The sequence below is a fragment of the Halichoerus grypus genome, chromosome 6 (genome assembly GCF_964656455.1).
Source record: "Halichoerus grypus chromosome 6, mHalGry1.hap1.1, whole genome shotgun sequence".
Lineage (NCBI taxonomy): Eukaryota > Metazoa > Chordata > Mammalia > Carnivora > Phocidae > Halichoerus > Halichoerus grypus.
The window spans coordinates 59,519,451-60,096,166 of record NC_135717.1 but is presented as its reverse complement, the minus strand read 5'-3'; the positions used below and the strand labels follow the sequence as shown (position 1 = coordinate 60,096,166).

At 40.8% G+C, this 576,716-nt stretch overlaps 1 protein-coding gene and 2 long non-coding RNA genes across 9 annotated transcripts; 2 read left to right on the top strand and 1 right to left on the bottom strand.

Annotated features, from left to right (window-relative positions):
• Nucleotides 1–133,580: 133,580 nt before the first annotated feature.
• LOC144382323 (uncharacterized) lies at nt 133,581–134,217 on the bottom strand. The gene is made up of 2 exons (XR_013449012.1): nt 134,121–134,217; nt 133,581–134,008 (listed from the first exon to the last, which is right to left on the bottom strand). It is a non-coding gene; the product is annotated as an uncharacterized LOC144382323 (long non-coding RNA).
• Nucleotides 134,218–134,429: 212 nt separating this feature from the next.
• On the top strand, nt 134,430–476,556 carry NEBL (nebulette). 4 transcript variants are annotated; one of them, XM_036100133.2, is made up of 27 exons: nt 368,059–368,964; nt 369,057–369,128; nt 375,904–376,008; nt 377,620–377,730; nt 383,566–383,676; nt 392,898–392,999; nt 393,963–394,064; nt 407,249–407,362; nt 412,927–413,031; nt 414,738–414,845; nt 419,841–419,951; nt 421,699–421,809; nt 423,924–424,034; nt 428,501–428,611; nt 428,779–428,889; nt 431,857–431,961; nt 434,002–434,094; nt 436,766–436,858; nt 439,240–439,332; nt 440,642–440,734; nt 442,239–442,331; nt 443,580–443,684; nt 444,792–444,963; nt 447,543–447,635; nt 448,893–449,042; nt 469,317–469,423; nt 471,260–476,556. In XM_036100133.2, the coding sequence occupies exons 1-27, from the start codon at nt 368,887–368,889 to the stop codon at nt 471,434–471,436; spliced, it is 2,937 nt and encodes a 978-aa protein (XP_035956026.2). In that variant the 5' UTR covers nt 368,059–368,886; the 3' UTR covers nt 471,437–476,556. The 4 variants fall into 4 exon arrangements, with proteins under 4 accessions (XP_035956029.1, XP_035956030.1, XP_077931328.1 ...); XM_036100136.2 differs by lacking the exons at nt 368,059–368,964; nt 369,057–369,128; nt 375,904–376,008; ... (18 more) ...; nt 443,580–443,684; nt 448,893–449,042 and adding exons at nt 134,430–134,759; nt 136,038–136,132; nt 253,764–253,848; nt 313,536–313,643; XM_036100137.2 differs by lacking the exons at nt 368,059–368,964; nt 369,057–369,128; nt 375,904–376,008; ... (19 more) ...; nt 447,543–447,635; nt 448,893–449,042 and adding exons at nt 134,439–134,759; nt 136,038–136,132; nt 253,764–253,848; nt 313,536–313,643.
• Nucleotides 476,557–526,524: 49,968 nt separating this feature from the next.
• Nucleotides 526,525–575,185, top strand: LOC118540814 (uncharacterized). 4 transcript variants are annotated; one of them, XR_013449011.1, is made up of 6 exons: nt 526,525–526,655; nt 548,904–548,973; nt 559,642–559,674; nt 566,845–566,962; nt 569,057–569,118; nt 569,993–575,185. It is a non-coding gene; the product is annotated as an uncharacterized LOC118540814 (long non-coding RNA). The 4 variants fall into 4 exon arrangements; XR_004919814.2 differs by lacking the exon at nt 559,642–559,674; XR_013449010.1 differs by lacking the exon at nt 559,642–559,674 and having other exon boundaries at nt 569,057–569,129.
• The last annotated feature ends 1,531 nt before the right edge of the window (nt 575,186–576,716 follow it).

Sequence of the window (576,716 nt, the reverse complement as noted above, 5' to 3'; positions counted from 1 at the left end):
TTCACTCCTTCTCTAATTTCTGAAAGAGTTTGTATAAAAGTGGTAGTATTTCTTCCTTAAATGTTTGATAGAACTCACCAGTAAAGTCTTGGAATTTTCTCATGAGAAAATTTTTAATTACAAATTCAACTGCTTTAATAGATGCAAAATTATTTGGATTATTTATTTTGTGTTAGTTTTGGTAATTTATGTCATTCAGGAAAATTTTCCACTTTATCTAAGTTCCTCATGTTCATTGGCATAAATGTTTTCATAATGTTTCCTTATTTTCCTTTTTATATCTGTAGGATTCATAGTGTTTACTCTTTTACTCCTGCTATTGACAATTTGTATTTTATCTTCTTTTATCTGTGATCAGTCTATCTAGAGGTTTATCAATTTTACTTATCTTGTCCAGAACTCAAGTTTTGATTGTACTTTATTCTTTGCCAATTTCTAGTACACTGATTTCTGTTCTTATATTAATTTTTTCCTCTTATTACTTTTGTGTGACTTTTCTTTTCCTAGCTTCTTAAGGTGGAAGCATAGATCACTGATTTTAAACTTCTTTTCTAATATACACATTTAAACTTATACATTTCCTAAACATTGCTTTAGTTTATATCTTACAGCTAGTTTTTTGTTTGTTTGTTTGTTTTTGTTTTGTAACTTCAATGCCATATACTTGGTCTTATGATCTAACACAAATAAAGGCATATGGACATTATCCCCTCAAAACTAATGCTGACTTAAAAGTTATTATAAAATATCTGTTGCTATTTTAAGCCCACATAATAGCAAGAGAATTTGGTTTTCCTATTAACTTTTTAAAATTTTAATGTTTAATTTATAAATTATTTAGAATTTTTAAAAATTCCAGTTTAATTAACATACAGTGTTATGTTAGTTTCAGGTGTACAATTTCATCCCACAACTTTGGATATGCTATGCTTTCAATATCACCCTGTTCAAAATACTTAGAAATTTTTCTTTTAGTTTCTTCTTTGAGCCACACTTTATTGTGTAGTATGTTTCTTAGTATTAAAATAATTGGATATTTCACATTTCTTTTTGCAGTCAATTTCTAATTGAATTCCATTATAGTTAGAACATGTACTCTTTATGATTTCAATTATTTTGAATTTATTGAGACATACTTTATATCCCAGCATATGATCTTTACTGATGAATGTTCCATGCCACTTTAAAAAACTGTATTCTAGGGCACCTGGGTGGCTCAGTTGGTTAAGCATCTGCCTTTGATTCAGGTCATGATCCCGGGGTCATCAGATCAAGTCCCACATCAGGCTCCCTACACAGTGGGGAATCTGCTTCTCCCTACCCCCAACCCCTGCTTGTGTTGGCACTCTGTCTCTCAAAAATAAATAAATAAAATCTTAAAAAAAAACCCAAAACTGTATTCTACAGTTGTTAGGTGTAGCTTCCATAAATGTTGGCTGAGCAATTTTGATTGATTTTATTAGTGATGTTATATATATTCTTCTGATTGTCTGACCCTTGTTCTATCAGTTACTAAATAAGGAATGTTGAGATCTTGTATAGCAAATGTGGGTCTTTCTATCTCTTTGGTTCTATCAGTTTTTCCTTCACGTATTTAAAAGCCCTATGTATAAATGCGTATACATTTAGAATCACTATGTCATCATGATGAACTGAGCTTTTGTCAATATGGAATGTCTCTCTTTATTTCTGATGATATGTCTTAACCTAAAGTCTTCTTTGGTTGATATTAATATGGTCATTCCTCTTTTTTTTGTGACTAGTGCTTACATTCTATATCTTTTTCTGATTATTTTATTTTTAACGAATCTATGTCTTAATATTAAAGTGGGTTTCTTGTGGATTACATGTAGTAGGGCTTTGCTTTTTTTTTTTTAAATCTTGTCTGACAATCTCTGTCTTACAGTTGGAGTCTGTAGTCCATTTATATTTAATGTAACTATGATATGCTTAAGTTTAAATCTTCCATCTTGCCATATTTTTAGTTCTCTCTATTCTTTGTTATTATTTTTCCTCCCTTTTCTGCTTTCTCTGGCTTAATGGGGTATTTTTTTCTAGTATTGTATCTCATGTTCTCTCTATTGGCTTAGTGACAAAGTAGCTCATTTCCAAAGATGACCCCCAGTGAACCATAACTCCTGTGTGGACCCATCCCATTAGGGATAGCCCTGTGACTTATTTTAATCAGTAAGACGTGGTAGAATCAATGCGCTGCCAATTCCACGCCTACATCTTAAGGTTAGGAGTCTTCAGTTTTTGTGCCTTTGGGATCCTGAACTGCCATGTAATAAATATGACACCTGTATTGAAGAATCAACACGCTTCACTATTTTTCATTTGTTTATGCCTTTCGTTTCCCTCCTTCTAATATTACAGTGGTTCAGAATGCAGACTCTGGGTTCACATCAGCAGGATGCTAATCTTGGTCCACTCACTCTTTAGTCACATATCTTGAGCAAGTTTCTTAACCTACCCCATACCTCAGTTTTCTTGTCTGTACAATGGGAATAGTAACATTAGCTTCTTAACCGTTATTTTGATAGATAAATGAGACAATTTATGTAAAGCACTTAACCTAATGCCTGGCATACACTAGGTACTCAATAATTGTTTGCTCTGTTATTATTATTATTGCTACAAAATGTACAATGTGTAGGAGAGCAGAGATCTGTTTCCTACAGAAAGCCCATTTTATTTGGATTTTGAATAATATAATATTGTTTATCCCATGTAAGTGATACATGGGATGTACCTTAGTTGTATAATCACGTCACTAAATGTCAAAGAGGGAACTTTTTTCAAGGGACAGGGCTGCAGTGGACCGTTCTTCAGAGGCAGGAACTTGCCTCATCTCTCAGGGAGATAGAAAAGTGCATGAAGGAATAGTGGGATCATAAAATGTCAGAAATGGCAAGTTCTTATTTTGCAGATGAGAAAACTGAGCCTGAGAAATCAGGTCAGTGAAATTTCCACTTCTTGCTGAAGTCTGTCACCCTCCCCGCCCCCCGTCCCCAACTCCACTCTCAGCTGAGGAAGTCTCTTTTCTTCTCTGACTGAGAACCTTCCAAGGCCAGAATAGGAGTAGTTAAGTTATGAAACAATCTGCAAGTGGGAATTAATGGTGTGAATGTTCCCCTGGAAAGTGTTAAAAAGAGGCAAGTTGGCCAGAAATAGAGGAAAGGCTCCTGCTCTGATTGGGGGTTTAGAAGAGATCCATGCTGCTCAAATGATCTCTGGCAAAGAATTCGTTTTTTTCACTTCCAATCCATTTTGGACTGATACTTGGTAAAATACAGTAAAAATAAATGATTAGAAAGATAAACTTAAAAACCAAAGGCACACAAAATACAAGTCTAACTTTTTCTTTATTATTAATCCAGCACATAAATCTAATCTGCCAAATTGCTACAAAAGTCACTAAATGCTAATCTCAATTTCTTGACCCAGTTTGCTGTGGATCAGTAATAAATAGTTTGCAAACTGAGCCTTGATGTCAGTGACCTCTTACGGTCCCAACATTCTGTGCTTTTATTTGAAGTCCAAATGGCTGTACCTTGAATTTACAGGGGAACTCCTTACCCACACATTAATTAATTAAGCAAATGTATTAATTAATTAAAACATGTTTATTTAAAACCTATACATACTGGCTAAACACATGCTATATATAAAATTGAATCAGTACTGGTCCCCTTTCTCAATAGCTTACAGTTCAGTGGGGGAGCTAACATCCATGTCTATGATAAGGAAGAGAAGGTGGTAGGTGCCCCGAGAGCACTGTGTGGACGGTGCCAGGGAATCCAGAGCAAGGAGATAGCGCTGGTGTCATTGGAAGGGTCAGGAGGGCCCCGCGGAAGACACAGCCTTGAAGTCATGGAAGGCCACACGTGAAAAGATGCAAGGCTGGGCCTGCTGGGAGAAATGAATAAGTCTCAAAGCCTTGCCATAGTTCTTTTTCCTTCATGTTTAAAACATCTCTGTGACATTGAGAGATCTCAGGGATCCCCAGAGAGAGAAATTGAAGCACAAAGATACAGCTGTGGTAAAAAGCAAAGGTGGCCTTGAACAGATTGTTATGGACTGAATGGGCCTCCCCAAAATTCATATACTGAAACCCTACCTCCCAGTGGGATAGCGTTAGGAGGTGGGGCCTTTGGGAGGTGATTATGAGGTTGGGAGGGTAGAGCCTTCAGAATGGGATTAGGGCCTTGATAAGAGTCAGGAGGGAATTTGCTTCCTCTCTCTCGTCCTGCCATGTGAAGATACAATAGGAAATTGTCAGTCTGCAAGCCAGAAGAGGGCTCTCACCAGAACTCACATCATGCTGTCACCTTGATCTTGGACTTCTAGCCTTCAGAACTGAAGAACAGTAGAAATACATTTCTATTGTTTCCAAGCTACTCAGTCTGGTACTTTGTTATAGCAGCCCAAACTAAGACACAGATCCATTGGACTACTTAAGTCTTAGTTTTTTCATCTGTAAAATGGGTCTAATAATACTTACCTTACTGGGTTATCCAGAGAACTAGAGATAATGTATATACATTATATTATTTTATAAATGTAATTATAATTACATTACAAAGCACTAGTGCATTATCTGATACACAGTAAGAGTGCAACAAAGTGTGACAACTATTATGTTGTTAAACAGCTGGCTCAGGACCATTTGTCTGGGGAGAAATAGGGCTGTGGTGAAGGTCTTTTTTGGGGAGGTGGAAATGGGTTATTCCCACCATTCCTTTCCCCATTCTTTTGTTAACTGTACTACCCTTCCCCTTGGGGAGCTGTCACTACCCCCCCACCCCCTTCATGCAGATCTCACTGGTCTGTCTAACCACTGACCACAGAGATCATGTGTGAGCCAGATCTGGCCAATTGTAGTGCCCTATTTCCTTAACCACAGTGGTTGGCTGAAGGATGGACACTGAGTTGCAATCTGAACCAAACAGAATCTTTCATTGAGGTTTGTATGGATGTGTATTGGGAGAAAAAAATTACCTTGTCTTTCTTTCAGTGTTTTTTTTTTTTTTTAAAGATTTACTTAGTTATTTTAGAGAGAGAGAATGAGTGGGAAGGGCAGAGGGAGAGGGAGAGAGAATCTCAAGCAGACTCTGAGCTGAGTGGGGAGCCCTACATGGGACTGGATCCATCCCAGGACACTGAGATCATGATCTCAGCTGAAACCAAGAGTTGGAGGCTTAACCGACTCTGCCACCCAGGCTCCCCTCTTTCAGTATTTTTAAGCTAGGCGGATAAAAGCTGGGTCTCACAAATAGCAAAGCTTAGAAATGGGGAAAAAGGGAAGGGGAGACAGGTCTGAAAAGATCATTAGGTCTCTGAATCTGTACCTCAACTTTCCAGTTATTTGAATTATACATTCCAATTTTCTGTCACTTGCAATCCTGACTAATGCAAGGACTAACTCAGGTTTCCAGATTCTATCTCAATGTGTTATTCTTTTTTTTTTCTTCTCAATGTGTCATTCTTTAGGTCAGGGTTTTTCAAGAGACATCCCCATGATTTCCTAATTAGTTGAGATTATTTAGGGCAGATTCTGGGGTAAATTTGTTGAGCCAAGAGAGTAACAAACAAACATGCTCCCTGCCCTATAAGAGCCTCACACCCAATCAGGTATGCAAAATACTAAAACATAACCAAGAAATTAAAGCAAACTATGACAGAGACCAACTGACTTGAAGTGCTCTGAGAGTCCGGAGAAGGAAGAGAATGCTCATGATATTTGGGGGTACTCAGGGAGGAACCTTTGGGGCAGAGGCAGGGATTTGAGCTGGGTATTGAAGGACAGTTCAGAAAAGTGCTGGAAAGAACTTCAAGAGACTGTTGTATGGACATAGAGCCAGGCGGGGGTGGGGCTGTACAAAATTATCTAGGCAAAGATATCTAAGATGAAGGATAATCCTTATACAGCAAGGATATTGAGAGTGGACGGTTTCTGTTGCAGGGTAGTGGGAGGTAAGAGTAGAAAGGTACAGTGGCGCTTCATGAACTTCTTGAAAATTCTGTTCTGGAGACTTCAAACTTATCCAAACACAGAGAGAATAGCATAATGAGTCACCTGCAGACATTAGCCAGCTGCAACAATAATCAGTATTTTATCATTCTTGTTTTCTCTACCCACCTTCATCATCTTCCTCCCTCCCCAACCAGAATATTTTAAAGCAAATCCCAGACATATCAGCTTGCCCTTAAGTATTTCATTATTATCTTTAAGAAGTAAGGGCTTCTTACCCAATGTAAACACAATAATATTATCATAACTTAAAAGAAGAATAATAATTTCTTAATATATTATTAAATTCTCAGTCACATTCAATTTTCTCCAGTCGTCTCCTTTGTACAGATGGTTTGTTTGAATCGGTATCTAAAGAAGGTCCACTTGGTTATATCTCCGAAGTCTCTTGCTACCTGTAATAAATCCTACAACTCCTTTTTTTTTTTTAAGATTTTATTTATTTATTTGACAGAGAGAGACACAGTGAGAGAGGGAACACAAGCACGGGGAGTGGGAGAGGGAGAAGCAGGCTTCCCGCAGAGCAGGGAGCCCGATGCGGGGCTCGATCCCAGGACCCTGGGATCATGACCCGAACCGAAGGCAGACGCTTAACGACCGAGCCACCCAGGAGCCTCTCCTTTTTTTTTTTTTTTAAAGATTTTATTTATTTATTTGAGAGAGAGAGAGAGAGCTCACACAAGCAGGGGGAGCAACAGAGGGAGAAGGAGAAGCAGGCTCCCCGCTGAGCAGGGAGCCCGGTGCGGGACTCGATCCCAGGACCCTGGCATCATGACCTGAGCTGAAGGCAGACGCTTAACTGACTAAGGCACCCCCTACTACTTCTTTTAATAAGTATGTATTCAAGGAAGCTGGTCCTTCATGTTGCGGGATTATTCACATTCTGTATTTGGCTGATTATGTCATCATCGTGTGGTTCATTGTGCTCTTCTGTTCCCTGTGTTTCATGGAAATTGGTAACAATGAGGTCTAGAGGCTTGATGAAATTCTGCTTCAGTTATTGTTATGCCTTGGGCGGGGGCAAGAATACTTTGTAGGTGGTGCAGAGTACTTCCTAACACAGCTCATTAAGAGACCCATAATGGCTGGCTCTCCCCTTTTAGTGATGTTACCATTGATCAGCAGATTTTAGTAAAAAATGCTGTTGTGGTTTTGTTTTTTTTAATGTCTCTCTCTAGGATTCTGACCTGAGTCTGTGGGGGCTGGGCTGGTGGACAAATCTAATTCACAGACCAGGCTGCACTCAGAATCACCCTTCCTCTGGGACGAGGGAGGCATTGTTGCTGGGCCAACCTCATGCCTGACCTTTCTGAGCTTCCCTTGGGTAGTAGAATTTCCCAGGAAGCTATTCAGGCAAATCAGGTTCCTGCTGGCCTGCCCACCAGTCTGCCAGACACTTCTGAATCTTTGAATGAAGTGAGGAGAGTCCAAAGAGATTTGCAGGATGTGTGATATTAGATTTCTTTAGCAAGCATGCTTGTCACTTTGCCACTCTCCAATGAAAAAAATTCCCACTGATTGTGTCTAAAAATGCAAAATGAAATGAAGAATCAAGGCAATTTCACACAAAAATATTAAGTCACTGAAACTTACTGGGCAATACAGGAGGGCTTTTCTTTTCCTTTATGGTCTTGAATTATCCAACTTGCCCTTCAAGCTGGATCATTTGATTATGTAGTCAGCTCCCTTGGGCAATTCGGCTTTGCCCCCTAGATGATTATGACCTCCCTCCCCCCTGTATGTGAAGATAATTGTGTCAGCTTCAGACTTTTTAAACCTGTAGTAGAATTTGGATTACGGTAGGCTTTAAATAGAGGAAAATTGTGTTATCGACATTGATGAAAATGGTAATTTAGTGTTTAATTCATTTGGCTCAGCTGCTAACGAGCGTTTGGCTTTAGAAATTAAGAAACTCTATATAGGTTTTGGTCTTTTATACGATTTTTGAGATCCTTTGCAAAGCACAAGGTAATAGGAAGCAAATGCATCTGCTCTGCCTTCATTTTCCCTCATAGTATCTCGTGTTTGGGGAGGTTTCATGTCTGTGTGTGCTCTGGGGGCTCGTTCTGGGTCAGGTGATATGCCGACCTTCTCCTGACTTGATTTCTACTCTCAGGAAGGCTTCCTTTCCTCATAAAACATTTGTTTTGTTCCTAGACAGTATTAACATGTTTGGAGAGTCAAAGTATTTCACCTTTTTTTTTTTTTTCCCTGCCTCTTTTAATGAAGTGGGCTTCTCAAATGTATTTATTCCATCTTAGGTCTTCTTTCTTTTTCTCTGTCACTGAAGCTGAGCTAGACAAGCTCCCTGGGGGGAACTTTATCTTATATGTCATTGTTTCCCCAATTCCGAGCTTAGCGCCTGGCCTGTGGCAGGTGTCCAGTGACTATTTACTGAATGAGTTAATGAGTGAAAATGAAGCGTGGCCCTCTTTCCAACCCCAAATCCTCCAAATAAGGCATCCTTGTTCATATTGGTATTATGAAACTCTGAATACTGATTAGAGCCCACTCCTTTTGCCTAGAGAGACTTGGAGACTTATTTTTCTTGGGTAAATGCTCAGCTAACTTCAAATTGCTAGCTCCAATTTATAGGCAATATTAGAATCAGAACACTTTGGCCGAGGGCTATGGCCAGGAAAAACTTCTGAGACTAACGTGAAAGCCATTGGCATCATGTTCATTTCCTGTGGCTGCTATAAAAATTATCACAACTGGGTGGCTGAAAACAACAGAAATTTATTCTCTTCCAGTTCTGGAGGCCAGAAGTCAGAAACCAAGGTGTTGGCAGGACTTCGCTCCCTCCAGAGGCTGTGGGGAGAATCTGTTCCTTGCCTCTTCCGGCTTCTGGTGGCTCCCCTCCCAGCACAGCTTGCCAGCTGCCCTGAACTCTGTATCAAACCAATTTTGCAAGTGGGTGGACAGAAAAGAAAGCAAAGTTTTAAGATAGAAATATGCCACTGTGGGGAGCCTGGGTGGTTCCGTCCATGAAGCGTCCGACTCTTGCTTTCAGCTCAGGTCATGATCTCAGGGGTGTGAGAGCGAGCCCCGCGTCGGGCTCCATGCTCAGCGAGGAGTCTGCTGGGGATTCTCTCCCTCTCCCTCTGCCCCTCCCTGCATTCACGCACACTCTTTCTCTCTCTCTAAAATAAATAAATAAAATCTTAAAAAAAAAAAAACCAACAAAACCTGTTCTTTGTAGCAGAAACTGCAACTGTCCACCAGCAGCCAAGTGCCCCCTATCTTTTCTCGTTTACACCCCTCTCCCTGGGCTTTAACAGGTAGACACTACTGTTCCCAGGCAGAGATGATGGTGCCCAGGTAGAAGCCATAGTGTCCAGTCTCTTTTGTGGGGGGTGAAAGTATAGGACTGAGCTCTCACTACGGGGTTGTGAGTGAAGTGATGTGGGCAACTTCCACCATTTTCTTTTTTTTTAAAGATTTTATTTATTTATTTCAGACAGAGAGAGAGAGAGAGAGAGAGAGCACTAGCAGTGGGGAGGGGCAGAGGCAGAGGGAGAGAGAGAATCTTAAGCAGGCTCCATGTCCAGGGCAGAGCCCAACATGGGGCTCAATCCCAGGACCCTGGGATCATGACCTGAGCCAAAGGCAGATACTCGACTGACTGAGCCACCCAGGCGCCCCAACTTCCACCATTTTCTTAATGAGAAACTGCTTGCCTTCTACTTCCTCTCCTTTCCCTTCCTTTGGGAAGGGAAGCAGATGAGATGGTGAGCCAGTGTGACCACACAGATGAGGATGGCACCCTCCAGCTGGCAGAGCGATGAGATCGAGGGCCGCCTTACCACCCTGCACGGCCAACACTCGCCTGGGGAACCACAGGAGAGGGGAATCAGCTGTATCGTCTGAGTCCTTATTCTGGGTTCCTGTGTTTACAGCAGGAACCGATACACACACAAGATTAGGAAAGAAGTTCATTTCTCATTTTCAGCTACTGCTGTTTGTCTATTTGGTAAGACATGTTGGAAGGCAGAGATTCGTATTGCTTTGCATTGCTAGACAGTTTTTAAAAAAACAATTCTCCTGTGTACTCCAAAGGAAAATAGTTTTCTCAAGTCGTGTCTGTGTAAGCTGATTATTTCATCTCTTCTACACTGGGCTCACTTAATGCCTGCTTAGAAAGTTCCTTTTTTTTATTTTTAAAGATTTTATTTATTTATTTGACAAAGAGAGAGAGAGAGGAAGGCAGAGGCAAGCAGAGGGAGAGGGAGAAGCAGGTTCCCGGGTTAAGCAGGGAGCCCAATGCAGGACTCCATCCCAGGACCCCGGGATCATGACCTGAGCAGAAGGCAGATGCTTAACTGACTGAGCCACCCAGGCGCCCCTGCTTAGAAAGTTCTGTTTCACTCTGAGTTGCTAGGGTGGACTTCTCATTAGTTAGTATGAATGTGCCTTCACTCTGTGTCCATCCTGCACTAGCCCGCAGGGGACTACTTATTAGAAACACGGAATTAATGTCTCCTAAGTGTGTTTAAATTCATAAAAATAACCTCTGGGACACGGGCTGAAGAGAGACTCTCCTAAACACTGTTGAAAACAAGCCACTTTTTCTTCTTTTATACAATGAAAAGATTAAAAACATTTTTTTTTTTACAAAAGCAATTCATTTCAATTATTGAAAAATTAAAAAAAAAACAGAACGAAAAGAAGAAAATAAAAAAGTCTCACAATCCTACCATCCAGTTAGCAACTTGGCATATATCCTTTTAGTTCCTTTTCTATGAATTTATGCATATTTACTAAAATCAGACTATATTGTATATAGTTTTATAAATTCTTCCTTAAAAGAAAAACAACAAAAAAAACCCCCGAAACAAAACCAAAACCAAAACCAAAACCAAACCCAACTAACCAACCAAACAAAAAACCCCAAGTATTTTGGTAAACACCTCAATTCGACTGACCAAGGTGACTACCTTAGTTGAGAAGCCAGACTGGGCCCTCACAGAGGGAAGGTGGACCTCCTACGGGGTGAATCCAGGCCTACAGCACAACTCTGTCCGTTTGTGAGCGGCGTGAGGTAGGGAGGCAGGAGCAGTGCTGACCCACCTATCGCCTGTAGAAACATTGCTCGCAATTTACAAGCATCAGAATTCCCTCAGCCTGTTGCAGGACTCAATCCAATAAACAGGCTATTTATTTATTCTTTCTCTTTGATTATGGTGATGAAAGACTTGTTTGCCTAGTTCATGCAAAGTAAGAATCCAATATTGTTTCTCTGCTTCTTACAGCTTTTCCTTTTGAAAAAGCAAGAGGACGAGGATGTACCTGACGTTCCAAGTGTTTATCACACGTGAGGCGTGGTTTGAGCACATCACACAATAACACTTAAACCTCACAAAACTTATGGGGAAGATAGTGCTAGTCCCTTAACCCAATTTTTCATGTTAGAAACTGGAGGCTCAGAGAGACTAAGGAAATTTCCCAGGTTATTAGAACTAGCAAGTGTCAGAGCTGACATTTCAACCCAGTCCCTTATTGTCTCCCAGACTGAGACGAATTTACTTTTGCATCTTATTCTCGAAATACCCAAACTCCATTAAATCTAGGATACCATAGACTATAAGACATATCATTATTTCATGTTCCAATAACACAGAAACATGGTGCTAAGTGTACCTGTAAGATGCATCTCAGTTTCGGAGAAGTGATAACCTGAAAAGTATGTAAGTCTCAGAATCGATGAAATATGATAAAATTGTAGAACTATCTCTTATCGAAATAAGTGGCTAATGGTGTGTAACCCACCGCACGGGCTGTGCTGACCAAGTGACTTCTCGGCAGATCGAGTACATGCTCGGGGTGGGCTCTAGTAGGCAGGGCTGTCCACAATTTTCAGCTCTCTCACAGAAATAGTGGTTGTGTGGTTGGATTTGCTGCTGCAGGTGGATAAGTCATTAATATTCCTGCCAATGGTCCCAGAAGCTTGGGAGTACCAAGCTGCCTACAGCTACTTGAAAATAATAGAAAAAGGAGAATAGGAGAATAATGGATGAGGTGTGGGCAGCACTTTGTATCTGCGATGCTGAATGTGGGACATACACATCCTGCAGTTCTTTCCCTGCGATGATGTATTGAACAACTACCATAGCAACATTTTGTAATTTCTAGGAAACATCAGCCGAAAAATTATAACTGAAAGAGGAAATTAAATCAGTCCGGCAGCATTATTCCAGGAGCGGAGAACAAGACCGGCAGAAGAGGGAGCACTGAGCCTGGAGAAAAGCCGGCAGTGAGGAGGGAGAGAAAGAAGAAAAGGAGGAGAGTGGGGGAGGGGGGGGGGGCTGAGAGTTGGGGGGAGGGAAACAACCACAAAAGGGCTAAATCACAGAAGTTCAAAAGGGGCAGAGTTTCTTAAAGGCAGAGGTGGTCACTGGGGGTCAAATGCTGGAGAAAGGCTCGTTGACACATGACTGTGTCGTGGTCACAGAGTTACTAGATCTCGGGCCTCTGAGGACAACAGAGGGCAATTGGAAGGTAGAGAAAATCCCTTGCTCTTCATTATTTTATCAGAAATGTTACAAAGGTAAGGGGGGGGTGGGGTGCTCTTCCCACACTTGGCTGGGCAGATCCGTGCCATATCTGTTCTCATCCTCCCTTTGACATCTGAGCTCACTTTCTTCCACCTTCGGAAAGTCTCCCCTGACCAAGACCATGACCCCTCACTGTCCCGATTCCCTCCTACCCCTCTGGCTACACGTTCTCCACCTGATTCTTTTTCTGCTCCTTCCACTTTCACTGTTGACTTTCCTCCTGATTTTACCCTTAGCCCTATTCTCTTCCCCTAGCTTGTACATGCTGTCTTTGGAAAATCTCATTTATACCCTATTTGTTCTTGATGCCCCAAACACCTTCTAGCCCAAGCCCCTCCCTCCCTCAGTTTCGGACTCAGCTTCCCTCCCTCCTTCCCTCCCTTCGTCTCTTCCTTCCTCCCTTGTCCCTCCTCCCTCCCTTTCTCCTCCCCTCCTTCCCTCTCTTCCCTCTCTTTCTCTCCCTCCTTGCCTCCCTTCTTCTTTCCCTCCCCTCCCCACTCTTCCCTCCCTCCTTTCCTTTCCTTCCTTCCTTCCTTCCTCTCTTCCTTCCTTCCTTCCTTCCCTTAGTTCTTTTATTTGATAAATTCCACAGCCTACCACGGGCAGGTATGCATGGCCCAGGAGAATGTACTTAGGTACTCATTTTGCCCTCAGTGTGATCTTATTTTTTCTGCCCTCGTTTTCCCTCTCACTCTCTAAAATCTCTTACTTGAACTTCGGTAGTTTTCCTGTCTTTCTTTGTGGTTCATTTTACTTTTTCCCAGTGTGATCTCTCTGACGGCACATTTGATCAAGTCGATGAAAATTCTTCAGTGTTTCACCAGTACCTGCCTACAGTTTAAAACAGAAACGCCTTTCCCCAGGATACAAGTCCCTTTGTGATCTGGCCTCTGTGTACTTATCTGACCTCTTTTGTACCCGTGTCCATTCATTCATTTAGGTTACATATATTAAAAAAAAAATCAAGTTTTTTCTTTTGAGGTCAATTTAGAAATATTATGACTCTTTTTATGAATCTAGCAAATCTCAACATTTTAAATGGAGGCTTTGATTAATATTTTGTCCCATTTACAGCTCTAAACTTTTATATATTTGAAACTGCAATTATGACCAATAAATATGTTGATTCGCTTCTAGAGTACTTCAGATATCTGGCTGTTAAACCTTCCTAACTGTTTAGTTCCTATAAACCTGATAAATAAACATAAATATAGCCAGTCTTAATTCTAAGTGCTGATGTGATATACAGACTTCATAAAATTTCAATTTAAAATCGTAAGTCTAGGGGCACCTGGAAGGCTTAGTCGGAAAAGCATGAGATTCTTGATCTCAGGGTTGTGAGTTCAAGCCCCACATTGGGTGTAGAGATTACTTAGTAAATAAATAAACTTTTAAAAAGCTCAAAGAAATATAATTCTCCTTAAAAAAAATCATAAATCTAAATTAATCCAGCTATATGTGTTACATAGGAATTACAAGGTTGACAACTAAAAGGCCAAATTCTTTGAGGTATTTTGAGTACGGCACTATTAATATATACATATTCTTTAATATCAAGATATTAGTAGTACAAGTTTCATCCTCTCAAACATTTCTGTACTTAATTCTAAATCCTCCTGAGGTTAAATACGCTTCCCCACTAAACAGTAGTCATGGTTAGGGATTGCATTCCCAAGATAATTTAGGACCCTGGCCCTAGCCTAGTTCCTTTGTCAGGGACTCCAAAACTTAAAGAAGGTGACCACATAATTCCATATCCTTTAGATTCAAGTTATTACTAAATCTTCTGTTAACAGGGTACGTAAGGCTACATTCGTTGATTGGATTTTGCATGCTAATCTTTTCTCCTAGCTCTGCAGCCCCTCGAACTTGACAGAATTCTGCATTTCCCACCCATAGGCTTCCTGTCTGGGAGAAGCAGATGATTCGTGCAGATATAAAAATCATTTCCAACTTAATTCTGCAGCTTTCTCAGTGGAAGAGTCACAACTTCCAAGCCATTCCACTGCTATCTGGGACACGTAGTGCGTGCGCAGTAGATGTTGCGTCGATTAACACCACAACTGAGTGTGTGAATGGATATCGGGTAACACAGAAGAATTTTCACAACTTCCACTTATTTTCTCTTCCCTCAAAGGATGGCACCAGAGGCGTGAACTTTGCAAGCAGACAGTCGCGGGTGCACAGATCTGACACGACTATGTGACATGGGGTGAATTGTGAAACCTTATCTGAGTCTCAGTTCCTCATCTGTCAAACGGAATAGCAGCATCATTCCAGGGGTGTTGAGGATTAAATTATAGGTAGAAATACATACATACTTATATGTGTGTTATAAACAAAATTGTGTTTCTCCAATATTCATATGCTTAAGCCCTAACCCCCATTCCTTCAGAATGTGACCGTATTTGGAGATAGGGCCTTTAAAGAGGTAATTAAGTTCAAATGAGGCTGTTAGGGGGGCCCTAATCCAATGTGACTGGTGTCCTTATAAGAGGTTAAGACACAGAGACCTCGGGGGCATGCTTGCACAGAGGGACAGCCCTGTGAGAGGATGGCGAGAGGGGGGCCATCTGTGAGCCAAGGAGAGAGGCCTCAGAGGAACCCACCCCCACTGGCACTTTGATCTTGGACTTCCAGCCTCCAGAACTGGGAGAAAAAAGCTTCCCTTGTTTAAGCCCCATCCAGTCTGTGGTATTTCGTCATGGCCACCAGGCAGACGAATACGTATATATGTATATATACTGCTTAGCACAGGGTTTGGCTTAATAAATGGCCGCCATATTTTATAACTCTTCGAGTTTCTCAATGAAGCCAGAAAAAAATGAAGGTTATCCCACAGGTCACATGTGAACCGGTCATTGTGCGCTGGGTTCCATGTGCGCTAGAGGCATTCCCTTGCTCCCTGTCTGCCTCAGCTCCAGCATCCGTGGCCGCGAGCCTTTCCTGGTCTTCTGGGCAGCTATCTTCAGGAGATTCAGGCTCCTCTGAAATCTGGCCTAGACTTTTCCCCAGACACTGCCATCATCTGGCTGTGTAAGCCCCTCGCCCAACCGGGCCTTGTTCACAATGGGATCCCGGGCACCCGGCACCATGTGCCAGGGAACTTAATTCAATGAACTGTGCCGTATGTTCATGGAGTGTAGGGGTAGAGAGTATTTACTTTATCTTGTTAACCACTGCAATGATAATGTTGCGGGTTAAGGCCCCTCTTCCACGTCTGTTCTCAAACCTTCTCCCAGGGGTCAGCTCTGGGGCCTCCCAGCATTGCAGTGAGCTCGGGCCATTCTTAGCTGCTTCAGAGGGTAAGACACAGCCCGTTTAACTTACACCAGAGGCCTGGTCACATCTGGGCATGCACAGTGCTTGCTTCATTGACCTGTAAATTACAAATACTGCTTCTCACCATAAAGATTCTAAAACATCCCTTGTTTTCCAGAAGCTCAATCAATTAGCTGGGTTGGAGCACCATTTCCTGTGCTATTGTTTCTGTTGATGATAGGGGCAGCACTTTGGACTCAGGAAGACAGATTCTAACTGTCATTGTACACTAATTTATTCCCTTGCGTGGGACAGGGCAGGATGCTTACACTTCGCTCTCCTAGAAGGTCATCTTGAACTTTATATGTACCCTGAACTTTCCTTCCAACTAAGCTACAACAACACAGCTTCTTGGCTGTTATCTTCTTAGCATTTAGCAACAGCACGCTGCGAGCCATCCCAGCGCACAAATAGCCGATATACCTTTTGTTTCTTTGGCAACTGTTACATCACTCTTGGCTGTCTTTATTTGATGAGAAGATAGTGGAGAAAAAAGATAATGGTTATCTTCACTCAGTATGTAGGTATTTTTACAAAGCAATCTTACGCTCGAAAATAATTTTAGAATACATTAGAAAAATATAAAGGAAAAATATAAGGAACAAGGAAGAACAGAATTACTGTAATAAATTGTTAAAACATCACAATTGCTGTAAGAGAAAAATCTACAGTGTAATTAAATGAGTCATTATCAGAGTGTTTTTCATAATTAAAAAAATTGTTTTATATGTGCTACCACTATGAAAATAGTTGGTAGGACTATAATAGATGAAATATAGTCCTTTCCTGTATTTCTCTTTCTTGCATGGATTAGACTCGCTTACTACTATTTTGCTTCCCACACTGACATGCACAATTCAAAAATTAAGTACTGCCCGAAAACAGAAGACAAAGGCATATCAAGTATGTGCATTGCCTCTTAATGTCTATTTATTACAGTATTAACGTGGTATCCATGAATTCAGCAAACAGATTATATGCTAACGGAATAATGGTGATTTTCATCAGCTAGGGTATTTAATCAATTCTTAATTCCAATTTGGAATAAATACTAATCTGGTCTAGCAATAAACTGGGTACTTTGTTTTGCGAAAAGGGGGAGTCAGGCATTACCCATAAAGGTATCCATTAGGTGAAGAAAAACTACTATCTGTCCACCAAACTCCACTGTCTCTCATTCTTTTTTTTTTTTTTTTAATTTATTTGTTTGACAGAGAGAGAGAGAGGGAACACAAGCAGGGGGAGTGAGAGAGGGAGAAGCAGGCTTCCCACTGAGCAGGGAGCCCGATGCGGGGCTCGATCCCAGGACTCTGGGGTCATGACCTGAGCTGAAGGCAGACGCTTAAGGACTAAGCCACCCAGGTGCCCTTTTTTTAAGATTTTATTTTTTTTTAAGGTTTTATTTATTTAGTTGACAGAGAGAGACACAGCAAGAGAGGTAACACAAGCAGGGGGAGTGGGAGAGGGAGAAGCAGACTCCCGGCTGAGCAGGGAGCCCGATGCGGGGCTCGATCCCAGGACCCTGGAATCATGGCCTGACCTGAAGGCAGATGCTTAACCGACTGAGCCATCCAGGTGTCCCTCCTAAAATGTACTTTTACAGTTGGGTTTTTCAAATTACTATCCAAAGTCCTCACATTGTATTTGATTTTTGTCTCTTACAGGTTGTTTTTCCTCTGTCGGTGCTCATCTCCCATTCCCTACTTTCTTTCATTTGTTGGTAAAACTAGGTCATTTGTCCTATCTAATACATATACCCCGGATTTGTCGGATTTCTTTGTAGTGGCATCATTTAACTTATTCTGTATCAGATCTTTTAGCAGACATTTTAGTTTGACCAAGAGAACAAGCTGTGAGTTCTAGTTCTGTTACCGACCGTGTTACTTTGGATAAGTTGCTTCTGTTACACCCTTGCCCCCCGCCCCGCGCCCCCCCAGCATGCCTTCACTTTTCTGTTTGAAAACTAGGGATGACAGAAATCTGTTCTATCTTTAGGATGCCACGAGAATGAAATGACATGCTCCACCAGGTAAGAATTAAGGTTCTTGGGAAGAAAGCACTATATAAGAACGGTCGGACAAACTTTTCTTGGGCTGGTGGCCCTACAGTGAATTTAGAAATACAAAAGCTTTCGTGACATGTGGGAGAAGGCACAAATTCACTGGATGTGGAGATCGATATTCTCTTTCTGTCTGCATATATATCAAGGTTTCTGGATCTAAATGGTAAAGGAGGGGTGTAAAGAAGCAATACAATTCAATTAGAAGTGTCACATCACATTAAGCTTATTCTGTCTGTCTTCTTCGTTACTACTTCCAATAACCATGAGTACCAGCACAGATCTAGCGGTTTCTTTTACTGATGGTGTGATAACAGCAAAATGGGAGGAAAAGAACATTTGGTATGGGAAACTGTATTGCATGGGACAATGATATGATGTCTGAAGAGACCATGGGCATCGACAGACCCTGAAATCTCAAGTTATAGTTTGCTAGCCAATCTACAGATGCTACCCTGGTGGCCTCCTTGTCACCTGCCTGCCATCCCAAACCCAAATTCCTGAGCGTGGTCTGATGCAGGACTCCCTCCCTTGTTCCACTCAAGGCCTTTACTCTGCATCTCCTGCCCTAAGTGAACGTGGAAGCTCTTAGTTACCAGACGGCTGGTCGCCATGTCCTCTGTTGGGATAGGACACCATGGCCAAATGTAAAAAGCTCAGGGCAGTCTTTAAGTTTCAGAGGCTGAAAAATAATTTCAACATCGAGAACCTAAGGGAAAGCACTGGTGATCTGAAGTTTGCCCCGTGTTCTGACAGGCCTGCCTGCAAACCCTAGCTACCCCTCCAAGCGCCAGATACCACATGGTGTCATTTGAGCAAGCACCTCTGGGTTCCTCAATCAGTGTTTGCTAAGGGCCTATCTGAATGGAGCATGATATTGGACAAGGAAGCTTTTTATTTAGTGTAGTGGATTATGGGGTGTCCTTTGAAAAGGTACATCTACCTGAAACCTCAGAATATGTATGACCCTATTTGGAACACGGGCCTTTGCAGATGGAATCAAGGTAGGAACCCGGAGATGAAATTACTCCACTTTAGGGTGGGCTCTAAATCCAATGAGTCTCCTTAAATGAGGCAGAAAAAGGGGACACAGAGAGACACAAGGGCAAGGCCACGTGAAGACAGAGGCAAGGAGGGATTCTCCCCTAGAGCCTTTGGAGGGAGTGCAGCCTTGCTGACCCCTTGCTTTCAGGCTCCAGGCCTCCAGAGCAGTGAGAGAATAAATTTCTGTTGTGGTAAGCCACCATGTTTGTGGTAATTTGCTATTGCTGCCCTAGGAGGCCAACACATTTGGCCTATGTGAAGACTTCACCCTTTGCTGCCCTTACACCCCTTGCAAGGAATTTCAGTTGGAAAAATTATTTCCCTGTTCAGGTAAACCCCAAATCATACCTTATCACAGACAGAAGCTGATAGTTCATGGAATGGCTGAGGTTTTAGAGAGAAGGGGTAGAGAAATGATAGAGTTGGCCATCTGGCCAGTTAGAAGAGACCTCACGGGTTTGCAGTGAGACCACCCTGGTCCAAAGTTATGTTCTCAGGTCTACAGATCCAGAAACATTTATCTTATTAGTGTGCCTAGAGTGGAATACATTCTTAAGGGATAAGTTGCTGAGAATTATAAACTAAAAAGATGGCTTGTAATTTAAGATTGGAGACATAGCTCCATAGTGATGGAAATGCTCCTACACGTTGTTCAAGACTCTTCCTTTCTGTATTTAGAGTAGTAGACAAACTAAATTATTCATTGGGAAATCACTTGTTGGAAGAGTAACTCACCTACACCCATGTTCTCCTCCCCTTTTTTGGCCTGGGGCCATGTGAGGAGTTCTTGCCATGAGAATGTGAGCAAAAGCGGGGAATTAATTCTGGGCCAAGAGTCTTAAGAGTGGGTGTACTTTCTCTACCCTCTTCTTCCCCATCCCCCTGCTCAATGGACAGTACTCTAAGGACTTAGGGGAGGCCACAATACTAAATGATCTCTGAATGACTGTGGAGCAGAGCCTACCTGTGCCCCAGCTGACCGTCATTGGAATGAGACCCGACAAAGACATAAACGTTATTGCTTTAAACCAATGCAATTTCAGGGTTATCCATTACACAGCATAACTTACACTAAGCAATACATTTGGCAAGCATGAAATGAGAGAGGGATTTGGGTAGTCCTAGAAAATGTTTCGTCCAGATGGTGGTAAATCTGATGAACTGCTCCTTCTTCACCATAGAGTCGACTTTCCAGAAACCAGTGTACTTATGTTCTCAAAGCTAGGGGCTCTCGACCTGGAAAGTACTGGATAAACACTGACAATTCTTGCTCTATGGGGCTTGGATTTTTCCAGCCTCCGTGCTAAGTATTCTTGTTCTGCTAAACATCCTCATCACAAAGGGGTCTAAGCTCGAGTCATATCCCACCATGCTCCCTGTGTCCTGGTCAGCTAGATTAGATTTGGAGATTCTCAAATTTTCATTCTCTTTCTCTTTTTTTAGATTTTTATTTATTTGAGAGAGAGAAAGAGAGCGGGTGCGTGCGCAAGAGAGAGCACAAGTGGGAGAGAGGGGGAAGGCAGGGAGCCCGACGAGGGGCTCGATCCCAGGCCCCTGGGATCATGACCTGAGCTGAAGGCAGATGCTTAACCAACTGAGCCACCCAGGCCCCCTCAAATTTTCTCTTTTGAACTATATTTTCAGATGAGTGATCTTAACATTTATATATATCATGTATATGACTTTCTTTTTACTTCCTTTTAATTATAAAATTAATGCATCACATGGTAAAGGTAAAACAGAAAAAATAAAAGGTCGGGCTCCTGGGTGGCTCAGTCCTTGCTCCCCCCCCACCCCCGGCTCATGCTCTCTTGCTTTCTCTTTGTCTGAAATAAATAAATAAAATCTAAAATAAAATTAAAAATAAAATAAAATAAAATAAAAGGTAAGTCTCCTTTTCTCCTTCCCCACCTTTCCCCAAAGGTAAATTCTGATTATAGTCTCTTGTTTATCCTTCCAAAAATCTTGAATGCATAAACACACACACATACACATGCACACACCATTTGCTATATATATAAAAATTAAAAATACAAATTAATGGTATTTCTCTATTTTTTACCTTGCGCTTTGCACTTTTTATTCAATAATATATCTTGGATATTCTTGAAAGATCAGAGATGAGTAAACGTATTTCCTGCCTCTGGGAGTATGGCAGGGGGCAGATAAATCAGGAGCATAAATGAGCTAAAATGTAGAGTATATGATTAGTACCATTTGAGAGAGAGGCACAATGTGCCACCCTATTTAAAAGGGCAAAGTAATTACACAAGGTTTTTTTTGGGTGTGTATATATGGAAAAAAATCCCTCTTAGCGACTGAGCTCCTTCCACGTGCCAGGCACCACACCCAGCGCCTTACGTATAGTATCTCTTGAAGTCACAAATAGTGAGGTAAGTATTGTCGTATTGTCCCCATTTTACAGATCAGAACAGGGATGCTCAGAAGGCTACTTAACTTATCGAAGTTCACATTGCTAGCAAGCGATTTCAACTTCAAAGCCCATGCATACTTTCCACTTCACCTGCCTCCCAACAAAAATTCAGAATGACTTACTCCAGTAGTGGTCAAACCACGGAGTCGTGGACTGGAACATTACAGGTCAGTAGATGCGTCTTCCCCTTTTGTGATCAACTCCTAGTTCATTTGGACAAGGAAGCTCTTCTGTCTTGCTGAGAGCAGGTGGCTTTGTGGCTTCAGGCAAGAGCCTGAGCACATGTGTGTTTCAGTTTCTTTAGCTTCAATATGGAGAAGTGATAGTAAATGTCTTCAAAGCGTTATGAGGGGTCCACGCATAAATGTAAAGCACTTAAAGAATGCCAGACCCGTAGTGAGCACTCAGGGCACGTTGGCTACTATGACCCTTAACAAAGGTGATGGTGGATTGGAGAACAGGAAGGAAAGTAGGGATGGGGGGAGGCCCCCAAAGGAAGGCTGAATGAAAGGGTCAACCTCTGAGAGGGCCTTGTGGCCAGTGTGGACACACAAGGCAGAAGTTATGGACAGTTGGCAGAAAAGTAGGCAGAAACCGGGGAGCAAGTCTCCCTGCCCCACACCCTCCACCCCAGACCCTCTATCCCCCCCTCCAAGGTTTGGAGGTGAAAAGAAGGCGAAAGGGTGCAGATCCACTGGGAAGCCCCGCCTCAGTCTCTTGCTGGATCAGAGTCAAAGGAGGAGGGCATGCCTGTGACCACTGGGGAGACACCCCGAGGGTACCCCGGTGGACTGTGGGGCATTTTGTAGGAGAGGAGGACTCCAACACGCACCCCTAAGTCATCGGTGCTTTCAGTAAATGACAGCTTGCTTTAACTTCTCCACGTACACTTGCTCTTTCCAGCCTACGCCACGGTACCGCACTTGAGGGGTGGGTGGCAACCAGCCCCGGGGGCGGGGTGGGCACAAGCCCTGGGGGACAGTGGTGACTGCAGCAGCCCTTTTCCCTTGGCCACACTGGCCCGGGTCTCCATCGTTCCTGAATGAGGAGCAGAGCTGATGCAAGAACGTGACATTTGTCCTTTTCTTACCTGCCTATCTGGCTTGTTCCTTAACCCGGCTCTGGAGAGAGGCAGCTGGAGACTAATATCAGAACCTACTTTGGCCCTCGATTATGGTTTATTCTAAATGGCACAGAGGCCCTTCCCCACAAGTGGATTTGATCACTCTCAACAGCTTCTTGGTGAGGAGGTTCCAGAAGGAAGGGAATGGTCATCGGTGAGGTCAGGTGTGGCCAGGCATGTTCCTAGGAGGTCTGAGAAGTTGTCGTTTTATTGGAAAATTTTTCATAGTTGAGAGTGTGCTCCTAAGCTTTGGAGGTGCAGAAACCTCACTCATCAGCCCATGAGTTGTAGAGAGTGGAATGTTCCTCAGGGGTGGAGTCACGTGAACCGAACCCAGAGAAGGATGGAGAAAGCAAACTGACTGCCAGTTTATTATTACTAAAAGGGCCAAGCGGGGCCAAATTCTGGCAGCCTATGGCCAATAGCAAAGGCAGCTACATGCAAAGTCAAATTTTGTAAGAGGAAATTGCTTAGTGACGGCAGAAATTGGAATGAGGGGAGTTAGTTCCGTAATTCAGATGTTTAATGGTCCCGGGCTATGATGACCTGATGAGTCCATCTCCACAATGGGAGAGACTTGCCATCCTGCCCAGAAAGAAAGTTGTCAGGTGAGACCATGGCTCTCTGTTGGCCCAGGCCGAGGGGCCATTGCCAATGTTTGCCTCTGACATTCTACTTTTTTAAAAAAAGATCCTATGGCTCACCATAGTCTTATTAATACCGACTGCCAGGTTAGGTCAAGCTGGGGGTTCTGGGAATCATCCCATCTTCTCAGGGTAAGGCTCTGAATACTTGCATCAGAATCATGTGTGTATGTGGTTGGGGTGCTGGATACACATGCAAATTCCCGGTTCTCATCCCCACAGATGGTCTGAGTCAGGGTCTCCGGGGACCAGGCCTGGGAATCTAAATTCTAAATCGACATACCACTTGAGTCTGATGTGCAAAAAGTTTGAGGATTATTGTTTTGGGCTTGATCTTGCCTATCTCTTATCCACTATGAGTTGATTTTAGAGTGGGCCATCTTATCTCCAAATGTTTATGGGAATCCTTGGTGCCAATGATAATTTTGCTATGTTCATTATGTCTTAGGTTAAAAATGTTCATTATGTCTTAGGTTAAAAACTCCATTGAGTACTGTTAAAAAAAATAGATTCTCAAGGTGCCTGGGTGGCTCAGTCCGTTAGGCGTTTGCCTTTGCCAGAGTCCTGGGATTGAGTCCTGCATCAGGCTCCCTGCTTAGCAGGGAGTCTGCTTCTCCCTCTGCTCCTTCCCCTGGCTCATGCTCTCTCTCTTAAATAAATAAATAAATAAATAAAATCTTAAAAAAAAAGATTCTCAAATGGGTTAAGCCTAACTAATAAATACAGTCATGACTCTGCTGCACAGAGTTGGCAAAATTGGGTTTATAGCCTTTTCTTGAATTCTGTCTTAATGAGGCAACTTTTTGTCTGGAAACCACCCTCAGTCAAAGTAGCTTATTTATTTATTTTTTTAAAGATTCTATTTATTTATTTGACAGAGAGAGACAGCGAGAGAGGGAACACAAGCAGGGGGAGTGGGAGAGGGAGAAGCAGGCTTCCCGCCGAGCAGGGAGCCCGATGCGGGACTCGATCCCAGGACCCTGGGACCATGATCTGAGCCCAAGGCAGGCGCTTAACCATCTGAGCCACCCAGGTGCCCTCAAAATAGCTTATTAGCTGATTCTTCTAATACAGGCATAGGCTTTTAAATGATTAGCATTTCAAATAGTACTACACACAGGGCTGTTATTTATTTGTTTTCCTACTGCTCTGTCTCAGTGAAGTTAGTTCAACAAGGAGGCCAGTGGGCTGAGGCAGCTCGGACGCGGCGGTGGTGTACCTGAGCAAACCAAAATCTAAGCCTCTAAATGCCTCAGGGTTATGAAACTGAAATCTCAGGACAGCCTGTCACAAACAGCCAACTAGGCTTTAAGCTGCAGCCAATCGAATAATTTCCTTTCTTTGCTTCTGTCTTTTCTCTATAAAAATTTTTCCCTTGGCTCCAGTCAGAGGAGTGCTCCTAACCACTTCTGGTTTGTTGCTGCCGGATTCCAATCGATTTATGCTCAATAAACTCCTAAAATTTTTGATATATTCAGTTTATCTTTTGATGGTGACCATTGGAGACATGTACAAGAAAAGCATTTTTCTTTTTTTAAATATTTATTTTTAGAGAGAGAGCGTGTGCACGCTTGTGAGTGGGGGAGGGGGAGGGGCAGAGGGAGAGAATCTCAAGCAGACTCTGTGCTGAGGGGCAAGCCTGATGGGGGTGGGGAGGGTGGAGGGCTTGACCTCATGACCCTGAGATCATGACCTGAGCCAAAATCAAGAATAGGAGGCTTAACCGAATGAGCCACCCAGGCACCCCAGGAAAGCTCCGATAAAACCATTATTCGTTGGCTGAGGGAAGTTTATCCCAACAGAAAATCTTGGTTGTGGAAGGAGGGAATACCCAACAGGAGCGGAGCTCCGAAAATATTATGCTGGCTTTGGTGAGGGTAAATGGATTCTAATGCTTGCCTAGAAAGCAGAGACCAGGGCGCCTGGGTGGCTCAGTCGTTAAGCGTCTGCCTTCGGCTCAGGTCATAATCTCAGGGTCCTGGGATCGAGCCCCGCATCGGGCTCTCTGCTCCGCGGGAAGCCTGCTTCTCCCTCTCCCACTCCCCCGCTTGTGTTCCCTCTCTCGCTGTGGGTCTCTCTCTGTCAAATAAATAAAATCTTAAAAAAAAAAAAAGAAAAGAAAGCAGAGACCATTTCTTTTCTTCAGTAGGATGGCTCTCTGGTTCTCCTTGACTTTTCACATTCACCCAGATCTCTCTGACCACTGGGAGGGTCCTAACCTCCTATTATCTCTTCTCTATACCTAATTCTCCCCTGGCCCAGGGTTGGGCTGATTGTACTGACCAAGATGGTCGTGTCAGGGGCAGCCACGTGAGGACACACCAGTGCTCAGCCCCATCCACCACAGGTGTGGGATCCCTGCACCCCGGGGACAGCCTTTTTGAACAGGAGAATTTTCATTTAACATCAGATTGCAACCAAGTGGCATCACTAATGACGATTCCTCTGGAACGTCTGCCTCTTAAATTCGCCAGGAAATGCAAACCCCAGAACATTCTGAAGGCTTTACTTTGGACCTCTTAAGACAATAATGTGATTTGAGAAGAGAGGGAGAAGCATGAGAGTTAAATTTCTGGCCAAAGAATGTGGTATCCTGCCAGGTGGCTGCACCTTAGAAATAAAAGAAATAACAAAAAATAATGCTGATTTTCTGTATATCACAGAGAAGGGGGTACTCTTTTTATGTTGTATTTTGTACAGAATTAGTAGAATTAATCGCCTTTACAGTGAGTTTTAAAATGCTGATTCCAAATGTGTTTACCTATCTGTAGGTTAAACTAGTCCACATTTTTAAAGCCTCCGTGTTATGGATGTACGTACACTCCTTTCTGTGTATATGGGGAAGGAAGTTAGACACGGGCAATTTTCTGAAACATTCCCTCGCCTGATGCCAAATTTCCTATTGCTAATCCCTTATCCTGATCCCTCTCCTAGGGAGTCTTGCTTAACCCCAAACCTGTAAATCTTCTGGGCAAAGAATGTTGGCTGACAAAGCACGGAGGTTTAGATTTTTAAAGTGACACAAGAAATTTTTTTCCTATCTTTTAACAAGCTGCAAGAAGATTTTTATCAGTTTGATTCATCACTGTGAAAGTGATCTCATGGTAGATTGGATTTCCTCTGAATTTTTAAAGTAGTGAATGAATAAATTGATCCTTTTTTTTAATGTCAGAGAACCGGTTGCCGTAGTTACTTCTTGATTTTTCTGCATATAGCTTGTGTACGTTATAAGCTTATTCGTGTGCCAATTCAATTTCTTTCTGTACCTTGGGGGCAGTGATACCTTCCTGATTTTGTTTTGTTTAAGATAACAATACATTTATTTTGAAAAAGTGTTTGGGAGATTAACATGTGTAGAGCTGCATTCTTCTCTCTTTTATTGTGGTTCTGCACAATTGCTTCCATTTCCTGGGACCATCTTCTGGCCTAAATCTTTGGAGCTATATTTTTCCTTCCTTCCTTCCTTCCTTCCTTCCTTCCTTCCTTCCTTCCTTCCTTCCTTCCTTCCTTCCTTCCTTCCTTCCTTCTTTCTTTTCCCTAAAAGAAAGACTCTTCACTAATAACTAGGGAAATGCAAATCAAAACCACAATGAGATAGGATGTCACACACATTAGGATGGCTATTAAAACACACACACACACACACACACACACACACACCAGAAAATAACAAAGCCGATGAGGATGTGGAGAAATTGGAACCCTTCTGCATTGCTGGAGGGAATACAAAATAGCACAGCTGCTGTGGAAAACAGTGTGGTGGCTCCTCAAAAAGTAAACATTGACCTACCATATGTACCCCAAAAGAATTGAAAGCAGGGACTTGAATGCATATTTGAACACCCATGTTCATAGCACCATCATTCACAATAGTCAAGTATCCATTGATGGATAAATGGGTAAATAAAATGTGGTGTATGGATACAATGGGATACTATTCAGCCTTGAAGAGGAAGGAAATTCCAATACATGCCATAAAACGGATGAAAATTGAAATAAGCCAGTCACAAAAGGACAAAAACTGTGTAATTCCACTTGTACGAGGTACCTAGAGCTGTCCGCGTCATAGAGACAGACAGCGGACCGTACAGTGGCGCTTGCTGGGGGGTGGGTGGCGGGAGGAAGGCGGGGCCAGTGCCTCATGGGTTACAGAGCTTCCGTTGGGGAAGAAGAAAAAGTTCTGGAAATGGGTGATGCCAGTGGTTGCCAATCATGGAAATCCACTAAGTGCCACGGAGCTGTACGCTTAAAAATGGTCAAAATGGGAAATTTTATGTGATGGGAAAGAAAGGCTTGTCCATTGTGATTTTACAAAATGCAGCATTTGCAGTGACTCTCTCGTACTAGTGGGCTTCGGACATCACGGAGACCACCTAGTAACACAAAGATTGCCGGGGTCACCTCTTCCCTAGGGCTCGCTTTAGCCTTCACCTCCTCCAGCCCATCCAGGAAAGGAAAAGGTTGGGGGGTGCATGAAGACTGCCGACCCTTTGCAGGGATGCTGTGGTCGACTCCGTTACGTGAGTTGACTCCATATGTGAGACCGGTGCCTGGCTCTGAACCGTGCTGGAGTCAGGTGTGATGGTGTCCAGTCTGGCCTGCCTCTTTGCCAAAGCAGGGTGGGGGAAAAGGGTCCAGGAGAGAGAAAGTAAACTCATGCTTTAGACATCGTAGGGCAGGTCAGGGTTTTCCAAACTTGCCTGATCATCAGAATCTTTCTGGATGATTGCAGGGCTCCACCTGAAGCTTCTGACATCACAGCATCCAGGGGCAGGTACTGGGAATCTGGTTTTGTTTGGGTTTGTTTTCATCAAGTGTTTTAGGGGATTTCTAATGATCGGGAAGTTTGGTATTATGGACTGAATGTGTCCCTGCAAGATTCATACGTTGAGGCCCTAATCCCCAAGGTGATGGTATTTGGAGATGGGCCTTTGGATGTAATTAGGGGTAGATGAAATCATCAGGGTGAAGCCTTGATCCTGTAAGGGTCCGTGTAAGAAAGAGACCAGAGAGCTCACCCTCTCTCACCATGTGCACACATGAAGGAAAGGCCAGGTGGGCACACGGTGAGAAAGCAAGCCAGGAAGAGGGTTCTTGGCAGCAACTGAATCAGCCGGCACTTTGATCTTGGACTTCCAGCCTCCAGAACTATGAGGAAATTGATTTCTGTTGTTTAAGCCACCTGCTCTGTGGCGTTTTATTACAGTAGCCAAAGCTGACTTTGGGAAATACTAGTGATGGTCAGAGTGTGGGCTTGGTTACCTTCTAAAAGGAGTAAAACCCTGGAAAGCTTGAGGCTTTTTCTCCCCCACCCCGATGTGGGTTCTGTTGCTGCTCCACAGAGTCCCTGTTGGAAAGCGGTAGTTGGGATGAGTCCCGCATCTACTGGGCTTGCTTGTGCCTGTGCGGGGTGGAGGGCTTGCTTGTGCAGGTGAACTTGGAGGCCAAGCTCTACGAAACACAGATGCTGGTCACTGACTGCAAGTGTCTCAGACTTAAGGAAAGGGACAAGGTTGCTGCCAAGCTGTTGTGCTTGTGGTGACTTCTGGAAGGTGCTCAGGGTCTTCCCTGCCCTGCTAGCACATCAGTTAGTTGAAGCTATGTGCCTGGTAATACCCCTATTATAGAAAGTACAGTGCCAGGTATTGGACGGTCCTGAGATAAAAACCACATGAACTTCTTGCTCTGCAGAAACTTAAAAATAGCGATTCTCCTCTTCGCTTTGAACTTGCAGAATTAAAATAATCTTACATTATGTTGTATTTATAGGATGCATTTTATTCTTATTAAGGTAATTATGTGCAAATTGCAAGCTTCTGAAGTTCCAGGAACTGGCAGTTATTTTGTTTTTGGAAATTGAGAGAATGAGAACGAAAAAAAAAAGAAGTTTTTATTTTTCCATTTCGGCTAAGCCTCAAAAATTCTAGTATCTTTGCAAAGGGACTCAGAGACTCTAGATTTTGTAAGGTTTTCTGGATTTTCTTATATTCAGATCTGACTGATCATGTTTGGTTTGGATATTTGAGTTTAAACTGGTATATACTGGTTCTATTTTTGTTCGGCTAATTTTTTTCTATTTCTCAATCTTAATAAGTTACCATTTTGGGGAAAAGTTGTTTTCTATCAAAGACTTGGATAAGTCATTCAGGCTATGCCAAATTTGCCTTCGGAAATCTTCCTGTTCGAAGTGATTTTTTTCCCTCACTCGGTATGTACATCTTCTCAGTTGTTTAAGACCTGACTTTTTTGTCTGAAAGATCAGGTGAATAAACAAATACATTCATTAGAATAAAAAAATGTTTGCTTCTAGAGGTATTTGTAACAAGGCAGGTCAGATTTGTACTTGAATATGTATTAAAACAAACAGTATTTTCCTGTCTCAAAAGGCAGTCAATTATATCCCTCAAAAAACTAGGAATATCATACTGTGGTCCTTGACCAGGTGTGTTCTCCTTATGGGCCGACACAGATATAAAAAATATATGTGCTTTTGGGGGAATTCTTTTGGGCCAATGAGGCAGTATTTCACAAATTTTCATTTTTATGTTCAATTTATAGAGCTGCTTACCAGTAACCTACTGAGTAATTAAGAATGGCTATGTTTCTTTTACAGCTCAACACCCCAAAACCAATAACCCTATTAAAACATGGGCAGAAGACATGAACAGCCATTTCCCCAAGAAGATATACAGGCGGCCAACAAACACATGAAAAGATGTTCAGCACCACTTACCGTCAGGGAAATGCAAATCAGAACCACAACGAGATATCCCACCTCACACCTGTCAGAATGGCTAAAATTAACAACACAAGAAACAACAGGTGTTGGTGAGGATGTGGAGAAAGGGGAATCCTCTCTCCTACACTGTTGGTGGGAATGCAAACTGGGGCAGCCACTGTGGAAAACAGTATGGAGGTTCCTCAACAAGTTAAAAATAGAACTACCTTATGATCCAGGAATTGCACTATTGTGTAAGTCACCCAAAGAATATAGAAACATTAATTCAAAGGGATACATGCATCCCTATGTTTAAGGCAGCGTTATTTACGACAGCCAAGATATGGAAGCAGCCCAAGTATCCCTCAACTGATGAATGGATAAAGAAGATGTGGTGTATATACAATGGAATATTATTCAGCCATAAAAAGAATGAAATCTTGCCATTTGCAACAACATGGATGGAGCTAGAGGGTATGCTAAGTGAAATACGTCAGTCAGAGAAAGACAAATACCATATGATTTCACTCATATGTAGAATTTAAGAAACAAAGCAAACTAGCAAAGGGGGCAAAAATGAGAGAGTCAAACCAAGAAACAGACCCTTAACTACAGAGAACAAGCTGCTGGTTACCAGAGGGGAGGAGGATGGAGAGGATGGGTGAACCAGGTGATAGGGATTAAGGAGGGCACTTTTTTTTTTTTTTTAAAGATTTTATTTATTTGACAGAGAGAGACACAGTGAGAGAGGGAACACAAGCAGGGGGAGTGGGAGAGGGAGAAGCAGGCTTCCCGCTGAGCAGAGAGCCCGATGCGGGGCTCGATCCCAGGACCCTGGGATCATGACCTGAGCCGAAGGCAGACGCTTAACGACTGAGCCACCCAGGCGCCCCTAAGGAGGGCACTTGTGATGAGCACCGGGTGATGTATGGAAGTGTTAAATCACTATATTGTACACCTAAAACTAATAGAACACTGTATGTTAACTGACTGGAATTAAAATAAAAACTTAAAAAAATAGCTATGTTTAATATTAAATGTATTTCATTACCAGCATTTACTGACCGTACTACCTCAGTATTCTAAGACATTGGCTGCCATGTGCGTAATGTCGGTAACATTATGAAGTGGGTCCTGTATAGACGCTCAAGGAATTCCTGGAGACTGGGAAAAAGATGCCTTACGTCCCTTGTGTACACGTGGTTGTGCTTTCAAATGACTGCTAGTCATGCTTTTAAATAATAAATTCCTGTTAGTTTGAGTGATGTTTGGTGATGGTGATAGTGTTTATGGTGCATATTTTCATGAACACTACTTTTGGCCTGTTATTTTCCAGTAACTCGTCTTTAATCCACACACGGATGTGCTATTGTTCTAGTGCAATTCATCCATGTGTCTTTTACTGAAGTCCATAGTAGATAATTCTCCTAACATTTACTTGCGCAGGGACAGGTCACAGGTGATATGCTACCAATCAATTTATGTTCTTTAAATAACTTGTAAAACACTAGCCAATTATAAGATCTCTGGGTTCCCTCTCAAAGGTGGAGTTGTGCTGTAATGTGAAATCATGCGATTGTCGACTTTCCATTCTTTATTATAGAGTTTTCTTCCACTGGTAATTCGGAAAGGGTGAGGTAGGGCGGGCTTTAAGATCTTTCCCTTTGCCTCAAAAGAATGTGGTTGGGAGCCACCGCCTTAAATCAAGACCTCCAGGAATTGACTATTTGAATATACATTTATCATGAATGATTTTCCTATAAATCAGTGAATCTCAGGCCTGGCTGCACATTAGCATCTCCTGGGAGTTATGTTTAAAATACTGATGCAGAGCCCAACTTCAGACCAATTGAACTGAACTGTCTGAAGGGGGAGGCCGGGCATTGTGTTTTTTAAAATGTTCGTAGGTAATTATGAGGCCTCGTGAAGGTTGAGAATTGCTATAAATGAACACCTCTAACTCCTTAGGTCTATAAAAGCAGAAGTGACTGCCATTATTATCAAGAAACAGAAATCTTATAGAGATAAAAACACGAAAAGAGCATTGTTTAAAAAAAAAAGAGCATTGTTTTAGGAGAAATCATTGGTTCAAAGGGCGACTAATTGCCTGGCAGTAACGGTAAATAAAGAAAACACAGTTATGCATAAAAACTAAGTGTGCCCTTTCAACTTACAGTTCCTATTATCAGAGACTCCCGTTAGAGACAGCATAAGGGGGAAGGAGTGGGGGAAACGAGGCAGGCAGAGAGTGTGGTATTAGGACATGCGGGCTGTAGGGAAGAGGGATGTTTGTGAGAGCAGGTGGCTAGGGTCATGGAGAGCCAGCGAGAAGCAGCAGGTGGGGTTGTGGCAAATAGGGGAGAGCAGTGACAGAGGGAATTGGCGGCAGGCTGTAGATGAAGTCTAGCCATGGATCAGAGGCCGTGGGGCACAGGGACAGGGATTCAGGGGCAGGAGAGGGGGCAAGAGAAGCCAAAGAAGGAACTGGAGTCAGGGGCAGGTGTCAAAACGCCTTAGCTGCTGAAAGAGATGGAGCTTCAGATCTTTAGACTGGAGGTGACACACAAGGGCTCCACCCCACGGCATCAGTCAAGGGCCCAGCTTCAGTTGAATAAGGTACTGCAGAGGTCTGGGGCCAGCCACGTGGTGGAACAGAAAGTCAACCCCAGAAGTCCTGAAACGTACCCTCACTTGGAACACGCTTGGGAACAGAGCCTGCAGGTACAGTAGGAAGAACCTTACTTTTCAATAAATAAACCTTTAAAAACAAAACAAAAAAAGAGGTGCCTGGGAGGCTCAGTTGGTTAAGCATCTGACTTTTGGTCATGATCTCATGGGTTGTCCTGCAATGGGTTCTGCGCTTTCACCAGATCGAGTTCTGCAATGGGCTCCTCACTCAGTGGTGAATCTGCTTGAGATTCTCGCCCTCTGCCCTTCCCCTACTCACCCACGTGCTCTCTCTCTCTCAAATAAATAAATAAATCTTAAAAAAAAAAAAAAGAACCTTACTTTTCAGGTTCTGATTGAGCATAATCCTCCCAGAGCACAGTCCCAGCAAAGATGGCTTCCCCCCAGGAATGGCGGCTTCCACCAGCATCCTCTTCCAACTCAGCCCTTTACATGTCCAGTTTCCTACCGCAAGGCCCAGCTCCTGACATTGAAGAATGTGGCTTGCTCACCTTTGCTACCCTTCTCCAAGCTAGAGAGGGTGCTAGGATTTCTTGAATTGAGGAAATGAAATTTTACAATTGCTTTTCATCCCCTACTTCATAACAGAGGAAAAGTCAAACTCATGTTAGTTAGCAGAGATTCTGCTCTGGGGTGTCCACTCACAGAGGACTCAGGAGCACAGACCTAGGCTCATCCTGGAAATGACAGATAAGGCTTAATGCCGTGGACAGTCAACTGGTGTAGCTTGACGAGCCGAATTCCCTCCCGTGGGTGCAGAAAAGAGGTGTAGAAAGAGGGGAGAGAATGGAGGTCCATCAGCCTGTAGGGCAGTTATTCCCAAACAAGGTTGTCAGAATCACTTGCAGATTCTGGGGCCTACCCTTTGAAGTGCTGATACAGTAGGTAGATCTGGGCCAGGGCACAGCAGATCGACTTTGAGAAAGCTCCTGGGCGGTTCCGGGGAACACACAGCCGGGTCTGGGAGCCGGAAGTGCCACCTGGGGGTTGTTACCACTGTGTCTCTCACCTCAGCATGGACTCTGGAAGCACAGCCTGGCTCCTTGGGCCCTGGCTTGCTGGCGGTCCCAGGTTGGGGTGATGACAGGGCTCCCTGGGGCCCCTGAGCATCCCTCTCTTGCTTCCTAGGTCTTGCAAGGGCTAGCTCTGTGTTCACTCTACTTGGGTAGGGCTACATGGGCATGAGTTCCCAGGGCAGCCAGCAGAATCTATCCTTGGCAGCTACGTGAAGCTCTAATCTCAACCAGTTCTGCTCCAGCGGGCTGTTTCTTGGCATCAACTCAAGAATTCAGGCATGGTGAAGTTTCTCCTCTGAATCTGGGGATGAATGCCCATTGGCCAGCAAGGGAGGGGCTGGTGCAAGAGGGGGCTGTGGTGGGGGGAGGTCAGCCTCAAGCCTAGCATCCTTGAGGGGGGAGAGGGTGCGTGAGAGAAAAACACATATTAACCCTTTAGTACTCAGTAACATTTCAGTATGGACTAACTCATCTGAAAATGTGTTTTTTTCCAGGGTGAGGAAATGAGACACTGCAGATAGGTCTTCAAGGATTATGACAAGTCTGGGAAAGGCCTTGTATTGAACTTTCTTTGCCTGGAATGAAGGCCAGGAATGGATGGTCTCCAAGGCCTGCTTCTGCTCAGACATCTGTTTGTTCTGTGACTATAGATACTGTGGGCCAGGCACCGTTCTGGGCGCCAGGGACACACACAGTGAACAGAGAAGGCGCAGCTCTGGTGGAGTTCACAGCTGGTACCTGTGATTGCAGCTGCCTGAGGAAGCTGGTCCTGAGGGTGGCCACTCCAGAAGCAGGCCATGGACACTGGGTGCGACTCAAGGATAAATGTCCCTTCTTTCTGGCCACCCTCAGGGCCAGCTCTGAGTGGGGAGCAGACGCCAGAGACACCCAGTATCACTCGCCCACACCACGAGCGCAGCCACAACTGGCCAGCTCCGGGAGTGGCCCTGCTGTCCCTGGGGAGGGGACATGTGGGCGTGGCTGTCCCTGGATTGCCATCTGACTCAAAGACACTGGCTCTGGGGCCATAGGAGTCATCCCTTAGTATTGGACATAAGGAAGAAAGCTGAAGGCTGGAGAGACACCCAAAGGTCTTAAGGAATTAAAACTAAGACAAATATCTAGGAATTAGGTGCCTGGTAATGTCATACCCAAGATTTTGGCTTTGGATTTGTAAAATGCTGGGGTCAATAGTAAGAATCTGTCTTTGGCTTCTGTTATGCAGGAAACTGAACCAGGCTAATACTGAAGGTGGAAAGGGAGCTTATGTACAAAGGGATGCCGGGAAGCCCGGAGAGAAAGGAAAAGAATGGCCAATTAGTGTATTTATATGGAAGCTAATTTTCATATGAAAAAGTGAGAGAGTCTTACTTTGGAAAAGGACAGTTACTAAGGGCCTGCACTTAGTTATCTGCAGTGTCTCCTTCCCTCTCCCATGGAAAATGAATCCATTTCTCTTCCTTTTTCTCATTCCTTGCATGCCTTCTCCTTTACCTCTTCCCTGACTCAGTTGTGTGAATGCCAGAGTCCAGAAACCTGTTACGCAACTGGACACGCTGTGAGGACAAACACGCTCTGGGGGTGGGCAGCCGTGGCCCCGTGTGGCCGTGTGGCCGGTGAGATGCGGGACGCCATGTGGGCCTCTCCTCCCTCGGCGGGCTCCCGGGGGCCCCCTGACCCGCCCAGGAAAACGGGCCCCTTCGCTTCTGAAGAACTCCAGAGGAGGAGAGGCCCCGATCGCCCTCCATAACTTATCCCAAGTCCGAAACCCTCATTGCCAGAGATTGTTTTCTCGCTGAATCACTCATGTGGAAGCCCAAGCGCATTTCCTTTTGTTCGGTCCTCACCGGAGACAGTGACCAGCTGGTCTCCAGCCTCTGAGGAATATCCCTTTAAACCTTGCGCGCCATTGTTAAATGGCCTCTGGGCCTTCTCTTCCTCAGACTAAGAACCTTCCCTTCTTTCCCCCATTCCTCATGGGTCCTATTTTCCAGCCCCTTTCACATCTTTGTTCTTTGAATGCTCTCAGATTTTTCTAAGATATTCCCCTTTGGAAGTTATTTGAAGGTAAACAACAGAAGGGTCTTTAGATGTACTCAGTCCTGGCAGCCCGCTCACCTGACCACAAACCTTGCCTCTCCTCCTGGCTGGGTGGCTCGGGGCCAGCCTATGCCTGAGGACTGAGCAGCCTGTCCAGAGACCAGTGGGCTCACCGGTGACCACAGGCCGGGAGCAGGAGGCCCAGCTCACCCACACTGAAAACAGTGCCTGACGTTTGTCAAGCCCTCAAAGATTTGCCGAATGAACTCTTGCCCCTGTGTTGTCTCATGGGGACTTCTCTTGGACAGAATGGGCTATGTAAACCCTGCTTGCTTATGGTGAAAGATCCCTTTTCTAAGAAAGGCAAGAAAAGATGACGCTGAGAAAAGTCTCCTGGTTCTGTTAAAAACACTGGTGCCCCTGGGCGTGTTGCCTTCTTAGTATGGGGGTGGGGTGGAGTTAGGGTGCTCTGGTGCCCTAGGGTATGAGATCGAGGTCCTAGGTGCATGACTGGGCGGTGGATGAGGGTGAAGGCCTGTAGGGTAGTCGGAGGGGCAGATGTTCAAGCAGAAACTGAGGAATTGGCTCTGTGGACTTCAGAACAAACTGCTGATGAACGTGGTAGGAAGAGGCCAGTGTACATGGGGACTGAGCAGTGGGGAGAGGCGGATGGGGAGAGGCATGGGGAGAGAGAGGGAGATTAAGAGGAAGATTAAGTCTAATGTGAGGTCTGAGATCCTGGGGCCTGAGCAGTAAGGACACTAGTAAACTCCTTACTTAGCATACGGTTGGCCTGAAGGTGAGGGGAAGGAGGCCTGACTCCTGCACAAAGAGCTTCCCTTTGCAAGAGACCAAGGAATTAAAAAGGAGCTTTATTTAGAGGCTAGGGAGTCTGTCTCCCCAGTACACTCACAGTTGCATTTATTTATTTATTTATAAACATTTTATTTATTTATTTGACAGAGAGAGCGAGAGAGCACAAGCAGAGGGAAGAGCAGAGGGAGAGGGAGAAGCAGGCTCCCCACTGAGCAGGGAGCCCCATGTGGGGCTGGATCCCAGGACCCTAAGATCATGACCTGAGCCAAAGGCAGACGCTTAACGGATTGAGCCACCCAGGCGCCCCTACACAGTTGCATTTAAAAAGGCAAAATGTCAGGGACCACCAAGGGATGAGCTATTCTTACGAAGGTCAAGTTAATACAGAGAGAAAGGGTCTGGTTCCTTCCTACACCAGGGTCTCGTGTTATTCCTCTTGGAACACACTGATTTTGTGTGCATGCTTCCTCTATTCCTAATAGCACAGTCCTGCTGACTCTAATCCACATATGTACGTGTGTGTATGTGTGCATTTGCACACACAAACCTGCTTACCTCCTGTGTGTGTGTGTGTGTGTGTGTGTGTGTGTGGTCAGCTTTGGCCCCTGTATCTTTTTCTGCGGTTCTTGGCCTGACACCTTGTGAAGGAGGAGTAGAAGCCCCCAGGCACAGAGTGTTTCTGTGCAGGAAAATGCATGTGGGGAGGCTTTAAAGAGAGGAAAAGAGGGGTATATTTAGATATTAGTTGCTTGGGGGAGAGCGACCCCAGAACGTGCTGAAGAGGCAGCCAGGTGTCAGCGCGAGACGAGGTGCTTCACACGAATTAACTCACTTGGTCCTCACAGCGATCCTAGAAAACAGGTATTATCATTATTATTATTATCCTTTTTTTACTAATGTGGAAACTGAGGCCCAAAGTTTAAGTCACTTTCCCAAAGTAGTTCACTTAATAGATGTTTGTTGAGTAAAATAAAAAACATAAGTGCGTGGTGTTGGTTTGAATTTGAGGGAATTTTTATCCCTCAGCCTGCATTTGGGTTGATTTCTGCATTCAGGCTTTAAATACCTTAAAGCATAAAAATATTTCTGGTGAAGCGGTTAAGGCACCTCCTCCTTCTCCTTCGGCAGCGACTCATTGGCCCTCCCGCGAATTTTCGTTTGAATGCGATTTCGTTTCGCCTCTGTAGACTGATAAGACACTAACTCTTAGACTCTGGGAATAGCGTTGCTCTAATTTCCTAAGCCAGGATGTCTCAGTTCCTACCTGGTTCTGTCTTCAGCAGTGAGTCATGTCCCTTGTCACTTTGGGCCAGTTACTTCAACACTCCGAGCGTTAAAGAACCAGTCAGGTCTGTGTGGCTGTGCCTCAGACAAGTGAGCCGTGGGCCGGGAAGGGGTGCTGTCTAAGCCGCCAGAACGTCAAGTTAATACAGAGACAGCACGTCACAGGCTCAGACTCTGGAAGCTGCGCCATGGCCCACACTTACCTTTGGGGACATTAGTCACCGGTTACATACATATTTAACTATTTTCAGTGAATATCTTCTAATGACACCTTGACATCTCCCTCTTCCCTCTTCCCCATTTCCCACACCCAACCCATCATTAGCGCCCACGGTTGACCCCCTATTTCGGGCCCCCCCCCCCGTTTTGCTCCCTCTCCGTGCCACCACTCCAGTCCTGGCTTCGTTATCTCTCCCGTGAATTGCTTCACTAACACCTGAACTGTTTACCTTTCCCACTCAGGCTCCTTCCTTTCACAATCCCATGATCTTTAAAATAACCATCTCATCACAACACTCCCCTTCAATGGCTTCCTGTTACCGTGAGGATAAGGACGGAGCTGGGAACCATCCTACAGATCCCTGCACGTCGGTGCCCCTGCCCCGCCCCTCTCCAGCTTCATCCTGCTGGCCCCATGCCTCCCATGCCCTGCACTCCCCCACGCTGGCCTTCTTGGGGCCCCTAACCGTCCATGCTGGGGAGCCCCATACCGACCGTGCCTTTACAGAGCGGCTGCTCTCCTTGCACAATTTCTCCCCTGCCCTCCCCTCCAGATGCCCCAGTCCTCCATAGCTCAGCTCAGGGGTCACTTCCTCCAGGAAGCTCTCCTTGACTGAGTCAGCATCCTATATCTTTAGAAGTTGCAACTTTACATTTACTTGGTGTGATCGCAGATTAATGTCATGTCATGTCATGTCATACTTCTGTTTGTGTCTTCTGGATGGTATCCTTATTGCCAAGCCGGAGGCTGGCCTATTATAGGGGCTTGATGAATATTTGTTGAATGAAGTGTGCAAAGTCTTAAAAGTAGCTATGCATTTTGTGCAAGTCTGTTAGAATGAAACTTGGCTGATTCTAAATGTTCTCTCCCATTTCACCGTGTGCCATGGGGTGGAGGGTGCTGCTCCGGCAGCTCAAGCCCTGGTAAAACCAGGATGTCTCTAGCTTCCTCGCCTGCCTTGAAGGCCTGATGACAAAATGTACCTGAAGCACTTCATAAGCTAGAATTTTCTTTGGAAATTAGAAAAACGCAAGATATGATTATGGATCAGATTCAAGAGCTGAATCACTCTGGCTACCTTGAAGACATTCTCTTAGATTATACTGAAAATTAAGGTCTACTTTGTCTTGAGTGAGTAGAAAAACATTGTGAGATCATTGGACTAATGTCTCTTTTCTGTAAGTGAGAGCCAGAAATAGAACAAGTTACCAATATGAGAGATACTCAGAAGGCTGTAATTTCCCTGTGATAACTCACTGTTGTGTCTTGAAAGGCAGTTTGTTCCTTGCAAGTGTGTGTTCTTCCCAAACCCCTCTTTCTGCTCTGTCTGGGGGGCCGATGTGGAGGGCCCAGTTCCAGCAGCCGTTCGTGGGGCCTGGCATCCCCATTTCTGCCCTAGCGTTGGAAGAGCTAGGGACGATCCTCGTGTGGGGTGGGAGAACGACCCGAGGGGGCAAGACAGACACAACCAGATGCCTTCACTGCAGGTAGAGGTTTGATTCTCTGATTGTTGCCTTTAATAACAGACATTTTAATGGACAGAGGAGAGGGTGGGGGGCCTTCGGGTGGGTGACTGAGTTCTCAGGTTTACTGCGGCCATTGTGGGGCTCTGGGCTATTTTCTGCAAGGCTGCATGAATACAAAGCCTTCAGAAACTTAATTAAAGTAATAAGAAATAAGACTTTTATAGCAAAGGGTGATGGTGGGGTGGGTGGAGAAAGATCCTATTTCTCCGTCTGCACGACGCCCTGGGGAACCATCCATTTATGGGTTGGTGGGGCAGCCCTTCTCCTGGGACACTCTGCATTCCTGGCATTTGCGCTGCTGAGTTCTTTGGAACACAGGGGTACCGGCCATGGGCTCTGGCCACTGAACTTTAAATCTAGGCAAGTCAGATATAATTAAGACATCAAAGGGTCCCGTAGGTCAGTAGTGTATGACCAAGAGAGTGTACTGTTTTACTCGACAAAGTTACAGAGATACTAAGAACGTAACTTAGACCGAGATGAAATGTCTGTGATTGATGGGAACCAGACTCAATGAATTGCCTTCTATGATCCATTTCTGGGACAGGAGCTGACTTTCCGGGTACCTCAGTGAAGTATTTAACCCCTCTTGAGTTTCCCACCCATCTGGTTTCCCAACTAAGACCATGTAGTACGTCTTTGGAAAAGTGTTTCAGTATTCTCTTAAGGAAGTGTAAGCATTATTACAAGGATTGTTTCTTTTTTTTTTTTTTTAAAGATTTTATTTATTTATTTGACAGAGAGAGAGAGACAGCGAGAGAGGGAACACCAGCAGGGGGAGTGGGAGAGGGGAAGCAGTCTTCCGCCGAGCAGGGAGCCCGATGCGCGGCTCGATCCCAGGACCCTGTGATCATGACCTGAACCGAAGGCAGACACTTAACGACTGAGCCACCCAGGTGCTCCCACAAGGATTGTTTCTGCTGACAGTGATTATGTGTTGATGCAGGACTAAAGAACCTTCATTCTAAGAAAAAAAAAATCCATCTTAGACCACTCCATTGGCCCACTAGCCTTGGTTCATTTATCTCTGGCTTATCCCTTTGCCCTCCCCCCATGGCTGTAATCGGCAAGGTCCTGGTTCCCCTATCTGCGAGGAAAGAGGAACAGTTTGAGAGGGTAAAATTCAACAGTTCTGAGGTTAGCCCCTCAAAGAACTGTCTTTTGAAATTTTAGAAAATATGCTATATGCAAGACATTTTCTGAGGAACTAAACATTATATATATTTGTTCTTAGGTGGGAATTTATATGCTTTATTTTTTTAAAAGATTTTTATTTATTTATTTGAGAGAGAGAGCGAGAGAACAAGAGAGCACAAGCAGGGGGAGCGGCAGGAGAGGGAGGGCTTGATCCCAGGACCCTGGGATCAGGACCTGAGCTGAAGGCAGACACTTAACTGACTGAACCACCCAGGCGCCCCAGGAATTTATATGCTTTAACATATCATTTAACAAATTCTGAAAACAAATGTGTTTTCATATATTCAGCTTAAATACGAATGGGCCACAAGTGGAACAGAAGGCTTGAAGAGGAGAAGGCAGCGTCAGGGAGAAACAAACTTTCCTCCATCCTCTTAATTTAGTGCTTGGGGGCCTGCAAATTAAATCGACATAAAACAGATCAGCAAGAGAACAAAAGATGTAATTACCTATTTAGGCATGGGAGTTCACAAAGAAATGTGACTCAAGGCGGTGGTTAGATTTGGGGGTGTATATACCTTCATAATAGGGGATGGGGCAGGGCAAAGAGGGCACTTCTGGGAGAACAAATGACTTTTGAAAGATAAATGGGACCTTGGAATAGATGGGACATGTGATAGTTTTGTAATAATGTCTGCTTGGATGGGGTGCTTCTGTCTCCTAGAAGAGATTAGAGTTGCTCTCTGGAGAGGGATTTATGACAATTGAGTTCTTTTGGAAGGTGGTGCTTTTAGGCAGGGATTTCAGGAACTCAGATGCCTTTCGCTCAAAATAATTCTTATGCCAAAGTGATATATCTTGGGGTGGCACATCCTATTTACCTTCATTAATGTCCTGAACCCTAATACTAAAAACTCTCTGTTCAAAACTCTCTACCAACTTCTCATTTTACTTAGGAAAGCAATCAGGATCTACCATAGTCCCTCTCCTCGAACTTCACCCCCACCCAATGCTGCTCCTTAAATGGGCCAGGTGGGCTCCTGTCTCTGGACATCAGTTCTGCCCCTGGGACCACTCTTCCCCAGGGCTCCTCCAGGGAAGGCACGGCCTTCCCCAGCACCAACCTGAGAAATCCCAGTCCTGTCTTTCCGCTTTCTTCTTAGCTCCTCTCACATCTGATATGTATTCGCCTGTTTGTGTGCATGGGAATGCCAGCTCCGTGGGAAAAAAAAGGCTTTGTTTTGCTCGTTTCTCTGGCCCCACTGGGCACAGAGTGCTACACTCAATAAACGGTGAGCAGGGCAGACTCACTCAGTCGCTGTTCCTCAGAGCTTACTGTTTGGAGGGAGAGCTAGATAAGGAAAAGATACTGAATCTATGGCACAGTAAGTGCCAGGGGAGGGGGGAGCTGTGGTCCCAAAGGCGGGGGTGGGCGGGGGAGTGGAGCCCTGCAGACCCTGCAGCTCCGTGGGATCGCAGAAAAAGTGCATCTTTGGTCTTTCCACCTGTCCATCTGTTCAAATGCACGAGGTCTCTAGAATTAGGCTGAGTGGAAGCATTGGAATGCGGTCCCTTATGCAAGACCACTTAGTATGAATGGCTTGTCGGCTCTGATTTAATTCCATGTAGATTCAAGTATCATCATTTTATCAGCTTAAAAAAGAATTTCTTGTCTGTGTGCTGTTTTCACTGAACTCCTGGTGTGGTTTATATGAATGATGGTGGTGATATTATCAGTTGGGGGGGGGGTATGGTGAACTGATGGTTGGTTTCTCTTCTTTCTAGATAGTACCCTTTCTCCTTTAGCGAACTCCTCTGTTACTCCATGGGGTACGCAGCTAAGACATTATTCTCAAGTCAGTCTCCACTGAGATTCTGTCGCTTGCCAACGACAGACTCGTACAGGGACTATATTATGTTGACAGTGGGTTCATAAATTAATTGAATTAAGATCATTTTTTCCTAACATTTCTCTCTGTCCCCTCAACATTTAGTACGGCATTTCACACAGAGTGGGTGCTCAAAAAGTTAGATGACTTGATATTCTTTTCTTTCTTTTTTTTTTTTTTTTTTGGATGACTTGATATTCTTAGCACACAAACACACACAAAGAGAACAGAAACGTGTATTTTGACAACAGCTACAATCTCAGCTAGGTATTAATTAGGAGCGTTTTACTTCCTAGTGTAGTGTTGCTCGAAAAGTCCAGGGATGGAGGCATATGTATCCTCAGAAGAATTGCTTCTCATTTTACGTTGGCTCAGGCTGTCCTTCAGTTGCCTGCAAATAATTTTCTTACCGAAAAGACAAGATGTGACCTCAAAAATGAATTCCCAGCGTGAAGGACATGGTAGGGGCCGAGGGGTGTAACCTTAACACCACAACAGCGACAATGCAAAGCTCTCAGGTAACCCTTTCCCTGTGTCTTCGCCATTAATGTTATGTAGGAATTATCCATTCCCATTTTACCAAAGAGGAAACAGAGGTTCAGAGAGACTGTGTGATTTAAATGAAAATCAGAGCCAGAGCCTGGAGAATAGCCTGGAATTCCTGCTGAACTCCTTTGGGAGTTTTCCCTATTGCTGGGGGGAAGATCATTAACCTCTCAGGGCCTTCTCTGCAGATTTGGGATTGTTTTTGCTATCTCACGGGGAGGCCGCCTGGCTGAAGGAGATTTATAATTGTTTTCAAGCTTTCCAGGCTCAAAGTGCTTGTGCAAAAAAAGTCAGGGGCCCTGACTCTTTCCAGGTCCACGTGGCACGAACAGCTTTCCAAACTGGAATCCAAAACGTTTTACATATAGGGTGGAGCTGTTCGTGTCAGGAGGCTCCTCTGTGGAAACCCGGTGAACAGTTCTTGGGCCAGGAAGCGATTGTTTAGCCAGTGCAGAGCCATTTCAGCCTGCCTTCCACACCACGGAGAAAGTGGATCCAGTCCCGAAGCTTGGCAAACAGACCTGCAAGCTGTAGGGATCTCTCCTTTAAAACCGATTGCTTTTGACCGCACTGGAGCCGGGCCTGAAGTCTGTGGTGATGTGGTGGTTAGGACGGTGGCCATGAGAAGGCACTGGGGCAGGGCCCGCTGGTGGCACCGTGTGAGGCCATCTGGCTTGGCCCCATGTTAGGGTTGAGCCTACTGAGGGCATTCACTCTGTCCGGTTACTTACCACAGCTGCCACCGGAAGTGAGAACCTGCTCCAGCAGTCCCTTGGAAGAGGTGCAGGGGAAAGACGGAGGGAAGGGCCTGGCAGGAGCATCCCCTGTATCAGCTTCCTGGTTATTTGTAGCATCTTGGTGCCCCGGGTAGGCCAGGTTGTCTTTCCTTCTTTCTGTCATTCTTGTGTTTTTACTCTTTTCACCCTCATTGCAAAAAAATATCTGATCTTCGGGGCGCCTGGGTGGTGCAGTCGGTTAAGTGTCCGACTCTCGATTTTTGGCTCAGGTCATGGGATTGAGCCCCCACTGGACTCGGGGCTCCGAGCTCAGGGGGAGTCTGCTTGCAATTCTCCCGCTTTCTGCCCCTTTCCCCCTTCCTCAGGTGCACGCATGCATGCATCCATGCGCGCCTGCCCTCTCTCACTAAGATAAAGTCTTAAAAAAAAAAAAAGGAATGTCTGATCTTCGAAATATGGACTTATAAAACTGCCCATTGTAGGGAAGGAAAAATGATTTTCCCTCTACCCTTCTGAGTTTTTGGCTGAGATCTCTGTAATAAAAGACAGATTAGCAAGAAAAAACCCCCAACAACCAGGGGTTTATTAACACGGACATCTCATGTGGGGGGGAGGGGCACACCGGAAAAGAGGAGTAAGTACCTCAGGTGGCTTAGAATTCAGGCTCCAATACCATCTTAATAGGGAAAAGGAAGGGGAGATGTAGGTCTCTTAGGGGAGAGTGAATGATTTTCAGGAAAGATAAATGGGCCCATAGAATAGATGGGAGGAGTAGTAGTTCCCTCTTATCTGTGGGTATATGTTTCAAGACCCCCAGATAGTACTGTTAAAAAGAAAACTACAGGCCCAAGGTGGAGTTACTTGCCCTCAGAAATAGCAAACCAACACTTTTTAATTGCAGTGTCAACCTCTCCAGGAGTGGGATTTTAAACCAGTCAATCTGGAATTTTCTGGTCAGCACCAATGAAGTAATCTGTCACAGGGGCCCTCTTCATCCCTGCCCCCTCTGCCCCTGCAAGGAAGATGAGGTCAGCTGCATGATAAGCCCCCTTGCCCTTCCCCTAAGGGAAGGTAACCTTGCCAGAAACAATCTTTTCTTTTCCTTTGCTAATAACGGCTTGCCCCACCCTCCTTCCTATAAAAGCCTTCCATTTTTGTGCAAGTCCTTGGAGTTTCCCCTCCACTTGCCGGCTGGGGTGCTGCCCGATCATGACTCGCTTAATAAAGCCGATTAGATCTTCAGATTTACACAGGCGAAAATTTGTTTTAACAGTACCAAACCCTCTATATACTGTGTTTTTTTTCCTATACACATAGACCTATGATAAATTTAATTTATAAATTAGACACCAAAACAAAAAATAAAATCGTTATGACTCTTGATCTTAGGTCGTGAGTTCAAGCCTGTTGGGTATAGAAATTACTTAAAATAAATATATAAAATTTAAAAAACCCGAATAATAAAATAAAGCAGTTCTAGCAATATACTATAATAAAAGTTACGTGAATGTGGGCTCAAAATATTTATTGGTGCTGTACTTCCCTTCCTTGTGATGGTGTGAGATGGTAAGATGCCCGTGAGATAAGATGAGTGAGGTATAGGACATGTTAGGCTAGAGTGACTGTCATCTACTTGGTGGACCTGAGGGTGACGGGGCGGGGGGGCTGAGGGAGTGGGGGAGTGACGGAAACTGCGGATAATGGGGGACTACCCTATGGTAGATTGTGACAAAGTCTGTCTGGGTGTGGTGTCCACTTCTAGTCCCTTCTGTGAGAAGGGTCAGTTTTTCCTGATTGATGAAACTTAGGGGTAGCATGTTCTGAGCTCCTATGGTCATATTTTGGGGTGACATGTTCTGCTACTGGTCACCATTAAGAACTCGATCGGTGGAGGTGTGCGTGTCAATGGACCTGTTGGAACCAGTTGTCTAATAGAGAAAAGCTCACCCACACATTTTTGCCTCCACGCTCTCTGCCATTTGGTCTGAGCAGAGAATGAACGTGTGCTGTATCTGGGAAAGGACCGACCTGACAAAATAAAGGCGACACGTTTGCATCAATTTTAAAGATTTATTTATTACTTTAGAGAGCATGCGCATGACAGGGGGAGGGGCAGAGGGAGAGGGAGAATCTCAAGCAGACTCTACGCTGAGCTGGAGCCCGATGCGGGGCTCGATCTCATGACCCTGAGATCATGACCTGAGCCGAAATCAGGAGTCCAACGCTTAACCAACTGAGCCACGCAGGTGACACTGCAGCAGTTTTAGAAAATGATCATTTCTTTTCGAAGACGTAAACAGTAATTAAAAAAAAAAGCCAACATTAAGCAATATTTCACAATGCAGAGAGAGGACTTTTGGAGGGAGGCCGCTGATAGAGTGTGTTATTCCCATAAGGCACTGCTTCCGAGGAAGAGCTGAACGGCTCTGAAGAGAAGGCCCCAGCTGTAACCTCACTTGAAGTCCTGCTTTGACTCTGGGCCAGGTTGGAAGGGACAGAGCTAACACTCTGTTAACAGCTGCTCCTGGGTGGAGAGCGGGAACTGGGCCCTTGTCCTGCGTCCACCTCACGTAGCTGACGTTAGGACACAAGTCCAGCTCCATGTGCATTGCAAGGCAAATGCCCTGATAAACTAGTTATTCATCAGAAAATTCGTCAGCTTTTCTTTTTTCCACCTTACAACCTTGAAGGTTCCCCATACCAGTGAATCCATAAATGCCATGTGGACCTATAATAATGTTCTGCCACCAGCAACCGCCCAGTGTGATGTGACAGTCCTTGGATACCGCTTGCCTCTTCTTGATTGTTGCAAGTACTTCCTTTTCTGAAGTCAGCGAGCCTATTTTCCTTCCAGACCTGGGGCGGGGTGGGGGGCGGTGGTGGTGAATTCTGTTGTCCAATGCCCTGAATAAAGCCCCATAATAGGCAAATGTCCCTTTCTCTCCCTCAACTTCGAAGTAGCCTAATGCTCATCGGTGGATCCATCTGGGAAAAGCCAACACAATCTGGCAGTCGACGGATATTGAAATGAACCGGGTTGACCTACTCTCCTTTCAAGGAACCGAGAGTTTTAGAAGAACTGACCTGTGGACAGTCAGCCAGTGTTATTGTAAAGATCCTTTCTGTCTGTCCTGCTGGGGAATGCACAGTCCCTATCTTCCCAAGTGGAGTTAATGAGGATTACGGGACACACACACATGGCTGTTATGGACTCTCGAACGTCCTGGCCCATCTACAACCCCAAAGCAGTCCCGATTCTGAACACAAATGGAGTCACTATGGGAAGTGCTGAATTTGTGGCAAAGTAGGTGTCAGTCACCGTTAATGGGCCATGACCAATGGGACCTTTCTGCCTCTTTCATCTTCACCCTGAAGGTTTTTTCCCTAATGAAAATGTGCTAGGAGGAATGGGCTTGGGATAATGATTTCCTTTCTTTCCCTCATGTTGACTTCGGCAGGCAACTTCTCCTTTAATAGAAAGCATGATGGGCAAGCGTGAGAGCGTCTAGCTTGAAGTCTGAGACAAAACCCCATCCGAGAATGCCGGACGTGCACCAGGGGAAATTGAAAACCGATTCCCTTCCCCACGCAGGGAAGGAACCACCGAGCACTCTGCCTGCCGCACTCACTCCTACGAGCCCAGACCCTTGAAGCTGAAGATTTGCAAAGAAGTAGGGTGTGTCGCTGCAGCTGCTGCATCTAACAAAAGCAAACAGATTAAATTAATTTAGGCTTCAAAATCAGTCCCATTCTCTAATTCATAAAATACTTCAAACACGGCGAGAAATGTCATCTCCCAGATGATTGAGCCTAATCCACTTTATCTCTTTTTCCTCTTGCATCTGAATGCAAACTATCAAGACATACCTCACCAGGCAAAATAAACTCCTCACTCCAAATGCTTCTGTCAGCTTTTAATAAGAGTCTTCTCTGCTCTGTACATAAAACAAACTCCGTTTCTAACGGGCTTAAGGGGCTGTGTGCAAAAAAAAGAGGAACAATGTACTCATTAGAGTCTGTTAAGTTGCCAGCACTCAGCAATTAAAAGGTATGGCCCGTGGAAACGCTGCAAAACAGCAGTTAGTCCCATTGTCTTCTCATTAACAAGACTGTTATTTTAGCTCTCCAGGTACCAAGCTTAAGAAACAAAACAGTCTTGGCTCCTAAGGCACCCCAGGAAAATAAGAAGTTGTTGACAGCTAGGACTTGTGGAAAGGCCCGTTTATACCATAAATAAATTTGCACATCCTTGTGGTTGCAATAAATACACTTCCACACCCATTCTATTGGACTAGATGCAGACACCATTTAAAGGGACGTCAAAGTCCTTCCCCAGCAAATGGCTCTTGTCTTACTTAGGATGTCAAAACGGGCACTGCTGAGTAATGAATGAATGCCTCCCTTCGGGACACAGAAATTTGGATTTTTTTTTCCCTGCAGTATGCTCTGCTGTTGACGCAGCGGACACAGTGCTAGAAGGGACCACGGAGACTTTTGTGCGCCGGGCCTGAGCTCCTCGCTGCTTGGTAATCATTTAAAAATGATGACCCAACTCTTTTCCAATTGCCAAGTATGAGTACTTTGTGGCAATGGAGAATGCAGCTCTTTGATTCCTGCATTCCTCCTGGTTTCCCTGTGTGGGTGGAAAAAGGGCCAGGAATGTAAGTGATTCAAATTCTCTACAGTTCTGAAGAAACAAAGTGAAACAATGTATCTTTCCGATGTTGTCAATATACAAGTTTATGTTTGAGGCTGATGTGCATTTCTTTTTCTTAGGATTTTCTTAGGATTTCGCCAGAAAATGTAAAGCATTGATTCCCTTTTTAGGTAAATGGGGGCGGGAGGAATATCCCTTTTTAAAAGAATAAGCATGTGGGATTTTAAAAAGAAATTATAAAGACAGTATTTACTGTAAGGTTAAAAGTAACATTGGAGTTGCTTAAGGCTTGAACAGTTCTCCCCTCCCTAAAGTTACTTTCTCAGTAAATTTCAGTAAATTTCTCAAGGGCCTGATGTTTATTTTACCCCAACCCATAAATTTTCTTCCTAAATGCAGTCTTTTGCGTGGACAGCAGGCAGTATGAGAGACTGAGGATAAGAAGTTCATTGTGCAATTTCAATAAGATGCTGGTTTACACTTTAATGGCCAACGTGCATTTTCAGGATTTTGCTAGATAAGGGCCATGCCGTGCTTTGTTCATTAAAACTTGATTTGGGAAAACATGTAAATCTTGTACAAAATAAACACACACCCTTGAATTGGTTGTTTTTGATGAAAGTCTCCCCAGAAATATCCTGCATGGAGAGGAAAATAAAACCACTTTCAGCTAGAGGGAACCGAACATCAAATACCTTGAAAATCAGATGTTTTGCTCCTTATTAAGTGAGATTCAAGAGCATTACTAAGTTCTAGCCTGACTGATTTTTCACTTTTTTGGAAGAGAAACAAGTCTGGGCATTAAGCTCATAGCAGCAATTATCATCTGCATGTGGATTTAATTACAAAAAAAATTAAGGTTTTTATTTTCCATAATTGTCATCATCATGATCCAATTTCCATGGCAAGCCTGGCGCTGAGTGGAAAGGATCACAAGCAGCTTCCAGCTCTCCTAGCCCCTCTTCGCCTCTGTGGCACACCTTCCTTCTCCTTCCCAGGGATTTCTTCTTTCAGCTTCCAGTGGGACCTGCTGAAAACTGATTATTTGGAGGAACTCAGTAAAGCTCTTAGGAGAAGAACAACTTTCCTGAGGTCTAGGAGAGAGGAATCCTTAAGACCCCGGACAGAGATCTAAGATAGGGGAATGTGATAATTCCTTTTGCTCTGACTGTAACTGCGTGCATTAGGGTAGAATATCCCTGCAAACACGGGGGGACGGTTGTTTCGATATCCTGTAGACAGCCTCGTGTGTGTGTGTGTGTGTGTGTGGGAACTGTGGTGAATCGGTTGGCCTCTCTTTAATGTCAGATTGTTTATAACACACTTTCTTCCAAAATGGATTTGAGGCAGCTTACAAAACACACCATGGGGTAAAAATCAAGAGAAGGTTGGAAGAAAGTACGTTTAGCACAAGGGGGGACAGACTCTTTCTGTAAAGGGCCAGAGGACAGACTTTTGGCTTTTCTGGCCACACAGTTTGTCTCAACCATCACTGCTTGCTGCCATGTCACAAAAGCAGCCATAGAAAATAGTCCGATGGACCAGCGCATTCACTGGAACAATAAACAGGCAGCAGGCTGGATCTGCCGTGGGCTATTGTTTCTGAGCCCTGGTCTAGACGCAGAATATTAAAATTAAGCTAGCGTAAGTATATTACAAGGGCCCCTATGATTGGTCAGAGGGGTCCAAATTTAGTTATGAGTTTCCTGAAGGTCAAAGCAAAGAGGAAACCTGGGCTGATGTTTAAAAATGATGCTTTCTGCGAGATTAACGCTCACCTATCGCTCTGTAGAAGTTCTGGCATTGAGGCTTTGATCATCTCCTAAAGGTCCCGAGAAAGAGGCATTAAGGGACAAGTAACTTTTCAATAGCTAGCTTCCTAGAGCCGCTGCTAAGCATCTTTTTAAGTGAGCCAAGGGCATGAAGATTCCAGAGTGCAGTTCAGAAAAGCGAATTTGAGGACATGAGGCACTTCGTTTGGATTGCCAGCAGTCTGGTCTTGAGTCAATGTAAAACGGAGACCATTTAGCTGAAGGAATGAGCTGCATGCTTGTCTTCCAGACAGTCCTCCATGAATACTGATTTGTTCTTCTCACACCCAGCTTCGGGCAGGTGTTAGGATTTCCCTGTAGCTACAAGGCCCTCATTCAACTAAGGGACAATTCCCTTCCTGTTCATTCTTTCAGGTTCGGGATTAATCGGGCTTAGGTCCGATTCCCGTTCTATCATAAAACATAAAAAGAAGTCAGATGGCAATTATTTTCATGACTTGATATTGCTTCCCCCCTTGGAGGACTGGTGTCATATCGATCACCACATATTTAGTGGTTTCTAGATGCCAGGTACTCGGCTGAGCACGCTATACGCACGAGCCCACGTTTCCAGAAGAGAAAACTGAGCTCAGAGAGATTAGCAGCTTGCCCAGCATCATCATGTAGTATTTGGATATGAAGATAGGCTCTATTTGACTCTTAACCAAGGCCCTTAGCTACCACCATCTCTCTCAACAGAGATCTCATGACTTCCTGGATTCCTGACCTTGACATACCTTGACATGATTTCCTGGTCTTCTTCATGATTTTCTGGATGCCAGGCTTGCTTGTCTGTTATGGTTGTGGCTCTGCAGCTTCTAGAACCCTTACCAGGTCTTGCTGTCTCATCATAGAATCCTGCTCAGATTTTCACCTTAATGACTCAGCTCTTGACCCTTTGCTGGTTTCTACTTCCAGTGTTCCTCTAGTCTTTACCTTCTGCATCCCCACCACCCTTTCTTGGTCATACTTGTCATTACTGCTACCTCCACCCCCGTGGGAACAAAGATAGAATTTTTGGTTCCCATACAATTCCTACAATCTTTATGGCTGTGGTCTACCTCCGTTTTTCTAAAGGCCAGTTGTAGTAAGGGTATATTTGACCTCATGGTGACACCTGCAAGATCACATGAAATAACAGGCTAGCTTTCTTAATATGGCAATTCTCTTCAGATATAATATCAATAGAGATTTCTTAATAATATTGGTAGCATTTCATTGGCTTGGCCATGCCCCACAAATGGAGAATGTTAGTAATTTTCCATAACTGGCTCTGGGTTACAAAGAATGTTATTAAATAAACCATCGAAGATATGGAGATTCCTGAAATGGCAAGTATTTTCTGTTCTCAGTAATGAAAAACCAAATATGCTGTTCACATTGCAGACATGTATAACCCATTGGACTGTTTCAAGAACACAATGGGATGGAATCAGTGACTATGAGAGAACAGAAAATAAAACTCATTCATTCACCCAGTCATAGATAGGCTGAGAGAGCCAAGGTCATTGCTAGGAAGATAATCTGAGGGCCAAATCTAAAGAGAGGGGGAAACCAAAGATGGAAGAATAGGCCATGATGTAAAAAGCCAGAAGACACAGGAGCTGTATGGAATGTGGCCTGAGGAATGGGTCAGGGCGAGAAGTCCAACATTAAGACCCTGGACAGTGGAAGCACTAAACTCTGACGTGGCATGGGGGCCAGCTTGGCTGCTGAGAGCAGAGAGAGCAAACATGGTGACTCAGTGGCCCCTGAAGGGGATGATTCACAAGTGGCGAGAGTTACTCTCTGCTATGCCAATGGATGCCCTCCTCAATTCTTACAGGATCAGAAATCTCATTAAAATAATAACTTTAGACAATTTACAAGTGGAATAGCTTATCTCGAAGAATTTCAGTGGAACCATACAAGCTGAACCAATTATCTACTGGTTAACGGCACATTTTTGTAATGATGAATCTCTTCAAGAAGCAGAAAATTAAAATAGCCCTTTTCACATGGCAAACTTAGACTTTAAATAAGGTCATAGTGACCCATTTAGGATGGGACTTCTTAATGCACAATACTCAGTTCACAAAAGTGGGGTAAAAAAATGTCATAACCTAGTGTGAGATTTGTTAATTTTATGCCGAACTCAGTAGAATCTTCAAGCCCGTAGTGTTGGTGAACCGGTTGGTGAGATATTGGCTTGTATGTGATGGGTGTTCCGTCTCTTTATTTACCCAGCTTTGAGGAAGGTGAGAAAGAGAGAGAGAGGGAGAGAGAGAGCGAGAAAGAAGGAGATGGAGAGAGGGGGAGAGAGAGTGAGAAAGAGGGAGAGAGCAAGAGAGGAAACCTCCCTAAGCCCTTGAGGGGGAAACTTCTTCAGAGCAGACCCAAGTTTGGCAAGTCTCTGAGGTCTGAGTGAAATACAATAAAATTTGCATTTATATAGCACTCCTTATGCTCTTGCTTTATATGTGCTATCCATATTAAATAAAAACACAATTAAGAGTTAGTTCTAAAATACCAGGTCAAACATATCAAACAAAATCAGGAATAGCAATTAGTGCTAGAATACCAGAACAAACAGATGGCTATTGAGTTTGGATTTAAGAAGAGAAATAGGATGTGCCAGGTGCATATCAATAGAGGAGTAAGTCTGGAGTTTGGGCCGACAGGGGCTGGAGGTTGGGCTCAGAAGAGCCAAGTTGGGACAGTGATCAGGCCTGCAGAGAGGAATTATTAGAAGTAGTGAAACGTCAGTGCAGCTAAAATCACTGGGCATGGACCCCGTGCCGGGTACAATGCCCTACGCTGAGGACCCAAAGATAGATTAGAATTCTGTCGTCAAGCCACTTACATAGTCCAGCTTAAAGAAAGAATGCCTGTGTGAAACCCGTTGGGGGACCTTCACTATCTGTGGCAGTATATGATTTTATTCTGGGGTAAAAATAAGCCCATTCTGCTCCAACTGCCCCCGAAAACCAAACAGCTCTGAAAACCGAAAAGATTGTAAGATGGAGCTGAAACATTATGATGTTGATCTTTCTCACTCGGTGTGAACATTTGTATGATTCACTGCAGAAGTATTATGTTTGATTATGGGGTCTTATCCCAGACTCTGCTGGGTGCGTTACATCTAATCTGATACAGTATGTGCGCTGTATTACCTTTCTCCAATCCCAAACAGTCTGAATTCTGAAATCCATCAGACTTCAGAGGTCTTGGATGAAGGGTTAGGACCTGTCATAAAATGTTTTTTTTTCCCCCAGCCTCCATTTCTTCACTATGTATATTCCCTATCAGTTCAATATCTGGTTCTGTTCCCCAGGCCCTGGTTGAAATCGCGCTCACCAATGCCTCTTGTTGCCAGATTCCCTAGCTTTTTCTCTGTCTTACTTCTCCTGGAGCTGGTAGCAAAGGCCCAGACTTCATTCCGTGAGGCCCGAGTACTTACATTTCCCTGCAGCCTCTTGACCAAAACTATTTTGTCTGCACCTTCCCTTAGGCCAGTGGTGCTCCCCCCAGGGCCTCCTTCAAAGTAGGATCTGAGAAGTAATTGTAATGCAGGAATTCCCCAAGACTTGGCTCTCTGATCTTGTACTCACTATAGCTGGCACCTGAGCAGAGGCTCCTGAATCTATACATTCTGGTCTGACCTGTCACTGGAATTCCTTTTCCAGCTGCTGCAGGTTACTGATCTCTCTTCACCGAATTAATTGTCTTGCAAGCACCTCCTTTTCAAGTTCCCCGCAAAGGTCACACACACCCTTGCATACACGCGAATGGGTAGGAATAGACTTTGGTAGAAGGAGGGAGACTTATTTATTTATTTATTTATTTATTTATTGCCATTTTTACTGTACCTTTGGATTGTTGTACCTCTGCAAGTACTCCTTGAAAATAAAATCATTTCTTTTTCAAAAAGAAAAACATTTTGGGACTGGCAAAACTAGGAGGACGGTAGTTAGTACTGGTTGCGGGGAGGGAGGAACAGGAGGAGCACAGAGGGTTTTTAGGGCAGTGAAATGATAATGGCTGGTACCATGAATGGGGGGTACGTGTCATTATACATTTGTCCAACCCATAGAAAGTACACCACCAAGAGTGAACCCTAATGTCAACTGTGGGCATTGGGTGATAATGAGGCATTGATGGAGATGCACAGATTGTAACAAATTCACCAATCTGGTGGGGGATGTTGATAGTGGGGGATGTTGATATGTGTGTGGGGATGGGGATCTATAGGAACATTTTGTACTTTCTGCTCAGTTTTGCTGTGAGCCTAAAGCTGTTCTAAAAAATAAAGTCTATTAATTAAAAAAAGAAAAAGGGCATGTACTAAGCTTGAGTGCTTGGGATTTTGTTCTGGAGGCTTACTACATTTATACTTATTACAGTCAGTGTGGACAAATTGATTATTCATACGAGGAAGAAATAGTCTGTTTCTCCTCAGCTCCGTGCACTCACCCGGGCTGAATCTTTGGGAGTCCCTGTGGACTCTGCTCAGTCCTCCAGGTCTGGGGAATCTCGGGCCTCCCCATCCTTCCTTTGGAAAAGCATTTGTACCTGGCCTTCTGTCATGACTTTGGCCGCCCCTGTGGGTCACGCTCCCTTCAGGTCACTTCTAGAATACTCTAACAGTTTCCGGAACTAGACATTTCTACTGGACATTTCGGCCTCTTTCTCTACCATTCTATACAATCTTGCCTGATTGAAATGCATTTGCCTGCTTTCTTCATATCATTTCTTTCCTCTTCAAGTTCGGGCTTTTTTCTTGATTCTGGAAGACCCCAGTTCACCATCCATACCTTCTTGCCAACTGTCTTTTTCACCTGTTCCAATACCACCCCCCTCCCAATCCTATCTGTCTGGGGCACCTCTCCAGGCTGGAAATCCTAGAATCTTCTTCCCCAGTCACCGCGCTCCATCCCAAATCCAACTTCTGTATGGGCTTAGGTTTATTTTGTTCTTCTAGTGCCTTGGGCTGTGCTGGAAACGGAACACTGGACTCTTGATCTTTTTGGTGTGGTGTTTATGGGAGTGTGTGGAGGGATCAATTTTACATGTAGAAGCAAGAACTGCACATCTGGAAGAGACAGCTGTGTACCTCCTGCCCATATGTTCTGGAGCTCAGGCTGGTTCCAGCTTGCTGAAGGAGCATTGCAGGGATTTACACTTGTTCTGGAACAAACCCTGCCCATTGGAACTTGCAAGATCTGCTCAGGTAGGCAGCCTTAAGCAGGTTATTTCAAAAGGTTATTTCAAAACTGGCTCCTTCTGGAGTCTTTAGGGGGCTTTCTGACTTTTCCAGAGAGGCAGGGGTGTTTAGAGGTTGGGCCTCATGGTATAAAATTAACCTCTCTGAGTTTTTGGTCTGTACATGTTTGTAGAAAGTGGGTTTTATATTTGCCCTCCCGTCTCTTCATAAACTCTTACAAAGCTCAAGAGAGACAAGATTATGAACAAATCCTATGAACCAGGGATCGGGGATTTAGAGCCCACCCGCCAAATGTGGCCTGTTGCCTGTTGCCATATAGCCTGCAAGCCAAGAATGGTTTTTCCATTTTTAAACTGTTGAAAAAAATTTAAAAAGAACATTTTGTGACATGTGACCCTTAAATGAAATTCAAACTTCAGTGTCCATAAATAAAGTTTTATTGGAACACAGCCACGCTGATTCCTTTCCTTTTTGCCTGTGGCTACTTTTTGCTACCACAGCTGGGGCGAGAACGCGTGAGGCTGAACGGCCCGTACAGCCGGAATATTCGGAATATTAGCCCTCCGGCCTTGACAGAGAACCCTCGCCGCCCGCTGACATGAACACTCAGGCGCAGTACACACGGAGGACATCCCTAGGTGATCTTTCCCAGTGCAGCTGGGGCTTTGCGCTTTCCCATTGTCAGGTCCTGCAGTTGCCTGACACCAGGGAGGGGCCATTCAAAGAAACCACAATGGGAGTAGCGCCCCCTGGAGGAGGCCGGGTCGGAAGCAGCCGCGTGTGGTGGAAAGGCCCCCTGCCCTCTGACCACGCCTGACTGACTGATCGTGGCCAGCCAAGAACTCCATGGCTGGGGAACTCGGGCCCATCGCCTAACTGTTCTGGGCCTCAGATCCCCAAATGTGTACAAAGGGGGAGGGGTGTTGTACTCTCAGTGGTTCTCAAACTTCCTTTCTCCCTCCCTCCTGGCCTCCTTCTATGCCTTCTTCTTAGCCGAATCTTTGACTCAAATGCATTCTCACATAGACCCCGAATGCATGCAACAGCTAAGAGTGGAACATCTCTGCTAGAGGACGGTACCAGCCTGAGTCCCTCCGTGGAGCACTGCCCAGAAGAGACTCGAGAACTTTCTCCCGGCCCTCTCACTGACAATAGCCCAAGCCCCACCGGTCCACCAGACTAGTTCTTTACAGAGAGCTTGTTGGGACCCGCGGAGCAGTCCCACGTACTCCAGACCACGTGTTCTGGCCAACCAACCAGAATTTTCCGTGGTGGTGGTTCTTCCCCTCAGGGAATCCATCATCACCTACCTAGGTGCTCTTAATAATAACAACAGCTAAAATTTGCTGAGCACTTACTACTCACCAGATAGGGCTAAGCCCTCCATGTTGTGCCTTTTGTCATTTAATGCAGATGACAACCCAGTGAGTAGGTACTCGAATTACTCCCATGTTGCAATCCAGAAGGCAGGCCTGGAGAAGGGTCTTGCACAAGGACATGACACTATTAACGGTACAGAGGCTGGGAATACACCTAGGCAGTCTGACGTCAAAGCCCATCCCTTCAGAGGAGGCCTCATTCCTTCCAGGCTACCTTTTTTTTTTTTTTTTTTAAGTTTTATTTATTTAAGTAATCTCTACACCCAAGGTGGGGCTCGAACTCACAACTCTGAGGTCAAGCATTGCCCGCTCTTCCAACTGAGCCAGCCAGGCGCCCCACTCTCAGGCTACTTTTCAATCAACAGGTATGAGGATTTATTTATAACTCACTTGCTGTGTGGCTTTGGTCATAGACTTAACCTTGCTAAGCTTCAGTTTCCTCGTTGGTCAAATGGGAATAATGACAGGATCAATAATACCGTGTGGATTAGTGGGATAAAACACGGAGGTAGTGCCTGGCGTTACTCAGCGCTCAATAATAACCATTACCTTCTTTTATTATCACCAACCGTCATCCAGTGCCTCTCTCCTTCTCTTTTAGTCCCAGCAAACTGTTCCTCTGAACATGGGGCTCAGAGCCTTTCTACGGTAACACAGTCTGCCTCGACCACCTTTAAGGTCATGTCCACTGATTTTATGGAGGTCATTTTTGATAGACCCAGTTCAAGGTTGCTTTCTTCAGGGGGTCTAACTCTTTTCATTTGCCCTAATGGCCAAGGTAGCATCTGGTTTCATTGAACCTCTCTCAATAATACCCTCCCGTTCCTTGATTGTTCTCTGTGTGTGTGTGTGTCTTACCTTTTCATCTCCACTACTAGCCCCACCATGCTAGGACAGATATTGGCTACACAGGGCCATAGAAAAAGCATCGTCTTTTTCATCGAAAGACCAGGGTTTAAATTCTGCACCTACCCCTGATTAACCGTGTTCTTACCTCCTCTGTGAAGCAGAAATGGTAATTCTTCCCTTACAAGATACTCTGCCATTAAATGAGATGGTATCTGAAAACTTGCTTGTGCCCAGCCTGCCCATAATTGCTTCCCTCTTTTTTTACACCTACGATGATGGGGTTTTGTGCTTTGTAGTTGCTCTCTGAAAACCAGTTCAACAACTGGTAGCTCATGGTGTAAGAAGCAAGTTCAGTTTAAATATGTCTCCAGCCTCCCAAGCAATAGTGCAATCTGTCCCCGGGTGGCCGAACTCACCTCGTGCTTTTTCTCGAGGAGTTTCATCGCTAAGGCTCCATGAGGTCTGTAAAGATAGAGGCAGGTCCTGCCCGCCAGGTGCAGAACATCTAATAGAAGACAGGAGACGCCTTGTGTGTGGGATGTGCTCAGGACCTCAGGCCAGTGCTCTGGAAGTTCAGAGAGAAGGTATGGTGCTGCCTGGGTCCTGCCCTACAGGTGCTCACGTCCTCACAGGGCCATGCAGAACCGCATGCAGTAACAGTCTGAGGGAGGAGGGGGTTTGATTGCCAAATGAGGGTCAGAGGCAATAAGCAGATACCATAGAGTTTAAGAGAGGGGCACATTCTCCAGGTGGGGGTCAACGATTAGCGGGTGCAGGTGGAATATTTGGGAACACAAAGTTCAGTTGTGGAGCATTTGTCCAGGGCTGTGGTTCTGCATGTCAGGTACACACTGGCATCACGGGAAGAGCTTATAAGTCAAACCAGCAGAAATCATGGCAGGGTCCCGGCTTTGAGCATTTCAGATTTAAAGGCTCTGGAGTGCCACCTGGGCTTTGGAATCTTTTAAAATTCTTCAGTAGAACTTTCTGCAGTGATAGAAATGTCCAATACAGTAGCCACTAGCCCTATGTTACTAAGTCCTTGAAATGTAGCTGGTCCAGTTGAAGAGCTGAATTGTCGTTCATTGAAATTGAAATGGCAGATAGCCGCGTGAGACTCTGTGGCTTCTGCACTGGACCACACAGGCCTAGAGCAATTAGGGGGTGATTTCTGTTGAGCTAAGGTCACTCTGTGCATAACTTACATTGTTTCATGTCGCCCTCAAGGCAGTGCTCTTTGGTCAATGAAGAAAGTAAAGCTCAGAGGGGTCAGGTGCCTTGCCCATGGTTTTGCACGTGGAAACTGTGGACATGGCTGAGCAGGAACTAGGCCTGATGCTCTCTCATCACTGTGAGAATCTCTGCACAGGCGCTCCAATATCAAGACTGGATATTGGAGTGTTTCTTCCCCAGTTGTCCCATGAGCATGTAGAGAACCATACATCCATGCCAACGAAGCTGAAATGTTGGGATGCACTTACCCAGCCCCGCCTGTGAATCATAGAGCTGACAGATGCTGAATCGCTGAATTCTACCTCAAATGGTGCTGAAACTCACTGTCGACCTATTTGATACCAGGTGGCCACAGAAGGACCTTGGCCACCCAGTATCAAAGAGATCGGGTGAGTTTTGGCCAAGAAGAAGGTTCCAGAACAAAATCAAAACACTGTGTTTTGGGAGGTACAGTGGGGGAGGCCTGCTGGGGGCTCCCTGGAGGAGAGTTTTGGGGTTTGAAGACAGTTGGCAGAGAATGGCAGCTCAGATTTGCCTAGCCTCACTGATTGCCAGCCCACAATAGGGCTCTGTCTTTGATGTTTTGATAACATACACACCATATTTAGAGACATAAGTCCATCTTATTTGCATTTGGGATCTTTCCTGGAGAAATCAGAATAAACAGACCCCACAGAGTCCATGGAGATATGGAGGGGCATCCTTTAGAGCTACACCCAGAATGGAGATGATGGGTCTCAGTTTCCCAGAAGAAATGCACCAAGCCAGCAAGACTGCCTTTGAGAGAGGCCGCTGAGAATGAGACATTTGGTGACAACCAGAATGTCTTCCTACCTGCCAGGGGGAAAAGATGATCACAGTGACAGGGCCAAGTAGGGAGAGAATGAGAGGAGTTGAGAATATTGCATTGAGGAGAGCCCAGAAGGACTCATCAGCACCCAAATAAGTATCTGAGGCTGATTCGTCAGCGCAGAGATAGGCAAGGAGGGGGAGACTGACAGGGCCTGACATTATAATGGTTCATAAGATATGCAAGTTGATGACAATGGCTTCCACCTCTCCTCCTCCCTACTGCAGACTTTGAGATGCTTGCAGACAGCTTGCCAGATATAAAGAAGGACCCAGAAATGAGGCTGGGCGCCCAGAGCTGAGGTCCTCCATGATGCCTTTGGAACACATGCCCAATTGAATTAATCAATGAATGAGCAGAACTAGAAGCAAAATGAGAAAAGGGTGGGGCTTATTCTGCTTAGTGTAGACAGATTGGTTTTGAGCTAAGATTTGTGTGAAATAACAGGGACATTGGCCCTGGGCCATGTACCTGCAGCCCGTGGATAGGAAGTTTTGATGACACACCACCAAACTCCTTGCAGCCCTGTTTTGGTGAGAAGAGGCTTCCCTGAGGAAGGGGTAGAAGGTTTCTAGAAAGTGATGCGGTCTTGTGGTCAGGACTTGGAAAGCTGCTAGCAGACACTCTGGAGGCTGGGGCCTGGGGTGTTTTATGTTTATTTTTTATTTTTATTTTAAAGATTGTATTTTTTTATTTGAGAGAGGGAAAGTGTGAGCGGGGAGGAGGAGCAGAGGTGAAAGGAGAGGGACAAGCAGACTCTGTGCTGAGTGTGGAGCCCAATGCAGGGCTCGATCCCAGGACCCTGAGTTCATGACCTGAGCTGAAATCAAGAGTCAGATGCTTAACCAACTGAACCACCCAGTCACCCCGAGTCTAGGTTTTTATAAATCCAAGAAGGTGGTAAGCCAATGGTGTTAGTTTAGGTTCTAACTTAAAGCAGACAAGCCTGTGGGTACAAGTAGATTTGTCAGAGGGAATCTCAGGAAACACAATGAAGGAGTTGGGGAGTGGGAAAGGGAAGGGAGAAAGCTAATATAGGGTATGTTAATGAGTGAGTTACCTCTCTGAACAACTGGGGCCCAACCTGCTAGGGATGCACAGAGACTGTGTATTTGGAATCATCCCATTTAAGGTCAGGAAGCTGGGGAAGTGGATCCAACTCCAGTGGCTGAGGGTTGCTCCTTCAGTGTTGTCTGTCAAGGACAGGCATGCATCTGAGGCCAGAGAATGTTCTCAGGTGGAGAGATGCAGGATGCCAGGATATTCATTAAAGGCTTACAATGGTTTAGAACAATACACATTTATGATCTCATAGTTTCTATGAGTCAGGAATCAGGACACAGCTTAGTTTGAAGACACTCTGCTTCACGGTCTCTCATAAGGGTGCAGTAAAAGTGTTGACCAGAGTATGGGTCTCATCTGAAGGCTCAGCTGGGGAAGAATCCATTTCTAAACTACTGACATGATTGTGGGCAGGATTCATGTCCATGAGGGCTGTTGGACTGAGAGCGTTGGCTCCTTGCCGCCCATTGGCTGGATTCTGCCCAGCTTTTTGCCCTATGAGCCTCTCCAAAATGGCAGCTTGCTTTTAAAGCCAGCAAGAGAGTCTTTTAATGAAATGGAAGTTAGAATGTTTTGTAACCTAATCATGGAATTAACATTTCCTACCTTGCCGTATTGCATTGGTTAGAAGCAAGTTTCTTAAGGGGAGGGGATTACAAAGGCCATGAGTATTAGAAGGTGGGGATCACTGGAGCTGTTCTGGAGACTTCCTTCCACAGCCAGGGTGGGCAGAGGGACTGTGGACAGAACTGACAGCATCAGCTGTGGAGGATAAGCACATTCTGGCAGAGGGGAAGGGGGTGCTGATTTGGGATGGGAAGGAGTGAATCACTGTGAGGACAGGCCAAGTACCCCAGGGAGCCTTCGATCTCAGAAGAGGGATGCACGGCCCCCTCACCCCCCTGGCTGGGCAGAGCTGCTCTTGGCAGCATCCTAGCTGTTAGGTCTCAGGCTCCGAGGGTATGACTAGAGTCTGCATTCTGAGGGGTGCTCTTCTCTCTGCCTGGTGGTCTTTCTTGGGTTTCCCTGCAGAACTGTGAACATGGGACCACAGAACAACACTCCATACAAGCTGTAGGGCAGAGGGAGGGATTGTCTTCTCCTCACTGTCAGCTGAGCTGGGGTATGGAGTCCCATATCTCAAATGGGATCACAACCTGAAGGCTGGCAAGTTCTACCAGCCCCGTGATGCTTAACTCTCTGCCCAGCTCAGCGCGAGGGAGCCCCCAGGCTGCGACTCTCTCCCTCCCACTCCCTCCAGCACTGTTACACAGAAACAAAATCTATTTCTCTGAAGCTCCTTTTGGTCTTTATTCTCCTTCAGAGAAAATCAATTCCCTCTTTCCCAGGACCAGCCCTCAAAGAGAAAACCTGCTTCTTTGGATTTTTTATCCTGATGAAGTTTTAAACATGGTGCACAGAGCTGCATATTGTACCCTGTGCGTGGTCTGTTCGGAGCACGTGTTGGAAGGGTAAGGGGGAAGGCCCACCTCCCCACAAACCACCCTTCTATTAACCTTGTCCAAGAGCCCACTTTGGCTCCCCACCCCCTTTGGCTGGCTGTCACATTCCATTACTTGAAACCTCCAATCAATAAATGACTCAGGTTGTTTTCAGCAAGCAGCTGCTGAGTCCAACCTTCAGTCTCTGGTATCTGGGCGTGTTTGTTTGTTTGTTTTGGTTGGAGGGGGGTAAAAGGAGATTTGTCCATTTTGTACCCCCAAAGAGAGAGAAGGCTGGCGTGATCCTGGGCTTCAAGGGAGAATTGATCTCTCCATTTTACGGTAAGATGACCCTAATGGATATAATAACAACAATGTAGAGCAAAGATGCATACTCAACTGTCCAAGGAGGACGGGTTTATAAAGGACACTAAGAGCAACTAACAATGACTTAACCATTTACGCTGCTCTTCTGCTCTGATGACTTCATATAGGCTTCAAAATAATGCTGTGATGGAGTTATTAATGTGCCCAATTTATGGCTACAGAAACCACCCTTCAGAGACCCAGTGCCACATAGCTATCCGATGGAAGATCTGGAACAAGAACCCTGGTATTTTGCTTCCAAATTCTGCACACCAGTCACGGCACAGTTCTGCTCTCCTTGACAGAGATACTGTCTTCTGTCAACTAGTCAGTCCTTAGCACGTTTTTATTGAGAACCTACAAAGAGAGCAGAAAGCATAAGGTATGTAAGAGTTGACTCGCCCTCGAGCAGTTGATGACCTTCTGGAATAAGATAAAATCTCTATACCAAACCACTAAAAAAGTATGGAAAGCAGGCTCAGACTCTCAGGCAGTAAGCTTCTATAAAGCTCTGTCAGTGCTGTACTAATTTGGAGATGTGCAGCTTACTTGAAGATGCTTTGTAGAGGGAATCTCGATAGCTTACAACAATTCCTGAGCGATTTGGCACAATTAAAAAATTAATAGTTTTCACAGAAAGATGACAAAAACTTGAAGGGGAGTTGCAGTATCACTTATGTCCACCAGATGATGCCACTATTCAGTGGAATTCTAGAGAGTTTTGCTTTGGGGATACAAGTACAGTTGTGGTAAGTTTGAAATAATGGCTAGAAAGTCATTTTAACCTGTGTCCGACATCGGTAACTTTCCTCCTGTAACTTTCCATGGAGTTCATGCACGTTAGCCACAGAGAGTCTGAAAACAAACAGAGGACTAGTCAAATTTCTCTTAGGGAAATTCTGTACCTTGACTCATTTTCCTCACTACCTTTTAGTATTTGCTCTGTGCAAGTCAAATGACCATGAGATGAACAGAAAGCAGCAGAGAGCCATTTCAGGGGACCAAGGCTGGGAGGGAAGGTCACCACCTTGGAGGTAAACTTTTTACTCTATTAGGCGTTTGCTCTCACTACATAAGCAAATATATTTCCTACAGCGGGTCTTGATAAACAACAGATTCTGCCAGTGGAAAAGCTAGTATGGACAGCCTAATGCAATTATATTCAGCATTAATGAGCTGTGGGCTCCATCCTAATGTGCTGATATTTTGTTAATATTTGATAATGAAAGAAAATAGAGCCTTTGAAGTCAAAATGTTCTGGTGTTGCTGGATATTTTTAACCATGAACATTCATTATTTTGTTTGACAAATTGGCCTGCTTTGGAATATTAAACACCCAGTCTTTAGGGGGTGAGGAAGATGAAAGAGCTACAACTATGCTGTTCACTGAGACTATTTCCCAAGAAACCCAAAGTACTCACAAGGTTTTCTCTGGCAGATCTCAGCCCCGGGATCCCAGCCCTCTCTCTCTGGCGGTGGCTATGACAGGTGTGTTCATTTGCCTTGTCATCTGCCAGGAGGAGGGCCTGCATGCGTGAGCCCAGCCCGCAAATGCCAGCGCCCGGGGCTTTGTGTCATACTGCTCTTCTAGGCAGCCGGCCCCAGGCAGAGGGCTCCGGAGGCACGTGAGCCCCAGAAGGCTAAGACGCTGTTGGGAATGCCCTCATGGAAGGCCAGCTGGAGAGGAGAGGTGACAAGTGTCCTCTATTTCTCTGTGATTCCCAGCAGGAACTGGGAAAACCCTATGGTTTTTTTCTTTTTTCTTTTTTTTTTGCCTTCTTGTGAGCACCTTGGCTCTGGCAGTGGCCAAAACACAGTTTAGATATAATTCTTAATCCGTAATGATTATGATAGCGAAAATGCATTAAGTACTGCGTTCTAGACACCATACAAACTGCTATGGATGTGTTATCTTTTTTTTTTTTAAAGATTTTATTTATTTATTTGACAGAGAGAGAGACAGCGAGAGAGGGAACACAAGCAGGGGGAGAGGGAGAGGGAGAAGCAGACTTCCCGCGGAGCAGGGAGCCCGATGAGGGGCTCGATCCCAGGACCCTGGGATCATAACCTGAGCCGAAGGCAGACGCTTAACGACTGAGCCACCCAGGCGCCCCAGATGTGTTATCTTATTAACTCTTCCTTTGACCTATGAGTTGTATGTAGATCCCAAATCCACCCCACTCCCTTGCTGGCACAGCCTGGATTTTATAATTTCCACTCTCTTCTGAGTGGCCGTGGCCTGGAGGAGGGGTGCATTTCAAACACCAGCGCTGAATCATGGTTGATGGAAGGCCAAGCCAATCCTCGGGGTCTTGTCTCCCTTGCCAGTGATTGGTTTAGGAATGAGCATGTGGTCATGTGGGCCGGGCTGCTATACATTGGCTTGAGGACCACACAAAGGTCTAAAGGGGCACCATTCCCATCACAGACATATATTAACTGATGAGAGAGTTCAAGCATGAAGATTCTGGGTCTTCTGGCTGAATTATAGGGCAGCTCTGTCCCATAGATCTTTCTGTGATGATGAACATGTTCTGCGCTTTCCAATGCAGTAGCCATCAGCCACATGGAGCTACTGAACACTTGAAATGTGGCTGGTGGACTGAGGAACTGAATTTTAAATTGTACTTAACTTCAATTAGTTTTACATTAAATTTAAAAAGCCCTGGGTGGCTATCATGGCTGCAATACTGAATGGTGCACTTCCAGAGCATAAATCCATACCAGTACCCTCCACTGAGAACACCTTTAGGAGAGCGGGCATGGACCAATCACTGCCAAGAGCAAGCAGCGGGGTGCCCCCAAGGTCACATCATCGTGTTTGAGGAAGAGTCGCCTTTCTCCAATTTGCATAAAGGTGGCGTGTAGGTGGACAGCCGCTCTGAACGTGGTCCGTGTCCGGACAATGAGATAGGAGGCTAGGGCTGCTGGAGGCTTCCGAGGAAACTTTCCAATTCAAAGAAGACATATAGGAAGAAACAGCCCCCCATTCTTTTCCCTGGATGTTGCCATTGTCTAGATAAAGTGTCTGGAATTGCAGCAGCCATGGTATTACCAACATGAAGATGAAGCCAACATGCAGAGAAATTGAACCGGAGTCCTGATGGGCTGGGCTTAGAGGCTGTCCTGATTTTGGGTTTTTTGTCATGTGAGATTAAAAAAAAATCTGCTTATTGGTTAAGCCCATACGGATTCTCCATTATTTTGCAGCTGAAAGCAACCTAAGAGATACTCCTGTATCTGTTTTATTGTTTATTTATCTTGTATCTATTTTATTGATCTTATCTTACAGATGAGATCACTCAGGCTCAGAGACTTTACAAGCTTGTCCAAGGTCATGAAGCTAGTCCTTTGCAGATTTGGGTGGGAGGCAAATCCAGGTCTGTCTGACTCCAAAATCCATGTCTTAATTACTGTGCTGTATTATCTTCTGAATGGACTGCAGATTCCCCCAGTTTCAAGATCCACGTTGAGCCTTTTGCTCTATTTTCTGTGAACTGTGTAAGTTCCTGCCTCTGTTCTCCCAATGTGGGTTGCCTTTGAGCTGGAGAAATTCCTTACCCTGGATCTGCCCCGTCTTCTGAGTTCTGTTTAGCCATGTGGGCCAGGACACAGGGGGCAGAAATGCCCATTCCTTTTTCCTGCCCCACTGAAGGGCCCCAGCTAATGCTCCTAATTCTCTGCAAGCTACCTGCAGACCTGATTGTCATTTGAAGGCTGTGAGTCAAAATTCTCAGTCGGAGTCTAGAAAGTGTTAGACCTGCAGGGAGACCCCCTTCTTCCGGTGACTGTGGAAGGAGATAAGAAGGAGACGTGGCAGTAAATCTAAGGGTTCAGTGATCCTGGAAAGCGCAGGCCAGTAGCCGGATGTGGAGTGGGAGAGAGTGGCAACTGACCAGACCTCTGTGCTTCTGACCTTTTTCTCTTGCTAGGGGATGGCGTTGAGCCTCGAGCTGCCGTTGTCTCCATGTGCAGAGGACTCACACACAGTCTCCTCTCCTCGGGCTCCAGCGAAGGGCCCAGATGCTCACTTTTGGGTATCGGAAGGCCCTTCAAACTCCAAAGGTTGAAAACCAAGCTCAGGATGTTCTCTCTTGTTGAGTTTGGGAGATGTTAACCATAGTGCTTTCCCTAAAGGTTCGGGACTGTTTGAGAAAAGGGGTCGCTTAAGAGAGCACAGTTTGGACACCTCATGTCTCAAGAGAACTCAGCCAGCCGGCTAATGCTTTGAGTGGACTGAAAAGAGTTGAGGACAATGCCTGCAGAAGGGGGTCAGCTTGTTCCCTTTAGCCCTCTGCTCCTATAGGGGTGCAGTGGCCCAGGCCACTCCTGGGCCTGAGATCCGGTTCCTCACATGGTAGCCGCATGCCACCCAGAAAGGTCCGGGAGAGAGGTGCATCCCTGTCCCACACTCCATTCTGGGGGCCTGTGAGAGATGACCCTTGTGGACCACCTGGGCTTTTCCAGCCCCATCCCCTCTGCTCCCAGGCTGTGTCCCTATGACGCCACCTCAGCTGAGGCCCAGGTAAAGGGGATGTGCCTCAAACCCCAGGCGGAGTGTAAGCTTCTTAGTGCAAGACCTGGGAACATTTCTTCAATTGCAGTTCTCTGGAGAATAGGAATACCTCAAGCAGTGAGTAGGAGGATTAAATGGGCTGATAGATGTAAAAGTAATTAGAATAATGCCTAGAACATAGTACAGGTTTGATTGTTGCTGCAGCTGTTGTTATGATGACTCTTGCTTTCTTGTTATTATGAGAGCATCAAATGACAGAACAAAATGTGGGCATCCACTAAAGACCCCAAGTAGATAACACATTCGTGCCTCCTTAAACTCCTCCCCCCCCCCCCAGGAGGGACTGTGGGAACTGTTTTCAGAAGGTCTCTCTCTCTAGAGGCCCCTGACACTGGAAGAGGACCCTGCTCCCATGTTAGTGCATTTGTGTAATCTTCTGTCTGGGTAATTGTGTCCCAACGTGCTATTTAGAATGTCTACACTGTGCATTTAAAGAGTGTCTTGTAATCATGGTGTACTGGAAATCACTACACTTGCCAGCAATTATCACAGAATCACAGGCTGGAAGGAAGGACAGATGTCATTAAGTCCAGCCCTCGGCAACACCCCCCCACCCCCCCACCCCGCGCCGGCTCAGACACAGGCCTGGCCTTATTTCACAAATGGGGCTCTTCGGAGGAAATTCTTTGTAAAAAAAAATGTGACCTTGAGTCTGATCACTTCCTGAGAGAAAGAACAGCCAGCCCTATACTTAACTGCCCACAGCTTCGCATTGGTTAAAGCCCCGTTTGCTTTCCTCAACCAGATGAAATTTGCTTCGCCCCCCAACCCCCCACCGGGGTTTCCAGCCCTGGCGCCGCGGGCCTTGCAAGGGGCACGGTCTTCAGAGCCCCTGTGCCCTGGAGCCAGCCGAGGGTCCCCCAGCCGAGGGCAGAGAGAACATCGTTATGTCTAAGTCCTGTGACACCGGGGGCCAGCTTCTCGCGTTGACTCCAGGACGCCAAGGCGCCTGCTCAATCAGTTTAACCTCCTCCCCAGCTCGGCTTCACAGGACGGCCGATTCCGGGCAACATCCATCCTCCTCCGACATCTCTCCCCCCTCCCCCGGGGGCCGAGGTCCTTCATTCTTGGGGTTCATTGGAGCCGTTTCCATGGCGACGGCCACTTGTTGAATTTTGAATCTCCCATCGAGGTCCTTGCAATTTGCCAGCTAAGCCACCGATCACCAGGCGTGTGTGCCAGGTTAATAAGACAAAGTCTGTTTTATTTCATCCTTGCCTTTTTTGTCTGCTTTCGGCTGGGGGCAGCCTCACAAAAGAGAGGGCCTTTTGGCTTTCAGAATTCTTAGGCCTCTGCTCATTATCCCAGGCGCTATTTGGGACAGAACCAGCGTGCGGTGCGTTTCCGCGGCTGTCTCTGGGCCACGTGGAGCCGCCATGGCAACAGGCTGGGGGCGTGGCCGCACTAGCCGGTCACGTGGGGCCGCCTTTATCGGCACGTGAGCGTGTGTTGGGCTGACCCCGCCCCCGCCCCGCCCCCTGCGTCTGTAGGTTGAAGGTAGGGGGGCTCGGGAAGGAAACGATTCCATCGCCTGGCTCCGTGGCCGCTGTTGGAGGCCGGAATCAAAATGATTTTGCTTTCTTTCCTCTAAACCCTCTGGGAGCCTCCGGCAGCGACATAAAGCGGAGAAGCCTGGAGCCTCGTGAGCTCCCCGCGCCCTGCTGTTTCCTGTGTGTAGGGACGCGTCATTCTCCGATTCTCCAGGGTGTGTGTAGACTAGTAGGTGTAAGCCAAGACCTGCCAGAGGTGTTCGTGATTCAGGAGAACGCCTATCCCCACAAGTAGAACAATGGACGAAAGAGAGCCGATAAAGGGAGCCGCCGATCGAAGCGCGCATGGCCATCCACCATTCCCTTCTTGGTGACTTCAGTGAAAATGCCTCCTGGCCTTGCGTCTCTAGCAGCGCTTCTGCGCTCTTCCGCGGAATTTTTAAGGACCCGGGCAGCTTGTTTCTCCCTGTATTTTGCAAGTTATTCTGCCAGATTTTGTCGTCGGTTGCTGTTGAGCTTTCAGAAAAATCTCTACAGAAAAATTCTCTGATCCAAATGATTTGCTGTTGTGTGTGTGGCCGGAACTGCGGTGAGGACAGGCAGAAGGGCAACATTCTTCCCTTTTAGGAGCTACGAGTGCAAGTGCGAGCTGACTGGGGTACGGAAGGGAAGGGTTGGGCCTTCAGAAGAATGCCCGAAAGCCCTGCCTGTCTGGTTTCATCATGGGTTTTAACTGAGTACTTGAAAAAGGAAAACAGAGGGACATAATGATCCAGAGCCTAAGGCTTCTTGGCTGCAAACAGACCAAATACTTGGACAAATGAACACAGAAATCAAGGGCAGTTTATAAAGCGGTGTTACAGTACAGATCTATTCTAAAGATGGGCGAAAGAAAGAGAGGGAAATTATCTAAATTAAAGGAAACGTTTCTAATTGCAAATAAGAAAATGGAACACGTAGGATAGAATAAAGAAGCCCATCAGACTGTGTCTGGAGCCAGCAGGCCCTGCCGGCAGCTTTGGCACGCTGTGGGCCCTGGGCTGCCTCCAGAGTCTTCAGGGCCTTTGGGAAAGTGGCTCTTAAGCAGATTGGGTTGGATGACCCACTGTGGTCTGGGGTTGTCCTCAAAGAGCCAGAGACTGCAGAAGTCTGGACTGGATTCTCAGATGGATTGGTTAGTTCTAGGGCTTCCTGGGGACTCAGATCATGAAGGAATCCTTCTGTTTTAACATAACCCAATTCACATCGGTTCAAGCAGTAAGGAAACATTGATTTGCCTAACAAGAAAGCCCAGATGGAAGGCAGGGCTAGGCTGGTTGGATCCAGTGGCTCAATGATATCACCAAGGACGGGGTTTCTTTCTCTCTGACTGCTTTGCCTCCAGGGGTAGCAGATTTATCCCAAGGCTGGCTTCTGTCCTGGTTGCCAGGCAGTTGCTAACTGCCTTCAGGGCGATGTGCTTACTCATCTGTGTTCAGAGAGTGTGAGTCCACCTTAGGTCATCTCCTTGTTCCCCAGATGTATCCTTGCAATCACCGTGGCCGCGGAGATGCCTGGGCTGATGACTCTAGGCCTGGATTATGACCCATCCCGGCAGCCATCCCTGTGGCGAGGAGGGTGGAATGCTGCTGACCGGTTTAGGCCATTTAGGGCCTCCTCTGGGGCTGGAGGTGGGGGCCAGTCCCATCCCAAACGCAGGGCTTTGCCACCAGGAAGATCAGAGCTCCCTTAAAGGAAAATGTGGGTCTTGTAAGCAAGAGGGAAGCATGGGAGGGGGTTGGATGCTGGTGAAGCACCAGTCTCTTTTCCAGTTTCTGATCTTTGAGGTCAGAAAAGTCTAGAAGAGTGGGTTGGCAAGCAGCAGAGGGCAGAGTTACATCCTGAACCCAAGGAAGCAAGTGTGGGAATGAACTAGGAGCCTCTTTGAATCATTTTCATAGCTGAACCCTCACTTCTTCCTCCATCCGTGTACTTTCTTCCTCCCTGTCTCCAAACAGGGACCAGCACAGCCTAGCGATTAGAGTGGGTGCCGCCATATGGGCACCACCACCAGCATTATAACTTGGGGCAAGTTACTTAACGTCTCTGGCCTTCATTTTCCTTGTCTGTAGAATGGGGTTATACTATACCTCTCTCACAGGATTGTCGGGAAGTTTAAAGGAGTTAGACCATGTAATACATGTAGGAGAGCACCTGACCCAAAGTGGGTCCTCAGTAAATGTTAGCTATTATTATTCCATTGAAAAAATCTGTTTCCTTGTCATGTCCAGCATTAGACAATGGCAGCCTTTTGATGTATTTATTTTCACATGCGCAGCTCCCAGCAGTGCCTGCCACACGGAGGGCTCAGTAGGTCTGTGCTGGATGGATGAATACATGGATAAAGATAGTGGTTTAGGAGACCCTAAAACTGGCAGAGTGCAGTGGGACTGTAAGACTGGTGCTGTCGGAGTGCTCTCTGGCACAGATAAGGTAACTTTTGGTCTCTCTGTTACAGTTGGCCCGTCATGAAGGCAGTTTGGCTCCTGGCCCCCCTCTACCCAGCTCTTCATCCCCGCATCTCCCTTTGACGAGGCTGGTTCTGCTGCTCGCTATCCGTTGCCATGCTCACGCCCACTTTGCAGCCTTTGACCACACTAGTCCTCTGTGTAGAATGTCTTTTGACTTCCTTTTTCCATCCAAATTCCACCACCTTGCAAGACCCAGATCAGACCCAGCTGCCCTCATGAGCCTTCCCAACCCAGTATGATCTCTTTCCTGAATTTTCCAGATACATAAAAGTATTACCTCCTGCCACACCCCTTGGCTCTGCTCACTTCACCCTCAGCCTCAGAGGCAAGTTCTGTGTAAAGCAACCCAAGTCCACAACATCCCACGTCTGGAGCACCCCTGGGATCATTCTGCTTTTGGTCCCAAGAAGCCTCCCCTGGAGGCTCAGGGGAATTAAACCCCGTGGGGCCAAGTAAAAACGACAGTGAGGTGCCACTTCCTGCCCACTAGGGCAGCTATAATCAAAAAGTCAGATAACAACAGATGCTGATGACAATGTGGAGAAATCAGAACCCTCATATACTACGGGGCTGGGGGGATGTCAAATGGTACAGCCGCTTTGGGTAATAGTCTGGCAGTTCCTCAAAGGGTTAGGCGTACGGTTACCATTTGACCTAGCAATTCTAATCCTGGGTATATAACCAAGAGAAATGAAACTTATGTGCACACAACACCTTGCATTATTTGTAATAGCCAAAAAGTGAAACCACCCAAATGGCCATCAACTGATGAATGGCTAAACAAACTGGTCTATCCAGACAATGGAATATTATTTGGCAATAAAAAGAAATGAATTACTCATACATGCTATAATGTGGATGGGCCTTGAAAACACTACACTAAGGGAAAGAAGCCAAACACAAAAGACCACCCATTCTGTGATTCCATTTATATGGAATATCCAGAATAGGCAGATTCATAGAGATAGAAAGTGGCTCGGTAGTTGCCTAGGGCTGGGGTAGAGGAGAGGTGTTGAGAAAGAAATGGGGAAGAATGCTAATGAGTGCAGGGTTTATTTTTGGAGTGATGAAAGTGTTTTAAAATTGGTTGTAGTGATGGTTGCACAAATCTGTGCATGTACTGAAAACCTCTGCATTGTGTACTTTCAATGAGTGAATTGTTTGATATGTGAACTGTAACAATGAAGCTCAATAAAGCTGTTATAAAAACAGATAAGCAAACAAAAACCTTACAGAAGCATCTTCACCAGTGCAACATGAGAGCTGGTGAATACATGCCCTGTCCTCCCATCCTTGAAATGGACAATCCTGGATGTTTCTAGAAGGTTCTGCCTCCACAACCCCTCTGGTGTATAGCAATGGTCTTGATAATGTTCCTTTTTATTGTCATTATCTCCTTCACTATCTCGCTCTTCCTGCTTTGTTACTCCTGTTTCTTGGAATCACCTTCCAAATACAATAGCTGTACCACAGGATGTTATTTCAGGCTGTGCCTTTGGGATCACCCAAATCTGAGTCAGCAGGCAATTCAGACATAAAGATATTAAACACTATATATATGCATATATGTGTATAGCATGTATATGCACATATATTTCCCTTTTTTAAGATTTATTTATTTATTTGAGGGTGGGAACCTGTGGAGGGAGGGGGCAGAGGGCGAGGGAGAGAGTCCTAAGCAGACTCTGCGCTGAGCATGGAGCCCGATCTCATGACCCTGCTGAAACCAAGAGTTGGACGCTTAACTGACTGCGCCAGCCAGGCGCCCCAATTCCCTTTTCTATTTCAGCCAAATTGTTACCTCTTGTGGAAACAGACCATGCCTTAAACTTCGTTAGTATTTTTCAAACCCTATAGCAATGGAGAGGACCAATGCTTACCAGCTATTGTGTACCAGGCACTTTAAATACATTTTCTCATACACCCTCAAAAGAACTCTGTGAGGGGGCGCCTGGGTGGCTCAGTCGGTTAAGCTGCCTTCGGCTCAGGTCATGATCCCAGAGTCCTGGGATCGAGCCCCGCATCGGGCTCCCTGCTCAGCGGGAAGCCTGCTTCTCCCTCTCCCACTCCCCCAACTTGTGTTCCCTCTCTTGCTGTGTCTCTCTCTGTCAAATAAATAAAATCTTAAAAAAAAAAAAAAAAAAAGAACTCTGTGAGGCTCTTATAATTATTCCATTCTGCCAAAGAGGCCTTGGCTCAGCTCAGAAAGGTTAAATTCATCAGACTTACTGAGGACACACAGCCAGAAAGTTCACTCAGTTTCCTGGAGACAGTCTGGTAAGAGTAAGGATATTTATCTAAGTATGTTTGAACCTCAGTGGCATATAGTGGATTAAAACTAATACTGGATGGTAGACTGTAGCCAAAACCACTTTGCTTGGTGGTTTTTATTCCAGGAACCAAATCATATAATTTTAATATAAAATGCTTGATGGATTAATGCATTGCGAAAAAGCAGTAGTGGTATGCTGATAAATGTTTAGCAATTGGCACTCTGGAAGAAAAGGCCTGTTTTTAGTGGTTGTAAATTTCTGTAGTGTCAGTATCCCCATCGTGGTCGGCACCAAGCTGTCGATGTGGAGTTAGGAAAAGATGTCCTCTCACACACCAGTATATATTGTATTCTTCCTTATAAATACAATAGACAGAAGTAACCCCAACAGCATAGATGATAATAAAATGCAGAAACATAGCTAGGAAGTAATAAGGTTAATTATTTGTTGCCTTTGGTTTTAATACAATTTATTTAATGTAAATTTATATAATTTAATTTTTAATAATGGTCATGTTTAGCAGTGGGCTTGCAAAATTGCTGGAAATCGAACAGCTCTCAGGGGCCAGTATGAGCTGCCTCCCCATGCCTCTGGACTGTGGCTTGGAAGGGAAATTAAAAGAAATTTTACTAATGAATTTATCTTCAAAATTTGTCTCAGAAGGCAGGAGGTGAATCACTTGCCATTGTTGGATTACTCCCTGAAGCTAAAAACTCAAAGTAAATAGTAGTTAAGAAGGACTGTTTTCGATGCAGCGCTGCCCCATGGGACTTGCCTATTATTACTTATCCAATTGAACACTGTCCAGTACAGTGGGCCCGAGCCCCATGTTGGCTCTTTGAACACTTGAAATGTGACTAATGAATTTAAATGTAAATTTAAGTAGCTGCAGGTGGTGAGTGGCTGCTGCATTGAACAGCACAGCTTACATTTTGGTAAATAATTTTTAGTGGGTCTTTATTATGAAATTGCATGCCCACTCCTCAGCTTGTATCACCCAACTCTGGCTATCTTAGCTTGTCTACTTTTATAGCTTTCTACTCTCAACTTGGTTCCTGTACCCAGCTCTGCTGGCCTCTTTTCCATCCCTAACATATATACTCAGCTGATTCGCACATCTGGCCTTTGGATGTGATGTTCTTTCTCTAGTCCCTGTATGTGCCTCGCATGGGTTCCAAGTACATGTCTCTGAGCTCCTCCTCTTTTCAGTTTCCCTGGAGCTTGTGGGTGAGTCCCCTTCAGACTCAAGTGGATTTGTGTGGGGGTGCCTCAGAGGGTGCCGTGGTACCCGAGTCTGACAACTGTCACATGGGCCCCTACGCAGAGGGCTCCAGTGACATCAGCTTTCCAAGGATCCACCACAGCACTCTGTGTGGCTAACGAGGTACTCCTCCATCAGGACTCCGACCTCAGCAGCCAGCCACAGAGTGGGACGTTGCCTGTCATGGACAACTGGCTTCACTCTGTCCAGTTCATGTTCTAGGTCCCCAGGAAGTAAGACACAAGCCCAAGGGGCGGGCAGTCAAGGGGTTTGGTGTGGGGAGTCCAGTGGCTCCTAGTGGGCGCCGCTCCAGGGGTGGTCCTAAATCTTCCTCCTCACATCGTTCAGATACTTCTGTCCATTTGTGGCCGGTAGGTGTTTGGAGTGGTGTCTTAGCTAGCTGCCAGTTAATGCCTAAATAACCCATGTACATTCTGCTAATTAAGAGTCCCATTATTACTTTGAAACTCTCTCTATAAAAAGTTCTGATTGAATTAGAAATCCACCTATCTTATCGTAAGACATTTAGATAGTGCATTTCTCAATAAAGAAAACAAGTCACTAGTAGCCTTTAAGTATAACTTCAACTCTTGTACACTTTTCATAGTTGTAAAAATAGTTTTTAAGTTCTTTAAGTTCTATCCCATATTTGTGCAATGTTCCTCACTGATGAGGACTTTCAAGAATTTGAAGACCTCATCCTCAAAAAGTTGGCATTTTGGCCATCTTTGGCATCACTTGGTATAAACAACTTATATTCTTGGAAGTAAGCTCAAGCTTTCACTTAAAAACCTCAAAAAGATTTATTTGGAATTCATATAAATTCATATTTAATATATTCCAAATTATTGGCTTTTTTCTTTTTATAATTATAGAAGGTGAAAAAGTAATAATCTTTTCCCACTAAGTATTATATAAATGGTCCCCTCCCTTCATCTCTTCTAGTTTATCCCCGCATGCCAAGCCAATATTTCTTTCTCTGTGTGCTGTGACTTGAAAAAGTTTGGGCATTCGTGCCCAGATTATCTTCCTCCCTTCCACTCTGCCTCTCTACAGCTGCCTCTGTTTGAGACTCCTGCCCTCCCTCCTTCTGGACACTCGGCAGCCAGCAGCTTGGTTTCTGCCTTGCTGTGGTAGGAAGGGCCTGTCCCTTGTGTGGCTCTCTCATTGTTCTGTACATTCATATCTTTTCTTCCTAATGACGTTGTACATTCTTTAAGTGTCATATCTATGGATACTTCTGGGTAATTCAGGTCCTTCAAAACTCTCAACAAGAATTACAAGACCCAAACTAATTCACCTAAAATTACAAGTGGAGTTTATTTTCTTTCTATCTCCCTGTAAGGAGGTCTATCTATTCTATCTATCTGGTCACCTACCAACACATTCTGACTTTTCTTGTCTGCCTTTAGTGCTTGCGTGAATTTCTACCTATTCTGCCGGGGGCACTTACTTGCCTTGGGGAAGATTAGGATTATTACACAGATATGCAAAAAGAAAGAACGAATCAATGTTAAGTGTTTGATATCCAAAATAGGATGTTTCTGTCCAGAGCAAGACTATTGAAAGCCAGACTTTGAAATAGAGGAAGTGTTTTCTGAGTTTCTTAAGCTCCTTTTAACGCATCAAACGCTGGGAGGCTTGAACGTTAGGCTTTTCTATAAGCCAAGGCTGTGATGCACGTGGGAAGTAGAAGATGCTGGTGCCTTTCGGTCCTGAGGATGCTGAATGAAGAGGCAGAGGTAGAGGAAGCCAGCACCAGGCACTTGAGTCCTGACTTCCCTCCTTGGATCAGCATCCCGGGATGTGGGGCCAGGTCTGGATGGGGTGAGGGGGATGCTGAAAGCTGAGGAGGTTTATTATACCCTGTTCCCCATTTATTGGTCTCTTGGAAAAGAAGAAGAAATAAGATTGCATTCACAGGTTTCAAGTGAATGTGAATTTTCGGGGAGGGGGGGATACTATTCGACCTACTGCAGAGGCAGAGGAGAAAAGAAAACTCTGAACATTCACCCCAAAGAGACTGAAAGGGGCTATTTCAGCCTGACAAGTCTGAGATGCCATGAACTGGCAAGTTTTAAATTGCCCTCCCGGACCCTGACCGCTACCCAGCGGGATGGGGCCTCGTGAGGAAGATTACATGGTTATAGAAAATGAACAAGTTGGGGCGCCTGGGTGGCTCAGTTGTTGAGCATCTGCCTTCTGCTCAGGTCATGATCCCAGGGTCCTGGGATCGAGCCCCACATCCAGCTCCCTGCTCAGCGGGAAGCCTGCTTCTCCCTCTCCCCCTCCCCCTGCTTGTGTTCCCTCTCTCACTGTGTCTCTCTCTGCCAAATAAATAAATAAAATCTTAAAAAAAAAAAAAAGAAAACGAACAAGTTACATTTTCCTATTTGTATCTGAGGAGTGTTAAGGTTAAAATCGCCACGTCACTATATCTGGCCAGCCACTGTTCCAAAGGGAAATAGAGAAACAGTACCAAATCACTGCAATCAAGGTAGACGATCACAAGCAAAAACAGTGCAGTTTGTGGGAGCACAGGATGGGGGAGGAAGGGAAGAAAATGATTGTACTAGAAACCTAGGTTTAAGAGGAACAATTACAATTCATCAAAAAGAACTGCTTCTTAGCCCCGAGTTTCTTGGCAACCAAGAAAAGAAAGGAAAGATGAAAGATTACAGGACCTTATTATTTAGTGCAAGGAAGCATACCATAATGCCACAAGATTAAAAAAATATTTTTAAAATACTGGATCTGAGAGGACTCTGTCATAAAGGGCATTTATAGAAGAAACAGACTATCATGAAATGTGATTTCTTTAATAGGAATGCTACAGGAAATTCAAGGACATTTTTCTTGTGATATTTCTTATATCTACCCTTAATGTAACTAATTTTAAACTAAGGGTATATTATCAATTTGAAGTTCTGAAGGCTTTTGTGTGAAAAGCTAGAATAATACATTCTGAGTATGTAACCCTCTGGGAAAAAAAACTTTGAGAATCGAGGCATTGCATTGTCCCATGTGGCTAGTGGCTACTAGCCATGCAAGTTTACTTAAATTTAAATTTGAATTAATTAATGTAAAATAAAAATAAAAATCCAATCCATCTGTTACACTAGTCATAATCTGAAGACTCAGTGGCCACATGTAGCTAGTGGTTACTGTTTTAAACTGTGCAGACAAATTTCCATCATTACAGAAAGTTCTATTGGACAGAGCCTAGAGGAATATATGGAGGTATCTTTTGGGTAAGAATTGTTTTGCAAACAATTCCGTATTGAGATTGTTTGTGAGAAGTATGTTATGACACAAAGTTTTAAATAAACTCGGGAAATATTGTAAAGGATTTTAAAGATAAATTTAATATTTTAATATTTATTTTAAATGTGATACAAAATGAATATACTAAATAAAAATTAAATAGAATGTTTAAATAAGATATTTCTCTTACTTAATATCATACACAAAAATTAACTCAAAATGGATCAGAGACCCAAAAAAAAAAAAGGAAAAGATCAAAGATCTAAATGTAAGACCTGAAACTATAAAATTTTTAGAAGAAAACAAAGAGCAAAATCTTCATGAAACTGGATTTGACAACTTTTTTTTGATGTGACAGGAAAAGCACAGACGACAAAAGAAAAGAATAGGCAAATTGGTCTTTATCAAAATTAAAAGCTTTTGTGCAGTGAAGGACACTATCAACAGAGTAAAAAGTCAACCCACAGAATGGGAGAAAATATTTGCAAATCATATATCTGACAAGATAGTAATATCCAGAATATATAAAGAACTCCTGACTCAACAACAACAAAAGAATCCAATTCAAAATGGGCCAAAGACTTGAATAGACATTTTTTTTTTTTTTGAGAGAGAGAGGGAGAGAGAATGCAAGTTGGGGGAGGGGCAGGAGGGGCAGAGAGAATCTTCAGCTGGCTCCAGGCCCAGTGCCAAGCCCAACACAGGGCTGGATCTCATGACCCTGAGATCATGACCTGAGTGGAAATCAAGAGTCAGATGCTTAATGGACTGAGCCACCCAGGCACCCCTCAGTGAGTTTTTTTTTAATTAATTTTTTTTTATTTTTAAAGATTTTATTTATTTATTTGACAGAGAGAGACACAGCGAGAGAGGGAACACAAGCAGGGGGAGTGGGAGAGGGAGAAGCAGGCTTCCTGCTGAGCAGGGAGCCTGATGCGGGGCTTGATTCCAGGACCCTGGGATCATGACCTGAGCCGAAGGCAGACGCTTAACGACTGAGCCACCCAGGCGCCCCTGTGAGTTTAAACCCACATATAGATTCATGTTCCCACCACCACATCAGTATACGGAGTAGATCCATCACCCTTCAAACTCCCATGTGCCATACTTTTACAGTCATATTCTTCCCCTCCCCCAGCTCCTGCAACTACTGATTTGTCCTCTATCACTATAGTTTTGTCTTTTCCAGAGTGTCAAGGAAATAGAATCATGCAGTATATCACCTTTTGAGACTGACTTCTTTTATCTAGCATAATGCTTTTGAGATTCACCCAAGTTGTTATGTGTATCAATAGTCTGTTCCTTTTTATTGCTAAATAGTATTCTGTTGTGTGGATATACTACAATTTTAAAATCCATTTACCAGGTTAAGGACATTTGTTTCCAGTTTTTGGCAAATATGAATAGAATTGCTATAAACAGCCACATCCAGGTTTTTTTGTGACCATACGTTTTCCTTTTTCTAAGATAAATACCCAGGGGTGGGATTACTGGGTTGTATGGTAAGTGCATGTTGAAAATAGACAACCAGCAAACCATTTCCCACCGGGGCTATGCTATTTTACATTCCCACTGGAGGAGTGTCATTTGCTTCACATCCTTGTTAGCACTTGGTATGTTACAAATATTTTTAAAGCACCTGGCTGGTGCAAGGTGTTAGAGAGAAAAGTAGGCAAGACATAATTCCTGCTCTTGAGGCATTTGTGATCAAGTTTATTAAAAGTCTACAGCAATCACTGCATCAGATCGCATATCCCCCTACACATTACTGAGTTGTTCTGCTCAAGCCAATGAAGTTTGTATGTGGAGATACAGAAGGAAGAAAGTAAAATACTTCCTAGCGAAAGAGGAACATTTTGTCATCATAACAATATACTCTGCTGTGAATGGCTTGACTCCATGATTAATACCGCCATATGTTGTTGCCTTTTTTTTTTATTGTCCTGATTGTGATGACATACCAACCATGATTTTGTAGTGGGCAGACTATACACTATCAATTTCAAAAATATTTTTGTTTTTGGGCGCCTGGATGGCTCTGCCCGTTAAGTGTCCGACTCTTGATCTCAGCTCAGGTCTTGATCTCAGGGTTGTGAGTTCAAGCCCTGAGTTACTTAAAATTTTTTTGTTTTTTTTTTGTTTTTGCCACTTGGAAAGCTGGTTCTTTTTTTCCTGGTCAAAATGGCTCTGTTATGAGAAGACTGACCTTCAGTTTAGAGTTTATTTCAAGATTAGTAGACATGAGGGGCGCCTGGGTGGCTCAGTCGGTTAAGCTTCTGCCTTCAGCTCAGGTCATGATCCCAGGGTCCTGGGATGGAGCCCCCAGCAGGGAACCTGCTTCTCCCTCTCCCACTCACCCTGCTTGTGCTCTCTGTCAAACAAATAAAATCTTAAAAAAATACTTTAAAAAATTAGTAGGAATGAGTAAATATAAGAATAAACTACTTCCTCATGAGGGCAAATAGTTAATTTGATAAATATCATTAAGCTCGTCTTATCTATTCAGTAGAATATTCAGAATAGAATAATACATACAATAGTTCAACATGTACCTTGTCTAATTTGCTAAATTCTCTGATGTTTCTCAGAAGCATGGGCCAAAGTCGCTGTGTCCACTTGCGCTTAAGCTTTCTGCTTTCTTGGGTTTAGTATTATCTCTTTCTTCCCAAATGTTTTCTTTCAGGATGCAGACCTTTATAAGTGCTGGCTTTTTTTCTAGATGGAGTGGATTTTCTTCTTGGATGGGGTCCTTTCACCACCAGGGTTAAACTCAGGCACCTCTCTCTTATCTCCTTCGCTCATTGTAACCTGAGGGTTCTGGTCGCAAACAGTGGCCATAAATGGCTGATTGTAAATTGATGGTCACCAGGCGGAGACCGGATTCTTTGTTTGATCTCTTCTGATTTCTGGAGGCTTCTTGCGAAACACGTAGTTTATACCAAGAGTTTTCGTTCCGAAAATAGTAATTTTTTGTAGTATTAATGAGGCCGTTCAGATTTAGGTATTGGAAACAGGTTTTTCTGATCTTCTGAATCTCTTCTCAAGTAAAAACTAAACTCGAAACAGGCTGGAGACAACACTTGTTCCTCCTTTCACGCTGACTGCAATGCTCGGGCAGGGCCTTTGGAGAGTGGTACACGGTCAGGGGTGGGGCTGAGCCGTGTCCCACACACTCTTCAGCCATTGGGAATGGGGTGGCCCTTGCCGTCCTTAGGAATTTCCTACTTGATTAGGCCATTGGTTCTCAAAGAACCAGCATCAGTGTCACCTAATCTGTGAACTGATAGGAAATGCAAATTCTCTGGCCCCCATCCCAACCTGCTAAATTGGAACATCTGGGAGTAGGGCCCCAGGGAAAGTTTAACAAGCTCTCCAGGTGATTCTTATGCATATTGATGTTTGACAATGACTAGTTTAGAGGTATCCGGTTTCTACAGACAAAATTGGTCTCTTAGAAAATTGTAACTTGGGTGTTGGCATCATCTCCATGGGAAAACAGTGTTTAAGAAGATAGGCCCTAAAGGAAACAGTCTTATATTTTAATCCTAGATCTACCGCTTAACAGCTGTGTGAATGTAGGCACGGTATTTATTCTCTCTAAGCCTCAAGTTTTTGTTTTAAATCTCTGAAATAGGGAGGGTGAATATATGCTTTCAGTCCACAAACTCAGGCTCACCAAAAATAACTTCTTTTTTTTGAAAACTGATCTTTATTGCTCTCTTGAGACTGCATTCTACCAGATGAAAAAAAAGCTCATCGTTTTCGTTAATAAAGGCTAATAATTATTCAAGAAAGGAAATTTATTTATTTTTTTTAAAAGATTTTATTTATTTATTTGACAGAGAGAGAGACAGCGAGAGAGGGAACACAAGCAGGTGGAGTGGGAGAGGGAGAAGCAGGCTTCCTGCTGAGCAAGGAGCCCGATGCGGGGCTCATCCCAGGACCCTGGGATCATGACCTGAGCCGAAGGCAGACTCTTAACGACTGAGCCACCCAGACACCCAAGAAAGGAAATTTAATCATAGCACATTACTTGGCCACACATTGAAACAGGATTCCTGACATCGAAATAGTGTAAATAAAAAAATGCTGATTTAACTAAAACTTATGATATAAATTATTTTGGGATGTTGGGGGGTGGGAAAGTGGAGAGCTACCTGTTCATCTACCATAAAAGGAAGTCAATAGAAAAATACCCAATATTGGGAAGTCATTATATAGCAGTACATAGTTTGGTAATAAGAAAATCAATGTAAGAATACGCTTAAGGAGTTGCAAGTTGTGACTCATGATTTGGGCTAGGGAAGAGTGGGGAGGAGTGTGGTAGAGGATTGCGGATTTTTGTTATAATTCTTTTCGGTCAAAATAAAAAAGAAATTACAGCTTTTCTGGCCAGTTATTTTCTTTGAGTTCCAAAAGTATACTTGGAAACTGAGAATAAACTTTTTCTTCTGCATTTCTGCTGGAACACCTTTCCGCTGAGGGGAGTGAGCGTAGAATGTGCTCATTGCCACTAGATGGGGAGTGACATGGAGGAAGGAGCACAGGTGGATATTTGAACGTGTTCTACCACATGGCGCTAGAGTGGGGGCCCCTGCCTCATATAGGCTGTGAAAATTTAAGGAGAGAATGCATGTAAAGTACTTGGCATGGTTCCTGGCATGTTGTAAAGATCCCATATCTGTTGTTAGCTAGTAATGATGTTAATGTAATGATAAATCACTGGGAGAGCCTATCTAAAAAGAAGCTAGATTCTGCTTGACCCTAGAGGTTGACAGAGTGGTTATTTCTTTTTTGTCAGAGGTCTGGACATCTTGAATGGATGTCTACAGTGATTTTAATCCCTGCTATTAGATACTGTAATAGATTCTAACTGGAGACTCACCAAGGGTAGAAATCAGCTTTCTTTTCTTTCTTTCTTTTTTTTTAAGATTTTATTTATTTATTTGACAGAGAGAGAGAGAGCACAAGCAGGGGGAGCAGCAGAGGGAGAAGCACGCTCCCCGCCGTGGGGCTCCATCCCAGGACCCCAGGACCATGACCCGAGCTGAAGGCAGATGCTTAACCAACTGAGCCACCCAGGTACCTGGCAATCAGCTTTCTTATTAGGTCCCTGGATCATTCATTCCTTCAGGTGTGTGTGGCCGAGAAAGCAGAGGTCAAAGGATTCTGAGGCCCTCAGAAGATTAGAAATGCTATCCTGTGTGCCTCAAACTCTGCCACAGAAAGGATCCTGTTGGATTTCCCAAAGCGGTGATGTGCTCAGGGTTCACTGTTGCTTTTTCCTTCCTGTTCTTCCTCCTCCTAGCCCTTGCTAACATGGCATAGGTCACTGTACTTTGTTTACAACTCCCTTAGATAGAGCTATATGGACAAACTAGCTCTCTCTTCAGTCCTGGCTTGAAAAACAACAGTCAGTTCTTTTAGCCATTTGATATGTTGAAATGTTCTAAATACTTCGTGAATACAAACTACCTATGGAATCATTAGTAAAATGCCTCCTTACCTCTATTTGCCCAGGTAAGCTGTATACTCCTCAACCAGTACAACAAAACATTTTTTTTAAAAAAGATTTTATTTATTTATTTGAACGTGTTCAAAGAGAGAGGCACAGCGAGCGAGGGAACATAAGGGGGGTGGGGGGTGGGAGAGGGAGAAGCAGGCTTCCTGCTGAGTAGGGCTCCATGCGGGGCTTGATCCCAGGACCCTGGGATCATGACCTGAACCGAAGGCAGATGCTTAACGACTGAGCCACCCAGGCGTCCCTAACAGAGCATTTCTTAAATGAAATATGGGTCAACTCAAGAACCAAGATGTTCCGAGACATATGTGAGATCCCAGGTCCTGGTCTGATTTTTACAAGACATCACAGGACTAGTCTCTCCTAATTCTTCTTTAATGCTGGGGAGGGTTGTCACCACTTTGCTGGCCATATGGGACCCAAATGCCCCTGCGGCCTGATTCCCTCATAGGCTCAGGAACCTCCTCACCCAGGGTCTTGCTTTCCATGTGTGGAGAAAAATCTCACATGCCCTGCTCTCTTTCCAGCCTCTAGCAAATGACTTCTTACGACCATGACAATTGAGCCTCAACCGCAGAACATTTGGGAGAGCGTATACACTAAGAACATTTTTCTAGCACGAAGGCAGAAATGTCAGGCAGGATTGTGTTAGGGCTGTGTTGACTGCTTTGCAAAACATCCGTCATTCATGAGGCTTGATGTAGGAGAGATGTTTCCAGATGCCGCAGGAAGCAGAGCGGCCTCAGACTTGCCACCGGAACCCAACCTGGGAGCTGCTGGTGGCTTCGTGGCCCTGCTCAGTCCAGTCAGGCCCCTTGCTCCTCTTTTTTTTTTTTTTTTTTTTTTGCTGGCATCCGGGTTTTCTGGCTTTTGACTCTGTGAAGGGGGAGCTCATTCCATGTTTGAGAGATACTAACATAAAACTGGGACATAAGCTTGAACGTATGCCCAGGAATAAACACGTGAAAGGGTAGAGAAACATGTTTCAAACTGGGAAGAAATCCTCTTTTCACAAATCTGTGCAGTTGATAAAAATAAAGCAACAGAAGAAGCAGAAAATATGAGAGTGAAAACCCAGAAAATGGGGCCCAATAGAGAATGCTCCACATGCCAAAAGTTTTAGACAGTTTGGGAGTTGTTCTCATACTATTTCTCTTGCCCTGTTCTGTTTTTGAAAATGAGTGCCCTCCCATTTTTTGGGGGGACATCATAGAAGACACTAAGTCCAGGAAATATAACTTTGTTATGTATATTTCCTTCTAACCTTTAGATTTCTCTTACTTATCATAAACTAGCCAAAACTAAGAGATGATATTTTAAATTCTGAGCTTGTAACTCCATTGGTTATAAATTTAAAAAACGCACCAAAAATCCAATAATGACTTGTAATGATATTAAATGCTACTTTTATATTTAATATATTAAACATAATGACTTTTTTTTTAGCAAAACAAGAGATAAATATTCACCAGGCTGAATTTATAGGCAATGGATATGTATAATTCTAAACTAATAAAGGGATTTCTAATGTGTCAAATGTCTTGAAAGACTATAAACATGAACCCAACAGAACCCTATGAACAGAACCCAACTTAATATTTGGTTTTAAGAATTTGTGGCTTAGCTGGTTTGAATTTAGAAGTATTTCTTTTTTTCCTTTTTTTTTTTTAAAGATTTTATTTATTTATTTGAGATAAAGAGCATGAGAGAGCGAGCACAAGCTGGAGGGGGGCAGAAAGAGAGGGAGAAGCAGACTCCCCACGGAGCAGGGGGCCCCACACGGGACTCGATCCCAGGACCCTGGAATCATGACCTGAGCTGAAGGCAGATGCTCAACCGACTGAGCCACCCAGGTGCCCTGAATTTAGAAGTATTTCTGATAGAAAGAGTGATATCAGGCATGGATGGCTAGTTAGGCCAGTTTATAAAATTCTATTTAGCTCATTTTTATGGTACCAACAGGAACAGAGGTATGAATTACCACTTACGACATTTTTTAATGAGCAAGTCTGTCCTGAGTTTTGACTAGGTTGGCCAAGATCACTGTTCCTTTAGGGAGAGTGGTTCTTCAGATGGGGGTGGAGTGTGGGGTTCACAAAGAACAAGCCCCCAACCCCTTCTGAGCTTGTAGGGGCGTAGCACTCCAGAGATTCTAGGTTTGGAGCTCTTGTAAATAGGTCCTTCTCAAGAACCTGGAAAGGACTGGAAAGGACTGGGACTGGCATGGGAGGTGATTAGACGGGGCTGCAGGCAGTGGGGTGTGGGGCTCAGGGGGTCTGTTTCCCTTGGTATCTGCAGCAACTACCCAGATCCCTAGGGAAATAATTTGATCTTTTCAATTGACTATTTCTGGGAATTTTTATTTCTAATGAAGAGTAAAATATTCAGCATCTGAACATTAGGCCAAAGCTAATTGTAATGCGCTTGTTAGAAAAAAAAAAAAAGTAAAATGCTCCCTGCTGTTTCATCAGGGCAAATTGGACCAAAATAGGGACTCTTACTCAGGAATTTTGGGCACTAGAGATAACCAACCCAGGCAAGTCAGGCTAGGAGGTTTGGTGTATCAGAATTATTAAAGCTGTGTGACTTTACCCATGAAACAAAAAGATATATTTACCTGAAAGACCATTTCTGGTGCCATTTTAATATATCACAGAAACAAGAGTTTCGGGCATGTAGTTCTGATAAAATGGCACTAAATCTACGAAGGCTTTGAAAGGGAATTTAGAGTCAAACCCAGTGTGTAGCCCTGGGTTTCCTGTGTTGTCAAGGTAACCAGAGCCTTCTTTTTCTTGGTAACTTGAACCTGCCAAACCAACATCAGACACCTCACGCGCTACCTAATCAGCCACCTGCCACTGAGTTATACAGTTTTCTGTGGGTCGAGTAGCCTAAAGGCCCTGTTTCTCCTCGTCTTCTCTGCCTTCCAACCTTGTTTGGTTGGACCTGCGTTTCGAGAAAACACTCCATAGTCACTTTCGTGAAGTTGCAGGGCTAGACTAGGTCTTTAAGCTCTTAGGAAAAAGTACAACTATTTAAGACGTTCGCCTGGGCTCTGTGGCAAGTGCCCAATCCAGACACTTATCCTTTGCCCTGAGAGGACTTTAGAAAAAAATGTGGGAATACTTACTTGTTTGGCTTTCTCCCAACTGCTGTCGACGTTGACATAATGCAAGGCTAGCCCACGTGGTATTATACCTGAAAGTTGAGACTCTGGTTCCCAGAGTTCCCAGCGTTCAGGGACTCTGCCAGCTCCCGCCTGGGATACGGGGCTGAAGACGAGTTAGTCTTTGTGTTCAGGGTTTATAGACGACTGGAGGGTCTAAGACAGAAAACACAACCGTAAATGAAGGTGGGATATATTAGAGTCATCAGGGGGTATGAAGATATGAAGAAAATGCTGCATGAGCTCCAAGGAAGAGGAGACATTAGTTGGATGCAGGTAGCCAGAAGGCTTCATGGAAGATGTGGTATTTGAAACAGGCTTTGACAGAATTTCTATAATGGATTTTTTTCGAGGAGGGCATTCAAAAAGCAAGGTAAAGAAGGACCCACAAAACGGGCAAGTTCAAGGATATAAATGGCGAAGTGTTTAGGCTCAGGCTCCAGGCTGCTGCATTCTACTGTGTGACCTTGACTGAGTCATTAACCTCTCTGGGCATCAGTCCTCTATCTGTAAAGGGGAGAGATAACAATAGCACCTCATTGGGATAGTTGTGATGATTAAATCATTTAAAATGTGTGAACTTGAGGGGAAGGGGGTGGGAGGATGGGTTAGCCTGGTGATGGGTATTAAAGAGGGCACGTTCTGCAGGGAGCACTGGGTGTTATACGCAAACAATGAATCATGGAACACTACATCAAAAACTAATGATGTAATGTATGGTGATTAACATAACAATAAAAAATGTGTGAACTCTTGGATCTGTTCCTGATTTATAGTAAGCACTTTAAAAGTGTTAGCTATTGTTTTTGCTGTTAGTGGAGTGTAGTAGGAGGTGTAGTGCTTATGAGACCAGAGTTTTGGGTTCATTTTGTGGCCCCAAATATATCAGATTTAAGTTTTATTTAATTTGATAAGCAGTGGGGGAGTCATCATCAGAGTTTTTTTTTTAATTTTAATTTTTTTAATTAATTAAAGTAGGTAAGTAACAGCACCAGAATGACAGAACATCAGGAAGGAACAACACTGTAAAATTCAGTCGTTAAACATGTGGTATAGTCTTTTTTGGTTATATTTCCAGCCATAGCCCCAAAGTGCTAAGCATGTTAACTTTTCCCTTCGGTGACTGAGACTGTGAATTAATTTGATACGAAACACCTGTAGAAAGAATTACTGAATGCTAATCTTGTACAGGTGGAGAGAAAATCGATTCGGAGAGGAACAACTTCTATTTTCTCATATAAATAAAAACTATGGGGGCTATGAATGTCAAAGCTGGTGGCCTTGAACCCTTCTCTACCATAAGGGGCTACAAGCCTGTGCAATATATCATTAAAAAAACAAGTCATTTCTTTTCCATTTTGTAATATGTTCTGGGAGGTTTGACTGATGACCTATATTTCAGGAAGCATGAATGATTTCCACATCTCAGATGAGATAGGTATGTCATAAATCAATACATGATGTAGTAAAACACTTTTTTCTGCCTTGACACAGCCTTGATCCCTAATTATAGGTGAGAACAAGGTAAATATTTTTTTTTTAACAGCGAGCAATCTGTAAGAATTTTATTGACCCAAAATGTTTTTATTTGCCACTCTCAGCTTATAGATGCTGGTTAATCTACTGCCTCGAATTGCTTAGGCTCCTTCACATTCACTTTTTGGAGAACAGTTGTCCAGTTCTAAGAACATTCGTGCTTCCAGTTCTTCTGACCCCTGGATGCATTTTTTGTGACCTCTCTGTGGCCATTCTTTGATCTCCGTAAGTCCGCTCCTTTCTCTCTGATCCGGAGGCCTCGGGTGCTGGTTTTATCTCCCAGCTAAGCTTGCTTTGGCCTGTTCCAGAGGAAGCCCGCCGCTCCATGTCACCTCCCTTCAGACAAATCAATGACTTTCAAGTGTTCTGAGACTAAGGGAGAATATTGTAAGGGACAGGTCACCGAGGGGCTCCCATGGATGCCGCTCTCTTCTCTGGAGCCATGGAAGCTATTTGGTCTCCATTAAGGAAGCTAGGTAGATTTGTGATCCCTGTTTGCTGAGGTTATCTCGGAGCTGGACAAAAAGGTGGGCTGGAGGAGAGAGAAGGGGATTATGAGCATGTCAATACTTAATTATGTAGGGGAGGAACAATATCTTTTTCCTTCTCCCCTTCTAGATTCTCAGCTGGGTCTCTGTAACAAAAGACAGATGAGTGAGAGAAGAGCACACAAATTTACTTAATGTCACTTTATATGACGTGGGAGCCTTTATAAGGGAAGGAAGACCCAAAGAAGAGCTAAGCCTGTGTGTTTTCACCCTAGGTTTGATGAAGAGTGGAAAGCTGTGGAAAAACATGGTAGGACAGAGGAGATGAGCTAAGTGTAGTAAATTGGAGACACTTGGCAAGGCCTGTATATTTGGATTCTTCTGGGCATCCCTCCATCTTGGAGATAAGATGCTCCCTTCCTCTGGTGTAGGGAGGGCACCTTCCATGAGGGTCTTATGACCCAATTCAGGGGAAGATCAGAGAGTCCTTCCTGCATCTGCCATTTCTCAAATTCTTTCAGCTTAAAATATTCAATAGGCTAGGGTACCATATTTTGGAGTGGTGTGTCCTGAAGCCCATTAATGAGAATGGTTTGATTTCTCTGAATCCAAACCACTATGGCATTGGAAAGTCAAATCCATTCACACCCCTCAAGAGAGCTTTCCTTGTATCTCCAACCCTAAAATGAATATTTTCCCAGATTGTTTAGCTTCTTTGCAAATATATGCTTATGCCAGATGGATGTTAGGATGGAAGGGTCCTTCTTAAATTATAAGCGGTAAAGATCAAAGGACCAAACACACTCTTAAAATTCTGAGCAGTGTGTCAGGAGTTTGGAGCAAGTTGAGATATGTAGGGGCGATAGGAAGAAATGGTGCTGTCCCTGCTGGAAAGAGTTCTGAAGCCCAGCAAGCTCAGAGATATCTGGATGGAAGAGTGTTTTATCGACACCCCTAATAGGTGACTTTTTTTGTTTTGAAATAAGTATAGATTCAAATGAGGTTGCAAAAATAGTACATAGAGTTTTGCGTGCTTTTCGTCCACTTTACTCCAATGGTGACGTCTTATATAACTGTAGTACAGTATCTAGGAGGTAGATGTAGTAGGTGACACTTCTTTCTTCCATTTTTTAAATTGTGGCAAAAGCACATGAAACTTACCACCTTGACCATGTTGAAGTGTACCGTTCGGTGACATTAAGTGCATTTCATATTGCTGTACAACCAGGTAACTCCAGAGCTCTTTCATCTTGCACAACTGCAACTCTGTGCCCATTAAACACTAACTCCCCATTTCCCCTCCACTAGACACTGGCAACCATCATTCTAGTTTCTGTCTCTGAAGTTGACTACTCTGGCTACCTCCCGTGACTGGACTCATGCAGGATGTACTGGTCTTCTTGGGACTGGCTCATTGCACTTAGCATAATGTCCTGAAGTTTCCTCCATGTTGTAGCAAGTGCCAGAATTTCCTCCCTTTCTAAGGCTGAATATTATCCCATTGTCTGTATGTGCCACAGTTTGTTTACCCATTCATCCATCAAGGCTTGGGTGGCTTCCTTTGTGAATAATGCTGCTATGAACATGGGTGTACAAATATCTTCTTGAGGCTTTGCTTTCAGTTCTTCTGGATATACACCAACAAGTGGAATTGCTGGAAGTTGGTGACTTTAAATCTGCACTTTGCATGTTTCTTCTAAGTCTGGGAGCTCCGAGTCATTACCAGCTCCCAGAAGCCACTGCTTTTAAATTGTCCATCATCCCCCAGCCCCCACAATATCCCCACTTTCCTGGCTGTCAAGCTTAGATTTCCCATCAGGGAAACCACTTTCTTGCATATTCTTTCAGCTCCTCTGTAGGACATCAACCCCGCCTTTATCTCATATCAAATTTCAGCTTCTGTACCATATTTTCTGTTCTCGTTGGCAGACCAAACTCTTCAGACACTTTTTTTGGGGGGGGTCCAGAGATCCCATGCTCTTTGGGGTTCCTCCTACCACATCGGTTGGCCCATTTGTTCTTGATAGCTCTTCTTCTTTTTTTTTTTAAGATTTTATTTATTTATTTATTTGAGAGAGCGAGAACAAGAGAGAGAGAGAGAGCACATGAGAGGGAGGAGGGTCAGAGGGAGAAGCAGACTCCTTGCTGAGCAGGAACCCCAATGCGGGGCTCGATCCTGGGACTCCAGGATCATGACCTGAGCCAAAGGCAGTCGCTCAACCAACTGAGCCACCCAGGCACCCCTTGATAGCTCTTCTTCTTATGGCTGATCCTTATTCTTCAGACCCTTCTCTTCTTGGTCTACACCTTCTCTCTGGAAGGTCTTTTTTAGTCCCAATGCTATAATGACTCCTAAGTTCTGGTGAATCTCATATTTTTCTCCAATTCCGACTCCTTCCTTGAACTCCAGATTTAAATATCCCACTGCCAGCTCACCATCTCTTGGATCAAATAAGCATCTCAAACTTAATTTGTTTGAAATAGAATTATTGACTTTCTCACCTAAACTGCCACCCCACCCTGGTTTTAGCTTCCTCAGCAAATGACACCCCAGTTCGCATAGTTGCTCAGGCCTAAAATCTAGGAGTTGCTCTTCATTCCCGTTTTTCCTTCATATCCCACGTTTCCCACGTTCAGTTGTTCATCGAGTGCTCTTGGCTCCATCTTCAAAATATACCCTGAATACGGCCACTTTTCCCTTCCTCTACCCCATCATTCCAATCTGAGCCATAGTCATCTCCCCTTCATATAAAGACATCAGTGATTGTTTAAAACTGTGGGTCAAGATCGAGTCACCCTCCTGATCAAAATCCCTTAAAGGCATCCTAGAACACAACATCAAATCCAAGTGCCGTCGTGCGGGTTAGAGACCCACATGGTCTAGTCGCTACTTTGCTGTCTGAACCCCATTTCCCCATTCTCTTTGACTGCCCTTGCTGGTCACACTGGCTGGATTTCTGTTCCTTGAACTTGGCAAATTTGTTCTGCCTCAAGGCTTTTACTTTCTCTTCAGAAGAGGCTTTCTCCAGACCCTCTCGAGCTTGCTCATTTGCATCATGGAACTCACCACACCTATGTTCTGTCCTGACTCTAATATCACTCCCCCCACCACACACTCTATCTCTGTATCCTCTTTCATTGTTCTTTTTATTTTTTACAAGTTTGTATTTAAATTCCAGCTAGCATAACATACAGTGTTATATGAGTTTCAGGTGTACAATATAGCAATTCAACACTTCCTTACATCACCCAGTGCTCAACATGACAAGTGCGCTTCATAATCCCCATCACCTGTTTCCTCCTTCACCCCACCCACCTCCCCTCTTATCCTCTTTTATTGTTCTTTACAGCAAATACCTCTGTAATAAATAATATATTTTATTATTTGTATACGTGCCTGTCTCCTCCACTAGAATGTGAGTTCTGTGAAGGCAGCTCTTCTGTCCATCTTGCTCATCACTGCATCCACCCAGTCGTGGCAGCTGCAGAGCGAGTTCTCAATAAAAATGAATGAATAAATAAACCTGTGTCTTTCTGCCTTTAGCAGTGCATTATTTTGAATCAACCGATTTCCCTTTGTTCAATGGATCCCGCTTCATTTGGACTGAAAACATAAAATAAAGCCGAATTTTAATACTTTCACTTTGTGTGATTAAGAAGAAATCAGCTTGCATGGGGATTGCCTTGGTTTCTTAACACTAGTGACTGTTGGTTTCCAGTTTGTAGACAGTCTTTTTTTTTTTTTTTAAATCTTATTTATTTATTTGACAGAGAGAGCGAGAGAGCACAAGCGGGGGGAGCAGGAGGAGAGGGAGAAACAGGCTTCCCGCTGAGCAGGGAGCCCGATCCGGGGCTCAGTCCCAGGACTCCGGGATCATGACCTGAGCTGAAGGCAGACACTTAACCATCTGAGCCACCCAGGCACCCCCGGTTTGCAGACAATCTTAAGTTTAAAATTCAAATGGCGTTGAAGTGGCTTCTCTCAGTACAAGAGAGAATCGAAGGGGATCTAAGAAAGTGAGATTGTTGACACATTCAGCCTTGAAACCACCACTCTCTTCACCATAATTTAAGTTTTAATAAACCATGTCAAAAGCTCAGAAGCACAACATGGAAAGGAAACCAATGTTTTCTTTTCCTTTTTTTTCTTTTTCTTTTTTTAAAGTGAGCGGTTACTGTATCCCAGGTAATGTGCTTTAGTATGCACGCTCAGTTCATTTTTATGACTGTGTTCTAGAAAGGGTATTTATTACTCTTTGTCGAGATAAGGAAATCAAGAATTTGAGAATGTTGTGCTTGCCGTAGGTCACAGTAAAATGCAGACCAGGTTTGGGAGTGGCCTGACTCACTTCTTTCTATCTCCTCACACTGCCTCCCATGGGGAAAACAAGGGTGAGAATCTCATAGGTATATCTAAATTATTTTTATGGGCTATCAAAATTCCAATTTAAAAATGAAATTGAATGTTTGCATCTAAAAATGCCACAGCAGGGATCTCTAACCCAAGAGATGGAATTAGCTGATGAGCCATGAACTGGAGAAAGAAGAGTGGATTCATTTTGAAAAACATTGTCTGCCGAGTGCATTTGCAGAGAGGCCATCCCAGGCAGAACGACGGGCTGTGTAACGTGGGTTCGATGGAAAAGGGTAGGTTCCTGCTCCGAACAATTTCTGATAATGTCAGGCCGCCGGACGAGGTTCACGATGCACTGGTCAGGGTGACCCCCCGCCAGGCTCTGTGCTGGCTCGTATTAGCCCCATTTTACACATGAAGGTACATGACATGCTTAAGGTTACCAGCTGGTGTGTTACGGAGATGTGACTGAAAACCAGGTCCATCTGCTCCTCTCTACACCTTATCCATTTGGATAGATCCCCTTCGCCTGACTCGAGACACAAAGAATAGAAATGAAATGACTGGGAGTAAAACCATGTAAAACAACACCACTTACTCCCCAGCGGTAATATGAGAGCCGAGAGGGTTCCAGTAAATGGTGAAATCAGGTGTAGTTAACTCCCCAGCAGGCAGTTGTCAAAAGTAGTATCTTTTTCTTAAAAGTTCTATAATTTGGAGAAAGTACTAATTCATTTTGGTCTATTTCTTTCTTTCTTTCCTTTTTTTTTTTTTTTACATTATTCCCAATCGGTGAAACTTTATTATATTGTGATATGGCACGGTCTAAGTCAAGATAGATTAGGCTGTGCTGTGATAACAAACAGTCCCAAATCTTAGTGGTCTAAAGCAACAAAAGTTTTTTTTTCCTTGAGTTGAAGGGGGGGTGGGTTGTCTCCCAGGGTTGGTGGGGGACTCTGCTTCATGTTGTCCCTGTCTCCACTCTGGGAAGCAGACTATGACAGAGGGAAAAGAGAGTTCTGGAGGGTCTCACACTTCACTTCCATGGGCCATTACAAGCTATTGCGTCCCACCAGACACAACGGCTGTAGAAAGTGCAGACAGCTAGAAACATTCCATGAGCCAAGACTATCACTACCACAGGCCTGAAGGTAGGGGAAAAGTTTCATTTTTTCCCCAAAGATTTTATTTATTTATTTGAGAGAGAGAGAATGAGCGGGGGAGGGGTTGTGCAGAGGGAGAAGCAGACTCTCCGCTGAGCAGGGAGCCAGACGTGGGACTCGATCCCAGAACCCTGGGATCGTGACCTGAGCCGAAGGCAGACGCTTAACCGACTAAGCCACCCAGATGCCCCTAGGGGAAAAGTTTCGTGATGTGAAATTACTGTGTATCTTGAATATAAAAGTATCTAGTATGATTATGTTTCAGAAATTATACTTCTGGAAAATATGATAAGATTCAGGTTAAATGTGTGATGACTGTATTTAATTTTTGAAAATTATTTTGTTTTGCATTGATCACTTAGAAGTGGTTTTTAAAAATCATTTTGCTTTTCCTTCGATTCTAATTTTATTTATTTATTTATTTAATTTTTAAAAAAAGATTTTATTTATTTATTTGACAGAGAGAGAGACAGCGAGAGAGGGAACACAAGCAGGGGGAGTGTGAGAGGGAGAAACAGGCTTCCCGCTGAGCAGAGAGCCCGATGTGGGGCTCGATCCCAGGACTCTGGGAGAGGCAGATGCTTAACGACTGAGCCACTCAGGCACTGCTTGATTCTAATTTTAAAAACTGTACCAGCTCTATACCCATGTGTAGAGAGTAACCCACTTGGAAGGTAGGTTCGAGAATCAGCAAGATGGTGTCTGATTGTCTTTGGCCAATTCAAAGGAATATTCATTAAAAACCCTGGATTATTGGTGCTAACTTCAAGGAAGCCGAGTAAAACAGAATATCCTTTCGCGATGCGAATGTTATCATTCTCCGCTTTCCTAATTCCCGTTCTCAAAATCCAAACATTCCAGAACCACCTTTAAAAAATTTAAATGTCTACTTTAAGAATCAGTGCTTATCCCAAGATTGTGCACCTTACCACGTACATTTTTACCATAGCTCTCTCTCAAGGGGTCCTGGTAAAGCAAGAGCTTCTGAGTGACCTCAGTGATACTTGAGTACCGTGCAATGTTTCTTGACAAAATAAAATGTACTTTGGAAAAGCTTATAGCTTTTCTCTGACCCAGGGGAGATGGTTTATAGCCAGACAGGGTGGAAAGTCAAACACTTCCGAGAGAAAGTTTCCTTAGGCCAGGAGACCACTTCCGGTGATCACGAGGAGAATCAACATTTCCATATAAAATTAATGTTCATCACCTTTAAATTAGAAATGTGCCATATGGCATTTTTTTTTTTAAGGAGAGAATATATAAGTAAGTCATGATCTAATGCTAAACCTCCTGAAAGTTTGGGAGTTCTTTCAATAGACAGACAATAGACCTGAAATAAGGAATTAGCTGAATGGAGGTTAAGAGGAGGTCCTGAAAATGTCTCTAGGGGAGGGAGGATGCACTGAAATGAAGAAACCGTCCCATAACTAGGTTTTTAAGTTCACCGATTAGAACATTTCCAACTGGAAACAACAACAAAAATTATACTTAAACCTAGCCACCAAGCGAACAGCAAAAGAGTCGTTAGTGATTGGAAATTTCAGCTGTTTTGTAGGGCAAATATTAAGAATTAAATTGGGTGAAATCTTATCTGTGAGATTCCGGGCTGGGGGAGGGGGGAGGAATGCATATTTTAAGAAAACAGTAGTGATTTGGCCGGGTTAGAAATTTTAGGTTTAGTAGCAATAAGGTATTAGTGACAAAAAAAGAAAAAAATATATATAGTTTTTAAAATTCTATCAACCAATGGCAGCAATTAACCAGTAGATTTCATAGGAAAAAATGAGACTTGAAGAGTCAAAATAAAGCAAACAAAACGAAGCAAAATCTGGAGTTGGAATGAATTATTCTCTAAGATTTCAAAACAGTGGAAGTGAAACTTAGACCAAATCATTAAACGTTGCAAAAGCCCCTCATATAACTCAACTGGAAAAGGTAAACTTCAAAATAAGATACTGGTCCAAAAAAAAAAAAAAAAAGATCCTGGTGTAAAACCTGTTGAGGTGAGCAGGGCAGAGCTCCCTGCATCCCATGCAGGCTCCCCAGCTCCCCGTGCGGTTCTCTGGGCAGCTCAGAGGCGAGGCTGGCTACCTCCTTCCCTGGGGGGGCTTCATCCATCACCAGCCCCCCTCCCGTGAGCAACCCCTGGGCGGCTCCTAGGTCTGAATGTTTACACGCCAAGTGAGAGAGGACAGAATTCAGGAAAGTCACAGTGTTTGGAATTCTCGGATAAAACTTGCCACAATTTTGTTTAAAAAATAAGAAGAAATCGTGCATCTGTAGTGCCCCCCCCCCCCCCAGCGTAAATTCGAGAGCAATGGGAGCTGACAGGCATATGGTTTGGCAGGCTGTGGTTGCAGGGAGCTTAGTTCTCAGGACCATAAGGGAGCTCATTTATATCAGTGATTTTTTTTTAATGCCAAAACGAGGATATTTGAGACAAAAACAATGATAGAATGGTAAGAGGCTAGGAGTACAGATAAGTTTACCTACTTTAATGCTCCTAAATCCCACTAGGTTGTAACTCCTAACAAACACAGTTTAGTAGCAGAAGTTCTAGTTTTTAAATCCGTCCTGACTACTTTGTAATTTACACAGCCCTTGGTTATAAAATATAGAAATTTTATTTATGACTTGTAGTCAGTACTTTCTCCTCTCACTCCATTCCCAACCTCCCTGAAGACACACCCACAACCTACATCCTTAGACAGTTTTCCTTTTTTAACAAACCAAAGACGGATGCAGATATCTTTTTAACCTGACCACACACTCCCAATTTTCAGTTGGGATTTTAATCCCTACTTAACCAAGAGAACATTTATTTACTTGTGTAACAGGCAAGGTCACCAAACATTTAGGTGTTTTCTTCGTGTCAAAGAAAGGGAAAGGAAATGGGAAAGACAGCCTTATAATAATGGCTTCTGTTTGCCGAAAATCTCTTTTGTGGCAGAATTGTCACAAATATCACGAACCCTCAATCCCATAGAGTAGGTATTCTTAAGCTCATTTTACAGGTGAGAACTGAGGTTCTGAGCAGCTAAGTAGCTTATCTGGGATCATACAGCCGGTAACTAACTAGCAGAGCCTGGATTTGAATCCTCACTTGCATGATGCCCCAAACCTGCATTTTTCCAACATCAGGGTTCTATCAAGCTTCAGAGTTTTCAGGTTAACGGAAGGCAGTTTGCATTTAGAACTTGCTGGCCTCCCTGGCAATACCCGGGAGAGCTGTTCACCACCCTTAAATAAATAAATAGCCGCTACTCCTCACGCCAGAGCACGCCATATAGAGTTACTTGCAAGGAGAAGCTTCTTTGCAAATCCATGCCTGTAATCTGGAGGTTGTCCCTTGTGACTTTTCACTGGGGGGGCTCATGTTTGGTTTGTTTTCTCTGTCCCTAGCCGTGGCTGGCCTCTTACCTCTCCATTTGGTAGGAACTTCTAGCACTTCTTTCCAGGACTTCTCAAGTACATTTTGTATCCCCTTCACCAGCTTTGAGGGGGATACCAGCTTCTCTGGGTGCTGCACAAAGTACTCCTCAACAACTGTGAGTACACCAGAGCCGGGGAAGCTAATGAGGCTTACTCAGGACCCCATGCGAATGACCCCGTCCCAGGGGCATGGTGTTCATATGGCAGTCGTTTTAGTAAAATGAGCAAAAGTAAGATGTTCCAATTGCAGGTGGTTAGGACTGTTGTGTCTTTCTCTGCTGACGTCTTGTCATACTTACCCTCAAGTTAGAGTGGCCGCATTTTTGGGGTCTGGCTCACGGAAGTTGAGTTGGGGGGTACATTTAGGTGGGGTTTGGCGGGACGTAGTTGAGTGGTTTGGGGTCACTCTACAGACACGCTGTGGCTGGCTGTCCAGTGAGGAATGTGTTTCCTACCCGCTGTGGTGACTTGTCTGGAATTGTGAGTTGAAGGTGGAGGGCCAGAGGCTGGGTTGTGAGATGAGTCTGTCCCATGGTGCTGGCACTTCCAGGAGGTGGGGGTGGGGGGGGAAGCAAGTGGAGCCAACAGCTCACCTGTGAAAAATATTACGGTGGAGGGTCGGCTGGCTCACAAACAGATGATTTCATTTTCCTGGATTTTGTGATATGTGTGGTATTTGTCAACTTTTAAAGATTTGTTACTAGTTGTGAGTTCTTTTCTCATCCTAAATAAATATTTTTGTGCTACATTTTGCATTCATGATTTTCTTTTTCTTAAGGGAACCGCCCCCCCCCAATTATACAAGCTTTGGGCCTCCTAAAAATTAAGTCCCGTCCCTTACATTTGGTGGACGTTCTTTTCCAGAGTCTCCTGAAGTGAATTTCACGAGCACCACAAAATGCCTAATTAAAATAATTTAACACCAGTATACATTCTTAATTTGTGCAGATCTAACCAAATCTGATGTGAGGTAAGAACAGAGAAACTGAAACTTCATTTTAATTATTTAGGTCTCATCTTCAAGTTGTGGTGATTAAGAGTGTGGCCAAGTGGCCAGTGTCATCTCTTCATGGGGTTGGAGGTATCAGGGTAGGATGTGGTGAGGTGGCCCAGGAGTGTGGGGTGGGTGTGGGGATCAGCTTCACTGCCACTCATGGCTGGGGAAGGGAACCAGATCTGACGAGATGGGCCAGGGGCTAGTGGGTACCTCCTTCAAAGTCTCTCTTTCTTCCCTCTCTCTCTCTCTCTCTCTTTCTTTCCCTTTCCTTCCTTCCTTCCTTCCTCCCTTCCTCCTGTCCTCCTTCCCTCCCTCTCTTTCTCTCTTCCTTTCTTATTCTTTCTTTCTTTCCTTCCTTCCTTCCTTCCTTCCAACACAGGATGTTCTCAAAGAATCTAATGCTACAGGTCAAACCTAAAGATATCAACAGTGGTTAATTCTGAGCGAGTGAATTAGAAGTGAATTTCATTTTTTTCCTTTTTACATATATACTTTCCGATCTCCCTGTAAATAGAATGCAAGCAATAAGAGAAAGAAGCATGCGAGGACCCCCTTCCCCCACCGCACCCACAACCGTGTGTGTGTGTATGTGTGTGTGTGTGTGCGTGTGTGTGTGTGTGAGTGATTTTACTGCGGAGATCATTTCCCTTCCCTGCCTCTTTTCCTTAAAATAAATGCATAAAGGCTCACTAGTGTCTTCGTAACTCTCTGGGAACTTCAGAGAATGCCTTATTTCAGACCTTTTACAACTGTGTGCAAGATATACATTTTTAATTTGAGAAAACCTACAATAGGAAGCAATTTTCTTTGCCTTCGACTTCTCGTGTGTGAATGTGAGATCTATGTGAAGGGGAAGTCCATGGGTAAATTACCAATTAACTGTTGAGAACTGAAGAACATGGACGTGGAAGTTAGTATCTAATTACCTGTCTATAGCATTGCCATTCAAGACCCGAAACTGCCGAGTTTCATAATTGTGGGGAAAATCTGTTCCCGCACGGCGTTGATGTTTTTATGAAAGTCCCCGAGAGCTGGCTTGGCTGCTTGGAAGGTCGCAGTCTGCCTTTACTTCACCAGTGGTGAGGCTGCGCCGGGCTGGCCCGTCCTTTGGGCACAGGACATAGGCACCAGGCAGGTATATAATGGGGAGATATTTCAGTAGTTCTTTTAAAGACTGAAATATTTAGAGTAAAAATGGGGTAATTTATTTCAAATATAAGCTGAATTCCTATTACAGTGAACTGTTTCTAGGGTTTTCTTTATTTACCCTCTGCTTTTCAGGCCGCCCCAGCCCTTCTTCTGCCCTCGCTTTGTGCCTCAGGACATTCTCATTGCAAGGTCCTTAGAGTCCTGGCTACATGGCTCATTAACACTTCCTGTCCTGGCTACTTGTCAGTGTCTCAGCCGGTTTCCTTGAAGGCTCTCGGGTTAGCCCTGGAACTGCGCGCAGTAGGCATCCAGATAGAGTTGTTTCCAGTATGCATTGCACGGATAAAGTCCTTGAGGATGGAGCACAAGGTTCTCCCCGCAACGCCCTCCCCCCGCCATGCTCCCCTCCCCACTCCCTTCCTTCAGCCAGCCCCACCTCTCCATCTGTGTCTAATCCCCTCCAAGGTCCGCTTTCTCTGGGTGCCGGCTGGATTGCGACTGGGCACTAGGCGTCTGGCTTTCTGCAAGGAGCCATATCAGTTTGCAACCGAACCGAATGCACACACAAGCTAAAGGCAGTTGAACCGTTAAGTGAAACACTTACTGTGCAGCCTATTTTTTTCTGCATTCTTTGAGTATTCGTGTGGAAATAGGAACTCCATCATAAGCTACCATTGGCTTTCTTATTTATTTATTTCTGATTGAAATATACGTGACAACACAACGCTAGGTTAGTGTCAGGCGTACAACATAGTGATTTTATAGTACTCGGTGCTCATGACGATTGCTGTGGTCACCATCTGTCACCATACAACGCTGTTACCCTGTTAGTGACTATGCTGTACATTTCATCTCGGCCACTTACTTATTTTGTAACTGGAAATTTGTACCTCTGAATCCCCTTCACCTGTTTTGCCCATTCCCCCTGCCCCCACCTCCCCTCTGGCAGCCACCAATTTGTTCTCTGTAAGAAACTGTTCATTTGTTTTGTTTTTAAACTAGCATCGTCAATCCAACTCATGGTCAGCAAGGAGGGTTTGGATTATTTTGCGATTAAATGGGCTAAAATGTGGATACATTTTCACATAGTGCCTGGCACGTGGTTGGCAGTCCAGTGGAAATCCATTTTCTTCCTTTTGTCACGGTGGTCCGGTTCCATTTGTAGCCCTGTGACAGTGTGTAGTTCTGCTCCATGCAGAATCACTAAGAACTTAATGAGCTGTCTTTCCTCCAATGCCATGGGCTGTGTCAACACAATGCTAAACATTGTGACAATTTTTGACTGAATTGAGTTAACTGACTGAATGTTTTGAAGTATTGACACAGCAGCTAAAAGAGTGAGAAATGTAGTCAAGCCAGCTCTTCGGTACGATGACAAACGGCAGCCATTTCAAGAGTAAAACTAGGATAGATACGTGAGAAGCCCATGGATATGAAGCGGCCACAGGGCCATTGGAAATCACTTGCCACATGACCCGGTTTAGGGGGCAGACAGGGAGATGGAAATCTGAGATGTCCCCACATCACCTGACAAGCAAAGCAAAGCAAAGCAAAGCAAAGCAAAGCGGAGGAACCACGCAGTCCTACCCCTTTTACAAAGCAAAGCTTCCTTAATTGATGCCGAAGGAACGGAAGTAGAAAATGGAAAGTTTTTGCAAATTTTTGAGAAACGATGAGTGGTGGTTTATTCCTTCTGTTCTCTTCAGCCGTTGTCTGCCTTTACTTCCTTCCTCTGATGGCTCTGAGGATGGGTAGAACGTTCTCTAGTGCTGGGGGTGGGAAGTCTTTGCAAGGAAAGTTGGGGCAAGGATTGTTCTAATTGGGAAATATTCGTTCTGCAGTTTAATTGTCAATGAATTTTTTTAAAGATTAAAAAAATTTTGCTCTATAGGTATATGTAAATCTATAAGTTGTTCCCTATGCATATCATAAATAATATATGAGTATTATATTTCTGCTCTATTGTACATATAATATATACACTATTATATATAGTACATATACAGTGTTATCTCTCAGATATGCAATGAAATAACACTTTGCACCACTTTGTATGTACCATATATAAAACATTATATGCATTATATGTATAATGCATAATAATATATGTATAATACATAATACGTGAGGCAGGGAGAGAGAATTGAGTAATTTTCACTCTACACATATTTACTAGCATGGCTAGCAGTACGTAAGAGCAGCTGCCCTTGATGGTAGCTCGGCAGGTCATTTCTGACCTAAGCCGTCAGTCAGAAATTCTCTGCTTCCCCAACTACAATCAGGGAATGAATGAAGCCATGGCTAAACAGTTTAGTTTCCATCAACACAATAGCTCTTCGTTTGAGGACCCTTCTCTAGCAAAAAGAGAGTTGGCAAAGGCCAACTTAGTTGACACAATGAACATTGGATACAACAAAATGTAACTTGAACAAAAGGACTCAGGCAGGTTTCTGCAGTTGCTGTAACCGAATTTGACATCTTTGTGTGAGTGGAGACCACAGCTAGTTCGGTTTCCTTATCAGGGAAGCAAGACTTCGAAGGGGCTAGTTCAGGTCAGACTGGATCAAGTCAATAAAGTAACTATGATGACTGGTGTTTCACTCCAGGTCTTTCCCTCCTTACATGGCATTGATAAGGATGATCCAATCACTTTGTGTAGTCATGGACTTGAGACCCTCTCTCACTCACTTCCTCCTCTGGCCTTTATTCGTACTCATTCTATCGCACCTGACTGAGGGTATGGATCTTTTTTTTTTCTTTTCTTTTTTGCCACAATATTTTACAGTGTTTCCAAAGAACCTAGAGGGCACGCTTGAAACAATAAATGCAACCCAGCTAAAATGAACTCCTGCTGGCTAGAATAGCTATAAATGTCAAGCTCCAGGATTTTAAAGACTTACACTGGCTCACACATAGCTTGTACATTTAGAAGCATTATTGAGTAGGGAGATAATGACGGTCACATGTTGAGAATAGAATATGACATCTTAACGTATGCTCTTCGTCTCTGTAAGTCTCCCGAGTCCAATTATTGAAACTTAAAAATGCCGCACTTCAGTGCATGAACTATGGAACCAGTGGGAATAATTAATACCCCAAATTTTAATCTATTTACAGGCCTTACAAAACACCTAGAGTAACAGGGAGAAAACAGGCTTGACAAAGACCTTTAATTGTACAATTTTCACTTTGAACTTTGGTTTATAAAAATGTACGTGTTCCCACTTACAAATGCCTGCCGTGTTGTACCACCTGATGTTAATTTTATTTCTGTGTCTTGGTATAATGAGAGAACTGTTGTCAAATCCATTAGAAGTACATATACTGCGCTGAAGAATCTGGTTTTATCGGTTGGGATGTTTTCCCCTACAAGGAAAACCTCAAGTCCAACTCAAATGATCTTAAACAATGAGGACATTGATGGGCTCATGTAACTGGAGGGATGGTGAGCTTTAGGGTCACTTAGCCTGGTGGGGCTGGTTTCGTTTGGGGAAATTCCATCAGCTGTGCCCTCATTTGGGTCTCGATTTAATTCTCTGGCTGCTTCCCTCATCCCGACAAAAAGGTACAGCTGCGCTCCTGGCTCCCGGTGTAACTCCCCGTGATTTTCTTGGGAAAAAAAGGAAAGAAAAATAGGGGGAGGAGGAAGAAGGGGCAGGGAGGGCGGGAGAGAGAGAGAGAGAGAAACAAAGAACAAGTTACACAGCAGCAGAAATAGCAGTTGGTGGTGAGTCTTAAGTCTATCCTTCTGGACCCACGTTCTTCCCATCTTTCTGTAAGAGTCACGTCTACGGTTCAGAAAGAAGTCAAGTCTGTCCTCTTGTATCAAGAGAAAGATAAAACTTTCCTGAAAGCCACACCCAACAGACCTTCACTTACGGGCTACCGGCAAGTGTTGGATCATACCCAATGTCCATTTTTCCTTCTTCCTCACCACCAGAACCTTGATGGTTTTTAAGAGAGGCGATGTGGTCATTAAAAAAAAATACACATTTCCCAGGTTAGACTTTCCAGATTCTGCAAAAACAAACAAAAAACAGGGTGCCCAGCACGGGACACACATACTTATACAAAAACTTATTTGTTTATCTGAAATTCAAGTTTAACTGAACGTCCTGTATTTTATCTGGCAACCCTACCCCAGCCTTCTTTGAAGGTAGTGTGGCCATGAAAGAGACAGTCTGCTGGAGGGAGCTTCCCAAAAAGCTTTGTAAAAAGGGACCAATCTTATCAGACATGATCCTTTAGTCCTTTGGGCTTTGCCCTCCATGCTTCATCCTGCCCGGACTTTGGACAGAATGTCCAGAGCGGTTTTGTAGCCAGAGAATATGCCATTTAAGGATTGCAGAGAAATGAGGGGGAGAAGCCTGGTTCCTTGAGCATCTCTGAGTTGCCTAGCCCCAGATTCTTTATTATATAAAAACAAATAAAGCCCTTATTTGGTTCTGTCACCAGAGTTCAGTTTTGGCTGCATGCTGCCAAATGCAACCCTAACTGATACAAACTACCCCTTGCAGGAAGAATGAGGTAGAGGCAGGCTAGTGGTTTACCAAACTACTTTGTTTTCTTCCTTGTTACACAGCCACACCACACTTCCCAGCCCCCTGCAGTTAGGTGAGGCCGTATGACTGCGTTCTGGCCACTGGAAAGTGAGTGGAGGTCCTGTACCTAACTTCCAGGCCTGACTCATGCTCCTACCGGTTCCGTATCTGCAGCAGGAACAAGGGGCCCCAGGGAGTAGTGGAGACACCACATGAAAGCAGGGGGTGGGGATCTGTGCGGACTCATGCGGGACCCTCGTTGTATTGTAATGTGAACAAGAAATCGGCTATCTTGGGTTAAGCTACTGAGATGGTGGGTTCTTTGAGGTCAGCCCAGTCAACGATATCTGTCTTAAGAGAGACTGCTTCAGGCCTAGAATTCCAAGCACGAATCCTGAGATTCACTTTCATTGGATCGGCGCACTTCTGTCCATCCCTTAATCAGTGCAGTGCCATGTTCTGATTGGCTTAAACAAATTGTGGTGCATCCTGGAGCTGGGTCTGGGGCCAATTTTCCCTGAAGCCCGCAGTCAGTCAGGGTCCCAGCAGGGTCCCACAGAGTAATTTGAGGAGAGTTTAATAAAGTGACTATTTACAAAGATAGAGGGGTGTAGGGAATTCACAAAAAGAGTGCTAGTGACATTAGCACCTTAGCACCCCCGAGGCCTGAAGGGTGGGTTGGTGAATGGTTTCCAGAGCCTAGAGACAGATGTACCACAGATACAGATAGCTAGTGGGGGAGAGGGCTGCTTGTCTGGACACATGATGACGTTGGGCTCAGGAGAGCAGCCAGCCTACATGGTAGAGCCAGAAGGTACGACGACCCTGGCCTTCTTTTCCTGCTTTCTGCTCTCCTTCAGGGCTCCTCATCGACTAAACCCAACTGGAAGCCAAAGGTCATGAGTGCCCATGATGTAGTCCATGCAGGTCAGGCTCCCAGGAGAAAGCAGGGTGGAGAAGCAAGGAAAGTGGATCTGGAGGGGACACCCAATGCAGGCTGTGTGTGTGAAGAGTCCAGACTCAAACAAAATCTTGGTTCTGTTAGGATGGCGGAAGAAGGTATGGAAAAGTGGGGAGCAATTTGTTAGTTTCTGCCTCGTTGGTTACATCTCAGGCCCTAGGGACCAAATACATGATGATAACTTATCTTTCTGATAGAACTCTTTTGGCCAAAGGACAAGTACATAGAAGGAATGGCTTTTGCATTTTCACGCACACGATAAGTTCCAAGTTCTGGAAGATGTCGGATAACTTATTTATCAAAGCATTAGAGTTGCCAGGACAACAGAATTTAATTTAGTGGTGTTCGATTTACACATTGCTTTAATTCTCTTGCCAGAGCTACTTGTTTAATTCTGTCTCCTTTGGTTTGGAAAGTGTTCCTGCTAAGAGCAATTATAATATCAGTAATATCCACTACTTTATTAATATTTTTATATAATCCCGTGCCTGTTTTATTGGCCGGGACTTTTTGATCTCTTGTAATTGGTTTTATTCTAGAACATCTTGTTGCAACTGATGCCGAAGATAATCTTAGGTCTGTACTTTTAGTACTGACTGAATCCCCATATTGATTCACACTTGATGGCTAATCATTTGTGCATAATCTTAGAATTATTTTTGCGCCTGCTGATATTAATCGTAGCGGCCCTAGTGATGCATTGTTAAATTATATGTTAAATGGTCTTGAAGATTCTCATACATCTCCTATGAAAGCTTTCCTTAACTGCATGTTTAGGAAATTTTTAGTGACAGTCATGCTTTCCTACGTGATATTATCTCAGTGAGTTAGGTAGAGCAGGTATTGTTATTATATAAAATTTTGGTAAGTAATTCTTATTATTGAGCACTCGTAAGTATATCTAAATATAAGGTGAAAATAAGCATCATCTTTTTTCTACCAACCAAATATAACTTTGATTACTATATTAGGTATATATCCTTTCAGAATTTTCTCCCAGATTTATATATTTTTCTTCTGGGATTCCCACCGAGTCTACTGTTTTCTGACTTTTTTTGTTTTTTTTGTTTTTACTTACAGCATGAATATTTTTTCATATTAAAAAACATACTTTAGCAATCACTCTTAATAGCTGTAAACTATCCTATCACAGATATAATTTAATATTCCCTTAATTTTGATATTTGTTTCTAATTTTTTGCTTTTAGATAAAGTGCCTTGAAAAAAACTATTGTGCATTCCTCTTTGAGTTGTTGTCCAATTACTTCCTTTGGACAATTAGCTAGAAATGGAACTGCTGGACCACACGTGAAACAAAATGTCAAAGCGTTTGATACCTACTTGGGGCAGATATTGTAATTGTGTCTTGCAGGAAGCATCCCTTCAGGGTTATCTACCCATTTACCTTGCTTCAGTCATAAATTCATTTTACTTTTGTAATTTTGGGCAGGAAGACACAGCTGACGCTGGTAAACTCTTGTTTTCATGTCTAGATTTAACTTGGAGTGCACAGTGAGCGTTCTTAGTTGCAAGCAACAGAAATGGAACCGACGGACTTAAGCAGAAAAGTAATTTCTGGAAAGGTAGCCCTCTGAATCCTCGGCAGGGCAAGGTGCAAGGCTGGTGCGACCATGGTACGAGGCTAAGCAGCCGGGACAAGTGATGAAAAGGATGAGGCAGAGCTGGTCTGCCATAAAATGCTAAATGTCATAGCTTCCCAGATGCCCTGTCGCAGACTTTGTCAGTCGGTGCCCAGCCATAGCCCTTTGGCCCCCACTGCTCTTTCAATGGTCATGGTTTCTGGAAGTACCCATGATTCTCCATCTGTGGGCTGCCTCTGGCAATGCTCTGCCCACCCCACGTGGGGCGAGCTGGAGGTTGCAGAGCTAACGTTAATGACCTCACGACAAATGAGAATAGAAGGATGTATTGATCTGCTTGGATTGTCATAACAGGACACCATACACTGGGTGGCTTCACAGAAATGATTTCCTCACAGTTTTGGAGGCTGGGGTGTCAAGATCAAGGTTCGGGCTGATTCGATTCCTGGTGAGAGCTATTGTGTTGGCTGGAAGACAGCCCTTTCTGCTGTGCTCACGTGGCCTTTCCTCCGAGTGTGCGTGCAAAGGGAGAGAGATGGAGGGCTCTCTGGTGTCTCTTCCTAAAAAAGACACTAATCCTATAGAATAAGGGCCTCACCCTTGTGACCTTTAACTTTAATTACTTCCTTACTCCCACTAGCCACCCTGGGGGTTAGGGCTTTTAACATATGAATTTTGTGGAGGACACAAACATTCGGCCCACGGACAGGAGAAATACTCCAGATTTCTCGCCTCTCAGTAGGGATAGGTCTGAGGCTCTCCGCACCATCTCTGGGAGGTCCCCTCTTGTGCTCGCAGGGGTATGACCCGTTCACTGAGGCACCCTGGATGGCTTTCTTCTCTTCTCCCACTTCCTGAGGTCGCGGCCAAATAAACCACCAGTCTTCAAATCCTGATCTCAGGGTCAGCTGCATTTCCACAAAAATAGAAGATTATCTACTGGCCACTCATAGGCTAAAAGAGAAATGAAGTGAGAAATTCTTCTCTCCAGATAAACACCCATGGGGTTTCAGCCACAAGTTGGAGAACTTTTTTAGGAAAGCAATTTCTCAGTTCTTTTTACACTAACTTATATAGATGATTGTGGATCCTCTGGGGAAAATATTTAGCTCAGGATTTCTGAAGTTCTGATGTAGGAGCGTTTGGCCATCTGGGCCTGGGTGGTGACTGCACAGAGAATGTCTTGGGAGAGACAGATAGTTTATTGGCAGTGAGGGAACAGCATGGTACCGTCCTTCCTCCTTGTCGAGAATCCTTGCTGCAAGAGAACAAGCAGTATATTAATCGATGCAGAGTTTTAAAAAGTACCTATAGCAGTGAGTTGCTTCACGATACATGGAGAGTACAGGGACTTTATTCCCAACCTCACAGTGCTAATTTTTAAAGTGAATATGCAAATATGCTTCCAGGAAGCGCCTCGCCAAACCTACTAACTCTACCATGGCATCCCTCATCTGCAGGGAGTTTCCTGCGCAGTGCACAGAAATTCTCTGGAGGCTGGATAAATTGCCCTAGGTGTACATTTGCCAGTGATACCATGACTTATTAAAGAAAACGTTTTCACTATTTTAATGTAGGTGAATCAATTCTATTCTCTACGAGCTTACACCACTTGCTTTGCGATAGTGTTTCTGGAATGTGGGTGAATTGAGAAGACATCACAGACAATGCAACAGAAATTCTCAGGGTATCCTTTTTACCTCACAAAAATAATAATCATGATAAGAATGGCTGACATTTGGGGGCACCTGGGTGGCTCAGTTGGTTAAGCAACTGCCTTCGGCTCAGGTCATGATCCTGGAGTGCCTGGATCGAGTCCCGCATCGGGCTCCCTGCTCAGCGAGGAGTCTGCTTCTCCCTCTGACCCTCCCGGCTCTCATGTGCTCTCTCTCTCTCTCATTCTCTCTCTTTTTCTCAAATAAATAAATAAAATCTTAAAACAAAAAAGAATTGCTTATGTTTGTATGATACCTTTGTAAGCACCATAAAATTAGCTCTGTCAAATAAATAAAAAAATCTAAAAAAAAAAAAATTAGCTGCCATTCAGATCTATTCACATTTAATCCTCACATTAATGAAAAAAACCAAAACACCAAAGTGACTTTGTGAGGTGCACGGGGCAGGTCTTTGTGACCTTTACAGACCTTTTATTGCCAACAGCGTTTATTACATGACATCATAAAATAAAGATGTAGGGATAGATGTAGAGTCATGACAGGAAACTGGGGGATGGTGTGAGGTACTGGAAGGATGCAGACAGGAAGAAGTTTGAAACGCATGGAGCCCCAGGCTACTCTGTATTCTTTCAAATCTATTTCTCTCAACTTTGACAGTAAAAAAAGTAAAATTTCTTTACTTGACATTTCCAACAATAATTTATGAAGCTGAAAGAAACTTTTCTAAACTATTGATAATAAAACACAAATTTTGATCAACAATGCTAGAGGAAAGACTAAATTATTTTTGTATCATCTCTGGGGAAATATTACAAAATTGATGCTATCAAAGAGGATGCAACCAAAAAAATGTAGGGAAAAAGTCTTAGAGAGGCATGGCGGACAGTTAAGTAATAAGGTTACTATTGCAGTTTCTAGATTTTATGATGTTTGTGGCATTTGTCACCTTCTGAAATTTGTAATCTGTTGTGATTTTTCCTGAGTATAAATACGTTCACATCTACTTTGGTATTTAAGATTTTGTATTCTTTTCCTTGAAGAAGTGCTCCAAAATTGTATTAACTTCAGGACCCACAGAACCTGGATCTTCCTATCCATGAAGATAAATGTGTTAGTTATGCCCCAAGGTAAATTCTTTTCTTTTTTAAAAAAGATTTTATTTATTTATTAGAGAGAGAGCACATGCACAAGAGAGACTGTGAGAGAGAACAGAAGCAGAGGCTGGGGAAGAGGGAGAAACAGACTCCCCACCGAGCAGGGAGCCTGACCATGGGGCTCGATCCCAGGACCCTGGGATCATGACCTGAGCCGAAGGCAGACGCTTAACTGACTGAGCCACCCAGGCGTCCCAGGGTAAATTTTTTTAAAGTAATCTTTACATCTAACGTGGGGCTCAAACTCACAACCCTGAAATCAAGAGTTGCATGCTCCAGTGACGGAGCCTGCCTGGCGCCCCAAATTCGGATGCACCCAATGCACCCAGGGGAGATTGTCTTCAGATTAGATCTTTAGAATTCAGCCTCTAGAAGTGTCAGGATGACACTCTGTTCATCTGGTCACCATGTCAGGAAACAACCTTTTTAAAAAAATTTTTATAGCATACTTAGAGACAGAGCCCAGCACAGTTAAGGAGACCAGGGCCCCTTTCTGAGAAGAAGTGGAAATTGTCTTCTTTTATTGTGAATTAGGCAGATAGTTGAAGTAATAGCCACTTGTGTCTTGGCGCCCCTGCCCTTAGCTTATGTCTCTTTTGGTACGGCAAGCAAAATTCTACAGGACAGAACTGGCCAGCTGCTGAAAAATCTGCTTTTTATATCATCTTCATGACCATAAGCTCAGTCACTGAAATCCAGGATGACAGTCAGCCTGCCTACATTGGTCCGGGCGTGCAGGCTGACCACACGGGGCTTCTGGGCGGATTCGTGGATGCCCACACCCTGGCAGCTGTTAACTGTTTCGAATACCATCCTGCCAACATCTCTGGAGTCATGGCCATTATGAAGGTATGCTTGGGATCTGTTACTTCACACAGTCCATTTTGACACCCTCCCCCCCCGCCCCACTCAATAAATGTAGCCTGTTGCTTTTGGTCCGGTTTCCCAGGAAACAGACTCTGAGACCCTGAACCTCGGAGCAGGTAGGTGACTGGGGAGCCCTGGTGCAGAGCAGGGAGGGCTGCAGGACCGGGGCCAGGCAGAAGTGGGAGTGAGATGAAGTTGCCTCTGTTCATCTGCATTAACCGATCGGGTGTGCTGGAGCCGGTCCCGTGAGAGCCCGTCTCTCTCTCTCTCTCCTTTTTTTTTTAAAGATTTTATTTATTTATTTGACAGAGAGAGAGATAGCGAGAGCAGGAACACAAGCAGGGGGAGTGGGAGAGGGAGAAGCAGGCTTCCCGCCGAGCAAGGAGCCCGATGCGGGGCTCGATCCCAGGACTCTGGGATCATGACCTGAGCCGAAGGCAGCCGCTTAACCGACTGAGCCAGCCAGGCGCCCCTGAGAGCCCGTCTCTTCCCACCTCCGTAATCAGCAGCACCATGTTGTAGCTTGCAATCCGCCTTGGCAGGAATTTTGATACCTCAGAAAGCTACAAAGTCAGGCTTCCTCCAACCCCCAGCCAGTTGTTAAAAATGTACCGACACCATCCATGGTGCTGGTGAGAGAATCCAAGATTCTAATTAGCAAGGGCGTTGGGAGTTTTTAAAGGGTTTGCGGAAGGACTTCTTTGTATTTAGAAAATCTTTCGAGAGTTCAAAGAAGCTTACACGTTTTTTTAAAATTTTAATTATGAATTCAGGCTGATCTCTGTGAGGTTTGGGGACAAGTTTCACGGACGGAAACCATTCATTTAGTAGTGAGTGGTGAAGTTCCGGAAAGAGAAAGGTTGCTTTGGATTAGCAAAGAGCTGGATAGATTTTTAGGGAATGAGAGGAGAGGGCCCGCCATGCAGCAGCCTCTGGATGATGTGTGACCGAGGAGAAAGAGCTCCATTGCTTCTGCAGGAAGAGTAGCAGGCCCTGGGGGCTGGGGCCGGCAGCTGGAGGGGAGAACAATGCAGAGGGCATCTCGGCGTAAGAATGGCCAAGAGATTTTAGAACAGATTCTGAGTATTCAAACTGGAATATTTATTTATTTATTTATTTAGATTTTATTTATTTATTTGACAGAGAGACAGCAAGAGAGGGAACACAAGCAGGGGGAGTGGGAGAGGGAGAAGCAGGCTTCCCACAGAGCAGGGAGCCCGATGTGGGGCTCGATCCCAGGACCCCGGGATCATGACCTGAGCCTAAGGCAGACGCTTAACGACTGAGCCACCCAGGCGCCCCTGGAATCTTTAGCTGAGCTCTGCTCGACATCCCCCACCTCTATGGCTCTGAATTTGCGCTCTGTGTTTGCTTCCAGCCCCTCTGCGATGCTGGTGCTGTAGGGGGTGCTGTGGGGAAGGAGGGTGTTATCAGTGTGTTTGGTGGGTGGGGTGGCACGGAAAGGGGCAGCAGGAACAGAGGAAAACCAGGAGAGCAGGGAAGGGAGTCCAGAAGAAGCAGGAACTTGAAGACTGCAGTGGCCTGTGTGTCTGCTTCCTCCTCTCAAATGCATTTGTTGAAGCCTACTCCTCCGTGCGGTGGTGCTTAGAGGTGGGACCTTAGGGAAGTGATCAGGTCCTGAGGGTGGAGCCCTCCTGAATGGGATGAGTATCCTTGTAAAAGAGACCCCAGAGAGCTCTCTTGCCCCTCTAGCAAGTCAGGACACAGTGAAAAGGGCCTGTCTATGAACCAGGAAGCCGGCTCTCACCAGACACAGAATCTGCTAGTGCCTTGATCTTGGACTTCCCAGCCTCCTGAACTGTGAGAAATAAATGTTTGTTGTTTAACACACTCCATCTACGGCAGCTTTGTTGCAAGAGCCTGGGGGAAATGCAAGTGTCTATCACTCCTGCTTCCCCTCCCAATAAGTCCCAAAGATATGGGAAAGGTCCCTGAGCTTTTCCCCTGTTAAAGAATGAGATCTAAGTTACTTTTATCAAGAGCTCAACAAAGGAAGGGACCCCAGCAGGCTGAAGGACTTGGGGACATCCAGGCAGCAGACAGCTGTGTGACACGGGGAAGAAGCAGGTGTTCGGGGGAGGCTGGTGAAGAGTGTGACAGATGTCACACTCTACAGTGGAACATGGTGATATTCCTCGTTCTCCAAATCTTACGTTGCCCCTTCTCCACTGGAGTCGCTACCTAAAAACATGGGTCAGTATTGAATGGCTGCTTTCAAACCTTAGGAATTAATTCATCTTTTATACCCCCTTCCTTAAGAAGAAAAGCTTTTAGACATATTGTAGAACAGCAGTTCTCAATGCTGGCTGCCCATCAGAATTACCTGTGGAGCTTTTAAATGTACAAATGCTAGCTGCAGATTCAACATTTCTGGCAGCAGGCCTTGGGCATCCGTATGTTTAAACAACCTCACAGGGATTCTGATGCATAGCCAGGGCTGGGCGCCATGGCTGTAGGAAACCATTTGATAAAATTCACCAGAAGAGAAATAACCATTTTTCGCGAGTTGAAGATCAAAATTAAATATGTCATTATTTTTAGAGGAACCTATGCCAATGTATCCTTATCGTGCTTTTAGTTTGTAAGTATGAGCTCCATCCTAACTGCTAACTAGCAATGTGAGAAAATGAAATAACATCCCAGCAAATTGCACTTCATGGAAAATACTGCTGTGCATTTCCTTAGCGGCAAAGCTTGCGTTGAAAGAAAAGATAGGATTATAAGGAAAAAATTTAGAACAAGACCCTGAGTTCTTTTTTTTTTTTTAATACTCAATCATGTTACTGGTTGAATGCTCAATTATGAGACTGGGTCAAAGTGACACCAGTGAGTGGTTTAGGAAAAAAATCATTCTCAAGTCAGTTGTTGAAAAGAGGCCTGGTACAGGAGAGAAGCCAAGCCGTGTCCTTGAAGCCAATAGAGTAGAGAGATCCAAAAATAGAGAGCTATCACCAGCGTTAATAGTGCGAAAGTCAAGGAAGCAAACAAAATACTCTTTGCAGGGTTTTATCTAGGTAGAACTTCAACCGATGGCTTTCATTTTGGCTGTATGGATATAGCCCTTGTGAAATCAATTTTAAAAAAGATTTCCGCAGAATCCTTGTGATCGATACCACATACCACCAGTATTTCCATTTGCTTATAGAGTATTTTGGTAATGTTGATTATTTAGAGCTAATAGACTAATAACATGTATATTGTAAACTCTAGGGGTAGTGGGAGGGAGGTGTGCTATATGATATAAAAACAGTGAAGATGAATTGGTTTTTCAACTCTTGGAATTATAGTTCTGCAATTAAATGGCTGACATCCAGTCTTTAGCTAGTCACTGAAAACACCTGTCACATGGATCAGGTGGCCTGGCAGGTTCATGGAGGGAATCTAATCAGAGGGAATAAAAGTCCTTTCTGGTGACAGATAGCTGATTTAATTACTAGAATATATTGTATATTTGGATATGTTGTGATTTTTATGCCGAGTGTCACCCTGACAACTTGGAGATTTATGTTTTTAGAAAACCTCCTAAGTAGAGTTAATTTTACGGCTGTCACTCAAGTTGAGCCAGGTGTATTTCCTTGTTTATTATCGCCTGCTCTTCTTCCTTGTGGTTTAATCTTGCTGAGTGATGTCTCTCCCCAAATTTGAAGATCTTCCTTTCACAAAGATGGCTGTACATATCTTACACTCCAGGGTGACTGGAGTGATTTGATAATAATCCCGATAGGAGATAAGAGAGTGAGCCAGACCTTTGTAAGAGATTTTTAATTCTATCAGTTAGTAATTTGTGATATTCTAAAAGGTGCTTAGAAATGCAAGCCTGTTTAGATTACTCTCTTTCCCTCCTTGCTTATGCTCCATTTGTCCCATCTATCCAGGTCCTATTTATCCAGCTAGCTGCTGACCACCTGTGGAGTCCATCCCCACTATGGTGCCTTAGGCAGATGAACCCCATTCTTTTCCTTGGACTATGTCATTAGCTTTCTATCTGATTTCCCTGAAGTGAGTCTTGCAGATATGACCATGATGCTCTGAAACAGGATTCTTTTGCTAGTCAAGGATTGAAAACTCAAACCAAAGTAGTGAATGCAAAGAAGGAATGTACTGGCCCATATACTGAATCGTGCAGGTGTAGATCTCTGGAGAGACTTGCTATGGCCTCAAAACATGGGCACAGGGCTTGCTTTTTCCCCTCTATTCTTGCTTCTTTTCCCCGGGCTGTTGGCTCAGGGAATGGTTCTGTGAGGCTTAGAAAGAAAGATGCCCTTCCCTTAAGCAAGCAACATTTTAGTTAGTACACTTTATTTCTCTAGTAAGAATAGAATTTTTCTAATAACCATTTCTGTAAAGTTACACAAGTTAAATTATTGAACATGAAATAATAAAAATTAGTAATCACTCTCAAATCAATAATTAGAAAATCAAAATCTGTGTGATTTGTTGTAAAATAGTTACGTGTCTTACTTTTGGCATCAATGCTAAGTTGCTTCAGTAACTTATTTTCTGTAAAAAAAAAAAAGTTTGCTAGATTGGACAGTATTTCCTGTAACTCTGACAAATTTAAATATTTAAAAATACATTTTCATATTAAGAAGCTACCTTCTTCAATGGGGAGAAGTAGAATAGCTTATCATTTTAATTTTTGTATCTAACAATTAAGAGTAACATGCATGTAAAAAGCTGCTAAATTTTAATAGCAGTTAATTTCTGTGCTAAAGAAATCTCTAAGACAACTAATAAACAGTGCTATAGTCTAAGTGACAGCCCACACCGAGTTCCTTACAGAATCCTATAAAGATTTAAGGGCATAATGCAAGGGGAATGTATGATGCTGTGCTTGAGTAAGACTTCAATCGATATTAGCTATAATTATTATCAATTATTACTCAGACTTTGGTCGTGGAATCCACATCTCTTCTCCTTTTGTCATTCTGGTTCTTGGTGGTTGCTCTAGAATTTCTATAGAGAAGGGCTTTGGAAAGCCATCTGGTTGGAAAGAGCTCTGTAGGACTTGGCTGGAAAACAGTGTTTGCACAGCAAGCTCATCCCTTCTTCAAACTTGGATTGTATGTTGGGGGCTGGAGGGCTGCTGAGGGGGATGAGGGTGGGGACGGGTACTGAAGCTTTCCCCCACGCACCCTGCACGCGCCCTTGCTGGGCTATGGCCATCTCAGGTTTTTGGTACTGGCTTTCTGAATTTTTTGCCGTCATCAGTAATCAGCGTTCTGTCCACTTCCAGCACCGGCTGTGTTTGTTCAGATCTCGGACTTCCTTGAATTCCCAGACTCCTGCAGGTGCCAGGTCTCCAGGTGCTGACCTCTTGTATCCCTCATATTTCTGGTCGGGTTCCTCTTTCCCAGTTCACCCTTGCAGTCCCATCTTGGTGACTGGCTTGCTGCCTCCTGAGATCATGGGCACCTCCCCAGCGCTTTTGGACATTCTCTTCCCTCTGTCTGGAACACCGCGTCCCTCTTGACTGCCTAGCAAACTTCTTGTCCTTGGACTGCTCAGCTCTGTGTCAGTCTTGGCGTCTTCCACTCCTGGAGTAAGGTGTGCCTCTAGGGGGCTCTAATAGCATGTCATTGGGATTGAAGATGTTTGTATATTTCATTGTTTTTTTTAATTTAAATTTTTAAGAAAGATTTTATTTATTTATTTGAGAGAGGGAGAGCGAGCGAGCGGGAGCACCAGCGAAGGGAGAAGCAGAGGAAGAGGGAGAAGCAGGCTTCCCACTGAGCAGGGAGCCTGACGACACGGGACTTGATCCCAGGACCCTGGCTGGGGTCATAACCTGAGAGAAGGCAGATGCTTAACTGACTGAGCCACCCAGGCGCCCCTTATTTTATTGTTTTTAGACTGTGAGCACCTGGAGGTCAGGAATTTTGTCCTTATAACCTTTTATTCCTGTGCTTATCACTATGACTGGTATTTAAAAATTACACATTTGTTGAATTGAGGAATCACTAAGTGCCTAGAAACTTCATTGCCTAGAAGAACATACCTACTTAGAGGCAGTGTTGTTAAGAACACAGGAATGCTGAGTTCCCCACAAGACACCCTCTACTGCGTAAGTCATAAAAGAAACAAAGTCCTGGAGACCCCTCTGTGAAGAGTAATCAATTGCCTCCTTCCCCATAACACTCCTGCTAAGTCTGTAAAAGAGAGATTCTAAAGACTTGGCTCTACAGATTTGGTACTGTCTTTCTTTCGGGGCCTCCTGTGCTATTTCCAGTTTTACCAGTTGGGGAAGCTTCCTATCGTCAAATGTTCTGTGGGAAAGCGTATCAGTCCTACAAAGGGAGGGGCAGAGAAAATGACCTTGAAGTTGATGGCATTTGTTTTTTGATAAGAATGACTCACTGTATAGAATGCCTTCACCAAAAATAATAATATTTTAAAAATGTACCTATTGTCAAAGGCTTTGGGCGTGTGGTCAAATGATTATGTAATGGGATTCCAGAAACCAGTTGCAGAGGCTGGGTTCATACTTTCCTTGTCAAACCGGCCTCTCCGACATACGCAAAATAACAACAACAAAAGTTTTGATCAGAAAACTCAGGTGTTGTCCTGGCAATAGAATAAGCTATTCCATAGGTAAGAGCTTTCACTGATGGGAGAAATGTGGGGTGTGACTTCTAACCTGGAGTCCAGTGGCAATACAGAAGTTTCAGTTCTTTCCAATATTGAACTGTGGGGAGGAATTCAAACTCCAAAGTCAGATGGCCTGGGTTGAAGTCCAAGTTCTTGCACAAGTTACTTACTGTCCACGTGCCTCATTTTTCTCATCAGTGAAATGGGTTTAATCACAATACAACTAGTGTTCTTGTGAGGAGTAAATTAGCCAATATATGTGAAGTGCCCGACATAACATAGGCATCCGAGAAGTGTTAGCTGATATTAGGCCAGATTTAGGAATGTTGGGGTGGGGCCACAGGTGGGAAATTGGCAAATTGAGTAAGAACACTTTAGTGGAATACTAAACATTGAATATCTTTAAAACTGCATCTCTCTAGGGACAGCTCAGTCGGTTAAGCGGCTGGCTCTTGATTTTGGCTCAGGTCATGATCTCGGTGTCCTGGGTTCAAGCCCCACCTCAGGCTCCACACTCAGTGTGGGGTCCGCTTGAGTTTTTCTCTCCCTCTCCCTCTGCTCCTCCCCTCACTTATGCACGCGATCTCTCTCAGGTAAATAAATAAAAATCTTTTTTTTTTTTTTAAAGATTTTATTTATTTATTTGAGAGAGAGAGAGAGAGAGAGCAGGGGAGGGAGGGGCAGAGGGAGAGGGAGAAGCAGACTCTCCGCTGAGCAGGGAGCCCGATGTGGGGCTCGATCCCAGGACCCTGGGATCATGACCTGAGCCAAAGGCAGATGCTCAACCGACTGAGCCACCCAGGTGCCCCTAAATAAAAATCTTTAAAACTGCATCTCTCTATTCTTTTTTTTTTTTTTAAGATATTTATTTATTTATTTGAAAGAGAGAGAGTAAGTGGGATGGAGAGGGAGAGACAATCTGAAGCAGACTCTGTGCTGAGTATAGAGCCTGACATGGGGCTCGATCCCACAACCCTGAGATGACCTGAGTAGAAACCAAGAGTCCGATGCTTAACCAACTGAGCCACCTAGGTGCCCCTGCATCTGTCTATTCTTAGTAGCCTTAAGGTTTTCTCCAACAGAAATTTCTTAAAGGCATTATCAATTATAAAGGGGGAAATAATTACAAATGGAAAAAATGATCAGTGAGCAGTGCCCAATTCTTTTCTGAAAATAACCTATTCTCAGTCCTCAGAGAGAGGGGAAAGTTGAAATCGGAGGTAATTTGGAAGTATTCAGGTATCATCACTTCCCTCCAACACTAAAATATAGAAAGGTTAATAGAAAGGACACATCTACTACCTCCTTTATTTACTTGTTGATTACATTAGCATTTTATTTTTATTCTATAAGCATCATAGTTATTCTGTGTCTTAGAATTTGTTTCAATATCAGTAACTGTTTTGACCCTTAGATTTTCTGTTTTTAATGAATCTGTTCTTAATGATCTTTTAAGTGTTTGGTATAAGCAGATTATGACACCCAAATTGCATTAAGGGATTAATTACGTTGTAATTACAGTAATTACTTTGAATTACCACTTCTAATAATCAATAAGTGGATCATCTGTACTTCAAATTAGCCTTAGATGATCCTGCTTTCCAAATTCTAATTAACTAGTCAGAGAGGGTACCAGATCCAGGATCTTTTGTTGTTTTTTGGTCAATTGATATCAAGTATTGGGTGTGTATAATGGGCCAAGCTTTGCCCTGGGCCAGCAAGATGAATTATCCATACTATCCCATCAGTCAAAGAGTTTGTAAGTTAGTAGAGGACATGGCTTCTTTTTGCCCTAACGCAAAACAGCCTGTTTATTCAAAATACCTCAATTCTGGGATGATGTCTGGGATTTTGAAAAATTTCAAAAGGGTAACTTGATTCCAGCTGTGATTTGGCATCAGCCACAGCTGAGAGCTGTGTCAGGGGAACAGCTCTGAGCAGAGGAGCCGAATGAACAAAACGGACACGTGAGAAAACCCTTCCAAATATGCTAAGGCTTTAAGGGAAAGAGTAGAAAACACACAAGAACAAATAGGTAATATAAGTGGAGAGAGGAAGCCTCTAGGATTGAATCAAAAGGAAGCGCCAGAAACAGAAACCACTGTAACAGAAATGAAGAATGCCTTTGATGGGCTGGTCAAGAGACTGGACGTGGCTAAAGAAAGAATCAGTGAGCTCGAAGAAATGTCAATAGAATCTTCTAAAACTGAAAATCGAAGAGAGAAAGGAACGAAAAAGATAAAACATCTAAGAAGTCTGGGACAGCTACAAAACGTGTAACATGTGTAAAGGGAATACCAGTTGGAGAAGAAGAAGGGAAAGAAACAGAAGCAATATTTGACACAATACTGAGAATTTCCCCCAAATTAATGTCAGACACCAAACCACAGATCCAGGAAGCTCATAAAATAGAAAGGAAGATAAATATCTCACACCCCCCAAAAAGTCATACCTAGACATATCTTATTCAAACAGCAGAATATCAAAGACAAAGAGAAATCTTTTCTTTTTTTTTTTAAGATTTTATTTATTTATTCAACAGAGAGAGCACAAGCAGAGGGAGCAGCAGAGGGAGAGGGAGAAACAGACTCCCTGCTGAGCAGAGAGCCCGACTTGGGGTTTGATCGCAGGATCCTGGGCTCATGACCTGAGCAGCCACCCAGGCACCCTGACAAAGAGAAATCTTGAAAGAAACAAGAGGAAAGAAACCCCTTACCCACAGAGAAGCAAAGAAAAGAATTTCAATGGATTGCTCTTCAGAAATCATGCAAGAAAGAAGAGAGCAGTGTGAAATATTTAAACTGTTGAAAGAAAAAAATCACCAACCTACGATTCTGTATCCAGTGAAATTATCCTTCAAAAATGAAGGAGAAATCAAGCCTTTCTCAGACAATCAGAAATGGAGGGAATTGTTGCCATGGGGACTTGCCTTGCAAGAATTATTAAAAAAAGATTTTCAGAGGGAAGGAAAATGATATATGTCAGAAACTCAGATCTATGTAAAAAGGGTGTTGGAGAAGGAATAAATGAAGGTAAAATAAAATATTTATTTTCTTATTATTAATTGATCTAAACAGATAACAGTTGGTTTAAAAACAATAATAGCAGCCATGTATTTGGTGTGTGTCACATGGAAAGTAAAATGAATGACAGCAATGTTATAAGGGACAGGAGGGGAAAAACTGGGAATACTGTTTTAAGTTGTTTGCACTGTCTGTGAAGTGTTATAATATTATTTGAAAGAGGGCTTGGATTAGTTGTAAGTGCATGTTGCAAACTCTAGGGCAACTGCTAAAAAATAAGTTAGAAAAAGAAGTGTAACTGATGTGCTAAGAGAGGAGAAAAAAATGGAATCCTATTAAATGCTCAAATGACAAGGCAGGAAAGAGTGGAAGGAAAAGAAAAGATGGGGAGCCTGGGTGGCTCAGTGGTGGAGGGTCTGACTTTTGATCTCAGGTCTCGATCTCAGGGTTGTGAGTTTGAGCCCTGCCCTGGGTGTGGAGCCTACTTAAAAAAAAAAAAAGAAAAAAAGGAAAAAAAAAAAAAGAAAAAAGAAAAAAAAGGAACTAAAAACAAAGGCAATGAATAGAAAACAGTTACAAATATGGTTGATATTAATCTAACTATATGACAAATTTTACTTGATTTTATAATCAAAACCACTCCCTAGTGGGGTGATTAAGAAGAGCAAGGGCTATAGTCAGACTGACTATGGTTCTGGAACTTGCTTTCTTTTTTAAACTCTCTCTGTCTTGGGACACCTGGGTGGCTCAGTTGGTTAAGTGTCTGCCTTCAGCTCAGGTCATGATCTCAGGGTCCTGGGATTGAGCCAAGAATTGGGCTCCCTGCTCAGCGGGGAGCCTGCTTCTCCCTCTCCCTCTGCTCCTCCCCCTGCTTGTGCTCTCTGTCTCCCTCAAATAAATAAAATCTTAAAAAAAAAAAACCTCTGTCTTAATCATCATTTTAAAAGGGCAGAATAATAGTATCAATCTAATAATATTGTAGGGTTTAAATGAGATTATATATATATATTAAACTTTTATTTTTATTTTTTAAAAGATTTATTTATTTATTTGAGAGAGAGAGAGCATGAGCGGGGCAGGGGGGTGGTGCTGCAGAGGGAGAGGGAGAAGCAGGCTCCCTGCTCATGTGGGACTTGATCCCAGGACCCTTCGATAGTGACCTGAGCTGAAGGCAGATGCTTAACCAACTGAGCCATCCAGGTGCCCCATATTAAACTTTTAGTACAGCATCTGGTATATAGTAAGCTTTCAATAAATGCTGCCTACTGTTATTTTCCAACAGAATTAGGTGTTTATTACATTTACTAAATGTTTGCTAAAATATTAAGTATTTACTATGTGTTAGGTATAGTATAGGCGATGTGCTGATACAATTTGGATTGTGCTTATTTTATTAAATAAAAATACTATGCAATATGTGCATATAGAAGAATTAGAAAATACATCAAGGATGAGTGTGTGTGTGAGAGACACAGGGAAGAAAAAATCCTACCATTCAGCAAAAACCATCATCAACACCTTGACAAACATCTTTTCAGACCTTTGAATATATGTATATATATAATGATTTCTTTAAAGGGGATCATTATGCATGTTGTGTTTTATATGCATTTACATGTTTATATTCACTATATCTGTACTGTCTTTCTATGCATAGATACATTTTTAAGTTTTAAAAGTGTGCATTAATTTTACCTGAAGTTTTATAGTTTAAGTCACCCTTTGCTTTGCTTTTTATTCAATAACGGGAATTCTGAGAGATGCAAATGGGAACGAATGAAACAACAGTCCTCTTATCAGAAATCAAAGCCTCCGTAGACCAAATCTCTGATGTCTTTAGTGAGCTTCGCTGAGAATTCAAGCAAGGGCAGGAATATAATTGCATTTTCCATTTTCAGCTGAAATGTTGAAAAGTAAAAGAAAGACAAAATGGAAGGTCTACAAAGGTCAGACATGAGAATTTTCCAAATAGCAGAATCTATTGCATATACTACTGGAATTTTATGAAGGCTGGGTATGTGTCGGAGGGCCCGAGGGAAAGGGAGCAGGAAGAGAAGGTGGAGTTCTCTGTGCTTAGCTTGGTGGTGAGCTTGGAGGAGCCCCACCCTCCTTCATTCCTGACCTCCCGGAGACCAGGAGATGGGAGAGGAGGGGGGGCTTCTGGGGGGGACTCGATTTCCCTCCCAGCAGGTCTCAGCAGTCTGTGAACCGAACTCTCTACACCCTTGGGCTCTTGTCAGCAGCTACAACAAGGGCTGTGGGGTGTTACCAGGCACATTCTTTAAAATGTGAAGGAAACAAAACAAAAACCCACACCCTAAAATCTGTCCTGCAAACTGGTCATTACTTCCTCTTGGTTCCACCTTACTCTCTAAGGGACCATTTGAGTGACAAGTAGAGCTGCCACTTTTAATGGGCCTGGTGGAGCCAGAGGGAGCCCCGGCTTGGGTGGACAAGCTGAAGTGGGGAGAATATTAGGCAGCCATCTCAAACACAGAGCACCCTTATGCTCTCCAGAAGAGTTTTCTTGTGAAAGTGATGTTTATTGTAGAATATGTGGAAAATATGGATAGAAAAGAAAATACAAACCCACTGTAATCCCACCTCCATTGATTATTGAGCGCATGCCGGTCCAACGTTTTCTGTGGGCATTTACTTACATAAAATTAACAAAGATGAGATCATAGCGAACGCTTGTTTTTATAACCTGCTTTTTTCCTTAACAAAATATCGGAAACATCTTTTCGTGTCATTAAATGCTCTTTAACATTATGTTTTACCTTTTCACTTTAATTTTTAAGAGGTACTCGGTTACGACATTACATCTCTGTTTTGTTTTATTTGAGCTTTAATACGTATTTTTATTGGATGAAGCCGCTGTAGCAGCACCAGGGGCTCGGGTTTCTCTTTTATATAATGAAGGCTCTTTTCTCCATCCGTCTCCATGTGGTCCGTTCCATTCATTTCATTTAATTTATATTAGTCATGGCTGAAGAACACTTACTTGCTCTGGTACCGACAGCTAATGGGCACGGGTTGTACCTTGTGTGTTTGTGAAAGGGTGATGAGCAGACGTCACATTTCCTTGTTTGATGAGTCATCGTACATGAAGGGAAAACCACCTTCCTGGTCTTCCAGTGAGATGTCAGCCCCTTTGAGGGGAGCGAGGAGCTAGTGCCTTGGCATGGGCGGCCACAAGACATTTTTTGCTGCAACATTTGAAACAGGGAAACATCTTCTGATGACCTTGAATCCACAGCCCACTGAAAAATGATAATTATGGCCAAAGAAAAGTGGAAAAAAAAAAACCCGTTGGTCACTTGAACGACGACGGGCTCAGTTTTCATTAGGGTGGGCCTTGTCTTCTTCACTCATGAAAAACCTGCCCAGCAATTATTTTCTCCTGAAGGGAGGCCTTCCCATGGAGCTCATTACCAGGAGCTCAAGTAGATTAAACAACTGTGTCAATTTGTGGATATAAAGCGAAACATATTCTACTTTTGTCAGCTACACAAATGGTATTTGTCCTTGACACTGCTCTGTTGATTTTTCCAGGCTCTTGATTTTTATGAACTACATTTGTGGGCCTGGCTGACATCAGCAATCACACAGGCTTGCCTCCCTGAGTTTCTGGGGTCCTTGGCTTTTGTGCCCCCCACTCCCCCTCCCCCATGCCCCAGCTCCCTTCCTCACACCACAATGCCCTTTCTGTTGCTGGTCAAATTCCCTCTTGCCCTGTGGTTGCTACCCTTGCCTCTTCCATCTCTCTCCTTTCACTCCTTTTCTTCTGCACTTTATTTCTTCCTTCCCTATCTTCTGTCCCCTTCTCACCTTCCTCCGTGGTGACTCATTCACCTGCACCTGCATCGCCGCCTTTTCCAGGCTGCCCATACCCTGTTCTGACTGGAGATGAGCGGATCAGCAGTTTAGGATAATAATAACATTATATATATAATATTTATTATCATAATATTATATATCAAATCCATCCAAATTATAATAATTATCACAAATATTTACAATTTTAATGTTAATTTTATATAATTTAATAATTATATTAATTTTAACATTCAGTTATAAATATGTCTGATTATATTACAAATATAATTATATATTTATAATTATAATATACAATAATAGTTTGGATAAATTAGGTTAAGTAAAATATATTACTAAAATATCTTCTACTCCTTCCTTATTACTTTTTAAAATGTGAAATTTTGTGAAATTTTAAAATGTGAAATTTAAAATTTTAAATGAAATTTCAAAATTTTAAAAGTGAAATTATACATGTGGCTCATGTTTGCGACTCTCATTAAATTTCTGTTGGACAACACATATACAGATCTTTGCATGGTTACTCAGAATGGGCTGTTTTCCAATTCGTAAGACCTCAGAGATTTCTTTGAGGCCATTGTGACACCTTGTTCTTATTTACTTATGTTTCTTAGAAATGGGAATAACATCTTAAAGACAAGAATATATGTATACTTATGTTTTAATTTAAATTTAATTTAGAAGAGAGAAAACTCCCACAGCTACATCTTATCTGTGGTCAGATTTTGGTCTATAATGATATTCGGATTTAAAAAGTGAGCCAAGGGGCACCTGGGTGTCTCAGTCGGTTGAGTCTCGGACTCTTGATTTTGGCTGGGGTCATGATCTCAGGGTCAGCAGATCAAGCCCGCATTGGGCTCCAGAGTCAGCGGGGAGTCTGCTTGAGTTTCTCTCCCTCTGCTCCTCCTTCTACTCACCTGCGTGCTTGCACATGTGCATGCTCTCTCTCAAATAAATAAATCTTAAAAAAAAAAAAAGTGAGCCTAGCCCTTCCCTCATTTTTGTTCTTGAGCTTCCCTTAATATTCTTTTTTTTTTTTAAGATTTTATTTATTTATTCATTTGAGAGAGAGAGAGAGAGCATGAGCAGGGGAGAGAGGCAGAGGGAGAGGGAGAAGCAGACTCCCCAATGAGCAGGGAGCCCGATGCGGGGCTGGATCCCAGGACCCTGGGATCAGGACCTGAGCCGAAGGCAGCCCCTTAATTGACTGAGCCACCTAGAGACCCAAGCTTCCCTTAATATTCTTGATGGGTCAGGCCATCAAATGCCTGCCTGGCCACAGCCTCTGTGGAAGGGTGGGTCCCTGTTCCTGTGATGCTGTGTCCCCTCCTTATTTCCTCTAGAGCTGCTTAGACCTGACATCAGGACAGTGAAGAAGTACCAACGACCCAGAGATCTGAAAAGATGAGCTGGGCTTATCAGCATGTTTTTCTGACCTGGAAAGAGGGAGAAAGAATGAGACTGTTATTTATGGGAGGTGAAGTTGAAAGAGGTGCTAAGAGAGCACTTGGGGCCATGTGTGGTCACGGCCACAGCCAAATTTACAAGGAAGAAATTACAAGTAAGCAAGATCTGTGAATAGGGAAACCTGTCTATGGAGAAGCATGGGAGATAGACGGGGGTGAGAATAAGCGAGTAGTGACAGAGAGAAGCAGCTGTGTGGAGATCAGCTGAATTACCTAATAGCAGGTGCCAGCACACTCAGGCTGCTGTAGCAGAAGTACCGGAGCCTGGTAGACCAGAGAGTGTATAAACAACAGAAATGTGTTTCTCACAATCCTGGAGAATGGGAAGTCTAAACCAAAGGCACTGGCAGATTCAGTGTCTGGTGAGGGCCTTCTTTCTGGTTCATAGATAGCATCTTCTTGCTGTGTCCTCACATGGTGGCAGGTGCAGGGGAGCTTCTGAGGTCTTTTTTTACAAGGGCACTAATCGCATTCACGAGGGCTCTGCCCTCATGGCCCAATCTTTTCCCTAAGGCCCTGCCTCCTAATGCCATCTCCTTGGGGGTGGTAGGATTTCAATATATGAATTTTGGGGGAGACCTAAACATTCAGACCATAGCAACAGGGCACTAAAATAAAGATTCTTAAATTGATTGTATTATCGATCTGATTTTTTTTTTTTTTTCTTCTCATGGCTTCACAAAGATGCCGTCATTTTTGGAGCTGGGTTGTTCAACTTTTCCTGGATTTCTGTATAAAGGGAACATTATTATCAGTCTTTATGTACTGAAGTGGCTCTCTGTTTCTTGTAGCTAGAGGCTAAAGAAATGCTACCTTCATTTTGGATAAGTTTTAGAGTTAATGTCTTTTTCCCCCCAAAATAGTTTTTTTTTTAAAGATTTTATTTATTTATTTTTTAGAGAGCGAGCGAGAGAGAAACAGCATGAGAGGGGAGAGGGTCAGAGGGAGAAGCAGGCTCCCCGCTGAGCCGGGAGCCCGATGTGGGACTCGATCCCAGGACTCTGGGATCATGACCTGAGCTGAAGGCAGACGCTTAACCATCTGGGCCACCCAGGCATCCCCACACAGAATTTTAATCAACCCAATCTAACCCTAGTTTTTTTTTTTTTAAATACCTAAAACAACCCTTTTTTTTTGACTGCTTCTAAACCATGTAATTTAATATTATTTTAAAAAATGATTAAATTTTTATTTGCTTTTGTGTATATTAAGAAGATGATCCTTTAATCTGTCACTGAACATAATTGCAATTCTTGCCAAGCAGGTTAGAAATCTACTCTATTTTTCAAGTTCAGAATTAATGCTAATGAATGAGTCAGAGCTTTGGTGTAAATAGCATAAGAACTTACTACAAGGAATAAAAAACATGTGTCTTTATTTCTATTACTATTGTCCCCATTGGGCAAGAAGTACATTTTCCTTGATCTAGTTCTCAACTGACTGTAAGCCACGTTGAGGTAGTATGTTAGCTCCAGCTGCCGTCACAACACACCATGACTGGGCGGGGTAAACAGCAGAAATTTAGGGTGCCTAGGTGGCTCAGTCGGTTAAGTGTCTGCCTTCAGCTCAGGTCATGATCCCAGGGTCCTGGGATCGAGTCCTGCATTGGGCTCCCTGCTCAGCAAGGGAGCCTGCTTCTCCCTCTGCCTCTCTCTCTCTCTGTCTTTCATGAGTAAATAAAAAAAAAAAACTTAAAAAAAAACAGTAGAAATTTATTTCTCACAGTTCTGGAGTCTGGGAGTTTGACCTCAGGGTGCCAGTATGGTTGGGTTCTGGTGAAGGCAGACTTCCTGGCTTGCAGATGGCTGTCTGCTTGCTGTGTGCACGCATATGGGGGTGGGAGAGAGAGAGAGAGAGAGAGAGAGAGAGGAAGGGAGAAAGGGAGAAAGGGGAGGATGAGAGGAAGGGAGCAAGTAGTTGGTCATTGAGAGGACGTGATTGCCTGTTGACCCATGAGCTAGACTAGGGCCACAGGAGCTCCTTAAACCCTCCCCTGTTCTTCATAAGTACATTTCCCACACCTTTCTTGTACTAGGAGCCACTTTAAGGATGTAGCCTTGAGAGAGTGATATGTCATTCTCGACTGTATACATGGCTGAACCCTGCTGAGGCCCTTCTGTAAACTCTTAAGATTCTGGCAGGAGGATGTGAAGATCTACTCACTTGCAGCTGTCCAAGATAAGCCCCACAGGTAAGTTCCCTTATTAAAATGGTCGTCGACAGTCTGAAGAGGTCTGCCCTTTTCTTCCATCTTTCCTCACCCTCCAGGTACGTGGGCCAGTTTCACACTTCACCCTGGAAACTCCCAAGGTTGTGAGTCAACACAAGCTCTCCGGTGCCTCTTCTAGGGGCACTAATCCCATCAGGAGAGTCTCAATCTCACGACCTCATCTAAACCTAATTATCCTCCAAAGGTCCATCTCCAAATAGCATCACGTTGGCAGTTAGGGCTTCAACATCTGAATTTTGTTCATAGCAGGTTATTAAAGGCAAATTATAATTCTTTTTCCCCATGTGAGTATTTTCGGCAAAGTTTTTTTTTTTTTTTTTTTTTTTTTTTTAAGATTTCTGTCAGGCAGGGTTCTCGCCAAGGCTGCCGGGCACCGAGGCAGGAACTGACCCGATGGGAGCCAGCGGGCGCGGCAGCTGCCATCCATTTTCCTCAGCCCTCCTTCTCCAGGAGCTGGGCCACTGTGCTCTCTGGCTGTCTGTCTGGGATCCCCAAGGCATCGGGCATCCTGTGAGCCCTGTCCTGGTGCCACTCCCCACTGCTGTCCTTGCTACCACAGCCTGCTCCCGCCTCGGCTCACCACCCATGCCCCACAGTATTTTTTGATATTTTCTGAGTTTTATATAATGCAGGTTTTATTTTTATAGCTTGATATTTATCAAGTTTGACAGATGATTCATTCAGAAAGCAGTCTTGAGACACATGAAAAGGGTAATAATAACTATCATATACTTGTCCCCTCCTATCTGATTTGTATTAAAATAGAGCAGGGAGGTCAGGCTTATTTACTTATTTTTCTAGTTGTTCAATGATTAAGCACATATTTTACTAAGTTCTTACTGGATGCCAGACACCGTGTTCGGTGCTTTACATGAATTAATTTTTCTTTGTTAAAGTCATGTAGTGTGGGGTCCCACGATTTCCGATCTACGACATCTCTAAGTCCTGTCTGGGAGAGTGAAGTCCTTCCTCCTTCCGTGTCCTGTCTGCTGATAAGACTTCCTAGAGGGTTGTCCCAGAACGATCCAAGGAGGACATGGTAAGTTGCTAAGCGAAGACAGTGGTGGTGGATATGGAGACAGATTCACAAATTCTTTTGGAGATAAAATTAATGGGATTGCGTAACTGGACAGAGTTGCTTAGGAAGAGAGGAAGGAGTTTGGGTTGATTTCCAGGGTCCTGGCTGCCGAGATGAGGCTGGTACTCATCAAGTAGTTCTATAGAGGAGGAGAGGAAGATTCAGGGAGATTTGGAGAGAAATATGGTGACTTTGTGAACTGCCTGTAATATTTGTATGTACGTATGAAAAATAAAGTGGAGAAGCGAGGCAATTATCTCAAGACTGCAAGTAAAATAAGTTCTTTCATTAGGAGAGAAAGTGAAGGCTTACGCTTTTAAGCACTTTGCTCTGGGATCTCTCCCTTGGAGACAATGCTGATAAGAATCATAGCCAACTTGATCGCCAAGTGCTTCCTTTAGAAGCCCTGGAACTCACTGAGGTCCTAGCGACACAACAGAATTCACACACAGACGGTGTCTTAGTTTCTTCTTGCAGCTGGAACAACACAAACTTATTGTTGCGTTTTTAACAACACCAATTTATCATCTTCCAGTTCTGCAGGTCCAAAGTCCTAAAATCAAGATGTTGGCCGGATTGTGTTCCCTCTGGAGGTTCTGGGCGAGAATTTGTTTCCTTGCATTTTCTGGCTTCTTAGAGACTGCATACATTCTTTGCTTTGTGGCCCCTTCAGCCATTGTCCAGGCCAGCAGGGTAGCGTTGTCAAACCTCTCTATCTGGTCCCTGCTTCGTTGTTACTTTCTGACTCTGACCCTCTGACTCCGACCCTCTGACTCCGACCCTCTGACTCCCTCTTCTGAAGGACCCTTGAGATTGCATTGGCTCACTGGGATAACCTAGGGTCACCTCTATCTCGAGATCCTTACCTTAATCACATCTGCAAAGCCTCTTTTGCCATGGAAGGTGACAGAGTCATGGGTTCTGGGTCTGAACGTGAGGACTTCTTGGAAGACCACGTTTTGCCACCACAAGGGTCTGTCTTGCCCAACATCCTAGGGTGCTTAGTCCCATGAGGACCAAAACAAGGTGCTTCTGCTCCCCCTGCCTTTCTTCCTCTCCTTTGCAAGTCCTTAAGGTGTCGGGTCAAACTTACATTAAGAGCTGATATATCTACAAACATTTTTGGTAAATTGGGGCTTTGGTGGGGTTTGTCTGATACGATGTCTCATCAATTGAGAAAGGTTTCATTATTATTTGAAGTTTGTTGTACTATATTGGGAGGGGGCATTGAAGTGATGTAATACTTTCAGCATGTGTGTAAGAGCAAAATAACTCCTAAAACGGGGGGAAGAAAGGGAAATCACTCTAAACCCTCCCCTTAGGGGGCCTTATATTCTTGGGAGAGGGGTGCCATCTAGTTCCTACTCCTTGTAGAAAGTGTAGTGACCACTTCCTCTACTAACATTTCCTGACTTCCTAGCCGAATTAGAAGTTCCTCCTCTGTTCTTCCATGATGTCTGGGGCAGAGTGTTATTTTTGAGCATTTATCACCTTGTAATTCATTGCTTGTTTATCTGTCCCACTAGATTTTATTATGAGGAGAGATTATGCCTTATTCCCCATTGCATCCCCTTGTGCCTAAGGCCTGCCTACCAATAATTGTGTATTGAATGGATGAATGAAAGGAATTGTTTCTAGAACAGCTTCTGAATCTTGAATTTCCCTTAATGTTTTTATCTTATATTTCTCATTGACTTGCAGGAATACTACAATGGTAAATGAGATAATTTCTATAAAGTGTGTTAAGATCTTTGGAGAAATGTTTCATTAGGCTAAGCCTCAGGCACAGCTATCAAATGAAGCTAAAATTTATTCTTTTTCTTTAGTTTTATTTATCAAAGTTGTTGGCCGGGAAAATTTGCCTCCATGATGAATTTGAGCCAACTGGCAAAAATGTATACAATTTTACATGATGTCTTACAAACAGAAGGCACGTAATAAAGCTTCGTATAATGAGAGAATGAATAGTTAATTAATTAATAAAAAGAGCTATGCCTTTTAGGGAAGTAAACAAACAAAATAAAACAAAACACATACTGAATCTCGTTTGTAAACCCATGAGTTCCTTGTTGTTGACGAATAGAAAGCATTTCTTCAGTTCTCATCCTTGGCTTATGAGTCAGCTTTTGCTGCAGTAACTATCAACCCTCGAAATTTCAATGGCTCAACAATTATTTTTTTACTCTCATGATGTGAGGGTTGTGGGCTTGCTGGGGCTCTGCTGGGCATGGCTGGGTTTACAGAACTCAGCTGGGCTCTGCTGGTTGGATAGGTCTTTTCATTCTTGGACAAAGTCAATGAAGCAGCCACTCCCTGGGATATGCTCTTCTCATGGCTGGGCACCGGAGTTCAAGGGGTGGGAGAACAGAGGTAAACTATGCAGGTACCTTAAAGCTTCTGCTCCATTGGCCAAAGGAAGTCACATGGTCAAGTACAGAGTCCCTGCAGTGGAGAAGTACACTATGCCCACAAGATACGTTGCCAGTTGTGAACGAATAACACAACCTATCACAATCTGTGCCCAAGGTAATGCTTGTCAAAGCCGCTATTTGGCTTTCCGTAGTAGTAACTGCTCATGAAAGCTTTTATTTGAAGTTCAATTTATTTAATTTAAATAGCAAAGGTGATTATCCGGTATTCAATAGGTTCTATATAAATCGGCCCCACAGGTAAAAGTAAATAGATTTGGGGATTTTAGCTAAAGAAAAAATTGAATTTTATAAGTATCTAAATGTTTTCATGAGGGTCATGCTGGTCAGTCCTTCTTTGTATCTGCGGATGTCCAAGCCAGCAGAAAAGGATTTAATTAAAGTAGAGATATTGGAGTATAGTTACCAGAAGGAATGATTTCTTGACCAGTCAAGTGAAAAAGACTTGAAAGGGGCAAAAGGTCTCCCTAGTGGATAATTAAATTATTCATCTGCTTGAAGGAGGAAGGCTGGGCCAGATGACAGGTTTCTGCCAATTCTCTTGTTTGTAGTACTTTGAATTTTGAAATAAAGAAGTCCTTTTAAGACAGATGGTATTAAAATTCCTCTTATATCAGTAAAATGACACTAAGAAACTTAGAAGCTGGTTTAATGCAGAAAATGAAAATAGTAAGAGAAGGAGATGTGAGAGGAAAATACAACTCTAAGCATTCACTTTTGAGAGAATAGAACATCATAGTTAATTCCAATTTTAACACATTCATTTGTTTATTCATACTGTCTTTCAACAAACATTTAATTGGTACCTACTATGTGTCAGGCATTGTGATAGGTGCTGTTTGGCTAAGAAATTATATAATTCATAGTTAAAAGATCTGATAAATCAGCTATAAATGTCATGATCGCCATCAATCTTCCTCAGAACTTTTTGCATACCATTTAGAAAAGAGAATAGGATTTTAATTTTTTATAAATATATATTTTATATAAATATATATTATTTATATTTTATTTCTATGATTTATAGTCATGAAAATCTAAACGCTAAAAATTATTCCTTTCAGATGATCATATATGCCTTTCTTGGCCATTTCTTTTCTTTCTTTTTTTTATGGCCCTTTCTTCTCCCCTCAGCTTTTTTGAGGTATCATTGACAAATAAAATTGTAAGATATTTAAAGTGTACAGTATAATGATTTGATATACATATTCCTTGTGAAAGGGTTTACCCCCATTGAGTTAACACCTACATCTTCTTTCTTTCTTTCTTTCTTTCTTTCTTTCTTTCTTTATTCCACATATAAGTGATACCATGCAGTATTTGTCTTTCACTGTCGGGCTTATTTCACTTAGCATAAAATCCTCCAGGTTTATCCAGGGTCTCAGGCATTTTTAAAGAGCACTGAGGTGTTTTAAAATGACAACTGATCCTCTCCGACAGCAAATTATTGTTTTATTTGCCTTTGAGGGGGATTTGTGAGCACGGCAATGAGGGGTTCAAAGGCTCTTGTATTGGTGAATCTCTTTCAAGAAATTATTTCTTTTGAAAAGTCAAACAGCACAAAATCATTAGGAATGAGATTTCATCAGCGCGACTGCCAAAGAGGCTCAGAAATCAATAGTTTTCTTTTTTTTCCATGAAAGGCTGCAGCTATGACTTTAAAAAAAATGACAGAAATATTTGTCACAGTAGTTGCTATGTGGCATTACTGAGTCTTAATCTGTGTGCTAGCAACGGAATGTGTTTGCTTATTTGTTATACCCAATCTATGATAATCCTAGTTGACACTTATGTAGTATTTACCAAGAGGCAGGCGGATTGAAGCACTTCAGAACTGCTGACTCATTTAATCCTCACAGTAAGAGAGTAGGAGCTGTTTCTGTAGCGCTATGTTATCCCCATTTTGTAGATTAGAAAACTGAGGCATAGAGACGCTAAGTGGTTGCATAAAGTCACAGGACTAGTAAATGGCAGGCTTGGGCTTTGAACTCAGGCGTTGTAGCTCCATTTCGAGTCCAATAACCTGAGATCTTATTAAAACTTAAAACTGATTCCTATTCTGTTTGGTTTCATCCTACCCTCAGCCTTGAGCTTGATTTTCTGGACCTACTGGTTAGGACCATGAGTTTGTAATTGCTTCCCTTCCTGCAAGTGAAGAACTTTTCGTAGATTCTGTGGTGTTTAACTGCAAAAATATACATTGCACACACACACACACACACACACACACACACGCACAGCAGAACGAGTGATGACCGTTTATTAATCCAGAAAGGCTTGATAGGGGCCTAAAATGACCACTCGTTCCCCAAGTACAGATACAAAAAGTGCAGGGGTTGGGAGCCAGTGAGAGAAGCGGCTTCCCCCTCTAAGGTCTGACGACCTCACACAGGAGCGCGCGGCCCGCTTTTCTCCGAAGACGCCCCTGCGAGCGGGCGCGACACCACGCGCGGCGCCGCGGGGACGTGAGTCCCCTGGGTCCCTGCGGGTCTCGCGGCTCCAGGGCCCGAGCACGCCGGTGCGCGCGGCCGGGACAGCCTCGGCCCGGGGACCCGGCTCTGCGTGGGGCGTTGGTGCGCCGCCGCCCGCCGTGCCGGGGCTGGAGGAGCAGGGCGCGCTCAAGCCCACGTCCTCTGGGTACCAGGAACACCGGTCTGCGAGTGGGGGGATCCCGCTGGGGCAGAAGACAGAAGAGGAAGGGCAGGGAGTGCGCTGGTCTGAGCGCCGCCCCCCCTTCCCCCCAGTTTCTCCCACCGCCAGCGCTTCCCTCCCCCGCCGCCGCCCACCTGGCCGCCCCCGGCTGCGGCTGCGGTACCAGGCTCGCTCCCAGGCCTCACAGTCGCAGCCCACGGCTGTCTGCGGAGCTCTCCCGGTCTTGCCCCCCCCTTCACCCGCTGCGCCCTCCCTCCCCGGTGCCCGACGTGCTCGTTCCCTGCCACTTGGGTCCGGGCGCGCCGGTGGGTTTGGCCTGCGCGGCGGCGGCGGCAGCGAGGCGGGGGAGCGAGTGAGCGCGAGGGGCGGGAGCCAGTGTCTGTGTGAGTCACCCGTACCTGGAGTGCGAGCGACGCAGAGCGAGCGGCGCGGAGCCCGAGCCGGAGCCGAGCCGGGGCCAGCGAGCGCGGCCGCCCGCCAGCGCCAGGCCCCGCCGCACACCCACCCGCGCCCCCGCAGCCCTTCCCGCGCATCGCGCGGCCGGCTAGCCAGGGGTCCGGCGCCGACTCCCGACCCCGGCGCCCGGCCGCCCGCAGCCCTCCCGCCTGCCCGGAGGCGGTGCGGGGCTCGCCGGGGGATGTCACAGCGGCTCCTCGGAGCCCCCAGCCGCTGCCGCACAGCCGCCGCCCCTGGGAACCGCGACAATGAACCCCCAATGCGCCCGCTGCGGGAAAGTCGTGTATCCCACGGAGAAAGTCAACTGCCTGGATAAGGTGAGCGAGGGGGCGCCGGGCCAGCCGGGACCTGCCGGGCGCCGGGCTGCACCTGCTCCGAGAAGTTTTGGCATCTGGGATGCAAGGAGAGGAATGGGTCTCTGTGTTGGTGTGTGTCTTGGCACAGGGTGAGGGCGCGCAAAGGAAAACGCCCGCAGGAGTATCAAGAGAGCACGCTTGGCGTTGGTGATGTTGGAACCGGCAAGGGTTTCGTCGGGGTGCGGAGGGCGAGGGTGCGGGGCTGCGCCGGCCTGGAGCTGCTGCGGAGGGCGCGCGGCGAAGCGCGGCCCGGGGTCGAAGAGCCCAGGCTGGACCCCTTCCCACCTGCACTCCTGCCCCTCACCGCCCCGCATCCCCGCCCCAAGGATCCGCCCGCACCCCACCTCACCGCCGCCCCAGCGCCTCCCGTGACGGCGGCGAGGTGGAGAGGCAAAGAATAATTAATATGTCGTGGGGCGGCCGCTGCGGCAGTGCTAAGAATAATCCCCGCCGGAGAGCCTGGCTCGGCGCGGCGGGCAGGATCCGCGGGGGTTCATTCACCCGGTTGAGGAATTCCAGAGGAAGTGGCTTCGGGCCGGCCCCTGCAGCCCTGCTCCCTGCCCTTCCCGGGCGCGGATGGAGTGGACCAGCCTGCGAGAACGACCCCGGCGCTCTCCCGAGTGACTGGTAATTGAAACCAGCCGGAGGCGGTCCCTGTGAAATGTGCGTGTGGTGATAGAAACGCCTCACGAGAGCGCACCGTCACCCCGCCAGGCACCCGGGGTTGAGTCCACCGTCCCCACAATTTAGTAGAAGCTGGACCGGGGGGGGGGGGCAGGGGCACTTACACCGCCCCCCTCCTGCTCCTTCGGCTTGCCCGACTTCCGGTGGACCCATGTTTGTGGAGATGCTGCGAACACCGTGTTTAGGCACTTTGAACCGGATTCATCTTCCTTTGGAAGCCACTACACAGGTCCCATTCCTCCATTAGCCAGTTCAGGATTCCGTTCTGGCTGCTCGTAGAAGTGCGGTGTGGATAGCGCTTTGGCAGTTCTTCCGTCAGAGTCTGTACTTGTGGTGGGGATTCATTTAAAACTCAATTTTAATAGCCGCCTGCCTTATTTACTTAAGTGGAAGTAGGCAAACACATCTACTGTTACCTACAATCATTTTGTTGTAGTATTTTCAAATAAGGGTGGGGACGGCCTTGCGCTAAAAATATCCCCTCTCTGTACCCATCCTGGAGAGCGCTGGCATTGTACTAAACTTTTAAATATTTATTATTATTATTTTTTTCAGTATTGGCATAAAGGATGTTTCCATTGTGAGGTCTGTAAGATGGCTCTCAACATGAACAACTACAAAGGCTATGAAAAGAAGCCCTATTGTAATGCGTAAGTATTGTCAACATAGCATGCCCGGTGTGGCTCGGCATCAGAACATGAAAGCAAGTGGATCTGCCTGTTCTGGAGAACTGACTCACTGTGTCACGCAGGTGGGGCGGTGGCCAGTGACTTGTTTCTGCCACAGACTCTGGGGCCAGGTACTTTGTTGGAGGACTCATGCATGGCATGTGCGTCTTTCTTAATGGGGAGGGTAATTTGTGTGTGTCTTCAACCAGGTCCGTTTTGAGGTTCACAGTGTTGCAGAGTTGGGAACATTTGTTAGAAGCTGCAGAACTACACCCTGAGAACGTGTGGGCTCTGAAGTGCATGTCAGCTTTCCATTTTAATCATATGATGTTGCCATATTGCAATTTTACATCTGAACCTAGTTGCTAGGGAAAGGAGTCTCTCGCTTCATCTCAGCCAAGACCACTCCAGAGATCCTAGAGCTTACACGGGGAACTAAAGAATGGAGACATAGGTATTTCTGGCTGGTTAGTAGTAGGTCTGTTGGTGGGGATTAAAGAAGGTAACCTTTTTTTGGCAGGCTTTTCTGTAGGCGTGCTTTTAGCCTATACTACTAGCAATTAGCTAGCATTTATACAGTGCTTACCATGTGCTAGGCCCTATTCTCAGCACTGTATGCATACTGACTCATTTCATCTTTACAGACTTAGGAAGGGGCTCAGATCACCCCTCTAATCTAGAGATGGGTAAACATTGGCCATTGGTTCCAAATGTCTCCTTTGCTGCCCTGGGGCATATGGCTCTCCACTTCTTGAACATCCTCCCACCCCAGAGTGTTTTCAGCTGTGGGCTCTTGGCCTTGATTGTTGAGCTGCCTTCTTCCCCGTTCCCCTGTGGGGGCCTCTCCAGCCTGGAGGTGGCAGAGGATCCCCAGCCTTTTGGCTGGAATATTGCCAGAGATTCATTCTCTCTAGAGTTTTTGAAGTAGGTTCGTTCAGGTCTTCTGTAGATGGAGGGCCCATGGTTAATTGACACTTCACTCATGGGACTGTGTTTTCATACATAGTAAGTTTTTGGTAAACAAATGTAGTGTGCTCATACCTCTCTGGTGAAGAACTTTTTTTTTTTTTTTTTTTTTAAATCTCTTTGTGTTTCTGTTGGTTCTAGCTTAGTGCTTATGGATAGACTAGAAACTTTTCAAGAAATCAGAAAATGGGGGCACTGAACAGAGTTCAGGACTTTTTTGGATAAGTGAAGTTCACAGATATTGCCCAAACTCATCGATGTTTTCAACCCTCCTATACCATGCCTTTCGTCAGGATAACATGAAGCAAAAATGAGATTTCAGTGTCATGGTCTCCTGCTTCTCTTAAAGAGAAGTATGAGGGACTGGTTAAACATCAAAGGCAGTCAGCAGTACCTAGATGGGAAAGGGTCTCCTACAACCCATAAACGAGATAATTGTTCTTTAGTTTAAAGGAAAGTGAGCCATTTTCCCGTAACTACTCCAGCCCGTGGCCTGATTCGATCAGGCTTTATGGGCCACACAGCCTGGAGTTTAACCTGGTGATAACAACGCCTTTGGGTGGCCCTGGTAGGCCTGGAGGAATTGGGAGGAGAAGAGGAAAGACAGGAGAGAAAGAAATTGAGGAGAGAACAATTACATTTAATATGATATGATGGAACATATATATATATTTAGTTATGTGTGTGTGTATACATATACATGTACACACACACATATACGCACCTATAGATAGATAAAGAATTGAATTAGGGAGAAAAGAAATGATAAAAATAAAAGGCCAGAAAAAAAGAGATACAACTGAAGGAGAGTGTGTTTGGTTGCTTTGGGCCACTTGACAATTCAGTGTTTACTGCTTAGTTTCAGTTCAGTCCAATTAAAAGAGAATATCAGATTCTGCAGCAAGTCATCAATGGCTGGTTTGCACTCTGACTTAATAGTGGACTAGTGCCCAGAACAGTTGAGATTGGGACCCCAAAACAAAAAACCTCTAACTGTAGGTGGGAAACATCCTGCTGTGTTGTTTCATAGACTGAGTCTCATTTTAAATACTTTGGGTATGTCTAAATCAAATGCTTACAGATTTTTCTCTCTAAACTTTCTTATATAATGCATGTACCTTGGTATTAGGTTTAAGGGGAATTTTGGGGATAGCATCTCAGATTTCTTGCTTAGTATGAAACCCGGTGTTTCACCTTGTTGAGCAGAGTAACAGGGGAAGACAGAAATCTAGCTTTAGTGGGTGAATGATTCGAATTGATGGTGTCAGTTTGTTTAATTTAGCTTTAAGTTCGTGTCACAGCTTGATATGCTGTCTCCAGAAACAGAGCCTGGCAAAGTTGCAGGTTCTGTCTGCTGTGAAGGTTCCAGGCTGGAAGGCCCCTGTTCTCAACCCTTATTTTTCCAAGGGCATAGGTTGCCATATAAACTCACTGGGCAGCCGTGGATTACCCTCTGGGGATTCTGATGCCTCCTCTCTAATTCAGGTGCTGTTCCCTGTGGTCTTGGCCAGAAGGGTTGCCATAATTTCTCTGGGTCATTGGTGGAAAATCGATTCTCTGAAGCACACTGTTACTAGAAAATGAAACATTCTATGTCCATGCAGTATTTTATCTGTACCCAGTTTGGCTCAAGAGTCAATATATGTCCATGTTTAGATGAAAATGACTATTCTTACCCCCTCAACTTGTTATCGTGAAAAAGTGGTTGAAAAAATAATACAATGAACATCTGTATATCTTCCACTGAAATTCCACCATCATTAACATTTTGCCACATTTGCTTCATATTTCTATTTAGGTATATTTATGAACATATTTATTATTGTCAGACCATTTGTCAGTTTCACGCATCAAGTTGGTTTCATATGTTGATATTTCCTCCCTGAAAACTACATCATCCACATACTAAGAATAAGGATATTTTCTTAAAGAGTCATAAAGCCATTGTCACACCTAGGAAAATTAACCAAAATTTCATAATATCTAAAATCCTATTTTCACATTTCCCCCATTGTCCTAAGAATGTCTTTTATAGCTGCTTTTTTTCTTTTTAAACCAGATCCAATTAAGGTTCAAACTTTACTTTTAGTTGTTGTGAAAAAAGACAGCTTTTTTTAGTTATTGGAGATTCAGAATTCTTTAATTTCATTTCTGTTGATTTACATAATCTGTCAGAGTTTTCATGAAGAGAACTTACGTAGCATTTCTTGTGAAAAAGACCTTTAAAATAAATATCAAGAATATGCTTAATAGTTTGAAAGCATAAACAGACATTTAAGTTTATTTTAAGAAAACATAAAAGCTTTTTATTTTAATTGATACCTGGGGGCATTTTTTTTAATGGGATGAAGTAGTGAGTATTTTCTTTGCTTTAAATACGTTGCTTATTTATATTCTCATGTGTTTAGAGAAGAAACAAGTTTTCTGTTTGATTTCATGCAAAGGAAAACACGTATAAAATATAATTTACATAATATTTAAAATTCGATCTTTTGATAGAATGATCAAAGTGTATTACACACTAGATGTAAGACGGGCATAATACACATTAAGCTCCTAATGCAGTAGTGCACACTATTAAAATATTTAAAAACAAACTGGTCTACTTGAATACATGCCATGTTTTCATAGCCTTTATGTTTCATAAGTATGTTTCAGGCAGTGGATTCTTTAGCACATTCAGGATTTTTTTTCATCATGTAACTTGCAAAGAAAAGAGGACGAGGCAATATTTTTATTGCTAAGAGATGTTGAGAAAATAACAGTACATGATTAGACAAAAAACACACCTCATATTTGTATGTGAATATATATGCCAAGTTAAACTACCCAACAAACCACCCAAAGAATATAAGCCCCAAGGCCATTTGACAAATAAATTATTTAACTTATCATGTGTGAAAGTCAAAATTGCACTTATTATATGTTTGTAAAAAATACATAATTTCTTCAGATTTTCTGAGAAATATTATGGCTTAGAAATAGCAATGTCAATGACTGGCCAGTTAATATACTGGCACCAAAAGTCTAGTTATTTTAGGTCGGGGAGGCCCCAGTTAATGATGCAATAGTTTTAAGCAGGACCTTGTAAATAATTTCCCCAAGTCATTACTTTTGCGGAAATTCTTGGGGCGCTGAGAATTTGTCCTGATCTGCCCACATTTGATATACCTTGTATCTGTGTCAAATGTATCTTTAAATATGGGGCTGAAAGAACACAAATACCTGTGCTCAATGTGTTTAACTGTCTTTCCAAATAAGATTCCCTCTCAGCAAATAGTTTCACTTAACATCATTTTGGGAGATGTTTAAAAACAAAACAGTAGGAGCTGTGCGTCGTGTTTACTTTTGCTCTGCCTGTGTTAGCATTCATCTTGTGAATATTTATTGCCCATCTACAGCCTGGGAGATGCTGAGCTAGGTACTGCTCATTCTGAGCCGCCCAGAACGGTCAGTGCCGGTCAGCCAGCCTGTCTTGAGGCTGATTATCTGGGCCAATGCTCCACTAGCTCTCACGTACCGTTTCTCTGCTGGTCAGTCCTCGTTAGTGCCTTTACTAAGGGGTGCTCTGAGGACACGGAAGGAAATTGAATTTAAAGCCGGGAGTTTTTCCACCAATGTATTTCCCTTATCTCTGTTTAGACCTCTCAAACCCAGTTCTATAACCCTCCAAGGGCTTGAGTTATCTCAAGGGGACTTAGGAAATTCTTGCTATTAAGTTAGCTTTAATTACTTAAGAACTTTTCACGGAAGGCACTGTTGTGTAATTGGAGTTTCGAAGCAAGACAGAACTGGATTTGAATCCTGGCTCCATCATGTTCTGCTGAGCAAGTCCCTTGATCTCTAAGCTTCAGTTTCTTATCTGGACAATGGGAATGGTAACGCTCACCCTTACAGGGCTGCATGGGACTAAGGAGACAGTGCACGTCAAGGTTCCGGCAGTTTCTGGCATATAGCAGACCTCCAGTAAACAATAGTGCTTTTATTTCCTCAGTGGGACTTTTCTGAGGGATGAAGGAGGAAAAAGAGGGTAGAGGGAGAAGAGGAAGTACTTCAAAGAAATAATAGTTATTCCTATTAAAATGTTTCTACCAATGTTTTTCACACTGTGGGTTGCCACCCATTAGAGGGTTGTATCCAGAACTGAAAGAAAGACAGAGAGAGAGAGAGAGAGAGAGAGAAAAAAAGAGGGACTATCAGAGAGCATCTGAGTAGTGAAATGAGTATTGTTTGGGCAAACATTTTTTTTCCAGTTGTGTGTGTACAGCGTGTACTGGATCATGACGTAAAAAATATTTTTACCGGAAGCGGTGGTCAAAAAAGTTTGAGACACGCTAGTTTAGTTTCATATTCTTAATGTCCCACATGTCAGAGAGAACTGAAAGTCGCCGGTGAGGACCACGCTGTGTGCACTGAGTTCATGAATTCAGATAACCATTGCTTTCCCACTCTCGGGGCCAACCACCTCCTATCCCATACCCAACAGCCTTCAGGAATCTGTTCAGCCGTCAGAACCATCACCATCCCATGAAGGCACCGTGTGCTTATTTCTCTGCCTGTACCCTCTTCTAGCTTGGGGTGGCTCTGAGGACATCTGTCTTGCTCAATCTGCATCCCCAGAGCCTGGCACTTAGCACTCAATAAAGATTAGCTGCATCAGTGAGTGTGAAGGTCGTGCTGCATCCGTGTCATTCTGCCTTCCCCCCTCAGATCGGGACGCCACCCAGCCTACTTTCTCTCGGGCAGGCAGACAGAGGTTGGGCAATGTGAGAAGCTGGCTTGAGGGTAGGCTTTGAGGAACCTGAATGGTGGCGTGGTGGTCAGGTTTCACAGAGTCTGAATACCAAGGGCTGCAGTCTCCCCACTGAGGCTCGCCATTGCCAAGACATAATGAACATGGTAGGATTTCCCTTCACTGCTTACAGGCTCGGTTTCAAAACTTGGTATTGTTCTAGAAGATTCCTTACTGATGTTCATTTATTTTCTTCTGGGTTTAATTATAATCTGTGAAATAAGATAATAATTTCTACCTAACAAGAACTCTATAGAAATTAAATGGGGGAAATATTTGTCAGCCTTAACACATCAGATGACACCTATTAGGTACAAAAATGTTAGTCCCCTCCTTGAATTATAATAAATAGAAAATTGTCTCATATTTCCCCCTTAAAGAGAGAGAGAAGTGTCACATTGTTAAAAGTAACAGTTTCTATGGAAGGATATTGTGGTTTGTGGGAGTTCTAGTTAGCATCAATTATAATATGCCTCACTTTTTAGTTACATACTACATAGAAAAAAATTCAACCTCTCGCTCCTTGACATAGACTTGATGTGGGAGGATGATAGGGGTTTTTTGTTTTTTGTTGTATTTTTGTTAAAATTGGATGATTGAAAGTAAGGGATGGAGATGTTTTATTTGAACCAACAAAAAGGTTACAGTGTTTATTCAAACTAATCGGATTCTCAGTTACCTTACTGAACAATTGATGGTATCTCATGAATTTTAGTATCTTTTGAAATCATTCTAGAAGACCATATCTCACATTAAGTACTGAGTTGTGTCACATTTAAAAGTATTTGAGAAAGGGACGCCTGGGTGGTGCAGTCGGTTAAGCGTCCACCTCTTGGTTTCGGCTCAGGTCATGATCTCAGGGTTGTGAGATTGAGCCCCGGGTTGGGCTCCGAGAGAGTCTGCTTAAGATTCTCTCTCCCTCTCCCTCTGCACCCCCCCTCACCCACTCTCTCTCTCTGAAATAAATAAATCTTTAAAAAAGAGTATTTGTGAAAGGTGCCTTCAATGTGTAGTCTCTTTCTGATGATGTATTTATTATGGAATGATGTCAGATAAGAAAAGATTTGGAGATTTGGAAGCACAGCAAATAGCTCCTAAATCACGGTGAAATGCAAGGTTAATGCAAGATATAGTTGTGTGTGCTTAAACGGATATTGATTATGTGTCAGGGGCCTGTGTAAGGGTGCATTTCGGTATGTCTTCTTTAAACGTTTGCAGAGGAGTGCTTTACAAAGGAAGAGTGGTTCCTGGGGATGTGAGGAGTGAGAGAGAAGCAGATGTACCCCCAGAAGACACCCTCCTTCTCCAGAGCCCGAGGCCCCTTCACGCTCCCCCTCGAGAGGAACGGAAAGCTGAATTTCTTTTCCTTTCTGTTTCTGTTCTCCTGTAGTTAGTGTTACTAGGAAGTCCCAGGCTTTTAGCAGTGTGAGAAGTGGGATCTAGAGTAATATTTATGAGCTGAGTGTCCAGAACATTTCACAGGCTTAGTAAAAGCATTAATATTGATTCTGAAGTTCTGTTAGTGAATAAAACATTCTGCAGCTTTTCTTGTCGAACCGAGATATGGGGGCACGGGCAGAACCAGAAAACAGGAAGTTGTGAGAAGGACCAGGTTTGAATGGCAAGGACTGTTTATTCCAGTACTGGAAACCCATTATTAATTTTATCTATAGTCATCTGTGCATTTTTCTTTGTGGCGTCCTTGAGGGAGTTACTTTGTGTTCAACTTCTGCTTACTTTTCCACACTCTGTTGACTCATTCCCGTTGAATCCTAGGAGGAGCTAGAAGAAAACTGGCTCGATGTGTGTATTTTTGAATAGCATCAGATCGATAGGTAGACTGGTGGTCTGCTATACTTCTGCTTCAGCTCAGCAGTCTAAAAAGCCATTTAGACAAAAATCTTTGATTTGATTCCCCTGATGCTCATTATCCATCAAAGGCAGGTGCAAGTCAACTGCAGAGACCTTGGGGAGAGCTGAGGGCCAGAGATCTGGGATGTGGACTTAGATGGTTGCCCACCAGTATTGAATTTGGGCTTTCAATGTGACTTCATTACCCATTAATTGATCAAGAACGTGAACTTGACCAACTCAGGCAATGTCCAACTACACTCAAGAACAGTGTAGTAAGCTCACACATCAGTATACAAAGACATGTCGGATGCACAGACTTATTTTTGATAGTATGTTCGGATGTCTGTATCATCCTCTCCTGGCTACTCTTGCAACCATCCACCTATTCGCTGGAGCCTTAAGCATCTCTGTCGTCTTCCACACCTCCCTCCCCCTCATCCCATCCCTGTATTCATTCCCTCTGTTCTTGCCCGTGCTTGGGCTCTCTTATCATATTTGGCCAGTGATCTGACCACTGTCACCTAACTGGTCTCCCTGTTCCAGTCTTTCTCTTTTTGAAGGCTTTTCCTGCCACCATACTTAACTTTTGAAACCATGGCTCTGGTGACTTTACTTCCTTACACAGATACCTCTGATGGTTCCCCACTGCCTACAGAAGACAAGATTGGGGGCTTTTCACCACCTACCTTCCCCTGCCCTCCTCCTCTCCAGTCACACTGGGCTGCTTGCCTGATGCCTTCATCAAGTGTCTTCAGCGAAGTCTCAGTGTCCTCATCTGTAAAATGGGTATAGTAATAGACTAGGATTAAGACGTCATTGGAATATCAAAATAATAAGTTGAGCACAGTTTCAGGCACACAGTAAGGAGTTAATAAAAGATATGATTTTCATTGTTAAGAAACTTGACACATGATCTGACCCTTTACTCACGCTGTTTTTATGCCTTCCTGCCCTCCCCTCTTTTAAAGTTACTTTCATCTTTAAGGTACACAGCCTTGACGGCCTTTGTGAAGCCATTGTGAATCTCTCAATCACTGGACTCTCTTTGTGTGTTCATTGTAATTAAAAAAAAAGATTTTATTTATTTATTTGTTATTTGGGGGGAGGGGCTGAGGGGGAAGGAGAGGGAGAGTGAGAGAATCTCAAGCCAACTTTTCGCTGAGTGCGGAGCCCCACAAGGGGCTTGATCTCACAACCCTGAGATCATGACCTGATCCGAAATCAAGAGTCAGACCCTCAACCGAATGAGGTATCCATGTGCCCCTCATTGTAGTTTTTATACCTCAATTATATCACTTATCAAAAGGCCTGCCTTGTACTAAAGTTGTATCTGTCTCCCCATTGGAGGCCGTTTCCTGCTGAGAGTGGACCACGGAAGTTCACAGCTTGGGTTGGAGGTGGATTGGGGGTTGGGGAGGTCACGTCAGCTGCAAGAGCTTGACTTCTTAAAGGTATTATTTCTGGCATGTGTTTAAGGAATTGAGAATGGGTGTTGCAATGCTGCAGTGTAGTTCTGCCAGTAACCACCCAGAATTAGTGTCAGCTCCACGAGTTAAGGGTGTGGTCCCCAACAAGACAGATAGCAGCTGCAAGCTCAGAAGTCCCCAGGCCACCCATGCTTCTGGCCAACTGGCTACAAATTTGGGGGCTCCTACAGTTAGCTAGAATGACTCAAAGAACTCAGAAAAGTGCTGTACTTAAGATTATTGTGTTATCATAAAGGATACAAATCTGGACCAGCCAAATGAGCATACACATTGGGCGAGGTGAGGGAGGGTCCTGGACATGGAGTTTTCTTGCCTTTGCCCTGTGGAATCAGGATGTGTCTCCTGGTGGACACATTGATGTGTTCACCATTTAAGAATCTCCACTGAGCTTTGGTGTCCAGCGTTTTTATTGAGGTTTCATTACACAGACCTGATGATTTACTGGCCATGTGTGATTATTCAATCTCTAGCCCCCCTCCCCTCCCTGGAGGAGGTCCATTGATATTGCCCGACTCAAAGCCCCAGCCCTCTAATCACATGATTTCTGAAGTGGCCAGTCCCATCCTAAGCCAACTTCTTAGCCTAACTCACTAATGGATCAGGGGACTAATGAATAACAAAGATATTTCCAGTCACTTGGGAAATTCCAACTATTTAGAGTATGTCCCAGGAAGTGGGGCGGGGGGGGGGGTGGGGGACAAATGCTGGTCAAATTCTTTATTATACAACAACAGGTGTGCTTCTCAGTGTCCTGATCAGATATGCTGTTTGAACTGCTGACACAGTGTTGCTCTCTTACATCATGAACCTTCCTGTCCCATTATGACAAGAATGATGATCTAAAACCCACCATATCTATTTAGTCAATCAATAGAAGTTGGGTAAGATTTGTTAACTGTTTGCTGACTGCATAAAGGAGGCCGGTAGGAAGGACTCCTGATATAGCTCTCTAGATTTGGTTTTCATCAATAAGCAAGGCTTCCCAATAACAAGATTACATTTTGGAGAGCAGGAATTGTCCCAATTGCCTTAGTATACTTCAGCACCGACTGTGTGCTCAGTAAATGTCCTTCGGTAGAGCACGTTGCCCAGCTAGCTTTGTTGGGAAGGCGGTGAGCCCCTCTGGCTGGCTGAGCAATACAGCTCAACCACAGGCATCCCTCGCTGACAGACCTGACTCAACGAGAGGGGATAGACTTCTTGCCACGAGGACCCCATGGTGATCCCAGCTGGAGCTAGCCATGCTTGGACTGATAATATACATGAACAGCAGATACCACTAGAGAGTTTAGGTGAAATATTGAAATTTATTGCTAGATTATTGGTCACTGACACGCAACTGAACAAAAGATGACAGGAATAATGTCTACAGAGGTACTTTGTAAGAATCACGTTGTGACAACTATGTTTTTCAAAGTCTTGGAAGTGGACCCTGTGTTTAGACCATGTGCCTATTCATTTGCATATCCGTATATATTTTTTTTTCCTGGAAATAAGTATGCAAAGGTCATCTTTTGTTCAGTTGCGTGTCAGTGACCAATAATCACAATAAATGTGCTGAGACAAAATGTAATCAGGGATGAATGCTTTAATCCCTGATAAATGACGTTTTTACATTCCCTTATGGAAGAATTTAATTTTCTTTGGTGACTTTCGTCAGTGCTCTGTCCTTTCTCTAAGATTTCCAGAACTTCAAATGCAACTCGTCAAGATCTGGGCTTCTTCCCCCGTCCCTCTACCCCATGCCAGCTCTCTTTCTTTCTCTCTCTTTCTCTCTGTTTAAAGTCTTTTCTGTTGCCACTGACGTAGTTCTCTGATTTTCTTAACATTAAGTGAATTTCTATTTAAAAATTTCTAGATGCTTAATGCACATAATAATTAAGGGTTATTCCTGTCAGGAATAGAAACACCATATTAGTACAGTTCTTCCTCAGAGGCTGCTAAAGAAGGAAAATCCTGTTTAGAGGGTTTGCCTCTGTGTTTTTTTTTTTTTTTTTTTAAATGGCAGTTATGTAATGCCAGGTTTAATTGGCCAGGAGTCAAGAAGCTGGTTTATTTGTGCATCTCTGTGTCCTATGTACCTGAGGGGTGAGTGGTCAGTGAAAGCATCTGTAATTTGTTTATGGGAGCTGTTGCCCAAGAAGTGTCCTGTGTAATGGCAATTTGACAGATGTTGAAAGAAAAGCATATTGGTTTTTCTTTATACATGATGGGTGTATAACAGACACTGAATAAACACATGTGGGTTGGCTTTAAAAGCACATTTATTGTGAATGGGAGCAGACCTTCATTTGACAGAAAGCCTCCTAACGGGCATCCTTTTCTGGTGGGTCAGGAGAGATTGCTACTTGGGATTTAAAAATTAATTCCCTAGCAGGAGAAAAACAGGTGGAACGCAAAAGAAGTACATGAATGGGGGAAGGATCAAGTCATCCTCGGAAGGGACCGACAGAGGAGTGCCCATGACCTCACCCATCCGTGCCAACGCAGAGACACGAAGGGAGGTTCACGAGATCCAGAGATGTCAGCAGTGTGTGTGGGGGGGAGAGGCTGATAATGAAATTCTGGCAGCGGGGAGGCTTGCTCTGCTAAAAAAGAAACATGTCTAATAGGTGGATCCATGTATAGAAAGAATCTTGAAGATGGAAAAATGATGGAGAACATGGGGGTGAGATGAAATGAAGGAGAAAAGGAAGTGGCACCTCTGCGGGCAGATGGGAGGATACAACCGAAGCTTTCTGCACATGTTTACACTTTGGCACAGAGGCGGATGCAGTGGGGAAGGGAGGCTTTCATGAGACAGCTGCTGAAAGTTGAAAAGAGAGTATCGGTTCATTTTTTTTTTTTCTTTGCTTTGCTTTTGTTTACAGTTTCACTGTTTTCAAGCTGCTTTGGACTTGATGTGGAAAATAAGGAAGGACTGGTTGGTGATGTAGCAGTTGTGAGGGCTTTGGAATGGGTGGTCTCTGTTGCCTTGGAGTGAAGGGAGGAGTTGCTAGTCACACCACAGGGCCGACTTTAGGAAAGCCTGGTGACCGTGTGTGAGGAGCAAGAGGGGCCGAGTGTGTGCAGGGAGCCCTAGCTCGTGAGAAACTCTGTGAGGCAGGAGCCAATGTACCTGCTGACCACAACGGTCCTTGGCTCGCTGTTGGCCTTTATATGATTTACGGAGGAAAGGAAAGAAGGAAGGAAAAGAAAGGTGGCTCAGTGCGGCAGAAGACTTTGAGAAATAAAGTTCTGATTGAAAATGTGTTATTTCTATGAGTGAGGAAAGGGGAATGTTTCTTAAAACAGGAACCCAACCCCAAACCAAAAAGCCATGTAGGGCATCTCCTGGGGGCTTTCTGAGCTCTGATTACTACAACACACCTTTTAAAAGATGGAAAACTGAGCATTCCAGAATGCATACAAAATAAGAAGGGGGTCAAGAAAGCTAATGGCTGGGGTTCCTGGGTGGCTCAGTCAGTTAAGCGTCTGACTCTTGGTTTCTGTTCAGGTTGTGATCTCAGGGTTATGAGATCGAGCCCCGCATTGGGCTCCATGCTGGGAGTGAAGCCTGCTTAAGTTAAGATCCTCTCCCTCTCCCTCTGCCTCTCCCGTTCACGCACACTCTCTCTCTAAGATAAATAAATCTTAAAAAAAATGCTAATGGCCAATGTGCTCAATGGCTTGTGAAAAACTCTAAAGACAAGTTTTTTTTTTTTTAAGATTTAATTTATTTATTAGAGAAAGAGAGAGAGAATGAGCAGGGGGAGGGGCAGAGGGAGAAGCAGACTCCCCATTGAGGGGGGAGCCTGATGTGGGGCTCGATCCTGGCACTTCGGGATCATGACCTGGACTGAAGCAGATGCTTAACTGACTGAACCACCAGGCACCCCTAAAGACAAGTTTTAAACACACTTAGATTCCAAGAAAAAAGATGAACTATGGCTTGGGAAGACGGAGTGATAATAAAAGATGACAAGGAAGTAAAGTTATTCGGTTCCTAGTTAGCTTTTATCCTTTGAACTGAGAAGAAGCTATTTAAAACTAGGAAAGTTTCGCAAACATCAATAAGAAATTAAATATTAGGAGAGCCAATAGTATGAAGACACCAGGCCATTCAATGCGAAGCTGAGAAATGTTCAAATCTCTAGATCCAGATGAATGGCACCTCAGGGACCTGAGGATACCCTGGAACAGAAGCTGGTGAACCATGGCCCTGAACCACAAGAGAGGATGTGGTGGGGGATTAAGGGAACAGGCTCTGGCGCTCCTCGGGGTTAGTTACTTCACCTCATTGTGCCTCAGTTCCCTCGTCTGTAAACTGGTGATGCTTTGTCATCTATTCCATCTGCAAAAGGAGGAGGCTGTGCTCTGTTGCTGATAGCAATAGTACGTACCTTTTCTGGTGATTATAAGGAATAAACGAGATAATCCATGTAAATACCTGACTCAGAATTGATACCATGTAAGTATTAGTTATATTCATTATTTCCCATTCTCTTTGAGAAATAATCTGTAAAAGAGAGCTCTGAGAGTTTTGGAGATGGGAAAATATCCCAAGTTTTAGAAAGTGGAAGAAGAGACAGATTGTAGAAATTGCAGCCTAATAAATCTGACATTAATTCCTGGCAAAATTTTCCTGTGGTAAGTACAGAGATGGTTTGTGAGGAGATCAAAATAAAAAGTCCTCATAGCTTCTGTGTTAGTTTGCCAGGCCTGCTGTGCACAGCACCACAAACTGGGTGGCTTACCTAACAGAAAGAAATGTATTGTCTCACAGTTCTGGGGGCTAGAGGTCTGAAATTAAGGTGTCTGCGGATTGGTTTCTTCTGGGGGCTGTGAGGATGGGTTGTTTCAGGCCTCTCTCCTTGGCTTGTAGATGGCTACCTTCTTCCTGTGTCTTTTCACACCATTTTCCTTCTGTGTGTCCTCTATGTCTGAATTACCCCTTTTTGTAAGGACGGCAATTATACCAGATGAGAGCTCACCCTCATGACCTTGTTTTAACCTGATTCTACTTCCACATAAGGTCACATTCTGAGGTATGGGGGGGGGGGGTGGTCAGGCCTTCACCATATCTTTTTTTAGGAGTGGGGCAGGGGAATATGAAATATTCAACCAACCCATAACAGGTTCACTACCAAACTCAAGCAAAGCAAAATTAGCCTTATTTTTCCGATGGTATAGAAGAAGGGAGACATATACATTGTGAACTTTGAATTTTTAAAAAGGCATTCAATACAGTTAATTTTCATAAATGAAACTTATAGTGAGTGTATTCTCTTTCCTCCTCCCCTGCAGGCACTTCGTTTAATCTGCATTTGAATTATGTGGGTCTGTTTCTTCATTTGATGAGTATGTTTTCAAGACCTCACTATTATTTTCGAGGTTTAATAATGATCTCTTCCATCCAGGACCTTTACTTTGTGACATTATATGCATCGTAAGTTTCTGAAACAATTATGGAATTGTTCTCTGATGGATTGATTGTTCCTGCTCATAGGAGAATGGCATTAAAATATTTATAGGGAAATGAATTTAAGTTTCAAATGGAAAAGGCCAGAAGAAATATAGTTTAAAACTTCATAGAAAATGACACAGTTCTTATCACTTTATTTTAAAAAAGGGGGAAAATATCTCATGACTGTGACTTAGGCTTTAACACAATTGAAAGATTCTGATGTGGAGATTTATAATCGCAATATTCCCACAATTTAGGATTTATATTTCAATTTCAGAATTTAATTATTAATTTTATCATGAAATTTACTCAGATGGCTTTACTTTCTTTTATTATTTTATGAAGTAAGGAAGAATTTTATCTGTGTCTCAAGAGTTAGTTGGGTAGACTGACTTCTGCGGCACTGGCATTTATATGGAAGTGTTAGGCTGCTGAAAGAAATGGTACATGCTAACGGTGCAGGTGGATCCTGTGATAAGGCTTGTGTTGGTCCTGGTTTGTTTTCAGTGGACACATTCTCCGGTTAGCCTATTCTCTCAGGTGAACTTTAATACCAGATAGAAATCTCACCCACCCATTGGGTTCACGCATACTTTGAAAAATTGTATTTCTCTTCCACCCTTGTGCTCCTGCCCCTGACTTTGAAAACAGATCCCAAACATATGCCTCCTTTTTCCTCCTTATAATCAGATCTTAACTTTGAATGTCTCCAAGTACTATTGATGTTTCTGTCTTGAATTAATTTTGTGATAACACTTCGTTCACTTATACATGATTGCTTTTTGCATGGTGCTTATAACGCTATTGACAGGATGCCAGATGGAGATCTCTTTGGACCTTAAAAAAAGGACAAAACTACTTCTCCCCATGATAACCCTCACTCCTACCCAGCCCCCCAAATAAATGAATGACTCTAAATTTTTTTTTCTTCCTATAGTTTCTACTGGTCCTTTCTGTTTTTACCACTTGAGTGGCTGGAAATTCAGCCTTGTGGTATGATGGACATTCTTAACCTCTCTAAAAACCTTTGTCCTCAAATAGAATTTCTGGGATTTCTGCATGAAACTGTAGTGCAGTTACCTGTCTGGCTTTTGAGAGACAGCAAAGGCTGGTGGCGGGGCCCACTCCACCTCTGTCCTCATCATGCCGTGGGGCTTAATCTCTGCATGGGCACTGAGTGTGAGAAGAAGAGAAAATGAGTGTTTATAAAGAGCAGGGCACAGCCCTCTATGTGGGAGCAGTAAGGGACCCCAATGCTGCCTTTCCAAGGTGCGCTCAGTCTGTTTTCTCCTTTCCAGAACTGGGCAGTGCTGTACCCAGCCTGCTGCCCACTTTTCAGAAGTAGCCATTGTTTGAGCTTGAGCAATGCAGTGATTACCTGGGTTTTGGGTGTGAATTTTAAAGCCAAACAGTTAAAGTTTTACAGGCACAGTCCTCAAGATTTCAGAAGTTCTTGTGTATATTTTTCAAGTTGGAATGCATTTTCAAAATTCCTTATGGTGAACCTATTAAAGAGACTCTTAGCTGTGAAGATTTGTCGTATGATGTTGTTGAGGAAGATGAACATACATTGTCTCTTTAACATTTCGAGTAAGTTGAGAGTTGTGCTTTTTTTCTTCCATATTCTTTTATATTGTGAGTCTCTAAACACACAGGTGCTGTGGAAGCCCATGAGTGCAGAAGACAGAGGGGAAAATTTAGTGTTATAGCTCATTTATATTAGGACTCACTTTCTAAATTTGACTTTAGTGCTTGCTTTAAAGAATATTTATTTTCTGTGTAGTATTAATGTAAGGCCTTCTGAACTGGGGAATTGTTCTCTTCATCATTAAGTCAATGTTTAGTAAACGTTTCTCAAAAACTCTGAAGAAGGTGAAGCATTTCCGAAAAACATATATTCATGTGTAGGCTCATTATGAATTTCCTATTTTGCCTGCTCCATTTTATGTGGCCTTATTACATTATGCATCATTTAACAGATACAAATGCAGCCCTGCATTTTACTTTTATGCTGTAAAGACATTTTATTTCTGTGTATACTTATTTCAAGAAGTTAATTGGTAATACATTAGCCTCTGTAACCTTGCTGTATTGTGTAGTCATTAGGAGCCCAAGCTTTGAAGTTAGACATTTCAGTTTGAGCTCTGGACTCCACTTGGAAAATCACTTCATGTCTCCAACCTTAGTTTCCTAATCTGTAAAATGAGGATGCCCCCTGAAGTTGTTGAGAGGGTCACATGAGATAGTGCATACGAAGTGCCTGACCCATTGTCACTGCACATTTCTGAGCAAGAAGATGCATGGTGTGGGGTAAACAATTTGGGACTAGCAGACTGGAGATCTGGGATTCGAGGCCACAGAAAATCCACAAAGGCTGGAAAGAGAGGTTGAAACCAGGGAGACCCAGACTTTGGTTCTAAGTACATAGGGTGGTGTTGCTTTTCCGCTGGTTATTCTAGTATTCATATTGCTACAAACAAGGAAATGGATACAGGGTTTTTTTTTTCCCTCCCAAAGTCATGTTTTACTTTAGCAGAATACATAGGAAAAGATTTGTGGTTATTGGCATGCTGGACTAGAACTTGATGCATCTATCTTTATATTTTCTCCAAACAGGAAGTTAAATTACTGTTCTGAGGTTCATGAGTTCGGAGCAGAATTTATGCCTGGAAACAAGTATGTTACCTGATCCACACTTGGCTAGGCTAGTTAAGTGTTTAGATAGAATGATACGGTTTTTTTTTTTTTTTTTTTCTTTTTTGGCTTTTTCTGTTCTGGATTAATGGTGGATGTTTGTTGACTGTGGGTCCCTCTGTCCTGTAGCCTATGTTGTGAGGTGTGGCTTGGGGGCATTGTGTAGTTTGGGGAATGGAGGTAGGTCAGTCAATGCTTATTGGGTGCCAAGGGAGTTCATAGGATTAGTGGATTTTTTTGGATTTTCAGTATGACACTGGAGTCATAACCAGAAGCTTAGTTTATAACCAGAAGCTTAGTACTGGGGACAAGGGGATGGCCAGATGGAGAACATGAAGGAAGGTCCATCGTGGATTGCACTATCTTGTGATCCCAGGCTCCTTGGAAGCTAAGTGGTTGGGAGTAAAATTGGGCTTGACTCTGCCCACATTCTTCTCAAGCCCACTAGGGCTCACTTTACTGTCCCCTTCCTTGAATGGTAGAATTTCAGTCCCTTCTTTTATTCACTGAATGGTGGAATTCATTCATTCATTAATATTGATTGAACATCTACTAGACCAGAGAGTGTCCTAAATATTTGGGAATACAGCAGTGAACAAAGCAGACAAAAATCCCTGCCCTCATGGAGTTTCCATTTTAGAGGGAAGAAGCAGACAATATACACAACAGAACCCTAAGTAATATATTGGAAAGTGATAAATACTCTAGTGAAAAATCAAGCAAGGAAGGGAGATAGAGTGTCCTTGGGTCAGGCGGGGGTTGGAGGGTGCCTTGCAACTTAGAAAAAGCTGGTAAGGGAAATGGAGTTCTTATATTTGAACAAAACCTGGGGGAGGTGAGGGAGTGAGCTCTGTGGAGACCCAGACCAAGGCAATAGGAAGGACACACAGAGAACCTGGGGGTGTAGGAGAGGCAGGCCAGTTAGGGAGCCGGTGGGGAGTGTGGGCAGAGGAGAGTGGTAGATGAGCTGGAGGGCAGCCAGCTGGGGGGGGGGGGCAGAGGGTGGGGAGGAGGGAGCAGTGGAGATGGGGGCTGTGAAGGGCCTTGTAGACCATCATAGCAACTGTGGAGTTGGGGTAGCTGTGAGTGAGAGGGCGCTGCCGGGAGGTGTTGAGCACAAGAGTGACATGGCATGTGACTTGTTTTTAACAGGATTACTCTGGCTGCTGTGAAAAGAATTTACCTACTAGTAGGCCAAAAAAAAAGCTTTCTGTGTGTGTGCATGCGTGTGTCAAAGGGACAGTCACGGGTAGGGTGTACTGCTATCACCTTTCGTGTAAAACAAGACTATATTTTGTCATAAGAATGCAGCCCGAGTAATCGTGAGGCCCTGTCCTCGAGGGAGTTTCATCCCCTGGGTCTGAGGAAAGGGGGCAGTGCAGGGCCATTTCGCCATCATCAGTGACTCGGTACCACTTTTGACTTAAGCAGGGTGGACACATTGTGCACGTGGTTTTACTTCCTGGATGTCATTTACGCCTTGATTGCTTTAGAGGGAACTTGGAAAAAATCCTGTAGAATGATTGAGTCCTGTGGATTTCCCGACAGACAACCGCCTTCTTTCTCATGCCCTCCCTCATTCCATCCTCTCCTTCCTGCCCCTCTGTGATGATCAGGACTGAGGGCATTGCCCTAACAGACTGTATATTTCTGAGTGGTGGTCATTAATTTTTCTTGGCTTGGCTGAAGAAACATTCCCGTCACCTCTTTTGAACGTAGAGCACCACCTTGGCGTGAATGAGTTTGGACAACAGAACCTTGTTCTGCAGCTAGAGGTTGGCCCCGTTCCACTCCCTATTAATTTTCCTGTACAGTTAAGGCACCTAGGAAAACATTTGAAGAAAGTTTTCATTTTGTGGGCTAATAATAAATGCCATAAGGTAGTTAGCCAGTTTTTTGGCTTTGGTTGTGATTTTTGCACAAAAGGTGTACAAACAGTAGCTACTACAAAGGTGAATTAGGAGCAGATAATGACTCCGTCTTTTGGACGTCTGAAATACGGAAATAGATTTACACAGATAATTGTTCTGAAGTGTTCACATCTCACTTTTATATTTGCCAAACATCCTTGCTAGTTTCGCTTCTTGGCAGTGCAAATGTTTGGAGACATGTTGTATGTTCTCCAGTGTTCATGACTTAGTGTTTCCTCCCCCCCTCCCCACATTCTGTAGTTGTGCAGGTTTGTGGATGGAGTCAGTCTGGGGGGACTCAGCCCATCCTTTCGCAGTTTTAATTAGTTGTGAAATATTAGCAGGAAGGCAAAGTTATTTTACATTGAAGTGACTTTTTTGGGGAAGTAGCAGATTAGATTTTATGGTAGCAGCTGTTCTGAGTGGAATTTGTCACAAAGTTGTTGAGAAGTGAATGCTTCCAATACCCTGATATAAATCCTTAGTTTAAAAAAAGTACACGCTGCGAATAAATGAGGGTGTTGAAATAGAGAACAGTATTTTTGTAAATATGTTTTAAAACCTAAGCTCTGGTGTTTGTGTTTTTTTTTTTTTTTTGTTAACATCACAGCCTCAGTCTTTCAAAAACAATGATTGCTCTGATTTTGTAATGGGAGTCTTTGTTTAGTTTAGAAGTCAATAATGATATGCTACAAAAGAAAACATAACCTAGTAGGGAGGCTCCCTAATGGTGAGCACACTGGAGAAGGAATTTGAGAAGGAACAGGACTTTTGAACATGTTGCTCCTCTTCCTGGAGCACCGCCTTCCTCTCCCCTACCTCCCACCATGAAACTTCACCTCCTTGATGACTTTTCCTCACTTAGCCCTCAGCTCTCAACAGGGATGCCTTCCCTGACTTGGCTAGTTCTTTCTACTGTAAACTCTTAGAAGCCTTATGTAGTTCTTCTTCTTAGCACTTATGGTATACTTATTTGAATAATTCCTTATTCTGTGAACTCTATGAGAGAAGGGAGAGTTTCCTTATTATTTTTTTTATGATGGTGTCATCTCTGCCTACATACAGTGTGTGACACACTGATAAATATTTGTTCAGTGAAAGAGTCCATATATGAGTTGAGTTTGGGTGGCCATAGGAAGGCTGGTGCAAAGATTTAGGCCTATGGCCTCATATTCAAATGACTCGGGGGGCCGGGCAGCCATCGTAAATGAGTGGAGTAGACTTTTGAAGCCACCTGAGATGTGCTGGGCAAACCAGATAGAATGTCTGGGGCAGGGGCCTGCTGAGTGGATGCTCTCCTCCCTCCTTCCGTGGCGGCTCATTCCTTTTACCACAGGGATGTAGGCTTGGATTGTGGCAAATTTAGAAGGACTCCCTGGGCAGATGGGTTAGGGTGGGGTAGACTTAAACAGTAGGAAGAATGGGGAAGGAAGGCTGCCCGAGGGTATGGAGTGCCAGGAAGGTTTTTGAGCAGAGGCGAGAGATTGTCAGATTAGGAAGTGTTTAGGAAGAAAATTTGGGCAGTGTGGGAAGTCTTCAAGTATATCAGGAGACTCGTAGGTTCTGAGGCTAGTGTCGTAGTCCACACCAGAGCTAAATGAGGCTGGGCTCTGGGAGGAGTGTGGTGGTAGAACCAATAGTTTACTGTCTGGCAGCATTTTTGCAAATACAGAGACAGACATGTATCAGAAAAATAAATTTCTGAAAATTATACCACTCTTCATCAACATCTTTCTAGAAACAACAGAAATGGCGACTGGAAAAGCAGAGCATGAGGTCAGGTCGGATTGCTGTGGGTTGAGGACTGAGTGGGAGGTGAGAAAGGAACACCAGTGAGAGAGACTCCTCTTCTGAGAGGTTTTTCAAAAACAGGAAGAAAAGAAACTGGAGCAGAAGCCGGGGCAGAGGAAAATGCCAGAAGGATCCAAGGGGATGGATTTCCTGTGCCAGTGAGGGTCCCTTCTTCTGAGATCCTGAGAGCACAGTGGGGTGGGGAAGACATCCAGCCTCTGAGGTGGGAGTAGCCAGCAGATGGCGAGGTCTTGCCAGGTGGCAGAGGACACATACGCTCAATGAGGATTGTACGTGAGGCTAGGGCTTTGCTTTGGGGAAGATGTGTGTAGGACCTAGTGCTAAAATGCATTAGCATTTCCACTTTTATCACAGTTTTTATTAACCGGTGCTAAAGAAATATTCTTGGAAATATTGGGGGAAATCATCCCTTGCTTTTTCCTTCTGACTTGAAAACTCACCAGAAACCTCAGACGCCTCCTGAAATCTTGCACAGAAGCAGCCTCAAAACGATGCCATGGAGGATATTTAGGACCTGTGGAAATCCAGAAGCCATTGCTCTTCTGTGTGGGATCCTTCTTTGACTAAAAGTCCAAGGCTGATCTCACAGAGCTTTGGTAATCAGCTGCACCTGAAGCGGGTCTGAAAAGAATAGATTGGTAATAGAGTATTATGAAATATAATGTAATATAAAAATATAAGTATAATATTATGAAGTAAAATATGATGAAACTACTATAGACATTCAGTAATATCTTTGGAATCAGGGAATACTTTAAGTTTGCTACCACTTTCTCAGTTAAAAAATTTTTTTACTTTCCCAGGCCATTGCTGTTTTCCCATCACGCTCAGGTCTTTTCAGAGTTTCTCAGAATAAGTCAACAAATCTATTTCAGATGTGTTTGTTACTAAGCAACGGTTGCTAAGAGCGTCTGTAATTAAGATGAAAGTTCCAAGGTAACTATGCCCAAACACAGCCCCATTTTCAGCATTTTCTGATAAGGCGAGCGTAGGGTGAATAAAAGTGAAAGAAGACTATTTCAGCGAGAGCACCTGCCTGACATTTCTGAATGTGTTTGCTGTCCTCTAGCTCGTCTGGGACAGAGAGTTTGTGTTTTACAAATCAGCTAGTAGTTTTTCCTCGCGCGTCGGACGTGCATGGTCCTCACGTGAACGGGTGATGCCCGTTGGAGGCAGGGCCCCCGCTCGGCCGTGGCGCGGTGGCCACGTGGTCCCGGGCGCCCGCCGTCTGACGTGGCTGGTAAGAGGGATGACCGAGGGAGCCCCTCGTGAGCTCAGCGGCCTCTGCAGCTATGACTGACCTAGATTAAGCAGCAATGAAGGCATGTTCTGCACTCTGTTTAACAGTGCACAGTGTCTTTTTTTTTTTTTCTCTTGGTGATTTGTAAAGGAAGGCTCACTGCAGGCGCTTCACAAATTTCCTCTTTCCCTTCCCACTCCATTCTGTTCCAGGGGCGAGGGGAGGAGGATGGGGTTTCCATGACAACCTGTGGTTGAGTGACCTCCTTTTAGACCTGTTGTTAGATGCCCAATGGGCCCCAGTAGAGGTGCAGAGAGCCAAGCCTCACCTAGTGGGAGGCTTTGTGGTAAAAGAGGAATCAGTCTGTCCCCCAGTCAACAAGCAATTGCTGAGTGACCCTCCAGTTGCCTATAAACTTGGCGCTTCCCTTTGGGATTTGCTTACAGGTTGGCCTCACTGCAAAGCAGAGTGACTGTCAGCCACGAAAGAGTGCTGACCAATAATACCTTAGGTTTATGATCTTGGGTAAGTCATAACCACCTTGAACTTTAATTTCCTCATCCTTATGCTGGGGACAGTAATATCTGCTTGGCTCATATGGTAGGGTTGCCATAAGAATTAGATGAGACAGGGTATGAAAGTGCTAGGACATGTGTATATATATTCATTCATTCAGCGAATATTTACTAAGTGATTCCTATATGCCAGGCACTGTTCTAGTTTCACAATATATTCCATGTCAGAGGAAATAAATAGATCTGCTCAATTCTTTTTAGTGTCCGTTTAATATCCCATAGTTTAGGTGTTCCGTAATTCATTTAACCATCTTCCAATTAAGTGAACAGTGCTGCACTGAACATCTTTAGATGTATATTTTTGGCATATGTGAGAATATTTCTCTAGGAGAGTATCGTAAGAGATGTTGCCAGATCAAAAGCAGGCATATTTAATATTTTGTTGGATACTACCAAATTCCCTCTGAAAGGCAATGACAGCCTTCCTGCCTGGAATATCTGTAACACCCATTTTCCCATACCCTTGCTAATACGCTCTTTTAAATTTTACCGATCTGCTGGATGAAAAATATCTAATGGTTGTGTTATTTTCAGTTCCTTGATTTATTAAGGAGCATCTTTTCATCTTTGTTGGCCATTTTTACTTCTGTGATTAGTCGTTTTAACGCCTTCTTTATCTACTGGGAGATGTATCTTTTGCTTAGTAATTTGAAAGGGTGTTTTATATATTTAAAACCTATCTGATTTTACTTACTTTTCCATTGAGATGACAGGGGCAAAGTTAAGTGCTATATATATCACAGAGGAGTAAGACACATATGAAGTTAAATATGATGGGACTTGATTAGAAACCAGGCTTCTCCTAGTCCAGTCTGCTTTTATTTGAGCACAAAGGATTATTTGGGAGGCTCAGCAGGCCAAGGAAGATGGGTTACCTCAGTGGGGCAGTTGGATGGCTGGAAGCAGCAAGAGGGAGGGCATTGGGTTACCGAAGGGAGCCAGGACTGAACACAAGCTTCTCCAAACGCCTATGGCTCTTTCAGCCCATCCTGCAGGAGCTACCTAATCCTGGGAAAAAGGGAAGGTAACCGAAGGGTGGAAGGATGGAGGGCTGATGACCCTGGCTTTATTCCTTAGGGGGTGGGACCAAAGGCAAAGGAGCGAGAGGGACAGCCTCTGTAGGGGGCCGCCTTCCCTCCTTGCAGAGCATATGTAACTGTTTCAGCTGCCTCTGTGCTGGGGAGACCAGAGAATGTTCCTATTCTTAATAATCACAAGAGAAACAGAACAAAGATCCTCTTCTTATTTGAGTTTTCTACAGTACCTCCTTTGAATAATTGTAACTTTTTTTCTGATTGAATAGTTACCATTTCCTTTTCTGCGTAAAAGGGTAAACTATGATATAAAGTTTTTCTGAAATGGCCTTATTTTAGGCTTTCTTTTCGTTCTTATCCTGATCTGGCTTGTTGTATATGTTCAATGGGGCTAAATCCTAGGATGGAAATTCTAGATTTTTTTTTTTCAAGGCTGGAAGCAACTTTAGGGGCCATCTGGTTTAATTCACTTATCAAACAGGTAGGGAAGCCAAGATTTTGGGAAGTGGGGTGGTTTGTTTAAAAGATTACCCAGTTGGGGCACCTGGGTGGCTCAGTCGGTTAAGCATCTGACTCTTGGTTTCCCCTCAGGTCATGATCTCACAGTCGTAGGTCGTGTGATCCAGCCCCTCGGTGAGCTCTGCACTCAGCAGTGAGTCTGCTTGAGATTCTCTCTCTCCCTCTCCCCTTGCTCCACCCCCACTCATGCTCGCTCTTTCTCTCTCTCAAATAAAAATAAATAAATCTTAAAAAAAAAAAAGTGAATAAGTCTTCCAGACTTAGGGAGAGTCTTCCAGATTAGAAGACTAATCTAATCTAAGAAGATTTAGAAGAATCTAAACTAAGAAGGGTCCAGGACTAGTATTAGGGACTCTTCTATTTTATTAGGACTTCTGGTTGTGCCATTTAACATCTTTCTGACATTTGCCTAGTTTCCCCACCAGATTTCTTACCTTAAAAATGAGGCTGATTGTATTTATTTCATCAAATTGTTGTACTAAGTATTTAATAAAGCACTTCTCGTGTTTGAATTTTAACCTCCGTGTCTGCATGGCTTTGAAAGCCCCTCCTTTCTCATTTCTCAGCATCCATTATGCATATATCATGTGCTTAGTCAACACTTACTGAATTAACACAAGGTTAAGGTAATTGTTATATATTTCTATGCTTCAGTCTCACACATACGTGTGCATACACACACAAACACACACACAACCTTAGTCTCACATTCATCAACGTATAACCACTTCAGGGTTGTATAGTGTGTCTCCTGGTTTCAGACATGAGAATATTTGAAGTATTCAGAGTAAAACAATTCTCCCATGACTTTAAAGAATTTAGAGAAGGGGATACAACAAGTTCCTTACACGTTCAATTTTGATTTTTGATAACTGATCCTGTTAGAAAATGTGTTTGTCTGTTTTAGTTTCTGTTTCACAGGCTGCTGTTGATTCCTGTTTTCTCTTCTGTAGTGAGTGCTCTGTTCTGCCCCTTGGCTGAGCAGATTTCCCCCGGAGTGAGAGGTCGGGCAGTCTGTTGTCCTGCAGCATGCCCTCAGAGTAAGGTGAGCGGGAATCTGCAGGGTTACAGAGTGCAGGGTGGCTCAGGTCATGCTAATAGGTAGGGCTGGTGTAACCCGGGTTGAAGCCATATTTGGTTGGTCTGCCTGGTCATGCTCTCAGGGTAGGGCTGAGTACATTTGAAGTCAGGTATCTGTGTATTGGGAGCACCACCCACAGGGAATGCTTAGGAATGATGGGTTATGTTACCAAGGAGAAAGCTAAGAGAATTGCTATTCCTACAAGTTTCCCTACTGAATAAGCTCTTTTGTCCTGTTACAAAGAGTGATTCACAACTCCTTAGTGCCATCCTGGCTGGGATTGAGATGTGGATACCAGGGGTGGGAACTGCCTTCTACCTAGAAGCATTTGGTTTTAGATCAAGAGAGAGATTTTCCAGGGTGCCTGGGTGGCTCAGTCGTTAAGCGTCGGCCTTCGGCTCAGGTCATGATCCCAGGGTCCTGGGATCGAGTCCCACATCGGGCTCCCTGCTCAGCGGGAAGCCTGCTTCTCCCTCTCCCACTCTCCCTGCTTGTGTTCCTGCTCTCGCTATCTCTATCTCTGTCAAATAAATAAATAAAATCTTAAAAAAAAAAAAAAAAGAGAGATTTTCCAGAAGATGGGTTATGTGGAAGGGGGCAGGGAGGCCGGGGGTAATGATCCTGAATATCAGCTCCTTTGCTCGGTGAGACCTTGGGGCAGGTATTTGCAGTGGGCATTGGACACTCTGGGTGTCAGAGCTGTCATCTGAACTGACTTTGGGTTCAAGGTAGAGGAAAGCTTAATATCCTTTAAGTCATCTTTTCTTTAATTTTCAGACTTTTCCTAAGAACGGGAAGGTTTCCTCTTGTCCATTTGATTCAGTCCTCCTCTGCTCTCTGAGATTTATTTTTCCTGCTTTTAATCATCTTTTTGTGCTTCTCGGTCAGTGGGTGATTTTTGATGTTCGAGGGTGGTGTTTTTTTTGAACTGTTACTTTAATATTAGTTTTTCTTGAACTTTCGTTTTGACATAATACTGGATGCATAGAACAGTTGCACCCCTTTTGCAAAGAATTCCTGTATACATTTCACCGGGATTCTCCAAATGACATTTTGATACATTTGTTTTTCTCTGTTTCTCTTTTTTCTTTTCTCCCTGAACCACTGAGATAAGTGTAGACACAATGTCTCTTTGTCCCTAAATACTTAACTGTGTGTTTCCTGAAAACAAAGGAATTCTCTTACATAAATACCCTCCCATTTTCAAAATTGGGAAATTAACATTAATACCATAGTACTATCTAATCTACAGACCTGATTCAGATTTTCCCAGTTTAAACAATAATGTCATCTTTAGTGAAAGAAAATCCCAGATCATGCACTTTATTGAACTGTCAGGTCCCTTTGGTCTTCTTTAATTTGGAATAATTCTTCTTCCTTTGTGTGTGTGTGTGTGTGTGTGTGTGTGTGTGTGTGAAAGTGGCATTTTTGAGGACTTTTCTTCTTTCTTTTTTTGTAGTAATGCCCCTTATTTTACATTTCATATCTCCTATGATTAGATTCGGTTATGCATTTTTGGCAGAACCAAAATTAATATTACTTTTAAATGAATATTAATTTTAATTAATATTAATTTAATTATTTTTCATTTTAATTAATATTCATTTACTAAAGAAAAAAATAGACTTATTTTTATTTTTATTTTATGCTTTTATTTTACTTAAAATACTTGTTATTCTATATATGAATCTTGTAAGTCATATATAAAATAAGAACAGTTTTTGGGTGTTTGCTTTAAATAATGGTGAATAAATTCAAGTTGGATGGGATAACTTCCCATTAATTCATTTAGCTTATGAGTGAATTCACATTTCCTTCAATATTTAAATTAGCATTTGTGAATTAATATATCTGATCTTCTTTTTAGTCACTTCAGATGCCTATTAACACAAACCAAAAGTTCTTAGGAAAAAATACCTTAATTTCTTAAATCTTATAAATTCAGAAGTTAAACTTATAAATACAGAGAATTTCTCATTCTCCTTACCATTCTAATATCATTTGAGAACACCCATATTTTCACCTTTTAGTCAATGACAAGTCTAAAATCTATTACAATCTGGCACATTCTCAAAGATGTCAGATTCTCAAACATTCCATTACAGCTTAATACCTAATGTATAAAGATTATTCTGAACTTAACACAAGACTATGAATACTATGACTTTCATTAACTTTGGTATCTCTATATTTTATTCCAAATCTTATCCAAGGCACATGCTCATTGTGGGAAAAAGAGGCATATGAGGTAGGCTGAGGTGGCCGTGCTAACTGTTGAGGTGACTGGGCCACCCTACAGTTGTTTATCTGGCAGAGATTTGGGGTTGCGGAGGCATATGTCCAGGTTCTTTTTGAACTGCCAGTAAGTCCATTTTATAATCACTATGACAACAAGAGGCTAAGCCCTTTATGGTTGCTATGACAACAAAGAGCAGTCTACACCCTTCAGATGTGATGGATTTTCAACCTTGATCTCCTGGGTTGATATCCTTATGTCCTTCTTTCATCTGATTTAGGTAGACATATGTTGCAACTGGTTTCCTCCCCTGCTTGATTACATTCTGCATTTCTTCAGCTCTTGGCAACATTAAATAGTCATTTTATTCCATCTGATTGTATTTTGCATTTCTATTCAAATCTTTGGCCACAAGTCTAAAGCTTCACATTAATGAAAATGTCTTTCTCTAATTTCTCCATGTTACTTTGAATTATAGCCTTGAGAGCTTGGCTTAGATTCCCAGAAAGAGTTCCACTAGTGCAATGTAACTTGATGATGAGAATTCCTACGCAAGCCACTGTTCCTAAGATCTGAGAACTCTGTGTATGTATTGTAACTAGAGAAAACAAAGTGTGTTCTCCTTTGAATTTTGTGATTGGCTTGCTTTTGAACAGACTTGAAGGCTTAATCACAGTTGAATATACTCAAGTAGGAATAAATCCTGTATAAGACTATCATGAAGTCACGGATAACAGCTACTATTTATTATGAGTGCTATTTACTTTTGGTAATTTAATTTCATTTTGCTTACTTACAGTGTTTGGGATAATAGGGGTTACTGTTTTCTTGGCAAGAATTCTGTCCCATTATTACCTTTCCCGATTCTCTAACTTGTCATCCTTGTGTTTTTGTCGTCACCTGTAGTTGCCTCTGGTCTGCCTCATCTCCTCCTCTGACATCCTGTTGAACCCTGAGCCCTCTTTTGGTTTTTCTATAATCTATGCATTGCTTATATTCACTATGGTTTTTTTTTTTTTTTTTTTTTTTTGGTAAACCTTGTAATCATGGTAAAGGCATACTTGACGGCCCATTTATTTTATTTTATTTTTTTTTAAGATTTTATTTATTTATTTGAGAGAGAGAATGAGAGAGAGCACATAAGAGGGGTTAGGGTCAGAGGGAGAAGCAGACTCCCTGCCGAGCAGGGAGCCCGATGCGGGACTCGATCCAGGGACTCCAGGATCATGACCTGAGCCGAAGGCAGTCGCTTAACCAACTGAGCCACCTAGGCGCCCGGCCCATTTATTTTAAAGATCTCTTTGTTGCCTGGAGAAGCCATTCAGTTTTATGTTCTGGGTCACCACATGTTTAGCTTGTTAGGAATCCAAAGGCCATCAACTCTCCCTACCGTAGAGGGTCATTTCTTGTATGCGTCCTTCTCTTCTTGGTCTTGGAAATGCCAAGCAGAAAATGACACATATTGTAGGTGTTTAGTGTGAGTTGGGACAGTGCCATCAATTGTCCCAGGGATGCAGGACTGTCTCGGCTTCTCCTGTTGCAAGAAGCCAGTTTGATGCTCCTTCCAAGCTTCCCTTTCTGGTATAGTCATGATTACCCGGTAGGCAGGGGGGCCTGGCAAAGAAGAGCTGACTACTGACCACTGGAAATCCCAATACCCATTGTATCATTCCCACCATGCTCAGCTGCTCTCCTCATACTCATTTATGCTTTTGCTTAGGCGGTGCCACATCCAGGAGGTGGCCAACTAGGCAGCAGCTTCTGTGACCATACTTTTGAATGGATTTCAAAGGCTGAAAAGCCAGGGGGAAATTAGCAGCAATAGTCATGGTGCACTCAGACACTATACAGGATCATTTGGTAAACTGAACTCGTTTTTTCCCTCATTTTGTCGAGTTGTAAATGAACACCAAGCCTATATGAATAATTAAGCATGAAGACTAAGCACATAAGGACAGTTTTGTGTAGTTGAAAACAGCAAAGTTGTTTGGACGAATATTTACTATCTGCATACTCTTGTAATGCAAATAATAATTATTTGTGAAGTACTAGGTGCCAGATACTTTGAAAAATTGTTTCATTGAATTCTAACAACCTTCTGAGATAAGTCTTCTAATTATCTCCTGTTTTACAAGCAAGAGGTTACATCCGTTGGGAAGAAAGAACTGGCCAACTGCAGAGAGCTGATGGGGGTAGGGTGGGCCCTGAGGACGCAGGACTGTCAGTGCTGAAACCAAGACCATCCTAGGCAAACAGGGGTTTGGGCTACTACTTGCACAGAAGCCCTCATTGTGCAGATCCATCAAGAACTCTGCTTCACACGACGTGGATGGAACTAGAGGGTGTTATGCTGAGCGAAATAAGTCAGAGGAAGACATGTATCATATGACCTCACTGATATGAGGAATTCTTAATCTCAGGAAACAAACTGAGGGTTGCTGGAGTGGTGGGGGGTGGGAGGGATGGGGTGGCTGGGTGATAGACACTGGGGAGGGTATGTGCTATGGTGAGCGCTGTGAATTGTGCAAGACTGTTGAATCACAGATCTGTACCTCTGAAACAATGCAATATATGTTAAGAAAAAAAAAAAGAAGAAGATAGCAGGAGGGGAAGAATGAAGGGGGGAAATCGGAGGGGGAGACGAACCATGAGAGACGATGGACTCTGAAAAACAAACTGAGGGTTCTAGAGGGGAGGGGGTGGGGGATGGGTTAGCCTGGTGATGGGTATTAAAGAGGGCGTGTTCTGCATGGAGCACTGGGTGTCATGCACAAACAATGAATCATGGAACACTACATCAAAAACTAATGATGTAATGTATGGTGATCAACATAACAATAAAAAATTAAAAAAAAAAGAAAAGAACTCTGCTTCGCACTCAGAAGGGTTTGCCATGGTGTCTCAGGCCAGGTGAATAGCCCGGCAGGTACGATCTCTATGTCAGTTGGAGTTGTTCCTTTTCCTTAGTGGAGAAGCCCTTTGTGGTGTAATTTTTTTGGCTCTTTAGGCTCATTTCTTGTAGCTGTAGGAGGCTGAAGGCAGGTAGCCTCACCTGGCCTGAGAAATAACTTCTCAGTGCCTCATTTTGTCAAGTATTATTATGTCAAGAATCATTGCCGGTTTTTTCCCCTCTCTCTCCTTCTCCATGGAGGCTGTAACTAGGGTGTGGGTTAACGGAGGGTGGAAAAGTTAGATCTTAAAACAGCCCTTTGAGAGGTTAAGGATGAGAAAACACCAGAGAAAGGGGTTTAGCGAGGTTGGGGAGGATGTGCTGTCCTGTTGGCAGAGGCCCTGTGGCCTCACCTCACCCAGGGATTCTCCTCTTTTATTAGCTTCCTGAATTCAGTTTGGACGAGGGAGATGTGTTTTCTTGAGTGAGGAATGTCCCGAGGGTGGAGCTCAGGCTGCTTTGCTCTCAGCTTGGGATCTGGGATGAAATGAGGCCTACAGACACAGCTCTGTTTGAACTCAAATGACTCACAAGGGGGTGTCCATGGAGGAAATGAATGAGTGCCCTGGACCTGCACAAGGGTTGCCCCCCCTTGAGGGTAGACCAAGCTCATGCACAAGCTGAAGGAGCCCAATTTTGGTTTTTAAAAAAGGTATAAGATATTGAGGTGTGTGCACATAGGTGACCAGCAGAGTGAGAGGAATTCTTAAAAGGAATTCTGAGAACTGTTTTAAGCCAAAGCGACAGTGTCGAATCAGAGTAGCATACCTTACAGGTGAAGAGGGAACATCCCGAAGTTTGTTATAACATCGTCCGAACTCAGCAATACCCAGTACATGATCTGAACCCAGAAGGTTTCCTATTTAATTATATTTTGCAAATACTAATATTAAAAGTAATTTTCAGTTGCTAAACACACACTGACTGATGGGATGGTTGGGAAGAGAGGAAGGAAAATGTTCCAGATGGGAAATCACCTTAGAATGGAAACTTGTCCAAACCTGGATAATTAGGGATTGACGGTAAAAAAGACAGCCCTTAGAAGAAATACTTAGAGTTGTTTATGACATGGGTTTACATGGATTGATTGGTGTCTCCTATTATTTCTGAGATGTGTAGGAAATTCCTGAAAGAATCGAGATTGAGGGCATTAACCCTGCCCTCTGACTCTAGGATTACAGAGCATTTTTAACACTGTTGCTAAAATGACCTGGAAACAAAAACACTATAGAGAAAGAATACTCGGCCCTTATAAAGTAGCTTTGATTCTAACAGAGTAGAGCATTACTTCAGTAAACTCAAGCCTTTTTTTTTTTTTTTTGGCATGGAAAATTTGGCGCCTGTTTTGAATTTGTCTTAGGCAAACTTGCAAATCTGTGGTAAACAAAAACTATACACAGGGCAAAGGTGACATTAGCTGGAGGCTCTGAGATTCAAGGACACCACCTGGGAGAAGCTGAGATTTTGTCATGGAAGCCTCACAGCCATCCAGGCTCTGTTCTGCTTTTATCTTGAGACCTGTATTTCTTTGGACACTGTAGCCCTGGGATTAATACAATTAGATCTTTCCCGATAATAATAGCTACGTGTTGATGCTCACAATGGGCCTTGAACTGTTCTGAGTATTTTGCCTGTATTAAGTTGTAATTCTTACCGTTCTCTGAAGACACTCTATTTTTTCCTCTCCTCATTTTAAGATGAGGAGGATCTGAGTACAGAGAAGAGAATAACTCAACTCAAAGACCCACAACTTATAAGTAGTAGTATCAAGCCAGAATCTGGCTTCAGAACGTGTGCTGTTCACCACCGTCCTGTGTACCGCCTCCCTAGCAATTTCATTTTGTTAAAAACAGTACTTGCTTCTCTTACCTTGAAGCTGTGACTTGTCCTGGGGTAATGATGTGAGGGCTGTAGACTTTCAAACAGACCGAAAGTGTCACAGACAAAAAGCTGCCAAACGAATGAAGGACTCCTGCCTCATATCATGTAAAGATATTAACTTGAAACAGATCAAAGACTTAAATGTAAGAGCTAAAGTTATAGATCTGTTAGAAGTAAACAGGCATGAATCTTTGTTACCTTGGATTAGGTGGTTGCTTAATATAGGACACCAAAAGCACAAGCAACAACAACAACACAGTAAATTAGACTTTATCAAAATTTGTACTTTAGGGGCGCCTGGGTGGTCAGTCGTTAAGCCTCTGCCTTCGGCTCAGGTCATGATCCCAGGGTCCTGGGATCGAGCCCCGCATCGGGCTCCCTGCTTGGCAGGAAGCCTGCTTCTCCCTCTCCCACTCCCGCTGCTTGTGTTCCCTCTCTCGCTGTGTCTCTCTCTGTCAAATGAATAAATAAAATCTTTAAAAAAAAAAGCACAACAAAATTTGTACTTTAATTTTTTAATTTTAATTTTTAAAATCCATTAAAAAGTGGAAATGTCCATCAGCTGATGAATGGATAAACAAAACATCGTCTGTCTATACGATGGAACGTTATTCAGCCCGAAAAAGGAATGAAGTACTCATACATGATGTAATACGGTGAACCTTGAAAATATTATGCTAAATGAAAGAAACCAGACACCAAAGGTGATACATTGTATGATTCCATTTATATGAAATCTCCAGGACAGGCAAATCCATAGAGACAAATTATTATTTGCCATAGGCTTTCGGGGCGGGGCGGAAGGTCGGAATGGAGAGTGACTGCTCATAGCTACAGGGTTTCTTTTTGGGGTGATGAAAATATTCTGGAATTGTATACTGGTGATGGTTTTACAAATTTAAAATTATACTAAAAACCCCTGAATTGCATACTTTTTATTAAAAAAGGCAAATTTTATGGTATCAGAAGTATCTCAATATATAAACATATATACATACTAAAAAAACATACAAAGGACAAAGAAAGCTGTATTTGCTCTTCTGGAAAAGCAGGAAACAAAGTTACTATTGACCACTCAAAAAATGCAAAAAAGGCAGGAAATGTTACCAACTTCATTTTGAGGACAGGAACTAAGAGAAACTGGGATCCAGATCCTTGCCAAATGAGCTTCCTTTTTCTCCCCCTCTTTTTCTTCTCCTCACTCCCTCTCTCAACCTTCACAGTTAGAAGAAATGACTAGTTTAGGGGGGGAGAAAAGAGGATGGCGCTTCTGTTTCAGTCTGGAGGTCAGTGTTCCATGTCATGACCTGTCAAACACTCCAGAGGTTCCAAATGTATTACAAAACAACATTTCACAACGTTGTCTCTTTCCACACTGCCCTTGTTAATTTTGTGCTATGCTGTGCTTTTTTCTGCCGGGGTATTTTTGTTGTTCTTTGGTTTTGTTACTTCTGCTTATGTATTTATTTTGACAGAGAATCCTCATAGTGAGTAAAGTATAGCCTACTGAGACCTAACTGGAGATTACATGCTGTCATTGTTTCTAGTTAATATACTTGGGGCCCATCTGATAGTGGGTTCTTGGCTCACCGTCATCCTTAATCCTGGCATGTCCTTCTCTCATGCTGTTCATTAAAGATGGGAGGTCAAGTGGGACTTTGAGGATCAGCTCTTTTTTTTTTTTTTTAAATTGAGGTATAGTTAACATATAACATTGTATTAGCTGCAGATGTACAACATGATTGGATATATGTATATGTTGTGAAATAATCACCACAATAAATTTAGTTAACTTCCATCACCTTTTTTTTTCTTGTGATGAGAACTTTTAAGATTTACTCTCACAGTAACTTTCAAATATATGATCCAGTATATTTGATGTATATTACATGCTGTATTTGACATGCCCAGAACTTATTTATCTTATGACTGGAAGTTCGTACCTTTTGACCTGCTTCACCCATTTCACCCACTCCCCATGCCCAACTCTCGCAACGACTAATCTGTTCTCTGTTATCTATGAGTAGAGTTTCTTCAGATTCCACCTGTAAGTAAGTCTTGCTCTCCAACTTATTTCACTTGGCGTAATGCCCCCAAGGTCCATCCATGCCACTGCAAATGGCAGAATTTTTTAAAATGGCTGAGTAGTATTGCATTGTATGTATGTATATCTTCACATTTTCTTTATCCATTCATCCGCTGGTGGACGATTAGGTTGTTTCTTTCTTTTCTTTCTTTCTTTTTTTTTTTTAAAGATTTTTATTTATTCATTTGAGAGAGAATGAGAGAGAGAGAGAGAGCATGAGGGGGGGAGGGTCAGAGGGAGAAGCAGACTCCCCGCTGAGCAGGGAGCCCAATGTGGGACTCGATCCTGGGACTCCAGGATCATGACCTGAGCCGAAGGCAGTCGCCCAACCAACTGAGCCACCCAGTTGCCCAATTAGGTTGTTTCTATGTCTTGGCTATTGTAAATAATGCTGCAATGAAGAGGACCATCTTTTCTTTTTTTCTGCCCTAATGTTATGCTTCCATATTTTTTGTACATTCTCACTTTTGTCACACTTAAAAAATTTTTTTTTGAACAACCCTGGGCTAAATTGAGACTTGGAAAATGTGTTGATGATGTTCTTTTGTCTCCCCCGCACTGTGTTTTTTGATGCCCCATTTCCATTCTAAACTTTCTTTTCCAGATAATCATTCCTTTTATGTTTCTAGTAATTAATTACCCTCATTGTATCCCCCTTCACTTTCATTGACTCTTAGCTGTCCCATGTTCCACCCCTTAGGATCTGGCTTACAGATTAAATGTTATCTGACAAAGCACCGCAGGTATATGTGACTCAGTGCATTATTTCTTCTAAATGGCACATGTACGTAGGAATTTGAAGCACTCTCAGCATCTCTTGGGATCTCATGAGCTCTTTGGTGTAGGGAGCTTCTTTCTCCTCATTTCACACCCAAAAGATGAGCTAATTTAATGCACAAAACCCCACAGTAACTACCGAAATCTTTGAGGTTATTGGGTAATCTTGTTTCCATGTTTTTGGTTTTTTGTTTCCAGATGGAGAAAATGTGGCTTATCTGTGGTATTCAAACATATGTTGTTTCTTATTAATGGAAGGGAAGGGAAGAGAGGACACAAATGATGGTTGGCATTGTTTTTTTCAAAAACTTAAAGAAAGTTTACTATTTGTATATCCTTTGAATTTGGTTATAATGCAGAGAGCATGCACTGGGTATCATAAGAGCAGGTTCCAGTCCTGACTGAGTCATTAACTTCCTTAAAAAAAATTTTTTTTCATCCCCAAAATATTTTAGTGTGCATGTCTAATTAACAAGTACCCTTACTTTGTGTATAGCTACAACATAAATATTGCCCCAAATTTATAGTTCCTTATGTCCTCTAACACATAGTCCTTAGTAACATTTCACTCTTTAACAAGGTTGTTTCTTTAAACACTTGGTCAAATTAGGAGTCAAACACGATATATTCGTTGACTTGGCTGTTTTTTCTAGAAAATATTTTCACATTTATAATTGTCCCCTTCCAACTCTCTCCTCTTTTTTATTCCCTTTTTGTGTTGGAGAAACCAGAACATTTACCCTATAGAATGTCCCACATTTTTGGTTTGATTCATTGCTTCCATGTAGCATTATTTAACTTGCGCCTCTGTCCCCATATTTCTTGTAAACTCATAGATAGATCAAAGGGTGTGATTAAGTTCTAGTTTATTATTATTATTATTTTCTGGCAAGAAGACTTTATAGGTGCTGCTCTGTATTTCCTATTGCATTACTGTAGGAGGGACATATGTCTGGCTAACCCAGTTTTAGTACTCTTAAGATTGATCAGAAAATTTAGCTGTGTGCCTGATCCATCCTTTGAAAAGCTCCCCATCCACCTTTTACTTAATGGTTTTTGCAACCACTTACCCAGGAGTGGCAAAATGGAAATTTTCTAATTCTGTCATTATTTCTGTACTTATTAGTTGGGATTCTCTTATATGGGTGAATTTTCCAACCATTAGTTATTTGGCTATTCTGAAATAGAGTTGGACAAGATAAAGCAGGATACATTCTTCATCTTTGCCTTTGACTTAGCAATTGTTGGAATAATGAACTGGGACTTGAGCAACTTCTCCTGGCAGTCACCAGTAAACTGTTCTCTACTATTTTGGGGGTGGAGGTAGAAGAATATCTCATCAACTCATTATCAACCCATGGACTTTATTGATTTGATGTATTTGAATCAGTTGTTGTCATTCTTTTTGATATTCATATTGTCCCATCTTTGGCCAGTGGAGGCTCCCTCTAATTGGCTTGTATGTCTTCTTGACACTACCCTATTTAGTCTGAGCCATTAACTTCTGGGCAGCAGTTTCTGCCTCTTTAAGTAATTGGATTAGTTGGTCTTTAAGATTCCTTTTAGTTCTAGCTTACCTTCCCGAGAAAAGAGGCTGTATTCTAATATTCTACAGTAAAATCTCTTATGCTGGAAATATTTTGATTTTTTTTTCTCTTTAGAGTGCACACAGTGGGTGAATTGATGCATTGGAAAATATGAAATGTTTTTGTTTCTCTCCCTTTGATCTTTTAGCTCCCATTTATGTGACACTGGCTCGGAACACTTCCAGATTCTAAGCTCAGTATCTAGTAGAAAACAAAACAAAACAAATGATATCAACATTTCTGTACTTAGGCTGTAGGGAGCTTTCCCAAGAAAGTCCCTGATTTTGAAGTTAGATTAGTTTTGAAATATTACCAGCGTTATAGTTGTTATTACTCCGAATGTGATATTTTTCTCACCTTCTATGTGGGGCATCAGGCAGGAAGAATGGATAGCTGCTGTTCATCCTTTAGCCCTGGGGAGGCAGAATGGGGAGCGAAGGAGGGCTGAGGCCCCCCAGTGAGCTGTTCAGGGAAGTCCAGAAGGCTGCAAAGCTGGCCAAGCCTTGCCAGGTGGCTGCAGAGAGTCAGCCCCAGTCCCTACAAGCCAGGAGCTGGAGCCCATCCATCCAGGCAGCACCTGAACCAGATCCAGGCAACTGGGCCAAGTCCCCGAGGCTGTCCCTGGGACCAGAAGGTATAACCAGAGGGAAGCATGGATTTAAATTCCAGGGCATACGACAAAAGCTTATCATATCTAAGAAGAAGGAGCTGAAAATGACTTTTTATAAGTGCTTGAAGGACACTGTCTTGTAGTGAACCGTATATAATAAAATTTAAGAAGGGCCTGAGTTTTGTTTCTGTCTGTGCCCTGTGGAGCACATGTGACTTCAAAGGCAACTCTGTAGGGTGCAGGAAGAAAAAAGGATGCTTTTATTTCTAACTTTGGCACAGATCCTCCAAACTATTTTTGATGGCCAGGAATTTAAAAAAAAAACAAAACAAACTTACATTCCCTCTAAATTCATTTGCATTTAGCAGATCCACCTCTGTTTTTCTACCCTGACAGTTTCCACTTCTTCAACCTGTATGTTCTCCCTACTTTGAGACTTTATCTTTCAGGAAAAAGTCAAGGGTGGTATTAGATCATTTCAAGTGAAACCTCAAACAGCCCTGTTCCAAAATCACCCCACCCCCCACGACTGCTCCTTGCTTCCTGCCCTAAGTGCCTTCTGAATTTAAAAGTTGTTTGCAAGACTTTAAAACCATTAAACACCCCTTTAATAGAAGTCTGATATAAAAAGGAGCTCCTGGTTTCATTTTAATCTGATGGGACCCTTTGGTGATGAGCGGATATAGCTTCAACCTAATGCAAGTACACAGTGGCTGTGTGTGTGTGAGCTTCTGCAGACCTCAAGATTGCATTCATTATAAAAATTACATACATACAATAAAAAAAAAACCATCAAGTTGTTTTCAATGACTGTCTCTACCTTACTAACACAAGGCAGTTCCTTCTGGCATTAAAAATTTTTTTTTTAAATTCCAGTATAGTTAGCATACAGGGTTGTATTAGTTTCAGGTGTCCATTATAGTAATTCAACACTTCCATACGTCACCCTGTGCTCATCAGGACAAGTGCACTCTTTTTTTTTAAAGATTTTTAAAATTTATTTATTTGACAGAGAGAGAGATAGTGAGAGAGGGAACACAAGCTGGGGGAGTGGGAGAGGGAGAAGCAGGCTTCCCGCGGAGCAGGGAGCCCGATGCGGGCCTCGATCCCAGGACCCCGGGATCATGACCTGAGCCGAAGGCAGACGCTTAACGACTGAGCCACCCAGGCGCCCGAGGACAAGTGCACTCTTTTAATCCCCATCACCTATTTCACCCATCCGTGCCCCCCCCACCCAACTCCCTTCTGGTAACCCAGTTTGTTCTCTATAGTGAAGAGTCTCTTTCTTGGTTTCTCTCTCTCTCTCTCTCTCTCTCTCTCTCTCGCTTTCCCTTTGCTTATTTGTTTTGTTTTTTAAATTCCACATATGAGTGAAATCATATGGTATTTGTCTTTCTCTAACTGACTCATTTCACTAGCATTATACTCTCTAGCTGCCTCCGTGTCATTGCAAATGCGAGATTCCTTTTTTTTTTTAATGGCCAAATCATATTCCATTGTGTATCTATACCACATCTTCTTTATCCACTCATCTATTGATGGACACTGGGCTGGCTGTTGTCAGCAACACTGCAGTAAACATAGGGGTGCATATCTCTTTGAATTAGTGTTTTTGTATTTTGTATTTTTTTGGTAAATATCCAGAAGTGGAATTACTGGATCATAGGGTAGTTCTCTTTTTAACTTTTTGAGGAACCTCCATACTGTTTTCCACAGTGGCTGCCAGCCCTCTGGCTTGTTTCTGGGGCAAGTTTCCCTTGTGGCTTCTTTGCCCTGCCTTTCCCCAGCTTCTCATCTATACTTGGACTTCAGTGCAGACTGATTCAGGTGATGCTGTTTTTATTTCTTTTGGCCTATTTATTTCTGATTATTTTTGTTAGTCTTTTCCAAACTCTTCTGAATTAAAAAGTTGTTTGCAACTTTTAAACCCTATTCTGTTTGAAACTTTGATTCCTGATATAGTTAGATGGTGGTTCTGCTTAACTTAAAGAGTGATCCTAAGGAGCCTAAAGTGGTTGTTTTCTTGCCGTCAGGGTCTTGTGACTTCTCAGGAAGAAACTTCCACTCTGTGTGAACTCAGCACCCCTACTAGGGAAAAAGGGCCCTGGTCTGATGATTACAGATCAGCAAACAAAGGGCAAGATATTATGAGCTTCAATAACTTTGGTAGAGAATTTTTTTAATCCCTATATTAACGGCTCATAACTCACTGGTTTTCTTGTTAGTGATGTTGCCTTGAGTTATAAAGGACAGTAATACAGTAATGATAATAATTATATTCATATGCTACAAGATTTACTCCTGTCCCATCCCTTCTCATTCTTCATCAAAATAGAACCTTCTCTGAAGAGTTGGAACATGAGTAGAATGAATTTATGTTGGCCTAGTAAGCAATATTATGATCTAAAAGCATTTATCAAAGGGACAGGTGTCCAGGGTATTAAATGGAATTCTCTAAATACCAAGAAGTATTTCAGTCATTTGCACATATTTTCCATCTTCTATATGCACAACATTGCACAAAATGGTGCTAGTGAGCACACACACACACACACGCACTGGGATTTCCCTCAAAGAGCTTACTGTTAGATTCTGGTAAAGAAAGGGGAAAAAAAGAACTTATATGAAACGTTTATTGAATAACATAAGGAAACTTGAACCTAAATGTTAAATTGGTTGAGGCTGGCTAGATATGTATCATGTGAATTCAGAGAGGGGAGACCATAGAGTAGATGAATTGGAGATGCCACATGAAAAGGAAGAATAATTTGGATAATTTGGGAAGGGGGTGGTGAGGTGGGGAGAAGGAAAACTTTAGGCACTGGTAAGATGAGAGAGAAGGACTAAGTGGTGAGGACTGATGGGCCACTGGGAAGGCCATGATGATTTGAACTGAGGGCTTAGGTACACAACAGATTTAGTGATCTCTTTACTAATAGTTTCAGTGTATGAATGAAGCTAAGGAGAGAACTGTAAGAATATGAAGTTTTATCTACAGATATGAAGTAGCAGTTATACTCAAGCCATATTCTTGCTGGTTTCAGTAGTTTAGACTGTTTGTCAAGTCAAAAGAAAACTATAAAATTAAAAGCACTTGCATTAGCAAATACAGCGGAGTACCCTAAAATGATTCAAGGCACAAATTTGTCTTTGACTTTGCAGAAGAGGATTAGAATATTTTAAGATCTACAAGAGTGAGGACCTTGTCTTACTTAGCTTTGTGTTTCCCAAAAGGTGTGTCTTAACACAGTAACTTGCACATGGTGGATTTTCATAGTTTTCATTGAATGAACCTATGAATTTAATATAAACACATCCTGTGGTTTTTGACCTCAAAGAGGCATTGTAAATCACACTCCAGAGTACCCATTAAAGGTGGACTTCATTGTCCAGGGAATTTGTTATGCACCGGTGAAGTTCCACTGCTAGGTTTTCCATGAATCTTTTTGGGTTGTTATCAGAACCAGCCAAAATTATTTTCTCGAAGTATCTTCTATGACTAGAGTAACATAGAAGGTATGTGAGACTGGATTCTTGATATTACAGAAATTATGTTACATTGGGAAGATAAGAGTATTCATTGGGGAAAAATCAGAAAATCAAAAAAGGCAGTATACAAGGCAGAAATATTGGAGGGGGGTATCATTGTCTTCACTGCAGCTGTCTTCTTCATTTGTCTTTTTCTTAGGAAATTGATCTCTGTCATATTTTCAACTGCTGTCTCTACTGGTGATACATATTAATATCTGTTCTGGATTTCATACCTGGACACTGAGTATTTTCCCATCACCTTAAACTTCATATCGCTAAACCCAACCAGATTGTCCCTTTTCCTTCCTCTGTTATAGCACTTGTTCTAATCACCTAGGCTCAAAATCATTGACTGTCTGCATATCCATATTTCTGTGTGTTTACCAGTTGCCATGGCCACTCTATTCTGAATTGTGAATAGATCAAGAGAGTAGAAGGAAGATATTTTTAACCAAGTGAGCCCAAATATGCACACCAAGTGGACAGAAGGAAAGAAAATGATGTTCTTGAGACTCTGATGGAAGACACAGATGATAGGATTTGACTTAATGGTAGGGAGAAGGATCTGTTTCAGGGCAAGAGAAACCCCTACATTCCTTGGCTTGAAACATATGTTACTTATTAACTTGCTTGATGTTGGTATATCAACTTCCGATAAATAGAATTTTGCTTTAAATGTTTTGGAAGATCTTAGTATTGAAAGGAAGCCTATTATTAAGTATGCATCTTTCTATTACTGTATTTTCTGGTATACGGGTAGGTTGTCATGTGATACACACTGATTCTTAGCTCCATGATCACCAGGCTGTCTTGTGTGTGGCTCTCGATAAGTGGAATGAGCTGTCATGTGCAGTGGACTATCTCTTGCTGGTGGTATTTAAGCAGAGATGGCATTACTATTTCTGATACCGAAGACATGAGCCTGGCATTGGGTAGGAGATTAGACCATCTCTCTACGACCCCTTCTAAGATTAAGATTTTATCATTTTATAGTGATTTATAATTTATTTAGTCATTTATTTCTACTATTATGTACTATACTGGCAGTAGGCATGCATTGATTTTGGCTTTCTCTGTGGCACCTTGGAAGGCATAAGGTTAAACACAAATGACATCCAAGGGTGGCATCATTGGCAGAGTGTTCGTGTATTACACTGTGATTGTTGAATTAAACTAAAATATTCTTTTGACTTTGTCAATGTGGAGCTCAGTTATGGTAGGGGCTGCATCTTGGAAGCACTGGGTGTGGCATTAAGGTGGTCCACAGAAAATTAGCTCGACCAAATTTATAAAGTTACATTGTTATAAAGGCTCAGGGTATCTCTCTGTGAGAGAGGTAGAAAGGGATAGAAAGAAATACCCTTTCCTTCTTTGAACCGAAGCCATGCAAGACAAGAGATAAAAGGGTGCTTGATCTACACCATAAAAAAAAGTTTTGGAGTCAAGCATACTTTAGAAATGACCTCCTGGGTGTTTCAGCCATGTCTAATTTTCTCGGTCTGATACTTTAAGAGGTTCTCCCTCTACTTGAGAGAGGAAGCTTGAGGTTATTCTATGAAGCTTAAAAAGTGTGGTTCCTTTAGATCCTTTGCCAGTATTCTATCATCATCTTGAAACAAAGAACCTGGTAAACATCCACAGCTTACTCAATGGAAGAATTCCTTTGAACCAGATTGACCGTAGAGAAAAATCTTCATAGCAGCAAATGCAAATCTGTATGTATCTAGCAAATGCTCCAGACTTCACTCGAGCGTGTGCCCTTCTTCTGGAACACTTCACTCTCTCTAGTGAGCATTGTCATTCTTGTGCTAACCTTGTCCTGTCAGCGGTCCTGGGTGTTTTCTGCTATCATGAAATACCTTTGAAGAGTGCTGATTAATCAATGTAGGGAGAATGATGGAAGAGGAAATCATAGTAATTAATTGATTCAGGGAAGAATGATGTTAAAATCAGTGAGTGAAAGATTGTTGGGAACAGAATATTCTCAAAATGTCACCCTTTGAGCTACTTAATTACAAAGGAAAACAGGTACCTTTACAGTGGAGAATACTTGAAACGTGATCAAATTTAAGCAATTTAACATCACCAAAAGAGGAACAAATTGACATCATGTACTACTGATTTGATCCCTGCCTGTCACTCAGGCAGCATTCCTGCCCCAAATGTTTAACCCAAATCTAATCATGAGGAAACAATCAGACAAATCAAAAAATGAGGGCTTAGGGGGCGCCTGGGTGGCTCAGTCGTTAAGCGTCTGCCTTCTGCTCACGTCATGATCCCAGGGTCCTGGGATCGAGCCCCGCCACGGGCTCCCTGCTCGGCGGGAAGCCTGCTTCTCCCTCTCCCACTCCCCCTGCTTGTGTTCTCTCTCTCGCTGTGTCTCTGTCAAATAAATAAATAAAATCTTAAAAAAAAGAAGTATTAAAAAAAATGAGGGCTTGTTTTCTTAAGAAATGCCAGTCATTATAGACCAAAAGAGCTGGGGGAGCTGTTTTTTGGTTAGAGGAGACCAAAGAGATGTGACATCTAAATGAAGTGTGTGATCTCGGGTTGCATCCTAGGTCAGGGAACAGCTATAAAGGACATGTATTGGGTCATTTGGGGACATCTGAAAATGGACTATATATTAAATAATAACATTATATAAGTGTTGCTTCCTGAACGAAATATTTTGGCATATGTAAAGAATATTTTTGTTCTTAGGAGACTCATATTGAAGTATTTAGGAGTTAATTGTCATGATGCTTGCTACTTTCATATAAGTCATATAAAAATATTATATATGATACTATTTATTATCTATAATTTATAATAAATATAAATACTATATATAATAATTCAGTATAATACATTATACCACATATACATATTTGCCTTTTACATACATACATTTGTGTCATGTATAAAGCAAATATGGCAAAATGTTGAAAATTGATAAATCTAAATAGAGGGCATATTCATTGCACTGTTTTTGAAATCTTTCTGAGATTTGAAATTTTCAACATAAAGCATTGGGGAGAAAAGAACTTTTGTGTTAAGGATGAGGTAGTGGAGAAAAATGTTGAGTTGTTAAATTCATGTTTATGAGAAAATGGCATTTTATTACTGTTGAATAAAGCAGAGTTAGATGATACAGCCCATTGAAAATAAGTGTTCAGGGGCACCTGGGTGGCTCAGTTGGTTAAGTGTCTGACCGTTGATTTTGGCTCAGGTCATGATCTCGGTTGTGAGATCAAGCCCCACATCAGGCTGTGCACTTAGCATGGAGTCTGTTTGAGATTCTCTCTCTCCTTCTTCCTCTGCCCCTTCCCCTGCTTGCACACGTGCTCTCTCTCTCTAAATAAATAAAATCTTAAAAGAAAAAGAAAAAAAGAAAATAAGTGTTCACAAACATACACTGTTAAGTGAGCTTGATTTAGATAGTCTTGAATCCAGAATTTTTAGAGCAGAGAAATGATTGCTATTGGGCATCTTAGTGTTTCTCTTTTGTTTCTGCAATATTGACTTTCTCCTGTTGTGAATCCTTAGTTCACAGGATTGTTTTAAGAATTAATGAGATAATGTTTGTGAAATGCTTTGTAAGCTATGAAAATAATGTCTCCAAGTTTCTTTATGTTTAGGATGTAACTTGTGCTGAATTATAACACCCAGTTTTGTATTTTATCAGTGTACAGAATATAAATTCATGGGAAGACAAACTGGATCAGTGGCTTTATTAAGACTCATTCCATAACATATGTAGTTTAGAAAACTAAAGCTGCCTCCATTTAACAGTTCTGCCTTTTGGCATATCTAGAACAGTGTCTAAATACATATAACAAATATTAGCTTTTTCAGTAATGAAACAAACTTCACTTACTCTTTATGCTCATTTAACCAGTTGCACTCATGAAAAAATCTTTCCCCAGGGGATGGAAAAAGAGCAAACAAGAGTTTAACATAAGTCAATAGAACATTAAGTAGAGAAAAGCTAAGAGTTGCTTGCTGTGTTGTTATCTTGTGATAATTTCAATTTAGATTTTTAAGTATGCTTTTAGAATTTTATTGTTATACTAAATATAAAATTGAGTCAGTGCATATGGAGGACTTGGAATGAATATGGAAAATGAACGTTTTGCTCCTTCAGAGGGAGGCAGGCCAGAATAGCTCTTAGATGGTGATATTTTGACCTTGCTGAAAGACAACTATATAGAAAGAATGATGATGAGGAAGGAATTGGGGAGTAACAAATATAACACATTAGCTAGAAAAGACATTCCTGTCAGTTCTTGAACTTGACCAGATTCTAAAGCTAGCGTAGCTCATTCAGGTGTAGCCATGGTGGGCACAGGTGTCGTTAGTAAAAGCTGTGACGTTGCTAGATTAGCCAGTGACACTAGGTTGTAATCTTGGTCAGTTGGCGTTTGAGAAGATTACGATGATGGATATTTTAAACAACAACCATCATTGAGTAATTAACATGTACTAGGAGAGACATTAGATGCTTTATGTGTGTTTTCTCAGTTAAATCTCACAATATCCCTATCAGGGAGGTGTGTACTTATACCATTCTTATTTTTCAGATAAGCACGAAGGACTGAGAGAAGTTGAATAACTTGTATAAGGTCATGCAGAGAATAGTGGCAAAGTTGGTACTTGAAACCATGTTGTCTGACTCTAGAGCCCATTTAACCACCATGCTGTACTCAGTTGACTCTCTAAAGTTGATGTTGAAGAGAACAGATTAAGATTTAGAGATAAGACATGTTTTTGGCGATGACAGAGTAAAAGGGGCTGGAATTACTTTCTCAACTTAAAAAACTAAAAATAACTAGGGAAAATATGTGAAACAACAGTTTTCAGACATTAGACAAGTAGCACAAAACAGTAATCTTTCAGAGAAGGGAAACAAATGTGATTGCTCCAGCTTACTGCCTGGAGTATATATTATATTTTCAGACATATAACAGAGCCTAGCTATCACCCTCATTTGAGGATACAGTTTGAAGAGGTTACCGCCACTAGAATTCACAGGGTGGCAAGGTCCTGGATAGGAGAGAATGACACAGAGAGACAGCTCCAGAGATCTGCATACTTTTCAGTGAATGCATGTGAGAAAACTGCCTGAGACCAGGGAAAGACATGGCAAAGAATCAGGTGGAGTCCACCACCCATATATACAGGGTATCAATTGGGGTTCTCAGAAGACCATTCCCTCAGTTGTATGGCAAAATTAGCCCTTAGACTAAAGTCTGTTCTGGTCTTGCTTAACAAAGCTTAAAGGCAAGCCATGGAAGGATCAAGTTGTTTCCAAGTGACTTTATTGAATCCAACACACGGCCCCAAAATATTTAAAGGAATGTAGAAAACCTTCAGCCCCAACAAAGTAAACTTCACATTGTCTGACATCCAGTCAAAAATTACCAGGCATTCAAACTATGGAAAGAGCCTAGATGTCCATCAACAGATGAATGGATAAAGAAGATGTGGTATATATATATGATGGAATATTATGCAGCCATCAAAAAGATGAAATCTTGCCATTTGCAGTGACGTGGATGGAACTAGAGGGTATTATGCTGAGTGAAATAAGTCAATCAGAGAAAGACAAGTATCATATTATCTCACTGATACGAGGAATTTGAGAAACAAGACAGAGGATCATAGGGGAAAGGAGGGAAAAATGAAACAAGATGAAACCAGAGAGAGAGACAAACCATAAGAGACTATTAATCTCAGGAAACAAACTGAGGGTTGCTGGAGGGGAGGGGGGTGGGAGGGATGGGGTGGCTGGGTGATGGACTTTGGGGAGGGTATATGCTATGGTGAGTGCTGTGAATTGTGTAAGATTGATGAATCACAGACCTGTACCTCTGAAACAAATAGTACATTATATGTTAATAAAAAAAAATTACCAGGCATTCAGAGAAGCAGGAAAATATGGCCCAGAATGAGGAGAAAAACAGTCTACAGATAAAGACCCAGAAATGGCAGAGATCCCCTACCCCCTACTTAAAAAGAAATAGGCAAATTGAGTGATCATGTTTTTATTAAAATTTTTAAAATTTGTATTTAAAGACATTCCTACAAAGATAACTCCAGACTAGTTGCTTTCACTGGTGAATTCTACCAAGTATTTAAGGGAGAAATATTAATTCTACACAAACCCTTTCAGAAAATGGTAGAGGTTTTGAGGTCTAATTCTGAAACTAGACAACAAAATTATAAGAAATGAAAATTACAGACCGATATCCTTCATAAACACGGACATAAAAGTTCCTAATCAACCTTTAGCCTATCAAATCCAACAATATATAAAAAGGATAATACATCATGGTGAAGTAAGGGTTTAATCTCAGGAATGCTGGGTTGGTTTAAAATTTAAACATCAATCAATGTTATTTGTGTCAACATACTAAAAAAGATAAAAGTATATGTGTATCTTAATTAGACATGGAAAAAACATTTGATTATATCTCACATCCCTTCCTGATGAAAACTCAGCAAACTAGGAATAGAAGGGAATTTTTTCATCCTGAAATGGGGCATCTATGACAAACATAAAGCTAACATCTTAATGGTGAAAGACTGAAAGCTTTTCCCTAAGATGAGGAACAAGGCAAAGATATCTGCTTTCACAACTTCTGTTGAACATAGTATTGGAGGTTCTTGTCAATGCAATAAGGCAAGAAAAAGAAATAAAATGCACATAGACTAGAAAAGAAGGATAAATTGTCTTTATTTACAGACAGTATATAGATAATCCTAAAGAATCTAAAAAAAAGCTACCTGAAAGAGTAAATGAGTTTTACAGGATTGCAGGATATAAGATCAAAATACATATTGATTATATTTCTATATACTAACAATTAACAATTAGAACTAAAAATTGAAAAACAATACCATTTACAATAGCATCAAAAGTTATTAAATACTTTGGGATAAATTTGACAAAAAATGTGTAAGACCTCTACACTGAAGATTATGAAATTTTGCTGAGAAAAATTAATTCAGGTCTAAATAAATGCATAGGTATAAAATGCTCATGAGTTGGAAGACTCAATATTATTATATCAGTTCTCCAAATTGATCTATATATTTCTTATTATCCCAGTTGAAATCCCAGAAGCCTTTTTGTTTTGCAGAACTTAACTGCTGATTTAAAAATATAATCTTGAAAAAAAGAAGAAAATTGAAACATGTATATTGCCTGATTTCAAGACTTATAAAGTTAACAGTAATCAAGACTATGTGGTAGTAGCATAAAGGTAGGAGATGAAGCACAGTGATTTTCCATAAAGATGTCAAGTTAACTCAACTGGGTAAGGAAAATTCTTTCAACAAATGGTGCTGGAACAATTGTATAGCTAAATGCATGAAAAAAAGTTTTTAACTCTTACCTCATACCATACACAAAAATTAACTTGAAGTAGATCATAGGCATAAATGTAAGACAATTAAATTTCTAGCAGAAAATGTGGAAGAAAGTTTTAGTGATCATGAGTTAGGAAAATATTAAAAAAATATGATACAAAAAGCAAAAACAATAAAAGAAAAAAATGGATAAATTGTATTTCCTGGAAATTCAAACCTTTTTTTTCTTTCCTCAAAAGGTGCTAATAAGAAAGTGAAATGGGAAACTAAAACTGGGAGAAAATATTGCAAAATATGTATCACACAAAAGACTTGTATCCAGAACATATAAAAGAGTCTTTTTTCTAGTTAATTATTATTATTATTATTGAAGTATAGTTGACATTGTGAAGAACTCTTAAAACTCAATAGTAAGAAGACAAAAACCTTGTTAAACCCATTAAAAATGGGCAGAAGAGTTGGAGAAGCATCTTTTTTCACATGATTAGTCATTAGGTAGATGTAAAGTAAAACCTCAGATACACCACTGCACTCCTGTTATAATGCATAACATTAAAAAGACTGATCATATCAAGAGTTGAAAAGGATGTGGAGAAACAGGAACCCTCAGAGCTGCTGGTGGGTATATAAAATGGTACAAAATTTTATAAAAGTTTCCTAAAACTTTGGATACCATATTCTCCAGCGATTCTACTCCTAGTTATCCAAGAGAAATAAAACATATGTGTTCAACATGTGTGTATAAAGACATGTACATGAATGTTCATAGCCCTGTAGCTTTATTTCTGATAGCCGCAAACTGGAAACAACCCAAATGTCTATCAGTATGAATGGATAAATGTGAATTCATCTGTGATGGATAAATTTTGGTATCTCCATACAATGTAATACTACTCAACAATGAAAAGGAACAAAATATCAATATACTCAACAATGTGGATGAATCTCAAAATAATTATACCGAGCAAGAGGAATCAGTCAGTAACATGTACACACTGAGTGATTCCATTTCAATGCAATTCTAGAAAATGCAAACTGGTCTGAACCCATATTGGTGGTTCCCTGTTTTGGGTTAGTTGGGAAGGAGGGGGGATGGAACACAAAGAAATATGAGGAAACTGTTGGTGATGGAAATCTTTATTATCTTGGTTGTGGTCATCATTTCATGGGTATATGTATATCAAAACCCATTAACTGTACACTTTATTTTTCAAAAATTTTTAATTTTTGAATATTTTATTTATTTATTTGAGAGAGAGAGAGAGATAATGTGGGGCGGGGGAGCAGAGGGAGAGGGAGAAGCAGACTCCCCACTGAGCAGGGAGCCCGATGCGGGGCTGGATCCCAGGACCTACGATCATGACCTGAGCCAAAGGCAGACGCTTAACTGATGAGCCACCCAGGCGCCCCAACTGTACACTTTAAATATGTGCATTCTATAGTGTGCCAATTATGCTTCATTAAAGCTGTAAAAAGAATCTTAACTTCTGCCACTGGTGAGACGCTGAAGTAGCATATTAACAGTTGTGGTAGAAGCCTAGTTATTTAGAGCAGATGAGACCTTAGAGATGCTCTTCATCATCACACATTGTTCAATTAAGCCTAATCAAAATGTTCCATCTCATGACTCCCCCATGAGAACATTAGTTCCAGGAAGACTGGCATGTCCTGTCCATCTTTGTGGCTTCCGCTCTGTGTTAGGCAGTGTTTTGTACACAGTGGTGCTTAGTAAACATATGCTGGTTAGTTGAAAGCATGATGTTTCCTAAACTGAATTATAGATGAGAACTGCTTCACATTTTTGGTTTAGTGGAAAGATGCACTCGGTAAGTGGTCGATCTTATTACAGTTTCCACTTAGAAAACTTTCTGGAGTTTCCTTTGGGTACAGAGTTATTTTACTGGCACGCTTGACACTTCCTAGGTCTGGGACAGCCTCCGAGGTAGAACATAAATTACTGGGGTGTATATTCTTTAGGGTCTGCAAGTGACAGCGAAGTTAAATAATAGCAACTTAACCAAGACCGAGGTGTATTTCTCTATCACCTAAGTCTGAGCTGATGCGGCGGCTCTGCTCCGTGAAGCCATCAGAGACCCCACTCATTCTTGTTTGTCCACCTAATGGTTTTGTAATGTCACCCAGAACTTCACTTCTTACATCAATTCAGGAAGTGATACAGAACGGAAAGCCTGAGGGACGCGGCTGGAGCAGGGCAGTCTCGGTCTTTTACCCCATCACTGGCCCACCCACTGATGTTTCAGGCTGTGAATGAAGGAGATAACCCTCCCTCCTCTAAAGTTACTTCCTGGTGGTTAATATTTCCTCCAAAGAAATCACAAGATGTTTCCATGGAAGGTAGGTATGAGAGAATGGGACCTGCCCACGAGAAAATCTGCTACAAGGGTCACCTGAGGAAGACTGGCAGGAAGTGTGTTATCATCATTTAATAACTTAGATCGTGGTTTAGTCATTGCTGAGGATGTTATAATACTGTTTAAAAAATTAATTTCTTGCAACTTTGTGAAGCAGTTGGTTTTAATTTTCACTTTTTTTAAGCGGAAGAAACTGAGTCATGGAAGGGTATATACTGAAGCATCTCTGTTCAATGAGGAAATTTGTGGCACCAGTAGATCCTGGAAGCCCAAATTATGGGTTTGCCATCCACTTCTCTGCCCATTAGGTCATGCTCCTTTTGGAGAAAATGAGAAATGATCTAAAGAAAAAGAAAGAAAATTTAAGAACTCCCCCCTCCCCAAGCCCCTTATTAATAGAATAGACATTTCTCTGTTGATTGTCCCGAGGTCGGCCCCCCAGAGTTCACGGGGAACTGGACTGCCTCATCCTCAGAGCTGTGCATGGTGCTCTTTATCTTTTACTCAGGGTGCAAAGTGTTGCTTAGCAACAGCGATTCTTTCAGCTCTCACAACTGCTGCAGCCTGCAGACCTGACAATAGAGCGGAGTTTGAGAGTGAGATCCTCATTTTTCAGCTTCTTCACTGTGGTAAGGGGGAATAAAGAAAGAAAAGGCAAACAGGATGAAAGAATCTCAACAGCACGGTGCAAAAAAGCATCGGCCGATGCTGGAGAGTGGGGGAGCGCCACGCATCTTACACGTGATTAGTAAATGCTGGCCGTGAGAATTAAAAGGGAGTAACACAGCCGCAGAGGTTAATTAGAGAAGGTAAAGAGGCAAGAGAACGAGATGGCTGGGTAGTCTAAACATGGAAGTTTCTGACCGACTGGGTGTCTAGAGCAAGTCTATCCTTCTGTTTTGCGGTTTTTGTTTCTTTTTTTGGGGGGTCCAGATTATTGGGCCAGTCTTTGAGGAAACAGAAAGAATGGAGGGAGGCTTTTTGCTTTTTTCCCCAACTCTTATTGGCAATCTTAAAAATGGGTTAGGCAGCTTCTTACTGAGTTCTAAGTGTTTACAAAGATGTTCAGGACGGTGACTTTTAGGGATGACCTTGGGTTGGCTTTGCGGTCCTGGGCAACAGGGCAGAGCAGCATGGCGGGACACTTGGAAGTGATCCGCAGCATTGGAGGTAATTTTAATGTTAGAAATGCCCTCATCTCCTGGTTCATGTTCCTTCTCACCCTTTCCATCAGCTCATGCAGATAAAATGGAGGAGCATGTGCAAACCACTCCTATGAGGTATTTCAAACCTGAGAGATTATAATCTTTCCTATCAAATGCAGTGGCGGCCCTTTGTAGAGCGGTTTTCTGAAGTGAATCAGATGGGTTTTTCAGAGCTGAAGGAAGTCAGAGGATGAAATTAATAAAAGCAGAGAGGAAATTGAAAGGGGTGTGTGTGTGGGAAACATATGTTTTCAGATGATATTTTAAAATAGATGGAGACTTGATGAGACAGAGATACTGAAAACCGACTCCAGATGGTGGGAATAGCAATGGCAGGCTGGTGTGAAGGGACAGAGCGCAGGCAGCAGGTGCAGGAGGAGGCAGGAGGGGGCTGAGGGAGGCCACCGTGTAGGTGGGCGGGGTACTAAGAGTGAGGTTATATGGAAAGAAAGTAGAATGATTGAATCCATACCCTTCACCTTTAGTTTAATAATTTACCCAATACATTTCTGTCTTGTAATAGATCCTTTTAAATGGTATGTTTACGAAAAAGGCAAACTTGCTTCACTTTGACTTCTTTGCAAAGGCTGTGACCATAGACAAAACAACTATTCAAATCATCATTGAGGTGAGGCCGTGGAGGAAGTGGGTCATGAGGGGGACGCCATCAAAATTTGTTTTTTCTCTGTATATTCAAGTTATGGCAATACCTATTGCAGGATATTTATGCTTTCCTGTAACAGCCTTGTAGAGACCTAAAAGACCTGAATTCATCTTCATGAATTGATTGAGGGAGAGGAAATTGAGAAATAAGAAAGTATTCCACATCTAGCATTAAGATACCCAGAGTGGCTTCTCATTCCTAAGAGAGAGAGAAAAATCCATCCACAGTCCCTGTATGGGAAATGATGCTAGTTTATTTGCATAATAATCACTTAACATCAGTGGGTTTCCTGGCTCTGAATTCGGCACTGTGTTTTCATTTGGTGAGCATTTCTTGACTGCCTACTGTGTGCCAGGAGGAGTTCTAGAGCTACAACAAGTCATAGTCCTGCCTTTGTCTTTTGCGTAAATGAGTGACAGTGTCTCCGTGCATATCTGGACTCCGTGTGTTCCTCTCTGTTATTCCCTGAGAGGTGCCTACAGCTTGAGTTCTGTCACTGCCAGAAACCCACACCCACACCTCACTCTTGCCTTTTTTCAACTGACCCATCGTTACAGATTTCTGCCTTTTCCAACCACTGTTTACGCTGAGATAATTGTTGGTATCAGCACTTAGCTACCAGGGTTACGGAAAACATAAAGATTCAAAAGGAGATTATTATAATGTTCATTTTATGTAGGGCCATGAATTAAAATGGCAACACTTGTCTAGTCCATTAAACATGGAATAGAATTTGTATGCAGGAGGTGACTGCCCTTGTGTCCTTAGAGTCTTTTGCATCGAGCTGTGTGTGACTATTACATCCATAAACAGTCCAATGTCTTCATTTATTGTGTGGTTCTTGTCATGTTTCAGGAAAATGCCGATAATTTCAGTTGTTGGCAATGAAAGCAGTTGCTTTCCAGTGGGCTGCATTTCAGTTTTCATCACCTTATCTTTTCTGTTTACAGTTCTCTTGGACTTTTTCATTTGTTCTCGTTGCTTGCCATGGAAACCTGTTTGTAAATCTTTTGTGGGTGATGATGTAATCAGAATAGTACAGGCAGAGCCCCCAAAGCCTGACAATACATGAAATGACTAGTTTAAGCAATGCTGAAAGAGAGACAAGCCCATCGCTATAGGGAACAGAAGGGATGTACTCTATTATTGGGTTCTTTTTTTTTTTTTTTTTTTTGCTAAGAGGCAACAGTTGTTGTAAATTTTGTTTGGAAACAGTAAAGAATTGGCAGCGTGTGGGCAAAAGTTTCCAAAGTAGTGGTATCTGAGAAGTCAAAAACTCCTACAAGTGTATTTAAATGAAATATAAGCTGAGAGATAATTACTTTTTTGGTTTTAAGGACAGCTTGTGGGTTATTGATGCTGTGACTAAGAAGGGTAGAGGAGCTGGGTGGGGGAGCTAGGTAAATAAAATGCAGGGACCCATAGTAGGTGAAAAGTAGGACAAGTTGAGGAAGGATAGATAGATGTAGTGAAATCAGTCTACATCTCTGTTAAAAATATACACTCAAAACTGAGTAGCTCCAAAAATGTGTGTAAATATTACATTCTTTATAGACCCTTTAAGGATGTTTCGGTGACTTCTTCAGGCTAATCTAAGATACTACCCTCAGCTAAATTTTTTTGAGGAGTAAGTTTTACATGCAAATCAGGTTATGCCCAACAGGAGCTAGAGAAATTAGCTGGTAGAGGGTGAGATTAGGCAGGAGAGACAGCCTGAAGGAAGGTGGGTGGAGGGAAGGTAAAGAAGAGGACCTTAGAATTCCACTGGTATCTGAAGCCCAAAGTAGATTTCATTTTCCTTTTAGTCAGAATCTTTTCTGTTTTCCCAGTCAAAGTAACAGTATTAACAACAGGATCAATCCCAGGATCTCGGGATCATGACCTAAACCAAAGTCAGGCACTTAACTGACTGAACCACCCAGGCACCCTGATTCTTTCCTTTTTTAAAGCAAAAAGCACAGAATCACAGCTGTGTGTAATGTGACATTTAGAGTTTTGGAGCCAGAAGATAATCTGGTCTAACCTCGTCATTGTACTGGTGAGGAAGCTGCAACCTACAAGGTTAGATGATTTATTCAGTCTATCAGTGGATTAGTAGAGACCGGAATCCAGATTTTTCTTAGGTTCTGGCTCTGGCCTCTTGTATAGTCCCATTATGACTGGTGGAGGAAGGAGCATGAGAAAACTAAACCCACCCTTCCCTATCACTTTCTCAGAAAGCTGACATTGATAGACTACTTCTGACTGAGACAGAAGGAAGCCAACCAGTGGCCAGGAGACAAACGCCACGGGGGTACCCTTTAATCCTTGACCACAAAGTGCTCTAAATTCAATTCAAGGTGAATCAATATAGAAAATATCTGAGATTTAAAGAAAATCACCATTCTGGTTTGAACCATACTTCCCATACTTTATCATACTTCACTGTATATATGTTATATATGCTCTACATAATCTGGTTTGCTTCAAAATCCTTAAACTCAACAATTTGTTTTTGTTTTTGTTTTTTTAAAGATTTTATTTATTTATTTGACAGAGACACAGCGAGAGAGGGAACACAAGCAGGGGGAGTGGGAGAGGGAGAAGCAGGCTTCCCACGGAGCAGGGAGCCTGATGTGGGGCTCGATCCCAGGACCCTGGGATAATGACCTGAGCCGAAGGCAAACGCTTAACGACTGAGCCACCCAGGCGCCCCTAGTGCTTTGATTTTAAAGTAGACTTATCACTGTTTAATACTCTTAATTCTGTGTTTTCCAAAAGTTTATTGATGTAGAATTTAAATTTAAAATTAAAATTTGAATTTAAAAAATTTAATTTAAAATTAAAAAAAAATTCTGTATCTAAAGGAACTTTAGTTTTGATTATCCCTCCTTGTCATTTTACCTTATTCTGACCTTGATCCCTTTATTGCTCCTTTTGCCTCCATCATTTCTTAGGCTAGATTTTCCCCAACTCAGTCCATATCTTTCCCAGCCCAATCCATACCTTGGCCAAATCCAGTCCATACCTTTGCCACTGGATATCTCTCTACTCATCTTTCAGGGCAGGGATTCTGGACCTTTAGTGTACTTAAGAATTGTCCTGGGAGCTTGGACCCCACTTCTTAGATTCCAATATAGTTGGTCAGACATGAGGACTTGGAACCTGTATTTTAAAAACCACTCCCATTAACTTTGATGTAAGCAGTCCATGAATCACAATGCTTAATGGTGTCAGATTTTGAGTGCACTAATATAAATCATAGGAACACCTACACTTTGGATCCCTTTACCTAATTATAAGAAGCTTTTTTTCTGTGCTGCTTTAGCCACTGGCTCTGTCTGTGGGCCCTAGTTTATTCTTCACCTGCACTTGAGAATAGATAACGGGGAAGAATTCTAGTTTCTCATACAGTATTGTCATCTTCTAGTTGATGAGTCTGGTTCAGGGACATCCACTTTCAATGATGTGAGGCTTGAAGACCAAGAGGTAAGACACATGCTGCCACCAAAGAGTGACATTTGGGAAGGAACAGGTTTAATTAAAGGAATTAATTAATTAATTTATTTTAAAAGATTTTATTTATTTATCTGACACAGAGAGAAACAGTGAGAGAGGGAACACAAGCAGGGGGAGTGGGAGAAGGAGAAGCAAGCTTCCTGCTGAGCAGGGAGCCCAGTGTGGGGCTCGATCCCAGGACCCTGGGATCATGACCTGAGCTGAAGGCAGATGCTTAACAACTAAGCCACCCCAGGTGCCCCAAGGAATAGGTTTTAAATAGTAGCTGACTACAGGCCTTCTTTGGACTCTTAAGAAGTCGTAAGAGCAAATTAAGTTGAGTAATAATACTTAAAGTACCAAACCACAGATAAATAGAATTTTCTATGGAAAGCTTGGAATGGAGAATAGTCTTTCACAAAAATGATAAAATGTTTCCTGGTTCTAAGAAAAAAAATATAATCTCTACAAAAGGAGGTCAGTGAGAACTCTGATGTGATTCATGGAATATGAATAACACATATAAGTGGAGGCTTAGAAAACCAGTCTAGGACATTACAAACATTTTTTTTTTCCCCACACATAGTGTAATGATTTGTGTATGAAACAGTAGATTTTTTGGGAAAAAAATATTTTTCTCCTTTTCTAGTGAATGAACTTAAGATGTATTTGATAAAGATAGAGATTTGTTGATATGGGAGCTGAAGAGGCCCTACCTATCTTTTCATATTCTTGATTCTACCAACTGTCTTTAATCATGAAGGAAGCACTTAAAACCTCTTGACCACATATAGATGTACGTTCTTCTCTTGTTTCAGCTTGTTGGCAAGAGTGGCGATTTGGAAATGTTATTCAGGTTTCATGGGTTTCATGAACTGGCTAAACCCTGATGGAGTTTTCCTATTGCTGGTGGAGGGGCTGATGAGCTTGGCTCTGGATGCTTGTTCTTTGGAAGCACTATTTGACAGGAGGAGTAGATGGAAGCAAACAGTGATGGAAACCACCTTTTCCTGCTAATTTTTTCCTTTCTCATCTATAAAATCTTCCCCAACTCATGGTCCTCTAATATAATGCCTTGGACACCCTAGGCCAGTAGACTCTGGTACAGCATGCAAATTTTTTTCTTCTTTCTTTCTTTCTTTCTTTCTTTCTTTCTTTCTTTCTTTCTTTCTTTCTTTCTTTCTTTCTTTCTCTTTTGACAAATAGGTCTCCTCTGGGTCATCAAGGTACACATAGCCAGGTGAAAAGAGATCAAATCTTGAAGAATCTTCATTTGCTTGTGTTAAAGCGAAAAATGGACTGACTTGATTTTAAATAAATAGAAAGGCTCTTAAAAAATTCTCCCCAATTTTTCCTTCCTCTTGGAAGGTGCACAAGAAGTTGAGAGGAAAAAAAATATAACAAATTGAAAAAAAGCAATCTGTATTCTCTCTTATCCTCTTGTCATAAACTTTTTCCACATCAGAAAGAATATAGTGTTAGTCCACTTTGGACCCTGTCCATATGGGCTAGTTACCGCAAGTTTCAGAAAGACTTTGTTGTAATATAATTTCACCAGTTGCTTGGCATGGGTCCCTGATAGACAGGCCAGGAAAACCGGTAACAGAAGCTGGTGAAAAGGCAGAGGCTTTTAATGTCTTATTCAATTCACTCTTCATAAGAGGTATCAGATGTGAAGGAGCCTGGAACAGTTCCCAGTTTTGATGAAAGTAAAGAGAGTCAAAATAGAAAAAGAGTGAAAAAGTGCTTTGAAGAACTGGAACTATTTGTATTAGTCAGGCATGCTGGGTATTGAAAGAACTAGCAGGTGCCACTGTGGTGGCGAGTCATTATTGTTATTATTTTTTAATTATGGAGATAAAGAGAAGTCGCTCAGAATTAAAATATGTTAAGTATTGTGACTAGTTTAAAAATGCCCAGCCAAAATAGATTGACCATGGAAATTATAGACAAGTCAGACTAACATCAAATACATGAAGAGAGATCAGAAAAAAAATCATCAAATAATTTATTATTATTTTTAGATAAATCTAGTAACCAACTGGGTTTTGCATAAACTAAATGGCATTAGGCTAATCTGTCTTCTATATATAGGAGATGACAGGTAAATAATGGAACAATAATAGTTGTGTTCATCTTAACTTTAATAAGCTGGTACTTTCTCTTGACTCTAGTAATGGTATATGTATGAATGTCACATCCATAGAGCATTTAGCATTGTTCACACCGTCATTGAAGGGATATTTAGGCATGATAGCACATAGTGACCACTTCTGCTTATTGTATCTGTGGGTAACTCGATTAAGAATTAGAGAACATGACACCAATGTTGCAGATTTCACGGAGTTGCCGATTCTCTGTAAAATATGAAAGAATTCAAACTGACCTTAACAAATTGGAAAAATGACATGCTATAGAATTAAATTAATTTTGGATAAAACATGAGTAGCAAATACAAGTTGAAGAAAAATTACCCTATAGTAGCAATTTAAGCATGACATACTAAGAATGTCAGTTGGAGATATGGAGAACATGATTGAATTTTGGGAAAAATTTTAGAGGAAAATAAACTAATTGGATAAGGAAGTGAGGTGTTTATGTTTTGTACTGACACTTTGTGTTTTATAGGCTATTAGTCTCCTACTCTATATCTTTGTAGTAGAAGGAACATAAAATCTAGCTAAGATCCTTAATTATTTTTTCTTTCATTTATTAAAATGTCACAGCCACATTAAACACTGTCAGTATTTTTTTGAGGAAAATGAGGATCTAAGTTCAAATATCCCAACAGGAAATGTTATAACTGAGACAGTCATTGTGAAGTACTACCTTGTTTTCTTGCTTCCAGTCCGGGGCTATTTTACTAAGCCTGGAGAGAATGGAGGCTGGGGCCAAGGCAGGAGTGGTAGGAAAGGAGATAGATGGGCAAATCTGAGAGAGATTCAGGAAGTAGAGGTGACCTTGGAGTGTGGAGGAGAGGAAGTTTCAAGCCTAAGTTCTAGTTGGGGTGACTGGTTGGGTGGAGGTGGGACACTGGGGAGGAAATAGTAATTCTCTTTTGTGGGGGTAGGTGATGAACTTGGTTTTGGTTATGTTGAGTCTGAAGTGTCCGCAGGCCATCTGAGTGGATCTCTTCACTAGCCAGTGGATATGTATATCTGAAGTTCAGTAAAGAAATATATTTAGAGTGAACAGCAGGGACCAGCATCCATGAGCTGTGTGTTAATTCTGAGCCAGGTGGGAAATGGCTGATGACAAATCTGGGTGGGGACAGGGAAGCAGCTCAACTTTCTAATTCCTAAAAGCTGGCTTTTGGCCCCAGGCGACTTAGTGTAACACAGGTCCGTGAGGTGGACTAAAAACAAAGGACTAAAATAAGAATGTCAAGTGTGACTAATTTGATCATTATAAAAATATATGCTTGTAATGAAGGGGAAAAAGCAGAGGTGAGAATGCATATGTACTTGTGATTTAGAAGATAGACCTTATCTTTGTTTATAGCAGCAAGAATCTGTGTTTGCACTTGTACCAGGCAGAGATTCTGGGGCTGATACTGCTTTGTGGAGACCGTGGCTCTCGAACAACTGAAGTACCATCTTGTTCTGACTGGACAGGAATTCCTACCCGGCTGGACTCACCAGTGGTCATGTGACTGGCCTCAGCAGTGAAATGAGGGGAGAGGTGATGTGTGTCACTTCTGGGCAAAAGTTTTATGAGCTGGTATGTGGTGCTCTACATCTCTTTCCTTCTGCCTGGAGGCTGACAATATTGAACTCGAAAGTTTGGTCCCAGGGTGAGTGTAGAATGTGATTCATGATGGACGTGTAGCATGAGTGAGGAAAAAAAAAAAAAGCAACACAGTCAGTGGGAGACATTGATAGTTGTGAATTGTTTATTTCCACAGCATCATTAAGCCCATCCTGATTACTATGCAATCTCTATGTACAGTGACTAGTTTAAGGATGTTTCCTCTTTTGCAAATGGTCAGATTTAGTTCAGAAATTTATTAGCCTATTTCAGAATGTACCAAGGGCCATTTAATTCATTTTAAGCTTCCAATTTCTGAGTGAAATTTCTTTTTCTTCTAAGGAGGGATTATGGCAAATCATATCTAAGATGCTTAATTATTATAAAATCTCAATTATGTGGAGGTCAGGACTGCAAACTGGGGCAGAGAACCCGGGAGGAAATTTCTAAGACCTTAAACAACTCAAGTATGTAGTTGTCACACGTTCCAAATGCCAGAGCCCCAAGACATTATTACTTTATAGGCACCAATTCAGAGATTATTTAGTTTTAGTTGCACAGGATTAACAAGCTTAGTTATCACATTCCTCTGCCCTTAGCTGATTAAAGGCTACCAATTAAGAGAGGGGCATTGTGAGCACTATTAGAAGCAGTTATACTAAAAACTGGGGAAAGAGAAAGTCTGAAAAAAAGAGGAGAAACAGAAACCTAAGAAGTAGCTTCAGAATTCCTAAGTCCCTGCCATGGGGATGCTTTTGGGATTGTAGCAGGCAGTCCTGTACATTATCAGTAGCCAGAGGGGTGCGGTGATATTTTATAAAATGAGGATGAACCCCATCATCAGGAAAAAAAAAGTTTAACTATGTGTTATACCCTAACAAGGCAGGGTCCTCTTACAAAGTTGACCATAAAAAGGACATGAGGTAAAAAAATAATAAGCTCTAGTTTTCAGAAAACTCATTCATTCAGTCAGTCAACTAATGTTTATTGTTGACTACAATAGAAATTGCTAGTGTTTGGGGACACAAAGAGAGGTTAACTGTCTCTGTCTTCTAGGGGTTCACAGAGATAGAAAAATAAATGTATGCGACACCGTGTCCTGCGTTTTATTGGAGGTGGGCACAAAGTGTGTTGGAAGCCGGGAAGAGAGAGGCAGGAAAATTTTTGTTAAGGGAGGGTGGGTGGTGCCTTAAGAAAGATCCCATGGAAAAGTAGTGGTTCTCCTGGGTCAGATCAACCAGTTGGCTGGAATCAGTATTGCGGAAGGGGAGGAGGGAGGCCATTCCAAACAGAGAACAGACAGCAAGGACAAGTGCCAAGGCGTGGACGCCTGTGGTGTGTTTGCGGGTGAGGGAGGGGCACGTGGTTCCAGAGGGAGATGAGATTGGCTGGGGAGGCGGGGCTTGCCTGGCTGGGGAGGCGGGGCTTGCCTGGCTGGGGAGGCGGGGCTTGCCAGAGGGCCTAGTGGTGGCAGATATATGACATGTGACTGGACTAGAGCAAACTGGTATCTATTCTTGGTTTTTCGTTTCACCAGAAGTCTGATTTCTTTTTTTTTTTTTTAAAGATTTTATTTATTTTTTTGACAGAGAGAGACACAGCGAGAGCAGGAACACAAGCAGGGGGAGTGGGAGAGGGAGAAGCAGGCTTCCGCAGAGCAGGGAGCCCGATGCGGGACTCGATCCCAGGACCCTGGGATCATGACCTGAGCCGAAGGCAGACGCTTAACGACTGAGCCACCCAGGCGCCCCAGAAGTCTGATTTCTAATTCACATCTTCAGAGGCAAAATTCTCTAGGTCATTCTTTGGTCGTAAGTGTTTTAAAGAATACCTTTTTTATGTTTGAGAGGAAACAGAGGAGGAGCATTGATAACCTTATGGCAAGAGCATCATCCTGTTTTAGTTAAGGGGTCTTAATGCCATCGATAGAAAATTAGAAATCTATTATGTCATTGATTTCTTCTTGCACAAACTGTGCAGTTTTACATAAACTAACATTTACTGTGGAGTGTTTCTAAACACAAATACGAAAGAGCTCTATTTTGTATTGGCCTGAATGATAAACAACGCAGAATTGAACCTTTAAATTCCTGTGAAAATTATGATGGAGCACAACCAACAGTTAATGTCAGGTTTCTTTTGTTTGCTTTCGGTATCAGTGCACCAATAGAATACTAAATTCTGCTGGGCGGAAATATATTTGTGGATTACTTCAGAATACAATTTATCGAGGTTGTGAAGGTAAGGCAAAGTACAGGTGTAGCCATTTCAGAAGATCCTAAATGAAAAAGTGCAGATTTCCTTTTAAAAATCCCCCAAAGTATCAAAAGTAGTTTTTACTTTTATTCATGATTATTTGAGTGACTTGTTTACCCCACAGAGTAAGATGCCAGTGAGGAAGAATATTTTTGCCTCCTTTCATCCTGTTGCTTTGAGGTTCATTCATATATTTATATAAAACATACTTATATAAATATATATGTATTAATATATATACATATAAATGAACCTCAGGGCAACAGGATGAAATATATATACATATTTCATATATATATATTCATATTAGAATAAAATTTTACTTTAAGAAATGTAAACTTTTTTATGTTTCTGGAGAAAAATCATTTTAATGTATTAACTGAACAAGCATTTACCTGTTTGTCATTTTAAAATGTAGTAACTGAAAAGGCACTCCTGTGAAAATTCGATGTTTCTAAAGCCATGAGAAGAAAATCGATGCGACTTAATAATATCTCTGAGGTACACTCTAACTTTGGAAGAAATAAAACGTTTCAAGAATTGTGTGTGATGTAGCATACAAAATAAAACGGGCCCTAACATGAAAATCAAGCAGTTTTAGAGGGCGATTCTTTCCAATCTGTGGTCATTTGTCTTCCAAGAGTTCATGGTATTGGTTCATGGCTAGGAAGAAGCTGTTTAGGCACAGCGAGTGTGACAAGCAGCGACACCGCCTTAGGATAGAGGAGATCAGATTGGCATAACCCTTTCACATTTTTCTGCACTAATCCACCGGTCTCTTTTCTAAAAAGCATTCATGTGCGACAGGGCTAGCCATGCATAAACTCCCCACCAGGCTTCCTAATGAGTTGACCAGGAACCATGACCAGACCAGGTGGTAAAGTCACGTCAAGGCTTGGCAGCAAGCAGACTTGCTCTGTGCTGGTGTGCGTGACCCCTGTGCTTTGGCTCCAGTGTTGTTGGCGATTTAACAGGACAGAAAAGGCAACATTACTTCATTCATTCAGTATTTCTTGGAAGTCTCTCCCGAATGAGGCGCTGGGACTTTGTAGTGAGACTCTTCTCTGTGTAGTCTCATTTTTCACACACAGCCTTGAGTTACAACGTGCTCTTTTTATACTTGTTGTAAGGATGCGGTCATGTTTATGGAGTGTCCGCTCAGCAGTTTGCCATGGGGGAGAAAGGGAGTTTAGGTCTTGCCCATATAGCAGTGTATCTTCAAGTGTCATGGAGGAGATGAGTGGTATACACACTAGGCGATGATGTATACAACTACATTCAGCACTCATAATGCATAATGCATACACTGTACAGACTTGGCCATTTGTGGTTAAATTAAAGGGGCAGAGAAATGTAAGGATGTCTCAAGGCCATTGCTCTGGACTTGAGGATTTTCTTTTCTGGCTTCACCAGTCCGGGGCCTCCGTGGCTGGTTTACCCATCCAGCAGTTGGTTAGGGCCTGGAAACCAGAGCGTGGCTCCTAAACATGAGGGACCTGGTGTCAGAAATTTAGGTTACTAATTTATACCCGAGACTACCTTTTTACAGGATGGTAATTGTATTAGTCATAACTCTTCGGGGACAAGTGAGAGAAACCCAGTCACTAGTAGCCTCAGTAAGAAAGAGAATGCTGGCTCTGGAAGGGCACCAGATCTGTTGGAGTGGTAGGAAGAGCTAAGCGACCACAGTGCAGAGAGAGACCATCTTTTTTCTAGCATTGCATGCATATGTCAGGAAGAATTCAGATTGGCTGTTTTGGGTCTCAGGTACCCAGTAGGACTACTTACTATGGGGAGGGGTGTGAGTTGCTGTAGGGGGGTGGTGGTGGGGGGGAAGAGGTGGGATCCATTCCCAGAGAGGGGGCTGGGAAACTTCCAGGATAAACACGGATAGCTACACAGTTCCTTTTAGTACCCCATTGGTGAAACCAATTTCAATAGATTATTGCTTATCCTAGAGTCACGCTATACTGCCCCTCGACTGCCCTGAGAGGCCCTCTTAACTTACTTTGTATTCTTATACCCTAAAGAATCCTTAAAGCTTTTATACTTGAAGGGGCTTGATGGCCTCTGGTAAGTGTAAATGCTTCTTCTCATTACTGTGGTCCATGGTCTATGAAGCAGTCAATAAGAAAACATCCCTCCTGCATTTCCCATAATTTTCCCTTTTTAGATAAATGTATTTTCAAGATCTTAGTGATCAGTGCAGTATTTTCCCCTCTTGTGCAAGTTCACCAGTACAGGATCAGGCTGGCAGTGGGGTGGGGTGAGGGAATGGCCTGTTGCAGAGTCAGGCTATTTATTCTATTTTTTACACAATATTTAAAAAATCTTTTTTTGGGGGGGAATTTCAAACTTATAAAATTTTAAGGTACAGTATAATGAACGTTTCTTTTGAGTGTCCGTTGCCCACATGATGCTTCATCACCACCAAATATCTTAGTGTGGATTTCTTACAAACAAGGGCATTCTCCTGTAGTCACAGGACAACCACCAAAATCTGGAAATGATATTGATTTATCACTGTCATCTAACCCCCAGGCCCCATTCAAGTTTTGCCAGTTGTCCCAATAACATCCTCTGTAACAGAAGCATCTAGGCTAATACCCTGTGTTGCATTTACTTGTCATGTTTCTTCAGCTTCCTTCCACCAGGAACAAGTCCTTAGTCCCTTGGTCTTTCATGACACTTTTGAAGGTCAGTTAATGTTCCTCAATTTGAGTTTGGCTGAGGTTCCTCCGTGATTATATTTAGGTTAGGCATTGTTGGCACGGATTTCATGGACACGGTTCTGTATTCTTTTCATTGCACCCTACCAGGTGACACATATTTTGTCCCATTACTAATGATGTTCACTTTGATCACTTGATTAAGATCGTGTCTGTCAGGTGTCTCCATTATAAAATCGCTTTGTTTCCCTTTGTAATTAATACAAATTTTGTTGAGAGTCCTTTGAGACTAGATCTGCATTTTCGTCCTCGTTAAACTTTTAATTTTTTCCTTTATTTATTTTTTATCAGTATGGACTCATGATTTCTTATTTCACTCAGTGGGTTATAATCCATCACTTTCGTTGTTTATTTTGATCCTTCAATTGTCCCATGCCTGGCTAGTGTGAACTCCTATCAGCAAGTTTCTGTGTCCTTTTGACATGATTCTGTCATTCGGGCACCTCCTCACTTTCGGGCACATTAAGATGTTCCAGGCTCATCCGATATTTTCCCTGTTAATTCCTGGAATCAACCATGTCTCCAAGGATCCCTGGTTCCTTTTAGTGAAGACTGGGGGTTAGAAGTGGAGCATTAGGGCATCAGGCATGCTTTTCGCTATTGGGGTGTTGCTGCTTCTGGGCACCTCTCAGTTGTCAGAGCTAGGAAATATATGTGTTCGTATGTGTGTTAAATATCATTAATTTCTATATCTATGAGTTCACACCAATACCTTCCATTCTAATTTTTTTTTTTCCTTTTCCCTACTTGTAACTCCCTTTTCTGACAGTGAGAAACCTGGGTCCTGTCATCTTCACTGTATTTATTTATTTATTTGACCAACAAGCACCCCCTGCCATCCCAGTATGTTACAAGTTGGCTGCCACTGCTGCTGGCTTCCTCCCCCGCGCCCCCCCCCCCGCGGGAACCTCCCGTGCCAAGCCCTATAGTGCTTTACCTCCTTTAATGGTGGCTGCATCAATTTTAGGCCAGCTTAGGAAATATAAGGGAAAGATTTCTTATCATCTGGTATCATAACCCATGACTGCGGTTTCGTTGGGATTGGTAAACTATAAAGTAATACCTAGATCAAATTGTAAAAGTAACATGTACCAGGATGTAACTATCTGGACAAGCCTCCTCTGTGGGAGTAGCACTGTTGGGAGGTTACATACTCATGCCACTGGGGTTGCTGCTGCTCGCTCAGCTTTGGAACAGCTCCTTCTGGAACTGCTTTGATAACTGCCTTATGAGCCAAACCAGAAACTCAGCCTTATGTGGTCCAACATGAGAGCAAGGAGAGCTGCTTAGATATCTGGAAAGATTGTATCATTTTTACTACAATTACTTGGTTACATGCTTTTCTTCCTTCTAGACTGTGAGCCCCTTAAGAGCTGAGGCTAACTCCATATGGTGGAGTGTCCAGGGCAATATCTGTTGCATAATTCAATGAATGAATCTTATTTTTGATTCAAACCATTTTCTCTGGCTTATATGCCAGATTTAGTTCCAAATGACTGAGCTGTTTCCCAAAATGAAAACCACCCTCAAAGGATGAATATTTACCACAATTGAAAAAATCAAAAGTATTATGTCTTAGACATTGGAGGCAATATCAAAAGAGGAGTTTTCACAGAGTTTCCCCAGCAGTCTCAAGAATATGTATCTAACATGCCGAAGTGTCTATTTAGAAGGTGCTGACATTCTTTTATTGTATATGTGAGTCGTGGTGTTTGTTAAAAGATCCACATCATTATGTTATAGTCAGTTATATTTTATATGTATCATAAACTAAATGCTGATATTAAGACCACAGCCACCAGAAATATCTCCCTATGTTTTATACTTCACTGATGATGATTTATGATCTGAGCTAGCTGAGACACCATAGAGAGCTATTCTCACCACTAAAGAATGTGTAATATGTGTTTTTCAAAGCAATACATAACAATTATTGATGTAAAATGTCCCTATTCTGCCCCCCCCGGGGGGTTCTATATTGTCGTTGTTCAAGGCTTCTGCCATGTCCCTCATTATACAGAAAGAGAAAGATCAATGTAGAACAGAGACAGAGCCACCCTGAGGGAGTGGCTTGTACAGAACAGAACAATGATCACGTACGTACAGTGTATATTGTTTCCTCCAAATGTTTGTGTAACTGAAATCTTTTAAAAATTAACAACCTTGGAAATCTTAAGGGAAGAAAACAAAGTTGGACAGAGGAAGGGATGTGCAGCCCAATAATGTGTGTGTATGTGTTCGTGCAGTGGATGGGCAGCAGGTGAGGGAAGACAACAAGAGCCATAGACTTTGAGAGGCAGGCTGCCCCACTTCGCTCCTTAGACTTGCGTTAGCGCTTGTTGGGCCTTTGTGTGTACTGACACTGGGAGCCTTCCGACAGTCCCCGTCAGGTCAAGGCAGGGTGGTGTTGGGGCTTGGAGAAGAGCCTGAGGTTCCAGGCCTCCACCCACGAATTCTGTGTGCCTGCCCTTGTGCAAGTTTCTTAAGGAGGCTCACGCAAATGTGTTGAAAGGTTTAAACTAAAGCTCTCGCCAGATAAATGATGTAAAGGAAAGTCTATCAAGGGGTTGTTGACCCTGCATTTTATCTTGTGTTTTTAAGAATCTCAAGATGGTGGTATTGCTTCCAAGTCACCAATTCATTTTCTTCCCCAGTCTCTGCCTCGTTGGCCTAGGGTGGCACACAGGAGAAGTTCCCGGACTGCCGCGCCCCACGGGAGACTGGCTGGCATTAATAGGGCAGGGGTCCCAGAGGCAGGCTGAGATAGGCACCTTGAAGAAGAGGTTGGATTTCTGTATTTGGAGAAATATCCAAGGGAAGGTTCTAAGTGGACGGCATTTACTATGACTTTACCATTTAGGTTTGGGGGTATCGGGCTATGGACATTCTGATGTTTCTATTAAGGCTGTCAGGGCTTAATGAAGTTCCTCTTGGAGCCAGAACCACACATGCTTCTGATGGTTGCATCAATTGATTTACCCACCCCGGGATCCGGGAGCAAACTGGAATCAACAGTGCCACCAAGTGGCAACAGGCTAATCAGCAAGCGGAAACACTGTGACGGCAACTTCTTCCAGGGCTTTCTTTGCCCAAAGTGTCTGGGTCTTTTTCTCTCTCTAGAAATATGATCAAGTCTATTTTCCTTTGATGGATATAGCAAGGATGTTCTGGGAAATGAACCTTTATCTGGCATGTTGCAAAGGTTGGATAGATGACTCTTCTTTATTCAGCCATCAAAACCACTGACGGCTTGCTCAACTGAGCACGTCATGGAAGCGATACCTCAAAATAGGTATGCACAGGCCATTTGTGAAAACAGAAGTATGGGGATGTGTGTGTTGGGATCTGAGAAGTATTTCAAGGTGCACTGACCAGGGATGAAGGTCCAGGATGATAAATACTAGAAGCAATTTAAAATACTACAGATAAAACAAATGTCTATATTTGGGAAAGGAAAATATTTCTATTATTACAGTCCATCATCTTTTCATTTTTTAATTTAAAAGGATTGGTTTTTCCTATTGTGAAAGTGTTCAAAAGTGTAATTTGGAAGATCATTTTAAAAACAATACATTTTACATGCAATTAAATACTTTGTAAGTAACACAAAATGTTAAGATTCTAAAGATGCACAGAAACCTACTTCATTCTTGTCCATTCTTCTATCATGAAGACAAGAGTGTATTTCTGTTTATGCTGAGGTGTTCATTTTTAGATCTAATTTTAGATCTGAAATGTGAGATAAGCTTCTAGCTTTGATTGTTGCTTTCCCCTAACTTTTTTCTTTCCCGTAGAACGCATTCCCTCCATCCACCTTCCCCTCTACTCCCTACAAAACCCGATTCTCAGAATAGTGCCAGTGTCGAGAGCCCGAGTTCTAGAGCCAGTCCCTCAGTGTCTTTTTTATGGCCCTGACTCTGCAGTATCCATTTTACTTGACATTTTAGCTGTTTATAATATTGCTTTTTCTAAGAGCTAAAGCACTTTCTTGTGGTCATTAATGGTGTTGGGAAGCCCATAGCTTGGGCTGCTAAGAGGTCTATCAGTCGTATTGTGCCTAAGAGACATTAACCCCCGAGGAGAGAGAGTTCCTCCTACTTTCGGGGTTTGTGGGTGGGAGGGACCAGTGCTAGGAGACTTATAAATGAGATGGAAGTGTGGCACAGAAAAAGAGGAAGGGGTCTGAAGGTGAAAGGGAAGCAACTGATCATCAGCTGAATTCTAACCATGAAAATGGCAGTGGTTTTATTTTTACTGTCAAAAGCGATTTAAAGCTTACCTTACTCTGCAGCAAACATGAGGGGAATGAGTGAAGGAAAAAACTTTATTTCTCCCCTTCCCACTTTTTAAAAGAAAGGTAGATGCATGATTTTTTAGTACTGTTCAGAACAAGAAGCAAGATAGACTAACAACTTAATTATAAAATTAGTATTATAATGAAGATCATTTTTGAACTGGGGTGGCTATGATTTTAATATGTCATTTTTGGTGGTAAAATGTACATAACATAAAAGTTACCATTTTGACCATCTTTAGAAGTTCTGTGGCATTAAGCTCCCATTTTTGTACAACTATCACCACCATCCATCCATCTCTAGAACTTTTTCACCTTCTAAAGTGAAATTCTCTTCCTATTAAATACTAACTCCCCATTCCCCCTTCCTCCTAGCCACGGGCAATCACCATCCTGCTGTCTGTTTCTATGAATTTGACCACTTTAGGTACCTCATGTACAGGGAATCATACAATATTTGTCCTTATCTGACTGGCTCAATTCACTTACCACAGTGCCATCAAGATTCGTCTATGTTGTAGCTTGTGTCAGAATTCCCTTCTTTTTAGGATCAGGACTACTCCACTGGATGTGGACACCACATTTTGTTTGTGCATTCATCCGTTGATAGACACTTGGGGTCTTTCCACCTTTTGGCTCTTGTGAATAATGCTGTTGGGAACATGGATGTGCAAATATCTGTTGGAGTCCCTGCTTTCAGTTCTTTTAGGTATATCCCCTGAAGTGGCAATGCTAGGTCATATGGTGATTCTATGTTTCCTTCTTTGAGAAGCTGCCATACTCTTTTGCAAGTGGCTGCCTCACTTTGCATTCCCACTGGCACTACACAAGGGCTCCAGTTTCTCTACATCCTTGCCAACACTTGGTATTATTATTTTTTATAATAGCTACCCTAATATGGCAGAAGTGTCATCTTGTGGTTTTGGCTTGCATTTTTCTAATAACTGGTGATGCTGAGCCCCTTTTCATGTGCCTTTTGGCCATTTGTAGATTTTTTTTTTTTTGGACACCTGCCAGTTCAATCCTTTGCTTATTTTTAAATTGGGTTGTTTGTTATTTTGTTGTTGAGTTGTAGAAGTTCTTTGTATATTCTGGATATTAATCCCTTGTCCGATAAATGATTTACAAATATTTTCTAAGAGTAGCTATATTTAAGGGAATTGGTTATTTAGGTGGATGATGCCCTAGGCTGGGAAGATCTACCATCCTGTGATGTGACTTAAAAGCTAATGAAGCTAAGATTTGACGAAAATGAAGGGCACCCTATGGCCAGGCAGTCCTTGCTGCAGAGAAGCTTTCACTCTTGGGCAAAGACATCGTGTTTCTAGTAGGATTGGGTTCGCCACAGTAAAGCAACTTCTACCAGCTCTTCTGAGTGTGACAGCTTGGTTATGTGACATCACTGCCATTGGGTGTGACATCACGGATTGCAAATGTTAACCGTGGGAGACCCAGGTAACCAAGTAAGGGTGGAGCTGTTCTTGGGTCTTTCTATGTCAGGGGACCAAAGAAGAAAAACAAGCTCTCCGTTCCAGCTCTCCTGTTATCAACCAGTGACACAACCCATCAGTCTCCAGCCACGTTGAAGAGACGGAGAAGCTGGTGGGGTGTTTAAGAGGTGGTTTTTCCTTGGCATTTATATGAGTATTTGTTGCCAGGTCGCTTTGTGGATTTGTCATTCAAAATGCCATCACTCTACTTCAACAGTGGGCAGTGGGTATGCCACTCTTATTTCAGAGCAGAGGAACATTTCTTTCATCCTATTTCCTTCTTTTTGGGGGAGGGTTATATTCGTTAAAGAAATTAAATGGGTAAACGAGAAGCAACATTTTACTAGGGAGGCACTAATAAGAGAGTCTCTCAATTAACAACATTCTCTGTGCAGAGGACGGTATCAGTGTCTGGGAGGAATCCCATAGAGACCAATGGCAGGGTTTCTGCCTGCAATGAGCCATCAGCCTCATTGGGCCTACATCTAAAAAGATGTAGGGATGCATGGAGCAGGCATATTTATAAGTACAAGCAGACCTGGTTCAAATAATAAATGTTGGCTAATTAAATTTAAACAAAAAAAAAAAAAGGAAGGAAAAAAATCATAAATGTTTGTGCTAAAGGATGTGGATCATATGGTCCTTAGGCCTGGGTGTGGGGAGAAACCATGAAAAGGCAAGGATTTTGAGCGTAGTTTTGAAAGAAGCGAATAACGTGGATTGGCATAAAAACAAAATTGTCATTGTAGTGGGCCTTTTATAGCATTCTCATCTCTTTTCCTCCTTGCTATGTATAACAATATTCATGGAAATCCATTAGGGACAGGGATTTGTTTGACTTCAGGTGGGGGGATAATAGGGGAAAGAAAGTAGTAAAATTATTGAATATAATGAATGAAGGCCTTTGTCCAGGGTTAGGCAATGCATAACTTCTTTGGAGGTCATGATGGGCCTTTCCGAACTCTGGCCCCTCTTTGTGGAGGTCACACAGCATGTGCCTCTTCGTCCCAGCCTCTGTCCCAGCACGAAGTAGGCCCTGGTGGAGTCTGTGTCGTGGAGCAGTAGTTGCTTCTCTCTTGACTCATTTTGGTTGTGACTAGAGTAGAGTTGACCTGACAGCCATGTCCCGAGATGCCTGTGGGGGCTGGCCTGGAACCACCTTGGCATGCCCTTCCGTCCCTTGTCTTCCCTGTTATGGCAGCCAAAGCCCCACGGTCTGCCTTTCCCCTGTCCTGCACCTGTTTCAGAGGATTTGTCATTGGCTTCTAATAAAAGTGGCACCTCTAGCATAGAGGGTAGAATAGTGACCCCCAAAAGATATGTCTACCGAGAACCTCAGGGTGTGACCCTCTTTGTAATAAAGGTCCTGGCAGATGTAATTAAAGTACAGTTCTCTGGGTAAGAGAATCCTAGGTTGGGTAGGCCCTCAATCCAATGATAAGTGTCCTTATAAGAGAAAGAAGAAGAAAGGACACACCGAGACTAAGATTCGGGGGCGGGGGGCATGGAACCGATCCTCCCGCAGAACCTCCTGAAAGAACCAGCCCTGCTGGAATCTTGATTTCAAACTTCGGGCCTCTAGAATTGTCAGAGAATTGTCAGGACCCCTGTAGGAAACCAATCTATCTGGTTTGCCTGACACATCAGCTAAATGGTCACTCAGTGAACAGAAGGACAAGTAAAGTTTTAGGATGGGAAGAATCCTGGAGATACCTGGGTCAGGCATTTTCAGCCCTGGTTTCACATTGGGATCACCTGGAGAACTTTTTAAAAGGATAGGATGCTTTTTAGAGAGGGTCTCTGGAAGCGAGGTTAAGGGATGAAGCATTGTCCTAGGCTATTTTAATGCACAGGCTGGGTTCAGAACCAGCTGTCCCATTTTACAGATGTAGGAGCTGAGACTTGGCAAACCTGCCCTGTGGACCAAGAGAAAGCTTTAAAAATCCTTCTGCGGAGCATGAGAAGGGGAAAAAACTTGCTGAAGGACAGAGGAGGGTGTTTGTAAAACAAAAAGGGAAGCAAGGGAAAGAAATGAATGAATTTATCTCATTCTTGGGTTTTGTAGGTGCTAGAAAGAACTTGTCTGCTAATATTTTTTGGTCATTCCCCAACCCTGTTTTTAAAGAGCATTTGTTCACATAATACAAATATTTTCCTTCTTGGACATGTCTGCCAACTTAAAATATGTATGAATTTTATTACCACCACAAATGAAGATTCTCAGTTTTTTTGTTCCCTTAAGAAATCTGAATAGTCTAGATTTCCGTTATGGCAAAGGAGGTGAATAATTGTGTTTGAAGTATTATGCTAAGTGTTTTAGTAAATAACACCAAAGATTTAATGTTCAGAGTAATTGTTTAAAAAAAAAGAGTGTCTGTTGAAACAGGACCTGGGTTTCAGGGATGTGGTATTAAATCTAATCACCCTACTTAGGTTATCCCTCCTTTGGAGACTCATAAAGATAAGGGCAACAGGATAATTGGGATATTATGTACTCTTTAAAACAGCATGATTCAGTCCAAGTAGGAATTGCTGGGGCTCTAAATTAATCCCCTGGGGAATAAATGAAAAATATATATGCGATATATTATGGAGGTATATATTTTGGTGCTTTGATATCGTGGAGTGTCTCCCATTAATCTGTCATTAATTTTAACCAGGGCAATCTGACGGTGATTAAAGCATATCTAGATAATCAGAAGCTAAAGAAGCCCACCGAGAGATTTACTTAAATGATCTAATCAGCTTTTCTTTTCACAGAAGACACAAAACTGAGGTCCTGACAACTCGAGGGCATTAACAATCCCAGGGCACTTTTCATAAGAGTCCGGGTATTTAGCCCCAGTGTCCTGGCCAAATTCCAACTCCAGTAATGCCATTTTGCCTCCCGAAAGTCCCCCTGCAGCTACCAGTGGCTACAGTATTATTCTTCCTTCCTGTCCCAAAGTGTGAGGCTTTGTGAGGAGGTGGCACTGTGCGCCACAAATCCGATGCTTCATTTCTATTCCGAGTGCCTGCATTTTGGCTAAGCTGCCGCAAGTACGTGGTAGCGGATATTTACATGACTTCCATTTTAAGGGGGGAAATTGCAGAAGATTTATTCTTTTGGAGAATTTGTCTTCGTCTTTGGTAAAAAATGATATTGTGATTAATACTGTTAGATAAAATTAGATAACCGTCAGCTATGAATACTGGTGTGTACATTTTTATTTCTTTGTATCTTATTTTGTTCTGTGGGTTAGATACAATTATGGTGACTCGTGAGATTTCTATTCTTGCACTGGCCCATGCCAGGTTGTATTAAAATTTGTAACAGGAAATATTTCTTAGTTTGTTAAGGTAATGTAAATAAAGACTTAAAAGTGCTGCAAAATTCGTAAGATTTAAGTGTGGAATGATGAGATTTGGGATGCACAGGTGAATAGGCCTAAGGTTCATTGAGAAAAATCCTGATTTGGGGAGCAGAGAGATGTGTTCTTTTTTGGTCTGGCTAGTGGTTTCATAATCGTACAACAGAACAGCTTGATAAGGTATTTCTGGAGTCCTATTTTTTGAAACGGTCTCTGTTCCCTCAGAGAGGTGATTTCCAGCTGATGGGCAGGAGTACAATGCGGGGGGGTGGGGGGAGGACTTGGTTGCTTTTCATGAACAGGACTGCTCATGGCACCTCTAGGTGACTCCGTGTCTCCTGTCTCTCGAGGAGGATTGGAAGAAACCAAGAGAGAACTTCTGGAGGGACTGGGGGAAACCAAGGCAGAAAGCTGGTAGAAAAGGGTGTATAGTCATGACAAAAAAAAAAAGATGAGAAAGTTCAAAGGGTCCTAGGGGGATAACCTAAATATTTCAGATTTTAAAGGTTGAAATTTGCAGCGAATTAGATCATCAGCCAGCATCTAGACCTTCAAGCCCCCTTTCTCGTGATTTCCTTTTTTGACATTAGCCAGGACTTTTTGGTTGCAAATAGAGCAACTCAACACGAACTCTTACCTCTGTGAGGACGCCCCAGCTTGCTGAGCTGATGGTCCCAGGGTTATCACGTGTCAGCCCTTCACCCTCCCTCTTTTCCAGGTAGCCTCTGTCCCTTGTCGGTGGTAAGATGGCTTCTTTTCAGCTTTAGGCTTACATCCTAGCCAGCTCAGCAGAAAGAACTTTCCTCCCCCAGCAGTTTGAATGAAAGCTCCAAGATTACTTGGCTGGGTCTGATTTCAGTCACATGCCCATCTCTGCCGCCAGGAGGATGACTCACACGGAAGGGGTAGGGGTGAGATGAGCCGACCAGCGGGACTGGGTGCATTCCAAAAGCAGAGGGCAAGCGGATGCTACCGGGCAGAGGAATAGGGACACTGAGCACCGAAACGCAAACGTCTGTCTCTGACATGTAAATTACAATGCGTTTATTGGACAGTGCTGATCTACACTTGTTTTAATTTTGTAAAAGGGTTCAACACATTTGACTGTGTGCAGGTAAAATGTATAATCATGGAGCTGGCCTCCCAGTCCCTTTCCCACCGAGTAGAGAGAAGTTCCCAATTTCAGTGTCCAAGCCAAGCAGTCTTTCAGCTTCTACTTGAATTGTTCCAGGGATATTGTGTTTATTACTCCATAAAACAGTGTATTTCATTACAATATGAATTTATGCTAATGGTTGTTAACCCGGTTTTTCTGCTAACGGTTCCCCTTGACTCTGTGCTGATGGTCCCTTTTCTGCGCTTTGGAGTTATATGGAGTAAATTTAATCTTTCCAAGCCATGGTCTCTCAGCTCTTTCAAATTTCATTTTGTTTCTTGGCTACACGCACCTATTTCTCTTTATTGTTCCCAACTCCTCCCCCCTCCCTCTTTCTGCTCTTTTTCTTAATATAAAGAAAGCTTATAGGTGCTCATTATCAAAGGGAGCTCTGTCTCTCCAATTTCATGACAGTTGTTAGACAGGTAATTCATTTTTAGAAGTTTCTCAAGTTTCTTTATGAGTTACAGGTTGGGGCTCAATGTAAAGAGTTTATCATGAAAGTAAAATTTAAAAATAGCACTCTCAAAACACTTATGTACCCAATTTTAAAAATAAAGTCAAATGATTTCAGAAACATAGACTGTTCAAGTTTGCGTGTGTGTGTTCTAAGTATTCTATAAGACGGAACAAATGGGGCATGATGAAGATAATTCTGGGGTGTGCTTAGGTAACCGATGAATAGAAATATTCAGCTAAACTGTTAAAGAACAATGATTTTGTAGATCAGAATTTATTTATTTATTTATTTATTTATTTATTTTTTAAAGATTTTATTTATTTATTTGACAGAGAGAGAGAGAGAGGCAGGAGAGAGGGAACACAAGCATGGGGAGTGGGAGAGGGAGAAGCAGGCTTCCCGCTGAGCAGGGAGCCCAACGTGGGGCTCAATCCCAGGACCCTGGGATCATGACCTGAGCCAAAGGCAGACGCTTAACGACTGAGCCACCCAGGTGCCCCTGTAGATCAGAATTTAGATGCTAATGCACACTTGACCTAGTAAATGAGCTCCTAAGAAAGGATGTCACATTGTTCTCTGTGTTGTGATGTTTTTAGCATGGTAAGTCCAAGCAGAGACTATTAAAATCTTGGCCTTTCAAAGGAAATTCAGAGGCTTAGATTCCACTCCTTTATTAATAATTCCCTGCTTGCATTAGCCATTTACGTTTCTGGATCAGTGTCATTTTCCTTTAGCCAAATATCTTAGACATTATTTGTTAGAGATGGTGAATATCATTCCATTTCCTGATTTTTCTATTTTAAATCAGATCTCTTTAATCACTAAATTTTGCTGTAATTCTTAACTTTTAGTTTACAGGCACTAACATGAATACAATTTATCAGCAATGGATTTCTACCATCTTTATAGGAAATAACAAATGTATCCATTTATTTAGGTGATTTTTACTGTTTTCACAGAAAGTTCACGAGTAACTAGTTCACATATATGTCTGGTCTGTAAGAGTACGTGGAAAAGGAAATTTGGCGTCGTCAAGACGCTTCTTACACGATGGGAAGAAGAGACCGAGTGGACTTGAACCGAGCTATCCAAGCCTGTGAGGATAGGAGGGAGGGACCCACGTCTTAGGAAGACTGCATGCATTCTCTCCTCTTTTCCACAGAGCTGAATGCTGATGTGGAAAGATTGATGGACCCCGAGTTGGCAGAACTATTAGTCTAAGAGGAGGATGAATTGAGGTTGAAGATGTGGGAGGAGAGAGAGGAGAGCTAGCCCATAACTCCGTGTAATAGAGGTGTGCAGCTGCCGACGGTGAGACCAGAAGAGCTACTTGTCACATGCAATTGCGACTGAAACCCATCACCCTGCCTTTGTTAATGTTTGGGCCCGGTGCAATTTCTTTTCCAGTGACTGTTCCAGGAATAATGTGCCAGATGGAGTGCAAGTGTTCCTGGGTCGGGTGATACGCTATTACTAGTCCCATCTGCTCGCTGCCCCTGGGGCTTTTCAGCTGCAGATTAAAGACTAATACTAAGTGACAGACACCAAATGGGCAATCGTCATACATAGTAGGTGCTCAATAAATGCCACTGGATTTGAGTGAAGCCACGAGAGGTGGATGGGGCAGCTTTTGCAGCAAGAAACATGGGTTAAGACATTAACGTGTTTTAGAACAGTTTCTACCTACAAATTCAGAAGTAAACAGTTCCTTCCTTCCCGCTGTTCTTTCTTCGCAAACAAGTATTTTTTGAGAACTTCTAAGCACTCAGTTCATTTTAGGTACTGTGTGAGGAAAACAACCATGTAAGACTTGTTTTTCATGAAGTTGAGGCTGGGTACCTAATTTTTTGCCCCCAACACTTGCTTTTTTCCCTTTTATCATCTCAAATCCTCCCAAATTATTGTCAGATTTGAAGAAAACAAAACAACACTTTTATGCACTCATGCGTTAAACAGAAAACTGGGGTCAATTTCATAATTTAAATACAAGAGAAACTTGCAAGAGTTCAGTGTTTCTCTTTAAGGAAAGCATATGCTGTGGGTCAGATTTTTCTCTTCACTGAAAGGGCGTTTTCTTCCTGTTCCTTAAATCCACTTCCATGTTTGTGACGGATCTTTTTCCAGGGCCATCAAGAAAAGAAAAACAAAAAACAAAACCTTTTGATTCAATAAAAAGTCACAATGACTCATTATTGGGTAGACTCAGATATATAGGTTCTACAAGTACTACCTATACTAAGTATTTATCCCAACATAAGTTCCTACTGTCACTTACAAAGCCTCTTGTCCACTTCATTTCTACCCCCTTTTGCCTACCTCATTCTCAAAGATTTTTTTTCTGCTTGCATACACTGCTTAATTTCCTTTTCCAGGTTACTTTTTTTTTTTTTTCTTTTTAAATCTGTCTACATCTCTATGGCATCTATCACCATGGCACCCAGTTTAAGAGTATCTGGGTCAATTATCCTATCTTTAAGACACAATGGGTTGGTTTGTTAGAACAGAATTTATATTGCATTTCCAGTTCTGGTCATTTCCAGGTAATTGCTTAATTTTGATATGGTGGAAACATGGTTTGTAATATTTTTAGAAATAGGAATTAGAAATGCATCTCCTAAAATCATTAGTTTTTAAAACATCAGTAACAATAAAGAAGCAGAATACATTTAATTAGGAAAAGTGAATAAAAACTTTCAGTTGCCTTAAATGGTTAACAAAACTAGACTTCTAAAGAGACTTGTGCGTATTGTTAATTTTTTTTTTTCTTCTTAAGGTTGGGTTAGAACCTTATGTACTGAATGTAAAATCTCAAATTTTTCTTTTCTATGTCCTTGGCCATTGTGTTTACTATTATTGTGGTGGTTGGCCTGGATTGTTTTTCTGAGAAGGAAACACCCTTACCAGATAAAAATCAGGGCTTATCTTTGCTTTGCAGTGAAATCCCAAAATAGCATACAAGTTTTTAAGGAGTGAACAAATCCATAGAAATCAGAAAGGAAATATATATATATTTAGAAAATTCATTTGAATTCTAATTGTTTTTTGACCTCTATTATGTATTTAAATATGTGCTAATTTTCTATTTTAAGCATCGATCATCAGTGTGATTTTTAAACAACAAACAAAGCAAAACGAAATAAAAAACCCCAAGTTAAAAAAAAAAAAAACCAACAAACCTTTAACTCAGAGATATTTAAAAGCAATTCTGTTTGGCAGCAAGAATCAGAAGGAAAATATAACCAACATTGATTTTCTAGGTTTGAATAGAAAACTGTGATTATCTCGGTCATGTTTCCATGGATTTCATTAAAGAGGCATTTCAGCTCCACGTTATTCTTTACTACTTACTTATTAAATTTGATTAAATATGGTATTCTAACACTAGCCTAAAGTATTAAGTATCTAACGACTGTTAGTGATTTAATATTAATTGCTAATTTAGAGCATTAAGTATCATACAGAGCAGAAGACACAGCCTGAGTCCTTGATGGCACTTGTGGAATGATCTGTGAGCACCGCCATGCATGTGACATGCGTGTGGGTGGGCATCTGAGGAGGTTGGAAATAAGGCTGAAAGGTATGAAGGTGCTGGAGTGTCACTGTGCGCGTGCAGTTGAGCATCCTGTGTAAATGACAGGGGGTTTGCTGTGCTCTTTCTCAGTCCTCAGAACAGCTGGGTATAGATCCCAATGTCCCAGGTGTCCCCAGGCTAACATCACTCTGGCCCTCCTGTATCTGGGGCTTCTTGTGAGACCTTTATTTCTATTGCTTGATCATTTGCATATTCAACTTCCAGCTTCATTTCTCCTCTGCAGCAGAATCACTGTTCTAGATTCATCTCCTTGAGCACAGCTTAGTCATCCTTTTCCTTCTCTGTTCCCTTAATGTGCACACTCTTCTTAAATGCTCAGAACATTGGTACGAATCGATGTCACAGTACTCTTACCTTCTAAAGACCTCTTTTCAACTCTGGATTTTATTATGTTGTAGTAATAGACTGTTGGGGACTTAGGTGTGGGCCAAAGAAGACCCATATTTAAATTCTTCAGCTACTGAAACAGAGCAACAAAATTCCCAACAGCACGCCTAGGCGTACACAACAGATTCCTGTGAAAATCTCATGTTATTCTCTTTATTTCCTTTTCCTTGTTTCCTCTCCCATAACTTCTGCTGTCTCTCACCCTGATGTGTTGTGATAGGAGGTCTTCTTAGCTCAGTAGCTAAGAATTTAGCTGTATTGATTTGTCACATCGCACCTGCTGAAATCCTAACAAAAAAACTTGGCCCAAGAAATAGAAGTCAGTCTGATAAAATTAAACCTCACAAACTACTCAGCTGCTGTGCACCTATAGAACACTACCAGAATTTTCCTCCCCAACTGCTTCGATATTCTTGTTTTATATCTTCACTCTTTTCATCGGGCTTGCCTTTTGGGTGTCGGGAAGTAGGAAAATGAATTTCATGATGGTCATTTTATCCGGCAGAAGCGGACACGTGACTTGTGGGCCATGTGATTGCATCTGTAGCTTACTTAAGCATGAAGTGTGGCAATTTGCAGACTGTTGGCTCTAGAGCAGCCTTGCAGGTGGAGGTGCACAGCCCCCGCAGGGGAGAAGCTGATGCCAAAGAGTCACTTTATTTAGGTGGCTTAGTCCCTTGTGACTGTGAGTTTGAGAAGGACCCAGCCATCTTTAGGGGCAAACACATTGTTTAAACAAAGAACGATATTGGCATAATTTTTTCCTCCTTTTTTCTTTTCTTGATTTAATCTGAAGAGTTTTACTTCCTTCCAGAATCTCTGAATTTTCTTTTATGGCCACAGTGTTTGCAATGCTGAGGTAGAGCTGTACTTGCTCTAACTTTGGAGAAGTTTAAGGAGACAAACTTGTGAAAACACTGTTTATACAAAAAGCAAATTTCACTTCATGTTAAGGATTTCTACCTGTTAATTTATTCATTCGCTCAAAAAATGTGTATCAAATGCCTTCAAAGTACAAGGCTCAGTTTAGGAACTGAGGATATCACGGTTTCCTTGCTCTCGTGGAACTTCATTCTAGCGAAGGGAGACAGATTAAAACAAGATGCTAAATAGCTCATCTATCACCTGGTGCTGGATGCTATGGAAACAGTGAGGCAGGGAAAGAGAATGCTGGGTTGAGGGGTGGGTTACTATTTTATGCAGGATGTCAGGGATGGTCTCTAATGAGGTGACATTTGAGAGAGACCTGATGGAAGTGAGGGCGTGAGCTGTGAAGATGTTTGAGGGAAGAGCAAGTATAAAGGGAGGAGGTAGAAGCATGTGGGTGGGTTTGACACAAAGTAAGAAGAACAATGAATGGAGAGCGTACAGGGCAAAGGAGCGGGGAGATGAAGCCAGAGAGAGGGGGCTGGAATGAAGCAGGAATCGGATAGGGTCTCTCAGGGGATTTTAAGCATGTTGGCTTTCACTCTGAGTGATACTATCTGATTGATGTTTTAGAAGTTCTGCCTGGTTGCTATGTTGAGAATAGGCTCTAGGGTGGGTGCAGGGAGTCTATCACAGTAATCCAGGCGAGAAATGATGGAGTTTGCATCATGCTAGTAATAGTGGAAGAGATTGGAAGAGGTCATGTTCTAAATATATTTTGGAGGTGGAGCCATTCGGATTTACCTTGGGATATAGGGTGTAAAAAATGCAAGGAATCAGATATCACTCTTTTTTTTTTTTGTCTGAACATTTGGTCAGGGAGTAGTAATTTACTGAAATGGGAGGGACTGGAGGAGGCACAGGTTATGTGGGGAGAGTCCGGAGTTTGGTGCAGGACTTATTAGGGTTGAATGCTAGGTGTCAAGAAGGCAAAGGAATACAATGAATCCAGATATTCATTATGGGCTGAAGTCACAGGTGTAGAGTAGGTGTTTAAGGCCATGAGATTGGTCGAGATCAACTAGGTGTGGGTATATACAGAAAATAAAGGGGTACGGTGACTGAGCCCTGAGCCATCCCACGGTTAGGGTGATAAGAAACTATCCATGTATGTGAAGAAGGATGAGCCAGTGTATTAGTTCCCTTACAGCTACTGTAATGAGGTACCCAAAACTGGGTGACTTAAAACAACAGAAATTCACTGTCTCACAGTTCTGGAGGCTAGAAGTCTGAAATCAAGGTGTCAACAGGGCCATGCTACCTCTGATGGCTCTTGGGGACAATTCTACGCTGCTTCCTCTAGCTTCTGGGGTTTTCCCGCAACCTTGGCATTCCCTGCAGGTGCTCCACTCCAGTCACATGGCCTTCTCTTGTATGTCTTCACTCTGTGTGTCTGTGTCCAGATTTCCCCTTTTCATAAGGACACTAGTCATTGATGAAGGCCCATCCTAATGACCTCATCTTAACCCGGTTAAATCTGCAAAGACCTTATTTCCAAATAAAGTCACATTCCCAGGTACTGGGCTTTATGTCTTCAATATATCTTTTTTGAGGGACACAATTCAACCCATAAGAGCCAGTGAGAAGCAGGAGAGCATGGTGTTCTGGAAGCTAAGTGACGAATATGTTTCAGGCAGGAAGGCCGGATGAACTGAGTCAGAGGCTGCTGACAGAGCAAACAAGATGACCGGTGAGGACTGACCACGGGGTTGAGCCGTGACCACGGGGTTGAACTGTGTAGGTCATTGGTGTCCTAGCAATGCGTGATTTCGGTTTAATGGTTCAGTGATGAGAATTGGGTTGAAGTTCAAGACAGGATGGAAAACAGAGGAGTTAGAGAAAACAAATGTAGACAGTTTTTTGAGGAGTTTCTCATGTAGGGCAAGAGAAAAACAAGGCGGTGGCTGTGGAGAAACCGGAGTTCAAAGGAATTTTTTTTTTTTTTTAACACAGTGGGCGAAATAGCAGCATGCTTATATACCAGTGTGAGTGAACCACTAGAGGGGGAAATGTTACAGGAAAAAGGGGACAATTTCTAGAGCGATGTCTTTGGGGAGGCAAGAGGGTGTGGTATCTCATAAGCTCTCCACAAGCCCTTCAGGCAATTCTGATACACATCCAAGATTGAGAATCACTGTTCCAGATGATCTCTAGAAAGTTCTGTGTCTCGTGATGTATTTTACCCCCTCCCCGAATCTGCAATCCTTTGTTTGTTTAAGAAGCATGATGATTGCCTACCAGGCACGGAGAATGTGTTAAGATGAATTTGACCACAGCCTTGTACTAGGAGTTGTGCCTTAGGGAATGGCAGCTCTCCATCTGTGCTTTACTCCGAGGGCTTAAAAAGCTGTCCTGTCTCTTTAAACTGCACCTCCTGCCATTCAGAGGCGCCTCTTCAACATTGCCTGGGAAATCTGATGCTTCTCCAGCTGCTATTTTTAGATGACCCTTCATCAAACCCCAGCAGAGTGAAGAGTATGTCATGGGGACTTGAAATATTTGTATTTCGCAGGACTCAGACTCTGTATAACAAGTTAATGTCCTGATACCCAAATGCTATTAAATCAAATTCTCATGTATTGAGCTTACTTAAAATATGACCTAGTATTTCCATTAAAACCCTTCCAAAGAAAAATCTCCAATTTTGATCATCTGATGATTGTATGATTTTATTTTGTTCATTATAAATTACAGCTGTGGGTTAGTGGGACCACCTAATGTGATGGCTCCTTGCAGTCACTTTTATTTGAAAATAGTTTCCAATAAGAAGTACAGTTTCCATACCTTCTTTCTTGACTCAGTTAATTCTTTAATTCTCCTGTTAGAATACTGAAAAAAGTTGAGACAATGGAAAGAGTTTTAATCAAAGTAGCACTGACTTCAGTTTGAGTAAAATAACTTGCCGTAAACAGATGTTTGGCTAGTACAGAGAATGATGCCTTATAGCTGTTGAACTTACTTTGAGAATGTTGACTACACGTTATTTGGTAGAAGATCTGATTATTAAGGCTCTCTATCTCCCACTCTCTGAGGTTTACATTTCTCAAGAGGACTTTTCCTCCTCCCTCCTTTGAAGTAGTCAGAAAGGATTTGAATCATCTTTTGGTACTAGAAAATTATTTCCCTAATTTTTCTGATTGTGTCTAAGGAAATTCAGAACAAGTCTTGCCTTTTAATATTCTGAGAGTTTGCTAATTCTGTTTGTGCCCGTCAAATATTAACATTATTACTCATTAATACTCATTCGACATCCCACAGATGGGGGTCTCTGTGCCCAGCACAGGTGACATAGAGCGTGAGGGGCGCAGGGTCTCATGAGGCTGACAGTCTATCAAACGTCATTTGTAACATGTCCAGTGTGATAAGAGCAATGGCGGATGCAGGCCCTGGGGCTCTGGCTGCCCAGGTGAGAGGGCTTACCCCTGACTGGCTGGCGTGACGGTCCGTGCTCAGCATGGTTGATGGAGGGAAGTGATAGTGGAGCTTTTCCACTATATGATCTTTAAATACTTTAGAGTAACTTATACTACAGCATTTCACATTTTATATTTAATTGCCTTTATAGCCATCTATTTTATCCTCACAAACACCCTACATCTAGGAAGACCAGGAGAGAAAGTCAAGGCTTAGAACCTTTGACCTGTTCAATTTCACACAGTTGGTACGTGTAGGAGCCAAAGCCTAAAACCCAGGGCATGAGTCCTCGTTCAGATGTTTTACACCCATAGTTAGGAAAACCTTTAGTTCTGAAATGAACCAACTCATGTTCTAGAACAACTCACAGTTTGACAGTCGTTTAAAAGATGTTTGAACCATTTTTTAAGTTTCCTTGAAATTGTAAATCTTTAGATGCAACTCTCAAATTATAATAGCTTTGCAAAGTTTTAAGAAAGTTTGAGGTTGATGACTGAGATGACTTTGTATTTAATGTTGCATTTGATAAGCATGCCATAAAATAATGTTGGTTCATTTAGGAGTTATTTTTAAAATGCATTATAAAACTTTACGCGCACTGTCATTGTATCCGAAGGAGTTGTTGGCGTGTACTTTTCAGATATGAAATTTTATGACAGATAGCAGATAGGTTTTCTTTTCTTGTTTTTTCCTTCCTCTTGTTCCCTATATTTTTAAGGCGTATCTTTATAAGTGATTGAAGCTGTTTTTTTGTGGTTTTGAGATGATTTCTGTTTGATTGCTTTAAAACTTGCAGTGAAACTTTATCTAACAGAACAATTTAGTGCCCAGTTTCACTTAAAGCACCTTCCAAAAGCTTAGAAGAGCAAGAATGGATCCTATGTGTGTTCTGCTGGGCCAGAGAGAATGTGGTGCTAGCAAGATCACAGGCAGAGTGCAAGGAGACATGTCTACCATATTTGAACTAACCCTGGCACTTGACCAGAATGGAAGGGCTGATGGACTGAGGCACTGGTAGCTAGGTCCCAGAACCTCCAGAATGAATGGTAGTCATTTTGATAGTAGCTGTTCTTAGTGATATTTCTGAGAAAACACACAAAACGGATTGCAGTTGAGTGTAAAAATGACTTCAAGTATGCCCTGTTTTCAGTTAATTGATGCATCTTCCAGTAAAAATAGATTTAAAGTGGGAGCTTTCCCCTATGGTGGTGGGGTAAGCTGATGATCAAGACTGTCTGATTGACTGAAGACATTTAGGGAAGCAGAATCAGTCTAGTTTTAAACATTCTTTTAATGTCATATTAGGTTATGAGTCAATTAACAGTAGAGACATTTCTAAGAGAGTCTTGGGGATTTCATAGGCCATTAGGGGTCATCCAGACTTTAACAGAGCTCAGATTTGGGAACTGGTTCACGGTAACCTCTATCTCTGCTATGTAGAATTAACACAAGGATACAAACTGGACTGACTGACATTTCTTGGGCATGTCCAGTGCCCCTCTGCTGCCCTCTTTTGAAATGTTGCTTTCTTGGCCCGAAGGTCCAGTCTTGCTATGACTACCTGCTCAGATGCATGACCCAATCTTACGGCAGGAGTCAAATAGCAGCCCTCTTTAGGAAATCCTGTTCCCAAGCAGGCATCATCTCTCTTTCCTTGGGAAACCCCATATAACCTCTGTGCTTTCTTTTTATGCAGTGACTTCTGTGAAAGTTCCCAGTGTTGACCTGGCACGTAGATGCTCAGGGAATGTCAGCTTTCCATCTTTTTATTCTGTCTTATTTTGTGGTTTATTTGTGTCTATGTCTTTTTTACTTTTAGCAATTAATAGAGTCAATGTAACTGTTTCTACTTGTTTTAAAATACTTTATTTAATCAAATATATTGTATATGCAAATGACTATAAATTAAGCACATAGTTTAAAGAATCAGAAAATCAGGGCGCCTGGGTGGCTCAGTCATTAAGCGTCTGCCTTCGGCTCAGGTCATGATCCCAGGGTCCTGGGATCGAGTCCCACATCGGGCTCCCTGCTCGGCAGGAAGCCTGCTTCTCCCTCTCCCACTCCCCCTGCTTGTGTTCCTGCTCTCGCTGTCTCTCTCTCTGTCAAATAAATAAATAAATCTTAAAAAAAAAAAAAAAAGAATCAGAAAATCACACTCGCGTACCTGCCACTGAGCTTAAGGGAGACAGCCAGGACTGCATGGAGCCCTCTGTCTTACCACTGGGGCTGCTATCACAAAATATCATATATGGCTTGGGTGGCTTCAACAACACACATTTCTTTCTCAGAGTTCTGGAGGCTGGAGAGTCTAAGATCAAGATGCTGGCAGATTCAGTGTCTTGTGAGGGCCGTTTCCAGGTTTGTAGATGGTCATCCTCTTCCTGTGTCCTCACTTGGTAGAAGGGGCGAGGGAGTTCTGTGGGGCCTCTTTTGTAAGGGCTCTAATCCACTTCGTGAGGCCTTTACCCTCATGATCTAATTACCTCCCACAGGCCCCACCTCCTAATGCCACCACCTTGATGGGTAGGATTTCAACATGTGAATTTGGGGAGGACTGAAATATTCAGAACATAACACCCTCCCTGACCCCATCCTCTCCCTCCCGGAGTAACTGCCATCCTGAATTCTGTGTTTAGAATTTCCTTTTACAGTTAATCTGTATGTGGACAATTCCAGAGACAATATATTTCTTGACTTTAGGTCTTCTTGAACTTGATATTAGTGGAATGAAATTGTGTGTATTCTCCTGTGACTTGCTTTCCTCAACATCATACTTTTGGGGTTCATTCATCCTGCTGTAGGTCTCTCTGTGTCACTGCTGTGATTTTCACTGTGGTGTAGTATTCCAATGTGGACTATATCCACTTTTTTTTTTTTTTTGGATATGACAATGTGAGTGTAAATATGCAAGAGATCCAAGTCTAGAAGTACCAAGGAGGGAAATGACCAGGCAGGTCTATGTGCATTTTCAACCTTTCTGGGTGTGATGCCATTTGTTTTCCAGAGTGCTTGTGCTGATTTATTCTACCACCAGAAGCGTATCCTTGTTCCTGTTGCTCCAAAACCTTTCCCTATTGCTTTTAAAGTGCCCGGATGGACCATAGCTCTCTTTGCATTTGTAGTGTTTAACCTCAGACTTTGCACCAATTTGGGAAATAATGGATTCAAGAGTTGAGTCAGTTTCTTCTTCTTCTCTGAAATATTCTTTATTCATTTTTATAAACAACAGGGAGCACTGTGTAGGAGAAAGTCCAAGCTGGAATCAGGAATCTGAGTAGGAGCTGTGGCCCCACAACTGAACGTGTCATGATGGCAAAATGTTCTCTACTGTGCAGGACAGATAATCTTCCCTACGTCATGGGGATCTTCCCTACATCTTACGTGGTGGCCAGCCCATGTCGGAGTTCAGTTAATACTAGAGGCTCTATGCTTCCCATCTAACCCAGCTCCAGTGTTAATGCAGGATGTTTTGAACATGGTTCATTGGTCTGCATTGTGAAGAATCACCCAGAGACAACTAAGCCTCAGGACAAACAAAGCATCCATCTGTGTAGCCGCAGGGTTGCCCAGAGCCAAGCTACTCTGGCTGATTTTAACGTGCGTGTCCCTCTGGCGCATCTCCTTTGAGTTGTTCTGGATAGTTTCTCTTCGTTCTCACACTGGGGCTTCGTGAACTGTCTCGTAAGAATTGTGGCGACTTCTGATGCTAATTTAGTTGGATCATCTGGACTACAGGCTTGTCACAGCGTTGGGTGACAGGAGCAGTTGGGTAAAGAGGAGTTTATTTAAACCCAAACTACTTACTGTGTGCCCAATCTGTTCAAAGCCCTTCACAGATGTGCATTCCTAGCATCCTCCTACCATCGTCCTTATAACGAAAACCTATTGCTATTGTTGCCGCTTCAGAGACCAGGGAACTGAGACACAGAGGGGTTCAATAACATGCCCAAGTGACAGAGCTGGTGGCTGGCAGAGCCAGGAGTCAGTTACTTGTATAACGGTCACCTTAAGCTAGCGAAGCAGGTGAGTGGATGTCCATGTATTTCCCATGGTCCTTTCATGCCCTAACCTTTGTGTGTCAATACAACATCAATACCAAAGTTAAAAGAGCTGTAGCTTTGACACCAGAGTGTCTCCACCCTAGTCCTGCTTCTTATAGGTGCACGAATGAACAGATTTACAAAATTCTTGCTAGCTGAACATCCCCTTCTTTACAATGTCTCTTGAGGTCTAAGAGAAACTAGTACTCAGAATTGTAAATATTTTTCTAAAATTATGGATTTAAAAAGATTTGCTTGGGCTCTTTTCCAATTTCTTAGTCTTAGCTCACGATTGTAACTTGTTACGGTGCTTCCGATAAAATTAAGAAAGCATATAGTTGTAAAACCTTCTAATAGCAGAAGCTTAAAAAATATTCTCAATACCAGTGACTCCTCCAGATAGAATGAAGTATGTCTATTTGGAAATTAACCAGATACATTTTCTGCTTTCAGTGTAGAAATTCATGTCCTTCTCAAAAAAAAGAAACTTCATTAGTTTGTATTTTCAGCCAGAAGTAAGAACACTTTAAAAGCAACTCTGTTTTATGAGGTTAACATTAAGACATCTAAATCTGTCTTTGTGTTTATATAGCACTTATCTTGCAGTGCCTGGGTAGTTAACTCTCAAGGGTCCCGACATTGAAATATTTGGGCATTTTTGGGTACTGTAATTGTACTATATGCCTTGGAGTAAATGCCAAGTCATACTTTTTTTTTTTTAAATCCTGAGTTTCAATAAAATACAATTAATTTGAATGGCATTAATAGGGATCTAAGACAGAGCCTGGCATTTTCATAGTTTTTCAAAAGTCTTAGAACATTTTGGAAAAATACATTTGTGCTGTGGTCCTTTCCTTCATCTACATCCGAGAGAATTTAAATGTAAAACGTGAATCGAAAAGGACTTACAAGAAGGAAGATAACAGAGATTCTTTGAATCTCTCACATTTCAAAGACAACAGAACAAGCTTGTTCTGGAGCCAGGGAGAAAACAGTGGCCTGACCACTGAGCACTGTCAGAGAAGGAGTGGGGCTGGCTGACTGCATCACAGGGCCCGTGGTGACACGCCGTCGCTCGAGGCAAATGGTTGACTTGGAGTATCCAGGACAATGCCAATGAGTCGCCCACACGTTATGAAACCAACCTGGATAAACCATCGTTAAGCATATCTGACCTGGCTCTGCCTAACCAGCATTTTTTGGTTTTTCTCCTTAACAGTAACAGTGATAAAAACAGACAGAAAACAAAAAACAGCCTTTTTTAAGAAAGAGAATATGTCAGTGGATCTGAAACCACCTTGATACTCTTTCCAGCTAATTAGTCACAGCACTATATTAGCACAAGTTGGTTAGAAGCTCTTTCGGAAAAGTAATTTTCACGAAACTTTCCATTTTTTTTTTTTTCTGTTTTGCCCTGACCCCCTGAGTGTTTCTCGACATCTTTGTTAAGTCCCACTCTGTCATGTGCACACACAGCGCTTCATACTAGTTCAGTCCAAGTCTCAGGGACAACCTTAAAGATAAAATGCCAAACATGCATTTGCATACCTCCTTGGGAGTTATCATAATGAGGGGCTATTGGATGAGGTTTATAAAAAAGCCAAGGAATTAGTTTATATTTGAAAAATGAAAACAACTCTACTGTCTTCCCCCTATTCATGCTCATTACAAATGTTTTAAACAATATAAAGGAATAAAGAAAAAAACCCTGAGATTCCTATGACGCAGAAGTAATCATTGTTAATATTTTTGTGTCTTTCCTTCTGGACTTTCGTGAGTGTATGAGGGCTCCTGGACACACAGAAAACACCTAGAAGGACAGCCGTGTTTAAAAAAAAAAGTGGGAAATGAGATTATAACCATGAAGTCAGGTTAACATCCCATCCTCTTCTTTTTGCCTCAACATTCTCCAAATTACAAATCTTGTGTCATAGATGGTTAAGATGGCTGAGGTGAAGAACATTGTGAATTCTCTGTCTTGACCCCCAGATCCTCCTCTGGGGTCACCGGGAAGACTAGGCCAGGAGAGACGTGTCCTGAGCATTTCTTTTTTTTTTTTTTTTTTTTTTTTAAAGATTTTATTTATTTATTTGAGAGAGCGAGAGAGAGCACATGAGAGGGGGGAGGGTCAGAGGGAGAAGCAGACTCCCTGCTGAGCAGGGAGCCCGATGCGGGACTCGATCCGGAGACTCCAGGATCATGACCTGAGCCGAAGGCAGTCGCTTAACCAACTGAGCCACCCAGGCGCCCCTGAGCATTTCTTGTCTGCATTTAATGTTGGTGCCGCTATATTTGTTATGGCTCTAGCTCTCACAGAACTCGAAGAGGTGGCATTTCCACAACAATGGACTGAGAGGACCCATTTTGTAAAATCCTAGACTGAGGCCTGGGATAAAAATGTTGTTCCTAATGGCTGGTGATGTCCCTAGATTATCCATATGCTTTTAAGAAAATGCCATTTAATCTTGGTTCTGGCATTTCTATGGACTTTACCTTACGTACAAAGAGCTTCTATGCGGATGACCAATTGATGACAGTCAGTTGGTGACTGAGTTTCTCCATGTAGGGAAGGGGTGAGTTTCCTTCTTCACTTACTTTGTGGATCCTGAGCAAGACTGGATTGGTGTCCGGGTGTATTTTTGCCGGCTGCCAGATTTTCTTGGGTCTTACTTTATTTTTAGCCGCCATTATTCTTACTGTGGACAGATTGGGAAGTAGTTGAATTGAGGTGGGAAGCTTAAAGTTTCTCTTAGTGAAATGCAGACTTGGCCTGTCTCATCATTTTCTGTGAGTCTTTTACATTCATTTGCTCTTTCTTCTTCAGTGTTGGTTCACAGAGTGGCACCTGTTAACAGCAACATGCAGCTGCACATCTTCGGAACCACTCCACACAGCTAGTGATGGCTCATTGCAGGTTGACACTCCCTTCTCAAGAAAACAGATAATCAAACACCACTTTTCTGATTGCATTGGTGGTCCCGTTTTTGCCTTTACCTGATATGTGAAGTTTTCAGCTGAATAAATATTTAAAAACGAATACTATCTCTGTATACAAGTCCCGAAGGGTTATAGAATCATTCTTTAAATAAATCTTTAGACGAGTTTTTCCATCTTTTCTTCTCTTCCTCCTCCTCCCCCTCTTCTTCCTTAAATGAGATAGTGTTTCCATAGTGTTTTTTAAACTTAAAAAGAAAACAAACCCACATCATTGCTATAGCTTCTTAGTATCTCTGCCTTTAGTTATTATATGCAGTTTTCTAGTACTTTAGGTATTCCTATCTTATTTATTCAAGTTTGTTCAGACTTACTTTTTAGGTCACATGAGTGTGATTTTTGTACACCGATGGTCAATTGAGTTTTTCTGGGCGTTTCATTCCCCCCCGACTATTTTCACAAATCTAGCTTTGAAGGGCTTGTGTTTATGAGGATTGCAGTCAGGTTGAGGTTGAGGTTCCTGTGGTATTTTCCTATTTCCAGACACTAAGGTTGGTATTTCTTTTTCCTTTTAATGCTGGCTCAGCTTTAGGGGTTAAAGAAGAAGGATGCTCATTGTATTTCATACATGGTTCGTTAAAGACTCCACAGTAGAAGGAGGCCAAATCCAGGAGCAGAGTCAGTAGGCAAAGGAACAAGGGACCTGAAATGCCATGTGACCAAAGCTGACAAGAACCCACGTGGTGGTGGCTGTACTTGGACATCTGCAGGAAACAGGTGACCAACCATCATGGTTTCCTTGGGACTATTGGGTTTTCGTGTTGAAATTCTTGCTTATTAGGAAACCACTCAGTCCCTGGCAAAGCAGGATGGTTGGTCACCCTAGAAGCAAAACTGTTCTGAGTAACCAGTTTCCTCATGTTATCTGAGGTAAGAAAAAGGAGAGAGAATTAGGATGCTTTCCTCATGTCATCAGGAAGCAGCCAACATCAGATGAAGCCAATGAAAACTGGTGTGTTGATTTGGGAATTCTAAAGCATAAACATGAAAAGTGGTGTTATGTCCTGGAGAAAGCACAGGCCCTGAAGCCAGATGGCTTTATGACTTTGGGCAGAGTATTTCATGTCTGTGAGTTTTCTCATCTATTAAAGGGGGGAAATGATACAGACCTTTTGCATGTTGGTTGTGAAGATTGATGTTAATATATGTAAAATGCAGTTGTTATGATGATGGTGTAAAAGGTAAAAAAAGGTAAAAAAAAAAAAAAGTAAAAAAAACCCCCAGAAGTTAGGCAGTCCCAGTGGAAATGTAGAAAAAGTAAAATTGGAAAGTGAGAATTTATCATTATTTATCTAGTCATGTCCAGTGAAAAGAGAGGCTATCTGGTAAACCCAATTTTTTTTTTTAAGATTTTATTTATTTATTTGAGAGAGAGGGAAAGAGAGAGAGAAACCACATGCATGCGTGAGAGAGAGCACACAAAGAAGAGGAGGGGCAGAGAGAGAGGGACAAGCAGCCTCCTCTCTGAGCAGGGAGCCCGATGCAGGGCTCCGTCCCAAGACCCTGGGATCATGACCTAAGCTGAAGGCAGAGGCCCAACTGACTGAGCCTCGCAGGAGCCCCTGATAAACCCAAATATTAATGGGAAAGAACAGTGTGCAGATAGGAGAAGTTTATCAGGTTGAATTATCTAGAGCTTAGAGCTGCAAAGGACCTTAGATATTAATTAGCTCCCCTTTCCCCTTTATTCGATCACCCAAGGTCATCCAATTCCTATGCTTGCTCATCAGTAAGCTTTGATTTTTATTTTCGTTTCTTGGGAATCTGACACCCTCACTCTCCAGGGGTGAAGCATTTTGGAGAGGCAATATTTTCTAGCAGTTGAGGTTTTATACCAATAAGAACTAATGCTTAAAAATTGAAAAAAAGAAGAATATGGGGAGGGAAAGATTTCTGTAATACATAAGTCACTTTGCCTTGAAGTGGCCTCCTTCTTCCCACTTTAGAGGATAGAGATGTGGAAACATAGCCTTGGCCAGCAAAGAACCACATGATGTCACTGCAGTAGGGAAGGGGGTGAGGGAAGCATGAGAACAGTCACCAAGCAGCAGAGGAGGAGGAAGTGAGGGAGTAACAGGGCAGAGTGGACAAGTGGCTTAATTTGGTGGTGTGGACTGGGAAGGGCTTTTTGGAGATTGTGGTATTTGATTAGATGCTTAAAAGAATAAAAAGAATTCAATAGGTAGATGGCAGGGAGAGGGATCTTCGAAGCACAGCTATGAAGATTGCACAGATACTATCCTGGGCACTAGAGGAGTGTGGTATCTCACACTCTGTCATTAGATTTGTTTCTGATTTGGTATCCATCTTCTTAGGAGCTTGGTTAGGATAACTAAATTTACTAGGTTCTCACTCAGATACATAATAAACTGGTAACCTATCTTCTCTGAAAGTACAAAGTAGGGGTTCCTAGATCCTGAGTGGGGTGAGCCTGCCAGATAGTAGCTACCTCTATAGTGAAAAATATACCCCCAATATGAAAAGCAACTGTGATGTTTAATTTTGTGAGTCACTGTGGCCAGACCATAGTACCCAGTTTTTGGCCAAACAGCAGCCTAGATGTTGCTGTGAAGGTATTTTTTAGATGAGATCAACATTTAGATCAGTGGACTTTGCGTAAAGCAGATTACCTTCCATAATGTGGGTGGGCCTCATCCAATCAGTTGAAGGCCTTGAAAGAAAGACTGAGGTCTTCCAGAGAAGGAGGAATTGTGCCTCCAGACTTCAGATGCAATATTTAACTCTTCCCTGGGTCTCCAGCCTGCTGGACTAGTCTGCAAATTTCAGACTTAGCCAGTTCCTTAAAATAAATCTTTCTCTATGTATTTATCAATCTCTTACATATAACCAATCTTCTCTTGGTTTTGTTTATCTGGAGGACCCTGGCTAATTTACATCTTTACCACTTTTGTGCTTTTAAAACTCATGTGGCACTAAACCTATTGTTTGCCTTCTGTTACCTAGTTTTTTTTTTGTTTTTAAAGAAATTTATCATGTTTAAGAGTAGAATGGCCCTTGAAGGAAGAAGTGCACTCTGGGAGATTTTCTGAATGGCAGGCATCAAGAGCTGTCAGGGCGCGTTTGTATTTACATGTTTTCTAGCCCTGGTTTCCCAGCATGTTGTGGATCTGTGACTCTCCTTGGAGGAATTTGGTATTCAGAAGTCAATAAACAAATTACATTGATCTGTAATGTGGGGCTGTCACAGTGACTGATGGGATACCAACTCCTTCAGCCCAGTGTGTGAGGGGAAAACAACATCGAAAGTGCCCAGGCAAATGACAAGGGATCCTGTAAGAATTCAGTGCAGGATGTTCCTCTTGCTGAAGCTGCCACAGTGGAAATTTTTGTCTTGGAAAGCTGCTCATTTTGCATGGAGATATGTTGATATTGTGACATACAGAAATCCTTTGTTGAGTAGATTCTGGATTTATCAGTTGTATAAATATTCTGTGGCACTCGTGTGCCCCACACAGGAGGGAAGCTTAAAAGCTATATGGCAATATCATTGTGGGCCAGAAGTGGCCCTCTTGGCAAAGTGAGTAATACTTGAAATTTATTATACCCTTTCATGATTTACTTCAGTGGATGGCCTTTGACAACATCACTCAAGGTATTACAATCTCTCTTTACAATATGAGGAAAGGGAGCCCCTTGAGATGAAGTGACTTGGTCAAGGTCACAGAGAAATCATCTCTTCTGACTCATACAATAGTTGTTTGGCTACTTTGGTACTAGATTTCCATAAAACTCCAGCACATTGTTTGGTTCCTACTATGAACTTAGCCAATGTTTACTTCGTCTCTGTTTTAATTTATTTGTGGGACAAAGTAGAATATATTAAAAAACAGTTCTTTTTGTGGCTTCATTTGGGAAGGTATTAAGTACAAAAAGATCTGTTATTGAATGAGCTTAGGAGAAATGTGAGTTATATTATCGATAGATTCTTCTTTTGAAATAACTAACGCATTGCAGAGTCCTGTAAAATATTTTTATTCTGTCCCATTCCCCTTATCAAGTGCCTGCCTGGATACTGTCCTTGGGAATAGGTCTCCCAGAGAGGAGGTGATTCGTTCAAATATTGATAGAGATTTTGACAAGGAATGTCTCAATCATCACTTGGTTTCATGACCATAATCAATGTATATAACTTGCAACAATCTTTTATTTATTCCTGAGTAAATCAGCAAGACATAAAAAAAACCAACAAAAGTATTGAGTAAAAGTGACTCAAAAATAATTTGCCTTTTTTCCATGATTTAAATTTGTGGCTTTTTTATTATGGGGATGTCATTAGCGACCAATAGCTGGTGCATCTGAAAAGGCTGGTTGGCAGACACATTCATAAAATTTTTATGCTGTAAATCATGCTTCCTGGAAAATATAAAGCTATAAGAGGTAGACTAAAACTGTATGTATGCTTCTTCTTTTTTCTCCATCCAAAACGGACATTTCCCACTTTAATTATTAAAAAGAAGCAGCAAATAATAAAAATATTAAAATTAGGTTTGTAATGTGGCACTGCAGAACCCAATTTTTTAAAAGTAGGAAGCAAATGACAAGTCACATGTCTGCCTTTATTTCTTGGCCAAAGAGGATTTATGTTTTAAGAAGTTGGACATTCACTGTGTTTTTCGGTGTCTTCTGAGTTTGTGAGTACTGAGGTCAGTGGCATTTTTGGGTGGGTTTTCAGTTTTCAGCAATTGGTGCTGCAGGACTGGGATTGTGACACCTACAAAAGAAAAGGAACGTGTTTCTGCCAACGCGTAAATTAAAATTTTCAACGAATTATGATTTGTTCAATACTTGAGTGGTCAGGTTTAATTTTTGGATTCTCTTAATGTACTGTAGTATTTCCTACAATTTAGAAACCATAACAAGTTTCCTGACTTTAAACACGTGGTCCAGAGTCAAAGGAATAATTTTAAGGAATTTTAAAGGTCCAGTTTTAATTTTAACAACGCATGGATGCTGATGATAATCTGGATGTACTAGTAGAGAAAAGCTTTATTTTCATATGAAAATACGAACTTCTGAGAATGTCTGTATTTTGAGCCTGTGACACCTTTTAATTTTCACTAGTTTCCAGTGGGCTCTTCACTCACCTCTTTATTCGATACTTGTTGCAAGTTCCCCTCCTCCCGGCTGGAAGCTTCGGGCAGTTAGGGACACCAGTGCAGATATGGTGGGGTTGTCTAATGTGAGTTACACAAGTGCTGCTTTGAGATGGTGGCTGGGGGAGAGCAGGGAGGAGTTTGGGAACATGGGCATTCGAACGGGACCCAGAGGGGGAACAGGTGTTGGCTATTCAGCGATCAGACAGAGCAGGTTCAAGGGAAAGCAAAGGCAGAGGCACTGGGCTGGACATCTCAGTGCCGAGGGAGGAATCTGTGGACAGGCGTGTGAACTCATTTTCTATTCTTCTACACATTCCTTTCCAATCTAAGTCTGACTTAGGCTAATGTGCTGATAAATGAGCATTTCTCAGGATGTGTTCTGAGGAACAGTCATTGTGTAAGATGTTCCTGGCAGAAGAGGGCCAAACCTGAGAAGTCCTGCAGTATAGATCCTGTTTAAATTTGTTCATCCACGGTTGCCCAAGTCTATTTGATGACAGAGCACTCCCCACCTTTTTTTTTAAACATCTTTTTTTTTTTAAGATTTTATTTATTTGTCAGAGACAGAGAGAGAGAGAGAGAATGAAAGCACAAGCAGGGGGAGTGGCAGGCAGAGGGAGAAGCAGGCTCCCCGCTGAACAAGGAGCCCGATGCAGGACTCGATCCCAGGACCCTGGGATCATGACCTGAGCTGAAGTCTGACGCTTAACCGACTGAGCCACCTAGGCATCACCCCCACCCTTTTTTTTTTTCCACATTCCATGGAATTTGTGTTCCATGGAGCACTGTTTAGGGAAACATAGACCTGTAATCATATTATCCAACATCAGCTTCCTGTTTACAGGAATATCTTACCTTGTTTCAAAACCGTTCTGTCGGAGGCAGCTTCATTCGGTGGTATGCACCTTGTGATGCAGACTAGTGGCTCAGAATTGTCACTTGACAATTCTCTCCTCCCAGCCTGAGCTTGGGCAACTATTTTTATTTATGATATTTGATTGGTGATAATAGAAAACAAATACATAATCATATATATGTGATTACATAGTCTGATACGTCTGTGTTGAATAAATTTAACAATATTGTTATTAGATACCTAATAATTACTTGTTGAAAGAATGAAGGTTTGAGAGACCTCAGTGTTCTGGCTTCCCAGATATTTTACTGAGGAGTGACAGTTACAACATTTACAACCCTCTCAGTAGGAAAGGTGATGATAGTAAAATATTTCCATTTACAATATTCCCATCTACAATTTTTTTGAGTAAAAAGAAAATCTAGTTTATAAATAAATTAATAAGATAATTCTTTTAATCATATATGTGTGTCTGTATGCACAGATATGAGTCACATGCATGTTATTTTGTTAGAGAAAATTAAATTTTGAAGAATGGTATCTAGCAGCTGTCCCTCTTATACGGGAAAGTTAAGTATTCAAGGAAAGGAGCTAATTATCTCTTTCATTGTGCATAGAAAGCACACTTGAAGATCTTGGATTTTTATGATTGCAGGCTTTCAAAATTCTGACAAGGCTGCTTCTAAATTAGTCAATGTCGAGTGCTGTCTTTTTGTAGATTGACAACTGGTTGGTGTTGCTCCATTTTATTGAAAGAAGAAAAGCATCAAAAATGGCTCTACCATCTGTTGGATGTGAAGCATTGGATGGAAGGGTGATAGTATGGAGTGAGGAAAAGGTATTGCTAAGTTATAATCTCAGACCCTTTTTAAGATACGTACAAAATCTTCTATATTTGGGAAAGATAACTACTTCTGTCCGATGTGAGTCTTCAGTAGAAGTGGTTAAGTAGGTTACAGGAAGATACTGGTGGAAATGTATTCCTTTGTTTGTTTGTTTACAGAGCAGACTTTTCCCACCCCCTCCTTTAATTCTTGGGAAATGTTATTTTTGAACCAGAAAGCAAAGTCTTCCTCTGAGAACTCAATTAAATGGTTCAACGGAGGGAATTACTTTTACTTTCATGTAGTTTAATTTTCTGAGTGAAAGCAAAGCCTCCCTGTGAAAGCCATTTGTTTTTGTTAATCAAAATTAATGTATAATGTTTATCAGGTGACAGAGAACACTGTTGCGTGAAGAGCTTGTGGTCCGCAGGAAGAATCCAGGGGTGTGCTGGAAAATGTTTAACAACCGGCTCTGGGGAAGAACAGAAGGTCTGATTGGCAATGTCTGCCATTTTTTTTTGTGGTGAAAATACAACCATCATGGTTAATTTTAAGGCACCAACCTGACATTACAGAACACAGGCTTGGGAAGAGATACACAACGGTATACATTATAGAGTGTTTTCCTTTATAGATAGAGTAGGTGTAAGTAGCACCAAGGGCATGAGAATAAAAGATATAGTCAAAATAATTAGGAAGTGATGAGATTGGAGTATTTATTAACTTTGCTTGTATTATAATTTATTTAACTCGTAAGTTTACATCCTTTAGGTTTTTAAAATGGCCTATTTAGCAATTAGCCCACAAAATTCCCCAGAATTTAACCATCTGCTCTCCTAAGCCAGCCTGAGCTGGCTCCGTGCACACACCACTGTGGGGGGCGGGGGGGGGGCAGACTTGTGTTCCATTTCTGGACCCAACACTTACTAGCTGTATGAGAAGAATACCTATCTCATAAGGTCTTTGGGAGAATTAATTGAAATACTGAAGTCCTTGGAGTAGTGCCTCACATCATAGTAAATGCTCTCAGTAGATGTTAAGTTATTATTAGTGTTGGATCTTTCACAGTAAAAGGAATGTAGTATGGCTCACTACATAAGTATCCTTCAAGTTATTTTAAGTTAAATGGACTTCAGAATGGGCTGAAGGTTGGCAATAAGGGGCCATAAACTAAATTAGCATAACCTTTTACATTTTATTTTTTGTTTTTAGTAAAAGCAATTTTTCTTCTAAATACAAAACTCTCCTTTTTTATCTACATGGCTTTTTCCATGTAGTCTGACTCTCCCCTCAGTTTTATTGGCAAGGATAGCATCATCTTTATTCAGTCTTCACAGAGCTATTATAGTATTGAGTCTTTGTAAGCTTCTGATGCAGGGAGCATCTGTAGCTCTAGAATGAAGCTGGCGGGTTATTCAGAGTCCAGAAAAGACCTCTGAATATGAAAGCTGCAGTAGCTATTTTGGGGTTTGGGATAAGAGGGAAAATCAGTTACTTGAAAATTAAATAATCAGTATGGTAATTAAAATCTAAATTATTTAATATTAACCATTGCAATCTTTTCAAATAATTAATAAATACCACCTCATTAAATTGAATCTCACAATTTAGAATCTGGAAATTCAGACAAAAATTCATTAAAGTTTTATTTTTCTTTCTTTCTTTATTCATTAAGTTTTTTTTTTAATTGAGCAAAACATTCATATCATTTTCCTTGTCTGAATTTTCTGATCTCACAAATAAGCAGAATCTAGTCTAAACCCAGAATTCTTTAATGTGTACTTTTACTTCAGTCCAGTACACGATTCTGTTGATTAGGAATGTTGATGATTTAAAGTAAAAGAAAATTTTATTCACAGTGGTTTGGACCAGTGGTTCTCAATATTTTTGGTTCCAGGATTCCTTTAAACTCTTAGAAATCAGTGAGGAAAAGCTTTGTTTTTATCTATTGATATTTACCATTGAAGCAAATAAAAAGGTTTATATTTATAATATTTACATATACACAGTAATCATAGTTTTCTGTGCTTTGTTTATAGATTGATCCTACAAAATTAAATCTTATAAAAGCAGCACTGAAGGTATAGATCATGTAAATAGTCTTCACTGGAGAATTGTGTATGTGGTTTGGCCCAATAAGAAGGAAATGTTAAGTGTTGTATCAGTCTTGAACTAAAAGTGTACCAAAAATGTACCTTTATTTTCCTATAACGACTTAATTTCTACTTAAGCTCTTGTTCTGGTGGGACAATGAAAACTCAGTATAAGTAAATGTGGGCTCCATCTCTTTTTCTGTGGGGTTGTGGTTAAATTATGAGGCTTTGCGAACCATCAGGACCTTGGAGGAGGCCCCATCTTGGTCTTCTTTTCTGGTTCTCACTCCCAGGCCCACACAGGTCACTTCTGAGAATCTCATTTCTGTGTCCATGACCTTTTGGTTCTAGTAGTTCTGTGTCCTGCCTCTGAGTGCACACTTGGGCACCGTGTAGGCTCAAGCCCTGGACCCCACAGGTCACGCTCTCTCGGGGCTGCCTATGGCCATTTCTGTCTGGACTTGGGGCTCTGACCCTGGCCTCAGGGTGCACATCTCCTCTCTCCTTTCTCTTTACTCCCTTCTCCTCTTCATCTGAGGGATATTCCTTTAAGGGCACTTTCTCTATGATGTTTCTCCTTTAGGGCCACCTGGCACAATCCCCTTAGTGGTTTTCCGAGTCAGGAAGTACAGAAGTAGAGACTAGCTGGCCATTTCCACTTTCTTCCCTGTCACCCCCATGAGGGAAGCTGAGGTGGTGAACTCTGAAAGTGAGAATGAGTGAGAGGTTGGGGAGATGGAAAGGGAGACACGGAGGAAAAAAATCAGTTGGTGTTTCAAAAATATTCTCCAGCACATAATCCTGTGTCATTAAACCTCTGTGGGTCAATAGAGTATCCCATCTGTCAAGGTCCAGTGGATCCTCTGATGCTATATGGTTATGTATTTATTTTTTTTCTTGCTTTGCTTTTGTTAACTCTGTGTTTTCAAACTGTGGATTAGACCCATTACTGGGTCAGGACATTGATTAAGTGGGTCAAGACCAGCATTAAAAGAAAATGCCCTCTGGGCGCCTGGGTGGCTCAGTTGTTAAGCATCTGCCTTCGGCTTGGGTCGTGATCCCAGGGTCCTGGGATCAAGGCCCGCATTGGGCTCCCTGCTCAGCGGGAAGCCTGCTTCTCCCTTTCCCACTCCCCCTGCTTGTGTTCCCTCTCTAGCTGTCTCTCTCTCTCTCTCTCTCTCTCTCTGTCAAATAAATAAAATCTTTAAAAAAAAAAAAAAGAAAAAAAAAGAAAATGCCCTCTAACATTTTCTACTTTGTTCTAGTAGTGGACTGTGAGGTAGGATGCATTTCATACTGTGGGCCCTAGTCAGAGTTTCAAAAACATGGTGTTAGGTCATTCTCAGCTGCCACTGAATTTGGCATATTTTGAATCTTCTTGTTATCATGGAAGTGTCCTGTATTATATTTTAAAAACATAAGTTGCAAACTTGAGTATCTGTTTGACTGCAAATGTCATGTTTTGGTCCTCACAGTTTGATGGGTTCTAAAACTAATTTCCCTCAAAATTTCAAAGGCATGGGTTTGCTGAAGGGAAGACTATTGGTATCATAATTTCATGGGTAACTTTTTTTCTCTTTCTGGAAGCTTCTGCTGATTTTCATTATTTTTAGAATTCTGAAATCTCACTACGGTACATTTTATAGGGATTTTTTTTCTTTTGTGCTGGACACTTAAGGTTTGTCCTTTAGAGCTGAAGGTAGTGGTTCTTCATTTACTCTCTTCTTTGTTTCTGAAACTATTAAACAGATTTGTTTACAGATTTCTTTTTTTTTAAAGATTTTATTTATTTGTCTGATAGAGAATGAGAGAGCATAAACAGGGAGAGCTGCAGAGGGAGAGGGAGAAGTAGGCTCCCCGATGAGCAGGGAGCCTGATGCGGGGCTTGATCCCTGTACTCTGGGATCATGACCTGAGCAGAAGGCAGACTCTTAACCTCCTGAGCCACCCAGGTGCCCTATAGATTTCTTTCTTTTTTTTTTTTTTTTTTTTAAGATTTTATTTATTTTGAGAGAGAGAGAGAGAGAGCGAGCACATGAGCAGGGGGAGGGGCAGAGGGAGAGAAGGGGAAAGAGAATCTCAAGCAGACTCTGCATTGAGCATGGAGCCTGACTCCAGGCTCCGTCTCATGACCCTGAGATCATGACCTGAGCTGAAATCAAGAATCAGATGCTTAACTGACTGAGCTACCTAGGAGCCCCTGTTTACAGATTTCTTAACTCTTCTCTCATATTGCCCATCTCTTTACTATTTAGCTCTTCATTATGTAAGGTTTTCTTCTCTCCATCTTGAAGATAACTAGTTGCTTGTTTATCCCATTACTGCATCTCTCCATTGGCTATTTTATTTCAATATCCATATATTATTAAATTCACTTTTAAAAGTTTAGACAGAGTATAATTTACTCTTTTTGGAGTATGGTTCTATGAGTTTTGACATATGCATATAGTTGACTGAGAACCACCATGATCAAAATACAGAACACTTCCTCATTCCAAAGATTTATCTCCTGCTGTTCCTTTGTAGTCAACTCACCCCCTCCACCCACCACTTCCCCAGTCCATGTGAGTCATTAATTTCAAGTATTGTTTTATTTTTAAATCTTCTAGTAACTCATTGGTGTTTTTTTTTAAAGATTTTATTTATTTATTTGAGAGAGAGAGTGGGAGCCCAAGCAGGGGAAGTATTAGAGGGAGAGGGAGAAGCAAGCTCCCCGCTGAGCAGGGAACCCGATGTGGGACTCGATCTCAGGACCCTGGGATCATGACCCGAGCCGAAGACAGACAACCAACTGACTGAGCCACCTAGGTGCCCCTTGTTGGTGTTTTTAATTTCCTTTTTTTTTCTGTAGCAATTTGATGTTGATGTTGATATGACTTGATTATGTTGTAATATTCTATGTAATATGATGTGATATCCTCTTGAATGATTTTCCAAGTTCTTATGCATGAATTACATTTCCTCCAGGATTACCTGTGTTCTCTTGTGTGCATTTTCTTTCTTGCTATTTTTTGTCCATTTTTGTCCATTTCTTTCTTGCAGTTGGGTTTTCTTACAAATTAGGGGTCGTTAGCTGTCCATCCATTTTTATGATCGAAGAGGAGGCTGAGGAATATAGGAAGCTGGAGTGGGTCTCCATTGTAGTTAGGAAGGTCTGAGTCCCCAGCAGGGCTTACCCTGGAGTGGGAATACTGACATGACCTTCTGCAGGTGCTGTGAATGGCCAGGGCTATCAGTAGGCCAGCTTGCCAGGTACACAGATGGGGCCAGTTAAAGTGGAGACTTAAGGTCCTGAAACAAACAGACAAAACAAAAATATAAGCAAAGAGGGCTGTACTCTGCGGGTTGGGTGCTTTAGAATATCCCTTCTTACGCTGACCCCATGTCTGATGCAGATGTCACAGGTCATCTCATGGCCTGTCCTCATCACAGGATTTGTCCAGAGGCTGATCTCTCACTTTCTTCAGAGACAGGCCTAGGTGTCTGCATGGGTAAATACTTCTCTGGTGGAACCACTAGAATATGCTCTGTACAGAGAGTAAATGGAGAAGGGAAGGGGCCTGAGGAGCTGGTCTGAATGCAGTTCTCAACAGTCTGGTGACCCTGGGGACATTTCAGAGCCCCCCTTTCCTATTAATCTGACACTGTCTGTTGACTAACAACTAAGGTGTCTTTAATCTTTCCTCTGTTAATGCTTTTATTCTTTTAAACAACTAACATTCTTTCTCTCTGTGAGTATGTATGTGTGTGTGTGTGTATTTAAAACTATTGTCATTGGGCTTTGGGTGGGAAGTGCTTGGTTTGCCATTTCTGTCAACTCTCTTGAAGTTATATGAATCAAACATATTGAAGCTAATATGTACAACTTTGAAGGTAATAATTATGTTTCTTTTAAAATGGCAAACTTACTTCAGACCTCTCACAAAGTCCTTCTTTTCTTCCCATGCCATTCAGCTGTGATGAAAACATTTAAAGCTGCACATCTTTCTCTTCGTCCTTGGCACTGAATACAGTAGAAGTATAATGACCTGTTGGGTGTTAGTTCAATTATATAATCAAATAGCGAGAAAGAAGTACATTTATTTATTTATTTATATTTATATTTATATTTATTTATTTATTTTTCAGAAAGAAGTACACTTAAAGAAGAGTTATCTATTTTGTGGTTAGGTTGTGCCTTGAGGTACCTGGGAAAAGAATGTGGCTTGGTCAGCGAGTTGTTTGGTTGAAGCAGAGGGGACAGGCGGTGACACAGTTGTTGACGATGTTGTATCTGACATTGAGTTCATTTTCTTTAACACATACTGGTGTGAAAGATGCCAATTTTGGTATAATTTCCTTTGTTCTCCTCAGTCTGTCTATTCTAAACCACATTAAATGAATTTAGTGTACACAATTTGGAACTGAACAAATTGAAGTATGTTGAAGAGTTCCCCTGCTCTCTAAGAATATTTCTCTCTCTGCATAGTGGAGACCAGTGGTTAAATAGATTTTAGTTTCTTGATGTTACTTTTATAGCCTGAAAAATTAGGAAACAACTGATCTGCCAATTGTCAAAGAAGTAGAGTCTACTGGTGGCAAGGAGATTTAGCCTGAGGCCCAGGGTGTTTGGCAGTGGCTGCCTGAGTGTTGTGTTGGGAAGATAGTTGGGTCTTTTCTGGATCATCCAGACAGAGTGGTGTGATTAGTGATGTCTGCCTTGAGTATGGGAGGTAGCATATGGGCGAAGTATAGACCATTACACCAATGGTGTTGGTTCTTCTTCTTACAATTCATTATTAGTTTCCCATAATTTATTTGACTTGCTTTTGGGCCATACATTTATCTGTGAGTCTATGACATTTTTTTATGGAAAATATGCAGCTGGATGTGATATTCAATTTCTAGTTTTATGCAGGCCTTTCCTTAAAAATATAATTATTTTATTCTTTTCCCCCTTCTTCAGGCCTTAAGTAATTATTTTATTGATACTGAGCATTTATTTTTTTTATTTTTAATTTTTAAGATTTTATTTTTTTACTTGAGAGAGAGCGAGAGAGAGAGCGAGCACAGAGGGACAGAGAGAAGCAGACTCCCTGCTGAACAGGGAGCCTGACTCGGGGCTCGATCCCAGGATCCTGAGATCATGACCTGAGCTGCAGGCAGACGCTCAACCAACTGAGCCACCCATTTGCCCAGTAGTGAGCATTTAAATAGGTGCTATATTTATTATTATCTTTAGCAAAGGAATATAATGTGATCTGTTTTGTGTTTCTAATGTTGTTTTCCTATAAACTCTGTTTTTAATATTTTTCAGACTATAGGACTATCTTAGATATTTGAGTCCCAAATCTGCATGTATTCCTTTTGGCTATGATCACCTGTGGTGTTTTGTGTTCGTGGGCACAAACCACAGAGCTGCTCAGCCACATGAACTTCCCTATTTGTATATTCTCATGGTCAGTATCAGCAACAGCCTAGGGTATAGACTGTCCTCCAACAGCTCATATTTTTCTTAAACAACAGCTCTGTGTGTGTGCGCACGCGTGCATGCACGCGTGTGTGTATTAATTTCTCACCTTTTATACTCTTTTTCAAAATCTAGGTGACATGTTCCAATAGCTGATAAGCATTTCACAGTGTGGTAGGTCAGGTTTACCATGTAATCCCTTTGATAATGCCTTCTTTTGTAAATACGCGGTAGAAGTTACAATGGAGTCCTGCCGGGGAAGTAAATCAAAAGGTGGCAAGTTCTTTGACCCTTCTGGCCAGAAAGAGAATTTGGTAAATTGTTAGACAGGTTATCGACTGCCCTTTGGAGAGCCGGGGGTTTGTATTCTGTACCTTTCAGCTGGGGCTTGTATTTCATGTGTGACAGGCCTGCATTATCATAATCCATTTTTCGCTTTTATGTGATCTACCAGCAGCGCCCATAAGCCTCCTTTCTGAAGAGCATTCCCCATTTACTTGCTCTAATTCACTGTCTTTTTTTTTTTAATCATAAAATTGATGTTTTGCAACCAGCGGCATTATGTGTGAGTTGTTTATGGAGGTGCTACAGGGAAGAAGATTAGTGGTAGAATTAAGAACGAGATGATGGCTGTGGAAGGAAATTCATGAATAGACATCACATCAATGACACAGCAAGATAGTGAAAGAGGCATTTAAACCCAAAGATCCTGAAAAATGTCAGGAGTAGAATTATAACATGTCTTTGGCTGATGTTGAATAGTGCTAATGGTAAACTAACAAATTTTTACTCAACGGTTCTAGTAGGTAGAAAATGTCCAGATGGAACCCAACATGTAAAAAAGATACTTTAAAATGCCTCTACCCATTACCTGGTGATTCCCCCCAGCAGTACTCAATCTGGAATATCAGTAGAAATAATGTAGAATTGTTCATTTATTCATGTTATCATCTGAATCTTAAAACATTTGATAGAATTTTTTTTATGATTTTATTACTTTGTTTTTTTCTCTCTGAGATACCGTTCTTTTTTTAAAAATTTTTTTATTATGTTATGTTAGTCACCATACAGTACATCATTAGTTTTTGATTTAGTGTTCCATGATTCATTGTTTGCATATAACACCCAATGCTCCATGCAATATGTGCCCTCCTTAACACCCACCACCGAACTAACCCATCCCCCCATCCCCCTCCCCTCTGAAACCCTCAGTCTGTTTCCTGGAGTCCATAGTCTCTCATGGTTCGTCTCCCCCTCCAATTTCCCCCCCTTCATTTTTCCCTTCCTTCTCCTAATGTCCTCCATGCTATTCCTTATGTTCCACAAATAAGTGAAACCATATGATAATTGTCTTTCTCTTCTTGACTTATTTCACTTAGCATAATCTCCTCCAGTTCCATCCATGTTGATGCAAATGTTGGGTATTCATCCTTTCTGATGGCTGAGTAATATTCCATTGTATATATGGACCATATCTTCTTTATCCATTCGTCTGTTGAAGGGCATCTCGGCTCTTTCCACAGTTTGGCTATTGCGCACATTGCTGCTATGAACATTGGGGTACATGTGGCCCTTCTTTTCACCACATCTGTATCTTTGGGGTAAATACCCAGTAGTGCAATTGCTGGGTCATAGGGTAGCTCTATTTTTAACTTTTTGAGGAACCTCCACACTGTTTTCCCAAAGTGGCTGTACCAACTTGCATTCCCACCAACAGTGTAAGAGGGTTCCCCTTTCTCCACAACCTCTCCAACATTTGTTGTCTCTTTGCCTTGTCAATTTTTGCCATCCTAACTAGTTTAAGGTGGTATCTCAATGTAGTTTTGATTTGAATTTCCCTGATGGCTAATGAAGTTGAACATTTTTTCATGTGTCTGTTAGCCATTTGTATGTCTTCTTTGGAGAAGTGTCTGTTCATGTCTTCTGCCCAGTTTTTGACTTGGTTATTTGTTTTTTGAGTGTTGAGTTTGAGAAGTTCTTTATAGATCTTGGATACCAGCCCTTTATCTGTAGTGTCATTTGCAAATATCTTGTCCCATTCCATGGGTTGCCTCTTTGTTTTGTTGACTGTTTCCTTTGCTGTACAGAAGTTTTGTATTTTTTTTTTAAAGATTTATTTATTTATTAGAAAGAGAGAGAGAGCATGTGGGGGAAGGGGCAGAGGGAGAGAATATCCAAGCAGAGCCCTGCAGAGCGTGGAGCCTAAAGTGGGGCTCGATCTCATGAACCACGAGATCACGACCTGAGCTGAAACCAAGAGTTGGATGCTTAATGACTGAGCCACCAAGACACCCTGAGAATTTTTTTGTTTATGCCATTTTACACACCTGAAAAGATAACCCAAAAGAAGACAGAATTTCAAGCAGAATCCCTGCTGAGCATGGAGCCTCATGTGGTTCTTCCTGTTGATTCTTTGCCATTAGAAGCCTCTCTGGGCAGAAAATAGGATTATTTTTGAGCATTATTAATCGTTATGAAATTTCATAGGAACTCTTATTCAAGGGAAAAACTTCCAGGTTTTCTCCTTCTCTCGTATAATATGCCATTTTCATTTATGGCTCTTACACTAACAACAAATTCTTTCTAATTCGATGATTGTGAGTTTTAAGATATTCTCTCGGGGAATGAAATCTAACCAAAGACTAGGAATGGGAGCACACACATAGCTTGCTTCGGAGAACAGAGTGAAGAAGCCTAGCTCTTGGCCTTTGGCTGTTCAGGCCTTCTGAGATTTGGGCCCCAGGTGGGAAAGAAAATGGCCTGGGAAACTCTCCGGTGTGTCTGGCAAAGTGTGCTCAGGCAGCAAAAGCCTTTACAAAGGAAAGTACGCTGCTATTTTTGACTCTTGCTGTGGCAGCCTGGTGCTGGCTTCATTTCAGATATTCTAGGCATTGGAGGAGGTCTTCCTTAAACAAATCTGTTAACATTTTAGTTTTTGGGAGCACACAGTGCAACTCAGATGTAAATGCACTAGTTCATATTTCAGTCTGAAGCTGTTCCATCTCATCCATTTTTGGGGTCCCCACTTCCTTCAAGAGTCGGATGGTTTGGTCCCATCTTCATAGCTGGGCCTGGCTTGTGTATCCTCATGTGGTTCTTCCTGTTGATTCTTTGCCATTAGAAGCCTCTCTGGGCAGAACACGAGGCTCTCTGGGCTCCTTGTGCTCAATGCTTTTTCTTCCTGAAGGTGGTTAGCAGTTGTTTCTCTTGTTTAGCGTGTGACGGTTGATCCCAGGTGGGAGTTACAGTCTTTCTCTCCTTCTCTCCCTCTCCCCCTCTTCATCTTGCCTCTCTGCTCCCCGTTTCATGCTGTTACCTTTTCTCATTGCATCTGGGCTCAAATGCAAGCATCCTCAGGGAAGCTCTATCAGAGGGAGTAGGAATCCGTGTATCAAGAGTCAGTATCTCAACAGAGAGAGTTTTCCTTTCCTTTTGTTATTCTGCTCATTCCACATGGCACAGGCTGGCATCCTGCTTTTCCTGCACAGGGGAGTGCTTGGAGGCAGTATATACTGGTGAGTCCTGCCAGTAACTCATGGTTGAGCATGCTCTGAGACCTTTCTGATTGATGAGTGCCTATCATGTATTGGTTGTTAAGTGGGTTGAATACCACCCCTGTATGGAGACATTACCAATATATTTTTTAAAGATTTATTTATTTATTTTAGAGACAGAGCACATGTATGTGAGTGGGGGTGGGGTGTGGGGGGTTCTGGAGGGGGAGGGCAAAGTGGGAGGGAGAGAAGACAGAATTTCAAGCAGAATCCCTGCTGAGCATGGAGCCTGATGTGGAGCTTGATCCCATGACCATGAGATCATGACCTCAGCCAAAATCAAGAGTCAGAGGCTTAACCGACTGAGCCACCCAGGCACCCCGAGACATTACCAGTATTATTGTCATGAATTCCAAATTCCACATATTTGATATATTTACTGATTAGAAATAATTGGGAGAGGAGTGTTGAAATCTTTCACCATGTTGGTGGATATGCCAGTTTTTCCCCTATTAATTTTGTAGGCATGTACATGTATGCTCCCTTCCCCCTTTCTCTATAAATATACATATGCACACGCATATTTTAAACAATTGGTTGAGACTAATATCAGGTACATTTATATTTAGGATGATTTTTTTTTGGTGCATTGAACTTCTATCACTGTGTAGTGTTTCTATTCTTAATAATGTCTTTATTTATTTTTAAAAAAGATTTTATTTATTTGAGAGAGAGAGGGGGACAGCTTGTGAGTGGGGGCTGGGGGAGAGGGAGAGGATCCCAAGCAGACTCTGCACTGAGTATGGAGCTGGCGTGGGGCTTGATCTCACGACCTGAGATCATGACCTGAGCCGAAATCAAGAGCCGGAAGCCCAACCGACTGAGTTAGCCAAGCACCCCAATGCCTTTATTTTTAAAGTGTATTTTGTCTCACAAAAACATAGCTATTTTATAGTAGAATTAAAAAATATGACTCTATTGGTATTTTAGCTGGCAATTTTAACCCATTTATATTTTTGTGATTGTTGAATTGTTTCTCCCAGTGGTTAAATTTCTATTTGTCTTGTTTATTCTATGCTTCTTTTTCTTTCTGTCTTCTTTCTCTTTTATTTTATTGAGTTAGCATTTTGGTATTTTTAAAAAAATTTGATTTTCCCCTTCTATAGGACTTGACTTCATGTACTATTTTCCATTCTTTGTGGTTACCCTTAAAATATTATCATATTTGCTGAAGCACAGTCTAAAATTCAGTAAGAATTTAACTTTCTCCTTTAACCTTAACCTAACCTTTCTCATGAAGAATAGAAGGACCTTAGAATACAAATTCTCCTACCACCTTCTCAATCTGATTATCCAGTACATTAGCTTTTCCTTTTAAAAAAAAAAACTCAGATAATATTGTTATCATTCCACACAATCTGTGTGTGTGTGTGCATGTGCACGTGCACTTACCATTTGATTTGCTTACCATTCCTCTTTGCATTTTAGCTTGTTCTATTTTCTCTCTTGCTGAAGTACATCCTTTATAAGTAAATTCATAGATGATCTGCTGGTGGTAATTTCTCTCAGATTTATTTTTGAATTTTTTTTTTCCTGTTCTTTAAAGATAATTTTGAATGATGTGAAACAATGGAGTTGTTCAGACCTGGGAGAAATACTCAAAGTTATGTTGAAACCTTCTATCTTTTCCCCACCATCTACTAGAGTTATGATCCTGGCCCTTGGATAAAATTACTTCTTTGGTTAAGATCAGAGCATGAAAAGATGGTCCAAAGCAAAGTCATTGGGCCCTGACCTAATTCAGAAAGGCAGGGCTGAAAAGCCAGTTTAATAATGTGAGGTCAGAACTTTTACCTTATAAATGTTCTTAAGAGTTGAAATTGCTTTTTCTTGAAGTAGATACTATATTAAAAATGTTGCTATCCTTTTTCTTTCATGAATGTGTTGTTAGGAACAAAGGGTCCTATGTTGGCAATCCCCAAGACCCTCAGGTTTGATGATTCTCTAGAACATCTCTTAGGTCTCAGCATAGAGTTGTATTCATGGCTGTGATTTATTACATCAAAAATACACAAAGCAAAATCGGCAAAGGGAAAGGCACATGGTGCCAGGTCCAGAGGACAGCAGGCACAAGCTTCCAGTGTCCTCTCCCAGAAGAGTCACATGGGATGCACTTAATTCTCCCAGCAAAGAGTCATGACAACATGTGTCAAATGTTGCCAACCAACAAAGCTCGTTAGAGACTCAGTTCCTAGTGTTTTCACTGGGGGTTTTTCATAGAGGCACCTTTTGCCTGGCAGGTACCCAAATTCCAGACTCCCAGAAAGAAAGCAAGTATTCAGCATAAACCCTATTATTTGTACAAACAGCTTGGCCCAGTCTTATCAGTTAATGGTGGTGGGAACCCTCCCCAAGTCCAAGTTCTTAGAAACCAGCCAAGGGCCCCCCATGTAAGCTGGCCTTTCTTTTTTATTTTATTTATTTTATTTATTTTTAAAGATTTTATTTATTTATTTGACAGAGAGAGAGACAGCGAGAGAGGGAACACAAGCAGGGGGAGTGGGAGAGGGAGAAGCAGGCTTCCCGCGGAGCAGGGAGCCCGATGTGGGGCTCGATCCCAGGACCCTGGGATCATGACCTGAGCCGAAGGCAGACGCTTAACGACTGAGCCACCCAGGCACCCCTAAGCTGGCCTTTCAAATACAGCACTCAGGTCTGCTATGTTAACTCCCTTCTGCACAGGGCCTGTAAGGAAATGATGATGTAGTAACAAAGTCTTCTGACACCTGAGTTCTGCTCTCACATTTTCTAGTTTGAGTGGAACTTTAACATGGTCAAGTAAACAAAAAGCTACAGGGGGAAGAATTAAGTGCTCACGAGGGAGAAGGCTCAGACAGATGTGATTGACTGGTAGTGTGGCAAAGGATTCAGGGGAGGTGGGGGGGTTGTTTGACTTTGCCAGGCAGGCGAGAATGAAAACAGAGATTGGAGACTGGTTAGAAAGAGCTGGAAGTTTTAATATTAGTAGACTTCTATAACATTAGAGATTTACATCTATTACTTAAGGTTTCTCAACCTTAGCAGAATTGGCAATTTTGGATAGGGTAAGTCTCCGTTGGGGTGGGTGCGGGGGCTGTTCTATGCATTGTGGGATGTTTAGCAGCATCCCTCACCTCTGCCCACTAGCTGCCAAAAGTACCCGCCACCCACCACTTGCCCTAAACCACAGATGGTCAAAAATGTCTCCAGACCTTGCCTATCACCAGATGTCCTGTGCAAGAACCACTGTGCTAACACATGATATACAATAAACAGATTCATAAAGACCTTACCTTCATATGTCTAAGTGGCTTATTAATATCTCACATTTACAGTATTTTTCCATTTATAAAGGTCTTTTACATGGTTCTGGCAACAACCTCATGAGAGAACCAGGAGTCCATTATCCTCCTTAGATAGATGATGTAAGGAGGCACCGAGGTTAAGTCTGTTTGCAGCACAGAGCAAAGAGAAAGTACTACTACTAGTAGTAATAGTAATAATGATATTATTGCTATTAATAATAGATATTTTATTAAATGCTTACTATGAGCCAAACATTGTTTGAAATGCTTTACCGGTGTTATTTTTGGAATAAGCCTAAGAGGTGCTACCATTATGTTGATTTTGCAGATGAGGACATTGAGGCCAGAGAGGTTAAGAAAGCTGCCCAAAGGCACAGACCTAGTAGGTGGAAGATCCAGGTCCAAACCTGGGAAATTTAGCTTCAGTGCTCTCATGGCCACTGGGCTCTGGATAAAAAGTGAGGTCCTGGATGCTCACATTCTCCAGCGTGTTCTTTCTTCTAACTATGTCCGTGGAGGTTGCAATTTGCTTACACTGCTTTTCCCACTCTGACCAGCTCAGTGGTTTGCATATCACTTTTCCTCTATTCGAATCAGCAAAATCTCATAGAGATAAAAAAATTAGAAGTCTTCTTTCTGTAACCTAACTTTGCTGTTTCAGATGTTGTCTTCTGTTATTATCTTGATTCTTCCTCTTTTTATTTTGATTATAGCATTTCACGGAAATCTGGGTTTGTTGCGGCTGGCAGCCTAGTTTGATACATACACTTCATCCAATTCTTGTGTACTTCAGCTAAGAGACTTCTATTTATGATGCTTAAACATTCCACAGTATTTCCCAGATCTTTCCACCAGCTCCCAATGTATGATATGCCGTATTTCCAGGAAATGTATTAATGTACCAATTCATCCACCTCTTCTTTTATATATATATATATATATATATATATATATTTTTTTTTTTTTTTACTTTTTTCCTGGTTCTCTTTGAACATCCATTTCATGGTACTTAATGCCTTCTGTCTTAAATTCTGACCCCTAATATGGACAAGGAGAAAATATACCTCCTATAGGCCTGGTGAAGAAATCTACCTTCATTAAGGTTTCTATTCAAGACATTTATTTTCCAAAGACTTTCTACTACCATTTAAATACAGTATTTGGAAAAAGCTAGGATTAACTGTATGGTACCATCAGTTAATTTGCAAATGCTTTGCTTCTCTGTCCTATGATCCCATGAGGGACCATTGGGCCCTCAGTTTATTCCTGTATCTGGTTTTCTTTTTTTCTTCTTCTGTAGGTGTGTGGTGGGTGGGGAAGAGTTGAGACTATGACTTCAGAGGAGGATATTGTTGGATTAGTGTAGACGGATGTTACTACATAGACACGGTGTTGAGAAATCCATTATATTACTCATGATCCCTAGTAGTTTCAGATACAAATTCCTTTTTTCTCCCAGCATTTATTATTTTGGTTATTAATACTAAATTGAACCTTTTCTCCTAGGTCAAAATTTTGGATAATTTCTTCTTATTATGCATCTTTATCTTATTTTTAAAAAATTCGTATTTATTTATTTATTTTAGAGAGGGAGTGGGGGAGGGGCAGAGGGAGAGAGAGAATCTTAAGCTCGATCTCACAACCCTGAGTTCATGACCTGAGCCGAAATCAAGAGTTGGTCACCTAACCGACTGAGCAACCCAGGCGCCCCTGGTTATTCATCTTTAGACAAAGTTACAGGATGTACAAATGAACGCACCATTACAGAATCATTACATTTTAGGATTGGAAAAAAGTGCCAAGTATTGCCAGCCATCTGTTTATAGTCCTCTGTGTAATTGTATGGTCTGTTAGGTTTGCTGCTTTGGTCACCAGCTCAACAGAATACATCTTCTAAAAAAACCAAAACAGCAGAAGCTTTTCAATTTGTTTGTTTGCTTGTCTTCCAGTGTAGCCCTTGACCACAGAGAATTCAGTATGGCATGCCAGAATCAGACTTATAAAGGTGGTATTTTATTTATATGCATGTACTTTATAAGTTCAGAGCTGTCACCTCTTCTCACTGTCAAATCAAATGGTGAGAATACTTAGATTATTTTTCAGGAAATGATACTTCAGAATGGGAGGTATGGGTGGCAAGTGAAGTTTCGTTAGTATCCAAATAGAAATGATTTTTGCCTGGCGTGGACGAACTTCACATGCCCATAGAGAAGCAGTTACAAACACCCCCCTCCCCCCGCCCCCCGCGCCCGCCACAGTTCACTTGGCCATCTCAGGATGCTGTTTAATTTAAAATTCTGCTTAGTTTTAAAATTATGTTTACTTAAAAAATTCTGTTTACTTTGTAATTAACCAGAAATAGGCAGGAGCAGGTTATCCCCCAATGTCTGCCCCCAAATGGAGTTAGTTTGTAGCACAGCAGGGTCTCAATGGGCCAAACTTCCTGTAACACATTTGAGAGTAGGTTTTAATTACCGCTTTCAAAGTAGTTAAAATAGATATGTAACACTTTTGAATTAAACATTGCAGAACTCCTGAAAATCTCTGTGAAACTTTATTCCACAGAATGTATTTAGGAAAAAACCCATGTGTCCCGTTCTTATTTTAGCTTTAAAGTATAGCAATGCATAGTTTCTACCTTTGGAAGTCCGGTGAAATTCAGCTGTCCAAGACTGACGTGCAAATATTCCAGAACACACCGAAGTTGTCTGCCCAGCTTCCCTGGGTGGAGCACAGCTCAGAGGTAGCCCCCAAAGGGTGCGGCTGCCACCAAGGCTGTGACTCCAGGGTGCGGAGAGGGAGAAACCTTGTGGGCTACGGCCTCCTCCCTTGAATCAACACTAGTTTTGACCAACGTTTTAAACAAACTTGACTGTCTAGTTTCTGAGTCTGGATTAGAAGGTGGGAGCCAGAGGGGATGAAGACCATGCAAGGCCGAGTGTTGTGGGAGAAGTGATCTCTCGAACCCCAGAAATCGGGCACGCACCATGATTTCCTATGATCTAGGCCATCCCAACCTTGGTAGACTTTGAAAGCACTACTGCTTTACATCGTGATCTGTTAATATCTATGAAGCTGACCCTCAGGTATGATGACAACATTTAAATTAGGTTTGTAGATGCTCTAGGAAGGTAGGAAAATAATGTAAAATTTTTGAAGGATGTCGATTAAAATAGTTCAAATGCATCCAGCAGTGGTGGGGTTTTAACTTCAGTTAAATGAAGACTTTACTTATATGGGACGTTTAATTCCTGAAGGATGCTGGGAAAATGAGGCAATGGTGTACATTCCCTATTGTGAATCTCACTCCACAGGGCTACAAAATGTCTTTAATCCTGATTCAGAAGTGCTAGGGTAACTGTTGGAAGGTCGTACAGAGTTTGTTTGCACTGACAAGAGCTGACTCCATCAGCCTTCTCACGGGAAGCCAGGAATAGGATGCTGGAAAGAAGCCTCTACAAGGAGAGTGAGGTGGAGAACACTTGGGAGAAACCACAGGAAGAGGCACAGAGTGGACATCACCAACGAGAGGGGCTAGGGAGGGAGGCGGCTCTTTGAGGGACGGCTGTCAGCGCGATGATAGAGTCTCGGCAGCTAGACATACACTTTCCGCCCTGACTGAGCGTGGGGAGGGGGCAGCCATGAACCAGTGTTTGTACCTTTCCCCACACAGAGGGAGCGGATACTCTCACTTCATCATTAGGAGGGCCTGTGTGTGACCCTCTATCACACAACATGGTGAAGCTTTACTATGGCTTGACCGTGTGCTATGGTCATATGGCTCATTCTTCTCTCCCCCTCTCTCCTACCTTTCTTCCTTCTTTTCTTCCTTCCACACATATTACTGAAGTCATATTATGAGCCAGACACTGGTAGGTGCTGAATGTGCTCTGATGAGAGACAAGACAGCCTGTTCTTGCTGACACAGAACTTTCCTTGTACTGTGAGACAGGGACGTGTCAATAGAAGCATGCAGATGAATATAAGAATTACAATGGGAAGGAAAGTACATTCCAGGGCACACCGGGGAGGCCAGGAGGGCTTCCTGGAGAAAGTGACGTCTAAGGCAAGACCTAGGCAATGAAGAGGAGTCAGCCAGAGAAGCGGGGTGTGAGGAGGGGTGAGTGTTCTGGGCCAGGAGAGCAGTGTGTGGGGGAAGAGGTGGGAAAGACAAGGGTGAGCTCCATGGGTGGAGCATGGCGAGTGAGCAGGATGACTATAGAGGGTGATTGTGGGGCCTCTACAAGGAGGCTGGACTTTATTCTCAGATCACTGGGAAGACATTGAACAGTGGTACTCAGAGGAGTAATGTAATCAGATTGGCATTTTAAAATGCCTGTTTTAGCAATTTGGCTTGGAAGGGCAAAACTGGCAAGTGTTATAGCTACCTGAAAGGAAAATGTGGCTTATCATGAAAAATGCAGTTGAGAGGGAAATGTAAATATACCCGAGGCGTGTTTAGATAAAATCAATAGACTTGGCAATTGATTGATTCAATGTGTGAGGAGGCAAGATTATCCCCTGGTTTCTGGCTTGGGCAACTGGGCACTAATAAATGCAACAGTGAATAAGAGGGAGGAACTTGTCTTGGGGATGGGGTGGGATATTGGACAGTTGAGTTTCAGACTGGTTGAGTTTATGGTGGGTGTGGAACATACCCGAGTGGAAATGCCAGTGAATCTGAGGTCCAGGAGAACATGCTGGGCTAGATTTGGGAGTAATCAGCATATATGCAGAGATCACCCACAGCTCTGAGAATCAATGAATTCACCCAGGTGATCACCCCGATGTAGACTGAGAAGAGAAGAAGCTGTGTTAGAACCCCAAAGGGGGATGGGCAGACAGAGAGGAACCCACAGGGGACAGAGAAGGGACAGCCAGAAGGGGAGAAGCCAGGCTGAGAGTGTGTGGTGACGTAGAAACCAAGAGAAAGGATGTTTCTAGATGGAAAAGCAGTCCAGCGAGAGGAACACAAAAAGATGTTGCATGTGTCCACAGGAAGTTATTACAGCTTTGACCAGAGAAACTTCTGGAAGCAGGAGCTAGAAGCCAGAATGCATGGTGTTGAAGAGAGAGTTGGAGAGGAGATGAGCAGGGGCAGTGAGTTTAGGCCTCTTTGAAGGAGAGAAGAGAGTCTAGCTCCACAGGCTAGAATAGTGTGTGGTTGGAGGGAGAGGTAGTAAAAGTTAGGAGAGCCCTGAGCATGCTTGGATGCTGTTGGCAAGCAGTGAATAGAGAAGCTGAGGTTGAAATTTTGGGAGGTAGTGGGGTAACTGGTGATAGAGGGTCATGAGGATGGAGGAGGGGAGGGGACCCAGAATAATGATCCAGAGATGGCCCTAGCCACGCGGAGAGACACCTCTTTCCACTGTGATGGGAGGGAAGGATAAAGCAATTGGTGCTAAAGCATCGCTTCACAACATAATATTTTAATTATGTTCTTTTAAAAAATTTCTCCACAGACACTACCCAAAGCAGTCCTTCACTACCGTGGCAGATACGCCTGAAAACCTTCGCCTGAAACAGCAAAGTGAATTGCAGAGTCAGGTAACTTCTCGAAAGCCTATTTTCGTTACATCGGTACTAACTAGTAGTCACGAGGCCAGTCCTCTGAGATTTCATCCTTGTCCGGTTTCTGCCCGGTCCCCGGCGGGGGTGGAGCCTGAAGGCAGCGGCGGGAGGGCGTTCTCCGTGAAAGCACAGCACATCTGTTTTATTCCTGGGCTCGGATCATCCTGACATTCCCGGTTCTGTTATTCACATGGGACTAGGGCAACTAAATGAGTTCTGGTCAGAGTAAGTGTTTCCCAACAATATTGATTTATTTGGTCCTAAATATTTAAAAACATTTTATAAATAGCTTTTCCACACCGCATATGTAGGGGAAAGAAGAGGTGTTAACTTGACCCAGTTGTAGTGCGTGTGGCGCTGACACCCTGTCTGTGTATCTCACACCAGCCACGAGCTTTGTTTTCATCCTGTCACTTTATTCATATTTCTTTCATATGTCACACTGACAGCATGAACAAAGATTAGAACACCACAGTTGGCTCCCACTCAACCATTTTGGATGAGAACCTCCCTTCAATATGGTGAAACACACTGGTGAAGACTAGGGATTTAAATGGCAATATTTTCTGCAGGGACAGCCCATCTCTTAAGAGACACAGGGCTCTCTCTTTCAGAGAAGTTACCTTGCCTGCCACACTGTGGGAATACGACGAACGACTACATTGCAGCCCTTTGGTCAACCGTGGAGTAAAACCCCACCAAGGAGGGGCGAGGGAAGGCTGAGTCGGGGTCCCCCTTCTGCTGCTCATGTGCTGGGACCTGGGGCCAGCCCCTCTGATTCTTTATGCTTCTGGAAAGTGAGACCGTCTATGTTATCTGGTCTACCTATCTTGGGTGGGGAGGTGTGAAAGCATTTTGAAAGCTAACAGATTGTATGACTCTGAAGGCTTTTTAGTTTTACTAGGGTCCCTGAAAATCCTTGATATGAAAAAAGGAGAATTGCAGAATCTGCAAAGGAAAGAGGAACCTGGCTAATAGGCTTTGCAAATGCTAGTTGTAGCGGATCTCATTATTTCTGTGCAAGCTGATGTGTTCACAGGGGACATTGTGGTTCCCTCCACCCTCTTTCTGGGGGTCTTGGGACCATTTCCCAATCCATTTAGTTGAAGGAAGTAGAACTCAAAGTAGAGTTTGCTGTCGGTTAACAACACCATGAAGACTTGGTTGGCAGTTAGTTTTTGGTTTTGTAAAATGCTAATTCTTGTGTGCTAAGCCATTAGTTCAAAAAATTGAGTGCTGGCCAAGGAGAGGCAGTGTTGCAGAGCCGACAAGAACACCCCTGCTCATTCACACCGTGGAGGGTGCCAGGACTTGGCTCCAGCCTGTGCAGATCCAATATGCCTTTCTTCTCATCAAGTTAGGATTAATTAGATAATTCTGGAGAAGTACTTCGAGCACATTGGAAAACAGACCTAAATCAAACGATCAAATATTTGTTTCCTGCCTATTACATGTCCTTGTTCTGTGCAAAAGAATTCATAATTAGTTGAGCTTCCCTTCACTGAGCTCATAGGGTGTGTAAGGAAACAAGACTAACATAACCTTACCTCCCCCCACACCCCCGGACGGCGCTCTTTCATTTACAATAAGGATCCCCAAAGGGAGGGATGGGTGTGGGTTGAACTGGTCGGTGGTTCCTCCTAGAGGTGGATTTGAGTGGAGTCTTGAAGGTTGAGAACGGATTGGATTTAAACACTTGTCTCCTTCCTTGGAAGGCATACCGCTCCCTTTGGGTTCAATTAGTCGTGACAGGTGCCTTGAGCTGGGACCAGGAACAGGCATTTACTGTTTTCCTCCCGCGTGTGGGCCTGGCTGTGGAAATGCAAAGAGAAAGGGAACTCACTGTTTTACAAAAGGCTGATTTTATTCTCTGTCACGGAGCAGCTTGCAAGCTTCAGAAGGTGCTGATCGGCTGGTGGGACAGAGCTGATGCAGGACGGCACAAAGTGCTGTGGGGTCTCCAAGCAGTGGTCAGGTGAAGGCATCGGGTCCTCCTCCAGATTTTGTTCCAGTGTCATCTCTAGAAAGAAATGTAGGGCTTCTTCAGACAGATAGTATGGGGAAATTCAACTCAATTCAAGAAACACGTATTGACCATGTACCCTTGCAATGAACTGTGCAGGGAACTGAGGATATCAAGGCGTCATCATCATCATCAATCTTGCTATATTCTGGGCACAGAATTTTACACATATTGTTCCATTTAATCTCAAACAGCCCTGTGAGACACGTATTTATGATTATTATCCCTATTTATTTTATTTTTAAGAGATTTTATTTATTAGAGAGAGAGGGAGAGAGCACGAGTGGGGAAGGAGGGGGAGAGGGAGAAGCAGACTCCCCACTGAGCAGCATGCCCAACACAGGCTCCATCCCATGATCCTGAGATCACAACCTGAGCCGAAGGCAGACGCTTAACCGACTGAGCCACACAGGCGCCCCAGTTATCCTTATTTAAATGAAGCACTCAACCTTTAGAGACTTTAGATGACTTGTCCTTGCAAACTTAGTAAGGAGTTGAACTTGGAATAGAACCTACATCTGTGAACCCTCATTACCCACACTCTTAACCAGTGCTCTGGTCCCTTTATTCAGAAGGAACCTGGAAAAGGAGATCCATAAGCAAATAGTTGTAGTGCAAGGTTATAGTGCAGCATATGCAAAGGTAGAATTTTGCATAAAGTATGAAAGTCAGTCCTTAAGTCCTTCTCCTCCTCTTCCTCATTATTATTAGCAGTGGTATTTTTCTGGGTGACAGATGAAAACACTTCTATAAGAGCATTTCTGCTTTTGCAAAGACATAGAAAGGTATCTACCCAAATGGTAATATTCATTAATGGCAATTGATTTAATTTTAGCGTTTTAAATAACTTGGTTCTGTGGCAGAGCAGTACCTTAGTGTTTTGACATCAAGAAATCTGAACAGCCCAAAAGTTTTGGTGGAAAATCAACTATTAACATTTTATTTACTTATTTGTAATAATTCGTGATACTAAATGAGTCCAATCTGCTCCTAAGTTTGGAGATTCTGAAATCCTCTTTTAGCATTGTTTGGTTAAAGCTAGTTCTTTTCTTTCAGTTCATTAGCTTGTCAAATGAGCCAAAATGAAGGAAAAACAAAAACCAAATTGTGGTTCAACCTAAAAAGTTATTTATAGATACGCATTGTTATGTTCTCCTTTTTCTTCCTTTATCTTTTTTTTCCCCCTGTCTTTTGGAGAGGGTTGTAAACACTGCCAGAATTTTTTTTCCCTAAGTGTTAAACCCTCTCAAGCTTTTTTTGGGGATTTATATTAGGTGCCAGATTGTCATAATAAAATGGTGAGAAATATTGGAAAATAAACAAGCAAACCATGAGTTAGTTTTTTGAGCTGGTGGTAGGCAGTGGTTTCCAGGCATTCTCCCGCCTACAAACAACAGGTGCACGCCTGCTTGGCCAGCCACCAGCTGCGGTGGGACAGGGACTGCCCTGGCACCGGGCAGTTGAGCTGGGGGGGTGGGATTAGGGGGGAAGCACCCCGTTGTCACTAACTCTCTCTTCATCACGATCACGGGATGGACTGCTCCACAGAAACAGTGTAAATAGTGGTTGGGCGCCCCCACTGGCCCACAGTAGCCCACTCTTCAAGGAGCAAAAGTAAAACTCGACTCCTAGTGGCATTTAGTAACATTAGAGTTCACCTGTGGGGCATCAGGCTGTCACTGCTGCAAGCCTGGAGACCGGTGTAATATCCTCTTTTTGTAGGAAAGTGAGCCGGGAGTTCCAAAGCCCTGCCTTACAAACTAAACTGGAACACGAACTCTTTGTAGGCTGGGGAATCCCTAAAGTTTAAACATTTGAGTGACATGAAAAGCCCCTTAGGAGAAACATTTTCTGGATGTATTATTTTAATACCATGCTGTTGCAAACGTTTCCTTTTTCAGGCTGTGTAGCATACTCTTTCTGGAAGTAAAGGCACAGCTGTTTTGAGTGCCTGGATCAGGGGTGTGCAGACTTCTTAAAGCGGTGGCATGATGAGGGGAAGGCCTCTGTAAAAGGAGAACTAAGTGGGGTCGTTGAGGCCAACACGAGGGACAGCCAGACCCCTGTTTGCTCCCCGTCCGTGTGCTTCTTGTCTCCCTGCTCCCAGGGCCAGGGGGTGACCGTCTTCAGAAACCCTGGCCCTCTGTAGGGCAGAGTTCTGCGAAATACTGCTCACGGCGAGGACGCAATGTTAACTGCATCCCCACTTAGTTGTTTATGTGATTGGCTTAGCTGTTTGCAATCATGCTGAAAATAATAGAGATTTTGGGCTCACTGTGTTCTTAAATGGAGTGTGTGTAATTTATGAGTGCTGATAAGATGAAAGATGGAAAATGATTATGGAGAGAATACAAATCATCCTGCAACCTTTGAGTCTTCATTTTGTAATCTGCGCTGATTCTTTTTTAATCTTCCGTGTCTCTGTGGAGGCATAAAACACATGGTTCACAGGGAATACAATCTAGGATAGCAGGAAGTGTGAAGAAGGAACGTGGTTTTTTATAGGGAACATAATCGTTAGACGTCTTTGTGGGGCATATGAAGACACGTGTTTAATATAAACCTCTGGAAGCTCAAGGAGGTCAGGCTGTGCATGCTCTCTCGTCCTCCAGCTTGCCCTTGGCACTTTTCTGCACCTCCTCATTCTATGGGTGCATTTCTGGAGGGTACTTCTCTCAGTTATCTGCCATCTAGCCATCCAGTAAGGTATTAACTACCTATCTAAAGCATGTTGCGTTAGGTAGACTTTGAAGGAAGACTGACTTCCTTCAAAGCAATGAAACTCTGACTCGGGAACTGTTGGAAAGACAGTTGGGGAGATACTTGGATAGCATCCTCTGGGTGCTTCAGATCCCATCCCGAGGGCCCCCACCCAGCCATAAATCTGACCTACATGTCACCTGCCACAGAGCACCAATCTCAGGCCACACTGGGGACACTGTAGTGAACAAAACCCAGGTAAAGTCCTCACTCTCTGGGGATTTGTGGTTTAGTTGGGGAGAGGATGGTAATAAAAAATTAATAAAAGATAACATTGCAGTTGTGACAAGATCTGCAGAGAGAGCGGTATGGGTTTTAATTATGTTTTAAAACATTTTCAGGGAGTTGGAGGCCCGAGTACTTTTCTGCAGACAAATGAGTAACGAGGTCTCAGTCGGGTTGGCTGCCTCCCGCCCGGCTGTGGATTCCATTTCTAAATGCCCACCAATTTCTTGGTTTCCACTTCCTGAACTTAGCTGACTCTCCTTTGCTCTTCCCTGGGTCCTCTTCCCACTCCTTATCTCATCTGATAACCTCAACCTTCTAAAACTATCTCGAGGTAGTTTTTGTTGGGAATTCTTGTATTCTTGGGCGAGAAGCCTTCCACATGTGCATTTTTATTTTCCCTTTTCTTTGAACCCAATTTTGGCAGCTTTATAGTTCCCATCTTCTGATTTTGCACCATTCTGATCCTATGGCGATGCTTTTTACTTCCTGCGATAAGCACTTTCTCATGTTTGTGAGGGTGAAAGTTCATGGAGAGAAGCTTCGACGTGTTTCTTAGCAGGGCTTCGAGGCTGCGAAAATGATGAGAGATATGTTTCCCATATAGGGAGGGATGAATGGGAGTAAGAACTTCAAAGGAGAAATATTAATTCACTTGATGTGGCACATTTCTTCCAGGGAACATAACATGCTGTGCAGATGTCAACTCTAACCCTCATGATTTCCCACAAGTCAGATTGTTTTTTCTCTTGCTTTTGGATAAAATGATGTAAGAGACAAAAACGTCAGTTGTGACAAGACAGCAAAATAACCAAGATGTTTTGATTTGCTGTGTCATGAGGGGGTTTTAGAGCTTTTCTTCACAGGGGCCTGGCCTTCTACTCCTCAGCCTCCGGAAAGGACCCATATTCTTTCCATCTGGTCCTGGGCTCCCAGCATACTGGTTCTTTGGTGCCTTCCTGGCTCATCTTGTCTCCCTTTCCATCATTCCCACAGCTCATGGTGGAGGATGTGAGTCCTGTACTTTGGGTGGCCAGCCTACAGGTTATTTGTTATTATTCTGTGGGCCTGAATCAGATGACTGGTCCTTCAATGAGGCATTTGGATATGTAGGCTATCAAAGTTGTGGCTCTGGGATCATGACCATAACAGCTATGATGAGGAGACTATTTTAACACTCTTCAATGAATGTGTCTTTCATCTTTCTTTTCTATAAATCATGTTCTGCCATACCACCTCATATTTACGGCTCTAGAGGAAGGTGATGAGTAAACTCCACTTTGAGAAGGATAAAATATGGTCCCCATGTAAAGAGGACGGTCCATCCCTTTTTGGCCACAGTAGATTGGAGGAAGAAGGCAGAAAAATCAGTTGGAAACATGACCCCCCTTTCTCTTCTGACTGAAGTCCCCGAGAGGAGAGGTGGGGAGGCATGGTAGGTGGATGGAGAGCCAGACGCAGAGAGGACCACCCCACAAGACATACTCCCGACTTCTTCCCACCTGAACAGTGAGCCTCCACGGCATGGTAGGCATGGAGAGAACCTGAATTGTGTTTCCTAGCATCTCAGTGTCTCATGTGGCATGGAAGGTGATGGAAGTCCCAGCTCATCTTGCAGAGGAATGCCGAGGGTACTTGCTGGGAAGCTGCCACTGTCAGAACAACGTGTCCCTGCAGCCCAGGGGTAGCTTATGCAGGTGGGGAGAAGTCGGAGATCTCAGCGAGGAAGGACGGATTTGACAGGCGGTACTGCCAGGCCTTTTCTGAGCCAGGGGGAGAATATACCATGATGTCACCAGCCACAGCCTTCAGCGGGAGGCGCTAGTGATCAAGCGGAAAAGGAGATACCCCTGAGGCGAAAGCGAGAAGAGAGAAAGAGCAAATGTGAAAGTGGATTCAAGACTTCCCTCTTCCTTCACTCCTTGCTCACACACGCTTGAATGCCATATTGGAGCGGAGACAGGAAGCAGGAGAAAATCTCAATATACCTAAGTTATTTAAATCATCGAATGGATTTGCTTTAATGGCTGCGACTAAAGTTAGTTCCTTCCTCTTTAGTGTGATGGGTACTTGTGAGGAATAGCAGAGCAGCTGTGGGAAATAGACATTTATTTTGCATCTGAATACATTGTAAGTAAATTGCTAACCTTTGGTTTTATTTGGTAAAATAGGGCACTAGGCCTGCCATAAAAAGATCTCAGTTCGAGTCCTGCCTCTGCCCACCAAGTGTGACTTAGGTACCCTTGACCTTTGATCTTTTCAGGACATAACATAATGGGTTGTACTAGAGGATTTTTAGAATTCCCTCCAGTTATAATGATCTTGACTGTAGTACAAAAATGTTCTGCAGTAACATCTCAGGTTAGCAAAGATGAAAAGAACTTAAAGAAAAGGAATTGCTATTCTTTTTTTGTCTGACAAAATAATAATTGTCAGACCTTCCCTTTCATTTGACTATTCCTCTAAAAGCTTGTTCTCCAGACTAATCTCAGATACTCGTTGAAGGTCATAGGTCTGAGAAAGTTGATGCGCAAATCAGCTTCACGTTGGAAGATATGTCTAATTTTGCACCAAACATTTTTAAAGATAGCAGAGGACAAAAGAAGACAAAAATAGCTACAGTCATAATATCCATCCACTGATAGCAACTAGTCTCATCTTTAGTTCTATTTCTCAAATTTTCTATATAGAAGTAACTAGAATAACTGTACATATTAGTATACTTTTAGGAAGTGTCTTAGTTATTTTAGCTCACTTCCTTTATGCTTTCTTATTTTAAATTGTTTTCTTGAATGGCTTTGATTGATTATGTGGTAGCTTTTGGACTTTAACCATTAGTGTTTTCTCCCTACAGTGTTATTTGTTTTTTACCACCTCCTTGTCCTTTCTAGAAGCAATTTGTTCCACTGAGCCTTACCATCTTGAGTTGCTCAAGCGGTCGCTCCAGGGTGAAAGATGAGGCTGCTCAGGACAGAGAGGCTCATCTAAAGCAGTCCCATTTTCATTCAGTTAGTAGCTTCATGAGATTGAATATTTCTCAATACTCTTAATTATTAATATGTTTTTTCCCTAATCATGTATTTTTGAATGGAGGATGCTGCTGTAAAATCACTGCTTCATCATGGAACCATGCAACAGAACCAAATCTGTAGTCCGGTATTGGATTCAGAAGAGGTTTCTTGACGCCTGGGTGGCTCAGTCGGTTGGGAGTCTGCCTTCGGCTCAGGTCATGATCCTGGGGTCCCGGGATCGAGCCCCGCATTGGGATCCTTGCTCCGTGGGGAGTCTGCTTCTCCCTCTCCCTCTGCCCCTGCTCATGCACACGCTCTCTCTTTCTCAAATAAATAAATAAAATCTAAAAAAAAAAAAAAAAGACCTCTTGATGGCAGCCAGCAGCACACAGTAGACTTTCTTTGTGCACCTAGTGTTTTGACTCTCATAAAGTACTTGTGTTTTCTTTTATCAAAAATTATTTGGCTTAGTTATTATTTCACTTTATCTCAGAACTTCGCTTCTAGCTTCCACTGACTTCAGAAGGGCCGCCCACTGGGATTCTGCAGGGGCCTTGTAAACATGGAAATTTGGCCTGCTGAATGCTGTGCAGAAGGAGGACTCTGTTGGCTTCATTCTTTTAAAAAGCTCCTATTTGGAACAATCATTGTGTTGTATTCTCAAATGAGATCTCTACTTGGGCTTCTGAAAACATTGATTGTGCTCTTTTAATGGAGTGTTTCTCATCCCCAAATGTCTGAAGAGAACAATTCGAATTTCCCTCCCTTCCTGCGCCCCACCCTGCCTCTCTTTTGATTTTTGAAGTCAAGGGTCAAGATGATGGTAAGTCAGAAATTAAATGAACACGAATTTGCTCCTAACTAGAAGGGAAGTTTTGGCCTCCCTTTGACTGACACACTGAGTTTCCATTTATGTGGAATTGTTTTTACTTCAAGAGGATCTATAATCTGCAAATATCTACTAAGGGAAATCTAACAAGCATCTCCAGCTATAGATTTAGCTTCCCAGGCACACAGTACTTTTAGACATCAAACAACCAAATATACCAAATTTCACATTCTTCCTTAAGCTAAAGAAGTGAAGGAGAGTGAAGCCAAGGATCCTAACCTGTTTTTAAATAGCCAATCTTAGAGCCATTATACAGTCTTTTTTCTTTATCTCTAGAATCGCTATAATGCTTATAAATCATTAAAATTAAAATTAAAATAATTCTTCACTGTGTTTCTGCTATTGCACAGAGAACATATACTTAACAAGATTTCCTTGGGATTGGGTAATTGCCAAGGCTCTGAAACTTTTCATTCGAGAACATTTTTACTCTCTAGAGGGATACCATTTAAACTCTTAGATATATATATGTACTGTATATTACTATATATAATACATATAAAATGTATATGTATATTGCATATATGTATAGGTATACATGCACATAACACACATATAAAATATGCATGTATTTATATACATGTATATACATATGTATGTAATATGCATATATATTCATACATATATACACATATATAATAAAGCTAACTTGGAAAGACAATGTTCAGAAAGTAGTCTCTTTGAAATCCTGAAAGGCTGAGAAATCATGGAGTGTTTTTTCTTTATTTGTTATCAGTGGCTAAGTATGATTTAATTCACTGCTGGACACTGAAACAGATGCACCATCGTAATCTGTGTTCCCATCATGTAAATTGGCTTTGAGGTTCCTGTGTCTTTTAGTCATTCCATATGTTTTCAGAAAGAGCAAAAGTGAGAAAGTCTAACAGAGATAGTATTATTTCTGGAAGTGAGGTAATGAGATCTTTTTCAAAATATGCCCATTCAGAGGACAAACCACTCATTCCACAACATAACAAGCAGAAACACAGTTACAGCTTCATCCATTTTTTTTTTTTTAAAGATTTTATTTATTTGATAGAGGGAGACACAGCGAGAGAGGGAACACAAGCAGGGGGAGTGGGAGAAGTAGAAGCAGGCCTCCCGCAGAGCAGGGAGACTGCTGTGGGGCTCGATCCCAGGACCCTGGGAATAAGGACCTGAGCCGAAGGCAGACGCTTAACGACTGAGCCACACAGGTGCCCACGCTTTATCCATTTTTTTTTTTTTTTTAAAGATTTTATTTATTTATTTGACAGAGAGAGACACAGCGAGAGAGGGAACACAAGCAGGGGGAGAGGGAGAGGGAGAAGCAGGCCTCCCGCTGAGCAGGGAGCCCGATGCGGGGCTCGATCCCAGGACCCTGGGATCATGACCTGAGCCGAAGGCAGACGCTTAACGACTGAGCCACCCAGGCGCCCCCGCTTTATCCATTTTGATGGTAGTTTGTTAATTATTCTATCGGTAGTTTGTTAATTAACTTAATTTTTTTAAATACCTGTTTCATCTTTGTCCCTTGTTTTAGATTTTAAACTAGAGGCCAGGGATTTATTAATTTAGTGGTTATTATTTAATAACCATGCTAAGCAACCGTCAGGATTATATTATACCATTTGATGATGAGAGTGTTAATGCATGAATGAAGTAGGAATGATACAAAGTAATCTCATGAAAATCAAGAGTTAATGAGAATGAAGAATTAGGGGCCCTGGGTGGTGCAGTTGGTTGAGTGTCTGACTCTTGCTTTCGGCTCAGGTCTTGATCTCTGGGTTGTGAGATTGAACCCCAAATTGGGCTCCATGCTCAGCTCGGAGTCTGCTTAAGATTCTCTCTCTCTCTCTGTCCCTCCTCCCTCAAATAAATAAATAAATCTTTAAAAAAAATGAAGAATCAGACACTTTCTTGAGAGGTGGACAGATAGATGCCTTTAAAAAAAAAAAGATTTTATTTATTTATTTGACAGAGACAGAGATAGCAAGAGCAGGAACACAAGCAGGGGGAGTAGGAGAGGGAGAAGCAGGCTTCCCACGGAGCAGGGAGCCCAATGTGGGGCTTGATCCCAGGACCCTGGGATCATGACCTGAGCCGAAGGCAGACGCTTAACGACTGAGCCACCCAGGGGTCCCGATAGATGCCTTTTAATTCTTTCTTGCCATTAACCAGAAAAATCATGGTATTCTTGATTTCAAACTTTTACTAGCAAAGAAATCTCATTTAAGGACTTATCCATATTTCCTGTAATTTAATTTCATATAAAGCTGCTTCAGTTACTTACTGGTTTAATCGATGCTTCCTGAATACCTCCTTTGCTCAGATACTGCCTGCCTTCAAGGTGAGGGTGTATGGAGAGAAGCCAGCCCCAGTTGGGGGCAGAGAAGCGACCGAGGAAAGATACAACTCCTGGCTTAGAGGGGTTTATTGAGTCTCCTCAAAAGATCTCCTAAATTCTGTGAACTCTTATTTTTTCTGTACCCCATTTAGCTTTCTCTTCTCACTGTAGTGAAATGTTTATTCCTTCTTTGAAAGGAAGCCCAGAATGACTCTCTCTTACATGGATCAAATATCAACTGCTCTGAGAAACAATATATTGGAGAAGAAATGACCTTTTATCCGGTTTTGGAAATAGTTCTCTCTGTTTTTTGTTTCCCAACACCCATGTCCCCCCCAGCCCCATTTTTAAGCACCCATGCCCTTTTATAAACTATTTGTAGAGCTTGCTTCTTCTTAAAATAATGTGGATGAAAAATGTTTTTGATTATTTTATGGACACCGGAAAACCTCTCTAATAAAATCCACTTTTTTTTGGTTGTCATTGAGAGAATTAAATCTTGTCATCTACAATACCCAACCCTCTTATTATCCTCCAGACTCCAAAGGAGAGACTCCTAACCCTTTTTGGGTCAGGTGCCCCTTTGGAAATTTGATGAAAGCCATTGAATTTCTCTTTTGAAAAAAGTACAAAAGCAAAAATATGTCAATTTTAGAACATAATTGCAGGCCGTTCATGGGAGAGTGAAGGCCATTGGAGTCCCAAGCTTTAGGGGGAGTGGCCAAATTGGCCAATGGGAAGAAGAAGACTGGATGAGTTTAGAGGTTAACAGAGACTAGAGGATTGTCCCAGAAAGATAATGGATTCCCTGCCTTCTAAGCACAATTTTATTTTATCTTGATTAAAATAGTAGCCTTTTTGGAAATGTGAAATGTCGCTGCCTTAAAAAAAGCTATCTCGCAATAAGTGCTAAAACTTAAAAATACATATGTTCTTTAATCCAGTAGTTCTACTCCTGGGAATCTCTGTTGTATGAACAAAATCATCAGCATATAAGGCATATGTACTAGGATCTCTGGGACAGCATTGTTGATAGTAGCAAAAACCAGGAAACATAGTGAAAGTCTATCAACAAGGTAATAGTAGAATAAATTATGATAATCCATACCCTAGAATATCATGCAGCCATTAGAATGAATGAAATAGAGGTAGACCAGATGCCTTGTAGGAATGTCCATGTGGTATTGTTCAATAAGAAATACAGATAGAGAAAAGTGTATAAATTCTAAAACTTTCCCTGTGTGCATGTGTATGCATATCTATGTCTGTATTTGCATATGTCTGATGGAGATGATATGTGTAGGGAGAAAAATATGGACTAATATATACTAGCTGTTAACACTGGTTGAGCCAAACCAAGAGGAAAAAATGTATATACATATAACTGTATATATGTATATACATACATGTGGGTAGATGTAAAAAGAAATAAAATAATGATTTAGAAGCATATTTGCTGATATGCATTTGACAGTACATTCTTCGACTTCTTTCATAGTCAGTGACACTAGAGCTTTTCAGTTCAGTTTGGTGGGACTTACTTGGCCCATTTGTCCAGCCGGGGATCTCCCTGCTAACTTATTAGATGAATTTCCTGTGACTTACTGCTCTAAAGTTATTTGGTTTTTAACAAATTCTTATTGGATGTCTCTTTTATGTGTAGACTAGGTTTTGTGCTGGGGAATAGAGAACTGAACCATTTGTGTGTGTGTGTGTCTATGTGTACGTGTGTGTACATGTATGTCTATGCACGCACACACACGTGTACATGTGTGTATGTGTATATGTATGTTTGTGTATGTGTGTGCATGTGCATGTGTTTAGGTGTGTGTAACTGTGCGTGTGCGTATGTCTGCAGGTGTGTGTGTATACATATGCGTGAGTATGTACGTGTGTGTACATGTGTGTAGGTGTGTATATGTGTGTGGATGTGTGTGCACGTTTGTGTACGTGTGTATATGTGTGTATGTGCATGTGTGTAGGTATGTGTGTGTATGTGCATATGCATATGTTTCTAAGTGTGTAGGTGTCTGCATGTATATGTTTGTGTCTAGGTGTGTATGTATATGTGTGTGCATATGCATGTCTGTAGGTGTGTATGTATGTGTGCATGTGTATGTGCATGTGTGTGTGTGTGTGTGTGTGTGTGTGTGTGTGTGTATAAAACAGGGACTGTTTGCAGCTGCATTTGAGCTTCCTCCCTTTCGTCTGTTACATTTCTGTTTACTTGGTTGTGGATGTGTAAAATGGAGAGCATAGGTGCTGCTCTCATGTTGATAAGAACCTAAGAATTTGTTTGGAGTGACATCTTGATTTTCCTGCTTTTGCTTGATTAAATATCTTATTGTCTAATTGTCTAGCTTTTCTTCAGAAATGCCCAAAGACCTTGAGAGAGGACAGCACAGAGAAGATTTTAGAGGAAAAAGAAGTGTGTGAGGTGCTTCCTATATATCAGTATCTCTCAAAATTGGGGTTTCTTTTGTCACAGTTAGCTGGTGAGCATGTTGAAGATGCTCGTTTGTGGGCCCAGACCCACCCAGAGGGAGTTCAGAAATCCTCACTGTTACCAAGTGCCCCTTGTCATTCTTATACAGGTGAATTTTGAGAGCTGCTTCCATCAAATTTGGTTTCAAATAATGAGGCCTTCTGGCGTTTTTACCCCCAGAATTTTACCAAGACTTTTCCATATCTTTGAACTCCTTTTCTGTATGGTTTTGGCTATCTTGCCATGTGGAAGTTGGCCCACGTTCACTGGTTTCTCATCCTGCTGCTTTATAGGATTGACCTGCATGTGTAAGGCAGGATCCTTGGAGTTCTGTGCTGCTGTACTAGGCTTCTGAAAGTGTATGGCATTGTTCCAGTTCCAGGTCAAGGGAATAGAGATAAGAGGAGGGATTCTTTAATTCAGTTTTAAGACATTTAGGTATTTGACTCAGCAGGTGCTTTTATAAAAATTTTTCTAATACTGAAATAGCTTTTTATTTATTTTCATCTTTTTATTTATTTTTAGAGAGAGAGAGAGGAAGAGAGAGAGAGAATGAGCACGAAAGCAAGGGGAGGGGCAGCGGGAGAGGGTCAGAGAGAATCCTCAAGCAGACTCCCTGCTGAGCACCGAGCTGACTTGGGGCTGGAACCCAGGACCCTGAGATCATGACCTGAGCCAAAATCAAGAGTCGGCCGCCTAACTGACTGAGCCACCCAGGTGCCCCTTATTTTCATCTTTCTGTTCATTAGCAATGCCTGCATTTTAGAAGAGATTTTATTAAGAGAAAACTTGTTACTACCAAACACGCACAATTTCTTTTGGACTATAAGGAAATCAGTGTAGGTCCGAAAGGGACAAAAATGGTTTGAAGAATCAACAATCTGATGGTCAAATTCAAACGTTTTTAATGTAACAGAGTAAGTATATACATGCATAGAAGAGAAAATTTCAAGTTATGATGTATTTTGTTGTTTGTAGCTATAGAAGTAAAATTGGAATGCACACATGATGCAAAGTTTTTTTGAGAATTCTTGATTCTTTGGACAATTTTTGTTTTATTTCTAAACATTCCTAATAGAGACAAAAACTGAAAATTTCTTTAAGATATCTGAGATTTATCCCCTTTCCCACATTTCTCCCCCAACCCTTTTATCTGAAATGTCAAAATAATTGCAGGGAAGGTTAGTAGTTCACATGATAAGAACTACATGACCATTTTTCTACATTGCTCATGTGATTGTACCTGTGTAGACAACAACTATTCGGATTAGAAAGGCCCTGTCTGAGAACCTTTTATCTCCACAGCAGGATATGTACACCCCAAGTCGATGCAGGAAACCCATGACATCATCCCTCAATCAATAATCATCGATTGAGTAGAGTTGGTTTCAGAGCTGTGTATTAGATACCACGAGGGATACAGAAGGAAGAGTCATAATTTCTGTCTTTGAAGAACAATCTAGTTCAGAAAGTGGTTCAAATGTGCATGTTATCACATGGTACTGTAACAAAAGACCCTTTCAAGGAATACTAGGGAAACCAACACGAGAGGAATGATCGTGGGACAGGGGAGGTGCTGAACAGCGGAGACATGAGTTGGCAGAGAGACAATTGAACAGGAGTAAGACATGAGGTAGGCATGAGCATAATAACCCTAGAGCTGGTCCCATCCAAAAAGTGCCAGCAGGACCGTGTGGGAGGTCAGTCAGGAGAGTCGGGTGGGAAACAAACCTGATTAACTGACTTTTAAATCTTTAATTTTCTGTGGATTTATGATTTTAGAAATTCATTTGTATCATAAAATATAAAGATTGTTGAATAGATCCTTGACAAGGTAAATGTTCTACAGTTAGGCTTTCACACAGTAGGTGGGAACTAAGTGCTAGGTGACTAATTTCTGGTGTTTATCTGCAATTCTAGAAGACATTTTTTTTTTCCCTGCATGGAACACAAAACTCTGCTACAATTATTTGTGAATAATTTTTTTATGACTCACATTAGTGAGACTCTTGTAAATTAACATTTGAAAGTACAATGCTTCATCCACATTAAAAAACCTCCTTCTTTCCCACCTCAGAGATATTTTCCTCTTGTCTAAGAAGTAGCTACTTCGTTTTAGAGGTTGGCATTTATACTGAGCCTAGTACTTTTTTTTCCTCTGGAAAGGAAAAAAAGAAACACAGAAAAGCCCACTAACCAAACAAATCCCCTGATAACTACCTACAGAGAAAAAAAGCTGGCTTTGTTTTTTTCTTGTGAGTGTTTTTTAGGATCAATCCTTAGATGAGAAATAGTTGTAATTAGAAAACTAGAGAACCCATTTGGATCTTTGGTGTAGTGGGTGTAGAGAAAGGGTACATTAAATTGCTATCTAACAGAGCAAGGAAGCCAGTTTGTATTTTCGATTGGTAAACAAAACATATGACTATTAAAAAGAAACAAAAAGACTTAGTTTTGAAGGGGAGTGCTGACTTGCCAAGGAACATTGAACTTCTACTATCTGCTCACACATGGAGTGGGAAGTCAGGTCTGACAGTAGATGAGCTTTTTCCTGACAACCTTCATGTCTCTGACATCTTGCCTGCTACTTTCTGGGGAGAAAGTGGGCTCTCTAGGGGGACGCTTTGCTGGCTCTCCACCTCTCTGCTGTGTTTCCCGCCCTCATCCTCAGCCCTTGGCTCCCATCGTGGACATTCATGACCATCTGACCACCGCCTTCCTTCTCTGCTTTCATTGTACTACTTGGTTTCCCTTAAGCACATCAGCTTTATTCCTGATCTTTGTCAGACTCCATGACACAGCACCCAGAAAGACTAGAGATACATTATCAGGTTGTTCTCTGCTCCATGCAAAACTTTGGCTGACTTACATCCATTTCAGGACATGACTTTCTTGTTCCAGAGGCTTTCTTTCTGTTTGCAATAAGTATTTAACCCTTCCATCGCCAAATATGTTCAGAGTGTAGATTTAAAAAAAAAGAGGGGTGCCTGGGTGGCTCAGTCGTTAAGCGTCTGCCTTCGGCTCAGGTCATGATCCAGGGTCCTGGGATCGAGCCCCGCATCGGGCTCCCTGCTCAGCGGGAAGCCTGCTTCTCCCTCTCCCACTCCCCCTGCTTTGTTCCCTCTCTTGCTATCTCTCTGTCAAATAAATAAATAAAATCTTTAAAAAAAAAAAGATTTATTTATTTCAGAGAGAGAGAGAGAGAGCGAGCACGCATGGGGGGAGAGGCCAGAGGGAGAGAGAATCTACAAGCAGACTCCCTGCTGAGCACAGAGCCCGACGCAGGGCTCGATCCCACAACCCTGAGATCAAGACCTGAGCCTGCAATCTCACCCGTGCCACAGTCCTTCTGATCTTGAAAACAAGAGTCAGACGCTTAACCGACTGAGCCACCCAGGAGCCCTCAGAGTTTAGATTTAAACAGATTCTAAGCCCACTTGATTTTTTTATATAGAGATTTCACTCTCTTTTGCTAGTGCTGGCTTCCCATTCAGCCCTTTATGTGGGAATGGCTTCTCTTTCTGCAGAGACTTCTGTTGTTTGTGGGAGGTCCAGCATCCTGTGACCCTGTGTAGACGGGGAAGGTGATAGGCTTTGTTTAGGCCAGGAAAAGTCTCTTTTGACTGAGAACATAAGTAAAACCAGCATTGTCCCATAGTGCGGCATTGGGCACTAAGCTAAACCACCCACTTCAACTGTAGCTTAGGGCCCCCTGCGTGATTGTTCACTTGGGTCATGCTAGGGCCAAACCAACCCTTCACAGTGGAAGTAATACATATGTCGTGGTGGCCACAGTCCCCTTTGGCCCCATCTGCCTGACCTTTCCCTTTCCTTCTGCCTAGTGGCCAAAGTCCTTTCTGAGTCCGAGACTCACCGATGGTGAGGATGGTGATACCGTCCCAGGCAAGCATTCTACATAGAACAGTTCATGGCTGTAGTTAGAGCTTAATTTTTAAAAACCTTTCATCAGGGAAGGAAGCTCTTTATAGTAAATGACTATATTGCTTGAAATCATCTGCCATGTAGTCTTCATTATATTCCTTAGTCATTATGGTTTGCATCACATGGTCTTTTCTCAAACATCAGCCTGGTGAACCAACGATGAAATTGCATTTCTTTGAATTAGAGTACAGATTATTATGGGAGAAAAAAGACATTAGAGGGGAAACGTTCATGTTTATGTTTGAATAAATGTGAAAAGCTTAATGGCCTCAGAGGCAGTTAAAGGAGAGCTTGCAAGGGAACAGGGGACCATCGCTCCTCATTGCTTGAGATGTGTCTCCGGATGAGTGGAGGTAAAACACTTTTCGAATCCTGATGTAGAGTCAGTTTGGTGTGTACTTCTTATGGGGCTAGGAAAATACAGCATTCCTGAGAGTTCTTATTTTCATCTCCAGGCTCACATGAGGCAATCGATAAATGGTTGTTGAAATACACTGGAAAAGTGTTTACTCAGAGGGACCCCCCCCACCCCCTTCTTTCTTGCCCACACACTTGGGCTTCTCCGTAGTGTCCACATGGGAAAAGCCAGTCCTAGGATTGGGAAAGTTTTGGCACTGCTGATGGGAATAAACAAGGAAAATGTAAGCTTGGGAAAGAGACTGATTGCTTGCTTGGGCTTATTGACTTGGCTCTGATCGTGGGTGTCCCCTGACTGGGATATGCAGCGTGGTGGCTCCAGGCCCTGGTGGGAGTGTGACCTGCTGCCGGACCTATCCTGGTCGGCCTGCAATCTCACCCGTGCCACAGTCCTTCTGATCTGTATACCAGACAGATAGGAGTCACTCGATGGGAAGTGAAGGGACGGAATTCAGTGACTTAATTGTGACTGGCTGTGAACTCTGATTTTGGCTTTTATAGGGTATCCGAGACATCTTTTGGGACACTCAGAGCCCTCAAATATGCAGATAGGTCAGGATGATTGCCGTGGGCTTTATTATACTTTCTGTTTTTCCTCACAGCCATCTGCTGGGTTATACATTTGTTTATGCTGATGTCAAGTATGAGACCTAGATAGAGCATTTTTGTTGTTCTATCATTTCTACTGCCCTCTTTTATCCGCAAGTTCTCCAAGCGGTCAGGGCCCATGGTTTCCGGATGCTTGTGTTGTGGAGCTCCAGGGAGGATGGAGACCTTTCCCCATGGATTTGTTTTGCCCACAGATTCTAGAAGAACGGATGAGTGAATGATCATAATCTATAATGGACATTATTTAGGGTGGGGTTACCATGAACCAGTCACTGTACTGATGGCTTTTGGTATAGTACCTCCTTAAATCTTCACAATAACTTTCTTAGGTAAGCATGATCTCATTTTGTGGATGAAGAAGCTGCAGCTCAGAGAGGTTGTGTAAACTACTTGGGGGTCACACAGCTAGTCAGGGCCCTTCCTCACCTCTTTCTGACCCCAAAGTGGGAGATGTTCCTTGGCAGGCCTAACTATCTCAGTGTAACCATTACTACAAATGACATTTTTGTGATTTCAATACCATGTCATAGTAGTGTTGTGACATTTCAGGTTTAAACTTCTCCAAGTTCTCTTCAGGAGGTGAAATTTTTGGATTTGCATTTTTAACAATTGTAATTTCTGGTAAATTCTCATTATTTTATTTTATTTATTTTGGGGAATTATTTTGGCCCTCAGTTTGGATTTTTTTTTGTTCCTGGAGGTTTTGTTTGCACAGTAACTTTTTGTTTGCGTGTCAATCATTTTAGCCAGTTCAGCTATTATTTTAACAGCTCTGTTGTTTTGTTTGCTCCATCCATTTAAATTTGTATTGACTAAATGTCCTCATGATTTCTGAGCTTACTGATTTTGTATTCTAATTCTGTATAGCCTTATATCTCATGCATCTAATTTTTAAACTTTTTATTTCTATATAACTATCACCGACCAGAGTATTGCCATTTAACTTATAAAACCAGTGAAAGAAGGATAAATTTTTCACATTTTAAAAACATTTTTAAAGTCGGTCTGATCATAGAAAATCTTGTTATATTAGAAATTTGATTTTTAGTGGAGTTCTATTTTATTTGTCAAGGAACTGGTCAAACACTTTAATCCATAGTGTGTTGGAGAATGGGTTGCTCATCCTAAATTCTTCAGGAGCTAACTTCTATTGCCAGAGATGTTTTCCATCTCACATATTTTGTCTTTCTGTCCTGAGACAACTCCGCAAAGCAGAGCACTCATTTACTCCACGACTTGACAGTGCTCCTCTTGGGTGCTCCTCCTGGGTGCTCCGAAGCATCAAAGCCATGCCAGCTTGGTTTCTGACTTTGCTCAGCACAGAGTTTTGCAGGAGAGATGTGAACCCCGCTGGTGCCTGAAGGGAGCAGTAGCTCTGCTCTGAGAAGGGCAAGTTCACTGCCGTGGGTTGGGCAGGGCTCGCTGGGGGTGCATGCCTGCATGCTTATGTGATCTTTCTCCTGTGCTCTGCTGCTACCAAAGAGGATTTAAGAGCACTCTCAATGGAAAACACTTAAGGGATATTTATGAGTATAATGAGAAAGAAAGCAAGGCCTTTTAGAGGAGGACGTGCTTTAATGGAAGAGCCGGGGCTTTGACAGGTGGGAGGAGGGATGTCAGGGCCCAGGATATTTGTGGGCGGTGCTGGAAATGAGGTAGACATGTTGAATGACCATCAGTGGACCGGTGACCGCACAGAAAAATCCACAAGAGATAAGGCTGGTTGTGGAAGAGCTGAATGGCATGCTAAGGAGGCTGGGCTTTATCACTAGGCTTGGGGATCTATATGTACTGGGCAGGAGGGTGATTTGTGGAAAATGATGTTATAGCGAGATTAATCAGGCAGCAAAATGGATTGGATGGAGAGAGATATGGAATAGAGAGTCAAGTTGGGAAATGTTTGCTGTAATGAAAGTGCATGATAATTAAGCAGATAATCAAGGGAATGGAAAGGAAGGGAGAGAGAACTATGAAGGAGGCACATTATGAAGAGTGAGTGTATGTGAGGGGAAAGGGGGTGGGTGCTCTAGAATTTCTGTTGAAGGAGCTTCCAGTTGGCCAACCAACTGGAAGGAGAAAGGAGCCCGTAGGCAGTGTGTTTTGATGTTGTACTGATGTAGTAAGCTGACAGTTTTTACTGAGATTGTGTGTTGATTTGTGTGGTCTGTGGTGGCGGGGCTCTGCCTAATGAAGACTGTGGCTGTTTCTGTCTCTATCCCAGACCCCTTTGGCAGTGCCACTGGGGTGAAATGGAGTCCAAGGTGGCCGAGGCCCATGAGGCTTTAGGCCTGAGAAGATGGCATTGTTGTCATGCATGTGGTCAGAGATAGGTCAGGGGTCCAGCATCTCTGTCATCCCACCACTCAAATGTTTGAATGAAGGATTGAGAGTGAGGGAGTAAGTTCAGGATTAGCATTGATTTGAAGAGTTTGGTGATTATTTAGGAAGGGAAGTAACTTCCTTATGGATGGATGAACAGTGACAGGGGAAAAAGCCAGTTATTAGCGACGAAAGCTTTCTAAAACCATGTTCAATTGCAATATAGAAATACTGAGTTTTGAAAATAAAACCTTTACAATGCATAGTTAACTTACACAAATATTATAGATTATACGTACTGCATTGTTATCTCATTTGAACATTTGTTTTTCAAAATGGCCAAGGCAGGGGTTGATTGTATACACATTTCAAAATTTGTTCTGGGGTTTACAGAGAAAGAAAGAGAGCAGAGCAAAGTCTTAGCACAAAAATCGTGTTAGGGGTTGGGCTGTTCTTGAAATTTGTTTAGCTTTGCCATTCATCTTAAGGGATGTCAAAAATACCCCTGTAAAACTTTCTGTTTTTAGGCTATCCATATGACACTTTAAGAAGGTATCTTATACAGTTTAATAGCTTTGCTGGTGAAACTGGCCTTCATGTTATCCAACCCCCTGAGAGCCAGTGGAACGTGGAGGAGAGGGAGGGTAAACATGGGTTTCAATTTGTCTCCACCACCTAATGCTATGTGGTCTTGGACAAGTTTCTTCAGCTCTCATGTTCTTCATCTTAAGATGGTGATTTTTCTCTCCCTCTTCCATGGTCGCTGTGAGGTTGGCGATAATGTATCGAACCAGCAGTCCTCCACACGTCTTACCCCACGGCAGACACCCGGAAAATGTAATTAGTTCACTCACTTTTTCCCAGGATCCTCTATGTTTTCACTTCACTGTCCTTAGAGTGATACGGATCAGTTTTGTAAGTGGTGGCTGTTGTTCTTATCTTTGGAAGTGGTTCGGGGATTGTGACCAAGAAAGCATTCTGGGAATAACATCCCCGATCTTTGCTAGCTGGCCTCACCGGCTACGGAAAAGCACGGTCCTGGAACTTGGTAGGGAGAACCTGTAAGATCGAGCAAAAGAGCTTGGATTCAGAGCAGGGTAAAAACTCCCGCTGTCCCTTACTGGTTATGTGGCTTTGGGAACTGAACTTTTGAGTCTATTTCTGCAAAATGTGATTGAGATGCCAGCATACATGGATGTTGTGAGGATCACAAGGGATGATGTGTGTCTAAAGGCATACAACAGAGCTCGGGGATAGGCTTGAAGGGAAAGTGAGAGGTGAGGGCCCGATTATGGGGACCTCACCAGGCATATTCAGGTGTTCCTGGGCCTGTTACTTCCAAAGTTCAAAGAGAAAACAAGGGGAGAAAAGATATTACTGGTTGATCTTTTTAAAGCATAATGAAATTCCGATTTATAAAAATAGCAAAATGACTTATTAAAATGACTTGCTTAAATAATCCATTAACTTGTTAGGGGAAATACCCAAGGCACAGTGATAATTTGAGAGTTTAGAGACTCATAATGGAGTCTCGGGAGACATTAATAGAGTAGAGGCAAACCAATCCGTTACTTCTCATGACCTGCATGGTCCCTTTCAATGAAGGGCTGTCTGACTACTTTTTGGGTAGTTGTTGAATGAATGGAGTTTTAAGGAGGTAGTAAGAGAAATAAAATAAAAACAAGTAAAGCTATTTTTTTTTCAGTCTGTAGAAACCTTTAACAAATCATAAGGCTTTATGAGTATGGTTAGGTACACAAGCTTCTCCTGCATATTCAATGGCTTAAGCCAAGAACGGAGTTTTAAAATCATATTATTTTGATGAACGAGTCAAATAAAAAATTATACCCGTGCTAAAGGGCATTCTGGAGGGCAGATCTCAGTTTTGTGAGATGACATAGCAGTTTTGGTATACTTCATGTAAAGTAGACTACCTCGGGAAGGGAGTATCTCAAAAAGCTTGGGCATTTCCTAATAGTCCTAAAACTCTGGGCCAGGATGATGCACCACGTGGCCACGGTCCATCAACTGATGTTGCGTTGCTCCGCGTAAGAGGCATCTAAAAGTCTCCAACCTCTCAAGGCTCATGATGAGTGTGAATGGCCAGGTAGAGGCTGAATTATGAGCCGGAGCGAGCTCTTCTCCAACCTGCTGGCAGAGATTAGTTATGTCGAGGAAGCTGGCCACGGAAGGGGGAGAGCTCCCTTTTTAAAAATGGAGGTGTGGATTTTTTTTTTTTTGGATACCCTGTAAAGGAGAAAGAATTCGTACCACAAAGAGTAAGTGGGTTGAGACAGTGGTAAGAATTGCTGCTCACAGCATCTAGCTCGTAGCCAGCCTTATCCACTCAGAAATAATTATTTTCAAACTGAGCAGCATTTGCAGTAATAGCTCCCAAACAGCTGTGTCAGCTTTGGAATGTGTGAAAACTGCTCGAGAATAAACCGTAAAGTAGGGTTTGGAAATTAAAAAAAAAAAAAAAAAGAAATTCAAGGATATTTTGATGTGGAGGGGTTATTAGCAACAGTTTACAAAAATACAGAACAGTCAAGTTGGGAGTTCATTTCGTTCCTGCGGCGTCTTCCTATTTATCTTCCTGATATATTTGTCTCCTCGGTTACCATAGCGCTGCTCATTGGTATTCCTCGGCGCGCGGGGTTGCTGTGAATCCCTTCATAATTGCACTGAACTAGAGAATTTTTACTTTTTCGGCCTTGTTCAAGCTCAGGGCCCCTTTTTTCTTTTGCGTGGCAGCTTTAATTTTGCACAAGAATGACAGCCACCGTCCTGTTCCTTTTGTCTCACTGGTGGGACGGTCAAGCAGCTACCTTCATGAAACCTGATGTAATTACTAACACGTTTCCTTCCCAAGAAGGCAGTGCTTGCTGTCTCCACCCCCCGGGGCCTATAAACGTCATTTTTTCCTGATGTCTGAGCTTCAGGCTCTGTCAGCCCTGTGCTCCTATTCTAAGTCACGGGGGGTGCTGTGCCTTTTTCAGAGGGGAATGACTGTTTCTCATCAAGAACACTTTCCTCTTGCCTTTCCCTTTGCTTCCAAGGTGAGGGGTTCCCAGTGCCCTCAACATTTTCTGCAGCCCAAGATGGGCATCTGTGCTTGGCTGCCAGGGGAGGTGTTTGTAAGTGCAGTGACACCTGCTAATTACTTTTAGGAGGGAACTCGGTGTTTAACAGGTTATAACTGTTGGCTTCTTAGATTGTGGCCAGTGAAACTGTTTTTATCTTTCAGTCTGAATGTCGAAGGCAAAAAGACATGGAATTAACTACATGTGAATCATCTTTGTTTCTATCAATTACTGCAGTGATTCTGGGGGCTTGGAGTAATGTATATTGTAGATACAATTACTCTTTTTGGATCCCATAGATTAAATTCATTGAAAGATCCCTCTAGAGATGCATTAGCTGTACTTTGCCTCTGGCTTCTCTTCTAGGGAGTCAGTTTCAAGTTCAAATACATTTTGTCTGATAAATTGACTACACATGGACGAACTAAAGAGAGCAATTATGTATGACATCAAATAAATGACTCAGTGGCAAGGTATATTCTGTTTCAGTCAGTGCGGTTCAAAACGTGAGAAAACATGAGTTAGCTGGCTGGACTGAAAGACAGTTGGAATTACTGGATGGAAAGAATCACTTTGCATTCTGAGGTTTGGTAATTGAAGATATGTAATATGTACTGTGTTTGCCGGGAGATGATTGTGTGTGAGATGGTTGCTGTTGTTTATGTGGGTATTGTTCAGTGGGACAATGTGCGGGTCCAGTCTTCATGCGTAATATACAGTGGCATTGGCTAAGGTGAGGGAGGGTGATATGGGGCTGAAGCCTGTTAAACCATGATAAGCCCATGTATTTTGCTCTTTAGAGAGTTAATTAGGGTGGCAGTGCCCTAGAGTAGGGAGTGGGCACCTTCTGTGGTTCATTGCAGTGTTTCCCCTCAATCTTTACCTCCCCCTTTTAGAATTGTATGCCCACGCCTTTGCCTCATGACTTTGTAGGACCTTCCGTTAGAGGAGGTACTAATGCCCCATGGATGTTGGGTGAGGCTGTGTGATTCATGCCTGTCAGTGGACTTTCGCAAACATGATGTCCCCAGAGATCTTAGGTGTGCTTCTGTACGTTGGCTTGGCCTCTGGTGCTCCCGCCACCACTCTAGGAAGAACGTGTTCTGGGTAGCTACTGGTCTAAGGAGAATATAGAGACACAGGGAACAGAAGTGAATCCAGTTTGAAACCTAGAGCCAAGCAGACTGTGACAACTGACTTGCAGACCTGTGAGCAAGAAAAATAAATGCTTATAATTGTAAGTCACTGACTTTTGGGGTTTGTTATGCAGCATCATTGTGGAAATAGCTAATAGATGTGCATACTAAAAAAAAAAAATCTCTGCTTTTGTAAGAATTTCATTTCACTTAATAGGCACCTTATACATTCAGATCCTTGTTTTTACCCTATCAAGACATCAGTGTTAAATCGCTCATAACTTAGTGGTATTCTTTGGCTGCAATGCAGTGATGTCCTTTGCTGGCAAGATTTCATGACCAGAAATTGCATGACTCTATCCTTTTAAATATTAATATAATTAGACACCCCTACTTAAGCACGTATTTGGGGGATTTTACATATTTTAAAATGTTATGTAGGCTTTTTGGATTGTTTATAAAGAACATTTAAATGACATTTAAATAGCTTTGAAAAATCATGTAAAAAAGTTTATAGCTGGGGATTGCTGTGTCTGTTTCCCGGACCTGGGACAGTGTGGGCTTGGCGGTCTCTTAGGTTCCCGCTGGTCTCCTGCAAGATGACGGCATCCTACGCGCCACACACAGCCCATCCCTGCTGCCTCGAGAAGCGCTTTTCTTTTTTGTGTTGTTTTGGGATCCCTTTGATGGCCTCAGTGCTCCTGATATCCATGCCCTCTGATGCCTGTGATGCTCCTCCGAGATACAGCTCTATGAGGCCAAATGTTATTAAACCCAATTATAATCCTGGGAACAGAGTATACTTCAAGTGTCGACCAGGATACAAGCTTACGCCACCTTTTCGTTCCGTATCTTCTGTTTGTCAGCCTGATAACACATGGACACCTCTCAACGAGGCTTGTACAGAAAAATTATGTCAACGTCCAGGAGAACCTGTAAATGGCCAGGTAGTCGGTGTAAATGGATCTTTTATCTTTGGTTCACAAGCTCACTATTCTTGTAATGAGGATTTTCGGTTAATTGGAAAAAGAATTCTATATTGTGAACTTTCTAGTAATGACGAAAATACAGTGGTTTGGAGTGATGATTCCCCACTATGTACAAAGATAATGTGTCAGTCACCTGGAAAAATACCAAATGGAAAACATACTGATAGTGAGAAGGATGAATTTGAATATAATGAAGGGGTAACTTACAGTTGTGATCCTTCAAGTGGGCCAGACGAATATTCACTCATTGGAGAGAGGAGGCTTATTTGTTCTGGTGATGGTGTATGGAGTAGTGACCCTCCTCAGTGTAAAGTGGTCAAATGTGATTATCCTGTAATTGAACATGGAAGACTGGTATTAGGAATCAGAGACAAATATTCCTACCAAGCAGTGGTTCTATTTGAATGCCTCCCAGGCTTCTATCTTAATGGCAGCAACCCAGTGTTCTGCGGTGGGAGAAGTACTTGGGAGCCTGCGATGCCAAAATGTATCAGAGGTTTCAAGCCTACTCATCCAACCAAACCTCCAGTTTTAAAGTATCCAGGCACACTTTAGGTCTTCAGATGAATGGATAAAGAAGATGTGGTATATATATACAATGGAATATTATGCAGCCATCAAAAGGAATGAGATCTTGCCATTTGCAACGACGAGGATGGAACTGGAGGGTATTATGCTGAGTGAAATAAGTCAAAAAGAGAAAGACATGTATCATATGACCTCACTGATATGAGGAATTCTTAATCTCAGGAAACAAACTGAGGGTTGCTGGAGTGGGGGGTGGGGTGGGAGAGATGGGGTGACTGGGTGATAGACACTGGGGAGGGTATGTGCTCTGGTAAGCGCTGTGAATTGTGCAAGACTGTTGAATCTCAGATCTGTACCTCTGAAACAAATAATGCGATGTATGTTAAGAAAAAAAAAAAGAAGATAGCAGGAGGGGAAGAACGAAGGGGGGTAAATCGGAGGGGGAGATGAACCATGAGAGACGATGGACTCTGAAAAACAAACTGAGGGTTCTAGAGGGGAGGGGGGTGGGGGGATGGGTTAGCCTGGTGATGGGTATTAAAAAGGGCACGTTCTGCATGGAGCACTGGGTGTTATGCACAAACAATGAATCATGGAACACTACATCAGAAACTAATGAGGTAATGTGTGGTGATTAACATAACAATAAAAAAATTTTAAAAAAAGTTTATAGCTAATTTTGTTGTAGTTTAGGGAGAAAGTACGTTTAGTAGAGGATATTAGGCGGCTCAGGGAGGGCAGTTCAGAGTGAGGGCAGGAGAGATAGGGCTGGAGCTGGGCCGCCAAGGATGGTGTTCTCAGATTGCACTACGATTGTATCAACAAGGACCCTCTTAGATCTGCTGTGGGAGCTCATGGCTCCTGTGGCCCTCATGGGCTCGTGGACCGTAACCCTCTGCTGCTAGTGTCCCTGCCACCCCAAGCCCGGGAACCTCTGTCATCACCCTGAGCAGAAAGAAGATTCTGCTTCCCCAGGCTCTCTTCTGAATTAAAGGCTCTTATGGGTACATCTGATTGGTAGTGCTGAGGTCACGTGCCTGTAGTGTAGCTGTGAGCAAGGCTGAGAACGTGAGTTTACAGCTCCTTCCTTGGGGAAGCAAGCCTTAAAATGTGACAAGTCACCGAAACTTAGGAAGGTTGTTTAGAAGATTCTTAATAGTCATAAAACATGAAAAATGTCCATATAAATCCATAATATCTATTTAAAACCAACTTTCATTACTACTAATTAGTATCATAATTTTTAAGAAGTGAAGATGAAGGTAATTTATCCAATTACTTTTTTTCAAAAAATGAGCGCTGTGAATTGGGTAAGACTGATGAATCACAGACTTGTACCTCTGAAACAAATAATACATTATATGTTAAAAAAAAAAGTAGGAAGAGAAAAATGAAGGGGGGGAAATCGGAGGGGGAGATGAACCATGACAGACTAGGGACTCTGAGAAACAAACTGAGGGTTCTAGAGGGGAGGGGGGTGGGGGGATGGAAGAAAAAAAAATGAACGTTAGTATAAAATGAATAAAAAACCCAACAGAACCTCTGATCTTATAGACTAATATTTTTCAAATGTGTACTTTCATCGCAATACCCAAAAAGGCAAATGCCAACTAAAATTTTTCTTTGACATCAAGATCTCATTGATTTAGATTTCATTTTCTCAAAACGTATGATAATAAATTTGACTAAATTGGTTTATCAGTTTTGCGGGAAGGCAGTGTTTATAACACTAAGTTAAAAAAAAACAACTCTCAAAACTTAGAACCATCTATTTATTTACAATTCTACTTATTCAACATTCTTCTTTTTCATCAAGCCGGTAGCATTGTTCAGTTTCCTTTAGGGCTTAGCAGTCATAAATCCACCTTTAAAAATCTCCTGTATAAACTCTTTATTAAGTCAGAGACCCCATTCCCCATTTAGTAAAAGGAATGGCATCTAGAACATTTCATTTGCTGCAGAGAAAATTGTTAAATGAGCCTGTGAAGAAGTATCCCACACCCCTTGATATGTCTTGGATGTTAAATTACAGCCCCCGGGGAGGTGGTGGTAACAAGGCAGATGGGTCATCCCCGTGTCCCAGTACAGAGAAGCTGTCAGATATAAGAGTCTTGTGTCAGGGACACTAATTTGTTGTATGGCGCAGAGCATGGCTGGGGAACAGCCTGGTTGGGATGTGCCCCCTGGAATGCCCAGGCATGAGGCAGGGAGTAGGGTGGAGGAAGAAGAGAGAGCTATTAGGTCCAGCAGAATCTGGAAAAGATGGAGGAGTCGGATTGGTCATCAGAAAACCAGAGAGGAGCTGAGTAATCTGAAACAGGAGGATTATGACTGAGGCAATAAAAAGTGGCAAGTGGTGTCTCTGGCCAGAGATAAGGAAGCAAGTCACATTAGGGGTGAGACAGAAAGAAAACTCTTATTTTGCGAGGCTGGCTAAGCTGGATTCGGTGAGTAATTTTAACTTGCATAAGTTCTCTATCTACATCGTGTCAGTACTGTAAGATTTATTTGACCTAAAGATCAATATCTTAGTCTGTTTGGGCTGCTGTCATGATACCATAAACTGGGAAGCTTAAACAACAAAATTTGTTTCTCACAATTCTGGAGGCTGGGAAGTCCAACATCAAGGTGCTCTTGGATCAGGTTCCTGGTGAGCGCCTGCTTCCAGGTTTACAGAGGGCTGTTGTTTCTTGACGTGTCCTCACACGGTGGAGTGAGAACTAATGTTCTAGTCTCTTCTGCAAAGAACACAAATCCCAATTATGAGGGTTCTACCCTGGTGTCCTCCCAAAACGTCCCACCTCTGAATACCGTCATATTGGGGATTAAGCTTCAAAATATGAATTTTGGTCCGTGCGGGGTGGGGGGGGGGGGAGACACAAACATTCAGCCCATAGCAGTATTGTTGCATTCCAAAGCAAGGGTTTTTAACTTTTTGTGTGCCATGGACCCCTTTGGCAGCTTGGTGAAGCTTATTGGTTCCTTTTTAGAGAACGTGTTTTTAATTGCGTAAAATACAGTGGATTACAAAGAAATAAATTAAATGAAAATGGAGTTATTGAAATACAGAAAAATGAATTTATAATAGAATAATATATGACTTCTTTATTAAGGTATTAAGTAGCATATTTTCAAAGTAATGATGAGTATAAATAACCCTTCTGGATTTCTGTAGCAACTCTAATGTGATATGAAAATATCTCTGATTTTTATTAATGTTAAAGACACAGGTTCTTCTAATACTTCATTGATCATTCATGTGAATGTTAAATTTCGGTTGGAAGAGGATGAAAATAAAGATGGCTTTCCCCCTCATCTAAGTTTGCGGACTCCCTGAATTTTATCTACAGGCCATCACCCACCCCTTGCAGACCTCAGGGTAAAGACCCCTTGCCCCACAGGATTGACTGAATGTTCATTGAGCTGGTGTCCCTTCGAATCCCTGACACATAATGGTCGTAAATCAAGTGTCTGTATAAGTGTGGTTCTATTGCTGGGCCTTCTGTTTTGTTCTGTTGATCAATGTGTATGTCCCTGTGCTAGCAATGTACTGTGGCTTTATATTTTTCCTGCTATCTGGGAAGGCACACAGTCCCTTCCTTGCCATCTTCTTATACTTCAGGAGTGTGTGGCTTCTTTTGGTTCTTTGTTCTTCCATATAAATGGTCCAAGTCCAAAAAAATAATGTTTGGATTTTGATTGGAATTATATCGAATCCATATATCAATTTGAAGAAGAACTGACATATTTATTGAGTTTTCCAGTCCATGGTGGGGGGTACATCTCATTCATTTGGGTTTCTACGTATTGTTAATTAACACTAAGACATGTTTTTAATAATCATCTTTGGAAATTATTTCCTGCAAAAAAAGGAGGTAAGGGTGATTATATATATGTTTTTAAACTAGGTAAATTGGGAAAATAGTTGTTTTGAGATTTTGGTTGTCTCAAGAGACAAGCACTGAACTTATGGGCATATCTCTCATAAATCTTCTGTTTATTTGTATTAAAGATGCCACTTTAGAAAATTTACCATATATTTAAATATGTGATAAAATAATTCTGGCAGCTGAAATTCTTAAAACAATTATGTCCTTGACATTTACTGTAACCTTGTACTGAGGATATTTAGCTTGAAACAGCTGAGCAGTCCACATTTAAGTGGATGAATTCATTCATTCATACAGCGCATATTAATTGTGTACCTACTGTGTGCCAGGCACTTCTGTAGGTGCTGGGGATATAGCCAAGTGAAGTAGGTGATTCAAGGCAGTTGGGTCATCTCTGTCAAAATGTGTCTGAAAGGTTGATGATTGAGAATTGTCCACTAGATTTAGCAATATGGAATTTATAGATAGCTTTGTCAAGAGTAGTTTCTAGGGTGTGGTGGGACAAAAGTCTGCTTGGAATGTGATCATGACGAGTAAGAGGAGAGAAATATGAGCTGTGAGTTTATACAACTATTTGAGGAGTTGTTGCTATAAAAAGGAGCAGAAAAAATACAGTTCTAGATAATACAGTATGGTTGTATGCTAATGGCAGCAGTCTACTAGAGAGGGGAAATTTGGTGATGGAGAGGAGAGGGGCTAATTTTTGGAGCAAAGTCCTTGACTGGGTAAGAGGTGATAGGACCTAGTGCACAAGTGGAGGGGTTGGCCTTATCTAGGAGCCAGCACAGTTGGTCCTGCTGAATCAGAGAAAAGGCAGGGTCACATGGGCACAGATACAGAAAGATTGGTAAGTTTTTTGGTGGGAAAATAGTGAAGCATTCTTCTGAATAATTCTGTTTCTACAGGGACATAAACGTTAAAGTTATCAACTGAAAGTAACTGGCACAGAGACAGATAAATTGATCAATGGAATAGCACAGAAGGTTCCCAGTTGGGGAGTGGGTGTAGAATTTTGGGGAGACAGAAGAGTATGGACACAGCTTTCCTGACTGGTGAGAAAAGGATGGGTTTGGGACATGTCATGAGGTCACTAGACAGAGCTGAGGGTGTGGTTGCAATAATCATAAATTTACTAAAGATAGTATAGCTGTGTGTTTTTCTCTACCACATTGCACCTTTTGGATACAATGCAGAGTAGGCAGAGGGTTGGGTTTTTACCAGGGCTAGGAGAGTCCAATAGAGGGAAGGAGGGGAACAGTATTTGAGGACAATTGCTGGGAAGTGATCAGAATGATGAGCGTAGAGGCTAAGTTACATGTGGAGGGAGTGAAGACATGGACAGTGATGCAGAACAAGAAGCAGTAGGTGGGGTCGGGGGACTCCAAAGATAGTCAAGGGCGGGGGCACTAAAAATTCCCCATAGTAGGATGAAATAAAAAGAAGTTCTTGTAGATATAAAGTCACTAATTGGCTACTTCTGGGGAAGATGGCAGAGTAGGAGGACCCTAAGCTCACCTCGTCCCATGGGTACAACTAGAGAATACCCTCACATTAGTGTAAATAACCCAGAAAATGACCCAAAGACTGGCAGAACAAATTCTCCACAGCTGAATGTAGAGAAGAGGTCACATCAAAAACAAGTACATCTATAAGAATTAGTCAAGGGATTCACAAAATAAAAGGATGTGAAGTAGGATACAATATACCTAAAACGTGGGGAGGGGGGCAGAGGAATAAAGAATAGGCTCAAACTTAAGTGACCATCAACTCAGTATAGACTGCTATATGCAGAAGATGTTTTATACAAACCAAATGGTAACCACAAATCAAAAACCGGTAATAGATATGCAAAAAATAAGGAGAAAGGAATCCAACTAGATCGCTAAAGAAAACCAACAAACCATGAGAGAAAAGAGCAAGAGAAGAAAGAAACAGAGAAGAACTACAAAACCAACTATAAAACAAGTAACAAAATGGCAATAAATACACACCTATCAATAATTACTTTGAATGTAAATGGACTAAATGCTCCAGTCAAAAGACATAGGGTGACAGAATGGATAAAAAACAAGAACCATTTATATGCTGCCTGCAAAAGACTCATTTCAGACCTAAAGACATGCAGATATGCAGATTGAAAATGAAAGGATGGAAAAGCATTTGTCATACAAAAAAGCAGGCCAGGCTAGCAATACTTATACCTGACAAAATAGACTTTAAAACAAACACTGTAACAGGAGACAAAGAAGGACACTATATAATCATAAAGGGAACAATCCAACAAGAAGATATAACAATTATAAATATTTATACACCCAACATAGGAACACCCAAATACATAAAGCAGCTAATAACTAACACAAAGGATAATTGATAGTAATACAATAATAGTAGGGGACTTTAACACTCCAATTACATCAATGAATAGATCATCCAAACAGAAAATCAATAAAGAAACTGGCTTTCAATGACACCCTGGACCTGATGGATCTAACAGATATAGTCAGAGCATTCCATCCTAAAACAGCAGAAGACACATTCTTTTCAAGTGCACATGGAACATTCTCCAGAATAGATCACATATTGGTCCATAAAACAAGTTTCAACAGATTCAAAAAGAATGAGGTCATACCATACATCTTTTAGGACCACAGTGCTATGAAACTAGAAATCAACTATAAGAAAAAATCTGGAAAGAACACAAAATACATGGAGGTTAAATAATATGCTACTAAACAATGAATGGGCCAACCAAGAAATTAAAGAGGAGATCAAAAAATGCATGGAGACAAATGAAAATGAAAACACAATGGTCCAAAATCCTTGGGATGTAGCAAAAGCTGTTCTAAGAGGGAAGTTTATAGCAACACAGGCCTACCTCAAGAAGCAAGAAAAACCTCCAGTAAGCAACCGAGTAAAGGAGAAAAAAAAAAACCAACCCAAATGCCAAACCAGTAGAAGGAAGGAAATAGTAAAGATTAGAGCAAAAATAAATGAAATAGAAACAAACAAACAAACAAACAAAAACCAATAGAACAGATCAATGAAATCAGGAGCTGGTTCTTTGGAAAGATCAAAAAAATTGGTAAATCTTTAGCCAGATTCATAAGAAAAAAAAAAACAAAAGAGGAAGAGAGAGAGAGAGAGAGACTCAAAATCAGAAATGAAAGAGGAGAAATAACAACCAATACCACAGAAATACGAAGGATTATAAGAGAATATTATGAAAAATTATATGCCAACAAAATGGACAACCTAGAAGAAATGGATAAATTTCTAGAAACATGTAACCTCCCAAAACTGAATCAGGAAGAAATAGAAAATTTGAACAGACCAATTACCAGAAATGAAATTGAATCAGTAATTGAAAAAACTCTCAAAAAGCAAAAGTCCCGGACCAGATGGCTTCACAGGTAAATTGTATCAAACATTTAAAGAAGAGTTAATATTTATTCTTTTCAAACTATTCTGATATATATAGGAGAGGAAAGAAAGTTTTCAAATTTATCTCTGTGAGGCCAGCATTACCCTGATATCAAAACCAGATAAAGATGCTACAAAAAAGAGAACTACAGGCTAGTATCTCTGATGAACATAGATGCAAAAATCCTCAACAAAATATTAAGAAATCGAATCCAGCAATATATTAAAAAATCATTCACCACCATCAAGTGGGATGCAAGGGTGGTTCATATTCACAAATCAATCAGTGTGATAGATCACATCAACAAGAGAAAAGATAAAAAAAATGATCATTTCAGTAGGTGCAGAAAAAGCATTTGACAAAGTAATCCACTCATGATAAAAAAACCTTCAACAAAGTTGGTTTAGAAGGAACATACCTCAACATAATATAGGCCATCCTTGAAATCCCACCGTATATGAAATACTCACAGCTAATGTCACACTCAGTGGTGAAAAACTGAGAGCTTTTCCCCTAAGATCAGAAAGAAGACAACTCTCACCAATTTTATTCAATACAGTACTGGAAGTCCTAGCCACAGCAATTGGACAAGAAAAAGAAATAAAAGGCATCCAAATTGGTAATGTAAAAATAAAATTTTCACTATTTGCAGATGACACGATACTATGAAAATCCTAAAGACACCACCAAAAAACTACTAGAACTGATAAATGAATTCAGAAAAGTCACAGGAGGCAAAATCAATATATAGAAATCTGTTACACTTCTATACACTAATAATGAAGCAGGAGAAAGAGAAATTAAGAAAAAATTCCCATGTAAAATTGCACCAAAAATAATAAAATACCTAGGAATCAACTTAACTAAGGAGGTGAAAGACCTGTATTCTGAAAACTATAAAACATTGAAGAAAGCAATTGAAAATGATACAAATGGAAATCTTTCCATGCTCATGGATTGGAAGAACACATTTGTTAAAATGTCCATACTACTCAAAGCAATCTATAGATTTAATGCAAACCGTATCAAAATACCAACAGTATTTTTCACAGAGAACAAACAATCTAAAATTTGTATGGAACCACAAAAGACCTTGAATAGCCAAAGCAATCTTGAAAAAGACGAACAAGGGGTGTCTGGGTGGTGCAGTCAGTTAAGCATCTGACTCTTGGTTTCGGCTCAGGTTGTGATTTCAGGGTGATGAGATTGAGCCCCACCTTGGGCTCCACGTTCAGTGTAGAGTCTGCTTAGGACTCTCTTTCCCTCTCCCTCTGTCGCTCCCCCCATGTGCTCACTCTCTTTCTCCCTCTCTCTCAAATAAATAAACGTTTAATGAAATAGAAGAACAATACAAGGTATCACAATCTCCGATTTCAAGATACAGTACAAAGCTATAGTAATCAAAACAGTAAGATACTGGCACAAAAATAGACATGTAGATCAGTAGAACAGAATAGAAAGCTCAGAAACAAACTTACAATTATATGGTTAATTAATCTTTGACAAAGGAGGCAAGATTATACAACGGGAAAAAGTTTCTTTAACAAATGGTGTTGGGAAAACTGAACAGCTACATGCAAAAGAATGAAACTGGATGACTCTCTTAGACCATACACAAAAATAAACTCGAAATGGATTAAGGACCTAATTTTGAGACCTGAAACCATATAAATCCTAGAAGAGAGCACAAGCAGTAATTTCTTTGACATCGGCCATGGCATTATCTTTCTAGATATGTCTCCTGAGGCAAGGGAAACAAAAGTAAAAATAAACTATTGGGACTATGTCAAAATAAAAAGCTTCTGCACAGCAAAGGAAACAACCAACAAGACAAAAAGATCGCCCACTGAATGGGAGAAGATGTTTGTAAATGACATATCTGATAAACAGTTAGTATCCAAAATATATAAAGAACTTATACAACTCAACACCAAAAAATCCCAATAATCCAATTAACAAAGGGTGGAAGACATGAATAGACCTTTCTCCAAAGCAGACATCCGGATGGTCAACGGACACATGAAAATATGCTCAACATTATTTATTATCAGGGAAATGCAAATCAAAACTATAATGAGATATCACCTCACACCTGTTGGAATGGCTACAATCAAAAATACGAGAAACAACAAGTCTTAGTGAGCGTGGGGAAAAAGGAACCCTTTTGCACTGGGGGTGGGGATGCAAACTGCTGCAGCCACTGTGGAGGTTCCTCAAAAAATTAAAAATAGAACTACCGTATGATCTGGTAATTCTACTACTGGGTATTTACCCAAAGAATATGAAAATACTAATTTGAAAGGATATATGCACTCCCATGTTTACAGCAGCATTATCTACAATAGCCAAATTATGGAAGCAGCCCAAATATCCTTCAACAGATGAATGGATAAAGATGTGGTACACACACACACACACACACACACACACACACACACACACACACAGTGGAATATTACTCAGCCATAAAAAAGAATGAAATCTTGCCATTTGCAACAACATGGATGCATTTAAAGAGTATAATGCTAAGTGAAATAAGTCAAATACCATATGATTTCACTCACATATAAAATTTAAGAAACAAAACAAACGAACAAAGAAAAAAAGAGACAAACCAAAAAACAGGCTCTTAAGGACAGGGAACAAACTGAAATTACCAGAGGGGAGGTGGGGGTGGGGATGGGTGAAATAGGTGATGGGGATTAAGGCATGCATTTGTTGGGATGAGCACTGAGTAATGTATAGAATTGCTGAATCACTATATTGTGTACCTGAAACTAATATAAGACAGTACATTAACTGTATATCATATAACTGTATAATAAAAAAAGTTTCAAGGTTGGGGCGCCTGGGTGGCTCAGTCAGTTAAGCGTCTGCCTTTGGCTCAGGTCATGATCCCAGGGTCCTAGGATCGAGCCCCACATTGGGCTCCCTGCTCAGTAGGGAGCCTGCTTCTCCCTCTCCCTCTGCTGCTCCCCCTGCTTGTGCTCTCTCACTCTCGCTCTCTCTCAAATAAATAAATAAATAAATAAATTTTAAAAATCTAAAAAAAAAGGTTCTAGGTCATTTATCTAAACATAGGAAATGAGATTATGAAACTGACTTATTTGTTATGCTTTGATGCTACTTTGTTTCAAGAACCTGTAAATCCTATGCTTCTGTATCTGTGCGTTCATATATTAAGCTAGCTAGAGAACCACAGAATTCATTTTTGAAGGAGATTTTAGTTTAATCTTTCTTAAGCTGTCATTTAGGCTAATTAAAACCATTGAAATCCAGCACACTTTTTGAATGATGACTGCCTGGGCTGATTATAATACTAATATCGAATTGCCTCTGTTAGGCTCTAACCTGAATGTTCTTGGGAATTTTTAAAAGGAAGAGAATAGTTACTGAATTACTTTCAGCTAATTATTTTGCTTAGGTCAATGATATATGTGACATTTCCATTACTGTTAGCCCTATTTAAAAGTTTGCACTTGTTTTTGTGTAGCCCAATCTGGTTATTACAACAGCTGAACCAAACGTTTGAATGGTTTTATTGCTTTGCATTAATTATATATATTATATATGGATTATTATATATATTATCCAATACATATATTATTATATGGATTATATATGATCCATAATTATATATATGGATTGCTTTGCATAAATGATATATGGTACATGTTGTGTGGTTATATTTTCTTTATTTGGAAAAAGCACGTATACACAGCTGCATATATATTAGAACTTTGCAGGAGGGCAGTGAACTATATATGATTGCCTCTGATGGGTATCCTCCAACTAGCACTTTGCCTACTGTAATGTAGTCCATTTCCCCTTGTAGAGCAGGGTCCATTCTCCACACTTGTTATGCTACTGGGTCCAGAATATGCCAATACCCTTAACTTGAAGGGATGTGTATTCACAATTTTAATTTATTGCACAAATAATTTTGTAATAGCAATAATGGAAATAAAAATCTAAAATCACCCAGAGGCCCATTTTCTAAGAATTTAATAGATTGACCATTTTATTTATGTTTTTCAGTCCTTTTCTATATAGATGCATGCTTTTTTTTAAACCATAATTTTAGTCATAGCTAACATATATCTTTTTATTCAGCACCATGCCCCTTCCTGAGTATTATATGTACAGCATAGATGAGTGTTTGTAATTGTAGAATGTATTTGGGAGATATTTTTTGGTGTGTGTGTCAAATAGAAGAGTTTTGTTTACTACTATGGACATTTTTGCCTAACTGCAGCGAGTAGCAGGATTCAAGGAGAAATTTTGCTGAAGTTAGCCTAATACTTAATTAGCAGTTTAGATTGAGATTTCATGGTAATAAAGTTGATTCATGTTCTGGTATTTAGGCGAGGATAATCTTATTAGAATGTCACAGAGCTGGATTTAAAAAAAATATTTTTTGAACACAATTTTCTGGGAGTGAAGGCATCTGCTTTCCTTGACTCCCTTGCCCATGAAGATGGAGTTTCGAGCATTATAGAAGTGAGGGACATTTTCTTTAGAGCATAAAACAAGGACTAACTTATATGTGGGCAAGAAAGGGCTGCAAGGGACAAGTGCTCAGGAATGCATGGGAGGAGATTTTCCAGGACTCCTTGTAAACCCTAGAATGAAAGGAGTGACCCCGATTTATACAATGCCCCCTAATTCTTCTTTTTTCTAGGTTAAAAAAAGTTGAATTCAAAGTTTTGTGGGGTAAAACCTGCTCATTGTCAAAACCTGATGAGACAAAGTTGTTATTGTGTCAGGTTAAAAATTTTTTAGCTTTTTACTTTCCCTCTAGAAGTAATAGGTTATGGTTTAGTATTTTATTTTGTTTTATATGAAAAACATAAATGACTTTCTATTCCACTATATTATTCAGTTTTTTCCCTTGGACCTTGTCAAAGAAACTGACAACTACATTGTTCAAATAGCTTGGAAACAAATAATTTTTTCATTAAGTTGAAATAACATCATGATAACATCATGATGGTTTGATTTAAAATGGTGGTGGAAATCAATGTAGCTTACACCAGTGGGATATTAGGTTTTTACTATGTGTTCTTTGTGTGCCTGCTTTTAAGTTTGTGAAATTATTTTTTATAAACTAAACTTTTTGTTGGATTTTTGAATGTTTGCCTGGAATGCTTCAATATTAGAAAGTATTTTTCTCCCTCTTTACGGATTTCAATTAAAGATTAATTATTGGGTGAGCTGTTTAATATTTTTACCTTTTGATAAACGACATGGATTTCCAAAATAGTAAATTAGGGTAAATTACTTTCTCCTTAAGAAAGTAATTACTATAAAAGAATTTTAATACCAGCTCCCTAAGGCATTTAAAATAGGACTTGATTAACTAAAGTGTAACCTACAGTCAACCATAAGAAACCCGTTTTTCTCAGTATCTGATATGTTTAGGCATTTTTTCTTGCTGTGCGTATCATTTATAGCATTTTTCTGGAACCACTCACATATGCATATGAACCTCTCATATGCAGAGGTAAGTACATATGTTTCATCGCTTTGTGGCTGGGCTGCCCAGTTGGCGCAGATAACTTATTAATGATGCCAAGGTTTGGGTTCTGTCCCTGGGCAAGCCAATTACTGTAATTTCTCTCTGCCTTCTATGCATTAGGCTGGACTAGTTTTCACTGAATGTCTGTGAACACGTAGGAACAGATACTTTGGGCACAACTCTGCAATTTGAGAACAACTTGTATGTTTATTGCTATAGAGAACAGGAATGATTAAGGAAAGAGGTTTTCCCCAAGTTCAGTGTTACGGTTAGCCAAAGGTTAACCAGAAAACTGCCTTAACTTCCCTGATGATTTTTGAAAATAATTCCAAAACACATTGAAACTAAGCCATGGTTGAAGGTTAGGGCACACTTTTGCACTAGAATAGAAGCATACTCATTTTGTTTTCATTTGGTGCTTCTTATAAGTGGTCTCATGATAATTCTTCTCACCATCTTTTATGGTTAGTTCTCTAGATGATTTCATAGACTGAATCATAAATGTTTAACATTCTAGGAGACCTGTAAAGATCATCTAGTTTAATTTTCTCACCTTACACGTGAAGAAAAATGATTCTCAGGGAACCTGGGAAGGTCACACAGTGTATTAGATTCAGCTCCAAGTTTAGAATCCAAGTTTTTTTTTTACCAGCTTGACTCACTCCCCCAACCCTGTTCCCACAGAGTAGGGCCTCTACCCACCCAGGATATCAGCTTCTAGCCTTAGCATTTTCTTTATTCTTTATTGAAGTTAGCTTATGGGTAAACATTCTAGTGAAATGTTCTGAGGTATTACTGTGATACATTTTAAATTTAGAGTATATATCCTCAAATCCATGAAAAACTTGACATTCTTACTGAAGACATGATTATCTGGATATGGGAATTTACCTGTTATTTCTTTATTCAGCCATTTCTAAACAAAACTGTGATTGAAAAAGAAAATATTAAAATGACTAGAAAAAAAAGATAGTGAGGAAAGATTTTTTTGGGGGAGGGGAGAGTAAGAACTTTTGAGTATATGCTATGTGTTAAGTAATTAAAAAGTATTCAAAAGGGTATATATGGGATGCTTGCCAGTTCTTGTTCTTAGGTTTTTAGGAATTTTGCATAGTGGAGAAAACACTTTTTAACAGAAACTGGGTATATACAGCTAAGTAAGTCACAGTTATCTTGTTTTCAATCATTTTGTGGAATTATCTCCTTTCCTGAGAATTGTTTTAAATAACATTTTAGTTTAGTTATTGTTTACTTTGCTCAATTAGGTGTGGGTGTCACCAGCAACTCAAATAGTGACATACCAGAAAATTCTGGAAAACTGAATTCTTGCTCAAGTTTATATGTATTCTATATGTATCAACAGTGATTTGGGGAAGGGGACCCCCATCTGGGCAGTTGTTAAAAAACATGTAGGTAATGTTTTGTGATTTTTTTTGTTTCTTTAATAAGTTCATGACAGATTCCCAAACCATTTGCAAATGATTTTCAAGTGTCCACTGTTTAGAATGATCTGAACTGCTTCTCTGTTAGTGTGTGTAATTGAGCTTTGATCACAAACAGCTGTGTTAAGTCTTAGCCCGACAGCCGAAATGTAGGTTACTGAGAGGCAAGTAATCTGGAAGGCCCTAAAATCCATTTTGATATTTTATATGCTAACAAAATATATGTGAGTGTTTCAGTTAGGACCTCTTTGTTGCAAGTGCCAGAAAACTCAACCCTATCTGGCATTAGGATTATTGGCTCGGGTGCCAGGGGAGTGCAGGGGTGAAAGTGGCTTTTGGGCAGGGCTGCCTGTGGGCACTCAGAGGATATCATTCGGGACCTGGTTTCTCTCTGTCTCTCAATTCTATGTCTTCTGTGGCAACTCCATTTTCAGGCTGGCTTACTGTATGTGGCCGCAAAATGGTGGCCACACCTTTGGCCAACTTCCTTGAAGGTGCCAGTCCAGGAAAAGAGAGGCCCCCACCAATGATGTCACCATTTCTCTATGGCCCCGATTGGATATGTGTCCGTGGCTGAACAAATGACTGAGATACAGGAATGCAGTATTCCTGCCAATTCCATGTCATATTAGCCACCTTTGGAAAGAGCTGAGTTTTCAAAAGAAAACAAGGGTGTTGTACCAAAAGAAGGAGTGATGGATAGTGGGTGGTCAAAGGATAACAAATGCTGACCACAATATGGATCATATTTTATATTTTTCACCTTAGAAAATAATTATTTTGTAATTCTGCATTTATTGTGAAATGCAATAGAATCCTTTATTTTGTAGTAATGGGAAGGAGTGAGACTATTTTCCTGTGTTTGTGAAGCCAACATTAAAATGACTTTTTTTTTTTTTTTTTGGTCTGAGTTAGTATTTGAAGCACTTCGGAACCACATGTCTATATTTGAACTCTATGTGTTCTCTGTCTAGCCCATGTTCCTCTGACATGAGGTTTGAGCTTGTACCCATGTGGTAAGGCAGTGAATGAAATCACTTCTGTGTTAGAGTTGGGGAGGCCCTCAGGATTTTTGTGAGGGAGCTGTGAATGAATATATGATGACTCTGAGGCTTCAGTGGAATGTTTTGAGCACAGTTCTGATCAGACTTCAGAAAGTATTAAATTCTTTCCTGTTAGAAGATAGAAATACTAAATTTAAAGTATGCTCGGTTTATAAGAAGATTTAAAAAAGTATTGATACTTATGTAGAAAATAACTCAAACTATTGCTAACAAAAGCAGCAAGAAGGTCTGGGTGCTGGGCCAGTGATTACCCTGCTAACCTTCTAACCAGTGCCTTTTCTAGAGCTCAGGATGGTGGTAGTAATGCCTTGGGGTACGAGAGGCTCTCTCGTTTCAGTGACCTCTGATGACAGTTTGTCGATTTACTGGTAAAGACAACTACTTAATGATGGTCACCTCCACTCCACTGACTGTTCTTGAGTTGAGAGAAGGTGAGTATAGAATGGAGACCAGGGAGGGATGTGACCAGAGAGGAATGCAAGGGACCTCTTCCCAAAGCTGCGGTATCCGGATTTTACCCAAGGGCAGTGTGGACACATTGATGAGTTTTTGTTTTTTTTTAAGATTTTATTTATTCATTCGAGACAGAGAGATACAGAGAGAGAGACAGAGCATGAACAGGGGGAGAGACAGGGAGAGAGGGAGAAGCCGACTCCCTGCTGAGCTGGGAGTCCGACATGGGGCTCGATCCTAGGACCCCAAGACCACTACCTGAGCCGAAGGCAGACGCTTAACCATCTGAGCCACCCAGGCACCCCACATCGATGAGTTTTAAATGAATGAATGAAGACCCCAGATTTGGAGTTTTGAAAGCTCCCTTGGGATGCATGTTGCAGAGGCAAGGCAGAGGGGTTAGTGGGAAGGTATTGCAGTGGTCCAAGGGAGTGATGTAGTGGGGATGAGGTTGGGCAAGAGTGGGTTGGATTTGAGTTATCAAGGAAAGAAACTTATTCACCTCTGTGGCTGGGAGTTGGGTGGAACAGGGTGGAGGAAAAGGGGTGAGAGGATGAGAGGAAACTGGAAACCTAAAATTCACTTAATTTTGCCCAGCAATGTCACAAGGTGGGTAGACTGACAGAGAAGTAATCGTGTACTTAATAAACTTAATACTTAATACTTAATAAATACTTAATAAAATATATTCTTCACTTAGAAAGGTAAACGGGGTTGATGCTCTGGTTACAGTATTTAATTAGGGATGAGCCTTTCCTGGGACTGGGATTAAAAGGTCTCAAACCAGGGGAGTGTTTAGGAAGCTGGGAAATTTATGGTTGGGTGAATTGATATCTAATTCTGCATCTGTCCTTTAACTGGGGGATTGCCTAGCTGATTGCATATATTTTTATTTAGTCTCTTAATTTCTTTTTGCATTGTTTCCAGAAGTGTTGGGAGCCTGGATTATTTAAATTTAGAAAACATATTTTTAAAGGTTTTAGGTGTCATACAGTGATTTAAATTTAATTTTTAAATATGATACATTATTTTATTATTTGGGGGGCAAATATCATTTTCTCTATTTTTCTTGAACAAATACTAGGGATAAGCAGGGAGATTTGGCTTGAGCTCCAGATATAGTCAGAGAAGTAATGATTATTCCTTTCATTGCACTGCTGAATTCAGAAATGGTACTTCATCACCCGTACGAGAGGTTCATAGACAATGTGTTACAGCAAATGGCGGTTGGCAGGAAACTTTCAAAGGTAGCTTTCTGATGCTTTTGTTCCATTTGCCTTTTAAGCTCGAATGCTAGTTGGAGCAGACACCACTGATATCACAATGTTATCCACCTCCGATGCGAGGCGTTTTGTTTGTTTCAATTTCAGGCAGAGGAATTGCACAGCGATTGGATTTGGTGGAATTAGCCTTTATCTGGCTCAGGCTCCTCCCCCGCCTCCTCGTCTTCTGGCTGGGGGGCCAGGGTGCTTGTAGTGGCTCTTTCTTCTCCTGCGATCAGCCCGCTGGCTCTTTGTGTGAGCTGTTAGAGCTGTTATCAATTTCAGTGGCTATGGTTTGTTACTTCTATTTGTACTATAACTAGAAATTTGATAAGGTTATGTGCCTGTCAAATGATTTAGATGTCAGGTGTAGATGCGGCAAAGCAATTTTGACAAGTCGAACATTGGTGCAAAGAGGGGGTAGGGGGATGAGGATGACCTGCCAGCAGAAGAAAGTAAAATCTCGTACAGCCTCACTTTCTTTCCCTTTTAACTTTAGGTCAGTACTTAAACCTCTTTAATTTGTCCCTTCTTAAGTGAATGTGACATGGTGACTTCTGGCTTCTCTCTAAAGGGCAGGGAAATGGAGGCCTGCCTTTGGAAGGTGGATGCTGGCATTTAGAGACCTTTGACTTTGGATGTTCCGATAAAAACATCTGGGGCTGGGAACTTTTATCTCTGACTGAAGCTGAGATTAAGGTCTTAGAAGACAAGGTTTATTAATGCCAGTGTCTGTCACATGCATATATCACAGAGAGCCTAGTATTTAAATTTTTTTTTTCCTATGGGACTATAGTTGACACACAGTGTTACATTAGTTTCAAGTGTACAACACAGTGATTCAGCTTCCCCCTCTGTTAGCTATACTTACGGTGAGTCTAACCTACCATCTGTCACCATACAATGCTGGTACAGTATCACTGACTATATTCCCTATGCTGTGCCTTTTATTCCCATGACTGATTTATCCCATTACTGGAAGCCTGGATCTCCTACTCCCCTTCACCCAACTTGCCCATCCCCCCACCCACTTGCCCATGCCTCCCACCCCTTCCCTCTGGCAACCCTCAGTTTGTTCTCTGTATTTACAGACCGGATTCTGCTTTTTGTTTATTAATTTGTTTTGTATTTTGGAGTCCACTTATGAGTAAAATCATGGTATTTGTCTTTCCCAGTCTGACTTATTTCACTTAGCATCATACCCTCTAGGCCCATCCATGTTGTTGCACATGGCAAGCTCTCATCCATTTTCATGGCTGCATAATATTCCATTATATATATTATATGCCACATCTTCTTTACCCATTCATGTATTGATTGATGGTCACTCAGGTTGCTTCCATATTTTGGTTATTGTAAATTAATGCTGCAGTGAACATAGCGGGGCATATATCTTTTTGAAATAGTGTTTTTGTTTTCTTTGGGTAAATACCCAGTAGTGAAAGTACCAGATCATATAGTATTTCTGTTTTTAATTTTTTTTTTTTTTAAGTAGGCTCCACATCCAGCGTGGAGCCTAATGTGGGGCTTGAACTCATGACCCTGAGGTCAAGACCTGAGCTGAGATCAAGAGTCAGGTGCTTAATGGACTGAACCACCCAGGCACCCCTCTATTTTTAATTTTTTGTGGAACATCTGCACTGTTTTCCACAGCGGCTGCACCAATTTACATTCCCACCAACAGTGCACAAGGGTTCCTTTTTCTCTATATCCTTGCCAACACTTATTATTTCTTATCTTTTTGATTTTGGCCATTCTGACAGGTGTGAGGTGTTATCTCATTGTGATTTTTAAAAAATATTTTATTTATTTATTTGACAGAGAGAGAGATAGTGAGAGAGAACATGAGTGGTGGGGGGAGGAGGGTGGGTAGAGGGAGAGGGAGAAGCAGGCTCCCCGCTGAGCAGGGAGTTTGATGCGGGGCTCAATCCCAGGACCCCAGGATCATGACCGAGCCGAAGGCAGACACTTAGCCACTGAGCCACCAAGGCTACCCCGTCTCATTGTAATTTTGATTTGCATTTCCCTGATGGTGAGTGATGTTGAGCATCTTTCCATGTATCTGTTGGCCAGCTATAGGTCTTCTTTGGAAAAATATCTATTCAGGTCCTCTGCCCATTTTTTAATCAGGTTTTGTTTTGTTTTTTGTTTTTTTTTGGTGCTGAGTTGTATAAGTTCTTTATGTATTTTGGATATTTACCCCTTATCTGTTATATCATTTGCAGGTATCTTCTCCCATTCAGTAGGTTGCCTTTTCATTTTGTTGGTGGTTTCCTACATTGTGCAAAAGCTTTTTATTTTGATATAGTCCCAATAGTTTATTTTTGAGGGAGCCTAGAATTTTTAGTAAGCTTAGGCACCTTGCTTTTAGATGGAAATAAAGGCCCAATGCTTTGCAGCATATGTTGTTGTCCTGTGTTCTGTAGTCCAGTGATCCCATGAGTATTGCTCATTGGCTTGTCATACTGTCTGTTGAATGAGGAAGCAGTTGAGACAATGAATGATAGGTTTAAGTTTCTTAGATCCTTTCAGTTTTTTTTTCTTGATTGATTAAATAACATGTACCTCTGAGCTTTCACGATATCTGCATCTCTTTACAGCTCACATTAAATATATGTGTGTACATATATACACACACACACACACACATATCTATGGCTTTGCTGTGACATCTGCCTCAGCAGAACTTTTCCCATTTTACTAGTTGGAGGTTGGGCAGTAGATACCCCAGTAAAGGTTAACATGATCAAGAGGTCCTGCTAGAGTTGTGGGCATACTTCTAGTATTTTGCCACCGGGTTTTGTGAGGTTATGGAATGAATGTAGGTATTCAGTGTAACTCATCTTGAAAGGGATTTCATTATACTCTGCAAGGACAGTTCAAAGAAATAATGAATTTATATTCAGGGTAGTTTTGTTTGAGTTTATTTAAAGAAATGAAACACACACAATCACTATAATAGCTCTTGCTACTGGAGTATTGATGGTGCTGACAAAGAGAAAACTCAGACCAGATGGTTTCCAAACAGTGGAACCACCTGGCTCTTTGGCAATGCCAACTTATCCCTGTTTCTGAAATAGCTATACTCTCATGGACTATGAAATGTATGTGAGACATTCATGGGCTCAGGCACAATGACATTCCAGAATCCAAATTATTAAGACATTAAAACACTTATCCACATCAGTTCAAACCACTCCTCTCTTCCACTTCCATTATCTTTAGAGTTCCATTTTTTTTCTTCTTACATTTCGTAACTATAAAACCCAGGTATTTATTTCCACATTGCAAAGAAAAGAATAATATGGCTCCTTGAGATGTTTATTCTGGAGGGAAAAGAAAGCCCTTTTGTCCTTTTGGGAAATGGACTCACCCAGACCCTATTAGTGTTTCAGACCCAAGGGGAGTCTCTTAAGTCAGGTTAGCAAGGGAACAATATAATTGCACCTGTAGCACCATGAAATTAACCTGAAATGTGAAACTTGAAACTTCATAAAAATATAACCAAGATAAGATATTAATTGATGTGCAGACTTATGCAGTAGTTTTTCTCATTATAATGTTAAACTTCGGAAATTTCTTGAATTATTTTAGTGTTTGATTTTTCATGTTGGAAATCAGAGTTAATTTAAAAGTAAAAATATTGAATAATCTACAAAATTTTCTAAGTTGGGGCTTTAAGACAGCAATCATTTTAGGAGCTCCTGGGTGACTCAGTTGGTTAAGGGTCCCACTCTTGATTTTGGCTCAGGTCCTGATCTCTGGGTGGTGAGATCGAGCCCTGTGTGGGGCTCGAACTGGGCACGGAGCCTGCTTAAGATTCTCTCTCTCCCTCTCCCTCCGCCCTCCCCTTCTCCCATCGCCACACTACTCTCTCCTCTCTTAAAAAAAAAAGACAGCACCCATTTTTAAAAAAGATTTATTTATTTATTTGAGAGAGAGAGAGAACAGGGAGTTAAGCAGACTCCTCGCTGAGTGTGGAGTCTGATGGAGGGCTTGATCTCATGACCCTGAGATCACAACCTGAAATCACCACCTGAGCTGAAACCAAGAGTTGGATGCTTAACTGACTATGCCACCAGATGCCCTGACAGCAAGCATTTTAAAGTTTCATTTTGAAGTACTGGAGTTACCTTATTTACCCACTCATTTGATGAATGCTTACCAAGCATCTAATTGGTTGTGTCTACAACGATTAAAGATCCAATAGTGGCTAATATATGTGACATATAAGACAATTTAAAAATTATTTAAGATTTTGTTTATACTGTTGTTTAAAATCTAGTCTTTTTAAAGAAATAATGGTATATTTTCATTAAAATTGCATTTCAATCTAAGTGAAAGATTGAAGTTTACAAAATGTTTGAATTACTATCTTGTAGCACGATATGGTAGAAGGAGCAAAAGCTTTGAGACAGCAGATCTGGGTTTGAATCCTGATTCTACTGCTTACAAGATGTGGGTGCTAAGCTTGTGTCTTAATCACTAAGCCACAGTTTCCTGTGTTAGTTAGGATTCTTGCCTGCAAGGGGTAGGAAACCCAACCTTCATTGAGCAAAATGATAATTTCTTTTGAGAATATTAGGGTACAGAAATTCAAGGGATGTACCTGTTTGGGCTTCAGGAATGGTAGGAATCAGAAATCAAATGACATCAGGTCAGGACTCTCTTTCTGGCAGATGAGTTGCATCTGTCTCTCTGGATTCTGGTGGTGGTAAACATGTCCAAAGTTTTATATCTTAGAGATTTTGTTGCCAGAGGCTGAGACTCACTCTACACTTTGGGTACTAGTTCCCAAATCCCCCAAACATGCTGACTTGGACTAGGTTAGGCCAGATGACTGACTACCATTAGGTCCATTCAGTGATGGTTAAGGAAGTGGGTCAGGTAGGAAAATGGCACCTTTTGAAGAAACATAAGTAGATGGAGTGAGGCATGAAACCATTACGAGAAGGTTGGAGGTCTTGGGTGGACCCCACAGTGGGTTTCCATTACATTTCTCATATGTAAAAAATGGTAAAATAAATATCTCTTTTGCAGAGTGATTTTGAAGATTAAACAAGAGAGTCTGTCAAATGCCTAGTATAATGTTAGTCGGATACCTTGTAGCTCTTGAATAAATCATAACTACTATTACAGAGCTGGGAGACAACAAACCAACATTTCTCAAAACTGACACCTGTAATCAATGTGAAACTCCCACTCTTAACTAAGAAGCCTAGGAAACCATAATTCTTCACTTCATTCTTCAACACTGCTCATATATTTGTTTCTAATCATTTCTTCCTTGTGGAAGACCTGAGTTACTACTGAGTTTCTGGTTGTAGCATAGATATGTTAATAACCTGTAAAAATTTCTAGGCAATTTATGTTTTAAATAAAATTCTGTATTAAGAATTTAATCTCAGGGGCACCTGGGTGACTCAGTCGGTGAAGCAGCCGACTCTGGGTTTCGGCTCAGGTCGTGATCTCAGGGTCGTGCGATCAAGCCCTGTGTCAGGCTCTGCGCTCAGCAGCGAGTCTGCTTGAGGATTCTCTCTCTCTCTCTCTTTCCCTCTGCCCCTCCCCCTGCTCTCTTTCTTTCTCTCTAAAATAAATAAATAAATAAATAAATAAATAAATCTTTCAAAAAGAATTTAATCTCTTAAATTTTTTTGATTAAAATATCTTGCTGGGATCCATGGGGTTTTCTGGCTGGCGAAAGCTATCTGTCATGGAAGCTATTCTCAGTGTCATTTGTGTGCACATTAAGTATAATGCATTTAGATTTATTCTTCTGCCTTTTCGTTTGTTTGTTTTTGCTGTGTTACAGTTTTTATTTTCTTGTTTTTCAGTTTTGAAGACATGGAAAGAGTGTGTTTTCCTACAGGAAAACAGTCGGTGTTGCCTGAAGGATAGCCATTGCAGGTGTAGGAGGGATGTTAGGACCAATTTTAATGACATTATCAATCTGTTAGGGAACAGGCATATGTAAGAAAAGGGAAGAATCGTCTGTCACTTTCATCAGCTGCGGCTCTTTAAGATTAAGGACAGGTTATTTTCACTTTCATGACTGTTCTGTTTGTTCAGCTGTTTGCATTTGCTTGATTCTTGATTTTAGCCTTATTTCTTTTCTTCTCTGTAGTTTGGATGTAGCTTTCTTTTCTGAGTTACGAATTTCCTAATTAGTTTTTTTTTTAACCGGAAATTACCCATTTCCTGATACTTTATCGTTCAAAACATACATGCAGGAATGTTCCTTCTTGTAACTTACTATTCTCTCCTTAATTTAACCTTGCATGATATCTTCTGGTTCAAAATAATTTCAACAATATTCTAATCTGTGTGTGAATTAGGCTGTTTATTTTAAAAATCATAATCACGTAATGGGATGAGACTGGCTCTCTCTAAAGGATTAAGAGTTAAGAGAACACATGTCCAGAAATCAAAATTCATAAATTGTCTGAATTATTAAGTGTTATTTAAAAATATAAATTAAAAATATAAAATTTGGCAATATAAAATAGCAGTAGTCAGGGTCTGTGAGTCAATTACTCTTCAGTAGTATATCAGGTATTAGAATATTAATTGTTTTTTGCTCCTTTAATATCCGAACAGTTAATTGGATGATTCTTTAGTTTCCTGAAAAAGTTAATCATCACCAAATACTTAGTTTATTCCCCAGAGTAATTTATAATTCATAGGCAGAATTTGGTGGATTAGTTACATTTTCCTCCTATAAAATTCCTGGTGAAAATATGCATTATGTGTATATAATTTAGGCTCCAATTTTCTTCATTAATGTAGATATGATTTTCTGGTTTGAATCAATATTTCCATTAATACTACAGTTTTGGGAATGGCATTCTCTGCCCCTGGCCTGATCTTTCCTAATAGAAAATGTAAACAATTGTTTCTTTCAAAAAAATACCCCAAACCACGTTTTGAATGAAAAGTGTGATAATTTTTGTCCCTTTTATGGCACTGTAAGTCCCATTGCAGATAATGAATTAGCTAAAATTTTAAGTTATGCAAACCTTCTAGTATCTTCTACTAAGAAATATTCAGTTGGTTCCACTTTCCTCCCTGCTTATTTACAGGACACTGTCTCTATCTTATGTGTGTTCAGTTTGATGGTTTTCGCTTGGTATTTTTTCATTGTCAGAAGAATTGAAGGATAATGTCTGGGGAGGTCCAGACAGAGACTTCAGTCTCCTATTCGCTCTGTCACCTCCTCACACTCCCTTTCCTCATCTATGAAAACGGGCATTAAAATGTGTACCTGCTAGGATTTATCTGAAGATGATATAGGCAAAGCACTTTTTAGTTGTTTTTTCATTTATTTATTTATATTCTATTTCAATCCCCAAAAGACTGAAGGAGCTACCCAATGCAGTGGCCCCTGTGCTGAGATGGGTTCTCTAGCTATTTGGCTACCGTTAGTAAGTCAACACATACGTGTGGGAGTTGAATGCTGAGTGCTCCTTACACATGGCGGCTGGCCTTCTCATCCTGGCTCTGCTCACATGATACAGAAAGGGCTCAGTGCAGTGCCTGGGACATAGAGAGCTCATAGATGTCAAGTGTTATGACCATCATCTCATTGATTCTCACAAAGGTGCTATTGATACTTATGCTTATTTTGTACTCAAGGAAACTGAGGCTCAGAGAGATTAAGTAACTAGCCTAAGGTCACACAGCTATTAAGAGGTGGAGTCAGGGCCCAAGACGAATTTGTCAAAATCCTGAGCCTGAGCTGTTAGGATCATAAGGGTGATTTTTAAGTATAGTAGCTTATTGAGAAATCAGTTAAGATGTGCTTTATGTATTTAGAGTACTTGTTAAGAATAAAATTTAGATTTCAATGTTTTTTTGAAAGACTTTATTTATTTATTTGACAGAGAGAGAGAGAGAGAGAGCACAAGCAGGAGGAGCAGAGGGAGAGGGAGAAACAGACTCTCCGCTGAGCAGGGAACCTGATATGGGGCTTGATCCCAGGGCCCTGGGATCATGACCTGAGCCTAAGGAAGGTGCTTAACTGACTGAGCCACCCAGGTGTCCCTAGAGTTCAATGTTTTTTAAGTAAAGGAACTCCAAATCTGTTGAAGCTGGATTGTGAATATACATAAAATACTGACTAATCTGTAAATATCAGTAAGTACCTCTGTGAATGCAATGGAAGGCTAATTTAAGGCTTAGAAATCTATGAATTTAAAAAGATTTAATGCTTTTTAATCATGTTTAAAAAGGTAATTAAAATTTTAATTTCATTTAATTAACCATAAATTTACAAATTATGAGATTAATTTAAAGAAAAACAAATTCTCTTTTGAGTTCATTTGACTTAACATTTGTTAAAATTAACTTCATCTTTAAAAAAGCCCTTAATCAGATTTTCCTTTGTAGTTGTTTAATTCCCATCTAGTATTGTGAGATTAGCCAATTTACTGCATTTTAGATGTTAAAAATAACAAAACTAGATAGTAATCAATCATGAAATAGTTATTAAGCTTTTAATATATGCTTAACACCAAGCGAAATGCGATGAGATAGAAAGAAGCATATGGTCCACATTCTCCAGTACTTTAAAATCTACAGAGCTATACACGATGGTACATAATTGAGTGCTAAATTTTGCAGATCGAACTAGGAATTTTGCATGTAGTTTAAAAAGGATGCAACGCTCACAATCCCCCCCTGAAGAAATGTGAAGTATCCATCATGTCGTAAAAGATAATAAAATTGGTCATTGATTTCATTGTATCAGATGGACACTTTTAAATGTGTGAAATAAAGAGCAGGATAACATGAATCAGTAATAAATATCCTTGTAGACTTTAGGCTTCTGTTACACATATTCTGACAAGGTAAGCTGCATTAGAGCTCAATAGTGTTCTCCTTTGGCTTACCCTTCGGCCCCTGGATTCTTAGCCCTCTGGTCTATTGTGATAGGGCCAGGAACCCCTTGTACTGCTACTATTACTCATTAATCCATGTTTGCAATCCCTTTTGCGACACCCTTTCTCCCTCTCTCGATTTCTATTTTTCCAACCTTTTTGCTTCAACTCTGTGTTTGCCACTATAGTGAAACAGCTTCGTTAAGATGAAGTAACAAATGACTAACTTAACTTTCTGCATATGGTTGCCCACTGACCAGGTCACTCACCACTTATGGAAAACACAAGTTTGGGTACCTCAGCTTCCCCATGTGGGCTCTGTCCCTGCTTTCTTTGAAAATGCTTTATTGCAAAATATTCGACCAATACAAAAGAATATATGGAATATCCATGTAAGTTTTACAGCATGATAATCAAAGGATTGCATGTGAATCTACATTCCAACTAAAGCACGTGAACATCAGGACCAGTGAAGTTCCACTCACATCCTCCAATGAGCAGATCTCACAACCCTGGATGTTGCCCTTATCAAGTTTCTCTCCCCGCTTTATGTACCACCTATGAATGTATTCTTTGCTTCTTTCCCCTTCAAAAAAATGTTTCTGAGATTTATACATATGGATCTATGCAGCTGTAGTTCATTTATTTTCACTCCTGGATAATATTATATATTCTATGAATATAATATAATTCACTCATTCTCCTGTGGATGGATATTTGGGTTGTTTCCAATTTTCTTTTTCTTTTCTTTCCTTTTGTTTTAGAGAGAGAGTGTGCTCGAGCAGGGGGTGGGTGAGGGGTAGGCAGAGGGAGAGGGAGAGAGTCTTAAGCAGGCTCCACACCCAGCATGGAGCTGGACATGGGGCTCGATCTCACAACTCTGAGATCATGACCTGAGCCGAAATCAAGAGTCAGATGCTTAACTGACTGTGCCACCCAGGTGCCCCCAGTTTTCTTGATAATACAATGTTATTAAGAACATGCTGGTCTATGTCCCTCAGTGCTCACGGGCAAGGGTTTCTAGGAGATGAGAATACCTGGTGTGGAGCTGCTGGGCTGTAGGACACGCTCATCTTTGACTTCACTTCCGCCTCTGACTTACTCTCCTCTTAGTTCGTTGTCCGACAATTTATCAGTCTCTGGTTGCACCTGGTTTCTTTCACCCGACATGGCTCTCTGGCTTTTCTGTGTTGTGGTTTTCATTTTTTAAAAAATTTATTTATTTATTGCTGCCTATTAATAATTATGGTACTTGCAGCATTTGGGGGAGACAATTTGTATCTCAGAATGAGCAAATAATTCAATTTGCAGCTCTGTTTACCATTTTGCTTTTGAGGAGTCTTCCTTTTCAGTCATTGTGAGCCTTTTTCTTAAGCTGGGCCAGAACCACCCAGTGTCCAGGCTCTTCCTCGCTGTGCGCTTGTGAGTGCTACTAGCTGATGAGTCCAGACACAATATCACCGTGCACGTCCAGGCTGGCAGAAATGATCATATTAAGCAACAAAGGTCATTTTTGAAATTTAGTGGGAAGGACAAAGCTAATATTTGCTAGTGACCTTCTGCAGGCATGTCCTTGCTTGATGCTTTCATATGGTAACTTTAACCTCCCAAACACTATGTAGCAAATTGCTCTTTTTTTCATTTGTTTCCTGTTTTATAGCTGAGGATCAGGAGCGTTGGAGAAATTGAACAAATAAAGATCACAGGACAGAATTAAGGTTTAAATTCAGGTCTTTTGGTTCTTACCGTAGGGCTCTAATCCGTAGTACAGGAAGACAGATGTGTGCGTGTGTGTGTGTGTGCGTGTACACGTACACAGCGTGTGTACATAACATGTCAATATAACGTTGCATACAGCATTGGAAATACATTTCTAAGTTCCTTCTGAAGAAAAATATGTCAAATCAAATTGCCTGTTGTGTGTATTTCTTACCTTTGACTTTACGAATGCATTTTCAAAGTGCCTTTTTTCAGTCTTGAAGAGATGAGCCGAGAGGACGCCAAGACTGCATTACTTTCCAGCTATGGTTCATTCTTTTCCTAAAACTCCTGGTGCATCTTAGTTCTGTCCTCCCTCCTCCTGTGTCCTTCCTGCCCTGTACTGACAGGAGTACACAACTCCCCGGTTCGGTCTTCTGGGGAGGCCAGGGTCTGGGGTTGGGCCCAGGAATTCTCTGTCTTCTGTGGTCCTGGGATGGCTCTCTAATAGTGGGCAGTTGGGGGGAAGAGGGGCAAAATTGCCTGCTTCCTAACTGGTCTCCTGCTTCTCTCCTGCTCCCCTCCAGTGGGTTAGTGCCTGTCAAACTGGAAGTCCAGCGTGTCCCTGCCCTGCTTACAGCCCTCCCCTGCTCAGGTCCTATTGACATGCCACCTTCTCACTGGGGCCTTCTCAGACCGCCCTATCTCACAGGGCAGCATCCCTGGCCCTTCTCATCTCATCTTCTCGCTTTGTTGCTCTCTTAATACTCACCACTAACATACTGTTTATTCAGCTTCCTTAGGTCTTGTGTCTTTTCCGTCTCTCCCACTATAATGTGAGGGCCAAGAGGGCAGAAATCATGACTGTTGTCTTTGCTGCGTCCTTCCCACAGCTGGAACAGTACTTGGCTCATAGTAGGTGCTCAATAATTATCTGTTGAATGAACAAAGGATTGAATGGGTGTACATTTGAGGGAATTCCAAAGAATGACATTCCTAAGATATACTGCCATTGTTATTCATGAGACCGTCGTGAAATACTTTTTAACAGGAGAGTAGGCAAGAGGCCAGAGATGATAATTTTCTATCCAGTGCTGAAGTATAAGGGAAGAAAAGGCATCTTTGCTGGGGAAAGAGCTGGAGTTTCAAAGGGCAGCATATATGAGGCTCAATGAATACTTGAGTTAATGTTGACAAAGTTAATATAGGACAGCACTGCATGTTGGTGTCACCCCAAATCCATATATTGAAATCTAATCCTCAAGGTGATGGCATTTGGAGGTGAGGCCTTTGGGAGGCAATTCGATCATGGGGTATCTTGTAGAAGAGACCCTAGAGAGCTTCCCCACCCCTGCCATCATGTGAGGACACAGTGAGGAGATGCCATCTATGAACCAGGAAGCAGGCTCTCACCAGACCACAACTCTGCCTACTCCTTCATCTTGGACTTCCCTGCCTCCAGAACCATGAGAAATAAATTCCCATTGTTTATAAGCCCCCCAGGGTATGGCATTTTTGTTACAGAAGCCCAAATGGACAAGCACTATGGCTAGCAAGTTCTTTCCCCAATCCGATCTAGATTTGTGTTCCTTAGCTTAATGTCCTGGTCTTCCCCTGTCTGCACACCCCTCTCCCCACCAGATGCTCCTGCCAAATGGAACCATGTTCCAGTCCCTGCATATGTGGTTCCTCTCTTACCTCTGGAACTGGGCCTCTCTGTTTCACCCCTCTCCTTTCTCTTTCTCTTCTCCCTACCTTCTTTTTCTTAATCATTTGTTAATCAGCTCCCTTGGGCCACATGGCTATGCTGGGTTTTGGGATTAGAAGGATCGCTAAGACTTTGCCCCTGTCCCTGAGTTCCATGTGTTCTAGAGCGGGGGACTGTGACACCATTGTAAGTGCAGTTCAGGGTGATAAGTGCTCTCATAGGCGGGTGTAAAGCTCTGGGGGTCCAGCCTGGGAGGAGGCCAGTCCAGCTCACAGAGGAGTGTCACTGGCACTGAGCTTTGATGAATAAACGGATTATGCTTCCCATAGGCTCAGTGTAGGGAGCAAGAGGGAACATTCTGTCAGTGACAGGGAACCCCCAGTAGTCTTACGAGAATACTCTTCATCCAGTTCTTACAGATTTGCACAGCGTGTGGTGTGACTCTTGGCAAAGACAGATTGTCGCCCAGCACCTGCACAGATGGGGTTCAGAATTCATCACCTGTGTGATCCCTAGATGACATATCCGAGGTGCTATGTAGGGGTCTGATCATTGGCACAAATCCAACAACAAAAAAATCAGTTTCTGTTCTGGAATAGCTTGAGTAAAATTTGTAAATGTAAACTACTAGCTAATTCTTAATCTTTTTTGCTTTGTTAGCCGTAATCTTCCTTATTATTATAGAACTGTTTCCTTTAATGTCTCATGACAAATATCAGATGATCCTTTCACATCAAGCAAAACCAACATAAGGATGGCAATGCTGGGAATTTGCACAGTCCCTTACTCTTTCTAAAGTTCTTTCTGGTGTTTTCTCTCATCCAGTCTCTACAGATCTGTTAGTTAAGAATTTACTAGAATCTCTAACTAGAGAGGAGGAAACTGGCTCAGAGAAGCTGAGGTGGCTGGCAGGTGACAGGGAGGGAATGAGATTTCTAGGTTCTTGTCCACTAAAGCTGTGCTTTTTCCAAGATAGAATCCACTGTTTTTGTAAACTATTAAATCTTGTATCACAGTAGGAAGAATCAGTGGAGAAATTCACATGTTCATGTTTACTGGGAAGCTGATACGGGTGTAAACATTTTGGGCATGGTGAGAGTAGGTTGTATTAATCAGAATTCTTTGGGTTATAAAGGGAGAGACAGATGAGCTCACTTAACTGATAAACCTGGCGGCTGATCAAGACTTCCTCAAGATCTCTTGCTTTGCTTGCCACGGTGTTGGCTTCGTCATTATTAGGGGGTGGCTGGGTGGCGATCAGCAGCTTCAGTGTTACAGCCTACTGAATTAGCCAGAGCTGGAGAAAGAGCACCCCTTTCTCAAGGGTTCCCAGCAAAGTCCCAGATCTGGGGCTCGTGCACATATGCTGGATTATGGGTCCAGTATGGGTCAATCTCCGGGCTCAAAGGCGCAGTATTCTTATTGGCAGGATAGGGTCGTGTTGGACACATGAAATTGAAGAGAAGAATCCTCTCCCCTCTGCCCTCTGATCTCTTTTTGACTGGCAAATCATCAGATGCAACATTTAAAATTAGACCTAAATAGAGAGAGAGGATGTAAGTGGGTGGGAGACAAGAGAGGGAGTGACTGGCTCCAAGCTCCCTGTATGCGGTAAAGGTGTCCTGGGCGGGTGGCCCTTGAGCTTGGCTGTGGATCCTGCCATTAAAAAGGATTACGCCTCTTCTAAAACTCTGCAGACCGGTTATGGAGAAGATTGTATACTGTTCAAAACTAGTCCCTTAATGAGACAAGCCCAAGTCAGGTGATTCTCGTGTGTTTTGCGGATGTGGGACGGACAGTTAAATTGTGATCAGCTCAAAACCTGTGGCTCTGGAACGTGACGGGTTTTCTTTTCAGTTTATGCTTTGGGAATTGCCATTTAACAAACAAACAAACCCTTAAACTAATCCTCAAAAACTATATGACTGTGCCTTCCCTGAAACTGGTGTTCGGGGTGTTAGAACCTGGCTTATGGATTTTTCTCCTCACTTCTTCATGCCTGTCGCTGTTAGAACCTTGTCATCTTTTGCTACTTATTTTATGACTCTGTGTCCTGAGCTTATGTCAAGTGAAGCTAAATGGCTTCCTTGCTTAGTTGGGCATAAAACCCCGAGAATGTGTGGGTGTGAGTATCTTTACTCACCTGGGGGATTGAGGGGTACAAGACTAATCTCATTCAGCACTTTCTGTGGAAGAAAAACTATGCAGGTTATTTGACCATTTATTTATGGAAATTTTAGTACTTTTATAAATTTAGATGAAAATATGGAGAGGAAGTGAGATATTCTTAAGCTACCAGTGATGAGAGAATTTAGACCTTTCTATTTGTAGCCATCTGGCAGTTTTTTTTTCTTTCAAGCTTTTCTGGTAAAAGGAGATTTTTCAGTAGCCCCAAGGACAACAATACCTGGGGGAATCGAGTGTTTAAACACAGACATGACTCAACAAAACCAGTCATTCTGTGCTCAACTAAGTGAACCTTTCAAATTTATACAGAAAGTTGCACTTACAGAATCGTATTTTTATTAGCCACCCGAAATGTTAGCTATTAATTTAAGTGCTAGTTGGAGCCTAATAATTATGAATGTAAATGGGGGATTTGGGGGATTATGTGGGTTATTAAAAATGTGTTTCCATATTACTTAATATTTTAAAGAAATAAGAACAAAGTGCTGTAGTGTGTCAGTCATTAACAAGCAGCATATTTAACCGGTGTGACAGTTGTTGTCATTATGCTAATAATGGGAGATGGGGTTCTAGAAAGATTAAGCATTAGCAATTCCAGTCCCTCGAGGAAACTGTAAAATTCAGCTTCACTGGGTTGTAATTAGAAAAGAAGTGTATTTAAATACCAGAAAAAAAAAAATCGTAGGTACCTCAGCACACAGTGTGCCAGGACCATGTGCTGGAAGTCTTTTAATCTCTAGGTGTGGCTTATTTTATAAATATTTCCATACGCATTTACATACTTGGCATTTGGCAGTAGAGCATTGTATAACCATATCCATATGCTTTGCCTAACGAAATAGAATGAACATTTTGTAAGGACAGGGCTAGCTGCTGCTGATTTTGTAGGTCTTCTTCCTCCATAGCGCAGTGCAGGCTCAAAATGATGCTTCGTCACTGACAAGATGGGCACGGGAGCAGATTCAGCTGTCTTTTCCCACACTTTTTTCTTGAGCAGTAGTACAACTATTAATGGCGGTAATAATAACCATTATTGGGCCCTTGCTTGCTTGCTCACAGTTAGGTATGTGTCTTAGGACATTTGATCCTATTCTTATGACTTATTAAATAGCCTTATTTAAATATTGTTGCTCTTATCGCTGTTTGAAGGATGAGACCACCAAAGTGCAGAGTGGTTAAGTGACTTGCCTAAGGTTACACAGTCGGTGGCCTTGCTGGGATACCAACCAAGCAGTCGGGCTCTGCTCAGTGGCCTCTCCCTCTGCCAGTTGCTGATGGAGTTGTGACTGGAGGCATTGTCTGATTTTAGCTTCTTTGGCCCTGGCCCTTCCTGAGTGGGATTTGTGACTCCTCGGTTTACTTTTCTTTTTCGTTCTTTTGTTCTCCTCCCTTCTGTTAGGTCAAGTACAAAAGAGATTTTGAAGAAAGCAAAGGGAGGGGCTTCAGCATCGTTACGGACACTCCTGAACTACAGAGGCTGAAGAGGACTCAGGAGCAAATCAGTAACGTAGGTGACTGCTTGTTCGGTGATGCAATCGCCGTGACTCGTGTGTCTGGATGGGAGAATGGATTGGGACTTGGAAGTGTTCTTGGTGCTACGGTGTGCAAAGGAGTGCTCAGCATGCTCCTAAAGTATGCCAGGTGCAATTGTTAGATTCCTTCCCTTTGATTTCGTCACAGTTATCTAGAGCCTAATGCTTTCACAACAATGACTACATTTCTGAATATATACTTAATTTATTTAATTACAGTGATTTACTAAATCAATTTCCTAAGTAAATCAATTTAATTAAATAAATTAAAAGTGTATTTAGACATACAGTTGTTGCTATTAAAAGAGGTCTTGTAATTTAGCATCTTCTTCCATTTTTAATGGTCCTCAGATTTTGAATTTTTCCAAAATGGGGCTTTTATAGTTAAATTTAAAAACCTGACAGTTCATTTTTTTTTTGCTGGGGGTAATCATATAAAAAATACATATAAGGCTAAGTATCTTGAGAAATCTTATATTTGCTAATTTTGTGTATGTCAGGTTTCATACTTCAAACATATTCGTTGAAACGATGCATTACGTCTAATTTCGGAAATAAACATTTACATACGAAGCTGCTTTGGATTGGAAAGCTGTGTCTTGTTAAGTAATATATTTATCTTGAAAAAGAAAATCAAGAGTAGCAGAAGTTCAAAACCTATTAGGGACTGAAAAGTGTTAATTCTATACTACCTAAAGGTGGATAGCTCGTCTTCACTTTTGTAATTCATGCCTATAATTATGTTTCTTCCAAAGTTTTATATGAAGTTTGTCAAACTGTAATTTTTTTTCAGAAAAATACCAGTTCAGTGTTAGGTAGCCAAGAGGACAGATGAATAAAAATCAACCACTGTGTACACGATATAAACATATGTGCAAATATGCAAGATTCATGCCATTTTTCATGAGAAATGTATTTTGTGTGTCCCTCGTACAGTCACTGAGCTTTGTGTAACCTGATGTTGTAAACGACATAGCCTTAATTTCTAGGAAATGTTTAATTGGCAGATGGTTTACACTCACTGATACTTGGCCATCATCATTGTACATAATGACAATTTGGAGATAGAATTGTAGTATATAATTTGAGAAAGAATTATATTTGTGAAAAGTTCAAAACCAGAATGATGTGATGTTTAAACAACTTATTTAGGGACTTGGAGGAGGCAGAGTAAACACTTTGTTTTCCCATATTCCCTAAGGTTTATTCATTGTTTGCTCTTTAAATGGACATTTTATTTTAGTAAGGACTTTTTTTTCCTTTGAAGAGAGGAGGTTGAATTTTAAGGGTTCATGTCTTTTGTCCCCTTGTTTTTCTCCCCTATCCCAACAACCCACCAGTCATGCATTACTCCCCTCATCTTTCTTCCTATTCATTCTTTTTTTAAATTAAGAAAACTATTTTTGCTTTTCAAAATGAGAGAGAATATTCCATCACAGTTACATAGAGTAACATTTCTTTCTTTGGATTATTTTTGGAGAACTTAAAAAGAAACAAAAATAATTCTGCACAAAAAAAGTTATATCATAAATCATTAACTATCACAGAAATTTATTTCAAAAAGAACTAAACATTTCTACTTAAGACATCCACGGGACAGCTAACATAAGGATTGCAGTCAATTCAAAGGTAAGCCCTTTAATTTATATTCAAATTAAGTCAGTATTCATATTTAATAAGAAGAACTGATCATTTCACCAACCTTTATCATTAGCAGGAATATACATTTTATTCAGTACCAGAAGCTGTTTGCAGATCCATTCTTAATTATGCAAAAAACCCTTATAACACAGGTACGTATAAATCTGTATGTATCATATACATAGCAGTAAATGCAAAATACCATGTGGATTAAGCCTATAATTTAGACAACACTGGTTCTTAAAAGAATATAATTTAGAGAATATCTTAAATTTTTTTTTTTTTTTTTTTTTTTTTTGCAATTGTCTTATGTTAGCACCCATAGCAACCTTCCAAGTGGTTCTTTTAGCCATGATGAGGTGTATTCATGTTTGGGTAGCAGTAAAGAATATTGATTTCATAATATTACATTAGGGATTTACTCTTGAAGAAAGGAAACAAATATTCTGAGGTCTAATGAATTTACTATTCACTTATAAGGCTGCAACTTAATGAACTTTTTCCGTGACCTCACAGGGTTTTTCCATATTACTCAAGGATCTTTTTTTTTTTCTATAAGAAACTTGGATTAATCTGAAAGGTGGTACTTTGGTTTAGTCCAATTTTCCACATTACTTTCAGATAAACCCAAATACTGAAACATGTGGGCCAAATCCAGACAGATATTTTTGACAGTGGCCTGGACTGTGTCTGTTTTGAGAGGAAAGGGGGTGAGAAAATGTCCAGACTGGTCTCCACCAGAATTTTCCTGCTAGAGAGGCTGGGATGAGCAGGGTCATTCCGAAAATGATAGGGCGTACGACATTTGAGCTACAAGTTAATATGGGTTGATGTAGGTGGGTTAAGTTAAGTCAGGGTCTTTGCAATCTTTATTTTTCCATTTGCTTCATTTTCTTATTTGTTTTGACTTTTGCTTACTTGTTTTGCTTATGTTATCTTTGAATATTGTATGGATCTTTCTAAGCTGTCTTTAATCCCTTTTGGACTAAAGAAAGTAGAAAGACATAAAACTGAATTTAATGACACCTCCTAGGTGTTTGGGGCAATGTGTTGTGGATGAATGGGCATTTTTGATTGCTTGTGTGTGTGTGAGTGTTATGAAATGTTCTCTCTCTCATATTCATTTGTGCAGGATTTGATATCATTTGGAAATAACCACTCAGTCTTCATCTGTTACTGAGATGTGGGATAGAACACAAACATAAATTTGAAATTGAGTGTAATGAAAGGGGTGAGCGTGGGTTTAGCCTTGACTTCTTTCTTTTGGGGTCTGTAATGAACAGCATATTGAATCTGGGAGATTTATTAAATGTTGCAATTTAAAATTCTTCTGTTATGTTACTCACTTCGAATAGCTGCAGAAAGAATAAGAAAAGAGGCAGGGTTTCAGAATTTACTGAATGGTTGGAAAGAAACAGAACTGGTTTCTAAAAAAAAAAAAATTTCCACATAATTCCAGAAAATGTCTAATTGTGTCCTCCCACACCCTGCCAAATTCTGGGGCAGAAATTCAGAAATGGCAGAAATGACCTAACATAGCTTCTCATCTTCTTTGCTTATGGATATTTTAAGGAAATGTTCTTAAAGGACAGGTAAGACTTGTATTGAAGGAAACTGTGCCTTTGGACATTTTCAAACACCTCTTTCCTGTTGTCCTCATAGCTCTAGCTTGTGTGGGTAATTGTAAAGGCTGTTTTTAATTCAGGTGGTTACCACCTTCAAGTTTATAAGGAGTGCATTCAAGGTACCTGCAGCAGGAGAGCAAGGCAGAATCACTGCTGACATCTAAGGGACTCAGTCCAGCCTTGAGAAGATTATTGATGTGTTTCCTTCTGCCTGTTTACACACTGATTTAAGCTGCACTTTTAATTAGCTGCGATAGTCTACAGATAAATTGTGAAATAAGATGGTAAAGTCCAACCCCAAGAGACTTTTACAAGCTCTGTGCTGTAGATAAAATCTAGATGTTTATTTTCTAATTTATTTTAGGTAATGGAGAAATATATGGAGGGGAAGGGAAAAAAAAACCCAGATGACAAAATCCTGTATTTTACAGACCGACTGAAATAGTAAGTATACCATTATGTGATTTGTCAAGATTTGTATCTATCCTTAACTCACAGAGGAAGTGTGTGTGTGTGTGTGTGTGTGTGTGTGCACATGCATGCAGTGGGCCTGTGTGTGTTGACTTCAGTGAGAATCTTTAGAAACCCCTTTCCTTAGATCACTGGCCCACAGACAGCACAGACAATAGTATTTTCATTTGCTCTATATTCTTTCCCTTACCCTGTAGTATCTATAATTTTGGTTATCTTTCCTATTTCCCAAATACCCTTTTTTACTACCATTTTCTATTTAGCATATACATTCATAAGATGCTTACTTGCTTCACAAGAAAAGCTAAGATTGAAGCCTTTTAAAAAAAATTATAGAGAAAAGAATCTCTGTAATTTGATATTGAAATGTAATTATTTTTAGTTTTTTTGATACAGCTATCTAATTTTTCATTGACTTCTCAGAATGCAAAATAAATTACGTGCCCATTAATAAGCTTACATGGATACTGATGATTTAGTTCCCTGAGATTTTGTGAGTTAGCTTCCAAAATATTAGATTATAGGAGGTAAACATGGCCTAATAATTGAATAGCAGTGTCTATGGGCTATTAAAAGATTTGATTCAAAGTTAGGCTGAGTGTAAGGGTGAGCACGAGGGTAGGGATGATTATCTAGGGATCTGGTCTCTGTTTGTAATTTAAATAAATCATTTTGACAGAGGCTGACTGTGGCCATGTTCAGGCTGCTGATGGTGTGAAATTGAGTTGTATGGTGGACAGAATACAAGCAGTCAAGAGAAATCCCCAAAGGCAAAATTTGTTATGTAATTGGGTCAACTCATGCATGAGAAATGCATGCTGATTGTAAACTGGTGGCAAAATTATAGTGTTTGAGGCAATTAGGTCTTATATAAACCCAAACAACTGATAACGGAAGGATTTCTCATCCTTTTTACATTTAGTGAACATAAAATTTTTTGTTAAAAGGTGAAGGAGGTAAAAATGAGAAAGACATTCAGTGTTGACATAGAGTATTTGTTAATTTTGTTCCTTACACAAGAAGCATAACAAGAAGTGTTCCTTACACTTATAAGCAATGCAAAATTTATATGAAAGCTCCTGATTTTGAGTAGTCAAGTCCAGTACACTAAGTACTTGGAAAGGAGAATAGTATGGTGTTTTTGATATGACTCATAACTGGGTTGATTAACTCAGATGAAATAACAGCTAGTTATTAGGTCAGTCGTTTAGATTTAGGCCCTTGAAGGCTAGTATTTTCACAGAGTGTAATTTATATGTCACTTTAATGGACTGTACCTTATCTCCAACTTATCTCAACTAGTAACTCTGGTGTTTTCCCGAATCATTGTGGGTCGGTAGCATTATCTTTAAAGCAAAGATCAAATATGTCCAAGAAAGTGATAGGGCAATAACACGTATTTCCTTATAATACCTAACACATGTATGAATGCTTTATTTGTTTCAAAACACTTTGACATACCCAGTCTAATTAGATCCTATGAACAACCTCTCCTCAAGGAAAATATTTCTATAAGGAATACTTAGACTTTCATGAGAACAACGTACGGAAAATCACCTCTTGGTCCTTTCTCATGTCCAAATCCGTGGTTTCCCTGACACCTGGTTTTGCTTTATTTTTCCACCTAGGGCAGAACTTCAAAGGTTGATCTCTTCTTTTTATCCTCCAATTTTTAGCCACAGTCACTTAAAGAAACAAATACATCCCAGACCAGTAATTACTTGTGCCTGGCAAGTACGAGAGTTGTAGCTCTAAAATGGCATTGTCTCAAGGGGAGGTGGGGAAGGACCCCCCTAATAAAAGAATTAACATGCATGACTTTTTTTTTTTTCTTGGAAACAGAGATTAAGTATCCAGCTCCCCATTTCTGAAGATCCTTCTTTTTTGAAATCCCTTTCCCCCATTCCCTTCTTTTCGCTTCCCCTGTGTTCAGGCCCTTTCTCCTGCCTGAGTTCCTGTAGGACCTCCTGATGGGCCTTCTCTCCTTCCAGGCTCCTTCTGCTGTTTTTCCATTGTATCTTAAACACTGTCACCAGATGAGTCTTTCTAAAATATCTCTTTCATCAAGACCCTAGTTATGAGTCATTAGGAACATCCCTTGGAGCACCTCTCTGCGTAGGACCAAGTCTCATCTCCAAAGCTCCTTCATTCGGACTCTAAGGACCCTCCACGATCTGCTCCTGAATTATTTTTTACCTTATCTTTGGCTGTCCGTCAACACTGTTCCTCCATTTCTTTTAGGCCTGACCAGCTTACTCTTTTCTGGGCTTTTGCATGAGTCATTCCTCTTGTTTGGAACAATTTCACAGTGTCTGTAAATGACCCTGGACTCACACGCAGACCCCAGCTACAGCGATCTTTCTCATCTCCGAACCACGAGAGTTCTTTGTTCGATGGTGCCCTTAGCTGTCCCACTCATTTCACACATCCTGTTCCATGGTTCGGTTTTAATGAGCATTTCTCTTGTTATGTGTTTTACCTCTTCAGCTTCATGAAGGCGAAGATCATCCACGCCTTTTTCAATTTATTACTTGCATCCCTACGAATGCATATCATGGTGCTTTGTACTTTCTTGTCACATCCTTAATTTAGGCCCTCCCTGTCCCTTGCCTGGGTTGTGGGAATGAGTCTCTAGACTGTTCTTGCCTGCCACAGTACTGCCTCTTCTCCCTCCTGAGCTGTTCTTGTGGTTTCTTGCAAGTTCCTAAAATGCACATCGGATCACGTCACTCTCTTCCTTCGAATCTGTCAATGGCTCCTTGTTGCCTTTGGGATAAAATGCTAAACCTTTAGCATGGAATCTGAGACTGTCCCTGGTTGATTACCAGCTGAGATCTCCAGCCTGGGTGTCCCTCTTGGACCCTGAGCCCTGTGCCTTTCACGTTTCCACCTGGAAGGCTGTTTGTACCCTGTCCCTATCCACCCTATGCCCAGACGCTGCCTCCTCTTCCCTGGCCTTGCTCTTCTTCTTGCCACTCTGGGAATCTGAATTATGAGTTATCTCCCTGCTAGACTGACCTCTATGAAGCTTCAGGCTGTCTTTTTCTCTGTAGCCCCAGTGCCTGACACAGAGCAAAATCTGATAAATGGATGAATTAACTTCTTGGGCCAACATATCTTCTTCCCATGGCTTTTCACTGTGCCCAAGGCTGCCAGCTCTGGGATGGCTTACCCAGGACTGTACCAATCAACACACCCATTTTGATGCCCCCAGCCTTGTGTGCATTTCATCGTGTAATGGGGATTACAAGGAGTTCTAATATTTCTAGATTTATTTTAATCAAAACATCTCTTTTGGATCTGCGTAGATACACATTGATTTTCTTTCTTAAAACTCCCAGTTCTTTCCTTAATTCCATCATTCTGTAGAACAGCGAAGTTGCCCAATAAATACTTGTTCAGTAAATGACTGAATTCTTTTGAGGGTATTATTTCCTCAAGTTTTTTTTTTTTCTTTTTCTTTTTCAGAAGAGTCTGCCTTACCATCCACTTCTCAGTCTAGGCAAATACAGTATTTCCTAGGATACACACCACAGTAGGGTAGGGAACTAGCACATCCTTTCAACACAAAATTGCTAATGCTTAGAATAGTGCTTGACACATAGCAGGTGCTCAGTAAACGTATGTTGCGTAAGGGCACCTGGGTGGCTCAGTCGGTTGAACGTCCGACTCTTAATATTGGTTCAGGTCATGATCTCAGGGTTATGAGCTCGATCCCCGCGTCTGGTTCTGCGCAGGGTGTGGAGCCTGCTTAAGATTCTCTCTTTGCCCCTCCCCCCACTCGCTTGCACACACTCCCTCTCTCTAAAATAAATAAATAAATCTTTAAAAAAATGTATGTTGAGAACGTGAATGAAGCAGTAATATTTAAAATATTGACTAATTTTGCACATTCTTTCTCTTGAAACTTCTCTTTGCAAGACAGTTCTTAGCTTTTAAAATTGCTTCGAATTTGTGTTGCTTCATAAACACCTATTCTTCACTTTCTCCTGTTTTTACTTAAATACTCAGTGATTTCTATAGTTTCATCAAAAGTTTATAGCAGTATTCTCTCAGTAAAGCAGGAATATTTGTTTCCTAATGTGGCATCTAACAACTTCCCTGTATTAGAAATCCAAGGACTGCCCCTGTTTTAAAATGTCATAGTTGGGAAATTTTTTTGGTGTCTAAGTACCTGAAAAAAATGGGGCTTGCATTAGTCTGCTCAGGCCACCATAACAAAATATCACGGGCTGCAGGGCTTCAACCACAGAAATTTAGTTTCTCACAGTTCCGGAGGCTGGAAGTCCAAGATCAAGGTCCGGCAGGGTTGATTTCTGGTGACAGCTCTCTTCTTGGCTTGCAGAGCACTTTCTTGCTATGTCCTCCACGAATGTGCATGAGAGAAAGAGATCTCTGGTGTCTCTTCTTCTTCTTGTAAGGACACCAGTTGAATTGGATCAGGGCCCCAGCCTTTGACCTCGTTTAGCCTTAATTACCTTCTTATGGGCCCCATCTCCAAATACAGTCACATTAAGGGCTTAGGGCTTCAAGATATGAGTTTTGGAGGGACACAATTCAGTCCATGACAGGGATTAAATGAGAAATGATCTGCATACATCATAGGTCATTTTGAGATAATTAAGTAACAAACATCTTGTAACTGTAAGCTACTATCATCAGCCAGCTTCTTTAGCAGAGGTAGATTACACCACCTATTGCCATCCCAGGAAAACTTCTACATCCAGTTTTTAGATTTTTTCTATTTTCAAACTGAACAATTTTAACTAAAAAAAAAAAAAAAATTTCCTTCTGGGTCCTATTTCCAGTCCTTAATTGGCCCTTGCAAGCCTCTTTTAATTTGTGGTCTCAAGCCACGGTCATTTATAGAAACAAAGATAGCGTACAGTAGTAATTATGTTTTTAAGTTTTCCAGGTCTCGGTGGAATTATGGAGCTCGGAATATAGGTTTCACATGTCCTGTGCTAGCACTTTGGCCTGGGCAGATGTAAGGGAAAAGGAGGGTAGAGGTGTGACAATAGAAAAGAAATATTCCTACACCACTGGGAAAGCCGAATAAAGATGAGCTTTTAAAAAAATGTTGCCATTTCCAGTGCATTTTACAGATTAAAAACTTATAAAGTATCTGAATTTTCTTCCAGATTTTATTATACCCTTTGGGACATACCTACAGTGAGCACATACTGAACGTTAAAGAAGAACTGGCAATCTTACATATATATTTGTGGAGTGTCCAGATGTGACTGTCATTAATAATTATGCCACATCATAATTTCAGTGGATTTTGCAGGTAGGTTTAAAACCTGTTGTTTTTCCAGTTAAGTGTAATGGTCGCATGTCATTTTAACTTATTAAGAGGTCATGAATCAAAGGAGACATTATAAAGAGATTTAATTAGAACCCACTGGTAACCCAAGCCAAGTTTATACAATTAAAGAAAATTGCACCATTGGAAGTTAGAAGCAAGAATGTCTTTCTTTTTGTAAGCATATGCAGATATGTCCTCTAATTTGCATTCCATTTCCCTAGAAGAATTATGTCATGAAAATTGCTTTCCTTTATTTTTTGCTCGTTCTTTCTACTGGAGCTTCCTTTTTCTTTCACCATCGTCAGGCCTGCGCTATAGTCTTTTTTGTCTTCTGTACGAAGTGATATGCAATGCTCTTTATAAAAGGGTATGTCTGAATTTCTGTTTGAAGGGCCTGTTGCTTTTGTGCAGGAGCCCCAGGCTTTGTTCCAAGGACAAGAAGCAAGAAGTGATGCTCATTTGTTTGTTTGTTTGCTCATGTTTCTGATTGATTTTTCCTCTAGTGGCTGTATTACCTGTTACAACAGAGTCAACTTTTGATTTGTTCGAATTCAGCTTTTGTGTCATGGCATTCTGAGAACAATGAAAGCGGCAGAGTTTGTCGGTTTAGGAAACTACGAAATAGAGTCGAGATGTAGAAAAAAGAATTAAAGAAAAAAACCTTAAAACATCATTCTGTTCTTCTTAACATGTGTTATTTTTGATAGCAGGGATTGACTTCCCCAAGACAAAGTGATGTAAATATTTACTTTTTTGTGTAATTATGATGAGAACATGGAGGGCGAGCAGCATTTCCTGCTCATGTTTGAATCTTCCAGAACATGGTGCTTTAACTACAGTGAATAAGACAGAAGTGGGAGTTGCCTTCACAGTTACCTTACATGGGCATGTGTTTATTCTTTAAACATTTGCTGTGGACATCACATTGCACCGGGCCCCGTTGATGGCAGAAAAAACGAGAAACCACGTTTTGCATGGTGTTTATGCTCTTGCTCGGGTGCATGAAGTGGCTGGGGAAGGTTGTCACTGGAGCAGGGGAGTCTTAGGCCACTGTAAAGGTGAGGATGAGGGAGGAGATGGTTTGAGAGGAACAAAGGAAGGAAGGAAGGACTATGATAAAGTTCAGAGCACCTAGCGTCTACTTGTCAGAGTGTCGAGGAAGACACCATTACTGAAATGTAGACTGAGGCCAGATCAGTGAAAGAGTGGTCTTAGATGTTCAAATATGCATATTTTTGGTATCTATAAAACAAAAAAAATCTCTAAAAGAAACCACTTTTGAAAACAAGTACTGACTTAACAAACATTTTTGAGTATTTACCAGACACTGGGCACTTTGCCAGGAGGTGGGGAGGATAGCGTGAGAAATAAACTAGATATGACCCCTGACCTCACGGAGCTTGGTGTTTACCCTCTCACGGGCATGCAGATAATTGCTGCACGGTATGATAAATGCTTGATAGAGGGAAACACTGTGCTATTATCAGAGGGATAACTAGCCGGCTTTGGGAAGTAAAGGAACGGAAACCTTGCCAACGCTACTTTAAAATAGTTTTTGAAGGATTTTACTGAATCATTTTTTTGAACTGTGATTCCTGCTGTTCTTTTTATAATAGGTGCCATCAATTTTGCTTTTAAGTTTGCCTGTCTCCCTCCGTCTGTTTTCTCTATTCCCTGTTTGCCTGTCAGGATGGGTGTCTGGAAAATATCATTCAAAACTAATCAAGCCACAGATTCCATATAAAATGTAAAAAATGCACATTTATAGAAGAGTGGCAATCAGCTTATTAATTTCAGGGTGGTTAAGAAGATCAATATATAAATATTTGCATTCATTTAAAAATTCAGACACATGTTCTCTGCATTTCGGTTTCCAGTACTCATGAAGTTGAAAAGTATTGAAAGTAAAACTATGACCATTTTTCTTCATCTCTTTCATACTCCCACCCTCTGTAGGGATAGTTTTGAATTAAAAGCTTTTCAGGACTGGGTCCCAAATATTGAGAAAACATTTTGCATTTAAAAAATATACATGGGGGCACCTGGGTGGCTCAATCGGTTAAGCGTCTGCCTTCGGCTCAGGTCATGATCCCGGGGTCCTGGGATAGAGCCCCGCGTCGGGCTCCCTGTTCAGCGGGGAGTCTGCTTCCCCGTCTCCCTCTGCCCCCTCCCTGTTCGTGCTCTCTCTCTCAAATAAATAAATAAAATCTTTAAAAAAAATTAAAAATAGACATGTATCTGAAAGAGTCATATATACACGTGCTGCGTATGTTTACATACCTATGTCGAGTATACATGCACGTTTGAGTGGAGAGCTACTGAAAGTAGGGGTAAACATTGGTTCGCGCTGTTTGGTTTCCACCTTTGGTGTTCTTGGCCCAATCTGTGCTGACAACGAACCTCTGGGACGTCCCCTCAGTGCTGTGGGGTCTTTTCCTGCCAAATATTGTTCTCTTGCAAGATTAAATAGCTGAATCAGTGTGGCCTGAATCTTGATCCTGCTGAGAATATTAAGACTCCTGCAGATTGTAATACAGATTAGCTGGTGAGAGCTCTGTTGGAAAAATAAAGTGAGTTTCCCTAAATGAATTTAACAACTGCTGTGAACCTTTTTGTGTCCTCTAGTATGAGTGTGTATGCTGGCAGTTAACTACTTATTTCCCTCATTTTCCCCAAAAGTTGCTCCTGCCCACTGTCTGGGCATTTACTGTAAACATTTTCATAACTTTATTTCACATTTATGTTTCACCAGAATAAGGCACTGGACATGTTAAAATGATTCAGTATTGTTCATCATTATTTATTTAAGGAGGAAAACCATTTTTTTCTGAAATTATATGATGAATTTAACGTTACTTACATAATTAAACGAACCACATCACTGGCTTATTGGGAGGAAACTGATCAGCATATTGCATTTTGATCACGGGCTTTACGTTACTGGTGGAAAAATTGCGAAATATTTAACAAGAGGCAGGAAGGACAGAATGGCCAAAATGATTTACATTGTTTCCAACCTCCATTCCGTTACTATTTCTGCTTCTAGGGTTAGATCATAACCTTTGAGGGTTCTGAATCCCACAGAGATTATGATGCGTCCCCTTAAATGAAATAAACTAAAAAAATCAACACCAATAATGCTGAACTTGAACGCTTAGTACACACAGATAACCTGGAAATGAGTAGTTGTTAGATTTTCTGATCGCGGCGGGCTTCTGGATAAGTTCATTGAACTCTTTTCTATTTTGGGGGGCCCTTACCTCGCATGTGTATGAAGCATGTGCTCATCTGCTTAGGAGGCAGCCCTCCCATCTGCTGCCTGCACAGTTCCTGTTCGTCTCCTGACACCTCATGTGCATGCGTGTGTGTGTGTGTGTGTGTGTGTGTGTGTGATTTCTCAGTACAAATGTCTGTGACTGATTTGTCGATGGCAGAGCATGACACAGTGGTAATACTGTTCACCTTATCAGCGCTGTATTTACTTCTGCAGATCCCTCCATAGGTTATTACTATGATTATTACTTTTAATATTCTAAAAGTTATATGATTAGTTAAATTACTTTTTTTTAACTTGTTGGTGTAAATGCACCAAACACTGGGGGGAAAATGTACTGAGAGAAGGCACAAGAAGAAGGAAATATATTGGTTTGGCAGCCTTTAGTGTGTCTTCATAAAATAGCCTCTATTTTGCAGTTATCCCATATGAGGTGTTAGGCAAAGTACTACCTGACCTTAATTTCTGGATACTTTGGAATTTAGCTTGCAGCTTCACTGTCAGGAAAGAAGTGGGGTCAGAACGGAGGTCTTCTGTTTGCTAATCTGGTTTGCCTTTCTTTTTGGACACTTGACTCTTCGAGTCATGTTGGTGGCATTGTTGAAATTTGCAGTCCTTCAGAATTTGACTTTCAAGGTGCATTATAAAAAGGAACTCTCAAGTATTAAACCGTAAGACCTCTAAAACATTATCAGTGGCTTAAAAAAATTAATCAGTTCAGGTGGACAAAAATATTAATGCATTATCCTTAGCAAATGTCAGTGGAAAGTCCATTCCTGGGATTTTTCAATATTAAGACTAAATCCCCCCTTTAAATTGTGAAATCTATCACACACACAAAACAGTCCACAGAAACTTATGTAGAGTTTAAAGAATAGCAATAAAGTGGGCACCCTTGTACCCACCACCCGGCTTAAGAAATGGACAATTTTTAGAAAATTTTGAAGGCCCCTGTGTTTCCCTTAGGTTTATAGCTCATCCCCCTGGTTAGCTACCAGCAACGTAAAGGCCAAGGCATCTTAAAAACACAGATTTCAATAGTGAAATGATGAAAAGACGATATGAAAATCCAATTGCCATACATGGAAGCAATTCACGGATTTTGGAGAAAACCTGTTTGGCTTCTTGCACCATTAAAGCACACATAGTCTATAAGGACTTATGCTCATTCAGCAGTTCAGGACTCAGGTAGGAGCATGATAATCTCTGTGTCAGTGTGCATCCTTCTCTGTGCTCAGATGACACCTACTCCCTGAATAGAGGACAAGGATGGGAGCAAACAGTCACGAAGGCCACTCTGTGTTGGGCATTTCCCATTTATTTCATCTGTCTTTCTCGGCAATTCCTAGAAGTAATTGTCATTACCCTCATGGCACAGATGAAACAAAGCTCAGAGAGAATGGACAAGTTGCCTAAACACATACAGCCGATAAAGACCAGAGCTGGGATTTGAGTGCAGGTTTTTTTCTGACTTCAAAATGCAGGATTCTCCCTCTACACCAGAATTTTGGGATCATTACTTATGTGTGGTATCTGGAGCCCTTGTGCCAGAGGGCAAATGTCAGAGATAGGAGGTTTTTTTTTTGTTGCTGTTAATGCAGAAGTTGATTTATCCTTAAATGGCATTTTGGAGGTCATATAGTGATATTAGGACCAAATTTAGAAGTTTCCAATTTCTTAACATCGGGAACAGAGCTTTATGAGTAGAACCTCCCATTCAAATGTTCTTTATGTGTTGACATACAGAAAAGTTTTGCATGGCCCCCGGAAGTGTGAGCATGGGAGTTATTCATGTGGTACCTGATGTTAGGTTTTAATGCGTATTCCCCTGTAGGATATAGTTACCTTTCTTGTCCTACTCTCCTCTGAAGGGGCCTGCTCTGTGCTTGGCACCGTTTCAGGAGCTGAGGATACAAGATTGAAGCATAGGTCTCTCCCAGCCTAGAACACAGAACACAACTCCCATAAGCATGTTGAGAGAGAGGTGTGGTTTGGGGGTCTGGGCAGCCCAGAGGCAGGAACCTCGCCCCAGCTGGGTTTGGTGAGAGTCACAAATGGCTGACACAAGGAGGTGGCATGAGACGAGTTTCTAAGAATGAATAAAGATAGAAGCAAGTGAGAAAGAAGTGATGGTGCGCAGCACGTGGCAAAAATGTCCCGCATGGGGGACTGGCATGTATCAGGAGTTGAGAAGAGACTTGCATGGTGCGTTTGAGCAACTGTGAGTACAAATTTCATCCTGAAGATTTCGGAGAGTACCCACAAGATTTTTTTTAGTAAGGGAATGACACCAGATGTTAGGGTCACTGTCCGTATAAAATGTTGGGAGTGGTTTGTGTAGGCTTGTTGTCAACCTGGTCCTTCTCTGGGTGGGATTTCCCTGTCATTGTCTCCGTGGGATCTTGAAACCCCTCATCCCAGGCTGTCGGGCCTGGGATGGTTAAAGCACTAGTATTTGTTGGGGTCTGCTTTCGGAGAACAAAAGAAGAAAATAATGAGTTCTGGTATCTCTGTTTTTATGCTATGCCAATAAAAAAAAAGAAGCTAAGCAGTTTCATTGCGTGGGTTGAGCATTGAATGACAAACGTTGAGCACAGGTGTCTGTGTGGTATGTAAATAGGGCAGTGGTGTGTTCACGCCCCAACTGTGAGACAAGCCTGGGATGGCTAGTCTCCGACACGATGTCAGGTTGGCAGGTCTGAGAGTGTAACCCGTATAAATATGTATGCCTTCAGCATTGCATGCAAATGCTACATTAGTTCCATACAAATATGGAGAGAAAAATCTCAGTTAACTAAACTGTCTGCAGTGGGGGGTGGGGGTGTTCTGGAAAACTTATTATTGTGTTTTAATAAAGGTGAAGCCTAAATCTTTGTTGCTTTCTCAACAGTATCTGACAAACCAGAGTGCAGCTAACTTTAACTCAAAAATGTAACTGCCTTTTGCTCACTGAACAGGCCAGAGGTGACAGACGTTGATCAGCACAGATCACTATATGGGGCAGGCAGATGGTCGAAGAGGTGACCTCCGGAGTCCCTGTTATCCTCAGGACACCGTCTGGAAGTGATATTTCTGGAAGTTTATGAGGATGCCTGCTTGAGACCTTTGACTACCTTTGGGTCCTCAAGTCAGAATCCACAGGAACAAAATCCTAGCAGTCAAATTGTTTTGAATGACTTAGTTTTATGTGTGTAAGGAATTGAGGACTAGATCCTAGTTAAAAGCAAAGGAAATTCCTTTTGAATTGTCGCAAGGTATGTGAGTAAGAAACAAGAAATAACTTCCTACAATATGTGGATTTATGAGAAAGTCTTAAGGCTCTTTTGACTTTTAAAATGACCTATTTTAGCAGAGCATTGTATCTCCATCATTATGCCTCTTTTCTCCTATGTCTCAAATGGGAATGATCATAGTTGATGCTTATTTTAAGTTGAGAGGATCAATGAAAGCCTGATGGAAAAGCCCTTTGTGTGACGCAGAAGAAAGACACCATTATGTAGAAATGTGAAATCAAGCTCCCTCTATGGAGACAGGTGCACGGAGGGGAGATTGGCTTTCCTTTTGGGTCTTTTATGATTTTATGAAAATGCAATTGAGAAACATGGGGAAAGCAGTGTAGTCTGGCTTGGGAGAGTCGGGAACTGCGTGTGCCCTGATGTAGGAGGGGAGGGGAGAGCGGGCATCATCACTGGCTGCTCTGCCCTTGGCAGATCCTCTTAAATCCCTCCAGATCACACATCGAAAGCCAAGTGGTGGTAATTATTCCTGAGGCTCCCTAAATGTTATATTTTGAAACGGGAATTAATACCTAGCAAAAAGCGCCATGTTTTAGGAAAGATCCAGTTTTCTTCTTCCTTATGGTTTTGTTCTTTTAAAAAGAGTTATTTGAGATGAACGGATACGTATGGCCCCGAAAAGGAGTCAACCTAACCTTATTCATAAGGCGGGAGAATGTTGAAGTCTGAACAATGTTGGATTACAAGGTCATTTTGAAGGACAGGATGTGCAATAATTAGGACAGGCAGAAATTAAACCACGATGAACAGTAATCCTAAAGAAAATTAAAACACAAAAAACACTGCATTATTTATTTGGATTCAGTGGGAACTTGCCAAGGGAGAGGCAGCTGGCTTTCTGCTTTCTGAAATGTTTGTAGACTAGAGGAGAAGTTGTCAATCAGATTTAAGCCCTCACTTAATTCTTGCTCTTAGGCCAGATCTAACTGTACAGTGAAGTGGGGAATACACACGGTTAACGACGTGACTCAGGAACAGCAGAGACACGGGCCACCGTGACAGGTAGACCAGAGCTTGGATTCTGCCTCTGCCAATTTCATCATCATTACCTGCCATTTAGGCTCTGTCCTCAGACCTTGGGGCCTTAGGAGGTAATTTTAGAGGCAGATGAGGCCTGGCTTCGAAGGATGGCATCTCCTTCTATTATGTCTGTTACTCTAGGAAACAGAGTAATAGGGGTTTCTGCCTCATTCATTTCCCTGTATCTAAATTTCCACAGTTGTAAAATGGAAATAAAAAATCCATAACTTGGGACGTCTTGGTGGCTCAGTCAGTTAAGCGTCTGCCTTTGGCTTAGGTCATGATCTCAGGGTCCTGGGATTGAGCCCCTCATCGGGCTCCTTGCTCAGTGGGGAGCCTGCTTCTCCCTTTGCCTGCCACTCCCCCTGCTCCTACTCTCTCTCTGACAAATAAATAAATAAAATCTTTAAAAAACTAACAAACAAAAATCCATTACTTGTAGGATTATTATAAGAATTACAGATTAGCTCTTATTCGTAATTAAAACACTGGCATAGTGCTCGATAACTGATAGTTTTGTTATTGCTGTGAAATAAATTAGAAATTGAGACACGATCTTGGCACAAAAATGTTTAAAGAGTCGCTTTGTCTTTGGAGAAAAAGGAATGGTATTTCCAGTCTTCAAACTGATCACCATTTTTAACAATTTATTTTATTTTATTTTATTTTGACTTCCTCGAAGTAACATTATTTTGATTGCTGTCACTCACAGTTTTGTATGAAACATCATCATTAAACAGGTTGCAAAATTTTCCTGGGAGCTAATGTCCATTTTAGAATTTTCACTGGTGAGCATAGAAGTTGATCTTTTTAATGAGAATAAGCATACTGACTTAATGATTCCCATTTATTCAAGGTGAATAAAAATTCTCATTAATGCAGCTTGGCACAACACATATTATTATAAGTTCACCAGTGAATTGTTTCCCAATTTAGGCTCAGGACCCTGCGATTTTCAGGCAAATCCTTAATGATGCCTTGCTTCTTCACAAGCATTAGGATAAACATCAAGGTTATTTAAATGCCAGCTTTTAAATAGGATGAAGGAGACAGAGGGAAGATGGAGGAGAACCTATATTTCTGTTGCAGTTCTGTATTTTAACTTAAAAGGGTAGAAACTGAGATTTAAATTCGGCTACTGCTTCCTTAAAGGGCACAGATTCCAGATTCAGTTTTTGATCTGAAGGAGGATATCTGTCAGTGTCCACGGCAATTTCCAGGCGATGTGAATATTTGAAGGCACCTCACTGCAGTGGGCTTGCTCGCTGGGGGTGTCCCCCGTTCTGTTATCTGTGTTCTTCCTTGCAGTGCTCAGTGACTTTGATAAAGAGGAGCCGATAATCATCTACAGCGTTCGTTACTATTAGGATTACTCGTGTGCTCACACTTGCCATTCGTCATGCTTAGCACAGTCTTGGCAGGTCCAGAATTTCTGCTCTTTTTCATCCAGAAATGAATTTATTTTGTGACCTTTGTTATGGATAACCATGCTGTGTATTACACATAAATCCACATCTGCGAGAGGATTCTAGATGCTTCTGCATGGCGACTCTTAAGGCACTTACCACATTGTGTCAAAGGACTAATTGAATTTTTCTATCTCCCCAGCCAAGTAGATTGTGGTTCCTTGAGCTCAGGCAATGTGGTCAGTCCTATTTTTAAGCTCAGCACCAGACATAGTGCCTGTCGTGTATTAGCATCCAATAAATGTTTTAATGAATAAATAAAATTGTGTGGCATTTTGCCTCACTGCTGCACAGCATGTAAGTTTATTTCCAGATTCATTTCCACTCAAAACTCTTAATGAGGCCCTGACCTATTTTGCCATACTCCCGGCTCCCTTCTCTTTCCATTTGCCGCCTAGCAGAGATGCATTGCAATGTCTCAAAGATTTGTCTGTTAAGGAATTATGAGGGACGTTGTCTGGTCTGACTTACATATGTGAGTTGGAACAGGTTAATTGCTGAAATAAACAGTCCTCGGGTCTGAGCACAACAGAGGTTTATTTTTCTCTCAGGAAACGGGCCAATGTGGGCTGGCAGCAGACGGGCTGGTGTCGGGGCCCTACTTCGTGCATTCGTGTCTCTGCTGTCCCCTTGGGTCTGAGAATGTTGCACTGGATGAGCTACATCTAGCATGCAGGCAAACAGAGCGAGGAACCGTGGTGGCTCATGAGAGGTCACAGGGGCTGGGTCTGGAAGTTGTGTACATCACACCCATCCATATTCCACAAGAGAGAGTTCAGTCGTGTGGACTTGCCTGACTGCAGGGGGCCAAGGAGGAAGACAAAGAGTGGGACTTGGTGGCCATCGTCAGTCCCTGTCACAAACCTTTTATCAGTAGTCTGTCCTTCTAGACGAGGCAGAAATGCCATAGTCCTCCCTTATCTGTGGGGAATACATTTTAAGACCCCCAGTGGATGCCTGAAACCACCAATAGTACTGAACCCTGTATATACTATGTTTTTTCCTATGCCTACATACCTATGATAAAGTTTGATGTATAAATCAGGCACAGTAAGAGATTAACAACGACAATGAATGATAGAAGAGAAGTTATAACAATATACTGTAAGAAAAGTGAAGTGAATGTGGTGTCTCTCAAAATACCTTTTGGGACTGTGCTCGCCCTTCTTGTAATGGTGTGAGATGACAGAATGCCTGCATGAGGAGGTGAAGTGAGTGAATGGTGTAGGCACCGTGACACAGTGTCAGGTCACTCGTGACCTTCTGATGGTAAGTCAGAAGGAAGATCATCTGCTTCCGGGCCATGGTTGACCACGAGTAAGCAACAGTGTTCAAAGCGAATCTGCAGATGAGGGGGGACTATGTAGTGCCAAATGCTTGGTGTGTCCATTCAGCCTTTAAAATGCTTGCCGTGTTCTCACAAGAGCTGAATTTGAGTTTCAAGGAGAAGTAGGCACTCTCTATAGTAGAAGTAATACTTGGAGTTGAGAGCTCTTTTCCTCTTTTCTTTGTTTTGACCGTAGACCCGTCAAGCCTGGTTCAGTCACAGATGAGACTGATGCCCAATCTAAGGTGGGCAGTGAGACCTTGTCAGAATATGATGAAGAGGGGACAAAAGTTCAAGTGTGAAATGCAGACTTGATTTTTTTTTCAAAGTTAATGAAAAAATATTTTTAAGTTAATTTATACTATCACAAAAAGTAAAAAAGTAAAGAAAGTGAAACTCATAGTGTACCCAGCTGGCCATTTCTTGAACCAAGAAGACTCACATGGTCTCTAGGAAATTATTTCCTCAATACCCGTCTCCCCCAGGTAAGAACCTTAGTCTGTCTCCATTTGAAAATTAGAGCTGGCTGGAGGACAGGAGACAACTGCCAATAGACAATTGTGTTGTGTCCAACTTCACTAAACCCCTGGGCGTCATTGTATTTTCTTTTTTTTAAACTAAGATATAGTTGATATGTAACATATTAGTTTCAAGTGTATAGCATAATGATTTGATATTTGTATATAGTGTGAAATGATCATCACAGTAGGTCTAGTTACCATCCATCACCACACGTAGTTACATTTTTTTTCTTGTGACAAGAACTTTTTTTTAAAAGATTTATTTATTTGACAGAGAGAGAGAGAGAATGTGGGGGAGGGGCAGAGGGAAAGGGGAAAGAGAGAATCTCAAGCAGACTCCACGCCCAGCATGGAGCCTGACTCGGGGCTTGATCCCACAACCCTGAGATCATGACCAAACCCTGAGATCATGACCTGAGGTGAAATCAAGTCAGATGCCCAGCTGAGTGAGTCACCCAGGCGCCCCTCTTGTGACAAGAACTTTTAAGATCTACTCTCTTAGCAACTTTGGTATATACTCTGCGATATTGTTAACTGTAGTTATTATTCTGTACATTATCTCCCCAGGACTGATTTATCTCAGACCTAGAAGTCTGTACCTTCTTACCCCCTTCACCCATTTCGCTCATCCTCTACCGGCTGCCTCTAGTAACCATAAATCTGTTCTCTGTGTATTTTCTTCTGTAATTTTTTAAAAGTTTTCATTTACCTGCCATGACTGTGCATGAATCAGACATATAATATAATGGTATACAGGTAAGTTTTGAGGATGATATATTGTGAAAATTATTTTTGAGTCATATTCTTTGCTAGTGTCTGAGGCCACTGAGTGATTTAAAAAATTGACATTTCCTTTTGGGGTCATATGTAACAATTCGTAAATTTACTCTAGAAAAGAATGTGATTCCTTTCAGCTCAGGAGAGATATATCTAAGTGTAAAAATTATGAATAATAGAAGGCTTCAAAGAGTTTGTGGAAATTCTCAGTTTGTGACTACAGAATAGCAAACACACAGAGAATCTGGCTTCTTCCAATGGGTTGTGCCTTTTTTTTTTTGTCATGCAAACTTGTGCATGTATTTTATGAAGTGTTAATGCGGTTAGTATCTAATGTTCCTAATTTATGCAATTGGATATTTCATAAATGGGCTTTCTGCATGCAAGCATTTGTACACATTAATATTTATGCAAGTATTCAAATCAATGCAAGGGCATCTGTCTAAGTATGTGATAAAAATATGCATATGCATGAACATTTGTACCAGGGGATAAGTCCCCAAAGTTAGTGATTGTTGAGGTTACAGTTTTCAACTTTTGTCCTCTTGACAAAATTTCTTTGACTAGAAAAGGTATGCAGGGAAATAGCACTGGCGTTAATATTGACAAATGAAATTGTTTTATTTAACTATATTAAATAGATATAAATGACAAGTCTATGGAAGCTTCTTTAATCAGCAATGCCATGTGTAGAAAACAGTATTTTAGAAAATGTGGCAGTTTTCACAAAGAGCATGTATTCTCATATATTGCCAATACAAAGAACATGCTGTTAGTAATGAAATAATTTTTGTCAGAAATACTTTATTTCTTTATAATTTCTTTACTTATTTTAGCTTGAATTTGGCTCCTAGAAATAATCAGCATGGTCAGTACGGGAGTTCCTGGGCTGATTTTAGGATTTGTATATGAATGTAAAAGGTAAAGAGGGGTGGGGGGAGGAAAAATTCTCATTTCAAGTCCTCACGATCACTGTTGATGTGCTTGTCCATGACATCCCAGGGGATTCTGGGTCCAGAATCTTTCCCAGGCTAGAAACTCCAGTCTCTGGGGTCCAGCCTCCCTAGGCAAGCTAAGGAGCCTCCCCTTGGAGGCCAGGACCTTCCAGGGCACTGCTTTGGAGCCTAGCAATTGACAGCCTTCACTGCTTGGTGATCTACTGACCTCCACCCCACATCTTTGTTACTCTAGAGGAAAATTGCTCCTTGATCTCTACATACTTCTGATTCTGCTTTGTCTATTCATTAGGTTCAACTGGCAAAGTGTTTCTCTTAATTTATAAACTTAGTTGTTGGTAAATTTCCAGGCTCCCATATTTTCATTTTATGGCAGGCCCAAAGTAAATAGAGTTGATTCTGAAATAGCAGTTTTGCAGTTTAGAGATGTGTTGAAGATTTTTCTTTTTCTTTTCTCTTTCATTTCTTTTTCTTTTTCTTTCTTTCTTTTTCTTTCTTTCTTTCTTTCTTTCTTTCTTTCTTTCTTTCTTTCTTTCTTTCTTTTCTTTTTTTCTTTCTTTCTTTCTTTCTTTCTTTCTTTCTTTCTTTCTTTCTTTCTTTTTCTTTCTTTCTTTCTCCTCTCTCTCTTTCTTTCTTTCTTTCTCCTCTCTCTTTCTTTCTTTTCTTTCTTCCTTCCTTCCTTTCTTTCTATCTTTCTTTCTTTCCTCATTCCTTTGCTGAGGAATTTACAATCTACCAGCTGTTTGGAAGGGATTGAGAGTTGTGGTGTACCTTTGTTATGCTCAAGTAACATCTTCCCAGTAAAATTTTGGTTGGCTGGTTTTAAGCTGAAGTGTCTGGGAATTAGTGTTTTTGTTTTTTCTTATGGGGAAGGAAAGGTTGAGAAAATTATGAATGGCTTGGGTATGAATTGAAAGGAATTGCTTGCTCAGTTATACTGTCCTTTCTCAAAGCCCCATTAGTGCTTGTTTTCCATGATTCACTGAAGGGAAGGTACAGGTTTTTGTGTCTGTGTGTCATATGTGGAGGACAAGGCTACCGCTATCCATGTGACAGAGGTGGCTGGTTAAATATTCTTGATCTCTCATGGGCATAGAGTGTTGCCTGCTTTGGATGTTTTCCAGTTATATCATTCCAGGCAAGCCCTATGCTATAGAGACTGGACCTGGATCACATATGCTTCTTGTGAATTGGAAGAGGCTCAGAACCATTTGCAAGGATTTTGTCTTTCTTGTTGGTATTTACTTGATCCACCTCTAAGAGGAGGTCATCTGTTTAGTCTCAAAACAGAAGGGGCATCAGGTATAGAAATTTTCCAGTGGGAAGGAGTTCTATATGTTGTGGGCATGGAGATAAGACTAGAGTGAGCAAAGGAGAAAGTGGCATAGGATGTAAAGGACAGAGAAGGCAGGGCCATGATAAGAGTTGGTATTTTACTATAACTACAGTGGAAGCCTTTGAAAGTTTTAAAGTAGGGGTGTGACACAATTTGATTTACATTTTCAAAAAGATTACTTGGCTGATGTGTGGGGAAAAAAATGGATCGCATGGGGCCAAGAATGAACAAAGGGAATGATTATGGGGGACAGGTAAGGTAGGGTAGTTTGGACTAAGCCAGTGGTAGAAATGGAGAAAAGAGGATAATTTTATGTTTTATTTTGGAGGTGGGGCTCCTTCAGCTTCATGCTGAAGAATGAAAAGTGGAGAATGAGGGAGCAGAGAAAACAGAGGTGTCTCCTAGAATTTTGGTTCTAGCAAATGGGTGAATGGTGTGGCCATGTCACTAAGACGAGGAAGACCAGGGAAGGAACAAGTGGTGGAAGGTGGAAACCCCACTTGGTTGGATCTGCACGTCCAAATGGAGGCAACCAGTAAGCTCTTCTCCCTACAGCATGGAACTCAGGGGAGAGAGCGGGGAAGGAGGTACAAACTAGAGCGAGTCATCAGCACCTAGATGGTATTTCAAACCTTGGAATTAGCTGAGGTCAACTAGAGAGAAAGTGTAGAGATGAGAAGGGAAGCTAGGACCAAGCCCCTAACTCTCCGCTTTGTAGAGGTCTGGTGGAAGGGGAGGGAGACAAGGTGGGTCCAGGGAGATGACAGAGAAGTAAGGTAAATTAGGAAACAGAAACCAAGGGAGGAAAGCATTTTTAAAAAGAATAGCGGTCAACTGGCAAATGCTGCCGAGGGGTCAAATAAAGGGAGGGCATTGAGAAGCTCATTAAATCTGGCGCCATGAAGGGACCTGCTGACCTTGGCAAAAGTAGTTTTAGTGGTGTCGCGGGGAGGAGGGTCAGGTTGGAGTGGGAGATGATGAATTGGAAATAGTGAATAGAGGTTAACTTGTTCAATAAGTTTTGCTGTGAAGGGCAACAAAGACGGGACTGAAGCTGGAGGTAAATATAAGGTGAAAATATTTTTGTTATATTTATCTTTTTGTTGTTGTTTGGTTTTCATATGTGAGCCACTAAAGCATATTTGAATTAACATTGATGGAATCGATCTAGTGGAGTAGAAGCTGGGGATGCACGAGGGGAAGAGAGGGTTGGGGAGGAGAGAGGAGGATGGTGGGAATAGAATTCAAAGTACAGGTGAAGGGGTCGGCCTTTGATAGGATCCAGGAATGTTTCTTCCACTGTACCAGGAGGGAAGGCAGAAAGTGAGGAGGTGTATGTTCAGGTACGGGCCGGCTTGTGGTTAGCGGTGGAGGGCGAGGTAGTCACAATGGGTAGCCCCTGTTTTTTCTGGATCTGTGCCTGTGGGCTCTCCTTGCTGTACCTTTGCAGTGCCGTCCTCTGATCTCCTCTTTCTCAGTGCTTCAGAGTCTGGTCTCAGCTCAGTCACCCATCCTGTGTCCGTCCAAGTTCTTCTGTGAGCATTTGCAAGTAGAGGGGTAGCCAGGCTTGGAATGAGTCTGAGTAACTCTTTTACCTTAATGCTGAGTTGCCCAGGAGGGTAGCTGTCTGGCCACGTGTGGCTACAGAGTGCTTGAAATGTGTCTCATGTAGTGGAAGAATTGAACATTTAATTTTTTTTTTAAAGATTTTATTTATTTATTTGACAGAGAGAGAGACAGTGAGAGAGAGGGAACACAAGCAGGTGGAGTGTGAGAGGGAGAAGCAGGCTTCCTGCCGAGCAGAGAGCCCGATGTAGAGCTCGGTCCCAGGGTCCTGGGACCATGACCTGAGCCGAAGGCAGATGCTTAACGACTGAGCCACCCAGGCGCCCCTGAACATTTAATTTTATTTAATTTAACGTTAAAACTGACACTTGATTCAGTTATTAGAAAACTTTTACTATGCTTGGGACAATATAGATAACTGAATCTATACCAAGTATCTTCGATAAAATTTAGCATCTGGACTGTGAGTATAAATTGTACCCTGGGAACACCTGGGTGGCTTAGTTGGTTAAGCGTCTGCCTTTGGCTCAGGTCATGATCCCAGAGTGCCAGGATCGAGCCCCACATTGGGCTCCCCGCTCTGTGGGGAGTCTGCTTCTCCTTCTGCTCCTACCCATGCTCGTGCTCTCTCTCTCTATCAAATAATTAAACAAAATCTTAAAAAAAACTTTAAAAAAATTTAAAAAATATGTTGTACCCTGATTTCAAAGACTTAGCTAAAAAATATGTAAACTCTCATGGATAGCTTTATATTGACTGCATGCATGTTGAAAGGACAATAATTTGGATATGTTGAGCTAAACTATATTGCTGAATTAATTTCACTTGATTTAAAAAATTTTCTTTTTTAAAAGTAGCTACTAGAAAAGTTCAAGTTAATAGATAGCTTACATCACATTTCTATTGGATGGTACTGTTTTATGAGATGTGCCCTTAAGAAAGGCTCCTATTTTATTTTATTTTATTTTTAAAGATTATTTATTTATTTATTTAACAGAAAGAGACACAGAGAGAGAGGGAACACAAGCAGGGGGAGTGGGAGAGGGAGAAGCAGGGAGCCCGATGTGGGGCTTGATCCCAGGACCCTGGGATCATGACCTGAGCTGAAGGCAGATGCTTAACGACTGAGCCACCCAGGCGCCCCAAAAGGCTCCTATTTTAGATATACTTACTTGGTCATGACTATGTAGGAGTCAACCATATCTCACCATAGGAGCAGTGACTGTTTAGAATACATGACCTCTCAAGGTTGGTGCAAAACCGGAATTTGAACCCCAGCTCTCCGGCCACCTACGGGCTGTGCCCCGGACCACATGCCACATGGAAGTCATTTGTGCATTCTTGCTCTCAAGTTTTTCTGTGTTTAACCTAGCAAAGGATATTTACGTGGACTCTTAAAAGACAGATTTGGTTTTTAACTTAAGCAGTTGAAATTATGACTCTCAGGATATGGTTTTAATGTACTGTTACTGACTTGGCTTTGATTTAACTGAGGATACACAGTTTACAGTTAGGCCTCGCTCTGTTCTTGAATTCAAAGACTAACCGTTAACTCTTTCATGTGTCTTATTTACTACTAATGATGACCACCGTTTGCTCCGTGCACTGGGTCTCCTATCGTCAAGTGCCGGCATGCGCTTCGTCCATTATTCCATATTTGATGATACCCTCCTTTCGTCTTGCAACTGTTCAGCTTTCATTAAGAATCCCTGTGAAGAAAAGATTTATGTATTTCTTATAGGAATAATTTAAAGTTACCATAAATTTCACACGGTTAAGCTGAAGTTTGTGATCTACCACAGCGTTCTGTGGGCATCTGAAGGTCAGTACGTCCCAAACAGAGCTCGTTATCCATTCCTCTTATTCTTCTTTATTCCCTGTCTTATTTGGTCTCATTGCCACACATCAGAAACCTCCGCCATCTCCAACTTCTGCTCCTCCATCGGCCCCCGCAAGCAGCCATCTGTCGTGTTCAAGTGACGCTCCCTGCCCCTCCAGCCTCACATCCCTTCTTCCCACCCACCGCCATTGCCTGACCAGACCGTCGGCATCTCTAACTTTTCTTCTGGCTCCAACTCATCTGTGATCTCTTTCTGGAGAGGGGCGTTTTTGTCTTATCTTTGAGTCCTGAGGCCCGAGTGGAGAGCTTGTTCTATTGACAGAAGTATTCATAGGTTGTGTTTCTCTCTTCATGCGCATCCGTCCTCCCTTACTCCTGAATCCTGTTAGCAAAGCTTATTCAGCCTGACTCTTCAGGTGGCTGCATGATCAGCATCAGTTCTGCAGGCTCTCGCCAAATTCAAGAGTGCCTGCCATGCCCATGTAGCACCTTGGCTCACACAGATCCAATGAAAATCTCTCCCGGCCATTCCAGTTAATGAGGGACAGATTTCTTTCTTGGAGTCGAAGTCCTATAGTAATATGTCCTGGGGGATAGAATTGGCTGGAAATCCCTAGAATAGGATATTGAATACTCAATAACCTTGGGACAAACTGTGGGTAATTTCCATATAGGTGTATATATATATATAGGCCGAGCATTTGGCTCATTGTTTATGAGCCAAAGCTTGCAATAGGAAATTAAAAAGAAAAGAAAAGAAAAAGTAAAAAAGGGGACTGCAAAAGAAGCAGAATTTCATATAATCAAATCCCAAGTTTGTTTAAGTCCTCTTTGAAAAATTAGTCAAATTTCGTTAAGGATAGCAAAAGAATCCTGTTACTATAAATCACGCCTACAGCTCCATGTTACCATTACTTCAGCATTTACTTTGGGTCTCTCTCCAATAGGATTTAATTTCAGAACTGAGTCTACAACCATCCTGACCCTGGTGAAAAGGGAATAGTTATTTCTGTCCATAACATAGCAACAAGATACCAGTAGCTACTCAGGCAATTTTGGGGGGCATCTGATGAAGAGATATTGGTATTTTTATATGGCATATAGGATTTCATAAGACGTATAATGGAGAGCTCAGTTAAAATGTTCTTTTCTGCTCTTTCTCAATTTACTGGTGACAAGTCTTGGAATGGTGGGGTCCCTATGTTACAAATACACATTTACGAATGACCCATATCTACAGACAGCTGTTCCCCACCTCCCAGGCCCCCTGATGAATAAGAGTATTGTGAAAAGCCTCAGAACTTTTGAAGAATGAGTGGATTTTTAGCTAGAGGAAAAGTAGAAACTGCCCGAAGTTCCGTCAGTTAGAGAAAGCTCTCTCTGCCTAGATTCTCTGACATGAATCAAGTCAATATGGTAACCCCCAACTCCAAATGGTGTGTTATTGATTTTGTTTTTTAAATTTTGTTGTTCTCCCTGGAATTCCAGTAGTTGGGTTCAATTTAGTTAACGAACATCTCCTTTTCTAAAAGTGAAAGCTAAGGACGTGTCAGCAATTCATATAATAAGTGTGAATCAGATTGCTTTCTTCAAAATAAGGTCAGTGAGGTCAGGAAGAAAGAAGCTAGAAGAGAAGCTAAGTGTGTTTGGTGGAGAGAAGAAGCCCATGCTTTTGGAGAGAGGACACTTTGGAAAAGGGGACAGAGCAGAAGCAGCGAAGAGGAGAAAGTGAAGGGTTTGGAGCAACTCTGACCTGAGGACAGGGGAAACCTTTGGGGTTTGGGGTATTGAGTTGTAAGAGGGGAAAGATGAACTTTCGCTTTTTCAAAATGTTCCTAGGAGTCATCCTATATTGATACAAATGGTATATCCATATGATGGAATATTCTGCAGCCGTTAAACAAACAGGTAGATTTATGGTTAAAAAGAAAGTACAAAAAAAACTGTATAGTATGCTCCCATTTCTGCATATAATTTTGAAAGGTTAATATGCATATATGCATGCATTTGTTTGCATGAATATATGCAGAGTATTTCTGGACGAAATGTAATAAACAGTAACTTGACTGCCTCTGGGAAAAGAGCCTGGGGACCTGGGTCTGAGGTAGGATTTTTGTTTGCAATTTGGGGGGTACAGTTTGACTTTTTATGTATATTATTTTTAAGTTTAAAAAAAGAACTAGTTGAAAGTTTTCTAGGATTACTCTTACCCTTAGGAAATTTAGTGTGTGGCAGGTGGGGGGGCGGCAGGGGGAAGTGGGGAGGAGGGAGCAGGTGGGGGTGGTGGGGAGGAGGCACGTAATCTCTTTGTCCTTTCTTCTGAGTCACAAAGCTCAGGGCTCTTGTACGCCAGGACTCCCCTAGTTTTATTACCTCAGCTGGATTATGGTTAAATAAGCTTTTTCTGGGCTGACCTGGAACTGAACTAGTATTTATAATCTCTTTCTGTGGGGAAAACTCTACAATGTTCCAGAGAGCATACTAAACTAAATGGTCTCCACCCATCCTCTCTCAATATTATGTCTATTACCTTCCTAGTAAAAAAAAAAAAAAAAAAAAAAGAAAAGAAAAGGAAGTCCTGCCTGTTCACATTCCCACTCATCAGAAATGACAGAAACGTTATATACAGTTATGTGCTACATACCTTCTGGGTTTTCATTTGTTCCAGCAAGATACTGTCTGTTTTGCACTTTATTTTCCAATTAGCTTATAATTTGTCTGAGGAAGGATAGTATATTCTATTTGTTTGCATGCCTAGTAGAGAGCTCTAGGCATTCAGTAACTATTTGTTGAATCATATGTTAAGGTGTGGGTGAGTGTCTAAGTGGATTGGTCACTGTAAACTGTCATAGATAAAACTTTCTTGGCCTCAGAGACACTGTAGCAAGGACTTTCGTGTAGTACCTGGATTCTCAACATTGGCAGTGTTGACATCTTGGTCCTGATCATTCCTTGTTGTTGGCCACTGTCTTGTGCCTTATAGGATGTTTAGCAGCATCCCTGGCCCCTCCCCACTAAATACCGTAATGGTCCCCAAGTTGGAACATTCAAGAATATCTGTAGACATTGCCCAATAGCCTCTGGGGGCAAAATCACCCTAGCTGATAATCACCGGTTTGGAGTGATTTTGGATTTGCTAGTCAGTCTCCGAGAATTGTTCTATATTGGGAGAAAAGTCTTCAAATCCTGGAGACCTAGGGGTGGGGTCAAAGCAAGGCTTTCTGAAAGCTTACATTGCGCTTTTGTGTGGAATTAGAAAGGTGCCCCCTCCACCCCCCTGCTGGGCACATAATTGGAAAAGGACCAGAGAAGGAAGTAGCTGGATTTCATCTTCCATTTGTCCCCACCCTGTCATTCCCACTGGGTTTTTGAATAGGAGGAGTTCCTATGGCCTGGAACGAAATCCAGAAGTCTACCTGAATTGGGCAATAACAGGTTCTGGGAGCCAGTCCCTGTGTGAAAGGATGGAATGACAGACTAGGCTAGCATTAAATCAGCTGCGCTTTCATCACTTCCAAATAGTGTATCAAGGAAACACTTCCTCATTAAATGGGTAAGGGGCCGATTATACTTCCCAGGTGCATTCACCTAACAAATGTTTATTGAGCATCTACCATGTGCCTGGAGGAAAAAAAATTTTCTCCTCCCCCGCAACCCTTATTTCTGAATGAAGCATTCTATTTCTATGCTCTTGGTATGGTCATTTTATTTTATATTAACCAGAATCTTTCTTATTAATACGGTCTTCTTTTTTTCTGCTTCCACTTAATTCATTCACTTTTGGAAGGACCAGTTATAATTAAAAGCAAGAGGAGCAGCAATCAAAGACATGGCTGGAATTCTCAGAGTGATTCTTAGGCGTGTGTCAGTGCTCCGTGAGCGCACACACATGCTGGGCTGCATTCTGGAGACCCTCTTTACCGGTTCTGATATTTATACTCTACCCTCCAATGCACTGGTGCATCAGCTGCCAAGGCAGTTTGTAGAATCTCCTTCCCCAGAGGTCTTTAAAAATAGAACTAAATACCCATCTGTCCGAATGGTTTGATGCAGCCCTGCTGATTAGAAGGAAGAGGGCGAGATTTTTCTGTCAAGGTTTGTTTCAGTCTCGAGTGTTCTTAAGTGGATAAGTTTGCTTTTTGGTGGGGGGAGGGATGTAAAGTGACACTCTGTGAATTTCTTGATGGATCACTCTATGCGTTCTGGTTAAATAGAATAAATTATATATTTCTCATGCTTTTAATGTTTCTGAAGCACTTGGCGCATTAGGAGCCTTGCAAACAAACCTGTGAGGTAGGTGGGGCCCTTCTCTGGGTCCCTGTGGCACAGACGAGTCAGCGAGGCACGCAGATGTTCAGCTCCTGGCCCAGACTCAGCGCGGGGATGCCATTCCTACGTCAGCCCTCCAGGTTCATCGTGCTCTTTTCTTCTCTTTTTTTGTTTCCCCTCCCCCACCTCTTATCATCATGCTCTTTTCTCTTGACCCTCGTGCTTCTTTGTGTTTGTGAGTTTTGCTCTATCTTTTGGTTATAAAGACAATCAATTGGGAACCAAAAATTAAAAAAAATTGGGGGAGCCTATTTAGGACCATTACCTTCTCTATTTCCTCTTCCAAAAAAGTGCATTTTCATGTAAAATTATGGTAAAAAATTACTGCCAGCCTCACACCCAGACACACACATATATGTTCATATATATGTGTTTATATGTATATATATATATGTATGTGAGTTTGTGTGTGTGTGTGTGTGTGTGTGTGCAGATATAGGAGAGCAGGGGTATGTACGTATATACGTGGGTATATAAGGATAGCAGTGTGTGTCTGTTCCTGTATTAGTCAGGGTTCAGCAGAAAAGTAAACCCATGTGAAAGCAAATAAAGAGATTTTACTGAGGTTTGGGGGTGGTTAAGGGAAAAGGCAAGAGATTGTGAGGTGCCCAGAGAGTCAGGGGGTCATGACCCCCGCTTTGGGTTGAAGCGCATGGAGAACTTGAATCATCATGTTGTAGTTGTGAGGACAGAGCTCCTACCAGAGGAGGGCACCACAGGAGAATGGGGGAGGGAAAGAAATACCCCTCCTCTCCCTTCTCTTCCTCCTGTTCTCCTGTCCCTGCTTTCCACTGGCCAGACTGGTTTAGAATAGAGCCTGCAAGGAAGCCATGGACATGCAGTGCTCTGGGCTCTCCTTCTGGGACAGAGCAGGGTGAGGAAGGAGGGGAGGGCCTGAGCTGGAGGCAAATGGAGACTACCCAGGAGTGTGCGTGCGTGTGTGTGTGTGTGTGTGTGTGTGAATTTGTCCTTTTCTTAAAATTGAAGTATGGTTGATACACAATATTCCATTAATTTCAGAGGTACAACACAGTGATTCGACAACTCTGTAGGTTATGCTGTGCTCACCGTAAGTCTAGCTACCATCTGTCACCATACAACGGTATTAAAATACCGATGATTATATTCCCTACATGGTACCTTTCATTCCCATGACCTATTCATTCCATAAATAGAAGCTTATACCTTCCACTCCCCTTCACCATTTTGCCCATCCCTCCACCACCATCCCCTCTGGCAACCAGTTTGTTCTCTGTATTTAAGAGTCTGTTTGTTTTGTTTGTTAGGTTCCACATATAAATGAAACCATATGGTTTGTGTCTTTCTCTGACTGTCTTATTTTACTCAACATAATACCCTCTAGGTCCATCCCTGTTGTTGCAAATGGCAAGATCTCTTTCTTTTTATGGCTGAGTAATATTCCATTATACATATATAAATTATATATAAGTATATATAAAATTATATATAAATTAGATAAAAATATATAATTAAAATAACATAATATATATACACACACCACATCTTCTTTATCCATTCATCTATCACTGGGCGCTTAGGTTGCTTCCATATCTTGACTATTGTAAATAATGCTGCAATGAACATAGGGGTGAATAGATCTTTTCAAATAAGTGTTTTCATTTTCTTTGGGTAAATACCCAATTGTGGAATTGTATTTCTATTTTTAATTTTTTGAAGAACCTCCATTCTGTTTTCCATAGTGTTTGCACAAATTTATACTCCTATCAATAGTGCACAAGTGTTCTCTTTTCTCCACGATCTTGCCAGCACTTGTTACTTTTTGTCTTTTTGATACTAGCCATTCTGACAGGTAGAAGGTGATATCTCATTGTAGTTTTGATTTTCATTTCCCGGATGGTTACTGATGTTGAACATCTTCTCATGGCCATCCATATTTCTTTGGAAAAATGTCTATTCATGTCCTCTGCCCATTTTTAATTGGATTATTTGTTTCTTTAGTGTTAAGTTGTATTAGTTCTTTATATGTTTTGGATATTAACTCCTTATTGGATATATCATTTGTAAATATCTTCTCCCATTCAATAGGCTGCTTTTTTGTTTTGTTGATGGTTTCCTTCGCCGTGCAAAAGCTTTTTATTTTGGTGTATTCCCAATAATTTATTTTCACTTTTGTTTTCCTTGCCTGAGGAGACATCTAGAAAAATGTTAAGGCCAATGTCCAAGAGATTACTGCCTGTTTTCTTTAAGGAGTTTTATTGTTTCTGGTCTCACATTAGGTCTTTAATCCACTTTGAGTTTATTTTTGTGTATGGTGTAAGAAAGTGGTCCAGTTTCATTCTTTTGCATGTGGCCGTTTGGTTTTCCTAGCACCATTTGTTAAAGAGACTGTGTGTTCCCAGTTGCATCTTCTTGCCTCCTTTGTCATAAATTAATTGACTGAATAAGCACAGATTTATTTCTGGGTTCTCTATTTTGTTCCACTGATCTTTGTGTCTGTTTTTATGCCAGTACCATACTGTTTTGATGACTGTAGCTTTGTAGTATAGCTTGACATCTGGGGTTGTGATACCTCCCACTCTATAGTTTCTCAAGATTGGTTTATATTTCTAATTTAACCTTACACCTGAAAACTTTGTCATGGATCAGCATGACTGTGTATTTTCTTAACAGTTTAGATAAAATCTTGACATTTGTTTCCTGAATTAAAAAAAGATACAAATTCACTTTCTTGGTGATTATCTCAGGTTGCTCATGAAGATAGATTGAAAACAGTTTTTTTTTAATATTTTGGTTACCAGTTTTTACTGGGTTATCATTACTTGTAGACATCTTCAGTGGACAGAGCTAGTCAAACATATTTTTTTTAGAAAGAGAAAAATAAATTATTTACAAAATAAGAACCTTGTTGGTACCAAATATAGTGACTGTAGCATGGCAAAATACTAAAAAGAATTCTTTTCTGTGTGGTTATGCCACTTAAAACAATGTATAGTTAGGTCTATTTATTTCAGTTTGATTTTGAATTTTAGAGGTTGCTTTATATTTTTGTCTTCTTGAGTTATTAATACAATATTAACTATATAAAATGTTTACATGACTTTCCAAAATCAAAATAGGGAATGAAGTATATTGGAAGAGATCTCACTTTTAGCTCCACTTGTTCCTTCTTGTTCTGTCCCTTTCATAAAAATTGTACTGTTTTCTCCTTTTTATTAGTTTTGGTTTGTTCTTTATTTAAAAAAATATGTAAGTAGCTGTGTTTCTATAGCATATGTTCTCTTTCCAACCCAAATGGAAACTAACATTCAGCACACACTCTTCTGTACTGTGCCTTTTTCCTTTCTTGGTGTATCCTGGAGAGCACTCCATAGCAGTATATGGGGATCTGCCTTATGCATTAGATGGCTCCTTTTTGTGGCAATGCTATAGTTTATTTAACCAGTCCCTAGTTGATGGACATTTGGGTAATTTCCAGTCTTTTGCTGTTATTGGTCTTGTAATGAATAGTCTTGTACATATATCATCTCATATTTTTTGCAAGTACTTTTGGGAGTTGATTTTTATAAGAGGAGCTAATGGGTCAAAGAGTAAATGCGTCTGTAATTTTGCTAGATATTGCAAAGTTTACTGCCATTGGAGTTGAATAATTTTGTGCTCCCAGCGGTAATATACAAGAGGGCCAATTTCTCCACAGTCTCACCATCAGACTATTTTGTATACTTTTGGAGTTTTTGCTAATTTGAAAGGTAAAAAATGGAGCCTCATGTTTTAATTTGTATTTCTGTTATCATTAGCAAAGTTGAGCATCTTTTCCAATGCTGAGGGCCATATGTTCATCTTTTGTCCATATTGGGTTGTTGATCTTTCCTTCTGAATTTTTAAAAGTTCCTTTTGTTGGGGCTGTTATTCCTTCACAATCTCTTGCAATTACTACCCATCCCGCCCCCACTAACTTATCTTTATTTTGCTTATAGTGTTTTATTTTTATGGGTAAATTTTAGATGATTATTTATGTTTATATGGTCATTCTCTTCCCCCATTGGTTCTGGATTTTGAGTTAGGAATGGTTTCCCAGGATATAAAGTAACCCCTCCCTATGATCTTCCCCAGTTTCATATTTTACATTTAGATCTCATTTAGAATTTATCTTGGAGTGAGGCTTGAGGACTAGATCCAATAATACTTGTTTCCCATGTTGTTCTAACATTATTTATTAAGGCATCTTCCTTTTCCTCACTGACTGGAATGCCCTGTATCATATGCACTTGGGGTCTGTCTCTGGACTGTTGATCCCACTTTAGGTATGAATGCTCCAGTAGCACACAGTTCTAATAATAGAGGCTTTATAATAAGTGTTAAAAATATCTTTTTTAAGCAGAAGTCATGGTGACATGATTCCTGTTTTTATAAAAACAAAGTGTGAAATGGAAGCATTTTTAAAGATAACCCATGAGTGGGCTACATTTATTATTTTATTTTGCAAAGAAGGGAAGCAGGGCTTACAGAGGTTCTACAAACTCATCCGACATCACCCAGGGGTCAGCAGTGGGACTGGGACCCATGTTCTCAACTAACACATTGCATGATTTTCTCATAAAGATATGATTTTCTCAGAAAATATGGGTCTCTTAGCAAGGACCTAGATCCAAGTTGGATGCCTTCTCTTGCCACAAAATATTTTCTTAGTTTTGAATATTTAAAATAACACATGATTTAGTTTATTTTTAGTGATAATTTAGGCATTTTAGAACACTTGGAGAATCCGAATACTGACCCCCAGAAATATGTTAATATTTTGTTCAGTTATTTCCAGAATTTTGCTTTATTATGATCATGTTAAATGGAAACAGTTTTGAGAGAATGGAAATAATATTAAGTATTTATTAAGCACCTATTTAAGTGCATTGATCAAAGTTGTTTAAATACATGACCTTCATTGTCATAAAATCCAACTAAGGATGCAATCTTTATTATTTCAGTATTACTGATGAGGGATGCTTGGCTCTCAGAAGTTAAGTAATTTGGCTAACCTCCCAGAGCTGGTAAATGATGGAGCTTGGATTCTAATGTGGCATTTAACCCTGGTACCTGTGTCTCAACCACTGTGCTCATTGTGTTCTGTGTAGATCATTTTGAATTCTATTATTTTATTAATACATTAGCAGAAATGATTGTCTTTGTTTCCTCGATGATCATATTAAATTCCATTTATAGTGTCACTTTTCTTTTAACATAATGAAATTGTTTATACCAGGCTGTAAGAGGGGGAAGTTAAAAAAATATTTTTCTTTTTTTTTTCTTCAAATATTAATCATAAGATCTTGGCATCTACACAAAGAAGGGTCTTGAATAATAAAAGAATAATTGTGGAGGGGACCAGTGTGAGACAGAAAAACACATTCATTTTATAGATATGTTTGCTGTTCACGCATTTTATATGATGTTCAGAGGGAGTTTCCTTTCCTATGTTGGCTGAACATCCTCCCGGCAAGTTTGTTTATATAAAAATTTGCATAACTACCTTGATTTTTTTCCAGCCTTTCCCAGATCCAAATTCTGAGTTAGATAGAGATGAGATATGTGATACATGGCGATGTGTGGCTGAATTTGTCAATAGTTTGGAGCTTGATGTGCAATCAGAAGTAAATGAAATAGCCATTTTCTGAACTGCCTCAAACTGCCAACCAGCTCAGCAATACACAGCCCACTATTCACTTTAGCGGTGACATCAGTGGACATATCAGTAAGAAAGATGAAAACTTTATCGCCATTATATATTTGCTCCCTTGGAGAAAGGGTGGGGAGGACATTTTGAACAAAGAAGTGAATGAAATGCATCAGGCCAGTGTGAAATTACATTAGTGACTATAAAGGAGTGTTTTGCTGGCAACATTTTAAGGGTAATTTTGCATGTGTCTCTGTTCTGGGAGACAACAAAAGGGTAGACTTCGGATTCACAAGTTGATTTTTAATTTTATAAAAAGTTAATGCTCTTATCGTTCCATCCTATATATACATTGGATTATTAGGGTAAACCAGGGTAGTTCCTGTCATCAGGAGATTGATAATTTAGTGCACTGAATTCATTTTTTCACCATGCCGTTCCCATCCCTGATCTCATTCCCCAGGATATTTTATATTTACTTATAAATTATGTACATGTGTTACTGTAGATCCATAAATCAGTGAAGTTTTCTTTTTTAAATTTTAAGACTAAAAAAAATATTAGTTGGCATTCTAATCGTTTTTCTTGCAAGTCAATGCAGTGCAGGATGCATATATCCTGTTCTAAATATCACTGATCTGTCACTCTCGTGGCAGAGAATAAAACAGTCTGTTGCCTTAAGGAGCTTAGTTGGGGACACATTTTATACCTAAACAAGGTTAGAAGCTTTTAGGGAGTATTTGAAAGTTGAATTGTTTTCTTCAGAACTGCCTGAGAAAGATTTCATAATAAGACTAGATATTCCTACATTTTAAATTTTTTATATTTAAAATGGATTTTCTGGGGTGCCTGGGTGGCTCAGTCGGTTAAGTGTCTGCCTTCCGCTCAGGTCATGATCCCAAGGCCCTGGGATCGAGTCCTGCATTGGGCTCCATGCTCAGTGGGGAGTCTGCTTCTCCCTTTGCCTCTACCCCTCTCCTCTCTTGTGCTTGCTCTTTCATGCTCTCTCTCTCAAATAAATAAATACAATATTTAAAAAAATAAAATGGATTTTCCTTCTATTTCCACCCCTCCTTTGTTGCTGTTCCAGTACAGTTACATTTCAGGGTTACATAGACTAAGAAATTAGGAACTCCATAAGCAACAATTCTTGCCTGTCTTTTTAGAATTCTGACATTTAGTAATCTGTACTCATCAAACATCTTGTCAAACTAGATGACTGGTTAATCACCTGGTGATTCGCTATGTTTCACTTCTCACGTAGGAAATAAAAGGCTAGCTATTTCTGAAATAAGGGATGACTTAGTTAATCAGGATTTATCATAGAAAGACAGTCTTTTATGTCTTACTATGCTATATAACTAAGTGATAAGGTTATGATAACATTTGGAAATGAGTTTTAGTTATTATGTTTTTAATAGAATGTTCATTTACTCTCTGGACATAAATATGTTCTGTTAGCTTACAGAATCAATTTAAAGCATCAATCTTAAAATTTTCAAAGCCTGGTGCTTTGTACAGGTAACTGTCTAAAAGTATTTTTTTGTGTAATATTATTGTAATGATAGGTTCATGTATTTCCATTTATTGGATCCCTGCTCTGTACTATAAAGAACTTCTATTAAGAAAATATGTAAAAAGTAAATCTTGAGAGCTAGAATCATCAGAGTATATTAAATTTGTTATTAAAGTTGTCTTGATAATTTAAAATCCCCATTTCCATTATTTTTATTCTCTCATACATTCCTTTAAAATTTTGAACATCTTTCTGGATGTGTAGTTACCTCTTCTAGCTCAGAATCTGATTAGATTATCATTAAATTCAAAATCTACAAGAGGACATTATGTTAATAGATCTTGAAAATATAAAGGAAATGGATTTTTGAAAGAAATATGTAGACTTCCAAAATCGATGCTAGAGGAATTAGAGAAGCTGAGCAAAACAATAACCAAGGAAAACATTGAAAAATATTATGTAATAATTACCTTTCTAAAAGGCTCCTGTCCCTAATATTGTCTTAGGGATGTTTGATTCCAAGGAATGGCTAAAGAAAAAAAAGGATATATAGGAAGGATATGGGATAATTTCAGAGAAAACAGTTCCAACAAGGAAGGTTGGACTTCATGGGAATTGTGAAGTCGTTAGAAAGCAGATCACCATCTCTTTTAGGGTTTGTATGGTTCTTTGTCTCTGCTTTTCTCTGAACACAGGGTTTCTCAGCCTGCTTCTCAGCATCTGATTGAAAAACAGTCACCTACCTGAGTCTAGCTGGCCTTAGAGCCCCAGCACTCACCACCATCTGATTGTCTACAACTAAGTGTCTCCTCATTCAAACTCACAAAACATATTCTTCTAAGTCACTGGCTGGCCAGTGCACTTTCTCTCCCCAGGTGCAGTGTCTGCTCCTGGTCTAATGAGCTATGGCCGGATAGTCAGGTCCTGTGATTCACAGGGACCTGAGCATGGTTCACACAGGTACATTTATCGGCATGACTAATGTATCTTTATCACTGAGTCCGTCCTATTTTCAAGGAACATAAATTGGCATAGAACCCAAAAAAGGAAATAGCCTCCAAAGAAAACTCCAGTATGGGAACATAAATGACTCTAGTCATGAACATAAATGTGCATTATTACATACATATTGTTATATAAACAGATGTTATGAAATTTTATTCATTTTTTTTTATAGAGAGAGGAAGAGAGAGAGCATTCAGGGGGAGGGGCAGAGGGAGAGGGAGAGAGACTCTTAAACAGGCTCCATGCTGGGCTGGATATGGGGCTTGATCTCATGACCCTGAGATCATGACCTGAACTGAAATCAAGAGTCAGACGCTTAACCGACTGAGCCACCCAGGCACCCCTGAAATCATATTCATTTAAAAAGTAATCTACCAAGAGCAAGTAGTATTTTACCCAAGAATGCAAGGATGGTTAGATATTAGGAAATCTATTAATATCATAAAATTAATATGCTGTTGATATTAATCAAAAAGTCAAATAAGAAAAGCCACCTAATGCTGAAAAAGCATTTGATAAAATTTGACAGCAGTTCCTGATGCAGTATTTCAAACACTTGGTTTTGATGCTTTTTGCTATTTCCAGTAAACCGTGAACATCTGTCATTTTTATAACCAGACGAGAATCTGTAAACAGTTTTAAAAGCACCTTTGGGAAGATAATAAATTCGTTTGTATTCTAAGTTCCTAGCTCATATAATGGTGTCTCAATAAATATTTTTAATGAAGCATTCCATTAAAACAAAGTAGTCTAGTTTTTGAGAATTGGTAAGAAAACAGAAAAGAGAACATTTGTCCTGTCTCACAGGAGACCTTGTCTGAGGGGGGTACAGTACTCCTTTTTTTTTTTTTAATTTTATTTATTTATTTGAGAGAGAGAGAGAGAGATCACGAGCAGGGGGGAGGGGTAGAGGGAGAAACAGACTCCCCGCTGAGCAGGGAGCCCAATGCGGGACTTGATCCCAGGACCCTGGGATCATGACTTAAGCCGAAGGCAGACGCTTAACCAACTGAGCCACCCAGGCATCCAGTACTCCTTTTTTTCTTACGTATAGCATGAACCATCAGCAATGCCTTTGAAAGACACTTTGCCATTCTTTAGGCGATGCCTTTGAAACTTGTCGTCTTTGCTTTTTCCATGATATGCCTGTGGCTCCCTGAGCTCGGGCCCCTGTCCCTGAGCTGAGCCAGTGCCCTGATCTGACCACCATGCACACCTAACTAATGGCTATCCTCCACCTGAACAATTCCACCTTCGACTCCATATGCCGTGCCCTTTCTCTTTAAACAACTCAAAATACCTTAGAACAGCCTCTCGTTCTTCACATCTTGTCTATTGCTCTGCCTACATCTTTCTGGTGTCTCTCAAATCTTTACCTCTGGCAACTTCACGATCCTGGTCTCAGTCTTTATTTTTGGTGTGAGCTATTTTGCAGAAATCTTCTGATATTCTCTTCCCTTTCCTGTCAGTCCGTTGCAACTAGATTAATCTTTCTATATTGGATTTATAGGTCACTCCTCTGCTTAAAACTTCAAGATACAACATTTCTGATTGAATTATATATAAGATGGTTGGCTTGACATTTGCAGCCGTCCTATTCTGCCTTTCGAGTGTTCCTTACTCCTACACCTCCTCTGTGCACGCTGCTCTTATTTCTCATGGGGACCATCGTCTGGCTATTCTGCTGTCTTTGCTTGTGCTCTGTCCTCCATCCTTCCTTTTCTCACTTATGAAAAACTGACTCATCTTCATAATGTGCGGATCAAAGGCAGTGTTCCTTGATTAGAGTCTCCTTGGTATTTCTGATTTCTTCCATCTTCTGAACCCTCACAGCTCTCTGTAATTCTCTGATGGCTTTAGTGTACTCTTTAATTGCTTCATCTCTGTGAGAGGCTAGATTTTATTCAGTTTTTATATTTCTTGCAATGCCTAACATAGTCATTTATGCATAGTAGTTCACGTATGGATATTTTGATTCAAATACTGAATTATTTGAAAATACTGTATAGATGGGCAATATACATTTGTATTTCAAACATATCAATGCCATTGATTTCCTCTTCCTATAAGCCAGTCTCCAAGCATTCCTTTGGGAGGTTGTAATACAACTGAAGATATTAAACAGAACTATTATAAAATAAAGTTGTGTTGGTCATGTAGTTTATTTTGAAAAAGTGGTTTTTATTTTTTCATGTTCACATTCACATTTACAGAACTAAAATATTATTAGGGTGAAGAATAAGAAAAGTTATTGTTATAACCTTGAGAGAGAATGTTAATTAAATTGAGGGACAAGGAAAGGGACAAATGCTTAAGATAACAATTTCCTTCCCCATTTGTGATGACACAAAAACTTTATTTTCTCATATTGAGCCAAACTGCCAAGAAAGCCTTACAACATATTGAATGGTACGATAAATATCTGCTTTTTAGAGCTTTGGACAGTGCCGTCGCTTGAAAAGCAAGCTTGAACTCCCCATGAGATCATTGTGGAGATAAATGCTTAAAAGCTTTTCAAAGCCATACTCTTGGCTCTATCAGAATTTAATTTCCCACTGATTATGTTTATATCGATTTTGGAACACATACCCACGAATATACTCAGCATAGCTACATCACTGATGATTTCCCATGCCTTGGGAATTCATCCCTATTTTATGTGCACATGGAACCCACTTATACTTTCATATACATGGATCCCTCGAGTTAATACTCTATAGTTTTTAGACTAGACTATGAAAATGTCCCTGTGGTTGTTTAAAGGCTGTTTCTTTGTAACAGTTAAAAACAAATTGATGTATATGGGAATAGGTTTTATAAATATCCTATGCTTTATTAGCCATTCGGTCATACCTGGTTGGTTTCTGACCTGTAGTCAAACACAAAGGGCGATTTTTGAAAGTAGATTTCAACTGCATAACATCACAGTTCTGGAAATTCACAGTGGGTTTATGTGGTGAGGGGCTATGTAAACATACTGAAGATCTTGGTTCCAGTCCTGTTGATGTTACTTTTAAGCAAATTACTCTACACTTTGAGCTTCAGTGTGGGGATTCTGACAGTATTTACTTTCTAGAGAGTTGATGCATGTGCAATGAGGTATGTAAGGGACTTAGCACAGTGTCTACTATCCAATACAGCTTACTTCACTTCCACTGTTATCAAAACCCAAAATGATTTGATAAAAGAATTTGTTGACAGATGACGTTTTTATCTTTGAACTCTTTGTACCCCAGCGATTAGCGGATAAATTTGGTAACGTACAATCACAGAACCCAGAAAGACTGATCTAATTCTTGACAGATGAGAAAATAAAGAACCAAAGACTTCAAATGACACACTCGCCACCCCAGGGCAGGTCACTAGCAGAGTGGGGTTTCGAGCTCAGATCGGGGGACTCCTCCTCGTGTGGCCGGTGCTCTTTGCATTCCACACACCGGACATGGTGCTTCCCGCCTTCACCCTTTTTCCAATGATGGTTCTGGAATTAAGATTCATTCAGTGAGATGTTAGCGGCTTCTAATCTCTTCTGTGCTTTAGTCATTCTTGCCTGGTCCGTCAGGGTGTTTTTGCCAGACTAGAAAACAGCGTAATGTTCTGTTATCAGTTCAGTGTGGAATATAATCTCAGGCATGTGTTCTTTTTTTAGTAGAATAGAAAGAACTTGAGCAGAAACCTCCCTGTAACATAGTTCATGAGTCAGTTATAATCTTCGTCAAACATGGCTCCAAATACCATCACTGATCCTGCCTCCGAAATAGAAACATCATAAAAGCCTGGAATGTACTGTGAGAGATATATTTTTGATGGTGTTTCGAAAACTAGTTAGTCCTTATATCATAAACCTTTAAACCTTTGAATATTTAAACAAAGACAATTTGTTTAAAAAGGACATTTGTTATTGCTGTGTTTTGAAAAGTTAAAAAAGAGAAATTAATACTGAATTTAAAGTATAATAAAAAATATACGTTAAATAAAGCACTTGTGAAAGCATAAAACTGTGCATAATTTTCTTTATAATAAAGTCTTTTGCAACTCTATCCCAGAAAATTTGATTTTATCATATAGATAATTTACCCCTTTCCAGGAACTTTTGTATTTTGACTTCGCCACACTTAATTGGCAATCAGATGATCTCTAAAAAAAAAATCTCATAATGTTTGTTAATAAGCAAATCTAAAGCTATTGTAATAAGTTTTTAAAAAATCCATATATATGAATATTTTAATATAGGATAATACAATTTAGTTATTTATTCTGATCGAATTAAAATCCGAAGTTTCCCTAACTCATGACTATTTGTACAAGAGAAAGTAAATATCATAAAGAATTATCAAAGGAAATACATATGTAGTGATTTTAAATCTTAAAATAAGGAACCAAGTACAGCCTTGATCAGATGCACATGTAGTAATATTTCTGTAGAAAGATTATTTCATAGGGTTATAATAGTGGTCTGGTATCAAGCTTAAAATCGTGAAAAAAGGTGTCCTTGCTACTTTGTTAATTTGTCAGCAAAATACCTCCTTTACAGCAAACTTTATACTTAAGTAAAAATTTTGACACAAAAGAGACCCTCATAGTGTGATTACTCTTTAAAGAGTTCACTTTTATTGGATAGTTTGTCATAGAAAACCTTGAAAGTAGCTATTCTGTGCTTTAAAAATAGATTTACAAGAAATGGCTGGAACTCATACATTTAAAAAATAAATGATCTTGTCAAATGAACTTTGAATTTTCAGCCCAGAGTGCGTGTAAGACCAGCATTTCTTTACCACAATTATTATTGTCCTTATATTTTGGGATGAATTTTTCCTAGTATAAGTCTAGAGAATTCAGTTTTTTGGCAAATTATCTTTATCACTTATGTGTAAATCAGGGAAAGCATGCTATGAAAGTCACTACTATCACACCATTTTCAACGAATACTTGCAATATTCTGAATTTTTAGTGTTTTTTAAAATTTTTATTGAGGCATAATTGACATATACCATTATATTAGTTTCAGGTGTAGAACATGCTGATTCAATATTTGTATACACTGTGAAATGATCACAATAAGTCTAGTTAATATCCATCACCATACAGTTACAAAAAAATTTTTTTCTTGTAATGAAAACTTCTAAGATTTACTCTCTTAGCAAATTTCAAATGCACAATACAGTGTTATTATCTATAGCCACCATGCCATATATTATATCCCTGTGAATTATTATTTTATAGCTGGAAATTGATACTTTTTGATCCCTTTCACCCAACTCACCCATGCCCCACTGCCTGCCTCTGACAACTACCAGTAATCTGAGCTTGGTTTGGTGTGGGTTTTTTGTTTTTGTTTTTTTTAGATTCCACATATAATGAGATCATATGGTATTTGTCTTTCTCTGGTATTTTATTTATTTTAGTTCATTTAACATAACATCCTCAAGATCCATCCATGTTGTCACAGATGGCAAGGATTCCTTCCTTTTTATGGCTGAATAATGTTCCATTATATATATATATATATATACACCACATTTTCTTTATCCATTCAATAGACACTTAGGTAGTTTCCATATCTTGACCATTGTAAATAATGCTGGCGTGAACATGAGCAGATCTTTTTGAGTTAGTGTTTCTTGTTTCTTTCAGATAAATGCCCAGAGGTGGAATTGCTGGATCATACGGTATTTCTTTTTTTCTTTTTCTTTTTTGAAGAAACTCCATACTGTTTAAGCTGTTATTCATTGAATCCTTTTAAAAGAAAACTCACCAAATCTTTTTGGCTGTCAAGGCAGCTATGTAGAAAGGGTAGGCTCTACTTAAAGGCAGTAAAATCTTCCTTTTAAATTATTCTCCACTCCCTTTCCTTCATTTGTGTGTGCAATATCTTCTATGCATTTGAATTGTGTTTAAGAGTACCACAAACACAGACTTTATGATCTCAGGACATAGTGATCAGTAGAGAAAAAGTGTTATTCAAATAAATTTGAAATCTTATTTGTTAGTGTGATTTCATCAACGTACAGTTACAGAACAGAATATACTTGAAATGCCTATTTTAAAATTTGGCAGATTAATTTCTCAGGTTGACTGGCAGCCTTTGGTCCATATGCTATGAGATATAGGCCTTAATTGTTGTTACTTACAGTGTTTTGTGTTGCTGGCTCATGTCAGCTCATCTGAGCCAGTTGTACTCAGCCATCCATTCCTTCCTTCCCGCCCTCCCTCCCTCATTTCCTTCCTCCTTCCTTCCTTCCTTCCTTCCCTCCCTCCCTCCCTTCCCTTCTTCTCTGGGGGAGATGGTTGTTAAGTATTTTCCAGCTTACTACTGCTTATACATTTTCCATTAATTAATAAAAATCAGGAAAGTTTCTCAAATTAGGTTCCTGCCAGGTCCAGGATGCTCTGAATGCTTCATTATTACCTGCTTTACCATCACTTCTGACTCCTGGGGAGTTCTTATTTTTGCCAATCGTAGGAATCCAATTGTCCCCATACCACAATTACTCTTCCTTTAAATCACTGTCAGTAATGACAATTCCTTGGTAGTTGGAAATTGAAAAAGATGATAGAAAATAATAATAATATCACTACCAGGAAGAAATAAAAGTCATTGAGTGTTCTATTGTTCTATGTGTCCATAGATTTTTTTTTTTTTTTAAAGATTTTATTTATTTATTTGACAGAGTGAGAGACAGCGAGAGAGGGAACACAAGCAGTGGGGGAGTGGGAGAAGGAGAAGCAGGCTTCCCGCCGAGCAGGGAGCCCGATGCGGGGCTCGATCCCAGGACCTTGGGATCATGACCTGAGCCGAAGGCAGACCTTTAACGACTGAGCCACCCAGGCGCCCCTATGTGTCCATAGATTTTACACAGATTGAAACAGTATAGACCTGAGTTGGAATCTCTTAGTGTGAGAACTTGGGCAAGTTACCCACTCCCGGTCCCAGTGTCTCATCTGTGAAATGGGTGTTGTGAGGATTAAATGGGATTTTATATGTAGAGCCCACTGTCACCGTGCTTGGCATACAGTGGTCACCCTTCTGTGCCCTCTCCTAGTACCAAGCAGGGAGCTTCTAAGAGTTCTTGACTGCCTTCCATTTTTGTATAAAGTTTAACTTTCTCCAGAATTTTCAGCAGAGCTTGGGTGAGGAATAACACAATTATAAATCAAGTCCTTGGATATCACTTCATGTAACAGTAATTTTGATTCAAAGCACTTCATTGCATTTAGATATTATTGAAGATCCTAGCAGTTACAAAATATCCACTTTTGCTGGTTCCATGGAGAAAAGAAGCTGGGTCCTCTGTGGAACAGAAATAAGAGATACTGCGTTTCCTTTCATTGCTCAAGGGCTTTTCTGTTGAGAATTTGAAAATTTAAAGTTTTTAATAGAAAAAAAATCTCATTTCAGTAAAACACTTAGCTTCTTTAAATGATCTATCAGTCTCTTTAGTAAAGTATTATTGTAATACTGCTTTATAACATGGTTTAAAAAGGATTTACCTAGCCCAACTGATAAGCAGTTGCTGGTGTGTTTTAAATTGGGTTATATGAGTTCAAAATGGGAGGACCAATGGAGGATATTTCACTATTTGGACTTTTTTATATTTAGGTAGAGAAATAAAGAGTGAATATCTATTATTCACTCATATAATCATCTATTTATTAGGTAGATAATTAAAGAGTGAATATTTATCCTGAAAACTGCTGGGGCTTTAAATATGTCATTCTCATTAATGAAACAAGATAGCATTTTGAAAATACACCTTTGGTGAAGTTAATTAAAACATCATTTAAAGAGTTAATTCATTATTTATAAGAACAATTTAAACCTTTAATAAAATACATTCCCATACAGAGGACTCTGATTTAAATAGGTCTGGAAATGAAATTAGATTGCAATTTTTATTGCTTGCTTATTAGGATTCTGAAATTCTCATCTTAAGAAGTTTAATATTAAATGTATCTTTTTCACATTTAAGGTATATACAATCAAAATGAAAAAGAGCTAGTGATTTACAGTCTTATGACATTACATACAGCTACACTGTGCATATTGGATAATCACTATCCACTAAGAGCTCATCTGAATTGAGATGTACTGGAAATGTAAAATTAAAATACACTGGATTTCAAAGACAGTATAAAAAAATGTAAAATATCCCAGTCCTTTTGATATTGATCACCTGTTCAAATGATAATATTCCGGATAAATTGAGTTGAATCAACTATATCATTATAATCAATGTGATATGTTTCTTTTTTTAATGTGGCAACTAAAATATTTAAGATTACATATGTAGGTCACATTATATTTCTATTAGACAGAGCTGCTCCAGAGAATGATTTCTGAAATAGTTAAAACATCACAGGTAACCATTGCCTGAGGGATGCTACTTTAGGAGCAAATAAAAAATATGCCAAACATATTGGGGTTATGAAGGAAAATTTCACACACACAGTTTGAGAAAAAAAAAAAAGGATGGAGAAAATCATCTATAGGTATAAAGTATAAAATAGGATAGAAAATAGACATCTATAAAATTAATTGAACATTGATAGAAATTCTTTAAAACATGCTGCTACTTTCTTGAAATGTAGGTTTTATAAGTCCAACAAATTTTATCATAGTCTAAGAAAATTCATATATTTCACTGAATATACTAGAGAATATTGACTATCATATGTATATTCAGTATCTGAAATATCCCCGGGATGCAATGCTTATTACAGCTCATGGCATAAAGTAGATGCTCAATCAATATTTGATGAACGAATATGTGATTGCTATAGGAGAGATGGGTAGAGATGTTTATCGATTTTGTTCATTGATTATCTGAGGAGATTAAAATAGTGCCTGGCCCATAGAATGCACACAAAAATATTGGTGCATGGTGAAATAAATGAAGACAGACACACACACACATATTAAGTAATAAAGAAGGTAAAGTACTCAGAAATTACCCCCAATATATGTTCAACTAGTCCTCACTATTCAAAGGGTACCAATTGTTTTAAAACATCACTATACAGCTGTTTTAATTATGCATTTGCTTTAACTATGATCCTATTTTGATATTATGTTATATTTTGAGTTATACATCCATGGAAACAATTGGAATAAGAAAGAAGCAGAAATTAGAGCTTCAAAAGTTCTGAACTTGTGAGGATCAGTTGTGTTTTTTCTCTGGCTTACAACTATGGTGAAATCATGATCTCAGGGTCCTGGGATTGAGCCCCATGTTGGGCTCCCTGCTTTGAAGGGAGTCTGCTTCTTCCTCTCCTTCTCCCCCTCCCCGCACCCCGGCTTGTGTGTGCTCTCTCCCTCTCTCAAATAAATAAGTAAAATCTTAAAAAAAAATCATGATTTCAGGATAAAACAAATCCTTAGTGAACATAGGTATAGTAATTGGATGCTATAAGGTTTCTGCTGAAGCATTGATATTTATTTAGGAAAGAGTAGAAAAAAATAGGTGCATTCCAATAATAAACTTGTAATTGTAGAAGTGTGGAAGTGTGAAATTTGTATTTTAAACACATTTAACATAAATTCCATTTATTTGGGGGGATATATAACACACATGTATTTCCCTTGAATATTTTTCTTCATTAAACTAACAAACCTGGAAGTGATTTCTTCACTATGAATTTTCATGAATTCCAGATACACAGTGTATTTAAATTGGCTAATGGTAAAATGAAGGGGTAAAAATTAAATCCGAGGCATATGAAGGGAATAGAGGAGGTGTAAAGGTGCTGTTTCCGCAGTTAATTGACCAGGAACTGTGTTGTTTGTAAAGGATTCATGGTTCAAACTGGCTTAAGCTTTTTGTGTTAGGATAAGTGATTTCCGCCCATTTACTTCATCAGTCTGTCCCCTGAGGTCCCTCTGCTGTCCTCTTCTCTCTCCATTGTATTCTCCAGTGACATTGAACTTTTGGTTCCTCCAACTCTTGTCTCTGGGTCTTTGCAAATGCTCTTTGGATGCATTCCCTAAACCCCATCACTCTGTCTAATTCTGGCTTAAATATCCTCTCTAGGGGGAGATCTGCCCATTGCTTGGTTTCTACTAAGTCTTCTTGTTATGAGCTCATGTAACTCCCCAATTTCCCTTTAAGGAACATCATTACACTCTCTCCAAAAGGGGCAAAATCGTCTAGCTTTGCGTGTGTTTATGTAAATTATTGTTCTAATGGCTGTCTGTTTTAATGTGCTCTACAACCCCCAAACCTTCCCTTCTTTGCTTAGAATTTGAGGATTTTCTCATTTTAAAAAATATCTGAGGGGCGCCTGGGTGGCTCAGTCGTTAAACGTCTGCCTTCGGCTCAGGTCACGATCCCAGGGTGCTGGGATCAAGCCGGCGTCGGGCTCCCTGCTCCGCGGGGAGCCTGCTTCTTCCTCTCCCACTCCCCCTGCTTGTGTTCCTGCTCTTGCTATCTCTCTGTGTGTCAAGTAGATAAATAAAATCTAAAAAAAAAAAAAAAAAAAACCTGATTTTTTTACCCCTGAAAACATGACAAAAACAGCTTTTCTCCATAAACGACTAGGAAATCATTTACTTCCCCGTGTTTTCATAAAATTCATAAATCTTGTCCCTGCTTAGGACATGTTATGAGTTAATTGGTAGGACATCTATCTCTGAAGAGTTAAAAAATTGCCAACAGTGATCAAGCCCGCGCGCTCTCTCTGGCTCTTGATATGGTGTTGACAGCCAAGCAAAGAGCTTCTTCAATAAATCCACTCTCATATTCAAGTTTTTCCAGATGTGAGAAGTAATTAAGTCTTTGCATTTATTGAGGCCTTGTATGCTTTTCAAGAGGGAACTAACTGGCAGCTGTGGTGAATTAACTCTGCTCCAGTGCATGTGTATGTGTTGTGTGTGTGTGTGTGCATGTGTGTGTGTGTGTGTGTGTTTGTGTGTTGTGTGAGAATGTACGTATATACAAGCACACATGTGGCATTTGCCAATAGTCAAGCGAAATCAGACCCGAGAACAAAACACAACAAAGAGCTAATTTCAATAAACACCAAACATTGTTACAACTGTATTTCACAGTGGAGAGCCGAGCGCTTTGTCCGGTGATAACTTCTTTTCTACTTTTGCCAAATGTTGAAGGAAAGCAATGAGGATAATTAAAGCATTTCTATCTGTTAAAGGATATTTTTTTAAAAAAATGGTGAAATCACGATTCTCATGAAACACAAAATAAACACATTTAAAATATTTTAACTCATTAGTGAATGAGGGCACCAGTAAGAAGTTAAGATTGGTTCAAAGGTGAATTTGGAGAATTAGTAATAAGGAATTGCTGAAATGAATTTAGAAATAAAGGCAAAAAGCTCTATTGACAGGACCAGTAATCAATTGCTTTTCCCCAGGACACAATTAATTTGCATTTGTATGGATAAAGCATCATTAGCATTGTTACCAGTTTTTAACATTTTATGGTCTCATGAGGCAGTTCAGACAGCAAAAGGCCAAATTACCCAGAAGGTAACACTAGATAACACAGGAGGTAAATTTTTTTTTTTTTGCCAGTTTCAAAGTCTTTCACAATTCTTCCTGACACATCTCACACGAAATTCTAGGAGAGGGATACTTTTTGGTATAGCCAAGCTGTTTGATTGAGCCTAACCCTTTGGTTCTGGTTACAAGGCTTACAGAGGCCACTCAGACCTTGGGCTTCTCCCAGGAGGAAGGCCTGTGGAAGTGACTGTATGAGCTTCACTGTTGTTCATACTGAACTAATGTCTCAAGTAAGCAGTGAATTAAATCAAAGTCCTTCAGTTCGCTGGATGCTCATGTAAATGTGGACTCTGAATGAGAACACATGCCCCTCAGTCAATACATCTGGAACAATACTTTTGATTTTGGCATCCCAACCACACCCGACCCGGAAATTGTGCCAAAAATGATTTGCAGTTTCTTGTTGTTCTCCTCCTCTGACACCAGTTTAGATATATAGCTCTCATTTGTGAATAGGATCTCTACTTGTGAAAACAGGAATATGAATACAAAAAAAACCCCATTCTATTAAATCTTATTTTAATGGCATAATTAGTAATGGTGACAATTATTCAGGTTCCTTTGTATTCTTTTGATTTCTAATTAACAAACAGTAATGAAACAACCATTAAAAAGGAGAAGATGGGTTTAATGAATGTAAATTGTAAAAATAGATTGGGCTAATATTAAGCGAAGCTCTTGTCTTCTATAAAGAAGACAAATTGCCCAAGAGAGCATACATTTCTGGTTTGAAGAAACAATTTCATCCCCTCATCTACCAGTAAAGTTCTCTTTTGGACAGTTGCCAAACCGTGAGGAACTATGTGAGGCAGAAGTAAAACGGGTTCAGGGGTTCAACTGAGACTTCTGGGAGGTAGTCATAAAAAAAAAAAAAAAAAAAAGAAGGAAAGAAAGAAAGAAAAGAAAAAACCCAGGCAACTGAAAACAAGTCTGTGAAAGACTGCCAAGACAGGTAAACAAGTCAGATGAACTAATTCCTCTCTCACCTAACCATTCAGGGGGAATATTTTGTAATAAGAAATCTTGAATTGATTCCTAAGGTGGAAAAATTCAGTTTATCTCTGGAAGTTTTCCCTCAACTCAGAACTGAATCTCCATCTATTACACAATAAGCATTTTCATTTGCAAGTCTCTCATCACCATGTTGGCAAAAAGCACGTGTTCTATCACTATCAAGAAAAGAGGAAAAAGTGATATAAGTATGAAACATTGATCACAATCTGGGCAATTCTTCCTGCACATGACCTTAAGAGCCCTGCAGACAGGGGAACTCTGCAGGACAGGTGTTGTTGGTACACAGGAGTTTCCTTGGCCAGGGGCTCTGTCCCAAGACCTGAATCACTCCTGGGACCTGGCAGTTGCTATGGAAATACATTTGCTTACACAAAAACATCAAACTCTAAACAGATTAAAGACTTTTGGGAGCACCTGTGTGGCTCAGTCGGTTAAGCGTCTGCCTTCAACTCAGGTCATGATCCCAGAGTCCTGGGATCAAGCCCCTATTGGGCTCCCTGCTCAGTGGGGAGTCTGCTTCTCCCTCTCCCTCTCCCTCTCTCTCTCTCTCTCAAATAAATAAAACCTTAAAAAAAAAAAAAAGACTTCTGTATTGTAATATGCAAGTTAGCCCTTATCTTTAGGCTGTTAGGCTGTATGAGGCTCTTCTGGCCTTTAAACACATACTGATATTGTAGAGTCTTACCCTGTGAAATGAGAAGACCCTTTCATATCAAGTGCTTTTCCTGGAACTGTATAACTTTGTTGGACAGTTGACAAATCTTGTGTTTATGAGAAGCTTTGCTATTTTTTAACTGCTTTGCTTTTAATAACTTCTGGCAATTTGGTTTTTCTCTTTAACTATGGAGAATTAGGGTGGAGAGGGATTAAAAAATTTGCCCTAGAAGATGTGGGAGAGTCATAGAGGGAAGTCGAGGGTCTTGCCATAAATAATGTGATCCCCATGTTGGTCTCATTCAGTATGAGGGCATGGGTAGAGTACTAAAGTAAGAGGTAGGCAATATACGTAAAGTACACAATAAGCAAAAGGGATTGGCAGTTATACTGATATTCCCTTATTGGGGTGCCCCAAAGTGAAGATATATATTAAACAGGACATTTAACTTGGTTAAAAAAAAAAGAGGGAAATAGGGAATTTTGAAACATGATAGCTATCCATGAAGAACTTTCTTCTTATTTCCCAAGTTGCATCTGGGAGCTACTGACAAGAGAGCTTTGCTGTGATAAAGTGCAAGGCTTAAAATGTTTTCAAGAAAACTTTATATGAATTTTATATCATACTTACAGGAGAGAGGAAAAAAAAAGAAGATACATTCAATCAGAAGAAATAATGTATGCAGCTTGCCAAACAATCCATTAAGGGGTTCATCCAGCACGTCTTGAATGATGTTTTTTTTTTTTTTCCCTGCCTTATCTTAGCACAGACTGTGTTTTATTCACCATTACATCCCCAGCACCAAGCACAGTCAGTGTCTGACGTAGCAACGCTTATTTAAATGAATGAACATACAGCTCTGATTAAGTTTTGGTCCTGGTATTCCATTGAGTAACTTTGTGAATGAGACAAATAATTAATTTCTCTTGGTCTTAATTTTGTCCTCTGTAAAAGAGAGGGCTTTTAGTAAGATGGATTTCTTAAGGATCCCTCTGGGTTTAAAATTCTGACTCTAAAATCCACAAATGGAAAATGTGTGTTTACCTTGCATATGGTGTTTGGTTTTGCTTTCAGAACTTCTGTGTATAATCTCAACAGGTTATTTTCTTCCAGCACAGTGGAGAGTCAATAAGCACGTATTACATGATGGGAAATGAGGAAAAGCAACCGTTGAAGTCCACTGAAGGTAACTCACTATGGGATTAGATGTCACCATGAGCGAAACAAGTCATCTGAAGCAGCTTTGGTGAAATTTTCTCCCCATGCTTCTAGAAGTTTGATAGAAAAGCTTACAGAAATTGCTCTTCCCTTTTTCCAAATAAAGATAATGTGATAGATCTTCTGTAGAATATTAGAACAGTCTTTTGGCAGAAGACTTGAGGGAAACAGAGGTCAGACATTCTGCTCCCTTATGGAACAAATATAATGTGCAGAGAGATTCCTTGTAGAATTCTCTACACAGCTATGTTTAAAATAACATAGTTGTTACTTTAAAAGTGAAGGTTTCCAAATTCAGCACCCTTGGGGACTTCTTTTTGGCATTTTGCTAGTAAGCAGGATATGTGATGCCATTAAGTTAGCTTGTATCAAAAATCATCTCATGAAAAGACCAACAACTATTCTAGAATACATTATTTTTTCAGAGTAGGATAATGTTTCCCTAAGTAATACTTCACAGAAGAATGTTAATTTTCTGGAGCATCGGGTATCATTAAAAAATGGTAGGTAAGTAGGTAGATAAGATTAGATTAGATGAATAGGATTTCATGTTTCAGAAATGCTGGATTAAGAAAACCTAACCAGTTTTCTTGGTTGTGGGTCTTGGAGTTTCTGATTTGTCATTATGCCATGTGGATCTCTAAGTCACAGGGGTAGAGATGAATTTACAGGTTTTTCCAAACATACTTGCTTAAGAAACCTCCTTCCCCCTCCAGAGTATTCTGTGGAATTTTAGCCTCCTGGAAAACAATTTGAGGAATAATCTATATCATATAGATGTTAGAATATTTTTCTTGTCAGAATTTTTAGTTTAGGTAAGGCCAAGGCAATTAAGAAGAAAATTAATAATGACAAATTATGAGTTGCATAGACCCTTGTTATTGCCTAAGGTGACAATAAAGGATTTTTTGAGAAATATATTTTTAATTATATAACTGATGACACATGTTACATTATAAATATTTTTCCAAACTTTTCCAGGCATGCAGTACACATTGAGGAATATATAAAGAGTGAATATTTTATAATATAAAAGCTAGTGAATTTATAAAAATTGACACAATGGGCAGAATTGGAAGAGCACGGTTATTATTTTTTGAAACAATGATGTTTCTAGATTCTTAAATGATATATCAACCTATGTTAATTGCAACTTCTCATGTTTAATGATGTTTACAATTAAAATAATACAATAGCAATATAAGATTAATGGTCATAATTAACTCAGAATAGATTCTTTGAAGTGGTTCAAAGGGCTTTTCATAATAAATTACTAGCCTTTAATCAGCTAATTTAAAGTTAGTACCTTTTAGAATGTGAGAAGTATGTGTTTGTCTCATAAAAAATTTAACTTAGGTTTCAATGATCTGGATTCACTATACCAAATCCGAGATATGTCTGACGTCCCAGCAAAAGCTTTATTTAGATGGAGTTGAGAAGTCTGAGATAACAGGCTTTGGGCCGTGCTATCTTGAGTGTTATAGTGGAGTCATTTTTCCCACAATCTTTAAGTTTCTCTCAAACTATTTTATGAATGAATTAAATTAGTGAAATATAAATAAATGGTCTCTTTTGGATTGCTTACCCAGTTTAGAGAATGTTGACTTTAAAAGGTCACAAAATTGAATTTTGCCCATTGGAGTGGTATTTCCACTTGGGAGGCTTGACCTGGCTGACCTCCGCAATCCCATCCATCCACTCACACGCAGTTGTGATAAGAGGGTGAAGTGTGAGCTAAATAGGGATGAGGCCTGGGCAAGGTCATTTCTGCCAGAACACCAGAGACTCCAAGAGCTCAAAGGTGCTGTAGTACAGAGAAAGGGGCTGTTCCCAAGAATTCAAAAAAAAAAAAGAAAAGAAAAGAAAAGAAAAAAACCTCTATACGTAGAGTAAAAATGAGGGTCCCTATATTTGAGGATGTAAAAGATGAAATGGAAGAGGGAAAAACAGAGGAAGAAGATGAAAATGACACGGTAAGTGGGAACACACCAGCTGAAGAAGGATATTTGTTCCTCTAAGTTGATCTTTAGAGAAAAATGTTTCCTTTCCTTGTTTTTCTGGACAGGTGTTTTTTAAGCCTATTATTGAAGACCTAAGGATGGAATTGGCCAGAAAATGCACCAAACTCATTAGTGATGTAAGTGGCTTAAGGAATTTTTTTCTTATTTTGCACTGTGTGTGTGGCACTATTATGTCATCGAATCATTGAGTTGGGGAGAAAACCCTGCAATCATCTGTTAAAACACAATTATTTTCCAGGTCATGGAACTAAGTCCAGAAATTTGCGTTGATTTCCTCAAGGTCACCTATACAGAGAATTTCTGTAGGAGCAGTCTCCGTGGTCTTAATCCAGAGTGCTGTCCCTTATGAATTTCACTGTCACTCTGGCATGAAATCATAAAGCATTGAAATTTCAGAGCACATTCCGTGTGTGAACCACAAAGCCTTTTAAAATTTGTATGGTGATGGAATTTATTTCGGGAAGATCTCTGTCTAAATGAATGTTTTTTTTAAAAAACATTTTGGGGATTTTTCGAGGACTCTGATGAATGCAATAGTTTTCAAAACCAGAAAACAAATACATAATTTTGTATATTGTATATATATATGTATATGTATATAAATACGTAAAATGTATTTATAATCTGGGGTTCATGGGCTACTGAACTGCATGGTAAGAATCCTGAACTAGATGATGACAGTATGAGTAAAAAGGAGCATTTTTCTCATGACTTTTTTCATTAACTGGGATCAGTGTATATCCTATCTCCGGGGAATCCTAGAATAGTAGAACTATGTAACATATATATACACTAGTAGTTATGTAATGGTAAACCAGTAAATACGTAAACTAGAATTCTAGAAGCACAAGGAAAAAGTATTGCTCACCAGGGAAGAGCATTTAGATGCTCCTCATTAACACGACTGTAAGAGAGTTGCCGGTGCAGAGGAGAGATGACTTGTGAAAAGTGAATAGGGCCTGGGTCTGTAGAGAAGTGAGCACAATACTGGCCGTTTCTGTTGTAGTTAATGAGCAAAGTGATCAGAATATTTTGCAAATGTTTGTTTTCAAAGGACGTCAATTCGGGAAAGTGGGGTGGTACTTTGGCATGTTCTCTGAAGTCAACCTGCCTACATCAATTTAACAGTAACGTTGGGGCAGGTTATGTAATGGGACTGGGCTCAGTTCCTCAAGGGCAACATCTATTACAGTTTCTTTAAGTAATGGTAACACATCTGAAATGTTTAGTGAACTGTCTGGAACATTGTGAGCACTCAAGAGATGTTAGTGTTTAGTAACTACTACATCTGTAAATTATTTTTGTATCCATCCAGTAACATTTTATATATGACTGTCTGTCTCCTTGTGGCTTGTCAGAAAGAGCCAGAGGATGGTGGGAATCATACTCTTTCCATATATTTGACGTGTAATGTAATTGAATTTTAAATAGAGTATTTCTTTGTGCTATTATTGAGAGTTCTAAGCTACTGCATGTGAAAGTTCTTTGTAAACTATAATAGTGATGGAATGATGACAACAACAGTAACATCAGCCTAGTTAAGATTTATCAAGGACTATATGCCAGGCATTGCAGCTTCTGAGATGGGTTCCACTGTTTTTCTCATTTTAGAGGTGAAGAAACAAAGACTCAGAGAGGTTACGTATCTTGCCTGGGTCACACAGTTAAGCAGTGGGGAAAAGGATTGAACACAAAGCCCTCTTGGCCTTAGCCATTCTGCTGTGTTTGCTCTTTCCGTGTATTTCCTTGCACAGTTTATCTTAGCTTTACTGTTATTGATTACACCAATATTGGTAATGGGAATGCTACTATTTAAAACCTGAAGTTTCATAACTCCAGAAATAGTACCTCTTCCAGCGTTGTTATGTTTTTTATTAAAGGGTAATTGTGGATGAGCTAAAGTATATTATATAAACCATTGGAACCGAAGTGGCAACTTCAGTGAGAAGGTGATTTTATTGGAGTTGTTTTGGATAAGATCATTTCTCAGTGACTGTAAAACCAACCTTATGGTGAGGGGCATGGCCTTTACCATTTTGCAAAAGCCAGAGCCCTGTTGGTCCTCTCCCATGTAGGAGAAATCAAATGCGTGGGAGTAATTTCTGTTTATTATAGATTTATGCTGCATGGCAGAATCTCTGTACTACTTAAATATTTAGGTCACAGATTGTGGCCTAATTTATATCTGTGTACATGTTCACCTTTTCTTTCAAAATAGAATTCCATACTTTTTAAGATACTATTTTTTTTTTAATTTTTGGAATTCGTATATTTACCAAAGAAGAGTCTGAACAAGGACTTCTTTTGTCTCCAAAACAAAACTAAAAAGAGGAGTTTGTACCATCATTCTAAAAACAAATTTTAATTTACACTTTCTGGAAGGACTTTATGTACTGGACCCAATAGAATTTCTAGGTTTTCGAAGTTTGGTTGAAAAGGTATTTAAGTACAAACTGCTTTATCCACGGTCAGCGTCATCGGTGTTTTTATATGGAGCTGATGAAATTACATTGGAAGTTCTCATGTCTATTCTATTGTCTGCCTTACTAGATGGTTGTCTAAAATGTGTATTTGAGTTGCGGCAGTCACGGAGCGGAAACCGATGTAGAAGTGGACGAAGGGTCCCAGGGAATTAGATGGGAGTTCCAGTTGAGGCCCTCTCCTGCTTCTGACGGTTCCCCTCAGTTAGTGCCCACATTTCATTTAGTGCAAGGGCCTTTTCCCGGGTCTCAAACGTAAAGACAAACCTTCAGGTCTATTCATTTGTTTTCCAATCCCTTGTATCCCAGAGGGGCATCTGTGTGCTTACCTGAGCCTTTTTGTCTGTTTGAAGGCAATCTGTTTGTAGCCCGCGTCCTCAGGTGAATTTGGTGTCTTGTTTGCCTGGTCTGCACGGGTCTTCACCTTGAAGCCGTGAGAAGCGGCCTCACGTTCCGTTCACCAAACCATACAGCTAGTGGGCCACACACCTGGGATTTGAAACAAGGTCTGCCCGACTCCCAGACCTTGGCCATCATCATGTCGTTCCGCTTCTGCTGTGTGCCAGGCGCCCCACATATAGTACTGTGTTCTGTGTCACTAATGTTGCATAGGAATGATCTAGAAGTAAGTCCAGGGACTTACAGTTCTCCCTAGAAAGAAATGGATGTTTTTCAGGTCAGGTGGCTTCACTATGGGGCATCAGTGTGAGGCATTTTTCCATTTTTTTTTTGCTCTACCTGGGTTCCCTCTGCATAACTCACTTCCCCAAATTACCTGGTCCTCTGAGGTCGCCTCTTTTATTTTTCTGTTAACCACATAATGCTTTTTATTCCCCCAGATATTCTCTCTCTCTGGGCCTATTGGTCAACTATCTAATGAATTCCTTGAATAAGTCAAACCTATTAACTATATTGAGCCATCAGAATCATGGATCTAGTAGCCTTTTGTCAGGTGGTCGTAGAACATATTAGGTTAAAGGAGATATTTTTGTGTGTTTCCTATAAATTAGGCATCAAGAGTGTCTGCAGAGCAAGTTTGGCCACATCTGCATGAAGCTTGTGACCCAGTGTTTTGGTTCAACCCCTTTGAGGGTATTCACTCGCATGGCAGCAGAAAGAATATTTTCCAGGCAAATGAACATTGTTGTGGGTAAATCCTTCCAGTGCTAAAAGCATCAGATTCCACGACTATCCCTCCAGGGAGAGCTCTGATTGTGTTAAGAGAACCTGCCATAGCAGCCTTAGCTTGGCGCGTCCTCCGCCCCATCACCGCAGAGTGAGGGGACTGCTGCTCTCTCTTCCAGGGCTCGATCCATTGAGCCAATATGGCTCCATTTGACAGAAGATTTTCTCGATACTTTTGGTTAAGAGTGCCTGGGAAAGGAGGGACGCCTGGGTGTCTCAGTTAGCTAAGTGTCTGACTTTGGCTCCCGTCATGATCTCAGGGTCCTGGGATCCAGCCCCGTGTCAGGCTCCCCACTCCGTGGGTCATCTGCTTGTCTCCTTCCCCTCTGCCCCTACCCCTGCTCACATTCTTTGTCTCTCTTAAATAAATAAATAAAATCTTAAAAAAAAAAGAGTACCTGTAAAAGGAAATATCCTCAGACATTTCTACATCTGTCATCCAAGGTCAGCCATTAGCTACGGTCATACCAAGTGAGAGACTGGCCTAAGAGGAGAAAGCATCACCGAACTGATTTAACTCTAACTGTAGTTGAGACATGGTGGGATTAATGGGTGTGGTCAGAGCAGAAGGTAAATATTTGGGGTGTCTTACTGAGTATTAAGTCATCAACTTTGCCCACCTTTTTTTTTTTTTTCCTATTAGAAAGTAACTTGGATAGTATCTTGGTCATGAGTGCAGATGGCCACCAGTGACAGGAAGACCCTAACATAGAAGCTTAACATATAGGTGGGATTTTTCATTCTCACATAATGAAGTGTGGAGGTAAAGGGTCCAGTCTTGGTATGGTGGATACTCTCAGGCTCTCAGGTTCCTTTCCTTCTGCTTTGTCATCATTAGTATGGTGACTTATTGCCTTGTGATGACTTCATGGCTGTTGCATCCCTATGACTGGGAAAGGTGGAAGAGCAAAGTGTCAAAGGGCTGAGCCAGCAAGTCTTTCCCCTTTGCCCCAGAAACACCAGGAACACTGCTGGGAAGACTTCTATAAATGTCCTGTGGCCAGAGCTGGACACCAGGGGAGGCCAGTCGCTGGCCAAGGGGAAGGAGCAAACCGTGTCTGACTTAGAGCAACTCATCCTCTGGGACTGGGGCAAGGGTCTGGCTACTCTCATAAATACATCTGGGTTCTGTTATTGGGAAAGAATGGGGTCGCATAGGCAGTCTATCCAATAGATGGGGCCATGGCTCTGTAGGAAGTGGCCGTCTATTTAGTGATTTTATTTCACCTGGGATGTTGTGTCCCTCACTGGTGTAGTTCCCACCCGTCTATCTTTTTCTATTATCTTGGTAGAGGAAGGCTAACACTATGTAGCATTCTTTATATAAAAATGTAAGATCATTTGCTTATCGTGACTCATGTAAAATTCATTAGAAATACAATAGGAGTGACAATAAGCAAATAATACGTGTGTGGGTGTGTATGTATGTGTGTGTGTACCTATCTTTTAAAGACCAAAGAAAGGACTGGAGACCCCACTTAAGACTGAACTATTTGCCTGCACAGTGAAGGAACTAAATACTTCACCCTTATCGTGTGCTCTTCTCCTGAACATTCTGCTCAGGTCAGAGCCTATCGGGGGGCCCCGTGGACGTGGCACACACCACTGCAGTCAAGAATGTGACTGTGAGGGGGAGAAGATAGTGGCAAAAGATAAAAATAATGAGCCAAACTTAAACCTAATGATAGGTTATTTTCTCTCACACTTAATTATATAACGGGGATACTTTTTTTTCTCTCCTTATGATCAAAATAGCCTACTATTTATCATACTGCCATTAACTGTTTAATTACTAGTGACTGAGGAGGGTGATTTGCAGAGCCCTAAAATTAGGGCTAATCTCTGAGAAGAAAAAAAAAGTAATTTAGAGCTCAGATAAGATAAATATGTTCCAGTGTTGATTTCATGAATAAAGCAAATGTTTAATGCGGTAGGCGTCTCATACCTAAGAGTCACAGCAGTGAGATACGGTATTTTGCTTAGTATGTTCCTATCTGGTCACACCTCAGGTCGAATTATGCCCCTCAAGTCAGGTTTACATGTGGCAAAATCTCTATGTAATGTTAGTGTTGCAACATCGTGTTAGTCATGTCCTTTAAGAACCAGGTATATGGTCAACTCAACTTCACTTTTAGGTTATAATTAGGGAGACCATGTAATTTATCATCTGAACTGGGACATTTTTTTCAGCATAAGTATTTACAGTTTTGGGTAGATAAACATGACTTTATTACAGGGTGATACAACTTTTAGCAAATTACCTTCATCCTCTCAACTGGTCATAAATTTTGCCTCACCAGTTTTCAGATTGAGTGGCAATTAGCATGAGAGTGGGATTACATTTTAGGGCCTTGCCCATATAGTTCCTGACTTCACCTCATGTGTTCATGCAGGGTCTCCCCCCAGAGTAACAATTCTGGCCTCTCCTCAAGGGGAAAAGAGTAACTCCTTTTACTACTGAGTTTGAGAGAAGAAATGAGCATGCTCAGTTCAGCCTCTCTGGACTTTCTCTAGTGCATCTGCCTATCCATAGCATTCTGGAATGATCTCCACCATGTGGCAAGCTTTCAGGGCAGGTTCTGCTCTTGTTGGGGAGGGGAGGCAGATAGGGAGGCCTATGGGTGCCCCTAAATTGGGTAAGTTTGATTTGAGCAGAATTAATTAGTATAAAGGAAGCTCATCATGGCTACTGTCTGAGCCCCTTCCTCTAATTCAGCATGTATAGGTAATGATGCTAACAGTCATCTCCACTTGTTTGATTTCTGCCTCTACTTCTTAATTGGTTCCATCTGTCCTGATGACTACTTGTCTTAAACCTAGAGGTAGGCAGCTATGTTTTTGTTTGATTGTAGGCTTAACTGTTCAGTCAGTGGCTTGAAAGTAACAATAAACTAGGACACTTGTCGAATGAAATGAGAGTGTTGAATAATTATGCTGAGAAAGCTGGGCAGACAGGACCCATAGTCAATGTGCGTCCGCCCCCATGATCCTTGATGATAACAGGACTCTTCCTTATCTAAAGAACAGTCTTTTCTTTTCTGTGTCTCATCGCCTTTGTGGTTCTGTGCTAGATATCCATTTATTTGATTTGGCTGGTTTTGAGCATCATTCCTCATTTGAGTATTTACTTTAGAAAACAGACTTCCTCAAGTAATTCTGTTCAAAAGAGGGGCATTAAAATTGTTTTTCTTCTTTCTCATCTTCTGTAAATTATTCTCTCTTTTAGATTCATTATAAAGAAGAGTATAAAAAGTCTAAGGACAAGTGTACATTTGTGACTGACACTCCCATGCTAAACCATGTAAAAAATATCGGTGCTTTTATTTCTGAGGTAAGGCTTCAAAACATGCAAAATAGTTTTCATTTTCATTTTCTATTTATGTAGATAAAAATTTGTGCATTAAAATTAGAGAATAATATTTTTGAGAGCGCCACTGAGTGTTGGTAATATCTACGTAATTATGTAATCCTATGCACCATATCAATTAACTTTATGGTTGATATGTTTTATTATATATGCCTATATTTCAACTCTAACCCTTTCATATTTATGTAGGATCACTCTTGAAAAGAGATATTTTATTTGATAAGTAGAAAGTACTGGAAAAATAGTTTTAGAAATTCCATTATTTTATTTCCTAATAGGTGTACTAGATATAAGTTGTTGAATATCATTTTGAAAATAAGTAAAATTTACCAGCTGATTCTATAAAACGTGATACCTTTGGTAAGTAATTTTAAATCAATTTAAACTATTCTTGAGTAGGATCAGTTCAACAGAGACACTTATTATGAGACCACAGAGAAATGCACTACATTCATTTTCCAGCTGAAAAATCATACAGTCTCTGAGAGCATTTCCAACTGCAGATTATGCTGCATTATAAAGCACCACGTTAACAGCGATTTCTGTGAGGAGGCATTTCTGTAGTCTGTGACTAGATCACTCAGGAGAGATAAATTTGAAAAGAGGATGAGTACAACAGTATTGCAAATGACTGACCTTTCGTGTTTCATAAGTTATGTTGGAAAAAGATCACCATGATGTTCTCAGGATTATTTCCGCTGATGTGAAAACACTTTGAGGAAAACTGGCAAATTTTCTCTTATTGAGTACCCACATCCAAAGAGTTGTGAGAACACAAGGATTACACAAGATCTACGCTCAATAAATCCATGCTCACATCTAGTTTTGAGTGGGGGTAACGTCAGCGTGTGGAAAAACGTGGTTTTGTAGGTTTGCATTAGCTTTTATTTCTCCTGTGCAAAGACTCTCTTAATGTTTCTCATTCCCAATTGATTGTTTTTCCTGAAGGAGTTAACTGCAGAGCACAAAAAGAAAAAAAAAAAAAAAAAAGAAGTGGGCAATCTGTTGTGTTACTTTGCACCTAATCTCTCTAAGAGAAATGGTGAAGGAGCGTTTCTATTTACTAGTAATGAATTTTGGGGATCACTCTGAGACAATGCAGATTGGAGGTGGGAAGACACAGAAACAACAAAAAGGTACCCCCCCGCCCCCACCACCGCAGTCGTGGTAGAAGGAGGTTAAAAAGATTTGAATAAAGGAGCACTATCCTTTGCATTCAAGTTCTAGACACTACATTCTACCAATTTGTATTTTCTGGAACAACTCAAATGTCTCATTTTTCTCAGGTTTTTCTTTGCTGATCAAACATCTGAAACTCTCTATACAACATGCATAGGTTAAAATAGAAAAGTAGTCATTATTTTCTTGAGCATCTCATTTTAAAGCTTTTTCCATAATAAATTGGATTTATCTCTCTTCAGAATATGTTCTTCAGTCTAGTATCTAAGGTTAAAATGGTCTTCAGGTTTTTAAATTAATTCTGTTTCTGAAGAAAATTTCTTTTTATTCTCTTTCAGTATTCACAGTAAAAAAAAGTAGCGCTTATTAATTTTTTTTCCTTTTTCCCCCCTCTAGGCAAAATACAAAGGCACCATTAAGGCGAACCTCTCCAATTCTCTTTATAAGCAGATGCCAGCCACAATCGATAGTGTTTTTGCAAGAGAAGTTACGCAGCTTCAGAGTGAGGTGTGGTTTTCCTAAATTGTTATATAACTATATATATCGAAATTTAACCACATACAATCAGCATCTTAAAATATATTAATATTTAAAATATGTATTTAAACATAGATAGCAAAAAGGTTGTTTATCTTGGGTTTTACATATTGGATGAAAATTGGAAGCAGCTGACTCATGGGTTGTCAATAGTCACTGGTGGGTCACAGAAAATGAAAAGGACAGGCAAATTTGTTAGTCAAGTGATGCTGTTTTCCTAAGCCCATTCACAGTTATTAATAGAACAAATTTTAATCTTGTTAGGACAACTTACTTAGATTAAAATCTGACAGCAGGGGCACCTGGGTGGCTCAGTCATTAAGCATCTGCCTTCGGCTCAGGTCATGATCCCAGGGTCCTGGGATTGAGCCCCGCATCGGGCTCCCTGCTCCGCGGGAAGCCTGCTTCTCCCTCTCCCACTCCCCCTGCTTGTGTTCCTTCTCTCGCTGTGTCTCTCTCTGTCAAATAAATAAAATCTTAAAAAAATAAAATCTGACAGCAAATATTAAACCTGTCTCTGATTTAGCATGTGATCTCTAAGTGGAGAATGTTCCAGTGGTTTATTCAAAGTCCCGTAACCAGTTAATGGTTAAATTCAGGATCCACAAGTCTGTGCTTCCTCAGTTAGGCGAGAGGTTCTTGAATTTCCTTTTCTGTGGATTATGGATTTCATGTGGAGTATCTCAGGTGGAAGTGGCCATTTTAGTGATTGCAAGTTGCAGACGAACTCAAGAATTGTCATCCTGTAAGCTCATTTTGAGTCCAGAAGAGTAATTTTCCCCTTTGGTACATTCGACATAAGGAATACATAGTACATTTAATTTGTTGTATTTCTTAAAACAGAATTTCAAAATAGAATATTTCACTTCTTTCTCAGTCATCTTATTGTTTTGTTTTCTCCATAGCACAGTTTTTTGTTGTTTTTTTTTTTAACTTTATGAAATGGCTTCCTAAGTGATATGAGAGCAGGGACTTCCTGTGTCTTGTTCTCTGCTCTACCCCCGAGCTTGGAACAGCCCTTGGCACACAGGGGGATAGTCAGTAAACACTGGTAAAATGGATTTTGTTGAATTTGTTGATTCCTTTTATAAGGAAATGTTTCCTTTTATGTAGTTTAATATTCTTAATGCTACATTTTAGGTTAAAAATAATAATGGACACATACAAATGCTTGCTATGTGTCAGGTGCTGATCTATACATTTCACATATATTTATATCATTTAATCCGCATAAGTACTCCGTGAGATAGCCCCATTTCGGAGATGTGGAAACTGAAGCACAGAGGAGTTAAGTAACTTGCCTGAGATCACACAGCCAATAAATGGCAGAGCCAACACATGAACATAGAGAGTCTGGCTTCAGAGTCTGGGTTCTTAACCACACACTGCATCACCTCTTTCTTACCATTTCTACCACTCTTTTGCTTATTAAACAACTTGACTTCTTCCTTCAAAATCTTTTTAGTTTTAAGTAGAGGATGCCTAGGTAATTTTAAAATAGTCTTAAAATAAAGTACTCTTGAAAAACACTGAGCATTGTTATCCTTTGAGAACATCTTTAAGTACTTTATTATTACAAATTTAAATGTCCTCTGTGTACTCAGCTTGGCAGTAAACTAATCTCAGCTGTGCAACATGAGGCTAAAAATATATGATATCAGAGTTTTGCATGGCTGACCATGACTAATATGTCCCTTTTTTTCCCTCACAACATCTGGTCACCTAGCCACTTGCTGATAATAAACGGACTACTTTATAACGCAAATAAGTACAATCCAACAGTTGATATGTGACAAACAACAATTATGCAAGAAAGAATAGTCTCTTCTTATTTTTATACTTGGGAAGGTAACCTTGCCAGATATTTACATCCTCATTGTGTGAAAGTGCCCAACTTTTTTCACTTTTTATGGCAGAAACGAGCATGTGCAATATAGGACTTTTTTAAAAAATTTAATTTAATTTTATTATGTTACGTTAGTCACCATACAATGCAGTGTAGGACTTAACATGGAAGATAATCCATACTGTATATTGTGGAATCTTTTTTTCCCCCCAGAATAAGTTGTCTCTTGCCTTGTTAGCATGTGTTATGCTAGAGTAGAGTATGCCCCTGGGAAAGACACGTGTGTGCTCCCAACACTGCCCACTGTTGTAATTAGTCACTGAACTTGTTAGTAAGGAAACACCTGGATTCTGAATAAAGTATCTATTTCAATGGAATAATGTAATGTAATAACATTTCAATGTAATGTAGTAATACTTCTTGAGGTTTGTATAAATCAATTTTATTGTTGCTAAAATTGCAGTTCTCAGAGCTTACCTGGTAATAAGACTATCAAGAAAGTAAAACTATCTGACAGTGTCTGATAAAATTAAACAACTAACATTTTACTGTGTCCAAATTGTATCACATTTGTGGTAACCTAAATTAGAGTAGTCGACACATTCTGGAATTTCAAGGTGTTCTGGATTCTAATGAAAAGTCTCCTAAACTGAGGACACTGGATCAAAATGTTACATTAAAATCAATTTGCAAACATTCTCAGCTGCTCACATCCAAACTAGAATGATAAGGTGAAGAGAGCTAAATTAATGCTCCTTACAGAAAATGACTGAGGGGAAGTCATTCTAAAAAAAGAGAGAGATGTGGAGATTTTAGGATGTCGTTTTACGGGATATCCCCCATTAAAAATTTTATAAACAAAGACCACAAAGAGAATTTCTGGAAACGAATGGACCACGCCATGAAATGGTGAGATCCTTCTCACCAGGGCTGTTTCAGGCAGAGGCTAAATAATCTCTTATCACAGAACTGATACAGGCTACTCAGGCATCTGGACTCAGATGTTTGACAGCCTACGTTTTTATCCATAGTGGCTCCGGGGTCCTGCCTAGCAGTGCATTTACCTATATAGTAGTTGTAAAATATCCTGAAGTTAGAAATGTATAGAGATCTTATGTATATATATATATATACACATATATATATATGATATAAAAATATACTATGCTATACTATGCTATCAAATATGCAAGATAAATGTATGTACTACTTTTATAAACATATTTATATATAAGTATATAAGACTATTGCAAATGTCTTCCACTAGTTAGGTATCCAGTAGCAAGGCGACCTTGATTCTCAAGTATGAAGAAAACAGTGTTAATCTAGGGAAATGCTAAACAATAATGACAAATCCTAAGAAATCAAATTTATCAGAAAATTTATTAGCTTGACATGATTTTCCATTAGCTATTTTAAGGATGAAAATTAATATGATAAATTAAAGTTCAGCTGCCTCCAATTTGATGTAATCTTAATTCTAAAGTGGTGCTTCGTTGTAGCTATAAATGAAATGACTTTTAATGCTGCCAGTAGAAAATTACAGAGCCTTTTAAAGAAAGAGTGCTTTTTAAAATTGTGCTTGATGACTCACCATTTCTATGATAACCCACTAAATGATCAGCTGCATTGATTATGTTTATAAAGTCACAATCATACAAACTAAACTAGGCACACAGCAAAAAGGAGCTAGGTACATGCTATCTCCTTTTATTTAAGAAGAAGAAACAAATCTGATAAAGGTTTCTTCTTGGCATAATAGACCTGGTCACCCATTAAACTCCTCCTCCTTTCCCCCAAAGTTATAATATAGAATGTAATGGAACTGACATAATGGTTTTTGCCAACTTAAATGGAGGTCCTTAATGGGTTTCCTATTTAACATAACTAATTGGTGAAAATGTAAAGATATGTTCATGAGAATTAGATATACTGATGGATTAAATCAATGGACAGACTCTAACAAGATGAGTGATCCCTGAAATAACGGGGTGCTGTGTGTGAGTCCTGATAATCAACTAGATACACCGGATTGGATGTGAAGACAGAGTGGGGCAGAACTGAACAAGGCTTAAGGACACTAGGTGACAGGAATCTCAACGTAGTTATCAGAAGGAAAACACTGTGATCTATGGATACATGAATAATAGCGAGCAAACAAGAAATCATAACCCAGACTAAATTGGACAGTTCTAATTAAGAGAGGTCAGACCATATCTGGAACATTCTGGGCATCTTAAGAAAGGGTGGATTAATTGGAAATTGTGCAGAGGAGGGCATTTAGGGGTACAGGGGCTCACGACCTTACTCCGTGCAGATGGTCTGGAGAAATGGGAGTCATTGACAGCTGTGTGCCCACACCTAAAGTTCCATCCGGTGAACTAGCCGCCAGAGGAAGACGAATTGGGGCTTCATTAAGGGAGGGGCTTTGTGTCAAAGCTTCCACAATTTAGAGACTGTGACACCCCAGCGTGAGTTCCATTTCAGTAAACGTTTTCAAGAAGAACTTGGTGGGGGAGCCAGAGAGGAGATTTAAATATTGATAGTTGTAAGAAATGGCTTTCTTTCTTTATGGTAAGAGGCGATGATTTTATTTTTAAAAATTAGTTTTGTAAATATCACCTTAATCCTCTAGACAAGTATATTATCTAAGTTAAATGAATGGTTAATACAGTTTATTAAAACCCATGAGGGGTTTAAGTTCATGAGAATATTTAATAAACTCATTTATTCACTCTTTTGCTAAACATTTATTGCATTTCTACTCTCTGTCATTCAGTATGAGAGGCACAGGATATTAAAAGATGTGTAAGAAGATATAGGCATAGCTCTCAAGGAGCTAGTATTGGTAAAAAGTTTTTCCTTAAGTTGAACTGTTATTCCTTTCCATTAAAAATTAGATCTTATTTTGTTCTTGTGACTACTCTTCCAGCTTTTCTCTTTAAATTGCCTCTATTCTCCTGTGTCGAGTTATTCTAACTCCGTTTAATATTTTTATTATAAAACTTAATATCTATTTAAAATTAATTTTAAAATAATTTATTCATTCATTCCTATTTTATTTTTATTCATTCATTCATTGAGCAAATATTTATTGATCCTTACTTTGTGCCAGGCATTAGTTTGGGTTCTGAGCATTCACTGAGCTAGATAGTTATGTTCTCGTGAGGGAAGACAGAAAATAAGTAATTCTATAAAAATAAAACAAAAGTAATTAAAAATTGCGAAGGAAATACATAGGATAATGGAATAGACTGTGAATAAAGGGATAATTTCTTTGCTGTCTTCTGAATTTTTTTCCCCCTAACTCTATCATTGAATTTGGTTACTTCTACTTTTGAAGTAATCATTCTCATGCCTTCTGTCCATCCCAGGAGGGAACAAATTGAAATGGTAGCAATGGATGACATTGGCATGATGCTCATTTCCCTCAGGACAGACCTTGACATATCTCAGAAATCTGCGTGCATGTTTTATTTTCTCCCAAAGGTTGGGGCATTTAATGAGGTTTATGTTGTATTATAGCTGTGCCTGCAGAAAAGTCATAACAATTAATTAAAAATGAAAAATTTGCCTTTAAATATCTGGTCATTTTCCCCACTTTGTCAGTTGCTTTCCCAAGATTTAAACCTTGGACATTTATGACCCTAAGAGCTCATAGATTTGGAAGGTTTCCCAAAACCGTAGCTGAGATTTAAGCTAGCTGAATATGAATGGGGATTTCAGCATGCATATGGTCAAGGACTTTTGAAACAAACAGGAAAGAGTCAAATTTAGGATTTTAACCTGAAGCACTAACCTTAAAGCACTGAGTATATTCTCTTGTTGTAGAGGCTTAGGCAAATATGACCATCAGTGGTGGGATTCAAATACACAAACTCCTAGCAAAACACTGAAATTTAACAGGTAAGAATGTAGTATGCCCCTGAAAAAACTAACAATGATTTGTGTTTTTAAAGGTTGCCTATAAGCAGAAACACGATGCTGCCAAAGGATTCTCAGATTATGCCCATATGAAGGAGCCACCTGACATCAAACATGCCATGGAGGTCAATAAACACCAGAGTAATGTAAGGACCCCCTCCCTCATGTTTTTCTGGTAAATCGTGGTTACCTACATCAGGGCTAATGGATATGTTGTTGCAATTTACATATTACAACTCTCCTCTTCAAAAAGAACTTTAAAATTTCTTGTTTTTAAATCTCTCAGTGTTCAGTCATAAATTCATCTGAATTACTCTATCAAAAGTCATTAAAACCTTGTAGAATGTCTTTAAAATGTCAGGTCCTTGCAGATATTGGAAGTTCTGCTTTGGACCTATTGGGTTATTGGCATTTCCTAGGGTGCCCTTGACTTGATGGTAAAGCTCTCGTAGTTTCCAGTCTAGAATTGTAGAAGAACTGGGAGAAAGGACACCAGAAACCACTGTCCTGGGGAATAGTCCCTCACAAAGGCTAGTGAGATAGTACCCCACTACTGTCTCTTTTGGAACACATATGGAGAGCAAATGGTCAAACTTAAGACCCATGGAGAACATGAAAGCAGTTGATGTGTAATGGCTGACTTAGCAGAAACCAAGGGAGAGGAAACAAACCCATAGAAGATAAATTCTTTTAAAAGTTGTAAGTTAGAAGATTATGAAGTTGTAAGTTAGCAGGTGCATCAAAACTTCCACGTGTTTGCTCAATGACCACCACTATCCTGGTGGCCTAGAAGAATAATTTCTTCCTGAAATTTCAGTGGAAGCTCATTTGTCTCCCCACTAGGAGTTCTTTGTTCTCAAGGAGGCATGTAGGAATTGTTCGTTAGGTTCTTAATGGGCTACAATCAGTTCAGATAAAGGTGTCTGCCTTAGTTGGGTCAAGAAACTCCCTTTCTTTGGAAGCTACCTGAAACAACTTTGTCATCTCCCATGGGCTCTGTCCCACCACCTAGCTCCCTTACTGAATGGGGCTTGGCTGACCTTGTGTCCCCAGAGCCTCAGCTGTGCAGTATCTCTTTCTGGGATGGCAACAGTTATCTGGTATTAAATTGCAATAGATTGATGCTTAAGTACAAATGGAGTGAGGTTTTACATTTTCACTCCAATGTGTAAATATATGCCAGTACCAAGACAGTTTCCCAAGATGGTTTAACTTGGATGAGAGATGAGAAAGCTACACGTCTGTAATTACCAGCAAGGCCATTTGAAGGGGATGCTTCGTAAGAACGGTTTGCTTACAGAATGACGGTCATAACCATAATTACTACCACTTAGCTAGCACGGCTGCGCAACAGGAACTCTGCCAAGACTCCCATTGTTTCCAACTCTCACAAAATCCCTGTACTGAGTCCCCATTCTGTAGATGAAGAAAATGAGACGAAAGAGTCAAACTCCCAAGTCCACCCTTTCTGGATGCCTCTTAAAAGGCATTGGTTATTGGTTGAGATTTTAAATGAAAATTTTAAAATGTGGGACAAAATAGGTTATCATCAGGATTTAGATCAACAGATTCAAGGAGCTGCAGGACCGAAGGGGTCGGCGGTGGCCCGGGAGGGGCTGGAGCGCCTTACACGGACTCTCGGGAGGCTGCTTCCAACTCTATAATTCAATGAAATTCAAATACGGAAGTTCCTTATCATAGAACTGGGGTTATTATTTTAACTCTGCCTTTTCTTTTAAAAGGTCTTTGATTGAGGGATTGAGGGAATAGAGTATAAAGGCCTTTTCTCTTCCATTCAATACTGTGTACTTATGGGAGAAGGATGTATTTACTTACACTCCTCTGCCTACTCGGCTCGACCTTCACATGCAAAGTTTGTACATATAATAGGATTTAGAAAGTGTTTAAGACTATTTACTCAGATTTAAAGTGAGAATGATATTTGTATTCTACCTGTGAAGTAGTTGATATTCCCCTAGAGTCAGGGCACTTAGAAGAATACATTTGTTGTCCCTACAATATGAAATTTAAACCTAGGTCTCGAAAGCCACAGGAAAGCAAGTACCTCTCCTGGTTCATAGGTGAGGCTGGTGCATCTCCACAAAAGACAAAACTCTGTCTCCCACAAAACTTCAGTCGGTCGAAACCCATTTGCAGAGAATCTACTAATAGAATTACCCTTCCGTAATGTGGGATGTCCCTTTACATGCTGCCTCTAAATGACCTGATTTAGCTTACAAGAAAATGTGTTGTCACACGTACATCTGATTTGCCTAGAAATAAGGCATCTTTGCTGACCTTTTTATTTTATGTTTCTACCAAGAGCAAGTCAGCTTTCCAGTATCTGTTAGAGAACCAAGAAACTGGACCAACTGCGTTTAAACCTTTTAAGTTCTGCCTCCTTTCAGCTCAAACTTTTATTAGAACATTTATCAATGGGCCAAAGGGCATGTTTTTCCTTTCAGAACTGTTCTCTCCCTCATGCCTTTAGAAGCGTGAATAGGCAGAAGAGGATGGGGAGAGGACTTCTGTGAGGGCGGACTGAATTCTCACCTCTGTGTAACTCAGAGTTTCAAGAGGAAGACTAGTCGTTCTAGGGGCACTAGTCTCTTCTGTCCCCCGCAATTCAGTGAGCATGGAATGGGGGGGGAGATCATTTATCCGAATATCCTCCACTGAGGCATATAGTAGAAAAGGAATTTAGAGTCAGACCACATGTTGCCTGGAAGATCTTGGACAAGTTACTTAATATCTCCAAATCTCAGTGTTTCCGTCTGTAAAGTGGGGCAGTGGTATCCAACTCACTGGGCTCTTGCGAGTATTAAATGAGATGGTGTATATATAAAGGGCTTTGCAGAGGAGCAGCTCCATAAAATATGAGTCCTCTTTGGTCCTCCTCCAATTTTAAAGGGTGATTTGAGAGGTTAGGATGATTTCATAGTCAATTTGACATAATTAACAGAGCTTAGATTGAGAAAAGGGCCAAATTTTGTGAAATTTATATTAAGAAGCATTTAGGTCAGAAGGGCATGTTCAAAATGATCCTGAACCCATATAACTACCTATCTTGTTGATACTATAACCAAGAAATGATTAAAAACAGCCAATCTAAATCCTTTTTTATCTTAAGGGATGTACCCCTGCCAAATTCTTCTAATGTAATTAGAGAAACTGGAGATAATCTATCCGGTTACTTTCCCCTAAAGATGGGCTCAAAATGAAAACCCCAGTAACATTATTAGTTCTCATCGATCTTATCAGAGATGCAAAACCCAATAGTTCTGAAGGAAGTCAAACAAATTTTGAACTGCCATCTTAAGTTTTGTAAGTAATGTGGTCTGTATAGACTTGTGATGAAATTGGAGTGGTAAACTCTTCCAAAACACCATATTGGTAATCAATTCAATGTGCATTGGAAGGAAGTATTCAGCAGGGGAAACAAGAGACTTCATGTTTAAGAATGATATATATATATATTCTTAATGGTAAGAAAAACTTATCAGGAGATAAAATTTCTATTCCATCAGAAAGTGAAAAAGCTTAGAGATAAATCAGTAAAATGATACTAGAGAGGCTGTCATGGTTCTGTGTGGTTCCCCGATGTGACTTATAATAACAGCACTTTGGGAGTTAGTATTAAAATAGATACATTAGTGTTTTGCTCATCTCTGAGACAAGAATAGTTAGTAATACCCATTCTGCCTTCTTTACAAGATTGTGGTGGTGGTAAAATTAACTCATGAATAAGAAAACTTCTATCAACTCTAAAATGCTTTTTATAAACAATGACAACAATAATAATGAGAAAGATGCAGCTCAGTATTTTACTCCATCTTTTAGGAGATGGAAAACTTTTCTGCCTTCTGATGAATGTCAGATCCTAGGTTTACCTGTATATAAAAGGTTTACATTCTCTCATAAAAATAATACTTACAATCTAATCCTTTACTCATTTTTTACATACAGGATGCCCAGACAGAAATAAGCCTGAGATAGAATTTCCAGTCCATGTGCCTATGTGAGATACCTGGGGGCTTCTCTAATGTGAGAGTTTAGGATAAAAGTATTTCTTGGGAATGACTGCACGAGTGCTTCCAGATTATAACTAAATACAGGCCCCACTACGCCCTTCTGTTCTGCCAAACTTAAGATGTGAATCCTTTCTAGTCTCTTCTCACCAAGAATCACGTTAACCTTCATCAGAGTGGCAAAGGGAATGATGGTTCTGGGCCAGTTGGGTTTGATTTCTTTAAGTCTGCTCACCAGCCTTAATTCCCCCACAGGGGTCTGTCTGTGGCTGCCATCCTGGCTGTCCCCTCATCTCTCAATCTTGGCATCTCCAAGGACATAAATCTGAGTCTCTCATTGGCCAAGCCCAACTCAGAACAATACAAGGAAGGGGATTGTGGATAACTAGTTCCAGTCCTGGAAGGGAATGTTGAGGAAGCCCGGTGGGACAGAGACAGTGCAGCACAACAAGGGGGGGATGATGATTCAATGCATTCATGCACGTAAAGTGCTCAGAACAATGCCTGGCATGTTGGACCCTCTGCACAGATGTAAAAAAAGAAAATGCAAAAGATGTTATACACAACTAGTGAATCACTGAACACTACATCAAAAACTAATGATGTACTACTGTATGTTGGCTAACTGAACATAATAAAAAAAAGATCAAGATTATAGGGAACAAGCTGAGATTAAAAGACAATAAAATGATGAAAGTACAAACTGAGGGACAAAGTGAACATGGTGAGACAAGGAAGAAATTCCAAAACAAATTTGATAGAATTAATATCTTTATTGGAGGCAATGAAGAACAGATTTGACACTGCAGAAAAACCTGAAACGGAGACTGTGTTAATCGGGTGTTTCTAGGTTTAGCAACAGAACTCCATCTCAAGTTAGCTAAGTAAAACATGAGAATTTATTGGCTTGCATAATTGGAAATTCAAGCTACCTTTAGGTGTACTTGGATCCAGAGGCTCACAGTGTCACTGGGACTCTTTGTCCCTCCCCATCTCATGGCTTTGCTTTTGGAGAGACTGTCTAGATGGTCTCAAGATGACAGCTGGTGTTTCCAGAATTAAATCATCCCTAGAGCCGCTGATTCCAGAGGGAAGGACAGAAGCTCTTTCTCCCTCCAGCCTCAGATCCATCAGTGACTCTGGCCCTCCCTGGGTTATATGTCTGCCCTCTTATTGATTGTGGCTTCTAAAGGGATGAGATGTATGATTGGACAACCTGTCATGTCACCACCCCTGTCGCCAAGAAGGTAGGCTGCTTTGGACAGCCCCACCAAATCACACGGAGTGAGAGGGAGGGGCAGTTTCCAAATAAAAAACCCCAGGCCGATACAGAAATTACACATGTCCATTACAGAGGCATAACTTAGGAAAATGACCCAGATATGTGGAAAAGGGCCAGGAAAGAAATTTAGTGGAAAAAAAAAAGGAGGAAGAGATCAAGCATGTATGGTAATAATTTCAGGTGTTCCTGAGGAAGAAACCACAATCAGTCTTTACAGATAAGATTGTATATTGTTATATGTTATTAAAAAGAAAAGGCAGTTTATCTTGGATACAAGATCAAGGTATAAGGAAATGATCATCATCTGATAATTACTTTTTTGCCTCATGTGGGACCTCGAGAAGGAAATGATGAAACTTCATTGAAAGGCATAATACAAGGTTTAAAGAAGTGGGGAAATTCACGTTCTTCTCTTGGGAACAGACTGAAATAGTTTTGAGAAATTTTTCCCTAAGTCGTTTTGTAGGTTGAGTTGCATACAATGCCCACTGAAGTTCCATTTGTTTCCTTTGTGGAACTGACTAGAATTATTCTAATGTTCATTAATGAGAATAAATAGGTAAAAATTAAGAAAAATTTTGAAAAAGAAGAGCAGTAGACAGAACTTGGTGTAAGGGATGTAAATCCTTATAGTCATACATTCAAGACATGCGTGAGTGAGGCAGTGAATGTTAAGTCCTTAATATGCTACCTGGTCCATAGTAAATGGTCGAAAGTGGAGATTATTATTGGTGTTATTATTTCTCCTCTTCCCCCTTCTCCTTCTTTTCTCTCTTCTCCTTTGTCCTCCCTCCTCCCATCTCCCTCTTCCTGCTTTTTCCTTCCATGCTCTGATGATGCAGTAGGGAGCAAAACATTAAATAAAATGAGGTAAGGGGCGCTTGGATGGCTCAGTCATTAAGCATCTGCCTTTGGCTCAGGTCATGGTCCCAGGGTCCTGGGATCAAGCCCCACATTGGGCTCATTGCTCAGCGGGAAGCCTGCTTCTCCCTCTCCCACTCCCCCTGCTTGTGTTCCCTCTCTCGCTGTGTCTCTCTCTGTCAAATAAATAAATAAAATCTTTAAAAATAAATAAATAAATAAATAAATAAATAAATAAATAAAACGAGGTAAAATCAATCATTGACCCTCAAGCTTGCACCCATCCTGGGCTGATGATTTTCAGGAGTCTCTTCTTCTCCTCTTATTCAACAGTATTATACAGAACACCATCTTGTCATGAGAAGACAACCTGAAGAATGGAGGCCAGTCCCTTGTTCCAGTACAGTTAGCACTTAGGGTTTGAATTTATTCAGGAAATAGAAAAAAGAAAAAAAAAACAAAACCCTGCCACACCTCTCTTCTACCATATACTGTTTTTATTCTTCCTGGGTTCTGACAGACTGCAGAACGGAGCAAAGACATAGTGCAGACATTTGAGAAATGTCAGGCGAGCTCCCCTCAGACCTGGGTTAGGAGGAGGAAGATGAGCAGCACTCTTAGGCAACCATGTTGCTGCACCAACAAGTTCGGACATCCTTGCAGACCGTGAAGACCAGGAGCCTACCGCCCTACGCCTCTCCATGTAAAGCCCCGTTCCTGTGGGATGTCCCCAGCAGTGGTATTCTGGAAGATCTGACTAGTGACCGGGCTCCCGTGCTGTTCTCCTGTGTGGCTCTGTGGTGTCCGCTTGTTTGAATTTGCAGCTCTTGTCAATCTTAATATTTGTTTTGAGTCACATATGCCGGCCTCTAATTTGCAATTTACATGGATGATGGGGCCCTATTCAGAGTCCTGCTCCTTCCGCCTTTGTGCCCCTCACCTCTCTTCACGCAGTCATTAGGCTGAGCAGCATATAATTACGTAACCCATACAAAGCTTAGATTTCTGGAAGGTTGCAGCTCTTTTCAAAAAGTAAGGGTTTCCATTTTTATCCTCATTCTTTTCTAAACAAAAAGACATTACCCCCCTGTGGTTTCCGTATGAATGCAGTAACTTAGAAACAGTTAGTCTTGTAGGTGGGTAGTAATTTTGGTTTGTTTTCACCTGAGAGTCGGTTTTTGTTTACACAGCTTGTGTTTAACCGAGTGCAGGCGGAGGTTGATTGGCCATCATTGGTGCATGAGCGTGTTGTTATTTGAAGCCAATGAAATTGGCTTAATTTTAAACCCCTAAAGATTTAAAAAATTCACCCAACAATATAACTCAGTTTTCAGCCTATTTTCATGTTTCTTTTGCTACCTGTGTGCACAAAACTTACCTGAATTACTTGTGACAGTAAAGCCTATGAAAACAGAAATACTGAAGAAAACAGATGTTCTTGCTGAAATTATGTTAATTCTATTGAAGTTGTGTTCACTTGTTAGATTCATGATTATAAACATTGTTTTAAAAACAGTCTTGGGGGCGCCTGGGTGGCTCAGTCGTTAAGCGTCTGCCTTCAGTTCAGGTCATGATCCCAGGGTCCTGGGATCGAGTCCCACATCGGGCTCCCTGCTCTGGCGGGGAGCCTGCTTCTCCCTCTCCCACTCCCCCTGCTGGTGTTCCTGCTCTCGCTGTCTCTCTCTCTGTCAAATAAATAAAATCTTTAAAAAAAATAAAAAAAAAATAAAAACAGTCTTGGTGGTGAGGCGAATGCAAGCCCTTAAAAGAGTAAATAGAAATGTATATAAATATTTCACTGAAATAAAATAATATAATGCGTAGGGAGCCTTTCACTTCCTATACCTGATATTATTTTTGAAAGAAATGAGAAAGTACAAATGTTTTTTTAACTCTGCAAGATTGAAAGGAAAATAACAAGATACATTGATATTATCTAGAACACTGGCTCATATTGATTAACAGGAGAATTCATTAAAATGCAGATTCTTCAGAAATTCTATTATGTAGGGTTGGGGATGGACCTCAGGAATCTAATTTTTGAGTAAGTACCTTAGATGATGCTATTGTGGAAAGTCTCCAGGCAACAATAGAAATACTTGTTTTGTACAAATATAATTAATTGTGCATTTTGTATTGATGTTGTTTTACATTTCTATGTTTTACCTTTCTATGCCTCAAAAAAATGAAGGTCTTAAAAATGACCATTGCTGCCCCCTTTGCGTTAGAACTTTAATAGAACTAATGTAATGGACAAGTTGACCAGCCCCTGGTGATATTGCCAAATAGAATTACATCTGGAAAATAGATAAATACTCCTTCAGCTCATGACTGACCTCAGGAAGCAGAGAAATGGACAGACTGGTGAGGTGTTGACTGTGGGATGTTATACCAGTTCTCATCTGGTCTTGCCCCCTGTTTGTCAGTGGAGTTAATCTAAATAACCACCATTGTCTAAAGTACATTTGGTAAAATTTACATGCATTTTTCTCTTTAAATGTCTATTTTCCACACTTTGGTTTGATTGTATCTCATGTACATTCAGAGAATGGATGTTCCTTAATGTCATTGCTTTTATTTTTGGAGGCTCAAGTCACTGCATTGATATTTGCTAGGTAATAAAAATATCAGTACACATGACTAGACTTGCCAGACATGGGCATTTTAAGAGTCCAGTCAGAAAAAGAAGAGAGAGCTGGAGAGGAGCAGCTTCACACACCCTCACCCCAGGAAGTGATTTTTCTACACTCATGTACTGGGCTTACCCTGCATCCACTGGGGGTTGAGACTGTGTGATGGGCAAGTTAAAGCCCTTGTTGAGGATATTCTGTGTGTGAATATGTACATACACTCTTACACGTAATGACATGCTTTTAAGGTGATAATTCCATAAGAATTCCGTAAGATTCTGTAAGATTGATTTTGTGCCCAAGTCTTGGGCTCACATTTTTTAGGTTGTATGAATCCAGTTCATATGCAGTAATGCTAGTGAGACTTAGGTATGGGAGAGAAAATAATGTATCTATTCAAATAAATGTTGTACATAAAAAAATTAAAAAAACAATTTATGGTCGGTGGGTTCTCTAAGATGATTATGGCAAGGATAAATGATGTATAGACATTAAGATTGGTAGCTCTATAAAATTACTAATTTCTTCTTTTTCTTTCTTTCAATCAAAACTGTCTCTTTGATCAGATTTCTTATAGAAAAGATGTGCAGGACACCCACATGTACAGTGCGGATCTCAACAGACCAGACATCAAGATGGCAACACAGATCTCCAAGATCATAAGCAATGTAATCTCTCTTTGTTATCTTGAGCAGAAATGATTTCTTATTTTTTCAGGAGACAACACATGACTTTGGTGGTTGAATGGTTAATTTAATTAGTGAAATTAATCAATCTGAATTAATGACATCTCAAGTTTTTTATCTGAAATATCCATTTGACTGTGTAAGTTATTCAGGTATATGCAGAAACTGCCCAAATTCACCTTGACTATGGCTAATGCTGTCATACTTTAAGAGAAGTAAGTGCTCTTCGGGCGTTAAGGTAACGTTTGGATGCCTCAGCCTGAAAGTCAACTTTGTTAGTCATCTGGTCTCTCACCTTTCCCTGTCCCAAAGAACTTCACTTGGCCTTGTTTCTATTGTGCTACTGTTAATTGTGCAGATTCTTTTTTTGCCACCATTTACCCTTGTACATTTTCTACACATTTTGGCTCTTTTCTTATCATATCTTCTCCAAGATATCCTTACTGGTTAATACCATTTTACTTAAACATAACTTGCACCCTGGTTAAAATGATGGCTTCACACAGACCAAATGTTTGAATAACAGAGACTATACTCACTTAAAAATTAATAACTATTTACAAGATTTAACTTGATGCTAACCAAACGGAGTTAAATCAGTTCCTAAGATGAAAGGAGCCATACAAGCTATCTGTCTGCAGAAGGCAGGATCTCAATTCCAGTAATTTTTCCTAATTTTTTTTCAGTGTTTATACATAAGCACAATGATGATGACAGGATACATAGACTCAAATTTAATAATTAATTTACTACAAAAAAAGTTGAATTTGATTAACCACACTAAGTCAATTTCTGTTCTACCAGTCAGCATTTTTGTGTTCGGTGTATTGTAAGGAATGTTTTTTTATGGATAGAGGGTCTATTATATTTTATTTCAGCTAATATTAATATAATTCTTCATTGGAAAGTAGAAATATTTAACATTCTCTTATTTATTCATTTTAGGCAGAATACAAGAAAGGGCAAGGAGAAATGAATAAAGAGCCTGCTGTAATCGGAAGACCAGATTTCGAACATGCTGTGGAAGCTTCTAAACTTTCTAGTCAAGTAAGACTCTAGTGATGATTCCACAATGATTTTATTCAGAGATTTTGTTTCTAGTGGCACAGGAAACTATTTCATTTTAGATAATATCTTTAATTGCAAGAATATGCAAAGATAATGTTTCTGAAACCATTTCAGATAGGATTGCAATAATTACAAATTTCAGTAAGAGATAAAATGAGTCCAATTTTAAGCGCAAAACAAAGTTTTCTTTTCTCCCGGCTCAAAGTCTAACCTTTTTCAATGAGGTTAGCCATGTTGTCACATTTCCTAGGATTTCTAGAATTCTGCAATCGTGGTATCAATTAAATTAGATTAGGTCAATAATTAGATTGCTGTCTATCTATACACACATACACACAGTTTTTAACTAGGTAATAAAATATCGATTTTCATATGCTCTAATTTAATCACAAAATAAGAAAGAGGTGATGCAAATGAAGAAAACTTTGAAATCTTATGGAAGCACATTAAACAAGATCTGAAAAAGTATAAAGACATGTCATGTTTTTGGCTGAATGTCTCGGTAGATAAAAATTGAGACTCTCCCCAAATTAATATACAAATGTCATGCAATTTCAATTACAAGCCAATAGATTTTTTCAAGTATATGGATAAATGATCTTAGAGTTTGAATGGAAAGGAAATGCCTGAGAAGAGCCTTTAGAAGTATGAAAATGAAGACCAGTGAAGGAGAACTTAAGTTATGGGTTACCATAACATAATATAAAACCACTGAAATTAAATCAATATGGGATTAGTACAGTAAGAGATAAAATAATCAGTAGGATAGAATAGGAAATCCTGAAATAGATTCCAATATGTATAAAAATTTAATATATGATGAAAGTGTTGGTTCAAGTCAGTGGGAAAAAAGTTATATTAGTTCATAAATGGTGCTGACATAACTCTCCATCCATCAGAGTAAAAATAAAATTGGACCTGAATCTTAACCTATATACAAAATGAATTCCAGATGGATTAGAGATGTGAATATAAACAATAAAATAATTTTAAAATCTTAAAAGAAAACCCAGGAGAATATATATATCACATAGGGATGACAGAGTTGGTCTTAAAAGGACCGGAGATCCAGAAGCTATAAAAGGATAGTTAAGCATACCTGACCATAGAATTAAAACTCTTTCAATGGAAAATGATAATATTTGCCAAGTTAAAAATAATAGCATCAAAAGCAACTTTTATATAGTTATGGTGTTTTCACCTTTGAAAATATGCATTCCTCAAGTTGCAAAAGTTGGATGACATTTCAAAATGGAGAGGTGTAAATGAAGAAAACTATAAAATCAGACTGAAGAACATGAAATGACATCTGAACCAATGAGAAAACCAACTATGCTCTAGCTCAGGAGTCTCAGTACTCAGTATCATAGAAATGTTCATTCTTCCAAAATTAATTTTAAATATTTCACACAAGGGGCACCTGGCTGGCTCAGTCAGTAGACCATGCAGCTCTTGATCTAGCGGTCGTGAATTTGAGCCCCATGTTGGGGGTAGAGTTTATTTTAAAAAAATAAATAAAATTTGAAAATTTTTTCTAAAAAAAAAATCCCATGCAATTCCAGCTAGAATCCAAACAGACTTTTTAAGCATTTTGAATCAAATGAAATATTTGAATAAATTAAGTAAATTAGATTGTCTATAGAGAAGGAAGTGTCTGAGGAAAGCTTTTTAAAATGTAGAAAGAAGAGCAGTGGTCTTCAAATATTTGGAAAAGCATTTGTAATGCAAATGATGAGAACATTTTTATATCTAGAGTATAAAAAATTCTTTAATATTGAAAAGAAAAAGACTAAAGCCCTATAGAAAAATGAGTAGAGGAGATGAATGAACAGTTATAGAAGAGCAACATAATAACAAAAATAGTCAATAAACATTTTAAATGATGCTCAAATTTACTAGTAGAAAGAGAAATGCCAGTAAAGCATTTATCTGTCATGTCCTGTGAGTGTGGAGAAGGACATCAGTGAGGGGTGTATAGTTGGAAGGGTTTGGTGTAACAGGTAGATTTGAGCTAAGATGGACTGAAAGGTCTGCTCAGGGGAAGACCCCAAATAAAGGTTGGGAATGTGCAGGACAGAGAAAAGGGGTCTGACAGACAGGAGAGACTCCCAGCAAGGAGAGGGGAATCATAAATACACATGGAAATCTGGGAGGAGTTGAGATGCTGTGATGATGGTAAATGGGTCAGTGTTGTATTCATTTGGACTGCGGGCCATATTTATGGAGCAGAATAGGAATAATATGTTCTATACAAGAAAAGGTACAGAAGAAAAAGTGATTTCAAATGTAATAATCGGGAGCGTTGTAGAGTTGAATTGAGAAAAGGAGTCACCACTACTACTTCTCACCATTTTAACAATAGTCTCTCAAGTACCCTCCACTCAAGTACCCTCCTTCAGGTAGGAAATGAATTGTCACAGAAAATTTTGAGCAGAGAAGCATTGTGAAGAAGATACTATTTAAGGAAGGTTAGCATGGCAGCACTGTGCAGGAGATAAGGCTGCATGAGAGGAGAGCGTCCCGGAGGCCAGCTGGGATGCTACCATCTTGGTCCACACATGGGGTGCTCAGAACTTGGGACAACTTGCTGGTCGTGGGGTGAAAATGAGCAAAGAGGGTAAAAGAGAGACACCTGAATGTCAGTGCGCCTCATATTCACTGTTTTATGATGTAGAAGGCACTCTCATTTACAGAACAACTTTATGACTCAGGAGGCTGTGGATGCGCTAAGAGCCTGGGGACACATTCTCGTCCAGGGCCCGAGATGGGCAGGGCCTGAAGAGGCAGAGCATAGTAGCGCACATTCAGCAACTCTTCTTCGGCCTTTTCTGTGGACAAAGACTTCCCATCGACTGTATAGGAGAAGCAGCAGATTCTAGAAAAACAGTATGGTTTGGTTGAGAGGTTAGGAAAATGGGCTCTGGAGCAGGACTGCCTGAGCTAAACTCCAGGTTCTGCCTCTTGCTGGTTCAGTGACCCTGGACACAGCTTCCTCATCTGTAAAATGGGAATGACTACAATACCTACTTCTTAGGCTTGTTGTCAGGGTTAAAATGCTGCCTGGCTAATAGAAATGCTATGTAACTTCACAAGAATAATTTAACTGCCGATATTCAGAATAGCTTTTCACTCTGCACTTTTACAGGAATTTACGCACAGATTGAAGCAGGAATAGCCACACTGGCCGTTAGATTCCAGTTGGAAATTCATTCCTTCATGATCTTATTTGAGAGTTCTTAGCAGAAAAGTTTGGTATTTGAGCTTTAATTTTGATATTTCAAATTCAGTCACCAGAAATCCTACCATTTGCTCCTATCTCGGTTTTTAGGCAGGTTTTTAAAAAAATCCAAATCCTTTAGCAACTGAACAATCAGATACCTAAGCAAGTTGCAATTTGCAAATTACATTGTATCTATTATCTTTATTTTCTCCATGACATTCTTGCTGCTCTCATAGTGTAAAAGCTCATCAGAAGAAAGGAAAAGTGGGTAGGTGAATATATAGGACTTCTGGAATGAACTTGATATGTTCCATTTGTATTTTCAGGTGTATGAACTAGAGACAAGGGCAGAAAGTTTGCTTTATTATTTTCATCGGCAACTCTGAAGATCACCTAAATATTCTCTTGCTCCTAACCTAATGTCAGATTGTGAATACAGGAGCACTCAAAGGCAAAGAAATATCAAGAAGGAAAGTGATTTAGGAATGGCAAGAAGCAGGGCACCTGGGGGCAGGGGCGGGAAGGAGAGAGCAGATGGTACCAGGATCACTGTGTCAGGGAAGGGGGGGAGTGAGGAGATGGTGCTCAAGGTTTGTGGCGGTAAGAGCTGCCTGATGAAGAGCCGAGAATGAGAAAGCAAGGGGCAGAATTCTCCCAATTTACCAGTAAATTATGCTTTGTGGGATTGAACCCAGAAAAGGTAGTGGAAACACAAAACCCTTCCTGCTAACTTGTACAATAGCTTTGCCCCCCTAGTTGTAAAGTTTCCTTGTTTAAACCTAGAAGGCACATAAAATTATGGTCAAGTAGTTAAGAGAAAAATCAGTAAAAAAATTAAAGTGAAATCTTGTCTGCCAAGATAATGAGATTGGTGTATTTATAAGTATCTTAAATGTTAGTGGAGTAACTGTTGAAGCCATCGTTTTAAAAAATTCTTCTAAGAGCAGTTAATTTTTAATATATTCATATATCGTCTTAATTTATTACTAGAAATTTATCTATGTGATGAATGGAATTCTTTTAGTTTTATAACATCAAGGAAACTTTTGTATTTATAATAACTAGTGTTTGTTCTAAAATTGCATGTGACATATTGATAAGAATGGGTTTGAAACATAAAAAGTACATTTTAGATTGCCATTAAAATTTAATTATAAATATTGTCCTCAAATTGAATGGGGATGTTAATTGGTTTGGAGAATCTCCCATTTCCCTTCCTGGCAAGCACTCTCCCAGCCAATCTCTTTACACCCAAGTATTGGCTTCAAGGTCATGTACTTGAGTTGCCAATTTAAATTGTATTTCTCTCCTTTATTCTCAGTTCTTTTTCCTTATTGTTCTTAACACAATTTGTACTAGTCATATATTTATATATATGTGTGTATGTTTTTTTAAAAGATTTTCTTTATTCATTTGAGAGAGAGAGAGCACTAATGGGGGAAAGAGGCAATGGGAGAGGGAGAAGCAGACTCCCCGCTGAGCAGGGAGCCTTATGCGGGGCTTGATCCCAGGACCCCGGGATCATGACCTGAGCCGAAGGCAGACGCTTAACTGACTGAACTACCCAGGTGCCCCTATATGTGTATGTTTTAAATATCTCCTTTATTACCACACAGCAGGCTTCATGGGGACAGGGTTGACATGTGTTTAATTCATCATTATAGAATGGCATGGACTGGACTTCAATAAATATATATAGACCAATTAAACAAATTTCTCTAGATCATTCACAGTTGGTGCAAAATCAGTAAGATGTTATTTTGTTATGGAAATAAGGACAGGGATATGATTTTGTGTAAAATTCAGACTTGGAAATACTATTAATTTTATGGCAAGTTCTACATAAAAATCTGGTTATACTCTCTTTGACAGCTTTTAGTTCAATTTCATCCAAAATTGGAGGTATAGATATGTGGCATTGTATAGGTACGTGTTGTTTACTTTTCATTTTTGCCGATAATTAAGGTATACTTATCAGAGTTTCCATTTTCTTCCTAACAGTTGTTTCTCTGGCTGTGATGAAAAGCTTTCCTTTGGGGTCTGCTTTTTTCTGCCTTTTTCTGACTCTGAATCTGATCCATAGGTGGTGCTGCGGAGCCCAGCGCCCCTTGTGGCGAAGCTTCGGACTACAGGGTTTAGAAGTCAGGCTTCAGATCTTTGAAACACTGCCTTGTCCAGAAGCAGTTATGAGGAATGAATTTAAGTGATACTATTGTGGTTTAACTGTCCCACTGTTTTCTCCAAGTGTGGGCCTCTGAAAGTCTTGCTAAATCTGTTAAAATTCCTTATAAACTTTTAGGATTCTGATCCTCTACACCTTTCCTATATTACAAAAAAAAAAGTTGGTAAACATCAGGACCATTAGATTTGATGATATTTATAATGTAAATAAAATCAATCCTGAGTGTAAGTAACTTTTCATTTATTTCCAAAGTGATTGACTTAGGCATAAGGGGTAATATTTACCTTAAAATCATAGCAAAATCACCCAACCCAATGCCTATTTCTCCCTTTCTCAGATGGTCTTGAGAAACCAATTGGTCAAGGGAAAGCATTGCCTCTAGAGATGTGAGTGTGGGTGAAGAGATAGACACTCAGCTGTGTGAAGCGTGGGTTGAAAATAGGATGTTGGGTGTGTATGTGTAGTGAGTGAGTGAACCAGTCAGAAGGTGAGCAAGGGACCCATTGAAACCATTTAGCTATTCTCTCACTTCATTTAAGCACAAACCTTACAGCAAGAGGTAAGAAACTGTTGGGTGTCAGGGTCTGCTAAGTGTTTTTTATGTAATGCAGTTATTTTACTCTGTGGTTAATTAATGAGGGAAACCCTTGCATTTTTGTTCCTTAGGCATTTTTGAATCAGATCACACAGAGCACTCAAGCTTAGAGAGAGATAAATTTCACAGCACTTTGCTTCTTACTACGTTTATTACAAGGATAAGAGTGACAGATATATTTTAAATAACTAATTTCATACTACAGAAATAACCTGGAAAGGCTAGACAGAATTTTAAAATTCAAGTTTTAGGGGGTATAGCCCAGTGCATAATAGTGGTAAAATCTTCAAAAATAAAGTTCTCCAGGGGCGCCTGGGTGGCTCAGTCGGTTAAGCGTCTGCCTTCGGCTCAGGTCATGATCCCAGGGTCCTGGGATCGAGCCCCACATTGGGCTCCCTGCTCAGTGGGAAGCTTCTCCCTCTCCCACTCCCCCTGCTTGTGTTCCCTCTCTCGCTGTCTCTCTCTCTGTCAAATAAATAAATAAAATCTTAAAAAAAAATAAAGTTCTCCAGAAAGGAGTTGTGTGCTGGTTAGACGAATAAGTCTGAGGGGGATAATTTTGTATTGAGATAGTATGTAATACATTTCTATATTTGAATCATGAATTAAGGGTGTGAATGGAAAAAAAGGGTGTGAATGGATTTCAAACCTCCATGCAGACATAACCATGATTTTGCATGAAGTATAATCACAAATTTTGGGATCATTTGCATTACTCTGTGCTTAATTAGTGATGTCACGAGAGTACTTTATTATAATTTGTTATATTTTTAAAATATCAGACTTCTATTAAATACTTTCAGGAAAATATTGCATTGGAATGGCATTTAGTTCTGAATAGCTTATTTTATGTACCCAGTTATTCCTAAGAAGTGTAATTTATGCCCCCAGGCCACCCTCATTAGGACCTAAGCTGACCAGTGCTCACGACATGTGAGGCATACCAAATTCCCATGCATATTTTGAAAGAATGTGAATTTGGGATTTTTATTATTCTCCCCAAAACATCAATTCTGTGATCTCTGGTATTCAGTAATGCCTACTTGATCATTTCTGATTATATCACCTAAACGTGAGTTTGTTATCCTCAGGAACAAGTAAAACCAGTGCCCAGCATAGAGGTTAATACAGAGAATCCCTCAGGAAATACCAACTGAATAGATAGAATGCTAACAATTTTTGAAAGTAGAATCATGTACTTAGATGATCCTTCAAAACTGGTATTTTCCCATTTTATTTATTTTTAATTTTTTAAAAAGATTTTATTTATTTATTTGACAGAGAGAGAGCACAAGCAGGGGGAATGGCAGGCAGAGGGAGAGGGAGAAGCAGACCCCCCGCTGAGCAGGGATCCCGATGTGGGGCTCATCCCAGGACCCTGAGATCATGACCTGAGCCGAAGGCAGTCGCTTAACCAATTGAGCCACCCAGGCGCCCTATTTTCCCATTTTAAAAAGAATGATCTTGGGCGCCTGGGTGGCTCAGTTGTTAAGCATCTGCCTTCAGCTCAGGTCATGATCCCAGGGTCCTGGAATTGAGCCCCACATCGGGCTCCCTGCTCAGCGGGAAGCCTGCTTCTCCCTCTCCCACTCCCCCTGCTTGTGTTCCCTCTCTCACTGTGTCTCTCTCTGTCAAATAAATAAAATCTTTAAAAAAAAATAAAAAGAATGATCTTGAGGTATTGAGGTGGATATTAAAACTTAAAAACGATTACTCTAAGTAAAAATATGCTGAAGGAATGAAAAAAAATAAAGTTCTCATCAAAATCTATCACAAGGCTATATCAAAATTTGAAGACACCATGGAAGTTACCTGGTCCTGCTTTTCAGTGAAAAAATTCCTCCTCAATATTATCCATCCGTGGATAGAAACAGTTACTGAAGCAGATATTACACACTGTGCTTGGGGTTAGATTTTCAAGGGTGAACGGGACAGATCCAGCCCCCGCTTCACTGAGCTTACAGCTTAATGGGGAAGACCCGCGGCACAGACAGTTTTGCAGATAATTAAAGCAAGGGCGTGATCTGTGTGACTGGGCAAATGTGGGGTGTTTCAAAGCTGTATCAGCAGGACATATTCTACTTTGGGAGGTCAGAGAAGGCTTTCAAGAAAACGTTTCTCATGTTCAGTGGAATAATTTCTACATATCCTACAGGTAGTAACCAAAATGTAACTTCTTTTCATTATAATCGGCAGAAATCTCGTTGGCTAAAACTTTTGCCCGTCAATACTAACTTTACCTTCTGCAGTAGAACAAATGCCATTTTTACATTTTTTCAAGTATTTGAACACAGTTACCAGCTGATTCCTCAGCACTCTTGAGCCCAGTAACTGACACAGAGTGTGCATTACATAAATATTTCTGGAATGAATGAATGAATGAATGAATGAGTGAGTGAATAAAAGTCCAGCAGGAACTGTAAAGTGCAATACAGATTCAATATAATATTTTAAAGTCTATTGTTTTCCATTTCCTTTTACATTCTTTTTCTTTTTAATGGGATAGAATTCCAATCAATTTAACAGTGACTGTGTGTGTGCATGCGCATGCGTGTGTGCATATATGTGTGTGTGTGGACTTGGAGAATTAGAGAGGTATTATAGTTCCAACACCTGTCTCAGGGTGTGACTCATTCTATGAGTCATGAGAGTTTTTGCCTATCATGTTCATAATTAATTTATATTTCTTTAATAAACATAGAGTAAGTGCCAAATCTATTCAGAGCATTATGCCAAGCACTGGGATAAAAAATGAATAAAGATCTATTCCTTGCTCACTGTCAGACGGGAGAGCAGACATGCACAGATAACTGAAATCTGTCCCAAATTAGAAAATAGTCCAATCTAGTCTTTCCAGGGAAAACTCATCTTTAATAACAGGGTAGTATTATATAAATTTATCTTTTAAAACATCAGGTGAAAAAAAATGCAGGGTTCTGCTTGCATTGAACTATTTAAATCTAATCAAAATCCAGCTATGCAATGCTGGCTTGCATCAAGTTTTCCTTTAGTTATTCATATTCTACCACCTCAGACACCATGAACATCTAGTTATCTATTAGCTAAGTGGCAAAAACAGGTTATATCATCTGTCGCACAGAGAACCCCTCCTACCCTCTGCATGCCAGCACAGTTACACGAGGGGCAGAGGGCACACGGAGCGGGTGAAGCTTGAAAATTAACCCGACACATTCTCACCTGCTAGGAAACCCAGCATTTGTTCTTCCTGAGTGAAGGTATGTTTCTGAAAAGCCATCATCCATCCACAATGCGATGACTCATTTTTCCTCTACTCATTACATTGAGCCTGTGTTGAGTTCCTACCATGAGGTAGGAGTTCCTTCCTTCCTGAGGTTGGGAGTGTGAGCAAGATACACTGTGAAGTCTGGAGTCAGAAATCCTTCCAATAGCAAATCTACTCAAATCACAGACATGCGTAAAATGACTTCATACTGGCCTTTGGATGACAACCAAGATCCGTGACAGCTACAGGGCTCTGTAGGGCCTGGTCATTCCAGCTCTCCAGTCCCTCCTGTAATCTCCATCCTCCGCTACCCTTGTGTTCTTAAATTCCTTGACCATGCTGTGCGTGCCTCTCTCTGCCCTTCCACGTGCTGTTCCCTCGGGCACACTCCATCAGGACGCCCCCTACTCATGCCTCTCCCCCCTTCCACTCACTAAGCACACTCTCTTCAAGCCGTAATGTACATACCCTCAGTTCCCCAGACTTGAAGAGGATCCACCGCAAAACACCGTCCATGGCCTCCCATTGCTCTCTGTTGTTGCAGTCAGCTCACCATTCCGGAGTTTGTGCTTAATCATCACCAGTCATGCCTGGATGTGATCAAATTTATTCCTTACTGAATGTCTCCAGGGCCTCGCTCACAGATGGGGACTTAGTGGGCACAGGTGTATAAACACACATATGCATATATATATATATATAGTAATACATGTGTAGTGGAAGCCTTTTATCCTATTCAGACCTGTACTCAGTCAGTTAAATGAAGAAGGTAGTTGAAGGAGGAAGTATAAAGATCATACACGTACCTTAACATTTTAGTTTAACACAAAACGCATATATGTACATTTATTCACCAAACTTTTGATGTAGTAAAAAGTCTTTTTCTTTGCAAACGAAGCTGTGGTTTGGAGTTTTGTGTTGTTTTTCTTGCAAACTATAATCACAATGCATTGGTCTATGATTTGCCTTTTGAAAGACATTTTGCTCAGACATACTGCCAGTCTCTCTGAGTTCCAGAAACTTCTACATTATTTACATCCCACTCCTGACTTTTCTGGTTGTCTTGACTACCCTTAATTTGATAGCAGTTTTTTTTTAGGGAATTGCTCTCATTAAGTCTTTCATGGAAATAACGTAGTTTTCATAGGGATAACTTTCTTTTTACGGTAAATTTGTCAGTGTTTGCAGTATTAAATTAAATTATGTGATTATGATAAATACAGCTAGCATAAACGGGGTTAGGGACAAACTCAGTTGACTTTTGGCAAGTTTATATTCCTAGCTAATGGGAGTAGAAGTGCTGGGCATACCTTTAAACCACTTTTAAGTGAGTGTGATCCAGTCAGATTTGCTGTTGGAAAGATTACTGACTCCAGTCTTGACAGAGTAGATCTTGGTCACACTCCCAACCTCAGGAAGGAACCCCTCCTACCTCATGGACTTCTGAAAAGCCATCATCCACCCACATTGTGATGACTCCTTTTTCCTCTACTCATTACACCAAGCCTGTGTTGAGTTCCTACTGTGAGGTAGGATGAGTCTTCACAATGTGGATGGATGATGGTTTTTCAAAAACATACCTTCACTTGGGAAGAACAAATGCCGGGTTTCAGAGCGGGTGAGAATGTGTCAGGTTAATTTCCAAGTTCTACCCGCTCTGTGTTGTGTGCAGACAGTAGGACAGGCTCTCGGTTCTCAGAGAGGATATAAACCTATTTCTTGCCACTTAGCTAATAAGTAACCAAGACACTTATGGTGGCTGGGGTTGGAGAATTTGAATAACTGAAGGAAAACGTGATGCAAGCCAAGACTGCATAGCTGAATTGGTTGATGGGTAAATAGCTACCAGCTGAGCATGTTCAGGGCACCCAGGCCATCAGTTAGAATGTTTTACTCAGTAAGTGGAGAGTGTTAGCCTATCTGGCTGAGTCAAGAGTGCCATTCAAGGGGCGCCTGGGTGGCTCAGTCGTTAAGCGTCTGCCTTCGGCTCAGGTCATGATCCCAGGGTCCTGGGATCGAGCCCCACATCGGGCTCCCTGCTCAGTGGGAAGCTTCTCCCTCTCCCACTCCCCCTGCTTGTGTTCCCTCTCTCGCTGTGTCTCTCTCTGTCAAATAAATAAAATCTTTAAAAAAAAAAAAAAAAAAAAAAGAGTGCCATTCAAGTAGAAGTCAGTTAAGAGAGTCTTCTCTCATTGTCAAGTAAATACCCTTTAGGCACTAAAAACCTGGAGAGACAAAAGCACAGATTAAAATATGGTGAAGAGTGCCCTTAGCAGAAGGATGTGGAGAGTGCAAAGGGAATGGAATTGTGTATTTAGGGGAGGACCAGGTAGGGAAAGCCTTGGCTATGGAAAGTAGTGAATGAGGTCCAAATTAATTTCGTTGGCGATATTCCTGATTACAAGACATAAAATAGTTTTTTTTTTTTTTTACAAAATCAGATTTTTTTCTTGTTTTATAGAGTCCTTCCCAAACTATTAGAATAAATGAGGTTTTGCTTGAATTTGTAAGACAATGTGAAAATCAGAAAGCTATTATTAGCAGTTAGAACTGCAACAGGGGGCGCCTGAGTGGCTCAGTCGTTAAGGCTCTGCCTTCAGCTCAGGTCATGATCCTGGGGTCCTGGAATCGAGCCCCACATCAGGCTCCCTGCTCAGCAGGAAGCCTGCTTCTCCCTCTCCCACTCCCTCTGCTTGTGTTCCCTCTCTCGCTGTCAAAAAAAAAAAAAAAAAAAAAAAAAAGAAAATCTTAAAAAAAAAGAACCTCAACAGAAAATATGTCCTGTAAACCATGTTGGAATCTTTTCCAAATGTATTTCCCCCCAAGATTTTCACTAGCTATCTCCCTCCCACAGGTATCTGACATGTGTCCTTGAGGAAGACATCACCCAATATACACTCGATTAAAATAGATAATGTGAGCCATTCCCAAATTGCTTCTTAATAAAAATTACTTCGAGGCAGGGCTTTAAGATGTATGAATAAAGGTGCATTATGAGAATCCTGTAAGGACACAAAATATGATGAGAATTGTAATAGTGTAGAACTATGACAAGAGAACAAAATAGTTCTGCTTTTGAGGTCTGTGCATCCCTTCCTGGAGACAGGCATCCAACGAGGTGTGAGATTTGAGTAACTAGTTTTTTTGTTTTTGTTTTTGTTTTTGGTAAAGAATTTGTATCTGTATTTCAGATAGTTATCATAACCTACATTCACATATTTCTCTATCCATAGAGAATTATATAGTTCTGTAGGATAAGTGGATAATCCTTTCTTGGATTGCCCTAAGACTACTTTAAAAAGGAGAAAAAATAATTCAGAGTGCATGTTACAGATAGTTTGCTGCTGAATACAACTGCAGAGAGCTGAAGCAGAGGAATAAAAATTGACATTAAATAGACCCAGGACATTTCAGAAAATGTAATCCCTAAAAATGAATTTTTGAACAAATGGGAAATGATGAGAAAAAACCGTAGTCCAAACCATGTCCTGTATTTGGAATAATTCCCTCAGGAAAATTCATATTCAAATGCTGGGGCTCAGGTTCCATTTTCTAAATGTGATAGACTTTCATTCATTTGTGGTCTCAATTTCTAATTCATCATAGATTATAAGAGTGCAGAAATGGAAACTGACATTTAAAAATCCTGAGATATTAGTGTATAATTCTTGTTAATAGGATTTGAGTTCATGCCTAATTGCATTTATGATCAATGTTCAAGTAGAGATGGTTTTTCCATAAAAAAATTTTTTATGCCTAATTAAGCTTTACCAGGGGAAAAATACCACGAATTTAAACTTTTCTACCATTCGTTTTTAAGGTAGCTTTTATCTGATCTAATTAAAAATCAGCTGTGTCATTCTGAAAGTTTAAAGATACATGTGCTATTTAATTTACCCTGTTTTTTTTTCTTTTATGGCAGATTAAATACAAAGAAAAATTTGATAATGAAATGAAGGTTAAGAAACATCATTACAATCCTCTTGAAAATGCTTCTTTTAGGCAAAGTCAGCTTGCCACCGCACTGGTGAGCGATGTAAGTTACTTTGTACCTCATGTCTTGTGATTCATAGAAAATTATTTTCAATATCTTTTGATTCTTGTTTTTTCAGAATCCGAGTGTATTGCAATAACTTATACTTAATCAAGATCATGTAGTTTCCAAGTAATTTTAATTGAAAACCCTGAAGCATATTTTCCTGAAGCCTTTTGAGAAACATGTATTATTGTAAGTTACTATTAATGGTTACTGATTGCTATTTAGTTAATAAGTAAGAATAGTATTGCTAATAAAACTAGTATATGTGATCAAGAGTAGAAATAGATTACAGAGTTTTGCAAAAAAAGTAGTGTGTAGTATCTTAAATTAGTGGTTGTGACAATAGTTAACTCATGTAATTATACCCAGGAAATTGGGCTTCGGTAAAGTACAACCTAGTACATGGTAGTTTATAATAAAGAAAATTTCAGAAATTGCACTTGTAATGGCTTATGGCTTCTTTCCTATCCCTTATGTAAATGCTGTGAAATACTTCTTCACAGATTTGGTTTCGTCCTATGTTTTAAAAAAATAATCAAGTTTCAGTTTACAAGAAAAGATGCCTTAAATTTTTATTAGAATTAGGCAGAATGTAAAAACAGAAACGGGGAAAAATGGACCACTTTGCTATTGTTGAAGGGCGTAGGGAGTACCTTTACACGTATTAAGATGAAGAACTGTTGAACTGTTGCTTTGTTAGATCCCTTAAACCTTTCAACTCCTGCCAGGTGGTTGGGACTGAGCATACCTTACTTTCACTGATGTTTAGTAGGTATTGTTTTTTGTGTGCCTTAACTCACTTGTATTTGTTACCAACAGTTGAAATGGGTCTTTTGGGATCACTGGGAATATCAGAATGGTTTCCTTTTCTTATTTGTTTTTATCCTGTGTGTGTGTGTGTGTGTGTGTGTGTGTGTAAAAGTGTAAAGCAAATAGATTTGGAATACACTTAAAGGAACCTAGAGCATAGTGCTTGGAAGCACGAGGTTTAGAATCAGATTGGTTGGATTTGGATCCTGTTCTACCTCCTAATACTATACCTGCATCTTTCTGTGCCTCAGTTTACATATCTGTAAAATGGAGATACTTAAAGTACCTCTCCACTCGGGTCGTTGTGGAGATTAAATATGTGCTACGTGTCTACGTGTAAAGTGGTTTGATCACACAATACGTGATCAAATATTTTGTATTAATATTTTAATATGATGAGTACTAATATTATTATATTTTCAAAAGAGTTGGTAAAAAAAGAAAAAGGTCTATAAGGCAACAGGATGAAAAACACCAAAAACCCTGAAATTGCCCCAAAGCGTAATTAAAATAAGGTAGTAATTTCTAAAGAATAAAGTTGCTAATCTTTTTGTTTTGAAAACAGAATGTCTAATAAAATTACTTGATTCTCTGAACACCAGCCTTTTAAAATATGTAAACAATAAAAGCAATTATCAAAATGCGTTCAAGTCCCCAGAAGTAACTTTTTTACTCATTCAGTAGTAAATGAGCACCATCTAGTGGCTACTTGGAAATTCGCCTGTTAATTTACCACTAAACGGTACTTTATGATGTATTAAAAATAATGATGGCGATAATGCAAAAGCACCTTTTCTTCTCCTAGATGGTATTTTGTTCCATGTTATTTTCATAGGTGAAGTACAAGAAAGACATTCAAAGTATGCACGAGCCAGTCTCAGATCTCCCAAACCTGTTTTTAGATCAGGCTTTGAAAACCAGCAAAATGCTCAGCCGAGTAAGTTTGTTGGATGGCAACTAGAGATGCCGTGTGTCTCCACGGAGCCGGGATGCCTGCAGTGCTCCTGAGCGCACCTCCTTCCTTCCAGGGCGCCACGCCTCCCTGGATGACTAACTCATTGGAAAGTAGTGGCCAGCTTGCTTAAATCCCACCAAAGCTGTCGCTTTACAAAGGGGGTTCTTGCTAGCTCTTTAACATCTCTTGAATGCAAACTTTCTTGTTGAACACCTACGCTTCAAAGTGCATGGACAAGTGTTCTTTCTTTCTTCTTCCCAGTGAGATTGAAGCCACTTGAAGGTCAGGCTTAAATCAAGGATCTTTTATTTTACGCAGGTTAGAGCAGAGTGTCTGATACTAGGCCCCAGTAACATACAAAATTGTCTTAGTCTAATTTGTATTTTCCCTGAAAATAAATCCTACGTTACATTGACACTCTACTTTTAGTCTTGTGAGGGTTTCCACATTTTCTTCAGAGCAATTAGGGGGAGCCAGTGTTTTTTTCATGTCCTAATGAAAGTATTTGTGCACACTGCCAAGTGGTCGTTCCATCAGACCTCACCTCCTAGCTGCTGGAGCGTGCGGACCCTGACTTCGCTGGTTCTCAAACTGATGGCCCCGGCTCACCTGTTCCCCATTGCCGACGTCTCAGAATGGCCCACGGTGATGATGAACTGTAATTTGACCTCGAGTTTTTTCTGCACCTATTTTAATAATTACAGGCTCACTCACTCGATCAAAATTATGCAGATGTATTGAATATCTGCTTTGGGCCAGGTACGATCAGATGGAAAATTCTGTTGGGAAAGGAATCTGAAAACAATTGTCTTCAGGAGATATGCTCACAGTCCTGGATTAAAAAAAAAAATCTGTAGTCCAGACCTGATTCCCAAACTATTGAATAATGAGATACAGCTTCAATTCAGGTTTAAAAATGTCTACCTTTGGCTTTGATGTGTTGGAACTTCTGTTCATTATTTTGTAATCCTCCTTTCTCCAACGATGTCATCCTTCTTGAAATGGATTACATGTGTAAATAATTCATACTCACAGAGATTTTAAAATTAATTAACTGACTTTTATCCCTGGTCTTGGGAAGAAAAGCAGTCTGTCATTCTTGCTGTCTGTTGGGCAGGCAAGGAGGCATAGAGGACTATCAGGTGCAGAATTAGATTCAGGTCCGGCACACTTCGTTCACGCTTCGTGCCATTTCAAGTCTCATCCTCCCACTTCTGCACACATTTCTCTGCTCCTCGAGTGGCCCTTTTAGGTTCACGTTTTCCTCTATGATTCATAGGGATATTTCTAAAAGTCGGTACGTTTCTATTCTCAGAGTCTGCTGCTTTCTTCACTTTTAGTCTTTGCCATCCCAGTTTGATCACTGAGTGGCATCTGCCCTTGACTATTCTCCATCCATACTTGAGTTAAATTTCCTGAGGACATGAGGATTTGTGCACAAATAAGACAGTAAAAATATCATGGTGGTAATTTAAAAATTTGGTAGCTGGAAGAATACATGCCACTCCTAGGCAATATTTTCTTCAAGAATATTGACCTTTGTTTTATATGGTGAAAAAAATCACAGCTTAATATAAATTGTTCCTATCACCACTTCAGCAGAGAAATTTAGCAAAGTCATATATTACATTTATTGTATATACCATTTTAAAAGTTTAAATTTGGTTCAGGTGGTGCTTTTGCCTAGATTATAGATTTTTTTCCTCCATAGAAAAATTGTGACTGAATAATTACTTCATGGGAGAGAAAGTTTAAGACTCAAATATGTTACGCGGAATGTCTGTTTATAAAAGTTGTATGATAATACATTGGCTAAAATTTATTGTACATTAGAATTGCCCTCTTTTAGATTTTAATGTGGGGAGAATTGGAATCTTGCTGATTTATAAAGGCAACTTAATTTTAGCAAAAGATTGAATAAGAAAGTGCTTAATAGACATTCTGCCAAAATTAGTTGTCAGTTGGTTATAAATGGCTGTTTTTTTAAAGACCTGTAAATGTCTTTGGTATAAATCACCATTTTTTTTTAACACATAGTGTGTAGAGTAAAATTAATCCTTTTGAGTTTGAACAGCTGTACTAACTAAAGTTTTGAAGGACCATTTCCCCCTGGAAAATAGAGCTCTAGTAGCTTTCGATTTCTTTTGTAACTTTGCATAAATGGAAAAATATGTATTGCATGTTACTCTGTGTCGTTCCCACTAGGAGGCAACAGAGACTATTACGTAAGGAACAGCAGGTCTTGAAAATTCTTTTGCAGATCTTCCTTCAAACACGTTTTGTTTGTTTTTTGTTTTTTAAATAAGAGTTTCTGAAATTCTCTGTCACTAAAATAGATCATTGGGGACAGTATTTATTGACCTTTCCTTAGTCTATATCCATTATTGCAGACATAATATCCTAGGCTTTACTAGTTCTGGATTTTAACTTGGTATGGAGTATATTCTAGTGTGTTATGTTCAATTCATGATTATTTTATTTGCATATTATAAACTAACTTTTAAGTAAATTATAAAGTCTCTAAGTATACTGTTATTCTTTGAGATTATTTATTTATTTTTTCTAATTAGCACAGGAGCCAAAATTTAGAGCTCGTTCTCTTCTTGACAGATGTACTACGGGAACACTTTCATGAGCTTCCTGGGGCGTTTTACTCCCTCACTTTATTCTGGCTAGAGTTTTGGGGGACACACGTCTTAGTGCTCTAATCACCCAGAAGTGCCTCTGGGGACTGACGCTGTGTCCCCATGGAACAGCCGTTTTCGTGTGCATCCATCCTTCCCATCCCTGGCTCTGGCCTTCTTCTTGGTTCACTCTCAGATCCCTGGAGCAGCGACCCGAATGTCAGCTCTGTTCTGGCCAGCTCTTTCCCACTCCCTTTCAAAATGCGGCTTACTTCTCCTTACATCCTACAACATTGCCATTTTCCCTGAAATCCTCACTGCTGAACGAGCAACCAGCTTTAGCTGAAGTCTCGGAAGCCTTGAGTCTTTGAGAGTTACCATTTACCTCTAGAAGTCTTTTCCAAATAAGGTGAAATAACAAAGTGTCCGGTCTCCAATGAAAGAAATTACAAAGCAATTTTTGTTTCATCGTGGCCTGTTGTATTTGGTGTCCCATGGTTGCCAGATCTGGCATCTCTTCCAAATTCACCACTTTGTCTGTGTCTCTAAATAATAGTCTTAATCCAATTTCTTCACCTTAAAAATTCAACGAACTATACCCAGACTCTTCTATTTCTCTTTCAGGTACCTCCTACCCTCCCTTTTTAGGAAAATTAGTTGAATTATTTCTCACTCTCTTATTTTCCTTATGACCCGTCAGTCTTCCTCAAGGCTGAACCCTCATGCACAACTTCTTTCCTTTCCTGCCTCCAGCTTTCCTTTGTTCTGTTCTTTCTTCTTTTCTTTCCTTCTCTTCTTGTAGGCACTATCAAACACATTTCTATTCTAGGATAAGCCTGGACAAATTGCCTTTATTTTGCCCACCTTGCTTGTTCACTTTAGTCCCATCACTGGCTTTTCCATTGCCACTCCCCAGCGTCTTTTATGTTGTTTTGACAGCTAATTGTCCCCTGCTTCTCTAGGTGTCTCATATTGACCACCTAGAGCTGCTGGTCTATGGTGCATTGCCCGTTTCACTCAGTGGCAGTAATCTACAAGAGCAGCCCACTGCAATGGGACTTGATAGCTTTGCAGCTCTTGTTGGCTTGTATTTTTCAGTTTGCATTCCTAAGTAATGGTTGTTCTAATTCGTCTCTTTTATTCTGAATTTATGTTCATGTTCTCTGTTTTAGCGAGAGTATAGAAAGCTTTTTGAGGAAAACAAAGGAATGTATCATTTTGACGCGGATGCTCCTGAACACCTGCACCATAAAGGCAATGCCACGCTCCAGAGTCAGGTGCGCGCCCTTCCTGTCTGGACGCTTTAGCCACTCACTGCCATGCACCTCCACTGAGAAGGTGCGGCTGCTGAATAGAATGTACCTCCTGAGAAAGTGAACATCGCTTCAGAAAATCTCAGACACTACTCTCTCTATATGACTGGGGTGGGAAAGCTGGAACCATGTTTCAGTGTAAAAGCATTTCATAAAATAAGTTATTCCACACAATTTTAAACTTATGATATATCAATTAATTAAACGATGACCAAATCTCATGAGGATTTCAGTTTTTATAGTGCACTCATTTGTTATCGCGAGCTGTGAAATTAATTTTCCAGGTGCGAAATTTATTAGAATTTCTCAGATGAGTTAGAAGTGTTATTAAAAATTACCTTACATTAATTAATGTTTCTTTCAACTATAAAATTCTATGTATTCCCTGAAAGAAATAAAAAAAAAAATCTTCCCTTTAGAGGTGTTACCTATACATTTTTTTATTCTGAGTTTCAGTAGTTGCAAAAGATGTCATTCCAGAATCTATTAAGATATAATTTTACATCATTCCATTAAATGTATCCTGTGGAACATAAATTCCTTAATGATTTGATACCCACCTTCATTAAAAAAAAAAACAAATTGGCTCTCCTTTAAAGTTTGGAAACGTACATTTTTTTTCTCTTTGTATTCTTATTTTTATTTAATTTTTCCCACAAAGTTTTATCCTGGCATATGTTATTACATATCCTAGTATGTTACTACACTTCAGACACTTTCATTGATCACTCTATCATACTTCTCTGAAACAAAAACAGGCCCACAAATAGGAATTTAAAAACCTGTTACATTTCCTGCTACCACAAAGTTCTAAGTATTGAAAAACTGCTTTTGGATTTAATCATCATTAAAACTACTATTATTATATAATTTAAGAAACAATTTCAAAAAATTATTTACACATAAGAATTTTAATGAAAATACATTTCTGAATGAAATGAATCATGATCAAAACTTTTCTGTGAATTTAATTTTAAAAGGTATATTGCTAAGAAAAGCCGATCACTCTGACAGCTTACATATAATTCTAGTTTCTCTTATTAGGAGATAGAAAATATCGATCATTTTATAAACTAAAATAAGATGGAGATTGGTTGTAATTGAAATAAATAATTCATGATATGATATTATTAAATAATGCAGGGCAAAACTGAAAACAATCACATAAAAGCTCTCTGTATTACCCAATGTCTATGGAAGAAGTCAGCAGTCCCAGAGAACACTGTCTTCCCTTTGATAGGAAGACAGAGAATCACACCTATGTTTTCTTCCTTGTTCATGATTTACTGATTGACATTCAAAGCCATCACAGGGATCTCTCTCTTTCTCTGTCTCTGTCTCTATGTATATATGTGTATACCATGAGCATATACATATTAACCCCAAATATGAGATATAGCTATATATCGCAGCTATTTACTTCATCCAAGTCCTAGAACTACATTTCGTAGTTATAAATTATTTTTAGTCCTTAAATATTTTTATATATTACCTGTTTACTTTTTTTGTATGTCATTTACCACAGGGAACCCAGTGACCAACCCAAATGGCCAGAATAATATGATATTAGAAACTAGGATGATTAATTTTGGATATATTTATTTTACTTTGCTCTATTTGCATAAAGGCTTATGAGCTTTATGTGCTTTTTATACTTTTTTTCAATGAAGGTTAAATACAAAGAAGAGTATGAGAAAAATAAGGGAAAATCAATGCTTGAATTTGTTGAGACACCCTCATATCAAGCTTCAAAGGAAGCTCAGAAGATGCAGAGTGAGGTGAGTCCCTTTGATTTGTTATGAACTCTTTTTTTTTTTAAGTTTATTTATTTTTAAGTAATCTCTACACCCAACTTGGGGCTCCACCTCACGACCTTGAGATCAAGAGTCACATGCTCTCCCAACTGAGCCAACCAGGTGCCCCTGTTATCAACTGTTTGATGCATTTTTGATGTTTTATCATTTGAAAGGAACTAGTAAAATAATTCAGAATGTTGAGTGGGTCTAGAGGAAAGCACACTGCCCAGGAAGACGGGGGAATCCCCATTCTAGATCCGGCATCTTGTCTGGGTCACTGAGATTCTGTGGCCCTTAGTTTTTCTCATTTGGCAAATACAATATCAGGCCAGGTGAGCTCTTAACCGCCCTTTCACATTCTATGATTATAAAGTTGACACTTTCAGGTTGTGTCCATATAAATCTATGATGAGTAGAAAGAAAATGAAGAGCTGGTTGCTTTATTTACCTTTTATTTTTCAGTGACAATAGAACTAACATTTATTAAATACTTCCTCTGTGCTAAGCAGTGTGCTAAAGGCTTTATATATGTCAGCTCATTTAATCCCCTCAAGGTAATGATGCTAGGTGTGCATATCCCTAAATTGATAATCATCCACTGAAATTAATTGTCTTATCTGAAATCACATATCCAGTAAATGCCAATGATTTAGGACCTGGTCAAGTCATGAGTGATTCTCTTTTCTCTGTTCACTTATTTAGTTGATTGCCCCCACGTCCCCCCACCCCCTCCAGACAGTGACATGGAAGTTTTAAAATATCAAGAGAAGAGAGCAGTTAAGATTTTTTTGTGTATATGCACTTTGTGTTCTACTTAAAATGATGCTGAATCACATCCAGATATTCCCCAAATGGTTTTGCTCTGTCCTAGTGAGATTTCTTCTGTTCTTTTTTTCCCTACATTTTTTCGGACCAGACACCAGACACAGAAGGTTTACTCTGCAGCCAACATCCAGATTCTGTGGGTACACCAAGTTATTACTTCAAAGGGGCAGAAATAGCAGACAGCAGTATCAACCGATTACGGCCCCAGGCCAAGTGTGCTCGGTGGGCACCATCTTTTCTGTTCTCCAATAACAACACCCAAACAGAGAGAAATGAAAACTTCTGGACAATGAAACTCTCCTAGGAATTTTGAAAACAACATATGTGCTATTTGTTGCTATTTATGCTGCTGTGTGTAGTAATTCATCTTCTCAGGGAAAGGGCACTCAGACATTACTGTGGCTTGTTGAATTGTCCAAGTTGTTTAATTTCTTCTTCAAGCAAGAAAGGAGAAAATTACTTGTATTTTTCATATCTCATAGCTTCTTAAGCCAATAGAGAGGAGTTTAATCAAGAAATTGGTGAATATTTTGATGAAATTAGCTGTTTGTTTTAACTGAATTGGCAGAGACGTAAATTTGGTCATAGTTCAGAAGCCCGACAACAACTTATGTTTAATGGGATAACTTTTACGGGACTATCTTTGTCTTCGTCAGTTTTGGCCGTTATTAACCAAGTATCACAGACTGGGTGGCTTAAACAACAGAAATTTATATCTTACAGTTCTGGAGGCTGGAAGTCTGAGCTCAGGATGCCAGCAGGTCAGGGTTCTGGTGAGACTGTCTTTAGGGTGCCTTCTTGCTGTCTTCTTGCTGTGTCTTCACATGGTGGAGAGTAGAGAGGGGAGGCGTGTTCTCTCCCGAAGTGTTTGAGCGCATTAACCCCATTATGAGGGCTCCACCCTCATGACCTCATCTATCCTAATCTCTTTCCAAAGGCCCCACCTCCAAATGCATCCATCACATTGAGGGTGGGCTGGGGTTTCCACATGTAGATTTTGGGGTTACACCGACATTCAGTCCATATCACCTTTTCTGTGTTTCGAGAATAGTATGTAAAGTACTGCGCTGTTACTGGAAGGCAACCTCTGGGTTGAGCATCCAGGTTGAGCCTCCAGAGCCTGTGGCCTGTGTTAGTTCTCACCTCGCTCTCCTCCTGGTCCCCCAGCTCTCACTGACAGTCATGCCTCGTCCTTTAAGGAGAAGACCAGCACCTTCAGAGTGGGCTTTCTGTGTTCTTCCTGTCAGCCCCAGGCTATTATTATTTAGGTGTTTGTGCTACATCTTCTTGTCTTACTCGCAGTGGGAAATGTTACCCTGTTTTCCTCTCCTTGATCCTCTCCGTATTTTCTCTTCTGAAGACCCCCTTTTCCCTCTCCTTTCTCCCCATGGCTATAGTACTCAAACTCTCTGTGGATAAGTCTCAGGGAAGCATGTTGGGAATGCACATCCCCATGCTGCTGCCTCAGGAGGTCCTTCATGAGTCTGGCAGTGGAGCCTGGGAATCGTATTTAACAACATCCCAGGAACTTCTGATGTTGGTGGTCCCACGAACATACTTTGAGGAACACGGACGCATTGAAGAAAACAAATCGTCCCCTAACTTAAAGTCATAAAAACCAGATGGATTTAAAAAAACAAGCAAACCCAAAATATACAGATAATCTGCTTCTCAGAGATTCAGTGGCAAAGTAGACCAAGTTGTTTTTCTTTATATGAAATGCTCAGTTGATTTTTTTTTTTTTCTATTGGGGGTAGATCCTCAAAAGAGATAGATTCCCCAAGAGCAAATTTCACTATACAGATGACAGGGACTTTAAAGATAGCTTCTGTACTGAAAAAGTGCTATTGTTCTATGTAGGCATGTTTCCTTGTGCCGATCTTGGAAGTCTGATAACTAGCCCTTTGCTTTTACCATTGCTATGGCTACATGGTACAAAAGGAAAATAAAATATTGACAACTGAAAAAAAAAAAAAAACCCACCCCAAATCAGTTCCTTCTGATTGGCTGTTTTGATATCAAGTGCAAACAGCTTTAGTAATACATTTATTACATGCTATGGAATTCACTTACATCGGGGGCTATGTGGGCCTTTTGTTAATATTGACTTTCAATTTTTTCTATTCTGATTTCCGCTATTGTCGCTAGGGGGAAATTATCCTTTGCAGAGGCTGAGACATGTTTTCCCTTTAATTATAGCCACTGGCTATTAGACTTTTAAGCTCAGCAGTTATAGTTCTGCTCAGCAGAGTTTGAGGAGAGAGAAATCTTTCAGTAGAAAATATCTTTAGACAAAATTTATGCTCCAAAGGCTAGAAACATAAAATATCTAAAACTCTTAGACCAAGGATGATGTGAAAGATGCCTTTAAATGTAGGGCCAATGAAGTGGACACAAAGAGAACTGTCTGGCTTACAGATGGCTTTTATTCCTACGAGGTAAGCTTGACAATGAGCTTCTTGAGCCTTCTCTGGGTAAAGCTAAGTGTTTATGATGTCGGGAATAGCCTATAATTATGCTTCTCTCACTTTTCTTCAAATGCCAGATATAGGTTTAATCAGTGTGTTTTCTAGAAGGAGTCTCTAAATCTGGCTTTGAAAAGAAAGTTCTTTGTCTTCTGTTTCATAAAAAGCGTACTAAAAGTTTTTTTGTTTTTTTCGCCCAGTCATGTATTGGCCAGTTCCAGTCATTATCAACCTTCTTTAATGACTTATTTCAGTAAAATAAGTTTTTAATAGGAGAAGGGCTTTTTGTAGTGAATTATCTGAAATAAATAAATATACCCAAATTTTTATTTTTGCTTTTTTAAAAATACATTTTTGGCTTGGAAATGCCCTAGATTCAGCCTTATAACCATATAATTTCAGTTAGTTCCACATAAAGAAGAGGGTGATTTCTCAGTGTTCTTTGGGAATATCTATAGTTCCTTTAACTCAGAATGTTCTCAGTGCAATTTCTTAATAATCACTTTGTTAAATTTTAGTGTTTCCAGGACATCTATTATGACCTTTTTAAAATTAAATTAAATTAAATTAATTAAATTAAATTAAATTAAATTAAATTTTTTTGTGGCTCTTCACAGATCATTTGTTAAATAGTTATATGTGACATAAATGTAGGGGAGGCAACAACAAGCCTCTCTTATCGTCCCTCATGAGTTGGGAGAATTTCTTTAAACAATTACCTATCTCTGTAATAAGTATATTATGAACCTGGAAATGGCCTTTCGTTTTGCATTAATAACAGTCTCATGCAGAATTTATTTTTATCGTTTTTGTGATGGAATTTGAATAAAATACTTAGTTGGTAAAATATTGGCTTTTGTGTGTCTGGTAAATATTCTACATGGATGGAGATCTTTGTTATTTAGAGAGACTATCTTTTAGTCCTAAAGTGCGAGTTGCCATTGGTTTTCAAATCTGTAGTTCAAATGCTGGAATTGAGGGAATCTTAGCCCAAGGGTGGCCGAGAATGTCAAAAGGGAGGTGGGGGTGTGAATGTCCACCCTCCACAATCACTGCCTCCCCTTTCCATTCCTTGCTGTGAACTCCTACCTAGAGAACAATTTATCAGATTGAAGATAAGACTCCTCACAGTGTAACCTAATTCACAGATGGTAGAGAAATAGTCTCAGTGCCAAAATCATTAAAGGAAAATGTGCTCCAGCCTCCATTACATTTAAGAGATGGTCTTTGCCACATTCACAAAAGGCTAACAGTGAAAGGGGTGATGGGAACCTCAACATTTAGGCTACTGTGCTTTGAATGGCTTTCCATGCAGCCAGATTTTCTTCTGGTGGTTGGATCCACTCCCTTTAGAATGAACCAGTCCGGTGATTCTCAAATAACCAACTTTACTGGCTTTCCTCTCCAATCCGGCTGGGGTCAAACAATGACAGACTGTAAGGTGTTAAGCAGCCTCACTCCGGGTGCTTTCCCGGAGGCGGTTGGTACTTGATGATTCTGCTTTTGTTTGGTAGAATTCTAAAATTTATGGTAAAGTTGGAGTGATTTTCTTGTGGCTATGAAGATTCTGAGGTGGTAGAATTATATAAGACAAGCCTCAGTTTTGTTCTGGGAACTCTTGTTCTAATACTTTTCCAACAGTGACGAATATTTTCTAAATTTCAAATTATGCGGTCTTACTTAACAGAAAGTTTACAGAGAGGATTTTGAGAAGGAGATTAAAGGAAGGTCATCACTGGATTTAGACAAGACTCCAGAATTTTTACATGTAAAGTACATCACCAACCTTCTGAAAGAGGTAGGATCTTGTGATTTACTATTAAATATTGTGAAAGAAAACTAAAGAAGTGACCCAGGAAATATTTACTCCAAAATTCCCTACTAACTGTTTGAGATGTTAATCCATTCCTCTTTCTCTCACTTTGACCTTTATTAACAGAGTTTTTAATTTCATTAAAAATAGGAAAGTGTGTGTTAACACTTCCATTTAAAGTTGGAGGAAGAAATCACCTAGAGTTTCTGGAAAAACTTGAAAAATATTCTGATTTTGTGTTTGTACCTCAAAAGCTCTATAAATAGTTTTATAGCAGTTAGTTTTTTTTTTTAATTTTGAATAAAGGGCTCACAAAACTATGATTAAACATCTTTTAATTCATTGTAGAAAGGCCTAATTTTAAAAAAGGAACTCTCAGTGACTTAATGAAATTATAACTTTTCTAAGTATACACATTTAGCTTTAAATTGTCTTTGCAGTTTTTACTTTGTTATGGTTTTTACACTTATATTGCCATTCAGAATGTTCAAAGTATTGTTTTATACTTTCATTTCATTTGATCCCCCCAATTGCCCTTTGACATTGGTAGAAAAAGTATTTTTATTTTCATTTTGCCTGTGTGTGTGGAAATCAAGGCTCAGTTACTTAAAGTCTTTTGAAGGTCCCATGACCAAATAAGTGAAGGAATTCCAACTTTCATCCAGGTTATTTGACTCCAGAGCTCTTTCCAAAATTACATTCAGGTCATTACAATTTCTTGTAGGCTATTTTTTTTTTTTTTAAAGATTTTATTTATTTATTTGAGAGAGAGAGAATGAGAGACAGAGAGCATGAGAGGGAGGAGGGTCAGAGGGAGAAGCAGACTCCCTGCCGAGCAGGGAGCCCGATGCGGGACTCGATCCCGGGACTCCAGGATCATGACCTGAGCCGAAGGCAGTCGCTTAACCAACTGAGCCACCCAGGCGCCCCTCTTGTAGGCTATTAGTTAAGCAGAGCAGTAGCTAATTTAATTATAATGGACAAAGAGAAAATAACATCAAATGAACCCTAGAATTTACTGGAACATGACTTATTATTATTAAAGGAAGCCTCATCTTTTATCTGGCAAGTTAGTCATAAGTGCAACTCAGTTGAATTGGATCAAGATATATGTTGTTTTCATAATGCATTTAGTAGGAAAAAAAAGAAATTCATTAGCAGAACAAAAACCTCAAGTTATATATAAGTATTAGGAGAGACATTTGGATCTACTTAAAATATAATATTAAAATAGATGACATTCAAACTATGTATTATCAATCTGTAGGAAATTACTTGGTTTTATGAATCTGAATAAAGTGGATTTTTTTTTAACTTTGGCTACATCAATCCTTTTGATTTTGTAATTTTCAACTATGATCTTTTGGTGATTCATATTTTATAGACAGCTTTCAAAGAAATACTTCAAATAATTAATAAGAAGCATCCATTCCTAAGATCTTCCTCACCACTTAAAAGGAAGACATCTTTTTAAAATATGGCACCAATATGGACCAAAATGGAAGACGGGATGAAAGGGAAAATCCTGATAAAATTGGAAACCATGCTAAACATGACTAAAAGAGAAAATAGAGTCTCTGTAGAAAATTAGGAGCGTAAATACTCAGGAGTCTGATTCATTCCTCTCTAGAAATATTTTCTCCTTTCTGTGGTCTCTAGAAAGCATGTGACATGGTATATCAGTTAAAGGGTGTCCCAGGAAATTTTGAACTGTAATGTTCTTGTCTCATAGAAGGAATATAAGAAAGATTTGGAAAATGAAATAAAAGGCAAAGGAATGGAACTTAACTCAGACGTTCTTGATATTCAAAGAGCAAAACGTGCATCCGAAATGGCTAGTGAGGTGAGTATATATTTTTAGCAACTGAGAATGTATGAAGTTTCAGCTGACTTCCTTGTCTGTAAATCTTTCTCAAAGATTTATATACATTCCATAACTTTAATGTGCAAGATGATGATAAGTAGCTATGTCCTAGCAGTCATTTCCCAGTCAAGGAATTAAAGAAAAATAAAATAAAATAAAAAAGATGTTCACCATCTGCTTTCCATGTGGTATGAGAAAAATTGACCGTTTCCCTGTGTAGAGAAAAATGTATATAATAAACCAGAATAATTGTAGGAGATTCAAGTTGATTTTTTAAGGAAGTGAAAGGCAGAGGATTGGGAATGTGTGTTGTCGAGCTCTGTCAGTTACTGCAGTGCGGTTCACATGCTCTCCTGCTCTCCACCCAGCGGAACCCCCAGCCCTTGCCTTGGCTGCTCAGTGAGCCCACATAAAGCTCTTTATGAAGCGAGAGTGATCGTTGCTTACTTTACATGGCACTTGTGGAAAGGAATGAAATGCCTGTGAGGTGCTTTCAGTCCTTTCATCCGTGTGTTGTGTCATTCCTTTGGTATCAGATAATGGCTCTGCGCTTTGAGGAGAGTCTAGCTGAACTAAGCAATGAGAAATGTAAAGTTGTGTCCCTATAGGTTCATAAACTGAGGTGATGGTGATGACAGTGACCCTATTAGTCAGGCTGCAGATGATAGGAACCCAACTCAAACTGGGTGAAGGAACAAAGGGAATATTTTGGCTTATGAATAGAGAAGTCCAAAGTCAAGTTTCCTTCAAGTTGGAATTCAAATGAAGTCTGTCTTCCTTCTTCACTCAGCTCTGTTATCTTCTCTATTGCTTCAACCTTGGGAGGCCATCTCCAAGTGATGGCCCCTCCTAACAGTAGGATAATTCCTATCTGTGCCAGTAATCCCAGTGGGAAGTGAGCATCTGTTTCTTACAATTACAGTTAAAGTTCTAGGATTGAATCTCACTGGATCAGCTTCTATCCTGTGTCTACTCCCACCCTGATCATTGTGTCTGGGGCCAGAGGAATGTAATCTGCTGATGATCTGGTATGGTTCCCATGGTCACTCATTTGTTTAGTTAACTTCTTTGGTAATTTAATTGCATTCTAAGTATAAAAAATTCAAGGGGCGCCTGGGTGGCTCAGTCAGTTAAGTGTCTGCCTTCAGTTCAGGTCATGATCCCGGGGTCCTGGGATCAAGCCTCACATCGGCCTCCTGCTCAGTGGGAAGCCTGCTTCTCCCTCTCCCTGACCCCTGCTCATGCTCTCTCTCTCTCAATCTCAAATAAATAAATAAAAAATCTTTAAAAAAAGATTCAAAATTGTTATGTGTTTAAAAAAAATTTACAATCATCTTTGGCTATATCCGTGTTCTTTAAATAAATTAAAGCATTAAAAGCCACTATGATGTCTTTGGCTAATATTGTCATCACATATTCCTAAGTTAGTAATTCTGTACAGATTCTTCTGTTATGGTGACATGTGCAGTCCACATTCAGGGGTAGATCTTGTAATCGTTTGTCAGTAATACTAGGGAAAATCATTTCAGACTCTCAGTGGCAGAGTCCGTCCAGACACAGCAGAATGGCACGATTGTGGCAGGGGCAACAGTAAATCAGCCTTAGCCTATGAGTATAGGAGTAAAAGCCCAAAACAAGCTATCAGTTATTGAACACCTACTATGTGCTGAGCACTATGTTACATTCTTGCCCCCATTTTGCAGATGAGTAAACTGGAAATGTTAAACATTCCCAGTGTCACACAGCAATTGAGTGCTCTGGCCTCCAAGTCAGCCTTCTTTCTATAGCATCAACTCATTGAAACCTGCCTCCCTATCCTCCAGCCCCCAAAACAGTTGTCAGTGAAGATTCTCAGCATGTATAGTAAAAAGCTTAGGAGCTTCATGTACCCTTCTTCAGTGAGAATAGTGATACAGTTCTAAGCAGTCCAGAAAATTTAGTTCTAGGTGATCATTTCATAGTACAAAGTAAAATGTGTTTTTTTTAAATATGTTCAGTGATTTTTTAGTATCATTGATTACAGATACAGGTTTGTTCCCGGAGTGTCTGAATATTATCAAATGTTGCTTTTTTTTTTTTTTTTTTTTTTACAGAAAGAATATAAGAAAGACCTGGAGTCAAAAATTAAAGGGAAGGGAATGCAAGTCGGCCCCGACACCCTTGAAATACAACATGCCAAAAAAGCTTCAGAGATAGCTAGTCAGGTTGGTCGAACGAATGGTGCAGATGCCTTAAAGCCTGTATTTTGAAACTTCACAAATCATATTAACAACCTGATTAGTACATGGAGTTCCCCAAAGCTTTGTGACTAGTTTAAAAGTTTGGAATGGAGACCATTCCAAATCAGCATGTTTGTTGAAAATGTATGGTTTCTGCTTTACTCATTTCCTTTGAATATAGCAAAGAAAACTAGGGGGAACGCATTTTAATAGAACACACACACACACACACACACACACACACAAACACACACATACACACCTTTCTTACTTTATTTGTAATACAACAAATTTCACATTCATCTGGTCGACAATAAATGTTTTCATACTACGTTTTCTTTAAGGATAGGTCATATGCTGTTCTGTAAATCTGTGTTTCCAACTTTCTGAACAGACCTTGAAAATCACATATTGAGAATCTAACATGCCAGTGATAACCATTTCTGTATGATTTGGTTGCACGTTCTCAAAATACCCCATTGACCTCATCACCATGCCGGAAATTCCTGCCAGATTAACATTTTGGATTGAAGCGTTCTATATCCTGAATGACCGTGTTCGTTCATCTGATATTTTCCTCTTCATGTAATGCATGTAATGACAGGATATTCATTTAGAAGTTTTGGCTTAGATGTTATGATAATGATAGATAGCAGATAACGTTGTAAGAGTCAAACCATATGTGTATTTTTTGAAGGAAATACCCCAGAACCAGTTCCATGCCTCTTGAACTCCTCCAGTATTTTCGAGAATATAAGAGTGTCACTGGAGTAGAGAGTATTTGGGAAGAGGTGATTTTGTGAGAAACATTTGTGAAGAGAATGCTGGGGTGCAGGTTAAGGAGTGCTGCCCATTTACCTCAAGGCTGATTGGGGGGTGTTTCAGTGGGGATACGCTGAGAGCTGTAATGTGACCTTTGCTGTTAGGAAGAACTGGCTCAGGGCTGACTCCCCCCAGGAAATCTGGAGGGCGAGAAGAAGCTGATTAACTGCCTGGCGAGTTGTTGCCATGTTGGGATCTGCTTGCATCCCCAGGGTTAGGGACTGGCCAGGGGAATGGAAGGGTCATAATTGGTTTGGACAAAGGATCTGGAGATGGCATAGGAGTCTTGACCAACAGGGGTTTTATTTAGAAATGGCAGAGTTGGGGAGGGTGTGTGCTGAACAGGCCCTTGAAAACCGCTTTTCATTTGACCCCTCCTTCCATTCTCCTGAAATACAGTCATTGTTGCAAATTTGTAGTCTTCTGGATCTATTCTTATGTGTACATAGATAAACATAACACGTATGTACACGTAGACTTAAAAAATCCTTAAATACCCTGTATTTTGTTCTGTGTTTGGTTTTCTCACTTAATATTATGGACCCTTTTCCATGTTACCTTATATAGTTCTACCTCATTCTTATAGAAAAATTAAGTGTTTCATAACATGGATGTGAATTTGCAACCATTTACCTTTTGATGTCTCATAGGCTTTACCACATGTAAATGACATGTAAAATGCAATAACAGGATCTCAGTATTATACAATAAAACCAGAATGCTTAATTTTTCCCCAGATCTGCTTTCCTTTTCCACTCCCTTCTCAGCAAATGGTAGCAGTGAGATCTCAGAAGTCACTTGGATTCCTCTTGTCAGCAACTTTTATTGCCTCTGCCCCCAAATGGTTTCTAAATCCATTTACTTCTCTCCACCCTAGTCCAAGCTACCATGTCTGTCACCTCGATCCCTGCAATGGCTTTTAACCAGAATTCTGCTTCCATTATTGTCCTCTTCGTATCCATTCTTTACCCAAACACCAGAACCATCCTTGAAGAATTAAGTTAAATTATGTTACTCTCACTACTTAGAACTCTCCACTGGTTTCCAGTTATGTCCAGTGTAAATGCCCCACTCCTTGCTCCTGCATTTAGAGCCACCCTCCTGCCATTCTCATCTTGTTCCCCTCTTCCCTTGCTCATTATGATTATGCTCCAACCTCACAGACTTGCAGTCTCTGCACAGCTTTGTTGTCTTCTGGAAGGTTCTTCCCCTGGTCTTTGCACAGTTTTTCTTTCTGGTTATTTATTTCTTAGATTTAATGGTGGCCTCCTTGGGATTCCAAGTAACTAACTACCCAGGAACTATCAAATTACACTTATAATTCTCTGAAATGTTTCTTATTATTAGGAGGGGGCAGTGTTAGTTCAAGTTACCGGCTTGGAGTAAGGGGGTTGGGAGTGAGGGATTCGAGGCTGGGGAAAAGCCTTCAAAATCATCCTGAGGGATGAAGCCGAAAGTAGGCATCCTTTCCCTGGAGAGAACAATGTGGAAAGAATATAGTTTTGTGTTTCACACTTTTACCTAAGAATAGGCTTTTAACACATATTCCTTTCATGAAACGTTGGAATGTCATGTCTTTCCTTGGAATGGTATAGATTTGTTTTATTCAACGATATGCTGCTTTCAATTTCTGTGTGTACCTTAGGACTGTATACTAGTTCTTGAGAAGCTAGGGGAAAGAAAGGCCTAGGGGAGTCAGCTGTCCTATGGTTATATGTACATCATGATTATGGCCATGCTATTATCTTTGCAATCCAAAGTTCTCATTTGTATGTAATCCTAGCCATGTCCCATTTTGCCCAATTGATAGGCTCACACATCCATTTCAACCAAACTTTGGGACTTTGTTATAGTTCAAGGCTTAACTTTTCAAAGAAATTAATGTGGTATATACTGTTACATGAATCACTCCCAATAGTTAAACCCTCCAGAACCTATGAAATTAACCATGTGACTTTCTTTAGCCAGTAGGACATTAGCAAACATGACTCCCGCAGAACCTCTAAAACTCTTGTGTATTGGGGCTTGCCTTCTTGGAATCTAGGTGCCATCATGTTGTTTTAAACCTTCAAAGTTTTAGGGTATTTTATTATGCATTAGTGTGTAAATGATGTAACTGGTGTCCTACGTAGTCTATTTACGTGCTTGAGGACGCTTTTAGATTTCAACATTCATATTGCAAAATTAAATGACATACTTCTACCCAGGGACCTTGGTGGCTGTCTATGATCAGTGCCTCATTTTCTACATACATTGTCCTTCAAATGAAGTGCTTTATTTGGGGGCCTTAAAGAGGCTTACTAGAAATGTTTGTTGTTTTTTTTTTATACACACATAGTAGTAATAGAGTATTATGATTTTGAAAGTTAAATGCTGTTACTTAAACTGTATTTAGGAAAGTGAAACTGAGACTCTAAGTCAGTGAAAATAAGCAGAGTTATGAGTAGAAGATAGGAAAAAATATAATATTTCTCAGAGACTGAGATCTTTGTTTACACCTTTTAAAATTTAGGATATCACAGATAAGCAAGCCAACATTTACGCCATTGCAGGGAATCTACAAATCTAGATTATGTCACATCTAGAGTATGTCAACATAAGAGGAAATAACTGTTTTAGAAGAAATGTAATTAGATACAGTTAATAGTTTTTTTTCTTGTAATAAAATTTTTCATTGAAGAATACATACACACTGAAAAGTATACAACTTAAGTGTACAGCCTGCTCAGTTTTTTAGGATCAGTTTTAAAATGTGACGAGTCTCAGAGACATGTTGTGTCTGGGTAATTATGACTATTTTGTAAGTAACACATAATTCAATTCAGGCTGCTCAAAACAAGCAGATAATTTATTGTTCTTAGAACCGAACGGTAGAGGAAGCCCTAGGCTCGGCTTGCTCTGGGGCTCAGACAATATGATTGAGTTTCAATTTCTCTCTTCAGTTCTCAGGCAGGCTTTCTTCTACTTGCAAAGAGGCTCTTAGCAGCTCCTGGAGCTCCTTCCTTCTCCATCCACGTCTAGAAGGAGAGGGAAAGCTTCTTGATATCTTGTGTGGAAAAAGAATTCTATTCATCCCTGGAGAAAACCGGAAGGGCCAGGGATGGGGTATAATGGGTTATGTAAACCCAACAGGACCCGCGGACTTGGGCCAGTCTCACCCAAGCTGAATGGTCTAGCATGGGGGAGCTGTGAGTTGCCCAGTGGCAAATCAGGGGCTATTGGGGGTGGGGGCAAGAGTGGTTGCATTCCAAGGAAGCAACCAGCAATAATCATTCACTATAGAGCAAAAAGTGACAGTTTTACAATGACATCTTACTGATATTCATCAAATGAGTTATTTGTTAACCAATAACTGATCAAATTTATTGTATTGAAATAAAAAAACTCCCCGCTTGGCTAACTATGTTTTCTTTCTTAATTCAGGTTAGTAGACAGAAGTCTTCTGATTACTTGTGACTAAGTCACTCCAAGCCATCTTCCTCCCACAAGTTTTAAAACTCTTCCTAGTTTTGTAGAAATAAGAGAAGTAAGAGTCCAAAACCACAATCCTGATGTGAAAATGCCATCACAGTTGTTAACAGTTTTTCACATTCTTGTGGAGCCCTCATTGCATGTTTTATTTTCTCCAGAAAGACTATAAGAGAGATCTGGAGACTGAAATAAAAGGGAAGGGCATGCAGGTGGGTCCAGACATTCCTGATATCCAGAGAGCCAAGAAAGCATCGGAAATGGCCAGCCAGGTGAGAAACCCACAAGATACAAAGTTTACAACAGACACGATGAATTGTGTTTAGAAAAAGTAAAAATGGCATTTTTGCACGCGTGGCCTTGAGAGTCAAACACATATGTATCTGCGTTGCTATGGGAGGCTAAGCAAAGCTCTGAAGATTATTTTCTGTTCTTTTAGAAAGAATACAAGAAAGACTTGGAAAATGAAATTAAGGGGAAAGGAATGCAAGTAAGCATGGACATCCCGGACATACTGCGAGCCAAGAGGGCATCTGAGATCTATAGCCAGGTTGGTAGGGAGTGAAGATGCTCAGAATACTGTTTTCTGATCTCCAGTCACCATGTGCTTCGTGTGTCTCTAAGACTGATATTTTTTGGAGGGCACTGTATTCAAAGTCAGTGCACTCTGTTCTAGGAGCTATTGGTCAAACTTGATTAATCTCACTAATGAAAGGGACAGTTGCTGTCAATTCAATGGCTGTTATTGAGTGTCTGATCTCCCCTGTTTGAGTCCAATGACACTGTGATCTTTTTTATTTTTAGTTTTTGACTCTAGTGCACGCTTGAATCCAGTGCTCACACTACAGAAAAGAGATTACAAATGAGTTTGTCTTTTTAACCCTCTCATCATGAATATTATCCTTAAAATAATCAGCGCTAACAAACAGTGAATAAAACTGCACAAGGTGGAAGGTGAAATTGAATATTAACTAAAAATTAAGAGAAGAACTGTCTTCTTGGTAAAATTTAATTTACCCAGTGGACCGGTCACACATCCCTTAGAACGACCTGTACAAAAAAAGCTCTAGAAAAGTTGGATATGGATATAACCACAAAATAATATATTTAATGGAAGAAGTTATCAATAAAATCTGAACTGGGCAAAATTCGTTAGTGAATATTGTCTTTGCTATAAAATTTACAAGGAAAAGAATGAATCCCAACGGAAAAAAAATAAAGGGGAATGAAAAAATTAAAAGTGTTACAGAAAATTGACCAAGGAATTACATTTGATTAATGGGATTTATGATGAAAATAATTTTCAACAAAATCTGACCACATTTGTTAAAATTCCCATTAAAACATAAGCAGTATCCAAACATCTGCTGGTTCAAAAGGGTGTATCCAGATGACAGAGTCACATGTCAAAGGAGTTACCTGCTTCTCAGCCTCCTCAGATGACACAGCTGTTGGGATGGTCCTGAAGTGCATGTTCATCTGTCCTCAGTATCTCATGGTGCCACCTGAACTTGGAGAAGTTGGCTCTAACTATATCAAGTGACTAAAATTATTGATAAATACATAAAACAGGTAAATGGTCATACGAGTCAGTGGAGAAAAGTTACTGTCTCAAAAATGCCAATCTCATTCATTAGTTCAGTAAATACTTTCTGAGCACCCACTTTCATGCAAAATTAGACATGGTTTTGCCCTTGGGGAACTAATCTAATAGTTTAATAATCAAATAATCACACAAATACAGTATTACAAACCGTGATACATGCCACCAAAAGGTAAAGGCTTCCCAGAGGAAGTGATGCCTGAGTCGTCAGCATTCCTGCCTTAACTTCACAATGTCGCCTTGTTTGCGACAGAAGGATACATCTAACTTCAAGGAATTTTAATTATATAGGATACAATGGAATTCTTATGAGATTGTAATGATGCCGTGTTGAGTCTCAACACGAACAATAATTACTTTCCTAACAAGCATCAGTATGCCATAATGGTTAACTTCACTGACTTTGGACCCAGAGTGCCTGGGTTAAATCCTAGCTCTGACACTTCTTAGCTAGTGTCTCAGTTTCCCCATCTGTAAGAGGGGATAGTAACACCAGCTGCTTGTGGGGTTGATTCAATGAGTTAATGTGTATTTCAAACCATACCTACGACTACGTCAATGTGGGTACTCATCAAAGGTATGGCCCAGATTGTATTGGAGATTATAGTAATACATTTGAAAATTGAGATTTTAATCTCAACTACAGAAATACTAGTATCTTTCCATTATCAAATGTATCTTCTTCTGAAGTAGGAAACAAAGCATGAATTCAGAAGAATAGAAATAGTGGGTATAGAGAGCTAGGTTACTTGCAGGAGCTATAGGACTACTTTGAACAGGGACTGGGGCTGCTCATGAAAGGGTAGGTTTCTTCTGGGTTCTGGTCACCAATTCCAACGCATGTATGTGGAGGCTTCCCCATACCAACGAGCAATTCTCGGACATCAGCAAGGGATTGGAGAATTCAACTCAATTCAGGCACTGTCTACTGGAAGCCGGCACTAAGTTCTACAGGTTAGGGACTCAGTCCTACAGGGTGGTTCTCCTCCCCTCTTCAGATGCCAGTTGCAAGCTCAGTTTGTCACCTGTGCTTTTGGCCAACAGCCTATAGATCAGAGGTTCCCAGGACCCCTCTGTGGGTCTGATTCATTTGCTAGAGCAGCTCACAGAACTTAAATAGATTGGCAGTTTATTATAAAAAGATATAACTCAGGAACAGCCAGATGGAAGAGAGGCATAGGGCAAGGTATGAGGAGAGGGCACAGAGCTTCCAAGCCCTCTCCGGGTTCATTCACAATTTCCCCCAAATCTCCCTATGTTCACCAACCTGGAAGCTCTCCGAACCCTTTCCTTTTGGGTTTTTATGGAGGCTTCATTACATAGGCATGATTGATCAACTCATTGGCTATTGGTGATTGATTCAGCCTCCAGCTCCTCTCCCCTCCCCAGAGGTCGGGGGTTGGGACTGGAAGTCCAACCCTTTAATCACTTGTTTGGTTCCCCTGGCAACCAGTCCCATCCTTAAGTGTGGTCCAAAAATAACTTCATTAACATAACAAAAGATATTCTTACCGCTCTCATCACAGGAAATTCTGAGGGTTTTTAGGAACTCTGTGCCAGAAATAGGGACAAAGACCAAATATAACCAATTTCTTATTGTAAGTTACGACATCACAAGTTTCTAAACTTAGAGTGGCACAGAGGCCATGCCCTCCAGAGGCCTTTGAATGGACTAGGGTGGGACCCATTGCCTGAGAAGAGGCAAGCTTGCTTCCCTGGGCTATTTGCTTACTCTGTTTGCTTATTCCCTTTATTTTTGCTGTCACATCAATAACTGCTTTGAATCATAAGATATAATTTATGATGATATGAACCATGTGGAATGGGAGAGTTGGAAGCAGCGTCATTTTCTGTCTCTCTCTTATACACACACACACAGAGTTTCAGATTCATATGAACTGTTTCTATTTTTAGAAAAAGTATAAAGACGAAGCAGAAAAGATGCTTTCTAACTATAGTTCTGTGGCAGATACTCCTGAAATTCAGAGAATCAAGACAACTCAACAAAACATTAGTGCGGTGAGTAGCCATTACTGCTTTTCAGTGGCCACCTTGAAATTTTGTTTCTGGAAGGAGGGCCTTTTTCCTCATTGTCTGATTGCTTGTTGCATTGTTTGACTTTTCTGTCAAACGTATTATCTTTCCTTCTTTAAAAAATAGTAAGTTCTGTTAAAGAACCAAAATTCAGTCAATTTAAAGATCTAATTGGCTTGATTCAATAATTCATGAATCAGGCAGTATCCCCTCTAACAAATTTGAGGATGATCAGTAGAGATGTATAAAATATAAGGCTCTGATAGGCAGAAACTGGCAGGACAGGGAAGTTATTAGCAAGAGAAAAGATAGGATTGCTTCAGACAAGGTCATGTTCCCTCAGGGAAAAAGGCGGGGACCTACCAAGCAGATTACCTCTCTAGTCCTGATCAGGAAATTCCAGACTGATTGGTTTAAAATACCACTCTTGGGAGAGGCTGAAACTGCAATTAGGTTAGGTATTAAGTCTTGATGGGGCTTAACATGAGTGACTCCATTTTGGGCACTTTGTTTCTCTTTAATAGTACCAAATGTTCTTACAAGGTATAATTTATCATGATTGTTTTGGAATTACAATTTCAAATTTTCTTCTGTGGTACAAGCAAGAGTTCTTTTTAACTGAAATTTAAAATTTTACTTAGGAAAGAGATCTTTTTTTTTTCTTTTCTTTTTTTTATTGTTATGTTAAACACCATACATTACATCATTAGTTTTTGATGTAGTGTTCCATGATTCATTGTTTGTTAGGAAAGAGATCTTAATCTTCCACACAGATTTTACTTCAGAGATGAGAATAATCCTATCATGCGATTTCCTTCCTGGTCACTGATTTGCAATGATAATGTATTTAGGGATTTACTAGCTTGTAACCAATTCCTAAACTTTTATATTTTTATTTTGAGGAATAGGAATTGTATCAGCAACCATTAATTAAGGGACAGGGTCTACGTTTAATGGATATATAAACCTGAATTCTAAGATTATAAAAATTGACCGTACAGCCAATATTTTTATGTAGAACTAGCTCATTAGTCACTTAGTAGTTAAGTAAATGTCTCATCAAAATATAAATTCTATTAAGTCTGAGGACTTTTGGAATATTTTCTACTTTGTAATAAATTGGTAAACTCTAAACCTCAATGTGTGCTAGTCAGGTACCTCTAGGGCCTTCAAAGCAGGTGTGCTAAGAAATGGAAAAGTCTGGCTGGAAGGGAGGATCAGGGGAAAAAAACTGTTTCCACCCTTATCTCCTGTGATTCCGTGATTCCGTGGTGTTCTAGAGTTTTGTCTTGTGGTGGAAAACATCTCTGAGGCCATACTCTTCCAACCCCCATTAGGGCCCACTGAATTACCAAATCTTAACAGAGGGAATAGTTTTGTCCTCATATGCCTTTCTTATAATTATCCTACTATTCGGTAAAACATTTTGTTTCTTTGTTTTGCTTTGTCTTTGAAAGGGGTGGATTGTTGGTAGGAGTGGAGAGGCATGTGGGAAGGTTAACGTAGAAGAGACGGGAAATAGACTGAATAAACTTTTGATGTTGGGGATAGAGCCAGTACTTTCTTTGAAGAGAACGAGGGCATCTTTGTGTTTGGAGAATAGCACTTGCTTAAAATTTCATGCCGTTTTTGAATTAAATGATACTGCTTAGTAAGCTTTTCTAATATGTGCTTTGATTTTTCTCAAACACACATGTGATATGTGTTTGTATTTGAAGAAGGAAACTCTAGTTTGCCCACTTATATTCTTAGACCAAATAATCTGCAGCCATGTCAGCTACCACACATGTCCTAGAAGAGGTATCGGGGGTTATTGGTGGGATGCTATGGAATGTGAGACCCAAATGGGACATTTATTCTCATAATGGATTATTTAATTGATTGATATAACCTTGTTACTCATAAATAGAAGCTGTATTCACATTACTTGAGAACCTGAGAAATTGTCTTTCTTTTATAAGAATCTGATCTAGGACCTGAATTCTAATAAGCTTATAATTATTCTTTCCTTCTCTTATAACAAAGGTAGTTTATAAGGAAGAAGTAGGAGCCGGCACAGCAGTAAAATATACTCCAGAGACTGAACGAGCGAAGAAAAATCAGCAGAATATTAGTTCAGTAAGTGCTCTACAGCATTAATTATCCTTTCCAAAAGCAAGCATAAGCTAGATAAATGTTTTTAGTTCTTTGCTAAACTGGCTACTTTTTCTTTTATTCTTCTCTTTGTTAAAATGCTATTTCATCAAATATCAAAGTTCTCACTTTCAGAAGGAAAACTGTCGCCTTGTTCCCCTTGAACCTAAAGCAGTGTTTCATCTTGATATATCATAGTGCACGAGAGATAGATCACTTTAATAGTCCAGTAATGAAATCCAGGATTAGATTTCATGTTTTGAACAGAATTTTAACTGTATTAAATTTTTTCAGAGAAAAGATAAATTTCAGTACCTCTCCACAACTTGGAGGAAAGAAATTTTACCCTGCAGAATGATTAAAGGCCCTTAGTACATCTATTTGGTGGCTTAAGGGAAGGTTTCAGAGGCCCTGTTTGCTTTCTACTTCTTCCAGCTTTCAGCAAAGCAAAAACATGCACCTTCACTATAATTTGTAAAATAACTTACTCTCCAACTCCCTTTGAGCTTAGGGGGAAGGGTAGAGGAGGCGCTTACTGTTATAAGTAAAAACTTTTCCATTTGGTATTTGACATTTACAATGGAGACTGGCTATCCTTACCAACAGGAATTCTTCCATGGATATGGAGTGTATTTACTTTCTTCTTGAGGAAGTCGTAAAGGTTCTTTCCTGAAATCCCCTTCTTGACCTTTCTCTTCACCTTCATTCTTGGAGGCAGAGCCTTTAAGTAATTCAAGTAGAACAGCTCCGGTTAGATGTATCTGTCAGGATAGTTATGTGGCGTTCTAGAATAGGAGTGTGCATGGGCTTTTGTGGAGAAAGAGTAGGAAAGGCAAAGTAATGCTACAGTAAAGCATACTTCAAAAAATCTGCAGACTACTAGTGTAATAAAATTTCTGTAGCATGAATGAAACTGTCACCTGAAGAAAGCATGAGGAGAAGGAGATTACCGTTAGGGTGTGCAAATGTGTTCTGATCCACTGTGGCGAGAGCCTGTGTCCGGCAATGCTGGGGTCCGGCAGGGAACTTAGTTTGGCAGAGAAGGGTAAAATGTTTCCTTCACTTTCCAATGATAATATTTGAAATGTACCCATCAGTGTACTGAAATACAGTGTTATAAATGTTCTGTAGTATGCAATTCCATTGCCTACAGTAAAATGACTGTGCCATTTTGATTAGTTTAGAGTCGTATGAAAAACACAAATGTTCATCTTTAATCACGTTTAGCTTCTTACCCGAGGAAAATCACGCAAAGTAGTATGGTATATCATTTCTTTTTCCAGCGTTCCGCTGCCTCTTCTAGCAAACAATAAATGCGTAATTCTGTATCTCTATAAGGTTGGGCCATAAACTCCTGCTTAGTATTCAAATGGAAAGTTGCCCTTTCAAGATTGGCCAGATCTGTCAAACCAAGATATGATTCTCTAACATTTAAAGATCTCGACATTTTCCACCTCCGATGTACAAGCCTTTTAGCTATTAGCTTTCCCTGTTAAGAACTATTTTTGAATCTTATTTAGAGGTGGTCTTTCTCAGCGTATTGTCAGATTAACTGTTTTGGATCTGGACTCATATTGCCATTGTTACTCATATTAAATCTAAGGCTACTAGGACATAGATACGTAGGTTACCATTTCTTTGTCTCTGTCAGCATGGATTTCAGCCTTAATCATTTAAATATTACCAAGTGATTTCTAAAACCTGGTTTGTGTAGATTTAAGTCTTTGCTAAATTTCAACATGTGCCTCTTAGGTCTTGCCTGCATTTGCTACATATAAATATTTATGTGTGTCCTTTTTCTTGAATCTAATCTTCCATGAATTTTAGGCATATTAAAATACCACCTGATCCGATGGCATTACTAATCATTTCATAAGTTTAAAGAGCTGTTTCTTGTCTCATGCATAACCGTGTGCTGGCATTACCATTTTTGTCTGGTTGATCTTCCTCTAAATAGATTTGGAGGAAGAGCTTTTGAATAAAGCGAATGCCAGTATATAGGCTGGATTTGTATAACATGATCCTGACTTCTTGCCACGGGGCCTTCGATAGAGATCAGGGGCCTTGGCCTCTGCTTTTTTGTACATTTCCCTCCACCTTCCTCTTCTCTTCTTTGGTTGTGGCCACTTTATTTTTTTCCTTATTCTGGATCATTTGTGTGCTTTCACCCAGATAAGCAGTCTTCCCAAGACTCTGTAGCTAACACAGTTTGGCTTTTGCCTTTAAATCCATGATACATTTAAACTCACACATTAATGAGTAGAAACTGCTTTTTGGCTAGAAACTTATAAGTTATTATATTACTTACGATGATTTCCAAGGTTTTTTGTGTCTTTGCCTAATGATAAAATTTATTTTCATAAGCAACATTTGCTTATTTTAATTAAATAACTCCTATGGTGATGGCTAGGTGAATAGATATGAGTTTATTTGCACTTTAGGATAAAGGAATCCTGAAAGCAACATCCCATAAAATAAAAATTTGTGTTCCCACTGAAGGAAAATTGGAGTCTAAAAAATTCAACTGTGTAACAGTTACGAATGCAGGATTCTTACCTATCTTTTAAGCCTCTTGTTGACTAAAACCCACATTGCTTTTGTTTGTTTGTTTTGTTTTTAATCATCTACCACCTTGTTTTTTAAATACGTAATGCAGGTAAAATACAAAGAAGAGATGAATCAGGCGACGGCCATTTCCGATCCTCCAGAGCTAAAGAGAGCTAAAGAAAACCAGAAGAACATCAGCAATGTGTGATCATATTTCTTTGAGTACCATTTTCTACTTTACTGAATGGCAGTAGGCAATGAGGGTGTGGCACTTGTACGGGTGAAGTCCCAGGACGATGCACACTGTTGCAGGAGGCCAGTTCCTAAAAGGTGGGGCTAAGATGCCCTCCATCTTTAGGCTGAACTAGCATGACACCTCCTGTGTGCATTTATCCATCAAAGGACATGTTACTGAATGCCTGCTCTGTTCTTGTTCTGGGGAAATTCAAAGCTGAGCGCGACTTCTCCAGGTCTCTAGGAGAAACAGACATGGGAATAAATACCCATTATGCATGAAATGTTATCACAATAATTAATATTTACTGACTGTTTACTATGCTTTTGGAGTACATTACATGCAGTGTCTTTATGTTTAATGATAAGTAATGATTCCTTTTGCAAAGTGCTGTGGAAATGCAGAGAAGGAAGGCAATGTCCATGAGAGAGAGAGAAAGACCCTCGGAGGAAGAGTAACATTTGAGTTAGATCTTGAAGGATTAATAAAAGTTAGGGTGGATTTCGTGAGGAAGCGTCTTTCTGGCAGAGCAAACCGAATCTGTTCAGGGTCCAAGTCCCGATCAAGGAAGGGAAGGTTTAGTGTGATGAGTGCGTGGGGTAAAAGGTGGCAAGGACCTGATGGTACAGAGAGAAGTTGTAATTCGGGGCCTAAGGAAGCAAGTCAGGAGTCCCAGTGTTTCCCAAAGTGTGGTTCACATATAAGTGGCAGGTGCTCCACCCGTGAGCTGGCCTTGGTTTAAGGATTAAATTGTTTTAATGTGTCCCTTTTTCTAAAAGAAAGGTTAGTAGTTTTCAATGTGTCAGAGAAACATAACACCCCCTTAAAATAACTTTATTTGCAAATAATAGTGAGTTAATTTAATGAAAGGCTAATATTGGCAATCACAGCACTCTTGATAGCCGGCCCAGCATACGGCAAGAGGTGTGCACATGGTAGAAATTGGGACCATACTGGAGTCGTGGGAAGAATGTGGAGCCAGGTCTGCTGGCTGGATCTCAGCTCCAGCCCTTACTTGCTGTATATCTTTTCCAAACCAACCACCTCTCCCAGCCTCAACTTCCTTACCTATGAAACAGGGAAAAGGGTATTAAGCGAGATCTTGCTTGGAGAGCGCTTAACATGTTTGTGAATGGTTGAAAACAAGACAGGAGGAGTCGCCAATATCAGCTTTACGTCCCCAAACTTACATCCACTGCCAAGTGGCTCCAGCAGTTTCTCCACATCCGTCATGCGGTCAGCAGATTTTTCCCCCCTCCCATCACTACCCAGAGTAATCTTTCCTCATATCCCGCCATTGGTAGAGATTACACTGGACCTTTTCTCACTTTAACTAAGACAATTCATTATCCCGGACACAGAATCTGCCCAAACTCTCAGCTACATGTCACGGCACAAAGAAAGGCGCCCACTGAGGAAAGCAGCCCCCCGGAGGGGGCCTGACTCTTCGTCATTTATTTCCCACATGATCAAGCTTCTCTTCACTGTCATGTTCACGGCTGAGGGTGCGCAGCTCAAGTCCATTTTATCTGCAGGCCCCGCAGGTCTTGTGATATCTCACAAGAAAAAAAAATTCCCTTCCACTAAATTTAAATTCCAGAAAATCATTAAGATGTGGAGTTCCTCATCATAGGATTTTAACCTCCAGTTTTACTTTTTGCTTGTCAAAAATTCATTGGACGGACATGCCGTTCTGTTTCTTTGTGCTGGATGCTCATTTATTTCCTGGGGTGTCGTGGAATTGCTGGAAAACTGACCACAAATGTTGGGGTCTGATCCTCCCAGCCAAAAAAGAGACCCTCTTATGCAGTAGGTAAGGCAGATTTCCATAATGCTAGTCAGAGCACAGGCCTGCCATTGTGGGAACTTTGTAGAGAAGGGAAACTTTGAGGTTCGGGGTGCGATTCCGTAGTGACAGTCTGTCACGAAGGTGCAAGCATGGGACGGGGGCAGCCCTCCTTGCTAATGATAAGAATGTACACTTTTTATTGTTAAGTATAAAATAGTAATTTGATAGTGTTGCTTTAGTGCTATGAAGAAATGAATTCACAGAAGGGGTAATTTCTTATTACTAATAACGACCAAACTCAGGCCACCATTACATAATACAATTCGAAGAAGCACCGCCAAAAGGTGGCATTCAAAACATGTGGACAAGAAGGAGCTCGGAGTCTGGGATGAGTGTAATGGAGACATCTGTTAGCGATACATATTTCACTTTGCAATCCTAATGAAGATTTTAACTATTGGATGCTTTGTAGCCGCGTGGCATTCCTTTTAGTCTGTTCTGGAGGAGGGTGCATACCTCCTTCGCATAACTCCACACTGTCTTGCACCTTGTCTTGCAGCTCCAGTACAAAGAGCAGTACCACAAAACCACGCCGATGAGCGTCACGCCAGAGATGGAGAGGGTGAGGAGAAACCAGGAGCAACTGAGTACGGCAAGTGGTTCTGTGTTCTCCTTTATTGGCAAGCGTTACGCATTTTTATTCTTCACGGTGCTCTCTGAAAAGCTTAAGCCCTCGGTGGGCTGGATGCTTCTTTTCACGGTCATGTGCTCAAGGGCATGCCCTTTGATTCTCTCCTTCGATCCAGGAAATGTGGGACTGTCTTGCTATAATTTAGCCATGGTTGTTTATTCAAGAAATCTTCAGCAAGCACCCCAATCTACCAGGCATTCCACTGGCACACAAAGATGGGTGGGAGCTGGTTCCTGTCCTCATGGACCTCATAGTTGAGTAGGTAAATCTCTACTTTCAGGGAAGGACCTGGAGAGAAGTGGGTCTGTTGTCAATCTGAGAAAAAAAAAATTATCTGTTAGAATAGAGCAAAAGAAGACTCGGCTTGGCTGGGGTTCGAAGACATAAGGTCAGGGCGGGGAACATATAAATAAAATGGAAAACATTAGTCAATCATCAGTAATCTATTGCTAATAAAGCAGTGAGAGTTAACAATCAGGAGGTACCTCTGATAAGGCTCCTGTGCTCAGTGCTTTATATGAAGCCATGAGGTTGGCACAATTTATTTTTCTGGTTTGTAGGTGCAGAAAACTGAGTCTTGGGGAGGTCAGCGGACATGCCAGGAACCCATAGTGTGAAGGGCAGAACTGGGATTTGAACCCAGGCCTCCCTCAATTCAGAAAGCCCTTTCAAAGGTGCCCCCTACTAGTTATTTTTCCCATTTTTTGGGCCCTTTCATGGAACTTTTACCAAAATAAATAATAGCCTTCTTCTTCCCCAACAGGGAATCTTGAAAGGCTTTAAAATTTGAGTGTGAGTTCTTCCAGGTGGAGGAGAAAAATCAGGCTGAATACTGCTTTATTCTTATAATACCCCTGGGATGTGGTAGGAGCCAGGAGTCTTTAGCTTCTTTTGAAAGCCTCAGGTCAGAATGAGAGTAAATAGCCTTCCCTGGGCTGCCCGGCAACCTCGTTATGGTTCTCTTGCAGTGACTTCATTCCCTTGTTTCTCTCATATTTCCATGGCTTTTAGCTATGGAATTTGCAATTAGCTTCGGTATTGGACAGCAGAGTATGTATTGAAAAATCATTGTAAAGAAGCACAGCTGACATTTTGTGCTTGCCACATCAGAAGAATCAGGATCCAGGTGTAGATATGAACGGAAAGGTGGCTGCCTAACTACAGTGGGGGAAAACGTGTAAAGATAGGGTCAATTTTGAGGTTCCTCCTCTGCGGTGTGTCGGGGGAGACCGTTCTACCCTCTATTAAAATTCTTGCTTATCCTCTGCAGGTGAAATACAAAGGAGAAATTAAACAGGCAACGGCCATTTCTGATCCACCGGAGCTGAAGAGAGCTAAGGAAAACCAGAAGAACATCAGCAATGTGTGACCTTAGTAGCTTTTTTTCTTATGATAGCAAATGAATTATCAATGTCAATGAAGGGATTGTGTTGATAACATTTTCATAACCTTGTGTTGACAATTCTGCTCTCCATGGACGGCCAGTTGACTTCAAAGGTTGGAGGGTCTGAGGTGTGGTGGGTTCAGCCAGGCATTCCGTGCTCTAGCATTCTTAGTGACCGCCAGCACGGTTTTTGTCTATCCATCACTGGGTGTCCCTCTCATCTTGTCTGCATGCTTCCAGTTACCGTGGTCCCCTAAGGGATGCAGTGGTAGCTTCTAGCATCTTGGCCCTTCAGATAAGCTTTCCTACTGCCTTTCCTACTAGTATGTGTTCTTGTTCATTAGCCTGTCCTGTCCCATCACCCACTCCCAGCTACTGTCGCTTTATTTTTGGATGATATCTTGGGGGCAATTATAAAGTGTGCATGCCTGAAGAGATCACATGGGACGGGCCCCATTGGGGCTGTCAGGTTTTACTCAGGCACCAACTCATGGCCTATTCTTAATCCCCTTCTGTTTCTGTAATCCATGGCTGTAGTTCACTGAGAGAATCCTTTTTTGAAGTCATTAACATATAGATTGGGTTCTCTGGAAAAGGAAACCTGGAAATCTATTAGGTTCAAAGAAATCTTTTATTCCTCAAACTTTTAAAGCCTCACGAGCAGATTATAAGACAAAGGCAGGCCATTTTTTGGCACTTTGCCTCACAACTGTGTTTTGGAGAAGTAGATGCTCAACTTTTCCTGATATATTTAGAATCATGGTTGACATAACTTCATTAGTCTCAGAAAGGAACGTGGTTACTGAGAAGGAGAATAGAGTAGTGGGAAGCATGCTGGCCTGTTTATGGATGATGTCGGTCACTATTTAGGCATCTTTTCAAAAGTTCTGCTGCAGTTAATTACTGACAAACCGTAGCAGTATATGGGTAGAGTACCTTTAAGTAATATCCACAAAGACATTTCTTCTCCTATTCCTTTGTGATACAATGCTTCTGACAGCTTTACTGATGGTATGCCCATATATTTGAGTACATTCACAGTGACTCCATTCCCAGGGATTCATGCTACGGGATGAATGAAAATAGATTGATTTAAGATGCAAGCATTTTAAATATGGTTAGCTCTCTAGAAGCATTCTCTTTTTTCATAGTTCCCTTTTCTTGGTTAGCTCTTTATTTATTTATTTTTTATTTTTATTTTTTAAAGATTTTATTTATTTATTTGACAGAGAGAGACACAGCGAGAGAGGGAACACAAGCAGGGGGAGTGGGAGAGGGAGAAGCAGGCTCCCCACTGAACAGGGAGCCCTATGCAGCGCTCGATGCCAGGATCCTGGGATCATGACCTGAGCCAAAGGCAGATGCTTAATGGACTGAGCCACCCAGGCACCTGTTGGCTAGCTCTTTGAAATAGCTACTGTGAGACTCTTACTTAGTTGAATTGATTCACAGTCCTCTTATTTTTTATTCTCTGAAATGATAGGTTTATTATAAAGGTCAACTGGGAAGAGCTACAGCTTTAAGTGTAACTCCTGAAATGGAAAGAGTGAAGAAGAACCAAGAAAATATTAGTTCGGCAAGTGGTTTTATTCGTTTTGGTCTGTTATAAAGGATGCATCCGTTATAATTTACTTGCAGTCCTGTTTTTTTTTTTTTCTTGTGAAAATAAAATGTATTTTCAAGCAACATTTGTGATACACGCAGTAAGTACATGTGTTATTTCAGATGACTTCCATTGCAAAACTTGACGTTATCCTGCAACCCTTCATTGCTATTTCCAGATGTGACCAATGGTTACATTCAAAGCTTAGTTTTAAACTATATCATGCTCATTTACACAGTGATTCATGTTAGTTTAGCCAGTGTCTTTGAAAGTGGTAAAGTCTTTGATGCATAAGTTAAATAAGTGTCATTTTGCAGATGTATTTCATTGACTGTGGATTGTCAAATGTTCTCAGCAAAACAAAATCAGAAATGACTCGTTACTCCAGAGTAAGATGTAGAGGAAAAAAATCTTTCAATGCATTGAATATAGAATTCAGTTACTCATTAAAGTCCCATGTGCACCTCAGTGTCTTATTTGGATAGTACACTTTCTCTTAGTAAGTATCAGGGCTTTAGTTCCGAATTGCACATATGTGCTCAGGTCCTCAGTAATGGCCATCTTGATGTCATGCATATCCAGCTTCATAAACAGCAGTGTTCTGCTGGTCAGCCGTCAAGAAGAACTTTCTTATGCCTGGGAATCAGCATTTTGGTTTAACAGTTTATAGCTCTCCAGTGGCATTCTGTCCAGAGATGCTGACTCTATTTGACATAAACTACCTTTAAGCTGTGGCTGCTTACAAGGAAATTTGATTTGATACTCTTCACTTCTTACCCTCTACGGTGGGAAAAAAAGAAAAGGAAATAGAGGGATGCTTGGGCTTGGTATGCATTCTTCAACAGTGTTACGGTGGAAAATGGGGAAATCCTAGAAACAGGAAAATACATTTAGCCTTCATTTGGTTTGGATTTTTCCTGTTTAAGTGTGATAACCACTTTTCCTGACTACATTGTTAGTGAATCTTGGTCATTCACACATCTGTTCTCGGTTCATAGAGAGAGTTAGATTGTCTTTGCTGTAGCTTTTCAAGGTGAACTTTGAGAGTAAAATTTTAGATTGTTACCCTAGAATGATAGGTAATTCACTGAACAACTTCCCTGGGAAAGAATTGTGAATATGTTGGATGTGTTTCACTCATTTGGAAAGTTTGAAAAGTTACATAGTATTATTTCTTATAATTGTCTTATTGTTAAGTACATTCTACTATTTACTTTGCAGGTAAAATATACCCAGGACCATAAACAGATGAAAGGTAGACCAAGTCTGATTTTAGATACACCTGGTCTGAGATATGTCAAAGAAGCACAAAATCATATTTCAATGGTAGGGTACAACCAGCTCCTTCTTCTCATGACTAAAACATACTAAGGAATGGCCCCACCAAGTGTACTGACGGCGTCATTCACCATTAATCTGGATAACTAACAAAGCATGAATGCAAAACAAAATGTGGATGGGCCCATCCTTCTGGGGGGACTTTCTAATGACACTGAAATGTAATGGACATACTTAGTCTAATAAAGTAATTTTTCTCAGTGATATTTTGGGTGTGTTTTTATTTCTAACATGACTACTATAAATGCATTTTATGAAAAACATTTGCTTGGACTTCTTTTCAATTAATTTTAAGACAGAGTTTGGTATGTTTACACGTTGCAAAGACTATAAAAAATGTGTATGTTTTTTAAAGCAGTTTCATGAGATACAATTTATATGTGATAAGGTTTACTCATTTAAAGTGTACAATTCAGTGGTCTATAGTAAAATTTACAGATCAGAACATGAAAAAAGTGTATGTTTTAAGTATATGTGTCCATTTTTGTAATGATATACAAAAATTATATATATAATTATTTGTAACTCTCAATCTAATTTTAAATAATACTGTTTTCTTGGATAATTGTGTGGAAATAATATATCATTTTAATACCTATTAAAGGTTCAAAGATAGAAAATTAATTTGTACCTAAGTTAGTACATTTTAGGGAATCACCAGGATTAAAAAAAATATATATATATCTTTTAAACCTTCTCACTGATATACTACACTGGTTTATATATAAAAGAGCTGCTAACCGTAATGATGAAAAACATTGTGAAAATATCAGCGCTTGATTTCTGATGCTAGGAAGCTGACATTTCAGACACTATTTTTGGAGTAATTGGAAAAGATACATATATGTGGAAAATATTCTAGATGCAGTTGAATCTAAATGCAGTTGAATCTAGATGCAGTTGATTCTAGAAACATATACGTGGCAAATAATCTAGATGCAGTTGAATCTAGATGCAGTTGAATCTAGATGCAGTTGATTCTAGATACATATATGTGGAAAATAATCTAGATGCAGTTGCCATATCAAAATTTTGTGAGGTATGTAACAATCAGGAAATTCCAGTTTGAGTTAATGTTGTTTTTCCTTTTTTCAGGTAAAATATCATGAGGATTTTGAAAAGACAAAGGGAAGGGGCTTTACTCCTGTTGTAGATGACCCCGTGACGGAGCGAGTGAGGAAAAACACCCAAGTGGTCAGCGATGCGGCCTACAAAGGCGTCCATCCTCACATTGTGGAGATGGACAGGAGACCTGGAATCATTGTCGGTAAGCTGGTGGTCTTTCTCTGCAGGCCCACACAGTCAAAAAGATTGTCCTTGGCCTAGCTTTCGAATCAGCCTCCTTATTCACTAGACTCCTCCTCAGATGTTTGACGTGGTGCCCAACTGAAAATGAACCACAGGCTAAGTGCTGCTGTCGGTGCCATGTTGAATGGGATCCATGGTACTTGCCAGGTTATCAGTGCCAGTCCTTTCTATTATTGGACCTTCTCTGTCTTTAATAACTTTCTGGCCTTAAGAGTGTTCTTGTTAAGCAAAGAAGCAGCCCAAATATCAGACATGAGTGATAACAAAGGTTGAACAATTATTTTGTTTTCCTTTCACTTATGTGTTTGATCAATGCATTGTACTGCAGACATTGTCTACACGGGGGACAGAAATAACAGAAATAATCCCATTTCGGTCCTTTTACCACAAATAAAAGTGCCAGAGAGATTCTGATGGTATTCCATAATATGAATAGCTTATGTTTTTTTGAATATTATCTCTGAATGGGGATAATCGGGAGCTGTCTACAAGCGCCATAAATCTGAGACAAAGGAAACTTCTCACTGTTCTTCTCGTCTGTCTGGGGACATCTTAGGAATGTAGTATTGAATGGCGGCTGAGACAGCAGTGATCACCCCAGAGTCCTAGGCAGGGCTAGAAAGACAATTACTGACTTTTCAATACATATCAATGACCCATACTTCCAAATGACTTTTGTTGGTATTTTCATAACTAGTCAAATCCTAAAGCTCAGATAATATTTTTGGGAATCATTCCACACTCATCCATAATCTTCACAGGGAAGAGCTTATTTTTTTGGAACTAGTGAAAGGCCATTTAGAGGTGGGTTGGGTGAGGGAAGTGTGTATCTGACTGGGTAATGTCTTAATGTAAAGCAACGGTACTGAGGTCCAGGCTCTAAGTTCCTTGAATGATTTAGTGAGTCTGAAAGTCCTTTCCACAGAGGGACTCCACACACATTTGCACACTATTGAGAGCTCTTGCACATCTTGCAAAGGTGATCGTGTAAAAGGATCACAGTAAATTGGATGGATGGGTTGAGATGTTTTCATTGAAAGTAACATGGAGTTAATTTCATTGCTTTGGATTAACATCTCACAAGGGATAGTGAGTGCAGAGGGTCTGATTCATCCCTTGAGGGTGGAGACCCTGACGGTGCACAGCTTACACCGGGGTCCTCCGCCCTAGATCAGGGACCAGGAATGATGGTGAAATTCTTGTTAGAAACTGGGAGATTGTCTAGAATTGAGCTCTCAGAATTAAGTACTCACTACCTTTGGGATAGAAATCATTATTTTTTTAAAAAACTTCAACATATATCTCTCTAAATTATTCCCTTATTGGGTAATCTGGAAGTCACTTTATTTCTTCTTATTGGGGGAGACTGTTTTCCATTGAGGACTTTCCTCTGAAGCCGAAAAATGAAGTACGTTCAATAAGCGAACTTCTGAGCCAGGCAGGGAAATGCAGGTTTGGAGATTTCCTGAGCAGTTCAGACTAAGCCAACTTGTGCCGCTTTGATTTTTGCTGGAGGCTCTGCTATTTACTAGTTGTGTAACAATGGCCCGGCTAACTTGATCTCTCTATGCCTTAGTTTCCCCATTTATAAAACGGGGATGGTAATAGTTCCTACTTAAATATGACATGAAGCATAAGTGACTTAGGTTGTGATGGACGGTAGTGCCCAGCACATAATACAAATTACAGATACTCAGAGCTCCACTTCCAGCTCATTAATTAATTGTTTTTACTCAAGCTCCGTTTCTGTCCGTAGCTAGATTTTTCACTCTCCTGTTGTGAATACTGCACTGTGCAGATCATTTTAGGACCTGAGCACCATTAGTTGGAGACACGGGTAAACCTGGAAGTTACTGTATTTGAATTTTGCCTCCAACTCAGGAGAGTGAATTGGCTTGCTCGGTCTGATTGCTAAGTATGGCAGTGAATGCGTCTCTGGTCCCTTGAGAGCTGGAAGCTGCTCCTTGCTCATCTTTCCATCCCTCACCATTCCTTGATCAGTGCTGTGCTTTATTGCACTTTTCCAATAAATGTGTCTCGTGTGGGTTAGCTTGTACTCACGGGCTCCCAATGAAAGGTGGGCTTGCCACTTACCTACATTTCAAACACTTGTTTTGGGGAGAGAAGTTTTTGTTCTTTGTTTTCTCAGACAAAAACCTCTCAGTCACTTCCTATGAATTACTCATGTGTCCTTGATCGGGAGTTTAAATCAAACATTGTACCTCTTTCAGTGTGTAGAGAGCACGAGTGTTCAGGGAGGCGGGGAGTTGTCCGGTGTGTTGGGTGATGAGTCACAGGCTCCAGATGGAAGGTCAATGAAGAATAAACCAGGCAACTGAAGTTTGCTCACAAAGTTTTCTTGCTAAATCCTTGTGAATGTGACTGTCCCTTTGTTCTCCTCTGAAGTCTGCAGGGCAATGGGTTTGCTTATTACCGGTTTGCTGATTACATGCATCTTTTTCCAGACTTGCACTTGACTCTGATGCTGACTTTTTAAAATTCATTCTTGATTTGTTGATTTCTTCTTTTTGGTAAAAGACCTCAAAGTTTGGCGTACAGATCCTGGCTCCATCTTCGACCTTGATCCCCTGGAAGACAATATTCAGTCTAGAAGTCTCCATATGCTCTCTGGTACTGCTTACATTTTGAGTTCCTCCCCATTTACGTGGTTTTGTCCTGAGAGTGAAGCTACTCTAAGTGGTAGAAGCTCATGGTACCAACTGTGTGATTTAAATTTTAAAGTTGAGGATTTGAAAAACCAAAAAAAAAAAAAAAAATGCTATGCAGCTTTAAAATACCATTAATCATTTATGAAAACAAACTTTCCAAAGGGGATTTTTAATGTATCTTAGATTCGTTTGTTCTAGATTCACTTAGAAAGGTGTCCAGAGATTCCTGATGTCTGCTTTTCATTAGTGAATGTGATTTTATAGGTTTTCTGGGCTTTCAAATGCAGTTATTTGGACTGCACTAAAGTGCTGAGACATACAGGTTTGTTTCATGGAAAACACTGTTCCAACATTTTAAAGGTAGATGTTAAGATTTATATATAAAACAGCAGGGAGGTTTTCTATATAGCATCATGAACGTGTTAAAATAAAACAGACTTTTAGGTACCTTTAAAATGTATCTCTGAGGGTTTGTATAATGCAAAATTTACAGTGTATAGATATGCAAGTTTATTTGACTTTTAATTTAGACCGCATGTTTCTAATTAAAAGCAAAACCTGAATGGTTTGGTTGTTTGGGTACAGTGATAGCAATGGTTTGACATTTCAGACTTTCAGATAGTGTTTAACAAACTGAAGCTTTGACAGTTATGCAATTATTTTAAACAATATAAATAGATGTATCATATCGTTTGGGTCTGACTCTATCCCCTGATTTATACTCTACATTTCATTACTGACATTAATGAAATTGAAAGCCCACGGCAAAGTAGGGACTCGAATACTTTTGTAGTCAGTTTGATCCACATAATCAGCCAAATTGTCATTAGATTTTCGGAAAACAAAGAAAAGGCAACAAATGCTGTATGCTTGGGGATTCTTGAAAGCGATTATATCTAACCAGACGTTACGTTTGATAGAAATATTTTAGTTTGCCAGTGTTTTCTTAGTTCTTGTCCATTTCCCATCCCCCATTTCTCCTTTAAAATCTAGACTTAAAATGAGTATAAACGATCGTTCAGCAATGTATGCTGACCTTTGGTAGTAGGTGACTAGAGCTTATAATAGTTGAGCTTTGGCATTTTTATTTAGTAAGAAACTGTTTTTCTTCCTTGTTAAACTTTTAAGTAATTTTTCTCTTCTTTCTTTCTTTCTTTTTTTTTTTTTTTGTTCTTCAAGTCACTTAATCACAAATGTGAAAATTTTCCCTCCAATATAGAAAAGGCGAATCACTATAGGAGACACCGTTCTCGATCTCACTCGAGCAGCACTTTTTGTACAGGTCTGGGAGATGACAAATCAGAAATATCCGAGATTTACCCTAGCTTTTCATGCTGCAGTGAGGTAACCAGACCGTCGGATGAAGGAGGTAGCAAACATTAACCAGTCTCAGAGAACGATAATTCATTTTGTAAATATGTCACAAGTGCGTCTAACATTCTTCACCTTTGCACAAACACATAGCCTGGGTGTATTTGAAAATTTTAAATTCTGTTTAGAAAGTTGAGTCCTTTTCTTTTAAACTACTAATTTGCATTCCTGCATGTTTGTTTTTCCTGTCTTACTTCCCTATTTTCTTTTTTTATTTTTATTTTTTTTTAAAGATTTTATTTATTTATTTGAGAGAGAGCATGAGACAGAGAGAGCATGAGAGGGGGGAGGATCAGAGGGAGAAGCAGACTCCCTGCCGAGCAGGGAGCCCGATGAGGGACTCGATCCCAGGACTTCAGGATCATGACCTGAGCCGAAGGCAGTCGCCCAACCAACTGAGCCACCCAGGCGCCCCTTCCCTATTTTCACCACCAATGGATCTTTAATGACAAAAGGGTCTTGGGACCTGCTACATGAATCTGTTTCACAGTTGGCTGTGATGGACGTATGCAGCCTGAGTGGACACTGGAGTTCTGTGGAGTTTGTATCTGATTTCCATTAAGGAAAATCCATCTTACAGTTATATTTGAGTGGCTAAGAGGGGTTGCTATGAATTTGTGTGCATTACAGTATCGATATACATTTGCAAACAGAGCTAGATCTTGCCTAAAACAAATTGGATGTGATACTTGAGATATGAGATTTTTTTTTTTTAAGTGGAAAATACTGTTGATTGTTAATAATCTTCCCTATATTTCCTGTAGTCATCCTCTCTTCTGTTTTCTGCAAGCTAGTGGATTAGGTCTAGATCTTTTAGTTGAAATTGTTTTGGATGTTAAACGAATCCTGTGGATAAAGGTCTTATTGACATTTAAGACTACGGTGCAGGTACATTTTAGTGCCATGGGCAGTGGGGTAAGGGGCCAGAAGCGCATAAGAACTACTGGAATCCTGAATTTCCTTTTCAACCGCAGAGGTCGTATTGCTGAAATAAATCCCTAAGGCAGGCAATTTTGATGTTGAGCAACTTAACACGGGGGTTAGGGGTGGTTGGAGAGAAAGTAAAGTGACTGAAGACCAGATGAGACCATGAAAACTCTTGCAGTTGTGTGATTGTTTTTTCCATTCGTTTGAATAAAGCACTTAGGAGGTTAAAATCAATTACATCCTATACATCTTAAATTACGCCTTTAGGCTGGCCTTAGCCTGCTAGAAAGTTTTTTTTTTTTCTTTTATGTTTCAGATTCACTGAGGTACAATTAGCATATAAAATTTAAGATATCGGAAGTGTCCATTGGGATGATCTGATATATGAGCACGTTGTGAAGGGACCTCCCCCTTCCCCATCTAGTTAATTAGCACATCCATCACCTCACATAGCTATCTTCTATTTGTGTGTGAGAGAACATTCACGTTCTACTCTCCTAGCAAATTTCAACTAGACAATACAGTGTTGTCAACCATTATAACCACATTATACGTTAGATCCTCAGAGCTTATTCATCTTACAGCTCAAAGTTTGTATCCCTTCCCAACTTCTCCCTATTTCCCCCACCCCCCAGCCCCTGGCAGCCACTTTTCTACTGTTTTATGAGTTCACATTTTTTTTCATTTTAAGATCCCTCCTTACTACAAAGTTTTAAAAGATCTCCTTTCTCTACGATTCTAGTGAAGAATTTGTCAATTAGTTTTGCTCTCCTGTAGATGAGATAGACATGGGCGATCTCCCCTTTCTGTGACTGCTCCTCTAGCAAACGGTTCAGTAACTTCTTGAGTTTTTCGATTTTGGATTTGGGGTTATGGATTTCTCCCTTCAGTGTCCTCTGTGGTTCTGGAGGTACAGAATAATGTCAATGCTTGATGAGATGAACAAAACCCAAAGCAAATACAAGAAGAAATTTTGATCCATCTTAGTCAACTTTACTCAGTCCAGCATTTTGGAGTTGATGCAATGTACCTTAGAGACTTTGCCTGAGCAGTGACCCTTCTCCTTCTTCTCTGTACACCCAACACAGCCTTCATTCATTTATTCACCAAATGTTAATTGAGTGCTCTTTGTACACCAGCCAAGAGCCGGAATCCGGCGATGTGAATAGCAGCGAGCAAAAGAGATGCGCATCTGCTCTAAGGGGCTTAGAGTTTGGTGGGGGACCCTGACATTAAACAGATACTGACCCAACTAATATATAATTAAGAACAGAGTAAGTGCAGTGAGGGGAGAGCATGGGGGCTACAAGATGTATAACAGGGGAATTCCATCTGGCCTTGATGTTAGGGAAGCCTTCCCGGGGAAGGAAGATTTGAGCCGAAATGCCAATGCTCAATGCTGTTAACTAGGCCAAGGGGGCTTTGGGAGAAGAACGCCTTTGAGAGAGAGAACAGAACACTGAAATGATGTGTCAGTGAGATGTTCAAATGGAGGTGTCGAGTAGGCAGTCAGAATTCAGAGGGAAGGCTACACAGGATACAGCTGTGGGAGGAGGCGATGAGAAGGGCCTGGATGAACCTGCGTAGAGAGGGAGAATTCAGACCCCCTCTCCCAGATGTGTCCGGTCCCTCAGCACCTGTGGACTCCCTCCATTCTCCACCTCCAGCACTGCACCGTGAAAACCCACTGTTGTTAGGTTATCCCTTCTTTCTCTTCCTAAGCCACACCTTCTTTTTTCTAATTATTTTTAGCAAAAGGACCCTATACCCTGCCAAACTGAATGAGAAAATGTCTCCATTGAAAGATGGTATACATAAATATTCTTACAGTTATGGCAGAATGTAAGATAACACATTAATAGGGAATAATTACGTTTTTTAAAATGGAGGAATTTCAGACTCCATGGAAGGTGGTGGCGGGGTAGTGGGGGGGGCGAGATTTCTGGCAGGAAGGGGGTGTCTCAGGAGCTTAAATAATGTCTTATAAAATGCCTTTAAAGATGCCTTGTCGTGCTCATCCCCCTGTTACGGGGCCAAGATGCTCTGCTCTTAGTGATATTCCCTATTTTGGAAAATAGATATTGAGGTATAAAGCAAAGGTAAAGATGTGCTGGTAAGTGTTATAATGCTCATCCAAGTGATGGTGTACCCACAAGATATCTGCATTAATTCAAAAAGATTTTGGACTACATGGGAGTATGCGCCTAATTCTATTTATTTTAAGGGAAGCAAGGCACATTCTATCAATTGGCACCTTATGTCTGTATTCAGATGATTAGTGACATACCAAACCTAATATGTTCAAAACAATATCCCTACTCCCCTCCTTCCCCCCCAGCAACCTGTTCTTTCTCAGGTCTCCAGTTTGCTAAGGGACAACTGCAGCTGTCCAGGTCCTGAGGTCAAACTCTGTGGAGTCATCCTTGGCTCCTGTCCTTTACTCACACCCTCCTCCAACCCATTAGCAAATCTTATCAGCTCTACCAGGAAAAATGCATCCAGAATCCTAGCGCTTGGGACCCCCTCTGCCTCGGATCCTCACAGTAGCCTCCGGACTGTTTTCCTGCTTCTGCTCTTGTCATCCCACGCTGTCAACCCTCTGCCCCGCTCTGTTCTCCCCCTGGCGGCCAGAAGGAGCTTTCTGAAACGTAAGTCAGATCATGTCATTCTTCCGCTGATTATTCTGCTGACTATAACCCAGATCCTCATCATTGCCTACAAGGCCCTCACCTGCTCTGGGCCCTGGCTGCTACCCTAAGCTCGTTTCCTCCCATTCTCTGTCCACCCCCACTGTCCTGTCTCCCTGCTTTCCTCAAACCTTCCAAGCAAGCTCCCACTCTGGACCTTTGGACTGAACTTCTTCCCTGCCTGGAACGTTCCCTCTCATCCCCGTATTTGCTTTTGGCTAGTCCCACTTTTTTTCCACGATTCTGCTCAGATGTCACTTTATCAGAGAGACCCTCTCTAACTACCAGAGATAAAATAGCACCCTTTCCTTCCCTGTCTGTTCTTTACCCTCCTTTTTTTCCCCCCTCCGTTAGCATTTGATACCACCTGAGATATTATATATCTATTTGTTTATTTGCTCATCTGTCTTTGCCTCGCTAGAATAGAAGCCCTACAGAAGGTGAATACATGAAATGACCAAATTAATATTTTTTCCTGCTCATTCTTTTTTTTTAAAATTGAGGAATGATCGACATATAACATGGTATTAGTTTCAGATGTATAACAAACTCATATCTTAAAAACTAGAACTGCATCTATAAATATATATAGTATAATTATTTTTTAAAATACAAATCTGTTGTGGAAGGCTCTTAAGGAAATTCTTCCATTTTTGTTCTGATGATGTTTTGATATGTTTCAAAGACATTAAAGCATAGCTGGAAAAAAAAAAACCTAAAATGGAAACATTCCCAGTGTTGTTTTGTTTTGTTTTCCTGATGGGGAAGGGAAGGAGTAGTATCCATGACTTTTCGGTTACTTTGAAATTCAGGGTCCTCTTTGAAATGTGTACTATGCTGGGCCCTGGTAAGGAGGTGCTGATTGACTCCATAGAAGGAAGAAACTTTTATGGTCTTGATGGCTATTTGATGAAAACCTTTAGTGTCTTGAGTAAATCATATGTATTGGTTTAAATGCCATTCTAGAAATTGAAAAGAATTTTAAAACAGTACTTGTTAGTGGTTAGATGAAGAAAAAAGAAAATGTAAGTATTTAGAAATGCCATTTTTTCTTCCAGATTTTGGTGATTTTTTTAACATCTACATTAGGACTTTATATGATGAAATGTGCTAAGTCCCAGAGAGAGGCTCTATAATAGTGGGTTCTCTCCCTGCCGTTGAGGGGGTGTGTGTGGCCATGCCATGTTGTAGTGGACACGGCACCAGGCCACAGGACAAGACTGTGGACTTCACCCTAGCTCTCGCCCACGTGGCCTGAGTTCTCTGGAGGCCATCTGACGTTAGACACAGAGTCCACATCTGTAACAAGAAGGATATAGGACAAGAACTCTCTAAGATCTTTTACATTTTCCTAAGCTAAGTGCCATAGATTTAAATAAATCCCCCTCCCCCCCCCGCCCTTGCTTCTCTATGTATGAGAATGTGCTTCTGTTCTAAAGGTGATCCATTGTATTTTGTGAATTAAGTGGCTGGGCAGTTGGGAGAGTTAGAGTTTTAGGGTCCTTCCTATGGGTCAGAAGAAATTGTTGGGACAAAGGGTTAAACGATTGGCTCCTTTTCTTGAGGCAAAAGTACCATGTTTTCATCGTTCACATTTGGTTTTCATGAGCATTAGCATAGGGGCCTTCTCTTTTAAGTCTGTATCATTGTTTTCATTACGTGTTTCTCGTGATATTTTCCCCCTCTTGCTTTGATTGCTGAATATTTTCATTTTCTTATGTGATTATTTTGGGCTTTCTTACTTTTCAATCTGCTTTCCAAGGTATTAAGTTACCAAAGGATTTTCATTTTACATCTCTACTGTGTTACTTTGATTCAATAAAAGAGGCTTTTATTTAAACTTGATCTAATTTTGTTTTGATTCTTGAATAGTATTATTTGAAATTATCTTTATTGCCTTTTGGTATCAGATTAGGTTAACTTATTTTCATTTGACACACAGTTCCGTGACTGGCAATACTCCTGATGGTTCTTGCTTATTTCACTGAAAGGTTTTCTTTGATCTTTGTGTTTGTCTTCAGTTCACTTGCCTGCAACATCTATTTGCCTTCTGGTACTACTTTGTATTTCTTCGGTTGCCCCAAACTCACAGTGGTCTGTGTTGCTAGTATTTGTATGTGTTTGCAATCTTGTCCAGTGTTTACCCTTCTCGGTTTGAACTGGCGTTCCATTTGGCTTCACGTATTTTGTGTTTTCTGATTCCCTCTGGAGCCTATGAGGGTATGGGAGGGAATGGGGGAGGAAAAGCAGATGCACTTTTTAAAATAGACATTTGCAGTTTTCCAACCTTGTGAACTTTTCCATTTTGTTGTGAAGGAATCTGATTGGGATGACTTAGTCCTGCCTTCACTGATGGACAATGTGCTTCTGAATTCGGTGACTGCATCAGCTGGGCTGTGCCTATAACATTCCAGCTGGTGCACTGTGTCTTCAGAAGAGGTTAGGTTGCAAGAGATGCTTCAGTACATCCTGGAACTCTCAGTAGACTGTGGACCAAGAGGGTGATGCACCAATTAGGGAGCCAAGTGCCCGAAACCTATGGGTGTTTTAAAGGCACCCACACCTCCATCTGTTCATTCACCAAACATTTATCTCCCCCATGTGTGAGACTCTAGAAACAGAGAAAATAAAGATATAGTTATTGTCCTTAAAGAACTCACATTCTGGTGAGAGAGCGAGATGCATTAACCCATTGCGCTCAGGAAGGCATTGTGATGGAGTGACACCTGGAGTTAGAGTTAGCCAGGTGGGGAAATGGGAAAGGAGTTTTTCGGCAGAAAAGCAGCATACGACAGAACACAGCACATTGGAAACTTGGCGTACTCTGGGACATCTTAAGCCCAGGGGCTGTATGTCCAGGAAAGGGGCTGAAGACCAGACCAGAGTGTGGGGAGTGTCAAGCCACAGTCTCTGCAGAAACAGTGTGCAACCGAATGTCTTTTCTGGGCACTCTGCTTGGGCTCTGTCCTGCAGAAGATATAGAGGCTATGTAGAGGACCAGTTCCTGAGACTGGTAGGTAATTGGGTCTCTGACTTGGAAGTTTAACCCACTCTGGGAGCTTGTCTAAGGATCTAGTCTGCATTGGATGATTTAGATTCTGCCAAGAGAATGGACTCCTTGGGCGTCATGTGACCAGAAGGCCTTCTGAGCAGTCTTGCAGAGGGGCTCATGGTGCAGAGACAGCATTGTGGGTTTTTATTTCAAGTGTCACAATGTCTCTTATGGTTGACATTCATCACTGATGCAGAAGAGCAGAAACACCAAAATCATAGCACCTTCCTACTCTCACGACTTTCAGACTCCAGACTCCATCCTGCTGGATGTTGGATAGGCATCTCAAATCTTATGTCTGGAACCAGTGTGTTATTTCCTGTCTTCCCAAACAAACCAACAAACAAATATCTGTTCTTGTCTTTGTTCACCATCGCAGCTGATGACATAATCATTCAGAACCATATGCCAACAAAACTGGTGACATCCTTGTTGCCTTACTTCCTCTCACGTTTCATATTCAAGCCATCTGTAAGCCCGTTGGCCCTGCTCACGACAGAGATGTCCCCAATCCAGCCACTCCTCACCAGGTCCAGTGCTCCCTGAGCAAATCCCATCCCATCCCATCTCTTTGACAGGTCAGAAGTAGGCTCCTGGTCTTTGTCCTATCATCCTTGCCCTCTTTGATCTGGCCTTTGCCCAGCTGCCAGTGATCCTTTAAAAACCTGCATCAGATCTCATGACACCCTTGCTCAAAATTCTCTAATGGTTCCACTCACGCTTCAGCTAAGAACCAAGATCCACAGGCTACAAGGTGTTACATGTCTGGCACTTGGTCATATCTCCAGTTTCATCTTCTCCCAGCCTGTCTTCACCCGGACCTCCTGGCTGTCTCAGCATGGTAGGCCTTCTCTCACCATGGGTTCTTGGCCTGCAACAGTCGCAGGTGCTTTGTGGCTTGCCTCCCTTTCTTCAGGTCTCTGATTAAATCTCAACTAATTAGAAGTGCTTTCCTTGACCTCTCTACCTAGAAAGCTCTCAACCCACATACACCCATAACTCCCTATCCCCTTACCCTGCTTTATTTTTATCTATAACTCTTCTTTTAAGGTTTACTGAAGCATAGTTGATAGACAACATTTGTACATAGTTAATGTCTAAATTTTGATGAGTTTGGACATATGCATATACCCATGATACCATCACCACAAGCAAGGTACTAAACATATCCATCACCTCTAAAACTTTCCTTTTGTGTGTGTGTGTGTGTGTGTGTTTGGTTTGTGTGTGTGTGTGTGTTTGGTTTGTGTGTGTGTGTGTGTGTGTGAGTGATAAGAACACTTAACATGAGAGCTATCCTCTTAACATCTGCAACACTCCGGAGTGTATTGTTAACCACAGGTATTGTGTTGTACAGATCTCTAGAACTCATTCATCTTCATAATTGAAACTTTATACCCATTGAGCAACAATTTCCCATTTTCCCCTCCCTCTGCCCTTGACAACTGCCATTCTGTTCTCTGCTCTGTGAGTTTGACTATTTTAGACACCTCCTATTAGTAGAATCACACAATATTTGTCCTTCTTTCATTGGCTTATTTCACTTAGTATAATGTCCTCTAGGTTGATCCATGTTGTCACAAATGGTAGGATTTCTTTCTTTTTTAAGGTTGAATGATATTTCATTGTATGTATATATCATTTTCTTTATCCATTCATCCGTCAATGGCCATTTGGGCTGTAGGCATATTTTGGTTATTGTGAATAGTTCTGCAGTGAACCAGGAGACACAGATATCTCTATCAGATCAGGGAAATGCAGATCAAAATCACAGTGACATATGACCTCTTATCTGTTAGATGGGCTGTTATCCTAAAAAACTCAAAAAAGCAAAAAAAGATAAATGTTGGCAAGGATGTGGAGAAATTGGAACTCTCATACACTGTTGGTGGGAATGTAGAATGGTGCAGCCACCATGGAAAACAGTATGGAGGTTCCTCAAAAAATTAAAAATAGGACTATCTAGCATTTCCACTTCTGGGTATACATCTATTACTCTTTTTACTACCTGATATTTCATTATGTATTAATTAATTATGGCTCCCCCAAAATATAATAAACTCTATTAGAACAGACTCTTTCTGCCTGCTTTGTCCTGAATTCTATAACTAGTATCTAGAACAGTACCTGCAAAACACTTAATAAATATTGTTGATACATACATATATTCAAATTAAAGTCTGATCTGAAATACAAAGGAAGAGCTTTGCTACATGTGCTAAATCACTAAAACTTGGTATTAGTCTTTATGAAGTCTAATTAGAGCTAATTTGGTTGAGGGTAACAGTGCAAAAATAACCCTTATTATAGTTTCTTAAAAAGTAGAAATGTCAGATGTATCACTGAAATATAACATTGTAACCTCTGTTTATTACAAAGCCTGAGTCAGCCAGTGACCTTTCATAACCAAGAAATCAGTAAAGTATTTCTACATTAACACTTCGGTTCTCATACAAATACTTCTCATTTCAGGGTTTATTTCACTTGTGACAACTGTCCTTAATAGGAACTTAATAAAGTGAAAGTGCCCATCAGAATTCTGAAATCCGTACCTTGCATGGCTTCTGTCTCAGTGTACTCTAGTTTATTGTTTGGTCATGAACTCCATGGTGGCAGAGAATGAACGTGCCAGTTAGCTGTCCTTCCAGTACCTAGTGCAGGACCAGGAATGCTCCACAAAGAAATGGTGAATGGAAGGAGACAAAGTGCAAGGAGAAGTCATCTCTTCCCTAGACACAGTGAAGACCGCAGAATGCTCCCTTAATTCCTAAGGATAATAGCCATCATTAAAATTTCAGTTTGCCATTATATTGAGAACAGAAATATCAAATGCAGGCACAATAATAAACTCTTTGTTTTGAAAGTGATGGACAGGCATCGAACGAGCAGTGTTTTGAAATCTCCTTTAATATGAAGTGTTCATAAAGTCACAATCTGTTGCTCAGTGTCTGCATTAATTTTTCTGTTGATTCTCCCTGCCCATTGAGGATTTATGTTTTATGATTTACAGATGGCATTCTGCCCCAAATTCAGTGTTACTGGTTTTTAATGGTGAGCGTGGCTTTAAAATTAGATAACTGGAACAACCAACTAGGAAATGCACTCCGGAGTTTGAACTCTTTTGCCTTCATTTAATCTAAATGTACCAGTATTTCTCTTGGAACCAATACTTCAGTTTTCTGGTTATTGATTGGCAACCCCAACCCTCTGAAAAACTCCAGCTCCTTCCTAGCCTGACTTCTGCAAAGAAAATACCTTTAACAAGAAACTTTCAGTTGTACTATTTCCCTACTGTATTTGAGCGTCGTTTCCAATATGAATTCGAGAAGTGAGCAATATCCATCAAAAAATGACGTTTTAAGTGTCTACATTGAAGGTAGGAAGATTTAAAGAATTGATGACTGAGATACTTCTGTGATAAATGGCTGAGATAAATTTTTGTGTGAAATTAGCCTATAGGAAAATAAACGAGTCCTTTATAATGTAAGATCCTATTGTTGGTGATTACATGATCATATTTAGCCGTCTAGCTAGTGTCTATAAAAAAGCCTATAGGAAAGCACACCCTGCACACTGTTAGAAACTTTTAGTTAGTTCAGTTGCACCCCCAAGAAAAAGGTTCAGGATTCTGATTGAATTTGAAGTCCTTAGAGAAACTCATATTCCTGGTATCATTAGACTGAGAATGAAAGAAACGTCATAATGTCTCCTGAGATTAAGAACTCCCCCCGCCCCAAAAAAGAAAGAAACGTCATAAGTTTCCTTTTCTGAGTGTGAAGTTGGGAAAAGGATCAAATACTAATGAATAGCACTTGTTCCAAGATGCACATGTGTCTTTCATTGATTTGCCAAAATTAAATCAAAGGGTTCCATATGTGTATGAAGGAGAAACATCTGACACTTAAAGTAGCAAACAATAAAACATTAAAAATATATTTCCTGCGAAGCCGAGCTGATTGGGGAAAAGAGAAGGTTTGATCATCGGGAAGGAGATAGATGTGGCCATGGCATATGCATCCAAGGGGAAAACTTTAGAAGAGCTTTGTAAATGGTAAAGTGACGCACATGGAGAGGGAGAGAGTAGCTTTTCCATATTGTTGAACATTAGTAATGAAAATGGAAATAGTCATTTTTGGTTCGTATGGATCAAATTTGATGTCCAAATTGGGTAATAGACTGAGTATACATGTGTATTTACCTATTTGTCTTAGATATAAAACAGTCATAATGTTACCTTTGTAGTCATGAATTTCCTTGCTCTCCCCCACTTCCTGTTTCATCCAGGTGCCCCACACCCCTCTGCCCCAAGCCCCAGGCTAGGAGGTCATGGGGATTGGATCCTGACTTTTACAGGAACTACTTAAAATTGCCCCAGGCTGCTGCAGCTGGGGGTTGTATTGAGTTTCTGCATTTTGTTTGGTCATTATCTCCTGTTGCCCCAGCTCATTGTTGTGTGGTTCTCCCCTTGTGGCCAGATTCCCTACTCCTTAGTGCCTAATCCTGTTCCAAAAATATTCCTGGTCTGCCCATGCCACATTTTTCAGACATTCTGGTTTTTGATCTTTATCTTCCACCATATATCCGACCCGTGTGTACTGAATTTATTTACTAGCCTGTCGGAATCTTACCTGGATCCTGTCTACATGTCTTTAACACTATGTGCCTTTGATTCCAATGACCTGTTGCTCAGCTCCCTACCCGACTGTGACTCTTACACCTGCCTCTTTCTTCAGCCCCAGCCACTTCCCTTAAGCTGAAGCTTGGGCTCTAGAAGACCCAGACAATCCTTTATATTCATTTTCCTACATTTCCCTATCTTCAAATCATGTCAGGGACACATTGGTTCCGTTTCACATATGTCTATTGGTTGAAAAAAGTATACTTGCTCATTTAGAAGTGTTATCATTATTGAGATGTGTGTACATATGATATTTAGTGTGGTTTGTCACTAAAGACATCTCATGTAAAAGTATTTGGGAACTACTTGTGGATTGGTCATATTTCCTAAGAGTCAGTATTTGAATTGATTAGTGCAAGAATAAACCAAATGCTTATTCTGTTTTTAAGTCTTTAAAAATATGTTTCAAAAAACAATGCTACATATATTTATCCGATAAGTATTCACAAAATATCCTCTACAATGGCATAATGAGACTTTCTTTCATTGTACTTGAATAATGAATTTTTCTACATGAGATTGACTTGCACAGTATTGGTGGTGGTGTTCACTGAGGAAAATTGGGATTTGCTATGAGTTGACTTTTCAGTCATGGCATAATTTGTGTCTGAAAGCTGGATTCAGTGCTATGATTTACCTAAATGGAAACATTTATCCCCGTGTCCCTGCTATCCTTAGGTTCTTTATTGCCTTCATCTTATCAAAGAACTGCCCCAAATTATGTCTTTCTTGTCAGAAAACTACAAATATATATATCTCCATACTGTGCATTCCTTTATTTTCATTTTGGGAGATAGCATGCATGTGCACGTGTAGACACAGATACATACCTCATTGATTTTGTGCCATGAGAACATTATTCAAGACTCTGTAATTTGGGGCAGAAATTATCTCCTTTTCCCTCAGTGACAATCCTGCTTATATCTCTGGTTTGTGTTACAGTTATAAGTTGGGGAGTTTATCCTGAATTATATAGCTAAAAATGAGAAACAAATCTGAGAGAAAAATACACAAGTTGATATTTAAATCTAATGTAAGAGTAAATTGGCTAGATTATTCTGAAGCAAAATAGCAGATATTCTTAACTTTAAATCTCTCTAGTTCTGTTCAAACTACAGTATGTCTTGGTTCAGTTCTTCCAGAGAACATTCACAGACTTATTTTTTCTAGAGAAAAACCAGTTAGTTTTGAAATCAAAATGTACTGCTTTTCTGGGCTTGTGAGGCTAAGTTTAACTGGCTGATCATTTAAAAAATAACTAATTTTGTGTTTCTTTTTTTGATATTTAGGAACAGCAGAGCCCCAAAACAATACTTTAGAAATTCTTACTTGGGGCAACTAAGCCAAATATATAAATGAAATGGTCAGATGTAATTCATATATGCATAATTTTAAAAAGTACATAATCTAGTTAATAGGTAATTAGGAATCTTTAAATATCCAATTTATATTTGACTAAAGCAACATTATAAATCTATTATTTAAATTTAGAGAAGAAATAGTTAAACAATCTTCTGGACTTAATTATGTTTGCAACTAAATTCTTAGCACGTCTATAGAGCTTGTCACTCTTCTGATGCTGATCTGGGGAAGTAACATTTTGCACGCAGTGTCCTACAGAAGGATTTTGAAAATTGTCAGGTGGCATCATGATGGGGGTCTTCCTTGCTCAGTGGGAGAGTGGTTGAAGTCATATTAGGAGATGTGGCTTGAACACAGACTTGAAAACTGTTCATACAGGATAAGGTGACTGAATGATGATTGGCCAGGATAAAATAGGATACTATTGGCAAAGGGAAGAAGAAACAAAGATCACACACACACACACACATGCACTCCAGAAACTTACCAGATGCGAAAATGACCCTTAAAAGAAATCTGAAAGCCATTGCTTCAGAAACAATGCTATTCTCTATGATTTGAGCTAACTTTTCCAAAAGTGAATGCATTATTCTCACTATAATTTCTTCCAGAGATGTTCTAGCACACCTCATCAACCACATTCACCTCAACTTCCTGTGGCGTTTATACCCCCAAGTATACCACAGAAAAGTCAGTGTGAGCGAGAGTCACCTCTGTGAGCAGAACGAAGCTGCCCCACACACCTCTCCACGCATTAAACCTCTTTTCTCTCGGCTTTCCCTTCCCCTCACTCCCGTCTTCCCTGCCGCTGGAGTGACTGGTCAACTGTTACTGAATCCCTGTAGCCTGCAGATTCTCCATCTGTAAAATGGGCACTTTGCCATCAGTAAAGTGGTGACAGTTTCTCCACCTAATGCTCGTGCCACGCTACGCACAGGGCCTGGCATGTTGTAAGTAGGGCGACCAGCCGTGCTGATTGGCCTGAGACCAAGGGGGTTCCCGGGGAACAGAATTTTCTCTGCTGCAACTGGGCGAGTCCTGAGCAAACCAAAGTCATCCGCCTACTTGTAAGATTTCATTTACTCAAATTTTATTATATTCATATTTGATATTCCTTGGAAAGCAGAAGTCCTGTGATACATATCTCCCCTGCTAAGTTTCACAGGGACACATACCTAGGTGATGAAATATTTTCACATGTTTTGAATTTTCTCAAAGGAGGTTTGCAATACCCTCTAGTAATAGCATTTATCTAAGAACAGAAAATTAAAACCAAGATGGTATTGGGGTCTAGATGGAGAAAATTGTTAGGAACTTATCATTGGCTTGAGGGATAATTTTTGCATCTGTAAAGACATTTTTTTTGGCTGCATGATTCCAAACTCCCCAGCCCCCCTTTCCCTCTGAGATGGTAACCAGGTCCTGTTCTGGTCAGCCCCTGGGAAGTGGGGTCAGCTTCCACTGGTCAGCCCTCCCTGGGTGGTGTCCCGTGGTGCTTGCCTTACCCTGAGTGCTGCATATTAGTGGCTGGGTTATTCTCCAGTGAGCTTCCTCTTACTGAGATTTCTTCCCAGGATCCCTGCTTACTTCTCTGGTCCAGGGTTGAACATTTGCCTCCACAAATATAAACAAGTCATGGGGGGAGATACGTGTTTTAGCCCCTTCCCGCAGCTACAACAGACCACCATAGACTGGATAGCTGACAAACAACAGAAATTGATTTCTCGCTGTATTGGAGGCTGGAAGTCTGAGATCAGGCTGCCAGCATGGTTGAGTCTGGTGAGGGTCCTCTTCCCAGGTTACAGACTGCTATCTTCTCCGTGTGTCCCCACCTGATGGAAAGAGAGCTAGCTAGCTCTTTGGCCTCTCACGAGGGCACTAATCCCATTCATAACGCTCCATTCTCATGACCTAATCACCTCCCAAAGGCCACACATCCCCATACCATCATCTTAGGGGTTTGGATTTCAGCGTATGAGTTTTGGGGGTGGGGAACACAAATATTCAGTCCATTTCAGGGGGAGAGCAGGAATTTGGGAATAGCATGTATAGGGTCACATGAGCCTCTAAATTTGTGTTGGGCTGGGGAGAAGGAAGCTCACAGTAGCTCAGTGGTTCTTCACCCTGGCTGCCCATTTCAATTGCTTGGAAGCCTTCAAAAATAAGACACCAGTGTTCAGTCCCTTCCATTCCCACCCCAGAAAGTCTGATTTAATTGGTCTGGGGGACCTGCTGGAAATTCAACATATGAAATAGTAATGATTGCTTTTATTTTTACATATGATTTCCAAAGTTTGAGCACTTGTTTTGTATGGCAGTGATGATTATGCATGTCTTTAAAACTTGGTGGTTTCAACTCAATTGTAGATTATCTCATTTTTATGTTAAAGTCTGTTTATTCATAGTTTATTATGCAGCAAGCTGGTTTTTTAAGCACTTGTCTCTTCACAGCTTATAATTAAAAACCAACAAACTAAAACCTGGAGGCAATCTGGCTTGTTTCTGTCTTCTGCAGTCAAGGAGAACTTTCTATAGTGCTCAGAATTCTATCAGATTAAAAAAAATCATCTTGCTGCTGTATTTGGCATAAATGTGTATTTAGCACTCACTTGGGGCTTGTGGAGAGAAGCAGGTGCCATGAGGGCTTGAGGCTCTGATTTGGAACCCTTGATGGCACCCGAAAAAGTTATTTGAACAAAAAGGCCCACATCATGGGCCTATTTGATGACCGATTAGCTCAACCACTTTGCTCATAGCCTAGATGAGATCTAATAAGGGTTTAGCTCATTATTTAGTATTTACTTCACAACCAGCAGTAGCTTCATACTTTCTCATTTATAGTCATGTCTTCATTCATTTTAGCAATTCCCTTGTGACTGTCCAAACCCAGATTCTTTGTCCTTAAAATAAAAAGAAGAAAAAATCCCCCCACAACTCATTAAGTTCTTAGACCCACATTAATTGATAAAACTGTAGTCAACTCTTAAGAAAATATGACAGTAATGTCATTGCATCCTATATTCTTTATTGGAAAGCTTCTGAGGGGTAATTTTTCCTTATTCTGATTAAAAAAAAAAAAGTAAGCCTGTGAGAAAAACCCCAAGATTATTTTCTCTATTTGTGTTACATCTATGTTAACTAATTGTTACAGACTGAATGCTTGTGTCCCTCCCAAATTCACATGTCAAATTCCTAACCCCCAGGGTGATGGTATTAGGAGGTGTGGCCTTTGGGAGGTGACTGGGTCAAGAGGGTGGATTTAGTGCCCTTATAAAAGAGGTCCCAGAGAGCTCCCTCATCCCCGTCTGCCATTTAAGGACTCAGGAAAAGGAATCAGTGTATCTATGAACCAGGAAATGGATCCTCATCAGACACTGAATCTGCCAGCGTCTCGATCTTGGACTTCCTAGTCTCTAGAACAGCAAGAAGTAATTTGTTGCTCAAGCTGCCCAGTCTATGGTATTTTTTATACCAACCCTATGGGCTGAGGAATCAATAAGGCATTACTTTTATTTCTATTTTTGCATTTGGAGTTTGGCCATCTACTATGATGCTGTTGTCATCGTGAGGCTTTCAAAAACTCTACCTCATCTTTGAGGACATCAGACCTTTATCCTGGTGTTCATATGCAGAGACCATTGCTCTGCTGCCTTCCCGCTTAATCTCCCAGCCTCTGTATTTTATTCTCTAAAGTGGGAATGATACCTACTTTAGAGAGTTTTTCTGACAACTACATGGCAACATGGGATGCACTGTGCACGCCAATGACACTTCTATAATCCTCCTCTTCTTTTACCTACTCCATGGTCATCCCCCACAGTGGGCTGGCTTCTTTTTGAGGATTTTTCTCTTTTTATGATTGTGGGTGCATATCTTTGGTTCATTTACTCTACTGTGCATGTTTACACATATTTCCTTACTTTTCCAGTTTCAGATTTATGAAGCCTCCAAAAAAATGTTTTTTCTTCCATTTTCACCTTCTGTTTTATGATCTTCATGTCTATTTACTTCTCTATCTTGGTTTTATCTCCTTTCATTGTAAGGAGAAGGATTAAATAGAAAATATTAGTATTGGCTGTTCGTGGAAGAACTTTGTTGTTCGCTAAAAGAGATTTTGGTTTCATAAATACTATGGGACATTCCAAATACAGCCTGAAATCCTTAGAGCTTTAGTGAGCTTCCAGATCTCCAGTCAATAAATCTTACCAATGTGAAATGAAAATTGAGTCACACTTGTGTGTTTTGTTGTTGCCTTAGGATAATGAAAGCTATTTTTTTTTTTTTTTTTTTTTTTGGAGAGAGAGTGAGAAAGCACACATGAGCAGGGAGTGGGGAGGGCAGAGGGATAGGAGAGAGAGAATCTCAAATAGGCTCCACACTCAGCATGGAGCCCAGTGTGGGACCCTATCTCACGACCATTATGAGATCATGACCTTAGCTGAAACCGAGAGTCAGACACTTAACTGACTGAGCCACCCAGATGCCCCTAAAGCTATTGTTTTATGGCTTTTATGCTACTGCAATAAAAACTCTCAACCTCAGGACTCTTGTGTGGGAAGACCATCATGGAACCATCATCCATCTGTGTCAGTGCTGGTGGAATCTGACCACTGTTTTAAGGAAGAGGGCACAATGTATTTTTCTCTGATAAGAAGTCTTTGTTTGTTGCAAAATTAGCTTAACATCTTGCTTTTGCAAAACCTTTTGAGTTCCATATTTTCATGGAAGAAATGGCATACTCACATGGAATAGCTATCTTTCACCCAAATTCTTAATAGACCCAATTTCTGAAGCCATTGTTCTAAACTTCCTATTGCTTATTTTGCCTATGCTTCATAAAAAAGAAATCATGTAGCAAAACAATTAAAAAAGCAATGTCTGCCTCCTTTAAATTGGCATTTGCTTTTAGTAAGTTGATTCCTCTGGGCTCTTAGTTATGTTTTTCATAGCTCTAATAGGAGCTTCCTAAAAACTCTTTTATTGTATCAGGTATAAAGTAGATAACAAAGTTTGATAGCCCTGAAGGAACGTGCATTAAGTAATGCAGCTGGAGAGAGAAATGGAAATAAGGGCATGAGAAGAAACTGTAAGAACGAGATAGATTATATTTACCCCGAGGTTCCGCCTTCTAAACTCTTCCCTGCTCTCTCCAACCTACACAGATTTAGGACAAATACATCACTTTCTTTTCCTGCTGTATTTGACAGTATCTATAGGTTCTCTTTGAAGGTCAGATTTGAGCAGTTGAACAGGTGTGGATATACTTGGTTTCTAACAGCCAAAATTAGAGAACACTGTTCAACAACATTCTCGAATTGTCAGTACTAGGATGATGAGGTACAAACTATGTACACACAGACACATCACGGCACATGAGATAGCATGTTTAAAAATATTTTTCATCATTGTCTTTTCCTGATAGTTTTCCCCCCAAATATTTTAAGATGACCATGCTTAACTCTCTGCATCAAAATGTGAAAGTCACAGTTTGATAGTGTAACAAAGGATTAAAAGTTTATTTTTTCTTAATTTTAGGTAGGTTTATGGGGTTTTTTAATTAACCTTTAGAATTTATAAATAGATTAAAATAATAATTAATGAAGCAATGACTTGTTTATGTGGCTAAGAACCAGTTCAGGCCTGCCATTCTGGGTGTGTAATTGGAGTCCTTGACTTACATATTTAACTGGAAATGCCCTGAGTATTCAGAGCCATTTCTTCAGCTGGGGAAAGAACAGATGTCCAGGCCATTATTGCTCGAGGAGGGCAATCGTTTTTGTCACCCCTCTCCTTTGATGCCTGGCATGCCTTGAACACAGTGGACAGTGATAGTTGTTAAGATTTATGGAGGCTTACTAAGTGACAGGTGATGTAGTAAGCCCTGTGCACACATTAACTCACTCAGTCAATATTTGCTGAGAGTTGAGGGAGGGAAGAAATGAATGGTCCCTGCTTCCAATACACAGCAATGGCTCTGTTCCTCAGCTAATTAAGTGGGCTTAGATATTTTTAGCGATTTCATTATTTTTTCTTCATGAGTGAATTTTGACAATATTCTTGACATCTCTTGACATTAAGTATTTAAATTGAGTTGATAATGTTAAACAGTGCTATTTTCTGAAGTATTTGATATTTAACGCTTTAATAACTTTAGAATGTACCACAGTCCAAGTTAAGAACTCGGTGGTTTCTCTTTGATGCCGCACCTAGACATTAAATAAACACGATTTCTAACAACATTGCAATATGAATTAATTCAAGAACTTAAAAAAAATTCCCATTCAACCTAATGTCATTATCATCTGGAGAACACATTTATGATTTGTAATTTTCTGATGAGTAGACTTCTTTAAATTTGATGTTCTCATGTATCATCAGAATGAACATACCACTTATAAAATAGTAATTATTCATAGTACCCAAGAATTATATCCATTTTATTCTTTTATTATAAAAACTGTCCTAAATAAATCAACCTAGATTAATTACAGACTCAACCTGATTGAATAACACTGGCAACCTATTGTGGATTTTTATAGTAATTATATCATACAAGTTTTACTAATGTATCCCATGATTGTTCAAAACCCAGTGGAGGGTGTGTTACTAAAATCCTCTCATTCGTAGCCAGCTCCTTGCTTCTGGTTATAAGTACTTATATATACTTAGAGAGAAACACAGAGTCAAGCATACATCTACTGATTTTGTGGGGTTTTTATCTAGTTTCTGTGTTGGTTTCTCTAGAATTCAGTGTTCTTCAAAACAGGAACTATGTCTTTTGATTGTCATAATTAGTGGTGAGAACAGCACAAAATGAGTGAATGCTACTTTGATACTATTTTCTTTTTCTTTCTTTTTTTTTTTTTGATGTAGAAAGATGTTTATGAAATTCTTTACATGGTTTGGTTTGTTAGGCTTTTGTAACATATTCAGATGACTTATTTAGTTTTGACTTACAGCCAAGATAAAATGGAGAATTTATATATTTTAAATAAAGTTTTCTTTTGGGGTATAGACTCATTATTAACTGCTAAACAAACATATGTTGCTAACCATATGCTATATTTACCATTTTTGTAAAGGTAATATTTAGCTATATGTCTTGAAATATTGAGAGCATCTGTTATATGAGTATTCTGTGAAAACATTTATACTCTTGTCATTGGTTTGATGATCCACTTCAATTTTTAAAAAAATTCTTATTTTTATTTGGAAAATGTCTAAGGGGATTACATAGCTGAGTAAAAATGTGATTTTGTTAAAAGGCGATGGGAACTTTTTGTTTTGTACTTGTGTTGTTTGAACAGAGCCTCTGCAGTAGAGTAATACAAGTATTTCCAATATATTTTAACTGCATGTTAAACTGATTCCCTATATATGTCCTTAATTGCTGAAATTTATACTAATCTAGATCACTTATAACACCACTACCCAGATTTTACATGGCACTGAACATGGCATTTGGTTTCAGAAGAGTGTAACAGAGCATGAAGTCCCTTGGGTGCTCGGGAGGGGTATTTTGAGGCTCGCTTTGAGGACTCTTTGTATGTGTATGTTCACGTACAGCGCCCGTTCTTCCTGGAGCCTACCAGCAAAGCCATTCCCAAGGCTATGGGTACATGCACCAGACCAGCCTCTCATCCATGAGGTCAATGCAGCACTCACCAAATCTAGTAAGTATCAGTTTGAAATGTTTCCTCTTCCCTGCTCTTCCCGTTTTATCTCCAAAATAGAAATAAAAGTGGAATAGAGTTGCATTGAATAGTGTCCATTTTCACAGAAAGGATAAATGACAACATTTTACTCTTTGTACCCTTTCGAAGAAAGCAGAAGACTTATAGAGGTAAACCACTGAGAAAGGAAGGCATGCTGTGAAAACATATAAAAAGTAAAACATACAAAACGACTGTCTCAGAACAATATCCTAGTTGTTACTTCATGATCGGTCTTAGCCAACTGTGATCTTCAGTCAGGTCTAAAAAGTACAAATATCTGGTCACATTTACCAGTTAATTTTGACAGTAATCAAAATGGCCACTAACCTCCAAATGACATGGCCAACATAAGTCTTTGAATCCTCCTATTAGAAATCTTGAAGTGCTTACAGATTCATTCATTAAATGTGAAGTTTGGAAGCAGTGCTCGAGGTTGGATGGGCATCTCAAGGGAAATTATTTCTCCAAGCTTCTGTCTGACACAGAAGCCTTAGCCTGAGCCCTGAGAAAGAGGTGGTCCTTCTAAGCAGTTGGAAGTTCTTTTTAACTGCTCTAAAATTCTTTTTGCATCTGCCGGTTTCCTTAGCCTGGTCTCTTAATTTTGAGACTGATGTTAATATTAACTGAATTCTTGGTCTTTAATTAAAACAAATATGGTAAAACTCAACTTATATTCTGGCTATGAACCCCTTGTCAGACATGTGATGTGCAAATATCTTCTCCCAGTTGGTAGGTTCATTTCGTTGATGGTTGTCTTTGCTGCACAGAAGCTTTTCAGTTCGATGTGGTCGCATGTGTATATTTTTGCTTTTGGTGTCAAATCCAAATAATCATTTCCAAGACCAATGTAGGGGAGCTTACTGCCTATGTGTTTTTCTAGGAGTTTTATCTTTTTAGGTCTAACATTCAAGTCTTTAATGTATTTTGGGTTAATTTTTGTGTATGGGATAAGAAAGTGGTCCAGTTTCACTCTTTTGCATGCGGCTGTCCAGTTTTCCCAGCACCATTTATTGAAGAGACTGTCCTTTCCCCACTGTGTGTTCTTGGCTCCTTCATCCTAAATTGACCATATATACGTGGGTTTATTGCTGGGGTCTCTGTTCTGTTTCATTGATCTATGTTTTTATGTCACTACCAGAGTGTTTTAATTACCACAGCTTTGTAACATAGTTTGAAGTTAGGAAGTGAATAATTTCCTCATTATAACAAGGATTCAGTTATGTGTCCCTCAATATTCAGACATTTACATACTAAATGTCTATCACTGATTCAAAAACCTACAAAATAAGTATATTATGTATTTTTCTTTTTTTAGTATATTTTTAAGAGGAAACAAAAATTCTTTGTTCCTAAGAAAAATTCATTTCCTCTGTCAGGGGGGCCATGGCAGTGACTTGGCTCCGTCTGTCCATAGGGCAGTTTTTGTTCTCTAAAGAATGTGGAATAGGGGAAAATCTACATAATCTAAGGTCTCTGGCGTTATCTGGAGCTGGGGGAAGTTGGTTTTACTGCTTCAAAGCTTACTTTTTTATGGGCCAGTTACAGTATCTAAAGGCTTCCTCGATCCCCATTCTGTGCCCCCCAAACATTACCCTTTCTGCTAGCCTGGTAAACTTGAGATGGACGCAACCAGGATAGATGCTAGGCTCTGTTTGCCAATCTCCAGAAATAAATACACTTGGGAACATTCCTCGTGGTTCCTTTATTATATGTGAGTTGGTTTGTCGTGATTGGCATTTGTGGCCATATTATTTTGTATCCATCGTGTGACCCCACCCCCCTTTCATTTCTCAGAGGACCTACCGAGCCATGTACGATTACAGTGCCCAGGACGAAGATGAGGTCTCCTTCAGGGACGGTGACTACATCGTCAACGTGCAGCCCATCGATGACGGCTGGATGTACGGCACGGTGCAGAGAACTGGGAAAACAGGGATGCTCCCAGCCAATTACATTGAGTTTGTTAATTAATTATTTCTCCTTGTCTTTGAGCTTTATTCTAATGTATACTAAACCCAATCTTTTTAAAAGATAGAAGATCCTTTTAAGACAACTTGGCAGTTATTTTACAATAATCTGTCTTTACTTTGACAATGAGACACACAGGTACCAGGAAGAAGGAATGACTTCTGGGCTCAGGACACCTACATTTTCAGTGATTCCTGTGCACAAAGTCTGTAGGTCTGGAGGCCCGGTGCTGCTAATTGGGTTAATGGTTTCTTTTGATTGGCTATCAAACACTTCTGGGAAATGTATTTTTGTAGACTTTAATAGAGATGTTGATCGTCCCTTAAATGTAACAAGTCTATGAAACTTCTTACCTGTCACTTTGGAATCACCAGAAGCCAATTCTCTTAATTCAGTAACACAGCCAATAATTTAAAGACCATTTAGCTTTTGAGTCATTAGGGAATTTCCAATTCCGGTGAAAATTGCCTAATGTAATAAATGTCAGGAGTGGCAGAATGACAGTTTGGTTAAAATTACATTGACTGGTGGCCTTCGGGACCTAGAAACTTCTCCCGAACAAAGACATTTCCTTGTTCCCTAGGCTGACTTGGGTCTCTTTATTTCTCATTGGTACCAAGGCGTATCCTACTCTCCATTTACATTCTGTGGGCCCAAGTCTACGCTTGACTCCATAGAATGTCAGGACCAAATAACGTCACAGCTACTCTGCAAAGGGCAAAGTTTAAGGTCATCTCTATTATTTCCCTAAGCGCTTTTACCCTGTTGCATGTCACATAGGTTCAAGCTTTTGTAACATAGGGAGCTGCACTGCCTATTATTAAAGCAAAATGTGCGGCTGATAACCTAACGGCCCTTCCCTCTAGTCGCCAGCTCATCAGAAAAACATATTTGGAAAAGTTGCTTGAGATTCTTCTGCTGCCTTGCACTCTAGTTGTGAAGGATTTACACCTTTAGGAAATAGATGTCTACTCTAGCAAATAAGTGATTTAGGTGTTTACCGAGCAGCTTTCATTAACTTAATGCCGCTGTTGATTTAAAAGTAAAGAAAACTTAGTAAGAGCCAGTGACCACAAAGTGTGCGAGAGACAACCAGTGAACAAAATGTCACCCACTCCGCATAGAGATAATCGTTGTTTTGTTTTGTTTTGTTTTAAATTTCGGAAAATGCTATTTACATCCGGTACTGGAAATCTAGCCACTGAAACCAGTTAATGAAAAGACTTCTTTTCTACTTTCTTCTGGTTTTTACTTTCTAAACCATATTGTTGGGGGGGGGGCGGGGTGGGAGGATGAAAATGCCAGCAGAGATTTTAGGTCTAAGCCCAACAGGTTGTTCCCTAAAAGAAATTGTTGTCCTATCTGGTCAAAACGATTGGCCGGTAGTTCATAGTCAAGGTCACTGGAGAAATTAACATCCATCAGCGACTCTGTGTTTTCCTGATGTATTTGGACCTCAGCAGGGTAGCATTTGTGTAGGGCCTGACTCTGGAATTGTGATGAAGCTGCAAAAGCAAAGTTACAAAAATGTGATAAAATGTATAGATCTTGGGGTTATCTCCCTTATGTAATATAGGCAAAGAAATTAATGAAATATCCTGTAAAATACCTTTTACGGAAGTGTTTAGGAGTCCAGAAACAAATGCTAATCCATTTACACTTTTGAAAAGTTAGCACCTACTTTTTGAAAATCTAGAGTTTCATTTTATCTGGCTCAAAGAGCAAATAAGCTTTATTACGCTCAGGCTGCATCTACAGGACACTCACATAAAAAAAGATGAGAGAGAAATTCAGGTAAAAAACTAGAGAGTTTTTTGAGTTTTTTTTTTTTTTTTTTTACAGATTCCTACATACCCAGCTGGACTGATTTTCTAGTATTGAAATGGCCAGTTATGATTAAATTAACCCCCTATCCATTTTGATGTCTTGTACACAAACCAACAAAGACAAGCTGAACTTGTGACGTTCTTGCAAAAAAAAAAAAATTCTGTGCGTTAAAACTGGGGCAATAAGCTTGCTCAATTTTATTATGTCATTAAGTAAATATTTTTCACCCAGACCACTTTTTTTGTGATTATGAAAAAGAGTAGTTGTTGATTAAATTTGCAGACTAAATGTAGGACAGGTACAATTTTTGAGAAATAGCACGTTTATAGGAAGCTCAAAGGGAACGGATTTGAAATGATACTTTTTATCGGGGAAAAGTCCCATAAAGTAGCAGCTGGTTGTTCCATTGTCTTTCTCATCCACTAATTTCAAGATCAGATTCATGGAATGTAGAAGTCAATAATTACTAGGGGAATAATTCTAAAATTTTAAGCTTAGCATAATGTTTGCATAGCGAGATGTTTCTGCTTCCAGCCTCTAGGAATTAAGGTCTGCTCAGAATTTAACCAGAGAGCAGTTATTTTATAATAAAGACTGTGGGAGAACATGATGTCACATGCTCCTGACGCCATAACTGGGTAGTGTTGCCACTGTTCCTAAAGCTTGTCAGGATATTGAGCATCTCAGCAGAAATATCAGAAACATATATGTATAATACCAAAGTGCTATTTTTACAGCATCATTTTTCAAAACTACGTTCTCGAACGCTTTTTCCACTTTGCACATGCCCCCCCTCCCCTCAATTTGGCGACATGCATCTCATACATAAATAACACTAACGGCTAAAGAAGGGTATAAATTAAAAAATCTGTTTTTTAGAAATCAAGCTAAAGACTGAAATGTCCAAGCACAGAGAGCATGCACCTGATTCTCTGAACGTGATGTGTTCTCAGGTTTGATAAAAGCACATGGAGCAGGTTGATACGTTTTTACAAGTTTCTGAAAACAGAACTATATGTGGATCATCTCTCGAGAGAGAAGCAGAGCAGCAGAATAGGTGACTTTTGTTGTAAGTTTTTGTAGTCAATGTTTTTACTGATTCTCGTGCTCTAAGGAAAACTTTCTATTTCTAACGTGGCAAAATGAGTTCTTCACGTCTGCTTGTTCTTGTTTAGACACCCGCAGTGTAGCCCAGTTTGAAATATTTATCTGGTTGTCAGATCCCCATGCCATCCCTGCCTCTCCCTAGGCTTCCCCACCTCCAGAGACCATACGGGAATTTGCAAGCACAATTTCTATGGGCACCTTGTATGAACATGGTTGAGATTAGACCAGCCCTTCTTCGTCACTAAGGTTCATTGCTTGAAGATGATGAAGATGCAGTTTGGGCAGGTTAACCACAGTCTTTCCTCCCTTGTCCTCTCCTGGTTGAGCTTGACGACAGTCTGGGAAGTGGGGAAACAGACTTTACTAGAACAGTGAAGTTCAAGAGGTGCATCTCTTTTTCAGGTGTGTTCACCTCCGGTGAAATGTTTTTAATGAAAAGATAAAGAAAATGGGTGTGATCCTTTAATAGCGCATCCCTATATAAAGTGGATATAGTTTATACCAAAATTATAATATAGATATATTTAAAAAAAGGTGCCTTTTTGATTACCCTTGTTTATCCATGATGGTCTTGGAAAGAAAACCAAGCAAGCAAGCTTCTTATCTATTCTATAGTAATATTTTATTATACATGATTGGTATTTTTGTGGTGGGGAAGTGAGATGCTCCTGACAGATACGAAAGGTGATAGCTGATTGTATTTTTACCTCTAAAGGTGTAGAACTTTAGAAAATACTGACCTTTCCCATCTATTTCTGAAAAGTTCTTTGTGCATTTATATATAATCAGGATGCATAAACATTAACTTTAGGTTTGAGACTTAAAATACCTATTGTAAGATAGAAGAATTACGTTATGAGGCTGAATTCATTACACAAGATGAAATTCACTTCATAAATTTCATTATACCTTAGCTATATTTGCTTCTGATAATCTAAAAGCGGCTAGAGGGTGGGTGTTTTGGGTAACGAGACACAGAGGAGAGAAAACTTTAGTTAAGTAAGAAGCTATGTAAAGGAAGTTAAGAATGCTAAAAGGGAAGTCTCTTTCTGAAGTATTCCATGCCCATTAGGGTCCTTTCCAGACAGTCAATTACTGTTTCTGTGGCCATCATTTCATGATGCTTAGACTGCTGGAATCTACCAGCCTGGAAGGATCCCCAGGGCAGATTTCTCTCCGGCTGTCCATATTACTTCCGTGTATTCATGGAATTCCATATGCTTTTTGCGTTTGATACATGATATCCAGCTGGCATACTGTCTACTTCTTGGTAATCCAGTTGCTGTTAAGAATGCTTGACTTTGAAGGGAAAGAGAAAACTGTATCCTAGTCCCAGTCTTCAGTGTCCATACAATGAATGGCTGAGCATTTAGAAGCGGCACCAAGTGTGTTGTGGGTTTGGTGTGGAAACGTTGGCCTTTGACCTGTGCTAAGAATACAAAATTGAATCATTGCACAGCTTGGCTTCTGTCTGCTTCGAAAATGTAGAATTGTGGTTGATGATGAACTTGCAAGACTGTACTAACTTTGAGAGCATACAGTTTTAATGAAAACACTTAATGTTTTTAAAATGAATGGGCTTATAGAATGATACAATGTTATTAATATAATTTGGCTTTTGTTATGCAAATTAACACCAGCTATTAAAATATATTTTAGTAGAAATGCTTTAATTCATGTTTTCTTTCCTCTACACTGTGAATCTTTAAGCCTTGGTGGACTAGAGCAACATCGTGCTGCCCAAAGGACTAACCTATGCAAACTAGTTCACATTTTAGTGGATGTCACAGTAATTGTGTAATATGACATTATTTCCCCCCTGCATAATGTACAGCGGCATTGAAATAAACATTAAGCCTAGCATCATGTATGTATAGTATAGTCACTCACGAACCCTTCAAGGCTACTATAATCATTAGTATTATTATTTGTTTAAAAGCAAATCGCTGAGTTATCTATTAAATCTACTTGAACGATGTCAGAACAAGAATGGCAGCTGGACGTGTTGGCCGTGGCTTCAATGTGGTCACTGCACGTGTTCTCCTGTGATAGAGCTGTGTTCGGATGCACTCTCTTCAGGGTATTACTATTCTGTCTTCTTTCTGTATTTGTAAAACATTATAATGCTCTAATTTTCCTATCTCTACACATTTGGTTTGCTTAAATAAATGCAGGATATAACAAAATGATTCTACGTCTTGGTTCTCACCTTGGTTTCTTGGAGCTTGATGGTGTCCCAGGGATGAGGTTTTTCATGAAAACTCACATTAAATCACATTGGAGACCTCTGCTGTCTTCGGAGCACTTCCATTAGTGAGTCATTCAAAATGTGTCTTCCTGCCCCAAATAAACTTAGTTTTAAATGATAATAATATTATGGTTTTCAAGCTCAGTATCTTTCTGATGGTATATCAGAGTACTACGATAATACAGCATTGTAGTTCACTTCTTCCAAGATTAAATTCCTCATATGTTCCCAATAGTAGAATTTTAATTTTCTTGTATTAGTGAGATGAAAGAAACAGCTTGAAGCAAAGAATAGAAAGTGCACAAATTGAGTACATGAAACGGGGAGATGCTCTGATTTCTCAGCTAAGAACAGCTCATTTATCATAGAACATAAGTGCTTTTTTCCCCCTAATTTTCGCATAGTTGGAAAAAGTAAGTTAGTCCCTATTTTTACCCTACTATAAATCTATTGAGATGAGGATCTTAGCCTTATTGTATTATTCTGTAGAAGTTCCTCTTTGATGGTGCATAAGCCCTCCCAATTGTAAACTGATGAACAGTATGGATGCCACATTTTTTTTAATTTTTAAAGATTTTATTATTTTTTCGATAGAGAAAAGAGTGTGTGCGTGTGAGAGAGAGAGCACAAGCAGGGGGGAGGGGTAGAGAGAAAGGGAGAAGTAGACTCCCCACTGAGCAGGGAGCCCGAATCAGGACTCGATCCCAGGACCCTGGGATCATGGCCTGAGCCGAAGGCAGACGCTTAACCAACTGAGCCACCCAGGCGCCCTGGATGATACATTCAGAACACTTGCTCACAGAATAAACATGTCTTCCTGATCTTGAATTTTTCTGCTTTTCATATTCTAAAAGTATAAAATGAATATTTGTGTGATATTCATCATCAAATATACTGATGATATTTCAAATTACAAAACAGCTTATTTATTTATTTGAAGAATTTGCTATCTTTTTCTCCCACCAAGAATTTTTTCCCTCCATGATAATAAATTTCCTCCTTGGACCCAAGCCACAGAGTAATGCATAACTTAGCAGGATTTTTTTTTTCCTGAACTAAAATAATTGGGATTTAGAATATATTATGTTTATAATTTTATTAACTTCAACATTGTGACGTCAGTTTTATAAGTCCCTGAGACCCACATGACCATCAGAAGCCTACCAAAATAACTTTTTACAAAAATACTCAAACATAATAAATTAAAAAGTAGATAGAAGGAAAGTTTTGTACTTTTTAAAAATGTAATCTGCTTCTCCTACACAGGGGACTGAATAAGAGTTTTGCGGTGGCAGAAAACTGGATATGGGCCAAGTGTGAACTTCAACTACTTTCTGCAGTTCTAAGCAAAATTCTCAGGGCTTTGTCTATTATATTTGTATTTGGGAGCAGCAGAGTTATAAAAAACAGAATGAGAAAATAGAGTTAAAGGGTGCCAGGTCAATATTAGAACAAAGGACTCAGTTACTGATTTTGTATTTATACCGTGGCATTTGATCTTTGCCACTTTTCTACTTTTTTTTTTTTTTAAGATTTATTTATTTGAGAGAGAGAGAGAGAGAGCAGGGGGAGAGGGAGAGGGAGAGACAATCTCAAGCCGACTTCCTACTGAGCTCAGAGCCCGAGGCAGGACTCGATCTCACAACCCTGAGATCACCACCTGAGCTGAAACCAAGACTTGGTCGCTTAACCGACTGCGCCACCCAGGCACCTGCCTTTTTTCTTTTCTTCTTTTTTTTTTTTTTAAAGTAGCAAACATGAAAGAGAATAGTAGAGAAATGCAAAATCGGAACTCTTGTTATTCCACTTGACAGAATAAGGAATTTTCTTGCATTCCAGATTTAGTTATTAGATTACTCTTTAAATGAACTAGTTTCTGGTTCTTGACCTGGGCTAGCCACATTTACTGTCATTTTTCAGAGGGTTGCTCCCCAAGACCACGCTGGCCTAAATTAATTTTTGTTATCTCGCATGATCTCACCACTGTGGTCACAGCTGACTGGGTCTGGGTGACCGATTGATAGGCTGCCCGGGAGCCCTGGATGGGGGCTGCACAAGAACTTGGCCCGATAGGGATGGTGGTGACCGATCCTGTCCAAATCTCTCTGAAAAGCCTGAGTTTACAAGATAGGGCAAGTTGGTTAAACTAGTTGTATTATTCAAAGCGAAAAGACACAGAGAAAGAAGGAAGTCAGGAGTAAGCCTAGGCTTTGAGTAAGCAGGAATCATGAGTAAGAAAAGCCACAAAATGGGAGAAAGATATTTAGAGGAGATGGAGAAAAAATAAAGTAGATGGTCAGTAGTGACATATGGCATGTGGTAGAGTCATAAAGAGATGGGAAGAAAACTCGATTCTCGTTAATGGGTGGCACCCACCATTCAGGAGCCCCAACCCTTGCTGCTGAGGGGGTGGCCACATGCCACATCAGATGCTCAAGGCTTGGTCCTGCTGCCACTGTGAGGCCACCTCCTCTTATCTTCCAAGGAACCAGTTTCATGAATGTTGGAAAGATTTGCACAATGTCCCCCGAACGAAACACTAAATGGCAGAAGTAATGGAAATGCCAATTACATTATTACAGTTCAAACGTTCCCAGCTTGTTTTATGTAATTTTCCCTTGTTTTCTTTTATGATATATTATACTCTATATATCTTATTGAAAACCCCTCTAGTTAGAAGTTGTTTCCTGGGACCCAAGAAGGGTGACCATAATGGATAATCAAATGCATGTAACTGCGGCCAGTGTGTATGTACAAAGAAGGGATTGGAGGTTTAGAGGAATGTTCTCATTGATTTCTACATTTGGCAAAGAAGAGGGGAGCGGCTGGGGCCACCTCCGAGAGTGACATTGGCACTGGTATTCCAGGGATGAAAGAGGACCTGTTTTTGCAGAACTTTCAGAAGTACCCAATTCAAGGTGGGTTTTCGTAGTATACTGGATCTGCCTAATAGAAACACCTACTTCTTCCAGTTTGCTCAGTGATAGCTCTTGTTGAAGGTGATTTATGTGTTTAGCATCTATTTAGTGTTTATGGGATTCCAGGAACTTTCCTCATAAAGCTTACATACTGGTAGGAGAGATTGGCATGAAGCAGCTAAGGATGTACATTTATACACTTGCATACACTTGTGTATACTTAGTAATTAATTGCCCCAATTGCAGTGTAGGAGATGCCATCAAAGGGAAGCCTAGGGCACCCCGGGTTCTTGCAGCTGGGCAGGGGTGAGCTGTGCACCTGCTGGGAGGGGGGTGGAAGGCTTTCCTGAGGAGCCGAGGTGGGAACCCAGCATTGGAAGCTGCAGAGATAACAGTCTCTGTCCATCCAGGCATTAGACACCCGGGAATATTTCATCACCAACAGCCAGCGCTAGAAATGCGACAGTCTTCCGTCTGCCAGATTTTAATTTAAGTAGCAATGGCAGGTTTTTGTAATCTTAATAAAGTTAAATGTTTTGTGGACAAAATTCAGGGTATGCACGTGCATGAATTTATGTGTATGGACTGCCCTCTAATTATTCTAATTAAGATTTTTTCCCAATCAAAAAAAAAATTCAGCCCATTGCAAAGAGTTAATTATATACACAGAGTTTTAGAGATGTGGAATACTTCACTGCCTTTTTTGGATAATTGGTTATTACATAGTCTTTCCTGTGTCCTTCCTTCCTCCCTGAATATTTTTGGAAAGAATGAGTTTACTGGAGTTTATTTTCATACAGTGTGCCGCAGACATTGATTAAAATGCTGTTTATTCTCTCCCGTTTTAGATTTCACAGATCTGGGAGTTGTCATTTCCATCTAATATGTGATAGGAGTTAGATTTGCTACATTAACCAGGCAACACAGGGAAAAATCACTGGCAATGCAAGAAAGTTGTTGGTAATTATTTATAATGAGTCCTTGCTCTGAGGTAAATCATAGCTGTGCTTATGGAATTGTAGCAAGAATGTCGAACATCTGCCTCTTTTAAAAGTCTGACAGTGTGTTTGCATACTTTCTCTTGAAGACCTTTGCCCCATTTAAATGAACAATTGCTTGTATGTTGGGTGTATGTGATTCCCTTAATCTATGCCTGTTGTGGGAACATCCTTTGATATACACAAACACCCCCTGGCCTCATCACATCCTACACATTCTGACTTTCAAGTGATTTCTGGACCTCTACATTCTTTTGTTATATGGCTTTTTTTTTCCCCCAAAAAAGAGGAGTTCTGATGAGCCAACTACAGTGTCATATTTGCATTATAATGACACATGGCACATGGTTTCTCTTGTTCACAAGTCATATTCCCATGGGTTTACATTAATTCAGTGGGGTTGGGGGAAGGGGTGCCTGAAAAGCCAATGGGACAGATTGTTTTGTGTGACCCACCCGCCCAAGCTCCTTCCGGCTGTGTCTGAGCACCAGCTCCAGGGGTCCAGGCGACGTGGCTCCTGCCTGCTTGCAGCCTCCCTCCCGCTGGAAGAACCAGGCACAGGCACAGGGAAATGTTTCCATTTTCTGTGATTTATGTCCTGGAAAGTGAGGAAGAGGATGACCCCAGTGATGATTTTATTTTCAAAGCAGGCAAATAAAAAATGTTTATGGTACAGCCTCTTAGTACCTTTGAAACGTTTCATGTTTGAAAGACACTGAAATATTTTCAGAACTTGGAATGGGGCTTCTGGTCTTGACGTAAGTCCCTTGATTATGACTGCGACCCTAACATGGTAGTTTCATAATATATAACCCTCAAGGATTTGACAGACTCAGTTTTATTATGTTTACGCACAGATCAAAGATCTAGATTATGATCGATCGGGGTGGATGGAGCTCTCAGCAGAAAGATGTCCTCGTGACAAAGACGAGCGTGTCAGGTGAGTGAGAACCTGTGGGGCAGCAAGTGGCATCACTGGCAGAAAGGGAAGGACGGAAACAGTTGAGGAACGAGGAGACATGAGTCTTCCAATGGTCTCACGTGGATGAAGAACCTCAACGTTTTAGCTCCAAGTGGAGTTGGATCTTTTAAAATTATTTCAGTGACAGGAAGTAGACTCTCCCTATGTTGGCCTTGTTGATCTTTTCATGCCTTTGCACCTGACGTCCACAAAATAATACTGCACTTCGTTGTACGGCTTACCTTTCTTTTTGGAAAGAACTGGAACTAATACATTTAACTAATACATTTCAGCATTTGGAAAATGCTGAAAATTGACTTCATGGGAGTACAAGTTGGGATGCAGTCTTTGAATTTAAGATTGTGTGATGCCCCAGCCTTTATATTTTGTTTTTTTTTTTTTTTTTTGTGTGTGTGTGTGTGTGTGTGTTTTGTTTTGTTTTTGTTTTTTTTTTAAGTCTGAGAAAGTTGTGTTCACCTGAGGGGAGCAAGTAGATTCTGTGCTCTGTTGAACTTGGGTAGTCTCACATTCCTGAAGTGGACGATTCTGACCAGAGTTGTGTTTGACCTTCTATGCATGTTCCTTTGAGACTCATGGATTTCCAGGGGGAGCAGAGACCTTTAGTCTGGCCCCCCACCCCGACCTTCAGGAAGACATGGCATGACTGTCTCACTTTAAAGACCAGAAGACCAGGCCCTGAGAAAATTGGTGACTGTCAAAACCAATGGTACATGGTTTGGAGGGTGGATAAAAATGCAGCTCTTCTGTCTCCCATCCCTGGGCCCTGTCCCTCACACACTGCTTTTCTCAAGGTGCTCTCCATCTATTTAAAATGGGGAGAAGGAGAACGGAGCATATCTGCAGTTGCCCTTCTTGTTCCTTTAATGTCCCAGTCAGGGCTCTGGGGCCCAGCTGGGAGCGCTGAGGAGCATGGTCCCAGGCGAGGGCTGACTTTGATCACCCGAACCATGGCCAGGACACTTGGAGTAGCGGAAGTGGTGATGGGGTCCAGACTCCCGTATCATAGGCTGGGAAGTCAGTAGCTCATTTCCTTGAAGACTCTGCAGCTGCAAAGTAAGATAAAAAGGGGAACAAGGTCTTCGGAGTACTGATGCGGGCTCCTGTTCCAGGTCCCGCCCTTCCTTATCCCCAGAAGTAGGGCCAATGCAGCTGCCATCTGGTCCACATGCAAGCCTCTTGTAGTTGGGGTAGTTACACTGAGGATTTCTGCTCAGTTGGTTTTTATTTTTATTATTATTTTTTCTTTTTTTAAATATTTTATTTATTTATTTGAGATAGAGAGTGAGCAAGAGAGAGAGCACAAGCTGGGGGGAGAGACAGAGGGAGAGGGAGAAGCAGACTCCCCCGCCAAGCAGGAAGCCTGATGCGGGGCTCCAGCCCAAGACCCTGGGATCATGACCTGAGTTGAAGGCAGACACCTAACGACTGAGCCACCCAGGCACCCCGCAATAAACATTTTTTAATACCTAATATGTGTCCCCCTTGAGACAGCTGTGGGGTTCAGACTTGCACCAGTAAGATGAACTTGGGGTGCATTGTGACAAATCACCCCATTCCTAGTTGTATGCATTCTAGTTTTTTCCTTTCTTTTCTTTCTTTCTATCCCATCCCCTCTGTCTCCTGTTTCTAAAATAATGTGTTGGTTCTCTTACTTAAAAAAGTAAAATCTATCCCAACTAGAAATCATTCAGAAGGGTACAGAGAAGAAAAAGTGACTTGCAAACTCACTATCCAAAATTATTGATGTTCATATGTATCCCTGCAAAGTATTTATTTATATATATGCATGTTTTTTTTTAAGGTATACAGTATGTTTTTTTCTTTTTTATTGTTATGTTAATCACCATACATTACATCATTAGTTTTTGATGTAGTGTTCCATGATGCATTGTTTGTGCATAACACCCAGTGCTCCATGCAGAACATGCCCTCTTTAATACCCATCACCAGGCTAACCCATCCTCTCACCCCCCTCTCCTCTAGAACTCTCAGTTGTTTTTCAGAGTCCATCGCCTCTCATGGTTCATCTTCCCCTCCGACTTCCCCCCCTTCATTCTTCCCCTCCTGCTATCTTCTTCTTCTTCTTTTTTTTTTCTTAACATATATTGCATTATTTGTTTCAGAGGTACAGATCTGTGATTCAACAGTCTTTATATGCATATATTTTTAACAATGGTTGTCTTATAAACAATTTTATGTATTTTCCCCCACTTAATATTGTATAATGAAAATTTTTATCATTAAATAAGTTTTTGAAACTATTCTATCATATCGATAAATTGTTACTTATTTAACCTTCTTACTGGACATTGAGGTTGTTTCCCTTTTAAAATGATGCAGAGAATATTTTCATGTTGTTATTTCCTTCAGTGAAATTGCTCAAAATGGAATGTCAGGGACAAAAGGAACCTATCATTTTAAGGCTTTTAATAAATATTGCTTATTTGTGATGCAGCAAGATTTACCAATTTAGATACTTACCATTAGTAGATTGTTCTTGTTTACATCTTTCCACTTCTGTGATTGTGAGATTGCACACTTTCTTCCCATGCTTATTGGCTATTTGCAGTTTATTTCCCCCCTTACTTGCTGGTCTTCTATTTCATTGCCTGTGATATTCAGCATTTGGGTATGAATTTTTTTTTTTTAACTTTTGTTGTTACTCTTCAGAAACCTTCTAGTAATTTATACTCCCAGCAACAGTGTGCTTGTTTCAACAAACCCTTTCTGACATGGGATGCCATTGTTTGTTCTAATTTTTTAAATTTTTTATTGTTATGTTAATCATCATACATTACATCATTAGTTTTAGATGTAGTGTTCCATGATTCATTGTTTGTGCATAACACCCAGTGCTCCATGCAGAACGTGCCCTCTTTAATACCCATCACCAGGCTAACCCATCCTCCCACCCCCCTCCCCTCTAGAACCCTCAGTTTGTTTTTCAGAGTCCATCGTCTCTCATGGTTCATCTCCCCCTCCGATTTCCCCCCCTTCCTTCTTCCCCTCCTGCTATCTTCTTCTTCTTCTTCTTTTTTTTCTTAACATATATTGCATTATTTGTTTCAGAGGTACAGATCTGAGATTCAACAGTCTTGCACAATTCACAGCGCTTACCAGAGCACATACCCTCCCCAGTGTCTATCACCCAGTCACCCCATCCCTCCTACCCCACCCCCCACTCCAGCAACCCTCAGTATGTTTCCTGAGATTAAGAATTCCTCATATCAGTGAGGTCATATGATACATGTCTTTCTCTGTTTGACTTATTTCGCTCAGCATAATACCCTCCAGTTCCATCCACGTCGTTGCAAATGGCAAGATCTCATTCCTTTTGATGGCTGCATAATATTCCATTGTATATATATACCACCTCTTCTTTATCCATTCATCTGTCGATGGACATCTTGGCTCTTTCCACAGTTTGGCTATTGTGGACATTGCTGCTATAAACATCAGGGTGCACGTACCCCTTTGGATCCCTACATTTGTACCTTTACGGTAAATACCCAGTAGTGCAGTTGCTGGATTGTATGGTAGCTCTGTTTTCAACTTTTTGAGGAACCTCCATACTGTTTTCCAGAGTGGCTGTACCAGCTTGCATTCCCACCAACAGTGTAAGAGTGTTCCCCTTTCTCCGCATCCCCGCCAACATCTGTCATTTCCTGATTTGTTAATTTTAGCCATTCTGACTGGTGTGAGGTGGTATCTCACTGAGGTTTTGATTTGGATTTCCCTGATGCTGAGCGATGTTGAGCAGTTTTTCATGTGTCTGTTGGCCATTTGGATGTCTTCTTTGGAAAAATGTCTGTTCATGTCTTCTGCCCATTTCTTGATTGGATCGTTTGTTCTTTGGGTGTTGAGTTTGATAGGTTCTTTACAGATTTTGGATACTAGCCCTTTATCTGATATGTCATTTGCAAATGTCTTCTCCCATTCTGTTGGTTGTCTTTTGGTTTTGTTGACTGTTTCTTTTGCTGTGCAAAAGCTTTTTATCTTGGTGAAGTCCCAATAGTTCATTTTTGCCCTTGCTTCCCTTGCCTTTGGCAATGTTTCTAGGAAGAAGTTGCTGAGGCTGAGGTCAAAGAGGTTGCTGCCTGTGTTCTCCTTTAGGATGTTGATGGACTCCTGTCTCACATTTAGGTCTTTCAACCCTTTGGAGTCTATTTTTGTGTGTGGTGTAAGGAAATGGTCCAGTTTCATTCTTCTGCATGTGGCTGTCCAATTTTCCCAACACCATTTGTTGAAGAGACTATCTTTTTTCCATTGGACATTCTTTCCTGCTTTGTCAAAGATTAGTTGACCATAGAGTTGAGGGTCCATTTCTGGGCTCTCTATTCTGTTCCATTGATCTATGTGTCTGTTTTTGTGCCAGTACCATACTGTCTTGATGATGACAGCTTTGTAATAGAGCTGGAAGTCCGGAATTGTGATGCCGCCAGCTTTGCTTTTCTTTTTCAACATTCCTCTGGCTATTCAGGGTCTTTTCTGGTTCCATACAAATTTTAGGATTATTTGTTCCATTTCTTTGAAAAAAGTAGATGGTATTTTGAAGGGGATTGCATTGAATGTGTAGATTGCTCTAGGTAGCATTGACATCTTCACAATATTTGTTCTTCCAATCCATGAGCATGGAACGTTTTTTCATTTCTTTGTGTCTTCCTCAATTTCTTTCATGAGTATTTTCTAGTTTTCTGAATACAGATCCTTTGCCTCTTTGGTTAGATTTATTCCTAGGTATCTTATGATGTAGAGGAATGCCACTGATTTCTGTGCATTGATTTTCTATCCTGCCACTTTACTGAATTCCTGTATGAGTTCTAGCAGTTTTGGGGTGGAGTCTTTTGGGTTTTCCACATAAAGTATCATATCATCTGCAAAGAGTGAGAGTTTGACTTCTTCTTTGCCAATTTGGATGCCTTTGATTTCTTTTTGTTGTCTTATTGCTGTGGCTAGGACTTCTTTTTTTTTTTTTTTTTTAAAGATTTTATTTATTTATTTGACAGAGAGAGACACAGCGAGAGAGGGAACACAAGCAGGGGGAGTGGGAGAGAGAGAAGCAGGCTTCCCGCAGAGCAGGGAGCCCAGTGCGGGGCTCGATCCCAGGACCCTGGGATCATGATCTGAGCCGAAGGCAGACGCTTAACGACTGAGCCACCCAGGCACCCCTGTGGCTAGGACTTCTAATACTATGTTGAATAGCAGTGGTGATAGTGGACATCCCTGCCGCATTCCGGACCTTAGGGGGAAAGCTCTCAGTTTTTCCCCATTGAGAATGATATTCGCTGTAGGTTTTTCATAGATGGCTTTTATGATATTGAGGTATGTACCCTCTATCCCTATACTCTGAAGAGTTTTGATCAAGAAAGGATGCTGTACTTTGTCAAATGCTTTTTCTGCATCTATTGAGAGGATCATATGATTCTTGTTCTTTATTTTGTTAATGTATTATATCACATTGATTGATTTGCGGATATTGAACCAACCTTGCAGCCCAGGGATAAATCCCACTTGGTCATGGTGAATAATCCTTTTAATGTACTGTTGGATCCTATTGGCTAGGATTTTGGTGAGAATTTTTGCATCCATATTCATCAGGGATATTGGTCTGTAATTCTCCTTTTTGAGGGGGTCTTTGGTTTTGGGATCAAGGTAATGGTGGCCTCATAAAATGAGTTTGGAAGTTTTCCTTCCATTTCTATTTTTTGGAACAGTTTCAGAAGAATGGGTATTAATTCTTCTTTAAATGTTTGGTAGAATTCCCCTGGGAAGCCATCTGGCCCTGGGCTTTTGTTTGTTTGGAGAGTTTTGATGACTGCTTCAATTTCCTTAGTGGTTATAGGTCTGTTCAGGCTTTCTTTTTCTTCCTGGTTCAGTTTTGGTAGTTGATAAAGCTCTAGGAATGCATCCATTTCTTCCAGGTTATCTAATTTGCTGGCATAGAGTTGCTCATAATATGTTCTTATAATTGTTTGTATTTCTTTGGTGTTCTCTCCTCTTTCATTCATGATTTTGTTAATTTGGGTCATTTCTCTTTTCTTTTTGATAAGTCTGGCCAGGGGTTTATCAATCTTGTTAATTCTTTCAAAGAACCAGCTCCTAGTTTCGTTGATCTGTTCTACTGTTCTTTTAGTTTCTATTTCATTGATTTCTGCTCTGATCTTTATTATTTCTCTTCTCCTGCTGGGTTTAGGCTTTTTTTGCTGTTTTCTCTCTAGCTCCTTTAGGTGTAGGGTTAGGTTGTGTATTTGAGACCTTTCTTGTTTCTTGAGAAAGGCTTGTATTGCTATACACTTTCCTCTTAGGACTGCCTTTGCTGCATCCCAAAGATTTTGAGCAGTTGTGTTTTCATTTTCATAGGTTTCCATGAATTTTTTAAATTCTTCTTTAATTTCCTGGTTGACCCATTCATTCTTTAGTAGGATGCTCTTTAGCCTCCATGTATTTGAGTTCTTTCCGACTTTCCTCTTGTGATTGAGTTCTAGTTTCAAAGCATTGTGGTCTGAAAATAGGCAGGGAATGATCCCAATCTTTTGGTACCCATTGAGACCTGATTTATGACCTAGGATGTGATCAATTCTGGAGAATGTTCCATGGGCACTAGAGAAGAATGTGTATTCCATTGCTTTGGGATGGAATGTTCTGAATATGTCTGTGAAGTCCATTTGGTCCAGTGTGTCATTTAAAGTCTTTATTTCCTTGTTGATCTTTTGCTTAGATGATCTGTCCATTTCAGTGAGGGGGGTGTTAAAGTCCCCCACTATTATTGTATTGTTGTCAATGTGTTTCTTTGCTTTTGTTATTAATTGCCTTATATAATTGGCTGCTCCCATGTTAGGGGCATAGATATTTATAATTGTTAGATCTTCTTGTTGGATAGACCCTTTAAGTAGGATATAGTGTCCTTCCTCATCTCTTATTACAGTCTTCGGTTTAAAATCTAATTTGTCTAATATAAGGATTGCCACCCTAGCTTTCTTTTGGTGTCCATTAGCATGGTAAATGGTTTTCCACCCCCTCACTTGCAATCTGGGGGTGTCTTTGGGTCTAAAATGAGTCTCTTGCAGACAGCATATCAATGGGTCTTGTTTTTTAATCCAATCTGATAGCCTGTGTCTTTTGATTGGGGCATTTAGCCTGTTTACATTCAGGGTAACTATTGAAAGATATGAATTTAGTGCCATTGTATTGCCTGTAAGGTGACTGTTACTGTATATTGTCTGTGTTCCTTTCTGGTCTATGTTGCTTTTAAGCTCTCTCTTTGCTTAGAGGACCCCTTTCAATATTTCTTGTAGGGCTGGTTTCGTGTTTGCAAATTCCTTTAGTTTTTGTTTGTCCTGGAAGCTTTTTATCTCTCCTTCTATTTTCAATGACAGTCTAGCTGGATATAGTATTCTTGGCTGCATATTTTTCTCATTTAGTGCTCTGAATATATCCTGCCAGTCCTTTCTGGCCTGCCAGGTCTCTGTGGATAGGTCTGTTGCCAATCTAATGTTTCTACCATTGTAGGTTACATACCTCTTGACCCGAGCTGCTTTTAGGATTTTCTCTTTGTCTCTGAGACTCGTAAGTTTTACTATTAGATGTCGGGGTGTTGACCTATTTTTATTGATTTTGAGAGGGGTTCTCTGTGCTTCCTGGATTTTGATGCCTGTTTCCTTCCCCAAATTAGGGAAGTTCTCTGCTATAATTTGCTCCAATATACCTTCTGCCCCTCTCTCTCTTTCTTCTTCTTCTGGGATCCCAATTATTCTAATGTTGTTTCATCTTATGGTATTGCTTATCTCTCGAATTCTGCCCTCGTGATCCAGTAGTTGTTTATCTCTCTTTTTCTCAGCTTCTTTATTTTCCATCATTTGGTCTTCTATATCACTGATTCTCTCTTCTGTCTCATTTATCCTAGCAGTTAGAGCCCCCATATTTGATTGCACCTCATTAATAGCCTTTTTTATTTCGACTTGGTTAGATTTTAGTTCTTTTATTTCTCCAGAAAGGGTTTCTCTAATAACTTCCATGCTTTTTTCAAGCCCAGCTAGTATCTTTAAAGTGATGATTCTGAACTCTAGATCCGACATCATACTAATGTCTGTACCGAGTAGGTCCCTGGCAGTCGGTACTACCTCTTGTTCTTTTTGTTGAGGTGATTTTTTCCGTCTTGTCATTTTGTCCAGAGGAGAATAGATTAATGAGAGAACAAAATGCTAACAGGGTAACAACGTCCCCAGAAAATATACTCTAAACAAATCAGAAAAGACCTGAAGCAGGGGGAAAAGAAAGGGAAAGAGAGAAAAAAGAAAAAGAAAAAAAAAGAAAAAGATAAAGATAAAGATAAAGATAAAAAGAAACAAAAGCAGAACAAAACAAAAAAAAAAACAGAATATGATCAAATATGATTAGGCTGGTACATAGATCAGTGCCACACACTAGATTTTGGGTGTATTTTGGTCTGTTAGAAGAAAGTGCCTCCCAAAATTTTAAAGAAAGAAAAACTTATATATGTACAAAAATAAGGGTTGATATGATGAAGGGATGGAATATGACTGTAAAGATGAAAATTATAAAAAAATTTATAAAAGGAATTGATAAGAAGTTGTTTGAAAAAAGAAAGAAGAGGATTTAAAAAAAAAGGAAAAAAGGGAGAGAATGTGATCAGGGAGGAGAGTAGAAAAAAACCATACACTAGAGATTTAGGGTATATTTTGATCTGTTAGAAGAAACTATCTCAAAATTTTAGAGAGAACAACTTATATATATATGCCAAAAATATGGGTAACTACTATGAAGGGATAGAATATGACTCTAAAAATGAAAAATAAAAATGTTTTTTTAAAAAAGGGATTGATAAGATGTTGGTTGAAAAAGGGAAAAAGAAAAATTCCAAAAAAAAAAAAAAAAGACAGTTAAAAAAAAAATTAACTTTGAAAGACTAAAGAATCATGGGAAAAAAGCCATGGATTCTATGTGCAGTATTCCCCTAGCGCTGGAGTTCTGCCGTTCTCATTGATCGGTAAACTTGGTCTTGGCTGGCTGTTCTCACTGATCTTCTGAGGGAGGGGCCTGTTGCCGTGGTTCCCAGAGGTCTTTGCCAGAGGCAGAATTGCCCTGCCCTTGCCGGTCGGGGCTAAGTAATCTGCTCGGGTTTGCTCTTGGGAGCTTTTGTTCCCTGCAAGCTTTCCGTACAGCTTTGGAGGCGGAGAGTGAAAATGGCGGCCTCCCAATCTCTGCCCCGGAGGAGCCGAGAACTCGGGGCCCCGCTCCTCAGTGCGCCCCCAGAGAAAAGCAGTCAGTCACTCCCGTCTCCCTGGTCTCCGGCCGCACTCCGTGCTCACCCGGCCTGTGACTGAGCATTTCTATCTCTGGCACCCGACCCCGGGTGGAGTCTCCAAACCCAGCAGATCCCCGCGGTGCGCTCCCTCACCGCTCCTCCCAGGGGAGGAAGGGGAGTCTCCCCGGATCTGCCGCTTGTCGGGTCCCTGCTGGAGGAGCAGTGGCCCGACTGTGCCGCGGATCAGGGTTTATGGCAACCCCGAGCTGAGAGCCCGCGCCTCGGCTCAGTCTCTGCAGCCGGCTTCCCTGCTCCGATACCTGGGGGCTCTGCCACACTCAGGCACCCCCGGTCTTTCTGTGACCCCCAGGGGCCTGAGATCACAGTGTCCCGCGAGGGTTCCACCCCCCACTTAGCCACTGGAGTGACATCCCTCAGCGGAGCCGACTTCTAAGAGTTCCGATTTTGTGCTCCGCGGCTCTATCACTTGCCAGAAGCTGCCGACGGAGGCCCCCTCCCCCACTGTCTATCCTCCCCAATATCGCCTCGGATTCACCTCTCCGCACGTCCTACCTTCCAGAAAGTGGTCGCTTTTCTGTTCAGACAGTTGTTGCTATTCTTTTCTTCGATCTCCTGTTGAGTTTGTAGGTGTTCAGAATGGTTTGATCCCTATCCAGCTGTATTCCTGAGACCAGACGAAATCCAGGTCTCCTACTCCTCCGCCACCTTGTTCCACCCTGTTTTAATTTTTTGAGTACCCCTTTTACTTACAGAAACTGCGTTACGTCTGGTGCATGTTAATGCTATCATTTTTATGTATATGATTGCTGTGTGTTAAAACCTTGTCGATAGTATACAGACCAGAGAGAGAAAGAGAAAGACAGAGAGAAGAGGAAGAGAGCGAGGGAGAGGGAATTTTGCAGGAGAGAAGGGGGAAGGGTGGAGTGGAGAAAGGGTCCCTAAGTATTTGAGATTCTATATATACTTATATAGAAAGGAAAATGCAGAGACAGGTCCACGTATGAAAGGGGATGGACCACTAAGGAGTACAGAATTGTATCAGTTTGCCAGGTGGCCGTAGCAAAGTACCACAGACGTGTGGCTTGAACAATAGCAATTCATTTTCTCAGAAGTCCAAGATCCCCATGTAGACAGGATTGGTTTGTCCCGAGACTTCTCTTCTTGGTTTACAGATGACCATCTCCCCTCTGTGTCTTCACATGGTCTTCCCTCTGTGCCTGTCTGTGTCCCCATTTCCTGTTCTTATAAGGACACCAGCCTTACTGGATTAAGGCCCATCCTCATCACCTCATTTTAACCTAATGACTTCTTTCCCAGTTTCCAATACAGTAACATTCTGGGGGTGTGGGGAATTAGGACTACAACATATGGATTTTGGGGGGACATGGGGCAGCCCAACATGAATGCACAAAGTTTTACTGTGGGCAGCCAGACACAATCAGGTGTAGCTTGGAAGGGGTTGGGTTTAGACAGCTTAATAAAGGAAGGACTGTCTTGAGTGTCCACAGAAGGCATTTGAAAGATGAAGAAACCAGGAACCACGAAGGTGAGGCACTTGGCCAAAAGTCACACAGCGAGTTCATTGCAGAGTTGAGGACAGGAGCCCAAGACCTATGATTTTAGCTCTTGTGGTTCTCTTGTTGGGTCTCACAGCCACAGGCCGCTGGGCTCTGCAGCGAGGCCGGGCACTGGCTCTCCTCTGACTCCAACACTTGGCAGTGATCTTGAGCCAAGCAATCTACAGCTACACACCCCAAATCACCGCTATTAAATTACATGCTACAGAGGGATGGTTTTCCAGACAACCCACCTGCGGATGTCTCTCTTCTCTCTATCAGGTTGGCGTCAATGTAGCAGGATCAATTCATTTTACATGGCCTGCCCTACCGGAGGAGTCTGGTTAATATATGAATACAACATGGAGGTGCAGTCTCCCTGTCCTGCATCCCTTCCCTTTCCCCACCTTCACGGCCTCCCCAGACTCCCCTCCACACCTCAATGCGTAGCTGGTTATGGTCACAGGATGTTGTGCGGCAGCTCGCATTTTCTTCACCACATCTTCTTCTTCTCTCTTTGTTGTAAGTTCTTGTAGAAGCTCCATCTACCAGGACGGGGGGTGGGGCATGAAATTGCACAACTGGGTGGTCCCTTTGCATCGTTCATGACTGGGTCCTCTCTCTACATGAGTATTGTGTGTAGTCACCAAATCAATGTTGACCAGCGCAGAAGTACAGTTCTTAATTTCCCCAAAACATTATGTCTTGCTTTCAGTTTTTTTAATCCACCCTTTCCTGATACGGGAAAATTTTATACAGAGCTAGAACTGGGTAGTACTTAATAAGAAAACAACAACTGAATAAAGACACAGAGCGTCCATTTGTGTCAACACTGATAAGCTGGTCTTCCTTGCCTAAGCTTCCTCTCAGTTTAATCAGATTGTTCCAGGATGCTAAACATCTGGCTGATCATGAACTTGTGGAGATGGTTTATTCTGGTGGAGGGATGCCAAAGAAAAGAGCAATTGTCTTGATGGGCAGAGTTACAGTCTGATAAACGGGCCCACCTTTGGCTTCTTTGGAAGGCATTCCAAAACTCCTGTGCCTGTGTTTCTTTGTTCAATGGAGCTAAGTCTTTCCTTTAAGCATGTTCTCATGGTAGGTGCTTAATAAATGGCAACAAAGACCCAGATGGCCCTCTGTGAGTGATGCCCTTATCAATTGCTATAAAAGATAACTCACTTCCATTTCATCTTCTTTTTCTTTTTTTTTTTTAAGATTTTATTTATTTATTTGACAGAGAGAGAGAAAGCACAAACAGGGGGAGTGGCAGGCAGAGGGAGAGGGAGAAGCCCTCACCGAGCTGGGGGCCCAAAGGGGGGCTCGATCCCAGGACCCTAGGATCATGACCTGAGCTGAAGGCAGACACTTAACTGACTGAGCCACCCAGGCGCCCCTCCATTTCATCTTCTTTGGGGCCATTGAGTAGCTGGTAGCCAAGGATTAGTGCAAAACCATGCACTCAGTGAACACAGATTAAGTATTAATTGAACACTAATTGAGTATAAGGAAATGATACAAAAGCCTGTTAAAACTTCTGGGTATGTGAACTAAGAGAGGACCTGGACAGAGTAAATTACATTACTTTTTAAATATTTAGATATTTATGCCAATAAGTCTTAATTAAACTGATAGATCTGGCATATTTTTACATATTGTGCTTTGTAAATTACCATTTCCAGTATTACTATCAGAAGTAGAAGAGTAGTGGTACATGGTGATCTTTAAAAATGCATCGCTGATTGAATCACTGGTAGTTAAACAGTAATCGATTTAATTATATGAAAGTGACACAAGAGGGCAGCTGTGCACTGTTTTTGAATACCTTTTGCTACAATATATTAGGTTAAAATTGAATATATGAATAATCAGTATGATAGGAAATTGTCTTTCATAAACTTCTTATTATATAGAAGTAATACAATTATTTTATTTAGAAAGAAGTCAGTTTTTTATACCACTTAAATCCTTACTGGCAAATAAAAGTTGACAAGTAAAAATTTAATTAACATCCTACTGATGAGCCATAGCTCCTACATTTACACAGAACTTTCTGGTGATGTCTTAAGAATCAGTGACTGATCTGAGGGTGAGGGGGGAGAATGGGTAGGGGTGCTCATTAATCAAGGATATTCTGGTCCCCATGGAAGCATATATGTTGGAATGAAACCTGTGTCCTGTGCATCGAGCTTAACAGTAGTGTGGAGCTGGAAAGAAATGTCTCAGCTCTTATGTTTTCTCACAGATTTCTCACAGAATAAGGTTTACTTCTGGCACCTTTGGTTGTCATCCTTTGGACCCACAGCAGGTAAATATTCTGCATGATACCTAGGGTCTCCCGCCAGAGCAGTGGTGGGGCTCCACGGAGTGGATTCCATCTTGGGGGTCAAGTAGATCCTAGGCAGTAGGACAAGGTACCCTGAGCCAAGGGATCCCGAGGACGCCGAATGTTCCATGCCTGAATTACATCCAGTTTAAGGGACTTATGCAGTTTCATGGGGAAAGAGAGAGCTGTCTCAGCACAGATGAGGAAAGGAGCTGAAATGGATCTCCTGGGCTTCCGCAAAGATGACCTTGTGTTTGGGAAGACGAATCTGCTTTGTGAAAATGGGTAGCTACAAAACTTACAGAGCCATCCCCAAAGTAAATGTAGATATATCATTAATAATTAAATCATTTCAATAAACATTTATTAATTGTCTACATATGGCAAGATCCAGTTCATGGTGGGTGCAAAGATACACGGTCTTCTGACAAGAATTGAATTGATCAGGGAGGAGATGGGGGGGTATGGGTTAAGCACCTCATGGGACTCAGGATGTCCTCAGAGAGCAGGTACTTTGGCTATGGGGCCAGGAGTTTGTACTGCAGTGCATGCTGATCTGACTACTTCATAATGATACAAATGGAGCTGGAAGAAGACGCTTGAGACACTGGTGCACAGAGTGTGTGACTTCACAATGAGAAAGCACAGTGAAACCCACATTGGAAGCAAGAGCAGGGTAGGCTGGAGGGTGGACTGGCATAAAGACTGGAGAACTGCCTGTAGGATCTTCATCCAGAAAAAACAGGGCGGGGGTGTACATCCTAAAGTCTCAATGTCAATTCCAATTCAAGCATTAGGGACAAGACCTAAGTCCAGAAGGTCAAGCTGGATATCCATACTGGGCATGGGGCATGGGGGTTTTCAATGAGAGGAAACAGACAGGTGACATGGCTCTGAAATTGAGAAATCAGGAAGAGCATCCAGATCAGAGAGTAAACCACGCTGCCATGAATCTAGATGTCATTGTTGATCACAAGTCAGGAAGCACTTTGCTTTCTGCGCTGGTTTAAAACAATATCAAGGACAAGAACATCCCCACAGCTGCTGTTTTCCTTGAGTTACAGAATTCTAACAGCACAGAAGCATCTATATATAAAGGAAATGCAGCTCAAAATGAACAGACATGGAGAGCAAGCCTTAATAGACGTTGTGAGTTCATGTCATCAGGTATGGCCAACTCTTGTCCCAGGGTGCTGGAGGAATTTAAATATGTAATCAGGGAGTCACCTCCGGTAATCTTTAAAAAATCATGTACAGCCAAAGAGGAGCCAGAAAATGGATGACAAGTAAATGTCACAAGTTTTGAAAAGGGGTGGAGCTCAGAAACCACAGACTAATAACTTTGGTCAACGTTTGGTCAAAAAAGCAGCTGTCTTATGAGCACTTGGAAAGGAATGTGTTGACGGCTAGCAGACATGGAGTCACCAGGGACAAATCATGCCAAACTAATCTCATCTCCTTTTGTGAAAGCATTTTCCTGAGCTGTGAGATCAGGGAATGACACAGATCTAGGGTTCCTTGGTTTTAAGACAATGTTTGGCAAAATCCGTTAAGATATCACTACAGATAATATGGCAAAATGCACCTACTATGAAAGTACTTTGGATAGCCGGGAACTGTTTGAAAACTCTGTGCTTAGAATGGAAGAACAAAAAATTCAGTACGCAGTGACATTTGCCAAGTGCTAATGTTGTCTTTTGCAAATTCTTACTAGACTACCTGTGAAGACACAAGAGAGGAGAAATGAGGAGTGAGGACTGCCTACCATATTAGTAATAATATCGGGAGGAATTTTTACTAAATTCAAGGCTGGTGAAAATGACAATTAGAAATCTATAACTAATTGCCTACATGTAGGTAGAAAGACCCATTCTTTTCTCCTTTGTTTAGTCTCTGCCTTAGAAACATGGATTCTATAAAACTAGGAAACTGAATATCTACCCCCTCTGCATGGGAACAGACTCTAGTCACAAGAGCAACAAAACCTAGGAATAATTCTAGCAAGAGATAAATGGACTTATAAGAAGAAAATTACAGAACTTTGCTGAGCGACATAAAAGAGTATGAATAAATGGAGAACGCCATTCCTGAATGGGAAGATTAAACATTGTGAATATGTTAATTCTTCCATAATTAATTATAAGTTTAATAGATCCTAACAAAATTTTGAGGAATTTCTTTTTTTTGGACTTGACAAAAAGATTCTGTGTGCATCCAGAAAAAGTAAACAGTAAGAATGTTTAAGAAAACTGTTCCTAGTGTATGCTGGAAGTGAAGTTCGTGCATGATAAAGGGAACACCATAACCAGTGGAAAATGGATGGATTCATTAACAAAAAAAATTGTTTTGAAAAAATCAAGTTAGAGCTTTTTTATATCACATACCAAATGTCAGAGTAAAAATGTAAAAATTTTAACTACTGAAAGGAAGAAAATATAGATGAATATTTGAGAGTGTTGGAATAAGGATTGCTAAGCATATTACAATGGGAAAACACACACAGAAACAGGAAACACCAAAAAAGAGGTATTGACTTGGATGTAAACTTTTTTTTTTTAATTTTAGAGAGGGAGGGGGCAAAGGACAGAGGGAGAGAGAGAGAGAGAATCTTAAGCAGGCTATACACTGAGCGTGGAGCCCGACATAGGGCTCAATCATAGGACCCTAAGATTTTGACCTGAGCCGAAATCAAGAGTCGGATGCTTAACTGACTGAGCCACCCAGGTGCCCCAAGGATGTAAACTTTTTTAAAAATTATTTTAAAATTATTTCATTTTGAGGTAATTGGAGATTTAAATTCATTTGTAAGAAACAGTACAGAGAGATTCTATGTTCACCTTACTCAGTTTTCCCCATTAGGAACATTTTGCAAAACTATAGTAAGAGATCCCAGCTAGGATATTGACATTGATAAAGTCAAGATATGGACCATTTGCATCACCACAAAGAGTCCTCATGCTAGTGTCTCCCAGCCACACCCCGTGGTTTCCCTCCATAAACCCTACCAGCCACTCACCTGCAGCATGGGTGTACATTTGCAAATCCTTTCACCCCTTGAAGGACTTGTGGGTTGTTTTCAGGTTTTGGCTATTATAAGTACAGCTACTATGCAAATTATATATAGGTTTTTGCACAAATGTATGGTTTCGTTTCTCTGGGATAAAGCTCCAAGAATGCGACTGCTGAGTCATAGGATTGTTGCAGGGTTTGTTTTTAAGACACTGCCAAAACTGTTTTCCAGAATGGCGGCGCCATTTTACATTCCCACCAGGATCTAGTTTCTTTGCTCTAGTTTTTTGTGAGATGTGTGGTTCGCATATATTTTATTGGTAGCTTATCTTTTCATTCTCCTGAAAGGTCTTTCATAGAAAAAAAGTTTTTAACTTTGATGACGTTCAATTTATCAATTTTTTTATTTTATGGATCATGCTTTGGATGTCAAGTTTAAGTTAGTTTGTTCTTAGATCTTGAGGATTTTCTCCTATGTTTTTCTTTTCAAAATGCCATCTGCAAATAGAGGCAGGTCTGTGTCATTTTTCCCATTTCATTTGGCCTGTTTCCTTTTCTTGCCTTCTTGCATTCGCCAGAACTTCCATCACTATGTTGAATTAAATTCTGATCTTACAGGGAAGCATTTGATCTTTCCCCACTAAGTATAATGTTAGCTGTAGGTTTTTTGTAGATGCTTTTTGTCAAGTTGAGCACATTCCCCTTTATGCCTATTTTTCTGAGTGTTTTAAATTATGAGAGGGTGTTGAATTTTGTCATGCTTTTTCTGCATGTATTGATATGATTACATGCTTTTTCTTGTTTAGCCTGTTAATATTGTGGATTATACTGATTCTTGCATATTGAACTGGATTTATATAAATCCCACTTAGTTGTCACATATAAATATTCTCTTTGCTAATATATTTTTTTAAAATTTTTTTCATGAGTATATATTCATGAGAATATAAAGACCACTTTATATTCATGAGTGGTCTATAATTTTCTTTTATTGTGCTGTCTTTTTCTGGTCTTGGTATCAGGATAATATTAGCTTCATAAAATGAATTGGTAAGTGTTCCATAAGAATGCAATCTCTGTGAAAGCAGGAACATACTTTGTCTTGTTCACTGAGTTATTTCTAAATCTTACAACAATGCTTAGAACATAGTAGATGCTTAGTAAATATCTTGAGCAAATGAATAGGCAATGTAATGTTCCCATGTCACTTAAAATTAACTATTAAAATTGGAAGTTATAAATGGAACTGTTTTTTCCCTTCAACAAACATTTTTTTTTTTTGCTAGATGCTGGAGATGCCATGGTGATTGAAATGAATATATCTTCAGAGATCTTACAGACTAGCAGAAGAAATAGTAATAAATAACAAAATATATGTATATACATAAATACATAAATTACATAAAAAATATATAGTTACAAACTGTGTTGAGAGTCCAGAGAGATAAGCACAGGATGCTTTGAGCACAAACCCTAGAAGGACTAGATCTAGCGAGGGGTGTCAAGGAGGGTGGGGGGCTTTCCTGAGTTAAGATCTAAAATGTTAAGTAGATGAATACATAGAGGAAGAAACTTAGGACAGAGGGAGGAACATGGTTATGGCCTCAAGGTAGGAGGAACCACAGAATGTCCACAGAAGTCCAGAGTGGTACAGAGAAGGAAGGAGAACCATGAGAAAGGAAGCTGGGGAGGTCAGTGGGGCCAGACCACGCAAAGCCTGGGAGCTTCACTAATAGTGTTGGTCTTTATCCAAAGAGCAATGAGAAATTTTAAAAGTTTTCAAGCCTTGAAATAAAATTATTAGACTTGAGTTTTTAAATCTCACCCTTCCTGCTGTGTGGGGAATAAATTGGAAAGGGAAAAGAGTAGAGAATCTAATTAGCAGGCTATGGCAATAAGCAGGTGATATGGCTTGTACTAGGCTGGCAGCAGTGGCAAGAGAAATACGAGAGAAAGGTGACATACTTTTAGTTCACCAGCATACTGAAAACCAAGGATATGATGCAACTATTGGAAAATCTGACAACTTTTGATATAAATGTCATTCCTCTCTTATTATGAGAACATATAGAAGAAATAAAATACTCTTTGGCATAAAATTTTCCAACTTAGGGAGTGGCAACAGCACATTCTAGATGTGTGACCTCAGGCAAGGTACTTAAACATTTCAAGCCTCAGTTTCCCCATTTGTTCAATGAGTTTAATAATGGAGTTGTTGTAAAGTGTGGTAGATGTTGCTGGTGGCCCCTAAATACCTATTCTCCCTGCCTCACAGAGTAAAATAAATGTTGGCCATCAAACAGAAGAATAAATTTCCCAGGTACTTTGAAGTTAGACATGGTTATGTGACAAAGTTCTGACCAATGGGATATAAGAGAAGAATTGTTTGGCAGTGTCTAAGAAGCTTCCCTAAGAGAGCTCTGGCACCTTCTCTTTGCCCTTTCCCTTTTTTCTTCTCGTCCTCAATATTGCCACCTGGAAGGAATGCTTCCTTTGACCACAGAGTAAGGGCGACCCACTAGGGATGACAGAATCCTGAGCTGGGAGGCTGTCGATCCCCAAGAAGCCCAAGAAGATCCCCAGGTCTGAATACTGCTTTTCTGTTTTGTTGTTTGTTGGTTTTTCTGCAAGAGAGAGAAATCAACAGAGAAAGATTTTCTTACTGGCCCTCTAGCCTCCTCTTACCTGCTACATAAAGATTAGAAGATGTAATATACATGAAATGCCCAGGACATTGGAAGCCATCTCACTAAATGTTTTGTCTTCCATGCCTCTCCTACCAAAAAATTAAAAAAAAAAAAAAAGAAAGAAAGAAAGAAAGAAAGCCCTTATAATTCTGTCGGCTAGTCTAATAGAGAATTAGATTATATTCTTCCATTTTAGTTTTTCTTCGACTCTGGCAAACTGGAAAACATCCAGGAGAAAACTCTCAAGGAAGCGAGAGGGCCTGGAAACCACATTATAGAGGGAATGGTTAGTTGTGTTGCACTTGCTATTTTTAGACAAAGTGTGCCTATGAATAGGTGAGTGGGATCCTGTGGTCCCATCTTTTGTGCTGGGATTGCAAGTGGATTACTAAATGGCACTGCTGGGGGCCAGGGCTGGTGCACTCAGCCAGGAGCTCCAGGGGCTTGGGAGGCAGTTGTGGAGGCTGGGCACTGGCCAGAATCGCCAATCAGCGCAGAGATCGGTCATTTCCAGGGAGTCCCGGGGTCTGTGATGGTGTCTCAGGGGCTGCTGAGGAGGGTCCGGGGAGAGGGAGGGCTGGGTGCAGCAGGACAGGTATCTGCTTCTGCCGTGAGGTCCTGGGGAATACAGCTTTTAAAACAAAGATCAGTGGCTTCAAGTTTTTGAAATGTAGCAAGTCCTTTAGAGGACTTGAAGTCTGGAGTGGAGACTAAGAAGGAAGCAACGCTGTTTTCCAATTCCATCTTCTCAGTGGCCTGCTCTTCAGAGCACCAGGTCTGTTTGAACTTACTTCCAACTTAAACCTAGTGGACTTCAGAACGGAGTCAGAGCTACAAAGTGTAAGTGAAGACATTGAAAGGGCAAATAGAAGCTCCCTCCGAAGGAAGCACGTAAGCTACATTCCTAAGTGCATATCTCCGTCCACATAAAAGGAAACTATTTGGTGGGGAATCAGTCATATCAGTGGGTGGATGTTGATGTTGGCAGTAATGCTTTACCACAGGAATTGGAACTGCTGAAAGGAGATTCAAAAGGATAATTTTCAAGTGGATGGCTTCTAGGCTTATGCTTATTCAAGTGACTGATGCCCCTGGGGACACCTGTGGTGGCCTCATCACCTTGAGGGATGCTTCATGCTTTGCTTAAATAAGATGCAGCATCCATCAGCACTGTCCCTGGGAAAGTTCTTTTCCTTCCATTCCTCCCGCCACGCTCTATTGTATCTTGTGCTTCAGCCATCCTAAGGGACTTGCAGTTATCAGGAGACATGATCTCCCCTCCCCCACCCCACATGCTTCCTGCTCTGAAAGTCTGTCCCTCCCCTAGTTAGTGCCCTTGCACATGTCTGTCATTGCTTTGTCTGTCTTCTTGTCTGCCTTCCCCACTAGACTTTTAGCTAGGATGTTTTCTCTCACTTTATTCCAGTAATAGGCTGGCACCTAGAAGGTGATTAAAAATGTTTCTTGAATGGTTGAGTTAATTCTCCAGTGCACAGGCTAGTTCCATAAAGCTTGAGTATCCCTTACCCTCAGAGATTTTGGCTCACTGCAAGGGGCACTGATCTAGATGCAGCAAAAGCCTCAGGAGCTATTCCGAATGCTTCAGATGGTCTGGCGAGTGGACAGTTGTTTCCACAGACCAGGAGGTTCTATGGACAGGTAGCCAAGTAGAGAGAGTGTCCAGAAAGTGGGGCTGGATAGGTGGGCCCAGGCTTCAGCTTTGTCCCCAACTTGCTGTGTGACTTTGGGCAAGTCCCTTAACCTTTTTGCGCCTTTCTTTCTAGACTCCTTTATAACCAACCAATCAGTGTCCTCAAAAGGCAGCAACGCCACACTCAGGTAGCTGTGTAGAATCTTCTGCGAGGAGCTATGAAGGAGATTGCAGGTGTTGAGGGGAACGTCTTTTTTCTCTGGTCTAATTTGGAGGAAGTTCCATTTGGAAGGACCCATTGGAGGACCATTTCTGGTCTTTCCTTGCCCCCTCTTGTACCTGCAGGGGCTGAGGAGAGATTTCTCTCACTGGGAGAAGGAACAGAGCATGCTTGGCCCAGATCTTTCTTGTCAGAGTCAGTCTTTCCGCAGGGGGTATGAACTCTGCTACCTTCTGTACCCTCACCCCGTCCTCACCGCAGAGGCTGCTTTATGGTGGAGGCCTGAGGCAGTTAGTGCTGTCGTGACTGGGCGGATGCTATGGGCTGAAAGTTTGTGTACCACCCCCCCCAAATTCGTATGTTGAAGCTGTAGTCCCCATGGTGATAGAATTTGGAAGTGGGGCCTTTGGAAGATGATTAGTGTTAAATTAGGTCATGGGGATGTAGCCTCCACAATGGGATTAATGCCCTTATAAAAAGAAAAAGAAACACGAGATTTCTTCCTATGTGCTCACACCAAGGAAAGGCCATAAAAGACAAAACCAGGAAGAGAGTCCTCACCAAGAACCTGACCATGCTGGCAGCCTGATCTCGGACTACCAGCCTTCAGAACTGTAAAATAAATGTTTGTTGTTTCAGCCATCCAGTGTGTGGTGTTGTGTGTGAGCAGATGAAAATGGTGGATAAGCATGGCGGACGGAAGAGCAAAAGGAAGCTCTTTTAGTTACAGCCCTGTAACTACACTGCCCCACCACCTTATCAATAATAAAGCCAGTATTTGATCTCCATCAGCTTGACTTCTCTGCCTTGTTTCTCAGTAGGAAGGGAAGAAAGGAATACTATGTATAGACACCCTAAACAACACAGAGAGTTGTAAGGCCCAGCCTTCTAAGGAAGTTTGGTGTGGTCAAACCCACTTTGGTTTGGAATTCCTGAGGCAGGATTTCCAGAATTTCTAGTCCAGGCTCCAAACCCCATTGCCTCTGCTGTCTCAGCCAAATCCAGGAGCTTTTCTGGCCCTTCATTTCTTCACCTGTAAAATGCAGATGTTCGACTATTTGATCTTTCTAAAGGCTTATGAATCCATGATTGTAATCCACACAAAGAAGGTTCCAGATGTACAGTAAGCCTTTTATCTCTGGGTAACTGGCAGAGACTCTTAGTTCACTATTCATTCTTTAGTAAGAAACTCCAGTTTTTACAGGCTGAGAACTGGAAGATACAACATTGGCTTCTCTTGAAGCTAGGAAGCTTTGTATAGAACATCTGAGAAAGTTTCTTAAGGAGGTTACAGACAGCTGTTAGGTCCTCTCTTGCCCTTCCTCCTTCCTCCCACTTCCTTAGAATGTGGAAACACTGGCTGGAGCCTCAGCAGCCAGGAAGGGCCAAGAAACCATAGTAACAATGGAAGCCATATGCAAAGGTTGGTAGAAAGAAAGAAGGATCCTGGGTTGTCAGTGATGTGGGAGAACTGCCACATAAACCCTACATTGCCTGCCTCCAGATTTCTTTACGTGAAAAAGAAATGAAAAAGTCACTGTTTTTTCTGGTCTTTGTTGCCAATAGTTGAATGAAATTTCTATTTGGCTTTCTCTTATAATGATAAATCCTTCAACAGGATGGAGCAGCTAAACCAGAATGGTATGGTCCACACAGTTCATCTTTAGAACAGAAATGTTTAATTCACATCCAGAAATCTGTGTCTTGAGGGGTCAGAGAAAATGAAATGCTCCTTTACTTTTGGACACTAGTGGTATCATGGAAGTGGAGATTCTCAGTTTCGATTGACCCCAATCATCAGTCACCCAGTTCAACCGGCCCAACCTAAATGGTTTTTCAGACATCTCTAATAGTTAACAACTGTGGATCCAAACAAAACCTGTTGGCCAAAAATTCTTTCAGGCTGACAAAATGTACTGGTCCCTGCCAAACATGAAATAACTCTTAGTCATTTTAAATGAGCACTCTAAAGCTTTGCAGTCAGGACTTCCTGTGTTTTGCACCCTTATGAAGTAAGTAGTGACAGGAAAATAGATATTCAGCTAAATCAAGCAAGTGACATTCCTCTTGAAGCATCTCAAGATGCTTTTGCAAAGCTCCTGGATTTAACAGAGGCAAGGCTTTCCATGAAGAGCACGGCAAATATTTCTTCCACATTACTACTGATGGTAACTGTGGCATTGTGGGAAGTGCCTGGACTTGGAAGTGGGAGGCCTGGATTGGAACTTGAGTTTTTTCCAAGTAACTCCTTGACTTGGGACAAGTCAGTCAGCTTGTGATCCTCTGTTTCCTTAAACACGGAACTGGGATATTGATATTTATCTCACATGTCCAGGACTAAATAATATTGTAGGGGAAAGACCTGGCAAAGAGCCCAATGGAGAGGCAGGTGCTATTTCAGAAACATTATATTGAATCTATGTCACCAGATTGGTTGTCTGGAACCTAGAATCTTATCCTAGAGCGTTTGAATGATTGATTAGGTATATTCAAGTGTAGTCAGACTCCACCAAGACATTTGATGTTCAAATAAATTAAATTCTTGCTCTTGGTGGCCAAAGGAAGTGACTGACAGAGTTTGAGCCACGTGACCCGGTACGGCTCTGGGGACGACTTGCTGACAGCTCCAATTGGAATGTGTGTGTGGCCAATAGTGTGAAGGACGGGATTGGAATTAACTATCGAGTTTGACAAGTTTACTAATGAGCAGGAGGGTGTAATTCATTGAGGGAGGGAAAGCCCCATGCGGGGGGCTGGCTCTGTGTAGACAAGCTGGGAGAAGTGGGGTTTGGTGGCAGGACCTCAGAAGGGGCTGTATTAGCTCCGTTGGCCAAATACAGAAGTCAGACTAGCTCCCGAGTCAGACCGCCTGCTTTTCGGCGCTGGTAAGACCACTGCTGTCTCTGGTGCCTACATGGGAGTTTTTGTGGAGGGCCTGAGGAAGTTCCAGATGAAGACAAAAGCTCCACAGCAATAATGCACCCTTCCATCCATGCGCCTCTCCCATGTGGGGGCTCTCTCATTGGATCCTTAAAATAATGACTGCGCGCAGCCAGGGTGGGTAGTCTTGTCACCTTTTTTAAGAGTGGGTAAACTGAGGAAAAGAAAAGTTGAATGAAGGACTGTTTGGAGGTGCGACCAGAACCCAGTGGGAACTTGGGTCTCTTACGGGATTCAGAGACAAGGGCATGGTGCCTCATGCGTAGTTGGCGCTCAATAAACGGCCACTGTTGATGATGCTGAGAAAGGCGGGGCGGACTTGGAGTTCTTCCGCACGGGAACGAGGGCATTCATGTGACTCAGTCGTGCTCTTTAAGGACTTGTGGAAGAAGCCGGCCAGCTGCTTTCCATTTTTTTCTGAGGACAAACCAAGAGGAAATTGGTTTCAGCCACATGTGGAATCTATACATTCATTCTGAAGTGAGCATTCTCTTTAAAAGAAAAAAAAAAAAGAGCCTCAGGATGCAAGCTGTGCAAAATCAGTCAATAAAATAATTAAGTTAATGGCAGCCATAACCTGTTCAAATAAAAGCTAACCCAATATGTGCTATGGAAACAGCGTGTTTCTGTCACGCGCAACTCAGGTGAGCACATTTTTAAAATGGGGACTTCTCATCTGATCCTCAGCTTGCCCCCGCCCACCTCCCCCAGTTCCTGGTGAATTCCAGGGGACAGGTATCCTCGCTAGATAGCGCCTGCCTTTGGGGAAGGAAGCCATCAAGAGGGCCGCAGGGCTTCCTCTTAAGATAATGATTTGAAGCCAGGACTCTGAGCACTTTGGGGCCATAATTAACACCTGTGACCCCCAGGTGCTGACGCGCAGCTGGAAACAGCAAGCCTGAGGCCCCGGTTCATAATTCAATAACCTGGTTTGTTCACATTGCTTTTGCTTTTTCCTGGGGCCTCCGGGCTCTGCGCTCTGCAGCCCTCTGTCATCATTCTCTCCTTTCTTTTACCTTTGCCAGTTTACTCAAATTGTCCCCATTGTTCCCCTGGACCCACTGTGTCATCAAGATCAGTGCTTTCAAATGTTAATCCTCTGGGGAGTTGGTTCAGCTTCTGAATCAATGTGTCTGGGTGGGGCCTGCGACTCAGTATTTCTAGCAAGCTCCCGGGGGATGCTGATACTGCTGGTCCTCAAGCCACAGGTTTTGTTGCGAGGCTCTGAAGTGTCCCTTGCTTGGAAAGGGAGCTTGTTTCCCTGTCCTGTACCCTCCTGGCCAGTTTGGAGGGCATGACACCAAGGCACCTGTGTGACCGGGATATAGGAACAGAGTTAGACAAAGCTAGATCAATGAAAACCTTCCTTCTGAGATTTGTTAGCACCGAAGAAAGCAGAGGAACATCCTATCTTGGGAAACTTTCAAAATTCTCTTTCTCTTGCAGTGGGTAAGTGTTGACCTTGGGTTCACCTAGAGCTGAGTGCAGGAAAGGAAATTATAACCAGATGTTTCTCTGAGCCATTACATTATGGAACCCAGGAAAGAATGATGGATAGGACCAAATCCCAAGTAATCAAACCATTGTTTGGTCCTCCTCAGTTTTGTTTTTTGGGGTTTTAGTTTTTTTTTTGTTTTTTTTGAGCCAAATGCCAAAAATTCTAAATCACATATTTGAATAGTTTTGCATTTTCAAAGCAAAGCTCCAGCAGGGGGTACCTTCCATATACACATAGACTTCATCATTATAATGATTTTCCTGTTCTATGTGCAATGAGCCAAGAGAGTCTTCAAAGACCTTTTACCAAAAATGCATTTTCCCCCTGAAATATTCATTTAAGCCATTCAGCTACCTACCCCAGGCTCATGATAAATTATTTAAATAATTGCTCTAATTCTCTGCTTCAGTTTGCTAATGTAGATCTGGCCTTTGCCTATAGATTTATTGCCAGCTTCATGTTTTTCAGGGAGCAAGAATTACTGAAGGGTTGATGGTTTCATTGAGGTTTACTGCTGAGGCATTAGAAATAATGCCACGTCCTTATATCCTACGACTAGAATCTTTTATGTGAGTCTGATTATCAGATGCAGTGGAGGACATCTCATGTGGGAGTGGTTGGTGAAGGAAAGAAAGCTCTCAAATCACTGGATAAAAGTTACCTTATGGAGCTCTACATATTATCATTAAATATTGCATTTCAATTAGGCTGTCACATTTAGTTTTTCCAAAAAGCAACATAATATGTAAGTACATTTTCTAGTAACTTGCTAAACGTGATTCATAAGGAATGTTTCCTGCAGTATGACTCCATGTCTAATAAATGCCTGCTACATACAGCGGGGATCTTCCCTGAAGATGTTCCGACTCCGGAAAAACTCGTCTTCATTCTACTCAGCTTTGATGTGACTGTAGCTGGAGGCAGTTTGGTTGGCAGTTGCCGGGAGGAGGAAAGTTCGCAGAACCAGCGCAAGACTGATGTCTGAATGTGACTTGATGATAAGGGGTGATGATAATAGGAGCCCACATTTAAAAAATCCTGGTGGCATCCTAGGTCTCCAAGTGAGAGAAATAAGAAATATAACTGAACCTCAAGGACATTAAAACCCAAAGCATATGGCAGAATTATGGGCGAAGGAAAAGAGAGAAACCAAACCTTTTTTTTTTTTTTAAAGATTTTATTTATTTATTTATTTATTTATTTATTTATTTATTTGAGAGACAGAGAGAGAATGAGAGAGGGGAGGGTCAGAGGGAGAAACAGACTCCCTGCTGAGCAGGGAGCCCGACGTGGGACTCGATCCCAGGACTCCAGGATCATGACCTGAGCCGAAGGCAGTTGCTTAACCAACTGAGCCACCCAGGCGCCCGAAACCAAACCTTTTAGCAGCTGTGCGGGGACTCTGAACAAGGCTGCAACACGGACATCTAGCTAGATTCTACCTTGTCGCAAAACAGGCATGCGCAGTAAGTGGGGAGGTGGGCCCGCTCTAGGTTCTCACTTTCCATGGTGCTCCCTCCCTCCCTGAAACACACAAGCTGGGACTTTTGCCCAGGAAGGCGAAGCGCCTTCTATGTTCTTAACCTCAAAACTGTTTAAAGAGCTACTTTAAAAAAAATAAACAAAGGCTTTCAGAAACTCCATTTCTCACTAACAGGGACACCCTGTTGAAACTGTAGTCACCCCCAGGGCCACTACGATGTTCTATTTGGAAGCTCTCAGAGTCCTTCCTTGGACTTTTTATTACTCACCTAACAATCAGTGCCTGGAAGTTTTCTTTTGCCTTCAGTGACTTCCACCCCGTGGGTATTGCGACACTCTGGCTGGTGGAGCTGAACTTTTCCAGCCTCGTCGAATTTCTCGTGCTAAGCAAGCAAAGCAGACATTTGGCTTCTAAAATATTCCATAATGCCACAAATATTTTCTAGATGGCTGGCCTGGGTTGGACTCTCTTAGAAGGATTCCAACCTCACTCCAATATCTAAATTGTTTAATTTGAGTGACACTCAATATGGCACGGAGGGGGGGAGCATTTGTCTTCCCATTTAGTTACTGATGAGCTGCTGATATTTTCGTGCAGCTGAAAGGAATGGTTTGTTTATCTGCAACTCGTTCTGCTACCATTGCCACAAGAAGCTGTTGCTTTGGAATCTGATGGCGATACTGGGCTTTGATCTCAATTTTGCTCCTTGGCCTCATTGTCTACATTCCAGCTTTTGCTTCCATTCACCCAATTGCCTAATCCAGGAAACTGGACGCCATTCTTGACTTGGCCCTCTCTGTTCCTGGGATCTAATGATGCACATAGAGAACCTAGTCATTTCTTTCCCCAACCACGTCTTACTTTTCCCTCCACTGGGACTGTTGCCCTTGGGATGAAGCCCAACCATCTTAGGGCCTGTTAGCATCTGTTCACCTCTCCAGCCTCGTGTTTCCCCACTCCCCTCCCTCAGCTCTATCCTCCTGCCCCACCGAGCTGCTTCTGTGGTCTCAGACATGCCATAATCCCTCCACAGGCCTTCAAGTGTGTTGTTCCTTTGGCCTTGAATGTCCCCTCTTTCTTCTCTTGTCTAACTTGTACAAATCCATTAGGCCTTGGGTTAGGTCATACTCCCACCTCAAGCTGTGTCCTCACTCACAGACATACCTCCTCCACAGCTAGCCCAAGTGACAGAGCAAAGCTTTCACTCAGGTCTGTCTGAGCCTCGAGTCCTTGTTTCATCCACTGTGTCATTCTACAGCTCCAAAGAAATACAGCCTTTGTCTTTGTCCTCTGGGGCTTGCCCAAGTTGGAGAGAAACAATTTTGCTTGCCTAATCCTGGCAGCTTTTCTTCAGTTGTATCATCTATGTCAGTGGTCATACTATCTGTCACTCAAATAGGATTTAACAACATCCTTCTATTCTTTCCTCTGCTTGCTCTTACTCATGGTAACCCCCATATCTAACATATCTGGAAAGGTTGACAGTCACAGATTTCCCTATTTACTCTTCAAGCCAAAAAGTCAGTAGCCAGGCCCTTGAAGTTGGGATCCCTGAGCCCTGCTTGATCCAGTCTTGCTTTATGAATATACATATTATTACATAGAGGTAAGCGATGAGTCAGGCCCATTGTTTATGGATAGGTTAGTGTCATGGATAGGTTAGCATTTCCCAAACCAGTATCATAAAGAGTTGTCATCATCTCAAGCAATATTTCATGAAAAAAACCAACAAACCCATCTCTGGTCAAATATATCTGGCTAGAGTGCTATACTATAAACACCTCTACACTTCTCTAGGAGGTGTTTATGATGTGGGAATTCTTCTAGAATAGAAACCAGTTTAATAGAGATTATAAGTGTCTGTCTCAACATGAGACAGCTGGTTAGTGATGAAGCTGATAGAGAACCAGATGTTCTGTGACTGTCGCTGCAGCCATTTATACAGATCAGGCAACCCTAGCCCTGAGTCTTCCTGGCTATAGATGATAGACATTTGGAAGATACAGTCACCCTTCCAGACCACAGGAGTCTAGGTCAGACAAGACAGACACTGTGGCATATTAAGCCAGTCACTTAAAACCTAATAGTCTGGTGAACAGAGAAAGATCACCTGGGAGCCAGTCTCTGGATAATGATTCTTGATATCAAACTAAGTTCCCTGGCTAAGACTCTGTTACACAATAGAATTGCTTTGAGTTTTCCTCAGCTGTGTCCTCAGAGTAATCACATTTAAAAGAAGACATGGTGAACCAGACACCCATCTCATAGGATGGCACATTGAGATCTGACAATCTATTTCCATTCCCTATAAGCCGTTCCTGCCATCTCACACGTGGCAGACAGATGCTGTGCATCAGGCAGCTATTTCCTGGAGCACGGTTTGCATTACCAGACATCTTGCTCCCCTACTAACTGTCAGGACTGTACTGAACTTTGTTAACTCCAATTTGATTACCTAGTATTAGTAAGCTAATAAATCAAAGAGTGGGTGTTTCCAACCATAATAAAATATAGACTCACCCATATATAGATATCATAAGGAGACGTTGGGATATGTGAAAAATTGTGAAAAGGGTAGTTTTGAAAATGTGTTGTTGCTATAACAATTAGCAATTTGGTTAAATGTCTTTGATGTGGGCTCTACAGTGTAGTCAAAAGGCAGGTAGTGGAGGACATTGCAGGTGGGCAAAATGCATGGACACGAGGGTGTATAATCTCCACGAGCAAGGCTGCAAAGTTCCTACATTTCTTTCATCATTATGTCTTTTCCACTCATTGGGGTCTTTTGGAGGCTCGGGATTTCTCCTTGATTTCTATTTTCTTATTTATAAGCATATTCATATCTTTATCCTCATATTTTTGGAGTCTGAGTTGGTTCTCGGCTGTGTCTTCCACTTCACTATTTGGATTGGATGTCATCTGAAGTCTGTCATTTTCTCTGTTAGGTTGTGAGCACTTGGAAGACAAAGGATTTGTCTTCTTTGCTTTTGAATCCCAGATCCTAGCATGCAGTAGCCATTAATGACTGTTTGCTGAGCAAAACATGATAGTTCCATATGCCCTCGTGCAGCTGAACTGGCCACATCATTTTGCATGTAAAACTTCTCTCTCGGTAGTTCTCTTAGGCAAAATGAGCATTGCATAGCACTGTTCTCAGGATTGTATTATCATTGAATATTAGAGTTGAGAGAAGACTGATCACCTAATGAGGAAATCAAGAAATTACGATTATAGACCAATACTCCTCATGAATATAAATGCAAAAAATCCTTAACCAAATGTTAGCAAATAGAATGGAGCAACATATAAAAGGATACTGCATCATTTTTATGGGCTGAGTTGTGTCCTATTACCAAATTTATATGTTGAAGTCCTAACACCCAATACCTTAGAATGTGACTATATTTAGAGTCAGGGTTTTTAAAGAAGTAATTAGGTTACAATGAGGTAATTAGGGGAACCCTAATCCAGTGTGACTTGTGTCCTGCTAAGGTGAGATTTGGACACAGACATACACAGAAGGAAGGCACTGGGTTGACCGGGAAGAAGATGACCGTGTGCAAGCCACGAAGAGATACCAGGAATAGACCCTTCCTTCGTGGTCTGCAGAAGAAATCTCACCTGCTGACACCTTGATCTCCAGAACTGTGAGGAAATAAATTTCTGTCTCTTAAACCACCCAGTCTGCAGCCCTACGAAACCAATATGCATTATAACCAAGAATTAACGGAAGAAAGAAAAAAAAATCATATGATTATTTTAAATCATTTCAAATTTTAGAAAAGGCATTTGAAAAATTCAAAGCCTATTTATAATTACAAACTTTCAGCAAACTAGAAATAGAAGGAAATGTTCTCAATCTGGAAAAGGGCACCTACAAAAAATTTGAAAGGGAAACTTGAATATTTTTTTGGAACAGGATAAGGGACACCTGCTCTCACCACTTCTATCCCATATTGTATTGAAGGACATAGTGCAATAAAACAAGAAAAAGGAATAAAAGACCCAATATTAGAAAGGAAGAAACAAAACTGTCTTATTTGCATTTGCAGATGACATGTTTACATATGGTAAAAAAAAAACCCTCAGGAAGATGCAAAATTACAAGTAGAATGAACAAATTCTCAGGATACAAGGTCAATGTGCAAAGAACAAATATATTTCTCTAAATAGTAACAAACACTTGGAAAGCAAAAATTTAAAAAACATTTGCAAGAGCATAAATCTCAAAATTCTTAGAGATAAATTTAACAAAAAATGTGCAAAACAATGTGTGAGATTGCTTTACTGAAAACTATGAAATATTGCTGTTCATGGATTGGAAAACTCAATATTTGCTAAGGCGTCCATTCTTCCTAATTTCATTCAACATATTCAAAATACAGAATTTTGGGGTCAAAATCGATGAGCTGATTCTAAAATTTATATGGAAATGCAAAGGACCTAGAATAGTCAAAGCAATCTTGCAAAATAACAGAGCTGGAGGACTTACAATACTTGATTTCAAGACTTTAAAAATTATGGCAACCAAAACATTATGACAATGGCATCAAAATAGTCTAGAAATAGTCCTATGTTTATATGGTCTATTGATTTTGACAAAGGAGCCAATGCACTTTAAAAGGAAAGGTGTTGGAATGACTGGATAAATTGGATAAGTTGATGGGAAAATTGTAAAAGGTAGCATTTGTGGCCCAGAAAAGTTAAATAAGTTACTCCAAGTCACCCAGATGGGCCAGAACTCCTAATTTGGTGGTTTGGAGTGGTTTCTATTGCCCATAATGCTTCTTTTGATAATAGTGTGGTATATTTGTCTTTAGTTTGTACGTAATGTAGTCTGAATTTATGTGGCTAGGTAATTTTTCCAGTATGTTTCTGGTATCTATTTCATTACAAAAGAGTGCTGAGGTTTAACAATAAGTGTGCTCCCAGAATGGCACACACCTAACCAGCCATATGAGCTACAGTCTGAGTTAATCAAAAGTCCTAACAGTGGGATCTTGTCTCTCAAGGGTGGTCTTTACCTAGCACTTTCTTAATGCTATTAATACATACCTTTTTTCATTTTCTTTTTTGAGTTATTTGCTTTTTTCATGATGCTCCTGAAATGAGCAATGAAAAAGAATATCCTTCAACAAACTCTGTTTCTCTTATTTTGATAATTAATGAATCATAATTGGATTAAGGTAGAATTGGGTATTGAGGCAGATGGAAAAGAACTGACTGACAGTTTCAGGTCAGAAAACCGTGGTATCTGCACATTGCAAAGTTTTATATTTTCTGACAGCTTGAGTCCATGAGATGGGAGATTTTTATTTTGTAAATCTAGTTTGGATATCTTTTGAAAATACTTTTAAAAAAGTATCAGGTAAAAACCCATGTAAATATCACCAAGCATGAGAAAAGAAAACACTGATGATACTAGATATTTGTAAAGAAAGGGCACAATGCGCTAAGCAGTGGGGTTTTAGAAAACAGCCCAAATTCCAGATTCTTGAGCTTGATGGGCTCATGCCCTACATCTGCCTGGATGTGAGTTCTGACATGTCAGAGAGATACTTCGTGGAACTCTCCTACTAAGTGGGTTGGAACATTTCTAATACTTTGGGACTATGTAATATTTGCAGTTACAATTTCATAGGGATCTAGTATACTAGATGTGGGAAAGAACTTTGAGATGTCGTTATCCAACCAAGTACAGAATATAGATGAAGTAATTAAGGCTTAGACAAGTTCATTGACTTGATCAGGCTAACGTAGCCAGTAACTATTCCAGGGAAGGAATCCAGCAGGTGTTCTGATGCCAAGGGCAAAGCTGCTGTCATGATACCCTGACACCTTACAACTTCCATTCCCCCCTCCCCACCCCCAGCACACAGGTAGATTTAATGATATAAAAGAATGTTAAGTGGGACTTTTCTGGTCTTGGATTTTTTTTGGCTGAGAATAACACATATTAAAGACCAGGGTTGGCACTTACATTTGCAGGACTTGCTAAGAAGGTGGCTAAGAGATGGTCACAGCCCCACAGCCACCTCCAGCCACTTGGGAGAAGAGCCACCATTTGAGCACCTTCCACACAGAGGATACCAACACCTGGCCGCCACAGAACCACTCCTAGAGGAATCAGAAGCAGCTCCTGAGTTGGGGGAGGACATTGAGGGAGGAGAAAAAAAATGCTACTCCAGGTATTTGAATGTGGATAAGGTCTAAGCTGTGGAGAAGGGGAGAAGTTAATAATGAGATGACAAATGGAAAATTTTAATACCTGATTATGGGTCATTTATTAATATTTATTTATTAATACCCAGAAGACCTTGAAAAAATTATGGGCTCTTTCCATATTAGGGTGGGAAAGGGGGATCTACCCGAGCAGCCTGAAGAGAGTAAAGGAGAGAAAGTTGCTTCCTGCTCCTGCTAACTGAGCTCAGCTGGTCCGAGACATTGGTTAAAATCTTCTGGGTATTTACACACTCTTGAAGCATGTGTACAGAGCTCATCTGATCACATGTGACTAAGAGGGTTTCCTGATTCGGGGGAGTTTAGAGGTCATGGGGAGATGGTTTAATCTATCTTCTTGGAGACCCCACAGGGCTACTGCAGTGTGACTAATCAGGCCGCTACGAAGGAAAATGAATTTCTGACTCTGATTTCTGAGATATGTTGAGTTTGTTTTGTTGGGCAATTAAGCTTCCAGAATAGTCTTGGTCATTGATTCGGAGGTGTGATTTTTCAAGGGAGGCGGCCCTAAATGGGAAGGAGTGTGCCTATCTGTTTGGAACCGCACTTCTCAATTATTGTAAACCTAGAATTCTAGTAGTTTCTTAAGTCATCAGAATGTCTGCAAGTATGCGTATGTGGTAAAGAAAAAATAACAAACAAGAAGACCCTTCATGAAGTGAAACATGTAAGAACTTTCGATTGTGTATAAAACTGCTTGATTCTAGTTAATTCCATGAAACAATAAAACTTTTAAATCTGACATCATCTGAAACTGGTACAATCTCTAAAGTCTGAATCTCTGCCTTAAGGTTTTTTTTTTTTCTATTATTTTTAGTTTCAGGGGAAGGTGTATTTTTAGTTTTCAAAAAATGCAATGATTGCATAAATTCTTTTCAGCCCTGGTAATTTGGTTGGCAGTCCTTCTATCTGTGTGTATGTAGATGGTGGGAACATAGCTTTCTGATGAATTATTCTCTTCTCCCTTTGATAAAGGACTTTAAAATATATTATCATTCTTTCTCCAAATAGAAGTGGGTCATTATTTCCCCTACATTGTTCCCTCGAAAAGATGGAGTTTTTTCCATGAGCTGTGCAGATAGGACTATCGGCTTCAAGCGTGCAATCAGCAGTGCCATATCCTTTCTCATTGTTTCTAAAATCACCACGTGGCTCTAACCAGTTGTAAAGCTAGGGTTCAGGGCCACGCTTTGCTACCTAAGACTCTGTCCTACTTCCTCACTATGCTGGATGTTTACAAATTACATTCTACCTCCCTGTCGGAATAGTCTCTGTTGGAATAGTCTCTGTTGGCCCATCCAGAGTCATATTCTAACCCCTTTCTGTCCTAGAAGCCTAGATTGTTCAAACTACATAGACTGGTCCTTCGATCTATGGCTTCTCATTGGATCTGCCCAGTGGAAAGCACCAGCAGGAGATGGGAGGGAGGAGAGTGAAGCTGAGGTATTCATTTTTGTGCCTCCCTCCAAGTTCAGTCACCAACAGTGGGTGGTATCTCCAGACTGAGGGCGTGGCTCCTGTCCAGGGCCCCTTTCTGTCCACGTGTTCAGCACCACTCTTTCCTTCTACCTTATCAAGTCTAGGGGTGGTGATGCACTGCTGTAACTAGTCTGGGTCGGTGCATTATCCCTTGTGGGTCCCTGCCTCTGCCCTTACTTCATAAGTTGTCCCTTGGTTATACTCTCCTCAACATACCCAATTTGAGAAAGACATCTTTTCTTTCTACTGGGACTCTAATATATTTTCTCTTTAATGACTCCTCATGAAGAAAATGACAACATCCTTTCCAATCCTCCAACGACTTCTGTTGTCATTTAATTAAAACCTTCTTCAACTCATTTCGGTATCCCTATATCACTTTCTAGAATCTTCTATTACAGACCTTTGATGGTGAACAGTTGCAGAGCAAAGATTTATATTTCTGTTAGCACCCCCTAAACCATGAGTTCTTCCAGTCCGGGAACATCTGTGTGTCCTCATCACTTCGTAAAGAACTTTTCTAATATATAGACCTTTGCCAGTATCCATTTATTTGGAAAAGGCTTGATAAAATGCACACAAAATGAAAGCGAAATGGGAATAATTAGTTGCTTACTGTGTTCTCTTACAGCAATTATTATTTTAATGGGGATCAGTATAGCATATCAATGAGCTGATATAATCAATCAACCATGTCAATAATATGGAATCTAGGGCTTCAGACCTGGGCCTGTTGGTGGCATATTTTGAAGAAAGGAGACCATGTTGAGGTCAACATTTGTTCCAATATTTTGCCAATGTCATTTTGCATCACAAAGTGGAAAATGAACTTTGTGGCCAGAGAGGCCTGTGTTCAGGTCCCAGTTCTACTACTTATGACCTGGATGACCTCAGGAAAATGATCTCTTTCCCACAGAAGTCTTTTGAAAACTTGCAATATCACTTTTTCCCCTCTCCAGAAACAGATTAGGAATGCAACAAATATTATTCATTTGGTAAATATTGGTTTATTTTCTCTTCTCTTCTTTCAGACCAAATAAATCACAAAGGCCAAGAATTGTAACCCAAAGCAATGAAGAACCAACAACAACCAAAAAGCCATAGGGATCAGTAGTCATAGCAGTAAAGCCAAAACCAGTTCTGGGTTTTTAATTAGCTCTCCAATGTGGCTTCCTGTGATTTACCAAATGTAAGCAGCTTCTCTGGGAATTGGAAAATCTAAAAGCACATTTGTTTAGCCTAGACATTCTGTTACTTGGGTCAGGAACTAAAATCCTGTGATTCACATTCTCACAACAAAAAATTTCAGATGTAACTTGATATTCTAATATCTGTTAAAGCTTAGGCAATAGTACATTTATTTAGCCAAAGTGGCACAGTTAAGTATCTTAGAAGCACAGATTCACCACGAAAATGAAGAAGAGGAGGCTTTCTGTTGGGTCCTAGAGCTAGTTAGTGGCAATGACATGATTTGAACCATATCTTATCTAGTGCTCTTTTTAGCATATTTTTATTTTTACATTATTATTATTATTATTTTTTGCCAGAGAAGAATGATATTGAAAAATGCATTTGCAATTCTTGGCAAAGGCAGTTTTAAGGACTGTGATGCCCTTCTTTCTGTTAGCTTGGGAAGGCTATATGCATTAAAATGAAACCATTTATCTTATGGCTTGATAGGTACAGAGAGTAATGGATTTGTGTAATACCAAAATAGCCAGTCAGTTCCATCAGTTCAGGGAAACAATTGGGAGCCTTAGGGAAGCCATTAGCCCAAAGGTTCATTTAACTGAGTGAGCCAGTTTATTTTAAAAAGCTGCATCATTTATCCTGGGTGGATTGCATCCAGCTAGGAGAATGTGACTTAGGATTTGCCAGTGACTGCATCCTTCCATTTGCTTCAGTGGACTTCTCCTTCAGCTCCTATCCTCATCAGAAAATTGACTGTGGAGATATCCATGGAGAAGTGGTCAGAGCCAGAGGAAATGGAGCCATCCTGCTGCCATCTTCTTACTTAGCAGGTGCTCAAGACATTTACATTGAACCAAGATGGAGAATCGTGGCTTCACTTTCTGTATGTGGGATTTTGTGCTGACCTGGAAAACTCAAGCGGTATCTCTAAACTTTCAGCCAAGCTCTGCCTGTGCTGGTAACGTTGGAATTATTCTGAAGTTGGAACAAAACAAAAAAGAGAAAACATTTTAAAGCAAATGAAGTTAAATTTGCTTTAAAATGTTTACTTCACAGACACTAAGGGTGTTGATTTTCTTTCGGTCTGCTTTGTCCATTTCCATTTCTGTGGGAATTAATAAAATAGTGGCACTGATAAAAATTATCCTATGGGTCCACAGTCATTAGCTTTACTAATTAATTAATTTTAGGGATTCCTCACTAAAAGAGTGTGTGGTTTTGAATTTTTAATTGAAAGTGTCCAGTTTCCATGTGTATTCATTACCATAGCATCAATAGATTGAAGTCACACTCTTGTCAAAGGATTTCACGGTCACAGCCTTTTCAGAAACATGCTATAGAGCATGTTGTTTTGAGTTTTCCTCCCAATGAAAGCATCTTAACAGTTTGAGAATAACAACAATAACAACCAATTCCTGTGGATGGAAATTAAAGAAGAAAATGGTTGTCTGGTTGCCCATTGCAGTTACTATGTTTGTTAATAAATTACCTGGAAGCCTAGAGATGGAAAGCAATCATTTTTTATGCTAATATATTCTGTTGGTTTGGCAGCTAGAAGGGGCCTATGGGGACAGCTTACCTCTGCTCCATAATATCTGGGACTTGAGTTGGGAAGATTCGATGGCTGGGGAACTGGAATTATCTGAAGGTTCATTTACTCACATGACTGGCAGTTGATGTTGCAGTCAGCTGGGATCTCTGCTGGGGCTGCTGGCCGGAACATTGATTCTCCATGTGACTGTTTGAGCTTCTTCACAGCACAATGCCTGGGTTCCAGCAGCGAGTGCCCTGAGAGAACCAGGCAGAAGCTGTATCATTTATAATCTGGCCACTGTTACTTCGGCCCTTGTAATAAGCCTGCCCCAACTCAAGGGGTGACAACATAAACCTCACCTCTCGATGTGGAGAGTGTCAAAATCACAATGAAAGAGGCCATCTTTGGAAAATGCAGTCTGCCACACCTGCCACTGTCCACCACATCTTCCTTGATGAGGCGGGAAGTATATACGGTACCATGTCTCTGCTCTCCATGCTCTTCCCATGGCCTCGTGCCCTGCCCCAGTCTGGCTGTTTCTTCATATTTTACAAAGTGTATGATTAGCTAAGCACTCCCCGACCTTAAATATCGAAAGGAAACCCTGATTTCCCTTTTCCCTAATCCCTTTCCTGAGGACTGCATGAGAAATTTTATATGCTTTGCAGAATCTACTTTGCCTTGAAAAAAAACTAAGGAAATAAAGAAGTCATTAAAGGCGCATTTCTGGGACCAAAAAAAAAAAAAAATGTAGAAAAGACAGATAGTGCAGACCCAAGATTAGTAAACAAAACTTGTCAGGGCCTAAATATTTTTGCGGTTTTATTAAAGAGTAACTGAAATACAATAAACTGCCCATATTAAAAGTGTACGATTAGTTCTCTTTTAACAAATATATACACACATGAAACCATCACCTCAGTCAAGATAACACATGTATTTATGCTCCCCTCCCCCAAATTTCTACATATCCTTCCTTCCTCCTTCCTGGTGATTTTGTACATCTTCTTTGGAGAAAGATCTATTGAAATCTCTTGCCAATCATAACATCTCCTTGTCTTTTTAATTTTTTGAACTTTGAGAGTTGTTTATGTATTCAGGATATACGTTCCTTATTAGATAAATGATTTTCCAGTATTTTCTTCCATACGGTGTGCGGCCTTTTTGCTTTCTTGATCATGTGCTTTGGAGCACAAACTGTTTTGATTTTGACAAAACCCAATTTCATCTTTATTTTTCTTTTGTTGTTTGTGCTTTTAGTGTTATATCTAAGAGGTCAGAGCCTTACACATCCAAAGATTTTGTAGGTCAGAGATTTGCACCTGTTTCCTTCTAATAGTTTTGTAATTTTAGCTTTAACATTTAGGTCTCTGCTCCATAGATATGGTGTAAGGTAAGGGTCCAACATTATTCTTTTGCAGAGGGATATTCAGTTGTCTCAGACATTTGTTGAAAACCCTCTTCTCTCTCCAATTGTCTTGGCACCTTTGTCATATTGGCCATAAATGTAAGGGTTTACTTCTGGACTCTTAGTTCTATTCCTTTGGTCGATATGTCTGTCCTAATGCCAGCGCCCAACAACTGTGAGCACTGGAGACTTGGAGTCAGTTTTGAAATAGGGAGGTATGAGTTCTCCCACCTCACTCTTCTTTTTCAAGATTATTTTGATTATTCTGGTTTTCTTGAACTTCCATATGAATTTTAGGATCAGTCTGTCTGACTTCTGGAGAAAAAAGGTGGTAGTTTTATAGGGATCATGTTAAATCTGCAGATTAATTTGGGGAATATTGTCATTTTAACAATCCGTGAGCATGTACTGTGGACGGAATTGTGTCCATAAGTAGGATTCAAACTCAGATTGTCTCTCGCCAAGTTAGTGGGCTTTGCACTTCTTACAGCTGCTCATTGATTTACTGATTCATTTAGTCATTCAGAAAAATGTTAATGAATTTAATCTGTGCCAACCTGAAGCACAATATTTATTTGTTCTGGAAAACCTTGTCATAAGAGAATATTCTCTTAATTTATTATTGTTTATTATTGTCTTCTCTGTGTAGGAACTGGGTTATCACTTAAACAATGTTTGTCTTTAACTCTACAAATTGTAGGAGTCGCTGTGGGGGTAAAATGAAGAAATAAATTGCCATGATCCTCAGGAGCTTAGAGAGTGCCGGTAGAGATACACATAGGAGACGACTATTGTAAGCGCTGGAAGAGAGGAATATCCAGTCTATTCAGAAAAAAATAGCTGATGAGAGGTCTTATGTATAACAGTCACTGGGCGAGCACTGGAGACTCAAAGATGAATATGACATGGGCCTTGCTATGGACAGGTCAGCTTATGGCTTAATGGGAAGAACAGATTTATAAATATATATTGTCAATGTGATGCATTTGATGATTGATATATTAAGGACACGGAAATGGAAGATATATTAGGAGCATGAAGGAGGGACACTTAGCTTGGAATTCATTGAGGTGGATTGGTGAGGGCACTGGGCTGCAAACAGAAAGGGGCTTTATGTCAGCATATTAGCTCCCCTCATCACTGGGGGAGAGCTGGAGAAGCAGATTAAGGCTAAGGTTCCTGAGCAACACTCAAGAATTTTGGCCTGTGGAGGTAACTATCAACCATGCAGCATCACCACAAAATATAAATGGCTTTAACTCAAATCTACTGCAGGAACCAGGAATGTATGCTTCTCATTAGGAACTCCACCTTTCAACCACTCCTCCACCTTTCAACCACTCCTACTTCTGCAAGCTGGATATTTCTGCTGCCACCTGCAATGGTTAGCAAAAACAGAAGCTCCACACAGAGCCTGTTTCCTCACACGGCTCACCCCGGAATCGTGTGCCTGCTTAGGTGCAAATGATATATTACATAGCGAAAAAGATAGAATTATCTTCTTTGGGGTGATCTCTTGGGCAGTCATTCTCAGCCTTGGGCTTACATTGCAATTGCCTGGATATTCATTAAAAATTCCTATGTCTGGTTCACATTCCAGAGATTCTGATTTAATTGGCCTGGGGTACAGACCTGACATCAAGATCTTTAAAAGCTCTCAATTGCTTCTGGTTGACAGCTGAGACTATAAACTGAGGCATGATGGTTAAGTTCATGTGTCAATTTGACTGGGTCACGGGGTACCCAGATATTTGGTCAAATGTTGCTCCGGGCTTGTCTGTGAGTGGCTTTTGGATGACAGTACCATTTGAGTTTGTAGACTGAGTAAAGCAGATTGCCTTCCCTAATGTGGGTGGCCCCCATCCATTTAGTTGCAGGCCTGAATAGAACAAAAGGCCCGACCCTCCCGCCAGCCACAGGGAGCTCCTCCTGCCTGAATGCATTAGTTGGGATGGGACTGTTTTTTCTGCTTTCAGACTTGAACTGAAATATCAGCTCTTCTTGGGTCTTGAGCCTGCTGGCTTTTCGACTGGATTTTATACCATTGGCTCTCATGGGTCTCCAGCTTGCTGACTGCAGATCTTGGAACATTTCAGCCTCCATAATCATGGGATCCAATTCCTCATAATAAATCCTCCCCTCTCTCTTATATATGTGTATAAATATTATGTAATATATAATATATAAAAAATATATATTTGGTTCTATTTCTATCAATAGAATCTAATCTAATACACAAAGATTTAGAGTCTAGCTTCTTGCCAGCCCCAATCCTGAAGTACAATTCAGGGTAGATTTCGGGTCCTCCAAAATAACAAGGTGACATTCCCATAGTCCTCTGAGTTCTCTGCCTTGATCCTGAATGTGGAGAATGGGATGGAAGAACGTGGGATGGCACATTGAGAGTGGCAGCTCAACCTCTGTTGCCATTATGATGAATGACAGAAACCCCGGGGTAGGAGGTATTTGGGGGACATGAACATACCTGATGATACAGGTAGACCTCACATCAGTCTGGATGTGGCATATGCTCATAGGCATTATGATGCAAGATCAGTGGCTTGGAAAATGTTGAAAGATGGAGCAAGTTAATTCTTCAAAAGCACACCCTTCGGCAGAGGTCCTGCGATATCTGAGAGGCTATAGTGATGGATAGATGTATGCTGAACAATCATAAAGAATCCTCGAGATTAAAATGAAGGTATCTAAGCAAAGAATGAAGAGGAAACCATGCTGGGCATAAGTAATGTGAAATCAAATCTGTCTCTGGTGATGTGATGCTTTGCAATTTGTGGGGGAGAACTAGCAGCAAAATCCACATAATCAGCACATGGCTGTTACCCAGTTACTACTGGGAGAGACTGAGAAATTAGCTCAGCCTGTTCTTTGCTATTGCTGGAAAGGCTATTGACCTGTGTACAGCATATATTTTTATTCTCAAACAGGGAGTGATTTTGTAGTGTTTGTCAGAGACAATGTTCATAAACCATTTGTCATCTTCCGATGAGAGGGTTTGCATTATTTAAACTGAAACTGTAAATGACTTTTTTCCCCAGATGATTGAACAATTGCAGCATTTGAAAGGTTTGACTCATTCTACCTCGTGCACTGAACACACACACACACACACACACACACACACACAAACTCTTTCTATGATAATTTACTGCTTATTTGTGTGTATGGGAGAGGTTGGTGGGGAGAAGGACATGACTGAAAACCAACCATTTCATATTTTGGATGCCAAACCTGCTAAAAACCAAAATGTTTTCTCAGTGAGCAATGTGACAGCTGATACTGGATGAAGTCAGTTTTCCAGACTAGGGGTCAGCTATCCAAATAGTGTGAAGAAGCTCTCTGAAGTTTATATGGGGCCGACAGAACTTGGCTTTCTACACTTAGAGCAGTCTGTGGAAAATTCTTTCTCCAGCTATCAACATTTCACAGCATTAAAAAAATATTCCTAGGTTATTTATCATGCCTATGCTACTGCCTATGATCATTTTACTGCCCATGATCCTTTTATCCTTTTCTATTTCTTCTCTTGAATATTTCTCACCTACACAGGTACATTTATGTGTCAGATAGAAACTCCAAGGTAAATGAGTTTGTTTTCAAAAGTCCTACTGGATTACTTATGAATTTATTAGAATATTTCTAGAGCAATCTTTATAATTAGAAACTCTGAGTTTCATATGTTTTTCCTGCCAAAATATTTCTTCGGCATTAAAAAAATTTAGGTATAAAATATACACCAATGGTTAGGTTTCCATCTGTGGTCCATGGTGATTCATGAAGAGCTAGCTACTCAGTTGACTGGCGATGTAAGTAACTGAGGCAGTTGCAACCTGGGACATTTTGCTCCAAAGCAGGATATTTGTCTATAAAACTTAAGAGCAAAAACACTGGAATTGTCCAGGAAATTACCTGCACACATTTTCAAAGAAAATCTCTCATTCCATTTTTCCATATTGGTTTTATGTCATTGGATCTTATGTGTGAATTTTGCATGCCGAATCATGAAAACATGTCCAAGTTACCCAGGAGACATACATGGATTGTTCTATTACCCCTGTCTTAGTTTGCTTGGGCTGCTGTAACAGAATACCATTCACTGGGTAGCTTGAGTACCTAACATTGATTTCTCACCGTTCTAGAAGCAGAAAACCCAAGACCAAGGTACTGGGAGATCTGGGATCTGGTGAGGTCCCAACTCCTGGCTTGTACACGGCTGTCTACTCCTTGCATCCTCACACAGCAGAGAGCAGAGAGAGACAGCAAGCTCTTTTGTGTCTCCTGTCATAAGGGCATCCTCATGACCTAGTTACCTCCCAAAGGCCCCATCTCCAAATATCATCACATTGGGTACTGGAGTTCTGACATATAAATTTTTTTTGGGGGGGTACATTCAGTCCTTAGAAACTTTTCTCTTGTTAGCTGTTCTCTTCATACAGATTCATTATCTATTCAGGTTAAGGATGTCAGATTAATCACATACATTATCTTTTCTCTCTCCAAAGACCCCATTAAAATGATACTAAAGAGACAAAAGGGGATAAACCTATAGGGACTAAATGAATTGACTAGAGAGTGTCTGAGTCTGAGCAATTTAGACGGAAAGCAGATGAGGGAGGGAAACTGGCAGAGCTAAGTCAGAGTCCTTGAGGCAGGCAGTGGGAACAGTAAGGAGACCACAAGACCCCAGTGTATCCCAGAGCACCCAAGATCGCAGGTTTAGGGAGACCAGATATGGTGCTAGGGAGTAGAGATCTCCAATTCATTTTCCCCATTTGTCTGCAACTTCTCAGTAACTGGACATCTACTCCTAGGCTGGAGGAGAGAGTGAAAATTGCCATATCTCCACGTTTTGGTATCTGGAAATCCCGGAGCACCACAGACTCCTGGCTCCTGGTCCCCTTGCCTTTCAGTGAATCCCAGCAATCAGCAAACTGTGGATTCGGACACAGATCTGCCAATCAGCCTTTTACTATTTCATTAAAATCAGTAGAAAGAATAACAAATCATAAAAGGTCCACCAAATTAACCACAAAACAGCTTTATCAATTATAACTCCTTTGTCATATTTGTTTATGATATTTTTAAGAAATATGTATTAGGAATACAGGAGAAGCCCTTCTGATCTTTTTTCTTCTTTCCTCCATCCTGAAGGTAACTCTTTGGAATTTTGGGCTTATCATTCCCATGCATCTTTTTATACCATTAATAAATATGCATCTATCAATAAACAATAAAAATATTGTTTTGCATGTTTTCACATTTATATAAGCAGTATTATCCAGCCACTAGCCTTTTGCTACTTACTTTTTCATTCAGCATTTAAAAAATCTATTTAGACAGAGTAGATGTAATTGGTTCATTTTGGATATGCCATAAATTATTTATTTTCTGCTACTCTTCCCAAATTTTAAATTCTAACACCAGTGCTGCAATGAATATTCTTGTGCAGGTCTCTTTGTGCAGGTGTAAAAGAATTTGCTCAGAGTAGCAACTAGAAGGGAGAATTGCTGGTTGGGAGGTATGCACATATTCATTTCTACTAAATATGGCCAAGCCGATCAGATTGCTTTTTCATATTTAACAATGGTAAGTATTTCAATTTTAATTTGCATTTCTTTTATTATTAGTGAGATTGAGCATCTTTCCATTTTTTTTTTTTTTTTTTGCCATTCAAATTTCTTCTGTAAATTGACTGTGTCTTTTATCAGTTCGGTTTTCTTTTCCTATAGGTTTTAGGAATTTATAAAATTACTTTAATAATATTGAATTAAAGTATTTATGTACATGTATAAGGAACAATGTGTTAGGAGTTCTAAAAATATATTTTGTCACTGTTTTATTGGATGCATGCTTAACATGTGTTGACTTTTATTAAATGCTTTTTCTGAGTCTGAGAACATTTTTCTCTTTAATTTTAAAGTGGGATTTGTTAACATAGAATTATCTTGAATTCCTCGGATAAATCCACATTCACTTTGCTACTTTTTAGGAGAAATATTCCTAACATTTTCTTTAGGATTTTTGTACAAAGGATCTCAATGTGATCTCAATTTGATCTCAATTTTTCCTTTTCTTGTCTGGTCTTTGTCTGTTTAGACCATCAGGGTGTAACAGCCTCATAAAATCAGCATGGCCACTGAGGAGAAAGGAGTTAGCTTTGCAGTCATTCTTTCTCCCAGGGAAAGATGATAGGTGGCTGGATCTTTAAAAATCTTTGGGAACATGCTAGTAACTGGGTGTCCTGGTAGATGGACTAATGATATTTGCCAGGAGGAGAGTCCTTATTTTTAAAGTGCTCTTAACAAAATGTCTCTGGTTTATGGCAAACGAACCTGGCATCTATGGATTTGTGAGGCATAGGGAATGTACATAAACTGTGGAACTAGATAGTTCTGGGTATTAGTGGAGATGTTTAATGACCTAAATGCTCCCTGCTGGGTGACGTAATAATGTAGGTATTACCTTAGAGAGGCCTCATTGTTGCTCTGGGCCAGAGAAGTGGATCTGGGGAGGAAGGCTCCAGGGTGATATGCAGGAGGTCCAAGACCTTTCTCTGCTTGTCCTGTGTCCCTTAATTGCTTACATCTTTGAAATTATTAGAACAGATTGATGCCAGGTAAGAGCTTTGTCCAGTTCCTGATATAAAGCTTGTATAAAATAGGAAATATTTGTTCCTTATACATACAGTAGAGTTTAACTGTAAAACTGGTTTATGATTTTTTTAGTTGTGTTTTTTTAACGTTAAATTTAACATTCACTTTCTTTAATGGTTATTGTTGGATTTTATAGGTTTTTTGTTTTCTCTTGAGAGCTGGAAGATACATAGATTCTAAGAAGTTATTCTCATTAAAATTTTATAATTAATTTGCATAAATTTTTCAAAGTACCCTCTTTTGATTCTCAGCTCTTGTTTGATCTATTTGATGCCCATTTTTGTTGCTAATAATATTTATTTCTGCCCCTTTTTTTTCCTGGCAGTCTTGCAGGACGTGTATTTTTAATTAGTTCTTTTAAGAATCAGATTTTAATTGATGTTCTATGTTTTTTATTTTATTAAAACGTGCTCTCATCTTTGGTATTTCTTTTCTTCTACTTTTCTTTACCTATACTTAAGTTTGTTATTTTTCTATCTTCTTGAAGTCAAGACTTTCTTATTTTTTATTAGCTGAACTTAGTACTAAGAACTTACCAATATGTACCATTTTAGCTGAATCCCACCAGTTTGGCTATGTAGTTTATGATTGTCACTCACTCCTAAATTAATTGCAGTTTCCACTATGAGTTCCTCTTTAAGAATGAATTCTTTATAAATGTACTTTTAAATGCCTACTTTCTGTGTTGAATATGTATTTTGCTTTTATTTCTAAATCAATATTATTTTATGACAATGTAGTCTCTACAGTACAAATTATTACTTAGAGCAAAATTTTGTAACCACTGGCATGCAGATTTGTTCCTCTTTAGTCTTGTGTACCTGAATCATCTGAGACTTTCTGAGATATGTAGAACTTAGGAAGCTTTGTGGTTATAAGTTACAAAAATCTGGCTCAATCAGTAAGGAAATTTATTATCATATTAAAAATAAACCCATAAGCAAGGTATTTCCAAGATTTAATAGGTCAGTCATCATCAAGAAACTTTATATATCTCTTTGGGTACTTTAAGCATAATTAAATCCTTTGTTCCCCTGTTCCATAAAATTAATTTTTATCTGCAAATGATGGAGCAGAAAGTTAGAAATTTCTTCCTGCCATGCATCTTTTAATGGAAGCTGAAGATGTGTTTTAGGAACAAGAGGGTAAACCAAAATGGAGGAAGACATGAGCTCCTAGAAACAATAAATCCAATCTAGGGGATCAGCAAAGAGAAGTTCCAAAATGACAGGGTGCAGCAAGCCTAGAAAAGAACCAGTCCAATTTGGAACAGGAGAATGGACAACTCCTCCAAAACAAAGGCAGATTTTGGGGAAGGTGTGTATTGTTTATGAGAGTAGCCAACAAACTATTTGGGAAAAAAATGTGAAGATTAACTAGACTAAGAGTTTATTTTTAAATGAAAGGCAGCTATAAACTCTAGGAAAAACTAAAAAAATAAGAAAAATGTAATTATGAATTTATACTTAATGTTGTAGGAAAATATGTATTAACATGTTTAATGTTAATTTTATGTTAATATGTATTAACATAAGTGAATAGCAAACAATGATTTATTTAAAATAGTGATATAATTACAGTGGAAAGATGGGTCAGGGATGGTATTTTAGTAGTGTAAAAAAAAGGCAGTGGCAAATTAATAATGTCTAGCATTTTAAAAATGAAGAGGCAAAAATAAAGCATGATATTTAGAAACCATGGAAGAAATGGCTTAGGGAGTAAAAAGGAAATCATATCTGAGAACTAGGCCTAAGGGTGAGGAGAGAGGGGCAGAAGTCATTGTAACGCCAGTACTTTTGACTCTTTTCCTCTTTGGTTCATGAGACTAAATTATGTAAATAAAAATTTTGAATAAATTTAATCTTGTAAATTGAAAAACAATGACAGTGTATCTTTCAGACCAACAGTGCTACTCAGAGTCATTACCTGATTGGCTGAATAGCATATTAAATTAGGAGCAAATGTAAACCAAAAGAGAGAGCAGGGAGTAATTCAATGAATTACTAGTAATTGATTTCACTTTCTACTGAAATACCAACTCTGAAGGCAGCTGTAATCTGTTTTATGAACAGACTAGAACTTCTTTGGTATGAATTGGTAAACAACCTATTTTTCACTGGTCTTTCACCTGGCCCTGTGATATCTGGGTTAGATGTGTCATAAAAACCAGTCTCCTCTGAGTAAATCTCTTTCCTTTCCATTCTTCCCCTTCCCTTCCTTCCTCCCCCTCTCTCTTTCCTTCCTTTGTTCCTTCTCAGCCTCTTCCTCTTCTTATTTTTCCTCCTCATTCTCTTTCTGCTACCTCTTCTCTTCCTTTTTTCTTTTTCTTTGTTAAATGGCTACTGGGCACATCTGTATTTCTCATTGACTCTTGAACCCTCCTGAATAAACTCATGAAAGATAATTTAATGAACAAACTGGACTTAATAAAAGTAAAGCTATAGAATAAATTAATGTTTTCCATAATGATATTCCCAGGGTGATATCTTTGATGATCTTGTAGCTTTTTCAGTCACTTTCATGTGTTCATGTAGAGTCTTATGTCCAGATTTTTTAGTTTACTCAGCTATAATAGAAAAAAAATTAATCTCCCATGTATCTTGTGAGGGGTGAGCCTCTTTCTGTTGGGATCAGCTTTCTGTTGGGATCAACTCATTCCTTGGCAGATCTCTTGGACAGTGTCCCTTTCAAGATAAATCAAGCCCGCTGATTTCTGTGGGGTCTATTCTTTCCACAGGTAAATGCATCACTTTTTGCTTTCACTATATCCCCTCTACTTACTGTGCTAGCAGGAAACTCCAGCAAGTTTCTTCTATTTTTTTTTTTTTTTTTGAGAGAGAGAGAGAGAGCACAGAGGTGGGGAAGGGCAGAGAGAGAGGGAGAGAGAGAATCTTAAGCAGGCTCCCCACCCAGGGTAGAGCCAGATGTGGGGCTCAATCTCATGACCCTGAGGTCATGACCTGAGTCAAAATCAAGAGTCGGACGCTCAATCGATGGGCCACCTAGGTTCCCCTCCAGCAAGTTTCTTATCTTCAGAATTTCTTCAAGTAGGCATCAGGCAGCAGTCTCTGTGTTTCTAAACTCAAGGGGACATATATCAGGTCTTTCAAGATATCTGTCTTCACACTGTTCCAGGCCCCTTAATAGAAAGGGACCCATGTTTTTGTGAAGCTTGGCAAGCATCTTGTTAGAAGATGTTCCTGTCCTATAAAGCATTCCCATGGTCTATGAGTGATTCTCTGGAAATCTTCCTTACTTGGCTTGAGGTGGGGACAGGGGAGCTATGTGAGGCTAAAGTCAAAATTCTGTGTTGACAAGTCAAAGCTTCTCACCTAATGCCTTGCTAGGGTCTTTATTCTTTCATTTTATAAATGTTCATCTTTTCCTTGACTCATAGTTGTATATATGGGTGGGGGGTATGGAAGTGTTATTTTCAAAAAGGACAAGAATGTAAATAAGTAGCCTGTTGTTGCTAAGGGAAACAGTCTTCCTTTTAACCTTTTTCACGGAAGCTATTAACTTCACTTTCAAACCACAGAGAAAAGAGAAACAGCTTGTAAATTGCTAAGAATAGGGTCTTGAGAGGTAATTGGACTAAAGGATTAGAAAATTCTAAGCAAGAGAAGAAATGGCAAATGTCTACTCCCTGACTTCTGCACCATGCAGGCTGGATCGATTATATGTGCACATATGGATACCTTAAGACTAAAGGTTAATTGTTACAGGAGTCTTTCTCAACTAAGCCCTATTACTCTATTTTTCATTTTTTGAATGGAAAATGCCCCCCCCCTTTTTTTGGCCTTTTTAAAGTAATATTCCCATGGCCTAGCTAGACACAAATGGTCCTCTGGAAATCCCAAGAATTTTTTTCTAGAGAGAAGCATAAAATATGGCCTTGTGCTGGGAATACTTACACAAGTGACGCTCACACACTAGCCATCCTTGAGTTCAGCTAAGTCACTTGTCACTGATTTGGTGACTTCTTGGTCTGAGGTTGCACCATGGAATCAAAACTGAGCCTATTGCTAATTGGGTGACCCAACTATTATAATCTCCCAGATTATCCACACATCCATATCCTGGGGTTTGTTAAAGTACTATCTGGCAGCCGCTGTGTCCACAGCAAGGCAGGATAGAAGCCATTCTAGAAACAGACGTTCTGAGGAGCACACCTGACCCTTTTACATAAATAGAACAGAGTGTTTTCAGATCTTTCTCTTTGGTCATTTGCTTGAGTGTTGCATGCACAGGTTCAGGTCCCAAACCTAAGGAGTTTGGGAGCATCACGTACCATTATAAATCCCGGTCCATGGGCTCGGATAACATTGGCATCAGCCCCTATAGCATGGGAAATGCATACAGGAATTTTCAAACAAAGTTCCACCCAACAGTTTGAGTCCTAACACTAAGTGCTTCTTACTGTAAAGGTGCCAGGGATCTCCTCGTAACCTTTGAATTTATTTTATTTTTAAACAGACCCTAGAGGTCAAGTTCAGTGTTATAGTAAGTTTCCAGCGTGTTCTCTATATGTTCTCTAGTTCTCTACTCTATTGAAAATGCACCCTCCAAAAGGATACATTTTGTATTACTATCACAGAGAAACAAGAAGTTGAAGAAAAGCAAAGTGACTTTTCCTTTGGTAGAAACTGTCCCGCAAATGTTCCTTCTGGCTTCCCTTCAGTTTTTGTTTCTCTCTGAGTCTTTCATTGTATGCAGTTGATTAATGTAGTTGACTGCTAATCAATATTAGCAGCCAGAGTAGTAGAGATATTACTGAATTATAAATGATCTTTAAGATACATTCCAAGAAGCAATCACTTCTAGGGCTGTATTTGTTATCACAATGTTGACAACCTTGATATCAAGATTTTAATATCCGGTAGAATAATGAAATTTCTACCCAACACAGATTTTCTCTGTCTTTGTACCATAATAACTAAATATACTTTCAGGTTGGTGAATGGTAATATTTTCTTGGCCTCTTTTCATATAAAGGTTCTTAAGAGAGGTGTTTTTTTTTTTTTTTTTTTCAAGCCATAGGAGTTCTTAGACATGAGGATAAAGTAACAAAAGAGAGGTACTTATCTGAGAAGAAAAAATTGTGTTCTCTTAGCCTTCCAGTTGGTCCTCTGCTCCAGGTAGATAGGCTGCAGGTTACGCTTGGGCTCTCGGCTCTCATCAGCGGTTGACAGGAGCAGTGACAAGAATCTAGGTAAAGAAAGTGCCTTTGTAGAAGTGAACGCTGGAGAAAGGCTCAGAGGGAAGCTTGCTGATAAGATTGTTTCATGGGAACAGAAAGTCAGAGTATCACAGGATCTCAAATATGTGTGAATTACTGCAATTGCTAGCACCCAGAGGGGAAATGACCCTCATTCCATCTTGCTCCGGCTCTCTGTGCAACTCTCCTGTGATTGTGTTTTTTTTTTTTTAATGTTTGTTTCCTTTATTTTGTTTTGTTAATTAATATAAAAACAAGACACCAACTCTCATCGACCCTACTGGTATTAGTAGCCCGCACAATCAATTTTTACATTCTGAAAAGTATTATCTTGTGGTGCCCAGGCATATACTTCTTGATGTTACTGGTTATAAATTATTACTGGTATTAGTCAATGCTGTGTTCAGAGCACTAAACTAGGCCCTCCTAATTTCCAGCTCTCATTTGCTGGCAATTATATTCCAACCTATACTGATACCAGTCATGTGCATAAGTCTGGTTTCAAAACTTCTGTGAGTCAAAGACCCAGTTATCTCTTCTTTTGATTTTCCAAGGAATGTAGAGTAGTGTGCCGCCATGCACAATACCTATTGATTGAATAAAAGGAAAACAAAAGAAAATTGGCATTCTGGAGAAACATAGTGTCTGGGTAACAAGGATTATTTTTTCATCTGTTAGTCTTGAGTTGTTTTCCTTTCTTCCATATGGTCTATTTCGCAATAAGTACCTGAATATAAAGGTCCTAAAGAGATGGATCCGTAGGAAAACTCAAGGAAGTTACTCAAACACAAAGAAAGTTATTCTAACCCCAACATGCTGTAAAACACCAAGATCTTTAAATAAATAAATGAGAAACAATGAACACTTCGCTGAAGTCCTATTGATAAAAGTCCTAATAGCTAATACTTACTGGATTGAATGCATAGTATCTATTCTTCCTCACTGCAGCCCTGGAGGCAGGCCAGGATCTGAAAGGTTAAATAATTGGCCTAAGACCCCACAATTAGTAAGAGGTCCAGCTGGGATACAAATCTACAAGCACCCAGTTCAGAACCTGCACTCTACCTGTCACTCGAACTCTCTGGAAAACCCTGGAATCAGAGTCAGTACTCAGAAATCTCATCAGGCGGACGGCCTCTGGGGTGGCTGCTTCTTTCCAGCAGCAGGTCGGAGGCACAGCTGAACTGGGATTTGGCCTTCACTTCTGTTCCCCTCCTGCTGGTACAGAATCCTGTCCTCAGTGGAAAAGAACTGCTTAGGGTTAATTAGGTCAGTTACGGAATGGCAACTTGTCATCTCAGGCCAAGAAGAATAGATTCAAGATATAAAATTTTAAAAAAGCCTAATTAAGACTATGAAAAATAGAAAAAAAAAAAAAACCCTAAAGCCCCAAGAGGTCATAAGCTATTTCATAGGCATGTTTTTAGAGATGACAGCAGAATCAGGCCTTTATACTTAGTACAAGTTCTTTTGGAAATGAATTTAGAAACTGAGTCAGCTTGCTGCACCAGCAAGGAGAGCTAAAATTCACGAGTGCGGTGCAAGCTTGGGAGCATCCCAACAGACAGCATAATTAAACACAGCAGACTTTCTTTCTTTAAACAGGAAAGTAGAGTGGAATGGCCTATATTGCTTCAGTCTGAACTTCTGAAAATCCTGTCAAGGCCTGAGAGATTAGGGAATCGTTGGATTGAGAAGATTCATTAGTTAGGGAGCAGCTGGGGTAAAAAGTACCCATGAACTAAAAAGCATACTGCGGGGCTTAAAGGAAACCAAGAGGAATTTTTATGAAATGATACTAGATGGTTTAGGGACTATGAAAAAGGAGCTGCAAATGAGAAGTACCATCAAAGGAATGATGCAGGGGGACAGACATCAGAGAAAAATAAGACACTTCTATTTAGCAGAGATTTTAATGGGTGAGAAAAATGTGGAACATAGGATAAGAAAATCCTCCGAAACGAACACAATACCTTTCTGCCAATGGCAAAGACCGGGGTCATAGACGGGAGTGTGTTTTATACAATCAGTGGTATAATGAGATGCTGACGGTAAGGAGCAGTTGTCTGTGAGGTTTTGAAAGCCCTTGAACCTGTTTGCCAAAGACAAGCGGTTGACACCAGATTCCTGGGTATAAATAGCCTAAGTTAATTACTAGGGCTTTTAAAGCCTAGTCATCCTAGAACACTGGTCCCTGTGCCAACTCTGTCTCTTTCTTCTATGTAATAAGGGCATAGGCATCTACATTACTGAACAAGTAAAAAGAAATTGAGAATGTTCTAGCTCTCATATATATAACTCATTATGCCGGCTAATTTTTTTTCAAGCTATAATGCAAATTTTATTGCTAAAGAAAAGCTGGACTGGATGAGAAAGTTGAGCTTTTATGCCAGGAATATGTATGGTGTCTATGTTTGTGAAATAATTTAGTGGATACTCCAATCCCTGTGATTAAGCATATAGAAGAATGTCTGTTTTGCACGCTTTATGAAATTGAATTAATCAGCATAGCTTACTGCTCTTGCATTTTTGAATTGATTTTATGTAAAATGAATTTTGACCTTTTAAAGCTGTGATCATCCGAATGGCTTTCGTGGTTTATCACGTTGTGGGGAGTTGCCAGTTTGCCTTAGTAACTTACTTCTTCTTTCTACCTGCATCACATTCGCCCGTGGGGTCCCTGAGGGCCAATGGAGCATCTGGTTTTCTGTGGATTATGAATTATTTGATTCCTCTTGGCAATTAGGGGCCATTAGCTTAAGTAAAATAGAATGGAACAAAGAGGATAGAAGACAGAAGATTGGTGATCCAAATCTATATTCTCTCTGGCAAGCCATACTCCCTTCCGTAATCTTCCTCAACTGTGGAACCATGTAGCAAAATTCAGTGTACTCTACTCATAAATTGTCTTTACCAAATGATCTTTGTAAAAGATCATCCTATATATTGAAGATCATTCTATATATTGAAGATTTTCTCCATCTGAAATGCTCAAACCTTCATAACCAGATACTAGGATCCAGGCCTATACCTGAGAATCTGTAAAATCAGTATGTTGATTTTTGAGATTAGAAATCAAAACCCAAGCAAGTACTCATATTATTTTATTTTATGGCATCTTTATTCAACATAACATCCTGTCATGAATTTATATGCCTTCCTGGTTGAGAAACACAAGTATACTAATACTGACCACTTTTATAGAGTTTCACATTTTAAAATATGCTGTGGCCTTCAGTGGAAAATATGGCTATTTTTTTTAACCACTGATTTCAAAGTGTTCCCACTGAAACTGGTATTATTTTATTTGTTCTTGCCTATTTTTTTTGAGCATAAAGGAAAGGGAAATAAAATGGAACATAACCTGGGCTACTTTGTAGCTAAAGTAATTGCTTTTTACCATTTTGAAATTTCCCATTCTCAAAACCTTTAAAAGTGCTATTTTAAAATAAGGACATTATATGAAAGTGTAGAAAAAGGGCCAAGTTATAAAAAAAAATCTTTTAAAAACATGCTTAGTTGTTTAAAAACTGGGAGTTCAATAACAGAAATCAGCGACTTGGGGGGTTGTGATCATTGCAGAAAAATAGCATCCAAAAACTGGATGAGAATGATCCAGAGCTACCCCTCACTAAAGGCAGGCATTGTGGCTTCCACAGCTCATGCAGGGGATCATCAAGGTACCTCTCAAATAGAGACCCATTTCCACATGAGGCTGGATGTTTTGTTGCTGGAAAAGAATTGTTCTTTAATTAGTTGAGCCCAAACTTGTCCTTTATAATTCTTGCTTTATTCCCACAGCTAGGACATGACTGCAGCCTGAGACTTTCTGACCTTGAAGGCAAAATCCATGACCCACTTTCAGTGTGCCCTTAACCTTGCAGAAGGGAGATCAATTGGTTTATATTTTATTGATATCTTCTAGGCCTTTGTGAGTATGGGTCCATACGAAAGCATTTGACAATCCAGGGTGGGGTTGGGTCAAGCAGATCCTGCCCAGACACAGAGTGAGAGCTTGAAGTAGCAGCTCATACTTTTGAACTTGTGATCTGAAGTGGCAGTTAGAGTCCGAGAGCCCACAATTTAAGAACTGATAAACATCCCCTCCTCGTGGGCATTCTTCCCACATGTCCAATCTCAAGGATAAGCACAGCCCTTGGGTTAAGGGCCAAACTGGGGGTCAGTGTTCCCCACAAGGTCAAGTTCAGTGACTGATTCTCAAGATGTGGAGCCAAGGGTAGTAGTTGTCATCTCAGAAGTCCACGGATCGGGAAATGGCCGATAATCTTGGTGGATTCATTATACTAAAATAGATGAAATGGCTTGATGAGCTTCTCAGTGCTTAACTGCCGCTCCAATCAGTGCACATTTAATGAAGGGCACACAAATTAATTAGTGTAAGCTGTAAATGCTGAGTAAGCTGAAAGTAAGGGGGTGAAGAAGGCGACCACTATGTTTTCATTTGTTTGCTTTTTTTTTTAGAAAAAAGAGAGTTGCTTTCATTAGAAATGACTTTGGGAATGACAAGTGTTATGTAAAGAAAAAGTTCTTTTCACACATAGAGTAATTATGTTTAAAATTCACAGTTGAAAATAAAACCTAAGTCACTTATGAAAATTGTTATGTGGCACTTGAATTTTGCAATATTTCCACATATTGTATGTGATGAACTATTAACATAAAAATAGAGGGATGATGAAAAATGTCCAATTAGCTTTGAACCTATTGTAAAGCACAGGAATATTTCTGATTTTTTTATGTTTAGACTTTAAAAAAGCAGGAAAGAGATCACAATATGCTAGAGCTAGAAGGGATTTTATATAATATCTAGTTCATCCCTTTTGGCTTTGAGTAAGCACAACTCATTTTTGGAAAGAGGAAGAAACAAAGACACACTTAAGGGCCAAAGCAGAACAGGAACAGCATCTTTTATGTCCAACAACAATTTCCCAACTTTTCTGAGTTGCCTTGGATATACCTTCTCCTTTCCCGCTCCTCCTCCTTCTCCTCCTCTTTCTCCTTTTTTCTTCTTCTTAATCTTCTTCTTCTTCTCCACTTCCTCCTCCTCCCCCTTCTTTTTTTCTTCTTCTTCATCGTTAACAATTTCACTGTTCTTTAAATAGCTTGTCTAGCATGTTGACCATACATCCTAGCTTACCTGGTAAAATAAATCTTGGATTATAGCAGTTCCCCCAGGGTCTACCCAGATTTTGTCCAAATTCCTTTAAACATATTATTTATTATTAATAGTTATTAATAAAAAACACATTTTTATTATTAATAGTTGCATTGACATGGTCCTTAATTATTACTATTAGTCTTACTGTTAATAGTTACATTTAAAATTAGGCTGAAGGTTGATAGACCTTCGTTTTATCCACTATCTTTTGCTATGGTCTCATCCCACATTATGTTAAAAGCATGGGTGAAGAATTCTCCCTTCCAACAGAGATAGAAAATATTTTTTAAAAATCAAAGAGAAATTAAGCATCTGAGGAATGCAATAACTGAACTGAAAAATTTGCTAGAGGGGTTCAACAGCAGCTCAATAAAAATACCTGTAGAGTGTACACACACACAGACATGGAAATGAATCAAAGCATATCAATACAAAAATTAACAAAACACAAAGGGAGACAGCAAGAGAAGAAAAGCCAGACAAAATAGCTACAAAAGACTAACAGAAAACAGCTAACAAATTGGCAGCAGTAAATCCTTTTCTATAAATAAACACTTTAAATATAAATGGATTAAATTCCCTAATCAAAAGAAATAAAGTGGTGGAGTGGATTTAAAAAAGTAACCCATCTATATGCTGCCTACAAAATGTTATCTTTAGATTTAAAAACATAAATAGGCTAAAAGTGAAGGGTTAGAAAAAGATATGCCATGCAAATGGTAACAAAAAGAGAGTGGGGGGGCATACTTATCTCAAATAAAATAGATTTTCCAAAAACTATTGAAGAGACGAAACAAAAATATTCCATAATGATAAAAGGATCCATTTACCAAGAAGATATAACAAATATATATGCACCTGACCTCAGAGTAGCTAAATATATAATATATAAAGCATTGACAGAACTGAAGGGAGAACAAGGCAACAATACAGTAATAATAGGAGATTTCAACTATCCACTTTCAACAGTGGATAGAACCTTCAGACAAAAGGCCAGTAAGAAAACACAGGACTTGAGTGACACTACAGACCACATGGACCTAACAGACATAAATAGCAGATTCCACCCAACAACAGCAGAACACACATTCTTTTCAAGTACACATAAATCTTTCTCAAGGATGGATCACATGTTGGGTCACAAAACAAGTCTCAGCAAATTTAAGAAGGCTGAAATTATACCAACTAACTTTTCTGATCACAGTGGAATGAAACTTGAAGTTAATAGCAGAAGGAAAACCGGAAACATCACAAAAATGTGGAAATTAATGACATTCTTGAGTCACCACTGGGTCAAAGAAGAAATAAAGGAGGAAATTAGAAAATATCATGAGACAAAAACTCCCCAAAATACAACATACCAAAACTATGGGATGGAGTAGAAGCAGTTCTAAGAGAGGAGTTCATAGCAATAAACACATAAACTAAAAAAGAAAGAAAGACCTCAAATAAACAGTCTGACTTTATAGCTTACGGAAGGAGCTAAAACAAGAAGAATGAACCAATGCCAAAGTTAGCAGAAGGAAGGAAATAGCAAAGCTTAGATCAGTAAGGAATTAAATAGAAAATAGAAAAAATCAACAAAACTGAGTTTTTTTTTTGAAATGATTAAAAAGTTGACAAATGCTTAGCTAAACTAAGAAGAAAAGAGAGAAAACTCAAATAAATAAAATGAGAAACAAAAGAAGAGGCATTACAACTGATGACACAGAAGTAGAAAGGATCAAAATGGACTACTATGAACAATTATTTGCTAACCAACTGAATAACCTAGAGGAAATGGTTACCATGTGACTGAGGAAACAGAATTCCCACATGATCTCACTTCTGGATATATATCCAAAAGAACTGAAATCAGGATCTTAATATTCACAATAGCTAAGATATGGAAACAATCTAAATGTTCATTGCCAGATGGATGGATACTCAAATGTGGTATATAAATATAAAGAAATACTACTCAGTCTTAAAAAAAGAAGAAATGTCAGAATAAACAATATTACCAGCTTTCTCCATATATCTCTCCTTAAGCCACCTAAAAATCAAATATGCCTGTTTGTCACTAACACTTCAGTATGAATTAAAAGGGTGTATAAAATTCCTTGAAGAAGGAGATTTCTAAGAGAATGGAAATTAAAAGGAAGGGTGATTTATGGAAAGATGGGAAGTAGGGAATACCTGTATCTGATTCTTGACTTTTCCAGTGGCCAAATCTGCCTTAGGTTCTTGAGGCTTTTGCCCAAGTGAACCCTATCTTTGAGCAGAAACCTTCCAAGGCAAGGACACTTTCCCTCTATTTACTTTAGCAATGGGAAATACCTTTTAAATTAGTCTAAGCACTTAGAAATCTTAAATAGGTTGCAGAATTTAGTGAAGTGATTACTGACTCTGAATTGAGCTGTTGAAGGTGGTGGCGGGAGAGCTAGGAAAACCTGAATGCTTCCTGGAAGGAACTCACTCTAATTTGCATAGTCTTCTGTGTTTGCATACACACACCAGTGGAAGAGATATATTTGTTGTTCTGATTTGCTGATGGAGGTATTAAGGATTAGAGAGGTTGCCTAATAAACTTTTGAGTCAGTATTTGAACTCAGGTCTTCAGATTTGAAAGACCTTTTTTTTCCCACAACTGCATACTGGTTATATTTTTAAATGTCTCTCAATATCAACCAACTGAATTTCAAAATACCTGGCCATTCCTAACCAGGAAATTCTAGTGTAAGATAAATAATTTTGGGAAATGCTGTATACTATGTTCTCTTATGCGGTATTGTATCTTATGAGAAATCCTATAATACAGAACTACCTGACTTACTTTCTTTTTTTTTTTTTAAAGATTTGTTTATTTATTTGACAGAGAGAGAGATAGCGAGAGCAGGAACACAAGCAGGGAGAGTGGGAGAGGGAGAAGCAGTCTTCCCACGGAGTGGGGAGTCTGATGTGGGCCTCGATCCCAGAACCCTGGGATCATGACCTGAGCCGAAGGCAGACGCTTAACGACTGAGCCACCCAGGCGCCCAGACCCGACTTACTTTCAACCAGTGTTTTCCATCCAAACAATGGCTCAGTATTGTTTCTTAGAACTCAATTTGGGAAACAGTGTCCAATGAATGGGCTGTTGTGGGTTTAAAGAATAATGGCCATAATGTTAATTGCTTCTGTTTATTTGTACCCTTTCTCTTTCTTTTCAGCAGTTAAGTTTGTTCCTGAAAATCCCCTCTAAAGTAACTTGACTTGAACAAGTCGAATATATAATTACCATTAGTTTAAATGGAAAAACTTTTGAAACATTCTTAGGCCCCCAAATTAGTACCCATTTATACCAACAGAACACTGAAATGTATGAAATGGAGCTGATTATATGAACCGTTAACATTAGTGATTATGCTACAGCCGGCAGCGGACTCTGATGATTCGGTAATATCTATACTGTAATACATATAGTAGCTATAATATCGTCTAGGCTTGTTCATCCAGCTCTTGTGTAGTTGACTTACGTAATACAGGGTGTGTAGTATGTAGGAGGCTTAGGACAAAGCTCACAAAAAGTACCAACATAGGATACACTATATCTTTATAATTAAACATTTAATAAAAAAACCAAACAGAAAAGTAGATGCCAAGGATATCAGTGAAAGCAAGGCACCCATTCCATGAGATTCTCATGACTATACAAAGAGCAAACCATGAGCGTCCCGGAAGAACCACATGCCGTATGAAGCAGCAATACAGTGTGAGGGTGATGAGAGGGGGTTCTTGGTTTGCTGAACTGCTGCTCAGCCTGTGAAATCTAAATTTGCCGTAATTGAGAGGAAGTGTGCTGCAATGAGACGTACGTATCCCGCAAACCCCCTCTCCTAATTAAATTCTTGTAATCCAAATGGATTTATCCTGGAGTACCATCATGACGCTGTCCAGCTAATACTGAGTTTCTAGCCATTTTCTCATTTGATCCTTGCCGTTACTCTGAGGAGGCGGGGTTGGGGCTTTTCTTTCAGTCCTGTTCCTTTGCTATTTTGGGCTCATTGTCTTAGCTCCTAAACTCTCTGGCACCCCCACGGCAGAGGCTCTAAAATCTTGGCTTTGGATTCCTGAAAACTCTCGTTTATTTTGAGCATTAACATAAAGGCACTATCGGGTTCATATTAAAAAGAGCTAGGGGCTCTGGAGCGGGGCACCTGGATTTCTTCAGCAGCAAATGGAGCAGTAACTGGACTCAGAGAGCTATTGGGAGATGAAAGCCTTAATCAATGAAAAATGCTTACAATAGTGCCCGGCAGATAATAGCCCCGAAATGGTAGCCATTACTCTCAGCCATCACAAGTGACAGGTGCTTACTGAGCACGGGCTGTGAGCCAGGCCACGCCCCGGGAGGGCGCACCCACGCTCCGCTCCTTCCCTGCTAGAGCTTCCGCCCGTGGTGGAGACACAATCCTGCATGGAAGAGAGGCCCTTGAGAGCTTATATTCTGTATTTATTTTTAAACAGCTTTATTGAGGTATAGTCGGTATGCAATACACTGCGTATATTCAAAGTGAACGATTTGGTACATTTTGGTGTATGTCTGTACCTAGGAAACCATCACTACCATCAAGGTAATGAACATACACATAACCCACCCAAGTTTTCTCACGCCCTTTCAAATTCAATTTCTTTTTTTATTTCACTCATCTTGCTGAGAAGTAAGAATTTTATTTTTACTTATTTATTTATTTTTTTGCCTTTTTTTGGGAGGGAATCTTCACAAGGTAAGAATTAAGTTAAGTAACAACAGCAACTGATGTTTCTTTTCTGACCTACCTGAAAAGCTTTGATTACTGAAGCACCGCAATGGAATAAAAATAAATGTAAAAGGTCCCAATTTAAAATCACCCAGTTCAGAGTGGAAATCATTTACTTGTATTTTGTTCCGTGCGGTACTGAGGCTGACCTGGTGTTAGCTGAGGCAGGGACAGGCAAAATAGAGACTGCCATGGAGGGAAAATTCTGTCCCTCCCTCTCCTCGCTCCTACCTCTCTTTTCGGGTTATCCATTGATGTGCTTCTTGTCCCTATAGACTAGTTGTCATTTTTCAGAATTTTGCTCAGCATCCTTATATTGAGATCCAGCCACATTGCTGTGTGTCGTGGATCACTAGTTCATTCCTTTTTATTGGGGACTGGTAGTATTCCGCCATACAAATAGGGCACACCTTGTGTATTCATCCTTGTGCTGATGGAAATTGGGGTTGTTTCCGATTTCTGACTGTGACCTGTAAAGTTGCCACAAACTTTAAAAAAAAATAAAACATTTAAAGTGTACAATTTAATGAGTCTTGGATGTATACATACCTGTGAAACCACTGCCACAGTCAAGATACAGAATGATTCCCATGATTTGCCAGGAGAAATTTCCTCATGATTGTTTGCAGTCCGTTCCCGGCCCCAGGCAGCCGCTAATCTGTCTTCTATCGCTACATAATAGTTTGCATGCTCGAGAATTTTATATAAATGGAATCATGCAGGGTGTCTGCTTTTGTGCTTATCTTCTTTTATTTAATGTAATGATTTTAAAATTCACCCTTGTGATTGTGTTTATCGGTATTCGACTCCATTGCACAGTAGTATTCCACGGAATGTAATACTGTAATTTGTTTATTCATCTAATGTGTTGTTTCCAGTTTTGTGCTATTGTCAATAGCTACTAAGGATATTGTAGAGTTCTGTGCAGACCTAAGAATTTCGTTTTATTAATTCTGTAAAGACTACGCCCACACAGAAGCTGGTTGGTTACCGCTGAGTGTAATTTCTTTGAACTGTATTTTCCATCTTATGAACCCTTTTGTAATTTGTAAGTAGTTATCTTTTTCTCTTTGCTTTTGTCTCTAGAATGCTGGGAGGTAAACTTGGAGGCCAGTTCTAGCAATCATTCAAGCTGTTACTGGGTGTAGATTTTGTGTGCTAACATTATCCCTGACTTATCTTACTTTCTATTATGATTTGTACTCTCACCCCTAATTTTATCATTAAATTTTTGTTACAGCATATATTTTATAAGGTACCTCAAATCCACTATTCTTTTTTTTTTAAGATTTTATTTATTTATTTTGAGAGAGAGAGAGAGCACACGAGTGGGGGGGGGAGGGGCAGAGGGAGAGAATCTTTCAAGCAGACTCCCTGCTGAGCAGGGATCCCGATGTGGGGCTCAATCCCACAACCCATGAGATCATGACCTGAGCAGAAACCAAGAGTCACACACTTAACCAACTGAGCCACCCAGATGCCCTTCAAATCCACTTTTCAAAGGAAGTAGAGTACAGATCAGCATTAAAGCATTAAATCTGGCATGATCTGAAAGACATCAGAAAAGTTCCTTTTGCACTCAAAGAGTTTTCCTTTCTACTTGTCAGGAATGCTTGAATGCTTGAAATTCTTCCATTAGAGATTCATTCCTTTGCATCAAGAAGTATTTCCTATTAAGATGAAATCCTCAGAAAAAAAGAGAAGACACCTTAATCCCAGGTCACAGAAAAGCAGATTCGTTTATCTGAACTTTTCCAAGTGGACAGCTCGAGGTTGGGGTGGATGGGAGGGAAGACGGAATGGGGAAAACAAGAAGTCACCATATTATGACAAATGAAAAGCTAGAAAAGCATTGAAAGGAAGAAACTAGAAAGGAAGCCACATTTTCTTTTTTTATTTCACTCATCTTGCTGAGAAGTAAGAATTTTATTTTTACTTATTTATTTATGTTTTTCCTTTTTTTGGGAGGGAATCTTCACAAGGTAAGAATTAAGTTAAGTAACAATAGCAACTGATGTTTCTTTTCTGACCTACCTGAAAAGCTTTGATTACTGAAGCACCGCAATGGAATAAAAATAAATGTAAAAGGTCCCAATTTAAAATCACCCAGTTCAGAGTGGAAATCATTTACTTGTATTTTGTTCCGTGCGGTACTGAGGCTGACGTGGTGTTAGCTGAGGCAGGGACAGGCAAAATAGAGACTGCCATGGAGGGAAAATCCTATTTACGTGCTACAAAAAAAGTTGGTGCCAGATACAATGGGCAATCATGAATACACACCCCAAAATCAATAAGCTCAGAAAGGAGTCAACATGGTGCCTGAAAGCAATTCTACGAAGGAGAATGAGAGAGAAAGAGACTCCACACCCTCAAACAAATCAACCAAACATAACCGTGCTAATGTGAATGAGAAACTAGATGTCAGAAGAAGTACTAAGTGCTGGGAAGGGTGATTCAGACACCAGAAAAAAAAAATAGATAAGCAAACAGCTGAATTGTAGATGAGAGCACTTGGCAGTTGCACACTCCTTGCTGATGAAAGTCTTGTTGATGGAAACAAAATTCCTTGACATTGAAATCTTGCAAATATGTTCCCTTTATAGATGCAAGTCTAATGTCATTCCCTGGCTTGGTAAATTTAAGCTAAATGACTCAATAGACTTGTATTTGATTAAAAGTTCATTTTTGTAGCTACCAGGAGAGAAGGCAAATTAGGTAATCCTCCATTCTAGACAACAGGCTAGAAAGGGAAAAATAAACAGTAGTAGGTTCTCGAGGCAGTGGCTTATTGGTACGTTTTCTGCATGAAGCTACGTTTCTATTATCACTCAGTACTGCATCCTGATCTCAAGTGGGAGGTGGCATTTCCTTTTAGAGCCAAGCTATAAATATTCCGGGTAAGGAAATCCAACTAGGAAACATACAAGGTATAAACAGATGTACATTACAGCATTTTCTATGGAAGGGGACTTGGGGATAGTTTAATTGTATCACCCCCACAGTGTGGGAGCCTGAAAGGATTACAGTAAAGTGCTTCATGAATATTTATTAAAGTGGTAAATAAGGATAGCTAGATGGCTTTCTAGATCTCGATGCAGCAATATCCTGGGCGAGAGAAACTAATGTTGGAAATTGTGAAGTTTTTGCCACATGTGTCAGAGAATCAGATTACTCACAAATGGCACAGCCATCCAGAATCGTAGCTATTCTCCCCCAAATCACAGCTCTATTTTACTACCCACTCCATTCTCATCTGGTTGCTGCTACTTATCTTCATGGCCTGTGGAGCCCCCAGTTTCCCTTCCTCAGACCTGCGGGTGAGGGGATATGTTATGCAGCGGCTGGGCTTTGCAAAGCATGCCTTGGGTCTCCAACATGTCTAGGATTCATCGGACAGAATTCTATTTGAGGCTTTTCCACCTGCAATTGGATGTCTTTCCTCTGACCTCCGGGCTCTTTTGAGTGCTCACAGGTTCCCTCCTTTGCTTTCCCCACTGCCTGGGAGACTCGTGCGGTTCCATTGGAAAACCTTATCCCGTTGCTTGTCAGTTGGGTGCTGGGGTGTTATGGGATATAACCAACATTTAATAGTTTGCGAGGTTATCTTTCTATTCCGATACAAAGGAGTCTATATCTTTTATATGCTGTGTTAGGCTACCTGGGAGCAGTTCTGGGTAGCAGGGGTCGTATCACAGTCCCAATATACCAACATTTGTAAGTTGCAGTAATTTCTTACATGTTCATGCATTCTACTTAAAGTTTTCTTTTCTTTTTTTTAATTTCGAGAGTCACAATTTTAAATATCTTCATCTTAGACTTCCCATTTTGCCCTATATGCTAGGAGGACATTGAAGATCAGCAAAATTCTCCTGCTGATAAATCCCAAGGTTTAATCTTGAGGACTGATTTATCCCTCCTTCCCAGATCAAAGCTAAAATTAGCAAGCTCTTGTAAGTTGAATTCATGGGTTGACCCTTTAGGACTGGAGTCTTTCCAGATCCATTTTAAATTTATGTTTAAAGCCCAAAGACGGCAATATTATTGTTTTTCAAAAGGAAAGAAGAAAGGAAAGGAGGAATCTCTTATGTTTTGTGCTACAGCTTAGCTAAGAATCTGTGGTAATTGCTAGACTGACTCACCCATTGGGGCCTTATTAAATGCTTGTTGGATTGAACTGCGTTGAACTGAGGTCTATATTTGAGTAATTACAATATCGCTTTCATGCATACTCTGTGCGATTTTTGAAATCCTAGTGTTTTCACAAGCACATCTCTGCCAAATAATGTGACAATCCAGATTTTGGGCATTCCAAAATCTTCTTAGTATATTAGTCTTATCAGGTAGCGTCATCTACTCTCTAGGCTCATTTCTGGACTCGAATCATTTCCAGAAGGCCAGCTTCTCTAGCACCTTCTCCCACTTCACAAAAGCTCTTTGAATCCAGAAGAAAGTGATTCGTACATCTCCAGGCTGTGGTATGGGTCCCTCAAAAGCCAGGGTTGTAGCTTGTTTCCACCATCTTGAGGAGACGTGGTTGGTAAATACCGTTTACACTGTCTCCTCTGTATCGTTGTGTTTAGTTGGCTGGGGTGTAGGTCAGGTAGCACCATAGGAATCTAAAGAATTTATGTCATTTTGCATTTCACATGGTTAAGGTCTCCCAACCCAGAGAAGTAGTATTTGTTGCTGTATGGTTTTCTTTTGGGTCACTGACCTTTGTTTCATGAAGATAGTGTCGTCTCAGTATTTGTGTCCCTCTTCAGGATTCTCAGGGGAAGTTTAAAAATAGTGCTTGCTGGGGTGCCGAGGTGGCTCAGTTGGGTAAGCAGCTGAAGCAGCTCACTCTTGATTTTGGCTCAGGTCATGATCTCAGGGTCGTGAGATCAAGCCCAGCGTCGAGCTCTGCACTAAGCATGGAGTCTGCTTAAGATTCTCTCTTCCTCTCTCTCTGCCCCTCTCCCTCTTAAAAAACAAAACAACCCCCCCCCCCCCACAGTGCTTGTTACTTTTCACCTGTGCTGTCTTGTGCTTCTCTTCATAACACATAATAAGATAGGAGACACATTGGGTTTCTGGTAGGTAAAGGGATTTTTACTCTCTTTATGCTCTTTTTAGCAGCACATAGCTCTTTGGCATATCACTGGAGACCAAAGCTAAGACCTAATATTCACAAGATATTGACATTTTAATGTATCCATAACATATCATCTATCTATCTATCATTGTATCATCTATCTATTTTCCAAATCCATACTGATCATTGTTGCACTGTGTCCTGGTTGAAGGCAAATAATAATAAGATTCTGAGGGGAGACTATGAGGAAAAACTCCCATTTAAAATGTAAAAACTTAATTCAATTATAAATGCAAAAAGCCTGGTAAAGATGCACCTTCCTGCTTTGGTCTCTGCTTTCCTTTAATTTGAGAAGGAGCCTGCACTTGTCACAGGAATAATGGAACGAGGGAGGGGGTCATGGGTGGAGGAAGCATTGACAACATTCAGCTCCTTCAGGGGCACGTCACAGTTTTTAGTGACGTGAATTCCTAGAACATCGAGCACACCCAATGTTCAAATATCAATACCCCAATTTACCTCAAAGCTAAATATAAATTTAAAACTCTTTTGCTTTTGTTGTTGTTAATAATGGCATCACGGTCCCCGTCAACACACTGAAATTTGGGAATTGAAAGGCTATCTCTGCTCATCAATTTCTCATCTTAATTAGGGTTGTCAGATTTAGGAAACAAAGATACAGGGCACCCAGTTAAATTTGAAGTTCAGATATATAACGGTTGGTTTTTGAGTGTAAGTATGTTCTATGCAATACGTGGACAAGTATTGCATGGGGCATACTTTGTACTAATGCATTGTTCTTTGTGTATCTGAAAGTAAAATGTAAAGGTATTTTTCTGGCACCTTTCATCTTACTGTAACCAAGTAACCCAATCAAAACCAGTCTTCACTCTCCCTTTTTCTTGTCACTCTCTGATTCTGAAATTTTGAATGAATAAAGGATTGCTTAGAGTATCATGCCGAGAATCCCACCCATTGAGTATTATTGGCATCTGCAAAGAGGTAGAGGTCTTTAAAAAAAAAGGGAGGTGTAAAAAAGGAACTCTAACTTTTTCACTACAGCAATTCACATCTACAATCCTTTCCCAGTTCACCCTAACTTGAGTCGTTAGCACCTGATATTTTGCAGTTGGTTGGGCCAGCTATTGTTATCGCGATTCAGGTGGGGCTAGAAGGACATTTACAATTTTTGTATCAGAGTGCCTTCGCAAACACAGATAAATAAATATGTGACAAGCAAGTGATGCAAAGAACCAAGGAAAGAGTTGAAAACAGAATCTCATCATTTGGGCAAATGTAAAATGCAAAATCTAGTCTGTGGTGTAAAATTCTGGAATGTAGTGCTTGCCATTTGCTTTTCCCCAGGTGGGATATTTTATGTCTTTAGAATGCAGATATGTGAGGTTTATATTACCTTACAGTGTCTTTGCAAATGGGCCATCAGGGCCACTCAGAGGTATAAATGTGTCCACCAAAATGGTCAAATTACTAAATTATCCTCCTGATTCCCATGTTCAGCCTCATTTTCTGAGTCATAAGTTAGGAGAACACAGCCATTACTTTTGGAGTTTCCACTGTTAAGTGTCCAGACCTGAGGCACTCAGGACTGTACCTGCCACCAAAGTGCAGCCTATAATTACTTCAGAGACACCACTTAGGCCCTGCTCTTCTTCTGTCAGAGGCCTGCGATGTTATTGTGCTTTGTACTTGAAGGCTAATGACTAAATCTCCTGGCAGGGCCACTGGGGACCAAGGGTAAAATTAAACCATCATTGCTGTACCACCTCTGGAACTGGGTTCAACTTCTGACATCTGTTTAATGAGGCATTCTTTTTCAAAAGTTGCTCATTTGAAGTCTTTCCCAAAAGCAATAAAAAATGTCTTCCAATTTCACTCTCAACTCAGAGTAAAACAAAAATTTTTTTTTTCCTTTCCAAAACAAACCTCATCTTTCTGAAGTGCTCCAGGAGGTCCAGAAACAATACCCGTGGAGCTTCAGTGTGCTCAACCAGGACACCTGGGGGACAGGGTAAGTATCAAGGCACAACTTGCCGAATGAGTTCTTGGCCAAGATGATTTGATTTCCACCTACACTTGAGGAGGATAAGGGAGTTATTCTGTTTTCATGGCCATTGCTAATTGGATCACCCCTGGGATGTGACCAGAGCTTCATGGAGAGGTGTAAGAGGTAAAGTCCCTATTCTTTAAATATTGTGTGCATACTAGAAAGCCTTTAGTCGCTTCCCATTAGCTACCAAATAATATTCCAATTCCTTAGTCTGACTTTTAAGAGCTCTGAGGATGTTCAGAGTTGGTCCATAATGACTTTTGACCAAGACAATCCTTCATTGTGAGGGATTGCCCTGTACATGTTTAGCACACATGGCCTTCCTGTCACTCTGACAACCAGATGTTTCCAATGCTTCCGAGGAGTTGGTAATGTCCCTAGATAGAATGACCCTTTCAGAGTATGGCCTCAGTTTACCATTCCCATTCACTATTCCGCTAGGTGAGTACTATGCTCCAGACATCATATTTACTATTTGCTGCTGTGAAGATTAAAGGGGATAAATTAATAAAGCAACTCGTACACTCTTTGAACCAAGTAAAGGCTCTGTATATGCAGGATCTCCTCTGTACTTACACCGATTTTGTGCATAACTTTGCTCTTACTTTCATTCCATCCATCTGGGCAGAATACCCTCTTCTGACCTCTGAAGGTCCAAACTCTACCTTCTTTTAGGTACAACTTAAAAGACACGTGAGCTCTCTTTTAATCTCTTTATTTTCTAAGTCTTGCACTGCTCATGGTCTTTGTTAGGCACTCAAGGACATAGTTGGGAAGACAAATGAAATAGTGTTTACTATGCGGGTGTGATGACAAAGAGAAGTCTAGGCTTCAGGGGTAGCAAAGGAAGATACTTCGTGGAAGGGTTTCTACAAAAGCAATGCTTGGGTCCAATTTTGAAGAAGGCAAAGGGTTGATTGGATGAAAAGGGAGATGGGAAGAATATTTCAGCTAACGGGAAAAACTATGAACAAAAGCGTGGTGGTGGTAGTTCATTTCGGTGGAAGTAAACATAACATAGCGAGAGGTGTTGGGAAATAAGGCAGGGAATGTAGCCAGGAGCCAAACCACAAAGGGTGTTATGTGATGAGCTATGGAGTTTGGACTTCATTCTGCAAGTTATGAGAGTAGTTGAAAAATTTTATTTCACTTATTATCTTTCTCTGCCTTACCTTATAATTACATATTTATATGCACATTTTTCCAAAGTAGACTTTATCTGCTACATGGACAGAGTCTATATTTTCTGTTTTGGATTAATGAATGAATGAAATAATGAGAATTTTAGAATTTTTTTCTTATCTAAAGAATGCTGATTCATTTGTTTCATTTTAATAGATTGATGGGGATTTTGGATTTACCTTTAACCTTATTTAGCAAGTAACTTTTTTGTGTGTGAGCCGTTGGCTTCCAGTTACTTTGGCATTGATGGTCAGTAGAATCATCTATTCTTTGTTCTTTATTCATTTTCATATTCATAACACAGTGTGTTGAATAGCCAGTGGTCACCTGGGCAATGACAAATCAAAGGTAAAAACAGAGTGATTACAAATTAGAACCTAAAACCCATAGAGTTACCCCTTCTTTCTTTGGAGAAAATCTGAATCCTTGGTAATCCTGTCACTCTGGCCTGAAGGCAAGCCAACTCCCGCCAAATGACTTCAAGAGAGGCAGGGAGGCCCAGAAGTGTGGCTCTTTTGTGGAAAAAGACTTTGTCTTCATTCCTCAAGCTGTCAACATTTACACCCTGGTTTATCACAGTTGACAGAAAATTGGAGGAGAAATATTTTCAAATCCTCTTGGGCCCTCAGGCTCGAGAACAGGCAGACTACTCCATTCCAAAGGAGCTGAAAGTTTGAGTGATGAATTATCTTTGTAGAACATAAAACAGGGCACATTTCTGTCATCTGTCCATCTATACTCACTCACTATCTGTAGTGCTCATTTTCCTCTTCTTTATTAGGAAGGGGGAATGTAGAAAGTCACAGGGTTCTGGTTCAAGAGGAAGAGTTAAGTGGTTAAATTAGCCTTACACAGGCCCTAGGGCTTCTGGGAAATCCTGCTGGGAAGAATTTTTATAGCTCTGATGGTCAAGATTAATTAAGCTGATTTCATGTTCATATTAAACCCACATAATGAGGTGAAACTTTCAAAGAAGTGCCAAACTTTGACCAGGCCATAAACTTGCTTTACTAGCTTCTTCATTCGTTCATTCATTAATTTAAATGAATAGAGAAAAAACCAAAATCAACATTCTTTCTGTTTGCTCCGGGCAAATTGGTCTGCCCACGTTGAGGATCTCCACAGATCGGTGATGAAGGTGATGCTCCCTTGTTTGTTATAGCTTCCCCACTGTTTTGCATTCTGTGATAGGGAGGGAGATAATGTGTGAGCAAGAGCAAAGAGAGAAAGGACCAGAGGATGTAAGGCATGTGTTATGTAATGCCATTTGGGCTATTTAAAATGGTTATGACTTTCCGATGCAGAAGTTTAGAAAAAATTGGTTAAGAGTTTACATAAGTCCTGTCCCAATCTGATCTCATTACAACAAATCATTATGCCACATTGCCTCATTTATGATCCTGAAACATGGAGGGTCTCCTGTTAATATTATGGCCATTACATGTCAGCATTACCTTGAGGGAGAGTTTCTCAGCCTCAACACTATGGACATACTGGGCTGGATAATTTTTGTTGTGGGGTCTGTCCTATGCCTTATGGGATGTTCAGCGTCATCCCTGGCTTCTACCACTAGACAGAGTAGAAATCTCTCTCCCTACTCCCTGTGAAGTCTTGACAGTCAGAAATGTCTCCAGACCATGTCAAATGTCCGGGAGGTAGACGGTGGGCAAAATCCCACTGTTTTAAAGTATATTGCACTTAAGAAGTATTCACTAACTAGAACGACAGCCTTAAAGAAGTTAAGAAATCTACCTCTGCAATTTATATATCTGTATCATTAGCCACCATCCACTATCTTTCCTTCCACAGCCAACATTTAGCAAGAAGCTAGTTCAAAACAAAGAATACCCAGCAATCACTGTTTTGAGGTGCTAACAGCCCCTAATGGGGATGCTGACCAATAGTTAAGTGAATCAACTATTACACTGACATCTGCATATAGACTAGGTTCCATTCGCAGATGGACATGTGCCGTGAGCTGAATAGCACATATTAGCAAGTACTGGAGCAAAGCTCAGCCCCAAACAGGGTCTGGACACTGCAAGGTTTGGTTCAGTGTGTTGTTGTCATGCATCTTATCCAAGATTGTATAATAAATTATGAAGGAGTCGCAGATATTTTGACAGTCAGCTCCTCCAAAAGATGAGGAAAGCCTCATGCTTATTTGTTTGTTCCTATCTTGGCCACTTTCTAAGAGGACTTAAGGTTTTTTACAATAAAAGCATAATTAATAACTTTTTGACTTTTTCTACTGTCCCTGGGGAAACTCATGCAAGCCTGTGACTTCAAAAATCATTTCTACATTATGTTTGATTTTTCTTCTGTGTCCAAAATTCTTTTTTTATTGAGATATAATTCACACATCATAAATTGCATATAAATTCACAAACAAATTATACACTTTTGAAAGTGCATAATTCAATGGGTCTTAGCATATTTACAAGGTTGTATAATGATCACCACTGTGTAATTTCAGAATGTTTTCATCACCCCAGAAAGAAACCCTGTACCCATTAGCAATAAAAGCATAATTAATCCCCCCTGAATTCCTTCTGCCCAAGCTTCTGGTAACCACTACTCTACTTTCTGTCTCTAGATTTGTCTGTTCTGGACACGGTATAAATAGAATCCTACCATATGTGGCTGTTATGGTATGAATGTGGCCTCTCAAAATTCATATGTTGAAACCTAACCGCAAGCTGATGGTATTTGGAGGTGGAACCTTTGGAAGGTGATTAGGTCATGAGGGTGGAGCCCTTGTGAATGGGATTAGTGCCCCTTACAAAAGAGAGCCCAGAAAGCTCCCCTGCCCCTTCCACCATTGAGTACATAGCATGAAGATGGCTGTCTAGGAGGTGGCCTCTCACCAGACACTGAATCTGCCAGTAACTTGATCTTGGATTTCCCAGGTTTTAGAACCATGAGAAATGAATATTTGTTGTGTATAAGCTACTCACTTTATGGTACTTTGTTATAGCAGCCTGAACAGACCAAGCAAGTGGCATTTTGTGTCTGGCTTCTTCCACTTACCATTGTATTTTCAAGGTTCATTCTGAGCTCAAGACCTATTTCTCCAACCATTTGTTTCACTGGCTTGCCTAAATCTTGCCTTGCATGGGGATAACTGAACACATCACTTGCCTCTCAAACTATTCCTGTTCTTAGTCCCTAGTGCCCAGTTACCCAAACCATAGGGCCTGGAGACTGTCACAGGCATCTTTTTTTCCTCACTGACAACATCCAATTGATCACCAAACCTCAACCATCTACAGTGCCAGTGCCTTCCTTCAGATCCTCACTATCCCTCCCCTAGACTGCTTTAGGGGCCCCTTGGCCAGGCGTTTTGTGTTCAGGATCATCACACCCCCATCCATTCTTTTAAAAAAAAATTTTTTTTTTTAAAGATTTTATTTGACAGAGAGAGAGACAGCTAGAGAGGGAACACAAGCAGGGGGAGGGGGAGAGGGAGAAGCAGGCTTCCTGCCGAGCAGGGAGCCCGATGTGGGGCTCGATCCCAGGACCCCGGGATCATGACCTGAGTCGAAGGCAGACGCTTAACGACTGAGCCACCCAAGCGCCCCCCCCATCCATTCTTTATAATCCTTCCATAGTGATCTTCCGACTGTCTCCTCCTTAAGTCCCTCGGTAGCTGCCCTTTGCCCTCTGGCACAAGACCAACCCCCTCAGCATGGCAAACGAGGCCTCTTCTGATCTGGCCCTTTCTACTTCTCCAACCTGTTCCCTCATTCCCCCTCCCACTTTCAACCCACACTTCAGCTATGACAAACCTTGTGCACTTTCTCAAATGCCTTGCGTGGTTTATCTCCGTCTTCGTCTGAACACACGCTGTTTCTTTGGTATGTTCTGTACCTTCTCCTTCTCCAGGAAGCCTTCTCTCTCATCCGCCACCCTCAGTCTGAGCAGCAGCTCTTCTCCCATGCTTCCTGTGTCACAGAAGTCATCACACTTCGACTTTCTGTTTCCTACCAGTCCCTCTAAGTGGTGAGCTCTTTGATGTAGGATTTTGCACTTTCATATTTGTCTGCCAGGGCACCTGTAACAAAATACCAGAGTGGGTGGCTTACACATAGAAATTTATTTTTTCGCAATTCTGGAGGCTAAAAGTCCATGATCAACGTGTGGGCATGTTTGGTTTCTTCTGAGGCCTCTCTCCTTGGTTTGTGGATGGCCGTCTTCTTGCTGTGTTCCCACACAGTCATCCTCTGTCTGTGTGGTCTGTGTCCTAATCTCCTCTCCTTATAAGGACACCAGTCATATTGGATTAGGGCCAGCTGAAAGGCCCTGTCTTACCTTAATTATATCTCTAAAGGCCCTATCTCCAAATAGAGACACATGCCAAGGCACTAAGAATTAGGTCTTCAGTAGATGAATTTCAGGGAGATACAAGTCAGCCCAGAGCAGCCTTCCATTTTCACTTTGCCAACAACTACTCCTTAAATAGAGTCACAATAGATATGAGAATGAATGAAAGAGTATAAGATTCAAGGTCACTGGGAAAGAAAGTGATCAGAAAGGAGGAAGAAGGGAGAAGACAAAGGAAGGTATACATAAGAAATCATACCAGAAACCCAAGGTAATGATGTTGCTAAATCTTTGCATTGAATTTAGTGCTGGGCTCGATTCTGACTTCCTGAAGCCAGAGGAATAAAGGAAAACACTAAAAATTGTGTTATACACCGCAAAGGATTAATTTAAACATCAAGGGTTAATAAAATTTAAAGAGATAGATGTATTTTATAATTTTAAATTTTCTCCTTTTCTTTAAGGGTACTCATTTTTACCATTTCCTTTTGGATTTTTGGATCGTGTTTAAATGTAGAGTGCTAGAAAAACTCTGTGTTCTAGGACTTTTAAAGTTAGTTATAAAGCTTAATTTCAGTTGTTTACTTGGCCAGGTGGAGGAATAAAAAAAGTGGTATTTAATGTAATTCAATATAATTCACTTCTAAAAACAACTTTATTATGCTTAGTATAAGCCACACTTTCTGTTTCCACCCTCGGTATGATTAAATCCTCCCACTGAGGATTTAACATTGACATTTGAAAGGAATTGATAGAAAACTAGATCCTGATAGGAAACAGTTCATTAGCCTGTGCTTTGTTTTCAGGAAAGAGCACTTACATAAGGTTGTGTCTAATTGAAGAGCTCAGCAAAGGTCTTTGATTCTGAGTGCCATTGACAATGAGAACCAGAGACACTTCAAAGTGGTCTCATGTGACACCTAATCCATCCATAGCTTAGCTTCTCCCTCCAACAGATGTGGAGGCTGGACCAGGATCTCTAAGGACAAGTCTAGCTCCGTCCTTCTGAAATTTTATGGATCTAACATCACCATCAATCATTATTGCCAACACTAATTGAATAATTAGCACATGCCCTGGCTGTGCTGAGTGGGCACTTTGTATGCATTACTTAATATGATGTTCATCGCAAAATGAGGAATGTGCTATCCTACCTTTACAGATCAGATGTCTGGAGTTTAGAGAATCAGTAACTTACAGCTGGTAACTTGAGATGCTTCCAACTGAAGGCTGGTCATGTGGTTTTGTGGTTTGGTTATAAGCTCTAAGCATTATATTATACTACCCAGCTTTAAACATTTGGTTAGTACTGGGCTTAGACTGGGCTTGTTAAAACAGAGTTTAGCAAAAACATGTCGCATCTACCATGGTGGTAAGACGATCCAAAATGATAGAACTTTTGAGGTCCTGCTGTCCAAGACCTCCAGGAGCCCATCTGAGGCCAAAATTAAGATCATTCAGCTTGCTGCAGAAAGGAGATGCATGGAGGATCTGTGAGGCATCCTGGTAAAAGGGAGTGGGGAGCCACCTACTACAGAGTTTGGGCTTGTGCTGACTGGTTCTAAGAAGGAGGTATTATGAGTTGAACTGTGTCCCCTATAAAGATATGTTGATATCTTAACCCCTAGTAGTTCAGAATGTCACCTTATTTGGAAATAGATTCTTTGCAGAGGTAAACAAATTAAAAAATTAGGTCATTAAGGTGAAACCCAACCCAGTATGACTGGTGTCCATATAAAAAGGAGAAATGTGGACATGCGTGGAAGGAAGACGATGTGAAGACACACAGAAGACAGCCATGTGACTGGAGTGAAGCATCTACAAACAAAGGAATTGCCAAGGACTGCTGGCAAACACCAGAAGCTAGAAGAAGCAAGAGCATGGCCCTGGTAAAACCCAGGAGTCTCCAGAACTGTCTGTTGCTTTAAGCGCTGAGTATGTGGGACTTTGTTACAGCAGCTCTAGCAGGCTAGTATAGGGGTTGAGGGAGCTGAGCTCAGTTTTGGATTGTTGTTATTTCAGCAAATGGATATCTCAGTGAACTTTGCTCAGACGATGGGAGGAACAAGGGGGAACTGGGAATGTTGATCATAAGAAAACATTGATCATTAAAATTTTTTTTTAATTTTTAAAAAGCTTTTTAAAAATGCTAGTTAGATAACATACAGTGTTATATTAATTTCAGGTGTACAGTATAGTGATTCAACAATTCCATACATCCCTAGGTGCTCATCATGACAAGTTCACTCTTTAAGCCCCATCACCTGTTTAACCCATCCCCCTACCAACCTCTCCTCTGGTAACCATCAGTTTGTTCTCTATAGTTAAGAGTCTGTCTTGGTTTGTCTTTCGCTCTCTCTTTTTTCCCCTTTGCTCATTTGGTTTGTTTCTTAAATTCCACATATGAATGAAATCATATGGTATTTGTCTTTCTCTAACTGACTTATTTTGCTTAGCATTATACTTTCTAGTTCTATCCATGTTGCTGCAAATGGCAAGATTTCATTCTTTTTTATGGTTGAGTAGTAGTCCATTCCATATATATATACACACATATATACATGCCACATTTTCTTTATCCATTCATCAGTTGATGGACACTTGGGCTGTTTCCATAAATTGACCATTATTGATAATGCTGCTATAACATTGGGTGCAGGTATCCCTTTGAATTAGTGTTTTTATATTCTTTGATTAAATATCCAGCAATACAATTGTGCAATTGCTGGTCGTAGGGTAGTTCTATTTTTAATTTTTGAGGACACTCCATACTGTTTTGCACAGTGGCTGCACCAGTTTGCAATCCCACCAATAGTAGATGAATGTTCCTTTTCGTCCACATCCTTGCCTACATCTATTTTTTCTTATGTTACTGATTTTTGCCATTCTGACAGGCGTGAGGTAGTATCTCATTGTCGTTTTGATTTGCATTTCCCTGATGGTGAGTGATGATGAACATCTTTTCATGTGTCTGTTGGCCATCTGGATGTCTTCTTTGGAGAAATGTCTGTTCATGTCTTCTGTCCATTTTTAATTGGATTTGTTTCTTGGGTGTTAAGTTGTATAAGTTCTTTATATATTTTGTACACTAACCCTTTGGGTATGTCATTTGCAAATATCTTCTCCCATTCCATAGGTTGCCTTTTAGTTCTGTTGATTGTTTCCTTCACTGCACAGAAGCTTTTTATTTTGATGTAGTCCCAGTAGCTTTTTTTGCTTTTGTTTCCCTTGCTTCAGGAGACCTATGTAGAAAACAGTTGCTATGGCTGATGTCAAAGAGGTTACTTACTGCCTGTGTTCTCTTCTAGGATTTTTATGGTTTCAGGTCTCACATTTAGTTCTTTAATCCACTTGGAATTTATTTTTGTAAAGCACTGATCATTTAGGAGAAAGAATTTTTGGCCATTTTGCAACTATTTTGCGGTTTTGCATAGGTTCTGTTAGAAATATTGTTGATGTTCTATTAGGAAAATTCCAGTCCTGTAGGAACCCCAACAGGGCTGATTTTCACTTTCTCAAATTTTATCTTAAGAGTGATATATTTATTTTAATTAATTATTGGGTTGGTTTTTTGTTTTTGTTTTTACTGTTCTCAATGCATCTTTTAAGTAGTGTTCTTAAAAACATCTCTATTCCAAGTGTTCTTAAACACTTTTCTACATGTGTTACAGAATGAGTATAACTTCCAATCCTGTAAGTGGTAATATAAAGTTTCCTTTTAATGTAATTTCAGCTAAAGAAAAATCTTAAAGACATATTAGCACAGTGGTGTCGGGTATGGCAAAAATTGTGACGGTAGTGTCCAAATGATTGAAGCTTGGGAAAAATTATTTGACAGGATTGCTACAGGTTTCTACTGCTTTGAAATAAAAAGAAAAGCTGGATTTTTATCACATGAATTCATTTGCAAGTGTTGAGAATTTACATATATAAACCCTTCCACTTGTTTATGTAGAGATTGTAGGAATAGAGAAAAAGCCTAGAAAAATCACAAATGATATCAGGGATTAATTCAGTCCAAAACAGTAACTTTGTTTACATACACTGAACATAAAAACCTGGCTTCTTTTTTTTTCTTTTCTTTTTTTTTACCTTGTTATGAATTTGTGATTTTTGTCTTGGGCTAAAGAGATCTTGTCTTGGGCAAGAAACTTAATGTTAGGCCAAACTTTATTTAAAAATAAGTGGTGTTGGGTGCCTAGGTGGCTCAGTCGCTAAGCGTCTGCCTTCAGCTCAGGTCATGATCCCTGGGTCCTGGGATCCAGCCCCGCATCGGGCTCCCTGCTCAGCAGGAAACCTGCTTCTCCCTCTCCCACTCCCCCTGCTTGTGTTCCCTCTCTCGCTCTGTCTCTCTCTGTCAAATAAATAAATAAAATCTTAAAAAAAAAAGTGATGTTAAACTAGATAAATGACCAGTTTTCCTTTTGACTCAGTGATATATTTCTTTTTAATTCTAGATCCCCTGAAATAATCAAAAGATCCCTTTTGTCCTTTATACTGTAATGTGAAGCAATGTTTGTAATAGGAAATCATTTCTCTCCTAAAATTCAGCTGGTGAAGTTGGTGGCAAGGGTGGACTTGAGAATGTTCCCATTGTTAAGGACTAAAGTCTCTTGACAACAGTCACCTAGGACAAGGTGCAAGGAGATTGGGAAGAGAGTTATGGAAAGGGCAGCAGGCCAAACACTCAAGTCATCTACCACTAATGTTTGTCTAGGACTGGCCCTACAACAAGGAAAGGATGTGTTGATCCAGACCCACTCACTCCCTTCTGCACATGCCTTGTGCCCAATTATTTCTAAACACTGGCTAGACCTGAGAGTTTCATTACTGACCTGCCTTGTAGGTACACAGGTTTTGAAGGACTGTCTAGAAATCCACCTGCCAGGTGTAACACTTTTCATGCACCACACCTCCCATTTACAACTGCCTTTGGAAGGGGTCTTGGTAGCATGATCCATTCATAAATTTAGATTTACCTGCCCTTATACAAGTCTTAAATTATGATGACAAACTATGAGCAGCCACTGATGGGGAGCAAATGCTGAGGGAGGCAGAAATTGTATGCACTTGATTCTTCTAATTTTTTTCTTAATTTTTCTTATAACTTCTTAATATCAATAGTCATGCCCTTGAATCTGGAGACTTAGATGCCAGGTAAGTTCAGCCTTGGAATGAATCCTATTTCTTTTCATCTCTCACATGACCTAGCCATTATTTTAAATTTCTAATTTAAAATGGAGTGCAGTTATTAATTTATTTTTTCATTTTTTATTAAGGCATAATTTGTATACGCTTTAATCTCACCTTTTGACAAATGCATACAGTTGTATAATCAACACAATCACAGAACAGTTTCATGAAACCTCAAGTTCTTGTGAGTTCCTTTTTGTCAACCCTTCTGCAGACTCTGGCAATCACTGATTTGTTTTCTGTCCCTCTAATTTTGCATTGCCCGGAACGTCATGTAAATTGAATCCCATTGTATAACCTTTTGAATTTGGCTTTTTTCACTTAGCTTAATGTATTTTAGGCCTTTGCATGTTTCTACAGGGTTCAAGAGTGATAAAAATGTTCCTGCTGAGTAGCATCACATTGTATGTATGGACATACCACCCTTTGCTTACCCACTAGACAGGTGATTGGCTTTCGGTGATCATGAATAAAACTTCTAAAAATATTCTTGTGAGGGTTTTGTATGAACATACATATTCATTTTATTTATTCATTGTTCATGTTAAATACACTTAAGTCAATTAAAAGTAGTAGAGAATCTCTAACTTATTGAAAAATCTATAACAGCTTAGTTAGGAAAATGAGAAACAGATAAGTACCCACCTTGGGGAGTCGGGAGACAGGAGAAGCTAATTAATTCAGCTTTTATTTCTTAGTTGACAACTGAGACTGCAAGCATTTTTTTTGGTAAGACATATTTTTGCTAGTATACTCTTCAGTCAAAGCCAAGGAAGGCATTTGGCCAGGTAAAGGGAGGTCCCAGAGCAAAATATCTTGTGTAAAGAAGGCAACCACATGTTTTGGCAAAATACATTTTTAACGAATCCTCATCACTGCCTGTTGAGAGGATATGAAGTCAGCTTAAGCAACCCTGCCCATCTATCAGTATCTCTATGTAACTCAGACAGTTTAGAAGCTGATTGGTTTTGAAGAGCTAGAATTGTGGACCCCACGAAGACAGGAGTAAAATGGTTCTAGCCAGTTGGTACCAGGGTGAGTTTAATGATGTTACAGTAAGTGTCATGGCAGCCATGTTTCTATCCAACTGGACCCATTGTAACTCTACTGGTCTTGTACAGTCATGATTGCAATGCCGGGAGTGAGAAAACTCAGTGAGCCAGATCCCTTACAGAGTAACATATCACAGATTCTTTAAGATTCTTCATTTTCTTTTTCTTTTCTTTTCTCTTCATTTTCTTGGGTTTCCAGACAGCTTTTCTCAGTTTCTTTTCATATGTCAATTCCTACATAGGAATTGTGATTCACTGAAAGCAGAAGAAAACATTACTCACAGCATTTCTTTGAGACCAGAAGCAGAGGAAAGCTTACTTGGGATTTTTGTAGATTAAGTTTTAGGCTTTGGTTTTTTACATAAGCCACAAAGCATAGATTTGAGCAACTGTCCTGAGTTCAACCCCTTTGTGGTGGTTACATATTTACTAGGTACCCGCATGGTAGTTTTATTTCCTTTCTCAGTGAGTGTTTTTGCTCCTAAGAAAATGTGTTTGTTATTAATTGGAATCTTGTGTCTTTAAGTTGCTTTATCAACCAGCCTGTAATTTGCTCCGGGCATTTGTTTGTTCTTTCAGTTTCTCTCTAAGGAAGCTGAAATAGATGCAGGTTGTCTTGCCATGCCAGGATCTCTTTGAACATCTGTCCAGTCATCTGATCATCCATTTCCTCCTCCCACTCACAAAATCCCACAGAGACAAAACTTGCCCAGGTTTGCACATATGGCTGATGCTCACAGCTTGAAAGTGTCCAAGCTCTTTAAGACTGATTTTCATTTTAATGAAAGTTCATAGTTTTGCCCAGAGATGAAAGCAAGGTGTTGGAAATCCCCAGATTTCCAGGTTGTTAGATCACGTATGCATTAGCTCAACCACGGCTGCTCCATTTTTAGTAAAGGAGTATGCATTAATGAGCACGATTTCAAAAATATCCACCTCAAAATTTTAGAGGGTCCAAAATGTACTTTAGGTGTCTGGTTTCAAAAGTTTCATTTGAACTTTTAGAATTCTGTGTTGGTGGGATGGTATGGTTACCAAATAGTTTCTAAAAACAATCAGAAAAGTAGTTCATGGAAATATCCAATTGGGAAAAAAGTGAATGCATTTTGAACATGCAACACCTCCAGTTGGATGAAAGCTTTAAGGCAGAATTCTCCAGCTAGGAGGCTGACCGATTTTGCACACTCTCTCTGGCCACTGGAATTGTGACTGGTCCTTTGGGCTCCACCTGGCTTGTTATGAAAACATTCGGAGGGAGATTTAACTAGGAATTGTGAAAACGTAAAAGGATTTTGAGAATGATTGAACTCTACTTTTTGTATCTCCAAAGGCCTATCTAGTGTGCTTTCTGGTCTGCAGATCGTTTCCAGTAAATTTATTTGAAACGGAATTAATTTACGGAATGAGAATAGTTCATCACGCAGTTAACTGGAGTACATTTATGCTTGAACCAGACTAACACATCATAATGTTCTGATAAGAGCTTCTAAACTTCTGAGTCTTCCTCGATAGAAATTGATGGCATCTGCCGTCAAGTAGGGCTGGTGACTTCTCTTACTGCATCTTACATGATTTGTGTTCTGATTCTGTTTGAAGAGTCCTGCTCCAGACATATCTTATGTCATTCTGTCTCAAAACTGCCTGATGTGCATAGGTAGATATAAAAATCACTATTTTTGAGATTTTGAAAAAAATGCAGAAGCTGCAGTCAGTACTTCTGCAAAAAACAACAAAAACCAAAACCACCAAACTGAAGTTCAAAACGAATGCAGAATTTTATCATGGCTTTCCAAGAGGTTTGCTCTCCACCCAGCATTCTGCAAAAACACCCACTGCGGCTATTTATCACCCCAGGAATAATGTCATCCCTGATGCAAATGTATTGTAGCTCTTCTCTATCTGTGCCTCTTGCTCAAAGGCATTGTGGACTTACTTCCTTAACAGTGATGGGAACCATGTTCTAATATTTCTTTTTTGTTGGGATGAATAACTTGAACATTGAGACCAAGATGAAAACCTTCTCTGTAGCACAGGGAGTCCTTTTGCGCTGCTCCCTGTAACACTACCCCATCCTCTCTGGGTGAGGACACTTGCTACTTCCCCTCATCCACACCTACTTGAAGCAAGCAACATCCTATTCCCAGAAATGGCTACTGCTTTCTCCTCCAAATGTATGAGACAAAAACCCAGCAGAGAAGACTATGATGGCATGGGGAAGTGGTATTTGTAGCTGAAATTTTTTCCCATATGCCTATATTTTCATAATGCCAACTACAGAAAGTAAAAGGTGACACAAAACTTCTAGGCTGGTGGAGAGAAGAAGACATAGTAAGGGCTTTTTCTTTTTCTTTTTTTAAGTTTAAGAAACACTGAACATAATGATTAATTTATCAACACATCTTTTCTCTCTAGTCCTCATAGACTGACATTCTGATTGGTTGGTGTGGAGTTGTGACCCTAACGTAATCCTTGGGTTTCTGCTCATTTTCTGTGGAGCCCTACTTCAAGTGTGTCTGTGCTTTCCTGTTCAATGTCTCCCCGTCTCCACTCACACCACATGTGTAGCTGGGAATATCCCAACGTGCTTTGAGCGGCAGTCTCTTCTCCTTCCCCCCTTTCTCTCAGGGGCCTTACTGGGCACCGCACCCTGAGGCAGCTGTAAAAGCCCAGTCAGACATGGTGTCCAGTGTTAGCTCACAGGGGAGCTATGTTCAAACCCAGTGGGTCAGAAGGGAGAAACTCACACGTCAGAAGACTTTAAGCCAAAAGTTCAACACTTAGCCTCATAAATAGGGCATCTGTAAAACATGGTGACAGAATTTATGATGGGAAATATGAGGGAAAAGTCGATGTCCTTGGTGCCAGGGAAAGGAGGTTCCTTCCATAGAAGGGAGGGCTATTTGGTGCTCTTGTCATGCCTTCAGACCGTTTTTGGGTTCTGGAGGGTTGCAAACAGAATCATAAGCTTAGTGTTTTGGCGAGAGCAAGGGACCAGATGGAATTTAAGAGTTTTAGTGTCTTTTCATAGTTTTTTCAATAACTTATTTGATCTTGAGGAACTTCCTGTGGGATTCAATTTTCCCAGAATCGTAACTAGGGCACTTATTAGATAGGCAGTTGCTTTTTCCGTTCAAGAAGTTGGAAATACATCATATGGCTTTTTGACAATTTTTAAATGGCTGGGGTTTTTGTTGTTTGTGGAGCACGCCGGGCCTATTGTGTTGGGTCTATTGGTCTTCATGGCACTGCACCATCTTTTCTCTCAGCGCTGGTCCTACCTCTCTACTTACGCCTCTCCTCTTCAGTGCCAGTCCTTTCTACAGTGACTTGTATCAAGTTTTAAGGACTCTTGAAGCATATCAATCATATATTCATATCTTTCCTTCCCTTGGTAAGATGAGAGTGTTAGCAAATAGGCACTCATTCATGAAATTGATTTTTAAATAATAATGGTGTGAACTCACTAGTTAAAATGTCCAAGATAATCAGAGCTCTCACGAGTACTCCCAATTCGATTTGAGTTTATTGTGACTGACACAGCGCTCATATATGAGTCTCTCCATAATGTCAGCTACAGTGAAGAAGAAACTCCCAGGCCACTTTTCCCTGGGAAGAAAATCAGGATGACAAGAGGAATCACAAATAAGTGTATTTCTCTGGCTCCTCCTCCATCCGCCCTTTCCATGGCACCTCCTGAAATTCCTGTAGAAGAGTTAATTCCTGGGAAATGTTTTTACATGCTCTGAATATGATTCTCTTGCCCTGTGGCAGGATGATTTGCCCCCTCATTGCAGGATTTGCTTGTCATTCCTCGTGCAGATGTGGATGCTCTAGAAGCAGCTTCCTATGCTTTCAGTGATGCTCGCCATGTGCATTGTCGGGAGTGCAGTCTTCTCTGGGGGGTGAGAGCATTCATTCTTGACTCTCAATGCTACAGACCTTTAACTTTTTATTCCTGTTATATATGCTTTTGCCCATGAGCTCATGGGGCAGGGGCTCAAAGGCGGTCTGTACCACAGAACTTCTACTGTGCTCAGAATGCTTCTTCCTTTCCATAACTCTCACCCAATGTGAGTCCTCCTTCTGCTCACTAACCTCAGGAAATATCTTGGTTCATCGTGTAAACCATCTTCTAAAGCTCCTATCCCACCAATTCTCTGCTCATTCCTGAACCCCAAGGTGGATATCACTTAGAAGTTTGGAAATTCTACTACAGAAGCTTCACCCCCGTGATTGCTTAGTTTCACCCTGCTTTCTAATAGGAAAATCTGTCTGTGTCAGTGCTTTGCTTGGGTGGTCTCCCACCTGAACTCTGCCTGCATGGGAATGAAGCTGAATATGCAGGCCCATGGGAAGATGTACAGAGATTTCTGCCCAGGCAGAATCACCTGAGGGTTTTTAACATGCATCCAGGATGGAAAAGCCCTGGGCGAGGCAGAAAGGTTCTTCTGAGTTGAGTAAAGAAAAAGTATAGTTTTGAAAGAAAGGGATCTTTTAATGAATATAGCAGTTCATAGGGAAGGTTGAGTGCTGTGGGGCACTTGTAAGATCCTTGAATTAGTTTCCCAGGACTAAGTACCACATGTTTCTTTGGAAGACTCGAGGGAAGGGTCTGTCTCCAGGCTTCCCTCCTCACTTCTGGTAGTTTCTTGGCTTGTGGCAGCATAACTTCGATCTTCACATGCGACCTCCCTGTGTGCATGTCTTTTGTAACGGCCCCAGTTATATTGGAAGAGGGGCACATCCTCCTCCATGATGGCCTCATCTTCACTAATTACATCCATAATGACCCTGTTTTCAAATAAGGTCACATCTGATGTACTGGAGGTTAGGACTTTGGCATATGAATTTTGTGGGGGACACAATTAAATCCCTAGTAGTCTTTTTCCTGCTCTATTGGATGCAGAGCCAATTTAAAACAGAAGTCAGACCAAGATACAGCTCCTGCCATTGCTGGGACATAAGTACCATTTTCTCTGTTTGCTTTATGTAGACATGACCTAGATACACTATCTAAACATTCTGAATTTCTGACATTCTTCTCCCAGACAGACTCAGCTCCTGAACAAAAGATAGGTCTTTAAGATATATTCGTTGTGCAACTCAGGGACTGTCTAAAGATATCCAGCCTCACAGTGCTTGCTAAAAACGGGAGAAGGGCAACACAAAAACAATTAAAAAACAGAGTGTTACTTGTGTTATGTACTAACATTTGTGAACCAAATTGCATTAGGATAGACCCTTCTAATTCTGAACTGCAAATTCTGAGAAGGATTTTTGTGCTTGGATCAGCATCTATTTGGCCACAGTTATGATTTAGAATACAGGATGTTAATGGAGCTCCATGTTCTACTGCTTGAAAGGAACAAATCGCCCGTGCACAATTATTTCTTTTAAGTCACTTCTAGCTTAATGATCAGACTTGAAAATGAACAAGCCCTGCTGGTATTGACTGTGTTACAGCAAGAACTCAGGAGATGAAGGAATCTAGGACTGAATTTTGCAACTTGCCACAATCGACAAGGGGGAGAAGCCCATTTCTAGAGGTGGTTTTGAAAGAACATTTTTGCAATTCTGCTCTATTTCTACACATAAAGAGTCTGTGTATTCCAAGGTGGGGCTTTCTTATAATCACTTTGTACCATGTCCTGTCACTTGGAGAAGGAGAAGACCTTTCCTTAGGGGCTGTCTGTGGTGTGGAACAGAGAGCGGGCCAGGACCCGGGTGCTGTGCTGCGGCAGTTGTCCTCAGAGACAGGTGCATCATGGGATACAACGACTAAACTTCCATCCTATAGGAGGTGTGTGGGACTTTCCTTGACATTACATTGGTTCATATGATTAAATCCCTCTCGTGTTAGTTAAATCACCAGTGGGTTCAGGTTGTAACTTTAACTGTGGTCTCTCTAACAGATTCCTTATGAAAGATAATGGTTTCTGGTTTGATGACAAATGTGTTGCATGCCATTATCTCCTGCTTGTCTTTCTTATACAATTAAAAGTGTCACTTGAGAATTGTATTTTAGTTATTTCTACTTCTTATTTATAACACTGCCTAAAATCAGAATGCTTATTTGTTTTAGGTTTATTGCTATTAAACCTTTCTTTAACTTGAGGGAGGAAGATGGCACCATGAATTGTACTCTATAAAAAAATTCATTAACAGACTGTGGAATATATATGTGGAAGGTGAGGAGAGAGGTAAGCAGACATTCTTCGATCTCCTTTTGAGTTTGTAGGTATTCTGAATGGTTTGATAACTATCTAGCTGAATTCCTGGGACCAGACGAAATTTAGGTCTCCTACTCCTCCGCCATCTTGCTCCTTCCTCTGTAAGCAGACATTCTTGTGTTCACCTTTCCTTCCCTCCTAAACTCCAGACCAGCAATAGGTTTCACTTCTCTACCTCCAAACGGGTCTGAAATCCTCCCATTTCCCTCTAACTACTCATCCCAGGCTAAGCCACCCTCAGTGCACACCGGGGCTACTGTGCTAGTGCTATCAACATCTCCTACGCTTCCATTTTGTGTCCTTCAAACCTCGTCTCCACCTGGAAACCAGGGTGATCTTTGAAAGCATAAATCTGTCACGGTGCTGCTCACCCTTTGACTGAACTCCAAAGCCAGCCTGTGAAGTTCCAGACCAGCTCATCTGTTCCCATGGCCCCATCCTCTCACCCAACACACTCCAGGCAAACTGCTCTCATTTTGGGGTCTTCGAACAGGCTGAAGACCCCTCTGTCTCAGGGTCTTCCCATACATTGCTCCTTCTGCCTGGAACACAATGCTCTCATCACCACTCCCTGCCAGCATGCTCACACACACACGCACAAACACACACACTCTCACGCACAGACTCAGACGGCACATGCACAGCTGGGTCCTGGGCATCCTGCAGGTCTTGGCTTCAATGTCTCCCTTTCAAAGAAGCCTCCCAAGGCCCCCATGTCTGTTTTCCCTCTTGTCATTCTTTACCACTTCATTTTGTTCCTTTATCATATAACACCCTGATAGTTCTGCTGTGAATCTGCCTTATTCACTTACCTCTTCCTGCCCATTTTCTCCACAAGGTAGGCTTTGAGTCAGTGTTTTTCTTCAGTGCATACTGTGTTCTCAGCACATGCCTGACAAAGAATAAGCACTAAATATTTGTTGAATGGATAAATGAATAATGAACGTAGAAGGCAGGGAGAGGGAAAGGAGGAAATTGAGAATAAGTGGGTTTCCCCCCTCATGATTTTTTTTTTTTTTTTAAAGATTTTATTTATTTATTTGAGAGAGAGAGAATGAGAGACAGAGAGCATGAGAGGGAGGAGGGTCAGAGGGAGAAGCAGACTCCCTGCCGAGCAGGGACTCGATCCCGGGACTCCAGGATCATGACCTGAGCCGAAGGCAGTCGCTTAACCAACTGAGCCACCCAGGCGTCCCTCCCCCCTCATGATTTTAAAGTTGGAAGAAGCTCTCAAATTTCAGAAGAATTGTAGAGAATGCAGTGGGTAAATAGTTATTATATAAAACTATCTACTTGGGTCATTGCATGTAATTTGTCTAGAAATTTTATACTAAGCCCTGTGGTTTTTCTTTTTTAAGATTTATTTATTTATTTGAGAGAGAGAGAGTGCATGAGTGGGGGGAGGGAGAGAGAATCTGAAGCAGACCTCCTGCTGAGCGTGGAACTCAACACCAGGCTGCATCCCATGACCCTGAGATCATGACCTGAGCCAGAACCAAGAGTCAGATGCTCAGCCAACTGAACCACCCACATGCTCCAAGAACTTTTACAGATGGAATTATGACACAATAAAAACACTTTCCTCTAATTGTGAAAGAAAAGAAAGGAACTTAGAAAATGATTATTCTAGGTAAATCTCCAGTATTTTTTGTATCTCTAATAAGATATCAAGTCTGTATTATTATTCTTTGTGGCTTTCAAGAGAGTCTGTGGTTTCCTGTGCTAGTAAATGTTATTTCTCATGGTGGTCCAACTGTGCACCCTTAACTACATTTATTTATGAATTTTTGAGTGCCTACTATGTTCTAATACTATCCAGACTTTGGACTAATTTCCATATTTTTCCTTTGTTTATGTTACTTTTCCACACTGGGAAATTAGTTCCTATTATTTTTTTCTACTCACCCTTCAAAATCTAGCTCTGTCCCACTTTCTTCGGAAAGCCACTCCTATTTTAACTCAAGGGTGATTCCTCTATATTTGAAACTCCTGTTGCATTCATGGTTTTATAATGGCCATTTATGGATTAAAATTTATTTATATATGGTATTTTTCCCTCCACAGACAACAGCATTTGGGGGCTGGAGTACGTCTACTACCTCTCATGTATACATCATTCTGCCCAGGTGGGCACACAGTATGTGCTCATTAATTATCAGGGGATTTATTAATTGACATAATTGCTGCTGTGAGTACATGGAGAGCATGCACACATAGGCTTATTTGCTGTGGTTGTGAACAAATGGAAACCAAGATATTATCCATAAATGTATGAGCCAACAGGGGTTGGTCAATAATGAAAGCTGAGACAAAAGAGAGCTCCCCCACCCCAGGCCAATGCTGTGACATCCAAATACCACCCAGGGAAGAGGAGACTTCATTTGTAATAAATTGACATTATGGCTTCACTGGCAGAGATATTCCTGTAGCTGGTGAGAGGGTCTTGACGCACCTTTCACTGGGAGATGCCTTTTAAGATCATCTCACTCCTGTGTTCTGCTTCCATGCTCTCCATGAAACCCTCTAATAACTTGGCTTCCCATATGCTCACTTCTCATTATATAATAATAAATAGGCATTTGGTCTCTGTGAACTTGATTAAGGCAAGTTTGCCTCTAAGGGGTGACAGAGCTAATTCCAACGTATTCAGTAAAATCAGGTTTCTTAACCTTCAAGCCGGATACCAGACCCTGGGGTGTGTGAATTCATCAAGGTAAATGTAACCTTGCGGGAACTTTCTGAGCTGCCAGCCATAACATTTGAAACATGAAAAAATGTCTCTGTATAGTAATTTAATGTGCATCTTGTAATATTTTATTTGAATATAGGAAGGAGCATTCATTCCTTTGCACAGCCTGGCAGCAGTGGAGAAATCCTAATTGAGACTCCTTTCTAGGGGAGAGAGGGCAGTGTGTGTGTGTGTGTGTGTGTGTGTGTGTGTGTGTGTATGTGTGCAAATTCTCCTACTTGTGCTACTATCTCCTGCTCTTTTTCTTTTAGGTCCGTTTTCCTGAGCTGCAAAATTTCCTTAAAGAGGAAAGTGGGAAGAACAAACAGATCCTCAATCCATGATGCATTTAGGCTTCTGTAGAATTCCCAAAGGTCAACTTATATTCATACAAGAATATGTCATCTATTCTTGAAATTCAGAAATAATTTTTAAAATTACTTAGACTAATTTTCCTGGGACAAAGTTATTAGCACACATATTAGGAGCATAAGGTGGCTCTGATAGATGAATTGCAGTCAACATTAGCAAAAAAGATTCTACAGCTGTCATTTCTTGAATAATTCTTGCCCTTACTTCTATTGCTGCCACCCAACCAAATCCAGTACAGGGAGGAGCCTCAGTAGAAGCTCCAGAAAGTACATATTCGAGAACTATTATGGTGTATTGGACAAAAACTAAAGTGAGATTGGTAGTGATTTGCTTCTTTAGTTTTGTAAGGAATTTTTGAAAGAAGCATACATTTTACCATCACGTATGCTGTTTAACTTTCTTCTCGATTTAGAGAAGAAATTTTATAATATCAGTGATACTCCTTTTCCTTACTGAATTAAAAAAGCTAGAATTCAAAACCCCACATTCAACAAAAACAGAATGATTGTTTCATTAAATAATTGGTGAGAAACTTCTGTTTCCAAGAAACAGGGTACTTCAGATGCCAGTCTATCTAAAGAGAGATCAGTGATTCTGAAACATTTAACCTATCAATATGTTTTCCTGTGTCTCTGTGAGTTGGTAATATGGTTGAGAAATAATTGTCATGTCCTATTGCATAGTATTATTTCAATAATCTCTGAGAATGAGATATTAATTTTTAAAAAGATTTTATTTATTTATTTATTTGAGAGAGAGAGCACAAGCATGAGCAGGGGAAGGGGCAGAGAAACAAGCAGACTCCCTGCCGAGCATGGAGCGCTGTTCAGGGCTTGATCCCAGGACCCTGAGATCATGATCTAAGCTGAAATCAAGAGTTGGCCACTCAACCAACTGAGCCACCCAGGCACACTGGGATACTAAATTTTTTAGATCAAAATTAATTTAAATACACTTGAATTTTAAGAAGATATATAGGGTATGAAGAAAGAAAGGTGTGGGTGAGTCCTGCCACCAGAGGAGTACAAATCATATCAAAGCCCATGCTTTTATTTGCAGTGTTGGCCATCTTATACTATTTCTGTTTATGTGTTATTTCATGTAAGCATAAGAATAACTATAAACATAAATAACTGTTCCTTAGATAAGCAAAGAACATACATTAAGGTGCTTAAAATATCTTTGAGTAGCCTCTGTGATGAGGCAGAGTGAGCCAAGTGAAGAGCAAGAGCTTCTGATGAGTGTGGAGTTTCATGGACAAAGGGCAGGCATCTTTGGCAAGGCGTGAAGTGGCTTTCCAGAGGTCAGAGATTTGGATTTCTCCAGTAGATAGTCTTCAAGTTGTTGAAAATACAGGTAAGTAAACCAACTTATTCTGAAAAGAAAGTATGAACATAAAAAATATTTTTAGGGAGATACTATTAAATCTTGAGAGAGAAACAGCAAAGGTCTAATATTTGTTATTTCTTCTCAAAAGGAAGGTTAAAATGGCCTAATTTTGAGTCGCCATTGGGTGAGTACAAGCGCAAGACAGGTTGTGTGAGGCCCCTGCTCTGCAAAGGGTGTGAGAGGTGGAAGGTGACATGAAGTGAGGCAAATTGAGGGAGGTCACGTGGGCCAGCCCAGGGACTGTTGTGAATGGGGAGAGTGAATGGTTAAAATAATCATGTCCAGATTTGATCTGTACCAATGTTGGTCTCTAAAAAGATCTGATCCTGGCATGGGATATGACAGTGGGTGCTCCGGGGACTTGGGAAGAGTCAGTTGTGTGTGTGTGTATCAGCATGGGACGGATCCATACAATTATTAGGATTCCTGCCCAAGGAGTAAACGTGAGAGGACTCAATGGCTCTACAGGAACCCAGGGTCAAAGTCAAGCTGACTGGAGTTTGGGATAAGCTGCCTTAAGAATTTAGGCAGAACCCTTGTCTGATGGAGTTGGACAAAGAGCAAAGTTACCTGGTGGCCAATGTGCAATGCGCAGAAAGATGACCCATGCTCATCCCAGGCTCCTGGGGTGCTGCATTCAGGAGCAGTGAAAGTAGTTTCAGATGACACCATCTGGTAGATCAAAGCCTACTGATTTCCAAGCCACTTTTGTTAAAACTGATTTAGAAATTTGATGACCGAATGAGGGGAGGGGTTAAACTGGCACAGGGTCCAGAGTGGGCAAGAATAAATATTGAATATAACAGATTCCTTCTACTCTGATCAAGAAACCAAATATCAAAGCTAATCATCTGACACCTAAGAAAGTATATATGTTAAGACAAGTTGAGACAAGGTTGTTTTGTTTTGTGTTTTTGAGCTTGAAGACTTTGCTCTGCAGAATCTGTCTTCACAATGGCAGACCGGGCATCAAGCTCTGAAGTAATCAAGGAGGTGTATGCAAAACAAGAGAGTGACCTAAGTCCCTGTATTTGATGCTTTCCTTGTGACAGAGCTTAACAGACAGTGTGCTTCCTATGAAATGTTTTGTTCCAAGCAGAAATACCCAGCTTGATAACTTACCCCAATCACTTGACTTGGCTCTGAACAAAATTGTGGGTATACAACCTAGAAGTTATCTGCCATCATCCTAGCCTTTGAAACGCAAATAAAATAGATTTGTCTCCACTCCCCAAGTCCTTAGACATCCAGTCTCCTTGAAATCTTTTTGAGTCTTTTGAAGTCTTTTGTTATGTTTTGTTTCTGTTTTTTGTTTGTTTGTTTCTTTTGAGGACGAAGAAGGAGGAAGTTATTTTATATGGTGTCTACTGGGTCTGAGCTTTACTTCCCCGAACTATTTCAGCCTCTGAATGATCATGCCATATTTTGCATGCTCTTTTTGTTCAGCCTTATGCACACATCACTCTCATTCCATCTCTCTAAACTACAACAAATACAAAACTATAATAGGCAGCACAATTTTAATGACTTTTTATAGCAATGAGGGTGGTTGTATTTATTTTACACTGCTACCTCTAGACATATTAGGATAGATTATTAGCCCTCATCTTAGAAGTCTCCATGCATTTTGTCACCAAGAATTTCTCCCTGACCAGTTTCTCTAGCTTCCAACATTTCACCATGTTCCTCAGTGCTGTCTCTTTTCCCTCATCTCCCCCCACTCCTCCCTTTCCTCTCTAAATTCCTACTAATTTTTTTTATTCAGAGATTAGCTTTCTCTGTGTTTTGCTGATTCCTTCTAAAATAGTGCTTTTCAACTTGCAGGTTGTGACCAGTTAGCAGGCTGAGAAATTCATTCCATAAGTTGAAACAAGCATTTTAAGAAAACAAAATAGAATCAAAGAGAACATATCCAAGTGCCTTGCCCATGGTAAAGTGGAATTTTGCTGTAGATTCCATCATGTTGTGAAACATGTTTAATTCCACTGTGGTAGGCCACACAACACCATTTTCTGTCCACCCACAAGTGTTCTATCAAGGTATTTTCCTCAGCAAATGACAATTTTTTCTGCTATATATGTTCTTAAAAATCAAATAAACTGCTCATGGAAAGTTGTGCGCCATCATTGCTGCTGTCAAAAAAAATGTGGCACCAAAGCCTTGAAAAGCTTTCCAGGGGGGAAGTTTCAAAAATTTTTGCAAGGCAGAAGCAAAGCCTCCTGTGATGACACCTTTCTTGGCAACAGTCCTTATTTAGATGTATGCTGAGCTTTGTTTAGGGAAAAATCCGGACCAATCATCACTATTCATACTATTTCTTTGTTGCTAAGCACATTTAAGAGGGAGTGAAGCATATGGTCAAGGGGACCAAGGGGGATGACCTAACTCTTCCCATTCAGGGGTTCCTCACCTAGGTACTGGTGTCGGTACTGACCGACCTGTACCTGCCATGTCAGGGTGCTGAGAAAAAGTGTGTGTGTGTTTGCATTGGAGTGGCAAAGTGGGTGATGGGTAATTAGGACAAAAGATACCTGTTCTATAAGCAACAAAAACTGAGATAAGTGATTTTTTTTTTCTCTCTTTTGATCATAGACCAAGAATTTTCATGTAAAAGAATGACATCTTGGGAATGGTAGCTCTGTCTGCCATCAATTTTTAGAAGATCAATATCCCTAGAATTCACAAAATTTATTTCCCCAAAAACTAAAACTTTCTTCAAACAAATTCACAAAAGTAATTGGAGAATAATTCATAAAGTACACATAGGTGTCACAGAAAGAAGTCTTTATCTATGGCAATGATGGAAACATTCGGTTTTTCCTGGCTGAGTGGGACTACATGATTGACTGGCCCTGGACACTCCAGGGCAAGGAAACATGACTCTCAGACTCCTGGTGCTTTAAAATTTCTTTATGTTCCAATCTAGTGTTCTGATACACAGGGAAAACCAGTTCTTTGTAGCTCTATTTCTCTTGGGGGCAGGGGTACTTTGTTGTAGAAGAGGTAAATTATTACATATGACATTCTTTTAGAAGATTATTTCTCAACCATAAAGTATTCAGAACTATTTGTAAAGCCTATCGATAGACTGATACCAGTACTGCATTTATATTAAAATCCATGATGCTAAGGAAGGGGAACTTTGACCAAGATGGATCATAAAGCTTCAGAGCCTAGCCCATTCATTGTCTATCCGTGGTTATTTTCAGTTCACTGACCAAAAATCTTTGTGAAAATTTGATTACAAACAGTTACTGTCTATAACCAACTCCATTTATAGTAAATGCTATTTTAATACATAACAATATACGTGTCTACTTTAGACAGATGATATGGAATTTTCAGTGTCAGCAGCAACAATGAAGCTATTTTTCACTTACTAGAATGCAAGGCAGCACTTATTCCTTTTTATTTTTCTTGAAAGAGTACCATATGTCATTTTTCTCTCTGAGGAAATTGGTGTTGTTACTGGAGCACGCTTGGTCATTTTATGAGGCTACAACGAGTAAGTTGTATATCATCTGCCCTACATTGAAATTTAATCCATCATTAAGAAATAATGGTTTTCACTTCGGTTAAAATGTAGGAGAACATGTTAATCAACTGGAATCCTTATACATTGCTAGGGGATTCTAAAATGGTACAACCACTTTGGAAAGAGTGTGTTTCTTATAAAATTAAATAAACATCTACCCTATAACCTATCAATTCTCCTCCTAGGTAATTTCCCAAGGGATGTGAAATATATATGTAGAAAAAGATTTTTACAAGAATATTTATTTCTGCCTTATTCTTTTCTTTCTTAATTTTTTTTTTTAAGTCAAGGCGATTTGGTGCTGACTGGCTGTGTGTTTTGTTGGGCTCTTAAATCTATCCTTTCTGGCAGCACAAGAACTAGGATGCTGGACCTTGGATGGGGGCCAAGTGGAGAGCTGGGGGGAGAGAGGAGTTTCAGAGCTTGGGTGCCAGAGAAGATCTAATATGCTTAGCATTGGGTTACTCACATTATTATGGTATAGCTGGGGCTGTCCTGAAAGTGGCACACCAGAAGATGATTTAAAATATTTAGTGAGCTCTTCCTTATCTTGCTGAATGCTCCTTGCTCTTATCCATATATTTATCGCATCACCTATCACTAGGAGGTGTGATGGTAACCCAGACTTCTGAGAGAATATGCAGCTATGCTCTAATCCTGGTAGGGAGTATAAAATTTTTATTGAAATATGTGGATAGTTTGAAACTGTTTTATAAACAGGAGGAGAAGAGCTTTTGGCTTTCTGTGCTTTGGCCAGTACTCATGTAATTGGAATCCTGCATGTGAGAGAGAAAAAAGGTCAGGCAAATCCTACGGTAGGAAGAATGATGTAAGCAAAGGTGGAGTCTGGGTAAATCTATTTTATTCTTAATAGCCCCAAACTAGAAACAACCTAAATGTCCACTAACAGATAAATTCTACTCAACAATGAAAAGGAATAAACTATTGATACACATAGTAACATGCATGGATCTCAAAAAACTAGGCTGGGTGGAAGAGTCAGATACAAAAGAGTACATACTAAGTTATTTGTTTATATGAAGCTCTAGACCAGTCACACATCAGCTATGGTGATGGAAAATCAGGTCCTTGGTCACCTGAGTTGGGTTTTTGGCTAGAAAGGGGCATGAAGGAACTTCGGAGAGATGGAAATATTCTGTATGCTGATGGGGGGTTATTTATGTAGGGATACACATTAGTCAAAATACATCGAAGTGTATACTTAAAATCTGTTTATTGGATTATATATGAGTAGCACCTTAATAAAGTTGATAAAAAAGAAACACTGTATCCAGAATATTTGAGACATACACAATCATTTATTTATTGAATACCTACTACATTCCAGAAAGCTGAGGATATATTAATGAATAAAACTAACAAGGATTTACCTTCATGAAACTTACATTCTAGAGGATGATGACGGACAATAAAAGAATAAACAATAAATGTATAACATGCCAGGACATATTGCCTAACCCTGGAGGTTGGTTATGACAGTTCTCACTCACTATGCTCCTGCAGATGGATGGTTTTCTACATCTACACCTGAGACTGTTCTCTGACCCCAAATGCCAGAGAATTAAAGACTGAGGAGCAATGGTCCATATGGACATATGGACAGGAGTAGGTCATGTGTGTGTGTGTGTGTGTGTGTGTATCTCAGTTTCCTTGCCCTTCTCATGTGTACTTCATGTAAT

Bases quoted from the DNA above. Each gene is read 5' to 3' on its own strand.
- NEBL (XM_036100133.2), top strand. From the start codon at position 368,887: ATGAGGGTCCCTATATTTGAGGATGTAAAAGATGAAATGGAAGAGGGA. The intron at 442,332-443,579 runs GCAAGTGGTTTT...TTTACTTTGCAG, and splicing joins ACCAAGAAAATATTAGTTCG to GTAAAATATACCCAGGACCA. The intron at 447,636-448,892 runs GTACTGCTTACA...CCTCCAATATAG, and splicing joins AAGTCTCCATATGCTCTCTG to AAAAGGCGAATCACTATAGG.